Source organism: Diabrotica undecimpunctata, chromosome 6 (genome assembly GCF_040954645.1).
Source record: "Diabrotica undecimpunctata isolate CICGRU chromosome 6, icDiaUnde3, whole genome shotgun sequence".
Taxonomy (NCBI): Eukaryota; Metazoa; Arthropoda; class Insecta; order Coleoptera; family Chrysomelidae; genus Diabrotica; species Diabrotica undecimpunctata.
In genome coordinates this window covers 145,108,550-145,665,179 of record NC_092808.1, presented here as the reverse complement: position 1 = coordinate 145,665,179, position 556,630 = coordinate 145,108,550, and the positions used below count along the sequence as shown (strand labels likewise).

Below are 556,630 nucleotides of genomic sequence, written 5' to 3'. Positions count from 1 at the left end.
ATATGCAATGGTATACAGTTATATATATATATATATATATATATATATATATATATATATATATATATATATATATATATATATATATATATATATATAACATTAATATATATAAAGCCTTACACCTAACGGTAGAAAGGCTTAGGACTAAGTAAGTAAGTAATATATATAAATGCATTTTAAAAGTACATTTTTAATTATTCAAAGTTAAGAAATTTCAAATGAGTCCAATTTTATTACTGGGAGGTTTTTGAGCTTGCTGAACACGAGTATGATACTGGCAACAGCCTCCTAAGAATAGTCTTATGGTGCCATGAAGTGAATTCTGTTTAAAACTTTAACATTCTATAATATTACTAGAAACAACAAAATTTAAAACTAATTTAACAACATTTTGAGGGTTTTTACCCACATATTTAGTGGGTTCACACATGTTTACCTTGTAAAAGCACAGATAATGAAATAGTCATTCTAAAATCGTTCAATTATGCAGCCCAAAAGGGTTCTTTTAGATAAATATACCTTTTTATAAAGGATTTTTTAAATAAAAATTTTTTAATAGTGGTTTGACAGCGTTATTATGCTCTTATGAAAACCAAACTATTCCAAACCAAAATACACTTCCCCTTCCTAAAAATTAATTAGCTTAGGTCTAATTTATAAAAAGCCAAAATTCGATTTTAGTTCTGTTGCCAGTTATTATTTGAATACCAATATTCATTCAGACGTGCATATTTGTAGTTAAGTTGCGATCGAGAAACACAATTTTGTGGTAAGTCGTTCACTATTTGTTTTTAATTCATTGCGATAAGAGATCCTTTTTTCGTATATTTATAGAGTCCTACTGGCAATTAATTTTTTTTTTGCCTCTAAATTTAGTATTCACAGACTTATTTTATCTGATTTCCACTACATGGCCCTCTGGAATTCCCCTTGGGTAATTTTTCGTGCCTTTTGAATTTACCGCCGTGTATATATGTATAGTTACGCACCCTGGCACTAGACGATGCGCCAATCTTCATTTTACTTGTTAACACGGGACTGGCACTGCTAGGTAGGAGTGTGCTGTGAATTATTTTTGACAGTTCATTCTAAAATTTTTGAGGTTACCCACATCAAAACAAAGAAGGGGTATTTGGAAATGGAAACAAACGACCCCAATCAAAACTGTAAACGAATACGCAGAAATGCATTTTTATATACTCGAGAACAAAAACTTGTGATGACTGTTTGGTTCCACGAAAGACTATTCACTGGATTAACTTTTGATCAATTGAGTCAAAATTTTTTAGTTAGATTTAAAACAGCTTCTCCTTGTTATAGATCCGTTGCTGGCTGGGAAAAACAATTATTTAAACACGGAAGTCTTCCTGTTACGAATAGTTTAAAATTTAAAAATAAGGCTACTCTAGCTAGATTGGTACATGTTCCATATGTTAAAGAATCTTTAACTCGCTTTCCAGATCTTACACTAAAGGGACGGGCAAATTTACTCGGATTGTGCGTGGGCACGCTATCAACTATATTAAAAGAAGATTTAAAATATGATTTAGATAATCACAAAAAGGCAGAAACAGAAAAGAGTTAATGAAATTAATTTAATTAGAAGAGTTTCTAATTCTAAACAATTCTCAAACAAAAAATTTATGTTTTATTACCATTATGTTTCATTTATGGATCAATTATAAATTAACTTGAAACATATTTCATTTAAATAAAGGTGACTGAACTGTTTGTACTATACTACTATTATAATGATTAATAGATTTTATCAAATTGTTTGTAGTACCTAACCAGCTACCCATTGTTTCCCAAACTGTTTCTTCTAGTGTCGTGAATTTTAATAATGCTTTATTATGGTTAATATATTATTTTTAATAATAATTGTATAATATATAGACATTCTAAGACAAGTTTTAGCCGACTCAACAACATGCCTCCACTGTTTTCTGTCTTGAGCAACCTCCATCCAATTCTCCACGTCCATAGTGCTTAGGTCTCCTGCTATATTATTTCGCCACTGGAACAAGGGCGTCCGTGTGGTCTCCTTCCAGTTGGGACTTCATCCCACACCAGTCTTACTGTTCGTTTGTCAGATTGTCTTCTGAGGTGTCCTGCCGATTGGAGTCTTCTGGACTTTATTTCTTTTATGATGTTGGCGTCTGGGTAAAGTTTTTCGAGCTCTTTGTTAGTTCTTATCCTATATTGTCCTGATGCTTCATCCAGCACAGGGCCAAAGATCTTCCTTGGAATTTTTCTTTCCCAAACACATAGTCTCTCTTCGTTTGCCTTTGTTATCCTCCACGTTTCTCTTCCATACATCACAACGGGTCATATAATTGTTTTATAGACCTGTATCTTCATACATCTTGTTAGTTGTTTCGATTTTATAAGGCAAAAAGACATCTGTTGCCTTGATTGATCCTGTTGTTTATTTCTTGTGATCCGGTATTGTTGTTCCAAGATACTTGAATTCTCTAACGCGCTCAAAGTTAAAGTCATCAATGGTGATGTTCTGATCGATTCTGTCTCTGCTTTGGTTATTGCGGTTCATATACATATATTTCGTCTTGTTTTCGTTAATTTGGAGCCCCATCTTCTCTGCTTCCTTCTCGAACCTCACGAAAGTCTCCTTCATCCTTAATCGTGTGTTTCCTATTAGATCGATATCGTCTGCAAATGCCAGTAGTAAGTTGCCAGTACTGTATTCAGTTTTTTGATTCTTGCACTTCTGATTATGTGTTCCAGAGCAAAGGGTTAAATGGTCTGTAAGAAGGATGTTGGTTGAAAGTAACTTAAATAATAAATACACAGAGCTGAAAACCAATAAACTCAAGAGAGATTTAAAATTGTAAATCAAACTTAAGTACTACTGGTGATACTTAATTATAAATATTGTTTGGTGCCTTACCCAGTTGAAATAGTGATTTCACATATATTGAAACATATTTCATTCCATTTATATCAAAATTAAAACCAAATGATTGTTATTGAGGGTTTAAGAGTATTTTCCTCAATGTTATTGATCTACTCACTGAACCACAGCATCATTGACCCCCTAAGATTGTTATTCGAAGTTCTACTGTATCAGTAATTCAATGTCATTTTAAAGGGTAAGGTTTAAATAAAGAAAATCAAGTGTATTTTATAGTTTATTAATAATATAAAATATTAAATACAATTGCAATTTGCACATGTTTAGAATCATCAGTTTCTGCAGAGCTGTACAAGAATCATCAGCAAAATATAAGTAATGTGGACCTTACCCAACAAGGAATGGCCTATTATGAAGGAAATTTTAGTGAGTGACCACATATTGAACTTATCTAACTTAAAATCCTGACTACCTAGAAAATTAGTACACAACTATGTGATTCAGGTTTTACTATATTAACTTTCAACAATTGTTTTTATATAGTTACAAGCCAATGTTAATATCCTCTTTAACAATTGTAGGTATTATTGTAAATTACCTTAGAACTGAATCTTATCTATTAGTTTTCTAATAAACAGATAATTTTTCATTGATTTTATCAATTGACATTTTATTTAAAAAACAATACAATAGGTATTATAAATGTAAACTTATCCAATGAAAAATAAAGAGTAAATAATGATCAAGAAGCCTGTAAAATAATATATAATAATTTTTTTGGTTATTTATGTATGTTTTACATTTTTATCAATATAATTCTGCTCCTTTACTCCTACTTAAGGCAGTCTTACATCTAGAATTGCCTGTTCAAACCTGGCATGTTTTATTGTTTACAACAAATTTACATATTTAAGGTGTTTCTATTTCAAATAAACATAGCATAGATAAGTGAAACATAGTGACCTTCAATTACACACCATTAGTTGTTAACAGGCTTCTAAATTATTTACAAAGTTGTACCTTGCAAGTATAAGTATTGTTTTTAATTTTGATCACACTTCATTTACTTTTTACTAAAGAATTTCCTTCATCTTTACTTTCAATATCCTTAATATATGATGTTTCATGATTGTTCTCTGTATCATTAGTGGTTGTAGTAACATTTTCTTTTTTAATTTTCGTTAAAATGGCTGAATGAAATTCTTTCAAATCTTTTTTCAAAATACGTCGAAGTGTACTTGTTGACATACCAAGGAATTGGGATCTTGCTATCGCAGTCATATCAGGATTACGAATTAAAGACTCTTTTATATATGGGATATAAACCCATCTATTAAAGTTAATTGCCTTTATTTTTTTCGTTTCAATTTCACCCCCTTCTTCAAACAGTCTTTTGTCCCATCGATGTAAAGTCCTAATAGATGGATATTGCACATTGAATCGAGTAAGAAAATTTTGGCATAGTTGGTCAAAAGTCATTCCTGTGTAAGTCCTTTCATGATACCATACTGTTGAAACTAATTTTTGCTCTCGAGTAAAAGTGTTTCCATGGTACTTCACGTTTGATTTATTCCGATTCTTTTTCTTTTGTTTTTCCATTTTTTGGATATTTTGTTCTTAAACATGTATTTTTATATAGTTACCATTGTACCATTATGATTATTCTTTATTTTTCATAATTATTATTATTCTTTATTTTTCATAAAATGTCCAAGATTAGAATTATATAAATGTAACAAATTACCACTTTCAAAGATAAACAAACAAAAATAAATTTAATTATAAATAATGTATTTGGTACATGTCTTCTACACAATTCTTCAGTCAGTTTTTACTTTTGTACAATCCTGTCCTGTAACATTATTGTACCATGTCCTGTAACTAACTCAGCCAGGTGCTTTCTTCTTTTTTTGCATCAAACTATTTTAAACACCCACCTGTACAGTGAAAAAGTGCTTAAAGGCGGAAAGCTTCTAAATATCATTAAAACGAGAATAAATACACTTGACCACAAACACGGCACCGAATAAGAAAAAGAATTATTAATTTCCTGTACTAAGCATTCATTCTTGAATTTACTTTTGAAGGAGTTCTTTTATGTTATCCACGCACTTTTGTCCATGGTAGTATATAGGTAAATCAATGTTTTTTAATGCACTTGGATTCTTTGAGATACCAATGACTATCATATTTAGCAAATATGTACTACTGAAGCTGAAACCTGCTGAAACATTTGTTCCAGGAGTTAATTAATAATAAGATTTCGATTTGACATGTTTTACGTTTGACAGTTTGACACTACTATGACATGACTATGACTTAGTTTAGACTTTAGACACAGATGTCAGATTTTATTTATACAGGCAAGAGTAATCACAAAATCAGATTGAAATTTTGAAATACATAATTATTATTATAATAATAATAATGGAACAATATTTCAAGTTACCCATATGAACACAAAATATGCAAGAAATGGAAAAACAAGAGAAATGGAAAGGGAATCATACAAATGTAAGAAAGTACAATGGACTCACCTTTACTCGTGAACAAAAATTGGTTTCGACAGTATGGTATCATGAAAGACTTTATACAGGAATATCTTATGACCAACTCTGCCAAAATTTTCTTACTCGATTCAACATGCAGTATCCATCTGCTAGTACCCTAAAGAAATGGGAAAAGAGTCTGTTTAAATATGGATGTATAAGTGACAACAAAAAAGAAAAACCATTTCATGCAAGTGTTACTAGGTGGGTTTATATTCCATATATAAAAGATTCTTTAATTCGTAATCCTGATATGAGTTTAAGAGCACGATCTCAATTCCTTGGTATTTCACCAGCTACACTTCACAGAATTTTGAAAACGGACCTAAAGGAATTCCATTTAGCTATTTTAAAAAAATTTAAAACAGTGGATGTTGCTGAAACGACTGATGTTGGTGTTAAGGATAATGAAGTTAAAGATGAAATTACTCGAGTAAAGAGTTAATATGTGCATAATACTTAATAAAATAAATTGTACAGCAATAACTACATTGAAGGATTTATCAAAAGTATTCTTTTTTATACTATAGGTATACTTAATATGTAATTTAACGCCATTGTAATATAATATTGTTTTTTAACTAGCAACAAATGATATTAAAGACACTGAAAAGAAATAACACATTATTCAGTAAATAAGAAATGGTAAATTAATTTAATTTTTTGCCAATAATATAAGTTTCAAATTAAAGTTACCTTTTAATTGATAAAGTTTATGTTACTTCACAAAATAGTGAGCTAATTTTTCTAGAATGCTTATGTGCTGTACTGAATTTATAAGTTTTGAAGTGATAAACTATTGTGGAACAGTTTTTTTCTATATTACCTAATTAAATTCATATTAGACTCAAAGAACCAAATTTTTCACTTGATACAGAGGAAGACTTGTGCTTAACATAATGAGGAAGTTTAAATAAAAAAAAAGAAGACAACTTAAACAAGTGACAATTAATGAATTTGTGTAAAAGTAATAGAGAAGATTAGGTATTAAAAATTAATTCTAACTACCAAAAGACATCTTTCTTCTTCTTTTCTACACTGGTGATACTGCAACCAATTAGCTGCAGTATCACCAGTACATCTTCTGTTAACCATTAACAACAACTCGGGGTGAGTCTTTGCCGCATCTATTAGCGCCCTCTATCCTCTACGATCTAGCACTTCTATTTCCCATTGTTGTACTCCAATTTTAGATAAATCAGCTTCAACATCATCCTTCCATCTTTTCTCGGTCGGCCTACTGATCTTCTACCATCTGGTCTTTCAAAAAACACTGTCTTTAACACTCTGTCATCCTCTGATCATACCACATGAGCTGTCCATCTTATTCGGTTTGCCTTGATATATCTAACAATGTTTTCAGTTCCATACAGAGTCACCAATTAAGCAATGCGGTGTCTTCTCCAATCCCCTGTGAATTCATCTCTTTGAGAGCCAAATATTATTCTGAGAACCTTTCTTTTGGTACGGTGGCAAGTTATAAGCAAGTTAAGGGCAAGTTATTTCAAATCCATTAGTGTTATCCATTAGCAAATTAGTGTTATTATTACAATAACTTTAATTGTTGTAGTATGATACTGTATTTTAAACGACCGCGCGAAGCCGCTCGGTAAGCGCTCGAATCCGTATATAGGAGCCGACTTGCCGAATGACGGTCCGGCACGAAGGGGTTAATAATGTTGAAAGGGAGTATAATGCTCTATTTCCCGCAGCTATCCTTGTTGATACCTCTTTTTCTATGTGGTTGTCCGCTGTGATTATCGCCCCCAGGTATTTAAACTCCTTTACTACTTCGAAGTTGTGATCATTAATACTGATGTTCTACCTAACTCTTGGTCTTGGATTTTTGGTTACTGCCATGTATTTCGTCTTTTCTTCATTTATTCGGAGACCCAGACTACCTGTTTCCTCCTCGAGCTGTGAAAACACCTCTCTCGCGTCTCTTGTAGAATGCGTGACTGCATCTATATCATCAGCAAAGGCCAGCAACAGTTTTGATCTTTGATCAGCAAATCCTCCTGGCAGCTCAGATGATATTTTACTTATTACATATTCTAAAGCAAAATTGAACAGCGACAGTGACAAGGGGTCCCCCTGCCTAAGTTCTGAATTTATACCAAATGGTATCGATGTTCTGCTTCCTATCTTTACTTGCGCATATGAGTCTGTCACGCACATTTGGGTTAATTCAACTAATTTTCTTGGTATTCCCATTTCTAACATTGCTATCCACAATTTGCTTCTTTTTATGGAATCATATGCTTGCTGGAAATCTATGAAAATTTGGGGCACATCGCGGTTGAATTCCCAGTTTTTCTCTAATATTTGTCGGATGGTAAATATATGGTCTATAGTTGACCTTCCAGCACGAAAGCCGCATTGGTAGTCGCCTAGAATATCTTCCGAATATGGTGTGAGTCTCTTTAGCAAGATAATTGATAGCACTTTATATGATGTGCTAATAAGCAATATGCCTCTATAGTTTCGGAATTGTTCTTTGTTTCCTTTCTTATATATGGGAATTATAACGCTTCCATTCCATTCTTTAAGCATTTTCTGTTGTTGCCATACTCTCAGAATGATCTCATACAATTTTTGGTGTAAAAGTTTTTTTTAACAACTCCATTTATACCATCATTTCCTGGTGCTTTATGATCTTTTAGAGACGCGATCGCATTCTTTACTTCCTCGAGTGTTGGTGCTGGTATTTCGATATCTGTAGAATGAAACATAATATCTGCTTCCTCCGTCTCACTTTCAATATTTAGTAAATTCCGAAAATCATGAATGTGTTGCTTGTGTGAGTCCATTTCAAAAGGTAAAAGAAATAATAAATTAGACTTACTCACAATCAATTTAATTTAACTATCAGACGACCGGTTTCGCTTTCTACAATATGCAAAGCATCTTCAGGTCACGATACAAAGTTAATTAAATGCTGAAAATAATAAACCCATATTAGGGTGTTGTCTAATAAAGGTAAAACAAAGATAGATGATATAAATTACAGTAATTATGCCAATATTACATGTCTGTGGTTTTTAAAATGAATAAAATGTTTAAGCAGACAAGGTAAGACCCACAAATTGGTGAAATAGTCTATTAAACTGTAATGAATTAATAAATAAACAAATAACTAAAACATTACTTACATGCCGGTACTCTATTAATTGATGGTTGAAAGAACATGGTTCAAACTATCTTGTATTGTTGATTGGAGAACTCGAGTCAACTATTGTAATTGTTTAAAATTACTTCTCTTAAATAATCTTCCGTACCTAGTTTAGCGTTGCAATCTCCCATGACTATTTTGAGGTCGTGTTTTGGAGCAGCTTTATACTGTTGGTCTAATTAATAATTCATAAAATTCATTCTTCCTATCTTCTTCGGCATATATTGAGAATATTGTGAGATTGAACCACTTACCCTTGAGTCTAATATAGCAGATTCGTTCGTTTATTGGCTTGAAATCTATCACTGCTGATTTTAGTCTTTTTGCAATGACAAAGCCACATCCGTATTCATGTCTATAGTCACTACCCGACCAAAAGACTATAGTATCTTCCATTTCCAGAATTCCTGTTGCTGTCTATCTTATTTCCTGTATTGCTGCTAAATTTTATATCCATGTTATATTTGCAGGCAGATTGGCTCTCACCAACACCTGATAGACATTTTATTTGGCCCTTGTATAAAGGAGGCATTGAGAGTTCTAATAACAACAATAAGATCTGTCGAAGCTGTCTTATTGTGTCAGAGTTCCCTCTCTACTTGTTGCCTATATAAAAGATAGATAAAAGGATGCGGATAAAACTGCAACCCTTATCATATAAAGCAAACACTGCAAATGTATACAAACGACCAACAGTTTCTCCTGTTAGTCATGGAATCGTGAAAGATATTCCATAAGGACTTAAAAACGCATTTTCTATTTTTTGTTAGCTAAGAACTTGATAACTGGCACTGACAACAAAATTTTTGGAAGCATCATAGCTTTCTTATCGCGGGTTGTGGACGCAACGGTGGATCGCGCTGAGGCGTGAAAAAATTATTGTAACGACAGTATCGACACACCGCGTGACCACAGGTTTACTTGGAATAGTAAACGCAGTGCCGAACGTGTTTATTAATAAAATAGAATAAAATTTACTATTCTTGATGGTAATAAGCCGTAATTTAAGTTTAAAATAAGTTTATTGAAGTAAATACTTCTTATCGCTCGGTTCTGCTTTATCCTATATAGCGTGACTCGAAAAATCGAGAGGGGTGTAGTTACCTTGCATTATACTGATTTGGCTAAATTTTTTATTTTAAAATATTTGTATGAAATAAAATAAAATTCAACAAAACTATATAAAATTAAAAATAATTTTAAAAAATTATTAAAAAAGTGGCTACAAGCCGCCCAATGTCGAGAGCATTTGAAAATACGGAGAGAGGCCTATATCCAGCAGTGGACGAGATTGGCTGAAGGCTTAACTTTTAATATTACAAGTGGGGCTTTCATAAAAGGGTCATTTCAAACATTTATATCATTTCCAGCTTTCCTAAATTTTTTTGAGTTAATTAACCTATTTCATCAGGGTTCAAATTAATACAAATATGAGTAATGAAGAAAAAAAACTCAAAATTAGTGAGTGAAAAAAATGCATTTAATTATGTCCAAGAATTATTATAAACAAAAAGCACTAGATAAACAGAAAAAAAAAAGAATAAGGATCAAATTGTTCTATTAGATTTTATATGATTAACGCAATTTTGTCAATAACACTTTCTATAGCCAATTTTCAATATTTCACTACTCTTTATAGGTGTCACTATAGTATGTGGTCTTCCGTCACTTTTCTGCTATAGCTTGCGCTCTACCTGTTCAGCTACATGACACAATAACCTTTTTGCAGAAGGGTTTGCATATATAATAATGAAAGGCAACAAACTGTTAGTACTCAAAATGTTTATTGCTAAGTTGTAATAAACATTTTCAGGAATATAAAATAAACTTGTTTCTTTACTATTATATAAATAACATAATAATCATTTCCCAGAAGGATCTGCTCAAATAACAAATCTTAAATTAAGATGCATGAAGTTTTCGTTTAATAATAATTAGGTTACATATAATTTTTTTTGTAAATTATTAGAGTCTTCTTTCATTTTATATTTATTTTCCTTCAAATGTTTATTACTTGTGAAAAGACTTTTCATTTCATTATTTTGCTCAAATCCTTCAGGAATTTTCAGATTGTGATTGGTAGACAGCACGCCATAATAGAACTATATGCACAGCTAGACCACATACTACAGTGGCACCTTTTTATATATTTTTTCAAATGTTGTGAAGAGTTTTATGCTCAACTGATTTTCACACAAGCATAAAAAAAATTGTAAATTTTCAGTGACTTCTACTAATAGAAAGATTTACCTAGGTAATTTTTTTATAAATTTTATTTAATGAAGACATGACATCTTTATTCAGGTTGTTGTCTTAAAAAAAGGATAATAATGTTAAGGGAGCATGGGAAAACAAATACAATAAATTCTGGATATTGTTTTATTTTTCATTTCTAGCTTCTTCATTCTGTTAATTCTTGTATATTTCCAATTAGTCTTTACTTTTAGAATCTATTTGTGGTGTGGAATTGGCATTAGTATTTTTTAAAGCAACTACTTCTGCTTCAGTCAGATCAGTTTTTAAAATATTGTTAAGAGTTCCAACTGCCATACCAAGCATATCAGCTCTTCCTCTTAACGTTAGGTCTGGAAATCGAATTAATGATTCTTTTACATAAGGAACATATATGAGCCTGTCTAAAGATGTTGTTATTTTTTTCTTCTTTTTGGGGGGAGCACCTTCCGTAAATAATTCTTGGTCCCACCTTTTAAGTGTGCTGCGAGTCGGGTATTTAAGTTTAAAACGAATCATAAAATTATGTTTTAACTGTTCATATGACATTCCAGTAAAGTCTCTTTCGTGAAACCACACAGTTGCTACAATTTTTTGTTCTCGGGTGAACGTAAATTTCGGTAAATTCACCGTTATCGATTTACTACTTTTAACGGATTTTTCCGTCCCCATTTTAAACTTATTTATTTATCTATCTTTATTAGTTCTTTTGTGAAAACTATTATTGAGTATATTACTCATTTTAAGACATCTAATCTATCTAAATAAAAACAAACCATAATATAACCAAATAAAGTAAACATATCATACCTTCTTCGTTTTATAACCGATCATGGCCTTTTACGTAACATCATACAGCTTCCAAAATAATATAATGTGTTTATCCTTTATACACTAGAGACAACAAAACTTCAATAAATATATATAAATACAAAAAAAATTATAAATGGATTGCTACATTGAACAGATCATTCTATACAAATTGTTTTTTAAAATCCAGAATGACAGCAGAATCAAATCTGATTTAATGTTCTGTGATTTACACCATAGAGAATAGAATATTTAATTTTATCATGTGATAATTTGCAATGTCACAATCACTTGACATTCCGGGCGAGGTTATATTTGTATTTGTAATAACATTTTTTTATTAAGTTAGAACGTAGGAACATGGAAAGTAAAACTATGGACTCAACTGCAACTCCTTATAGTGTCTTTAAGACTATTTTATTATACAGCGTATTTATATTAGCTTCACCTATAACAACATTTTTTGTTTCAAAGATAATATTGTTTGAAGGTACTGTAGATTTAATTGTATACTTGTTTTTCATCGATACCAATGAATTTAACTTAAAAATGATGTACTAAAAATAAAAGAGAATTCATAAAGTATATAACGAAATTAAACAAAAAAAGAAAGTCATTTAGAAGACTAGGTTTATTGATATTTCACAAGGATATGTTGTATGAATGTGCTAATTCTGTTGATTCTATATTGTCACTGTGTCATCTGTTTAAAATGCAAAACCAAATTCTAAGCATAGGCAGCTTTGCATAGTATCCTTAAGTGTAGTTACTACCTAATGACTAAATATAGAGATGGTTTGTCAGGATCTTTGAAGCAGATCTAAGCAATAATTTTTAACAAAATCATCCAATACAGTTGAGAATAAATATTTTTATACACTATAAAATTTTGTGTAAATAAATGTAATTCTGTTTTAGGTATTTTAAGAGTTACATCTATGACAGCTAATATTTGGTCTGCAGTATTTGCGGTAGTAGTGCTACATATAGCTGTAGGATTATACATTTTGCGAGCTTATAAAGAAGCAGATAAAGTTAAGGAACAATAGTGTACTATACTTTTTATATTTAGGTGTGTTGTTAAGTTTAACTATAAGATATTTTTTTGTGGTGTATTAAGTACACAATGTATTAAATTTGATTTTATATTAAATCTTCTTTTTTAAAAAGTTGCTGTACTTCTAAAATGAAATAACCACATTATTTGAATAAAGCATTTACCTTCTGTCTGACTGAAAAAATTGTTTTCGAGTTTAAGTCCATTATTTTCAACCAGAAGAATTTAATAATATAAAGGTTTTTCTAGAAAAATAGGTTTTCTTTAACAATCAAATCTTTATTAACTTATACATTCAAATATAGTCCCCACTGAAAATCCATTTTTAAAGCATCATTAGCTTTCAACTTTTGATAATAAAGAGTTATGTCATTTCTAGAATTTAAGTAACTTCTTTTTATTTGTTTTGATGTTTCTGATCATTGTGGTATGTGTACTACTTGACAAATTTCACTTTGTGTCTAAGATGTGGAAACAAAAGAACAGCAATCAATCATAAGAATTTAGGTACAGATATTGTTTAAAGAATTCTGCCATTATCAGCAGTACAACCACCCGTTCTGGTCTAGGATTTTTATAAGATCTCCCACTGTTCCGATCTATTATGGGCTTTACACTCCCAGTTGGTGATTTTAGATCTTGTTCTGCTCCATATAACTAAGCCTGGGTCTTGATTTTAGTCTTCTTCTCATTGGTACCTGCCTTATAATTTTCTAGATATTCCTACATCAATTCTATGTGACCCACCCAGTACAGTCTTTCCATTTTTATAAATGTAGTGATGTCTGATTGTTAATATGTATTGTACAATTCAAAGTTGTACTATCTTTGCCATACACACACTCATCTCACACTCCTTTGTATGTCTTAAAATTTTTTGTTCAAACATTGCTAGTAGCTTCTCATTGCTGTTTGTTTCTGATCCATATCTTAGGACTGGTCTGATCACTGTCTTGTAAATTTTATATTTCGTTCTTGTGTTATCAGATCTTAGTGTTCATCAAGTCTGTTATGTCTCATTTGTGATTTATATTAGCCTTTTAATCTCTTTACTAATATTATTCTCTGAAGTTACTAACGGATAGGTATTATGTAAAAATTTGTATTTGTATTCATCCATACATGTGTTTTTTTTGTGGATTTTTTACACATTAACATTTTTTATCATACCATTCTGGTGTTGCTCTTTGTCTTAATGCCCAGTATTTACCAATATCTTCATGCTTTTGTTGATTTTCTAATTTTCTGTTTATTGTTCTTCTATATTTTGTATTTCTGCTCTTATTTTTTGATTCCTCTATTATATATCTTTCATATTTGCATCCTTTTTACTTTTTGGCATTAGAAACTCTAACCTATCAGCAGAGCATCAGCTACAACAAATCAAACACTTTTTGGAGACTACTAAGTGACTTGAAAAACTTATGTTAGCTGTCCACTAAAACTGTACAATCTGGTACAGGGTTCCATGATCTTGGAATGGGTATCATGAATAAATGGAGGATGCACAATAAGTCTATTGGCTGCATTACAACAGAGAACTTCCAAAACAATGCATTTATTTTTCAGACAATCTTGTCAAGCATTTCTCTTATCAATTGACACTACTCGATATAATTTTGCTAATAACCGTTGATTGAATAATCCAAATAGATCGGCAGCCGTACACAAATTAAACGTAGCAACTTTTCTGTTCTCAAAAACACTTTCGCCATCTATTTTCGGGAGAGAAAATTACACTACGGTTAAACATAAAAGATTTCTTCTCTTCATAATATTTCCCCTTAATGCTCAACGTAAATATTGGTCTCCCACTTTAATTCCTTAACATAATCATACTTGCAAACTGTGCATTTTGAATTTGTTTCGTAATTTGTTTGTGTTCTAGTCGATTTATTTGTTTGGTGAAAAATGAATTCCTCTAAAATTACGACACGTTGTGTGTATAAAAATTGTAATCTATCGAGAAAAGACGGTGTAGTGTTATTTAAATTTCCCGTTAAAAATCAAGATTTATTATGTATGGTTAATATTTTTGTATTAATTTTCTTCTTCATCGTCTTCTTCTTCTTCTTCTTCCTTTGACTGCTCAATATCGGATTCATCATCATCATCATCAAGTGCAGAATTCAACAATAATCATTTTTATATTTAATTAAATACTGAAAAAATCATATTTATTATTTTTTTAAATTATATATTTATTTATTAATCCAATAATCGATTTATTAAAGTTACAAATATAATATATATTCTTTTATTATCTATGGTTAATATTTTTGTATTAATTTTCTTCTTCATAGTCTTCTTCTTCTTCCTCTGACTGCTCAATATCGGATTCATCATCATCATTCTCGTTTATTAAAGTATCAGAATAAAAATATTCAAGAATATCAGGTGCATATTCACTTTCTTCATTGAAATCATCTGAAGTTGATGAAGCGTTTAGACATGATTGTCCATTACACTGCCCACAAATTAAAGTACATTGCAATCCTGATTTCCTGCATCCGCAATTAGAACTTTTCTTGCAATTGCAAAATATTGTATTCAGCAGTTCTTCTGGTGCTGGCGGTAATAATGTTGTTATTGGTTCCAGAAATTCATTTTGCATTACCCAGCCGAATTCTTGGGGTTCTAAATCATTTCCCAACCAAATTTGGGTCTGATAATAGACACGAATGATATGCTGACCAGCTGCTGCACTTGAAGGTGGAAGACTTGATAACTGCACTGGTTTGTTGAGTCTTGTTGATTTGATGAACTGGGTGTATCGAAAAGAGTCTATATCGTCTTCTGATGTTGGAGCCTTATACGCTGCTAAGAAAATACGTACTCCATTTTAAAATAATTCTTGTACAGAGCAGTTTTTTTGTTGAAATAGTTGAGGTGACTGATGTAAATGGTGATTTTTTTCGAACATTTTTTATCGATATTTTACCTTTCCTATAAATCTCAGAAGTCGTATCACATCCACTAAACGCGTGTAAAAATAAGATGTGTTTCTTAGAATGAGGGTATTTATCAAAACTTTTCGATGAATATAATTTTGTCTCCGCATTACCCTTACCAATTTTTTTAAAAAAAATTTCTTGTTGATGTGATTGAGCTCGTCCTATCAAGATAACTAGCAAATCAATATCTTCTCCTACAATGACGGAAGTTTTCCCTACATGTTCAGACTCTGCAACAGCTGTTTCTACAATGAGAATATCAGCATCATCTCTGGCTTGTTTTGTAGTGATATTAACAGCTTTTAATTTGTCGATAAGCATGTCTATACCGTTACCGTATAAACAGGTAAGCGGTCCCCCACTCTTTTCGCTCTATCTTAAGAAGGGTTGAAGGTACATAAAAGTATTTGAGATAAAAATTGAAGAGAATTTTCCATTCTACAATTTTTCTTACTACCTTAAATGTCATAAAGTGTAAGGGAAACGAGATATTTGCAGAAAACTCATTTTCGTGACCTTTGACCTTTAATATCTTAAGTCGCGGACACGTGATTATATGAGACTTTTGAGGTAAGTTTTATACCATCAAAATAAAGACGTATGCAAATTTTCAGCTTATTATCTTTCATTCCGAGGTTTGCCCCCTTTTATGCCTTATTTTACTGGATTAGTATAGGATCCGATATAATATAGAACTGCACCGTTATTTTTAATGACTAAAAATTATTTGATATGTAATTCAGTATGTTAACAAAATTATGAGAAACGAGCTGTGCCTGAGATAATTTTGTTTTGAATATAATTAATTAAAAATTATTAAAAATAACTTTTTTTTATAAGTATAATAAAAATCAGGCTTGGGCAGGTATTATGTTAGGTTTTTTATCATTCGAAACAAAAAAGGTCTTTTGTAATTGTTCTCTGAAGTTGATTGTTTTCGAGTTTTAAATAATTTAAAACTAAAAAGAAAAAAACGAAAGATTTCGATTTTCAAGGCTCAAAAACACAAGCAAAAATATTAATTTTGTAATCATCAAACTTTCGAAATTTTTTCTATTAAGTCAAGATAAGAATGTTTGCCATGTTTTGCATTTTTGCAAATATTTTTTAATTGGTAATGAGGAAGGTTCCTTCTGGAAAGACAGGCGATCGGGCTGGGCTACATTAACAAGTAAAAAACAATGATTTCAAATGAAAGTCCAAAATACTTATCAAGACCTGATAAAATAATGTTGAGCTTGAATTTAGGTACTTTAAAATTTCAAAAATGAAGTGAAACTTATGATTCTAAGCCTTGAAGATCATCATCCCTCATTATTTTTTCAGTTTTAAATTGTTTATAACTTAAAAACGATCAGCTTAAGAGAAAAATTAAAAAAGCCTTTTTTTGTTTTGAATGAATCTAAAATATTATGTGTCTGCAAAATTTTCTTTATAAAAAAAGTTATTATTTAATTATTAATTAATTATAGTCACAACAAAATTAGATCGGGCACCCCTTGTTTTTATAATTGTTAACATTCTAAATTACATATCAAATAATTTTCATTGCAGTTCGATCTTTATCGTATCTGTATACAAAATATAATATTGACAAAATAAATTCAAACTGTTCGCGAATTGCTAAATGCTTCACAGACATATTTCTTAGAAATCATAATTCAGATAACGCTGGTATGGTGTTTAGTTCTCTGACTCATTACACTTCGTAAGTACTGCCGTAAATTGGTTGTGGTAGGGAACGATAGGGGAGGTAACGTCACCTCTTTCTACGATCATTCTCGTATGAGCGCAAATTCGTAACTAGTTGTTTCCCGAAATATCCACTAGAGTCGCTGATTCTTGATGAAATTTTAATTTTTTGGGTTGCACGTTTCTCTCCATATGCGTTGCTGATCTATTTGGGTTATTCAATCAACGTAATAACACTTTCTTGAACTCTCAACATTATATCTACTAATAATGTTCTTTTAATTAACACTATTAATTAGTAAAGTGAGAGTGTGTTTACAGAATACATGCTCCAAATAGTTAGGCTTTAAAAATTTCATTATTTAGAAGCTTTATCATAGAAGTCATCACCAACCCCCATTAGAGTCGACACCTAAAGAAGAAGATAAGAATCTCATATTTGGCATTTAATGTGTTAATATCCTATGATGTTTATTAGGAATTTGATGACAGTTCAAATCTTCAACAAGATTTTGAAACCTTTATTCTAAAAAATAAAATAAACAAAATTATAATAGATCATCGAAATTAACTAATTAATTATTATTGTATTAAATTAAATGAGATAGTAAAGCACAAGAAGTAAGTACTGTTTTTATAAATGATACAGTGTCCTTATAGATTAAAAATCTAATACAATTGAAGTTTCTTAAAAAAAGTACTGCATAACATCGATTTTTTACTTAGTACTTTGATCTTTGCTTTCATTATTCTTCATAACAACATCAATCTTTTTCAACAACATCTTGTGTTTTATAATTTTTTAAAATAGCTAAATGAAATTCTTTCAGGTCTGATTTTAAAATGGTTTCAAGTGTAGCTTTTGTAATACCAAGATATTTAGCTCTTGCAAAGACTCTTTTACATATGGAATATAAACCCATCTATCAAGGCTTCCATGATTTCTTTTTTTCGTGTTCCTTATAACCTTACATCCATCCTGGAACAGGTACTTTTCCCATTTTTTAAGAGTAGTATAAGATGGATATTCCAAATTGAATCGGGTACGAAAGTTCTGACATAATTGATCATAACATATTCCTGTAAAAAGCCTTTCATGATACCATACTGTTGCAACTATTTTTTGTTCCATAGTATAAGTAAGGCCATGGTACTTTCTATGCATAATATTTAGAGCTCTATTATGACTATTTAGATATGAATATTAGTAAAAGGGGTAATGATTAGTTTAGAGCACCCAATATAACCAAATATATTTACCTCAAGGCTCGCACCGCGTGACCCGTGACCCGTCACAATGTTGCCACATTTGTTTTTGTAAAATATGTATATGGATGAATGTTTAAAAAATAAAGTTACTTTTACCATAATTTGTGTTATGAGAAGCTACAATATAATAAAATATAATTTCAATGCATTTCTATAATATTATGTGAGAGTATCAAAAAACTGAAGATATGGCAACTCTGACACCATTTAAGCTTACATTAAATGTCAGAAATAAGTTTGTATATATAAAATTTTTGTAATTCCACAGCATTTTTCAGAGTACATTGCCCTTCTAGTCTTTCTCTTCCATAATTTAAAATAAAACTTAAAATTATCTTCTTTTTTTTTGGGCTATGTCGGATTTGAATCTTAAATTGAATTGTCAAATTACCTCTTCTCAAATATTTTATTTTACACAATAAAAAAACATACAGTTATTTACCAGGGTATATCAACGTAAAAATAGAAGATGAGCGAATTTGACATTTAATCCAAATCATTTTGTTTGGTTCTGCATCACAGCACACTCCCACCTAGCAGTGTCAGTCCCGTGTTAACAAGTAAAACGACGATTGGCGCATCACATAGTGCCAGGGTGCGTAACTATAAATATCATGCTCTACATTTTTTTTTTAGATATTTTATATTTTGTGTTAATTTTTTAAGCAATAATCTCATTGAAGTATTTATCAAAACAAATTTTTCTTGTGCTAAATTATCATATGTAATTTAGTACAGTAATAATTTATTAGTTAATTTTGATTGTCTTTTGGAACATTCTTAATTTTATTTTCTAATTATAACTAGATCCAATGGAATAAAATACAAACTTTTTATATTCTGGTGATTCGTAACACTTTGCTATGCATTGTTTTTGAATGTAGTTTTTTGTTTCTTTTGCTAACCCTGTACAGTTTTATTGGTTATTGGTTGGTCATAGAGTGTTTTTTTAAGATGTTTTTATACTTCCTTTTTATTTATATTGTATATAAATAAAAACATTAAAAATCCCTTTACTCCATCTTGATTGATACCATGAAACTACTTGAAAAAAGAAATGTCATATATGAATACAAGGAGAGGAAATAATACATACTATCTTTTGATGTGATGCACACTATTTTCTGATATGTAGCGGAGTAAATTTAACAGTAAGAGTTAACTGTGGAATAGCAATGTTATAGATAATGCAGAAACAAAATTCATGTTACACTTATATCAACAAAAGAATAGTAACTACAAAATTCAATGTAGGAAAAGAATACCTAACTATAATAGGGGTAGGTATATGCATCCCAAGACGGAACACAACAATAAACTAAAAAATTCTGCAGAACAGTCAATCATATCTTGCATGACTGCGAGGTATTAGATCACAGGTGTCTAAAACTTTTTGGAGACTGCCACAGACCATCCACTAAACCTTTACATCTGGTACAGAATTCCATAATCTTTGAATGGGTATCATGAACAAATAGAGAATGTACAATAAACCTACTGGCTGCATTACAACCAGTCTACAACGAAAAATGCATTTATTTTACAGACAATCTTGTCAAGCATTTATCTTATCAATTGACACTAATTTTCTACATAATTTTGTTAACACTTTCTGAAACTCTCAAAATTACACTAATAATGTTCTTTTGCTTTCCTTAATACTATCAATTATTAAAGTGAGATATGCTTACAGAATATATATCCCAAAAAGTTATTACTTTAAACATTTCATTATTTAGAATTTCTACCTTCTACTGAGAGGCAGAAATGGCCAACTAAACCATACAGAGTTAGCACAAGAAACAAAAAATTAAGCACTGCAGAAAATCTTGAGGATTACATAAAAAAAATTGTGAATTTGTAATTTACTTTCATTTCAAATTTTAACATTTATAAATAAATGATTCATTAATGTATTCTTTTCTCATAAGCCAGACAGTACATTAAGGCTATGCATAAACTTATAATATAATTAGATTTTATGGACAACATGAGCAATACAAATTATCTCATAGCTGGTACCTACATATATATTGTTCTCCTCTAAGGATCTCACTGACAATTAACTAGCTACAAACCCTGGAAAACTTTGTGGATACTCCTTCACATTCCAAAAATTCCATGGACTGACCATGTTAGAAATGAAGTTTTAAGACATATGAACAGAGATCGTGAACTTTTAGACCTCTTTAAAAAACGGAAAACATCTTATCTTGAACATGTATTTAGACACAAGAGATATAACTTCATTCTACTAATAATGGAAGGAAAGCTTGGTCCTGGCATGCAACAAAGGACCTGGCTGCATAACATCAACAACTAGACAGAACTCCAAACCCCAATAAGAAAGGCACAGGATAGAGACAAATTTGCAGAATTCATCGCCAACCTCCATTAGAGACAGCACCCAAAGAAGAAGATGAGGATCTTAAATTTGGCATTTAATGTGTTAATAATCCTATGGTTTAGTAAGAAATTGGATAACACTTTAATTCTTCAACAAGATTTTGAAGTCTTTATTGTTCTAAAAGATAAAATAAAGAAAAATATAATAGTTAATTGAAATTAATTAATCAATTATTATTGTATTAAATTACATAGGACAGCATAGCACAAGAAAGTTCTGTTTTGATAAATGTTGTAGTGTGCTTATAGCTTAAAAATCTAACACATTTGAAGTTTCTTTAAAAAGTACTGAATGACATCAATTTTTGTTACTTAGTATTTTCATCTTTGCTTTCATTATTCTTCATAACAACTTCAACATTGTCAGCAACATTTTCTGCTTTAAACTTTGTTAAAATAGCTAAATGAAATTCCTTCAGGTCTGATTTTAAAATTCTGTGAAGTGTAGCTTGTGTTATACCAAGATATTTAGATCTTGCCATTAAAGACATATCAGGATTACGAATCAAAGACTCTTTTACATATGGAATATATACCCATCTAAAGCTCCCACGAGTTGCTTTTTTCTTTTTGCTTACAACCTCATATCCATCCTTAAACAGGTTTTTTTCCCATCTTCTAAGAGTATTATAAGAGGGATATTCTAAATTAAATCGGGTCCGAAAGTTTTGACATAACTGTTCATAACATATTCCTGTAAAAAGCCTTTCATGATACCATACTGTTGCAACTATTTTTTGTTCCCGAGTATAGGTAAGTCCATGGTACTTTCTTACATTTGTGTGATTCCTTCTACTTTTCTTTTTCGTACCTTGCATTATTACCATTTATATGTACATATTAATATACATATTATTTAGTGCTCTTTGTATGTTCTTCACATTTGGTCCCAGTGAATGTAAATTTCAACACTACCAAACACCAAAATTTCATTTTGTCAAACCCATTTGACGCTATCTTCACTGGGCTGGGCCCATTTGTGAAAAATGTTCGTGCTCTTTTATGCCTATTGTAGGTATGAATGGATTTATATAAAATTTTTGTAATTCCAAACGATTTTTACCAAATAAAAACAATAGAATATAGAAAGAATATTCAATTGAAATGTCAAATTACCTCTTCTTCTAAAATGCTTTATTTTATACAAAACAACAAGCTAAGAATAGAAGATGAACGATTTTGACATGTAATTAAAATTAAATTGACATTTTGTTTCACAGTACACTCCTACTTAGCATTATCAATCCCCTATTAACAACTAAACTACGATTGGCGCATCGCCTAGAGGCAGGGTGCGTAACTATATATATATACATGGCGGTAAATTCAAAAGGTACTTAAAATTACCTATTGTACTCATTTTAAAGTAAAAGAAAATCAATATAATTCTAAAACCACAAAAAAACCTTATTCTATATGATATCCATATATTTTTTTCATAAACTATTTGTGTTTTCTTGTTATATTGAGGTTATATTTATTTTTCATTACATTAAAATGACAGTGGTTAAAAAATTAAACAATAAAATCTTTATTTATAAAAATGTTACAAGAAATATACGTTAATGTCCATGACATTAATACAAGTGTAATATAATTTAGTGTTAATGTTGTGACACTTGTGACCGGAACTTGTCAGTATTTAATAATTGTTTTGTTATTCTAGACTAGAGCACAGACCACTATAAGAATATCCCTCTTATAATACTCTTAGAAGATGGGAAAAAAACCTGTTTAAGGATGGATATGAGGTTGTAAGCAAAAAGAAAAAAGCAACTCGTGGAAGCTTTAGATGGGTATATATTTCATATGTAAAAGAGTCTTTGATTCGTAATCCTGATATGTCTTTAATGGCAAGAGCTAAATATCTTGGTATAACACAAGCTACACTTCACACCATTTTAAAATCAGACCTGAAGGAATTTCATTTAGATATTTTAACAAATTTTAAAGCAGAAAATGTTGCTGACAATGTTAGTTGTCAGCAACATTTTCTGCTTGTGATCTGTGGACTAGAGTATCCATGAAATGTGTAAAGGTCGTATGACACTATGCATTTTCTTGTATCATTTCTTATATCTTTTCTGATATAGAAATTTATTTATGTTTTCTTGTATCGTTTCTTGCACGTACATTTGTGCTCTGTATGACACTATGCAAGTTCTTTTACCGAAAATTGTATGTGATTCGGCAGATGATTGGTCGAAATTTTGACATATATAAAAATAGAACTGTAGTAACTGAGGACCCCAAGTCAGATGCTACTAATAATTTTTTAAAATACTGTGGTTCAAAAATGAAATAAATAAAATGCCCCAATTTTAAAACTAAATTGGAAACCACAATTTTTGAATATATTCAACAGGCTATAATGGAAGACAGTAATAAATAATTTGGTTGTAATAATTTTTTTTTTACAAATTATGTGTTTGAATGGCATGCTCTTGAAATTCTACTCTCTTATTTGGAGATATAAAATAATCTTTAAACTCATCACGAATTTTTAAAGCCGTTATGTATTCTTTTTAGTAATAGGTCTCCTCCTACTTTCAGTATTTCCGATGCTATTTGATCCAATCCCTGTGATTTATTGTTTTTCATTTTGGCTACTCCTGTTTAATCTTGGTTATTGTTGGTGGGCACTTTTCTCTGATGTCTGCTTGGTCTAATTGTATATCAAAGTTCTCCTGCAGCCGCCATTATGACAGAGGTTTTACCAAAGAATATAGACGCTTCTATATTCTTTGGTTTTACGTTTACGTTTTTGCGCACAAATTGGCGCATTTCTTGTACAAGAAACTGCAGGGGACACAAATTCTTGTATCGTTTTTGATATAAGAAGCTTGTATGACACTATCCATTTTTTTGTTATATAAGAAATGATACAAGAAAATGCATAGTGTCATACGGCCTTAACATAATATACATTTTGCTCAGTTCTTATGTTTCCTTTTAATGTGTTCGATTCCAAAATTAAAAATCGTGTAAAATTGTACATTTTTGCACTATTTATGAAAATAAAACAAATAAAATATGGTACCAATTTCTGATATGTAGAGGAGTAAATTTAACAGAAAGAGTTAACTGTGGAATAGCAATGTTATAGATAATGCAGAAACAAAATTCATGTTACACTTATATCAACAAAAGAATAGTAACTACAAAATTCAATGTAGGAAAAGGATACCTAACTATAATAGGGGTAGGTATATGCATCCCAAGACGGAACACAACAATAAACTAAAAAATTCTGCACAACAGTCAACCATATCTTGCATGACTGTGAGGTATTAGATCACAGGTGTCTAAAACTTTTTGGAGACTGCCAAGAGATTAAATCTACCCATCCACTAAACCTTTACATCTGGTACAGAATTCCATAATCTTTGAATGGGTATCATGAATAAATGGAGGATGTACAATAATTCTACTGGCTGCATTACAACCAGTCTACAACAAATAACAAAAAATGCATTTATTTTACAATCTTGTCAAGCATTTATCTTATTAATTGATACTAATTTTCTACATAATTTTGTTAACACTTTCTGAAACTCTAAAAATTACACTAATAATGTTCTTTTGCTTTCCTTAATACTATCAATTATTAAAGTGAGATATGCTTACAGAATATATATCCCAAAAAGTTATGACTTTAAACATTTAATTATTTAGAAGGTCTACCTTCTACTGAGAGGCAGAAATGGCCAACTAAACTGTACATAGTTAACACAAGAAACAAAAAATTAAGCATTGCAGAAAATCTTGGGGATTATATAAAAAAAATTGTGAATTTGTAATTTACTTTCATTTCAAATTTTAACATTTATAAATAAATGATCCATTAATGTATTCTTTTCCCATAAGCCACACAGTACATTAAGGCTATGCATAAACTTTTAATATAATTAGATTTTATGGACAACATGAGCAATACAAATTATCTCATAGCTGGTACCTACATATATATTGTTCTCCTATAAGGATCTCACTGACAATTAACTAGCTACAAAGCCTGGAAAACTTTGTAGATACTCCTTCACATTCCAAAAATTCCATGGACTGACCATGTTAGAAATAAGTTTTAAGACATATGAACAGAGATCATGAACTTGTAGACCTCATTAAAAAACAGAAAACATTGTATCTTGAACATGTATTTAGACACGAGAGATATAACTTCATTCTACTAATAATGGAAGGAAAGCTTGGTCCTGGCAGGCAACAAAGGACCTGGCTGCATAACATCAACAATTGGACAGAACTCCAAACCCCAATAAGAAAGGCACAGGATAGAGACAAATTTGCAGAATTCATCGCCAACCTCCATTAGAGACAGCACCTAAAGAAGAAGATGAGGATCTCATATTTGGCATTTAATGTGTTAATAATCCTATGGTTTAGTAAGAAATTGGATAACACTTCAATTCTTCAACAAGATTTTGAAGTCTTTATTGTTCTAAAAGATAAAATAAAGAAAAATATAATAGTTAATTGAAATTAATTAATCAATTATTATTGTATTAAATTACATAAGACAGCACAGCACAAGAAAGTTCTGTTTTGATAAATGTTATAGTGTGCTTATAGCTTAAAAATCTAACACAATTGAAGTTTCTTAAAAAAAAGTACTGAATGACATCAATTTTTTACTTAGTATTTTCATCTTTGCTTTCATTATTCTTCATAACAACTTCAACATTGTCAGCAACATTTTCTGCTTTAAACTTTGTTAAAATAGCTAAATGAAATTCCTTCAGGTCTGATTTTAAAATTCTGTGAAGTGTAGCTTGTGTTATACCAAGATATTTAGCTCTTGCCATTAAAGACATATCAGGATTAAGAATCAAAGACTCTTTTACATATGGAATATATACCCATCTACTAAGGCTTCCACGAGTTGCTTTTTTCCTTTTGCTTACAACCTCATATCCATCCTGAAACAGGTACTTTTCCCATTTTTTAAGAGTAGTATAAGATGGATATTCCAAATTGAATCGGGTACGAAAGTTCTGACATAATTGATCATAACATATTCCTGTAAAAAGCCTTTCATGATACCATACTGTTGCAACTATTTTTTGTTCCTGAGTATAGGTAAGTCCATGGTACTTTCTTACATTTGTGTGATTCCTTCTACTTTTCTTTTTCGTACCTTGCATTATTACCATTTATATGTACATATTAATATACATATTATTTAGTGCTCTTTATATGTTCTTCACATTTGGTCCCAGTGAATGTAAATTTCAACTCTTTGTTTCAACACTACCAAACAGTAACACTAACACCAAAATTTCATTTTGTCAAACCCATTTGACGCTATCTTCACTGGGCCCATTTGTGAAAAATGTTCGTACTCTTTTATGCCTATTGTAGGTATGAATATTAGTAAAAGAATGGATTTATATAAAATTTTTGTAATTCCACACGATTTTTACCAAATAAAAACAATAGAATATAGAAACTTAGAATATTCAATTGAAATGTCAAATTACCTCTTCTTCTCAAATGCTTTATTTTATACAACAACAACCTAAGAATAGAAGATGAACGAATTTGACATGTAATTAAAATCAAATTGACATTTTGTTTGGTAGATTTGTTTCACAGTATACTCCCACTTAGCATTGTTAATATCGTATTAACAACTAAATTACGATTGGCGCATCGCCTAGTGCCAGGGTGCGTAACTATATATATATACAAGGCGGTAAATTCAAAAGGTACTTAAAATTACCTATTGTACTCATTTTAAAGTAAAAGAAAATCAATATAATTCTAAAATAACAAAAAAACCTTATTCTATACGATATGCATATATTTTTTTCATAAACTATTTGTGTTTTCTTGTTATGTTGAGGTTATATTTATTTTTCATTACATTAAAATGCCAGTGGTTAAAAAATTAAACAATAAAATCTTTATTTATAAAAATGTTACAAGAAATATACATTAATGTCCATGACATTAATACAAGACAAGTGTAATATAATTTAGTGTCCTTAATGTTGTGACAGGAACTTGTCAGTATTTAATAATTGTTTTGTTATTATAGACTAGAGTATCCATGAAATGTGTAAAGGTCGTATGACACTATGCATTTTCTTGTATCATTTCTGATATAGAAATTTATTTATGTTTTCTTGTATCGTTTCTTGCACGTACATTAATTTGTGCTCTGTATGACACTATGCAAGCTCTTTTACCGGAAATTGTATGTGATTCGGCACATGATTGGTCGAAATTTTGACATATAAAATAGAACTGTAGTAACTGTGGACCCCAAGCCAGATGCTACTGATAATTTTTTTAAAATACTGTGGTTCAAAAATGAAAGAAATAAAATGTCCCAATTTTAAAACTAAATTGGAAACCACAATTTTTGAAGATATTCAACAGGCTATAATGGAAGACAGAAATAATAAATAATTTGGTTGTAATAATTTTTTTTTACAAATTATGTGTTTGAATGGCATGCTCTTGAAATTCTACTCTCTTATTTGGAGATATAAAATAATCTTTAAACTCATCACGAATTTTTAAAGCCATTAAGTATTCTTTTTAGTAATACGTCTCCTCCTACTTTCAGTATTTCCGATGCTATTTGATCCAATCCCTGTGATTTATTGTTTTTCAATTTGGCTACTCCTGTTTAATCTTGGTTATTGTTGGTGGGCACTTTTCTCTGATGTCTGCTTGGTCTAATTGTATATCAAAGTTCTCCTGCAGCCGCCATTATGACAGAGGTTTTACCAAAGAATATAGACGCTTCTATATTCTTTGGTTTTACGTTTACGTTTTTGCGCACAAATTGGCGCATTTCTTGTACAAGAAACTGCAGGGGACACAAATTCTTGTATCGTTTTTGATATAAGAAGCTTGTATGACACTATCCATTTTTTTGTTATATAAGAAATGATACAAGAAAATGCATAGTGTCATACGGCCTTAACATAATATACATTTTGCTCAGTTCTTATGTTTCCTTTTAATGTGTTCGATTCCAAAATTAAAAATCGTGTAAAATTGTACATTTTTGCACTATTTATGAAAATAAAACAAATAAAATATGGTACCAATTTCTGATATGTAGAGGAGTAAATTTAACAGAAAGAGTTAACTGTGGAATAGCAATGTTATAGATAATGCAGAAACAAAATTCATGTTACACTTATATCAACAAAAGAATAGTAACTACAAAATTCAATGTAGGAAAAGGATACCTAACTATAATAGGGGTAGGTATATGCATCCCAAGACGGAACACAATAAACTAAAAAATTCTGCACAACAGTCAACCATATCTTGCATGACTGTGAGGTATTAGATCACAGGTGTCTAAAACTTTTTGGAGACTGCCAAGAGATTAAATCTACCCATCCACTAATCCTTTACATCTGGTACAGAATTCCATAATCTTTGAATGGGTATCTTGAACAAATAGAGAATGTACAATAACCCTACTGGCTGCATTACAACCAGTCTACAACAAAAAATGCATTTATTTTACAGACAATCTTGTCAAGCATTTATCTTATTAATTGACACTAATTTTCTACATAATTTTGTTAACACTTTCTGAAACTCTAAAAATTACACTAATAATGTTCTTTTGCTTTCCTTAATACTATCAATTATTAAAGTGAGATATGCTTACAGAATATATATCCCAAAAAGTTATTACTTTAAACATTTCATTATTTAGAATTTCTACCTTCTACTGAGAGGCAGAAATGGCCAACTAAACCATACAGAGTTAGCACAAGACACAAAAAATTAAGCACTGCAGAAAATCTTGAGGATTACATACAAAAAATTGTGAATTTGTAATTTACTTTCATTTCAAATTTTAACATTTATAAATAAATGATCCATTAATGTATTCTTTTCCCATAAGCCACACAGTACATTAAGGCTATGCATAAACTTTTAATATAATTAGATTTTATGGACAACATGAGCAATACAAATTATCTCATAGCTGGTACCTACATATATATTGTTCTCCTATAAGGATCTCACTGACAATTAACTAGCTACAAAGCCTGTAAAACTTTGTAGATACTCCTTCACATTCCAAAAATTCCATGGACTGACCATGTTAGAAATAAGTTTTAAGACATATGAACAGAGATCGTGAACTTGTAGACCTCATTAAAAAACAGAAAACATTGTATCTTGAACATGTATTTAGACACGAGAGATATAACTTCATTCTACTAATAATGGAAGGAAAGCTTGGTCCTTGCAGGCAACAAAGGACCTGGCTGCATAACATCAACAATTGGACAGAACTCCAAACCCCAATAAGAAAGGCACAGGATAGAGACAAATTTGCAGAATTCATCGCCAACCTCCATTAGAGACAGCACCTAAAGAAGAAGATGAGGATCTCATAGTTGGCATTTAATGTGTTAATAATCCTATGGTTTAGTAAGAAATTGGATAACACTTTAATTCTTCAACAAGATTTTGAAGTCTTTATTGTTCTAAAAGATAAAATAAAGAAAAATATAATAGTTAATTGAAATTGACTAATCAATTATTATTGTATTAAATTACATAAGATAGCATAGCACAAGAAAGTTCTATTTTGATAAACGTTATAGTGTGCTTATAGCTTAAAAATCTAACACAATTGAAGTTTCTTAAAAAAAAGTACTGAATGACATCAATTTTTTACTTAGTATTTTCATCTTTGCTTTCATTATTCTTCATAACAACTTCAACCTTGTCAGCAACATTTTCTGCTTTAAAATTTGTTAAAATATCTAAATGAAATTCCTTCAGGTCTGATTTTAAAATGGTGTGAAGTGTAGCTTGTGTTATACCAAGATATTTAGCTCTTGCCATTAAAGACATATCAGGATTACGAATCAAAGACTCTTTTACATATGGAATATATACCCATCTACTAAGGCTTCCACGAGTTGCTTTTTTCTTTTTGCTTACAACCTCATATCCATCCTTAAACAGGTTTTTTTCCCATCTTCTAAGAGTATTATAAGAGGGATATTCTAAATTAAATCGGGTCCGAAAGTTTTGACATAACTGTTCATAACATATTCCCGTAAAAAGCCTTTCATGATACCATACTGTTGCAACTATTTTTTGTTCCCGAGTATAGGTAAGACCATGGTACTTTCTTACATTTGTGTGATTCCTTCTACTTTTCTTTGTCGTACCTTGCATTATTACCATTTATATGTACATAGTAATATACATATTATTTAGTGCTCTTTGTACGTTTTTCACATTTGGTCCCAGTGAAGGTAACTCAAGTTAAGTTAGCAGTCAATTTAATTTCACAGAACAAAATTTCGCAGTGTTGGCATTCCATTGAAATGTCAAATTAGCTCTTCTTCCAAAATGCTGTATTTTTTACAAAACAACAACCTAAGAATAGAAGATGAACGAATTTGACATGTAATTAAAATCAAATTGACATTTTGTTTGGTAGATTTGTTTCACAGTACACTCCCACTTAGCATTGTCAATCCCGTATTAACAACTAAACTACGATTGGCGCATCGCTTAGTGCCAGGGTGCGTAACTATATATATACATGGCGGTAAACTCAAAAGGTACGTAAAATTACCTATTTTACTCATTTTAAAGTAAAAGAAAATCAATATAATTCTAAAATAACAAAAAAACCTTATTCTATACGATATGCATATATTTTTTTCATACACTATTTGTGTTTTCTTGATATGTTGAAGGTTATGTTTATTTTTCATTACATTAAAATGCCAGTGGTTAAAAAATTAAATATACGTTAATACGAGACAAGTTCTTAATGTTGTGACAGGAACTTGTCAGTATTAATAATTGTTTTGTTATTCTAGACTAGAGTTTCCATGAAATGTGTAACACAACATATGTTTTGCTCAGTTTTTCATGTTTCCTTTTAATGTGTTCGATTCCAAAATTAAAAATCGTGTAAAATTGTACCTACAACGAACAATGTACAGTAACAAGACTAGCAGTGCCACCAACCCCAACACCACCCACGGAAGGGTGCCAAATTAAAACGTGCGTTATCCTTGTTACCAATCTCTAGGCTAGGTTTAATTTATCTGTTTTTGTTTATTTATGTCTAAATAATATGGAATTACGATAATTTTATAAAAAATTATATGAATAAATTAGTATAGTATTATTATAATCTATATTAACATGTTTGTATAAAAGCTAAATATGCAAGATATGGAAAAACGAACCAGAAAGAAAAAGAATGGCACAAATGTAAGAAAGTACCATGGACTGACCTATACACTGGAACAAAAAATAGTTGCAAGGGTATGGTATCATAAAAGGCTTTTTACAGGAATATCTTATGATCAGTTATGTCAAAACTTTCGTACCAGATTCAATTTGGAATATCCATCCTATCATACTCTTAGGAAGTGGGAAAAAAACCTGTTTAAAGAAGGTTGTGATATTATAAGCAACAAGAGAAAACCATTTCATGCAAGCATTCGTGTTAATTTTTTAAACAACAATCTCATTGAAGCATTTATCAAAAAAAATTTGTGTTAATCTGTCATATCTAATTAAATGCAGTAATAATTTATTATTTAAGCTTTATTAGTTAATTCTGGTTGTCTATTGGAACTTTATTTTATTTTCAAGTTGTACATAAAATCTAAATATGAGTCTATGCATAGTTTGTACATGCTGTCTGCTGATAAGAAGGGAATGAAAAATACATACGAACATTTGATCCAATGGTCTAATAAAACCATTGTCTTATAAGAGCTACAAATTTGAAATGAAAATAAAATACAAACTTTTTTATTGTGGTAATTCTTAATACTTTATATGCAATACATAGTTTTTTTGTTTCTTTTGCCTGTATGGATGGAGGTTTTTTAAGACATTTTTATACTTTCTTTTTATTTGTATTGTATATAAATAAAAACATCCAAAATTCCTTCAACTGCATCCTGATACCATGGAATTACTTGAAGAAAGATATGTCATTTATGACTTGCAGTGAACTTAAAAAGAAGAAAATAATTTATATTGTTTTCTGATGCATATTATGTTCTGATTTGTAGTGGACTAAATTTAACAAGGGTTAAATGTGGAATAGGAATGTTAATAGATAATGGAAAAACAAAATTCAATATTACACTTACATCGACGAAAGATGGAACAAAAGAAGAAACTAAAAAATTCTACAAGATATTACAAAAACAAGTAAATAAAATAATGTGTGAAACTCTCGTATGTCATTATCAAATTTGGCAAAATGAAATTTGGTCACTCCCAATGGTCACTTAAGATATGACAACAAAAGGGCCAAATTGAACATTTCCTTAATGAATGACACAATAAACAAAAATTCTTTAAAATGGAAAGAACATATTGAAAGAATAAAGAGCCAAACAAGTAGTTAACTACAGATCACAAGGAGGAAGAGACATGGGTAGGTCCAGAATTGGACAAGCTGCAAGCCTAATCCCTGAAGTGTAGAAGATCTGATAGTGGTCCATATATTTTTCTGAAAATTTGGAATTCAAGCAAAATAAAATACAACCAAATAACATGTAAATTATATTACAATAAAAATACAATTTTCTTTATGAATTGTTAATTCTAATCAAATATTATTATATAAATATTAATAGCTTTTTTAAATACATACTAAAAATTTAAATACATAAATTTTGATTTTCGAATATAAATAATGATAATTACTAGAAAACAGATCTTACTTTTTGCAATGTACTTATTTTAGGTTATAATAGTTTGACTTTTATTGGATAGCTGTACCTTAGACATTATATATTAGCATAGACTGAGTGACAATAACATTTTTTGTGGTTGTTCGATCTGTTTCTCTCTAGTGCATTGAAACTTCCCACTCACTCTCCCCCAAACAAAAAGAGACTCTGCTATACTTACTTGATGTAAGATAGAGACTTTGCTCTACAGACTGCTCTGTTTATGTTAATATATAAGTATGAGATGTACAGGAACTTCAGTCTAGTAATAACTCACAAATACACTTCCATGCATAGAAATTTACCCATTTTACAATTTTTTATTCTGTAATTTTTAGAAATTATATATCATATCAAAATAAATGTGTAGTAAATGAAAACACAAGACACAGTTATTAATTGAGAGCTGGTGTAAACAAAGGTTTGATATATTTAAAATATTCCTTGTTTCACATTAGGGGTATAATTTAAGTTTATAACCAATGTATAGTTTAATCACTTTAAAAGTATTAGTACTGTACACACTACATCAGAAAAGCCAGTCAAATTATCGTTTGAATTGAAAATTAATGATGTGCAGAAACTCAATCATAGACTAGGATCAGGCAGAAACCTTGTACAGCAAACATAATGATTGGTTCTTTATAGTAATGTCATTGAAGAACATTCACCTAAGGCAGTTAAGTTCAATACAGTTTCGTGAGGTCCGAGCGTTAAATATATAAGTTTTTCTAAAACAAACTATCGATCATGTCCTGAATATCATTGTCATTTAAACAGTCAATTGTTATTTCTGGTATCTCAGGTCAGTTGGCTGGAAATTGCAGACCAATACTAATATTTCAAGTAGGGACAGATTGTCCCATGATAGTTCCATCTCGATATTATGTTAATTTTAATACTTTTAACTATGTACTTTTCAATTTAAACTCACACACTGCTTGGTGTTGCGGTTATTAGCGCAAGTACTTCAAACTAAGTAACTGTAACCAGAACACAAGATCCCACTGCAGGATCACTACGTTCAGAACATAGTTAATCAAACTCACATTTTTACATACATTTAAAATCAGAAAACACTGATAAAAGTGGCCGCAAATATTTTTAATTCAATTGATAGTAATTAATTTTTGAATAAAAGTTTTATTTCGTTCATGATGATATAAGGTTGCCTGAGAAAAATGATCGCAAATTAGGGTTGCCAGCTGTTGAAAACGCGAGGTATCAAAGACAAAGTAAAATAGAGTTAGCGCTTAACGACACTGGTTGCATGTTGCAAAACATGCATATACGTCATTAGCGGCGTATTTTATTTAAAAAATAAATAAAGGAAATCAAATTTTTGCTAAACAATTAATTACTATTAATTGAATTAAAAATTTTTGCAGAAACTTTTTGATTGGTAACCCATTATCAATGTATTTTCCTAATTTTAAATGTATGTAAAAATGTGATAACTACCTTATGAACGTAGTGATCCTGCAGTGGACAAATCGTGAAATTGTTATTATAACCAGGAAAAAAATCAATGTCTCACAATTTAATATTTCTTTTGACTGAAATGTTGTGCACCATGAATTGCTTCAAGAAGTCAAACAATAAACAATGAATCTTACGATCAAGTTCTAACTAGTTCGCATGACAGGTTCAGTTCCATTTTGAAATGTGCGGGGATTGGTTTTCCATTACGTTAACCCGCCAGCGATTCATCGAACCTTGTTTCCACAGTTTTTGACAAAAACTCCATGTGACTTTTTTGTTTCAAAAATTGAAAACGGTTCTCAAAAGGTAAGGGTTTTGGCAACATACAGACCATTCAAATGAATACGACGAAAGAAATTAAGATCCTTTTCAGAACCGATTCTATCATCAACGCACTGATGGGAGCGTGTTGATAAGTCGAATTGCAATAGAAGATAAAACAAAGTTATGGATGAAGGTCTGATACTTTTGCGAATAATTTCGTTTACCGACATTTTTTGTGATGATTACTGTTCCAATAAAAATTAAACATTTCTTAATACATATTATATTTACTGATATATAGTGAACAAGTATATTATTGCTTAGGTATAATAGGTGTTTTAATTCCTAATACAGATATATTGTTTAAGTTAGAACATCAACTACACAAAGGAATCGCACTTTTCTTATGTAAAAGTGATTTTAGTTAAATTGGGTAAAACTTTGCAAAGAGGTAGGTTTGGTCATGCCGATCAAAAGTTCTGATTGCTCCAAGACTCAAACATCAAATCCTTCTGAGTTATAGAGTTTCAAAGTAAAACTACAGAATACACCACCCAACAAGAAACGAGACGAAGGGCTTTTTCGCATTCCAAATTTCTGTGAGAATCCGCCATGTTCTAAATAGTTATCTGTCAACCCATAAAAACTGAAGTTTGTTTACATATTGAGAAGTGTTGTTTCGTGTGTGCTGTTTAATAGTAGAAAAAGAATAATTCTCTTATATACTTCATCTAATTTACTTACCGTTGCACGTCATAGCTCGTGAGGTCACATGATACCAACACGAAATATTTAGGCAGTAGGTGTGTTCTTTTTTAGAATCACTTTGCCGAGTACACTGGCATTACAGCCACTAGACATATTTTATTATATACGCGTAGAAATAATATTTAAAGATTTATATTAATGTTAACTTAAAGAAATACACAATTATATGTTTCATTTAATTTGTATAAATGCATTATAAAGCGTTTTTATGAAGAACATTTGTTCGGAACACACTATAACTAATCGAACGAAGGTGATATTTTGACATAAATTGGTAACACTTGACAGTTCCAGTGTTGACACGGTGTTGAAAAAAGTGTTGTTTTTATTTAAGTATTCCATTTTACATCTTTATACGACGCATACAAGCGGCTCAAATTGTTTTTAACAAGATTATTTTTTAACTCTTCTTTTGTTTCTATTTATTTACATTAAATATTAATTTGTTTTGTTGTATAATCCACTTTTGCAATAATTATGTGACCTATTTGATTTAAAATGGATTCGGGAATTTTTTATACTTTGGCAACTATGTCAACTTCGATCTCTGACGTAGATAATGACGTGCAACGGTTTGTAAATTAGATGGACTGTACATATTTTGCATATACATATTTTATTACTTTAAAAAATCGATAAAAATAATAGGAAATCGACCGATTTTCATCTCTATTTTGAAATTAATTCTCAAATTCAATCGCTTTCTATCGGTTTTTTAACGTACTAAAATAGTTTTAGTGCGTTAGTTTGTTAAAAAAAAAACAATCGATATTTTTGACTTAAACCTTTTTACTTATCAGTACAGCATTGATATATGGGTTACATTAAATTTTACAGAAAAAAATACTATCATACAAAACAGATCTACTAAAAAACCATTAGTTTTAATAATTACTTTGTTTCTCAGTGTAACTATAAATTTACTACTTCCCCATTTCTTTTCTTAGTGTACTAAGTAGTTTAATTGTCATTCTCCCTCCGAAATTTTTGTCCTACGAACATCAAAGGTACCGACAAAGCTTTCGCTTCTTGTTGGCTGGTGTATTCTGTGGTAAAACTGAAATCACTTCTCCATAAGAAGTGTGTTGGGATCCTTTGACAGATAACACTGATTCAAATTTATCGATGTATCATAAAAATAGAGATAGGATTAACTAGTCTGGTATATAGACTGTTCAAATATTATCCGGTTTGCATGGGCTTGGGGCAACCTCAATTGATCTGCCTAAGCCCTAAAGAACTAGCAATCGTCTTTTGGAAATTTCAACTACAGCAAGCTTCTTAGAGAAGTAAAAATTTATTCCATCTCTAATAATCTATAGTGTGATTTAACTGAAACAGAGTTACCTTCGTGTGAGTTTTTTTTCAGAAGTCGTTTGTTATAGTAATCAGTCAGACTGCAGCCAATAGGCTTACTGTACATACGTGCCATTCTAAGCACGGTGACTGCTCAGTTAAATTAAAAATTGAAAAATTTCTGATGTCTATCGGAATCGAACCGGGGCCATCCGACTTTTTAGCCTAAATCATAAATCAAGTTGGCAAACCTAGTATTACTAATGTTTAATTTGGTATATTGATACCTTCTCACTGTCAATGATGATTTGAACAAGTCAGAAAATATGGAATCATAATGTTTTTAATTTTATTTTAAAAAAAACTTATTATACTTATAAACCACTGTTTTTTTCAATTATTTAGCCAGTATCTAACCACTGAGCTATGACCGCCACTTCGTGTGAGTTCTACACCAATATAACACTGAAATAAACGGACCAATAGGCATTAGGTATTCCAAATGGTTAAGGATGCTTGTATAGGGTAGTCTTTCAAACAAAAAATCTGAACTGTCAGATGTTCTCTACACTGGGCCGGTTGTAGCCAGTTTTCCGCTACACGTTTTATATCATCGGTCCATCTAGTCGGTGGTCGTCCTAGGCTTCTTTTATAGTTTCTGGGCCTCCATTCCATAATACGTCTTGTCCACCGTCCATCTTGTGTTCTGGCTAAGTGCCCTGCACAGTTCCACTTAAGCGTCGTGATTCTTTCGATGACATCTTGAACTCCTGATCTTTGACTGATTTGTTGGTTTGTTATGTGGTCTTGAAGGCTCACGTTCATGTCATGAGTATTTTCACGCGTTAACCATCAAAAGATGATCGAAATTCTGAGAACAACTGGAGTTGACTAACAAGACTTGCGAATTATCTCAGAACTATACTGGCACCAAACGACAACAATTGAAATAGAGCACACAACATCCGAAGATATGCAAATCCGACAGAGAAGCATTATACGAGGTCCAAGGAGGAATTAAGATTAACGGAATCAGCATAGACAACATCAGATATGATGTTATTAGATCAGACAACAGCATAGACAACATCAGATACCGTCTTAATAGCAAGCAATGCACAAGAACTACAAAATATAATAAATGCGGTAGTTCACCACAGTGAAATGTTCGGTTTACATTTAAACGTTTCCAAAACCAAAACTTTAGTATTTTCAAAGGCACCAATAAACGTACATGTGTATGCCAATAACAGAACAGGTAAATTCCATAAAATATTTGGGAGCAAATATCAATAGGCAGTGTAATCCAAAAAAATAAATTCTATCAAGAATCGAATAAGTAAGGAAAGCATTCATGAGCATGAAAACATTTTTTACAAGATCAGACCTTAGTTGCAGCTTAGAATCCGAATGATCAGATGTTACGTTTTTTCTGTCTTACTGTATGGCTGTGAAAGTAGGACAATGGACTCTGAAATAAAAAATAGAATAGATGCCTTTGAGATGTATATATACAAATGAATGCTGAGAATTCCATGGGTACAAAGAGTTACTAATGTTGAGATTCTTCGTCGCATGTGTAAACAAAAAGAATTACTAAGAACAATCAAAGAGAAGAAAATGCAATACTTGGGTCATGTGTTGAGAGGCGAAAGATACGAATTACTTCAAGTTATACTGGACCTGAGGAGATGGTTCGACCGCTCATCCGCAGAAATCTTTCAAAAACTACAATTGCCATTTGGATCGCCAAGCTTCGAAAAGAGGACGGCGCCATGAGAAGAAGAGTATTTTCAAGAGCATGTTCCTTGTCAAGATGTTGTCATACCCAGTAAAAACCTACGTCCGTTATACCCTAATAATCACCCAATATCGATGGCTGCCCATAGAAAATAGCCCAAAAAATTTACCTGTATGAAAAAAAATTGTAATACAAAATAAAAAAGATTTAAAACAAAGTAAATTCTGGTTAAAATTTCCAACATATTCTCTATTACAAAAAATTCCATATTCCAGGTATAATAATCATAGTTCAACGATCCATAATACTTAGATTGCAGTATCTACATAATGAAATGTCTCGGGTCTCCTTGAATTATTCTCACCGATTTCCTTTTCCACTAGATCCTCCTTTATTTGAATACTGCACTGTTACGTTTACTTAACTGATTCTTCTATATAATTGTTGATTTGTCAATTAAAGTAAAACTATAAATTTACGTCAGAAATCTCTTCTATAATCCGTGTAATACTTTCTGGACGTAATTTATTCATTAAGCACGATCGAATCCTTTAAGTTCATATCTACTTGCTTTAAATTAGGAACAATCTAAATCAGAGCTGCAGCAGTTGAGAATCTACACTTGATTGATCTAAAAAGTGAAATCAAATAAATAAATTAATAACATAGTATAGTCTGTCCGCTGGATCTTTGCACATATGTTACATTATTCACGAATTATTTAGAAAAATAAAGACAGCGATACCACGAAGGACTAATTATCGTATTATTTAAATTTATTTTGTTACCTTGAAGTTAGTTAGTATTTTCAAAAAAAGTTATTATAATTATAATTACTCAGTTAAGGTATGTCACAATGGTAAAATTTATATACTTTTTAGGTACAGTTATCGTCAGTATTTCAAACCAAATCTTCAACTTATGATTATGTACGTGAACTGTAAATTTTCTATTTTAATGATATCTACTTAAAATTTTCAACGAAAGCAGTAAATTTTTCATAACTGTATTTAAATGAATCCATGTCATAACTTACGTGGTAACGTGCCTAAAAATTGGTATTGTGTAATAATTTTTGAACTTGGGTACAAAATAACTACGTTAAATGATTAACTGTCCAAAAACCTCGATTTTAACCAAATGTTCATTATCCATACTGCCGTAATTTTTAAATTAACTGTACCTAAAGATGAAATTACAATTAAAAGCTGCAAACTAGGGATTTTGCTGATATTAACGTAATAAGTTAGTTAGTTAGTTATCACTTAATAGATGAGAAAAAAGGTTCACTTGTCATTTACTAGAAGGCAGCAGTGATGTATTAAATGGCGACAGATGCGCCTTTGCCGAATTTAAGAAAAATCTGCAAAACATGGAAAACTAGTTTGGTAGTCATGCTAATTGTCTATGAATTATGCAGTAACCATGGTAATACGAATCACGTGGTTTTGTTTAGCAAAGCGGCCCCTTCCAGTTAATATTTTGGCTTCGTTTGACTTTCAATGTTCAATCATGATTGTATAACGTCACAGTGCTTTAACAATACAAATATATAGTTCGTTCCAAACCCTTCTTTCAGTGCGTCATAGTTGATCGAATTCTCTGTAACGCATTAAGCTGGAAGTGAAAGAAAAAAACGTGAGTCTGTGATTATTATACATAGAACTTAGAAAATTAGGTATCGTTTACGGGTATTTGTATATTAAAGCGAATTCTACTTACGGATGTATAATTGGTTGGAGTTTATAATACGCTAAATGGATATCCAATCAATGATGCGCGTAAATATAATTTGACGCAGAAGGTCTCGATCTTGACAGTACTTTCACAATGTCAACTGATAAAATGATAATTGTCATTCCAGGATAGTATTTTCAGACATTTTACAGTGAAAATTTAATTTTGTATTTATTGTCATAAAAATATTTTAAATATATGCCGAGATATACCGAGAAGGAAAAACGACTAATATTAAAATTATTAAATTATTTTCAATTAGAAAAAGAGGCTGGGACAACTTTATTACCAGTTTCTGCCGTTCATTAACCAATAACTATGAACATGTTATTAGGACTATTGTATAGAGAATGTTTAGTGAAGATTTGTATCAAAATATAGTTAGTTAGACATAACTTACTGAAATATTACTAGCGTCTTTAAATTTTTTCTTGTTAATTTTAGGCCAACATGTTACCCTTCATACCAAAAAATACCAAATTCAAGTTGGACTAGACACTCTTTAGTAGAATGTTTAAAAGGGAGACATATACCTACGTGTTTCAACAACCATGATGAAACTTGAATTATTGGTAAATCTTAGCTAATTAAGCCCTTTCCTTGGAATGTATAGAACAGGAATGATGACAAACTGCCGTTCCAATATAATGCACAATAAAAATTTATATACAGGACGAAACCTTTAATTATGTAAATTAAAAATTTTACCTTTAATATTAAAAAACAATTTTGAATTGTTAAAGTTTTTATTTTATATTAAAAAAAAAAAAATAACTGTTTCACATTTAACCGATTACGATCCTGCAACTGTCAGATTTAACTAAAATGTCATGCAATAATTCTTGACATTCTTAAAATCCTATATGACTGAAAGAAGGGTTTGGGACAGACTGTACCATTTTTATCCTTGGCACGGTGGCACAAGAATTTGGCCTTACCCAAGATAGGCCATGCACTAGATAATCTGGATTGGAAGATTGTCAGAAGCATGCTTGAAGTAATCTTCCGAGACACCGGCGTACAAATTACTGTGTGTTGCATTAACCCGATGAGGTCGTATCCTTCAAAGTCAGTAGACTGTTATTTCTTTCTGCAGAGCTGGAGTGTCCTGTAGATTCCACCATCCTGGACCTACATATAGAGTTGCTGATCGGGACGCTCAGATCTAAGAGGGGAGCAGTGTTACGAACACGCATTCGGCGTGGCCCGTGTAACGGTTGCATCTCGAAAGCGACTAGAAGTTTCCGGCGATCTCTCGAGCTCGAGAGAGATCAACCCGTCAAATAGGCGAATTAGAGGTGGGCTACTCTAGAATGTTCTAGTACATAGTAACTTTTGTATATAAGCATACGATGTTATGAGTAGAGTGGAGTTGTTAAGATACAATCGAACTGTAAACTTATAAATAAATATATTTATATAAATTCGAACCGCTCGTTTTATTTAAAAACGTTACATTATTATAAAAAGGTATTTGTTATTGATTAGAGAGATTAGTAAAATTTTGTTTGTATTACATTAGCTTTTCCTATTCTCGTAATTCTCTACACAAAAAAGAATGCAAAAAAATATGATTATTTTTATTAAATTTTAATTTGAAAAATCAGTACACGTTTGAATTTAATTAAAAATGTGTATAGTAGGATAAACGTCAACTAACTACATAATATTTATTACTTAAAAAAATCCCTAATCAGCGCATCGTCTCTCTAGCTGAGTGCTGGTGTAAGGCAATTAAATTTTACGACTTTTTCGTCCGGGAATGTAGGGAGTATCATATTAATAATCTTAGAATTGCGTTGATAAGATATAGTTGGTCCAATTTGTACCACCAAAGCATACTGTATTAAAATAAAACTTTAAAGCCCCACTTGTGTAATTTAATGCAAAAGGAAGTTTTTTGTACTTGAAATTTAATTTAACCTCAGAGGTAAATAAACAACAATACTATACAAAAATTACATGGAATGATCCAATCCGATAATTAGAATTTGTGAAACACTATCCACTAGTATCCACTTACGTTGACAAATACTGCCAATTAAGAGCGAACTGTAAGGCTCGTAAGTTCCAGTAGTTGGCATCGGCAACTGGCAACAACGTCGCTGTTCAGCGAATTAAATTTCGGGAAAATTAAAATATTAGAATATGATGTACGTGCTGCCATCTACACAAAGAATTGTTAAAAGTTAGTTTATTTGAATGCCACTCATTTTAACTGCAGCGTGAACATACCCCCTTAATACTTCGAGTTCGATTTATCTAGTAAGTACTTGTTTACAAATAATAAGGAAAAATATACTGTATAACCTCTACATCGATATGTCTAAGTTGTAAAAGTATATTCTGAAATAAAATAGCTTATATCGTGTATAAATATTTTGACTTGAAAAGAAAAAATAGAGGACCTTTGCAACATCTTTTATAAGTTCAACAGGTATCATATTTAAATCTGTGTTTGCTTATCATTGTACTTATCATTCAGAAATTATTTATTTAAAATAGTAGCAGCTGGTGCTAAAGAATGATAAAGAAATTTCCGTCGATCGCAGTTTGGTTTTAAAGCACTAGGTACCTATTCGCTATTAAAGTACTGCTCCAACGCGGTAGGGATGTTAATAAAGACATATATGCATGTTTTATAGAATACAAATAGGCGTTTGAATGCAGCAGACATGAAAAATTAATAAACATTCTTAAAAGGGTAAGCGTGCCAGATCCCGAGCTTCCACTCATTATAAATCTTCATTGGAAATAAACGTAGATGATGCGGAATTGTTAGAAATTGTAGAGGTTAAAATTGACAACCTCGCACAGACGCTGTGGTATAAAATTATGAAATATTCCGCACTAATATGATATAAATAAAATGATAGTAGAAATATATAGTTTTGTTTTATAATTAAATGAAATGTTTACGAGTACATGTTGCGTAACGGACTAGCCTTGCCGGGTAAATTGACTCTTCCAACTATTTCGTGTCGTGAGGATCTGCTCTGAATTTTACTACAGAAAAAAATAATACAAAGCCAGTATAAAAGCTTCGCTTCAAAAAGATAAACATTCGTTGCAATATTAGCCAGTTTGTAATTCTTACATCCACGATGTCGACTAAGACGTTTTGATTTAATTCGTATACATTGAGTAATCCCGCATATGCAAAGAACCAACGAACAGAATTTTTATGAGAATACACTAAATTTACAAACACATAGTTACATGTCATATTTATGATTACTGCAAATATGTTTCGCAACTCGATAAACAGTAATAAAGTTCCTAATGTATATATAAAATAAAGAACTTAATCTACCACTTGTAACGAATTATTTATTAGTATTTTATACCTCTTGTTGGTGTAGTCGATCTGGATCTAGACTGGTTGGGAAGTGGCAGTAAATCTGATTCTAAATTCTAAAAAAAAATTAATTCATTTTGTAAAATGATTTTTTCACTAAAATCTTGAGAAACGATGAAACTATCTCGCAATATTAATAAGATGTACCTTGGATTTCTAAAAAAATTCCGCACGATGTTGCAAAATAAGATGAAAAAAAAAACAGAACTTTATTTTTACACCTCGTATATGCGTAAAACGTTGACATTTCTCAGAAAATATTCGTACAGTAATTTCTTAGAAATAGACCTGTAATATGAAAATAAATCTCCAAAATCTAATCAAGGGTTCAGAGGAAAAATAGCTATTATAGGTAAATTTAACGCATTATAGGTCCTCCCTAACTACTTTCTGAACTACATTTCTAAACAGAGCCTGTACCTCTTAGAGAGTATATCCTCAGATGATGATTAGGAAACATTCACAAAATATTTACTACTTCAGACAGTCAAGCTGCACTAAAGGTTTTGAACTCTTCAACTTAGGAGTCAATAACAGCTGTGACTACAAACAATACTGTAAACAACTGGCAGGGTGCAATAAAGTATCTTTGCTATGGGTGCCAGAGCATAAAGGAGTGGTTGCTAGAGATAGCCGATAGTATTACTAAAAAAGGAGCTAATATTACTCTTATCGGACCAGAGCCATTCTGTCAAGTACTAAAAACCACATAGTGGATGTTCTAAAATGGGAACAGGAACTTAGTATACTCTACAGAGAAAACATTCCCGGCCAAGAGCATGTAAAAAGGTTATTATAATCTCCTCGTAGGTACACGTGATTGCCTGTACCTATTTGGCCCACATTCATTTTTGATCGAAAGTTATTTTTCATAAAAATATAACCTACCTCCGCAGTATCCACAGGCTTTAATTGAGAAACCGCCTCTAATACTCCGCCTACAGCGCCTTCCTCCAGAATATCTTCGGTAATAATTCCACTCTGGTCAGCTTCTGCTAGATCACCGTCGGCCGTCTGTAAAAATAAACTAGTTTTTGTAATCCCTATATCATCTTTCAAATAGTACACTTAAAGAAAACCAACTTTAGAAAATCTTTTCCGCTAATGGTTATAAACGTATAATTGTTATTTTTCTCCTCTTGTACAAAAAACAGGAAAATAGAGAAAAAGAACAATTTTGTGCGTATATTTTTTATTGTGATATATTTTAGTATACGAGGGTTGTCTTTTTAGTTTTGTATATAGCCATAAGGACAAAAAATGTATAGACTTAAAGTACTTTATTGCTTTTCAAAATATGTAACACCAAGATCGATACACTTTTGCATACATTGGGATTGAGATTTGTATACTTCGGGAACGTGAAGAAGTCATTGGGACTTAGGTCGGCGCTATACGGTGGATGGTTTAACAATTCGATGTTTTGAAACTCCAAAAACTCTAATTGTCTTTTGGGCAGTCATGAGCAGTTTTGAGAAGTCAAAACTTCTCATTTGAATAAATCATAAAAGTTCCTCGGGTATTAAAAGCTGTGAAACATTTAGTTCCAGCAGTAAAGTTGAGGTAGTTAGTTGTGTTTGTTAAATATGTCAAAAGTGAAGTGTAACCCTAAATATTGTAGTGTATCACTGAATTGTTGTAAATTATAGGCATTTAGATAGGAAAAGTGAAAAGTTTTAACGAAAATGATAATGAAGGACGTGGGTACAACCCCTGATCTTTTCATTAGGTATTGTTTTTCTTGTAATTTTTCATTTTTCTCTATTATAAAAGAGACTGTTTCTCTTATTAGCCCTAATTAAATAAAATTGATTTAATTTCATTATTAAATAGTATATTTTTATAATATGGATGGTAAATATTAGAATTGACGACAGAGTATGCCACAGGCTGCCATTATCTCTTCGTAGACTTTCAGGCAGGGTATGATACTGTTGACCCAATTATATTCGGCTAAGATCGAATTTGCAGTACCAAAAAGATTGGTCGAGCGAAAAATACTTAGAAGAATATATGGAGAAATAAAAGAGCAAGGATTGTTCAACTTTGAGTTGTATAAGTTTTGGGGAACATGACGTAAAATTCATTAAGGTAGCACGCTTTAGATGGATAGAGTATGTAACCAAGCGAGAGGAAGGTGCATCAGTCAGAAAACTTGTTAATCGAAGAAGGCCGATGAAACAACGAGATAGATGAAGACCAAGACTTGGGTATCAAAACAACTTTGAGGACGATTTAAAATCTATTGGAGTTGAGCATGGAAAAAAGGTGCCAGAGAAAGGAGTGAATAGAGGATTGTTCTGAAGAACTTTTTGATGATGAAAAGGATTGATAGAATTAACTGAAATGACAATGAGGAAAGCCTTGAAGAGGATGTTTCAGAAACATTTAAAACTCACAGAGAGCTGCGTCAGGGAGATGCGCTATCACGCACGCCGTTCAGCAGAGCGTTAGAAAAAGTTATGAGAGACTCGGGAATGAATTTAAATGATACGATATGTACAACATCTGCTGATTGTGATAATTAGAACAACTCAAAATAAAGCAGTTAAAGTTTTCACACGTATCAAAAAAAACTTGAAACAAGTTGCGCAAGGTGCAACATCAAACTAAAGAAACGGTGGAAGAATTCTGCTACTTATAGTCACTGATGGTCTGCAAAATTAACACGCCCAAAGAAAAAAAAATGCTACCTGCTATTATTTTGACATAGGCTTTTAACTAAGATCGAGGAGTATGTCAAGAGAAACAAAGTGCAAATTTTATAAAACAGTAATACTACAGTGCTTACTTACGGATCGGAAATATGAGCAATGGCGAAGCAAGATGAAGATTTACTAAGAATTTTTGAAATAGAAGTATTAAGGACGTTACAAGAAACATGGGAAACGGCGAATCGAGATGAAGAGTTACTAAGAATTTTTTAAAGAAAAGTATTGGGGACCATATATGGAGGAGTTATAATTTCGAACTTTATAGACTTTTCGGTTATGAAAACCATCAAAATAAACCGTGCAAGAAGGATGGGCACCTTTATGCGGATGGCTGAAAGTGATACCGCTAAAATAACCGCTTAAAGAAGGGGCGATCTAAACTCAGATATCTGGACGATCGATGTATAGGACGATTTAAAGGAGATTAGAGTAAGAGGATTAAGAAGATAGAGACTCGACAGGGAAGGACGGAGAAATGTTTTGAGGCAGACCAAAGCTCACGAAGGTCTATAGAGCCAGATGATGATAATGATGACTAATAATTGAAGGGAAGATGGAAGGCCGAAGGGGAATAAGCAGAAGAACGATGCTATGGCTTCGCAATGTCAGAACTTGGACGGGCATGAACGTCCAACAGTTAATACGAGCGACTCAGAATAGAGAAGATTTTGAAAAAGTGATCGCAAACCTCTAACAATAGAATGTATAAGAAGAATAAGAAATAAAACTGATCTTTTGACTAAAAAAAAAACACTATTAACCATAAACAGTATTCTCGGTACTCCATATAATCAAGAAAGCCTACATATAAAACTGACAAATTTAATAAATTACATCGAGTTGACGAAAATATTATTCGGTGTACTAAAGGGCCAAACGAATTAATGGATTAAATGATTGAAATTTGTATTGCCATGTATATAGTTATAACAGTCTACTACGATAAAATATTGCTCAACTATATCGAGAAAAGTAAAAGAATTTAGGTCTTTCCAAATCATAACTATTTACTTACTTGTGCAGAAATCATGACGTTTTCTGGTTCTGGTTGATGGTTGTTAGCTGAAGTGCAAATTTCATCTGCTAAACGTGCCAATCCCAGCTGTTCAATCAAGAAACACTCAATGTTTCCGAGAAGTTGTAGTTTCACATCACCTAACCTAAAATAAACTTCGTTTAACAACGTTGTCTTATAGGTATTTTGCCAACTACCACAGTGCGCGTCCTAAGTCTCCTGCAGCCTCACGCATTTTTAGAACCATAAATTTTTTTAATAATTGAACTAAGGTTTCATAGTTTTTCAGTGACGTATTGATATTTCAGTGACGTAATCATTAATTTTAACTGTTTTCATATGACAAGTAATACTTTCAAAATGCCAGCCATTTTTAATGATTACGTTACTGAATTCCATTAAAAACTACGCACAAGTACCTTGGTTTGGTAACCTAAATTATTAACTAAGTTTTATTTTTCAGAAAATAAGATAGCAGCAATTTTTGGTACTTAAAATAAACATTTTCAAGTTTTTGTGCTGCAATTTTTGTATAGGTATCGTTAAAAAGAATATGAAACGGTTTTCAAATGAGATATTACTTGTGATATGATCTCATTTAAATCTATTCTACAAAATGGTATAATTCAGCTAAGTTTTATGGTTTAGAAAATAAGCAGGGGGTGGTGAAGGATATTTTAAACGGTCACTGTATTAGTTTTCATTCGCTTGTGTACATTTATGAATAAACAGATACATAACTATGTTGTATTACCTTTTACCGTAATGGCTCTCCAATTCCCTGTTTAAAAAGCTTTCTAGATGATGATGGAAAAGTGTTTCTTTTGATACCTCCTTTACACATTCTAGTCCAAGTAACAATTGTTTTAGGGTCCTGGCAAACTGATTCTGAATTATGGTTTCTTCGTGATGATCTAGCAAAACTTGCATTTTTTGCAAGATAGAAGTGTACACAGAGTATTCCTAAAAATACATTGACACACTTACAATATTTTAAAGACTTTGTTAAAATTCAACATTTATTGCTTTAAGCATAGACTCAACGAAACATCTATATTTAAAGGAGTTTGTGCAAAAATAAATGTTGTTTTTTTCGGTTGAGTTTACCGAAAATCCAAGCTGAATATAGCCGCAAATGTGAACTATGAAATAAAATATTTCGGTTTGGCAGTGTTGGGAATGGGATGTTTTTGTAATGTGTATGTTATATGCTTCAAATATAAAGAGTGAAAGCGAAAGTACATTTTGATTATACTATTTTATGGATTCTGCAATTTTTAATTTATATGAAACAATAACGAGTAAATATTTGTCTCTTTCGAGATTAATTGCAAACATCTGTTGCAATCTGGCAACTGCTGATTTGACGATTGCCAAATCTATCACTTAATCTATCAAAGGGCAATTACTAAAAAAAAATTTCTATTAATTAACTGCAATTAATCTAATAAATCTCCAGAGAAACAAATATTTACTCATTCTTGTTTTATATAAATCAAAAATTGCAGAATTCATAACATAATATAATCAAAATGTACTTTTTTAAATCTTTATCTCTTTATATTTGAAGCATACAGCATATACATTATAAAAACATGCTAAACCGAAATTTTTTGTTCCATGTTTGACATTTGTGGCTATAATCAGCTTGTACTTTCGGTAAACTCAACCTTTTTTTCTTTCATAACAATGCTGTTCATAAAATTTTGATCCATTATGTTTACAAAGAATGACATCTCATATACTGATGTTTACAACTTGGAAATGACAACCAATGTTTCTTAATTTAAAAGTAGATTCTACAACATGTTAGATTTTTATATTTGGTTGTTTTATACCTACCGTCACGTGTTGTTAAAGAGATGAAGTTAAAATGCGAAACAATTTGTGATAATTTACATAATAGTAGTTTTCAAGACTTTATTTTTAATCTAATAGTAAGACTACTTACGTTATTACTAGACGCATTGGAAGACGTATTTAAATCTAACGATGGTACAGACTGCACAGAATATTTTCGAGACTGATCCACCTAAAAGGTAATACAGTTTCAAAATTAAATATAACCCATTATAAATACAAGCTGTAACTGTGTTCGTAAAACTCTTAGGGATTCCGTTATTTTTTTATGTATTTCTTTCTTATATTCCACCTCTTTATCTTCATATCCATAATATATTCGGCTCCTCTTGACAATCAACCGGCAAGGAACGTAGAAAAATAGTTATTTCCGTTTAAAGTGGTAACCGGATTATATTTTCACGATCCTTCGAGTTTAAATGCAACTAGCAGCTACCAGCAAGGTTATCAAGGAGCTCCTTGCGACATAAAGTGAATTGTATAACAATAAGTGTTTTAAAATTAGTATGCTTACTCATTTAGACTACAAAAAGTGAAAAGTAACTTACTTGTTTATTTATATTTTGCGACGACGATACACTCGATTGTGTGACGTTTCGTTCAATAGACTGCAGTATATTAAATCTTCCGTTGTCAGACTTTATCATTTGCAGATCTCTAAATAGCTGAATCAGAAATTGCGGTCTATTTTCATTGGCAGATATTAAGGAGGCAACCTCTTTATATACGCTTTCTCTCATGACGTCAAATCTAAAAAAAAAACTTGTTTTATATCAACCATCTGCATTCTATGGTAAGATTGATAAAAGAAATCTAAAACTGTAGAAGATTCTCTATACTCTACAGCTGGATGGACACAGAAGGACCATTACCGTTTTAAATATATAATGGAATTTACTTCATATCAAATGTTATCATGAGAAAAGTGCTTATGATGTGAATTAAGTAGTTAATAGACCGAATCCTAGGAAGAAGATTAAGTTTGATTAAATTTGAGGAACGACGTAGTCAAAATAGACACAGTTAAACCAGGGAAATACATGAATTGGTTATTGCGAAATGGCCACAACTCCGAAAAAGAAAATTTTACAGGTGAGTAAAAAAACGTATTATTCTGGTATTAGTTGGAACATCAATTGATTATCGTTTGAACTATTTGTGATACGTCTGCAAATTTTGATAACCAGAAGAACCTAAAAATCTCTGTGCCGTGAGAGAGAAAAAAAAATGTGTTTGCAGTCGCTTTTTCCAAATACATTGATTGAATACATTGAATACTGATTAAGATGATTAATAAAACTCCAGCATTATTAATGGAATAATATATCACTAGAAAAAAGATAGTAGATTGAAGAAAAGTTAGTAGATTAGTAATCCTCTTCTGGTGGCTAAGAACCATTATCATTAGAGAAAAATAATATATTACGCATCACATCACGATGTCGACAAATCAAAATTTTAACTATAAACATAGTCACTCAATACAAGCAGAGGTTGGGGCACTTAGGCGTGGGAAAATTTTTCGGACCCTGGGAAAATGCGGCATCCTTTGATGCCAGGTGTGCAGTTGTGGCACGTGGTAGGTGTGACAGGTAAGCGTGGTAACTTTCTTATCGACGGCATCCTTTGATGTTTATCGCTGCCCTGCCCCTACAATGGGAACGAACCAATGACGTCACAAGATGGCGGCTTTTAACTGTCATGTAACTTTCATCTGTCAACTATCAATTCGTCTTCTCGTCGGGTAGCTATCACGTCTTCTTTTCGACTATACTTTCGACAAAAAGACACTATGACTTATCATCTTTCCGCCTATCACTTCTAGTAATATACAGGGTGTGGTCAAAAAGTCAAAACAATTCATGTTGTATAGATGATAGTTGCGAGGTGTCGCTAAAAAGGATTTTAATAAATATAATGAAACGATATAGAAAAATCAGCGGCCATTACATCATAAAGCAGCAATATTAGGGATGGGGTAAGCAACTTTATTAGAGATGGGGGATAAGCAATATTAGGGATGGGGATCATTAGGGATGGTGATAACCAACATTCTTAGGGATGGGTCACTGCACTTTAGCAAAAAAGGCAAGTATAGTTGAGTATGCCCTCTACACAATCGTGCTCGCGCTTACTTGCTCGTAGTCACTGACTATAAAGAGGGGCCATTACAAATATGTAAAAAAATAACTTGTTCGAAGTAGTAGTATATTCACTAAAAGAGTGAGAGTGAGACAGAACTTAGAGACGTGCGTGATCGCTCCGCGATGTGCTTCTTCATTTCATGCTTTGAAAGATTTTTATATGATCGACGAAGCTGAATTTGCTCTGTTCCTGCGGCATGTTAAGACGAGATGGTTATTACTTCTCCTTGCCGTGGAACGTGGTACCAAATCTTTCGATATACTGAAAGATTATTATCTATCATTGGGAGAAGACGAATGTCCCACTGCGCTGTGGCAATTCTTTAACTCTGACGAAACGGAACCTTGTCTGGCATTTTACCAAAATACACTGAAAGTCTTACAGGATTCAGTAATATGTCTTGAAAACGAAACTTTGCTGTGTTTTGAAGATCACAAAATAATGATTGATTTAAGTAAAAAATTGAGGCAGTGAATTGAACTTATTTAAAAAGTTGCCTGCCTATAAAATTACTCTAATACAAAAATATTGTTGTGCGTGGTACAAAAATGTTCTACATTACTTAGAAACTAAATACGATATCAAAGATAACAAATTGGACTTATATACGATATTTTCTCTCCAGGATGACTTATTCACTTACGCGTCAATGGTCAACATAATTGAAAATCTAAAAATTGATATGTTCTTCGACATGGACCAACTTTATGAAGAAGTGTGTAAAATTAAAAAAATAGTGAAGGCAGCAGTTCAAAACTGTTAATGCCGGTACAAAAATGGCACAACATTTTTAAAGACAACCGAGACTTTGTCAATCTTTAAAAGTTATTTTGTTTTGTGGCTTCAACACCAGTATCAAACACGGCAACGGAAATTCCCAGGCTAACTTATAACTATGTTATAAAAAACAAGGCACTAAAGGTGGCAAAATCAAATAAAACATTATTATATAGGATTAAATACATATTATAGAAACACCTTGTTTATTTGTCCCGATCTACAACCCAAAATGCCGATTTATTTTACCTTATGTACCGATTTAAAACAAATTGGACCTGGCAACACTAATCATGAGGCAGAGCTAATTGGAAATCGAGCAAGACGAATAAATTCAATATTTCTAGTGACAATTGCATAAGGCGTTGAAAAAAAAATTAAAGAAGAACTAATGCTACAAATATAAATCGACGCTCTTTAAGAAGTAAAATGGCAGTGAACACATTTCACGCGGACGCACATTACTAGAATAAATAGGGTACCTATTTAATACCTATTATATGTAAAATAATATCTTATATATAACACCTACTATAATTATAGTAATCTATGATATCTAAAAAATGTTACTAACTTGGAAATTTGTGGTACATCAGCCACGCTTTCGTCTCCTTCGTCATGTCCCTTCGCTTCTTCCGGAATACGACTTTCGGCGTTACTTGGATGGTCTAATAGTGGTTCACCGTTGGTATTTGGATGACTCGGGAGCCCGAAGTACATGTCGGTATTGTCTTTGTGATAAACGTCTTTCGCTGGCTGTTCCGTCGCATCACAATTCCTCATTGAATTGTTCAAGATGTCAGCGTGTGCTCCTCTAGATAGGGAGTCTAAAGTTTCTAGGCTATAAAGATTTCTTATTATAGTTAAATATATAAAAATAGTACAAAAAAATACAGTCAGTTGTTTCATGTAGAATGTAAAATATAAGATAATTAGTATAATCTATTCAGAACCAAGAAAAGGTGCGCCTAAACAATTATAAGTGAATTATCTTAATTTCGAACTTACTCACTAAACTGAATCGAACAAGCCTGAACAGCTATGACGATGATAGTAAACATGTATCATTCATATTATCTAATATCTAATGGAAACAACCACAATTTTAATTGAAAATACGTTTATTTTTAATAAAAACATCAAAATAAATGTATTTTCCAACTTCCGGACAGGCGGCTGGCTATACACATGGAGAGTGACAATGAGAAAAATATGGTGGGAATCCCAACTGACTGTCTGATAAACGATATAAGAATAGAATCAAATGAGAAAGAACATATCCTGATTCTTATGTCGGATCTGACCCCATAACTCGGTGGCTAGAAAACTTGACATGAGGTTCAAAAAATGCCAAAATAAGAGACAAAAAAATCCAGTTTTTGAGAAACTAAAATTAATTATATAGGAACCGGGGCATATAGGAACATCGACAGATATGAAATTATTAATTTAAATTTCGCGCTGAATTTTCTACCAGAGGTTGTTAACAGAACGCCGTGCTCAGTACAGAGTCAGTGGACGCAGGTAATGCAAACTGTCAATTTTATGAGATAATTTGGTAATTTAAGGTAAGTTTTCTAATTTTTACTACACTTTTATAATATTTTATTACAAAATACACGTGTAAACGTATACATCCCTTACCTGCATTTCACGTGTTAATCGTTAATTTAACTAAACTTTTTGTGAGGTTATGCTTGACAATGCATGGCATGACATGCATGGCATGAGTTTGAGAGCTGCAGCTGAAAAATTCAAGATTCTTGCATGATACAACGGTTAAAATTAATTCAGGCGCCCTCCCTGGGCAGTTTTAAACCTGTTTTTAGTGAAGAAGATGAGAAAACTTTAGTAAAACATCTTTTCTATATGCAAAACAGATTTTACGGACTTGCACCACTTGATGTCCGTAGAATTGCTTTTGACTTAGATGAAAAGCTTAAAATACCACATTCGTTCAATAAAGTGCTGAAGCGAGTAGAAGAAGATTGGCGGGCCGGACTGTTAAAACGTCATCCTCAACTTTCAGTATGAAAGCCTGAAGCTGCTAGTCTCAACAGAGCGGTTGATTTTAATAGAAATAAAGTTAATCATTTCTATGATCTTTGAAGTGAAGTGATGGACAAATTCAGATCTACAGCTGACAATTTATATAATTTTGAAGAATCGGGAAACAATAGAGTACAGAAAGCTAGTAGCATATTAGCTTAGAAAGGTCAGAAACAAGTCGGTCAAATTTAAAGTTCTGAAAGAGTTTTCAATATAACAGTGGGAAGCGCAGTATCTTCAGGAAATTATATTCCACCTTCCAGTCATCAAATGCAGCCGTTGGATCTTTCCTTTTTTGGGCCATTAAAAAAGCAGTATTCACTTGAATGTGAATATTACTTGACTTCCCATCCTGGAGAAAAAATATCAATATACGAAATGGTAGAATTATGCTGCGAAGCTTTACAAAAAGTAGCAAATATTGAAAAGGGCACTAAAAAACTTGGATCTCGAAAGATTTGCCCACGTTAGCATTGCACCAATCTGAAATAATTCACCCCCATAGACGTCCGACTCCAAATCAGCAATTGTATAAAACTTCAACCGGCAAATCTGATAATTATTCTAATCAACCTGGCACCAGTAAGCAAGCTGATGCAGATATCAATGCCAGTTCTTTCACAGACATACTTCAACTGCTGCCTCCAAAACCCAGCCAACATAAGAAAAAGCACAAAACCGATACTAAAAAGGAGATATCTAAAATTTTGACAAGCACTCCAAATATAGATGATCTTGAGAAACAAAATGAAATTAGGAAAATTAGAGGCAAAATAACAAAACCCGAAAAACGCAAAAGATTGCAGAAGCAGGTTCAAATTTTAAAGCTTGTGCTAAAGAAAAACAGCCAGTCAAGGATAGCAGTGACAGTGGTGAAGATTTAGATTGAGGGCTGAATAAAGTGTCAACAAATAAATGGGCACATGATGCATGTGCTGGTTTGGAAGAAGACGAAGATATGTTTCTATGCGAATTTTGCAAATACTAAGTGATGATCCCATTTTTTCCCGCATACTGGGGTATACAGGACCGAACACCATTTTCACTTCAAGTTGTAGTTTTTTTAAAACGTGTTACTTTATTTACATTTTTTGTTAAGAATTATAATAAAAAAAATGTTATTGAAAACTATGGGTAGGGTGGTGTTTTCATTACTTATTAAATTTGGTAGATGCAAGTGAAAAATTGTTAGATGGTCCTTTTTTGTCCCGGTCTCCCCTACTAAATTATATATTACTTACCCGGTATCTTTCGTAGTCGTTCTTTGAGGAGTATTTTCTTGTGAAGTACTAGAAGAATCTTGCTCAGAATTACTCTTCCGAGAGAATGACATAAACGCAAACGGATTAATAACCAAATTTGGTTGGTTACCGAAGTTAGGACGATCGATAACGGGTGGAAGATTTTGTAGAACTCCGGTGTTTTTAGTAGATAGAAGATTTTGGCGGGAATAACTATAAAACATAATACAGATAATCAATAATGCAAATTTATTTATTTAAAAAATTGTAATGTCTTTTTATATTAAGGGCCGGTTTCACCAACAACAAATAAATCACTGAATAGTTAATCGTCGAATAAAATTTATTAGTAGAATAAATTTTATTCCATTTCAATAACTATTTGTAATCCACAGTTAGTTATTCGTCGAATAAGTTCAAAGTGTAATGATTTTCCACAGACTGTACTCGTTGACACCTCTCTTGGCCTCCACCTCTTAGGTGCTTGGCCAAACGCATCGCACTATTTTTCACTGTAATCATATACATAACCTATAATATTTGATATTGGTTGATTAATTTGTCAAAATAATAATAATTGTCAATGTCAATACATAATTTATATAAAAAAAAATCTGTTTGTTGTGGTTGTAAATTATTGTGAACCTGAAAGTTGTGAAAATGGACAAAAAACGCGAGAGGAGCAAAAATTATTTAGAGAAAGAAATTGAGAACTTTGATAATCTAAACCTAGTTTTAAAGTCCACATCATCAAATTCAACAAAAGGGTTTATTCTTTGCAGCTGCAAGCGTGGTCTTCTCCTTCGCTACTCATTTCCGTCATCAGAGGATGATGATGATGAAGATAATAATCTAAAATAAATATATATGTATACAAAATTCAAATTGTGAGATATAATCACGTTTACCTGCAATACATTGTTGATAATTTCAAGTTAAACTAATGAATTTTCTTTATTATTGATATTTAAAGTGAGGATAGCTGTCAACTTATTCGAAGAATAAATATTTATTTGGCCGATATTGGAATAATAACTTATTTGGAGTTTATTCATAGAATAAGTCTTATTTGACGTTGGTGAAACGCAGATATGTCAGCTTTATTGGTCGAATAACTTTATTCATTGAATAGACTGACAACGACTATTTTGTCGTTGGTGAAACCGGCCCTAAGTGAAATTAAGTGAAGTTCATAATGACATAATTGTCAGTGCATGATATTTATGTCATTATGACTGTCAATATGAACGTTTTATTATTATTTACTATTTTAATTTTTTTTGAGAACGATTTGCAAATCTAAACGTCAGAATATTAACGTTGTCAAATTTTTATTAAAAAATGGTAAACAATACGTTAGGTTATGTATATGTCACATGTCAGTCTGTTAAGTGGCTAAAATCCCAACCCGCGTTATTTTCTATATATTACTTACCTTCTAAAATTGTCCCAATAGTTGTTAGCTCTATTCCCAGGCACAACTTGGTTATTCAAAGCTTGACCAGACCACATATGATTCGGCACAGAATGCGCAGGAATACTGCTTTCGGAAGTATTATGATGGATATTCAATCTATTAACATTTATATTATTCAAGCAAGATTCTAGTAGCTGGCTATTATTGTTGAGGCAATTGAGAGGCATATTTGGTAAGGAACAATCGAACTGGTCTGGCATAGGCATGGCAAATCCGGCATCTTGATTGATTTTTCGATCAACCTCTGACTGGTGGATCCGTCGGTTTGGCGAAACTTGGGAGTTAGTTTGGACAGGGACCGGCGAATAGTTATTGGCTGGTCCTATATTGCAATGCTTCAGTCGTTCTTGAAGCTAAAAACAGTAGTTTATAAAAAACTGTTATAAATACACGCACTATTTTGAAAACTTGCGGCTATTACAATTAGGTTTGTCCATAAAAAATAATACTCGTAAATACACATCTTACATTTATAATAAAGAACATAAGAACCTAAAACAATGGTCTACAATACACAGAACATACTCTCTAGAACATTGATGAAAGATTTTACTGTCATATAGATACGGATTTTATTACTACATGTATACTATAAAGTTATACTGAGAGTAGTTTCCACAGGTTTATGTATAAGTTGTTTACGCAAATAATAGTTAAAAGAATGGATAGCAAATTAGAGACTTATCAACCAAGAGAACAGGCAGGATTACGAAAAAAATTACGGAACTAATGACCATCCACAAAGCATAAAAACCCTAATAGAGAAAGTAGTGGAATACAATAAACCTCTAGTGGTAATATTTGTCGATTTTCACCAAGCCTTTCATACCCTTGAGTTAAGCAAAATACTTCTTCTTCTTCTTCAGCCTTAAGTAATCCAACTTTGGACATAGGCCTCCCCCAAATCAATCCAGTGTCTTCTATTTTTCGAAACTTGTAGCGAATCTTACAATGTCATCAGTGTATCTCACATAACTCAGTTTTCTTCCATTAACATTTATTCCTTTATCTGCCAGTTAATGTTTGCAACTCCTCTGTTGATTGGTATAGCTTTGGTTTTCGCATCTATTTGTATTGTCATTGTAGCTTTCTTGTAAATATTATGTATGACCATTCTATATCGGGAGTCTCTCCTGCAGTTGTTCATAGCTCTCTATATTGTCCAAAGTTCTATGGAGTCGAATGTCTTTTCATAATCAACTAAGCCAACGTATAAGTTCAAGTGATATTCATTGGCTCTCTCTATTCGCGTTCTGAATATAAAGAAGATGATCCGCTGTTCTGTAACGTTTTCGGAATCCCGCCTGCTCTACCACAGAGCAGAGCAAGCAAAATACTACAGGAGCTTAAAGAATAGCAAGAGAAATTATTATAGTGTAGTAAATTCTTGTTCTCATATACGCATACGGCCCCGGCCACGACCAAATTGGCTACCTCACCCCCCTACCCCCCACCGTGTGATTTCACTTGAAAAAGTCACTCACCAAGCAGACATTTGTGTTGAATGAGAAGGTTATCGCTGTCACGGAGGCCGTTATCGAGGAAATGTATTTTTTACGAGGGTTAAAGAACTTGGAGCATCGCCGGGTCAAGTATTTGGCGCTTAAAGGAGACTATGTTGAGAAATAAAACGCCACTTTTCCTAAATTTTCGTTTTTCTTTTGTACTCTAAAAGTATTTATCGGATCAACCTCGTATTTGTATACATAAGTGTTGTATTATAAATGATGTCCAAAGAAAACGAAATATTGAGTCGTCACGATCTGACCAATAACAACGGAGATACGATATAGTGCCATTTTGGCACAGTCTTTGTGCTTAATTTTTGTCTTAACATATTCGTTACGATCTCCCCTTTCCATTGATCCTTGGATGTTGTTGTACGTTGTGCCGTTTAGACGTTACAAGCTTAGTGTGTTTTTGGCGATACACAGCCATCTTTGTTTTTTGTGTTAACGTATTCGTTACCCTCTCCCCTTTCCGACGATACCTCACACGTCAGTGGGCGTGACGTCACTCGAACACCTGAGCAGGTGCAAACATCAAATGATGCCGCTTTTTTCCCACGGTCGGTAAAATTTTCCCATGCCCAAGTGCCGCATACTCTGCTGCCTTTTATAGATCTCAAGCAAAAATGACGGAATCTAAACCTAAATCATTTGCAGATAATTAAGTAATTAAATTGAAAACTTACCATTGTTACATTATTTTTCAAAAGTCCCATTTCCCTCTGCTGCATCCAAAGCATCTGATAACACTGATTCAAAGTATTTAACATGAACGATTGAGTCTGCATTGTGTTATTAGACAACCAATTGTAATATCCAGTGATATCATTGGGTACATTATTACACATATTTGATGGAAACCACTGGGGTGGTACTTCCGGGTTAGGATTTGCTATATTACCGGTGTTAGAACGTTGTGGCTGTGGCGCTGGAGGAAACGGTTGTGGAGAAGAAATGAGATTATTACGTAATTGCTGCATGTTTGATGGATTCTCTTGATTGACTTGCTGTTCCAGTAACGTGTCGCACATGCTTCTAATCATTTGGAGTTGTTTCTGCATCTGAAATATTGTAAAATAGCAAAATAATTTTTTGATCGTATGAGGTGTGTGACTCCTCAGTATCGGACATTCGTCCATAACGTGAGCGTAAACAGTAACTCGTTAACGAATTTGCCATATACATGTCGTGTAAACAACTGAAAATGCGTCTTAACGGGATTTACTAAAAGTGCATTCTGAATGACGGATACTAAGTGAGCTTTGTATTTTTGAAGTGAATACTTCCTAGCGCACGGTATGATGTTTTGACGGGCCCCGAAATCCTATTAAGCGTGACTCAAAAAATCCAGACGGGTGTAGTAACCTTGCGGTATACCGTAATATACATAATTATACGTACTATACACTTATTACAGTTTTATATAATATATTTTTTATAATAACTCGAGAACGACGAGATCAAGTTGGCTAATTTTTATTTTAAAATATTTGTATGAAATAAAATTCAATAAAATTATAAAAAATTATAAAAAATTGTAAAAACTAATAAAATTAACTGAAATTAAATAAAATTACATACAATTACATAAAATTAAATAAAATTACTATAAAAAATAATAAATAATTTAATTAATTAATTAAAGTATAAATAATTATAAATTAATTATAAAAAATTATTAAAAAGTTATTAAAAACTATAGAAAATTCTAAAAAATTATATAAAACTAAATAAAATTATAAAAAATTATAAATAATTATAAAAAATTATAAAAACTAATAAAATTTACTGAAATTAAATAAAATTAAATAAGATTATTATAAAAAATTAAAAGAACAACAATAAAAACTATAAATAACTATAAAAACTAATAAAATTACCTGAAATTAAATAAAATTACACAAAATTATATTGTAAAATAATTAATTAAATAATTAATAATATTATGTTGTAGGGACCTCAGTCTAAATCTTAGAAAACGAGTACTAAAGTGTTATGTATTTTATGTTCTTTTGTATGGTGTGGAGACATGGACTTTAAAAAAACAATGTCTCAATAAATTGGAAGCATTTGAAATGTGGACATATCGAAGAATGCTGAGAATCTCCTGGACAGACAGAATAACCAATGAAGAAGTACTAAGAAGAATAGAGAACAGCAGGGAGATACTGGATTCCATCATAATAAGAAAAACTACAATATCTGGGTCATATAACTAGTGGTGACAGATATGAATTCCTAAAACTAATAATGTAGGGAAAGATTCAAGGAAAACGCAGCATAGATAAAAGAAGAATGTCCTGGCTGAGAAACCTCAGAGAATGGTTTGGATGCAGCTCCACTGAACTCTTTCGGTTGCTCGGATGCTTGTTTACAATAAACAGCATTTTAAACAGTTATTTTTATGAAAATTGTTCAATATATTTGCAATTTTAGATATATCCCGGTCACAGAATAAATAACAATCAGAATGCCCACTCTCAGATGCCGCCTTTGTAGTTTGTCAGCACGCGATCGCCATATTTTAAACGGAAACAGACTCGGAATGAGAAATTTGTGACAAGCTACGACAGAACTGTAATTTAAATTTTTAGAGACTAATAATTTAGTACATTTAAAATAATTTAATCTATTCTTCAACTAAAAGTACGAATAAAATAGTGCATATTATGTCTATGGTTGCCGTAAATAAATTAAACCGGGTTAATTTTTCTATGCACATCAGATAAAATGTCACTGAACAGCCCAGCTCCGATTAAAACATGGCTGATTTCGTCTGCGCGAACGAGATGCGCGTATTTATTTTTTCAAGCAGAGTGGGCATTCTGATTGTTTATTATTGTGTGTCCCGGTGTAGATACTTACTTGATTTGAATTAAGTTCTTCTGAGTTTGATCTGCGCGTTTTTTTAAAACGACTAGTCGCACCAACTGAGTTACTTCTGAAGTGCGCGTCAGACACGTACGGAAGTCCGTTGGGAGGTTGATACTCACTCTGCTGAACATAGTTGCCACGCTGGGAGTTTTCCGGCTGGGAGTTAGCTAAGCCAGAAGGTGAATAATTCAAGGATGGAAGTGATAGAAAGTTGTGTTTCAGTTCTGAATAGTTATTTGCAGCGTCCGGGGAGTCGTCACTGGAAAGAGAAAAACGAAATAACGACCTAACTTTTCGTTAATGAGTATCTTACCTTGAAAATCTCTCAGAGTCACTCTCTTGTGATATTATAGAAGTCCATGGGTCATTTAAACCGTTAGTGATTGAGCTGATTTCAGATTTCGTGTCAATGCCAATGTCTTGATTTAAATTTGAAGCATTACCTATAAAATTTAAATGTAACAAACTCATACAAGGGAGTGGCAAAGGACACTACATGATTCTTGAGTGTAACAACAACCTTTGCCTATCTAACATCTAAAAGAAGTTTTTATCCTCTTTATTAAGCTTTATCTTCAATGTTGATAACCACAAATAGGTCCTTCCTAAGACCAAGAGGAAACTATGTGCCAAGTTTCAAAACTCTAGGACGTTCAAAACAACATAATCAAGACTATTACTTATACTTATACTGACCTTTATGCTTTCCCATAATCTCCTCCAGCTCTCTCTTTTTACATTCCAATTCCGTCTGCAGAGCGATCTTCTGAGCAATACTAGACATATTTGCCTTATTCACTTGATTACCTCTTTCTCTGGAATTGGTGTTAATTTGTTTAGGTCTGCTATCACGACTAGTAACGTTCGCATTTCTGAACATATTGCTGTCGTTGTGGATGCGAGATTTCAATTTTGGTTTCTTGACATCTTTCTCCCGGAATTGCTCTCCTGATGAACACAAGTAACAACTGGTTTTTCTGTCATCGAAGGGGTTGTTTGTGTTCTGGAGGATATTATCCGGCATTTTGACGACTTCGAGCATATCCTTTAACTTGTTTAGTTGTTCTTTCATAGCACATATTTTCTTGAATTGATTATCTAAAAAATAATAAGTGATTTGAAATTTTTAATTTTTCGACTTTTTCAGACTTTCAGGAAAATGAAAATTATCCGGGATTGACTTGATATGCACTTCGCGTATGTCGCTGGTAAATGATCAAACTCCGTGTGACAAACTGACTTTATTTGAATTAACAATACATGAATATAAACGCTAATAAGTATTGTTCTGCTGACTGTGGTCCGCCGGCCTCAAATCTCGTACTTGAGTGCTGTCATTTTTGGGGTGTCTTTAGGGGCTCGCCATATCTTCACATATGGCATAATATATCTTCCTACGCTACTATGTTGCCGGATTGTAAAAATGCATAAAATAAACTTGAATTAGATAGAGGCGTGAACATATCCAGTTGGTAATATTTTGTTGAGTTATGCAGGTTTAAGAAAGAATGACGGTTCTATCTTTTCTAGAACCGGAGATATTGCAACTTTTTCCAATTTGAAGTTCAATACCAAAATCTGACGAGCTCCATACTTATTTCAAAATACATAAATAGCATACTTATCAATTATATCATTAAACAGTCATTGACAATCTACGAAAAATTTAACTCTTAATATTTATAAATAATAAAAGAAATATAATTTAAAAAAATACTACCTTGGCTTCTAATGGATGTAGGAGATTCTTTTTTTTGTTAAATGTTTGATTGTCAAACTAGAAGTTATTCTATTTTTTTCATCTATTTTTTAAGACTTATTCAAAGGCATTTTTGCAAAAATAATTTGTTTTTCATATATTTACAATGTAATGATTTTTCTTGGCTGCACATGATTGTCACAAAATAATAAAGAAAAATTCAAGAAATGTCACAACCAAATGTCATAGAGCACTGAAAATATAGACAGTAGTTTTAGAATCTTACCTGTATCTTCATAGGTATCACCAAAGCTTTGTAACTGAGCAACCAATCTATCTATTTGGAATTTTCTATTCTGCAATTCTATCATTTTTTTATGGAGCTCCGCATGTTCTGAAGCGAGTTCTGAGTCTGTACCATCCAAAGTTTCAAGCAAGCGTTCGTTTTCATCATGACTGTTATGCATGCTAATAATGTGATTATGCAGGCTATCCACGTTCGGCAATCCTTTGTCCTGGTTGGACATTATGTGAGGATGTGGATGAATTGGCTTTTTCATTTCGCTTCTATCCTTTGATGATGTGTCGAATTCAATATAGTTTCTAATGTCTTTGTTGGATGGAGTATGAACATCATTACAAACTAGAAATTAAAAAAAAACATATCAAAAACGTAATAAACCATATTAAAAGTATAGTATAGGACTAGACATAGAACAAATTTTAGAATAAGATAGATTTAGAATGAATAAAACATTAATCCCAGAAAAGAAGTTATTGCAGTAACTTGCACATAATATTTTCACAAGTTTTGTGTATTGTTTCTGCATGTACTTATTAGTTCTTCTTTAATAAACAACATAAAATGATCCAGTAATACCTTCTAGTAATAAATTGCTTTGATTGTGTCCTGGGGAACATCGTTTGTTTTCAGATTTTCTTCTTAGTGGATACCCCATTTGCTGACAATCTTTCAAAAACCCTAAATTGTAGCCTACATTCTCTAAGTTCACATTCTCTTCATTTTTCCTACTGGTGAATGCATTTTCTGCAGGAAAATCATCTATCCTACCTGCAATCTAAAAAAAAATAATTTGGAGTGAATCCTTTCATTTCACCATGAAAATTATTACTATTATTATTATAAAATAAATAAAGACAGAGGAGCAAGCTATTATGCCCAAAAAGAATGAAAAATAAGACTGTAAAACTAATGGCAATTATAGAAAATGAAAAATAGTAGTCTTAAGTCTGTTTTAAAAGTGTCTTTGTAGACATGGTGTTTTGTTCCAAATTATTCCAGATATTGAAGATCCTGTTAGGCAAGAAGCTTACTCTGGACCTTGCTGTCGCCTGTTCCATTTTAACTTGCACAGTGAATTTTAAAGCTTTCGTTTTGGTTTAAGATACATATGATGTTCAATTTTCCAAAATTGTATTTTAGAATATGGACATACATTCTTATCACCTCTCTATTCAGCATCCATGATTTAATTTCACAAGAGATGAATGAACATCATTACTCAACAATGGCATTATGTCACAACATTCTTATGAAGGATAAATTACAGGTGAGTATAATGTTTTTATTTTTTTTACAAAGTGGATTTAACTGAATTGCTTTCATTCACAGAAAAATTAATAATAATTCTAGAAACTTCTAGCATAAATGATTGGATCTTTATAAATTAAATTACACAATATAGTAATTTCTTACCTGATCATCTGTTTTTTTCATACTAGCCATTAACGAATTTGTTACTTTCAAATATTCATGAATTTGATTCAACTTATCCTCTATTTGTTTCTTGTTTGGACATTTTGTTATGTTGTCACATTTCAAAGTGGAGCTGGAAGCATTTCTTTGAGACGTTGGAGAACTGGGATTGGATGAACCTAAAAAAACAAAACTACATCTCAAGTACCAGCTGAATAATTGAAGTTTAAAAATGGCAATGGTGATTAGTTAATGATAATCAGTTTATGAAGCATTTGCTTCTAATGCATTTTAAAACCCTATGTTACTTTTATATTACAGTTTACAGTATACCCCTAGATGTACTGCAGATGGTGGTTTTGCTCTGAATCTGCCCAAACCTACATAGGTAGGTTTATTAAAATGAAATACAACTTACCAATAGAATTTAGAGCTGAATAACCAATTTGAGTGGCAAAATTGTGATTTTCCAGTGTAGATTCCACAATTAAATCTTTAATTTTATTACTTCTTCTAGGATTTTTAACTTCATTGGAAGAATCGCGAGATGGATAGCAATCACTGGACTACAAATAAAACAAAGGATATACTTGCAAAAGTACTTAAACACAATTAAATAAATCAGAAAAGACTAACAAAAGTTCTAACAAGAATATATACATTTCTTGATTTCTGTCCATTAGAATGTGAAATGTTTCAGCCATAAAGACCTATCAATTTTATCTTAGTTCTTGACAATTTACACCAAAAAACAGATAATTAAATAAATAAATACAAAGGTCCTTACACTGTTAGAAAAGCTTCTTAACCGCTCCACTTCATTAAAAGGGCGATTATAATTATTACGTTGTTTCGGAACTGTACCAGTACTTCTTTTATTAGGGTGTCGTTCCTCTTCGGCCATTTTCAACTCTTTTTTTAAAGGGTATTATTAATTTCTATTTATTTGTAGGGTTTCTCCCATTTATATTTATTTACTTGACACTTACGGGATTGTGTCTTTACGGTTATCTTCTTCTTTTCAATGTCAAATGCATACAAAACTACCAACAAAGAACATTTACTTAGACCCAGCGATTAGTAGGTAGTCGAATAAAAGTTTATTGCTAATTATTTTTTAAGCCTATTAAATTCTAAAAAAAATCTAATTTTATTCTATAATAAAATATATATCCATATTTATTAAATCTATCTCACTTTATGCAAAACCTTATATACATAATTGTATAATTGGTTGCATATACTATGGTGTTTGATAAAAACATTTTTCATTTACAAATTTAATTATGTCTTTTAGTTTCAGAATGTAGTTTTATTTAAAAATTCTATGAATGGTAGAGTTATTTACTCCAGTTACTGCAGATATTTTACGAGTACGGACAGTGATGGATAGTGGTTTGGATTAAAATTTGATCATTCACATCTTTAAATTAATTTAAATATCAAGTTTAAAAATTCACTGTGGCGTAAATTTTTGTCTTTTAAAATTTCATCATTTTAACATACTCTTAACAAGTTTCGATTTTTACTGGAAGAACTGGTCATGCTGATATATTGTTAAAGAAAATTCCGAAATTAACCTAAGAAGATTGGCCGTAATCGTAATATATTCCAATATTTCTAAATCAACGTACGTATAAAACATTTAACAAGGAAAACTTGTATCCTTTTAATTTCAGAAAAATCTAGGTCAAGAATGTTAGTGATTATCATCGCCGTGCTGATTTTCTAGTTGGTTACAAAATAAAGAAAACCAAAATCTAGACTTTTTTTGGTATATTTATTTTTTGTGATGGAGCCAAATTTGTTTCCCGATTTAAATTCTTGCGATTTTTGTGTGTGGGAATACCTATAATCTATAGTTTATTCACAAACAGTAGACTCGCGTGATTAGCTTTGGAGCCGAATTCAGGACACCTGCGACGAATTTAGAAAAAATACGGTCATTTTGTAAGAATTTTGCTATCTTTACGTAAGCGAATAAATTTGTGCATATGCACGGTTCAGCTCCCTTCCTCCGTATTTTATTAGTTCCATATTAATTCCATCTTTACCAGGGGCTTTTCCAATTTTGCTTCTCTGTATTTCGATGTCTACTTCATCTGCTTCTTCTTCGTGCACCGTTTCCTCCTCGTTATTCATTTCTTCTCCTGTGGTTTTCTCCGTCAAGAGCTCTTTGTAGTAATCTCTCTATATTTGCTTGTATCCTTGATCCTCTATTATCACTGTTCCCTCTTTATTTTTTATTAAGTTTGTTTTGGCTTTGTATTTTTGTTTTGTTCTTTAATATTTTTTTAAAAATTTTTCGTATTTCTTTTCTATTTCGTATTCGTATTTTTGTTTGTTCCTTATTGCTGTATTTCCTGTATTTTTCGTCTATCCATCTTCTTTTATTTTGTCTTATCACTTTCTTAGCCAATTTCTTAATTTTTCGTATTCTTCTCTGTCTTCCTCTTTATCTGTTCTTAGCCATTTAATGCTGGCTTGCATTTTTTTTTGTTATATCCCTGCATTCTTGGTTATACCAACCATTTTTTGTTTTATCCTGTCTTTTACCTACCTGCATATTTGCACCTTCTTCTATTGATTTTTTGATCGTCTCCCATTCTGCGTTTATATCTTCTGCTTTATATTTATCTTTTATTTGAACTGTTACTGCCTCTTCATATTTTTTTTCCTACTTCTTCAATACTCATTTTATTGTCATTACACTTTTTATGTTGGTTTTTCTGTTTTGTTTCAATTTCAACTTTTTGTCTTATAGTGGCTGTGACCATGAAGTGGTCTGAATCTGCACACGCATCTCTAAATGTTCTTACATCTTTTATTGACGATTATTTTCGTTTATTAATTATTATGTGATCAATTTGACTGTATGTTTTCTGATCTGGTGACCTTCATGTTACCTTATGTATTTTAGGCTGTTCAAATTTTGTTGAGCTTATTAACAAATTTGTTATTGTTGCTAGGTTACATAGTCTTTGAGAAACCATTTTTGAATAAAGTAATTTACGTCAAATCGACCTAAAAATAAAGCCTAGAGTTTGTAGTTTTCTTTTTTGAAGAGCGTTTGTGAACACTCTGTATATAGGAAACAAAACCAAATTAAAATTAGAGACAGAATGAACAGAACCCATTGAAATAACAACTTCTATATTAGATAGTAAAACAAGAAAAACAATTATCACATAAGAAACATTCTACGTTGGAGAATAATAAAAGAAGAAAAAAAAATGAGAAGATTATGGAATGACATGTTTGTTGTTTCGTTTTGTCTCACTGACTTTATAATTTTTGATGCGTTCTTTTATTGTATATTGATGTTGTTTTCCTTCTCCGTTAAATATATTTTTTAGAATAGTTCCCAATAATAGTTTTTGCACGTTTTAATTAATTCTCTGTGTTTTTTTTATAATGTATAGGATCGTTAGAATGCACTAAATATGTTGTATGCTTGTTTATATGCATCACACAAACTGTAAAATACTTTCCTCAGACTTAAATTTACGCTTAATGCAGATGTATCGAAATTCAACGAACTCCCTTCTAAAGTTATGCTGTGCGAGAATTTCATCAACTTCGTCAAACAAATTTTTGGCATCTTGTACATTCTCAAGCAATTCTAACTAGAAACTAGTGTTCAAGATAGTAAATACCTGGTACATGAGTATGCTTTGAAGTCAAAAGTTATTAAACACACTTGTTCCAACAAATACTTCGGTGTCTACCAACTAATTGTAAACTAACTACCTAAGTACCTACCTTTAAATTATTGGGATTTTAAAGTATTCAGAGGCAAAAGCAGTGGCGTATTCGCCAATATAAGTAAGAGTAACTGGACATTTAGGCATAAGCTTTAATTGGGTTTGCATTATATTAATTCTAGAACTATTTACCATTTTTTAACACTATGAAAATGTTTCGAGGTCATTGCAAAAGATTTTAGCAACGATTTTTGGACTTTTCCGCCTAATCTAAGCGAGATCCGTTTTGAATTGGAAATTTTCCATAATAGTCTATTTTTTTGCTGGAATCCCTTCAGGATGTACCTTGTATCAATAATCACAATATCTGCCAGTAGCAAACCTTGTGCTTAATATTTTATTTACCAAAACATGAAAAAATTAAAATTTTTTGCTTTTTGCGCCCATATTTTCGTCTTTAACTCGAGAGATTGCTCTTACAAAAAAAATTATACAAGGTAAAAGTATCGTTTTTCAATTTTTTTTTTTTTTTTTATTTCGAATTAACGTGTCTCGACATCTTTGGTCATTGACACGGGAGCAAAGGTTTACAATTACACCTACAAAGTTATGATACAGAGTTTACAATAGTGAAGAATAACAATATTATGTAAATTATATTTTGTTAAATAACTGTGTAGTCTTTAAGAAGTCTATTAGGCTCTTGAGTCGGCTTGAACAGTTCAGAAATTCTTTTAAACTGTGGGTTATATTGTTGGCAATGCGAGTGGCCTGGTAGTGTTGACATTCTGTGAGGATGTGCTTGACGGTAATACGAATATCGTTGAATATCGTTGTTTCCTGTTCAGGGATGCTAAGCATAAATATTAAGTCGTACTTCTCTGAGTTTTGTGTCTTTGGTGACCCAAAGTTCCTGCCACTTGACTTAAGTATTCCTTTTGAATTTTGATTTTATATCTTCTTGGAGCTGTATGTTGTACATGGATAAGTTGGATGTAGATGCTTCTTTTGCAGCGTTGTCAGCCTTCTCATTTCCTTGGATGCCGATATGAGAAGGCACCCATATTATTGTTATTGAAGTCCCCCGGGAAGTGTGGAGATGGGTCGATTCTAGTATTTTTTGCACTAGGTGATGTTGGTTGTAAATATTTTATAACGAATGAATTGCGGATAAAGAATCGATGTACAGAGCTACACTTCGATGATTGTCAAAAGGAAACTTGAGAGCTATTGAAATATTGAAGAGTTCTTCGAAAAATACACTACATGCGTTGGATATTCGGTATTGTCCTAATACTGTATCAACTGTAGTGACAGAACAGCTAACTCCATCTGCGTTTCGGGATGCACCGGTATAAAGCACCTTATTATAGTGAAATGTATTCACAATATTCTTGAAAACTTGTCGAAAAATGATATTATTTGTTTGTTGCTTCGAAGGTAAATGGGGAGTTCATGAGATTCACAATAGAGACTTTCAGAGGGGCTGGATCGAAATTCTCCTTAGCATATGCGGAACATAATATCTAATTAGCTAGAAATTAAAAATTTAATGTGTATTGTTTAAAAAATAGCCATAATTGGGAAAAAAGTGCAGTGAATAGTTTTTCCTTTAATTTTTTTCGACCCCTTAAACATAACGTTCAGCTCTTATATTCGGCCTAGAAAAACTTTATAATACGTCTAAAATGTGTGCTAAATTTCGTTAGGATCGGTTTAGCAGTTTTTGCATAATAATAGGTCAATTTTGGGTCTGCAAAAATTGCAAAATTATGCTGGGCTCCAAATACGCACTATAAATAAAAGAAAATGTATAAACATTACTTTTTTCGTATAATCAAAGACTCAAGCTTTTAAACGCACCTTGAAAAATAGAAATCGGTCAACTAGGGGACCCTAAGGAATTTTTTAAAGTTATAAACAATTTTTTAGGTTATATATAAATAATAAATGTAACTTGGCGGGTTTTAGACATATCAATTTTAAAATTTGTATACTTGTAGAACTTTGAAATACGCTTCTTAAAAAAACCAATGCATAACCATAATGTCCGGATTCCACGAGGCTAGTTTTTCAAGCTAGGATAGCCGGTATCCTAGCTTGAGGTACTGTCCTGGCTTGGCGCATACTAGAACGGTTTACATGTGGCTAGTAAATTTTCAGCCAGTAGCTAGAACTATTGCAAGATCAATAGAGCAACAAATCCTCTGAAAACGGTAAATATTTCTAAAAAAGAAAACAATGTTCGTCTGAAACAGTTACTTCGAAAAATGTGTAAAATTACATTTAATGAAGTAACAGAAACGTTATTCGAAATGCGCGTTTCGAGAAGACCATGGATTTTAAAAAGGAATGAACGTGGTTCATCCGCTTTGGTTTTAGAAGAACTTCGCAATGAAGACTTAAAAGAGTATATTCGTATTTTACGAATAATACCAGATGTGTTTGATATTCTGTTGAGTCTTGTAATGTCAAAAATTCAACGTCAGCATACTATTATGACAGAGGCTATACCAGCAAGAGTAAAGTTGGAGATGACTTTGGATTTTATTCCATCCGGCATTAGTTATAGAAGACTGAGTCACTTTTATCGGGTTTCAAGGTGTTCCATATTTAAGTTCATACCGAGGTATGTGAAGAAATCTTCAAGGCATTGAAAGAAAACATAAAGGTTAGTACTAATAATAACTTTATATTTGTATTTATCACAAAATTATAAATAAGATAATAAAAAAAGTATGCATTGTGGAATGCTGAAGCAATCGGTTTCCCATTGTCCTGGCGTAAAAAATCTATATTAATCTCGTCGATTGTGTTTTGTCATTGATAATTATTAGCTTCATTTTCTGCAATTATTGACAAATCCGACTCTCCTGATGTAAGTGGCACTGGTACAGTATTAATTGTTGTATGTAAATCTAAAGAGCAATGACTACTAGGCGTCTGGTATGTAAATGTGATGTTTACGTAGCTCAGATCTTCCATGCGAGACTGAGATAATGTGGCATTGATTTTGTCCCGAGCTATAATAGCTCGTGCAGTAGATAACATTTTGAGTTGGATACTCACAAAAGTTCCAAAAATATCATGCTTATTTTCTTGTGGTATAGAATGCTTACCCGTAGATGTACTATTTAAATCATTCTTTATCGACTTTATTTCCCTAACCAAAGATGCCACGTCTGAAACTGTTCTCTTTTTCGGAGTTGGAACGGACATTTTATTTTTGGATCTACTAATAGTATTCGCAGTTGACGTCGCAGACTTGTTGCGATGTGGTTTATTACCTGTCGCAGGTGTAGATGGTCGTAATAAATAATTTTCAGAATTTGAAACGTCTTCACTATTATCACTATTGTCATTGCAACTGTTATTTTCATGTCAATATTATTTTCTTTGTAACAATAAAACACTGAAAACTTTGTTTTCAAAACTTCCACAACATTTATTATAAAATCTTAACGCTACATCTGTTTCGGCTGATTGCCTTTCTCAAATGATCTATTTTGGCATGCGTTTACACTTTATAGTCTTTAATGAAGTAGGTTGAGGAGTGCAGAACTGTCTGTCTCAAGTTGGTCATTCATAATCATATCTGTGTTTTTTAAATTGTTAATTTTCATAGGCTGCCAGTTTATGTTGTGTGGGATGGGATGATGAATTGTGTATAGTCGTGTCAATATGGGCAGGTTTATGAAATATGGAGAAGTCATGTTTGTTTTTAAGTCCGATAATTTAAAAAAGGGGCCTTAAGCTATCCTTGTTAGAATCTATGGAAATTAACAAATTAAAAAACACAGATACAAGTCTGAATGACCAACTTGAGACAAACAGTTCTCCCCTCCTCAACCTATTTCATTAAAGACTATAAAGTGTAAACGTATGCCAAAAATAGATCACTTGAGAAAGGCAATCAGCCGAAACAGCTGTAGTGTTAAGATTTTATAATAAATGATGTGGAAGTTTTGAAAACAATGTTTTCAGTGTTTTATTGTTACATAAAATGAATTTCCATCAAGCAACGGTCGAATCCATCAATTATTTTCTTTGCTATTTTCAATATTGGCTTGGCTCACTGGACTATTATCTTGTTCTTCATCTATTAACCTATCAATTAACTGCAAGGAATCTCCAAAGAAACAAATATTTACTCATTCTTGCCATGCCAACTGTCGAGTAAATACTTAACGTTTATTTTAAAAATCCCATAATCAGCGTATCGTCTCTCGGGCTAAGGGCTGGTGAAGGCAATTAAAATTTAATGACTTTTTCATCTGAAAATGTAGGAGTATCGAATATCATATTATAAGAATATATACAATTGCGTAGATAGTTAGAGTCAGTTGAGTCGAATTTGTACCACCGAAAGAAACTGAATTAAATAAAACTTTAAGTCACATTTGTGTATTTTAATACAAAAGTAACTTTTTGTAATAGAAATTTAATTTTGTATTTTTCCGAACCAGGAGTCTCTTGCGAAAATTAATCGTAGGACATTCCTAACGTAATACCAACACTGCTAAACCGAAATTTTTTGTTCCATGTTTGACATTTGCGGCTATGATCAGCTTGTACTTTTAGTAAACTCAACCAATGGACGAATAAAACGAAGTATTATACCTACCCAATCTCTAAAAATACAAAGTTTGGCTAAAATAGATATTTATATACAACGTATTCTATAAGACACAAAACCTAATCAGGATTAAAATTACTAACTTCTAGAAACTGTCGTTTATTTATGTATTGGATGATTGATGGTTCCACCAACTTTTGAGGGTATTTTGTATTTATATTTGAATCTGTTTAAGTTACCCTATACTGGGCCATAATATGACAGAATAATATAATAATATATATATGACAGATGACAGAACACAAAAACCACCACAACTGGGAGACCATTTGTATGGCCCAAGTATTTTGAAAGCTGAAATTGTACACGCTATCAAACTATTAAAAAGTAACAAAACCCCAGGACCAGATGATATGTACGCAGAAACAATCAAGTTACTTAATGAAGAAAACCTAGACATTATTGTCAAGCTCTTTAACGACATCTACGATACGGGCCAGATTCCAAAAGATTGGCTTCGATCTACATTTATCGCCCTACCAAAAACACCACGTGCGAACTTCTGCAAGGACCACCGACTAATAAGCCTAATGAGTCACTTTTTGAAACTTTTCCTGAGAATACTTCACACTAGATTGTTTAAGAAATGTGAAGAGGTCAGTGGATGGAGTCAGTTTGGTTTCAAAAATGGACTTGGCACGAGAGAAGCGATCTTTAGTATGCAAACATTGATACAGAATTGTTTAGATCAAAGAAAGGATGTTTTTATCTGTTTCATCGATTACGAGAAAGCATTCGATAATGTAAAACATGAATTGATGATAAAATACCTACAAGAGTTGGGATTGGACGCAAAGGATATAAGAATCATTGCCAATCTGTATTGGAATCAGACAGCAACAGTACGTCTTCAAAATTCCAACGAAACAGAAGATTTCTCCATTAAAAAAGGAGTAAGGCAAGGTTGTATACTGTCTCCAATGCTGTTCAATTTATACGTAGAAAAAGCCTTCGCAGAAGCAGTGGAAGACTCTAATAAGGGTATTAAAGTTAACGGCATATTTATTAATAACATCAGGTATGCCGATGATACAGCCATAGTGGCAGATAACATCGAAGATCTTCAGTGCCTTTTGAATGATCTAACTCTTGCAAGTGAAGCTCGGGGTTTGAAAATAAATATCAAGAAGACAAAATCAATGATTATAAGTAGAAATGATTACCCCAACGCAAAGATATATGTCTCTGGAGAAGAAATCGAACAAGTCAGGCAATTCAAATACTTGGGATGTTTGCTGAATGAGGGTTGGGACCCCGAGAATGAAATAAAGAGCAGAGTTGAACAAGCCAGAAATGCTTTTTTGAGGCTTCGTAAGTTTCTGACTGATCGCAAATTGGACTTCAACCTCCGATACAAGATGCTTAAGTGTTACGTGTGGCCTGTTCTCCTGTACGGAATGGAAGCATGGACGTTAAAGGCCAGTTCCATTAACAAACTTGAAGTGTTCGAAATGTGGTGCCTGCGTCGAATGCTCAGAATATCATGGACGGACAGGGTCAGAAATGAGGAAGTACTCAGAAGAGCGGGCTTACAGGATAGGGAACTTTTTAATTATGTAAAAAGTAAGAAGACTGCATACTTGGGGCACATTATACGAGGAGAACGATACACTTTTCAGCAACTGATACTCGAAGGGAAAATAGAGGGTAGGAGAGGTCTCGGACGTAAAAAAATGTCATGGCTGCGCAATATTCGACAATGGACAGGAATCCACAGCTATGAAATGCTTCGCAATGCTGCTAAAAACAGAATTATTTAATCCTGACTATTTAACATCTCACCTGACAAGACGATGTACGGTGGACGCCTACGCAGAAATGCATGGCACCTTAAGAAGAAGAAGAAGGGCCATAATATACTATTTTTACGATTGATTTTCTTTAGTTTTATCAATATTTTCTTAATATAAATTAGACCAGACGCTAAAAAATGTATATGAATAGAGGTAGGAAGAACCTATTGAGAAAATGACAAGGTTAACTCCCTTTGTCTGGCCAATGATTGTTTACAAATAATTTTTTCGAGTGTACCGCAACACATCGGCGGTAATAAATTCCGCTGCCTTCTGGAATTCGTAAGACATAAAACTTATATTTAACAAGTGCCATTCGGGACGTATATCCTCTGCTTTACTTGTTACCAAACTGGGAATACCTATTTGCAAATCAGGGATTACGGAAACTTACGCTTCTGAAGTTCGATTCCCGAAGGTGTAATCTATCGGAGCGTCCCTTCTTGCGGCAGTCGCAACGCCCATTAGGCGCTCCTGGGATTGACCTTTTCGGATATCAAAGTCCTTGCCTCGACATTCATCATCAAATTATGTCTCCCGCTGGTTATGATTTTCAAATTGGCTGAATTATAATTTAGTTAGATTCCTCCAGATATGGATACCTGCTGGAGTTTGGAATTTCCGATAATAAATTAATTACATAACACCCTTCGCTTCACGGTATGATGATGAGAGTGGGCCATTTTTAGAATAATTTAAATAATAGGGTGCAGGGGTGATTGGAGTAACTCTAAAATACATTTTGACCTTTTGTTTGTATTATAGATATATATCAACTTTTACTTAGCGATAAATGATAGGTATTTACGCGAAAAATACTGTAACGTCATAACTGAAAAATAGACGGATGCCGCATGCTTTAGTATGAAAAAGGAATAGTATTGTAGCTATTATAAACTGTTTGTTTATCCCCAGAATATAATTATTTTATCTCGGTGTTGTTGCTTATTTAAATAAACAAATTTGTTGAAATAAAGGATTACCCCAATCGTGACTACCTAATATATAGTTAACTAGTTATCTGTTTTTACAGGTTTTATCTTTGTTCAGGTTGATGAATCTTTTCTGTTAATAGCAAATCGCAAGTGGCATACTCAATTTACGATTACTGGATTTTCTGGAATCAATTTGATTATTTGTGTTATATGCTCCTCCTGTGTACCATCTATATTGAGGTTTACGACAAGTATGGCAAAGTCTTGTCTATTGTGAGCTTGGTGTTGTAGCATTTCATATCACCATGTATGTATCAAAACACCGAAAAATATTTTCAATCCTTTTGCATAGTTGGGATTGATAATATAAACATTTCTGGTTTGTATATAATAATTTTAATTGCCTTAAATCCGGATTTTCTTCAAATTCGTTATTGTTTATTTGTTGTTCGTGTATGTAATGGAAATACAGTGTAGCAGTCATAGTAGCAGTTAAATGGGTAGTTACAGTTTAAGTTTGGATTGAAATTCGGAAGAAATATATTGTGGGCATGTGTAGTCTTCAAAAGCCGGCAAATTTTTTTATGTAGAGAGGTGAATTTTATACTCAAATGCAAAGTGGCAGTTTTTTTGTGAGTTAATCACCGATTTGTTGGCTGTGTCCTAAATGGGAGTAGCTGCTTTACAAATAATGCAAACTAAATTGTAACCTATAACTTTTAACGGATTTTTACCCAGATATTTAGTGGCTCAAAACATATACACCTAGACACTGATGATGGAATATGGATTCCGAAAACGTTTTGTCTTCATGACATAGCCCGATTGGGTTTTTAATTATATACCTACCTTTTATAAAGGATTTAAACAAATTTTTTGAAATCCATTTTAGTTATGATGCGGACCCCCACTACGTGAATGATGAGGATATATCGTCTACATTTACAGAGGTCTCTGATAAAAATGTGGGAACTAAAGTACCAGAAGACGTGACGATTAATAAACCTAAAAGTAGAAAAAGGAAGGCTTGTCCGCACCAATGGAAAATAAATGTCAGAAAGTTTCTTAGAAATTCAGGCGAAAAATACACCAATGTTAACGGTAATCTTGTATAAGCTCGCAGTTTAGGCCCATCTTGCAATCCATGTAGATTGAAATGTGATGAAAAATTTACGTTACAAGAAAGAACACAGATCTTTGAAAAATATTGGTCAATGGGAAATATAAATTAACAACGAAGTTGTATTCTGAGATCCATGCCTATAATTAAACCAACATATCGATATGCAGATAAAGGTAACACATCAAGCCGTGGTTATAATCATGCATTTTGTTTGGAAAACCGTGATCAGAAAAACAAGAGTGTACAAAAGATTTATATCCACCATTAGAGTCACTAGTAGATGTATTCGAACTTTTATTGGGAAGACGGAAAGTGGCTTTATAAGGAACGATCAAAGAGGTAAACATAGCATGCATAAAACATTTTGTAACGAAACTATGAACAGGGTTCGTAAACACCTTTCATCAATTCCGACAATAGAGAGCCACTATTATTGTCGAAGTAGTACCTCAAAAAAATATATAGAAGGAGGTAAAACATTGACAGATTTGTACAATGATTATAAAGCTACTTACCAAAGAGACAACGATGAATTTGTAAAAATTGGTTTATATCGTAAACTTTTAATTATATATTTAACTATGCATACTTTTCTCCCAAAAAAGATCAATGTAAGTATAGTGAAAAATACAAAACTTGGAGCAGCGAAGAAAAAATAGCCCTAGAAGATGCTTATAATAACCATCATAAGGAGAAAAACTTAAGCTGAGAGCTAAAAACACTTGACAAAGAGAATGGAACTAACCTACAAAAAGTTTTTGTTTTGACCTACAAACTGCTCTACCGTCACCAAAAGGAGACGTTTCCGCTTTCTATTATAAATATAAGCTATCAACCTATCAGTTCCCTATATTTGAACTTTAGAAAAAGGGACTGAGAAATATGCATAGGTATGTTTGGCATGAAGGAGAAGGCAGTAAAGTTGCCATAGAAATGGTTTGTGCCTGCTGACGTATTTGGAACAAACATCTATAAAAACCGATTCTTACGATTTGAAATTCATATTTTACTCAGACAATTGTGGTGGCCAAAGAAAGAACAAGTACCTAATTTCAATGTATCAGTACGCTGTAAACCATTTCAAAATTTCTTCTATAACTCATCGCTATTTAGTTGTCGGCCATACTCAAAATGAAGGTGATAGCACTCTTTAATAGAAAGAAATATCATTGAAGCTTTTTAAAGGAGGGCCTATTTATCTACCGACTCATTGCGCTATGCTAATCCGAACTGCTCGTTGCAAACATCCATTCGAAGTACACGAATTATGTCATAATGATTTTTTTGACCTGAAAAAGTTAAATACTAAAACAGCGACAATTTTCAATGAATATGTCCAAGGAAATACTTTTCATTTCAACGATATTTGTGAAATTCATGTAAAAAAAGCTCTGGTACTCACTACTATTTTAAAACTTCATTTGCACAAGAGGAGTACAGATCAGTTGATATCACCAAGAAAAGGTTTAGAAAGCATGAATATTATAGAACTAGAAAAGGCTTATACTGACAGCCTGCCAATAACTGAAAAGAAAAAAAAGACCTTACTAGCCTTTGTGAAGGCAAGAGTGTTCCACCAATTCAGCTGATTTCTACTAACATTTAAAGCATTGCTAATCATAATTTTTCCTATTATTATTAATATATACACATTTTTTCATTTAAGTAACTTGTACTTTTCTTTATTAAACCTTTATTTCAGTTGATAGGAATAACAAAAAATGCCAGTCTTGTCTTTGCCTTAATTAGTCTTGAAACACAAAATGTTGATGTGCAATAGTGGCACGACTCAAAATAAGGGTTGAATTTAAAAGTCTGTGTTACAATTCATTAAAGACTACCTAACGCTCTCCCAAATAAACCAAAATTAATTTTTTTCCAAAAATCCCAATCCACGTAGTAATACAAATAAGACAAAATATTGGCACACAAACTTTAAACCCCCGTTTTGAAAAATTACCAGTTTTTATGTTGTGCCACTATTGCATACAGCCAACGATATAGGTTACTGTATTTGTAAGGTAAGATCAATGACGTATAATATATTACATTTATTATATGTCACTGGGTAAGATAAACATACAGTTACTATAAAAATAAAATGACATTTAACAAATGTCAACGTTTTACCAAAATAAAATAAACTTAAATAAAGGTAAATAAAATTAAATAAAATTAAATCAAGTCAACACCTTTACGTACAATTACATAACAATTAAGTAAAACTAAGTAAAATCAAATGGAAGCTATACCTGTAAATTACATAATATGTTTTTGTTTCTTTTCTTTTCTTAATTGATATATTATGTGCTTGCTCTTGACCGATTTTGAATTTTAAATATGAGAGTATGAATTAATTGACGATATGGCAACACTGACGTATGTTAAGCTTACATCGAATGTCAAATATATCTATAGGTTATGTTCTTTGCTCTAAACTCCATATTTTAACCATCAGTGGCATTTTCGTCTCTGACGACTGGACTATATGTTTCACAAATAATATATACCAAATTGTCCAACAAAACAATTGGTAAATATTATTGGTAATAGTGCACTTTTCTTCATTTTGCTTTTCGTCCAAATTTCCTTATCTTATATTTGCAAAAAGTTAAAAATAATTTTAATCCACACTATACATTCGGAGTAGTTTGTGTGTTCATAACTATCACATGATATGGTCACTTAAAAATGCTTTGTAATAATTCTTGCGAGCAGCTGCAAGACTGAAACTCAGGTAATTAAATAACACTTTATCATGGGAGCATTTGCTCCTTTTGCATCATTTACCTGACAGCAGACGAACGAACACTCTAAAAGGTCAGAGTTGTGTACGTGTAAATTAATTACGTTAATTCTAGACCTAAACAGACAGACTGTTGGATCAAGTTGGCACAATGTTTTGGAAATATGAAACTGAAAGGGAAGTGGCTGCTCTGGCTGTTGATATGGAATTAGCAAACTTACTAGAGCACTTGTCATAGATAGAATGAGAGACGATATATAACTTAATTAAGGGCGTTTGTGGATCTAATGTCAAAAAGAGCAATACGGAGATAGATTTCCGTGTAATGAAAATCTTACAATGCATCATAGATTTATATACAAGGTGAACTGTACTCACTGACACATAAAGAGCTATTTTTATTAGGAATTTACTATTAAGGAATTATTAAACTAGCATATGCAGATTATTAGAGACTAAGAACACTGGTCTGCAAAAAAATGTTTCTTTCTTTTTGTTTTCATGCATAATGCTCTTATTTTTGGGGCTCTTAACGCGAAATTTAGTACGGAAATAAATAAAGTACATTATACTTTTCATATAAGTAATCTTCATTCAATTATAAAACGATATTAGACTAAAAACAATAAAAAACGTTATATAGAGCTATGTTTAAGTTTTACAATAAAAAATACTATTTTTTTAGGTACAGGTCATAAAAGTTTCACTAAATCCATCTCATCTATCTATATACAAGGCTAGGATGAGAAGTCACACTGTTTGTCCGGTAGAGTAACTACTCAATCTAGGAAAGAAATCTGAAATATCAACATTTGACATTTCAATCATATTTTGTTCTTGAAACAATACGGTTGATTTATTGCTAATTCACTCTACAAATTGATGATTCAAATATTCTTAATCGGAAATTTTACTACTTCACAGTAATTTATTTTTACGCAAAATTGCTAAAAATATAGGTTACTGGAATTGTAAGGTAAGATCAATGACGTATACAAAAATAAAATAATGTTAAAACAAACGTCAATGTTTTACCAAAATAAACTAAAATTAAAACTAAATAAAATTAAATAAAGGTAAATAGAATTAAATAAAATTAAATCAAGTTAAACAAAATTACGTAAAATTAAATAAAACTAAGTAAAATCACATGAAATAAAACCAGTAAAAATACTGCTATAACGTTTCTGCTTTATTTCCCATGTAAAATCCCGCAAGAAAATGCAAAGGTTCATTCTGCCCATTTTTCGAGCGTTTTGTGGAGGAGGTAGAATAGTTCGTCGTATCGTGTAATAAAAGGTCACTGCACAATGTCTTTAATATTAACGAACGTACATTTACATACGAGATGTCATGGGGTACTAAGGATAAAAATAGTTTAACTATAAGACAAATTTTGATTTATTGACTTAAAGAAGATCTCTGGCTGAGTACAAAATAATCAACTGAACAAATCCTAAGATACGACATAGCAAATGAAAGAGGAGTATATAACGAATCCATTAAGTAAGAAAAAACAAACAAGGCGACTACCAAAAGCGCACTACACAGTGTCTTCATTATTAATAAACGTACAGTGACATACGAGATGTCATAGGGCACTAAGGATAAAAATAGTTTAACTAAAAGGCAAATTTTGATTTATTAACTTAAAGAAGGCCTCTGGCTGAGTACAAAATAATCAACTGAACGAATTCTAATATGCGATATAGCAAATGAAAGTGGATGAAATAACGAATATATTAAGTAAGGAGTCCCTATCCGCTACCCCGCGGGTAGCGGGTAGGAACTCCTCTGGATAGTCCTATCAGGGAAAATGAATCAATCCCTGCCCTTCGCAGATTTCAGGTGTTTTCTAACCCGGGAAACTAGTACCTGCTTAGGGTCCCTTATCCAGGCTCACGGATGAAGTCCACAACGGCAGCCACGGAAGGGAAGAATTCCTTAGGTACGGTGTGGATGGCGGAAGTGGCAATTCCTTGATTTTAGGGATTACATAGAATCACTATATGTGATACTGCGATGGGGAAGGCAACAGGAAACTTCCCCATTATTATTCCCTAGTTCAATCATCATGATTAGAAAAGGCAGTATCATGTGATAAGAAAAGATATACTCATCATGGTCCTCAGACACCAAGATCCGGCAGGAGAAGACAAGCAGACAGGGCTTCTCAGGCCGTTATCCAGCGAAATCCCTGTGATAATGGAAAAGAAATAAGAATAAAATCAGGTAAAACAATATTCACATGGAATGTGAGAAGTCTCTACGAGCCCGGTAAGATACAAAATACCATACGTGAGATGATAAGGCTCAATATAGCAGTTCTTGGGATAACCGAAATGCGGTGGCCGGGGACTGGGAAATGTAACATAGACGACCAAGAATGTATTCTATTCAAGAGAATAAGGCACTAACCTCCGGAATGGCGTCGCATACATTGTACATAAAAAAGTCTCTTGCTGTATTAAATCTGTAAGTTGATGCAAATAAATTCAAAACCAGTAGATATAAATCTGGTTTAAGTTTATGCGCCCAGAGCCAGCAGTAGTGAAGATGACCTAGAGAATTTTTATGATGATATAAAGAAGGTAATGAGTCAGCTGAAAAACAAAGACATTACAATAATGAGAGACTTCAACGTCAAAGTATAAAAAGGTAGACAAGAAAACATTAGCAGTATTTACAACAAAATAGAAGTAAAACTAAGTAAAACACAATTTGGTTTCAGAAACAACCTTGGAACCAGAGAAGCACTCTTCAGTTTGCAGGTCATGGTTCAAAAATGTAGGGATATCGAACAATCGGTATATATGTGTTTTATCGACTTCGAAAAGCCCTTTGACCGAGTAAACCATGACAAACTTATAGGTGTCTTGCAACAGGTGGGAATTGATGACCGAGACCTCCGTATTATCAAAAATTTCTATTGGCATCAATGTGCAAACACACGAATTGGACACAACACGAAGGAAGCAGTGGAAATACGACGTGGACTGAGGCAAAGATGTATTCTATCGCCTCTACTTTTTAATATCTATTCCGAATTTATTTTCAAAGAAGAATTAGTTGAAGATACAGGCATTAAAATCAAGGGAATTAATGTCAACAATCTCAGATATGCAGACGACATGGTACTTATTGTCTCCAATGAAGAAGACCTGCAACCACTTACAAACTGACTATAATTTTATTTCTCACCAAATCTTAAGCCCCAAAAATTATAAATTTTTTTTTTAAAGTGCATATATAAATGCATATTGCATATAATAAAGGCCTATTTGGTTACTTTTTAAGTGCATGTTGCATGCATATTTTAACCATTTTTTAGAGCATATAATCCAGTCTCTACTCATAATACAGGGTAAAATAGGAGAGGCCCAGGCCGAATAAGAACATCCTGGCTCCGAAATCTCCGAGAATAGTATCAAGAGACCACCGCTAATTTATTTAGAGCCGCCTTAAACAAAGTTAATATTGCCAATATGATCGCCAACGTTCGATAATCGGACAGGGTATTGAAAGAAGAAGAAGATTAAGTAAGAAAAAACATACAAGGCGACTACCAAAATGGCACTACACAGTATCATACATAGCAAATGAAAGAAGAGTATATAACGAATATATTAAGATAGAAAAAACAAACAAGTCGATTTCCAAATGGGCACTATACAGTATCTTTATTATTAATGAATGAACATACGAGATATCATAGATAAAAATAGATTTACCATAAGATAAACTTTCATGTTTGTTGCATGCGTGAGAAGCCCTGAATTATATTATTACCATAGTGAAGTAACGGGCGTAGGAAATTTCGACACTAAGCAGGTAGCGACTAAAATTTAATGGCAATTTTCGACACCAGCCCCAATTCCCGTTTTTATCTTACAGGTATATTCGACACCAAATAAATATAGCTGCGACATAAATAAAATACCATAATTAATTAATTTATTTATTTTAATAAAAGTAATGTGCATTTTATTTCTTTATAACTGTAATAATATCTAAATATAATACAACTAGTACCTAATTTTTGTACATTTTACCGTTAATATACTTGTATACAATGATTTATTTGCTATTATAGGAATGATAAGATACAGCTTTTATAAAATCTAACCTACGTATTTGTTGGGATCGTAGTTTATCCATCATTTTCTCCAAAAATGCCAATTTAGCCTTAACAGTAGTATCTTTGATTTTTGCTGGTATATGTAAACTATTTATTTTGACATAAGTGTCTACTTGAAATTCTTTTAACTTTTCAATAAAAATAAAAATAGAAGGATGTGTTGAATAAAAAGAAGAATTAAATCTCGAATGAAAGGATTCACAGGCATTTGTGGTCCTCGCAATAGACGGATTCTGATTAGACCATATGTGTGGTGGAAATAGAGCGCTATCGAAAATGTAATTTTCCAGTAAATAATCTGCATATATATATATCAAGTGTTGCGTTTATAGGTTTATATGACATTAAATCATAAAGAAAGCATTCTTCAACTTCTGCTGGATTTAAATAAGTTAAACCAAACGTATGCCTTAACCATTTTCCAATTTCTGAATTTGTATCCTTATATTCTTGTACCAAACCCAAAGATTGAATTTTTTTAAACCAGTTTTGGTGTAAGTGAAAACGGCATCCACTAATTTTTGCATTGGGCCACATATACAATAAAGCACTTGCAGTGAATTGCTTTTTCAAAGTCCACAAATATTTCAGTTGGCTCTAATGATAATTGAAATGTTTCAAAAATCTTAGACCTTAATAAAGAAAATAAATTTTTGTATGTCATTGACAATGTGTCCTTTAACAAACAGTATGCTAAAGGAACATAATGTCCATTTTCCAAGCCATGTATAGTAAATAATTGTAGAAAATATTTGGTACTGTATGAAAATGTACCATCCATATACAAAAGTTTTTAATTTACACAACAAACGAATATTTGTCTCGCATGAAAATACAATTACATTTAATTAAGGATGATTTAAAAACAAAAAACTTTCATTGCGACAGGTTTTAGGAGAATAATTACTAACCGCGTTATGGACTTCTGATATGCTTCTTGGTAACGGACCTGGTAACAGTTTACGACGACAGTTGTAAATGTTCTTTCTTATGCTAGCTATGTCAGGAACCGTCAGCAAATTGGCATCACACTCAGCAACAGCAGTTCTTGTAATCTTGGCAGGCTTTTCCGATATGTCCTCTTGGGCTATTCTTTTACATGCATTGGTTACCATCTTTACTTCAAGCTTTTTTGGATCGGCTACATGATTATGTACCAAATCACTTCTTGTGATGGTGAGGTCCTCACAGCTTATTGTAAACACTTTTGCGGAACACTTAGTGTTTTTTTGGTTGCAGCGCCAAAATATCTCGCCGCTTTTTAACACTTTCTGTTTCGAGAACGAATGATGCTCCACCACTAATAAATCTCGACCACGGGAACTTTTTATCAAACTCATTTTTTAAATATCCGTATACGTGCACAAGTCAACGTCAAACAAGAAATAAATTACAACTGAAATAATTTAGTCACAAGTACACAAGTGCCACGCCCCCCGCCGTGACAATAAATATTGGGAAAACCCGCTTGTCCTGCTTGGGTGCAAATGTCCATCGCCGCTAATTACCTACCTACCTGCTTTACGCCGCGGTGTCGAAATTTCCTATAATAAAATTTGACCCTTCGATTACCCCAGGTACAAAGACAATTTGGTGTCGAAAGTTCGCCCGCCGGAAGTAACATGGCTTTCAAATATCTTAAAAGCATCAATAAAAAGTCTTCATTCTCCATATTGTCCTGTAAAATTCAGTTCTTGAACAAGCCTTACAGCATCATTAGAATACACCAAATCATCCTCTTTGGAAACGTAACTCATAAAATTTTCTTGCCTTGTGCGAAACTATCAGATTCTCATATTTTTGTCTAATAAATTCCACTGTTTTAATCCTAATTCAAGTAATTAAGCCTTATATTTTGATGGCCTTAAATCTCCAACGCGGTCATTTAAATCGGATTGCTTTAGAAAGTAAGGTTTTTTTGATTTTGAAAATCCAGATATTTCATAAAGTTGTAACATTTCTTTGAGTTCTTGAATATTATTTGCTATTAAAACTATGTCTTTATGAAATATGTAACACCGTACAAAAATCTTTTGTACGGTGCACCCACAAAACTACTTGCAGGTTGTTAGAAAATGGCTTCGACAGTCATCCAACCCCCCGGAAATTTCAATGTGTGTGGATGTATCGCTTTTTAACCTCCATTTTGGATTAACTTCTTCCATACAAGTCACCCAAGAAAATATGATTATGAGAATGGGTGCTCTATAATTGAAAACAATACAGTCGAAAATCCACGGACACGTGACTCGCCGGTATCAGTAGCCACAGACGCCACGTGCCATCTATCTCCTGCAGATCTGCCTTTAATATTTCACGCACGCTTCGGTTTCCAAATACTTATTTTGGCTTTATAACGCTACGCAATTATCATAAACTGATATTAAACGTGTAAATTTCCATTTCATTTAAATGTTTCCAAGCGAAGCATTCACATTTTTTCATAATCCTTGGTTTATAGAAGATAATTATCGTTTTCAGTAGGGGGTAACAATACAAGAGAGCTTGTTACAGTTTTATAAATGGGCGCGATACGATTAATAACATTAGTAATGTTTATTGCAATAATAATTAAGATTATAAAAATTATTTGATTCAATATTTTTCTTAAATATTTTTACCCTTTGTGCTTTGTCCAATATAAAATACATACAAATTCATTAACCAGGGAAAAAAGTAAAAAAAATTGTTTTAAGAACTTTTGAATTATCCGGATACAATAATACCTGACAGATTTTATTTTAATATGTATATACCTACCTATCGTATGAAAACTTATGGCTTCTGCAAAAATTTCGGCGTTGATTTTTAATTATTAACAATTAAGTGCGAAAAGTGTACTTTTTGCGATTTTTTTTCTTACAATTACATTTTTTTTACCTTTTTGAAATAAAATCTTAAAATTTTACCTCTAACACCTTAAGCGCCATTTGTATCCTATTAGATACAAATGACTATGATCATTTTTGACCACCTGTATCCATACGGATACAAAGGAATACGTTCACTTTAGGCTAGCTGAATTCAAAAGAATGCAGGGTTTGTATTTAATTGAATGGGGGACTTATAAAGCATAGCCGGTTGGTTCAAAATTTGTTTTTGGCCAACGTTTTTTTTTACAAGGTGATAATTAAACACATTTTGTTAAAAATAAAATATATTTAATTTAAATAAAAAAATAACATATTTATTTTTAGTAGCTATAAATAAAAACTCTTTTTATGAATGTTATTAAATTAATAGTTCTTCGGATTTATAACAAATAAAAAACATTTGGGACAATAAATTTTTTTACAAGCACTATATTTGTGGCGAGTTTGTGAATATTTGGCTTGGGCATATTTTCAATCGTGGAGGTATGTTAGCCTTTCGTAGCAAGCCATACATCTTTTTTTTTTTATTATCATCTACTAAAATATGATTTTCGTTGATGTTATTAGGCGGAGAAGGTCTTCTAAAATTTTCGTCCAAAAGCTGAGTGACAACTTGTTCTTTGAATTTGGTGATGGACATTTTGTTCTTCGTTACCGCCTGATGTACACAATATGCATTTATTAGCGTAGTTCCTGTTAATAATTCTACTGATAATTTTTGATACCATTTGATCCCTTTTCGTGAACTATTAAAATATGCCTTCAGAAAGATCGATAAATGCTTTACATTTATTGTACTCTAAAATTATTTTCGGTTTTTCTATTTCCTCGCCAGGTCTTCCTACAGGAGCCATTGCATTACTGTGTTTTGTTGAAATCACCAAGACATCTTTTTTGTTCTTTCTTTTTAAAACAGTACAACCTGTGTTGCTTTGTAGACTGATACGTAAGGTCTCCTTTTTATAGTTTATAATGCTGAATCCAAATTGATAAAAGTGGCCAACAGCGTCAATTTATGAAAATGGGCCACTTGCATCCATTTCGATACAACAATGTTTTTATGAAGAAAATAACATTATAACATATAAATTATAAAAGACACAGTAAAGTGGGGTATTTTTAATACATATTTATGGTATAGATGTTATAAAATTAATTCGTTTGCTATTAAAATTGTTTCGTATTTTATAATGAGAAGCTCATTTGGATACGAATTTAAAAAAACAGGTGCTCTACTAAAGTTCGGTAAAATGTTAGTTTTTTTGAGAAACGTAATTAGCGCATATCCTTTATTAAGTATGTATCTAGTGACGGGATACGAGCAATACTTTGGCTAATGAGGCATTCCTTACAGTAGGGATAATCGCCTGCACAAAAAAATGTGAACAAATGTGGCTAATATAAGCAAATGTGGTATGTGTTAGCCAAATCGTGCATTACGAGTGTGAGTAAGAATTTTTAGTATTTCAAATGGCAAAATATGTTGCAGTATATACTTTCAATCTTGTGCAAAATGGATAAGTGATATATTGTATTTTAAGATAAAAAGAGTACCAGTTCGAGATGAATTAAACTAATGAAAGTGCTAAAGGAGCTTCAAGCCGTATGGAAATCCCGCTTATCCATTTTGCAAAAGATTAAAAGAATATACTGCCACAGCTTTGGCCATTTGAAATACTAAAAATGTCACACTCTCAATGTTCTTATCAGTAATCCTTTCTTCCATCCATGTTTTCATCGGTGATACTTTCCTTCCCCCATGTTTTGACCGAAAATTCGGATCTTTTCTTTTCCCTTTTACTAACTACCTTTACTGAAATGATGGCATCTCCTGAGGTATAATCTCCCTATTTTAGGGCAACTCCCCTAGAGGTTAAATAAATCAACGATCGAGTTTAGGAACCTTGAAAGTAAGAGTATGGAGTTGGTAGATTCATCTAAAAGGAGGGTAGTACAAATTGCTTGCATTCAAGAGACGAGGAGAAAAAGACAAAGGGAGAGAGATATAAGTGAAGGTTACAAATTGTGGTATGTAGGGAAGAGTACTACTCATCCATGCATACCACAATTGGAGTCCCTAACACAATCCCTAAGTACTAGAATAGAGTTGGTATAATTACTGACAGAAAAATAAAAGATAACGTAGTAGAAGTTGTAAGAATGAGTGATACAGTAACGTTAGTCAAATTTTTATTTGATAAGAAAGTGTTAAATATTGTGTGTGTATGCTCCTAATTTACTATGATCGTTTAGGGAACATACTTAAAGATGTTTCATCAGAGGAGACAGTGCAAGGGAAGGTAGCTTGCTGTATTGCTCATCCATAGGTGGTCCCCATACACTAACGTATTCTCCTTTAACTCACAGATCCGGTTTTGAACTACAACGTTAGAGTGTCCTCAGTGTAGAGAGATTGAGACCCCAGTGCCGTTTGACGGTTCTTGTTTTTATACCGAACAAGATACTGGTACGTCACGAGTGAGGGGAGTAGGCAGATTGAGACCCCGAAACTCGAACGGAACCGTATTACTCTTGATAATGGCTCCAAAATGGGTGCCGAAACGTCGAGTTCTCAATTCTCAACGCGGTTCTTCCCGAGAACTTAGTAAATTTCATATATATATATATATATATATATATATATATATATATATATATATATATATATTGTTTGTCTTTTATTTCTCCACTTTGACCGAAAAAACCCACCACTCTTCGAGTGCACCTTAGTTTATATATATATATATATATATATATATATATATATATATATATATATATATATATATATATATATATATATATATATATTATTTTGTTTTTGATCGTGTTCGTAGACATTTCCATCGTTTCATTCTTAATTTCAAAATACAACCGACAACTTCCCAACTAAAACTGATACATATCTAAAGCCCCATTTTCTCTTTAAGAAAAGTTTTTACAAATTGCATTTCCGTAACTTTTACATACATGTAGAAGATCAATAGCCAGAGTCAGGACCGGATTAGATATTATTAACGCGGTTTTCCAATTATTGCTTCGTTAAATTTGCTTAATTCTTCTAACTTTATTATTGTATTTTATTTATGTATAAGATTTTTTTTCTAAATTATATCTATATATTATATATGCTTATAATTATTCATTTTCGATATATTTTTATCATCTATATGTTTTCTCACTAAATATTTTTTTTGTGATATATAAAGCCAATTTTTAGCAACCTAACCTCACCTAAATCTAAGATTATCTCGGTATAACCTAATAAATCTGCCTGTCACATAGCATAGATTTGAAGAGGCTTTCCAAAATTCTCCAACTTTTTTTTTGCACACATTACTTAGCAAAAATTGTGTTTTATCTGGTCTCTCACGTGTGGTTTTTTGTTCTCACATCATACCAGAAGAAGTGCCCAATCAAAACCAAGATAAATAACAGACAAACGCCTTGGTGGAGCAAAAACTGAAAAAAAAACTAAGAAAATAGGTAAGGAATCTGTCGAATAAAGTCAAAGAATTGGGTAACCCAGAAGTATACAGGAAAACTCTTATTGAATACAATAAAGAGATCGGAAGAGCGAAAAGGAAATCTTAAAAGAGATTCTTCCAGAGTATTTCAGATATATCTGTCAGCACTAGAATCCATAAGATTAACTTGATAAACGACCTGATGACACCTTTGCTGAATCTAAAAAGGAAACGCTAGAGCCCTTAGTATAGAACCACCTCCCCGATACAATAATTATTGATGAACAGACTCAGGATAAAAGCCTAAACGTCCTAGGAAAGAAGACTGGGAATTCTCTGCAATAAACATCCAACCGGAGTACGTAAAGGGGGCCATAAGCCAATTTGCCCCAGTTAAATCTCCAGGGGAGGATGGAATATATACAAAAAGGACATTTTACTGCACTACCTAACAAAATTCTTTAGGGCTAGCATAGCACTAGGTTATGTTCTAGGTATAGCTCTTCTGTTAATCTATTTTTTATAAACCCTAATTGATTATAGTATCTTTATGTTTGTACAGGAAAAGAATAGAGTATAGTATCTTGTACAGGAAAAGAATATCAGAGAAGATCGCTGGAAATGAGATATTAGAAAACGATAACATCGATGAAAGCTGGAAAAAACTTAAAAATAACATAATTAATGCAGCAACGGAATCACTTGGAGAGAGGAAAGTAACGAACAGTAACATATCAAAAAAGAAAACATCAGGTTTAGAGAGGAAGTGAAGACAAAATGTGAAGAAAAGAAGAAAGTCTTTTTACAATACATAACACAACAAACACAACAGGCATACAATCACTATAAATGAATAAGAAATGAAACGAATACTCTAGTTAGACAAATAAAAAAGGAACACTGGCAGAGTTTCTCAAAACAGATGAAACACGACAACAAACCGGCATATCTATGTTTCGTGGACCTAAAGGCATTTGATCGGGTCAAATTAACAGACGTTATCCACGTAATGTACGCAAGAGATACCTCTAGGAATAATCAAAACGATCGAAAATATCTACCAAAACAACACAGTAAAAGTAAAAGTAGAAGAAGATCTAACCGAGCCTATTGAAGCTGGAAATGGGATAAGACATGGAGATTCCCTGAGTCGTCTTTTGTTCAACCTGATTATGGACGAAATAATAAAAAAGTAAGAACTAAAAAAGGATACCAAATGGGAGCACACAACTTAAAATAATCTGCTATGTAGACGACGCAATACTACTCTCTCAAAGTGGAGATGATTTACAACGTATGCTGCACCAATTTAGTATAACCTCCAAAAAATTTAATATGTTAATTTCCCCAAAAAAAGACAAAATGCATAGTTACAACAGCAAATTTACTAAGATGTAAACTGGAGCTAGATGGTCAGATAATACAACAAGTGATGGAGTTTAAATATCTAGGTTTCTCTACGGAAAGCTAGCCAAGCGAATAGAGCAAACAGAGCCGCAGGCGCTGCCTAAATGAAACAATATAGAGAAATAAAAATATCAGGAAAGAAACGAAAGGCAGAATTTACAAAACAGTCATCAGACCAATAATGACATACGCGGCAGAAACAAGACCTGACACAGAGAGGACAAGGATGTTAGAAACAGCAGAGATAAAAACACTTAGAAAAATTGATGGTAAGACACTATGGGACAGAGCTAGAAGTACAGATATACGACGTAGATGCAAGGTGGAGAACATCAAGAACTGGGTAAGAAATAGAAGAGTAGAAGGAAACAATCATATAAGCCGAATGACAAAAAATAGAGTAGTAAAGACAGCAAGAGACGGTTCCCCAATAGGAAGACGATCATTAGGAAGACCACGAAAACAGACGGTTCCCCAATAGGAAGATGATCAGTAAGAAGACCACGCAAACGATGGAACGACAACTTACTGGAAGCACATTAAAAAACAGACAGAGTCATATCTATATAAAAAGAAGAAGAAGAAGAAGATCTCTATGTTTCTTCACTCCGCCTATGGCGCCTATCGATTACTCTTTTCCAAAATTGCAAAATTTATTAAATCTAAAATTTATATAATGTTGATAATCTACTTTATTTTGTACATAAGTTCTACCACAAACTTCTGAGCAGGTGTACCAGTAAAACTTAGGAAACTTTATGATGTTACGAAAGTCGGGTTTGACATTTTTACGCAGGTGTCCCCATATTTCACCATTTAAATACCAGTCAGTCCTTGTATACATTAAATAATATACAATTTGATTTTATATCCGTTTTCTAGTTGTTATTCTCTAAGCGATTCCCTATTTATATTTAAACTTATATTTTCACCCCCACATGAATAGCTTAAACGGATCTGTGCAAGGAAAGTTGGGGCTGGCTATGAGCGGCTATGAAATATATGTGATATGTGACAGAAATGAATTACGAATAGCAAATTGGTGGTTGCTTTTGGATTTAATCAATACGTGCAATTTTGAGAGTCAACATCTAATATAAAATTTACTGGTCAAGGCACGCTTGACAAGTGAATATATAGTGTCTTATTATGATCGGGAGTAAGATAATTTTTTTTATACACTCGCGATCATAAAATCCGGGTCACCTTGAAAATCACCGATATTTCACTTTTAACGAGCTTTATTGTAAATAATAATAACACAAATACAAACTAATGCATGTTTCTGGGAATTGTTGTCGGCTTAGCGGTTTCTTTGCAACAAAGAATTTCAATAGTGCCGATTTCGCGGCAAAGCGCACACTTCCCAAAATGAACGGTACCTGTAACTGCCGCTTGTTTTAAATGTCTCATTTGTGCTTCGACTTTCTGTTCAAACGCAACGAACAAACGTTTATTATTGCCACCATTAGTGTTTATTTGTGCCATTATTAGTGTTTATTATTGTTTATTTTTTTGCCAAAAATACCCTTGACTGTTGATGAAACATCACAAATTGTTGCACTTGTGAAAGACGGTCACACTCAACGGCAAGTCGCAAGAACTGTTGGCGTAAGCCTTTCTACGGTTCAACGAGCGTTTCAACGCTTTCAGGAGAAGGATTTTCTGTCCAGACGACCTGGCTCTGGACGAAGAAGAATGACCACGGTACGAGATGACCGTTTTCTTGTGTTGCAGGCTTTACGAAACCGGACCTCAACTGCGATTATGCATCGAAATCGTCTACAGGAAGTACGAAATCGCAATGTTAGCGTTGCAACAGTCAGGAAAAGATTTCGTTCTTTTAGACTATCTTCTCGGGTAATAGCTACAGGACCGCCACTTTGCCTGGCGCATCGAGTTGCACGACTAGCTTTTGCTCGACAATACGCGCATTGGGAATTAACGATTGGAGCAAAGAGTTATTCTCAGATGAATCCCATTTCTGCCTAACTGGATCCGATGGACGTGTAAGAGTTTGGAGGAGAACCGGTGAATGATTTTCACAAGCTTGCATTGCTCCAAGAATGCCATTTGGTGGAGGCTCGGTCATGGCTTGGGGAGGTGTATCTTCCGACTTCGGCACAGAATTACCCTTCATCGAAAATAGGTCCTTAACTGCACGAAGGGACATTACGGAGATTCTGGAAGAACATGTTATGCATACCATGGCAAGGCTTGGAGAAAACGTAGTTTTTATGCAGAACAACGCGCGAACGCACTTTGCCACGATCAGTATGCAATACTTGGAAGACGTTGGAATTACGAGGTTACCCTGGCCAGCTAGGTATCCGGACCTGAATCCCATCGAACATATCTGGGACGATTTGAAAAAACGTATTCAACCCCTAACATCTCCTCCTAACAACGGACAGCAGCTTAAGGATCTGTTAGTGAGAGAGTGGAATAACATACCACAACATGTAATCCGGAGGCAATACACGATATTAGTCATTGAAATTTCACTGACATTTTACCACATTCTATATTTTCCATTTTTTTCGTATGCTTGTTTTATCAACAATTTGGTTTGTTTTCTGCTTTTTCAATAAAATCAATAAAAAACCGTTCTTTTTTTCTTTCAAAACAAACATTAATGACAAAAAAAAAATATGTTAGCCTAAAAAAAAGGTTATTACTCCACCAGAGGCAAAAATATTCCAGAAACTTGAAATTTTCAAGGTGACCCGGATTTTATGATCGCGAGTGTATAATATAAGATTATAATCTAGACATTACTAAATACTCTTTTTATATAATACGTTTATAGACAAGGCCAAAAGCTCGGGTTCGTTGAAAGCTTGATCATTTTCGAGTTTAAATAATTTAAAACAGAAAAACGCAAAATTCAGATTTTCATGACACAAAAACACAAGTAAAAGTAATATTTTTGAATTAGTCAGGGACCTAAATCCAAGTTAAAACCTTGTTCAATCATTTCCCGATAAGCGAAAACAACTTTTTGCCTGGGCAACCTCTTGAACCTTATTTTGGGGAATCTCATAAAAGTGATTACGCAAAAAAATCTCATGGGAATATTTTTCCGAAGGAACGTGAGCTTTTCACCTTGTCTAGTAGAAGAGTTTGGCTTCGGATCTAAATCATTCACCTCACATCGTAATAATAATGGTAGACTACATAATATAACTTAATTTCTGTAAAAGTAATTGCAAATTTTTAAATACATATGTCTATTTTGGACTATGTCTATATGTCTAATTTAAAGGAGATATACAGGGCTGGTAACTCAAAAGAGTCCACTCTGTTATTTGGGAAAATTCATTGGATTTTGTGAAAATGTTGACATCTTTTAACAATTTATTGAAAGTGTTTCGCTAGTCACAATTTCAAATTTTTCTCGCAGCAAAAAAAACTATTTAAGTATTTAAGCCAGTTCCACAGTGTACTCCAAAAATTCAAGAAACTCGTATCTGGTTACGATAAAAAATATATAGATATTTTTACTACATTGGACATATTTTCACGTATATGGCAACTTCTTGACATGAATGAAAAATGTTGTAGGTTCAATATATTATAATCCACAAGGAAACTAAGTCCCTGTAGCTGGCTGTATACCATGTATCACAAAAAATTTAAGTAAAAATCCTTTATAAAAGGTATATAAGTTAAAAACCCAAACGGGCTATGTCATGAAGACAAAACGTTTTCGGAAACCATGTTCCATCATCAGTGTCCTAAAAAGTATATAACCACTTTAATTAAAAAGAATATAAAGTTAAAATTTTGACCAAGGTTGAATTTGGAACTTGAATTTGAAAGCAATTTTGAACCTTGGTCAAAATTTTAACTTCATGTTCTTTTTAGTTAAAGTGGTTATATACTTTTTAGGACACTGATGATGGAACATGGTTTCCGAAAACGTTTTGTCTTCATGACATAGCCCGTTTGGATTTTTAATTTATATACCTTTTATAAAGGATTTTTACAAATTTTTTTTTTTCAATATATTATATTAAAATTGGAACTATATTTTATTCTCCATAGAAAGGAACGTTTCGGAAATTTCAATCTTGACCAAGGCAAGGGTTTCCTGTCGAAACGTTGATTTCTATGGAGAATAAAATATAGTTCCAATTTTAATATAATTTATTGAACCTAAACCCAAGAAATACTAATTTTATATTAAATATAGTATGGTTCAAGAAACTATATATATATATATATATATATATATATATATATATATATATATATATATATATATATATATATATATATATAGTGTGTTCCAACGAAAATTTTTTGACTCCCCCCCGAAACTCAGAAACCAAGAGTTTCTCTAAAATTTAAGAAAACACGACAATTTGTATTGGGAGGGGCACTAATTTTCATGCAAAATTTATGCCCTCAAATGTAACCTTGTCCTGTCCTGCATCAACCCCAGTTTTTTTTTAAATAGCAAGTGTGGTCATCATCATTTGAACGTAATTTTTTTCTGTACACGACACTCTATTTTTTTTAATTTACGGAATAATTTTTTTGTATAGAAAAAAAAACACTTTTCAAATGATGTGCCACTCGACCACACTTGCTATTTAAAAAAACTAGGGGTTGATGCAGGTGATGCAGGTTATTTGTGACCATTTAGTAAAGTAAAACTTTCAAAGTTTCGCGAGGTTGCGGTCAAAAAGGCTTAGTGATTAAAACACTAACATATATGTACTCTTTTATTGAAAATCGAGCTTTTGAAAATGTTAGTTTCTTTACCAAGACAAGAAATTTTAAGAATAAAAAGTCCGCAAGCCATGTTAAAATGAAGAACAACATAACACAATTGTAAAAGACAAACATTCAAGCACATAATATAACATAATTTGAAATTTTTAAAAATATACTTTAAAAGTTATTTTCTAATTTTTATATTATTATGATTTATATTTTATTATTTTCTAATTATTTTATAATATATGGATATAAAGGATCTAATATTGACTCCGTATATGCAAAATTAATGATTGATTTTAGCAAAATTTTAATTTGAACATTCTATTCTTTAAAACAAAAATATTTAATATTGCATGCACTAAATACATGTTATAAAATAAATTTAATATGAATATTTTCTATTTAATATAAAAAAATATATCATACTATATAAAATAAAGATAATTAAGAGAAATTTAAAAAGAAATATTAATAGTCGCTAAAGTGTAAACCGCAGCCAAAAAAATATTGCCAATGTTCACAAAATTTTTCCCTGTCCAGATAAAAAAAGAGCGAAATTGGTTCTTATTTACCGAATATGTGATAAGCTGTTGTAGTAGTAAGCGTTGTAGTAAAAGGCACGGTAAACTGCACTGGTGTTCTCCATAATGTTTGACACTTTGCTAAATTTTAGGTATAAAATAAATATATGTGTCATTAACCCGTTGTTCATAGTTTTGCATATTTTGTTACATTTTTTTTTTAATAAATAGTATTCTTGCAGAGAATAGAGCTGGATACGGAACAAATGATCATTTGCAAACCATTAAGTCGTTGATTGAAAAAAGCATTGAATATAATAGACCCCTGATACTTGCCTTTGTCTTGCCTTGCCAATCAAAGTTAAATGCTCCAAGCTCTAACACAATGTAGAATAGATCACCGATACATATCCCTCATCAGATACATCTATCAGCATGCTACAGCCTGTGTAAGACTTAATGAAGATACTGTGACCTTTCGTATTGAAAGAGGCGTTCGGCAATGAGACAACATGTCTCCTAAATTATTTACAACTTTGCTAGAATACGCTTGTAAAACAATAGATTGGAACGAAAAGGGCATCAGTGTAGATGGAAAATTTTGAAATAACTTTAAATTTGCAGATGATATCGTTCTTATTGCAGACAGCTTTGATCAGGCACAAATAATGCTCTAAGAACTCCATACTGCCACAAAAAGAGTTGGTCTTAAAATAAATTTTTCAAAAACACAATTTATGACAAATTTAGTCCACAACAAAAACATCTCAGTAGAAGACAAAGATATTGAGCCAGTTGACTCCTATAAATACTTGGGCCATGAGATCAGAATCAGAAGTCGAGACAATCAAACAATCGAGCTGAAAAGAAGAATAAACCTTGCTTGGGCTGCATTTGGAAGGATGAAGGATATTTTTAGGTTTAAGATTCCAATGTGTCTAAAAAGAAAAGTATTTAATCGGTGTATTTTGCCAGTGATGACCTACGACGCAGAAACCCTAACACTCCCAAGAACAACAGTGAGTAAACTACAACTTGTGGAAAGGGCAATGGAGAGAATAATTTTAGGGATTTCTCTACGTGATAGAATACCCAATGCTACTATATGCAAAAGATCAGGAGTAGCAGACGTTATTGAAAGGATAACAACACTAAAGTGGAACTGGGCAGGTCATGTAGCAAGATTAGTTGATGACCGGTGGACAAAAAGAATTTTGGAATGGAAACCCCGAATACAAGCTAACAGAAATAGAGGTCGATCCCCAACGAGGTGGACAGATGACATAATAAGAGTGACTACAAATTTTATTCAGATGGCGCAAAATCGGAATAAGTGGAAAAGCATGCGAGAGGCCTATGTTCAGCAGTGGACGTTAGAGGCTAGTTGATGATAATGATGATTCTTGCATAATGTTATTTAACGTAAATTTCTTTCACCTACTTGCTTAATAATTTTTTTCTGAAACAAATACTACCGTACTAAGGATAATTTATATTCAAAGTAGATGTATAAGGTACTAAAATATCACATTTAATTTTTGTTAAAAAATACTTCGGAGTAAACTAAAACATTTTGTAAATTTAAATAGTGGTGGTTAGATTGACCATATGCCTGTTAATGGATTAAAGTAAGGGTTTTGCTAAATATATTTAACTTTTTATCTTCAAATGAAAATACTTTTTATTTTCTCAATTTTATTTTTATCTCTCAAGCACAACATTTAGAAAGTTTCAGTCAAATTGATCTCAACTCAGTATATTGTAATTCAAACTTGTAGTTTCAAGTGATCATCATGCCCAGACGTAAGTTGAATGTTGATGAATTAATTGCAAATGTGCATAATTACTTTGAAGTGAAAAGAGACAATGTTGGACCTTTAAAGTCATAATTATGTATAAATCAACGAGTTTGTGACGCACTTGAGAGATCTTATTGTGACTGAGTATCATGAAGACAACAAAACAACTCGTAAACATTCTAGGAGCATTGATTTTCTAGCATTCTAGGAGTTTAGATACTTTACTGGCCAAAATAAGAGAAAGTCAAGTGTCTGAAATTAAAAGGACTAGCCTTTGGAAAGTGTTTTCCAAAGGCTATTTAGGATATTAATTTAGAGATTTAGGATTTAAATTCAAAAAAGAAAATAATAGGTTACTTTTATGCGAAAGGAGAAGCGTGGTTCACAAAAGAATTAAATTTTTGAGAGAATATACTGGACTTAAATCTGAAAATGCAACATTCGTATACTTAGATTAGACATGGATATTTGCAAAGGGTGAAATCAAAAGAATGTGGCAAGACGACAGCATAATATCAATAAAACACATAGATAGCGAAGGCAAAACAAACATCATTCTTCATGCAGGAGGGAAAGAAAACTTTATAGAAAATGCAGATTTGATTTTTTCTTCAAAATCAAAATCTGCTGATTACCATGAAAACATGAATGAAGATATGTTTGTTAAATGGCTTGAGGAGAAACTGTTACCTAATCTGAGTGAACCATCAGTTATAGTTTTAGATAATGCACCTTAGCATTCGAGATTGTGGAGAAACAACCAAAACAGTCGTGGAACGTACCGAGCATAAAAAATTGGTTAGTTAAAAATAATATCAATTTTTCGGAATAAACCTTCAAATCAGAGTTACTGGAAATTTCGAAACGTAATGAAAAACCAACACTTTATATAGTTGATCAAATTGTATCAAGTTATGGACATCAAGTACTACGGTTATCATTGCCAGTTTAATCCCATCGAACACATCTGGGGTATATGTAAAACGTATTATGATAATCACGTTGGATGCAGTAACTACGGTGACGAAGCATTTAGGGAAATGTGGCAAGAAGCTCTTAAAACTACAACTCCAGAACAATCAACCAAAACTGTAAATAAATAAGAAAAATGAATAGAAGAGTGGTGTTTCCGGGAAAATAAAATTAGTGAAATTAATTCAGTGATTATAGATTTACATAATGATAGATGTAGTGAATTTAGTGACGATGATGATGATTTATAAATTTAAATAATCAGTAATAATGTTAGTAATAATGTTATTTACAAAATAATTGTACAACAGGTTAACCATTGTAATTATACATTTATTATTAGCCAAATAAACAATAATATTTAAAATTCCATTTGAATTTTTGCTTCTCATTTTATACAAATGAACTCTAACTGATAATATAGACAAAAATATTCTAAACAAAGTAAGTAATTAAAAAGATTATGGAGAACTCCAGTGCAGTTTACCGTGCCTGTTACTACAACGAAAGGTTTTCTGCGAATTCGATTAATCGTTTAGAGGTGTAAATGGGTTGAATATACTGTAGGTATGAAAGTTGGACTTGGGAATGCGAACTTAGGCTACAACTTTAAAAAATCAAGAAACTGTCTTAAAATACGAAAAAGAAGAAGAAAAAGTATAATATAACAATATAATAGAATAAGTAACAATAAATTAAGAATAATTTATAAAAGCAAATTTAGTAGTTCTTTATTCGATACTTGTCATGTGCATATCAAAAGTAATATGTCAATTACTATGCAGTTTTGTTAACCTCGCTAATCTTTCTGGTATTTCTAGTTGACCTAACAAAAAATCGGATTTTTCACACTCGCCTAGCTTTGAAAGTCAACCCAAATCTAATTAAATTATAAAATCATTCAATGATTGTCTTCCCACCAGCCATACGCAAAAGCCGGACTGACTATACAAAAATAAATATAATGTGTATCGAGCCGGGACAGTTACACACAATAAATGGGTAATAGGGTGGCGAAGATCCATCCCTTTTCCCACGGCTTCGCCCTTGATGCGAATTAGACCTTACATAAGCCGGATTTATTCGGTCTTTTGGTCTTTTTAAAATGCGTGTGCCGCTTTGATTGATTTCTGGTTGGATGTAGCGAGAACGTGTTTGCTTCTGACTATTTTTTTGTCGTCTGCGTCTATTCACCAAGAAATTGCGGCGACCACACTTAAAATGGTTATTTTCTCTTATGATTTATGACTTATGCTCTATATGGATTTATATATTTTTAAAGTGACATTATATAGGTGTTTAACTATGTTAAACTATATTTTGGGTTGGAACTTTAGTCACGTCTATTAAATGATATTGAATTTGCTCCACGAGCATTAGTGAATGTTTCGAATGTGAGAAATTCCTCTTCTTAACACATTGGCTGCCACCATAAGAGTGTTACGTAAGTTCCTTAGATGCCAAAGTGAAAAATGCTTACAAAACAATATTTATTCATACAATAGTTAATAATACAAAGTAAGTTTACATTCTTATAATTTTTTTTTGAAAAAAATAGCAAGATCACGGGTGATCCTAATGGCACTGTAGTAACATATTACACACGTATGTGCCACTAGTATCACCGGTGATCGTCTTCTTCTTCTTCTTCCTATTTTTATGTAGGCTTTAAAGTCTGTTTCTTCTTCAATATTAGCCTAATAAATTGTTTAAATTATCTCACCATCTTTTTCTTGGTCTGCCAATAATTCTTCGTCTATTTGGTGACTTATCTTGTGCTATTCGTACTATCCTATCCTCTGCCATTCTACTAATGTGTTCGTTCCACTCCTGTTTCCGTTTTGTCACCCACCCATTTATGTCTTCTATATTGCATGCTCTTCTTATGTTTTCGCTTCTCTCCCTATCCAACAGACTTTCCCCTGATATTCGTCGGAGTATTTTCATCTCTGTTGTTTCTAGTTTTAATCTCGCGAAAACAGAGTACCTATCTACAAGTAAAGAAGACATAGAAGATCTACAGATTGATGACAACGTAACAATCAAAGGAAAGGATAAATTCAAATACCTGGGGTTTATTATCACGAAAAAGGCAACAACAGAGGAAGAAATTACACAAAGATTAGGACAAACAAGAACAGCAATCCGACAACTTAACTCAGTATGGTGGGATAGACACCTAAATATGAAGACAAAAACGCAGATTTATAAAACATTAGTGCGAAGTATTATGACATATGGGGCTGAAAATTGGATCATAAACAAGAAAAATAGCAGTAAGATAGTAGCAACAGAGATGGAATGCCTGCGAAGATGCTGCAGAGTAACAAAAATGGATAGGAGAAGTAATGACGAAATAAAGCAAAGAACATCAATAGAAACAGACATACTAACATACATAGAACAAAAAAGACTAAAGTGGTATGGACATGTAAGAAGAACTAGCGACAGCAGATGGATAAAGAGAATAACCGAATGGAGCCCCATAGGAAGGAGGAAAAGAGGACGACCCCGAAAATCCTGGAGGAACGAAGTAGACGACGCCATGAGTAAGAGAGGACTAAACGATAGAGAATGGAACAACAGAGAGAGATGGAAACGGTTGAGCGAGGGAAGGCAGTGAATACTGTAGAATTCCTAAATATATATATATATATATATATATATATATATATATATATATATATATATATATATATATATATATATATGTTTCTAGTAGTCGTCTCGTTTTAGATGTGTCAGGTCTTGTCTCCGCCGTGTATGGTCTAACATATAGGTCTAATTGCTGCTTTATAGATTCTTGTTTTTGTGTCTTGTCTTAGTTGTTTGTTCTTCCAGATTGTGTCATTAAGAGATCCCCAGATATTCTAAAAGATTCCCAGATATCTAAACCTAGCTTCCTGCTTTATTATTTTCCCATCAATTTCAATTTTACATCGTAGTGGGTATTTAGATGTTGTCAAATATTTGGTTTTTTCTGCTGATATTATCATATTGTATTTCTTGGCTGTTGTATTGAAGATATGTGTTAATCATTGGAGCTCGTCTTCTGTCTCGGCGATTAATGCGGCGTCATCTCCAAAACATAATATTTGGATTTTTTTGTTCCCCATTCTGTAACCATGACCTTTACGCACTTCTTGTATTATTTTGTCCATTATTATACTAAAGAGAAGTGGGCTTAACGAGTCACCTTATCTGACTCCGCTATGTACTGGTATACACTGTGTTAGTTTTCCATTTATCTTTGCCTGTTGCATTTATGTTTGCTGTTTTGGTGTGTTGAAGGAGTTATATATTATTAAACTATTGATGACAGCCGTATTTAATAAAACTTAAATTGCAGCTTTATGGTACCAGCGAACAGTTTTTCTCAGGGGTGAGAAATAGCTTGCGAGTTGATCTGGGACGTCAACACCATCTTTTCCATTGTTGTAGTTTATAATTGCTTCAGGTTTAATAATAGCTACACCATCTTTCTTATGTTTACCTGTCTCTTTCATGTCGATTCCATGTCTGGTCGTCAAGAGGAGGACATCACGTTTATCGTGTCATTTGCCTATTACAATGCCATCATGATGTTCCTTTCCAATTATCTCTCTTTTTTTTTAATTTTGCGGAAAGTATATCTTCTGGAATATATTTTTTGTTTTTACGTCGTGTCCCTAATAAGTGACTTTGCATCTAATAATTGTTTTGCTAAAAGCACAGACATGTAGTAATTATCAGTTATTACAACTCTTCCTTTTTGTAGATAGTCTTTTTCTAAATCTAGTACAATTTTTTCTGATAAATCTTTTTTAAAGTATAACCTGCAGGATTACATAATTGAAACATTTTCAAGACATAACGCTGACGCTTTGAAGGTATATATTGTTTGAAAAGTAGTCGTTCTCGAAAGGGAATCATACTTTCATCAACAACTGGAACTTAGCCAGGATTACATTATTGGGCAAAACGTATTTGTGCCATTTCAAATAATTTTCTAATTTTATGGCAACGATCGTTTGGTAAAGCAGCTGTGTGATCACCAAAATGTAAGAATCTCCAAAGAAGCTGTAATCTCTTTCTGGTCATTATAGAAGAAATAAAAGTAAAATTATACAATGGTGACTTATTGACAAAGCTTGACAATTCCCATATAGATAATACAACCCAAAAATTTTAAAATTTCTTCTTTATTGGTAGGTTTTCATGCATAAATTCTGGATGATCTGCTACAACGTTGTTTATTTTTTACTTGGGCAGCATTTATGTTAGTCTCTTCTACAGTAAGTTGTAAAATTTTATCATCGATCAGTTTACTATATACATGAAAATGAGTTAGTTCGGTTCTCTTTTGAGGATAACTATCATCATAGACATATGATTGATTACCAGCAAACTGTATATCGAGATATAAATGAGTACAGTCAACTTCGCACCATTCATCGTCATGATTTTGCTGGTCTTTAGATTCTACCGATTGTTGTACATTTTCATCCAATAAGCTTGAATCACTGTTACATTCATCTTCTTTATCAGATTCTTCTTTGTCACTCGTGTTGTATTCTGAACCGGATGACAAAAATTCATCAGAATCCTCCTCTTCTAACGATTAGAGCAACTCCGCCTCTGTCAACTTTTTATTTTTATTTGGCATACGCTGCGTTTTACTTGTACTTGGTAAATTATCCATGATCTGAAAGACAAATTCCAATTAAAAAAAGTAACTTTACTGGCACCATTTTTCATTAATTAAATGTAAGCACAAACATTTGAGGTTATGTAAAATAAATACTGTAATATTTTGTTTATTAACAAGATTTTAAAACGACTAAACTACATATACTTACGTCATATAATTTTAAATTGACAAAAAAACTGCTAATTCCGTAGAAAAACTTCCTAATTGCACAATTAATCTGTTAGTTAGGATCGCCGGTGATCCTTGTGGCAGCCAATGTGTTAAGAAAGAATCAGTATTCTACCTTTCATTTTGTCTCTTTATTTTCGATCTTTAACAAGCAACATAATAGCCGTTTTCAATAGGGCAATTTTTTGGTCAAAAATTAGTTATAGAAAGATAGCTCCCATAGGATTCTTAGAAAATGTAAAACATATAAACTTTTGTATAGAAAATATACATGAAAAGATGTGACATAATGAAATTATTTATTATTAATATCTAACTGAAATTCTAAAAAATAAAAACCTAGATGAAAGAGATTTAAGGCTAATAACAAACCTTTATTACAATCAGCGAGCAATAGTACGAATTGAAAAAGAGACATCTGAAGAAATGGAAATAAAGAGAGGAGTCAGGCAAGGCTGCATACTATCACCTCTATTATTTAATGCTTATTCTGAAGAGGTAATTCGAGAAACTCTGGAAGATGAAACAGTCGGCATAAGAGTAAATGGAGTCTTAGTTAACAACATCAGATATGCAGATGATACAGTAATAATAGCCGATAGTTTACAAGACCTGGAAAGACTCATAAGTAAAATAGTAATGTGTAGTAGGGAGTACGGACTCTCGCTCAATATCAAAAAGACGAAGTTTATGAAAATTTGTAAAAACAACCATAATACTAACGAAATCTTGACAGTAGAAGGCCAGCAGATCGAAAGAGTAAAAAAGTACACTTACCTAGGAACACTTATAACAGAAAATAATGACTACACTGCAGAAATCAAAGTCAGAATCGAAAAAGCACGTTCTAATTTTATGAAAATGAAAAAGGTCCTATGTGGCAAAGATTTAACATTAGCTCTGAAAGTACGCCTAACAAAATGTTACGTATACAGTGTACTATGGAGTGGAATCATGGACGTTAAATCTAGACACAATGAGACGACTTAACTGGTTTCCTGGGTAGATATAGTTACGAACAATGAAGTACTGAGAAGAATAGGTAAAGAGAAGGAAGTTGAACTAACTATTAAAGAAAGAAAGCTACAGTATCTCTGACATGTGATGCGGGGCGAGAAGTATGGCATCCTGCGACTCATAATGCAAGGAAAGATAGATGGCAGAAGAAGCATCGGAAGAAGACGAATTTCATGGCTCAAGAACCTGAGAGAATGGTTTGGATGCAGCTCAAAACAACTTTTTAGAGCTACTGCCTCAAAAATTAAAATAGCTATGATGATTGCCAACCTCCGTAGCGGAGATGGTACCTGAAGAAGAAGAAGAACTAAATGCAACTTCAACGATATTATTCATAAAAAATTCAAGTGTTCGAAACTTTTGTCCTGCTATATATTATTTACACGGCATTTCCTTTGTCTTAAAATGATAATATTTTTTTACAGCTTTACATTAATGAATTAATTGTATTAAAAATAAGAAATGTTTTTCTTAATAAACAAAAGGCTCTTTGAAATATTGCGCTTTAAATGGACTTTAATTCCTTTAATGGAAAAATATTTAGATACATTATATTAAATTAAAATGTTAATCATAATGAAAGTCTCTTAATAAAAGAAATGCTCTTCTCTATATTTTATCGCCAGAACAGAGGTGGCTCGTGAATGTACAAAGGGGAATTGATATGAAGAAATATTGTAGCAATTAATCAGGGGAATAATGAAGCCGATGAAGGTAATATAATAATTATGAATATTCAAAATACTTGAGGAATATTTTCAGAAAGTCTGAGTCAGTACAGTATACTAAATAATTATTATAGTTATCAGTTTAGAACAATAGGTTTTGACTAAGTACTTGGGTCATCACAAGTGATTGACTTTGAAGCTCAATGAGAAACGGAAATCAAAGAAACAGATACTTAAAATTTAGAAAAAAATAAGCTTTTATATAAAACAAACTATGTTCAAAACAAAAAGCTTATTATTTGCCAAAGAAAAGAATAAATAAGCTTAATATACCATTAAGGTTAATTTTATTCCTTCAGTTTTCTTACATAAAATATCTCACAAAAAAATTTTAATACAATTAACATAGATAGAGAACTAATTAGTGCTTAGCTTACAGTAAGTAGAAAAGGTATTGATTATTTATAGATTTTCATCTACCTATTTATCTATAAATTGAGTAAGAAATGCATAAACATTAGGAGGAGAAAGAGATAGAAAGAGGTAGAGAAAAAGGAGAAGATAGCGATGCAACTATAGCAGCTTGAGGGAAAATTAAAGTCTTCGGACTTCTTGTTACTTTATATAGATGCCGCTGTTAGCGTACCAGGCTGTTATTTTAATTCTTCTTCTTCTTCTTCTTCTTTTGGCATCATAGCCCTAGATGGGTCTTTGCCTGTCTGGCTATGTCTTTCCATTCAGATCTCTCTTGGGCCCTTCTCCTCCATTGTCTTATATTCATGGTTTTCAGGTCGTCTTCCACGTCATCCAACCATCTCATCATGGGCTTTCCTTTTTTCCGCCTTCCTACCAGCTTCCACTGTAACATCTTCTTTGTCGTTTTCATGTTTTCTTGTCGCTTAACATATCCCAGCCATGACAGTCTTTGACTTTTCACAAATCTTACAATGTCATAACCTTCATTCTGTTCATTAACCTCGTCGATTCTCTATGTGCCGTCTTCCTCTTGCACCGGGCCATATACTTTTCTCAGTGTTTCTCTCGAATGTTCTGAGTTGGGCTTCCTCTCTTTTCATCATTACCCAGGTTTCACAACCATAGGTTACTACGGGTCTAATCAAAGTTCTGTAGATAGTCATTTTGGTTTTTTTGTCTAATAATTTCGATGTCATCAATCTTTTATTAGCATAGCATTAGTTATTTTAATTATAATGGCCAGATACTAGACTGCATTTCACTTCAGTTTGAATTTCCACAAGTATTCCTGATTTGAGATTTTGGAGTTGAATAACTCGAAACACGTGTAGGACAATGGTGGAATTCGAATTTCATTTTAACATCTTTTTTCTACGTAAAGAGCGAAGAAGATAGTGTTTTTCAAGGGTGATATATATATGTATATATATATATATATATATATATATATATATATATATATATATATATATATATATATATATATATATATGATATGTCGTCCAATAGCTTCCAGTGAGCTTGCGGTTTACCTAAGTCGCTATCGAAGAGAAGTCTCCTGACTTCTTGTGGCTTTACGCCACAGAATCTAGCCCATAGAGGTTGCTGCTAGCTTTACTTTAATGATATGAAGTCTCAAGTATTAGTACATTAGTCTCAGTACTAAGGTCTCAATCTGCCTACTCCTCAGTGTCGAGTGAGTTGACACTGTTTTCATCATGATTTTAAGGCCTTTTTAGTCTTCCAGTCTTAGTCTTCTGATCCTTTAGATCACTTTACTAGTATATTGTTCACTGCACTACTCTATCTTACAGTTGGTGGCGATACACTTATGTTATCGAGTGTTAAATAGTTCACTGTAGTGGAGTTTCGGTGGGAATAGGTGCGAAGATTCTTGACGAGGATGCTTTATTACGAGTGAGAAGAAATATCCATGTTGAAGGCAACTTGGTACCACCATGTCTTTTTTCGAAGCAATTAAGTCGTTTTTTCATCTCAATCAATTCTCGGACAATTCCTTGTTTATATAAACCGATGGGGGTTACAGTTCTGGAATTTTAAAAACCAATTTGTTGAATTGTTTGAGATAATGTTGGCCTAGAGTTAAAACTAAAGTGGAATGTTCATAGATTCATTAATTGACTTGGTCACGCAATTTTTACGTCAACCTACAATAACACTGTCTATAATTTGCCCATATCGAACATTTACCCAAATCTGCTACTAAATCTTGTTACATCCATCTCTAGCAAGATATTTTGAAGAGGCCACAGGACTTTCCCGGACCTCAAAGGGCCCTGTAGGTCCTTTAGGTCCCCACCTTGCAAAATTCATCTATTCTTCACGCTACACACTGAAGAGTAAAAGCCTTCTGTGTTAAGGTGGCATATTATCATACACGTTGCGTTTAGTTTCCGAAAAATATAATTGAAATGGTTTTAAATATAAACAACTCACACTGTCCGGAACGTAACGTATCAGACACCCAACGTGTTGGTACGAATAATATGCATTAGGGGTCCGTATCGTTTTCTCCTCGTTGTTTATATAGGTATTTGTTTGATTTTGATACAGAATATTTAAAAAAATAATTTTCGAGGCTATTTTGTCATTTATGCATGTGTTTTTATTGCTTTGTGACAATTAATCACGAAAGTGATAAACAATTAGGACTTACGCACGGAATTGATACCTGTTCTTTTTTAAAAATACTCTTTGGTTTGATATGTATGGCTTCGATAAATGTAGGTAGTATTTTGCTTTTTAACTAAAGGTGTAATTAAATTTAAAATATATTCAAACTGAATCCTATTCATTCAAAATATCTATAATATTTTTCATCGTCATCAATTAATTCTTTGTATAAAGTCCAGTATTCACCTTCCTTTTTTCTTTCTCTTAGCATTGGATGTACTTCAAACCTTCTTTTTACTACAGTTTTTCTTTCTTCATCGTTAAGTAGAAGAGCAATTGCACATAATTTTTGTCGAGAAAAGCGAGATCATATCTTCACCGAACCAAACTGAAACGTTTTATGTATGAAAATGTGAACGTGCAGTCCGATTGCTGGACTGGAAACGCTACGTGCCGGAAACTATACGTGCATGATAATATGTCGCGACCTTTATCCTAATCTCATTTCACAACGATACTTTTTCCAGATGAGGGTTTAGCCGGAGCTACCCTCCTCGCGTTTTACTAATATGCATTTTTTTTAGAACTTACAGGTTTCAACAAGGTTTCTACGTTAGCTTTAACTATTACCACTTCATATCATAAAATAATATTCTAGAATGAGATTTTTGTGAGCGAGCCGCTACTGTACTCTATCGGAAACTAGCTACCGAGAAATTTTTATCAACTATTTACACCCAATTAATTATTTTTAGTGCGATGGACGAAAAGCCTATACTCGTACTTATTAAATTAATTTAATTTCATTACGTTGACAAAACAATGAAAATAAAAATGACTGGGCGGAAGAATGGCCGTTCTTTGATTGACGTTAAATTCAATGATAAGAAAAACAAAATTAATTTAGAATGTTGTCGTTTACGCTTGACTTTTTAATTATCTTGTTTGGGGATCGTGACAATTTGATGATCAATCAATTTCAGCGCTTCCAGAGATAAAAAAATAACTTATATTAACGGTTTTCAATAAACAGAAAAAAGATAACATTACCCATCCATTGTTATCGTTGTACCCGTTCTAACTCTTTTTGTTTCTCTCTTTAAATACGTAAAAAACCAAAAGGTTAGATTAAGATTACTGGAAATACATTTGATTTTAGTTGTTTCTTTTTCAGATATATCTATATTACAAATGAATGACTTCTTATCATTTTTTTCTGCAATTACATATACCTACATGATTTTGAAATTATAATACAAGTTTACCATACTTTTATTCTCTCTCTCTCTCTCCCTCTATATATATATATATATATATATATATATATATATATATATATATATATATATATATATATATATATATAGAGGGAGAGAGAGAGATAATAAAAGTTCGGAAAGATTTCCTCGGTTAGTACAATTAAACCTAGAGCTAAGATTAATACTATTATAAAAATTAATATTAAACTCACCAGTCTTCCGAATTGAACCGCGTCGATATCCATTGGGCCGAGCTTTCGATATCCTCTCTGATGTCTTCTTCAGGGCTTCCGAGATCTCAGTCTCCCGAGCTCCCAGGCATTACTACACTCACTAGTCACTTCTAGTTCACTACTTTCACTACTATATATATATATATATATATATATATATATATATATATATATATATATATCAATAAGTAAGTTCCAAAAAAAATAAATCTTTTGGTCACGAGGATATCGGTTAAGGAGAAATAATAAAAGGAAATCACAGTTCCATTCCTATATTTGAAGACGTTTCGCTTATTTAATTTACAAGCTTCATCAATCTAAAAGAATACAAAGGTGGTAGGTAACAATATAAAAAAACATGGAAAAATAACTTACGAATGGTGAGTGAAGAAAGTTAAGGTGTAAAACAAACATATATATATATATATATATATATATATATATATACGTATATATATACGTATAACGTATACCTATATATATATATATATATATATATATATATATATATATATATATATATATATATATATATATATATATATATATGAATTAAAAGGCCAAATATATGGCCTAGGAGGACAAATTCGATAAACTTCCCGTGCTCGAATCGGTATCAATAAAGTGTTATGATCATTTCGGCCTATCCCAGCCTCATCAGACACTTGGGCTGATACAAATTCAAACTCCGAAAGTCCAACGAATGTCTCCCAAAACTTCACTACAACAGTAGTTAGCTTACAAAGGCGCCACCTGCTTTGGTGAACGAAAACGATATGACAATATCGTTTTCTGTATCCTCTGCGCTATGTGAAATGTGTAAAAGATTAGCCGCCAAAGCAGGTGGCGCCTTTGTAAGCTAACTACTGTTGTAGTGAAGTTTTGGGAGACATTCGTTGGACTTTCCGAGTTTGAATTTGTATCAGCCCAAGTGTCTGATGAGGCTGGGATAGGCCGAAATGATCATAACACTTTATTGATACTGATTCGAGCATGGGAAGTTTATCGAATTTGTCCTCCTAGGCCATATATTTGGCCATTAAAATTCAATAAAGCGATAGCAGCTTTCGCTAAAAGATTTAATCTTTATATGTATATATATATATATATATATATATATATATATATATATATATATATATATATATTGTTATGATGTATTGTTTGTGAATGATGAGCAATGAGTATTTTTAATAATATAATATATAGGGTTTTTATCGCGGTTCTCAAAGAATTAGTTTGTAAGTACTTTTTTAAATTATCTTTATTATATCTATTATGAAACACACATATATATCTAACCTAGCCAATGTAAATTTAAAATAAACTATCTTTAAATTGAAATTCTTATGAAACTAATTAAATTCTATAGACAATGTAAAATTTAAACAAACTATCTTCAAAATTGAAATTGTTATGACACTAACTAAATTATATTAACAAAATTTTGTACCTTTCTGTCACTGAATGCCTAAATGAACTGTTTTCCACTGTATAGATTCTAATCACCACTCAATGTCTTCGTGCTTCGGTTATCCTTGTTTTTGTGAAATTACTTTTTCCAATTATCAGCTTCCACCAATTTAAAATATATTTCTTTTTAAGCATTTATAAACCACCAAGCAAACCAGCAAACAGCATTTATATTTATTCTTCTTTTCAATATACCAATATCCAATCACCAAATATATTTTAATATTCAATTAATACTTCTTCCATTATACAAACACCATTTATACATAACATAATTTTTAATCTTCAATAATATTTTCTTTATACTGTTTCTTAATCTTCATTTAACTCACTATATTGAACAATTGGACCTTCTGACTTACTGATTGACTGACTCTAACTAACTTTCATACTAAAACTGGCCTCATAGTAACTGTAACTCATAACTGATGCGTTGAATCCAAATCACCGAGTATTTATATCTTTTTCCATGTTCCAGAATCATCTAGCAAGAAATCATGTTCGATTTTGTTCCATCTCCTACATGTCTGAATTTTCTGGAACAGTCCATTTCACAAACAAAGCCATCTCCGGTGATCTAGAGAATTCCTTACTTTTCTATTGAGAATTTTGTTGACATTTAGGCTTTTCAGATCAGAATATACACTTAAATCAGTAACTATATATAAATTAAACATTTTAAACTAACATATTATTATAACCCCACTTTATATTCCTAATTATTATTTAAAATGTCACTTGGAGAGTATGTATATCTGGTTGCCTAATCACATGGCTCACTTAAATATATTTACAACATTATAATTATTAAAATACAACTTTTTACAATTATTATATGCTAATTTCTTAAAAATGCCCTCACATAAATATATTTTTATAAAATTTTCTAGTATATAACTTATTAAAATAACCAAATACTTTTTATATCTAATATTATCTAATGTGTAACTTATAAATTAATTTCTATAAACACCAATCATATCAATATATATATATATATATATATATATATATATATATATATATATATATATATATATATATATATATATATATATATATATATATATTCCTCTCATAATTCTTGTTCTTATAATGGGCTTTGCATGAGATTTTCTTACTGAATAAAAATAATTTTGTTATATTATCATTCAATATTCAATACTTATTTCTACTTACAAAAATTGAATGTACTTCCGAAATTTGAAGAAAACTAAAAATATCTCAGAAAACAATGAGTTTAGGTATAGAGAATGCTATATAAAAATGAGAGAGTATCATAAAATATACGGTAATCCATTTAAAAAAATTGAGAAAATCGTAATTTTGTTTTGTAGTTCACCCTGTATACAAATTTTTGTCAATGATTTCAATTAAATTTAATTTAAAAACTACAATAAATTGTTTACTTTATTATATAAAATAAATAATTGTTTATGCATTACTTCTTTATATACATGGTGATGATTTCATAGGGATTTCGAAATAAAAATGGTCATAACTTGTTAAATACTGTGTATAGTAATGCAAAACCTAATACTATAAGAACAAGAATTATGAGAAAAATATAAATTTGAAAAAATATATAGGGTGTCTCATTTAAAAAATTGTATGTTTGCTATACCAAGTAGTTATTAATCACTCTGTAGAATTCCACATATTTTCCAAGCATGGAGAATATTCTATACCATAATGGAATTGGATGTTGCAATTGGATCGACAATGTTTGTTAGATAACTCACGAAGAGAAGTTCATTCTCACGATTTTTTTACTTCTTTTATTGTTATTTACTGACTATTGCAGTTAAAAACATTGTCCCAAAATGCCTCAATTTCTTAACAATTCATTTACCTGTTAATCTAAACTTTAATCTTCCGCAAGTGCCTCCAAATTTGTCTTCTCCGCAAATACTCCGTTCGCAAGTGCCTCCTATTATTCCCATTTCCAATTGTGAAAATTACGACGAATTGTGGCTCCATATAAACATAATTTTGAAGAATATGTATACACATAGTTCTGTCAGTGATTATGAGCCATGTAGAATTAATCACAAAGGAGATTACATATTTATTTCATAATATACTTTTCACAAATAGATAAATATATTTATATCAAAATAAGGTGTAAGACCTAAGGTACAAGTAGTTGTGAAAAACAAAAACGATCTATAACACTTTATTCGTCTGGACCTTTTTCGACGAGAAAGTTAGTCGAATTCTGAAACGATACGGACCACACCGTCACTTATTACGTTCACTAATGCTACCTTTACTCCGCTATAGATTTCTCTCATAAAACCCCTGACCGGCCATTTTCTATTATTTTTCAGATTGACCATTCAATTCGGTTCCATATATTTCTCCGGACACAATGACTTTAATTTTCTTCCATTCTTTGAATTCATTGTTGTTGTTATCGGGGATTAAAAAGTCGCAATTTACTTTTCAAATACGTGATAGCACGTAAAATGTTTGCATCATTTAAGATATCCGCTGATAGGGTAAAAACAGTGGCGCGCTCTTTCGAATTTCGGCATTATAGATAAGGGTTTGTGCGTTTTTTAGTTATCTGTTTGTATTTCAACGATTTTGTACAGAAACTGCTCTAACGAAAATCGTTGTTTGGTAATTAAGTTTTAACACTTCTAAACAACATCTTAAATTACTGTTTAAAATTTATTTTATCGCCAAAATTCAACAACAGATTGACGGCTTCTGCCTCCTAAAACGTCTAAGTTTTTCCTGTTTGGCTTTCTTACTTGGAAGTTAACTTCCATTTTATTTTGTTTAGGTGGTCTTTTGAAAACAGTTGCATATGCAGGAATGCAGGGTTATTCTTGATACCTTTTTTTGACTCGTAATTTTATACGCTTGGTGAATATTTTACTGGATTGTTCCTTTTCTACACATTTCGTAACTGCACTCTCTTCGTCTTACTTTAGGTTCATCGATATCCATTTCTTTTTCTTACTTAATGAAGTTGTATTTTCTTTCCTCATTATAAACCCATACTATCTTATTCTTTGTAGTTTCATTGCTCTTAATTTGGCAATGGTAAAAAAAATCACTGCAACGCTTAGTAAATAGATTACATTAAGTCAGTATAAAATATGGACTACAAATGAACCTTAAGAAAACCAAGTGTATGATTATTTCTAAGCAATATACAATAGAAAGGCTAGATATCGAGAGAAAACAAGAAGAAAGAGTGAATAACTATAAATATCTGGGAACCTGGGTAAGGACACGCATTGAAATTGTAAGACAAGCATTTATAAAAATGAAAACAATGTTTGTTAATCGAGACCTTCCTCTGGAGCTGAGGATAAGAGTCTTAAGATGCTACGTGTTCTCGACTTTGTTGTATGGAATGGAAAGCTGGACACTAAAAGTGAATGATATAAAGAAGTTGGAATCATTTGAGATGTGGTGCTATAAAAGGATTTTGAAAATACCATGGACCAAACGAGTTACAAACAAAGAAGTGTTAAGACGACTACAAAAGAATTGCGAGGTCATAAAGCACATCAAAACAAGAAAGCTGGAATATTTAGGCCACATTACCAGAGGTGCAAAATATAAGATATTAAGGCTCATAATGCAAGGTAAAATCAAGGGTAAAAGATCCATAGGAAGGTGAAGAATTTCCTGCTAAGAAACCTAAGATAGTGGTTTAGTTGCAGCTCAGTAGATCTTTTCAGACCAGCCGCCAATAAGGTACGGATAGCTGTGATGACAGCAAACCCCCGATAGGAGAAGAAATTACAAGAAGAAGAAGAATCCACCTTATGTTTATGAACTTATAACTTACACACCTTATATTTCTCAGGTACCAAATGATGTTTTTAATATGTAGGGCCTTTTTCTACTTAAGTTATATGTTAAGTAATATCTTCTTCTTAACATGCCATACACCAAAGTGCGTAGGCGACTATCTCATTACTAGAATTCTGTTCTTGGCGGCGTGACACAGCTCGCCTGTATTGTGTATTCCTGTCCATTCTTTAATATTCCTTAACCAGGATAATTGTTTGCGGCCGGCTCCCCTCCTACCTTCGATCTTCCCTTGTAGGATTAACTGTGGTATTTCATATTTTGCTCCTCTCAATATGTGCCCAAGGTAACCCATCTTGCGTTTTTTAATTAATTCAAAGAGTTAAATATACTTTAAGTTAATTATTCTATTCTTTTATATCAATAACACACTCAAATACATCATTTAATATTTTACTCTGTAATAATAAAATTAAATAAAAAGACCCAACTTCCTACACATATCTGCTTTCCATATTCCAGGTACCAAATGTTGAAAAAACATATAGGGCCTTTTATAAAAATCTTTAGTTCTCCACCATTGAATTAAGATATCTGTATAGTTGGTTGCCTACCTACATCCATAACTTTTATCCATCTACAATAATACCCAATTTACAACTTTTCCAACAAACTTTCAGGATAAATCATACTCTAAATTCCAACATATTGATGGTTGCTACTGTTATAATCAATCAAATTTTAACATATTTAATTATACATATTGCTGGCTACTGTCACATTTAGACACATACCTCCGGTTACATTGACTGCTTTGTTCAGACTTCCGTCCTAATATGTCATTTTAATCAGTTGCTATCAACAAGTCCTCACAGACACTTCGTCTAAGAACTAGCAACCCCAGTGGAGTCTTATGTTGCCATGTGATCAATTTCTATTGTAATCAAACTACATCATCCTAGTTAATCAAACTACATTTAAAAGGTTTTTACCCGCTTCAAACATGTACATTCAGTAAGTATTAACCACACTTTTGTAATAATCTTGGTCAAAATTTTAACTTGCACGTTTGATTTAATTAAAGTGGTTATACTTATTTTAGGATAGCACTGATGATGAAATACTTATTATAAAAACGTTCTGTGATGTAACCCGATAGGGTTTTTATTGTTATACCTACCTTTTATAAAGGATATTTTTTTAATACAATTTTTTGTGATACACGGTATACAGCTAACTACAGGAATTTAGTCTTTGTGGATTTTGCTTAAATATTTTTTGGTATTTTTCTTGTCTCGATCTTTCCATCTTTTAGTTGAAAAAAATCTTTATTTCATATTTTTTTATTTCTCTCATATTTACATTTAGTTTTTGTATTTCATATCCATCGATTATGTCTTTCTCCGAAATACTCTCTTCGTCTTGATATCATTTCCTTATCCTGATATCCTTAAACGTTTAGACTTTCTAATCTGGGGTATATGTAATATTTTGACCTTTTTATCTTGCTGTCTTATAGAAAGAAGCTTTATATGCACGAAAACCAATACTGTTTTAAACCAAGTAAAAAAAATTGGGCACTTTAGTCATGCTTATTAAACTTTCAATTAAAACAGAATTTATATACATATGAATACATTTATGTAGAGGATAAGAGAGACATGTTTTAACTTTTATGTGGCTTGTACACATATGTATAAAAAAACAGGAATTAAAAGAATCTCGCGCAATTTGTCTCTAAGCAGATAGTCTCTGCATGATTTGTTTCTGGACAATTAAAGCTCGGAAAATTGGCTTTTGGCTAATTCCCCTCCCTAACGACTTTTCCAGGTTCCGTCGTATGTAATTATACGGTATTTGCATAAAACAAATTAAAATTACTGATACAACTGATTAAAAAATGGGGGTTTTGCCATACGTATTAGACTTTCCATTAGTGTCGTGAGTGCACTTGGATTTTTAAATTACACAGGTTTTTTTTTAATACTACATATATCTCGTTCTTATCTGCATCACTTCGGAATGATGAAGCATAAGAGAAAATATCGAATACTATTAGATTACTTCAATTTATGACACAATACCAGAACTAAAGGCCAATTACATCGCTAAATGTAGCATACAAAATTCTTTATGGTATTATTTACAATAGATTATTAGAATATATATTTGTTTAATATTATATGTCGTTTTTGACAATTTAAATTAGTTTTTATCGCAGAATTGAGAAAATGTACCGAGAAATTAATGTTAACCACAAACAAACCTTTCTTCAAAGGTACTTAGAAGGAACCATCCTTATATTCCATATTGATAGAATTGTATAATTGTATCATAGAGATAATACTTTTTTAACGAATAGAAGATCCTATTAAAATTTTGTAATAAATTTAATTTTCATAATTGATGTTGCGTTGTTACTAAAACAATATGGCATTGAAAAGTACCGCTGGGATAAATTCAGAGTGGAAAAAAATAATAAGGCATATTATAGTAACTATATATTTCAATTATTTATCTCATGACTTTCTATGAAATAGTTCTTATTTTGATATATACATAGAAAAAACTTAAAAACATAAAAAGCAAATTGACATCGGTTTAGATTGTATTTTGTTCATATTACAAACTTCACATCTTCCCTTTCGATCAACACATTTTGGCCAGTGATTTCCTCTATTGGACAATCTTATTTCCGAAGAAACGCTACAATTATGCCTTCGTTTTTTTTCCTCTTGGAGTCTTGTTTGTTCTGTTGGAGGAAGCAAAACAGAGGCTACTAGTAAAGTCTCTACGAAAATCGAACAAATTTTTTGGAGGTGGCTCTAATACTTTTTTGGCTAATAACGAAGCTATTTACAAAGTTGCCACCATTTATTAGATGTTCTGTCCAAATCGTAACATTGCCTTAGTTGGTCGTGATGCTCTACACCGCTCATAGATTCGTTATAATCATTTATTATTTGAGGTGCTGGGATGTTAATATTTTTGCCTTCACGTTGTTTTCGTTTCAATGTGGTTGATTCATTCCCGTGAAAGTTGGAAGCAGTGATGACTATGCGACTATCCTTCCACTTAAAAAGGAAATCTCTGTATTAGAAATACGGTAGTCAAACTCACCTCTAGCAAGTTTTTTATTTTCGAACAAGTTTTTATGAATATCCTTTTTATTAACTCGGATCATACCACAGGCTTAAGTAGTTTCAGCTTTCAGTTTCTCAGTAGTTTTATAGTGGTGTAAAAGTTATCAAAAAATATAATTTTATTTTTCCTCAGTCTGCTTCTGTCAAAGATAAAACAACTCGTTCAGCTAAATTATATTTGGAGTATTTCTCTTGAATTTTTTCGTTCTTGCCTTGATATACTTGAAATTTTTTTACAATGTCATTCGCGTCAGAGTAACACCAGAGCTTATACCTTCTTTTTCTGGGTTTCATCGTATATTATTTAATATATGATCGGCTTTTAGAAGTCAATTTTAGAATTGACTCGTCCACACACATTTTGTGTCCACCACAATAATTACCAAATTGAGAATTTAGACAATCCAGCAAAGATTTAATTTTATATAACCGATCGTTATTATTTTTGCTATTAGCGAGTTGTCGTTTACATGAAAAAATCTTAAAAATGGTCTGAAACCTATTCCTTTGCTTAGTTTCTGCAACAAATGAAACAGATAGATATTCTTGACTTGACCAATAATTTCGGACTCCAGGAACTATATGGTAGCCCATTAAAAAGTTTATCCCGATAAATGCTAAGAGTTCTTCCTTGGACATATTCAGTTGTTTTCCCTTTTGTGTGGCATAAAGGTTACTCTGATAAGTTATATCTTCTATGCTTTTATCTAAAAGCTTAACAAAAGTATCTAAAGCGCTCTCAGATTCTCTAAAATGAACTTCTTCCCATATACAGGCAGCTTCTGTATATCGGGGAATTTCTGTGGTTTTTTCCAATTTACTCCATTTTGTTTCTGGACATTCAGGTTCCATGTAGTTATCAGGCTCTTGATCTTGATGTTCATTAGGTTTCTGAATTTGTCGTTCGTTAGATTGGTCATCACGAACTAATTTAGGGTCTTCATTATTTGCCTCTTCTTCTTGATTTATTTGTAAATATATTCCAGCAGTAGAAATATCCAGCTCATCATCGATAACATCAGTATCTTCTGCATTATTTAATAGAGGGAAAACGTTACTCTCAAGTACCAATGAAACAAATGTCATTTTTAGTGACTAAACATTTAAAAACATTAACTAGTTAAACAAAAAACTTACTTACCCTGCTATTTTTATAAACAAAACACTGTGGACGTTATTTCAACAATAAAAAATACACTTTGAAGGAAGTACTTATAGACAGCCCTGACTATTATAACAATGATACAAACAAATGAAGAATTCGAACTGCACATCGCATGACAGTAACTACAACCAATGAAATCGCGTTGTTCAAGGCTAGACTTCTGGGATTGAAAGGGTTAAACGAAATTGCAATTTTATGTAAAGGGAAATACCCAGTCAGTGTTGATACTTTCTATAATCAATATGTAGATGATAATTATCTTAAACCATCATAGAATTCTTCTCCACAAATGGGTCTTAAACTCTTAAGATCTTTCATCAAAATATACAAACCACTCTCCGCTAAATTATGAACTTAATGTTAAAAATACAAGTAGCGAGAACTCGTGGTTGAAAGACCTAAGGAGATGGTTTGACTGCTCATCCCCAGAAATCTTTCGTGTAGCAGTTTCTAAAGCTACAATTGCCATTTGAATCGGTAACCTTCGAAAGGAGACGGCGCAATAGGAAGAAGAAGAAGAAGAAGAAGAAGAAGAAGAAGCGAGATACTAGGTCTCTCCTGACGGTCTTATGAAGACCACTTTATCATTTCTGTTCCATGTTCTCCAGAACACACATCTCTTCCTTTCTGAAATTTCTTTAATGAAATAATTTTCTTTATTTAATCTTAATTTTTACAATAAATCTGAAATCACATATTTCCGAAGTAATTAAAGGACATTATACATGAAATGTGTCTGGACTGTTCTGAATAATGCAAAAATTTGATAATATACAAGATGTTCTATTTAAAATAAGAATGTTAATATGTTACACTGTTTATGATAGACCTTGTAAAAAAGTTTTTGTTACAAACAATACGAATCGACGTGTAAATCCGTAATTTCACAAATACCTTTAGGCTCTTGTTAAAATTTACAAATTTATGTTCGTGAGTGCACGTGTTAATAAATACTTAACATTTACTCCTACTAATACATGACAGACGTAGCAGCACTTCCAGCGACTAGGGGGTGGCTGTACGGCCGTCGTGTGTCTGTAAAGGTGGGGTCAGTGAAATTACAAATTAGATCGAACTAGAAAATGTAATCAGGAAACTTAATAAAAGTAAAGCAGAAGGAGTGGTTGACATTTCGGGTGAAATGTTAAAGTATAGGGGAACTAAGGTAGTTGAACGGCTATAGATGCCACGCTAACATGTGCAATGCCTTTTTAAATCAGCTTCACGGGCCGATGCGTCGCTATCAAGCACTTATGATTGGTATTTCAGTTTGATATTTATTAATTTAGCATTGTAGATGTTTATTAAAAAGTTTCTGAGAAACAGTCAAATATCTAAAGGTCTTCATTATATGAAATTCTATTGCCAAACAAGTACACCGAAAATAAGATAGATATAGAAAGTATGAAGAGAATAATAAAATATTCTTAAATTATTAATTTTAGTAATTATAAAGGGTGATCAAATTTTGTGACAAAGATCTGTTATTATAGGATACGCCAAAAAAGTTATTTACAAAAATACGGTAGTTGTAAGCTTTACATTTTAAAATTAGTTACAAATATACAGGGTCTTCCATAACACTGTACCACATAAACGTTTTTTTGAGTAAAACAATCTGTATTTTATTATTAAATATATAATTATATATACAGGGTGGCCAGACAAAAACAAAACAGAGGTATTATCAGGAACTGTGACAACATTTTTGAAAAACCAGCGACACGTCTATTTTTGATTAAAAGATGACACATTTTTCCGGTATTTTCGATTATTTTACTTTGGGGCTTAAACCAGGGTACAAATCATTCCAACACTTTTTAATGGCAATGCAGGTCAAATAAGATATCGTTTTAAAGCCCTTGCTACAGGGGCTTAATAAATCAAATACTTTAATTGATTTATTAAAAAAATATTCCTTAACTATTAAATTTTTGACCTAGCACGCTTACAGTATCTTATATAATACCACTTATACCACTAAAGTGGGTAGTGGGGTTTTGGGGAGTAGTGATGCGTCTTAAACAGCCTCTCCTACTCAAATGTCAACCTCACCTTCACGTTGGTAAACCTTATTATCACAAACGAGGCTCTGACGACCGAGTATCAGCGGTATAACTGTAGCACCCGGAATTAAGGAAATGTAATTCCAATAAGAATGAGTGGTGCCGACCCATCTTTTCCGAAGGGTGTTGGCTGAACTGAGTAGGCCGCTAACCTCGGTTACAATAGTTGGTACGATACATTCTTATACCCCACCAACCCGTCTGGCCAGCGTGGTGGGTTATGGCAAAAACCTCCAAAACCAAACATGTCGATTGCAACAGAAACACGGACCGTAACAATGGTCTGCTCCGAGGATTCTGGGGGGGGGGGGGGTCAAGTCGACATTGAAAAAGTAGAAGAACAAACAACTCCCATATAGCAACATACAACATCCGCTCCATGGCAAAAGATGAAAAACTCTACGAACTAGAAGAGGAATTGGGGAACTTGAATTGGGACATAATGGGACTGTCAGAAGTTAAAAGAAGAGGCGAAGGATATGTGGACTTCCATTCAGGCAACAGACTCTATTATAAAGGCAGGGAAGACTACAAATACGGTGGAGTAGGTTTCTTAATCAACAAGAAGAGAAAATTTCAAATTCAAATAATTGACAGCATATTAGATAGGGTAACATACATGGTCTTAAAACTAAGTCCAAAAACTAAAATAAAAATCGTGCAAGTTTATGCTCCAACTGAAAAAGCAACCGATGAGGAAATAAATTCTTTTTACGAAGACGTTAGAAAAGCTATAGACAACAACAAAGAATCCAAAATAATAATAATGGGAGACTTTAACGCCAAAATTGGAAGTAAGATTCTGAAAGCAAGATTGGAAATTTTGGATTTGGCACAAGAAACACAAGAGAAGCAAAACTCATGGAATTGCTAGAACAAGAAAATATGTATGTTATGAATACCTTCTACAAAAAGAAACCTAACATAAAGTGGATATGGGTCGCACCTAACGGAACTACCAAAAATGAAATAGACTATTTTCTCTCAAACAACAAAGGAATATTTGAAGACGTCACAACAATAAACAACGTAACAACGGGTAGTGACCATCGTATAGTTAGAGCAAAAATAAATATTATTATGAAAGAAGAGAGAAAAAGAATTTAAAAAAAAACAACGAGGATAGATGTCTTTAAACTAAGAACAAATGAAGAGCAATTCCGTGAGGTTTTAGCGTATAAGTTCGAATCTGATCCTTCACATAATCAAAATCAAATTGACGAGATTAATAAAAACATAAATAAAAACCTTCTCGCAGCAGGACTACATAATGGAAGGAAAAATCCAAGGACACAGAAATCCAGGTCGTAGAAGAATGTCCTGGATGAGAAATTTAAGAGAGTGGTTTGACTGTACCACTAACGAACTATTCAAAACAGCAGTAAATAAAATTAGAATCGCCCTAATGATATCCAATCTCCGATAGGAGGGGCACTCAAAGAAGAAGAAGAAGTGACAAAATAGTTGATGTTATATTTTTACTCACATCAACGAAGTATTCATTTAGATTTTCAGGGTTTGGAAGAGAAAATGTTTGAGCTGTGTTAGTTTTATTTCGAAGATCGTTTATTATGGACCGAGTTTCTCTTGCAACATTTTTAGAGCTTCCCAGACGATTCTAATAGTACACTTTTTTTAGCTGTTTTGATAAGTTTTATATAGGTTCCTCTGTACTTGGAGATATATTCAGTGATAAAGACGTTGGTAGTCATTTTCTTGATGTATCGTAGTGAACGCATATTCCTGGGTGATATGCGGATACCTTTGGTAGTCCAGGGTTTGTAATTTTTTGACTGAATTGTAATTAAAGAAAATGCTTTATTGAAAATACAGACAAGCCTATTTAAAAAATCACTGAAATTATAGTCCACGTCCACAGAGAGAAAGTGCCACCCAGAAGTCAAGCATAAATTTTGGAATTTACGAAAGTTCTGAGCCGAAAAAATCCTACCTAAACGTTGGGTTTTAAAGATTGTTTGTTAAGGTATGTACCATGGAATCGTTGCTCTTTCTTTTCTTCTTTGTCTCTTATTGATCAAATTCAAAAGTTTTGTTGGTAATCTATTGTAGTAAAATGTATTAAGTATATATAGTATATTATAAACATATATTATAAATATATACAGATAAATATGTACAACTTTCTTATTTACGTTACTTTTTAGTACCTAATCCACAAAAAGATTCTCATCATATAAAAACGTTGTTTTGATCATCTTGTCATCTTCATTATTTTTTGTGATTCTTTTATCACCTGGACTCATATCAATGTTACCTTGCGTGCTGCCACTTTCTTAAAATATTGAAGATATACAGACATGATTTCTTAAGATATATTAACATGAATATGGAATAAGAAGAAATATTGTTTTATTTTTATTTAGTACTATGTATTATGCATATGACTCCTGACACACATTAATAAATAATAAAATAACTAATTCAGCAATTAATTCAGTCTAGCCTTGAATAAACTATAAGTCCAGGGAACTCATTTCTTCGCGTTAATGCATTTTTAATGCACACTTCCCCATTTAGTTGCCATTAGACAAGTTTAAGCAAACAAATCTGTGCGTTAGTGGAGCGATGTGACAATTTATCGGAAAATCTGTGAGGTTCTTAGTGAGCACCGATATGCTCAATAACGCTGAAATTTATTTGCCGATTAGGCAACCGTATACTCACGAATTTATCGACACTCGATAACTCCGATCAATTTTTCACTGTTAAAGTCTTTTGCGATTAAGGATATCTAACAAACCGTTAAAACATACGGTGAGAGTAGTAAAAATTTAAGGGGGTAGGAGGCACGGTTTTATTAAAATCCGAAATATGACGTAAGGGCACAAAAATATCTTAGCTATTTAGTGTTGAATAAACATTTTAATACATGCTTGTATAACTTCATATGTAAATTATACAAAGTGATGAACAAATATCTCGGATTAGTATCTATGTATTTGTAAAAAGTGACAGTAATATTGGTAGTTTAATTTTTCCATTTACTATGTTGAGTTTCAGGTAATTTTTTATGTTGCTTATAAATTTAAATAGCGGGTACTCATTTTAAAACTTTCCAAGTTATTCAAAATTTATTGATTGCAAGTTTGTACAAACTGTCGTCAAAGATTGGTAACGAGTATCAGAGTCAAATTCTCCACAGACTTCGTTGGCACCAAAGCTCAGATAAAGCTTACTAATTTCTTGCTACCACAAGACAAAGACAAAATTTTTTGTCGCGTGACCACTGACCAATGCGTAGCATGCAATGGATATATATATATATATATATATATATATATATATATATATATATATATATATATATATATATATATATATATATATGTTATATAGCAGAGGACAAAATACGAGTTTTTAAAGATTAAAACAGAAACAATTTAGCCAATGAAATAAACCCCAACAGGAAAACTCCATACCTTCTGATATGGGCTTGGACGTAAGGTTAGCTCTCATAAAAAAAACTATTGAGAAAAATCCTATACTTGATTTATAAGTATAAATGTATGTAATCCATTGTTAAATGACTAAAAGCACAGTTTTTATGAAAGAAGATTACTACGATCTTTATATAGAACTGTTCAAGTAATATATATATATATATATATATATATATATATTGTTATGATGTGTTTTTTGTTTGAATGATGAGCAATGAGTATTTTTAATAATATAATATATAGGGTTTTTATCGCGGTTCTCAAAGAATTAGCTTGTAAGTACTTTTTTAAATTATCTTTATTATAACTATTATGAAACACACATATATATCTAACCTAGTCAATGTAAATTTAAAATAAACTATCTTTAAACTGATATTCTTATAAAACTAATTAAATTCTATAGACAATCTAAAATTTAAACAAACTATCTTCAAAATTGAAATTGTTATGACACTAACTAAATTATATTAACAAAATTTTGTACCTTTCTTTCACTGAATGCCTAAATGAACTATTTTCCACTAAGTATATAGATTCTAATCACCACTGAATGTCTTCGTACTTCAGTTATCCTTGTTTTTTTTGTGAAATTACTTTTTTCAATTATCAGCTTCTACCAATTTAAGATATATTTTTCTTCACCAGCATCTATACACCACCAACCAAACCAGCAAACAGCATTTATATTTATTCTTCTTTTCAATATACCAATATCCAATTATTATAAGTTGATTTATACTAATCTCCAACCATAATATAATTTAATTTCTTCCAATATACCTTTTTTTATCTTCAATAATTATTTGTGTATAATTATAAATGTGCATTAAATTATATGCATAATTTTTAATCTTCATTCAACTCACTATATTAAACATTTTGACTATTTGTACTTGATTCACTGACTCCAACTAACTTTCATAATAAACTGCTTGACTTCTGACTAAAAACTTCCAAAACTGCCATCTTGAATCCAAATCACGGGTATTTATATCTTTTGGACATTCTAGAACCATCTCGTAAGAGATCATGTTCCAATTTGTTCTATTTCATACTTGTATGAATTTTCTGGAACAAACCATTTCGCAAACATGGCCATCTCCGGAGATCCAGAGAATTCCATTCTTTTTTATTAATAATTTTGTTTACATTTAGGCTTTTCAGATCAGAATATATAATTAAATTAGTAACTTAACATTCTAATTTAATAAAATACACATTTCAAACAATATATTATTATAACCCACTTTATATTCGTAGATATTCTTAAACGTCACTTCAGAGTATAAATATCTGTCAATCTCCGAGAGTATTTTTGGTTGCCTAAGCACATGGCTCACTTATATATATTTACAATATTAAAATTACTAAATACAACTTTTTTACAATTATTATATGCTAATTTATTAAAAATGCCCTCACATAAATATATTTTTATTAAATTCTCTAGTATATAACTTATTTAAAACAACCAAATATCTAATATTATGTAGTATATAACTTATAAATTATTTTCTATAAACCCTAATCGTCACAATATATATATATATATATATATATATATATATATATATACCAGTATCTTGTTGTTTCAGTTTTGTACAAGAATTTATTAATGAACGCCCCGAAAAACTTACAGAATACAATACAAAATAAAATGAAAATGCATAATAACTTTGTTTACGGCAGCTCGGAACTGATTAGCTGATATCTCTTGATACCATTCTCGGAGATTTCGGAGCCATGATCTTCTTCGGCCTGAGCCGCTTCTTTCCGCAATCTTGCCCCATATTATGAGTCGTAGAAGATCATACCTCTCTCGATGTCTCATTACATGGCCGAAATATTGCAACTTTCAAATATTTATTGTTTTTGTTTTGTTTTATTCTGTGCTCCTTCATTCGGTGTAAAACTATTTCATTTCTTATTTGATCAACCCAACTTATCCGTAATATTCGTCTGCAGATCCACATTTCACTGCATCCACTCCAATTTTTTATTAGTATCTCTGTAAAAATAGTATAGCTCTTCATGCCATACAGCCATGTGAACAATATATAGCAGCATATTAATCTCAGCAGCATAGTTTATAGAAGGCTGCTCTGACTTTTTCAATGAATATTTTTGTTTCTTTCCCTAAATCCCAGTTATCGTTAATATTGGCGATCAAATAGGTGATACTGTTAACTCTTTCTAATTTATTTTATATGCTCTAATGTTCATTGGTTGTAATTCCGTTTGACTGAAATTCATAAGTGTTGTCTAAAAAGTATTAAATTTTAGCCCATATTCATCTCACTGTTTTTTATTAGTCGTTGCAAATCTTTTTAATTGGAAGCAATCAGTGCCGTCTACGTATCTATTAGTGTTGACATTAATTCCGTTACTCAAAGAGTAACGATTCTAAAGCAGTCAGATTCTGACAAATTTCGATTTTCTTGCTGCTGGTGGTTAATTTTAAGGAAAAACCAATAAATAAACTTGAAAAATTTGTTTGATGATTTAGCAAAACGTATTCAATTGGAAGTAAAATGAAGAACTTTCAATTTACTTGCAAAAAACAACAAAATTAGCCTTTTTGTAGTTCCGCCGGTAAATCTTTACAATATACCAGTATATATTCATATATTGTAAATTCCAGTTAGAGAAAATCTTTAGTACAAAATTCCACTGCAGGATCCCTTCGCTCATAACGTAGTTCATCAAACTCACATTTTACATTAATTTAAAATTACATTGAGAATAAATTGATGAGAGGTTGCCAGTCAAAAAGTGACCGCAAATATTTTTAATTCAATTAATAGTAATTCTTCTTCTTCTTCTTGTGCCACTCCTATCGGAGATTGGAAATCATCAAGACTATCCTGACCTTATTTACAGCTGACCTAAAGAGTTCATTAGCAGTACAGCCAAACCACTCTCTCAAATTACGCAGCCATGACATTCTTTTACGCCCTGGATTCCGTTTTCCTTCTATTTTTCCTTGCATTATATTTTGAAGTAGTGCGTATTTATGTCCTCTCATCACGTGACCCAAATATTCGAGTTTTCTTCGTTTGATCGTTGACAAAATTTCTGGGTCTTTTCCTATCCTTCGCATTACTTCAAAATTTGTAACTCTATCAACCCAACTTATCTTCAGCATTCGACGGTAGCACCACATCTCGAAACTTTCAATATTTTTTGTTTTGTTCTGCGAGAGAGTTCAGGCCTCTACACCGTATAATAGCGTGTTAAATACATAGCCCCTTAGAATTCTTAATCGGAGAGGGATGCTTATATCTCTGTTGCAGAAGAATTTCCTCATCTTTATGAAAGTGGCCCTGGCAATTTCGATACGTCTTTTTATTTCATTGTTTTGGTCTCCAGCTTCGTTTATTTCGTTAATAGTAATTAGTTTTTGACAAATATTTTATTTCTTTTATTTATTTTTTACATAAAATACGCTGCTCATGACGTATATGCATGTTTTCTATATCAATTTAAAACTAATTTTTTTCTTAATATGATGATATAAGGTTGTTTAAGAAAAAATGGTCGAAAATTAGGGTTGCCATCTGTTAAAAACGCGAGGTACAAAGACAAAGTAAAATAGAGTTAAGGCGCAACGACATTGGTTTGACAAGTGATAATATGTATATTATTATATATCTATTGACACATGCTTTAAAAACTCACACAACTGACATTTCAAATCAGTAGCGTTGCGCACTAACTGTCTTTTATTTTATCTTTAATACCTCGCTTTTTCAACAGCTGGCAACCCTAATTTTCGATTATTTTTTCTCAGGCAAACTTATATTATCATATTAAGAAAAAAATTAGCTTTCATTTGATATGAAAAACATGCATATACCTCATAAGCAGCGTATTTTATTAAACCTATTATCAATATGATCCCTAATTTCAAATGTATGTAAAAATGTGAGTTTGATTAATTACATTATGAACGTAGTAATCCTGCAGTGGGATCTTAAGCTATTTCAAACTAATTAATTTTTATTTGTCGATTTTTGAATTATTCTCTAAACACAGTAGTAAACACGCCAACGCAATTAAAAATTTCGATATAATTTTCCTTGTATTTTACACAGACCTGCCTTTGTGGAGTTATATACGAATATTTTCGTCCTTTCGAGGACAAAAAATAATTGAAATATCTCATATGTGACTTCGCTTACTGTTTTGGTTTTAAAAAGCTTAATGACCTCCTGTGTTATATACAAATATTCCATTTATGTTAAACTGTACAGCACAGTGTTTTATTCAAGTTTACAAGATTTTTTTTTAAATGTTGAGGGATAGAAGATCAGTTAAATTAATAAAAAGGTTTTTATACTCGATTATTAAAAATATGTTAATTAGTAAGGACTGTTTATATGTTAAATAAATTTCCTTATGAAATAACTACTAGGGTAATTCTGGGAGAGTTGTCTCATTTAAGAAAAACTTTTAAATTTTCCAAAGTGATGACTTTTGTAGTGCGCAGAAGTCATTCCATTTCCAAATTTTATATAAAACTTTACAAAATTATTAGTGTAAAACAAACTGTTAAATAAAAGCACACGACGGTCGATTAGTAAACAGTTTATTAAACAATAAGCGTGGAAATATTAACAAAACATGCGCCTCTAAAACAGTTTGACGAGATGTAACATAATCTAAAAATAAACAATTTTTCTTCTCTTCTACGCTCCCGCGTAAATGTCAAATGTCCATACCACATTAGTTCAGAAGTACGTTCACACTTATTCAAGATTTGACAACAAATATAAAAACAAACCCTTGATACAAATTAACAAATACATATTTTTATAATGAGCAGTGTATTTCAGATATACTGCTCAACGTTCCAATGAGAATCTGCTTACCTGATTAACTGCAAATGTAATAATATCTGGGCAATTGGTGATTCCTAGATGATTACCGAACCAACAACCTCACTATACGAAAAAGATTTGTTACAATTTACATGGATTAGCATTAGTCATATTTTTACTAAGTAATTGTTCTATATAATTATGTTGATGAATAGCAGTTGTACCAGCACTAAGATCTTGTTCAATCCCAAGTGCAACAAAATGTAATTTATTATTTAAATTCACAGTTATTAAATGCTTTAAATTTGCAAAAGTTTATTAATAGCACTGTCTAATTTTGACCTGGCAAGTCCATCATCAAGATAAATTGCCAAATAACTTTCAGCATTTGCAGAATTATCAACAAAAACACATTGGTCACTTTTTATTAAGTCAAATTTATTAAGAACAGATACAAACTTAAGGTTCCAACATCTGAATGCTTAAGTCCATATAAGCTTTTATTCAACTCACACATTCTAAAGAAATCAGTTCTGTAACTTATTACTTTTAAAAGCTATTGGCTGCCTTATATACACACGCCACATAGAAATGCAGTCTGTACATCCATGTTAACAAGTCTAAGGTCCTTTTCCACTGCTAATATTAACAAAATTCGCACTGAGTCATACCGCATAACTGGCGCAAAAGTATCTTCATAGTCTATTCCACGTTCTTTCATAAAATCGCGTGAAATCAGACGTATTTTATAGCCAACAGGATTACCGCTTAAGTCAGTCTTAATACGACAAACCCATTTATTGTCTATCATCATTGTCCATCGGGCAATTTTACCAAGTCCAATGTTATTATACTTAAGGGCATCTATTTCTTCCTCCATTGCTTGTTGCGACTTGTTGGAGTCCTCACAATGTGTCCTTTCATAAGTTTTAGGCTCAAGTATTTTACAGTATTTTATTACACCATGATAATTAGGTTTATTTCTATTGCGTAGCTTTCTGTCATTAATGTTATTATCTGTGGCATCATAGAACAGATTGCAATTAAAATCCTCATCATCATGATCTGTTGCTTGAGAACTTCTACTCTGCAACATTTCTAAACTCTTTCATTATCTTAAATATAATACACATCATTATAGTCTCTTTCTTTATTATCATCTATTATTTTAAGAGGACAGGGATTGACGGAAAAGACCTAGAAATAATAGCTAACCTGTATTAGGATCAATCAGCGATACTCCGAATGGATGGAGAATATACAGATCAGGTCAAAATCTTAAGGGGAGTGAGACAGGGGTGCATAATTTTATCACTGATATTCAATCTGTACTCGGAGCACATTTTTGAAGAGGTGCTAAAAGATATTGATGAAGGCATCTCAATGAATGGAGTCAAGCTCAATAACCTGCAGTATGCAGACAATACAATAGTGTTTTCCAATACCATAGAAGGACTGCAAAACTTAATGAACAAAATAACGGAAACAAGGAGAATATATGGACTGGATATAAACACCAGCCAAATCAAGCTAATCATCATGAGCAAGGACAACTGAAGCAAATTTGTATGTGAACCAAATGAGAATTGAACATGTCTCACAGTACAACTACTTGGGAACTATAATCAATGATGCGTGGGAGAATACCCAAGAGATCAAATGTCGAATCGGAAAGGCAAAAAGTGCATTCTTTACTATGAGCTCTGTGTTAAAGAGCTATGACTTCACCCTAGAAACAAAAATAGGGCTCCTTAAATGTTACTTGTACTCAGTGCTTCTGTACGGAGTAAAAACGTGGACCTTGAACTCTATCAAGACTTCAGGCTTTTGAGCTATGGTTATAAAGAAGGATCCTGAAGATACCGTGGACAGACAAAGTCACCAATGAAGATGCGAATTTGATTAACATCGTGAAAGGCCGTAAGCTGCAGTACTTGGGACATATAATGAGAAATCAAGGCAGATATGAGCTACTCCATTGCAAGATCAAATTGAAGAAAAAAGACGAAGAAGAATATCCTGGATGCTAACCTAAGTGCATGGTATAGAAACACCTCAACACAGCTATTCTGTATAGCAAACAACATATTTATAATGATACGTAATTGGTAGCTTCTCAATTTTAACATTTTTGAATTCACGAGGTTTTTTGGACTTTTAGCACGAGAACACGATTAGCACTTAATTTGTTCTTTTCTATTCTAACAAACATTCAGGCGGTTCAGGTTCAGGCGTGGCATTATATTGTGAGGTCTACTTTCGTTAAATCATTTAACTGTGTAACTTAAAGGGGCTGCTTTCTTCATATTCGCTTTTTAAAGATAAATTTACCCGTTGATTCGTTTTTGTTCTTTGAGACTTTTCTAGATACACATTAAAACACGTATGTAATTCAAAACAAAATAGCATTTGTTTGAAATACCGGTGAAGGTCCAAATTCTTCTAAGGGGAAAGTACGTTCACTAAATGATTTAGCCGTTAGTTGTCTACATAATCTACCAGTAAATCTTAAGGTAACGAATGTTCAATTATTTAAAGCAAATTCAGTGCATCTCATTGTCATACCAAAGAAGTGAAAAACAATGTAGTTGGTGTGCAAAAATAACCGATTAGTAGTCGACATCGTGAAAGGTTAGATCTCTTAAAATTAATTGCATTGATTTGAAAATAGACTAAGTACCTCTTTAATGTTGCCAGTAAATAGCTTTGTAATAGATTTTTTCAAATGTTTTACTAATTAAGAGTCTCTAAATAGCGAAGAGCGAGAAGTTTTAAAAGCTATTTGTTAAGATTTGGCGCCGGTATTATTTGTTTTATACAAGAGAAGAAATATTAAAAATAAGATAATTAAAAAAACAATATTAATAAAAAGAAGAACTAATTATATGAATATAAAACAAATATTACTTTTAAGGTCCACTGAATTTAAGTCTTAACAATAAGACATTTGGGTTTTCAGAAAAAATGTTGAGTAAACCAATAATACAGTTGAACGCAGTAAAAAAGTTTATAGGTCTTGGCAGTAGAAAAATTCCAGAAAACATTACATTTTTTTTATATTTTGCATATGGAGAAAGTTTATCTTTTTTATCTTTTTCATTCACTGAAACTAATTTTAGGGATATTCAACTTATATTTTTAATATATAAAATTTTCGTTTTTGACGGTATAGAATTTTTCTGACAACTAAAACCTACGACTACGTAATCCGTCGCTGATTTTCGGAACAATAAAAATATCGTTGTGGGCCAGTTACAGTACATTCAACCAACTTACATCTCTAAACGATTAATGCAATTCTCAGAAAACCTTTCGTTGTAGTGAAACGCACGGTAAACTGCACTGGAGTTCTCCATAATCTTTTTAATTACTTACTTTGTTTAGAATATTTTTGCCTGTATTCTCTGTTAGAGTTAATTTGTATAAAATGAGAAACAAAAATTCTAATGGAATTTTAAATATTATTGTTTGTTTGGTTAATAATGAATGTATAAATACAATGGTTAACCTGCTGTACAATTATTTTGTAAATAAAATTATAATAGTGTACTTACTGATTATTTAAATTTATAAATCATCATCATCGTCACTAAATTCACTACATCTATCATTATGTAAATCTATAATCGCTGGATTAATTTCACTAATTTTATTTTCCCGGATCTACCATTCTTCTATTAATTTTTCACATTTATTTACATTTTTGGCCCATATTTCTGGAGTTTCAGTTTTAAGAGCTTCTTGCCACATTTTCCTAACTACATCATCACTCTATCCACTGCATCCAACGTGATTATCATAATACGTTTTACATATACCCCAGTTGTGTTCGAAGGGATTAAACTGGCAGTGATACGACGGTAACTGTAGTACTTGATGTTCATAACTTGATACAATTTGGTCAACTATATAAACTGTTGGTTTTTCATTACATTTCGAAATTTCTAGTAACTCTGATTTGAAGGCGTATTCCGGAAAATTGATATTATTTTTAACTAACCAATTTTATATACTCGGTACGTTCCACGATTGTTTTGGTTGTTTTTTCAAAATCTCGAAATGGCAAGATGCATTATCTAAAACTATAACTATATTAGTTCACTCAGACTAGGTAACAGTTTCTCCTCAAGCTATTTAACAAACATATCTGCATTCATGTTTTCATGGTAATCAGCAGATTTTGATTTTGAAGAAAAAAACAAATCTGCGTTTTCTGTAAAGCCTTCTTTCCCTCCTACATGAAGAAGGATGTATCTTTTGCCTTCGCTATCTGTGTGTTTTGTTGATTTTATGCTGTGGTTTTGCCAAATTCTTTTAATTCCACCCTTTGCAAGAATCCATTTCAGATTTAAGTCTAGTATATTCTCTCAAAAATTTAATTCTTTTGTGAACCACACTACTCCTTTCGCATAAAAGTAACCTATTATTTTCTTTTTTGAATCTAAATTCTAAATCTCTCAAAACTTTCCAAAGACAAGTCATCTTAATTTCAGAAACTTGTCTTACTCTTATTTTGGCCAGTAAAGTATCTAAACTGGCATGTTGATTGTTTTTACGCATTCGATACAAAATATTACAAATTTGAAATTTTTCTCCATTAGGTAAGTCAATCCTCCTAGAATGTTTACTAGTTGTTTTCTTGTCTTCGTGATACTCAGTCACAGTAAGATCTTCTTGAGAATCTCTGACAGTCTTCATTACAGTTTTAAGCTTACTTTCACTTATCCCGAGTGCGTCACAAGCGCGTAGATTTATACATATTAATAACTTTAAAGGTCCACTATTGTCTCTTTCCATGGTAAAGTATTTATGCACATTTGCAATTAATTCATCAATATCCAACTTACGTCTAGGCATGATGGTCACTTGAAACTACACGTTTGAATTACAATATACTGAGTTTAGATCAATATGACAGAAATTTTCTGAAACTGTTGTGTATGAGAGGTAAAATATAATATAACCGCTTACAAAGATCCTAAACACAATAAGCAAATTAGGCTAATGATCATTAGGAATGCCGATTGTAATTTAATTATGTTTGATAAAAAGTTTAGAAATGGTTGGAAACCGTACATAAACAAATTAAAATATTTCTCACAATAATTATTTTATTTTTAGTACTTTCATTTGAAAACAAAAAGTTAAACATATTTACCAAAACCCTAACTTTAAACAATAATCACAGACGTCTCAAAAATGGTACAGTCTATGGTCAATCTAACCACCAATATATAAATTGACAAAATGTTTTAGTTTACTGCGAAGTATTTTTTAACAAAAATTAAAAGTGATATTTTAGTACTTTGTATATCTACTTTGAAAATAAATTATCCTTAGCACGGTAGTATTTGTTTCACAAAAAAATTATTAAACAAGTAGGTGAAAGAAATTTACATTAAATAACATTATTATGCAAGAATACTATCTATTAAAAAAAATGTAACAATATATGCAAAACTATGAACAATGGGTTAATGACACATATTTATTTATACCTAAAATTTAGCAAAGTGTTAAACATTATGGAGAACACCGGTGCAGTTTACCGCGCCTTTTACTACAGCAAAAGGTTTTCTGAGAATTCCGTTAATCGTTTAGAGGTGTAAGTTTTTTGTATGTACTGTAGTAAATTAACGTGAAATACGGCGATATCCTGTAATTTTGCGTGTCACCACCGGATGAAAAATTTAATTTAGGTACTGCTTACCCTCCACTTCCCTTTTGGACTTGAGCCGTTGGTTGCTTTTTATTTTTTAGGGGTGAAAACTACTTTAAGGGTGAATGAATATCAATTAACATTAAACAACATAATTTAAGATTTTATCACAGTTTAACCCCTAAATCTGACCCCCTACATTAGTTATATTTAAAACAATGTCATTGAATCCCTTATCTCAAATGATCTGTATAGAAATTTGGATTTGGGTTATACTTACCCTCCACTTCAAAATTGGACTTGTGCCGTTGGTTGCTTTTTATTTTTTAGGGATGAATACGACTCCTATTAGAAAAAAATCATATAATTGCAAATTCAAGCAATTTGGAATTACTTAATTATACAGTGACAATAAATTTAGATTCCTTTACTGTTTTAGTTTTTCACCACATTATTTCTACAATTGAAGAGGTGGATTCCAAAAGGAGTTAAGTTATTTTTTTCACATTTTGAGGTTTTAGTTGGATATCTGATTCTAGAGCATCATTAGAAAAACAATTCATGCCATAACAGCTTAAGTCCAATATACTATACAGATTAAAAATTAGTAATGTTTTTCAAAAGGGCTTTAGCCATGCCTTGTTTTTTTCAGCATCTATTTGCTGTGAGTTTTTGGTTATGTTTTTTTATATTTTGTAACAAGTGATTTTTCGGTATCTGTAAACCACATTAATAGTACCAAGAAGAGGAAGCGGAAGAAAAATGAAGGCCTGTGGGACAAAAATCTCAAGAAATTCGCAAGAAATAGTAAAGAAGCTCATCCTTGTGCTCATGAAGGTCATGTTTGTAAGGCATATCTATTGACTCCTAATGACGTAAGTAGCTTTTACGATAAAATCTACTCACATAAGACTGCTGCTGATCAGAACAACTTCGTATTCAAATATCTTTTCAGTCAAGAGTAAGCAACATAGGCCTAGAAATAAAACAAATCCACGATATCGAACAGTTACAAAATTCTTCATACGACAGACAAATGGTGTTTTATTAAGTGTGTTTAATTCCACATTCCTGTCCATCACACAATGTTCATCAAAAATATTGAATCGATTAACTAAAGCTTTAAAAAAAGTCAGGAGTATGCCCTCGTGAAAAGCGAGGAGGAGCTAGGATAAAACCCAAAGATTCAAGTACAGCTCAATCAATGATTGATTTCATAAAATCAATCATTGATTTCAAAAGTGTTAAGGTAAGAGGGTCCGCGATTACCTTAGCCCTGAGTTATCTATTAAAAAATTGTGGCGTATTTGGAAACAAACTCAAAAAGAACAGAAAAGTTCTTCAAGATCTTCCAGACGAAATTCAATCTAAGTTTTGGCAGTCCAAAGACAGACGTTTGTTCATTTTGTGATCTAAGAAAAAGTGAAATAAATTTATGCAAAGATCTTCAAGAAAAAGCTTCCCTTATTATTAAGTACATATTGCACAAGTTACGAGCTAAGAAATTTTATGAACTGCTTAAAAGAACAGAAGCTAATGTATGCAGTTAAGGTATATTTTGACATGGGACAAAACCAGCCTCTTCCAAAACTAATAGTTGGTGAGGTATTTTATTCTAGTGTATACATGGACTAAAAACCAGAGTGGGCGAGGCTCCAATGGCGTAGTTTTAGCTCTATGTAACTTTTTGGAGATTTTGGAAGACAAATTTTAAAATGTTCCAGCGAAATCATTGACACTTCAACTGTTTGCTGACGCTTGCAGTGGACAAAATAAAAATCAAAATGTTTTGGGTTTCCTACTTCGTTATGTGCAGACTTCCAGAGCGTTTAGTGATATTCAGCATTGCTTTCCAATCAGGGGACACAGCTATATGCCTCCTGATAGAGTATTAGGACGTTTTGAAAAAATATTTAGAAGAAAAGAAACAATAGTTGAACCAGAGGAGTACTACAAAGTGTTTGCATCTTCAGCTACAGTTAAAGTTTTAGGAAATGACTGGGAACTTTTTGATTTCATGGATGCTGCAAACGAGTTTTATTGAAGAAGCCCCTTTTTGATGAATGAACAATGAGTTTTTACATTTTCAAATAATAGTAATAAAGACATTGAAGCTAAAAACACCTTCTGCGGTGATTCTAGTACTTTTAAAGTTATAAAAAAAGGATGCAATTTGCTAGGAGTGAACAGTACAGTGAAGTCTATACCATTAGTGAATCATGTAAGTGAAAAGAAGAAAAAAGATGTGGAATACCTTCTCAAATTTATTTCATTATCTGACAGTTTAAAAGACTTTTATAATACTGCACTTAATAATGTGCAAAATGGTTCCAACGATAATAATACTGTAGTGTATGAGGAACTAGAGCCTTTTATTTGAAAGATTTTTCAACTTTTAAAAACAGATACTTTTAAAATTTTGACAAATGTGTTAAAATGTGAATAATTGATTTTAATGAATAAAAATTATTTTTTAATTATGCAATTAGATAGTTATTAAACCTTTGCTGACATCTTAAAGACAAGCCCTGATTATTAATAAACTTACAAATGAATAATAATATGAAGTTGTCTCCCACATGAATTTTCCAAAATTGCTTAAGGTTGTTTTGAAAAAAAAAATCAAATGTTTAACTTCTTAAAAGCCATGATTTTGTGTTCAAATCTTACTTTCAATTGCCTTGAAACAAGAAATTGAACCAACAAATTATATGACTGATTCTATTCCAAAGTAACATTTAATTATATTCTTAAACATAGAAAAAATTCGTTCCTCAAAAATTTACTTTTTTGACTTAAGACCTTTTGGAATCCACCTCTTCAATTTTACAAACCACCCCTGCGAAGAAAATTCGAATAGTTGTGGTATTTTTTTTATTGAAACTATAAAATCAACCATTTTTTTGACTAACTGACTAACAACTAACTGGACTATAGATATCGAAATAATTATTGGAAACGATTTTTTATTAAAAGAATTATTCGGATTTGTGTAGTAGGTATGTTTATTTAAAACTTTTGAACTATTCACATAACACACAAAGTTCTTTTTAGCATATTATGCCTATTCCAATGCCTTTTTGGCTGTTTTAAAAAAGGAAAAACGTACATGTTTATATGCTACCTGGTAAATGTTTCCCTATTTCCCAAACTCCAAGATACCGAATATCATATCACATTAAAAAAACATCAGCATACACAGACAAAGCTGGAGGGCAAATCTTCAGATCTTTATGGGCTTTCAGGTGCAAATTGCGCTTACTAAGGTATTCAAACATGTTGGCTCCACGATGGAGGAGTAATATGTAGATATATGCGGGGAAGTATCAAAACTTATGTTCAATGCAACTGTACACTTGAAACGACATATCCGACAGTAACCACCTCTTCTATTTTCCAGAATTTTGCCACCTCCTCCTAGGCCGTCCCCTAATACTAGCTTGCGCGTGGTAGGATGTCCAAGCATGCGAAAGCTCTCTACACTTTACTCACAAGCTTTCGATGTCGTGTTTTGCGCCCGAATCGTTCGTTTCGCATATCGCTTCTCATTCCGAGTCGAAAGCTCATCGAGGAAGGTTCGACGCTAGTACGTTCAACCGTTCTGCTCTATAACACAGCGTAACATTTGGCGCTATGAGTTTACAAGTTATTGACACTCACTACACATTCGATAACGTACAATAATTTGCGTATCACTTACCGTGTGTACATTGAAACAGAATTTTATGCACTACTTTACTTTGTGAATTTTGATTTGTTTTTGTTTGCAAGTGATTTTGTTTATAGACTGTGTTTTCTGTGCCAGTGAAGCCCAAAAAGCTCCAAAATTAAGGGGGTAAGTACGATTTACGGTTAACTTAAATTCAATCATAAACTTATAATATGTCACGTGTCTTTGTTTACAAACAGAAGTCTGCTGGTCTGGCGACTGCTACAAATATAGATAATGAAAATCAAATTTAAAAATATTTTTTGCGAATTTATTTTTCGTATTTTTGTTGTTATAACAATGAAAAGCGATTTGACATATTTTTAGCTATGATAAAGACTCTAATAGAAATGAAATCGTCACGTGCGTCGATACTTTCCACTGTTTTTTAGTAAATATACAATTTTTTGGTGAAAGTCAAGATTTATATCAATCAAAATTGAGCACACCTACCTAAAATTTTATCTAAAAATATGGACAGCTAATAACAAGAAACAAGTTGATCTATATAATTCACTGATTAGAAGTAAATCAGGGTATTGTTGTATATATCATGATATAGCAATCGAATCTTTCTCAAAATAAGTTAACACAATATAAACAGACTTGAAATTAGTACTAAGTACATTTAGAGGTAGTTTCACTATTAGACTTTTAAAAAGACCTACCCAAAAACAGACATGTTATTAAAACTTTTCTCTTCAACTAGTTCAAATATTATTTTACGATGTTCCCAGATGTATTCAGTACTCAATAAAAAAGTAAAACGTCACAAGAAAATAACTACACGCCAATATCACAGTTCATTAACACTAGCGATTATAATTCCTACAATATTTACCCCTCAGGTAACTCAATATAGATTATGTTATTGAAACTGTCATCAGCTTATCAGTGTACAGTGTATTTACTGGTCTTAATTTTTGCTTGTAAAACGCGTATAGCTTGTTCTGAAATATAATATCTTAATGCTAGAATCTCCAAGAGAGAGCAGGGTATAGAGTTCCTCTAATTAGTTATAAATTTTCTCCACCCTTTCGTATTCCTTGTCATTAGTTTTGCTTCTTGCCATGTTTTGCCGGTTTTTCAAAATTTGTTCAGAATTCCATGTCTTCATCCAAGGTGTCCAATTTTTGAAAGTGTCTCACCATTTCATTTGTATTTTTTCTGTGAACGTTGGTCTTGTATATATTGATTTTAATACAATAATATTTGTTTGTTGTGAAATTTTTGTTTTTATCAAAAATAGTATTTTTTTGATTTTTCTACTCTTTCGTTAATTTCGTTTCAGATCTATTTCATCTTTACAGTTGTCTTGTAAATGGTATTCAACTTATGATTGCTATCCATTCTTCTCTCTCCTGCACGTGTTGTGCGGCCTTAGAGAGAGGGAGAGAGTAGCCGGTGGTTCTCTTTATTTATAATGACCTTTGAAGTGGCAAAGTTTCTCGACTTCTTTTACCATCTAATTTTACTTTAACCATCAATCTCTATATTCAAAAACTCAATTACTACTACCACTTGAACTGTCAATTTTGTGTCTTTATATACATTTTAACTCCAGTCTCTATATACATTTTAACAATACCCAGACTTAACGAAAAATTTCGGGATTTATCGATGACATTTCGAACTTTCTAGATTTTTATTTCTTCGTTTTCGTCCACAAATTTTTACTGTAATATACAGGGTATCCAGAAACTCTCCTGACAAACGAAAACCGCAGATTCCTCATAATTTTAAGACGATTTAACCCAATTCACCTAGTCCGAAAATGCTTCCTAAGGGAGCTAGAGCTCTTTGAAGATGGCACCTTGTAAGTAGTTTTTTTAATAACTCCAGAACGTTTCTATTTAGAAAAATAAAAACTAGTACGATTATTTATCCTTCAGAGTTTAATCAATTCCATTAATTGCGAATTTCTAGTACCGTTCATAGGCGTCCGTTTTAGATCCACGCGTATTTTATCAGATAACTTTTTTGTCTGTAACTTTTAAGCATTTGTGATACTAGATTATTAAATTTTCAGATATTCTAGTACTAAAATGTACTCTTACAAGTCTGTATGATACACTATTTTCTAGAAAAATCTATTTGAAAATTTTTGAAGGAGGAAAATCTCTTTGTAGCAGTGATTGTACTTTTGTAAAATGAAGGGATATACATTTTCATTAAGTAAGATATTTCTTGTGGAAGATTTTAAAATTGTGGGATACATGACAGATAGTCTACGAACGCTAATTTCTAAATTTTCCTAAACTTCCATTAAAGTGACATCTTGATGTGCTGTTACATTATTATGTCGCTCTTTTTCATTATTTTTCGGGAACACTGAACTTGTTTTTCTTAATCGGGAAATTTTTCAGCGTATCTACTTTACTGCTCGAGCATTACACCTCATTTCGCAATAAACTAAATGTATATCAGCGTATTCCTCATTAGTAACAACCATTTTTGTTTAATTGAAATTATTGTGTTTTAATGCCCGTTGACCTACCCAAAACAGACACCTATGAACGGTACTAGAAATTCGCAATTAATGGAATCGATTCAACTCTGAAGGATAAATAATCGTACCAGTTTTTATCTTTCTAAACAGAAACTTTCTGGAGTTAAGAGGAGTGAAGAGGTTAACCTGGTACGGACATGTCAGAAGAGCAGACCAAAATCGGTGGATAAATAGAATAACAGAGTGGAGCCCGATAGGAAGAAGAAAGAGAGGCAGACCCCGAAGATCTTTCAGAGATGAAGTGGACGAAGCAATGAGTAGAAGAAATCTACAGGAAGGGGACTGGCTAAACAGGAAAAATTGGAGAAAACGGTTGAGTGAAGGAATACAGTGAAAACTGTGGAAATCCTTGTATATATATACCTCAAATAACTGGTATATCAGGCACCGACTGTAGCCAACAGGGTAGATTAGTTGCATGGTATGGAGCGAATCTCTCAACATAAACTACCTTGGGTTTACTTCTAGCTAAAAATTAAATTCGATAGATTAGATCGTTTATTTTCTGCAGGGCGGTGTACGGGCCTTCCCAGTTTTCTTAAAGTTTCGGACAAAGTCCTTTCTTACGTTTGGGATTGTATAACCATACTGGGTCACCTCTTTCAAAAGTTCTCCCAGTAGCATGCATGTCGAACCTAGCCTTGGCTTTGTCATGTTGAAGCTTCAAACATTTTATCGAGAACTTCTATAGGCTAGCAGGAATAGTGGAATTAAAGTATACCAATCTTTTTGATTATCAATGACAAACATTAAAAAGTATCATCCCGTCTGATTGAGGATGGAAAGGCGTAGTGCGAGTTTTCTTAATACCTAAAATTTTCATAATTCTGATTCAAACTTTCATCCTTGATCAAAATGTAACTCTAAAGGCACTCCACGTCTTGATACGACGTGTGTTATGAATGCTTTTACTACTGTATAGGCTTCTTGATTAGGAAGTGGTGCAATTTCAAGCTATTTTGAAAAATAATTCATTGCGACCATTAAGTACTTGTTTCCTCTCTCTCTGTCATCGAAAGTGGACCGAGAATATTCCCTGCAAGTCTGCTTTTATAATAGCTAGGAGCTCTTTTCTGGCAATAATTTATTTCAGCTTTTCTGAAGGACATTTTCAAGTCAAAGAACACTTGACAGAATTCGAGACAGATTTTACTGGATCAATTGTAGCCGAGATGTAAAAGATTAGTGTAAGAAATACGATTGATGTAACGGTAGAAAAGGCCATATAACATTTTCATACTTTCCTTTATAACAGAAATTTTATAACTAGAACTGACCATATTGCTTTGCAGTAGCTAATGAATTTTAAAAAGCCAGAAGGAAAAGTTGTTCGGTAGATAGACTCCAACAGTATAACTGCGACTTAGTATATCGAAAAGGGCGTCTATATAACAACGTCGATGTTCTTTCTGGACAACCTTGTTTGGAACGACAATGCCAATACTGTAAAAGACTTGAAGAAATAGATAATATTACCGAAGAAGTAACTCTCCAGATGACCACAGGAAGACCAAAATTATTGTTTGGATGATTGTTTTAAAAATAAGAACATTTATTATTTAAAAGAAACGTAGATTAATGAAGGGCATTCTGTAGGAAGAGTTTGGAAAGATAAAAGCATTCGAGAAGCATTCTACATGAACCATACGGTAAGGGTTGATAACTCAGTGATATTGGCAGTAAAAATCGATTTTCCGTGGATGTTTAAATCCTGTGATTAACGAAGACATGAATGGAGATTCATTGAAGAATATTTCGAATAAATAATTGCAGTCATACCTAAACATTCAGTTATTATAATGGACAATGTAAGTTACCACTCCAGATTAGTAATGGACAAAATCAATAATAAAGGCGGTACTAATAGTATCATCCCACCAGGAGTACTGTACTGTTATTTTAATTCGTTAGTGTAAAGTGGGCGGAACTGGTTTGCTACTAATTGATTTTTAAGTACTTTCTTTTCACTTTTCGATTTGATCTAACATACTTTGTAAAAAAAGGTACAACCTTATGATTCATCAAGAATTTATTGGACATGAGTATTTTAAAGGTTTGGCCTGTACGTTATTTGTTTTTTGTAATAGTTGAATTTATAAAGTAATAAATCCTTAGATAATTTTTACTATTACTTGTCATTTTTAGTTTTAATTTGTGAAATATAGATGATCATAAGTGATAAGAGTATTGACCGATATATACAAATACATTAGGATATTAAAATACTCATCATCTCTCTATCACAAAAGACTTTTTAAGTCTGTTTGTGACAATTTTTAATTGCCATTGCGAAATATATTACACCTCTTCATAGAACAAGAAAAAACCACTCAACTATAGCAACATGTCTAAAATAATTTGGCGTGCTCCCAGAGCTTAAGACGTGTAAATCGCAATAGCGTGGTTTTATTCCTATTGGTAAAATTAACTTCCAATAATTGACAACTTGTGGGAACTTGATCGTATACTATTATTGATTAGATTATAGACTGAGACTATCCTGAGGAAGGATTGCATGGAATTAAGTCCTCTACTCACAATCCATAATCGGTTTTTATTGAAATCGAAAAATGATTGGGCTACCGGTTTTGCTGTTTGCATTTTACAGCATCTTCAGGCCCAAGAACAGAACTGATATCCTTAGTTTTTAATTTCTAATGAATACGAGTGCATTTATTGAAAAGTTCAAATTTACGAAAAATATAGATGTAGTGTTATAATAAAGATAATTTTTCGACTGTTCTAACAACCATTCAAATTTCGTCATTTTGTGTCATGTGGAACAATTTCACCCAATCATGTCAACATTAGACTGATAATTGCATTCAGTGCAATTTTCAATCCCTATGACAACACGATCGAGTTTGACAACTGCATCCAAATAAATTTCAAAATGTCACGTTTTTTGATAAAAAATAGAAAAAGATAATAAATCACTCGAATAGATCAACTGCTGTTAGCGAATTAGCAAAAAGTGGTGTAGAAGAACAACAATTGCTAAAAATTACTGGTCATGGCAATCAGAATTCTTTAAAACCATACTTGAATCTCGATCAAGAACACCACAACAAGATTATAAATATTATGCGTGGTAATAGATCTTCTATAGTAGAGAACAGCAACGAATCTAATGTTAACTTAAATTTTAATAATTGTACTTTCACTAACTGTACTTTTAATAAATAAATGTTTCGTTATGTTGAGTTATGATTTTTTTTTCTCGAAAAATTATCCGCCGAATATCCCTCGGACATTGATGAATGTCATAATTTCATGACAAATTTCTCAAGCTCGTTGCTTGGTAACAGCACTCAGCCTTCGGCTTCGTGCTGTTACCAAGGAACGAGCTTTTGATTGTCATGAAATTATCTCGTCTGTTATCAATGACCTAGGGATATTACTACTGATAATAAATTCATTTCTCATAGCTATGATCGAAGTCAAAAGTCGATGTATGAATGAGATCTCTATCAAACTTTTGAATGCCGTCTTTTATATAAAAAAGCTAAATTATTAAAAATATTAAATGTGATGTAAAATTGAACATTTTCCTCCAACTAATAACGATATTGAAAGCGAAGAAGCTAGAACTATGGTGTGTACACAGCCTTTAATGTTTACAGCTACAATGTGGTTCTTTCTTAAACATTACTAAATTTAATATTGTGCAAACAATACAGTGGCTGAATGAATCCACTTTATACTTTTATATAAATTGGACTACAAACGTACCTGGCTTGGATCAAGCAAAAGGCATTAAAAAAACGGATATGCTACAATAATTATTAGGCATACAATTATCTACTCTGTTATTCGATCTTTAGAAATTTCCTCAAAAAAAAACTTTTGCAACAGTTCCGATAATTTTCTATATAGTATATAACGATAAGACTGGATCTGGAATTCATATTATAAATGTTAAACAAAAACTTTTTATTTGTGACCTAACCTAACCTAACCTAATGTAGCCCTAGTTTGCGGGAAAGCGTATGTTTCATAACGGAAAGATGGACGTAGTGAGTCGTTGTGAATGTAGATTTTATATCGTTCGTATATAAAATGCAGATGTTCACCATCGACCAGTACTGCAGAATTTTACTTAAAAACAGCAAGTAATAAATGTGGTAATAATAATAAGCATAATACAAACAACTAAATGATCAGAAATGAATATTATGAATCAGATGCTTGTCAAGAATGATCGGATATTATTATACAAAAATCACAATAACTTTCTCCAAATCCGGCCCTGCAAAATACCTATACATTTACGAGATCGAATTCAGGGATACAATGTCCGACAGCAATCTACCTTACTGGAAACATTCCAGGCTTGGGTGATTCGAGCATTTTCCGATGTACGCTGGTTCATCACGAATTGAGACATTTGCCAGAATCTACAGATGAATTGCACTGTGAAGTACATTTAAATTCTTAAAGAATATCCTTAATTCGGTGACCACAAAACATAAGTTGTGAATATAGTGAAGATAATAATTACAAGCTATGGAAAAGAATATACCTACATGTGAACTTTTTCTAATAACAAATATCGATGTGAATATTTTTCCTGTTGCGTGTCAGTTTTTTAGATATTATAAATACAGGGTAAACCTTATCAACGGAACAAAGATTTTCAAATTAATAGTGCGTATAAAGGTTGCATTCTAAAATAAATTTGAGATATACTGGATGTCGCAATAATTTGTGGCGTATCAAAATTATATTTTTTCTTATAGCAGCATTTTCTAATTCCATTTTTCTAACGTCTTAATTGTTAGCATTAGTTGACTGTATTTCATGATTAGATATTGAAACATTAGAATATTCAATACCTATTCTTCTTCTTGTAGTTGCTTCTCCTAACGGAGGTTTGCTGTCATCACAGCTATCCGTACCTTATTGGCGGCTGCTCTAAAAAGATCTACTGAGCTGCAACTATACCACTCTCTTAGGTTTCTCAACCAGGAAATTCTTCGTCTTCCTATGGATCTTTTACCCTTGATTTTACCTTGCATTATGAGTCTTAATATCTCATATTTCGCACCTCTGGTAATGTGGCCTAAATATTCCAGCTTTCTTGTTTTGATTTGCTTTATGACCTCGCAATCCTTTTGTAGCCTTCTTAACACTTCTGTGTTTGTAACTCGTTGGGTCCATGGTATTTTCAAAATCCTTCTATAGCACCACATCTCAAATGATTCCAACTTCTTTATATTATCAACTTTTAGTGTCCAGCTTTCCATTCCATACAACAAAGTCGAGAACACGTAGCATCTTAAGGCTCTTATCCTCAGATCCAGAGGAAGGTCTCGATTGACAAACATTGTTTTCATTTTTATAAATGCTTGTCTTGCAATTTCAATGCGTGTCCTTATTTCTCTACCTTGGTCATTGTTTTCATTTATCCAGGTTCCCAGATATTTGTATTTATTCACTCTTTCTACTTGTTTTCACTCGATATCTAGCCTTCCTACTGCACGTTGCTTAGAAATAATCATGAACTTGGTTTTCTTAATGTTCCTTTGTAGTCCATACCTATATATGAATATATTATGCAATTTACGAATTTTTAACTTTAACGGTTAATCGATTTTAAAACAATCAATGCTTATTTGATCTTCTTTCAGTGCCTTCTCGTACTGGAGGTTGGTGATAACTCTGATGAATTCCTCTCTTTCCTGGAATCTTTTACATAATGATTAACAGTGTTATATAATATTTTTTTATTTCTCATAGTATGGTTTAGGTAACTAATTTTTATAATCGTAGTGGCCGCACATAATTGCAAAGTTGGAAAGCAGTCCAGGGTATTTTTAACGTTTTACACAGAAGCCATATTTCAAAGCATCTCATGCGATTAATTTTATTGATTTTGTCCCACTACGTTTGCACGCCATACAATAATATATACCAGATAGAGATTTTGATTTCAATTTCTTCAGATACACCGTCTTCTATTTTTGATATTCGATTTTTGTTGCCAATATATATTTTGGACTATTTTGACGTCTTTTTTGTCTATGCCATTTTTATTTAAAAGTTCTATTAAGATGTTATGACCAAAACGGTCAAGCACTTCTTTGAAGTCCAAAAATCAAATAAAATGTATTTTTACTGGTCTTGCTTTTAGAGCATATTGCACCAGTCTTGAATCTAGAGAGCCTCACACTAACACTATAAATCCAGCTTTCCATCATGCTGTAGCTAACAGGTTCCAGGAAATATGCCTAATAAGAAATAGGGGTTCTGTACCTTTTTTGATACTCCTCAGGTTATTCCTTCTCCGCATTGCAGCCTTAACTCTACAGCATATAATAAGAATAACGGCAACCACAAATTTTTAAACTCATTTTCTCCATATTCTTACACAATACAAAAGTTACCATCATATGTACAAGGACGCCTCTGAAACCATAAATGAAATAGGAGCAAGCTTTTTGATATCACATTGACATTCTATCTATAAACTGTCTCCTGAGACAATTATTTTTACAGCAGAACTATTTTCCGTACTTAAAGCCCTAAACTATATTCTAGAAAAAAACTTGCTTAATCTTTTATAATATCCGATTCCAGACTAAGCTAATTTTATACCATATATACCAAAAATTTGGCAGTAGAGTTCCTTTGGATACCGTCACACGTTGGATTAGATTGTAATAAAAATGCAGATAGTCTAGTTAGGTCCCCAAACACCTAATACAGCCGTATCAGTGGAATATCTGTCGGTGCATTTAGATTTAAAACCTTACTTGAAACAAAATTGCACGATGTTTGACAAAACCAATGAAATAGATGCAACATCAAACTAATAGAAATAAAATCTGCCGTCTTTCCTTGAAACAACATTAGCAAATAAGAGACAACATCTTATTTGCTAACCATTTTCCATCCACTCCTGAATGTAGGTCTCTCCAAATTGCTTCCATCTTTCTCTATCTTGCGCTAATCTAATCCACTGTTTGCCTGCCACTGCTCTTAGTCATCTACCCATCTTTTTTGAGGTCTTCCCATGCTTCTGGTTGTCGTCCTTGGTCTCCATTCTAGAACTCTCCGTGTCCACCTGTTGTCATTATGTGACCTACGTGACCTGCCCAGCTACCAAATCGACAACATCACGTTCTAAATTATGAGTCAGATTAGGATATACAGCTGCAACTCATTAATACCTGATAAACAGAGAAGGGGAATCAATGTGTTATGTTTGAGCAAGTAAAGTGAGAGTTAAGCGCATTTTGATTGACTGAATCTGTAGTCAAATCTATGAAGAACATATTACTAAGAGTGCCATGGTTTGCATTAAAGGATTTTATATAGATCCAATAGATTTAGAATTAGCACAGAGCAGAAAATAGGTTATAAGCATGTGTTCACTATTTTTATTAGTAAATGGGTACTTTTTTTAGATATGATTCATATTCCATTAGATAATATTTCATAAAAATTGACTGTTGACTGAACAATTAATATTTATGGAGTTCAAGAAAGTATTCCAATTTATTTCATTCCAAAAAAATTACATCTTGGCAAAAATCAGTTTTGAATAAAATATCTCAATATAGTGCTATATGATGAATTTTTAGGTAGCGAAAAGTCAACTGCAAGCTGGGCTGACAAAGTTTGATAAATTATTTCTAATTACAGATATTAAGTCACCCAATACTCCACGTTGGATTAGTATTATCTTAATTTGTACAAAATAAAGATATGAGAAAGATTCACATTCTACTTTAGCTAGAGTTTTCTGAGGACAAGTAAAGATCATTTTCAAGAGAGTAGTTCCATGTACTCAAGAGCAATGGGTGATATACCCTCAGGTGGAGATCCTGAAGGAATCTATAACGCAACGACAATAGCTGATATATCTCCAAAATCATTTTGAACACAGAAGTGTTCCATTGTAACAATATGGCTATCATTTATTAGCTTTAAGTTTATTATTATTGAGAATAACAATTCTACCACCTCGAGATTTGGTACTAGTATTACTATTAAGATCTAGTCTAAATCTGCTATATTCAATTGCACCTAACTCCACAGTACTACCACAGTATTTTTATTAAGTCAACTTTCAACACCACAGTCACATTGCAAAATTAAGCTTTTAACTGGCGCCTTTAGTCAGTTTTAGTTTTTTGGAGTTTGAAGATGACGTTTATATAATTTATAACGCTAATAACTTCATGCATTTTCTCCAAATTGTATATTCGTTAAATATGTTAAATGCCATTGAATTCACAATTATAAGGGGGCAGTCTTAGTACATTATGTATAATCTCGTCTAGTATAAATATTTTTGGTTTTTCATTCTTTTTGGCTAACTGTAGTAATTCCGACTTGAAAGAATCCTGAGGAAATAAAATATTTTCATTCGTTAACCATTTTTTTATGTTATGTATTGCCCTGGAATTTGTTGGTCGCTTATTTAAAATTTCCGAATGGTATGGGGCATTATCCAACACTATAACAGATGGTTCATGTAAACTTGGAAGCAGTTTTTCTTCCAACCATTTCACAAACATCTCCGTATTCATATTATCGTGATAATCAGCCGATTTGGATTTTGACGAAAACACATGTTTTCCAACCGCATGCAATATTTGTTTTTATTTATTTATTTATTGCTAATTTACAATCTACTTCAATACAGTAATAAGTAAATATGATGTATGTTCTTGGCTTGTGACAGGTGTCGTCCATTGACGACTCTTTGGAATTTACCTAGCAGCTAGATATTCTGGCCAAAGTCTTTTTAGACGTCTGTCAACCAGTGGGGGGTTGAATAGTAACATACGAATAGTTTTTGACTGGAATGTCTGTAGTATTTTGGTGTTGGATGGTTTGCTACAACCTCACAGCTCAATTCCGTATGTCCACACTGGTTTGAGTATTGTTTTATAGATGGTCAGTTTGTGGTGTGGTATGTGAGGTGTCGTCGTTTGGCTGCAATATGTGATTTGCAAGTAAGTTTTTCGTCTAGATGAAGGCCCAGGTACTTTACTTCTGTTTTTATTGATATAGGTGAATTATTTAGGTGTAGTTGTGGAGATCTAATTCTTCGATTTGTTAAATTTAATTGACAAGACTTGTTTGTGTTGGCGTCTATTTTCCAGCATTTAGAAGCCAGTCTTCTATTTCATTGAGATGATTTTGCAATTTGTTAAATGCTAATATTGCGTTGATGTCTGATGCTAGTATACCAGTGTCATCCCCAAATGTTGTCATTAGTGTATTTTCGCTAATAGGAATATCAGCAGTGAAGATTTGATAAAGGAATGGGCCAAGTACACTGCCTTGAGGTACTCTGGATTTTATTTGGTGGTAGTTGGATAGAGCACCTTCGTATTTAACTTGGAAGTATCTGTCGGACAAGTATGATTTAAGGAGGAGGTAGATTTGGTCAGTTAGCTGAGCTTTTATTTTAAAGAGAAGACCCTTGTGCCACACTCTATCAAATGCTACCGCATGCAATATGATATGGTTCTTTCCCTCAGTGCCGGTCTGTTTTATGGAATTTATACTTTTGTCCTGCCAAATCTCCTTTATTCATTACTAGAGCATATTTTCATTACTAGAGCAATTTACTTTCGTACTTTTTATGCTGCATAGTAAAGTGGACCGTTGGCTGTCGAGTGTCACCGAATAGTTATTAAATTATAGGAAAAAAGAGACAAAGCTATGGTTAAAACTAAATGAAAAAGCTTTACGTGAATTATGATTTATTAATGAGACTAACACTAGAAAATCTGGGCTTTAGCCCAGAGAAGAAAGGAGTAGAAAAAAGAAATTATTTGTTGGAGAAGGCAATATTTAAGGAAAATTCGAAAATTGAGGAGAGAAGGCAAAAATATTTTTTATTTAGATGAAGCATGGATAAATAAAGGGCATTTTAAAAAAAAAGTTTGGCAGGATAAACTGGTTACAAATGCTCGTCAGACCTTTATAGAAGATTTGTATACGGGCTTAAAATTTCCAAATGGTAAAGGTCGCCGTTTAATTATCACTCATATTGATGGAGATAAAGTATTTTTTGATGGAGGCTTGCTGGATTTTATTTCAAATTCTACTAACGACTACCATGAAGAAATGACTGCTGATGTTTTTGAGGAATATTTCAGTCCAATGATATATTTATTACCGACCAATTCTGTAATAGTTATGGACAATGCCAGTTACCATTCAAGATTAAAGAAACCGTTACCTACCTAACACTAAATGGAGAAAGCAAGAACTCTTGAATTGAATAATATCCTAAGAAATAGTAGTGCCATCAAAAAGTTTACGCAAAAAAGAGTTATTGCAGCTATGCAAACAATATTCACCCAAATTTAAGAAATATGTGTAGATGCAATAGCAAAAGAATATGGAGTTAAAGTGATGCGATTATCACCTTATCACTTGATCCCATAGAACTTAGCTGGGCTCAAATGAAGGGATATGTTGCGAAAATTCTGAGGAAGAAACATTCTGGAAACTTGATATGTTAATAGAGGAAATAATAAAATCAATTATTATTTCTGCGAGAAATGAAGAAACTGATGATGATGATGCCTCCTTATCGGAAGAAGACAACTTATGTATTTAGGTATGTAATTATGAATTTATATTACTAAGTTTCATTATAATTATATAATTACATAAACTGGGATCTAGTAGATAGAAACAAACTAGGTCAATATAAATAGATATACAAAGACCTATTAAAAGAACAATTCACCCAAAAATTAGACAGTGGTGATGAAGATATAGACGAAATAGACAACATACTTACAGCAACGATGATTACATCAGGAAAAGAAATAGCAAAAAAGGATCTAAAAAAGAACAACTATATATCAACAGAAACAAAGAAGTTTATGGGTAAAAGAAGGAAGCTGAACGAAGAAGACAAAAGGAAATCTATAAAATATGTAGAAATCAATAAAACAATAAGCAGAATGATAAAAGAAAATAAGAGAAAAGAATAAGAAATAAAAATAGAAGTAATACAGAACAACAAAAATATGAAATGCTTAAGACCGAAATTAGGTAAGTGTAAAATAAACAAAATAAAAGATGTAAACGGAGTAGAAACAAACATTAAATATGACATCATAATTATAATCCACCATTTCTACTCACAATTATATAAAACAAAAAAGGAATCACCAGAAAAAATTAAAAACCAACTTAAGGCTAAAATAAAAAATGTCAACTCAGAGCTACAGCCAGAAATAAGCAAATCAGAAATAAAGAAGGCATTAAAAGAAATGAAAAACAACAAATCACATGGAAAAGATGGAATAACTGCAGAGATGCTGAAATATGGTGGAAAAGTGGTAATTAATACTCTACATTCCTTTTTTTAACAAGATATTAATAGAAAAAAGAATCTCAAACAACTGGAAGGAATCCGTAACCATTATCCTACACAAGAAAGGGGATAAAGCAGATATGAAAAACTACCGTCCTATAACACTCCTAAATGTAATGTATAAACTCCTAACCAAAATTTTAACCAATAGATTGACGACAAAATTCGACGGATACCAATCGAAAGAACAAGCTGGTTTTAGAGGGATTCAGCACAAGTGACCATTAACCATTGAATTGACCACAGATATACGGAACTAATAACCAATACATATAAGAAGCCAAAACAACAATTAAAGTATATGAAGGAACAAAATCAATACAAATAAATAGAGGCGTGAGACAGGGTGGCACAATATCACCGAAACTTTTTAATCAGGCTCTGGAAGATATTTTTAAAAGATTAGAATGGGAAGAAAAAGGTATAAAAATAAGTGAACAACGCTTGAACCATCTAAGGTACGCTGATGACATCGCATTGATAACCGATAAAAAAGAATTATTTGAAATGATAAAAGAACTGGACGTGGAAGCTGGAAAGATAGGCCTTAATATGAATTACAGCAAGACCAAAATCATAACAAATGCAGATGAAAACATCACAATGAGGATCGGACAAGATGAAATAGAACAAGTTCAGGATTATATATATCTGGGTCAAAATCTAAAACTTAACAAAGAAAACCAAACAGCAGAGATAAAAAGACGAGTTAGACTCGCTAGGGCGGCATTTGGCAAACTAAGCTACATACTTAAAAACAAAAGATATCAACAGCATCTTAAGACCAAAGTATACAATCACTGCGTACTCCCTGTTCTCACTTATGGTTCCTAAACGTGGACATTTACAAAAGCAAACATGGACAAAATCATAAAGACCCAAAGAGCAATGGAAAGACAAATGTTGCACATAAGACTAATGGATAAAAAGTAATAAAAAAGTGAAAAACAAAACTGAGGGATGTTAGACAAGAAGTTGCAAAATTGAAATGGAGATTTGCCGGACACAATATAAGACAAGAAGAAAACCGATGGAACAAAATTCTTATAATTAAATATAAGGTTGAATGCTCGAATAAATGAACTTTGATCAGATAAAAGGCATATATCGAGCACAGTGTAATTTAATCTTGCCCAAGTACTTTCGATCCCTAGATCATCTTCAGGGGCATTTCGTCAATTGCGGCCTATCTGACAAGAATTGACATTGACATGACATTTTGTTCTTGCCGGATAGGGCAAGATATACTTGGGCAGGATTAAATTAAACTGTGCTCGATATATGCCTTTTATCTGATCAAAAATTCTTATAAGTTGGAGACCGTGGAAATATAAACGAAGCAGAGGAAGGCCCCAAATGAGATGGGCAGATGATATCAAGAAGCACGTGGGCTCTAGGTGGATGACTGTAGCGACAGACAGAGAAGGATGGAACAGGATTGGGGAGGCCTATGTCTAAAGATGGACCGAAGAAGGCTAATTAGATAGATATAATTATAAGTTTATATGACGATAGTACCCGCAATATATTTATTATTAAATTGTAATGAAATGTCCTAAACCAATATTTAGTATTTGTATAAAAATTAATGTGGGTTCGTAATATTGACATTTTAGTTTTTTTTCTATTAAAGTAATTTTATGTCCTACATCACTGAGGCGTTCAGTTATTGCTTAATCCCTTAGGGTTTGCGCATTTGCAGTTTATGATGTATTGTATTTGAGGTTTGTCGGGGTGATCATAAGGTTGAGTGAAAATTCAGATAAGAAGGTATCAATTATTACGTTTTTTCTGCATTGACCAACTCTCTATTTAGACGTTTGCTATAAAATTTGTACCGATCATTTTCAAATTTACTATACTTATAGCTTTTTTCATAATTTTCAGACCATGTATACATTTATACAACAAAGTTTCGAGTAGCTACTGGCCTAACTAATTCTACCAAAGAGATTTTTATCTTTATTTATAATACCCACTTATTTTCTTTAAAATCGTCTACGCTTTTTTGTGTTGTCGTATAGCTTTATTAAGAATAATAAGTACAGATAAAATGGATTAAAATTAGCGAAGAAAATTAAGACCACCGCGTCGGCATCCATTACAGCTTGACAAATTCAGCATCGCGACGCTCGAGTAAGCGGCGGTATGATGAAGATACAAGTTCTGGCTCTTCTTCCGTGCCTAGCGCCATCAATTTTGTTCTTAGCTACTCCCTAACTCCTTATTGACGTTAAATCTTTTTTAACCGCTTGTCTGCATTAGATTTGGTTTAAAGAAGGAGTGAGTTCTATAAAATAATTTTTGCTTCATATTTACGTTAACTAAATAGTTTTTTTTTTTAAATCAAATGGTGTTTGCATATACAAGGAGTAAAATAATATAAAGAAGAATTGTGCATTATTTAGCAGAAAAATATTGAACATTTTTTTATCTTTGTAAATATACGTCGTCTTCATGAATTTGACCGCTATTACCATGCCAAGTTAACTTCCGTTTCCCCACATGGTTTCTTGTTATTTTAAATCTAGCTTTATATAGTTATTGTATGTCAAGCTTCTTGTAATATCTTCTTCTAAAGTACCTATCGTATTATGATGTTAGTGACCACCTTGACCCATCATATTCTATTCAATGCAGCTCAAAATTGATCAGTTGATGTTAGACTAGATCATTTTCTAAGATTGACCAGCTACATAATATACACGTCTGCGTCCCCTGCCCTCAATCTTTCCTTGTAGAATAAACTGTAGAAGTCGGTATTTATTGTTATGCATATTGTGGGCGAAGTGAGCCAATTTTCTATTAATTACGGTGTTAATCTTTGCCTTTTCTTAGTCTCTCGAGAATGTCTCTAATCATTTTATCGCATCTTTTTTGAGATCCCAGATTTCTACTCCGTAGAGGAGGACATTAAGTATCATCATCAATGGCGCTACAACTCTTCGTGAGTCTTTGCCGCGTTTACTATTGCCTTCCATGTTTGTCGGTCCTGTGCCAGTAATTCCCATTGTCGCACTCCCATTTTCTCTAGATCTTCTTAGACTGCATCTTTCCACCTTTTTCTAGGCCGCCCTACAGACCTTCTTCCCTCTGCCTTTCCCAGAACACATTGCTAATAAGGCGATTGTCGTTACTGCGTATCACATGCCCTGTCCATCTGAGTCTATTGGCCTTTATATATTTGACTAGATTTTCTTTTCCAAATAGAGACTCTAGTTCGTTATTGTATCTGCCCCTCCATTCGTTTGTCACGCTGTCTCTGCAAGGGCCAAATATCATTCGAAGAATTTTACGTTCCCACACCAGCAATTTATTTATCTCTCTTTGTGTTAGCGTCCATGTTTCGCTTCGATACGCGACTGCTGGTCGTATTATGGTCTTATATATCCGGATTTTTGTGTCTCGTGAAAGAAGTTTTGACTTTATTAGATGTTGCATTGCAAAGAAAGATCTGTTTCCTGCCATTATTCTCGTTTCAACTTCTCGCTCTAATTTGTTGTCATTTGTGATTGTTGCTCCTAGATATTTAAATTCTTTAATCACTTCGAAGTTGTGATCATTTATAGTAATGTTTTGCCTTATTCGCCGTCGTTCTTGTTTTGAGACGACCATGTATTTTGTTTTGTCTTCATTTATTTTTTGACCGATGATGTTTAATGCAGCTTCTTCAAAGCTCGAGAAAATATCCTTAATTTCTAATGTTGATTGTGCTACTGCGTCTACGTCATCGGCAAAGGCGAGTATGATTTTTGCTCCCCGAGCAGTTATGTCTGGTTTGATTTTTGGATATTAAGTATGTAACATATAAAAATTCTTATGCGTATATTGGTACTCAAAGATAGGTTAGAGAGAATCATCTTATGACCGATAAAAGAGTTTCTGGCTTTTTAAATACGAGTTTTGTTTCGTAGCCTTGATCCCAGGTATCCTTAATATTGCAGCCCAGGTAGCATATTTTTTTTGACTCTTTCTAAGGATGTATTGAGTCTCTTTGGACTGTCTCGTTTGCATATTTAATATTGTTTATCATTGGTCATTTACTCTAATACCATCTTATGACTTGTCCCCCTTTTCTTAAGCTTTCTTTCAGAGTATTGTAACATGAATTTGTCCTTTAACTACCGAATATTTCAATATATAAAATTTATTTGATACGCCCCTGGCTTGTACGTAATAATCTGAAGTTTTGTTTACCCAGGTGTATATGCGAGACATCTAAAGAAAATATTAACTGCGTAGTGCCTATTTGCGTCTTAATTATATAAATTCCCACAAAAATTTGAAGGCCCAGCACTTTTAAGGTCCATTATCGAATTAAAAGCATGATTAAAAAGAGATCCGATTGGCTGGTAGTTAGAAACTAGGACGGAAAGAGACGAGTGGACGGGAAGTGGAAGTTGAAGGTCGAAACAGGCGAGGAGAACGAATTGGGGTCTGAACGAACAGATATCTTTTCGCCCATGGGTCGGATCAAGATTGTTTGAAGTTTGTGTGGGACAGTGCTTTTTGTATTAAACTGCAAGGAAAGAAAAACCTTTCTAAACGGCGTCTTTTTTTAAATAGTTTAGGAATCTTCTTGTGTAGTATTGCCCAGGACACCTCTGTAAGTATTTTTTTATTTATTTTTCGTAGTTAGTTCTCGGTCCCCCCAAATAAAGGAATTGTCATCCACAACTCAGCTCTCCAACCAAAACACGAGTAGCCGTTCGCAAACGTTTCAATTTATTTGCTTACTCTATCTCCAAGCCCAGTAATTGTTCAGGTCCCCCTTTCAACCCCCAATAAGCAAAATATCAATTGTTACAGTATATGTTAAATATTCTTACAGAGATAGGTATGTTAAAAATTCGAAAATTATGAGAAAAGAAAATAGAGAGAAATATAATTACAGAAATAATTGTAGGACTACAACCAATTCATCGTGTAAAGTTGTTCCTATAACAAGAAAATGATCCAGATATAAAACAAAATATAGACAGTCATCACATATTAATAGACTACAAAGCAGCCTATGACTCTGTGAATAGAAGAGAAATATTCAAAGCAATAAAAGAGCTAGGAATACCAAATCAGTTGGTAAATTTAACCAAACTAACTTGAAAAAGTTGAATGTAGAGTACGAATTCGGGAGGAACTGTCTGAACCATTTAACACAAATAATGGGCTGCGCCAGGGAGACCCTCTCTCCTGTATATTGTTAAAAAAAAGTAATACTTATGTCACAAATCACAACCATTGGTTCCGTATATAATAAATCAGTGCAAATCCTTGCCTATGCTGATGATATTAATGTTGTTGGGAGAACGGAAACGCTGTGAGAGAGGCGCATGTAGAATTAAAAGAATCAACCACAAAAATGGGTTTAATAATAAACACCAACAAAACAAAGTATATGAAAATAAGCACGCAACCACAAATCCTACGACACTTGTTATAGAAAACGAGGTCATCGAAACAGTGAACGAATTTGTATACCTGCGAGCGCTCTGTAACACTGAAAATAATATTCAGCAGAGATAAACCGCAGAATTTGCATGGCCAACATATGCAATTTTGGGCTCAATCTCCTCCTTAAATCCACAATTATATCGAGAAATACAAAAATAAAACTCTACAAAACAATAATACACCCAGTCCTAACATATGGTTCAGAGACCTGGACTAGAACAAAAAGTAATGAAAACAGGATGTTTCGAATGAAAAGTAATAAGGTAAATCTATGGAGCAGTGAATGACAATGGAGTGTGGAGAAGACGATACAACTTCGAACTTTATAGAATATACCAGGAACCAGATATCGTGAAACATAAGATAGGACGTCTGAGATGGATAGGGCATGTAATGCTGATGGAACAAAATGACCCAGCCAAGAAAACGCTCCTTGATAGACTCATTAGTCAGAGAAGAAGAGGAAGACAAGGAACAAGGTTCCTTGATCGATGAAGACATGAGAAATATGGGAATACGTGCTTGGCGGAGGAAGGCGATGGATAGGAACGACTGAACAGAAATTCTTGAGGAGGCTAGGACCTACGCAGGGTTGTAAAGCCAGAATGATGATGATGAAACAAAATAGACAATTTTCCTCGGTAATACTGGTATTATTTATCATTTCAGGTAAAACAATCCCATCTCCTATATGTGTATAGTGTAAATATAGGAGTCGACCATAGTGACCAAAATATTAGTCTCTACCGCATTTCTTTTCATGGAAAAAATGATATCTTTCATTGCTCAGTCAACACATTGACATGGCTGTTGATATTGTCTATCAGCTTTATCGTTCGCATGAAGGAAAATTAATTCAGCTATCATTTATAAGACGCTGTGCAATATATTTGTTACACTAAAATAATAAACCTGCTTCTTATCCTCGAGGTCGTTCATCGGCCAATGGAAACGTCGATATTCGTTATGACCGACTAGACCATTTGGTGATTTCACGGGACAAACCAACTCGATTTGGTTTGTGCCATGATAGAGCAAAAATGCGGTGTTCAGAATGCAACGCTGGCTTCCATATCAGATGTTTTGTTTCATACCATATCCAAACAAAATAACAGGTTACATGCCTGGTATACCATATTTTGTACAGTACTTTTTTACTTATTTTGCATAAATATTTTGTTTTAACGACTATTCCACTAGACTATTTTTAACTGATAAATCGTCATAGCAACGCCACGTTTCCTACTGACAAAACTCCTTCCTTCTCAGCGACAAAATTATGACAGATCCGTCACGAAGGTGTCTGGTAAATCTATTGTTGTCATTTTGACAAACGTCATTGAGTCGTAATCAATTTTGGACAGATATAATGAATCCAGACGAAAAATGAAGATTTGGATACCAGTCAGGTGAAAAAATAAAAAAAATTGGTTTCGGAAAATGTCCCATCGAACACGCAGAGATTCAGAAGCTCTATTTGGATCCAATTTTCGGAGTTCCTACTGGTGAGAAATTTTACGCTTGAAAGATGTACTACCATAACGCAACTAGCAAAAATTCTCGAGAAATATGCCTTTAACATGAATAAAGGTAATGGCGAACACTATAAAGAGCCGTCTGTAAAGTCAGTGTGGAATACTACAGCAAAAGTGGTACAAGAAAAATATTTTACGGAGTACGGCATAAAAATTGACCCTTTCAAAGATATATCTTTCAAATGTGCAAGATTGGCTAGAGATACCAAGCGGAGGCAACTTCAAAGTGTCCAAGAAAAAAGAAAACTCAGTTCAAAAGCATTATCCACTGAAGAACTATTAAAACTCATCCAAAGTTACGACGAGGAAACCCCCGATGGAGCACAAAAAAAGTTTTTTGACCTTTGCTCATTTGAACTTGCTTGAAGAGGCAATGAGGCCGTAAACTGAAAGATTCACTTTTTCCAGAAAGAATTTGATGTTATGGGAGAATTTACGGGTCGAATTAAATACAACAGCATTTTTTCCAAAACAAATCAAGGCCGTTCGAAAAGTCTGGCAAGCAGCAAATGATTGGTAAAAAAATCATCAAACGAAAATTTATGCCCAGTTAGATTATTTTTAAAATTAATGGAAAAAAGGGGACCAAAAATTTTATCAGACAGACTCTTTCTTACCGATCACCCCAACTGGAAGGAAGGATCTTGGTTCAAAAACTGTCCACTTGGAATCAACACCTTATCTAAGTGGACAAAAATGTCAGTTGAAAAAATTGGAATAGACACAAAAAACATAAAATAACAAACAATTCTCGTCGATCTTCAGCTGTGTCAGCCGTGTTCCAGCTAGGTGTTTCTGAACAGGAGTTCTCTAAAACCAAGTTCAAGTTCAAGCTCTCTAAAACCATATGACCAATGAACAAAACAAAAACCACAAATCAAGCTTGACCTTCGAATTCCCAAATGCTACAGGTCAATAATAGACAAAATCATGCTTTGGTAGAAAAGAATGGGCAAACTAATATAGCTTATAATAATTGTATATTTAATATTGTTAACAAATAAATAAAGATTTTGTTTAGTTGATATGGTGCATTAATTGTCTCGTGAAACAGTCTTGTCCAGGGCCGCCGCTAAGGTATTGGCCGCCCGTGTGCAACTTAATATTTGCCGCCCCCCTTCCAACACTTTATACATACATACTATGATTTAAAGAAATGTGCAGAAGATGCATAATATAACAATAATAATTTGTAAATAGATAAATAATTACTTGAACATTTAGACTAATCTCCATGATCCAACGTCCATATATTATCCTAATGTATATCCTTATATCCCATTCCAATATCCTAATTTAAACGTCTACTATCTTAATTTAATAACCATGATCCAACGTCCAGAATATGTATATCCTAATTTAAACGTCCATTTATTTAAAATAAACCGTGAATAGAAACATAAACACATAAAAAAACTAAAAACGCACTGTTCGGGCTTTCGTCTCGGAAAACTTTTTGACAATATCTTTAATGTTCAATGTCGCACACACTTCATGTTCTATAGATAACATTGCAGAAAGCAGAAACACATCTTGCTACAATTGTTATTTGTTTTACGTGCGCCCCAATGTTTTTTCTCCACTTCATATAATTTTTGATGACCAGAGTCAACTGTTAATCCTTTTTTTAATGTTGTAGATAGTTTAAACAGTTTTTGAGAATATTTTGTATGAGCTGCACCGGATTCATGTCTTTTTAAAATAATAGCTAAATGTTACCAGTCACTTACCCCATTAATTCCACTAAGTAATTGTCGGCTGCTTACATCACAACAAAACAGTTTACAAGGTGCACAAAAAACACTATTTAGTGATAATGAGTAAAGTAACCACGGGCGATGAATTTGGTATTGATTAGGTAATGTGCGATAATAATAAGTTTCTGAAACTTTCCTATTATTTGTATCTCTGGGGAAGTTAATTTTTGTAATTTGCTGAGGAAAATTTTCAACAACAAATTGAACTTCACTTGGATTCATATTTGCAGGCCATTTTCCGGGATCATCTGAAACCAAGTATATGCTGGAGCTTCCTACACTGCAATCCAGATTAACTGGAACATTAATTGTTCTGTCTTGGTTGGTGGTTTCAGGTTCAGGCGTTTCAGGCGAATCAGGAATATTCAATTGTTTGGTACTTTTTTCTAGGGTTTGGACTTCGCTTGAAGTTGAAGGTCCTAAATTTATATCCGAGTCTTCTATATTTTCATGTATGTTTTTCATCAAAAATGATTCCAGTGCACCGCTAAGTTTTTTTTCTCCCCAGTTTTTGCCTCTTTTATTTTTCTATATTAAAAACCTGAAAGTCGTTTTCTTTTTCATTCGGACATTTTGAAATTATCACTTAAGAACGAAGCCGGGCGAATTTAACAAAATAAATCCAAAAACACTGCAAATAAGTTGTCCAAATAATGTTTCTCCAAATAATATGTAGCCGTAACGCGTATGCGAATAAAATTGCTCTCTTCTCGACGTTACTTCGAAATACAGTACCTACTATGCAAAAGAAACGGGTACACTACTATATTTTACAAACAAAATCGTTTATCAAAAGCGTGTCTAAATTCATAGAATTCTCAACTAAGACTGAACATAAGACATAATAACCCATCTATAAACATAACCATATGAACAATATTATAACAGAAACTTTACAACCACTTGCCTAAATTCTTGTAAAGTATCTACGTGTGAAATCTCAAATAACTGAAGTCCGAAATTTTTTTTAGATTAGGATGAATAAAAGAAGTATACATGATAAATGAAACGCATTTAAGTATTACCACGTACTGAATAATTATTATTGTTTGGAATATTAGAGTTCACAGAATTATCTGAATTATTACTATTTAATTATTTGAATTTATTTTCGTTTTAAAAAAGTATTATCAAAAGTGGACTGCTTTTGGCCGCCCCTATTGTTGGCCGCCCGTGTGCGGTGCACACTTGGCACACATGGTAGCGGCGGCCCTGGTCTTGTCGAATATCATTCGAAAGAATTATTTACCGGCAAAATTGTCTTCTGGTTTTATTGAAGTTTGTTGCCTTTTGGCAATTTCGCTTATGACATTTTGACAAAATCACTCGATCGACGTCTTGTGATTTAAGTGTCAAAATTTAATTCGCGAAAATTGCCAGGCAACAAAACTTTCATACCAGTCGAAGATATTGCCGGCAAAATTTTTTCTCTTATGATATTATAAAAGATAAATATGTTTTTGTTACCTTATACAATGCATAAATTTGGAGAAAAATATAAAAAAATAGTTTTAGGTATATCTGAATTAAATACATATATTCCATTAACAACTCAAAACAAAATTAATAAATATAATTATAATGTTAAAATATCTTTTATTAAGTTGCGTCTCGCCATCAAATATTATTTGTCATTCTTCTGCTCACGAAAAATTCAGATTAAATATTACATCCGTTTTATCTTACGTGTTTTTCTAAAGTCAAGGGTCAAAATATTTGAAACGGTGAGTGTTATACGTATTTTGCCAGACATTTTTTTAAAATCAATAGAGGCAACGGGTCGACACATAAATATACAATCCTCAAACGAGGAGGTAGTACATTATTTATAAAAGACGGGACACTCTACGTGACTACATCACAATGTACTTTGCCGGCTTGAAAAGGGCACTGAAAGTTGTCGTCTTCGTCTAATTGCCGCAATAAAAAAGTTAGTCAACCAGACAAAATTTAAAAAATATTTATTTTTAATGTCACATACACATTAAGAGACTGTAGATTGAATTACGAATGTAGTGATAAATTGTTCTAAATAGTGGAATAGTAGTTCTAAATTATTCTCAATACAGAACACCATAGAATTGTTGCAGAAGATACTTAGACCTTATAAAATCCCAAATAATTGTAGACTAAGTGTAGCGTTTGTATAAACTGGTTGTACTTCAGCCAATTGGTTTATTGTACATCTTATATTTGTTCACGATAGCCATTACAGAATTCTGGAACCTTATACCAGCGTGTACAGGTCTAGTGGTTGGGTACCATCTGCTTGGATACACTTGTTGTTTTCCGCAGTGGATCAGCCTTATTAGGGCATGTCTGTCCAATACACCCGTTTTCATAAACTTGACTGGGTATATTTTACTACTGAGAACATTTCATTGTTCAAATCTTTTCTTCACCAGAAAGTCAACCGTCTTTCTTATTGTTTAAGTTGGCGTAGATAGTAGTTTCAATGATTTCAGTGATGATTGGCAGCATCAGTCCGATGGTATTTGTGAGGATGTTTGAAAATGTTTTGCTGGTTTGTACTGTTTTTGCTTTTGAATACTTTGTATTTTTTGTAAATTAGAGCCATTATATTTCCTGTAAGGTTGAAAATTGACGAACATAAAAGATGTGAATGTGATATGAGTTAAAGTGAAGTATCATCTAAAAAATATACACCAGTCATTTAATGTTTCATATTCTAGTCGACCATTCTAGTTTGATACCTTGATACCTTCAACTGATTTACCTAATTTAAACAACTATATAAATTACCAAAAGTATATGGTTAAAGCCAAAAATAATTAGGTTAGATGGTGCACTAATCAAAATGTGCATCAAAAAGATGCACAAACCACAGGATGTTCTTTCCAATGTTCTTCCCCCTCAACCTCAACATGTAAGCCAAATGATGATTGACCCGAACGAAAACTGCAAGATTTCTGGATCTGTTGGTAATTTGGATAATTTTTTTTATGTTCAAAGGCACGTAGATCAGAAGCAATAAATTACAGAATATATAGCCGCTGGATTGACAAGCAATATACAGGAGCAGTCTTTCTGGATGTAAGCACAGCCTTTGATAGAGTGTGACATGAAGGACTGACATACAAAATGAGAGATTATGGATACAGCAAGGCCATGATGAAACTCATCTTCCTGCATCTAAGCTGATTCACACAGGGATCAGTCTTATCACCCCCCCTGTATAGCATATACGCAACAGACGTTCCAAGAACACCCCGAACACTAATCAGCCTTTATGCAGACGACACTGCAATGAAGTTAAAGCATATTAAATTGGATACTGCTCTAAGAAATCTACAGATGGCACTGGATAAAATAGAAAAATAGAGTATCCAATAGAAAAATAGCAATAAATCGAGAAAAGACCCAACGGGTTTCTTTAAAAAGAGAAGAGATAACCCAGAAGGACAGCTGACAGTACAAGACAGACCATTGAGTGGCAAAACGAAGCACCTAGGAGTTACAATAGACCAAGGTCTAACATTTACACCATGTTCACGGTTCAGAAAACAGCAACGGCCAGAGCCGGCTCAGGCTGGGTTAAACTACTGCTCTCTTGGATCAGAAGCAAATGATACAGTTTTTTTCTTTCCCCTTTAAATTTCGTGTTTTACGATTTATCTTAGGGACTAGCTAAATAACTAAGTGTATAAGCCAAAAAACAACATACGTTTTTTACCGATAAAATCTACATGGTCAAATTTATGATAAAAATTCTGCTCCCCTAGTTAAGGCTTTCATCAACACCCAAGAATACAGACATTATATTTTTATTACCAACAGATTTCCTTCTTATCTGTTCGAGTGAAATATTCTTCTCTTCTTCAACCCATTTGCATTCACTCCTGGACAAAGGCCTCTCCATGAGTTCACTCTTCTCAAATCTCGAATAGCGAATTAATAAACAAGCATTCCTCATCTTTCATATCCAGTTAGCAAATTCTATAAGTCATTACACGATTAAAACTAGATTATGGACATTTTTCTGCCCATTTAATAAAAGGAAAATTATAGACTCGCCTAACAGTTCGTTTGATAATAAGACGTTGGACGATCGACAACCTTATATTTTTTGAACGTCCTAAATATGGTAAGAAAAGAACTTCTTGTATCTCCTAATTAATTTAGCCAACATTTACTCAATCCCAATATTTCAATTCTTGTCTTTTGGTAGAAAGATTTAAAATTTATTGGTTGACTTTGTAGTAAAAGCAAACTGAGCACCTGTACCATGTAGTGACAAATAAATTTCTTTCCTGTACCACCTGTACATCATGTAAGCGTCCAGTGTTGGACATAGGTCTCCCTTAACTCTTTCCATATGTCTTACATATCTCTAATAATGTATTAAATATTATCATGAAGTGTATATTAACCCATTAACTCCAAAACATCTGTGGGCTCAGTAAAAATTAGAAATGTGTCTCAGGTGAGGAAAGAGAAGAGACCGCCACACATTTTGTGGGCAACTTCATGTGCATGAAATTTATTCGGTTACTTTAAGTGGAGCTTCTATAAGCTCAGAATCAAATGAGTCGACAAATAACTTCAACTTGGCAAAAATTAAGGCTCGACTTGCAAAAACCTTTGGAAGTAATGGTGAAATTGACAATGTTCTATCACAAATAAAGCAGTCACTAAAAGGAAAGTCACCTGTTAAAGGTCAGCATATGTGACACATATGCTGCTGTTATAACAGGCACAATTTTACTATGACAATGAAATATTTAAAAAAATTATAGAATGTTTATTACTAACTAAGCATCATTCATTATCACAGAAGCAAATTTATTGGTGTGAAGATGATGAATTACAACCAATTATTTCACAACAATTGTTATAATGAAGAACATAACATTCTTTGAAGATTCTTCGAATTTTATATTTTATTTGGATCATTTTTTCACTAATTTTGATCTAATAAAAACTTAGCTGATATAGAAACAACTCGATCAAATCGTCTAAACAAATGTCTTTGTCTAATCATAATGATCTACAACCACAGATTTCTCGGAAACAATTGCATTTTCCTATTTTTACAAACATTATCGACACAGGTGCTATAAATGCTTATGGGTGCTGTATTGCCTTGCTATCAACATGCCATTATTAAGCCGAACTCAAACGACTCGTGTACTTCGCAAATAATCGTCACATTCGTATACTTGCCATGTCGTGTGAGTGGGTTACTCGAACAATTATTTGTTACTCGTTGCCACTCATTGGTTTTCCATCTGTTGTTAGTAAAAATGTCACGAGTCAAAGGGATCACGATTATTCGTACACTTGCGAAGTACATATGTAGTTGTTGTTGCCTATACTTGCAGAGGCGCTCAAACGAAATGTTTAAATAATTGGCAGTTACTGCTGCTATTCATTTAGTTTTCAGAGGCCTCAGGAGTGTACAGAAGTTTTATGTGTGCGTGTTTTTTTAATTGAAATGGAGTGGACAAATGAGTTGTGTTGCAGTTACTTGATTTTTATAAAAATGAGCCGGTCATTTGGATGACCAAACATAAAGAACATAATAATCGTAATGCAGTTAATGAATTGTTGGTTTGAATGCAGTAGTGCAGAACTTTTTAGAGCGGCAGTCAACAGAGCCTTCGATAGAATATGGAACTTAAAGAAGAAGAAGTTAATGATGCCTGGAAACAAAATATAAGATAACATATCTGTTCAGTACACTATAAATGAACTAAAGAAAAAAAAAAGATTCGCTTATGGTCACATGGTCTAAAGGTTTCCGTTTGAGACCCTACAATATACGGGTTGCGCTGTATCTACAAAAAAGATTTGTACATTTTTTTTCAGTTTCTTTATCTACGAGTACAATGCTGTTTTAGTTTCACCATCTTCTTCTCTTTTTTAAATTTAATTAAATAAGCAGAGCTCATCACAACAAAAGCTGCGGAAGCAAAAACGAGATTTTCCGGACGACCTCTATCCATATTGACTGTCATACCACTGATTCAGTTGTCAAGGTTTTTAAGAATATTTGCGTATACTTGCGATGTCTGTTCACGGTCATGTACTTGTCAATTGTACACGTTGTATGAGCGCCCTGCTTGCCATCGCAATCGTGTAACGAAATATTTTGACTACCACATAGGTATTGCTATAAGGGGTTGAAAATGGGGACAGAAGTTACTGGGGGTGGAGCTAGGGCAAGCAAAATAATCGATACTTATGCGAACGGCGCTCAGGGTTTATTTGGAGTAGCTGGGTCGTGGATAAATTGAATAGCAAAGGGATTAGATTGGGGCAACTACAAAAAAATGAAACAAAGAGGTACTTACATGAATCTCCTGGAACAAATGGACCAACAAAACAACAGGAAGGGCCTCTAGCTATTTAAAATGAGAACGCTGCTTCGAGGTGCCAAATTATGACGATTACAACAACTAGTTGTAACTATTCAAATAAATATTAGAAATGCAAAATATATCTTTTTAAATAAAACTCAAAAAAACTCAAAAAACTTTTTTTTTAAATAAATAAACAAATGGTTTAGAGAAATAAATCAAACATTTATTGTTGTCTCATCACAAACAGTTATAATAAACAAAAATAAATGGCACAAATTACTATATAGATAGTTACAGAGATAAATACCAAAATAACAAAGAAACACTTACTTTGTCCTTTCCGTTTACAAACTCTGTTTACAAGTGGGAGATGCTACAAAATTTACAAAAAATTATTACTGGGCTATAAATTGTGACAGAAATAAATTATTGCAAATAAAAATTTATCTTTACAAACTCCCATGAAAGCCATTAATTATAAAAATGTTTATTCTTACTTTTCCTTTAAAATTTAAACAAAAAAGTTACCTGGATTGCTTTAGATAGAAATGGGCTTAAACTCTTTGCCACACGAACAAAAACTGTATATCACACTGCGAATTATTGAGGTTGGAAGTTGGGGCACTGGAACACAAACCTTGGAAACTTTTCTCCTTAAAAAACTGGAACAGGTACAATTAGAGTGCAACTACACATTGAACTGCTACTGTTAACTGCCACAAAACTACTTATTTTCCATAACAAAGAAACAATTACGAATCTGAAGAAAATTCGGACTAACACGGACGACACCAACTGCCTTTGACAGTGGCTTCAGCGGGAGTGACGCAATTATCTTTTCGGCTAAACCTTCTCAGCGGCCTAAATGGATGTTTATTTCAAACGCAGAATATTAAACGGCTTAACGATCAAAGGAATGCCGAGAAAATATACATCTGTGAAATATAAACATACTCTAAAATGGTTTATTTTCAACCTGGCGACGCCAAAATTAAATAGAAATATACTGAAATTATTCTTCGGTGTTTTAATACATATACAAGGGGATTTCAATATATACCAAAGAATTTACAAATGCTACAATTGCAAAGCTTGTACACTTGCAAAGTAGGCAAATAAGTGTGTACTTGCCAAGTACACAAGTAGTTTGAGTCCGCCTTTAGACTTTAAACGCTATACCGCCCGAGTATATTTTGCAAAATAATTTATCGAAACCGTAAGAAAAGATCGTATTAGGACATTACTTAAAAAACACTTTGGAAGAAAAACAAAGGGAATACGCAGTTAGAAAAAATGTTGAAAATTGAATGTCGGATACCATGTGGAGTGTAAGGAGAAGTGGCATATCCAAATAAATTAGTTTTAATGTTATAAAATATTCCAGACTATAATAAAAACAATTATTATTAGTTTTTATTCATGCAACCTGCCACAATCTTCATTTGGGACTTTTTAGAAATATATATTTAAGCAACAAAATATAATGTAAATATAATTACGATTGTACACAACGTTTTATGCATATACACAACTCCTATTTGGTAGTTAATGTGTTAATAGAGATTATATTCCAAAAATTTTTAATGTTGCCACCCTGTAAACGGCAGACATATTCTGTACATAATATTTAATCAGACAAACATGCTTCTAAAGTACCTTAATTAGAGTATAGTTTAACAAGAAGCAATGATATTCTGTAGTGTATGGCAAGTATCTGCTTCCTTATTAAATTGCCCTAAGGTTATTTAGATCATTGTCTCGACAGGTAGACTTAACTTCGCCGCAGAGTTGGAAACCTCTCGCATCAACTCCTTATCATTGAACTCCATCGCTGTTAGTTCACTTGGCAAAAATTTCATAGTGAAATAACACTTGGTAAAGTTATAATTCAAGCTAACCCAGAGAAAATTCTCCGAGTCTTTTAATTAACATTTTTATGGATACCTTCAGTGGAGTAATTCGCATTTTATTTCGAAAAATTCCTTAATGACGTTTTTAATTAAAGTTAGATATTAGAAATAAGCGAAATAATAAGAAATTGATTACAAGTTTTATTATAGTTTAACGCTCAGCTCGCTTTATATAATTGCTGTTAAAACAAGAAAAATGGAAATTGAAGGTGACAGAAGTCATATACAAAAGAGTGTTTTTTTTAATATTTTATTTTTTGCGAACATTTATTTTACTACCATATAAAAACTTTTCAATACTGACATCAATGTATTTGAATACATGTTCTCCATTTATTACTATCAAAATATACAGGGCATTCCAACTAAAAAAAGATACCAGTAATGTTATTACTTAAAGTTGGTTAACTCTGTACATAGACTGTCAAAAAGAAGGTGATCTAGATCACATTTTCTTCGAATGTAAAAAATACACAAAACAAAATGAAATTCTAATAAAAAATTTAGTCAACATCAAAATTTGTCCTCCGTACAATATGTGCTATCTGCTATCTCTAAATATAGGAGAATATTTAACTGTAATTAGAATCCTGACCTCTGTTTTACCCCATTTGTTATTACCTTTTTTGCGTAGGCGCAAAATTTCGGGCCAATGCTTTTTAAATGCAATCATTTTTTTCGAATCCTGAGAAAACTAACAAATATTTTTGAAAAATTTAAACGCAGAATGAAAGATTACATTATTACCGAGGGCCGAAACTCCCTTAGAATAAACAAAAAGTTTTTTGAATGAGATATTTAAAATTAAAAATCACACTAAATTTTCTCTTTTTTTTTCACCCCTGTAACTTATTAAAATAAACATATAGAAGTTTTCAGGGACTCGGCCCTCAGTAATAATGTAGTCTTTCATTCTGCGTTTAAATTTTTCACAAATACTTATTAGTTTTTTCAGGATTCGAAAAAAAAATAAATGCATTTAAAAATCATTGGCCCGAATCAATGTCTTGATGGGTCCCTAGACCAGAAACGAGTGTCCATGTTTTATCTCTATCCTATCCTTAATAATAATTTTAATGCTTAAAATTTGTAATGCTACTTAAGTTTGAAATTTATATTATCTTTTTATATTGTACTACACAATCTTCTTTCTGGGTAGAATATTTTCATGTTGTGACTGGCTGTATGGCACTTGCCTATGGCATTAAAAAAAAAACTCTTTTTGAACTCTGTACATTTTCTTGCAACATAGGGAAAACTTATATCTATCGTTATAAAACGCTTGGATGACAAGTCACACTATTTGTCCGGTAGGGTCACTACGTACCCAGGAAAGAAATCTGAACTACCAACTGACATTTCAATCTACTAAGTGAATCATATTTTAATTATGTTTTTTGTTTAATTAATACTAAAAATATTAATTACATATTAATGTAATTATAATAATTCTAATAATAGGATTAATTTTTTAGCATTAACAATTACAGCAACCAAAAACATTGGTTGCTGTAATTTTAAGATAATAGTTAATAGGCAAAATTACTTAAAGCTTTATGTTAGTTTAGATTTAAACACTTAGCGCCACCTAGGAAAGAAATCTGAACTACCAACTGACATGAATAAACTTATCTGACATATGAAATGTAAAATATTTATTTGCCAAATAAAGTACCGAATAATAAGTTATCTGGAAGATAAATTGTGTTTATTGTAGTCTGCTTTTATGTTGTAGGTTATGGTATGTAGGTATGGCGAAATCAGAAATATAACCCAAATATTGTTGTTTATTGTAGGTGAGGTGAGAGACGAACTGGTATTAGAAGATTTAATGAAATTTAAGAGTATGATGTCCATGTATAATTAAAACGATGTCAACGCAAATGGCTAATCTCTGTGCTTTTAATGAACTGAGAATCAATAATACATTTTTCGACCATAAGCTCCAGTATAGATGTACATTTGAAAACTCCAGAGGACACAAACGTATGATTGATTTTATATTTACTAATAGAAAACTCCATCCAAAGAAGATTCTAGATATCCGAACTTTAAACTCAGCAGACGCAAGGAGTAAACACAAACTAGCACTATCAAAATTAAAAATGAAAATAACACCAAAACATTTTCTACAGGAAATCACCGAGGAAAAATTCAATGTAGAAGCACTGTGGAACGACTCTACAAGAGAAATGTATCAAAGGAGGCTAGCACAGAAGATACAGCTGAAAGAAATAGACGACATCGAAGATTTAAACGCGAGCTGGGAGAAAATTAAAAACAACATTAAAGAAGCACCAACAGAAGCTCTAGGAAAACGCTAAGTCATACTGAACAAAAGAAACAATAACAATACACCATGATTCAGAAAAGAAATAAAAGAGAAATGTTAAGAAAAACGAGAGGCCTACACGAAATACAAAATATCAACTACCCCAGAATCCCGAGACACCTATGGAAGAATACGAAATGAAACAAAGTAGTTGGTAAGAAGATTCATAGGAAACCAACGGAAAGAAATGGAAGAATTGAAGGAATACAATAATATACCAGCAAACGAATGGGAAAGATACCTGACGGAACTGTTTAAAGGAAAGGAAAATAATAATCAACACAATAACGTACGTGAATTAAGACAAGAAATAGAAATCAGTTTTCAGGAAGTAGAGATAGCCATAAATTCGCTCAAAAATAGAAAGTTACCAGGACTAGACGGAATAACCAACGAGCTTCTAAAACACGGAGGAGAAAGTATAACTCTAGACCCCAACAATTATAGAGGTATAAATCTACTGAACACCGTACTAGAGCTCAAATCTATGAAGATTATATAATTAGGGATCCCTATAGTTTTTTTGAGTTATTTGTTTGTGAAGAAGTGATTACTCTCATGGTTAACGAAACCAATCTCTATGGCGAGCAGTGTTTGACAAAAGAAGGACTGACACAAAAATCGCGCATCAAAAAAGTGAACTCCAACTGATCATCTGGAAATGGAAAGGTTTATTGGTATCCTATTATGGATGGGCTTGTGTAAGTTGCCCACTATACGATCGTATTCGAAAAAATCATTATTATATCAAAATGAAATCAGCCGTCTTATGCCGAGGAACTGTTTTGAGTTATTGCTAAGTAAGTGGCATTTTAACGATAATAATATTAATGCTTTTGCAGACGACAGACTTTGCAAAATTACTCCCCTCCTTACAGTTCTTTTTAAAAAAGTGTTAATGCCTGGTAAAAAAGTGTGCATTGACGAGACCATTTCGTGGTCGACACGATTTAGGCAATATATAAAAAATAAAAGACACAAGTTCGGTATAAAACTGTACAAGTTGTGTACGGAAGGAGGGTACACTTATAATCTTCGGGTTTATTGTGGAGCGGATACCGAAAATGGCGGTCAAGCATCTTCGAATGTAGTGTTTGCTCTAATGGACGATCTTCTGGATTCTGGTAGAGAACTGTATACGGATAATTATTATACAAGTGTCTCCTTGGCAACCAAATTATTAGAACGAAAGACGCATCTGGTGGGCACCTTCCGTAGCAACCGAAAATATAATTCTAAAGAGGTGGTCCAAAAAAAATTAAAACCAAAAGAAATATATTCCAGAGAAAGTGATTCCGGAATTATGGTCATGAAATGGCGTGACAAGAGGAATGTGTTTATGCTCAACACCCTTCATAGAGATAATACAAAAGAAGTATTGCAAAGAGGTCGTGCAGTAGAAAAACCCATAGCAATAATCATTTATAACGGAGTTAAATCTTACATTGACCTGTCTGACCAAATAAAAGCATATTCTCACTGTCTACGCAGAGGAACAAAATGGTACAGAAAGCATGCTTTGTAAAAAACATTATTGTGTTGAATGCGTCTTTACTACACCCCGAGCAAAAGCTGTATAAAACATGAAGTTCTATCTTTAAAATTTTTTTATTGTATTTGCGTGGGTATAATATAAATGTTAAGAGCGTAGGCGCAAAATTTCGGGCCAATGCTTTTTAAATGCATTCATTTTTTTCGAATCCTGAGAAAACTAATAAATATTTTTGAAAAATTTAAACGCAGAATGAAAGATTACATTATTTCCGAAGGCCGAAAGTCCCTGAAAACTTCTATAATGTTTATTTTAGTAAGTTACAGGGGTGAAAAAGAAGAGAAAATTTAGTGTGATTTTTAATTTATAATATCTCGTTCAAAAGAAACTTTTTGTTTATTCTAACGAACTTTCGGCCCTCGATAATAATGTAATCTTTCATTCTGCGTTTAAATTTTTCAAAAATATTTATTAGTATTCTCAGGATACGAAAAAAATGAATGCATTTAAAAAGCATTGGCCCGAAATTTTGCGCCTACGCTCTTAATGTATACATTACTACTTATGTTTAGAAGTATGTTTTCCGTTTGGTTTTGTTTTAGTCTTATATTATTCAAACATTTTTCAAGTAACCATATTTTATATTTTTGGAATAAATATTACAAAAGGGAATATATTATTAATTTGTATTTTTTCAAATGACAAACATATACTATATAGGTGTAATATTTTTTCGGACCAAAATCACTACTTGGCTTTCCGATCCACATATTTTCAACTTCCATATAAATACTACACAAGTGCGGCACACCGTGTAAGCTACGATCCCTAAAATACCAGACTGCATTAAGTACAACATATGTGCCACGCGGTCCGAACAACAAAATTGGGCGTGGCACGCGCATTATACCACGTGGCACTTAACGTGTTAAATTACATAATTAAAATAAACAATTTTATAATTATTATGACACTAGGTCGATCTTAAAGGATTGCATTTTTAAGGGAACATCGTTGAATATCATTTACCGCAGAATATAATATTTGTTAACATTATTATAAGTCCTATTTTCACCATTAAATGACTTTCACAAAATTTCACAAAAACGTGGTTATTTTTGTTAAATCATAAACATTCTGTACGTCTTTGTTGTGGAATTTGCTGTTCTCGCTGACAGTACTATGCATAAATTTAGTTCCAGCGAAATAACTCAATAAGCAGTTTTGATTAAAAACATTTCTGTAAACATAATTAAGCTCGCTATAGTTGCGTTACTTTAATAAAAATTTCATAAAGGCCATAGCACTAATTTAATTTTTCATATAAGTCAAAGTTAGAGAATGAAGCACATTGAAATGCAGATTCAGAAATAATATTTTTTAATAATGAAAGTTAAAAAGTCGGCACGTCATAACACTGTCATTTATATTACGATCTTTTTAATTTTAAAAATCTTTAAGACGAGAATTAAATTTCTCACCAGGATATTAAGGATATAAATCAAGACTCTGTCACTTGTTTATATATCAATAGAGAGCCGATGGTGGATGGTGGTTGTGGAATTTTAGGGTTCTATATTACATTTGTTTATGATAATTCTAAGCGTTTATTAACATTTTTTACTTATTATAGTATGAAATTTTGTATCTATATTTTTGAAAGTTATTGTTAAAAATGTCTGGCACGCCCAAGTGGTCTTTTTCGTGTGGCAACCTCATCCCAAACCGCTTTTACAACTTTCTTCTTATGCAGTCTATGTACGTGCCCTGTCTACATCTCCAGGACAATATTATTATCATTATAAACTCTTTTATTTCTGTAAACGTTCTTTTTCTATATAATTTTAGGTTATACTTTGGTGAAGACCGAAAAAAAGTATTTTACTTTCAAATTGTCCATGTTCATTTGTCCATGTTTTTCACCTATATATTAATAATCAGACAGCGGTTTGCAGCCTGAACATCATTATCGACCGAAATGATTACTCCAAGAGATTTGAACCGGTCATCATTATCATCATTCTGGCTTTACACCCCTGCGTAGGTCCTAGCCTCCTCAAGAATTTCTCTCCATTGCCTTTCTCCGCCAAGCACGTATTCCCATATTTCTCATGTCTTCATCGATGTTATCAAGGAACCTTGTTTTGGGTCTTCCTCTCCTTCTCTGACCAATGGGTCTATCAAGGAGCGTTTTTTTAGCTGAGTCATTTTGTTCCATTCGCATTACATGCCCTATCAACCTCAGACGTCCTATCTTAATATGTTTTACGATATCAGGTTCCTGGTATATTCTATAAAGTTCGAAGTTGTATCATCTCCACACTCCATTGTCATTCACTGCTCCATAGATTCTCCTTAGTACTTTTCTTTCGAAACGTCCAATAAACAAACAACTTCATGTTTTCATTATTTTTTGTTAGAGTCCAGGTTACTGAATCATGGTAGGCCTGGGCGTATTATTGTTTTGTAGAGTTTTATTTTTGGGCGTGAAAATTCTGCGATTTATCTCTGCGATAGTATTATTTTCAGTGTTAAGGAGCGCTCCCAGGTATATAAATTCGTTCACTGCTTCGATGATGTCGTCTTCTATAACAAGTGCTTGTAGGATTTGTGGTTGAGTGCTTATTTTCATATACTTCGTTTTGTTGGTGTTTATTATTAAACCCATTTTTGTAACTGATTTTTTTAATGCTACATACGCCTCTCGTACAGCGTTTTTTGTTTTCCCAACAATATTAATATCATCAGCATAGGCCAGGATTTGCACTGATTTATTATATATTGAACCAGTGGTTGTGATTTGTGAGATACGTATTACTTTTTCCAGAGCCAGATTGAACAGCATACAGCAGAGAGGGTCTCCCTCGCGCAGCCGGTTATTTGTTTTAAAAAGTTCAGACAGTTCACCCTGAATTCGTACTCTACATTTAACTTTTTCAAGAGTTAGTTTTGTTAAATTTACCAACTGATTTGGTATTTCTAGCTCTTCCATTGCTTTGAACATTTCTCTTCTATTCACAGAGTCGTAGGCTGCTTTGTAGTCTATAAACATGTGATGAGTATCAATGCCATATTCCATTATTTTTCCAAAATTTGTTTCAGGGTTGCAATCTGATGAATTGTCGATTTACCACCTCTGAACCAGCCTGGCATTTTCCTACTGTTGCCATACGGTGACATAGTACTGTGGAAAATATTTTATACGCTTCATTTAGAAGCGTAATTCCTCTGTGGTTAGAGCATTCAAAGATATCTCCTTTTTTGTGTATGGTGCAAAGTATTCCAATATTACAATAATTGGAGATGGATTTCTGTGTTCGTATTTCTTCTATAAGCTGCATAACAGCTCTTCTTCTCTTCCTCTTTCCTCTCGTCTGTTCCCCTTACCTCATCTCTTTTGTCTTCCAGGTTTTCTTCTTCTTCCTCTATATTAAGTGCCTGGTTAAAGTATTCCATCCATCTATTCAATACATCTTTCATTGTTGGTAATAGGTCGCCATTCTGACTTCTGCAGTGTCTTTGGTTGCCTTGAATTCTTTTCTGTTGATGTTAACGTTCTTATAGAATACTCTGAATTCTTTCTCCCTGTTGACGTTTTCCATATATTTTGAACCGGTCAACTCTTTCAAAATTGTAGGGTATTGACTGTGATGTTTTGTTCCATTCTATCTTTTCGGTTTGTTCTGTTTTTGCACATGTATTTGGTTTTCTCTTCATTGACTTTAAGTCCAAATTTTTCTGGTGCTCGCTACTAAAAGTGTCTTTTACGGATAATTTTGAGTTTTCTATCAGATCGATGTCAACTGGGTATGCAAACCTCAGTTTTTTAGACTATTCTTTATTTTAAAGCTACTGCATAATCTCTGTTTACACGCACTTTAGTAGATAAGAGCCACTCCATACACACTTTGATTATCTGGATAAGTTTTATTGGTATTTTAAGCTCTGTCATAATATTCCATTCTTGATTTCCCTATACGCTGAGATATATAGCAACCAATCGACTCTAGATATAGTTGAATATCAGCAGAGGAAGGTTCAAAATCAGGGTTCCGAAGATATCCCAGAAATCTCCTTGGACGAAATTTACAAGGCTCTAAAAAAGATGAAGAATAACAAAGCTCCGGGGGAGGACGGTGTCGTCACGGAAGCGATAAAGATAGGAGGCTCAGTACTGATAACCAAAATTCAAAAGCTCTTTAATCTATGTCTATGGAATCAAAATATCCCAACAAAGTGGAATAATTCAATAACTGTACTCTTACACAAGAAGGGAGATATAGCAGACCTGGAAAGATACAGACCAATCAGTCTCCTTAACCATCTTTATAAATTATACACCCGAATAATAACGAACAGATTAGAGACAAAGCTGGATTTTTACCAACCTCGGGAACAAGCCGGTTTCCGCCCTAATTACGGCACAAATGATCACCTGCAGTGCCTAAAAACCCTGATAGAAAAAACTAACGAATATAACCGTCCCTTGGCATTGATATTTGTAGACTTTAAAAAGGCGTTTGATACAGTGGAATTACCGTCCATCTTAAGAGCACTACAAGATTGCAGGGTCGACCATAGATATTGTAATATAGTTAAAAATATATATGAAAATGCCACAACAACCATAAGTCTACATTCAGCAACTAATAAGATAAAGATAAAAAGGGGAGTCAGGCAAGGTGATACCATGTCACCAAAGCTGTTCATTACCGTTCTTGAGTATGCATTTAAAAGACTAACATGGCAACAGAAAGGAATATCCATCGATGGAGAAAGATTAAACCATCTACGTTTTGCGGACGATATCGTGCTTCTGTCAGATAATCTGGGAGAGATCAAAGACATGCTCCAAGAACTGAATTACATACTACAAGAAACTGGGCTGGAGATAAATTTCGAGAAAACCAAAATGATGACCAATATGGTTCCCAGCGAAGAGATACAGATCAATAACAACAAGGTAGAATTAATCGATAAATACACATACTTGGGTCATGAAATCAGAATAACCAGAGACAACCAAACCTGCGAGCTAAATAGACGAATCACGTTGGGATGGGCGGCATATGGAAGGATGAGAGACATTTTTAAAACAAATATTCCAATTCACCTGAAAAGGAAGGCATTTAACCAATGCATCCTACCAGTCTTGACCTACGGAGCAGAGACCCTAACTTTAACGAAAGCTACTGCCGAAAAACTGAGGGTAACACAAAGGCGAATGGAGAGATCAATGCTGGGTCTGACCTTGAAAGATCGCGTGAGAAATGAGGAGATACGCCGACGAACTGGCGTTGACGATATTATACTGCGAATCAATAAACAAAAGTGGAGGTGGGCTGGACATGTTGCTAGAATGGAAGACGGAAGATGGACGAAGAGATTATTGGAGTGGAGACCAAGAGTCGACAAGCGAAGTCGAGGCAGACCACCCACCCGATGGACCGACGACCTAAGGAGAATAGAAACAAACTGGATTGCAGCAGCTAGAGATACAGAGAACTGGAGACGTTTGGAGGAGGCCTATATCCAACAATGGATGTGAAAACGGGGCTGGATGATGATGATGATGATGAGATATGCCTGACAAAAGTCTATAAAGAAATTATGTATGGATCTGCATTCTCTTCGTGTACCTGATTATCTCTGTTTTTGGACTCCTGGACATCTTTTTCTGTCGGTACTACATTCGGCACCGTACCTACTTCCCTGATTAGCTGTTTTCATCAACCACCTGGCTAGACCCTGATTAGTTGGGCAATCAGTCTATGTTTTTCTCTATACATCCTCTGGATTCGAGTTCTATTGAGGATGTCTCTGTCCTTTAGGAGTTACGAGCTAGGTTCTTGTAACTTGGTGGAAGAAGTATCTTGTCTTGTTCTCAGCCACCTCCCTCAGTGCTGTGTACTGGAGCGTTTGTCTGTCGTTCTGTCAATTAACTTTAACACGCTGTATCTGTTCTTTCCAAGTTCTTATATTGTCCTTTCAAATCTACCTATTTATAATTAATCGTTCATGGAATCACTTTTAATTATTAAAAACGCATTTTACTGGAGTACACTAATTTCTGATTTTTAGATTAACTTTGAACAGGTGCTTGCATATTTAATTTCTTAAATATTTTTCTGAAAGTTACAATTATATATATAACGTTATATATATATATATATATATATATATATATATATATATATATATATATATATATATATATAATATCGATGGTATATTTTATTGTAAATGCCATCTATTAAGTTCGTATTACAAAACTCATATTACCAGAATGATAAACACTTAATAACTATTTGTCTACTCTGCTAATTACTATTTCTCATTAAAAAACCTATCCAGTTGAAATAATCATCGTAATTTCACTCGGATACCATTTTTGTTGAGTTAAATTGTTAAACAAGCTAGCAAATTGCGATAAAGCAACGTGTAATCATTGTCCACTTCCTCCTATAATGACTAATAATATTAGATAGCTACTGGTACTGTTGCGTTCATTGATCTATAAATTATGAAAAACCGTTACTTTTAAATGGTTAAAGTCAATAAGAATATTAGGTATTTACTATTTAAATTTTGTTGAATAGATTTTCCTACAATTTGCTATACCTGTACTTGTATAAAACTCAAAGTTTATTCCTTGTTTTAAGATCGTTTAGAAATTTAAAAATAAGAATTGATGGATTTAAAAAGATTGCAATAATAATTGATATCTATATTATGGTGAAACATATAATACCGGCCAATCATAATTTTAGATATAAATATATAATAGTCTCCCTTTGTACCGCTAGTGCAGTTCAGGAGAGTATATAGTTAAATGTAGTACTATGTACTATGGTATACAAGGAAGGTATGCTACGCTTTAAATTCATTATTAAATCTTTTATTACTTAAGTACTTAGTTTTACCCAACTAAGTACCGAAACTGCTCATTTTATTCAGGCTAATTCGACCTGCTATTCGACCTAACAAAGGTATTAACAATCAGATAGATTATGTTTTAATAAGAAAAAGGTTTCGAAGCACCATCAAATCGACAGAGACATGCCCTGGGGCTGATGCAGCTACAGACCTCGATCTCCGATTCAAAAGTATAACTCCACGTTGTAATGACAATGAAATACAATTTTCATTCTTGAAATACTCAGTTGTGAGGGCTCAGCTGTCTACAAAAATTTAAGAGAAAATAAAGATATATCATCGATCCAAACGAATACTCGAACCGAAAACCGAAACTTTTAAAAAGATAATAAGAAGATCCTAAAGTGAAAGAAAAACACTAATAAAGATAAATCATGGACGACTGATGAGATACTGCAAATAATGGAAAGAGAAGATTATATAAGAATAAATACATCGAAAAGTACAAAGGTATACTCGTATATAATATAATTGGTAAGAAAATAAGAGACGCCAAGGAAAAATGGTACGAATAATAGAAGTACTAGGTACGAAATAGAAGTACTACTGGAAAAACAAGACGTCTTCAACTTAGATAGGAATGTGAAAGAACTGATCTGTATCAGAAAAATAAACCACGGTAGTATCCTATTAGATGAAAAAGGTAAAATTATCCTTGACAAAATAGAAAGATGGAAACAATATATACAGGAATTATTTTAAGAAGAAAGGCAAATAGGAGACATATATCTAAACATAGAAATCATTAAACTAATTACAGAACATCAAATATAGATTACAACACGACATATTATACAGAGATCATTCCAAAAGAATGACTTAATCGATGTTCGTAACTTTATCGAAGAAAGCTAACGCTAGACAATGCAGTGGCCATCATATCATAAGCTTAATGAGACACATTCTAAAGATATTCCTGAAATTCATACATCATAAAATTTTCAGAAAATTTGAGCAAACTATTGCTAACACTCAGTTTGGCTTCAGAAACTTCAGAAACTCAACCTGTGTACAAGGGACTTCTTGTTTGCCCTTTATATATTGTTACAACAATGTATTGATGTTAACCAAACTCTTTATGTCTGTTTCCTTGATTACAACAAGGCATTTGACAAAGTCCGACATAACCGTCTCCGACAACTACTACAAAAAACGAAATTCATGACCATTGCAAAGACATAACAACAACAGGTGGATAGATATACATACTTAGTGACATGCATATAAAAACAACGATTACACACAAGAAATCAAATTAAGAATAGAAAAAGCCCGATCAACATTTAATAATATAAAAAAAGTACTTTGTTGCAATTATTTGAGCGTACAACCTAAAGTAGGAATATTGAGATGTGCGTTTTTGGTTTTATTATATGGACTGGAAGCATGGACGTTAAAAAAGGACATTAGCAACAGAATAGAAGCGTTTGAGATGTGAACTTGCAGGAGATTTTTAAAAATAGGCTGGGTGGAGAAGGTTACGAACATGGACGTTTTGGAAAAAAGGAAAAAGGAGAAGGAGGATTTAAACACAATTAACATAAGGAAATTGAAGTATCTGATCGATCTCATGAGAGGAGAGAAATATGTTATGCTGTAGATCATTAAACAGGGAAAGGTACTTCGCAGAAAATGCATAGAAAGACTACGTATATTTTGGCTAAATAATTTGAGACAATAGTAAAACTGTAACTCTATTGAGCTGCTTAAAGGAGCAGTATCAGCACTTAAAGAAGAATGTTTTCGTAGGCTATATCTATGGAAACTGGATCTTCTGCGTGAAAGGAAATCTTAAAAGAAGCTGTAGAGAAGATGTAGATAGGGAAACTGAAGAAATACATTTACAAGAGTTTTGCGACGTAGTTATCGCCCTTTTTGTGACCTAAGAATTTACCAATAACTCTCTTGAGAGGTTCCAAAGGTTTTTTCCTTGCCTTTTAAAGATCTTTCAATTACTGGATTATTAATAAGTTGATAAATTTGTGTCCGTACAAAAATATCTTCACAAAGGAAATTCAGCTCTTCGTCGTCAATTGCTGGCAGTAGCTATCTACTACTATAACAGTAATAAAAGTTGTTTAGCTTTACTAGAACGGCGAGAAGAACTGGATTTAATTAACTTGTTCACTTTTTTTTATTTATTTTGCTTAAATTACTTGAGTTACTGAAATTCTTCTTTTACATTTTTTCCTTAACTGTACCTTAAACAAACAGTTACTCTAGTACTTTGTACAGGGTAATGTGACTTTAAATTTTTACGATGTTTACGCTGTTGCGTATGTAAGCCTTTTTCTCTACTGAGCGTGGACAGACATCTAACAGAATCCCTGACCGATCAGCAGAACATTGCAACGTTTTTAGGAGACTGAAATACACAGAGGAAGACCAGAACAAGGAGGACATAAAGCCTTCTCGAAGATATAATAGTTTTTTGGGCATCAGTGTAAATGATTTGATTGAGAAGTACTTTATGTCGATACTTCTAATCGTATAGTTAGAAGACATATCAACGAAGCATATTTGAGTCTTGTTAATAGACTAGACGAGAATTAAATTACGAGCAACAGATGGCAGTTCTAGAGTCTCTTCTGAAGAACAGCCGGTCAACGATTTACCCAAACATGTGTCTCTTCAAAAGAGTAATTTGCCGGAAAAAGTTTCATGTTATGAGAAGGTATAATCTTTGATGCCTGTGCGGAGTTAATGCCTGTACCTAAAGATATGTATTTGAGATCCTTGATAAATATCTGTTGAAGAGGAAATTAAAACTTTATACTGGCTGTATAACGTAGCAGAAGGTATAACAACAAGCAAAATATAATCGAAAAGAGGAATTAGACAGAGAGACACGATCTCTTCAAAATTGTTGAGTCCTGCTATAGAAGATGCGTTCAAGAAGATAAATTTGGGAACAACGCAGAATTAAAATTACTTGCAGATTTTTAAGTCATCTAAGATTTACTGATGATATAGTTCTCGCAAGCAACAATACAGAGGAACTACTCTGCATGATACAGGAACTTAAACGAAAATCTGAGAAAATCGGTTTAAAAACGAATTCAAATAAGACAAAAGTAAAAACAAATCAAAATATTACATTAGACTTAGATGGAAATAATATCGAAAGTGTTGAAGAGTATATAGCTAGATCACACGATCAAACTGGACAAGCAGAATCAAATGGCAGAGATCACTAGATGAATCAGAATAAATTGGGCAGCGGTAGTTGGATTGAAAACAAAACTATACCAATAAATTTAAAAAAAAAGGTATTCAACAGTTGGATCCTACCAGTTATGACCTATGTAATGGATGCCTTGACACTTACAGAGTTATAAAAAGGTTAAAAACAATATAGAGGGCCTTCGAACGAGCCATGTTAGGAGTTTCTCTGGGAGAATATATATGATACGAGGGCCTACAAAGCAGGACAAAGGTGGAAGATGTAATTAGAAAAATTGCGAAAATGAAATGGAGCACGTGGCACTACAGGACAACTAAAGATGGACGAGAACATTGTACCTTGGTTACCAGGAGACACAGTCTTGGTAGCAAATTGCTTGTAAGTAAGGCTTCAAGATGTTATTGTGGCTAGCGGTGACAGCACTCGATATTACAAATTTAGTTGGTACCTGGAGTTTTTGCATTTTTGCTTTATATCAAATAACAATAAATTTCGTCAAAAAATTAAAAATTCTTCCGTAACAAAAAACTTGTGACTTTAAACCTATTTTGACAGATACGATATAATTATTTTGATTTATAATATACAGTTAAAAGTATAGTTGAAAACATAATAAACTTTATTTATAACATTTTTTACATCTACAGGCTACAAAATTATGAATTAATGATGCCTTAATCTAACAAAGGCCTATCGCCTCCCACAACAACTTTTTATCTCAATCACCTTAAGGGAATTACCTGTATAATGTCCTGCGACAAATCATTGAAAATGTGTGACACGACTTTTGGTGTAACTTTGTTCTCGTTTTCGAAAATAAATGTCTTGGACTGTGAGCATTTATTGCCCGTTCGTAGCCATTAAAGTTAATGTTTCCTCAGAGAATTTACCTACCCACAAATAATCTGGTTTCAGTACACTGTGAATTCTTCCAATTGCAAAAACTTGATCCGATATCTCCGGCACGCAAGCTCTGGAGGCTGCGATAATTTCGGATATTAAATGGGTGTCGTTTAAAGTCAAAAGACCCCTTTAAAGGTTCCAAATTGGTCAATTAGATCTTTATTGGATAATATACGGAGTGAGTCATGTTTAAGCCACCGCTAGCGGAACGGTGGAAAACAAATGTGGTTTTGGTAACATTTAGTTATCATAATATAAGTATATTAATAAGATAATTCCTTTTAGTGTTATCAATGGAGTATAACTGCGATTAAAATATTTGATAACTATGATCGATATTCTTGACATAATAACCCTTTTAAAATTTTCTGGTTATTTGCCGATTGCACATGTTGTAGGTCTGATGTCTTCTTTTTCTTCTTCCTCTTTATAAGCAATTCTGCTTGTTCATTGGCCGATTAATACCTCTATGGCAGGTTGTCACTAAATCTTTTGCGCGGTCGTCCGATACTTCTGCCGATTGGTGACTTATCTCTTGCTATTTTGACGATACGGGGCTCCTCCATTCTGCTTATTTGTTTATTCCATTATTTTTTTATATTTAATGTCCATTCATTTATACACTGTACGTTAAATTTTCTTTTCATGTCTTCAACTTCTCTTTCGATCTCTCAGCGTATTTCCTGTAATTCTTCTCAGTACTTTCATCTCTGCCGTTTTCAGTAGCATTTGCGTTGTGGCTGTGTCGGGTCTTATTTCTGAGGCATATGCCATTATTGGTCTTACACTGACTTGATAAATTCTTGACTTCATCTCAGTGTTAATGTGTCTGTTTCGCCATATAGTGTTATTTAGGCATCCTTCCAGTCTATTTGCTTTTTGTACTTGATCTCTCACTTCTTTGTCCAGGTCTTCGTAGCTAGACAGTGTAATTCCCAGGTATTTTAATTCCATTACTTGTTCAATACTGATGCCATCAATTTCTATTTTATATCTGGTTGGTTCTTTGCTGACTACTATTGTTTTAGTTTTCTGAGATGAGATTGTCATATTAAATTCTTTTGCTCTTATGTTAAATCTGTGGAACAGTCTTTGCAAACTATCTTCATCTTGGGCTATCAATATTGCGTCATCTGCGTAACAGAGTATTTTTCTGTTTCCCATTCTGTATCCTCTTCCTTTGTTAACGCTTTTGATGATTTCATCCATGATTGAAATTGAAGTGCATGGGGCTCAATCAATTCCTTTGTCTTATTAGGCTGCCTATTTCTGTAGGTTCTGTAAGTTGTCTATCTATCTGATTTCCATTTTGTTGTTTTGGTAGATGTTTTCAATAGTTTTTATAACATTTAGGAGAACTTCTCTATTATACAGAAGATGAATTACATCTTTGAGTCTTACTCTGTCAAACGCTTTCTTTAGGTAAATCAGAGACAGAAATGCAGGTCTATTAAACTCTAGTGATTTCTCAGTAATTTGCTTTATAACAAATATTGCATCTGTACACGATCCCCCACTACGAAAACCCTGTTGTTCATCTGCTAAAGTTATCCTCTGATTTATTAGCACTTGTAAAATTTTAGTTGTAAGCTTTAGCGTAGTATTTAACAAGTTTATACCTTTGTAGTTTTCTGTAGTGTTCTGTAGTTAATTACTCACTGTATAAAGTATGACAGTATCGTCAGCAAAACAAATAATCTTTCCATGTATTTTCATTGCTGCTAGATCATTTATATATATTAAAAACAGTAAAGGACCTAAAACAGTACCTTGAGGCACCCCATAGGCCTTGAGGTCTCTTATTGCAAGATCATCCAAAGCACCTTACAACTGCTGATGACTAACAGTGTCAAATGCCTTAGCTAGATCCAAAAATATCCCTTTATTTAGCATCTTATATAAATAATCAGTAGCGGAGGTTATAGCATCTGAAGTGGAATTCTTCTTCTTCAGATGCAAATCCACTAATGGATGTTAGCGATTACATTTTCCATTAATTCTCTATTTCTTGCAATATGTATCAGAGATTGTATGTCGTTAATCCCTGTCCATTGCCTTATGTTTCGGAGCCAGGACGTTTTCTTGCGTCCCATTCCTCTCTTGCCTTCAATTTTACCCTCGATTATAAGTTGGAGGAACTGGTATTTTTCATTTCGCATGATGTGACCTAGATACGCCGTTTTCCTTTTCTTGATGGATTCGAAAAGTTGGCGTTCTTGGTTTATTCTTTTAAGGACATCTATATTTGTGATTTTCGCTGTCCATGGTATTTTTAGGATACGGCGATAGAGCCACATTTCGAAAGCTTCTAATCTGTTTATATCCCTCGTTTTGAGTGTCCAGCCCTCTACGCCATATAGCAGCACTGACCATACGTAGCACTTAGTAAACCTTAGTCTCAGTTGAAGATCGAACTCTGAACAATTCAGTACCTTCTTGAATTTTACGAAAGCTTGTCGAGCTTGCTCAATGCGACATTTTACTTCCCTGTCCGATGCCCAGTCTTCAAAAAGCCACGATCCCAGGTATTTAAATTTACTCACTCTTTCAATGGACTTAGTATTCAGTGTTATGGTGGAGTTATCAAGTGCATCCAAGTTTCTGGAGATGATCATAAATTTGGTTTTTTTGGTATTAATCTCTAATCCCATTCGCTTACCGTATTCTCCGATTATAGTCACAAGTTGTTGAAGATCGACTATGTTGTCACAAATTAAGACACCATCATCAGCATATCGTATGTTGTTGATCAATACTCCATTCACTTTGATTCCCATCTTTGCATCCTCCAAAGACTCTTGAAATATGGCTTCCGAATAAATGTTAAATAAAAGAGGGGAAAGCACACATCGCTGTAGAACGCCCCTTCTTATATGTATGGGTTTGGATATAGAATTGTCTATTTTTAACTGTGCCGTTTGATGCCAGTACAAGTTTTCAATGCATCTTATGTCTTTCTGGACTATATCAACTTTCTTGAGGATCTGCATTAACTTGTGGTGTTGGACACGATCAAACGCTTTTTGGTAATCTAAAAAGCATAGGAACACATCCTTCTTCTGATCGCAACAATTTTGGACCAGCACCTGTGTTGCTACTATTGCTTCTCGTGTTCCTAAACCTTGCCTAAACCCGAACTGGGAGTCACTGATGTCCCATTCACATTTTTTGTATAATCTTTGATGTAGTATTTTTAAGAATATCTTTAAAGTGTGACTCATCAGGCTAATGAGTCATCTTTTTGCATTGACTTTCTTGGGCAGGGGAATAAAGGTAGAGCGTAACCACTGTTGAGGATAGCAGCCAGTTTCATAAATTAAGTTAAATATTTTGTGTAGTGCTGAAATTCCCCTTTCATCCAGTAATTTGAGTATTTCTGACGGGATTTCATCTGGTCCAGGTGCCTTATTGTTTTTTGAATTTAATATTGCCTTTTCTAGCTCTTCTTTGGTGATTGAAGGGCCAGTCAGCTGGTCGTCTGTATAAACTTCACTCATGGGTCTTTCGTCATGGAAGAGCTCCTGGATATAATTTTCCCATATATCAATTTTCTCCTTTTCACCCAGCACTATCTGGTTATCCTGATTAACTATGATAGTTGGTCTTCGTTTTCTGTATATTCCAGCAGTCTCCTTAAGCTTTTTATGTAAATTACGGTCGTCGTGCTGTCGTTGTAAATGTTCTAGATCGATACATTGTTGCTTAAGGCATTCATTTTTTGCTATTCTTATTTTTGCTTTTATTTGCCTGTTAATGTTTTCATACATATTGCTGCCATCTTGGTTATTCTTGTGTATTCGTCGTTCTTCCATTAGTAATAGTATTTCTTCTGTCATCCATTTTTGCCTCTTGTTATTTCGTTTGTACCCTAAGTTGTTTTTCATGATGTCTGTTACAGCACTTGTAATCGTATTCCATGTTGGTGTTAGATCTTCGGCAATGTTTGTCGTCAATATTTGAATTTGTGCGTTTATTTCATTGCTTATTTCTGCTTGTATCATTGGGTCTTTCAGTTTGTCCAGTGCTATCTGTTGTTGAGTTTCAGGCTTGTTCTTGCATAAAAGAGCGATCTTTATGACGGCCACTAATAGTACGTGGTCAGAAGGGACATCTGCTCCAGGGTATGTGCAAGCTCTTTTGACAGTTGTGCTGAATCTACCGTTGATAAGAATGAAGTCTATTTGATTTCTTATTATGTTCTGAGCTCTATCGGCTGGATATTTCCAAGTATAAAGGCGACGGGGGTGGAGTTGGAACCATGTGTTGGTAACTCTCATGTTTTCTTCTTGACAAAATTGTATAAGTCGGTCGCCCCTTTCGTTCCTTGTTCCAAGACCATAGGGTCCAACTACGTCTTCAAAGCCCTTCCCTATTTTGGAATTAAAATCTCCCATAATTATGTTGACATCATGTTTCTTTGTCAATTTAAGTAGTTCTTTGATTTCACTATAAAAGTTTTCCACTACTTCATCTGATGCGTCTGTAGTTGGTGCATAAACCTGTATGATGTTGAGATTATTTGGCTTCGCTTCAAGTTTTACTAAGGCTGTGCGGTCGGAATATGGTACAAACTCTGTGATAGCTCTCACCAATCTTTTAGTTATCATAATCCCGGCGCCTTTTCTATGATCGCGGTCATCATTGCCTGAGTAAAAGAATGTTCCGCTTTCTGTAGTGCATTTACCGGATCCAGGCCACCAGGTTTCTGAGATCCCAAGGATATCTAGATCAAATCTGCTCATTTCTTGAGTTAGGTTAGCCAGCTTCCCGGCTTCAAATAAGCTGCGTGTATTCCAGGTGCCTATCTTTAATGTCTTTTTTAAGTTTGCTCGTACGTTTGAAACATTCAAGACCGCTCCCCCCGGAGATCCGATTGGGGAACTATTTATACCTGTCCAAACCATTGTCTTCTGGAATATCCCTTCTTAAAACCAAATCTTTTTGGAGACAGCAGCTTAAACTTTGTTTTAGCACAACTTAATGTTTTAAACATAGATTTTTGTTACTTAACGCCTAACGGACTCGAAAGTGGAGCTTATTGAACTTTGATACATCAATTAATTTTAAGGCGACACGAAGGTCGGGGGTTCAGCTAGTTTATAATAATAATTTCCATTAAAAACAATTAAAATCACAAATTTTATAAGAGAATAGTTTGAGAATCATATTTCAAACTTTATTTATATCGAAAATAATATAACTAAGGAATTCAATTAAATAAACAAACAACATATGTAAAATACGACGTTTTAAATGAATACTCATCCATAAAATTTGGTAATGGTCAGAGTGCTTTATTCAGCAGCATTAAGAAGATAAATAACCGTAGAACTGCTCGCATCCCATCGGAATAATAACCGGCCCTATAGTTTTTATTTTGAATTTCCTCGGAAATATACAGCAGTAAATAACGGTTGCGATATAAACGGATAACAGCATGCATGATTCCGTCCAGCTCAAATAAAAAAACAACAGAGGCTGAGAGGCTGAAGTGGACGGACCTGATCTTATTACACTTTCCTTTTCAATTTTGTTCCTCTATTTGAGCGGAAAAAACAAATATGTTTTTCTCGACTCCATTACAGTCAGACGCGGTCTGTAGAGCCACTTTCAGGTAAATCCCTTTGAGTATACGTTGATTTAAATTGATACTGGATGTTCGGAATTCTGTTTGGAGACTATTACTTTTGATTATTTCAATTCTAAGGGAGTATTTATTTGCGGTTTAAGGTTTTTCTATTACTGTATGTTTAGCCATACCTTTACGAGGGTAACAGCAAAAGTCAGGTAATACAAATAATTCTCCTATATTTTTATATATAAAAATCTCGTGTCACTATGTTTGTCCAAGCTAATATTCAAAAACTACTAAACCGATTGCAATAATATTTTGTGGAAGTGTTTTTGTTGGTCCAACTTAGGAGATAGGATATTTTTTATTTCGACGAATGACCCTTATTTTTTTTATTTGTAGCTAATAAATGTTTTATACGACTTTACCTCTACAGTTTTAGTTCATTTGATCCGTTGTTAAACTTCATTTTATGATACTTTATAACTACATATAAAATATAATAACAAACGCCATTTTATGTTTTTATAACTTTTTTTATAATAAATCGAGAACGACTGAATCGATTTGGCTTATTTTTGTTTTGAAATAATTATTTGAAGTCCTAGGAAGGTCTAATATGTACGAAAATGTGATGAAATTTGAAGCAGAATAGTAGAAACAAATATACGATAGTTTTCGAGCGGGAGATATATTAACCGAAGCGTAGAGTATAGAACTATAGAATATATATATATATATATATATATATATATATATATATATATATATATATATATATATATATATATATATATATATATATATATATAGTATATATGCGCGTGGCTTGCCGGCAGCTAGTCCGGCTAGCTCGTGCAGAGGATAAGATTCTGCGCAGAGCGTGGCTGGCGCACGAGAGTCGTTTTCTCTATCCAAAAAGTGCATAGCGTCGCTAAAGAAGTTTTCACTTCAAAAAACTCCTTCACTAAGAATAAAAAAAAATAAGAAACATATATTACTATAAAGGTATCAAGTAATATAATCGAAAAATCAAAGTATGAAGTTCTCTACAATAAGATCATTTCAATAAAACTGCCTATAGGTCATATAGTACATGTCACAAATTTGCGTCTATTTTCGATTAGGAAGAAAGCTTTGACTTAAACGGTCCGCTGTGCTAAGAACGTTAATAACAAATCTAACAATAAAACACTGAAAACTTTTGTTTTCAACACTTCTACAAAATTTATTTTAAATTATGATCACTACAGCTGTTTCGGTCAGGGTGCCTTTTTCAAGTGATCTATTTTGGTATGTGTTTACACTTTATAGTCTTTAAGTTGATTAGGGGAGAACTGTTTGTCATTCAGAATTATGTCTGTACTTTTTAAAAGTCATTTTAAATTTAAATTTGTCAATAAAAGTATGATTATGGTCTAGAAGGTAAAGTGCGTACGTAGAATCCGTTTTTCTATTATTGAAAACCCTTTTATGTTCTGCTATACGTTTCATGAAAGTTCTACCAGTTTGACCAATGTAAGTTTTGGGCAGTTGCTACATTTAAGTTTATATACACTACTGTGCAAGTGCTTTTTCTCTTGGCTTTTGTTGTTCTTAATATATTTACCTAGTTGTTGTTTGTTCCAAAAACTGGTTCACGTATTTAATAACAAATTCTCCCAATATGTTAAGCACTCTTATTCGAAGACAAGCAAAAATACGGTCTTAACTGATTATGTAAATTCCATTGTTTCTAAATTTTGCTTAATGGGAAAATGAAAACATATTACCTTACACTATAATCAAGAATTAGATCCATACCTACTCATAATCACTGACGTCGGTATCTTCCTTTAAATTGTAAATGATAGTTGGGTTAATTGCTTCGATGCGATTTTCGCGCATCCAACATGCTTCTATAAATTTTTTTCATTTCCTCACACTTTTTTTTCCCAAATTGTATGAGTAGCAGTATTCAATGCTTCCTGCCATGTTTCCAAAACTGTTCCGTCACATCGGATTGAATTTTCTGAACATTTTGTTTTTATTATTTTTTAAAACTATTATTAGACTCAGAATTGGAAGATATTGCCAAGTGTTTATAGGACGACACCGACGCGTTTATAGGATGGCGTCGACGATGAAAAATCTCCCCACAGTTGGTGGAACTGAAGTGTAGCTAATCCGGTTGATTCCTTTTACTGTTTTTGGACAAAAATAAAAACGATCTAGTGAATTATACAGATAAAGAAGCTGAAAAAGTCCTAGGATTAGACATTTAGAAACCCTGCGATTCGACTGACCTATATGGCTTTAGATTTGACACCAATATGCGACATATGAAATGAAGTCATCCAAACTTTAAAACCTATGATTTACTGTATTAAAATATAACTGTAGATAAGCCATGTGTTTTTATCGACGAAAATGTCCTTTCAAACAGAATTTTCCACAAAAGTTAGTCAAGTATGACATTTCTAAAGTTAGATAAGTATGACATGAAAATATAGTAGGTCTGTCAAATACTATAGCAAAAAACAATGCATCTAAAATTGTAAAGCAATTCGTTAAGCCTTAGCATAATTCAAGAAGAAATAATATAACTTGCGATGACTATAATTTCCTTGAGCTTGCTCTTGCACATTAGTTGCTGGAAAACTCACTTACCTTAGTAAATAGAGTGAAGAAAAATATGAGATTAATTATCAAGGCGTTTCTACCAAACATAAACCGTGAAGAACAAGCTTTAATTTTAGAATTATATGCAAAGTCATCTTCAGTTTCCTGCGTCCGGTTTTGCCTTGGATTATGAGATTATAGATGCCTTGTCTTTCTCCTCGCATAAAAGGTCCAGACATTGGATGTTCGTAGTGTGATCCAATCATAGAATCTTCATATTATCGTAACAGCATAATAAGATCTTCATACGACCATATCTGAAAGGGGTTAGCCTTCTCATTGTGATGAGTTTTCTCTGGCAAGAGATTAGTCTTCGTCCCACATTCCTTCTCTACTCTATTTTGCCTTATGTTATGAGATTAGAGAGGGCTTGTCTTTCTCCACGCATAAAGGTCCAGACATTGGATGTTCGTAGTGTGATCTAATCATGGAATCTTCATAATATACTATCACAATAGGATCTTCGATACTGACATTTTGGTCAAACGTGCTTTTAAGACTAATGTCAAATCCCTGCTACAAAGAACCGTTTTATATTTTTATAAAGTTGAGAACACATTTCAATTCTAACTTTTATTAGCAGCGATATTGATGCTAAACTACTAGATCCACTTTCACATATTTCTAGATTGTTTCAATAAAAGTAATAAAGATTTGGCAGTTTGAAAAGGGATTTTTTACTATATTTGACAAGAAAGTGAGACCAATGTCTAAATCCGTCAGAGTACTTGAAAGATAATACTTAATGGATCTTTCATTTTGATAAAAACATAAGATTTAGTATTTGTATTTAAAATTTCCTGGAGTGAAATTGATCGATAAGATTCCACAGAGACCACAGGTTTTTTAATAAATGAATCATAGGTTTTTCTGTTTTTCATTGGGTACATTAATAAAATTACATCTACATATAGAATTCCCCCCAGTTTTAGTAACGTTTAAATTACTTATTTTTATAAACCACTACATCTATTCCCTTTTATTATATTTCTATCCCGTAGAACAACACGACATTAGCATAATGAGATTGTGGTAACACCAATAACGAAATTATTTTTGTCACAGTGCCATTTGATGTTTTCAAGTTAAAATGAAATTAAACTGAATGTTGTAGTGGCATTTTCATGACAAAGAATGGCTACTCAACCACTCCCTATTAATATTCTAAAGAGGGTGGTTTCCCCTCGGTTGGCAGGGTAGGTGCTATTTTTATTTTTAACCTTAAAGATATTCCTCTTTAGATAAACATTGATTTGTTGCGGTTTTCTTGGTGTAATCGGTTCTGTCGAGATCGTTTTAATTTTTAAATTTATTAATCTGCATAAGATATTAATTTTAACTTAATTTTAAAATTAAATTAATGATACGATCAGATTATTCCTGAATTTATTATTCGGGATGTTCATGGACTTCACTGATTTTTCGGCTAAAGTATCAAATAATCTTAAGTCGTTTGTCATAAGTATGTATCTGTCATAGTGGTGAATTAAATTAATACCATCAGCTTGTTTTTTTCCCCTCTGAATCTTTCTTTAATTTTTTCTCGTTTTTCTATCTTCTTTTATTTCCCCTTAAGTCTTGATTAATTTTTTTACACATTTTTAGTTGAAAGTTCATGGAAACACCGTATACAGTTTTCGTAAATTCTGCTTACACACTCATTTTGTGTTAACTATACCAATCGTTAATTCAATCTATATTGTTTTGAACTTCTTGATTGTCGCAATTTTCTTTTTCCTTCTTTATTGTGGGAGTCCTCCATATCTCGAAATAAATGTAGTCTAAGTACAAAATTTTAACAAAGTCGCATATTTGGGAACTATGATATCGGACCAACTAGATCCTAACATATAAATAGGTTTAAATTATTAAAGACTGTTAAATGTAAGGAAATATCTTATTTTGTTCATTCGGTATTTGAGATAAATATGAAACGCTGCAGTTGATTCCCAAAAAAGAAATAGAAGATCCAAGAGGTGTAGTCAGATAAGTGACATCGAAAAATTTGCATTACTCTTTCGATCAAAGTCTACGCTCTCAGATGTCATTTCTCTCTTCAATCCTGACCCCCGGAGGGAGTTTAGTGGTCCACTCCATCGAAGCCTCTCAGCAGACCATTGCGTCTACTAGTTCAAAAAGTTTTTAGGCCGCTTCGTGACGTCAGAGCGCCGTTACTTGGTAATCTCGACCACCTGCTTTATCGAACAGTGTGGAATCCTCTCGACTAGACAGGTAGCTTCTTCGAACGTTCGATGACGTCAAAACATCTCCGTTAGGACGGGAATCAGTAGAGTAATGAGCCGGCTGATGTCACAATATGTTCAGTCGTCCATGAGTATTTGGTTTGTCTGAGTTAATTTGATATTCTATTCCCATCGTGAAAGGCTCATTCGCCATATTTGTTTTGAAGGCCACACCAGTTATTAGTAATTCTTTTTGAAGTTTTCCAATATTAATCCTTGACCTTTTTCACCAGTGTTAACAACTCTTTTTTTTATTTTCATTATCATTATACGATTCTCATCTTCTTCAACGATATGTAAAGTATGCTTTTTTTCTCCTTGTACTTTTCTTTCAATTTTAGGTAAAACAATGAGATTTTATATAAGTTTTTGTTGGTTTTAGTTACAGTTCTTCTGCCAAATGCTTTGCAAGAATTAATTTTTCTATTTTCATCAATGTTTCTCTTAAAAGATGTTTTTCTAACAGCTTACCATGATTGCTACCTACATCGGTAAAGTTTAGTGCTTTAATCTTAGGAGGATCTGTTAATCAGAATGTTTTCAATTTGTTATATTTGTGAGTATATCTTTGTATAGAGCTTAGTGTTATTCATACGTAGTTCACGGCACGGTAATAGCAAATTTAGATATGAAAACCGTAGAAATGATTATAAGTGAGATGAAACTTGGATAGCTTGGTCATATACATATAATGAACTATAAAATACTAGTAAAAAAGTATCCGAAGCCAGAGCACAGGAAGAAACACAAGGTTGGCCGACCGCGATTGAGATGGGATAAGCAATTTACAAAAGAGACAGAAAAACGAGAAATACAATGGAAGGAGAAAAGAAATTTGGCACCAGATACATTATAAGTATATTAATAATATTCTAAATATTGTAATGAATTGTAAAATGTAGTCTAATTAACCCTACACCTAGCGGTACATTGGGTTCAAAAAACAAATAAAAATAAAATTACTTTTATTACAATGCCAAAATCGATGAGATATTTATGTTCGAGTATTTTATCATCATGCATAGGCTCACACGTTTGCTGTCCAGACTCTCATTATTATCATTTATTGATAAGCTCACTTCTGCGTGTTGGTATTAATCTGAAACCCCATCACGTATGATTTGCATTCAAGTCTTCCTCTTCAAATAACAAGAGAGAAGTAAGAAAAATGTGTCAACTTACAGATCTCTCTTTAGAACTGCTGCAGAGTAAAATGGCGGTTTAAAAACAGTGGCGACCAGTTTTTGTGAACAATTTTTCTTTCTTGTTTTTTTGTTTGTATGTTTTCGCATCTTTCGCGTGTACCCTACTTTACTAAACGACTTCGTTCATCATATATGACGATTGACCAACGATGCCTTCGAGAAACAAAGGATATCAGTGTCTTGAGCCTACTTCCTAGTAGTTTGGTTTACTGTTATGTTACAACATAAATGTCAAACGACGGTCTTGATAGTCTCACTGCCACGGATGAAACAAATTACTCTATTTTTAAACTCTCTAAGCATATTAAACATGAATATAAATATAAATCTTAGCATCTCAACCAAGTTTTTATACCTTACCCCAAAAGTGTCCTAATTCACGAAAATTTAGTCTCACCTTACCAAATGTCACCTTGTATAGAAAAAATCAACAATAGATGAAATCAGATATTGAATTTAACATCTCAATAAAATCTACCTGATGAAGGACGTGCACTAAATATGTACATATTTAAAGTTAGGCTAAGCTATTTTTCGTTTCAATGAAAAATAAATCAAATAATTCTAATACCAAAAGCAAATAAAAATCTAAGATATTTGAACCTCTATTATAGTTTATTTTTATGAACGAGAGAGTAATTAGCATAATTTTAACTGGTAGCTCCGACCACTCCATGGGCGTGCTCAAGATTAATTGAAAAATTACTTTGAATAATTGTAAAAAATAAATGAATTATTTCAGTGTTATAAAGTGTTATGTGTATGTAAACAAAAGTTACCTCTTTTATCACACACTATATTAGAACTGACTGGCCTACATTAAAAAGGGTTTTAAAAAATTCACATTTTTTTTAATTTTTAAAAATTACAAAAGAGAAAAAGAGTTTTTAAAACCGTCTAAGGTATGTTAAATAGATGAATAAAAATATTAATATAAAACTTACAGCTACTTGTTACAAATCCAAATCAGATTCAGAAGATGAACTTTCAGAACCAAGATTTATAATAACTGGCTCGATCATTTTATCAGTAATATTGTCCAGCTTCCACATTTTTTCCTCTTCTTTAATAGTGTGATTTACTGCCTTTTCCCAGTTTTCAGGTTTTACATTATTTACGGCCTCCAAAAACAACTGTTTAACATCATGAATTTTAAAAGTGGTATTTTTTCTTGAAACTTCAGTCTTTATCTGTGCCCATACCAGTTCAATCGGGTTTAATTCACAATGATATGGTGGGGATCTAAGTACTGTCATTCCACGATTTTTGGCAATTTCATCAATTTCGTATTTTTTAAATTTTTCTTTATGAAGGGCACACAACGAATAAAGTTCCTTTCTTATAGATCCGGGATGGTACGTAATATTTTTTGAACTCAGCCAATTCTGCAAGTCTTTTTTTAACCACTTGGTTGTGGGCAGTCCTTCTATAAGTCTGGAGTGATAACTTGCATTATCCATTACTATTACACAGTTCTTAGGAAGAAGATCTATCATTTGTTCGAACCATTCTTGAAATACATCAGCGTTCATGTCTTCATTGTAGTCACCGGTACGAGTTGATTCAAAAGTTAATAAACCACCTTCAACAAAACCGCCTGAACTGCCAATGTGTACTATTATCAGCCTGCGTCCCTTTCCTGATGGTGGGTTTAAACCAGTAGATAAGTTATTTACAAAAGCATGCCTTTGACTTGTAACAGTTTCATCCTGCCAAAATTTATTTGGTGTATGACCCTCGTTGATCCATGTTTCATCAAGATAAAATATTTTTCTTTTTTGGTTTCTCATTTCCTTTATGGTTCTTAGAAAATGTCTTCTCCATATGACAATATCGCTTCTTTCTAATAAAATAGACTTTCTGGGATTCTTTTTCCAGCGGAAGCCTATTTCTTTTAAAAGTTTCCATAACGTACTTCGACTCATTTCTGGGTAATCCTTATCATCTCGAACTGAGACAAGAACTTTATCCAATGTTGGACATTCTTGTCTAAAGAAGAATTCATGCACTTTCCGTCGAAGTCCTTCTTTAAAATGATATTCTATTTGAAATTTTGGTTTCCCTGGAGCATTACGTGGCATTTGAAAACTACCACATTTCTCTTCTTTAATAACTCTGTAAATCGTAGATTTCCCAACACCAAGTGTACTGCTAACTAACTCAACAGTCTCATCAACACTTTCACATAAACGTTTGTCTGTAAATGATTTAAAACAATTAAATATTAATGTTTTTTCATTAACTGTTAGAGGACCAATTTTTCGGCGTTTACACGGCACTTCCAAATTTTCCATAACACTAGTATACACAATAAACTGCACCTTGCAACTGAAGTACCTACTTTTAGTGAACTGTTAAGAATTTTGAATACGCCACTTGGACCTTCCTACAAAATGGAAAAACCCACTATCACATTTTCTGTGGAATAAGTTTAGAAGGTAATTATCTAGTCAATTACTGTCGTAGATTCCTGGAATTAAAGAATTAAATGTTTGATTGTTGAAACCCTTACTTCGTGGAATGCACTCATTTCAGATAAAATAAAACGTTTTATTTTATCTAAAGAATTAAACTTTATTTTGCAAATAGGTAGGTACTTATTAAACTTTTATTGGTTATATATAACCAATAAAATAAACATCTTACATTTCTTGCAAATTCATTAGTACCTGTTAACCTCCATCACTCCGACACTGGCAACCTTATTTAGGGATTAGTAATCCTCACAACTATTGTATTCTATTCTGCTCCAACCTTTATACCTGGTGGTCATACTCAATTTAAAATTGTTTTCCTATATACTTCTGTAAACTTGTTGACAAATATCTGTTTTTCATTGAGTCACCCGTATCAACAGTTTAGGGATTTGCATACATAATTTATTGTTTTATTACTCTCTCATACATAAAAATACACTATAAAGAATTCATTTTATATTCGACATAAGATATTTGTCTAACTGGCAGCCAGGAAGCCTAGTTGGGGGTGCGCGGGGTCCTTTATAATAAAATCCGGGCTGTCAGCGCGCTTAGAGGAAATAGAATAGACCAGACAGGCTACAGTAGTGCTGTGTAAGATGTGAGATTGTCTTGCTTGAGGGCGAGTTGTGTACATTACAATGAACAACAATGTATTTAGCAGTGTTAGTAGCAGTGTTATTGTTAGAAATACAACAAAAGGGGAGAGAAGTGGAATTTCAAAAGAAGTTAGACGGTTAAAAGGCAAGGAATACCAAAAATCTAAAAGTTAAACCATTCCACCTAAATGAGGCTTATTCGATCTATTGGTCCATCTAGTCAAGCGCAGAATATTTTCATTTTCAATCTGGTCGTCCGCTTTCTCCTTTGTTTTACCTTAGACTACTTATTTGTGTTATTAATATATCTGCCCGAGGTAATGCGAGGTAGTTTTTTCGTACTGTAAGCTTGTTTTAATTTTTTAACTTAAGTAGAGAGCTAACTCAGCTCAAGAATTATCTTTATACGGCCTTATAACCGACAACATTACATTAAATCCACCCATCGATCATTTGAGCGGAGTTTTGATTTGAAAATTCTCATAAACTCTAAAGCTATGAAATGATTTTCCATTCTTTTTTAAAGTTAGTTGTCGTTTTCTAGTATTTTTTTCTTCACTGTCTCTCTAATGGGAATATTATTTTATACAATCTCATCGTCGTATAATTAAAGAAATATATTAATAAGAAATATTATAGGACGTAATGCGAGAACCAGAAATATATTTCACAATCATATCCAACATTCATATCCTCTTAATAACGAACATGCTACCTACCCCTTACAAGACTAGTCAAAAGAGGGATTGCCTGTCAGAATAAAATGATCTTTTAATTAGTTATATCTTTGTGCGTGAGTGTATGTTGGAGAGAAATATAATCTGAATCGATACTATCCCTTGCAGTCGAAAGGCCCCTATCTTAATTTACTTGAATTTCATTTAACGCCATGATTTCAATTATGATATACATAGAGAAAGCTTTCGTTTAATGTTTTGAATATTGCTTCACTTCTATTTGCTTTCATATAATTGAGGTAGGTATTTATGTTTCGACGAAAATATCTTTAAATGTTTCGTTTTTAAATGTTTTTAATGTAATGAAGATGATTGCATTAACACGTATTTGTCAAAAAATATTTGATATATTTTTTAATTCATTCTCAAATAAGTCAAAAACTTATTCTAATTCTTCTTTCCCTTTTCAACTTGGACATTAGGGATTTTTTTTTTAAAATATTATGTGTCTTTGGACAAATTCGAGTGTAAGTGTAAGTTAGAATTGTTTCTAAATTCCCTGTGTCCGATTCTTCTTGATCGACGATAATAAAATAAAATGTTAAAGTCGTGGAGTAAAATATAGTTTTATTGACAGCTACTGAATTATTAGACTATAGTTCTTCTTTTTCTTCTTCAGCCTTAAGTAATCCAACTTTGGACATAGGCCTCCCCCAAATCAATCCAGTGTTTTCTATTTTGCGCCACTTGCTTCCAGTTGTGTCCTCCGATCGTCTTAATGTCATATATATATATACAAGGATTTCCACAGTTTTCACTGTATTCCTTCACTCAACCGTTTTCTCCAATTTTTCCTGTTTAGCCAGTCCCCTTCCTGTAGGTTTCTTCTACTCATTGCTTCGTCCACCTCATCTCTGAAAGATCTTCGGGGTCTGCCTCTCTTTCTTCTTCCTATCGGGCTCCACTCTGTTATTCTATTTATCCACCGATTTTGGTCTGCTCTTCTGACATGTCCGTACCATGTTAATCTCTTCTGTTCGATGTAGTCTATTATGTCGGAGTTCATTCCCATTCTCCTCTTAATCTCCATGATATTTATTCTGTCTTTTCTTGTTACTCTGCAGCTTCTCCTTAGGAATTCCATCTCTGTTGCTCTTATTTTGTTTTTGGTTTTCTTATTTATTGTCCAATTTTCACACCCATAAGTGAGGATACTTCTTGCCATGGTATTATATATTTTTTTCTTTGTTTTCATGCTGATGTTCTTATCCCATAGTACCGGGTTCAATTTTCGTATGCAGTCTCTTGTTTGTCCTAGTCTATTTTTTATATCTTCCTCCGTTGTTCCTTTGTTTGATATTATGAAACCTAAATACTTATACTTGTCTGTTCCTTTGATTTGTTTACCTTCGTCTATTTCCAGCTGTTTTATTTCTGTATTCTCCGTTGTTTAGTATTCAGTTTTCTTTAGGTTTATTTCCATCCCATTCTTTGTATATTCCTGCTCCAGTTTTCTCATCATAAAACTGAGGTCATCCTCGTCTTGTGCGATCACTTAATGTCATACTATAGTTATTGTTAAGGTAAAAATTTATAAAAGACTGCGTCCCAAACTAGTCCCGAAGCTATATTTATAATCTTACTGAAATGCTACGATTCATCAAATAAGTGTATTGCTCTCTGCATAGAATAAAAACCTTTGACTTTTGAAAGCTGGCAAATATAATTTGAACCGAGGAAATGATTACAGGCATTTCCTCAATAAAATATAAGGCAATAATTTGCAGGAAGTTGAACAAACTGAAATTAAGCTACGAATCGATATGTTTCACAATTATACACGGGGAAACTATACAAATTCAGGAAATTAAGATTAATGTGAGATTACAAATTAATGGACTAATTTGTGATTGAACAGTCTCGATATTTTAATCATTATGTTTTTTTATACTAATCTGGCGACCTGTTCCTTCTTAGTCCCTTTTTTTATTAACGAACATTGTTTATTAACATAGCAATTATGATCTTGCTATTATATTTCGATCACTAAGGGCGTCTGCACTTAGAATGGGATTAAAAATAAACGCACAGAAAACCAAGTATATGTATTGTACTAGATCAGGCAACCAGATACGTAGACTATTAATTGATGATCTGGAACTGGAAGGTGTGGACACCTTCGTCTACCTGGACTCGCTGCTGACCAAAGACAACAATGTCAGCGAAGAAATTAAAAGAAGAATAGTGCTTGCCAATAAGTGCTATTATGGCTTAAGGAAACATATGGCCCTAAAACTATCCAGAAAAGTTAAAGTTACCATATATAAAACACTAATAAGGCCAGTGTTAACATACGGGTCTGAAACGTGGCCACTTACACAGAACGACCAAGAATTGCTTAAACGTTCCGAGAGAAAAATTCTAAGGAAAATGTATGGAGGAATCCAAGATCAGGGTTTGTGGCGTAGGCGCTACAACTTTGAGTTATATAGAAGTTTTGGGGAACCTGACGTTGTAAAATGTATTAAATTAGCACACCTTCAATGGATAGGACATGTAATTAGGCGAGATGAAGATGCAAAATCAAGAAATCAAGAAAAAGAGATCAGAAAAATTTTCGACCGAAGAGGACCAGTGGGAAGACGAGCCAGAGGAAGACCAAAACTTAGGTATCAAGATAACATAGAGGATGATCTAAAATCCATTGGACTTAAAGCATGGAGAAGAGTTGCCAGAGACAGGGGCGAATGGAAGATTGTTCTGAAGAAGGCTTTGGCTCATAACGAGCTGTAATGCCACTGATGATGATGATTATGATCTTGCTTACGGCACTTCTGAATAGTTAGGTCGATTTAAGCCAGAACCACTTCCACCGATTTTGGAGCCACGAGTGTTTCCTCCTGCCTGGCCCTCGCTTACTGTTTATTTAGACCATGGATAATTAATTAAGGATGGTCCTTATCGTGTCTCAATAAAAAAGAAATCGTGTTTCCCTTTTCCAATTTCTTGGATTAACACTATAATGGTGACATGTTCGGTCCAGGATATTCGAAGATTGTGTGTCGATTGTGTATTCGAAGATTGTGTCGGTACACCCACATTTCGAATATTTCTATTTTTTCAAGAGCCTCTCTGTCAGGTTAGGTTAGCTATTATTTTTAGGTCTCTTCCGTCAATCCCTGTCTTCTTCAGCACTTCCATCATTTGTTCATGCCTGACTCTATCGAAAGCCTTCTTATAGTCAATCAGGCATGCAAAATAATTACAGTTGACATCTCTACATTTCTGAAACAATACACGCTAAGTAAAGCTTCCTCGTACCAACGGCATTCACAATTTCAATCTGATTGGGCGCAATTTGTTCCTCGCATTTCCGGTAAATTCTTTTGTAGATGACTTTTAAAAACAGCTTCAGCAGATGACTCATTAGGCTTATGGTCCTATAGTCTTCACAAACTTTTGTTCCTGGTTTTTTGGACAACGGTACGAACTCCGATTTTATCCACTCTACTGGTATTTTTCCTGCCTTGTATATTTCATTAAATATTTCAGTTATTATTTTTATTTGTTCTGCATCTAATAGCTTCAGCAGTTCTGCAGGAATTTCATCAAGTCCCGGTGCCTTTCGATCCTTCCTTTGTTTGACGGCTGCCGTTATTTCTTCGGGTAGGATTTCGGGACCTGAATTTTCTTCAGTGGTGGGGGTTCTTGTATTGTTCTAAGGTCGTGGAAAAGTTTCTCCAAGCATTCTTTCCATACTTTCTTTTTATTTTCTTTGGTTATGGCAAGATTACCTTCATCATCTGTTATTTTTTTGCTGTTGCATTTTTGGAACTTTCCAGCTATTTCCTTCACCTTTCGATGGACATTGAAGTTATCATATCGACTCTGATACTCCTCTATTTATTGATATTGTTCTGTTTTTTGTCTCTCTTTGGCTTCTCTTATCTTTCTTCCGACGATGGTATGTATTCTCTTATATTCTTGGAGATTTTCTTTGTTTTTTTTTTCTCGGATCCATAAGTTCAAGAATTTCAACCACGATTTTCTTTTCTCTGTATCTTTCATCAGGTGTTGTTCTTTTATTTCTCCAACTGTTTCTTGTATGATGATCAAACTTTCCTCTATAGTTCCTACATTTCTGGATTTTAACACCTTTGTATTGAGGTTTTCACTCACCTTTAGTCGAACATTGGAATCTTTCACTTTCATTCTCTCGGAATTACCCTATAAATATTTTACTGATCTCATAGTAATTTTAAATTAACCATAATTTTTTTTATAATTTAAAATTCTGCTTGCCAAAATAAGTTAATTAATGAATAAATACCAACAGGTAAAATACTATTGGAGAATATTGTAACATTTGAACGTTACAAGTGAAAAACTATAGAGAGTTCATTTTTATTTTTTCAGTTTCCTTTAAAAAGAAGGAAAACACAGTGAAAGAAACATATGGATATTTAATGTCCACTTCAGAAATTAATGGAGTTCTCCATTTGGAAACCATGAGATGATTTCAGAGAAAGTGCTTATTTTTTCAAAACTACATCCTTGAGTATGCACCCCACGATAGCATTTTGGGGCGGATACAGATACCCTACTATCAGAAACATCCCGCACTTAAGTCCATCATTTGGAAATTATTTTCTGAATTATTGATGGTTGTTGTATGTGGCTTTGTGAAACATGTGAATGGAGTTTCTAGACTTTCCCCGGTAAAAGCTTTTCCAAATGTCCCGAGTTCGTATTTTAAATCTACTGAATTATTTTATTCTTGTGTACTTATAGAAGAATAGCAAATACAGATATTTTATATCATATTATTACTCTTAAGTGGAAAACCATTTCAATAAAATAGTGGAAAGCACTAGTTCAGTGGCGTTTCGCTTATTTGTTTTACAATTTCTTTTTATAAACTGATATAGACCAAATTAACTCTGGGCTAAGGTCTGCAGGATTAGAGTAACGGAATAAATAAAAGAAAATATATCCAATTAAAGGGTGTAAGGTTACTGGAAGAAGGTTTTTTCAATGTTAAGTACTTATGGGAGAATAACGACATATGTTTACTTTGCGGACTCTTAGTTTATTCTGATTTTTTAATATTAAATGTAATAAAAGTGTATTCTTGCAATAATACAAAAACTATAATAATATTCCTAGATAATAATATGTCCTATACAAGCACGAATAAATAGTTGCTGCTAGGTGGCTTCATCATCATCATCATCCAACCTCAAAAGTCCACTGCTGAACGTAGGCCTCTTTGTTTCCAATCCCGTCTATCTCGTGCCACTATCATCAAGTTTTTATTTTGTCTTTTTAAATGATTAGCCCATCGTGTAGGTAGTCTACCGACGCTACTCTTGTCTTCCCTTGATCTCCGTTCCAATAACCTCTTTGTCCACCCATCCGTCATTCTAGCTATGTGTCCTGCCCATCTCCATTTTAGTCTGGCTATCCTTTCGATGACGTCAGTCATCTTGGTTCTTCTCCTGAACTCTTCGTTTTTTATTTTGTCTCGCAGAGTTATTCTTAACATCGATTCATTCTTCGCTATGTGACTCTTAGTTTGGTAGCCAAAGTTTGTGTCAAAGTAAGTGTTTCTGCTCCATATGTCAACACTGGGAGGATACATTGACCAAATACTTTTCTCTTCAGGCATGTAACCAGCTCACTTTTAAAAGTTTCCCTCAGTTTTCCATATACTGCTCACCCATACGTCATGTCCTACGTATTTATATTTATCTACCAGTTCTACTTCTTGCCTTGCCCACCAATACTGATGTTCCAGTTGGGTACCAACTAGAGTACCACAACGAGTTCCTGTATCATCTCTCTTGCCATTCCTCAGCTATTTTGATTATATCATCGGCGAAATGCTGTTTAGATATTCTCCATCTATTTTTATTCCCTTTGTCAGCCAATCCAAATTTTTTAAGGCCTGTTTCAGCACAGTATTAAAAAGTTTAGGTGACATTCGGTCTCCTTGTCTAACCCCCGCTCCATTTTTATGCGATTACCATTAGTATGTGATTTGACAGTAGTTGTTGCCTGTAGGTATATATTTTGTAATAATTTTGTGTACCTATAGTCTAGTCTGTATTTTTTAAGCGCCTGTAGTATTTTACTTTGATTAACTGTGTCAAAATGTGAATTAACTAAACAGTAAATTTTTATTTTTCCTTTTGCACATTTGAAGCTTAATACCATATTTTTTGTATTTGGTATTTTTACAATAAGCCATTAAAGAAAGGACTTAGTAGGTAGTTAATTAACAAGATCAATAAGACAGCTCTCATGTGTTAGGATAATAACTAGACTTCGGCAAATATGCAAATAAAAATGTAGAAAATATGCGCATAAATATGCACGTGTTTACCCGAAAATATGCAAATATTTTACAAAATATGCATACAAATAAATAAAAAAATCGTAAAATAGTAACAATTTTATTTAAAAAAAAAGTGTACATAACTAAATATTTCCTACTATTCATTAATATTTACATTTATTTTAAGTAACTACATCATTTTTAAGTATGAATAAACTTATTTAGAATTATGGTAACAATAAATGACCAAGTGGTGTTCAAAATTTTCTAACAAAAACTTGTGGCTTCTGTCTGAGTACATATATTTATATATGGAAAAACTTCGTTCAACATCAACTGATGTAACGGGAGCATTTTTCAAACTAACCGAAACATTTGGTTCTAAATTAATTGTTTCCGAAATATTTCCAGCTAGAACACTGACTACTTCAGAAAGAATATGGTAACCTTTATTTTTTTCCATAGTAGCTTCAAATTTTTTTAAAATATCTTTTCCAATATTACCTCTAACGTTCCGACAACATGACGCAAATTCTTTTATTAATGCTGTACTTTCGAACAATGACAGTTTTGGTGATTCTAACTGAGTAATTGTTTTTTGAACAAAACTAAAATTTGATTTTATAAATGAAAGTTCTTGTTGAAGCAAGTTACTCTGAAAAGTTTGTTTAGAATCCAAAAGAGATTGGGAACTTTCATCTGTTAACGTATCAATTATGTTCTTTATTTTAACAAAATGATCTGCATAAAAATTAGCTGCTTCTAACCATGTTCCCCATCGCGTTAAAATAGGTTGTGGTGGAAGAGGAATGTTAGGTGGCATTTCTTTATAAAGTTGAATTCTTATAGGAGATTTAAGAAATACTTTTTTGACACTGGATATCATGGTATTTACAAGAGGAAACTTTTTTCGTATTTCCTCTGCAACTCTGTTTAATCCATGCGCTACACAAGTGACATGTATTAAATCTGGGAAAAATATTTTTAAATTTTGTCCTGCTTTCACCATATAAGGAGCAGCATCCGATAAAATACGCAGTAATTTATTAGAAGGAATAGTTGTCGGAAGAAAAAAAGTTGCTAATGTTTCTTGTATAAAACGCGAAATTGTTAAAGCATTTGTTTTCTCAAGTTGCTGGCATGAAATAAGATGAGATTTTGGTAAGGTATCTTCTTTAAGAACACCAATCAATAAATGAGCAATATACTTTCCTGAGGAATAAGTGGTTTCGTCTACAGATATGTAAAAATAATTATCTGCAATTTCTTCCTTAATATTAATTAACACCGACGAGTATAGCCCGTTCACATTATTTCTTCGTAGAGACCTATCACTTGGAACATTAAGTTTGCAATATTTTTTTAGAAACGAACTAAAATTTACATTTGCTAATTTTGAAAGCGGTATGTTTGCAGACACTAATGCGCGACACAAGTCTTCATTAAAAGTTTCTTGCTTATCTAATTTTTTTGAAGTAGATTGGAAACATTTAGCCATTGAAGTTTGATGTTTTCCTCCTATTTTTCATTTTTTTGCAATGTGTGAAGCAGTTCTCACATGTTGGTCTATCTGAAATTTCTTCTCACATTCTATCTATAAATAAAAATAAAAACCTTTATTTTAACCCAACCTTTAAAATATAAAAATATACAAGGTGTTTTTGGTTAATCAAATAACTGGTTTGAAAAAAAAAACACTCGCTAAGTGTTTTAAATGCAGTATTAATCCACAAATTAGTTTTTGTTACTAACCATTAGTACATCATATAACTTATTTTAAAATTCAACAAAAGTTTTTTTTTGTTAATTCAATTACAATAAAAATAATTGTGTTTTAGAATAGCTGACTTCATAAAAAAAAGTAAAGGTGAAAAATTTTTCTAAATACACACCATTGTATTGTACCATGGACAATTTTTTCTCACTAAAGGAAGCTATTTTTCATTTAAAAACAACCTACGAGTACTAAATTTCAAGTAAATACGTTTATTGGTTTTAAAGTTATTGTTGTTATTAACTAAAAGAATTTAATTTTTTTTAATTTTAACACCCTGTATCTCGAAAAGTAAATAAGTTTGACCCCTCATTAACTATATGGTTTTGTTCAATTTTTCGAGAAGTATCTACAGTCAAACGTTGTAAGTGTCATTTGGAAACACCCTGTATGTATGAAATATTAGATATTTAATAGAAAATATTAGATACTTACAATTTTGCCACAGACTGAACAGTAGATTTTTCCCATATCCATAGACAGTTCTTTATAAGGTTTAATCCAAGTTGAAGCACTGGTTGTTTTAGGCATTATAAAATCACAATCTTCCTTTTTGTTACGCACAACGAGTGTTTACGCTTTGAATATCAAAACAAAAATGATTTACAAATCTGAGCATCAAATTAGAAATGTTTAGGTACCTAATTCAATAAACTGGGAGATTTTGGAAAATCCCTAAATTAGGAACAAAACTATTAGCCGTTTACCTGCTGTTAAGATACAATAAATTGTAGATAGATTTGGGGATTAGATCATAAAATGCAAATGAGCGAACCCTTAGCGATTATCCAATAACTGAATGCCTCAGTGACCGAGACTTTCTAAGAATGTTGAGGGCTACTTAAATTGATCTTCGTTGAAATTGTAAATGTTTTGTACCTGTAGAGATTACGTACTTAGATCATTTCTTGATTAAAATGACTACAAAATTTTATACAAGAATTGAAATAAATTGGTATGTTTAAACATTTTCAAATACAGTATAAAAATCTGAACTTTTATGCACTTTATGCAAACTTTTATACAAATATGCCAAAATATGAAATATTTGCATAAAATATGCACAATATGCAAAATATGCAATATGCATATTTGCCGAAGTCTAATAATAACTTTATCTATATCTGATATTTATTTTTCTCTTTGATTTGTGTATATGCCATTTCTGTATTTTTGGGATTCAAACATTTAAAAACATTGGCGCTTTTTTTGAAGAGTTGTTCTCTTCCTTGATTTTCTTTCTTCGTTGTTTAGTATCTTTTCTTCCTTACGTTTCTCACCTCTAAGAAGGACCCCGCCCATAATCTACGCGGACTGAGCAACGGTGCCTTCAAGACTATTATGTACCGGTGTTCTAAGATTATATCATCACAATCTAGATCACTAGGGATGATACAATATAAGATTTAATAGTTGCTTGGGTTTTCTTTTGTTGCATAACGGTATATGCTAGATTTTAATTCAGTTCACTCACTGTTGAACATTTCCTTCTTGGATCTAATTTGTTGCACTTTTTATGATTTATTTACATAAATCTTATTCCTGGCTTATTGTCTAGGTTGTATATTTCAAAAGAGTAGATTGGCCTTGTAGACCTGGTCACACGTGCAAGATCTATTGTATATGCCCTGTACCCTTTTTAATCAGCCCAACAGATATTGGCTTTTAAGAAAGCAGATTATTCCTTTGGGAGAGATATGTCAAATCTCTTACAATGAATATCTATCTCTTATTTGCTTGTATTGCATTTTGTTTTTTAAATTTACAATATATATTATAATGTAGAAATATTAACAATACATAAAATAAATTTAATTACTGTCCCTTACACATTACTGTGAAGCTTTTGTCAATACATTATGTCTCATATTTTTAAAAGAACACTGACCATTCGTATTTTATTTAGTTTGCCCAGTATTTTTCATTGCCATAAAAGGTTTTCCCCAAATTAAAATTAGAAAAGCGGAAACTTTTTGCATTTCTGCGTTATCAGTGCGGCAACTAAAGACACACACGCAAAAAAAAGGACCAAACTTTTTTATCTGTCAGCCATTTTTACGTGCACGGACTTAAATTTCATGTATCATGAAGAGCTGGCGCCCTAATCTATGTATTCATCGTTAAAGGGTAACTGGTAGCTAGCTTTAGTTTCTCGTTTCAGCTGTGTACAGCGATCAGTTACCGCTAATCCAGACAAATGGGAAAAACGGAATGAATTAAGTGCACTAATTGCGTTGGAAAGAGTTTTTTATGTAAATGGAGAAATTATACTTGCAAAATATGGTAGAAACGTTGGATAAGGTACTCAGCAAAGATATGTCGTTTTAAAAAATTTACTCCATTAAATGAGTATTGTGTACAGAAAGAAAATATGTTCGAATAAAATTGCGTTTATCAAAACCATTGAAGATAGCATAACTGACTTCACTGTTTAATGTTTAGAATTATCTACGTTAATGTGGAAGTAAGCTATGGGGTTGAAATTACCCTTATAGCTTTCTGTAGTTCCATATTTTTCTAGAGCCATTTTCTGTTTTTCAAATATTTATTTTATAATATATTCACATTTCTCTTGGCCAGACTGGAATCTATTCTACGAGAATATTTTACCGTTTATTTAAAATGCACCGTTCGGTTTAATGGACATCATTTATTTGTAACTTTTATTTACTTATATGATTGCTTGTTAAGTTGTATTTACAAAATAATTCTAAAACAAAAACGGCAGTGATTGTATTAGTATAGAGAGATACTAGAAAATTTTAGTAAAATCTTCGGCAATTTATAACTGTTGTAAACTATAGGTCTTATAACTCTTGTAGCCAGACTGTTAAAGATCTAGCTTAGGTTACAATATAATAAGAGTAACCTTAACTATAGTACAACACAAAAGCGTTAGCAAAAACAGCAGTTTTCTTTTAGAAAACAAAACCCAAAATAGAACACAATAAGAAAGTTACAATATCATACAACTTAGATAGTAGAACAGTTAGAATAAGACAATTGGACCATGTAAAGAGCAAAAGTGACAGGTTTGAGTCATTTTAAGTACCTAGTGATGGAGAATGAAGAAATATTTATGCAGAAAAGATAGTTAAGATTTTGATTTCACATATAATAGTACTTCTACAATTCGCTTATATGTATTTCGTTCCTTTTAGGACTTATCAGAGAGCCTCAGTAGGAAGCCCTAAACGTGACATCTAAACATAATCAATAAAAGTGTTTAAATCAAATATACCAAACATTTAAAGATAAAACATTTGACCAGGACTACCCGTCCTTATGTGTGGGGCCGAAGCGTGGAGTGTAGACTTCCAGCAATAGCATAGTCCACAGACTCCAGGTGACTCACTGTACCATGAAACATTGAATGCTCAATATCAGACTTCTCCTTTGCATGCTTTATTACATCTCGTGATATTAGTGTTTAACATGGCAGAACCTTCTCTTTCTGGAGCTGTTCTAAACAGTATTTCTGCTCTTTTTATCCTGGTTCATTATCTGATATTTTTTAACTAAGAGGCTTACTTTCTAACCATTTTTATTTTTTCTTCGATTTTCTTTATCATAATTAGTTGGAGAATATTGTAGTAGGAGAGCAGTCTATAGACTACAAGGTAGATCAAACTACAAGATCACATGTACATGATGTAATTAAAGAAATTGCTGTGCTAAACTGGGCTGGACATATAGGAGGAATTGAAGACAACCGTTGGATAAAGCGAATTATTGATTGTCGTCTGAGAGCACACAAGAGAACTAAGTGAACCGATTACATTAAATGAATTGCTAGCCATTATTGGATGCAAACAACAACAAAAAGAAACGAATGAATACACCTAATGGAGTCTTTCATCCGTCGATGGATGGAATTAGCTGTTAATAATGATAATGAGGGCAGGGTTGGAACTTCATGAAAGGAACATAGTAAAGACACGTCTTGCAATAATGCAAATTTCAGCTAATTCATATTTATTGCTTCAGCAAGATCACTGCTTCCCTGTTGACAGTTTAGTCTAGCAACCATTACTAATAAGAGGAAGCTTGCTGGACTGGGTGGGCTGAAGTTATTTCTAGAGGAGCTCTGTTTGTTATACACATAAGTGATACGACCGATAATTACATATGGTTTAGTACTTTGGTGGGAAAAGATGGCTTTGTAATTTTGTGCAATCTTTTTCACCGCTCTACAAAGACAAGCGCTTCTCAATATGATAGGAACTTTGAAGTACAGCAACATTATTTATAGAAGCTACCACAGGTCTCCACATGCTGGAATTATATGTTTAGGTGATAGCCTTTATGACCATCCTGAGAATTAAAGCAAACAATATTTGAAGGCCTAATTATGTATTAAATAGTTACACAAATACTGCTGGGACTATAATTCAGGAATCCATTTGTCAGATAAACTCAGATATGATGACACCAGAACTAATCTTCACTGAAAAGATTAACACAATTATACTACTAGAGAACAAAACTTCCAAATATAAATGGGGACTTAATATGGTTCACTGATGAATCTAAAATTACCCATGGTACTGGATCAAGAGTCTGTGGGCAGCCAAGGCCAATATACTACAGTGTTCCAGGCTGAGGTTTTTGCTTTGGTTGCCTGCATTGATGAAAACATGGATGGAGACACCCAAGCAAAAATAATCAACATTTATTTTATATAGGTAGCCAAGTGCCTATTCTGGCTGTAAAGAACCCACTCACCAAATCAAACTGGTGAAGAACTTCAAAGATCTCCGTATGGCATACCAAAGATATTGCAAAAAAAGAAGTTTAGAAGTGTGATAAGGAATCATCAAAGAAAATGGAGAGCCACTCAAGAGCAAAGCCAGACTAAGAAACTAATCAAGAGTATTGAAAACACCTATAAAAAATAGGTATGGTGAGTGCCGAAAATGCGAAATGGAAGAAGAGACTGTCATACACATCCTATGCAATTTGAATGTGCTAAGTGATAAAAAGCAGGAATTCATTGGTCAACTAAGGAAGAAGAAGAGATCCTAAAACTACCAATGCGAAAACGGTTGGTCCTTGTTGTGGCTACAGGACGTTCGTGTGTGTTTAATAGAAAAGATAGGACATGATATAAATGTCTTGTGACCAAAAACCAGAGATTAAGGTGTCTTGCCTGAACTAACAAGAAGAAGACTCAGTTTGGTGTTCATAATGCTAGTACGTTATATGCAAAATAATTGTTTTCATACATATGTAAAATATGCTGTCAGCCTTTCTAATTTGAAAGCATGTTGTTCGTCCCATGTCAAATCGTAGGTGTACGCTTCTTCGAATTCCGTAATTTTATATTTCAGTAATATTATTATTTCGTCTTAATCAACAGCCTTCTTATTTTTCACGTTATTTTAAAGATTGTCTGAATTAATATATAAACTTAGAAAAAGGTCCAAATGTATATTACCCTTTTCTGGATGCGAGTTTGCAGTCCAGTAGGTAATAAGGGAAAACTTCTCTACGACAGCCATTCATCCGTTCCCAAAGGATAAGTGAAAGTCTTTTCTTCGACTTAAGTATTTTTGTTTAGATTAATGGTAATTAGAAATGACTCAACTTTATTCCTTGGTGAGAACTTAATAAAAATTTCATTCCTAACGACACCATGAAATTAAAAATGTAGATAAATGGTTATGATCTAGACGGGTTGTTAGCACTAACGGTACAATATTTAAAAATTGGATAGGGGTATGAAGTTTCGTTTCCAGCGTCGTAACGATACTGTACTACTACGTTTTTACCGTAAAATCATATTTGAGTTTAATTTTCAACTCTTTAAATCAGTGGAGGTTTGAGCACACCTAGTAAAAGGGTGTATATTTATATTCACATTTAAATCAGAGAAAAAGATGACGAATTGGTGCAAGAATATTTGTCTGTAAACAGACGCAGATATTTTTTCACATGGTATGAAGTAGTAATTTCAAAATTTCTTCTTTCTGTAATTTGTTTATTGTTATATATCAACTTTGTTTTTAGAGTTGAATGTTTTCATTCTCCTACAGTAGCATCTACTGTAAAAATAAATCTTTCGTCGCCTCATTAGGTATGATAAATAAACTGGGGGTATACCATAACAAAAACACGTTGAACAATTTTAACTGTCACTGAGAAAGTATTTATTGGTGTTTTCAGTAGCAATATGTGGGAAATATAGGGACTACTTATAAAGTAGTTTTTATACAAAGATTCCACTATATATATATAATATATACATATATATATATATATATATATATATATATATATATACACTTGAGTGCAAAATAATCGACTCAGAAGCGATATTTAAGATTACACCTTCTGTTTTAATGTAAGAAGTATGAAAATAAAAAAATGTAATGTGCAAACAATAACTTTATTATTGAACTTACAAAAACTTCGATTATTTGGAAGACGCATTATAAAAACAATATGCAATACAAACAGAGTTTCCTAAATATTTCCATCATTGGAACTAACCCAAGAAAGACGTTATTTATGAACAGAGAAATCATCAATTACAAAATGAATTTCTTAATCATTCAGTATTTGATATTACCACCCCTACTCCTAATTGTACTTTTCAATCGATTTCGCATGGATCGGATGACTTTTCTAATAAATTCTTGAGGCATTGCTTCCCATTCATCATTAAGCGCAGCTCTTAATTCTATTATGCTCGTTGGTGCATGATTTCTGTCCCGGACCCTTCGTTTCAGCTCATCCCAAACATGCTTTATTGGATTTATATCCGGGCTTAACCCAGGCCAATTTATTGTAGGTATAACGGTCTCAGATAATAGGCGGTGGTGACTCGTGCGATATGGCATCTTGCATTAAAAGAAAGGTATCACCAATAAATCCCACCTATAAAACCACATGTTCCTTCAAAATGTCTCTGATGTTACGATTCTTAAACCTCCTACACGTCCTCCTTCAGGGACGAAAATCAACTCGGTTTTTCCATCCATAGAACTGCCTGTCCAAAATATACAAGAACCGCCCTTATGACTCAATTTCTCGTATACAAAATTACGCAAATCGCTCTCCTGGCCTTCCATAGACTCGACGCCTCGTGTCGTTGCCATGTCGGCAGATCCTACTTTCACCTGAGAATAATACTTGACTTCATTGATAGTCGTCCCAATCCAGATGTTCGCGAGCAAATTATAATCGCCTTTGCTTCTGGGCTGCAGTTAGCTTGGAACCCGTAGCTGCCCTTTTTTGGTGTCAGGTTGGCTATCTTGAGTCTCCTTCTGATTTTTCAAACACTGGTAATCACACCAGCGTGTGATTACCAGCATGTGGCATAATTATTTTGCACTTAAGTGTATATATGTTCCGAAAGATTTCCGCGGTTAGTACAATTAAACCTAAAGCTAAGATTAATAGATACTATTACACGAATTAATATTAAACTCACCAGGCTGCGGGGTTGAACCGCTCCGATTATCACTGCGCCGAGCTTTCGATCTACTCTCTGATGTCTTCTTCAGTGCTTCCGAGACCTCAGTCTCCCGAGCCCCCAGACACTGATCACTAATCAATGCACTACTAACTATTGAGTACTGAGTATTAGTAGTAAACAATAATGTGGAATGACAGATCTTCTTTTTCCTGTTTCATCTATTCTGGTTGATTTTTAATATATTGTATCTCAAGTGTATTATCGTTCCAGCGCCGTTGTGGCCGTTTCACTAATCGCTTTCCCATTGATGAATGATCTCCCTGATGGGTTTTTACTAGTTTTTCCTCAGTCATTCTATCTATATGATAATTCCACATGACTATTTTTATATGCATTAATGTTTTACAACTTCGTCTTTCTTCGTTTCTACCTCTATACTTAAGTTGTTTCATCCATTTTTTTAGAACTTTCATTTTTTTCTGGTTTCCAGCATTCGCTGTGTTATTGTTGGCGGGTAGGTATCCCGCAGTATATTAATATTGTCCTAACAACTGTTTTACACGCTAAATCTTCAAATTACCATATTATTTTTTTGTTCACGAGGAAAAAGAAATTCCTGATTGGTTGTATACAACGAATCACAAAATTTTTATTAAAAAATCCTTTATTAGAAGGTATATAATTAAAAGACCCTTTCGGGTTACATCACAAAACGTTTTTGGACTAAAAAGCCGATCATTACCTGGAAATACATTGATAATATAGTTTTTAGTCCGAAAACGTTCTGTGATGTAGCCCGAAAGGGTCTTTTATTTATAAACCTTTTATAAAGGATTTTTAAATAAAAAATTGTTTGTTCCTACATATTGTCAGCCCACGGTTTTATGTTACTGTATGCACTTATTTTAATACATCTGTCTCAAGGTTTCTATGGCTTGATAGAGTAAATCCTACTTATTTGAACTTCTAACACCTATGATTTTTGCCTCCAATTTGCTGCTTAGAGAATCGTTTGACAGAGTCATGTACTTTGTCTGTTCTAGTGAAATTAATTTCTTTAATTTGAAATTTAACATTTCCCAGCAGTTATGTATTATTGAAGCATTTTTTTGTAATTCGTCGTCGATTTGGGTACTAATATCACATCATCTATTCAGCATATTATGTTCAGTTCTTTTCCTCCCATCTGGTATTCTTTCTTTGCTTTCAGTTTTTGATAATTTCATCCATAATCAAGTTAAATTATACCGAGCCCAAAGAATCTCCTTGTCTTATCTCAGTACCAACTTCGATATGGTTGGTCAGTTCTTGCGCTATTTTTGCTTTTATTGTATTGTTTTGATATATGTTTGCGATCATTTTGGTTATGTTTAATGGTATCTTTCCTGTGTAGGACATCGTTCAGTTCGACGTCTCGAACTGGTCCACAGGTCCTTTTTCAAGTCCATAAAACCTAACCATAGATCCAGGGTGGCTAATAATTTTTAAAAAACTAACTACTTTAAACAAATTATGTGAGTGCCATTACAAGTTTTTCCAAAATTACTTTTTATTGAAATTTTGCCAAAAAAGTACCTTTCGCAAAATTTAAAAAATACTAATAAAATAAGCAAAAAGAACATAATTCATATTGATAAATAACGTGTCTTTGGTTGGCAGTTTTCTTACCAAAATGGTAATATTGTGGTAAATTTTTAAAACACCTAAACTTTTTCGAACCTTTGATCTAAAAACAATTTCATCTAATATGTCAACTATATCTAAGGTCAAAATTATTTATGTTGTAAATTATATTCTTTTCAATATTTTTCATTTAGATTTTAAATATACCTCTGTTAACGTTCTTTTATTTTCAAATTCTTTAGGTTTGTACCACCGTTATTTTTGACGTATATTAACAGACTGCGTTGACAGATGACAGATGACAGACAATTTCAATTGTCTCTTGTGAGTATGTGGACTTTGATGCGCTTGATTTTAAAAATCTAGTTGGTTTATACAAAACATTCTGTGTTTATTCACAAACAGCGAATGTTTTCCCAGATTTCTTCTTATTATTACTACTGGCATAAATAAATTTGTAACCAGTACATTTATGTACATCTGCATTATTTTACCTACTTATATTATTATTTTTATAGTAAATTTGTTCAGTTCGTGTTTGTAAATACATACATACATTTTATAATGTTATTGGGTGTAAGATTCGATTAAAGCTGTATTAGAAGTAATTTAAATAAATTCATTCTCTGAGAGTGCTTTATCACGAAAAAAAAATGTTATCACTGGAATTCTTGATTCTAATGTAATAGTTTTGATTTTAGTCAGTTTGCATGGTTTCCATACGATTCAAAACTTTCCAAACGATTTCAAAAATAACACATACAATCATATGAAGTTCAACTTTAAATATGCTTTTTTGTGAATTTTGTTATATGAGTAACAAATAGCCTTTCCATATATTTTACAAAAGTAACTTAAAGGCTGTAAATATCATCAGACTATACTCCTTAGAAAGTCCCTTACTAAATCCAACTAATTTTAATTTCTTTTGTAATACTGTAACGGCAAGACTACCAAAGAGAATTGAAATACTATTATAAAATAATACCTCAATCAACCATGGGAGCTTTTCGTCTATGCTTCATCTAGCTCAGTCTCTCAAGTGTGAATCCGTCTTGTCTTAAACTATGAGTTAAACCATGAAAATTTAGCTGGTAATTAGATGTTGCCTCCAGATTATGTGGGTAGGTCTTGTTGCCGCCTTCAGAGCACGTAGGTAGGTCTTACTGACAGCTGCAGTTACTCCATAAAACATTCCATATAATTTTAATAAACCCAATAAACTCAAGAGATTTCTGCAGTCGATAAAATTAACATTATTCCATATTACCTTCTTTTATAAATTTCAATTACAGACAAAAAAGAATATTCCTTCTACGTTAGAAAAGGTGATTCACAGAAAGTAGGGAGAGAAAGTAGCACAGATGCCATAGGACGTATGCCTATGATGGAATTAGCTCTTCTGTCAAGATATAACAGAATATTTAGTCTACCGGACAGAAAGAGAGAGAGCGAATATTTATTCTACCGGACAGAAAGAGAGGGAGGAAATAAAGAGAGAGAGCGAAGGCAAATATTTATTCTACCCGAAAGAAAAGAAAGACAGAGGGCGCCAACTACTTTTTGAATAAAAAATAGTAAAAAAAAAATAAATGTAAAGGAATTAATAAATTAATAAAGAAATTAAAATAAAATAATTATTTACATATAAATTAATAAAGATGTGACGTTTATAACATTACAATACAATTTTTAAAATCGTCATAAAATAATTCATCATAATTGCTGTTTTGTGTTTTTATTACCCAAGGATTGTCAATGCGCGATTTCTTATTGGTTTTCCACTAAAAAACCGGCTTATTCGTTGGTTTATTATTTAACATACAAATATTACTGCTTTCAAACATTTTTCGCTGTAAAATACAGTTAAATCCATATTATTTGTAATAAAATATAAAGCAGTTCCCCTGTTGATACTCCGCCAATTCTGCCACTGTTTCCCCAGATCCGTACCCAACAGCCCGATGCACGAGCTACACAGTGGGCGATCATAACTTCAATTGAGAACAGTATGGGGAACGGCAGTGGTAATTAAGGTAATTAACTAAAACTGCAATTTGGGGTATGCGTCGACCATAAAATAACGATCGATATATTTTTAGAGGTTCATAAATACCCCTTTTCTCTGACAGTGCCACTGTAAAGAAGCGGGGAAATATTTAACGTAAGGCTGGTTCCAGGAATGCTCGAATGCTTTTTATGACTTTAAGTTGGAAATAAAAAGTGAGTATTCGCGAAGCATGATGTTCTCGCCATGTTAAATAATAAAACGATCTTAAGAACTTTATAAATATATTTTGTGCGTGTGTTAGTGATTAAAGCAAAATGTAAAAACAGTTCTTCTGGAAACTATAACTAGTATACCGTGCGTAGCAAGAACAACATAACAAAATTATGTTAAGTGCCAAGTAACAGCTCGTTCAGAAGGCAAACACAATACAATAATTTATTCGAAATCATATTTTAATCGGATCTGGACATTCATTCATACGAAACGAAATATTATCGAACCAAATATTTTTTACAATGTACACGCCCAATTAAACCCGCCACTGATCATTTATCTAGATTCGACCACATACCAAAAATTTGAATCCGTACCGTCTGAATAGTGTGTTTATTATCTGATCCTACATTAGGATCAGATCCTATATTGGAAGGTTTACATTAGAAAAGGAGAGAACCCAGTATAAAAATTAGAAAAATGTGTTAACTGCTTGCAAAAAGTTTCAAATTTCTCACGGATGATAAGTTAATAATTTACGATAAATAATGTAAACAATATTTATTAAACTTACCGCCCTATCTCGCTTACCTGTAGTATGTCTAAAATCTTGAAAAAAATTTTAAACCTTCGTCTAGCATGGCACTTGGAAAATAATAATCTCCTTTCCCCGTGTCAAAGTGACTTTCAAAGACGTAGATCGACGTCAGATAACCATGTTACTTTACAAACCTCAATTAATAAGGCTTTTGCAAACAACCAAAAACTGATTGCAATTTTTTTTTATATAAGCCAAGCTTTTAAGAGAACTTGGAGGCACTGCATTTTGAAAAATCTAAGCGATAACGGGATTCAAGGTAACATACTAGCAGTTGTAAACAATTTTTTAAATAATCGATCAATAGAAATTAGAATAAATGGCCTTAAAAGCTCAACAATAACATTAGATAATGGTTCCATAATAAGTCCAACATTATTCTTAATTGCTATCAATAGTGTTATGCATGAAATTAGAGTACCTATTAAATCCAGTATTTATGCAGACGACATCGTCGTTTATACTAAATCAAACAATATAGAATCGGCAACTAAAATTGTACAAAATTTTTTAACTCGGCTTGAAAATTGGACGTTAAAACTGGGTTTAACTTTTACAGAAAAAAACACAATACATAATTTTTAATAAAAACAGATCTCGGTATTCAACTGACCTGACTTAAATGATTTATCATTAAAACAATCAGAAGAAGTTAACTTGTTAAACTGTTTTTTCGGGCTGTTAGGCCGTTGTCTTCTGAGATTAGTTCTCGACGTTTTGCCAACACTAGGGGTTGGCATCTTCTGGAGATGTTACTGCTTCGCTTGTAAGCTGAAACTGACTGGTCACTGGTCAGTACAAGCGAAGCAGTAATGTATGTAGTTTATGAATGTACGCAAGCGTATTATACAGTTCCTCTTGAAACATACACAGTAAACTTAAATGCTAGGAAGTAGGCTCAGCACACTGATACATTTTAGCTCAGTCATTGTATATGATGGCGGGCCGTTTAGGGAAGTAGATAACACTCGAAAGAAAACAACAAAAAACAAAAACAAATGGAAAAAAACAATCGTTCACAAAAAAATGAGCTCCACCGTTTTTAAATATTTGAATAAAAAAAACAGAAATGGTATGCTCATAATACAAAAACAAAGATAAGATCAATAAAAATGTAAAAAAGCAACGAAAATATATTCAGTGTATATCTAAATATATAAAAAATTATATAATTCACTAAAGAAATTAAATTTCATATAGTTTTATATTTCATAAACATGGATAATAATTTATAACATCATTCTTTTTATTAATTTTATTTAAAATTATATGGTAGTTTCTCCTGAAGAAGCTAACAATTAGCGAAATATAGAGACTTAAAGAAAAAAAAAGTGATTTTATTTACAAATATACAACAAACCGCATACCTGTTAATTCACTACAAAATTATTTTTTTAATAAAATAAAAGGAAGCTATCGAGCACAGTTTTTTATTAAATCTTACCCAACTACTTTCGCTCTCAGAGCATCTTCATGGGCATTTCGTCAAAATTGTAGGTTATCCAGCACTTCTATGAATGTTATAAACGTTAAATAATACATTTACACAACACTGGACAAGGGACAAACAGTTTAAAATTTTTTTCACAATTAAAGAAGCTACATTGTGGGTGACAGCAAAAGTGAGAACGAGAAGAATGGAAAGATTTTTCTTAACTTTAACTTTATCATTTTCGTTACGACCAGGAGCCATTCCCTCTCCTGCTGTCACCCACAGTGTAGCTTCTTAAATTTTGAAAAAAATATATTTATTTAATTATTCTCGTAAAATTTGCGAAAACGTGATTTATAATGAATCGTAATTTAATTTCTGAGTTTCCGCCACATCGGTTGGTGGCGGAAAGAGTGGGTGTTTCTCAGAGTGATGTTTCACGGATATGGAGTAGGTTTCTGGAGACAAATTCCATACAGAATAGAGCTCGCTCTTGTTAGAATAGACTTCGAGTTACCAATGCGCAACAACATAGATAGGAAATACGGACTCTCGCTCAATATCAAAAAGACGAAGTAGTTTATGAAAATTTGTAAAAACAATCATAATACTAACGAAATCTTGATAGTAGAGGGCCAGCAGATCGAAAGAGTAAAAAAGTACACTTACCTAGGAACACTTATATACTCCATTCGCTTAGCTCGGGCATATTTTGACAGATTCATTGTCGGAAACCTACAACACAACAATTCCTACTTCTTAGTATTAATAGCTCAAGTATTCTACTATTGCAGACTTCTTTCTTTAAAAAAAGAAGAATTATTCTAAATAGTGGAAGTGTATACTAAACCCATAAAATTTTGGGTAGTATATATTTAAAAATATATTTTAGTTGTTATAATTTAACATAACTATTTATTATATGATGCAGATAAATAAATATTAATTATCGGTAATTCGCAAAGTTCTATTTTATTTACTATTTAGTTTGTTTATTATTAATATTGGCTATGAGTACGTGTGCTTGGTTGTATAGTAATTTCCAGCCACTTTTAGTCCGTCAAAGAGTAACTAACTTCGCAAAAAAATAATTACTAAATTCACTAGACAGTTCGGACTGGGAATAGCGAACCGAGTATAACAGAAAATAATGACTACACTGAAGAAATCAAAGTCAGAATCGAAAAAGCACGTTCTAATTTTATGAAAATGAAAAAGGTCCTATGTGGCAAAGACTTAACATTAGTTCTTAAAATACGCCTAACAAAATGTTACGTATACAGTGTACTATACTATGGAGTGGAATCATGCACGTTAAATCCAGACACAATGAGACGACTTAACGCCTTTGAAATATGGACCTATAGAAGAATAATGATTGTTTCCTGGGTAGATAGAGTTACGAACAATGAAGTACTGAAGTAAAGAGAAGGAAGTTGAATTTACAATTAAAGAAAGAAAGCTGCGACTCATAATGCAAGGAAAGATAGATGGCAGAAGAAGCATCGGAAGAAGACGAATTTCATGGCTTAAGATCCTGAGAGAATGGATAGGATGCAGCTCAAAACAACTTTTTAGAGCTACTGCCTCGAAAATTAAAATAGCTATGATGATTGCCAACCTCCATAGCGGAGATGGCATCTGAAGAAGAAGAAGAACAGAATAGATGTATCAGAATTTTTATTCGGAGAAATTCTTTATCTGTATCAGCCTTCCAAAGAGGGTTCATGTATCCTACAGGAGCCAGAATATTGTTGGCTACAATCAGAAGAAGAATTTTAGAGTCAGGTTTGAGAGTCGTCGACCAATAAGAGTTCCTCAGGTGCAATCTAGATATGTTTTGCACCGCCTCCAGTAGGCTCAAGAACACATACAGCTCCCTCAACAGTTTTGGAATTTTGTGCTTTTTTCAGACGAAACCAGAATCTGTTTAAATAGTGATATCCAAAAAGAACGGCACAACTAGCACAGACTTGTCCCATACTTATAATAATACTCACAACAGTGTTTTGGGCAGGTATTATGGAAGGTAGACGCACGGAGTTGGTGGTTATTGACGGGAATCTTAACAGAACAAAGGTTTTTTTTATTTACAAAATTGCTTCAACCCTAGGGGTTATTAGCATGGTACAATAAATTACATAAATTTTAATAATGTTACACTATATTTTGTGAACTAGTCTTGCATTTTGTAAAAAGTTTATAGTTTTGTCATTATTGAAGCCGTTTAAGCACTCTTTGGATGAAGTGGGTAATCCAGTTTGAAGTCGTTCTAGGGTGTATAAAGGGCATTCCACTAGCACATGATCCACTGTAGTTACACAATCACAACTGTAGCACATGGGAATTTGTTCTTTACTTAGAAGGTAATCGTGGGTTAACTTCGTATGGCCTATACGTAATCTAGAGATGCATACTTGGTCTCGTCGCTTGAATGGGAGTTTGTATACAGCTACCTCTTGCTTAATGTTTTTCATGGATGTCTCTGAATTGTTCCAGTGTAGTTGCCATTCCTCGCTTATTTTGTTTCTAAAATATTGCTTCAGGTCGCTATAAACGCATTTAGTGAATAATGTTGATTGTGGATTTTCTGCTGCTTCCCTGGCCAACTGATGCTTTTTCGTTTCCAGTTATACCACAGTGTGACGGAACCCAAAGGAATTTAACAAATCGGTCGTTTTCTTGACATCTCATTAGTTCTGACTTTATAAGCAATAGAATGGGATGGTTTGTGTATAACTGTTTCATAGAGCTGAGAGCACTTAAAGAGTCAGTTATTATCAAAGAGTTTTGTATGTTTTTATTATTTACAAATGTTATTGCTTGCAAAATAGCAAGAAGTTCTGCGGAAAATATGGTTGATCGTAGGGAAAGTGAGAAGGAGTAGTCTTGCTGTAAAGTTGTAAAAGAAGCCCCTACCCCATTGTCAGATTTAGACGCGTCTGTAAAAATGAGGGAGTTATGAGAGCAGTTTAATTTCTCTGCTACTTTCTTTTTAAATATACTACGTGGTGTGTCATATTTGTTATTGATAGTAAGACTTGTATCACAAATAGGCAGCTGTATTCTCCAAGGAGGTTGATGATTAAGGTTAGTTACATTGTATATCTCAGGAAAATGTATGTTTAAACTATGTTGTAATTTTTGGATCCGAATATAAAACGGGGGACTTAATCTTTGTGAGGTGTTAAATGTCGATGTGAGTCTGTCAGCAAACGTGTTTTTAAATGTCGGTATATGTGGATTGGCTGACAATTTAGCAGCATACACAAGGCTGAGGTAGTTTCTTCTTAGTTGAAGGGAAGGTTCACCTGATTCACAACATAAACTTTCAATTGAGCTAGTATGATGAGCTCCCAGTGCTATTCTTATTCCTGTATTGTGTATTGAGTCTAGTAATTTAAGTATTGATGCTTTGGCTGAATTATAAGCAACTGCGCCACAATCTAGTTTAGAACGAATTAGAGTTCTGTAGACAGTTATGAGTGTTTGGAAATCAGCTCCCCATTGCTTGTGAGATATGCTTTTCAATAAATTTAGACCATTTTGAGTTGTTTGTCGAAGATGAAAAATATGATCTTTCCAGAACAAAGGTTCATGACACGGATTTTAGAACCTTATGTGACATTATGGCTAGGAGCTGTGGTTAAAAATTTTGTATTTGTGAATGATAACGCAAGCCCACATAGGACTTAAGAGGTTAATGATTATCTTCAGACAGAAGTTATTCACCGTTTGGTGTTATGTGCTCTCCAGAACTGTTCATGCCCGAAGGAATCCTTCTAAAACCCATTATGCCACTTACAATTACCTGTAGATAAGAATGGGAGAATCTGCCATAGGAAATGATAGGTCCAGGCTTGCATCGATGACCATGGTGGAAATACATGATATTAATTTTTTTCTTACATTTTAATTAGAAATAATTTTTTTAAGTTTTTAATTTTTTATTTATTAAAAAATAATAGTATCTCTTTTGAAACAAAAATATCTGTAAACGTTATGATATTTTTCTATAAATTATCTGTAACAGTCTGTAACATTCTAAAGGTCGTGGCATATTATCGTGCACGTTGCGTTTCCAGCACAAAGCGTTTAGTTTCCGAAAAATATAATTTAAATGGTTTTAAATATGAACAACGCACATTATCCAGAACATAGCGTTTCACACACTTAACGTTTCCGTTCAGTATATTTAAAAACAATATTTTACCGATGCCGACGGCTACGTAACGAGTCGTAACCGGTTGGTAAGGATAATGTGAATTAGATGTCCGTCGTTTTCCCCCCGTTGTTTATTTAGGTATTTGTTTGATTTTGATACAGAGTATTTAAAAAAATAATTTTCGAGGCTATTTTGTCATTTATGCATGTGTTTTTATTGCTTTGTGACAATTAATCACGGAAGTGATAAACAATTAGGACTTTTGTACGGAAGTGATACCTCTTCTTTTTAAAAATACTGTTTGGTTTGATATGTATGGCTTTGTTAAATGTAGTATTTTGTTTTTTAACTAAAGGTGAAATTAAATTTAAAACATATTTAAACTGAATCCTATTTATTCTAAAATATCCATAATATTTTTCATCGTCATCAATTAATTCTCTGTATAAAGTCCAGTATTCACATTCCTTCTTCCTTTCTCTTAGCATTGGATGTACTTCAAACCTTCTTTTTAACACAGTTTTTCATTCTTCATCGTTAAGTAGAAGAGCAATTGCACATAATTTTTGTCGAGAAAAGCGAGATCATATCTTCACCGAACCAAACTGAAACGTTCTATGTATGAAAATGTGAACGCGCAACCCAATTGCTGGAGTGGAAACGTTACGTGCCGGAAACTATACGTGCACGATAATATGCCGCGACCTTTAGGCTACTGTTCCGTGCCAAGGCTTAAGTTGTCAAGGCATTAATTTTAAATAGAAAAAATGCAATGATCGTGAGAAATCATGTGATATATGTAATTTTAAAACTAAATTTCATTAAAATTTATAGAACAGTAACTGTCGGTGTTTTATTTATGTATTTTGCACATTTGACATACGTGTACATAATGTTTTTATTAATAGAATTAAGTAGACGTAATTTACGCCAAAAGTATATCCCCTTTATATCCCGTATAAACAAACTTTCCGTCTACGCTTAGTTTAATTACGTTCAGATTAAAAGCGACAACTGGAAAACCTCTCATTATACAAGTTAAACAACTAAATCACAAAACTAAGTGTAATCCAAATACCAAACTAGATTTATTAATTCCGCTTCTATTAATCCACGTAAAATAATTACCTCTTATTCAACTAAATAACACAATCAACACTGGGGTAATATTAATTAGGCTCCCAACAGAGCAAAATACATATTTTGAGAGAATGGCTTTGTTCAAAACATTTGCAAACTAAATAGAAGGCCAGCGTTTAGCACAAGTGTAAAGCTTTGAACGTTAATGCAGCCTAATGTAAGCGAGTAGTTGTGTTTACTAATAAAACATATCGGTAATTAAGCGTTGCTAATTTGGTAATAAGCATCCACAAACACAGAATTCAATTAACGTCAGCAGGAGGCCGCATACGGTTCTCGCACATACTGCTGCACCCTCTCGATATGCTTTAGTCAAATATCTGTACTATTGTACAGTCGTTACACCTGAAATTTGCCGTATCCAAACACAATTTGCTTTACTAAACATTTATATTAAAGCCCCAATGAATACCTTTATCCGTGTAATCTTTTTTAGATTTATGCATATATCAATTCAGCATATTGGAAATTCTACGTTCTTCGATATGATAAACCTATACCCTTTACTATAAAAAAACTGCATTACTTAAATTAAATGACCATTTCTTCTTTTTAAAATTCAAAACACAGATGTAGGAATTGTGTGTATTAGTATTATTCGTATAAATTTATTTTTATACTACTTGTATAATATTATTTATGTAGAATATTCACACGAAAACACAATATTATTTTTTATTTATAGTTCAAATAATCTTCTTCCTTTCACTTTATATATTTATATATAATACATTTAAAATTAGGAGAATACATTGATAATAGGTTGGCAGTTAAAAAGTGGCCGTAAATATTTTTAATTCAATTAGTAGTAATTGTAATTAACTTTTGAAAAAAAAAATTATTTTGTTAATTTATTTTTTAAATAAAATACGCTGCTCATGACGTACATGCATTTTTTTTATATCAAATTAAAGCTAATTTTGTTCTTAATATGATGATTTAAGTCTGTCTGAGAAAAAATTGTCGAAAATTAAGGTTGCCAGCTGCTAAAACCGCGAGGTATCAAAGATAAAATAAAAGACAGCTATTGCGCAACGTTACTGGCTTGAAGTGTCAGTTGTGTGAGTTTTTAAAGCATGCCTCGATAGATATATAATAATATACATATATTATCACTTTCCAAACCAGTGTCTTTGCGCCCTAACTCTATTTTTTTAGTTTATCTTTGATACCTCGTGTTTTTAACAGCTAGCAACCCTAATTTTCGACCATTTAAAATAATTTTTTTCTTAGCGGTACTTCGTTTTATACTTATAATTATAAGTTGTTTAAAATTTTGCTGATTGTAAGTTGCAGTGTAATAAGCAGTACGGTTTTCGGATTGAAACGTTTCGAGTGAGTGTTGTAAAGTTTTATTTTTCATTAGAAGAGGTTTTTGCTATCTCAATGTCGTAAGTCTAATTTTTTTTATTTCTTTTTTTAAGATTTTATTTGGCCCAATACATAAAAAAACATCAAAGACAATCAATTTCGTTAGAAACGACAATTGAAATTTTAGATCGCTTAGGAAAAGCAGAAGGATCTACGGCAATTGGAAAACATTTTAATTTAGGAGAATCAATGGTAAGAACAATTAAAAAGAATGAAGTTGCTATAAGAAAATCTATAATTTCTGGTACAAAATTAAGCGCCCAATTTTCATTTAACTCAAGGGATGTATTATTAGAAAGATCAGAAAGAGCCATCGGAATTTGGATTGAGGAACTAATTTAAAGAAAAATACCTGTAAGTGGTTATTTAATCCATGAAAAAGCTCTTCAGTTTTATGAGTTAATGAAACAGTCAGAGCCACCAACTTCCACTTTCCAAGCTGGTAAAGAATTTTCTGCTAGCAAAGGATGGCTAACCGGGAAGAAATGCACTTCATAATATCAAGATTACAGGAGAGAGTGCTACAGCAGATAAAGCATCAGCAACAATATTTCCACAGGAGCTAGCGAAATGGGGAAAAGATGGGTACTATTGTGCTGATCAAGTATTTAACGCTGATGAAACGGGACTGTATTGGAAAAAAATGTCTAACCGTACTTACATCGCAAATGATGAAAAAACTGCAAGTGGACATAAAACAAGTAAAGATCGAGTAACATTATTACTTTGTAGCAATGCATCAGAAGATCGGATGTTGAAACCGCTCTTAATAAATAAATCTCGTAGACCACGTGCTTTAAAAAGCAAATATTTAAAACAACTGCCAGTGTATTGGATGGCTAACAAAAAAGCCTGGGTGACTACACCTATTTCTACAGAATGGTTCATGCTTCATGCCAGAAGTAGAAGCCTATATAAAGGAAAAATCTCTCGATTTGAAAGTTTTATTAATTATTGACAATGCAGCAGGTCATCTGCACTTAGAACATCCAAACGTTCAAATAGTATTTCTTCCACCCAATACAACAAGTCTTATTCAGCCTTTAGATCAAGGCATAATTGCAACGTTTAAAAAATATTACATAAATGCAACTTACAAATCCATCGTGAGTAAACTAGAAAGTGAACCCTTAACATTAAAAGATGTGTGGAAGTAATTTTTTGTTTTTGATTGTTTGATTCATGTTACTTCCGCTCAAATAAGACCGAGAACTTTAAATGCCTGTTGGAAAAAGGTTTGACCAGCATGTGTAACAAGCAATGCAACCATTCAAACATCGACACCATCAGGTGAAATAATTAATTTGGCACATGAAATGGTTTTACTACCTTCAGCCACGATAATATAGATAAATTGCTTGTGGATGATGCATTAAGTGATCATGATATAATTGATCAAACTTTAGATCTAACTTTAGATGGCGTTGTGTTTCTAGAACATTATGATGATGAGGAAGAAAAACCAACCCTCTTCACTGCCAAATTAATTCGAGAAGGTCTTTAAGTTTGCAGTAAATTAGAAAATAATTTTCTTAATAATGGCCACAATTCTGAACGAGCCTTTAAGTTACAACGTGAGCTGCAGAACTGCATGTCAGGATATTGTGAGCTACATAAAAAATCACTAGCATCATCATCGCAAAGTTTAATTACTGATTACATTGTCAGAAAAGGAAGAGCTACACAGAACAAGAATAAAGTTTGTGAAAATCCATCGCTTTTACCGCAAATATCTATTAACGAGAGATCTACAAACGAGAGGTGATTATTTGAATTCGTATTAAAACCAAAATGAAAATATTTCAACTCATATACCTAGCAAAACTTAACAAATAGCTGGGAATAGCAATATATTTGAGCACACGTAATCACAAACCACAATAAAGAACACCACAAATTAGATGGTGAGACTACATAAAACAATATGTTGGATCGAGATAGATACAGATAACTTCGGATAGAAAAATGAGCGGATGGTCTATACGCAAAGATGGATAATTACTATTTAAATTTATATTTAATTACTTTAAAATGCCACAAGAAAATAGCTTCAGAACAATGCAAAGATGGATGTTCTTTGGGTTTTCAATAAATGATTTTCATTAGGATCGCATTTTCTATTAAATCGGCTTAATCAGGATTGTTAACATTGTCATCATCATCATTCTGCCTTTACAACCCTGCGTGGGTGCTAGCCTTCTCAAGAATTTCTCTCCAGTCGTCCCTATCCATCCTTTCTCCGCCAAGCACATATTTCTATGTCTATATTATTCTATGTCTATTGTATATTTCTCATGTCTTCATCGATGTTATCAAGGAACCTTGTTCTGGGTCTTCTTCTTCTTCTCTGACCAATGGGTGTATTAAAGAGCGTTTTTCTAGCTGGGTCATTTTGTTCCATCCGCATTACATGCCCTATCCACCTCAGACGTCCTATCTTAATATGTTTTACGATATCAGGTTCCTGATATATTCTATAAAGTTCTAAGTTGTATCGTCTTCTCCACACTCCATTGTCATTCACTGCTCCATAGATTCGCCTTAGTACTTTTCTTTCTAAACATCCTAACATGTTTTTATTATTTTTTGTTAGAGTTCAGGTCTCTGAACCATATGTTAGGACTGGGCGTATTATGGTTTTATAGAGTTTTATTATTGTATTTCTGGATATATGTGGATTTAAGGAGGAGATTAACCCCAAAATATTATAATTTGTAGCTGTTTCTTTTAATGCTACATACGCCTCTCGTACAGCGTTCTCCCAACAATATTGATATCATCAGCATAGACCAGGATTTGCAATGATTTATTATATATTGAACCAGAGGTTATGATTTGTGACATACGTATTACTTTTTTCAGAGCCATATGGAACAGTATACAGGAGAGAGGGTCTCCCTGGCGCAGCCCGTTATTTGTTTTAAAAGGTTCAGACGGTTCTCCCTGAATTCGTACTCTATATTCAACTTTTTCAGGAGTTAGTTTTGTTAAATTTACCAACTGATTTGATATTCTTAGTTCTTTCATTGCTTATTTCTCTTCTATTCACAGAGTCGTAGGCTGCTTTGTAGTCTATATATATGTGATGTTAACATTGTTGCTTGTGGAAAAACACTCATTTACATTTTCTTTAATTTTGTAAAACAATATCAGCTATGAATTTAGTCAAAAGGTACTTATTTAATTTTGTTTTTGAAAATTCTTCTTTTCCTTAACAACCAAAACGGAGAATTTAAGATTTTGTTTGTCTATGTTCTAGAGTCTTTCTTCACCAAAAGCCCATTTAAAAAGCATTTATCTCATTGTATTGACCCCATATTTAAAAAAAAAAAGAAACAAATTTGCTCAATCTAGTTATTGAATATGTTTGAAACCATTGATTAACAATTTTTTAGAGCCACCGTATACATTTTCCGTAACACAACAGCAACTCGAATTATAAAGTGTTAATTAACCATCATGATAAAATGATTCGGTAATTTCAAAACAACATGTGTTCACCAATTGCTTCCTATTTTTAGAGTGTAGACACTTATAAATTATTGATGGTTTACAATAAACAAGACATCAAGATGTTCTTAATAGTCGAGAAGTTTATTTCACACCTACTACCTTCTACAATCATTATTATGACTAAGTTGACAGGAAACGAGGGTTAGAACTAATTTGGGACAGGCAGTTCGAAAAAGGCAAGCATTTATATTATTTCTAAACATCCTAATCGTTTTATGATATGTATGACAGGTGTTCCGAAATGGAAATATAAATGCCCCTCAATATTTCATTTTAACCGAGGCGCTGCTCTACAATATTGAAACGGAGAAGAGACGACAAAAAAATATGAATTTAACCTCGGCAGTATAGTACACTTTTACAGTCTACACGAGTACGTTTTTTTATATTTGCTGTAATTCTATCGATACCAGAGTTGATTTTTTAAGAGAAACGTAAAAATACGGTGTTCTTAAATACCAGACTACTTGAGTAGCCTTGAAAAAAGTACATATATTAATTACCTAAAATAAATAAATTTGAACCAAATATGGGTACATATTTTGGATCTTCGTGTGGTTGGTAACGAGACATAGAAATAGAACATATCTAGAGTCATATTTACTACTAAAAATATTTTACCCTTTTTTAGATAGATCATTATATTACTCGTAAGAAGACGATTTGACCTTTGTCTCTGTTGTTTCAATTATTTTTTCTGCATTTGATTACAGTGACAGTACGGCTCCAAAAAAACTTTTAACTACAATCTTTTTACCTTGTTTTTCCCTTCTATGATATACTGGTCGAGTCTTTGCATGTGCGCCATTATTCAATTTACACAAATTAAATCAAAACGTTTAAAACAAAGGTATGTGATCGATGTGAGAATTGATGTTTGGATATCCACGTCGAAACCAACGAATTTTTTTTATTTAAAACAAAAAGCCGCATCATTCCGAAGGATATTAGCGACATAACGAATTTAGTATATTTAACCCTTTCATTACTGATTTCATTGTAGCTAACTAAAACTGTTGACTTTAATGATATCCGTTGATACCTAGAGATCTAACAAAGCGATTGATTTTTTTACATTGTTGCGTGTCCTTGTATCCTTAGAAAGAACATGGGACATATATGTCCCATTAGTGTTGAAGGGTGGGATAAATAAATTTCATCATTAAAGAAATAAACTTTTATTCAAAATAAAAAAGTACATTACACAAAAAAACAATACTTCTTATGAATGATGTGGTAAAAAACAATTTTTGCATTAAGGCACATTGCACGCTGTATAAATAGTTGTAGTTCGATTTTTTAATTTATTTTGTGAACATCTAAAGCACCTTCTAGTAGGTATTTGTTGTGGCAAATGGTCTCCAACGTTGATCATCTGTTTCTGTGGTTTAGATATTCTTCCAGAACGGCCACTTATTCGTCTTTTTACGTTTGATTTCGATCTTCCTAATTCAATTAGCTGTTCTGCTAGTGGCACCAGAAATTTAAAAGTGAAAATTTTGTATTATCTTGTTGTACACTTCTTTTATGTAAATCCTTGTAAATAATCCAAGAATTTACAATAGCGTACATAACTAATCTATAAAAAACTTTTCTCCGTCATTTCGCAGATTTTTGGTCCATATCATATGTGCTAACGTTTTGATCTCCATCTATCCAATTTGAATTTACGTTCCATCTATGCTTATATTTAAGCGTATGCGAATGATCAATGATTTAAGAGTTGGTGCTCCACCAGGGAGTATGGTTGAGATATCAGAATCAGGCTACGTGACTGGTGATCTCTTTGTCAAGAGATTTCCAGCATTTTATTGATTCTGTAAATCCAACAGTAGAGAAAAAGTTCTTTTGGTACTGGATGGGCAAACAACGCACTCCAAGAATCTTGGAGCAATTTTACGTGCTAAAGAGCACGGTGTAATAATGCTACAATTGCCTGGTTATACGATCCATCGCGTGCAAAATTTGGATAGATCATTATTTAAGTCTTTCAAAGGCTATTACATCAGTTAAAAACAGGCTTCGTTCTAACCCCAAATTATGTGTTACACAACTTAACGTAGCTGGCTTGATTTCTGAAGCTTATGGGAGAGCAGCAAGCATTAAAATTGCAGTCAATGGTTTCCGAACTAGTGGAGTGCTGCTTGTATTCCACTACTACCTGGATGGCCTGCTGATCGCATGGTCTTCAAAGATCATAACTTTTGTGCGGCTGAAAACTTAAATGACCATGAAGGCGGCAAAATTCGGGAAGATGGTGAAAATGAAGAGTCTAATGAGACAAACAAGGTACCACTTAGGACTACAATAGAAGCCAATGTAGAGTACGAAATAATCTGGCCTGAGCTACCTAGTCCTAAAGAGAGTTCAGCTAAGACTACTACACCTACTAGACTAGCGGTCGGGGAACCGGGGTAAATTACTCCAAATGGGGTAAAAATGAAACTTTTGTGAGTAAAAAGTATATATTTTTAATTTGCTATTTTATAAACCTGTTAGTATTTTTTTCCACTCAAACAATTTAGCTACATATGCAGGCCACGCCGTCTCATTCCCCATCACTAGAGTGTTCTCGAGTTATAAGTTTGCGCAGTAAAGCACAGCCCCGGCTAGTGATGTGGTTATAGGTTATTTTTAAATAGCCGTTATAACCGTGGAAGTTATTTTCGGATAACTGTTATTTTAAATAGTTATCAGTTATTTAAGGTATTCAAGTCAAAGTCTTTACTTACAAAAGTTTTATTTTTACTACCCAAAAATTTCATTTGTATCTCATTTGGGGTAATTTACCCCAGTTCCCCGACCGCTGGTCTAGTGGGTGTAGTAGTCATAGCTAACCTATCTTTAGGACTATACAATTCACGCCAGATTATTTCGTACTCTACATTGGCTCCCATTGTAGTCATAAGTGGTTTCTTGTTTGTCTCATTAGACTCTTCATTTTCACCATTTTCAAAATTGTATCTGTACAATATAAGCAACTCGGCGTGGTACAACATGGGAAACTTTCGCTTTATGTAAATAAACTACGATTCCTAACCTAAAAATGGCATGGCAAAGGGAAACAACTCACTTTTATACACCTAAATACATGATTTTCTTGTATTTATGAATCAAAATGGTTTTCACATACATTTACAGATGCTGTAACCTTACCTATGGAACTAGAAAACTATACTAAAACACCATGAAATACAAAAAAATCGATAAAACAAAATCGACAAATGTGAACGTTGTAAGAGCTTTGAAGATGGCTTTATAAGCCAAAAGTGCTCAGCTAGGAATTAAATGCTTTAAGTACATTCTTTTAAAGTACTTTTCTTTTTAATTCATTCATTTTTCATAAGAAATGTACAAAATATATCAGTCTTTTGCAATTATTATGAAAACAGGTTTAATTTGTAAAAAATGTAATAAATAATAAAAAACGATCTCTTAATTTTGTTAGCGACTTTATATCTACGATTTTTCCAGTCACATCGTTGATATGACTGATTAATTATTATTATTATACGAAATAATATGAAAAATTATATTAATATATTTACTTCTCTGTTATTAAGAGCAACATCACTTCGTATATAATACCGTATAAGTGGCCAATATAGGCACCTAGATCAGAACAACATGGAGGGTTTAATACCAATCCAGATAGACTCTCATCTGCCAATGAGACAATCTTGATAACGAGAATAGAGGACGCTATACAAAAGGGATTCCCTCTGAAATAATACAGGTTATGTAATATAATCCCGGGATAGACTAAAAAGACTAAGATTTCGCGGAGGAGACCTAATTAAAGTAAAGATATCTTTAATTAACAAACTCTTAGAACTGATAACAACATTTAATTATTATGAGTACAGACTCGACTGGAAAAGCTACGGAGTTTGCTGGGAATAAATTGCCACAGTTTTGACTTAACCGGTACACAATAAGTATTAGTATATAATGGATATTATAATAGAAAGCAGTGGTGTTGCCATGGATATTTTGGCACATTAATCAATATAATTACTTTTTTCTAAGACTGCTTTAAAAAGTGTCTTTTATGTACCAATTCGTGAGATTAGTAAATGTAAAAAAATGTAAATTTTTGTTGGGGAACCCAATACTATTTAAAGACAATTAATTAATATTTTTCTTTAAACTTATAAGTAGAGAACACGGACTTGATCTTAATACGAAGAAAACAAAGTACATGGTAGTCAGTAAGCGCGAAATATTAAATACACAGCTTTTGGTTAACCAACATCCAATTGACAGAGTGGACAGCTACATATACCTTGGTACCAACATTAACAGCCAATGGGATCACTCCAGTGAAATAAAACAACGCATAGGAAAAGCGAGATCTCGGCGTTCATAATGATAAAGTCTCTTTTCAGAAGTCACGATTTACCACTTGTTACCAAAATCTCTCTCATTAGATGCTATGTATTTTCTACGTTATTATACGGAGTAGAAGCCTGGACACTTTCCGAAGCTTCTTTAAGAAAACTCGAGGCATTCGAGATGTGGTGTTACAGACATATTTGAAGAATTTCATGGGTGGATCGTGTGGCTAATGTTGAGGTCCTACGTAGAATAGGCAAGGAATGCGAGATTATTAACACCATCAAAGAGCGCAAACTAGAATATCTTGGCCATGTTATGAGAAATGAACAGAGATACGGCTTGTTGCAACTCATTCTTCGGGGCAAGGTATTTAGAAAGAAAGAAAAGAATATCTTGGCTTCAAAACCTGAGAAAGTTCCTTAAAAAAACCTAAACTTTCAAAAAAACTGTTAGAGATTATTTTAGAACACACTAAATTTTCACCTAAATTTACCATAAAAAATACAATAGAACTAGTTAATAAAATACAACATTTTCAGTTACCTAACAACTCCAGATTAATTTCATTTGACGTAAAAAATCTTTTTCCTAGTATCCCTCCTACAGAAACTTTTATTCTAGTAAAAAACCTTTGAGACCAAAATAGTACAAATCCAATCATTACATCTGAAATTTTACATCTTCTTGAAGTGTGCATAAACCAGGACTACTTTGAATTTAATAATGAATTATATACAAATAACAGTACAGGACTTATAATGGGTAATCCTCTAAGCCCATTGCTATCAGATATTTTTATGGATCATCTAGAGACAAAGATTTCAAAACATCCCATATTCAAACAGTTTTTATATTGGTGGAGATACGTAGACGACGTACTGGTATGTTTCACAGGAACTAACAGGCAACTCGACCAATTTTTATCGTATATTAATTCTCTTCATAGTCATATTGAATTTACAATAGAAACAGAACAAAATCAATCCATAAATTTTTTAGATTTAAAAATTACCAAACTTAAAAACAAACATGACTTCTCCATATTTCATAAACCTACCCATACTGACACGACTATTCACAATTCATCATCTCATCCTACACAACATAAACTATCAAGCCTATCATAGTATGTTACATAGATTAACAGCAATTCCTATGTCAAAATACAATTTTGAGACAGAATTAAATATCATTAAGCAAATAGCAGTAAACAATGGATACAACGAACAAATAATTAATAAAATGTTAAATCAAAAACTACACAAGAAAGCCCTGAACTTAGTATTTCCACCACCAGAGAAAAACCCAGTACCTTCTGCTCGATTACATATACAGGCAAAATATCAACAAAAATAGCCAAACACATAAAAAAGAAAGGAATAACACCAGCTTTCAGAACAAATAACAACCTAGGCAAATATATTAAAAACAACAAGAGCCAACATAAAAAACACTTACACAGTGGTGTGTACAAACTTAAATGTGGCGACTGCCCAAAAACTTACATTGGTCAAACAGGTAGAAATTTTAATAAACGAATAGCAGAACATAAAAGGGCTTTCAATAATAGAAAAACAGATTCTACATACGCACTTCACCTTCTAGATCATAATCATTCTTTTAGTGACGAATTTAAAATTCTACACATTCAAAATAAAGGCCTTAAGCTATCTTTGTTAGAATCTATGGAAATCAACAAATTAAAAAACACAGATATAATTCTGAATGACCAGCTTGAGACAAACAGTTCTCCCCTCCTCAACCTATTTCATTAGAGACTATAAAGTGTAAACCCATGCCAAAAACAGATCACTTGAGAAAGGCAATTAGCCGAAACAGTTGTAGTGATAAGAATTTAAAATAAATTTTATGGAAGTTTTGAAAACAAAGTTTTCAGTGTTTTATTGTTACATATTTCATTTAAATTTATTGACTTACTGTGGTTAGAAGTTTAAAGAAATGGCGTATCATCTGTGAACACCCTGTATTTAGAAATTCGGTTTCAATATAAATTCTTGAAAGAGCGTTACCTACTCTTTGTGTACAAAGGTTTTCAAGATATTATGTTGGTAAATAGATGAAATATAAATTTTGAAATGATTGTCTCTATCTGTCAAAATTTAAAAAAACAAAGATGAATAACTCAAAAAATATGCAGTTTTGACTTATAATAAATACCTTATAAAAAATTTGTTTAGAATTTTACGCAACCTCTAAAAATGCAATAATATGCTGGGTGTTCCATTTAAAATACCAAAAGGGTAATGTCTGTCAAAATATTTTCTTTAACAGCGTTGGCGCAATATTTCAGGCCAATGCTTTTTAAATGCGTTCATTTTTTTCGAATCCTGAGAAAACTAATATTTTTGAAAAATTTAAAAGCAGAATGAAAGTTTACGTTATTAACGAGGGTCGAAAGTCCCTGAAAACTTGTATAATGTTTATTGTAGTACGTTCATCATCTTGGTCAAAAAATAACTTTCAGTATTAATGTAAACAAAAAAGAAAATATAAAAATTAGGAAAATAATTTTTGATTCCCACAGTAAAGACAATTTTAGGCAAATGCTGCAAGATGAAGACTGGGAGGAGCTGTTTTCAGTACCAAATTGGGATATAGAAAAGCAATGGGTTGTATTTATGAAAATCATTTCTTTGTTATTTGACCAATGCTTTTCAGAAAAAAATATAAATAAACATAGAAAATATATCAAATACTATAATACAAATGAAATAAATCAATATAAAAGATGAGTACAAACAAACAAAACGTCAGTATAATAAAATGCTTGTGGATTCACGAAAAATGCAGTATTGGCAAGAAATATATAATAGTCAAAATAAGTCAAAAAGTCTATGGAAAATCGTTAAAGAAATCACACAGGTAAATTGTATCGATAATAATGTAGCTATACTAGGAGATCCAGTCATGATAAGTAATAATTTTAATGAATATTTTTTAAATGCTGCTACACATCTTTTAGAAAATATACCAAAAATATAATTCAGCACCAAAATAGAGTTTAACAAAAACTCATTTTTTCTAACGCCAGTAACTATAAATGAAGTAATTGAATTAATTAGAAAATTAAAAAATAAATTCACTTCAGGATATGATGGAATACCTACAAATATAATAAAACTGTGTGCATATGAGCTAGCTATACCATTGTCATATAATAAACAATACCTTCATAAATGGGATATTTCCAGACAACTTAAAAATAGCTGTAGTAAAACCAGTGTATAAAAAAGGTGATGCCACTTTACTAGAAAATTATCGTCCGATAAGCCTCTTACCATCATTCTCTAAGGTTTTTGAAACAGTCATGTGTGTCAGGCTTCTCAGTTTTTTCTATAGCGAGGGACTGTTATGCCATGCACAACATGGGTACCTTAAGGGAAAATCTATAGAGACTGCCATTTATAATTTTATAACAAAGATAAATGAGGGTTATGAAAACAAAGATATATCCATGGGCATATTTTTAGATTTATCAAAGGCATTTGATACTTTAAATCACAAAATACTAATGGAAAAGCTTTACAGATATGGCATTAGAGGGCCAGGTTATAATTGGATAAAATCATACCTATCAAACAGAAAACAGAAAGTAAAATTTGAGTACGAGGGAAGAAATTGCTTTTCTGATGAAGGACTCATTTCGGTGTGAATTCCTCAGGGAAGTATTATGGGTCCTCTTCTCTTTGTTTTTTATGTAAATGATTTAGCTTTCGACATTACAGACAACAATCAGAATACTCTTATTGTGAAATTTGCAGATGACACTAACATTTTAACTATAGGGTCATCCTTGAATAATTTATTGAATATCGCTAATAATAGATTAGATAAAGCACAGAGATGGCTTAATATGAATAAACTCATACTGAACAGAGAAAAAACAAATTATATCTGTTTCGTCACTAAAACAAATAATAGTACCTTACCAGAAACTGTCTCAATTCAATCGCAAATGGTTACTCTAAACCAAAGCACAAAATTTCTGGGGGTACATATTGACCAAAATTTAGATTTTAGAGTGCATATAAATGAGATATGTAACAGGTTAGCATCTATCTGCTAATCTTTCAGAATAGCAGCAAATTATTTGGACGAAAAATGTAAACAAGTTGTATATTTTTCAAATTTTCATTCTGTACTGCGATTTGGAATAGTTTTCTGGGGGGGAAGTGGTAACGCTGAACAGGTTTTTATATTACAAAAAAGAGCAATCAGAACTCTACTTAACTTGAAATACAGGGATTCATGTAGAGGTAATTTCAAAAAACTAAACATACTAACAATGGCTGGAACATACATATATGAATGCTTACTTTTCATTTTTAAAAATAGACATAAATTCTTGAAACACATAACAAACCATAATACTAATACACGAAACAATCTCATAAACTATAATATACCAATACACAGACTAACAGCATCTGAGAAAACTACAGAATATGCCTGTATTAAATTCTTTAATAAACTGCCTTATAGCATCAAAATAGAAACTGACATAAATAAATATAGAAAGTCTGTTCAACAGTTGCTCATACACCTTGAACCGTACAAAGTGGAAGAATACCTTCAAGCTGACCTGCAGGGAGACTGAGGGCTCTTATCTGAATCTAAATGTCACTGTTATTATCCTTATATTTTAATATTACTTTTATGTTAAGTGTAGGTTGTTACAGCAACCATTACAAATTATAATTGACACCATTCTCTCTATTGACAATTTATATTTGTGTGTAACTTGTGAATCCTGAGAATAAAGCTTTTTTCTATTCTATTCTATTCTATACGGGCGAAAAAAAGGGAAAATTAAGTGTGATATTTAATTTCAAATATCTCATTTAAAAAACACTTTTTGTTTATTCTTAGGGACTTTCGGCCCTCGGTAATAATATAATCTTTCATTCTGCGTTTAAATTTTTCAAAAATATTTTTTAGTTCTCTCAGAATTCGAAAAAAATAAATGCATTTAAAAAGCATTGGTCCAAAATTTTGCGCCTACGCTCTCTAGTTCGTCTTGTTAACTTGTTATCTTCATAAACCGATTTTCATTAATATCGTTTTCGATATCTAGATAGTGAAAGCTCGTCGTGGAACACCTTCTATATTTATTTTCCGAGAGAGTGCAGAGTCCTCGTATAAATTTAGCAGAGGTAAAAATTCTTGAGTGTACTTCACAACTCACAAAATTAATTTTAATATAAGTAATGCAAGCCGTTTCCATTTCCACTCCAAACCACCGCATCCACTTAAATTTTGACTGTTTAGCGCATATAGTCGTCATATGGTCCATTAAGAAAATTAATTTTGCAATTAGGAATATTACGACTATCCTCCATAATTACTTTTTTAATAAATTATACACCTTCATAGTTAAATATAGTGGCGTTCACTTGTGTTATGTGCTTATAACGTTCTTCTGTTATAACAAGCCATTTTAATTAAATTTCCTCCATTCACTGTATGAATATTCCCCTCCTGGTAATTAAACAAGACACACGTCATCCGTTCTGAAGGGAAGAGAATTTCACAAATTTGATCATCCTGTTAGAATCTAACAACCTTGGTTTAACTATAGACTAATTACTCTAAAATTGAGAAATTTTAAAACATCAAGCCGTTTTTATTGCTAGGGAAATGCACTCGGGCGGCGGGTAAGTGCCAAAGTACAGCGAGAGGTTAATAGGCTTTTCATGCATTAAGGTAATTGAAATGTATGATAGTTTTGTGTTAGGAAGCCACAGAGTATTAGCCCTTAGTTAAATTAGATTTCCTTCGAAATGCGATACACTTTTTTCATTAAATTAAATTAAAACTCTATTTATATAAAAGAAAATTAAGTAAGTAAGGACAGTAACTTAAGAAGCTATAGATACAGAACTTTATGGCTTTTTTAGATTTTCTTCGTGGCATTCCTGGATGTAGCAGATAAAACATGGATCTGAAGGTGTTCTCCTGTGGCATTTTATCATCATCATTGGTGCTACAGCCCTATAAAAGAGCCTCGACCTTCCCAAGTCTATTACGCCAGTCAGTTCTATCCATTGCCAACTGTTGCCAGTTTGCTGCGCCTATTTGTCTACCATCCTCATCTACACCATCCCTCCATCTGAGTTTTGGTCTACCCCTTTTTCTACTTCCCACAGGTTGTGACATAAGGATTCTTCTAGGAGGGTTGTTCTGCTGTGATCTTGCCAGATGTCCTGCCCATCTTAGTCTTCCTATTTTTATAAAGGATACTACGTCTTTACCACCAAATATATGTTTATATCTGAGATATATCTCATAGTTGTACCTCCTTCTCCAAACACCATTTTCACAGATGCCACCAAATATTCTTCTCAGGATCCTTCGTTCAAATATAAGCAGGAGATTTTCATCTGCCTTGGAAATGGTCCATGCCTCCGACCCATATGTCAACACTGGTTGTATAAGGGTTTTGTATATGGTTATTTTTGTTTTTTGGCTTAAGTTTCTGCTTCTCATATGTCTACTCAGTCCAAAATAGCATTTGTTTGCTAGGATTATTCTTCGCTTGATTTCTTCCGTCATGACGTTCTCCTTGGTGATCAGGGAGCCTAAGTATGTGAATTTGTCCACCACTTTAAAGGTAGAATTATCAACCGTGAATTGGTGGCCGATGTTCTGGCTCTATTGTTGGGTGTTGATGCCATTATCTTAGTTTTATTTTCATTTACTTGCAGGCCCATATTTTTTGAGGCGTGTGACAAGGTGGTATACATTTCTTCTAGCTTGCGTGTTGTGCGGGCAACTAGATCAACATCATCTGCATATGCCAAAATTTGGGATGATTTATTAAAAATGTTTCCTCTGCTGTCTATTTGGGCATCCTGACCGCCTTTTCCAAAGCTATGTTGAAAAGGAGACACGCCAGCGCATCTCTCTGTCGCAGCCCAACATGCGTTTCAAATGCCTGTGATTGTTCGCCCTGTATTTCGACTTTGCAAACAACTTTACGCATTGTAGACTTAACCAATTTTATCAGTTTATCGGGGATGTGGAATTCATCCATGGCTTCATACAATTTATTTCTTAGGACACTATCATAGGCCGATTTAAAATCTACGAAAAGATGGTATGTGTCGATATTAAATTCATTGGTTTTTTCCAGTATTTGCCTTAGCACAAAGATCTGGTCTGTTGTTGATCGACCAGGCCTAAAACCACTTTGATATTCGCCAAGAAGCTCCTCTGAGTATTCACTCAGGCCATTCACTCACCATATAAAATATTCGAAAATATTTTGTATGCTGTATTAAGGAGGGTTATTCCCCTATAGTTTCTACATTCTAATTCATCGCCCTTTTTGTGTAGCGGGCAAACGATCCCAATACACCACTCTTCTGGGATTTGTTCCTCATTCCAGGCTCTCAGTATGATTTTATATATATATATATATATATATATATATATATATATATATATATATATATATATATATATATATATATATATATATATATATGATTAGTCAGAGTAGCACCTCCACATTTCATAAGTTCCGCGGGTATACCATCACTTCCTGGAGATTTATTATTTTTTAGGTGTTTTATTGCATCCCGTACTTCCTGAATTGATGGAGGCTCCAATGGTGTATTGTTGTTTGCTCCTGGGGGTGGTTGATTTGGATCTTCTACTTCGATAGTAAGCAGTTCTTTATAGTGTTCCACCCACCTTTTCAATACTTCTTCTTTTGTATTGAGTATATGCCCCTCCTTATCCTTACATAGTCCGATCCTTGGTTTAAATTCTTTTCTTGCTTTATTTAGATTTTTATAGAATTTTCTTGTTTGATTTTCCTTTTTGAATGCCTCAAATTCTTCCAATATTCTATTTTCATAAGTTCGCTTTTTTCTCCGGTGGATGTACTTCTCTTCTCTTCTGAGATCTTTATATTTTTGTTCTTTTTCTCGGGTTCTTCTTTGCTGAATCAGTTTATATGCATTGTTCTTTCTTCTTGTAATGTCCTCGCACTCAGCATCGAACCACTCATTGCGTGGTGGTGGTCTTTGCGGCCCTAGAATGTTATTTGCTGCGTCTTTAATGTAATTTTTACACATTTCCCATTGTTCACTAATTGTTAGATTCTCTTTAGTTATGTATTTAGTTTCGATATAGTTTTGAAACCTTTCTACCGTTTGCGGGTTTTTGAGGAGTTCAATATTAAGGCGCCTTGTTTTGGTACTTCTCTCCTTCTTCGCATTTGAGATTCTAGCCCGAATTCTTGTGCCAACTAGAAAATGATCTGAATCAATATTGGCGCCTCGATAGGTGCGGACATCCATAAGATTGGAGAAGTGTCTAGCATCTATGATCACATGATCAATTTGGTTGTTCGTTAATCCATCAGGCGAGGTCCAAATCCCCATATGTATTTTTTTGTGTAGAAAACATGTGCTTCCTACGATCATGTTCTTTGAGGCTGCGAAGGTGATTGCTCGGTGTCCATTCGAATTAGTATTATTATGGAGACTATATTTACCAATGTGCGGTAGATATATTTCTTCCCTTCCGATTTTTGCGTTTATATCACCGATTATTATTTTAATATCATTTCTGGGACAATTGTCATATGTTCTTTCTAATGGCATTCTGTGGCATTTTACATTTTAATTATTTTAATTTTTTTGGATTACCCACAAATAAATCAGAAATATTTTATTGGACGTTTAAAGCTCAAAAATCTTTTTCAAAATAAAAATTCTAGAAAATTACCTATATTATTTATTTTTTATTTCTTGGGCAAAAAATTTTTTTTTAGTTATATAAAATGTCTAGGGGTAAATTTCTGAAATGAATATAAAAACAAATAATAGAAGCAGTACGTAAAGGTCATGGTTACAGAATAGGGAACAAAGAAATCCAAATATTATGTTATGCAGACGACGCCGCATTAATCACCGAGACAGAAGACGAGCTCCAAAGATACAGACACAGCTTCAATACAACAGCCAAGAAATATAATATGATAATATCAGCAGAAAAAACCAAATGTATGACAACATCTAAATACCCACTACGATGTAAAATCGAAATTGATTGATTGAAGCAAGATTTAGATATATGGGAATAAATATAACTAGTTCCGGAGATATTGAAAAAGAAGTACGACAACAAAGCTTAAAAGCAAGTAAAGCGGCGGGATCTCTTAATGCCACAATCTGGAAGAACAAATACCTAAGACAAGAGACAAAAACAAGAATCTATAAAGCAGCAATTATACCTACACATAGACAATACACGGCGGAGACAAGATTTGGCACATCTAAAACGAGACGACTACTAGAAACAACAGAGATGAAAATACTCCGACGAATATCAGGGAAAAGTCTGTTAGATAGGGAGACAAGAGAAAACATAAGAAGAGCATGCAATATAGAAGACATAAATGGATGGGTGACAAAACGGAAACAGGAGAGGAACGAACATATTAGTAGAGTGGCAGAGGATAGGATAGTACGAATAGTATGAGATGTCATCACATGGTCGAAGAAGTCTTGGTAGACCAAGAAAAAGATGGTGCGATAATTTAAACAATTCAGGAGGCTAATATTGAAGAAGAAACAGGCTTTAAAGCCTACTTACAAGAAGGAAGAAGAAGAGGAATATAAAAACTTAAAATAAAAAAGTTCCAAGAATTGGCTTTTAACCACAGTAGTGAAGTAAAAATGCAATTTGTATATGTTAATAATAAAATATTAATTTTAAAATCATCAGTAAGTATAGTTGTCAACAAATTATTGCAGAAAACCTTATCTTAAGCTTATTACAGTAAAGTATTAATTTGTATTTAAGTGCTGTCGTTAAGTTTCGAGAGGTATATACCATAAACAAGTAGACCAAAACAATGGACTATTTGTTTATGGTTACATCTGCTACCTGCTTTTGTTAGTAATCCCATCAAATAGAAACGACGTCATAATGACATGCCGATAATAAATTCTACAATAATTTGGTGGCGACAGTACTTGCTAAATATCCCCATCAGGGTTTACTTTCAGGAGACATAATGATCCCTACTCGTAACTACAACCGCATGTTAGTTGGCTGGTGTCTTCTGAGCAACGCAGATGGGTTTGCAGTGTCGAGTAGGGGCCATTGTGTTTTCTGAAAGTAAATCTTTCAAAATTTTAATACAACCACACCTCTAACTCAAAAGAAGTATTATATTTAGCCTTACTAACAGAGCAACTAAGCTATCTAGCCCACACTACCATTCCTAAAATCTGAAAAAAGTTAAAGTTAGGCATTTCAGAAAAAAATAATTATTCAATAGGATTTTACAACCATATAGATAGTTTAAAAAAAGTTGCATTACCAAAATCAATCTAATTCCGATGCCAATCCAAATCAAATCCAATCCATACCTAACAATAATAATAGTAATGTTACTAAATAAAAACAGATATCATACATTCTTATCATAGATTAATGGATTCTCTGAAGAAATGTCAAAAATGTTGGCAAAATATGACATCGATGTTGGAAATAAATCGTTAAAAACAGAAGGTTTGTTGCACACAAAAAAAGTGTACAAATCAACAAATTGAAACACTTATCCAAGCATTCTCTAGAAAATAGCCATTCTTTTGATTTTGAAAATGTACTTTTTCTTCTTCATGTACCTTCATGTCTTTTCAGAACGTTGGGTACCATCATAGTTATCTTAATTTTATTTATTCTTATGAAAATGTACAGATTTTGGAAAAAGAACAAAATTACAATAAACCGTATTCATTTTACATATTCCCAATTGTCAATAGAAGCACGGGAAAACCAAACAGGGTCGTACTGATCTGTATCATATGATTTTTAAAAATATTTACTTTTGAAACTATTAGTGTAAGAATTTCTTGAAATTTAATCATTAAATCACAATTAAACTAAACTCTAAAAAATAACACGACCATTAAATAACTTAACAATAACTATAACATAAATATAACACAATATATTAACTTAAAAATCAACACGATACAATTTGAATTTAAACATGCTGGCAAGTTTGGATCTGTAACATGAAAATCTGTCTGGCTTAAGGCAATAAATTATATTTAATAACCTCTTGACGAATGAGACGGCGAATATCAACACGTGCTTATGTTGACAGATGGGAATTTGCTAAATAGATTCCTATTGGAGATGATTCACATAAAACAAGATCAAAATTCTATCAATAATAACACTTATATCAGTCTTTTTATAAAAATATGTCCAATATGTATCATAATTTAAGATATTGAGTTGTTTTTTAAATACACCATTGATAGATATTTAAAGTGCGACCCTGAGCCACTTGTATTTTCAAGTACCTGCCGTATGTAATGTTTATGTAATTAAAGAGCTTATTGGAAATGGTAAATAGTCGAAACTTTTAAGCAATAATTAAGTAATTCATTTATAACAGACCGACAAACCCAGGAATTAATATATATATATATATATATATATATATATATATATATATATATATATATATATATATATATATATATATATATATATATATTGGATAATTTTTTGATAGCTATAATAAAATTACATTTTAGAAGATTCTTATAATTTGTTATTTATAAATTGAAATGTTTTGAAACAGAAGTATTCATGAACGACGTGTTCATACAATTCCATCGGCAATATTATTCTTTCCCCTCGATCGGTTTTAAACTAATATCTCAGGAACACTCAAAACCAATATTCGCCCAAATTATATTAGATCTTCTAACCAATCTGTCTAGAAGTTCTTGGCTTGACGAGAGCGAGAGAGAGTCAGGAGTAAGGATCCCCAGCGCTAAACGAAACAAAGCAATCTCATCAGGCGATACCATCGAGCATTATGACGTATTATTAGCGCATTACGGCTATTGGAGAGCGATTCAATTATTGGAATTGCGCCGTTGCGGCTCGCCCGCAAACTACGATCAAATATCAGAGATTTTCAGGAGAGATTACCTTGTTTTCTTTCTCTCCCGAATTCACTTCACTCCACTTCTGCTTCCACTCGCCTTCTAACAGATTTCTTACTAAATTTAATCAAAGACTTGTTGTAACTGATGGGCTATGAATAACTGAATGTTGCCTTGAACTTCAGAAATCAGTTGTTCGAAAAAAATCCAATTTTCAGCCATTTCTAGATTGAAATACGGCTTGTCCCATTCACATTAACACTAATAAAAATATTTTACAGGATTGGACAAAAAATTCACGTTAAACCATATTGTAAGACGAAATTTCTTAAGAATAAAACGATAAATATATTTTAAATGAAATCTACACTATTGGTGGATACATTCATAAATGATTTAAAAAAATTAAATAACCTAAGAAAAGAAAATTTTTTTCAATAAGTGTATTAAAGATATTTTTACCGTCGTAAAATAAAACTAAAAAGAAATAAGATTAAACAAAAAGATTTGAAGAAACACTAAATTGTGCTGTCTCATTATTTCATAACTATTTCCAAATTGGTACCTGTTTCCGTATTTGTCTGCCCACTTTCATTAGCAGAAAACATGTTGCTAGATGTCCTGTTTTTCTATTTTTCAGTTTCTCTTTCTTTCTTTCATTATCAGATGAGTTTCAAGTAATAGTGTGGATGGGGCACGAGCTTTTAGACAGAAATGACAGCATATTAGTTATCCATGTAATAATGGTTTTTCCCAACAAATGGCAAAAATGTTATCTAGATATAATATGAATGTTGGACATAAATCACTAAAAGATTCAAGAAATATTTGTCAAAACAACTCGAACCTATCATCAATAAAGATAATCAATCAGATGTAGTTTCTAAAATTAATTGTAAAGACTAACTCATAATATATTGGACAGACACATCAATATTTACAAAGACGAATTATTGCGCATAAAAACAGTATAAGAAACAATAAACTAAACACTACAGCCTTAACTCAACTAATAAGCTCTGCCAGTGTTCCCTTTTTATTTGTCTAAAGTATTCGTTTCAATTCTGATTCGTTTATAGTGGTTATATGCCTGTTGTGTTGGTTGTGTTCTCTATTGTAAAAAAACTTTCTTCTTTTCTTCACATTTTGTCTTCAGTTCCTCTCTAAACCATGGTATTTTCTTTTTTGATATGTTAGTCTTTGTTACTTTCCTCTCTCCAAGTGATTCTGTTGCTGCGGTAATTATATTATTTTTGAGTTTTTCCCAGCTTTCTTCGATGTTATCGTTTTCCAATATTTCATTCCCAGCAATATTTTATTCAAGTTGAAATAATTCGATTATTTTATAGCTGATTTATTACTGTATTTGTTCTTAATTTTTAGCAAATATTGATCATTGCTAAATATATTTCTGAAAAAAAAAGAGAGTTAGCATATTATATAGGTGTCTTTTAGAGGTATCTAAATCGATGGATCTAACAAATTGCAATTTCAGTAAGAGTAGAACGGCCCTATTTCCTTATCTAAATAAAAGCTGGAAAATGTTGTTGACATAGGATGATTATCTTTATTTATGTAAGTTGTGAGAACCGAAAAAGTAGCTATTTCGTGAGTTTTCTCGGATATCGTCAATCATTGTTCGATCTGTTTACAAAGACTTGACCACATTTCTTATAAGTATTCTCCTCGAGTTTACTGGTGGTTCGATTGTTTTCAACTCAAATATTCCAAAACAAATTAAATTTTCACCATTTCCAGCTCACGATTCCATTTTTATGGTAATTTTGTTTTTATGTATAGATATCTACCGAGCTCAAGGGTATAAATTTCAAGTATTTACTGTGTTTTTAACAAAGAATGACTGTACAGCCAAAGAAAAGTTATTTGGTCGACACACAGCAAGAAAACAGGACTTTTAAAAGAAAAGAAATTCGATTATATCAAAAAATAGGTTTTCTCAAGCCACGAACGAATTGAAACCCCTAGACTTTGATACGGATGTTGTTATTTGTGTAAAAATAATGAGTTTTATTATTACCTTCAACCATACTGCATGCTAAAATGGACTGTATCCAATGAAATAGCAATAATGGATCCTGCAGATTTTGGAATGTATTGGAAAAGTATTATGAGAACAATTTAATCATAATCATATACGTTAATTAGTAACTTTAAACTTTGACTAACTGTTAAATTCGACTGTTACTTGATGGAAATTCATTTTATCTAACAATAAAACAAACTAATGAAAACTTTTTAATTTGTAAAAACTTGTAAAACTTCCACCAAATTGATTAAAATTTATTAACACCTCAGCTGTTTTACTAGAGTGTCTTTCCCAAGTGATATATTTTTGGATGTGATGAATTTAAAATTCGTCATTAAAAGAAATTTTATCGTCATTTTATTATTGAAAGTCCTTTTGTGTTCTGCTATACGTTTGAAAAAAGTTCTACCAGTTTGACCGATGTAAGTTTTTGGGCAGTCGCCACATTTAAGTTTGTATACACTGGCTGTGTAATTGCTTTTTCTTTTGGCTTTTGTTGTTCTTATATTTATAAATGCCATAATCGGGGAAGCACATATTCTAGGGCTAAAAATAAATATAAAATAAACAAAAATAATGGCTGTTCCACGTACACCAAATGCCGACATTAATCATATCTATAACAAATAGATAGAAACCGTACAATGATGCCAGTATCTTGATTGCTGGATAACAAACGATCTTGACCAGGTCTAAATAGGAGCTCTTATAGAGTATGTAAGGTCGACTTTTCAAAAAAATTCCTAAAAATTTCATTTTATCATTGGATATCCGACACCGATATGGTCTTTAGAAGGATGCTGAAGATCTCTTGGATAGAGCACGTGACCAATAATAGTGTGATATGAGTGTTTTATAAACAGGGAAACAAGTTATCTAGGATATATATCTCCAATGGCGCTACAGCCCAAATCGGGCCTTGGCCTCCTCCAAACTATGCTTCCAACCTTGTCGGTCCCTCGCCGATCTTCTCCAGGTTCTCACGTCTAGCCAATTTTGCGCGTCCGCTGCCACTTCATCCTCCCATCTTTTCCGTGGCCTTCCTTGGTCTTGTGCCTAGGGCTCTTTTCGGCAATCTTTCTGTCTCCATTCTTACTACATGACCAGCCCAGCGAAGTCTCTAGGACATATATACAAAGGAGAAAAATACAACTTCCTACGACTCATAAGGGAAGGGAAAGAGGAAGGAAAACGAAGAGGTCTAGGAACAAGAAAAAGCTCGTCGTTGAGGAGTGTAAGTGTCTGCACAATCATAGGCACTTATTCATTATTTAGAACAGTCGAAGAGATCAATTTGCTGTAGTTACCTTCAGTAATGGAAAAGGTACCTTAAGAAGAAGATTCAGGTATTGCCTTTGAAGATTGAATATTCTTTGCTTGTGTGTGTTTGTGTGTATATACACAATACACACACACAAACACACATGCACACCTTTGGCCGGGATCTCTACTAAACTGCTTTTCCCATAGTCTTTCTCTGTAATATCTGCGACTGCGTTTATTTAACATATTCCCATTAATGTTCTATTCTTTTGTTTGTTACAGTATTTTAATGAACTTATAAGTACTATTTACCACCAATTAAGGAAAAAACAAAAATAACAAGGAAAATAGTAATTTAAGCCACATTTTATTTAATAATAAGGTATGATATTTCTTAATTAAAAAGTTTTGCGTATGTTCCAAATTACTTTTGGAAAATAATATTCAAATCAATATAGTGGTAGTGGTAAATAGGTAAAAACTATACGAATACCTAAGTTAGCCTTGTAATCTACACAAAAGCCAATATTTTACAGCAGAGGCTATCAGATTTTACACTGTTCGCAATTACTAAAGAAACGAATTCTTACAAATAAATTTAAAAGGATACTATCATTATTTAAATTAGTATGTCTCGGTTGCAATGGCCATTGGCACACACAATATTGTATATATAATTATTATAAAGAGGACTTATGACTAATTATTACAGTTGTTAATCTTAAAATTATTCTAACAATTTATTTTATATACAAGCGGTATAAGAACCTAGAAAATCTAATTGAACTTAAAAGAAGTAGGGCTAGAGCCAAACTGGCTACCACAAGATTTAAAATAAAATCCTGGATAAGGTATATGTAGAAACGATCAATCATTACACACCTTGATCAAACACATGAAGAAAAATAAAGAATATAACAGGCTCTAGTTCATATCAAGGAATAGATTCATTAGAAATAGACAATAAATCGTCAATAACAAAACATGCAGAAATCGTAGAAAAAATTGCGGAAACATTCAAGTTAACATTCACCAATTCTAACTACTAACATAGTTAACAATAATGAACCTATAAATGCACGTATCACAATCAGATAACTAAGAGAAATGGTAGATTCTTTAAAGGACACATCCCTGGGTCTGACATCTTAGCTTCTTTTCTGAAACACTTACCTGAAAAAGCTGTAAAAATATTATTAAGAATAAATAATCGTACATGAACTAAACACGAATTTCCCAAATTATGGAAAACAGCTATAACTTTTTCCATCTTAAAATCGAATAAGTCGCCAAACAAAGCAGATACTTATCGTTTGTGGTGTCTGGAAGAAAATAACCTACTAATAAAAGAAGTATCTGGATTTTAGGTAGGAATCAACCTTAAAGGGAAACAAAGCATTGCCAAATTACTATGAGATCAACTCAATAAATTTATATCATGGTCTAAAAGGAGCGGTTGTTAATTTACTTTATCTAAAACTCGCTGCATCATATTCTCAAAGAGACCAAAAGAAAAAGGAAATACCGACTTAAAAACGAATAAATATCTAGGTGTAATATTTGATCAAGCTCTAACCTGGAAGGATCACATTAAATATATTTCAGCAATTAGTCAAAAAATATTAAACCTCTTAAAATGTGGTAGGTAAAAAGAAATAAGAATATGACTGACTCACAATCAATTTATTCTACCACCAAAGACCGGTTCCGCATACTATAATTTGCTATGCATCTTCAGGTCAACGGTACATGGTAAACTAAATCCTGAAAATATAATAACCCGTATTAGGGTACAGAATATACAGCAATTATGCCAATATTGTATGTGTGTGATTATCACATATGACTTTAAATTGATTAAATAAAACTTAAGTGAAAAACGATTAACCGAGGTAGTAATTGAAAAGAACAAATTACGCAATAAATTAGCTTGGAGAGCGAGATCAAGTGAAAGCGTGTGCAATGGCTTTTGGTACGCTGAAGAGGTGAGTCACTAGCGCGTTGAAAAACAGGCACATTCCATGACTACATAAAAAGAAGAAGAAGAGCGATATTTTCAAACTTGTTTATTAATTTCTTTCTCGTTCGTTATTCTGTTGTATTATATGAGCTAATTGTAGAATCTAGATGCTATAAAAACACATAAAAAAGTTACCTGTAGATATGTAATAAAAAAATCTACAAACTTTACCGTTTATTTTGTTTTAAAATGTTTCCTGTACCTTAAATGGTTAATCCGCCATCGCAAATGTTTTCTAAAATAAGATAAATCAGTGTTAACAACAAATCGTGACATATTTCTTTTATTGTAGACGGGGTAACAAATCTAGTTTGAAAATCGGGCAATGACATCTGGAGACCCAACTGTTCAGAATAGGCCATCTCTTCGGCGCTTCAGAGCTCCTTCGGTAGGTAAGCAATAAGAGCGATATTAGATAGTTTGTCCTCATTTCGTTTCCACTGCGTACTTACTTGCTTACATTAAAAAAAAATATTTACAAGTTCCCTTTACTGTGCTTGCTAAGTAGCTTCATAAAATAAGTAGCTTGAGTATTTTCATGAAACTCATTCTAAATCTGCAACGTTATTCTCCTTTCCTATCATCTTTTGTGTAATTCAAATAATGCCTATTTATTTTAATTTCCAAAACTACAAAATTAATATAGTATGGCCATATGCGAAGGATGGACGAGACAAGAGAACTTGGAAATGGAAACCAATTAGAGGAAGGAAAATGGGATGTTCTTGATTACAGTGAAACGGACAAATAAAAAAAGTAATGGAAGAAAGAGACCTCGCTGGAGAAGCTATATATGACAAGAAGAAATGGTGATAGAGATGTGGTAAACGGCAAACAGAATATGCTGTGTAAAGCCACGAATAATGGAGTAGACAAGACACACTTTAAACTGAGTTGCTTATTAGCTTTAAATCACTTGCTAGCCAAAGAAATATTTCAAACACAGTGGCATAAATTCCAAAGGGCCTAAGACTGCGAATTTAAAGGTTATGAGCAAAATTGAGTCAGCAGATGGATCGATAGTACAATGAAATACAGATTCTCACAGCTCTGTGAAAGCTTATTCATTGATTATCACTGAAAGGCTTTAAGCCGCTAGAAACCCGAAATATAGTAGTATTACAATTAATATAATAATCAAGATGTTCTTCTGAGTCTATTATATTTCTTTTATAAAAAGTATAATTTAAAAAAATGTGGATATCTGAAAACTTTACTAAATATAAATTTTAGCAGAAATTTGCCTTTTAAATTTCAACTTTTTATAACAAAGACAATAAATGGGCAATAACATTCTTTTTGCGTAGGGCTTTTAACCTCCTTTTTGTTTCATCGTTCTACTATAAAAGCATTGTAGCCTTTAAAATACTTCCTTGACTACTCTAAAAGCAACTTAATGCGAGCTTTTTTCCAATTTCAATAAATTATTCCGGGACACACTTAAACTCCATTTTCATCTTATGATTTTATTACTAATTGTGGCCGTTATATTACTATTGTGCTAATTTTTTTCGTTATTCCTGTTTTTTAATAAATGCGATTTATTTAGAGAGTTTAAGTAATCCTGGATTCATAAAAATAAAACGAAAAATATAAACAGTTTGGAATAAAATGGTATATTTAAGGGTTACAGTTAAGGGTTTTGAAATATGAAAAAAAAAATAGTGTAGAAGTGTCAAATTTATTACCAATGCATCTGTATGGGCAAACCTTTGTTTGGACATCATCCCAAGAAGTCAGCTAAGAATATCTACAATACAGCGTCGAGCTATTGGTTAAGAGAAGAACAGATAAAAAAAAATGATTTTTTAGTTGCTATTCAGGATCATGTTATTCCAAACAAAGATTATCTTAAATATATAGTCAACATCCTTAAGTGCAAAATAACAAATTCCAATATAAATGAAACCAACACCTTACCAGGCGCTGCCAGGCATTTGATGCAACTAAATATAAGGAATGACGTGACTCAGTAGAAAAAATATTCCATTAAATGGGAGCTTAAAAAGTACAACTTCTTAAAACCAACCATTTCCGTTATTACCAATATGTATCTGACAGTATTCTTGAGAATTACAACTACAATATATACGGACAGACCAACAAGCTTCAGATAATAGACCGGATCTTATACTAATTGTTAAACTAACTAGACAATTAACAGGTATTGATATGGTGATATCCAACGATAATAACATGTGTGTTAAGTACAACAAGAATTCGCCAACTACAGAGTTCTTGGATACAAATAAGAAGACAATGGAACATGCAAAGTACCTAAGAGATACCTATTATTCCCACTATTACTAATGCAATTCCTAAAAACCTACTAGAGAACATAAAACAGCTAGGTTTGAATGAGCGTCTATAAGACCATGCGCAAAGAAAAATTAATATCGATATCCAGATGCGTACGACAATTTTTGGAAGATATTCTGGCATAACATCGGGTCCGGTCATCTAAGGCTCTATAGCATTGGGCAATTCTTTTGATGCCGTACGTTTCTCAAATGAGCGATTTTTGAACAATGGTATTTTCTTATTAAGTTATATACTAGCGGACCAACTCGACATCGAGTTTTGATGTAAGTTTTGCTGATATTTAAGAGGGGCGGAGTCTAACGATCCATCGTTTCCGTCGCCTGGTGTAAATGTTCCAAAAATCCTAAAAATAAACTGTATCGACGCCAATTTTTTTTAATTGAAAATCGATACAGTAGTGGGGCCTGCGTAGCGCAAGCGGTAGGATGCTTGCCTCGCACGCCGGTGGTCCGGAGTTCGAATCCTACCGCCGACAAGAACAACTAGACATTTTTAAAAATGTCTATAGGCCCCAGGTCGACTCAGCCTGAATAAAATGAGTACCTTGGGTAAAACCAGGGGTAATAATAGGCGGTTGAAGCGTAGCACTGGCCATGTTACCTTCCTTGTATACCGTAGGTCCTAGATATAGCAGACTACCCTGCTATACTCCCAAAGCCGCGAAGCGGTATAAAACGGGAGACTATTATTATATCGATACAGTAGTTTTTTTAGGATTTTCAAGAAGATTTACATTAGGAAACGGAAACAATATGATTGTTAGACTCCGCCCCTCTTAAGTAAAACACGGAAGTAAAACCGGAAGTAACTTTTTTTGCATATTTTAGATTGTAAAATGCCACGTTTAAGAAAAAGAAGTCGGTTTGAGAACTCTAACTAACTAACTAACTAAATTTATATTTAAATATTATTTAAATTTAAGAAATACAGAAAACAGTATGATGCTCCGCGCTAGTCTACACTACCGCCTACTGTTCCACTTTTTTGAGAATACGCCACAATTTTACTTTATAATAAGTTTATTTTTTATTTATTTATTTAAAATAAACCTAATTTAAAGTAAAATTGTGTCTTATTCCCAACAAAATTAATAATATATTTCTAACTAATAAATTAAAAACAAAGTAATGCTTACCTCATTATTTAGTTCTTCAAGTATTAAACTCAAAACGTAGTCTAAATCTCTAAATATCAATCACAACACCTCACATACGCTGCACTTGTTGGAAACAGAATACTTTCTAACTAAACATAAAAATAAAAAAATATTAACTCATCAGATAGTGTAAAACAGACCCCATAAATTAAAATCGGAGACAGGAGGATCCCGAATTTTGAGTGGTCATTATCGTTATTCCTTAAGTGGAAACACTTGTTGGTGCATTCCAGCATTCGAGAATTGACGCGTTGTTGCATTGTGTATAATATTGAATTCCTATACTTTACTATAGGAAAAATTCATTTTATGGCCGCCATTTTTAAACCGCTTCGAATTTTTTAAATTTTAAACCTTAGGGGGAATCTACTCAACAATCTGTTTAATTATTGGAAAAAATTATTCTCCTATCTATTACCGTTTAGGAGGAGTATTGCGCACAAGAAAAGGGCTTAGCGTTTTAGTATATAAGATATCATATATGAGGCTATGAGTGTAATAACGGACTAACCCCAATATTAATAATGTTAGAAAATGGGTTTGAAAAAAATTGAAAATTAGGGGATCCACTATAACCTTGTTTAAGAATATTTTTTGGTTTTAATGAATGGAAGTATGTTAGATATTACTTATTTGATAAATTTGATCAATAATGATAAATTTAAAATATTTTTAGTTAGTTAATGGGTTATCCTACAAAATAATACACTCGATATTGTATCACCACAGAATGTGTATAAAAATATCAAAAGTTAGAATGTCTAATCCTCTTAGTCGTCAAATGTACCAATTACTTCACCTCCGGCTGCTTGAGCTGAAGATCTCAGGTTTTTATAAAATTTATGTTGTATAGGGTGTATCAATTCCATTAACTGAAGAAGATCTTTTTTTAGCTTCATTAATAGTATTACCATTTGAATACAGAAGTGGCAATTCCATTGTATTCTTGGAAACAGATTTCCTTTTATTAAGATCCACTTTTTCAAAATAAACACCTTTATTGTTCTAATACCTATATTGAAGAGTATTGGGAAAGTCTTTCCCAAACCTTAACCATTGAATTTTAAGCCACTCTACCTTGGCTTTTGATTCAGAAACTTTTCTGTTGGTTATATTACTTTCAAGCAATTTCGTAGAAAAAATATTGATTTGTCCATGCTTATTATTGTGAACGGATTTTCTTTCTAGCGTGCTTTATCACTGTATGCCAGTCTTGGGGTATAAATACATGTGGATGGAATATCTTTTCTTTTTCTATTATACCAAAATCTTGGTCAGATGGCAAGTAAGAATGATCACTTACCAGAAACTTGTGGTCTATTTCTTCCACGGTAAAATCTGGAGATGTAGTGATATAATTGCATAATAATGATATTTTATTATTACGATTCTGACTGCCACATTATTCAGAATACATAATTTCAAGTCATTTCAATTTTACGAGATTTTTTATATAAAAAGAAAATGGCTAGTAAAATAAAATAGAAGTCTCTATCTCTATTTATTTTATCTTATTCACTAAAAATTCTACAATGGGAATTCACTCTATAAAATATTGCGGTTACCATAACTCCTAAATAAAAATCAAACTAAAATGTCATGTATTTAGATATGTTAAAAAATTTTAAATTTTTACTCTTTTTCAATTTAAGTATTGAAATATTCACTTTGTTTATATATTATAATTAATTATTCTAATAAATGTACAGTTTTCTCCTGAAGAAGTCACAAAATCGTGACGAAATATTGAGATAGAACAAATAGAGTTTCATTTCCTACAAACCGATTGCTGATACTATAAATCAATATTCAAAATAGTACGGTCGAAAACAATTTGTTATATATATATATATATATATATATATATATATATATATATATATATATATATATAGAAAAGAAATTTAATCTTTGCAGATTAGTTAAATAGTAAACTCTTAAATATTGGGGAAATCTGCAAGAAAGACTCTAATGTGTATCAATTGTTTCGCCGAAATTTTTCGCCAAAGAGAATTAATTTGGCTTCTTCAGGGCTGAAAGAGAATAAATTATAATTAGCTACCATATATTATCTATTAAAACATTATTGATCTTACCGTAACTTAGAATTGTAGAGTTAGAATATTAAAAAACTTAGCTAGTAACATAGTGGTGTTTTTTGTTACTATGTGAAAAAAAAGTTTTTTTTTAAGGTTTGAAATGTATGGTAGCTTTGAACTTGACACGTAAAGGCTTACCCAAGGTTAATCGAAAAACCCAATGTAACTACATTTAAAAGGAGGTAATTCTTTGAATTGTCGGCAATAACTAAATTTTTGATTTTTAGATAGTTTAAAAGTGAGGTTCTGTTTTAGCCAGAACGCAAGCGCTGATAACTTCATTGTTTTTATGAATCTTTATGTCGTTAAGGTTCATTGGTAAAAAACGAATAAGTTTAAATCCCAGTATAGGGAAATATTATTTTGATTTACTTTATTTAATTATATTATATTGTTCATGTATAATTGCATCTTATTGAGATGTATCTAAGAAAAGCAAGGGAATGTTATATATTTTTTGTGTTAATGAAAATTAATTATAAAGGTATGTTAGTTGTTAATGGATATATCAGTCAAGTTAGTTATCTGTGATATAGTATTGTTCTTGGTATCTGATTTAAGTAACAAGTGGTATATATCGCTTAGATTCTTGATGTCACTCTTAACATTAATGGAGAAATCGTTAAGGAAAATATATGACATTTCAATGAACTCTCTTTTAGATTTATTGTTCTCACTTTTAAACTATCTAAAAATCAAAAATTTAGTTATTGCCGACAATTCAAAGAATTACCTTCTTTTAAATGTAGTTACATTGGGTTTTTCGATTAACCTTGGGTAAGCCTTTACGTGTCAAGTTCAAAGCTACCATACATTTCAAACCTTAAAAAAAAACTTTTTTTGCACATAGTAACAAAAAACACCACTATGTTACTAGCTAAGTTTTTTAATATTCTAACTCTACAATTCTAAGTTACGGTAAGATCAATAATGTTTTAATAGATAATATATGGTAGCTAATTATAATTTATTCTCTTTCAGCCCTGAAGAAGCCAAATTAATTATCGAAAACGTTCGGCGAAACAATTGATACACATTAGAGTCTTTCTTGCAGATTTCCCCAATATTTAAGAGTTTACTATATATATATATATATATATATATATATATATATATATATATATATATATATATATATATATATACATTATAATGCATTAAAGTGTACAGTAAAATAATTAGAAAACCCTTTAGCACTTATCACCCTCGGACCGCATGCAAGAAACCGAATAAGCAGCGAATAAAGATTTAGATATAGAACTATGGTATCGTTATAGCTCAAAAGGGCGTAACCTACGTCCGTTGTAAAATGACCTAAGTAGAATACTTCCTCATGTATAAAGATCATAAAGAGAATGGAGTCAGTTAACGCCCTTGTAAGTTATCGCGGTAACATGCGAAAAAGAAAAATTACTTTATTGACACGATATCTTACTTTATGTATATATTTAAATTTTCATGGATATTATTATTAAAAATAGACATGCTACAGTTAGTTTTTCTTTGCTTATGGTAATAATTACATGTAAGAGTTTAATTAAAATATTAATTAAGGTTTTCAACTGAAATGTAGTGTATTGAAGAGCAAATCATCAAACAGTTTAAATGTTATCTAAATTGTTGGATGAAGATAATGAATTTACTATCAGCCAGACAAGAAGTATCAAAATTATATTTTTTACATGAGATACAGTCATGGCGTCAGTGGTGGCGTCAAGTCTAATGAACCCAAATAGGCCATAACAATAAAGATAAAAATCTGACTAAAGTTCTCGGCTCGACGGTCAATGCAATATGCAATAATAAATATTAGTAAGGTACCAAGCTACCAAGAGCCAAGGCACGAAATTCATAGTTTAAACCTCACTCTTTTTATACCGTCTAGTACGACGCTTGGGTCTCAGAGACTTGGCGCCACCGCTGCAGGGTTAATATTTACTTTTAAGCGAACATATCAAAAGGACCAGAAATTTTTAATAATTGAAACCTGCATCTAATTCACTACAGGAATAAAAAATAAAAGTATATGCCTAAACTACATAAAAAACTTGTCAAATAACTGAATGTGTTAGAGTCTTTATCAAGATAACTATTTTGCTTATTTTCCTGATCTAGATAGATAGTATTAGAGCTACCAACCCAACATCCTGTCTATTTTTTATGGTAGACACAACATTTTTAAATAATTTGCCCCATACCCAAATTTTACGTTACTAGGAATATTAAATCTTTCATCGGATTAAGACTTGTCTAATATCTGAACTTTCCTAAAACAAATATTTGTCAGCATCGTCATTAGGATATTATACATCGCCCCTTTCTCAGCATGTCAAAGATGCAGCTTAGGCACAGGGGTGTAACCGTCAATAAAAACGTATGTTTTAAAAACATTTTCCACGCCGAAACCACAGGATGGCATTTATATTTCATCAAATGAAATGTGGAAGTTTGTTTAAAAGCAAATTCTGAAGATACAAGAAGCACAGCAGGTGGCCACACTTAGTGTTTGGGCAGTTTAAATAAATATACAATTTTGTTTAGAATAAAAGATAATATCACAATATTGAACAAATATAACTAGGTATATCCTTTAGACAGTTCTTTACAGGTCTTAGATGTTTTTGAACACTAATATTTTATTTTATTGGTTATTGAAGATCCTTTGATATGATTTAACATCAACTCATGCGTAGTGATTTTTGCGTCGTCAGAGACTCATGTAGATACAAATTCAGAGACATTCGCTGGCCGTTCTGTCTCTGTCTTTATGGCTTTCTCCTCCAGTTGCCGTATTTCACTTCCCTATGTAACAATGTTTTTGACCATGCTATTATAGATTGTGTGTTTATTTTCTCTCGAAATTGTTTTTTCCCACAGTATGCTGTTCAAATGCCGAATGACTTGTCTTCCCTGGTTTTTTTGTGTGCTTATCCTCTTTATCCAAATTGCCGTCATTGGTTATGTGTATGCCTAGATACTAGACCTAGATTCCCATACCAATACATTTCCTTTTCCACGTCTTCAGCGCTTGCTCCAAATAGATCTTAAACAAAGTCGGGGATAGACAGCATCCTTATTTGCGTCCTTTGTCTACCATAAACCCTTTGGATATCTCTTGGTCAATCTTTATTTTGCTCGTGTTGTTTTTATAGAGTTTTTGCATTGCCTTGATTAAAGTTACGTTGGTGTTTGTTTTTTCTAAAGCTTCCCATAGCATTTGCTGTGGTACACTGTCGTATGCTTTTCGAAGATCCACGTATAGAAGGTATATTGCTTGGTTTCGTGCTGTTTCTTTTTCTATAAGTTGGGTAATCGTAAAAAGATTGTCAATAGTAGATCTACCTGCTATAAAGTCAGCTTGTTCTTCGGCTTACATATCACTGTATTCTGCCTCTATTGCCTTTTTTATTAATTTTCTCTAAACGCTTAAGATTACACTGTTATTTATTTTTCGGTAGTTATCACATATGTCTTTTGAAGCTATTTTCTTGTGGCATTTTATTGCAATTACTATTTTTAATGGGAATAAACCACAATTTAAGCTTAAAATGTTTATTTTTGAGGTTTCAATTTCCACTTCGAAATTCGTTTACAAAATACAGAACATTGGCAAATTAAACAAATTTTGTCTTTTTGTTACTTGGTGAAAAATTCTTCTAAAAATTTAATTTTATTTGACACACTCAGGTTTTTCTTTTAATAAATCATAGTTTAGAGGAATATTTATTACATAATTGAAGGGGTGAGTGGATGAAGGGAGTAAGTGACATTTTTTAAGAAAATGAGTTATCCGCATGGATGAAGGTGGTAAGTGCTAAATTTAATTTTCCACTTATCCCCAGCCTTCTATGATTTAAAATAACTGAGATAGCCAGCGTATGAAGGAGGTAATTGATCATACTACTTTAAATATCTAGTGAATGAAGGAGGTAAGTAACAAGATAAAGTACTTACTTCCTTCATCCATACCACAAAGAATAAAAAGTTTTGAACTACAAGTAAATTCCATATGATGAGATCGTTGCTCTTCCTGAAAATGGAAATGAAGAGGCTCTTAATTTTTCCACTAAAACCAAGAAAAAAATATTTCCACTAAAAGTAAAAGTAACTAGAAAAAGACAGAAAAAGATTAAAGAATGGAAAGCACGAAAACGTGCCAAGTGCAGAGAAAGTGGTCTGGCTTACATTTCTAAAATAGGCCAAGTAAAACCCGCTAAAACCGTTAACTCTGGGATTTTGTGCAATGAAAATTGCCGTTACAAGTGTTCTTAGTCAATAACTGTAGAAGAAAGGGAATCAATATTTTCTTCCTACTACAAACTAGATGTAAATGCAAAAAACTGCCTTCTTTTTAAGAGCATTAAAAAAAGGGAACCAATGAGAAAGAAAACTGGAGCATTAAAGCATAAAACTGCCACCTACCAATACAATGTAACTTGTAGTGGCCGACAAACTACCGTATGCAAACGGTCTTTCATTTCCTTGTTTGCAATCAGCTTGAAAAAGGTTGACCTAATCCAAACTTCAATAAAATCAGGGAAAAATGATCCTGAACCGGACAGAAGGGGAAAACACGCAGTCAGACCTAACAAGACCCCTGCTGAAGTTGCTGCTTACGTCATTGAGCATATTTAAAGTTTCCCAGCAGAAGAGTCGCACTACTCCAGGCATTGTAATATTCACAAAAACTATCTTTCACCGCAACTTTCGATCCCTAGAATGCATAAACTTTACCTAGACAAATGCCGAACTGACGGAAGAAATGAAAATTTCAAATAAAAGAGGCTACATACCGATTCATTTTTAATAATGAATTTAATCTGTCTTTTGGTTTCTGGCAAAAGTAATGAAGAGCACGCTGAAAATTACAAATCAGCGTTTGAATCTCAAAAAGCAGATAGAGAATTTGCTAGCAAATCATAGAACACTGTGTATGTAACATTGGATCTAAAGCAAACTATGAACCTACCTAGGCTTAGTACCTCGAAAGCCTTTTATCTTAGACAAATGTGGTTTTACAACTTAGAAATCCACATAATAACCAAAAATGTGGAAAAAACCGTTTTCTGCACATGGACCGAAAATCAAGCTTCCAGAGGTAGCTCGGAAAATTTTAGTTGTTTTCTACGAACAATCGAAAATATCATCTAGTTTTGTGGACGGACTCGTGTGCCGGGCAAAATAAAAATTTTTTGATGGTATATTTGTTTCAGTATCTTGTGGACAAAGGCATCTTTAAAACGATTGAGCACAAGTTTCCAGAGGTAGGACACTCGTACTTAGACTCGGATAGAGCATTTGGACGTATTGAGAAACGACTAAAGAAACATCAAAACATTTACATCCCTGATGAATATCGTGATGTGATTGTTTCTTCAACCAAGAAAAATATGGTGATAGACATGCAACATCACTTTAGAGACACGGAAAATATTATGAAAACCATGAAACTAATGAATAAAAAAAAAGATCTTCTTAATAAAAAGGTTAATTTCAAAACTGGAATACAGTGGATTTGCGTAGATATCTTTAAATAATACCTTTTCAAGAAGTCTTACGATTACTACACACCTTTCAAAATGGTATATATCCTCAAGCAGAAAAATTTCCCATCCCTTCTACCTGAAGAATTCAACATTCCAAGTCATATCCAAAATACTGGATCCTTAAACAAAGAAAAGGTAGACAATCTAAAAGAACAGCTTTGCTTCATTCCAGAAAGGGATAAGTGGTATTATGAAGCCATCATAGGGCAACAAAAATTTTAAGAAGGTGGTACAATATCCGTAGACTGATTCAAAAGCTGCTTAGAAATTCAGTGTTTGTCAGTCTTTTGTAAAACCAAAAATATAAGTGTTTACTTGACATCCATGTTATTTTTTTCCTGGTTATAGCTCTTATTCAAAAGAAAATGCAAATATTTATCCTAGATAAAGGAGGTAAGTCCACATACCCCCTTCATTTTGGCATAGACATAATTTCTAACACAAAAAAGTTTTTGGATAAAAGAGGTAAGTACAAATATATATTTTTCAAATAAGTTTTTAAAAATCGGGGGGATTTTTGTTTTTACAATAAAATTTATACATATCCTACCTGTGAGAATAAAAAAAATCGGCTTAAAAAATCGATTAATAAAAAAGTTGCAGCAATAAAACTTTGGAGTTAAATTTCTCAAAAACTTACTTTTGTTACTTACTTCCTTCATCCACTCACCCCTTCAATTATAGTTTCAAAACAATTCTCTTTTTGTATTAAAAAATTTTGTCCAAAATATTTTTTAAATTTCAACCTAAAGCTAAAAGCTATTCTACTTCGTAAAATTATTCGTGGCCGAGCCGTCCCTGTCGGTACCGATATTTTTATTTAAACAGCTGTAAAAGTCATTTAGCAAATTAAGGCGATTATCTGAGGAACTTCAGATGACAAGTAGATACAAAAGTTGGGATGGTGGCAGATGTTGGCTCTGCTAGTATTAAAAACCACCCACTTTGTTGGATTAGTTTCTTGAAGAAATTTAAATATTTACCATAACGATTACGATTATCTTAATGCTTCCATGATTCCACAAAAAAGTACACAGACTTCGTTAAATCATAAACAAATTATAAGAGTTTGGGTAAATGTTATGCAGAAGGGGCATTAATGAGATTTTAAGTTTAAAAATATTTTTTAAATAATTATTTCGCCGTTTGGAACGCCGGTTTATTAAGAAATTGCTTTAAGTATCGTTAGAAAAGAATTAAATTGTTTCTATTTTAGGATCTAACAATATTTTGATGCTTATTTTTTTGTTTTAGGTAAGTGGTTCAACATCCCTATCACTTGACGTAAGTAAAACATTTATTGCTACATTCATAGTTTCAATTTTACTTTAGATATTATTTTTCTAAGAGTCCACCCTGTTCACATAGAAATAACAATACAAAACCATGGATTAGATACCTAAAATCATAGATCAGAGTTGTAGAATCAAAAAGGGACATATCTATATGTTAAATAACATTAATGTTAAAGCGGATACATCGTATTGATATCTAAGCGTAGGATCACGTAGAACGTGTGTTGCCAGCGCTGGCCAGCAAGCGCTGGCAACACACACAACCATGGACGTATATCACACAACACACACAATAAAAGATATTAAAAATCAAAGCAAATCTTGCCTTTAAGCTTTACAAATATAAAATATGATACTTATGGTATCACTGGATAACTTGTTGTTGGCTTCAAATAATTGCAGAATGTAGATCGAGATCGTTTTATTTCTGAGTGGCTATTAGATTCTGCATATCTGCTGCAGTTGTCATCCCATGTGTGTGGTGCACCACAAGGCTTTTATAAAGTTCCATCCAAAAAGGGGAACAGGAAAATTAATTAGGCCAAAAAACTAAAAAAATTAACTATGTGTTAGCCACTGCATGTGGTTTAAAATATTTTCTTGCCATATGAAAATTGAAAATAATTACAATATTAAATGGAAAATAGCAAATTGGCAAGGATAAAATGGTAATAAAAATTATTAAACAAATTAGTTACATTATAATAAATATATTAACTGCATATTGGAGGACGAATTTGACGAATTATGAAGTTTAAAAGAAACATGTGCCGAAGAGGTTATGTATGAGTGTATAAAAAATAGAATAAAATTTGAAATCATAAAAAGGCACTGGATATTGGTTAAATTTTAAATATAACTTGCCTAGAGAATTTAATAATATAAAATCAATTTTGAATCGAAGCACCTTAAATAAGCAAAAGACCATATAAAAACTAGTAATCCAACTCTACAGTTGAAATGACAATGACAGGTGACATGACAGAGCAGAGTTGCCAACTGACAAATAACATTTGTTGACTGAAGTGAGACATAGAAATTTATTTGTTTCATATCTGTGACATAGAACAGACTGGCGTCAAACACAGGAAATATAAATGAAGAACGAAAATGAAAAATAAAAACTAAATAGGATATTTAGTTAATTGAAGAGCTTAATAAAGAATTGGACGCCAATTTAGAATAAAAATAGTAATATAATAGATAAAGTTAATAAATGAATAAAAGCAAACATAAAAGAAATTGAAATAAAATAATTATTATATCATTATTAAATAAATGTTTCCATTGATAGTATGCATGTTTAAAAATATGCATATTTAATGCATATTTCCTAAAGGAAATGCATATTTAATGCATATTCTCTAAAAGAAATGCATATTTTATATAAATTAGTACATATTTTTAACTTTTTTTGCATATTTGCCTAAATCGTATAATAATTGTCTAATAGTAAGATAGGGTCGTTTCCATAGAACTTCAAAAAATTAAATTTTATATTGATTTTTTACCATAATTAAAAAAATAAATAGAATTTAAAGTTCTAAATGTCTGATGAAATGTATTTACTTACTGCTGTAAGAAAATAGCGTGAGAAAAAAATAGCAGATGAAAAGTTTTAATAATTTCTTTAAAAGTAGCTGCTCTGAAAAATAAAGTGCATGTACTAGACCCACGTAAATAATATTTATCAAATAATGGATTCTGCATTTTCTGCAAAAATTCTCGCCGAACAGCACTTCCCAAGATACTTCGGAAAAAGTGAATTTACTTCTTAATTTAAGTTATGGAGCTATAACTTAAAAGCAGTAATCTAATAAAGCAATATAATTCGGTCGTTATAAGTGTCGATTCTTATAAGGAATCGAAGTTAACAAAGTGGCCAGGCCTTTTAACGAAATTGAAAATATTCTTAGCGTCGATGAAGCACTCTCCTCAGACAACACAAAACAGGCTACAGGACCTTTCAAATAAATTACTTTTATCGAAATTTACCATTTTTGTAAGCTTGAAATATTGTTTTTGTTAATCTCTATATTATGTACACGCTCGCAGGTGTGAGTCGTTCATTTATCCGCTAGAAGAAGATACATAAATATACAAGCGTATCAAAAATATGTGTATAAATGTGATTTTTCTTTTTATATTGAATCACAAAGTAATTTTGTATTACACTTAATCCAAAACAAGAGTTATTAACAAAATCTAAGAACTACACATATTACTCCATATGTGACTCCAGAACATAGAACATTTAGTATGATTACAATGACGCAATTTCTCTAAAAATTTCTGTAAAACTGATATGAGTTGTTAAAATGACACTAAACAATACAGCTAGCAGAGCTACATGACAAACGGAAGCTTTTTTAATCTATTTTCAATGAAGCGAATTAAAACAGAGATATTTTCTAGCAAGCAAGCAATTGAATTGAGCCAAGCCTGCGAGACTTGTTTACCCCTTGGAATTACGTTCGGGTGTTTGTTAATACGAGAGTACGCGTTCGGGCGAGTCCTGGCGCACACCTGCCCACATAAGAGAGATGTATCTTGATGACTTGTCCACCTTCCTAGAAATGACAGGATCGACAATGAGCTAAGGGTGACAGCTTCCTGGGAAAATGCACAATGGGTAAATTGTGACCTAAGTTAACTCGCCCTCCCTACTCTACAGATACAGATACAGATACAGATACGTTCGGGTGTAACAATTCATTGGAGCGAGGTGTATTAATTCGTGTATAAAAAGGAATTAGTCCACAGCGCTCCAATGCTCCAGACTATCCCTTTCCCCCCTATAGCACTCTGATGAAGTGTCCGCGAAGTAGACTTAGGACCCTACTTGCCCGGGTTTTTTGGTTTTTTTAATTTTTTTTTGTTGGCTTGCGCCGGTTTTTGTTAGTATTTTTATATATTTTTGGTGGCCGAAGCCGTTTTTTTGTGTTTTTTTTGTAGGTGTCTGAAAATAATAATATTATTAGTTTAAACAACAAAACCAACGATCAAACGTAATAATAATCTATGAACGTTTGGCGTTTAGATGTGATACAACCAAAGACGTATAATACAAGATATACTGACTATTGTAATACAGTTCCTCAGTGCGGCAGGGAAAACTGGCGCACACCAGCTCCTGCATCTCTGTCTAACGGGCCACGTTTATCAACCATGTGACCTTCTCATTGGTCATTTAGGACACATGGTCGATAAACCTGGCAAATTAGAAAGGAATGCAGAGACTACTTTAGGTCAGTTTTCTCTGTCGCAAGATCAGTCTATCTTGTATTATATGCCTATGGGTACCAGTAAACTAATCTCACCACCTGAACCACCACTTTTCAGGGCAAGAACCTCTATCAAAGCATTTCTTGCAAAATATACAAACGTACAACAGTGCACATGGCATCATTTGGTGCAAATATAATTAAACAACGGGGTTTTAATAAAACTTTTAAGGTGTTTTATTCTTCTGCGAGATTCATCATACACATACATTGCAATATAAAGCTACTTCTATCAAAATTCTATTGAGGCTCACAAAGAAAGATTTCTTTTAAATATTTTCTTTTGTATATTATACATTCAAAGACAAATACAGGACCGTGCAGGAGCATTGTTGCCATCAGTCAATGGTGAATACAACTTTCTTCAGATTTATTTCTTGAGGAATTATTAGGCTAAAGTAAATCAAAGATGTGCTATTAATCATGCATGTAAGAGGAAGATCATTGTGCAATTTTTGCATGAACAGTTGATCCAATTGTTCAAAACAGCCTAAGAAATGATGCTGGAAAATAATAAGATAGCGATCAGAGCAAACAAAAGGCTTGCAGGAGAACATGAGAGACGCTTCAATGCACCAATGTTAAATGAACTTGCCATAGTAGTTTTTGGAGAGTATATGGATTTTTCTGCAAAGAGATGATGGCAACCTTCAGCGCTTTAGTAAAACACATCGTTCTTATGATGCTTCACGATGTCTTTTAATATTTTGCCGAGAAATGGACAGATACCTAATCATTAAGCAACTGGTATCAATGCAAAAATTTAAAAAATGGTTTAGATTGTGCCCACTCCTGTTTATAGAATTGCAGAGAGAGAGAGGGCCGACCGCCGGTAAGCTATGACGGTGCTATCGTTCCAATATCACCTCGTCTAGTACCTTTACCGCAGATTAACAGACCATCAGAGTGTTCTGTTAATCTGTGCCTTTACCAAGACGCATTTTTTAAGTTTTTGTATGTTCATTAATCTTTATGTGGAATGTGGCCTGTTTGTAAAAGTTTTTAATGAATGTAATATATCGTGAGTCTATTCAAGTATTCCTCAGGGCTGACAAAAAGGGCCAAGTTTCAATACTAGCGAAAGCCTTGTTGAGGTCAATAATGCTATATGTAAGAGTACATTTTATTCTGTGATTTTTTCAATTTGTGTTATGATGGTTTGCAGATAATCAGCGGTACTAAACACTTTTCAAAATCCCGCCTGAGCAACCATCATAATTATTCTAGCTTTAGAACCCTGCGTGGGTTCTATCTTCCTCAATAATTTTTTTTTAGTCATAGTAATCCCTATCATTACCGTTCTCTACCAAGCACGTAATGTTATATTTCGCAGGTCTATCAAGGAGCGTTTTGTAGCTGGGCTATTTGTTCCATCCTCATTACATGCCCTATCCACCTCAGACGTCATATCTTAATATATTTTACGATATCTGGTTCCTGGCATTTTCTATAAAGGTCAAAGTTGTATCGTCTTCTCCACACTCCATTGTCATTCACTGCTCCATAGATTCTCACCTTAGTAATTTTCGTTCGAAACATCCTAACATGTTTTCATTACTTTTTGTTAGAGTCCAGGTGTCTGAGCCAGATGTGTGCTATATTTGTTTGAAGCAGGGCTGTTTTTGTTTTGTAGAGATGCCCATCGCTTTTTGACATCATTTTCGTAAACTACTATTTTAATATTTAAAAAAAAAAAACAATTTTTTTTATTTTAATATGTGAAATAATATATTTTGCTGCTTTTTACATCATTGTATTTTTAAATTTTAATAGGAACAGGATTTAACATGTCATACATAAAATTAATAATAAAGTTTTCACTGAATGTGATAGATTGCGAAAATATTTAAACTAGAGTTTGAAAATAACATAATAATAACAACAAAATAACACTTCGTTATTCTGTGCTGTTCTTTTTGGCGAATACGAACTTTTTCTTGCCAATTCCGAAATGTATTTAACGGCTATTTATGGATTTAACGTCTCCAATTTAATTTTATAAATGAGACCGTGACGAGATTAAAAAGCTTTTTAATGGCTCATCAACATATTCGGTTGATTCATTGCACCAACGAGTCGTTTTATTATTGTAATTAAAGAGGCAACTGAAAAAGTAATCACCAACCACGCATTTTGCTCGATATCTTAATTTTATCTATTTGAATATTCATACAACTAAACGAAACATAAATCTGAGAAGGAATCCCCAGTGCGGCTAAACTTACTTAATAGCATATCGATCTTAGACGTTAAATAATCTATATTTGAAATCACGATGGCGTATATCCAATTAAGTATGTCATCAAGAGTACATAACTCCGTTGAATAATTCATGAAAGCAGCTTTCTTACCTTAAACCGTGGTGACACGCCACCAACAAGAAACTGTCAAGATGCAAATGCAATTAACAACTAAAGTGCTTCGGAAAATAATTACAAACAGCCAAACCTTCCAGAGTGTTTTGCACCTTCGCTAACTAAGAACCATAAATGAAATTGAAAGCAACAATTTAACGCCGTAGAAGAACTACGGTCAGATTTTTTGCAACGTTGTCACTTTAACTTTTAACGGACGATTTACGACGTCTGACCGATTTTCTAAGTTTAGAACTATTTCCATTTGATTTTAAATTTTAGTTAATACAATATAATTGGAAATATTGAAACATTTAGTAATTTTTCTAACCAATTTGAATTTAGATATAACCCTTATATTCTTCTTCTTTGTCTCCAGTCGTTCTTTATCTTTTAGATATAGGCTTCCCTTATTGCTTTTCAGTTTTCTCTCTACTTACATACGCTTTGCTTTGTAAATAACCCTAACAGCCAAAAGTCTAAAGGGATAAAATCCACAAAACCACGTGGCCTTTCTTCTTATTCTTCTTCCTTCTTGTATGTAGGCCTTACAGCCTGTTTCTTCTTAGATATTAGCCTCCAAAATTGTTTAAATTATCGCACCATCTTTTTCTTGATCTGCCAATACTTCTTCGTCCATTTGGTGACTTATCTCGTGCTATTCGTACTATCCTATCTTCTGCCATTCTACTAATGTGTTCGTTCCACTCCTGTTTCTGTTTTGTTACCCATCCATTTATGTCTTCTACATTGCATGCTCTTCTTATGTTTTCGCTTCTCTCCCTATCCAACAGACTTTTTCCTAATATTTGTCGGAGTATTTTCATCTGAGTTGTTTCTAGTAGTCGTCTAGTTTTAGATATGTCAGGCCTTGTCTCCGACGTGTATGTTATTCTAGCTCAAATTGCTGCTTTATAGATTCTTGTTTTTGTGTCTTGTCTTAGGTGTTTGTTCTTCCAGATTGTGTCTGTAAGAGATTCCGCCACTTTACTTGCTTTTAAGCTTTGTTGTCGTACTTCTTCTTCAACATCTCCGTAACTAGTTATATCTATTCCCAGATATCTAAACCTTGCATGCTGCTTTATTATTTTCCCATCAATTTCGATTTTACATCGTATCATATTGTATTTCTTGGCTGTTGTATTGAAGATGTGTGTTAATCTTTGGAGATCGTCTTCTGTCTCCGCGATTAATGCGGCGTCGTCTGCATATCATAATATTTGGATCTCTTTGTTGCCCATTCTGTAACCATGATCTTTACGTACTGCTTGTATTATTTCGTCCATTATTATATTAAAGAGAAGTGGCTTAACGAGTCACCCTGTTTAACTCCGCTTTGTACTGATATACACTGTGTTAGTTTTCCATTTATCTTTGCCTGTATTCGATTATGGAAGTAGATGTTTTCGATGGTTTGTATAATATTGATTGGTATGTTTCTTTTATACAGTAGGTGTAAGACGTCTTCGACTTGGATGCGATCGACAGCCTTTGTTAGGTCTATAAAACATAGATATGCTGGTTTATTGTACTCGATGGTACCTTTTCTGTGATTTATCTTAGTACAAATACGGCGGCTACGCAGGATCCTCCGGATCTGAGTCCTTGTTGTTCGTCTGATAAAGTTGTTAGTTTATTGATTTTGTTAGTTAGGACCTTTGTGGTAAGCTTAAGTGCGGTGTTCAGTAGATTTATACCTCTATAATTGTTGAGGTCTTCTTTATCTCCTTTCTTGAACATTGGTATCATTGGTATCAAAAGTCTAAGATGATAAAATACAGAAAACCACGTGGCATTTTAAATAAACCTTTTTCTACCGATCTATAGATTTGGAAATATTTCGTGAAGATAATTCCGCATATGATTCCTAAAATTAAGTTTGGTCACCATCTTGTAACAACCAGATGTTATTAGACGGTACATCCGGATCTTCTGTTATTTAGGGAAAGTGACTTTTAAGACTGGGGTAAGGTCAAAATGTAAAAAGTCATTCAAATTGCTCTCGAAAAAATATGGGTCCACTAACCAATTTCCAACAATTCCAGCCAAAATATACTTTTTGTGGTACTTTGTGGTAGATACTTTGTTTATTAACGGATCCGTTTAAACAAAATGTTGCTTCAGTCAAAAAATAGGATACAATTTTTACGTTAGGATTTTTTCGAGTAAACTTCTAGTCGTTTCACAACTCCAGTCTTCTGCTGGTGTCATCTTGCCACAGCTATTTCAGGTCTTGTTTTAACGGTTATACGTCATGACAGGGGGAAGTACAGACTTCTCTAATTTTATTTCTTCTATACTTAAGTCTTTATTTCCCAAAATTGTATTAATAAGGCGTACTGTCGCTCTGCTTGCTTTTATATCTTATTTACTCACCTATAGCTATTGTAAGAGTCACCAACAGATCAAAAAGTATTGTAAATTTTAAGTGATACTGTTTAGTTTCGTTATCTTCTGTAAATATACCGTATATCTAGTGGTATTTTCTTTTCAAATTTTTGTGTAGTTTTCTTTTAAATCAACTCTGCTCAATCCATCGACCAGATAGCTTCACTTATGATATATAATATTCGTGTCTACATCTTTAAATCATGCACTGCTTGATTAACTTGCTGGTTCAAACTAAATAGCAATACTGTGCGAAGGTCAAACTATCTTGGAAAGTTCTTACCCCTCATCTCTTGCTGTACTGCTCATCCATACCTTCAGTATGGATGAGTCTGGAAGCGAATGCAAGTCGGCCGCCTGCCCCGCATGGCTACCTGACCAACATTGCTCCATATCTGACAATATTTTGTCGTAATAACTCGTGAGAATAAGATGGCCACGAAGACAAAATTAAAAGATGCTCAGTGAGTCTGCTCTGAATCTATAAATAAAAATATGAGGAAAATTTGCATGAAGGCGATTCCAGCCGTGGACTTGGTCTATGCTTCAAATAATTTGTTAGGCAGCTTTGGATGAACTTAGTGTTGCTATAAAATGATACAAGTCAATTGGCTAAAGTATGACCTATGTAGAACAGATGGCTTCAATAGAAAAAAACGCTGAATAACGTAGACCTTTCATATAGTCCTTGGCACTTTCGTTGCTACCAGTCCTTTTCTCTTTGCTATTGGAGCTCTCATTTTTGACCGCATGGATTAGTAATCATTGAAAACATGCTTAATATATTCTGGTGTTTCACTCTACTATTTTATTTATTTTGTCGTCTAATTTTCGGCAGAGTGAGTATCACAGGAGAGTTTTTATTACAATAGAACTGCCGATTATTATTTTGTGTATATATTATGTTTCCGGTAGCGGGTAGGAACTCCTTTGGATCCTATCAGGGAAAATGAATCAATCTCTGCCTGAAACTAGTACCTGCTTAGGGTCCCTTGTCTAGGGTCACGGATGAAGTCCACAACGGCAGCCACGGCGGAGAAGAATACTTTCGGTACGGTGTGGATGGAGGGAGTGGCAATCCCTTGATTTTAGCGATTGTATAAAATTACTCACCAACCCGTCTAGCCAGCGTGGTAGTTTAAGGCTAAAAAACCTCCTAACATGAATATGGCGATCTCTAAAACAAAAGGAATGGGCCCAGGTGGGTAGACCATACAGTAATGGCAAATCCCACTCCTTTGGAAAAAAGGACAGCTTCATGGAATCTAATCTAAAAACCACACGATTAAACATAGCAACTCTAAATATAAGGCTCTTAAGCAAAGATGAAAAAGTCTGCGAACTCGAAGAAGACATCAAGGACTTAAAATGGGACCTAATTGGTCTAACAGAGGTAAAAAGAAAAGGGGAAGAGTGCATAACACTAGAGTCCGGTAACGTCCTATATTACAAAGGGCGAGAAGAACAAAGCCTAGATGGCGTAGGATTTATAATTACCAAGACATATGCACATAAAGTAGAGCAATTTGTAGGAATATCTGAAAGAATTGCAATGATTAGGCTAAATGTAAACGAGAACATCTCCCTGAAAATTATTCAAGTATAAACGTATAGTGCGTAGAGTGTAAAGCAGACGTGTAAAAGTGGGATGGGGAGCATTCGGAAGTCTCTCATACGTACTTAAAAATAAAAATATACCTCAAAGACTGCGAACCAAAGTGTTCAATTCCTCTATCTTACCTGTACTTATATATGGAGCTCAAACCTGGACATTCACTAAAATAAACATGGAAAAGATCAGAAAAACTCAGAGAGCTATGGAACGACAGATGCTGGGTATCTCACTTCAAAGACCATAAAACCGATAAAGACATTCGTAATAGAACAAAAGTAAAAGATGCTGTAGAAGAGGCAGCTAAACTGAAATGGAAATGGGCTGGATATAACGAACGTCTTAAGGATGGCCGATGGAATAAAGAAATCGGAAATTGGCGGCCATATGAAGCCAAAAGACCACGAGGAAGACTGCAAAAACGTCTTACAAACAACAGAGATGAATGGCGAGAATTAGGAGGGGCCTATATTCGGTATTCCGAATAGAGAGAAGGGCTTTAAAAAAATATTATGTTTCTGTTACGTTTATATTTCAATAGGCCGCATCTTATAGAACTTTAGGACACCCAATTTAATCCAATACTGCGTACGATACTGGGATATTTAAAAGGGCAGCAATTAAAATGTGGTAAATAAAAAAGTGTACTATTCTAATTCATCAATATTATATAAAGTATTTCCTATCAATCAGAAACTGACAACAGTGTACGGTTTTATGACTGTAGGTTTAGAGATGATAATGTTTAGTCTCTGCCACTAAAGAAATGACAGTATCTCAATATTCATGAGGGTAAACGGTATTGTTTTCGTAGCTATCAATCTTAGACCTTTAATTAACGTAAAAGCCTAAGAAATGACAAAAACTGCTTAAAGCAATATTGTACTTCGTATATAAAATATTATCAAGATTACTTGTCTATATTGTAGTATTTACTACAGATAATAGCCACATACAGGGTGTCGCAAAACATGCATATAATAAAGGGATAATTTATTGAAATATAAGTAGATCAAAGTTTTTCAAATATAATGTAATCCAAGATTGAATGAATAGAAAAATAGGTACAACTATACTACTCTCCAAAATTAATGCACCACCTCAACTATACCATAAGTTTAAAGCTATTTTTCTTCTGAAGCGTTGAATGGATTTTCATAATTTTTTTTTTGCATTATAGGATTATTTCTAAGAAATTACAATACCAATGTGTAAAAATAAAGTTGTTTTTTCATCATATTTTGCAACACCCTGTGGAATTTATTATAAAGAAATACCTTCATATTGACACATCTTCATGCAATTCTACATTAATAATGCAAGACACCTAATCTTTCCTCAACATTTTCGTAATAAAATTATCTCGATATCTCTATTACCAAAGATTATACAAAACTTTAAATATAATTTTAAATAATAAATAAAAGTTTTTATGGACATTTAAAGTAAATAAAAGCCTCTAAGGAATAATCAAAACGATCTAACATATCCACCAAAACAACACAATAAAAGTAAAAGTAGAAGAAGAACTAAACGATCCTATTGAGGCTGGCAATTTAATGTAACCGCCAGAAACTTTAACATGTTAATTTCCCCAAAAAAGACAAAATGCATGGTTACAATAGCAAATTTACTAAGATGTAAATTGGAGTTGGAAGGTCAGATAATAGAACAAGTGATGCAGTTTAAATATCTAGGCATCACATTATCTAGCTACGGAAAGCTCGAAACTGAAGTAGAAAATCATGTGAATAGAGCAATAAAAATATCAGGAAAGAAACAAAAGGCAGAAATTACAACAGTTATCAGACCAATAATGACATACGCGGCAGAAACAAGACCTGACACAGAGAGGACAAAAAGGATGTTAGAAACAGCAGAGATGAAAACATTTGAAAACACATGAAAAATTAATGGTAAGACACTATTGGACAGAGCTAGAAGTACAGATATACTAAGTAGATGCAAGGTGGAGAATATCAAGAACTGGGTAAGAAATAAAAAAATAGAATGGAACGATCATATAAGCCGAATGACAACAAATAAAGTAGTAAAGACGCCAAGAGACGGTTCCTTAATAGGAAGACAATGAGTAGAAAGACCACAAAAACGGTGGAACGACAACTTACTGAAGGCACATTGAAAAACAGACAGAGTCATGGATATAAAAAGAAGAAGAAGAAGACAAGAGATACAGGTGGTGCTTGTCGGCTCCTGAGTTCACGATCAATTTCCCACAAATTTTCTATGGGATCTAGATCAGGGCTACAGGGTTACCAGTTCATGGTTTGCATACAAACTTTATTCTAATAATCACGGACCACAAGTGTAACATGTGGTCTTGCATGAAACAGAAAATTATTTCCTGCGTAATGAACAGAGGGAACTGCATAATTAGATAAAATGTCTGTAATATACCTTTCGCTTATTTTTCGCTTTACAAAGAAATTTCTGTGTAAAGCAACAAGGTTCGTTCGCGCTGTACGAGATATTCTTTCAAAAACTATTACAGATCTTCGATTTAATTAAGTCATAGGTCCTATGTTGCATTGTGCATAGCGTTTTATTAGCTGTAGGAATTACTCTTATATGTCTATCTGAGCTATATAACTAATAATTCGATTCACCTGCGAACAATACGTGCTCCCAGTCATAAACATTCTGGTAAAGGTGCTCTCTGGTAAATTGCAGTATACTTCTACGATAATTTACGACAACTAGTGTGTTTCATTCTTGGTGCTATCTTCTAAACATTATTTTTCAATGCTTCTCGTATGTAGACGTAATAATTTTGACCAATTAAGTAACTTTCAAGGAGACGAATAATAGGGATCTGAAGGGATGGAATAGCTCTTCAGGAAATTGTTATGTAAGAATGCTTTTACTCTAATCGGGTGTTAGAATATTTGAACGAATAAACACAGATACCAACGTCGTCGTAGAGAGAACCGCAGCAATGTGAATTTACCCGAAAAAGAGATCTTTTGGTATTCAATCCTACTTTCAACCCCTCATAACAGGAAGACATAAGAAAGCAAGACTATAGTGGTGTTAAGAAAGAAATAACGAGATCAGGAATGGAACCGGGTCGTATTTAATGACGAATACTGATGCTATTTGTTGGTCAGCGATTGACGAAGATGGGTTCGCCGAAGACGTGAAGAAAGGGGGAATTTGACTTCTTCCGAAAAAATAGGTCTTAAGATGAACTTGGAAAAAACAAAAGTAATGACAAATACACCGAACATTAGAGAAATAACGTTGAAAGACATAAATTTAGAAACAGTACGTGAATACATCTACCTGGGACAGATAACAAAAGTTAACAAAGAAAATCAAACTGCCGAAATTACCAGAAAAATAAGGTTAGCGTGGGCAGGATTTGGAAAACTGAGTTGGACCTTGAAAAGCACTAAAATAGAACAATATTTGAAAACCAGAATTTAAGATCAGTGTATCCTCTCTATACTCACGTATGGTTCACAGACGTGGACACTCGCCAAGTCTAATATGACTAAAATAGTAAAGGCACAAAGAGCGATGGAAAGTTAATGCTCGGGGTGAGATTTAGAGACAAAAAAACAAACAAATGGAGGAAGACCACAAATGAGATGGGCAGATGACATTAAGAAGATAGGAGGACACAACTGGAAGCAAGTGGCGCAAAATACAAAACACTGAATTGATTTGGGGGAGGCCTAGGTCCAAATTTGGATTACTTAAGGCTGAAGAAGAGAAGAAGACCGTTGTTCCAAGACTAACAAGATCACCAGACTTTCTTCCCATCGATTACAATAATCTGTATTTTATTCGCTTTACTCATCTCCTACAACTTATTTTTCTTCTTATTTTTCTTTAGTCTGTGCATCCACTCCTGGACAAAGGCCTCCCCATTATTTTTGCTTTGATATCGTCTAGCCACCGTAGTCTTCCTTTACTACATACAACTAGAATTTAATTTAAAGGTATAGTTTTCTAAGGAAAAAATTTTGAATATGCTTTAAGTAGATATATGATGAGTAATTTGTAGTTTTATATATCTTAATATATAATTAATATTGTTGTGTACTTTATACTATAAACAAACTAACAGAAATCCGATTTTGAGAATATATTTGAGAATTACCTTTTGAGAATACGACTTTTTTTCCACTAAATTCTATGTGCAACTAACAATTTTTTATTTTCAATTAAATACATTTTTCATGAGTCTGAAAACAAGGATGATAACAGTGTCCAATAGCCGCCAGAAACTCTCCTCCTTATCGAAATCCATTTGTAAACTCAGATTATTAAATATTGCTTTATGTCAGAATTCCAACTTTTGGAGAGGAAAATAACAGATCTCTACTATCCATCACAAATGCTAAGCGGTAAAGATAACGGCCACGAATTCTGAACGGCAATTTAGTTACAAACGGTTGAGATTTATTTTTCCTGGAAAGTTTATTTCTGCCGTGATTAATGAATTTTTTGGGTGTTGGGCTTGAATAATTAATATGTTTTAATTACCAGAAAATTTTTTCGACCAGCGTTTTCTGGGTTCTTAGTTATAAGATGTGTTATCGGACGGACAACAAGCCATTTATTCTTTAAAAATTTAAAAGCTGATGTAAAATGATAAACGGTTGCTAGTAATAAATGGTCAAAAAGGTATTTTTGCTAATTACTTATTATTACTTATTTATTTTGACATAATAATAAGAACACGTACGTTAACGTCTTTAATTAAGCTCTTCAGACCCGTTTACATGGGTAGAGTAATGATGCAAGTACTTGGTAGAGTAGAGTAACTCTACCCGTAAAAACGCTCAGCGCAGTAGAGTAGCAAGTAGAGTGCATAGTACGTGGTAGAGTAGAGTGACTAGCAACATGTGGCAAAGTAACTCTACTCTACTACCACCACCACCGCCAAAATATCCACTCACCTGCGCACTCTACTCATGGAACGCGGTCAATTCTGGTAGAGTAGAGTAGGTAGGAGAGTGCATAGGGAAGCTGTCATTCCGTCTGGAGTTATGTTTTGTGTAAATAGTGAAAATGAAGTTCACCGAAGATGAACTTCATTTCACTTTCACTTTAAAACTTGTAGAGATGTATGGCGAATACCAGTGTTTATGGAACATAGGTAGTGTACACTACAGAAATAAAAGTATGAGGCAAGCTGCGGAGGATGAAATCGTCGAAAGAATGGCAAAAGGGGGCTTTGGAGTAAACGAGCTCAAGCAAAAAATTAAGAATATAAGGTGCACTTATAATCAAGAGTGTTGAAAAATACAAAAATCAAAAAAATGAGGTTCAGGTTCAGACGATGTATACGTTCCGAACGTGAAATGGTACACTCCTATGGAAGCAATCATGAAAGGTGCAAAAAGAAACAAGAAAACTGAAGGCTCACGGGCAAGTTACAGGTTTTTATTACTTGTTAATAAAAAATACAATAAGAAATAAAAAATGTATTCTTATCAAGATAAAAGAGCTGAGGCCCCGTGTGTATTCCTTCTTTTAAGCCACTCTCTCATCTACTCTTTTCTTTGTTACAAAGCGACCTCAGTTACAAATGCATTTGCAACAGTAGCTAAACGATTTTGAATCAATTTTTTTTTTCTTGAATTCATTTTGTACTAAACAAACACCTACTCCACAGTATACTAGCATAAGTACTATACTTGTAACTCTCCTCGTGTGAACGGTATCAAGCCATTTTTGGTAGAGTAGCGAGTAGAGTCGACTCTACTCACTACTCTACTCTCCTCACAACTCTACTCGTGTAAACAAGTCTTTCCTGTCTTTAATATTAAATTAAATAAAGTGTGTGTGAAATTTCATGGACATTTTTTATTCCTTTGCCATTATGTTGTGAAATATAACATCGTTCAAATATCTGGGATTCCCCAGTATACTCTAACAGACAGGGGCGATGTTTTCGATATATCTTACGTTTCGTCAACTTACGGGTGTTATTAGATTGTTTACTGAACCAGTGAACTCAAATTTATTCACCAAACTGTGAATAGGTACCGTGGAGGATTATACCGACCTTAAAATGGGAGAAGCACACGTAACGTTGCCCGAACGAAACACCCATTTTGGTAAAACAATTTTATTATTTGCACGTGTTGTTAACTTATGCATTTACCACCGAAACTTCTAGAAGTAGTTATATTCTAAATTTCTATAACAGTTTTCTATAACAGAAAGAGTCCACAATGTTACCTATTTGGGCGCAAACGTTAACGATAATTGGGATATAAATAAAGAAATCAGAATACGCATTGAAAAAGCCAGAGCCGCCTTCTATAAATTAAAGAAAATTCTAATTAATAGAGATATTACGTTAAACCTTAAAATCAGATTAATACGCTGCTACATATTCTCCACATTGCTGTATGGTATGGAGAGCTGGACCCTTACAGAGACATTAATGAAAAAATTAGAGGCCTTTGAGATGTGGATTTATCGACGAGTTTTGCGGATAAGTTGGGTTGATCGAATAAGAAATGAAATAGTTTTACATCGAATGAAAAAGAGCACAGAAATAACAAAAAACAATAAAAATTCTAAAGTTACAATATTTCGGTCATGTAATGAGACATCCAGAGAGGTATAACCTTCTACACCTCGTAATACAGGATAATATTGCCGGAAGGAGAGGTCCAGGCCGAAGAAGAACATTCTGGCTCCGAAATCTCCAAAAATATTAGAGTAGTGACATAAAGAGGTACCTGGTCAAAAAAAGCAATTCCAGTTTTTCCTTTATTACAGCCTCTGTGTTGCAACATACAATTTACTTATTGTAAATTCTCCTTCTTTTTTTTCTACTCTAGAAGATACATTACTTGGTGGTGGGGCCTTTGTACCAAAACCTGCATTTTTGTTAAATTTGGTCAAAAATTCCTGTGATAAGATAATCTCTAGCAAGTTTCTGTTGGGTCCTGACTATCTTCCTTCTAATCTGTTTATTTCAATAGAAGAAGAGTAAGAGTAACAGTAAGAAGAGGAGAATAACACACACAGCACACTGCATAGCGTACGGTACTAATAAAATATTGTTCAGTCCTGACTATATAGATCTACAGAAGATAATCGTTCTAGTTTTATTATCTAATATTCCCATAATTACTTTTCATTGCCTAAGATTTTTGGTGTTCGGCATATTGTCTCCGTAATGTTTCTTCCATCTGCATGGATTTTTCTTTGGTCTCATGCATAAAAGTGATTGTAGAAGGATTCGGATCATAAATGTATTGCGCAATACAGAACTGCGCAAGACTAGCACAATGGAGTTGATAATATGTTTCTTTCGGTTTCTATCGGCGATCGAATTGCAGTCCAGAGTTGTCTAGCAGCGAACCTTAAATTTTTAATGTTGTACCCAGACGGAATATTGTCATCTACAGATCCACACATGTAGTATCTGAAATGTATTTTAGCACACGTTTAGATAGGGTGTTCTTGTGCGTTAAAAACTTTTCACTCTATTTTTCCTTCCATATAGTCCTTTGTGATGTTAAAGGATTCTTCTTCAATACAATTTAATCTAAAATATCCTTTCATAAGTCGACATCCTTCATATTATATGAAGTACAATTAAAGTTTCATCAATGAGTTTAATTAGAGCATTATTCATTTACGAACACTATTTTTTTCTTTTTATATCTTTTGTTACTACATCTTCGATCTCCTTACCATCTTAATAATCATATGTATCATCTTTTCTGGATAAATCTTAAAGAACTTTTTCAGTTATTTTGTGTCGGTCTATATCTTCTTCGATAAATAATGTGTTTTGGGAAAAACCAGATGGGAAGAGATCTGTAGAAAAATGGGAGTGAGACAATGGGAAATAGTAGCACAGGACACAAACATAGAAGGCAACAGTAAACGCGGCAAAGATTTGTAACGGTATTGATGATGACCTCTTGTTACGATGAAGTACTCGTACTTGAGTTAGTCACGTTGTTTAGGGTAAAAGGGCGATACATCAGAGAATCATTGAAATCAAAATATTTGTCTCCTTATATTGAATATTAGACATGGTTTTGTCTGATCTTAGCTACAAGCTATGTTTGACTGTTGATATTGTGTCCTATATAAAACTGTTGCTTCAGTTCTTAAGAACTAGAAACGATCTTATTCTTGTAGTGCTTATCTGTTTCGGATGTTGGCGATCATCATGACAATCTGTATTTTTTACACTGCTGCTCCAAAAAGATTTGTGGTTTTTGTGTTTAACTACGTACGTAGATTTTTCAGCCAGGAAATCCTTGGCCTTCCTGGTCCTCGTTTTTCTTCTAATTATCCTTGTAGAATTAATTATAGCATCCCATATCTTTCGCTGCTCTTCATGATGTGACCGAGGTATTCGATTTTGGCTGTTTTTATTATGGTTAACAAATCTTTTCCTTTTTGCATTCTTAATAAAACGTCCTGGTTGGTAACGTGATCCGTATATGATATCTTCAGGATTCGACGATAGAGCCACATTTGGAAAGCCTCAATTTTCTTGCAGGTAGTATCTGTGAGAGTCTACGACTCAACTCCGTACAACAGTATAGGCAGGATATAACATCGTAGTAACCTGATTTTTATGGGTACTGATAAATCATGGCATTTGAATAGCTTAGCCAGTTTTTGAAATGTAGATCTTGGTTTCTCTATCCTACATTTTATTTCTAGAGAATGGTCCCAATTTTCATCGATGTTCGTACCAAGCTAGGTGTATGTTTTTATCTTTCTCTTGGTTGACCATTCACATTGATTCTTCCAATTTGCTGTTCCTTCTTAGACATTTTGTTTTTTTAATGTTCAGTAAAAGTCTATATCTCTGACTCACTTCTGTGATTCTCAGATTCATTAACTCCTGGAGGGCCCCATAACTGTCAGCGAATACCATTGAGTCATCCGGGTATTTAATGTTATTGATACATTCTCTGTTACTTCTAATTCCGACTTCAACATCTTATACTGCTTTTTGAAAAATTTCCTCAGACTATGTTGAAAAGCAAGGGTGATAGTATACATCCCTGTCGGATCCGACGTTTGATTTTGATATCATGAGTTCTCCTGATGCTGTACGGATAGACGATGTTTAAAAGTCACATCTCTACATCGCTGAAATAGCAGTTGTATGCTAAAGGGATATACGTCATTGAATATTTTTGTTAGTCGTTGAGTACCGTCGGTACTACATAGCTTTATGAGTTCAACATCTGCATTGTCAGGTCCAGGACCTTTGCACTAGACACGTTAATTAATATCATTTATCATCATACAGCCTCTGTTTGCGCCCACAATCGGACAAAGGCCTGCTCAAGGTTTTTCAATTTCTTTCTATCGTATGCTTTTGCAGTCCATTTCGTCGAGATTTTCTTAATATCATCTTCATTGCAGGTTGTAATAGGTTGGTCATCATTTTGATTTTGTTTTCATTAATTTTCAATACCACTTTTCCTGTTGCTGCAATAAGGGACATAGTTTCGTCTTGTCTTAACCTTCTTCTGATGTATATTTTGTTGGTGTTCTCATGAAGATTTATACATTTATAGTTTCTGTTGCATTTTCATATATATTTTTGATGTAGTTGGAATAGCGATAATCTATTGCACAAGCCTTGCGACAGTCTATGAAAATCAGCAGCAAGGGTCTGTTATATTAGATCGTTTTTTCAGTTAAAGTATTGAGACATTGCAGTCTCCAACGCAGTATACTCCAACGTTTTCAGCGTTGAAAGAAATCGAGTTTCCTTTGCATCTTGTTGATAAGTATGCCTGTATATCATTTATAAAGGTGATTTAACAAGCTAATGGATCGGTAGTTCTCAAGATCAGCTGGATGTCCCTTTTTGTGGAGGATGACCATCGTGGACTTACTCAATTTTTCAGAGATTTCTTGTTTATGTAGGTTATAGTTTGTAACGATATATTTTGCCTACCATAGGGTAAAATTATGAGGGTAGAAAATTGGGGACAGAAACTATGGGGGCGAAGATAGGGCAAGCAATAATCGAAACGTATGCGAACGGCACTCAGGGTTAACTGGAGAGCTGGGGTCGTGGGTAAGTAAATGACAAGGGGGTTGGATTGGGGCCGCTACAAAAAAAGAAACAAAGGGGTTACTTACGTAAATCTCCTGGACAACTGGGCAATTAAGACAACAAGAAAGGGCTTCTAGCTATTTTAAAGGAAAGGATGCCGCTTCGAAGAATCCTAAACTTGCTGGATTTAGGAAAAATATTCTAAAATAAAAAATACATAAAGGGTTAGGAGATTTTCTAAAATAAATTAAAAAATGGATCAGAGAAACAAATCAAACGTTTATTTTTGTCTTAAACAAATAGTTATCAAAAATACAGATTGCACAAGAAGCATACTAAATAACATAATAACAAAATTAACAAAAACTTACGTGCTTATCTGTTTACAAAGGGGATTGCTACAAAAATCTTCGAAATGGTTCCTAGGTTATTTATTAATATGGCCAAATTAGATTATTAAAAATTAAGGATATCCTTGTTTATAAAAATATCTTAAAATTTAACCTTATATATGAAATTTCTTTTCTATATAATAATCAAATTAAAATTGTTTTTCAATAACAGCAGATTTAAGCCAAAATGTCATATGTCAACATAACATTGTAAGATAGAATAAATTATGACATTTTGTTGGCCATGCCTCTAACACAATATAAATCTTCAAATATTACAAATTCTTTTAATGAAAGCAATTATCAATTATCAAAAATAATGTCTATTTAATTTGGAAAAATTAAAATGTTAATTGTTACCTTAATTCACAAACTTTGCCACTTAACTTAAAAAAAAACTTGCTACTATCTCTGGGATTGGAGCTGCAAGGACAAAACTCTCTACTGGAATAAAAAGGAAACCATTTCCATATGCAGGAACGAAGATCTGACGTAGATGGAGTTGGATCAAGCAGGCAAACGACAACAAAGCTGGTGGGACATCCTATATCATCATTTTCAAAATTTCATCAGTTCCGGTGTACTGCACAAATCTTACGATGATTACTCTGTTCTAAACTGCCATTATGCAAAGAGTATTATCATCTTAACCGGTCTTAAGACATAACACAAAAAAAAATAAATCGACTCCTGATTCAAAATCGCCCAAACATCCTTTTAGTCTCAAATCTCTTGCTTGACTCCTTCTTGGGTTAGATTTTACAACTTCAACCAAAATAAATTTCCCTTCACGTCTCCAACCAGTTTGTGGCCTATGAACCTAAACAAACAAAATACCCTTCTTGACCTCGTTCTTAGCAACGAACCGACAAAAAAAACATCTTGATTATCTACTTTTAAATTGGGTAACTGGAATTTTTTTTACCTCAATACATACAGAGAATAGGGGAATTTTAATGTAAATAAAGACAAAAAAATATTCTCAGCGTTAATACGTCTTTACTACGAGATAAACAATACGCATTTTATTGATTATTTTAAACGTCCTCGCTTCCTAGTTTTAACCGGAATAATTTTTTACCTGACAATGTAACAGAGACAAAAAACATCTATATTTTGAAACAACTGAATACAAAACTAAAAACAGAATTTATACTATTATATAGATATTAAATATAAAACGCTACAAGTTTCTGTATTTTATTTGTTAGTTCTTTGCCTCCATTATTTATTGCTTGTGTTGTCACTCTTTCATCTCTCTAAGAGCTTCATGTGTTTCGTCTATTGTTATGTTCGGAATTTCCTCTGAGCCTTGGTTTATTAGGTGTGTTTGAACATAGTTCTTAATTAATGTACCATTATTTATTACTAAAAAAACTTTATTTGTGGTGAATATTTGTAATCGTAGCTACAAATTTATTATTTCGTATATTAAAAAAACACAAGCGATCCGTTGTTATGTAATAATCAATACCGCTTAAAAATTCTGTCTTGAAATTTGTAAATTGAGAAGCAGTGAGTTCTTTCTTTGTTGAAACAATAAAAAAGAAAATAAAATTTTGCCGACATCAAACGAAATCGAGTAAATAATTAATTTAAACACAATTAAAGTTGTGTGCGAATCGAGTCTGAGTCTACTAATTTTTTGCTCGGAGCAGTGAAACGTTAAAAAGTTATCTCAATAAAAAGTCGAATAAATCTGTGTAAACTTAAATTCGGAGTGTTCTTGGGATGACCATCGGAACAGTTTAATTTCCTCCTAATTACGGGAACAAAACGTCTACCCCTAAACTTTATTTGCTTCTTTCTGCTACTAAAACAAAAGATACTTTTCTAACTTTTTAATTAAAATTACTACCTATTTCGTTTTAGTACCTTAAAAATTAAAAATTCTCTTACTGCTTTTCTTCGTTGCTCCCTCTCCTTTTTAATCCTGATTCGTTTATACTCCGTATCATAATAAACTTCATTATGTTGCGCTTAATAGTAAAAGGTTAATTTCTCTGTATATTTTACAGCTAATTAAATTGTTTTTCTAAACTTCGATTAATTTGAAAGCATTGTCTAATTAAAACTGTTTTCATTCTAAGAGAAAAGTTTCGTTATGCATCAGCCAACTTCCTACAATAAAACTTTTAATTTTATAAAGTTGCAAATGAACCCTTGCAGCACACTTTCTGTTCTTTTCAACTTAAACTAATTTTAAATAGGCGTGTCACCTACCAGGATATGCACATTAATCCATTTTTTGTTAAATATACGTATAAGTTTCCTGTTGGCCTCATTACACCTATTAACTGTTAATGCACATACCAAACGAGACACGTTATACCGGAAAATACAAAAATGTTATTAACAAAAAACTATGACAAATTAGTAGCAAATCAAATTTCTTATTAAAAACGTACGATTTAATCTAAAATTGTGCTAACAAAGTAGAAACAACGAAGAATTCAAAAAGAAACTTCTACGATTGTAGTAAATAATAATATTTATCAATAAAACACTGAAAACTTTTGTTTTTAAACACTTCCACAAATTTTATTATAATTTGTTATCACTACAGCTGTTTCAGCAGAATGCTTTTCTCAAGTGAGCCATTTTTGTTATACTTCTTAGTATAACAAAATTTTAACACTTTATAGTCTTTTAACTAAATAAGTTGAGGAGGGAAGAACTGTTTGTCTCAAGTTGGTCATTCAGAATTATATCTGTCATTTTTAATTTGTTAATTTCCAATTCTAATAATTCTAATAATGATTGTTGATTGAATGTGAAGAATTTGAAATTGGTTATTAAAAGAATGATTATGATCTAGAAGGTGAAGTGCGTAAGTAGAACCTGTTTTTCTATTATTAAAAGCCGTTTTGTGTTCTGCTATCTGTTTGTTAAAGTTTTTACCCGTTTGACCGATGTAAGTTTTTCGACAGTCGCCACATGGAAGTTTGAATACACCACTGTGTAAGTGCTTTTTTCTTTTGACTCTTGTTGTTCTTAATATATTTGCTTGAGTTGTTGCTTGTTCTGAAAGCAGAAAGTACTAGGAGTTCTTATGCAGCTTTTGGTTTAAAATTATGTTTATTTTCTGTTCATTGTAGCCATTATTTACTGCTATTTGGATAATTATATTTAATTCTATCTCGAAGTTGTATTTTGACATGGGAATTTGTATTAATCTATATAACATGCTATGATATGCTGCCAATTTATGTTGTATAGGAGGGGATGATGAATTGTGTATAGTTGTGTTAGTATGAGTAGGTTTATGGAATTCGGAAAGCTCATGTTTGTTTCCAAGTCTGACAATGTTTAAATTTAGAAAACTTATGGATTGATTCTGTTGTGTTTCTATTGTAAATTCAATATGACTATGAAGTGAATTAATATAAGATAAGAATTGGTCAAGTTGTCTGTTAGTTCCTGTAAACTATACCAGTATATCGTCCATGTATCTGCACCAATATAAAAACTGCTTAAATACGGGATGTATTGAAATCTTTGTTTCTAGATGATCCATAAAAATATCTGATAGTAATGGGCTTAGAGGATAACCCATTATAAGTCCTGCACTGTTATTTGCATATATTTAATTATTAAACTCAAAGTAGTCTTGATTCAGTTTAAGACAGTGTTATTTCTTTTTAATTCGAGTTTCACCATTCCCTGTACATATTTTGTGGTTTTCCACTCGTCAGGGAGAGAGTGAGTACTCGAACTGAAAAGAGACGGACCAGTCTATCTCTCAATTATTACGACATAATATACCAGTGTATACTAGTCATGTGTTGAGAGGCGAAATATATGAATTACTTCAAGTTATACTGGAAGAAAAAGTACAGGGCAAAAGATCAGTAGGAAGACGCCAGAACTCGTGGCTGAAAGACCTGAGGAGATGGTTCGACCGCTCATCCGCAGAGATCTTTCGCGCAGCAGTTTCTAAAACTACAATTGCCATTTGTATCGCCAACCTTCGAAAGGAGACGGCGCAATGAGAAGAAGAATACTAGTCTCCTCCTCTTACCTTTATCCTTCGTAAGGATGTAGTGACGTTATGGTACTTGACGAATGGTTGCTATCCATTTTTCTCTCTCCTGAGCGCGGTGTGCTGCCTCAGACAGAGAGTAACCGGTAGCGCACTTTATTTGGTCTGACCATCGGAGTGGCGATCTTCCTCGAGTTCTTTTGCCATCTACTTTGCCTTTAATCACCAAACTCTCCATGCCTTCCTTTTGTCTGGTAATGTGTCCAAAATACCTCAATATATTTAGGTTGATGATTGTATACTAGTAGCGACGTCTATATGAAGAAACTTACAGAAAGAGAAGAGACCTGAAGAAAAGCTACAGGACGATGGTGGAAATACCATTATTCCGACAATATCAGCAGTTTACCCATGTAAAGCACCATCAGTTGCATTCTTTAAGTCATCATCATCATCGCCCAGTCCTTTGCGTCCACTGCCTCCCTCATAGGGAGTTTCCTATGTACACTGGGACATAGGCCTTCCTCATTTTTGTCCATTATGCTCTATCTTGAACTCTTTTCATCAAATTTCTTGATATTTTCTTGAGATTGTCAGTCCAACGAGTAGGGGGTCTTCCTCTACTTCCTCTAGTTTTGTCTAACCTCGGCCTCCACTCAAGTAATGTCACGTATTGTACTTTTGAAGCACATTGAGGAAAGCTAATATTCTATTTTCTCCTAAATTTTTTAATTTCCTGCTTTAAAAACTTTCTATTTTCTTTTAACTAATATTATTAGAACATTATTATTCTAACAACATATTTCTATAATGCTCTGTAGTATCTCCTAAATATTTGTTTGCTCTTTCCAAGTTAATTTAATATATTCATCTAGATTATTTATATTTGGAACAAATTTCTAAAAATTGATCGTATATCTGTATATAGGTGCCTCTGAAGGTTTTCAAGGATACCTTGCCAAGTCTGTAATACGCGTTAAAATAAGCATTCCTTAATGCTTTGTAGGAGACTTCGTCAATCGTGTGGACTAAGATTGGCGCTCTTTCAATTTTTCGAGTTCTCAACAACCAGTCTTCCGTCTTAGAGTTTTGATTTTGTTTCTTTAAATGGATCTTGATAATTGCTTTATCAGCCTATTTTTTGAGGTCATGGGCGTTTGGACATTTAAGTCTATATTTAATTCTAGCTCCCCTCACAGGCCCTCCATCGTCCTCACCACCGCAGTAGTCCATTTTTTTTGTATACTCGTTAGCACAGTTTACCCGTGCTAAACGACGTTTTATGAAACTACAGAAGTAGATTCTGACTTCCGATAGGAGCCTCATCCAGTGCTTGTTCCAGTTTGTTGATCATCAGGTCTGGTTAAGCTTGATCTAGTTAAGTATCAGAATTGTGTCTGTATTCCATCGCCATTCTAAATACTTTTGTGGCATTGCTATATAATCTAGTCTGTTCATTAGAGTTCTAGTTTTTTGGTTATTTTAGCAACTATTTGTTGCGGGGGTAATGGGTATTTTTTCAAGGTCTTTTTTTAGTTTCAAGTTTTGATTACCGCGTTAGTATTAAGTGGTGTTGGTCCTTATGCCAGCAGTCATTTACGAGCTAGTTTATCATCATTATATATCTCTGAACAAGCCGACTCTGAATAACACGTATTAATCCATGGCTTTGCTTGAACAATTTTTTTTTGCCAACAAACAATGCTTTATCTATACCTTAATTCCAGATTTTTGCTTTTTCTGGAAAATTGCAAATGTAACCTCACTATCTTCTCAGGATCATGCCTTTATAATAATGACATATGCTTGACATATTCTCTTGACATTTTGAACTATGGAGGAAAATTGTGAATGTAAGTCGGTAGCTTTTTTTGTAATAATAGCACAGTTAAACGACACAAATAACTCTGAAAATATCTGAAAATGTGAAAAAATATTAATTTCCAATGTGTTTCCTTAGAAAGGAAGAAGAGATTCCTTCAAAGATTTTTGTTGCTTTACAAAAATACCTTTGTCTGTCATACGTTATAACCGTTTATTTGACACCTTTTGACTTTTGGCCTGATATCATTTAAAATAAAAATATAATACTTGTTGAAGATGCTTCTCTTTGGTTTTAATATTGTAATGAAATAACGTACCCCATATAACGGTTGCATCTCTGCAAATGATGATATATACACCACAATATTCGAGATGTAGCGTCCGTGGTAAAGAGCGGCACGTTCATACAAGCGGGAATAGAGGTGGACTACTCCAGATGATTCTGGAATAATACTTTTAGTATTTATAAGCCTACATTACGATAAGATATTATCGTAATGTAGCTTTAAAAATAAATAGATTTACATAAACTGGAACCGCTCGTTTTATTAAACACGTTACAATACTACAGTTTCTTTGTAGCAAACCTCTTGAGAGAAAAGTTAATAACATGGCTCCACAAATTCACAATTCTTTAAGTAAATACAGAAAAAATAATAAAGATAGAAATAATAGTAGTCTTAACTGAGAGCATATAAGGTTACCTTTTGGTGCATGCCCAAAAGTATACATAGATCCGATGAAAAAAAAAACAGAAGTGCACATCGAGCTAGTTTTGTCAACGGAAAAACCTGCATCACTTATACCAAACATATAATTACAAAAAATAATAAATTCAACAGTAACTATTAAACTGTTCCATAAATTTTCATAAATAACAAAGAAAGTGAAAATTAGATTTATTTGATTAGATTAATTAACGAATAAATATATCTGGGGACGTCACTGTCTCTAATGGGAATTTAGATAGATCAAAAAATAATATTAAAACATTCTTTTAGAAATAGTTATAATTTATTAGTACACAAAAATGTGTAGTTAAAAATTCTATTTTTTTGAAGTAGCTGATATTGTAACAAAAATGGCAAAAAGTTGGCTACTTTTTGAGAAAATTGAAAAGTGTTTTATTTAATGTTAAATTACTCTTGTAATAGTCCTAATAGTTCCTAAATTTTGGAAACTGCACTGATATTTCGACATACTTTCACAGATTCTTTGTATACCTTTATAACCACATAATCAGTCACATTTTTTCAATAATTAAACAATTAATCAAACAATTTAAAGTGTTTTCGTTACTTCTTGTATGTACTATGCAAACGAGACTTTTATCCAAGAAATATAAGATAAACCATTGTTTTAATAAAGTTTCTATTACTTTGTGTTCGTCCTTTTTTATATTTTGAATGAAAAACTATAAAACTTTCTATTTGAAATCGTTTTATTTTATTTTCCGATCCGGTAACATTATCTCGAAAACTCAGTTTACTAATTTTCTAGATCGGCTGCCATAAAACAGCAATTTCAATTCAAAAACTGAAAAGAAACAAAGAATTGATCGACATATACAATCGCTCGGATTTGCTTAACATCGTCGAGTCGAAATAGCGCGGTGGTCTCTTGAAGAAGGCGATCAATTTCACGCTTATGTAGCCGCGTCTACGGCCCGTCTCTGTCTTTGCACTTATCGAGGGATCTTCCCTCTCTATTCCACTCCCATCCGTCACTTACTTCGTTTAGTGCCACTTAGTTCATTCTGTTTTGCTTTCTCCTCCTTCCGCTTATTTATTTCAGATTAGACTCATTCAATTTATCATCTCATTACCTATTTACGCTTCGGGGAATACAGGGTGGGATCAAGACAACTACCAAAGGCTTCCATAATTGAAATACTTATTATGGGCCACTTTGGAACATTCTGTGTGTATAACATGCGAGAAACATTGCTGCAATTTTCATGATAGCAATGAGGGAGCTCTTGAATCTTAAATTTACGAAGAGAAAATTTATTGTAGTTTATTAACTTGCGCTTAATTTTATAGTCAGCAAGCTAGCTCTATACAGCATCTTTGGAACATTAAAATAATTAAATTGCACTTTTTACCCGTTCCTAAAGGCTGGTGTTCGGTAATAAACAAAAATGTTTTGTTTCAAAAAAGTAATGGACAGATGGAGAGTTTTTTCAACAAAATAGCATCTTATACTGTTGGACTTCTTAACAGCAATTCCCATAACAATGCAGATCACTTCTTATCAAATCCATTTAGAGGAATGAAACTTACAATAATTTTACTGAAATTACAATAAACTAGTGAATAACTAGTTTCCTTTTGAAGAGAAATCATGGAAAATACATTTATTGAAATATTTTAGAACGACACAGCAAGGAAAATATTGTTGTAGCTATTGTAAACCCAGATCAAGTTATTTAGCTTGCTTATTCATCTTGATCAACGTCTCTACTGTCCTCCAGTTTTAAACTCCTGCCCTAGAGCGAATCATCAAATTCAGACCAGAAGAAAAGGTTAATGCGTGTTAATAGCAAAGTAAAGTTATAATAATAGTAAGTATCGGCATAGCTCCCAACAAAGGAAAAAAAAAATATAATAAAATATGTGTATAAGATGAAAGACAACCGTATATATTTTAATTATTTTAATATACCAATTAAATAATTCCAGTTTGGCATTTAATTAATAAAAATTCTAACGTTCGCCTTTGGTTACTTGTCAAAAAAGTTAAAGTTTGTCAATTCTCTAGTTGTTTTTAGTTTGCAAATGCGTTTGTACCTGAATATTTAGTTTCTGTTTCTGCTTAGTTTAGTCAATTCAAGTTCAGTCAAGTTGTTTTTAGTTAGTTAATATTTCGTTTAATTATTGTTTAACGAGACGTTTAAATTTTTACAAAGGCAGAATGGTACGAACTGTAGCCGACAAAGTAGCAGCTGTGTTAATAATTTTGGTGAATGTGGAAATAATTTTCATGCAGCGAAACGTCTTTTTAATGAGAGGTACCCCAATCGCCTTACATCGAGAGCTTATTTTAGGAAGCTTCTTCGGAAGTTTTAACAAACAGGTAGTGTTCAAGATGTCAAACGATCTGGTCGACCAACAATTAGTGATGACAAAAAATTTATATAATTTCAGAAATGGTAGTTGAAGCCTGTCTTCTACAGCCCAAGTTGCATCTATCTATGGAATCAGTCAAAAGACAGTACACCGAGTATTGGCTGAAAACAAATTTCATCCATACAAATTGAAAATTGTGCACCAACTTTCAGATGATGACCCCGACCGAAGACTAGAATTCTCTGAAAATATGTCTAATAAAATTAACCAACAGTTCGATTACATAAAAACAATTTGTTTTATTGGCGAAAGTATTTTTTTTTCTCAATGTAAATGTTAAACACGCACAATGTGAGGTATTGGAGTGACACAAATCCTCCTTTTTTTCGTGAAACACACACACACACAATTTCCAAAAAAAAAAAATGTTTGGGCAGGTATTTTGGGAAACCACATAGTTGGGTCTGTTTTTCTTAATACTACCTTCCGGTGGAATGTATCTGGAGATGTTACAAAATGCAATTGAACCGTTAACGTTAATTGAAATTCTGGAATATAATCCAGATAAATTCGGCAACTTGGAAATAATGTTTTAACAAGATGGTGGTTCTGCACACCATTATGGTGCAGTTACACGTTATCTAGATGAGGAATATCGTGGTAGATGGATTGGACGACGAGGTACGATAAAATGGCCAGCTCGGTCACCGGACCTCACACCATTAGATTTTTTTCTGTGGGGATACTTGAAATCTAAAGTTTACGCTACATCACCCGACAATATTGACATTTTAAAACAACGAATTGTTGAAGAATGTAGGGCAACTCCCGACACATTTGAACGAGTATGATAAGAGTTTAGAAATATGATGCATTACTGTTAGGAAGTAGATGGAGCACATTTTGAACACTTACTCTAAGAACGGGTTGTTAAATATTTATTAATTAAATGAGAAGCTACAATGTTTAGTATTTATTTAATTTATTCATCAAAATGAGCTTAAACTCAAACAAAATTATTATGACTGAATAGGCATTTTTAATACCTTTCAAACGAGGTATCACTTACCATAAGGTCCCATTTAAAATGACCAGTTACAGTGACGCTGTAACGTCACTATTACGTCACTTGTTACGACTAGTTAAGAAGCCTACGTCTGTTTATTACCTCCCTCTCCAAATTTCACTATTATAAGTAGTATAACCGTTGAAAAGATACGAGGAGGAGAAACGGACTTTTGACTAGAACTGTATATATGTTACACTTGAAATTTCCGCGAAAGTTATATGTGCTTTCTGTGGTTTTCCGGGTTTGACTCAGCGTTGAATAATTTTGGTTTTGAGAAAAACCATTATTTTGTCGACGTTTCGGCAAGGTCGCACTTGCCTTTGTCAAGTGAGGTAGTAAAGCTTCTTGCTGATGCTTGAAGTAGATTTCAGACTTGGAGTCATCACAATTGATTATTGTAATGACAATTACATTTTACCTGAAAATTTGACGTTTCGATTTCTACTCCTAATATCGGTTTCGGTAGATTGGTTGTGTAAATAAACATTTTGAGTATGCTTTCTTTTTCTAAATTCTAAAATTCAAATCACTAAGTGCTTATAAAAATCATGATATTTTTATAGTATACAGAGTAAGAAAACATTGCTACAATATTAGTACTATAAGTAGGGTAGACTCTCTTCTTGCTGGCGTTACTACAGACTTTAATTTACATCATACTACATATTATTAACACAAAGCACAACAGAAAGGCCAATGGAAAGAGCAGTGTTAGGCAAATGACTGTCAAATAAAAAGAGGAACGACTGGGTAAGATCAAAAACAAAAGTTGAGGACATCACAACAAAAATTGCCAAACTCAAATGGAGCTTCGCAGGCTACACTGCTAGACAAAAAGACCAACGTTGGAACACCACAACGATGATTTCAACGATTTGTTCCTAAGTCTATAAGAGAAGAAAATCAATGGCAAAGATAATCAAGACGAATAACGTGATAAAAAAATGAAAACCCCACTAAGAGAAACGTATTAGATTATCTCCCTGTAGATTACAATATCATATAAAGTTAAATCTAAAACTAATAAGTTAACCTAAACTATCTCAAAACTACGTAAGAGGAATAATTTAATTTCTACAATAGCTATGAATAAACAAAAATAAAAACTAAAATATGATCATGTACTAACCTTTGGCGAGAAGGATTTAATGAGGACAGAGATATCAATATCTACTCTTCTACATTCCACGTATTTTTATCGCCAATGAATACTCGCTACCCCTATCGATTACGTGGTTTAAGGCCTAAAAAATTGCAATAAAAAAATAATTTTAATAATTCTCTCAGAGCCCACTATTACACAAAAATTTGCTCGGACATCAACAATACACTTATTGCAGTGCATAAGAAGATGCATTACATATACCTGAAGTTGTATTCCTTCTGGGTGGTTTTAGCAATCATTAAAGTCTACATATGGAATGGTATTGTAGAAATATTTCTCGTGAAACCCGGCACGAACTTGGCAACTACACAAGTTATGCCTACGGCAACACTTTAATATGCCCAAGTTATATAACATAAGTTCAGGCCGATATCCTCAATGAGGGTGTTCTAAATAAAACCAATTGCCTGATAACTTGTTCTACTTGATAAATGTTCTACTTCGCACCAAATACCAAAAACGACTGTCAAGATGACGTACCGAAAGAATCGTTGACAACCCTTGGCAGATTCAAAGGCTGCTGCTCAAAATACAGCTTGTATATTATTTCCTGTATTTCACCATTAGAAGATTCATAGTTTGTATGTGAAATATGGAAGTAAACCTATTGATTCTAATTATTAAATATATTTAATATGTATAATCGGATGTTGGTTGAGGAATTAGATAAAACATATTAGCGTAATCTCTGAGTATGTTCCTCCTGTATAATTTTAAGCAGCTCTTTTGAAGAAATAAATTTTGTCGAGTGTCTGTAAATAAAATAGAAGTAAAATGTTGAGTTTGCTGTGGTACTCTCATCCGTTTTTTAGCACGATCCTTAAAATATACATTTTATTACAGCTGCGATTAAAAAAATAAGTAGATTTACAAATTAAGTGAGGGCATAAAGAATGCTATTAAAAAATTAATCAGTTAACTTTCCGGGCACGTACGTCGATGCTGCCTTCAAGTGAACAGCTCTTTAAACGAAAAAACTTTATACTTGATTAGGAGCGTTAAATTAGGACCGACGCAAACTTAATTAAATTTTATATAATGAACTAACTGAGGAAATGCTCAACAAAAATAATTAAAAACCTAAATTCACCCGTCGCTATACGGTAAAGTGACAATCTTAATTAACGGGGTTGTTCCACTGCTACTTTCGACTACAACTCAACGCTTATCACAAGACTTATCAGTATTTCGTTTCAAAAAGAACGGGAATAAGTTAAGTTCAACGATCTTTACGTACATACCCTTTAGTCAAGTCAAACCCTTTCTTTGTATCACCGTTTAAACTGTGCAAATGTCAAACATGCAACAAACTTATTACATGCGTGTTTGGAAGTTTTTGTATCTGAGATATTTGTATAACTGTGTACCGTGCTGTGCAAAAGTGCTCAACTGTGTAAACATCTATCAGCCTTTTAAAAAGGCCCAAAAAAATGATCAAAATGTACTTACACTTTTAAATATTTTTGTATAAAACATAAATTTTTTTACTATACTCTGTTCACTAAACTCAGTCCTAACTGTTTAGTACATTGTACATATAGTAATTAATTTTTTGCTAAGTTGGATAAATTTTGACTTCGACTGAAAGTAGTTTGAAGTTACTATTCAATCAAGCACACGTGCTCAAGGCAAATATTAATTATTGTAATTTACAAGTCAAAAATTTTCACATGCAGTTTATTAACAAAATAAAATTAAAAACAAAGATTTAAGTTAATATTTGAAATTTTTTAGTCGTTTTAGTCCGTCTAGAAAGTATCCAGCAAAAAGAAAGCAGAATTATAATTTTACGGTATTTATTTCTATCACTTGAAATATAAAATTTCAACACATAATTCATCTCATTTAGTTATACAACCTCCATTTAAATCTAAACACTTAACTAAACGTCCAGGTACACCCCAAACTAGGTAAAGGCCATAATTTTCGGTAATGGTGTTCCAGGCCTGTAAAACTGACCGAATCAAACCTTCTTTATCTCGTGGCGCCGCTCGTTTCAATTCAATCTTCATCAGTTCCCATATGTTTTCAATGGGGCTAAGATCTGGAGATGTTGCTGGCCATGGAATTGTTGCTAATTCATGTTCTTGCATCCAAGCTTGAGTATAAACAGAAGTATGGCATCTTGCATTATTTTGCTGAAAACGCCACCCCTCTGGTTATAAAACATGAGCCGTTTCAAGAAGAAAACCATTTAGGGTGTCACAATATTTCGCACTATCAACAGTACCATTAACTATACAGAGAGGTGTAGCACCACGCTAAGATATTGCTTCCCAAACCATTATTTTAGTGGGAAATTTGATCGGTAACATTTTCTCTTGATAGGACTTTTAGATAATTTGCACCAAGCTGAAAACAACTTGCATCAGATATAAAGACATTATTAAAATTATCTTCTCGAAAACGTTGACAAAAATCTATACTTCGTTGCCTTTGCAGAGGTGTCATTGTAGGGATTTTTTTTTTGATTCCTTGATATGTAGCCTTGCTTTTTCAGTGACATGCGGACAGTTCTGGGCACACTTTTATTCTTCGTTAATTTCCAAATCTGTTCGCTAATTTTCGAAACCCCAGGCGCGGATTTTGTCGTCCTAAAGCCACTAAAGCAATTAAATTGTTTCCGCGAATCTTACGCGGTCTACCCGAAACTGGTCTATGTCTCATATCTATGCCATTTTTTATCCTCTTTATTGTTTCATACACTGCACTTTTTCGAGTTCAGTCAATTGCACTAATTTTTTAACGTTTCGGACACCCTATCTATACAAATATTCCACCACTTTTCTTTTTTCTACTTGCATTACATTACATTACATTATTTCACAAATCTTAAGTCTGTTTAGAAACAACAATATTTGACAGATGGTGTTGTCATGCGATTTTGTAAAATGTTACAAAAAGGAAATCTATTAAAATTAGGAAAAATATAAAATTCCGGATACTTTCTAGACGGACACTAATTAGTATTAACAAATAGAATATAAATTAATCAAAAATAAACAAGTTTATTTCAGCAATAAGGGTTAGGCACGTATGACATTGGATTGATTTCACGCCATGTGCTTTGGTCGCAAACAGGTAAAAGTAGTGGTTAGTGGTACAGGACCGTCCAAAGATCTTTACAGCGCGACTCTTACGAGTAAAACTACATTTTTTATTTTAATTTATAATGCAAATTAGAATAAAATGGAGACAGATTAGATATTTATTATAATATATATATATATATATATATATATATATATATATATATATATATATATATATATAAGAATAAGAAAAAAGACGTACTTGTGACTCGTTTGGAACAAATATATAACTGTTTTGGATGGTCACATAACATCCAAAACAGTTATATATATATATATATATATATATATATATATATATATATATATATATATATATATGTTAGTTTTGATATTTCCGCGTGAGCTGTATGTTATATCAATGGTATTCCGGGTTTGACTCCGCGTTAAATGTTGTTGTTGGTTTTGATAAAAGCCATGACGTTTCGGCAAGATCTCACTTGCCATTTTCAAGTCTCTCTGGATGGTCTGCTTCTTGTCGATGTTCGAGTGGAAGTGACCGTCGTCACTGTCGTCACTTCCACTCGAACATCGACAAGAAGCAGACCATCCAGAGAGACTTGAAAATGGCAAGTGAGATCTTGCCGAAACGTCATGGCTTTTATCAAAACCAACAACATTTAACGCGGAGTCAAACCCGGAATACCATTGATATAACATATATATATATATATATATATATATATATATATATATATATATATATATATAAAATACATATAAATATTTACAATCAATTGTTTTCAAATAGCCAAATAGGTGGCATGCATTTTAATAAAAAGACTTAAATTTTTAGCGAGAATTTTATTTTAAAATGTATACTTTATTAAACTAACAAATATATTTTATACATTTGCTTATAGATGTACACGGTGGGGCCTAAGGGAACTGCAACGATCGATTATGGAAAAACTATAGTTAGTAAAATTGCGATATACACACGTTGTGACTTAGAGCCAAACGGTTTGCACATTCCTATTATAACTTTTCATAACCTATTAAAAAGCTTTCGAACGGAAAAAACCCAAAAATACTCAATTTCTGTGCAGCCAGCTCAGTACCCAAAAGCTCGTACTGTGATTGTACTGATAAATGCATTTCATTGGTTATAGAATAATCAAAGTTACTCACAGATATTCAATTAGACTAATGTCGCTCGCTACATCCGAGATGTCGGATTTGCTTTTGCTACTCTCCCCTGTGTTTACCTGTATAATCAACTGGTCTACGTTATCTTGTACGTTTTCAGCGGTCCACATCTCAGTTTCAGTTGTTTCAACGACATAATTAACATACACATCTCTTCGTTCTTCAAAGTGGTATTAAGGGTAGCTACGTTTCCATACCTTTTCTATGGGATTGAATTCGCAATGATACGGAGGAAGACTTAAAATAGAAACATTATGTTATGTAGCATATTCATCATGTTTATACTTATCGTATTGATCTTTAAAATCACGTGATGCTTCTAATAGCTCAGATTTCAAATAGCACTCGAAGAAAAGGTCTCGTTCCAGTAGCCATTCCTTGATTGCAGCTTTATTCCAGGAATTATTAGGGAATCTTTCTTAGCGGAAGTGATACGATGCATTGTCCATTACAATGACATTTCTGCGACTATTATTTGGTAAATTTGGTATTAACGCCTCCTTGAAACACGTCTCAACATATATGGCATCCATTTCATCGTGATAGTCTTCATCATTTTTTTCCAAACCTCCTGAAAAAACTACATGCAATAAAACATATCGTGTACCTTATTTGGTAGGTGCTTTTAAACCAGTATGTAAACCTTTAAAAAGAAAATCGCGACTGTTTTGTATAGTGGTATTGCACTCAACAATTATCGCACCAATAAATAATTTCCTACCAGTCCATGATGCTTCCTCGTCCACTTTTCTTATAAACAATTCCGATTTCTTTCAGAAGCCTCTGTAAAGTAGAAAGAGACAACGGTGGTTTATTCTCATTACCTTGCATAAAGTTCCGTATACGCTTTAAGTATGGCGGCAAATGTTTCATAAAAAATGAACAATTTTCCGTACAGAACCTCTTAAAACCTCCTCATATGTGAATATTCTAGAATTGGTTTGACTCTCTCGTTTTTATGTTTTTTTCACCATTTCAACGTTCCACTTTGTTTTTTTTTTCTTCTGTGATACTGTAAATGATTCTTTGGCTAATACCAGTCCATAAACGAACATCAACAGATACAGCAACACTCACATAAAGTTGTTCCGCATTTTGTAAAAAACACATTACATTCAACACTATCAGTTTAGCGCAACCATTTATTTATTTACTGAGTTTAAATTTATAACAGCCCATACTCTCTGTTCAAAGTCGGACTAAATACTGAAGTGTCGTTTTGTTTTCCAAAGGAATTTTCACCCATGCTCATCCGTAATTAGAAATTATATGCTTGAAGGTTATTAAATTCGTTGTCAATAACTCATTCAAATGTTTACGTATATATTTCCAGGAATTATTCGAGTTCGTTGAATGACATCACTTATAAAGAATATATGATTAATTTTTTGACACCACTACATATTTGTACCGTAAATCTACTATGAGACTATTCGAGCGTTATATAAAAGATTGCTACTTCAAGTAAAAAACATTCGAGAAAAAATTAGTACTTTTTAAGCTATTTACACATTTCATGTAGTATTCAATTATTACAACTTTTACAATATTCTTTTATTCTACTGTATACATTATATAAAATATTATACGCGTACTGCCGGGAGATGCATTTTATCCAAGCCGGTTCTGTGCGACGTTCTTGAGTGAGAAATCAACAGCTCGGGAAGGCCCATAAGAGTAGCATTACCCTATCATAGCCGTATCGCACTCTAAGTGTGAATTTGACTATAGCGTTGAAGTGGATCAGGACATTTTAGGTAAAGTTTCTCTTAACCGTAGTGTTTGACAGGGATGTGATATGTCGCCAATCCTGTTTAGTGTCTACTCTTATTCAGTGTTCGAAGTAGCGTTGAATAATTGTAGCGAAATTTTTAAGATGAGTGGAGAATTCATTAATAACATCTGCGCTGATGTTGCCATCATAATGGCAGATCATTTAGATCTCCGAGCTCTGGTAAACATATTAAACAATAAATACAAGAAAAAAGGCTTAAATATAACGTTAAGAAAACAAGAAAACAAAGTGGATGGTTGTCAGAAAAATTAGTATTGAACACACAATACTCAAATTAGACGATAAAATACTGGAGAGAATGGAACACTTTAGATATCTGGGCAACTGGATTAAATGTTAAGTTGAGAGCGAGAAGAGGAGATCTAGACGCTTTCAACTTTATATTACCATTGGAATAGAACTGGCATCCAAATTTTGATTTATGGATGTGAAACCTGAACAAAAAAGTGAAGATTCTACATAGATTAGAAGCGTTCAAGCTGTGATGTTATCGTCGCATGCTGAAAATCTTATGTGTAAAAGCCATAAAATGTAAAAGGTCCAATATTTCGGCCATACAATGAGCTGGCCTTAATATCTCCTTATACACTGCGTTTAATAATTCAGGGCAAAAGTGAACGAAAACTAAATATTAAATGTCATAATAAGTAAATATGTATGAAATCAAGATTCTAGCATTAGCCTTATTATACTTGTAAATAGAATTATTTGACCAGATACAATTTTTAAAAAACTTGGGAGATACTGACTAAAGACCTATTTTTGAAACATATTTATCGTATTGCATACTGTACGGACTAGTAGTTCGTAATCTCTGTAACCGTTCAAGAAACAAGAAATATTATTACAATAATCCTAAAGCGAGAGATCTAATAATAAAAAGCAATTGAAACTTTTGTACTCTCGAAACGGTGTCAAAAAATAAGAACATTATTTTTCCTTCGGAAAGATATCCAATCCCGGCTCACATAAACAACGATAACTAGACAAAGAAAACTGATTTGAAAATTTATGACACTAAAGACAACACGAAGAATCAAAGATAACAACTTTTATTGCGGTTTCGGTCTTCCCTATCAGAATGGTGCTTATTATGGTATTTACATTACAACTTTGGGAAACTCAAGACGTTCGAAGCGAAAGGAGAGGTCCGGATTTTCATTATAACCGTGTAGAATGCTGCGGTGAGATTTTATCCGTTTAATATTTTTCTGAGACTATTTTGATTTTTCACATTACAGACTTAGTGATGGAGCGTGTAAATAAAGTATTGCATGTATAATGCGTTGTGAGATAACTGTGAGAAATTTACGGAGGCTTCATGCAATCGGGTCGTACAGGACCGGTTTGAGAAATCGCGAACCAAAATATGATTGTTAAAATCTAGAAAAAATATTGAATCCACAGTTTTAGTGATGATGGGTAGTTTTTATAATCGTGCATAAAAGAATTGTAAAAAAAATAATATTTTCGTTCGAAGAATCTGTGAAAAAAAATAAATATATTTATGTTTATTATCTTATCTGTCATTATGGAATGCATTACTGAAAGTACTACGTCGAGCTGAAAGTAAGCGAGAACTTCTCCATTCAATGAAACAACCCAAAACCTCATATTTTGGCAACATTTTGAGAGCTAAAAAATATTAGGACGAGTTAAGGGAAGAGAATGTTAAAAAACTTAAGACTAATATCAATGAGAAAAATAAATGAAATAGCTAACAAATATACAAACATATCAAAAAAAACGGAGAAGTACGCAATCAATTAAAAGAAGCAAAAAAAAATTCTGGGAACAAAAATGTGTCCAAATTGAAAATTTAATTGGTGGTTCTCAGACTACGGAAGCATAGAGAACTATCACTAATCTAAAGAAAAACACCCATAACTCCTTAAGCAACTTAATTCCTACAGAAAAGTGGGAAAATCTCTATAAAAATTTACTCCAAGAGTCCAGATTGGAATATATGATAGAGGAATACAGTATGGAGAGACAAACAAATAGTAACATTAATACTACTAACAACGAGGTCCGTACTGCGTTAATTGAACTGATAAACGGGCGATCTCCAGGACCTGGCAATATAGCTGCAAAGTTACTTAAAGCAGGAGGTCCACTCCTAATAGAACGAATAACTTTTCTAATGAATCAATGCTGCCAACAAATTAAGGTACCATCTGAATGGAAAACCGCTCATCAAGTGTCCATCTTGAAAAAGGGCAATCGAAAAGATCCTAGCTGTTACAGAGGATTAAGTGTCCTACCTACTTTCGGGAGATTGTTTGGAAAGATAATAAATGGAAAAATATAAGATGATGTAGGACATCTAATTAGCGAAGACCAAAGTGGATTTACTCTTGGTAGATCTTGCACTGATAACTTGTTTATACTCCAACAATTAATAGAAAAAAGAATAGTGGTTGGTACCGAAGTACATCTAGCCTTTATCGACCGTATGAAAGACCGACAAGGCGTATGATACAGTTCCAAGACTTAAATTGTGGCAAGCTTTACAACAACTCTGCATTAGTCAATATCTTTTAGGAATAGTCAATCACAGAAGCATACAGGGATAACACTACTTACTTAAAAATCGGAAATAGACTATCAGAGCCAATAAGTAATTAAAGGACTAAGACAAGTTACTGTTTAATTTATATATTGAGCAGCCCTCCAAAATTGGAAAAATCACTGCCACGGAATGGAAATCCCCATAGGAAATGACGTACTGTTCTTCCTGAACTTTGCGGATGACCAAGTCGTCCTAGCTCAAGATTCTTATGATCTAGAATTTGTGATAAAGCGTCTATACAGAGAATATGTAAAATGGGGGTTAAAAGTCAGCATGAAGAAAACAGAATATTTAGTTATCAATTTAGATGCAAGGTTTAAAGTGTTGATAGACGAGGACGTGGAAATCAAACAAGTGGAAAAATTTAAATATTTAGGTGCACTCATTGATAAGAACGGCCTGGGAGAAACCGAAATTAAACACCGAGTTAATAAGGGATGTAAAATTATAGGATGCCTGAACCCCTTATGGTGGGATCGCAACATTTCCAAAAGGAACAAAAAAGAATAGGGCAAACCATGGTTGAATCAGTTCTTTGTTATGGCTCTGAAGTATGGACATTTAATGCAGACCTGAAGAGAAGATTGTTGGCAGTTGAAATGGATTGATTGAGAAAAAGTGCTAGAACATCAGAAACGGTCATTGACAAAATAAAAAGAAGAGGTTTAAAATGCCTTACTACATTACTGGAATCATGAAGAAAAAGTCTCACGTTTTTCACAAAATAGCTTGAAGAGACTTTCACATTTGGCATTAGTTTTAATAGCATTATCAAACATTATTACTAAATGGTGTACTTCATTTAGAATAGGCGAGATGTTTTTAGCTACCAAGTTTTCCTTATGAATAACACAATGCACAAGAATCATATCTGGAACCGCATCTTTCATCAGTTTTAAGAAGCAATTTTTCTTGCCCATCATATTAGGAGGTTATTTTTCAATATCTTCGCTGATTTTGTCTTTTCTTCTGCTAACTGTATTGTTTCAGAATGGCATAGCTTTTTTTAACTTTGTCATCTTTTTCGAGAACCGTTTTAAGAAATGCTGATACTGACGATTTTATTTAATTTTCTCCTATATGATTTTTCCAGTTTTATATTGCGATTTGCTGACGCTCATTAGGAACTAAAGGATTAATTTGATTTGGATGAATTATGAGTCAGCCTGATGTCACCAGATGTACGTAAGGGAGTTTCGAGAAGACCATAAGAGAAATTTGTTGATTGCCATATCTCTCCAAGAGTTCCATAGAGACTTTAATAATTCATAAATATGAGTGCCAGGATATAAATGAGTCAACGGGAACAAACTATCAGATTTTATGACAAAGGCACTCTAAAGAAATCTTCGAAGTCATAATAAAAAATAAAGATCCTTACAGACACAAGGTGAAAAAAATATAAGCCACATTAACAGGTTGCCAGAAACCGAATAGAATAGCGACGAATCTTGGATCAGGCCACAGAGGATTGTCGAGTCAAAGATGATGATTATGAATTGACAGGAAGCTTTAGTTTAGTTTAATAGATATTAGCAGACGAGAGCAACTTTCAATTAAAGAAAGCCCTGCGGTATATATTATTTGGTAATGTTAAATTTAGCAAATAAGTACTGGAAAATACGTTTTGAATCATGAAATATCCCGAAACTCCTTGGCTTTAGAGAGAGTTGCTGGCTTTATTAACCTTTTCGGCGCGACAGTCTCTGCACGTTTGCCTCTGATCAGTAGAACTGCTTTTAAGAAAATCCTACCTGTGAAAACTTCACTAAATTACAGATTAATTGTGTCATGCAATACTAATGTGTTATTACTATTACATTGCGGTACTAATGTAGTTAAATTCTTCGCGAAACACACTATTTTAACGAATTAATACAATCACACCCAAACAAAAATCAAAGTCAAACTATGGACGAAAATTATATCTGAATGCTATGTCCTCACATAATTATAAAAAGTACTTCCATTTTCTGGTTAACCTACAAAATGCAAATAATGACATAGAACGCTGGTCGAAAAATATGGCGTAAAGTTTAATGAACAGAACTCAGTTCATATTAACTTTACTAACAAGTAATTTAATTATCTCCCAATTAATCTTATACAACAGCATTGTTCCTAATAAGAAAACAGCAAAATACCTAGGTTTAAATCTGGACGTCAAACTCAAATGGAAGGAGCATGTTAAAAAGAAAACTAAAGAGTTGACGATAAAGTACAAAAATATGTATTGGCTGATAGGTAGGCACTCTCAACTTTTCATCCAGAACAAAGTACCGATTTAAAAACAGATATTGAAACTTGTGTGGACCTATGGCCTACAAACTATGGGGCTGTAAAGTAGAAACGATATGAATTGGGAAAGAACAATTTTTGGGGTCCGGTCAGTAATTCTACGGCGAACATAGAAATAAAGATATTCCAAAAAATGCAATTATAGAAATTTAGAAACGCTCCAGAACCGAATACTAAGGAATATTGTAGGTGCTCCTTGGTATCTTCGGACTGACGATTTACGTAGAGACCTTAAACTCGAATCTATTAAAAATACAATTAAGAAAGTTGCCAGAAGACATGAAGAAAGGCTTCACAAGCATCCCAACCATGAAGTACTTCAGCTTCTTGTCAACCAACCCAGATGCGAATGCTTAAGAGGACTAAACCGTTCGAGCTTGTATAATGTGTCAAGTTGTGCATGGCTTAGTTAGTGTTGTGCATTGTAGCCACAACAAGGACATGAGCAGCTAGAGAAAAGCAGAGTCAGTGCTGTGCTGTGTAGCCACTACAAAGAAGTGGACATTTCATGTAAAAAAGCTAAGATGGACCAGGTGACATCTAGTTTACAAACAATCTTAGGAAAATTAAGTTAAAGAAAAAATGCTAAATAATTAGGTGTATTCTTATTGTTTAAAATAAAAAAAAACTTACATTTTTAAGTTTCATTGGCTCAAAATAAATTTTTTATAGGTACCACCTAAATTTTATACACCTACTTCATAGCACTAGAAAACAGGTAATTAGCCCTCACTAATTAATAATTTTTCACAAAAACTTGTATACAAGTGGCTTGTACTGACGGCGCAGCACGAGATTACTTGTTAACAAGAGCTTCGGATTGGGGCGTGGCACGTAAATATTTGGCCTATAACTGTCATACAGAGATAGCAGTTATGATGTCGGATTGTTGGACAGTTTAATAGAAGGAAGAACGAAAAGATATTGAAGAAAAGAGGATGCTTAGATTGCTAAGTGGGGAGAGAATTAATGTATTAGATGAAATGCATGTAAAGACGTCCGTCGGTCCGTACGTGGTCACGACAACTGTAAAATAAAAATCATTCCATAGGGACAGTGGTAGACAGCCAAGTACATATTTTTAAAAGGGTAATTAACACAGAGCAAAAAAAAAGAGCAAAAACCACTTTTAACACGGAAGTTGAAAGAACAAAAATGATCCTCAAAAAGAAAAGTGGAAGGTGGCTGTTCCCAGAAGATATAACACTTTACTAAGAAAATATTAAGACTAGTTTGGATACACACGACTTAGAGAATATCAGCATCAATGAAATGAACAATAATATTACGTAAATATTGAAAGAAGCTGAAAAGAAATACTGTCCTCGTCCTGAAAATAATAACAAAAAATTAAGCCACAACACAAAACATCTTCTAGAGGAAAGAAGAAAACTTAGGGAAAATCAGGATCATAACCAAAATGAACTAAGAATTTTGAATAAGAAAATTAAAAAGGAAGTTAGAAAAGATCTGAGACGATACAATACGATGGAAATAACTAGAGTCCACAAATTAAGAAATGAACAGGGGCAAATCATTGAGGATAGAATTCAAATTATGAATACGATAGAGAGTTTTTATAGACAACTATACAAAGAACAGCAATGTAACCGGAGTGGATCATTACCAAAGATAATCAATCAGGGATCTGAAATTTTACCGGACGTAACACCCAATGAAGTTCGAAGGTCAGTGCAAGAAATGAAAAACAATAAGTCCCCCGGAGGCGATGAAATAGTGGCATATGCCTTGAAGGTGGCTGGAAAAAGATTATGGCAGGTCCTTGCCAAACTATTCACTAGATGTTTGCAGGAAGCAATAACACCAACCCAGTGGTATAACGCAGAAATTATCATACTTCATAAAAAAGGGGATGCTACCGACCTCAGGAATTACAGGCCCATAAGTCTACTTTCACATATTTATAAACTATTTACAAAAATAATTACGAAACGACTAGAAAATAAATTGGAATTTTATCAGCCCATAGAACAGGCGGGTTTTAGAAAAGGCTATGGAACAAACGATCACCTACTGGTAATAAAAAATCTTATAGAAAAATGCACTGAATATAATAAACCACTAGCTTTAATATTTGTCGACTATGAAAAGGCATTCGACACCGTAAATCAACAAAAAATGTTGGAAGCCTTGACAGAATGCCGAATTGACTATCGGTATATAAATATAATTAAACATATATACCAAAACGCAACAGCCAGTGTTAGAGTGGGTGATCGTCAAACCCAGAAATTCCCGATACAACGTGGAGTACGCCAGGGGGACACCATATCGCCGAAACTGTTCACTACGCTTTTGGAATATATATGTAAAAGGGCAAAACTGACCGACAAGGGTATAAACATAAACGGAGAAAAGCTTAGCCATCTAAGGTTTGCAGATGATATTGTACTAATAGCTGATAGGATAGATGAGGCCAAAGAACTTTTAAATCAGCTCTACCTTTCCTCGCTAGAAGGGGGATTGAAAATAAATATATCTAAAACCCAGATGATGACAAATCTTGTAGTCAGCGAAGATATATGCGTAGGAACAAGATCCATAGACCAGGTAATGGCCTATAAATACTTAGGTCATGAGATTCGCATAGGAAAAGATAACCAAACCGTTGAGCTTCTCCGTCGTATAAGACTGACTTGGGCAGCCTTCGGCAAGCTGAACCATATTTTCAAATCGTCTGATATACCAATATGCCTTAAAAGAAAAACGTTTAATCAGTGTGTTTTGCCAGTGTTAACTTACGGTGCCGAAACGTTGACCATGACAAGGGGAACAGTTCAAAAGATCCGTGTGTGTCAAAGGGCGATGGAGCGTGCTATGTTGGGCGTTTCACTACGAGACAAGATCCCAAATCGCCAGCTATGACAAAGAACAGGAGTGGCTGATCCAGTAGAGAGAGTAGCAACACTAAAATGGAACTGGGCAGGTCACGTGGCTCGAATGACAGACAATAGATGGACAAAGCGGATACTAGAATGGAGACCAAGAGATGATGCCTACCGAAGTAGAGGTCGTCCACCAACACGTTGGACTGACGATCTAAAACGTTGTCATAGGAATTGGATGCAAGAGGCACAAGATCGAAATAGATGGAAAATTATGAGGGAGATCTATGTCCAGCAGTGGATAAGCGAAGATTGAATGATGAATTAACACAGGTGTAGTAATGTAACTTAATAAAGCCGACAGAAAAAGAAAAGAAATTTTGACTACCTAAGTATTGCAAAGTATTTGCTCTGAAACACCGACGCTCTGTATACTATTAAACCAACATAAATTCTAGGTAATTTGGGAAAAAACCTGTTAATATTTATTTAATAATATCTACATATACTGAAACAAACCAAATGCAGTAAAAATTTTTTTAGAAATTAGCTTAATATAAATGGTTCCGCTTTTTTAATTTACCCCTGAAAAAATACTTCTATCAGAAAGTCGTTATTTTAAGAGAGGGTAGGTTTATCTCCGACGAGGAAAAATTAATTTCAAAGGTTTTCAATTAGTTTTTTTTTATGAATTTTGTAACCACAGCTAGCACAAGTTAATTGGCAGCATTGATTGGAATATTAACCCTCTTTGATCTTTGCCAAAACATAATTGGAATGTTTAGATTGATTATGAATTAGGCTAATCGATTCTGCAACTGCAGATATTGAATTTATAATCTGGTACTTTAGTTAATTGAACCTGTTTTTAATCCACCGTCTTGAAAGTAAAATATAATTAACTAATTGGCGTAGTCGTCGACAGAAGTTAGGGCGATCTTTACTATACAGGCCCGAATGTTCACTTGGGAATACTTTAAAATTATTATTTTATAAAAACAAATTAAGGAATTATAACAAAAAAAAAATTAAGTTTCTGTTCAGATATATCACATTTTAGTAGAACAATAATCTTTAACTAAATCTTTTGTTTACAATAATAAATATAGGTAGGTTTTGTAAGATGTGTAAATAATATATTGATCAGTAACCATATTGTTCCTAAGCATTCTGATGAATTAGTTGTGGATTGACAAATAAAGAATAGTATATAATAAGTCATCTCTCATAGTCAGTTTGTCAAAACACATCCAGATAACTGAGATGATTGATAAAGCATAAGAATAGCTACACGGAACGCGAAGTAAATATATTTATATAAAATAACACTTTTTTGCAACCATCAAAACTCAATAAGGACAAAATGTCATCATCATCCAACCTTTTGCTTCCAAAGATGAACAAAGGCCTTCCTAATTTCTTTCAGTTGTGTCGGTCTCGAGCTTTCTACAGCCAGTCCCTAGCGATTCTTTTGACGTCGTCTCTCCATCGTGTAAGTGGTCTACCTCTGCTTCTTCTGTCAGCTAGTGGTCTCCACTCTGTAATTTTTTGGTTCTACCGCCCATCATTAATTCTGGCTACATGGACTACCCAGTTCCACTTTAGCCATGCTATAGGCTCTATGACATCTGTGACGCCTGTCCTTCTTCTTATTTCTTTGTTTCCAAATCTGTCTTTGGGCTACCCTGAGTTTGGTTGCTGTAGCCTGTGTTAAGGAAAGTGTTTCGGCGCCGTAAGTCATAACTGATTTGGCATGTTGCTCTTGAAGATATCTGATAGAGCTCCATATGCGGCCCATACTGAAGTGATTCTTCTTTGGATTTCAGCAGTTTTGTTGTCCCTATCAGTTTTAATTTCATAACTTAAGTATTTATATTTATAAACTAATTTTATTTTGTTGCAGTTAAACAAAAGATAAACTAGGTAAAAGAGGATGAATTTTAGTATTATAATTTTCTCTCAAGTGCAGATGACATGTCACTCAATGCAAGTTTGTCTTAAAATTCGTTAAAATATTATACTTAAATCTTTTCTGTCTAGTCATATGATCTCTAAACCTTTTAAAACCACTTTATTCGCAACAAATTATAAATTTAATGCTACCAAAAATACCTAAGTAACCCTTTGTCTAAATGAAAGTGAGTAGAGTATTTGTCCCAGCAATTTTAGTTTGGTTTTCCAATGTTTTATACAGAATAATATTTTTTTATAAATTATTGCTATGAGGTTTTTAAAAGCAGATAACCGACACTTTGAATTGGATATAATTATAACTGTATATCAGACTTTTTTAAATAACAGCCTATTTTAAAGCTTGATATATTGCAAATACTGCAATAGAAACCTAAGTCTGCTACCTACTGTCTATACTCTCGTACGGAGTTGAAGGATGGATGTTAAAGTCAAGAACCATGTCACGTCTGGATTCTTTTGAGATATAGTTGTACCGCCGTTGAACGTGTGCTGGAAATGGAAACGTACTATTGACTATGCAACGTACGCCAATGGTTCGACATTAGAAAGGTCAGCACAATTATACGATTAGCACAAGATCGAAAAGAATTCCAGTTAATAGTCGTCAACGTCCAATGAGGAGAGGGCAAATTAAGACAATACTGCAAATAATTCTGAGGAATAAATGAAACATACATGAAAATAGTGCCGGTATAACTTCAACATTTGAAATTCTTGATAGTCCATAATTTATACAGCACAATCATGTTCTAAATTGAATATTGTGCAACTACTAAGAGTATAGTCAGCGTTATCTGAAAGTAAATGAGAGAAGATTGATGTATATGTAAAGAAGGGGTGAATAAATAGCTTCAAATACATGTAAATAATATTACAACGAACAAAGATCACAGATCAAGAGATAGGATTTAAAGACCATTTTATTTAAAAACAAAAATAATAAAATAATAGTTAATCCTTAATATATATTACTAGGCATAAGAATATAAAGGCGACACGTAGACATTTTGAACATTTTACTATCTAGGTTCCTGGATTACACCGGGCCTAGACCCTAATTTAGATATTGAATCTCGAATAGAAAGAAATATGGAGAATGATTAGAGAACAAAGAAAAGAGACGAATATTCTAATAAAAACAAAACACAATTAGAAGGAAACATGGGCAGACTACTTTCGAACTACCAAGACTAGAGGTGATGACAAACAAAGAAAAAATAGAAAATCATCAGGAGAGGACAGAATACCAAATGAACTCCCAAAGTACTGAGGACCAGATCTGACCAAAAAACTATTAAAACTAATCCAAAAAATAAGAGAACAAAACAGAATTCCTCAAAAATGGAGAGCATCCTAAAACCTCTCTTCAAAAAGGTAAACAAATCAGACCCGGAAAATTACAAAGGAATTAATTTATTAAACACACCACTAAAATTAACAACAATAGTGATAACAAATAAACTAAATAAAATTATAACACTAGCAGAAGAATAACAAGGTTTTAGGTCGGAAAGATTCACTGGTAAACACACAGTTTGCTGCCGGAAATTTTTTTACTGTTTCTAGGTAATTTGGGCCTGCTGAATCCAAAAATGCCACCAGATTTGCTCCATCAGATCGTTTTCAGGAAATACAACAGATCACATGTCTAACATATAGGGTAATTAAACGCAGCACTAGCTACATATATGTAGTGCTGCTACCAATTAAATAAACAAAACACTAATAAAAAGTAAGATATTGATTGTACAATAATGTACTTACAAAAATCATCACACATATCTGCCAAAAAAACTTAACTTTTCATCTAACCTAACCAGCATCGCAGCACAAATCTGCTATTCAGCGTCACCTAAAAACTTCCTTTTATATGATTTTTTTGAAAAGGCTTTAAAAGGACGGCCCCTTTGAAGACTCCAGCAGTAATCCGCCATCATGTGAGTGTCCCATCTTCCTGATACCTCTCTTCCATCATTTTGATATCTTGGTGGAAGCGTTCCCCTTGTTCCTCACTAAGGTCACCAAGATTTTCTGGGAAACGGAAGTGGCTGTGGAGGTAATGAATTTTAATACTCATATGACAACCGTGTTTGTTAAAATTGTTGAGCATTTCTTCCACTATATCCCGGTAATTTTCCAATTTATTGTTTCCAAGAAAATTTTTCACAACTTTCACAAAAGAGCACCATGCATTACATTCAATTTCAGTCATCGATTCTGTAAAATGCGAATCTTTTATAAGTTGTCTCATAAGTTTATAAATGAGGCCCATCAAATATTCCGGCTAAGTGCTATATTTACAAAGTGCAGGGAATTTGCTGGACAAGTATTCAAAACAAGGACGATTCTGGTCTAGGGCCTTTACAAATTGTTTCATCAGCCTTAGTTTAATATGTAACGGAGGTAATATTATTTTCTCTCAGTTATCCAATGCTTCGTTAACTACATTAGCTTCTCCTTGAACTAATGCATCTCTGCGATGCCATTTTCTTCTACTCCAGTGTTGGTCCTTAGCCCTGCTATCCCAAAGACACAAAAAAATGATATTTTGTAAAATCAACACAGATCGCCCACTGATGTTGGTCATACTTGATGTTTTTTAGCACTAGCGAAATTGTTTTATATTCTTCTTCCCTTTTTGTAGAATGTCCAATTGGTATACTTCCATATTTGTTGCCATTATGTAAAAGGACACACTTTAAACTTCGTTTGTAACTGTCGATAAAAAGACGCCAGTGACCTGGTGTATATTCCGATACACCAGCTCACTTAGCTCTTCCTGAGTAAAGAGTTTAGGACGTGTTGACTACTCTTCAAAATCACTGTCGTCTTCCTCAAATCTATTAGTCTTTAGTTCATCAGATAACGTTTCGACATTATCCTCTGATAACGTAGCTATATCTAAATATTGGATTGGGTATGTGTTCAAGCTGATGTGGAATTGGTCTTACTGCTGAATCCAGGTTAGAATATGTCGATTGTCACGATTAATGCCCTTTATATTCACAAGACAGAAATAGCAATCGTCAAAATGATTTTTTTGTTCCCTCCATACCATTGGTACACCAAACTTTAAACAGTTTCGTTGTCCTTTCGTCCACTGTCGCATGTTTTCAATACAAATTTTGCACACTACATGTGGAGCCCAGGATTTATCTTGATCTCCTAAATGAACACCAAAATAGGCTTGATATGCCCTTTTTATAATATCACAAACTGGTTTTCTGCTTTCCTTTACAATGTACTCGCTACATATGTAGCAAAAAACGTCCGGGTTATTCACACAACAACGCCTGCTTGTAGAAGCCATGGTTTTCAGTTGTCAAAAACAAACTCTTGCATCGAAACTCAAGTTCAAACTAAATTTTACAATAGAATGCAGTTGACTTTATAGGAATTTATTAAGGCCGTTTCAGAGAAAATACTATGTACTTATCGGACAATAGTTAAAAAGCAATGAGCGCTAATTTCAAGTTATGGGCATTTCCGAAAAGTACACTTTAATTAGAAGTCATTAGTATGTATTTGTATCAGAATTTGTTAAGTTGGTTTATAAACATATTGCAGTTATAGTGGTGGAATATACAGAAATGTAAGAATATTTAAGTATTTGATGAGTATGTTATATCTCGAAAACTAGAGCTGATACAAAGAAAAGGTTTGTATTTTTGGAATCAGCATAGTTAAATTAACCAAAATCAGTTGATTTTTTTTCGGCAGCAAGACAAAAATTTTTTTTTGTTGGGCTGTGATGCACCGACGGTATAATTATAATGAGGCAAGTGCAAAAGGAATCATTAGAATACAACAAACGGCATATCTATATTTCGTGGACCTTAAGAAGGCATTTGTCCAGGTCAAATTAAACAACGTTATCTACTCATTGTACTCAAGAGGCATGCCTATAGGAATAATAAAAACGACTGAAAATATCTACCAAAACAACACAATAAAAGTAAAAGCAGAAGAAGAACTAACTAACCTAATTGAAACAATTGGATAAGATAGGAAGATTTCCTGAGTCCTCTATTGTTCAACCTGACCATAAATGAAATAATAAAAAAAGTAAGAACTAAAAAAGAATACCGAAGGGGACAAAAACAACTTAAAACAATCTGCTATGTAGACGATGAAATACTAAGTGAAGATCATTTACAACGTACGCTGCACCAATTTAATATAACAGCAAGTAAATTTAACATATTAATTTCTCCAAAAAAGACAAAATGCATGGTTTTAACAGTAAATTTTTTTTTGTTTAATAGAATGTAATATTACTTCTGAAACAATACTGTTATAAACAAGTTTTTAATACAATTGTGATAATTGTGATCGAGAATATAAACCCGGTTTCCATGGATGATAATAAACCGCTTTCGTGTTTCAGTTAAGAATTCCTCTAATAATAAATTTACAGAATTCATCCGAAAGATTACATTATTAAGTAAATCCGATTATAAAGCCCATCGCCAAGTCGCCTGTAATATTTTACTCAACCCGAACTTCCACCTTCAAAAATTATTCATGGATTAGCCTCTTTGTATGCTCCGGCAGTCCCACTAACTCATAAAAACTCTAAATAACCCCATTACGCCACACTATGGTACCATAAATAACATTGTCGTTTAAATCATCATTAAATTTGAACACATATCGAAACAGAGCAAAAACTTAACCATCTCTCCTTGCCATATTTTTATATTTTCGTGCAATCCTTGTTTAAGATATATATAATACAACGAGAAATAAATGAGAATAAAAAAATATTGCGGAATGGGTAGATAAATTTTTACAGTAATCCGAAGAGGATGTAGCCAAAGCCGTTAATGGTTATTTAGGACGGACACGGTGTCGCATCAAGTTAAAATAGCTTTTTGATCTTTAGCAAGGATCAGTTTTTAAGGTCGGAAAATACGATGACAGGCGCATGATATTTTTAACAGCAACAACTGAAATAAACCAATATACAGGGCAAGACATTACGCCAGATATGTTTATAAGAATGGCGTCGATATTTAAATTGAGTTTTAATACAAGGAAAGTATAGTAAAATTGTCTCCTTCTTTTCATTAAAAGCCCTTACGATAGGGTTTTCCTGAAAGATAACACTGGATTTTATCTGTTTCTTAAATTCTTTACAATATGTTGTTTTGTAATTTAGTCCAGTTTTTAATTGGCTTCCTTCTGGTTTTTATTTCATATTTATTATTTTTCTTCTACTTTAAGTCCTTATTAGTAGATTTTTTTCGTAAAACGAATCATTTAAAATTTGATTCTTTATATCACTAATAATATCTTCTACTTTTCTCTAAGTTCTAATCTAGTTATTGAATCATCGTCTAGAATTGCATTACTAGAAAAACAAAAATATATATTGTCCTACACTGCCGTCGTAAAATAAAACACGGTATGTACTGCCAACTTAAGACGGCTATCAACGTTTTTTCCCCAGGATTGTATATGTTTTTTATAACTTGTTAACGCAAAACATGTTATAATGATAGTTGAACTTTAACTTAAAATATATTCTTAGAAAAAATCATGTTTTTATCCTTCCGTAAATAAAAAGTCATTTCATCATCATTGGTGCTACAGCCCTATAAAAGAGCCTCGACCTTCCCAAGTCTATTACGCCAGTCAGTTCTATTCATTGCCAATTGTTGCCAGTTTGCTGCGCCTATTTGTCTACCATCCTCATCTACACCATCCCTCCATCTGAGTTTTGGCCTACCCCTACTTCTACTTCCCACAGGTTGTGACATAAGGATTCTTCTAGAAGGGTTGTTCTGCTGTAATCTTGCCCATCTTTGTCTTCCTAGTTTTTTAAAGGATACTACGTCTTTACCACCAAATATATGTTTATATCTGTGATATATCTCGTAGTTGTACCTCCTTCTCCAAACACCATTTTCACAGATGCCACCGAATATTCTTCTCAGGATCCTTCGTTCAAATATAAGCAGGAGATTTTCATCTGCCTTGGAAATGGTCCATGTCTCCGACCCATATGTCAACACTGGTTATATAAGGGTTTTGTATATGGTTATTTTTGTTTTTTGGCTTAAGTTTCTGCGTAAGTCATAAATAAAAAGTCATATACCGAGTTTTAATTGAGCAGCAGACATATTACTGGATCAGAAATAGTGGCGTATCTGCATTTTATTTACAAATAGGATTTTTTACAAGAAAGTACAGTTTCCAAAAAAAAATTATTAGCTAATAATTATTTATTATATACGCAAAATACCTACATGTCATAAATGTTCACAATACGAATAATAGGTACATTTAAAAAATGCAAAAGTATGTTTAGTTAATACCAACTATAAGCAAACAATTATGTATCTCTTTTCTCTTCACTACCGTTATCATATGTAAGGTCCGGCAAATTTTCCGAAGGCAGTTTTCGATTTTCTGGAAACAGAACACAGTACTTAATTGTTTAAGAATGTTATCTTATGTTTTTTCAAATAAAAAAGTCAATAAAATTAATTTCTTTAACCTACACATTTCCTTTGCATTGCTTCCAATTTTGTACCTTGTAAATACAGTTTGTTGTAATCCTCTCTATATCATTCATCCACCATTTTGCGGGTCTACCCTTACCTCTATAAGCATGTAGTTTATTACTTCATTATATTGTGAGTCCATTCCACCAAAATTATAGAGTTATTCGTTCACATCACGTATCCGATCCAGTTCTATTTCATTTGTTCTATCCTTTCCACAGCATGTCTAATCCCTGTTGAAATTCTTATAATGACATTTTTTCTCAGTTTGTTGTTATAACCGATCGTACTTTAGCCAATTCGCTTATTGTATGTCTTCCATTCATTTAATCTTCTGGCTCAGGTTTTTTTAGTATTAACTACTTATATAGCTGGGACCGACGACTTCATGTGCCGTCTTCAGTTAAATTAGGAATTGAAAATTTAAGTAAGGTGGATCGAATGCCGGGGTCGAACCAAAGCCTTCCCATTTTGTAAACCAGTGTTATTGACATTTGGAGCTGTATATATTGGCGTTAATTACAACAATGACTGCTCCATACCTCATTCTGTTATTCTGATTTTTCCACAGATTTTTAGTAATTGTTAAAGTTTCTGCACCCTAAATCGATACTGCTAGTTTCCCCTTTTCCAAACCTTTTCTTCGGACATATCGGTATTTTCTTTTAATGGTACTATCTTCAGTTACAATTTCAATAAAGTACTTTCTATATTATGCAGCTTAAAACAGTGCAGGAGAGTCCAAATCATTTAAATCTAATGTACTACAATCACGTATGTTTGCCTATTTTCAGTCCTCTCTCACCTTTTAGTTTTCTCCGATAATTAACTTCAAAAAGCTTTGCCACATTGCTTCCTATAACATAGCCAAGATGTGAAGTTTTTCTCTTTTTTATGTTATAAATCAACTCTGTTTCTATATTGGCTCTAACTTTCTAAGTGCTTACATGATATTTTTAGGATATTTTCAGATCCGTCCAGAACATTTTCTGGAGTTTTTTATAAATATACATTTCAAAGGCTATATAAATAATAAAATAGCAGTGAGAGAGCATGTGACTGATTACATAATAAATTTCCCGTTTTGTTAAATGCTCAACTTGCCTATGCCCTTATATTCTTATGTCTGGTAATAGATGCTTCGGTTTAATTACCTTATTTTTTTGTCAAATAAAATGATTTAAAAGTCTTTAAATGTTACTTCCAAGGTCTTTTTTCGTTGTAATATTATTTATATATATTTGAAGCTTTTTAACCACTCCATATTTACATATGCACCAATCTTTTCTTATTTACTTTTAGATAATTCTAACTATACTCTTAGTACTTGCACAATATTCAATTTAGGAATCTATTGTGTGACTACCAAGAATTAATAATATTTAAGTTAAACCTGTACTAGTTTCATGTATGTTGCATATATTCCGCAGAATTATTTGCAACACCTGCTTCTTTATTTACCCCCTCGTTATCGGGATTTAGCGACCATCATTTGGAATTCTTTTCTATCATATGCTAATTGTATAATTATGCTGGCCTCACTGATGTCTAGCCATTGGCGTGAGTTTCGCAGCCAAGAGAACTTCCTAAGTCCGATATATCGTTTTCAGTCAATCTTTCCTTTAACGATCATTATTTGTCAGTTGATACTCTCTCGATCCATGCTATTTTCAATAACCGCTGATACAACCAAATTTTAAAAGAATCCAGGCGTAACATGGTTCTTGCCTGATATTTTGATTTGAAATAGTTAAATCAAAATTTCGCAATCGGCCAACGGTTCAAATACTGGTGTTCATTTAAACAGCAACAAAGTTATTTATAAGTTCTTACTATTTCGATAATATTATTATTCACTGTGACTCTATTATGAATATGATTAGATTCATCGTCTTTTGTCTTTTAACATTTATTTATTAGGTTAAATTCGGCGTTTTTGATTGCCACTATATCTAAATAATATTATAGATCCTCCAAATTGGTAACCAAGCTAACAGTATATTTGATCTTCATTGAGAACCACTCTTCCATGACGCTAATAAAAATAAATTTGGAGTATTGATTAATTTTCATTGATTAGAGCTGTTTTATGGTTCATTCTTCCATTCTTCATTTAGAGTGTCTGCTAAATTTATGCGACTCCCCCAATTTTATGGTTAGATCCGTTATAATTAAGTGTAGCTTATTCATGTTAAAAAAGAATAAATATATTATGGAAATATTCACAGCCGACCTTCAAATTCATCAATCATCAATGTCAACAACCCGATTTTTACGTCTTCAGCTTTTTTATTATTTTTCACAACGCTATCAACAACATTCCGGCCTGGAGGTAAAGACTGGCAAAACAATTTAAAGCAAGAATTTAATCTCTTATTCAATGAATTAGTCATTCACAAGTAACATGAAAATTTCATTCTCGGCTATACTATAAAACTGTCTGAGAATAAATGACACAGTATCACTTAGTCGAACACACTTGTTTAATTAAAAGCAAAGATGATAGGTATGTCGTCAAGAGCAGTAAAGATAATAAAGAAATTACGCTCTTTTAAGATGAAAAAGAAGCGTCGCACCCTGATCGTTCCCTTATCCATTCCTCCTACTTGAGTTGATATGCTTTGTTAATGATTAATGTTGTTTTGATAAAATTCCAATAAGGATTCCAGATGGGCAATAAAATATACATTAATTCACAACTAATTATTGAGGTTGATCGAGAAATACAATTATTATTTGATGTATCCTATATTTAATTAGAGTTAATTAAATTTATCGACTTTATAGTTATTCTTTTTGATATCATACGATATCGGATAATTTTAATTAAAAATTTGCAGCATTATACTACCATACAAACATAAATGAACCGTCTAGAGAAAAATCAATTCACAATTAACAATAAATTTCTTCCATTTACCCCGTTGACCTAATTTTACGAATTTTTTAGTCTACCAAAGTTTTATTTTCATTTGTCGCTTTTCCCACTCCCATTAGTCTTACCACACTAAAATTCAAAATTGAATTTTGTTTGTTTTGGTTATTTTTACCGCTTTAAATTTCTCCCCTTTTCCCTAGTTTCAGTACGCCATTGTAACGGTTTGTCCAGTTTCATTGTGTTTTTATTATTGCTGAAATCTTTAATATAGTAATGGTCAATTCTTATTAGTTAAATTGTTTTGAGTTCTCTCTACGGTTCCCTTAAAATTAAATAATATTGGTTTCCAGAGTCGCTTTGTTCCCGGCGAAAGGATAATGCAGTCAATGACGTAGTATACAGGGTTATAATAAACACTCTAATGGCTTTTGTCTGAAATTAATTGGGATGAAGATAAAAATTTTCGATTCACGGTTTTAAAACACATTCACTATTTATTAGGATATATATATATATATATATATATATATATATATATATATATATATATATACATATAAACTAAGGAACACTCGAAGTGGTGGCTTTTCGGTCAAAGTGGAGAAATAAAAGACAAAGAAGGTGGCTACTTCATCTATTTATTGAAGACGTTTTGCTTTCTGCTTAGAAAGCATCATCAGTTCATCTAAAAAGAACAATATGAAAAAACCAAACATCCATAGAGAAGTTACAACATGTGTGTTACCTCAAAAAGACATGTAGCAGTCAATGATATTAAATTTGTAAAAAAGCTTACGACAATGGAACATTCAGAGATAAAGTTGTATAAACAATTAATTGAAACCAGGTACAGTTTACAAACTAACAAACATGTGATAATAATACATGTATATAAAAAATTGTTGTAAAAAACTTAAGTAAAAAACATTAACATTGATGTGTAAAGAACTAGAAAGATTATGAGATGCACTTCCAAAAATTCCGATTGAGAATTCCTATCCATCCTCCCTTATCAATAAATACCTTTTCTTACAAAGCTATGGTTCCTCTTCAAATGACATACCCAATGGTGACCAACTTAGAATAATATCAAATAATTCCATTAATAACACTGTTCTGCCTAATACTGTACTTGAGACTCCAACTACCCATTACTCATCTTTACCTTATTTTCCTCAAGTTACTGAGAAGCTCGTTAAACTGTACACACAGAATAACGTACCTGTTAAAATTGCAGTTAAGAATGCTAAGACTGTCAGGAATTTGTTTTATAAAACTAAAACACCCTCGTCCCTTCTGGAACAAGTTAATGTAATCTATCATATAACTTGTGCTGAGTGTGACTCATGTTACATCGGTCAGACAGGGAGATCACTGAGAGGGCGTCTTACGACACACCACAGTGATATAAACTTATCTAAGCATACTTTTACAAAGTAAATAATGAAGTTAAAATTCTTGGCACTGAACGCAATCTCGTCAAAAGACAGTTTTTGGAAATGTGTTCAATACTAAAACACCCAAATGCTCTTAATAAGAGAACCGACATTAGTAACTTGAGCCAAATTTATCATGCATTAATTTTACAGAATTAGGCTCAATATGTTATTTACTTTGAATTGTCCCATAAGGTGTTTTTGATCATATTTTCATATCTAATAATAAAAATAAAATAAAATAAAATAAAATTTTTTCTTTCTTTAATTAACTTAGATTTATTAACTTACATTTTGTTAAATATTTTGTCAATATCACATTTACATATATTAAGTAATTGTTTTCTGGCTGACTTGTTTAATAAAATCTTTTAATTGAAACTGATTCATAGAATATTTTTCATTTACAGTTCCAAATGATATGAACCTTGGACTGTGAAAGTTAAATCAGTCTTCACCTGTTGGCTGGCTAACCAGTCACAACGTAGATATTATAATATATGATATTTTGGATTGACCTCGCTTGCTTTGTTTTTGGGTTTTGAACCAATCACTGGGGGGAAAATGGTGATTTGAACCACCTTTTCCTTTCATTATTTGGCTTTTTAACTTTTAATGACAAGTTGTCACCCAAATTTATCATAATCTTTAAATGTAACGCTCTATTGTATTAGAGGTTGGTATTTCGCCTTTTTGTTCTGACAACCTTTTTGACCTCAAGACCACTGTCTCTTTACGTTGTTGGCGTGGGTGTTACACCTGTTAATTCATTTACCTGCGGCATTCAGTAAGCTAAAGACTGGTAACTTCATTTTACTTTTAAATATTATATTTTAATCTCAACTAATTAATAATGTTACCTAAAGTCAAAATTAAATTTAACTGATAATACATTGTTGGAAGTGCATCTCATGATCTTTCTAGTTCTTTACACATCAATTTTAATGTTTTTTACTTCAGTTTTTTACAACAATTTTTTATATACATTTATTATTATCACATGTTCTTTTGCTGTGCTAAGTTTGTTAATTTGTAAACTGTACCTAGTTTCAATTAATTGTTTATACAACTTTATCCCCCTGAATGTTCCATTATCGTAAGCTTTTTTACAAATTTAATATCATTGACTGCTACATGTCTTTTTGAGGTAACACACATGTTGTAACTTCTCTATGGATGTTTGGTTTTTTCATTTCTTCAAGATTTCCGCGATTAGTACAATTAAACCTAGAGCTAAGATTAATACTGTTATAAAAATTAATATTAAACTCACCAGTCTTCCGGGTTGAACCGCGTGGATATCCATTGGGCCGAGCTTCCGACATCCTCTCTGATGTCTTCTTCGGGGCTTCCGAGGTCTCAGTCTCCCGAGCCCCCAGACACTACTACACTCACTAGTCACTTCACAGTAGTGAAGTGACTAGTGAGTGTAGTAGTGTCCAAAATTATCTACGGCCATTTTATAAAAATTGATTTATTTCTCTAATGTACTTACTAAAACTAACACCTGATTAACGTTTGCCTAGTGTTCTTGGACAAGAGAATGCAATATAATTAGGGACTGAACGAATTTTCAAATAAGTTGATTGAGCATTTCTTTTCCTGCCTCAGAACTCTCAGTTCACAGAAAAACATTTAGAAAATATTTATGTTTTATATTTCTTTACTAATAAATATTTTACAATATGAATTTGTTCGTTTTGAAATTTTCAAAAAACATTTATAGATAATATGATAAAAATATGATTTAAAAAGAGAATCACACCCTTAACGTAATATCCCTATTATTAGATAAATCAAATCTAAAAATACATGTCTGTGATTAGAAATAGTATTATATTAACATTTTTAGATAACCAAATGCTTGAGCAAGCTTGGCAGCTGAATCACAATGTGTAAAAGTTCTTGCCTCCTTGAAGAAGGTTCATATACTTGTATCGAAACGATTAAGCATTTACAAGGCCCCAGACGACCTTTATTTAAATATGACTTTACCCCTTAATATTCTTATATTAAACTGATTTTACTTTTCTCAGTGTAAATCGTTTAGAAGATAACGTATACAAAGCCTTGACCTTAAATATATACAAACCCCTTATTGCTCCTTCAATTTATCATCCAATAAAACCTTTAAAGCTGTTAATAATCGGACGTAAAGGTCAAGTTTAAAATATTTAACAGTTACCTACATAAAATTCCAACGACATCAAGCAATTAAAATCGATAAGAAGGGACGTAAATGGAAGCGATCTTAACAAAGTTAAGTCGACGAGACGTGTTAAAATCGCTGGTAGATGGTGCTCTTTGTTTCGTTAATATTTATTTTTCGTACTAAGGGGGCGCTCGCATTGCGACTTTTTTGTCATAACATAAAGCAAACAATACACTGCTCGATAAATTAGGGGAATTCAGGATGAGTCGAGGTGAAAATCAAGAAAAAGTGGTGATGGTAAAGTTATTATCACTAGACAAAACCTTTAATACGACAATTAAATTCAACACATAAAAATACGCATTTTAATAGATTGGTAAGAAAAAGAAAAACAACATAATTAGTAAAAATAAATATTCGCTACATGTATGCACGAATTCACAGCGTATGAACACGAAAAACTGAATATAATAAGAAACTCGAACATAGAAGTAAAACACTTCTATTGTAATTGGCATATTTAATTAAAATTAAATTTAAAAATCTAATTGGATTAAACATAAAGAACGTTTTCGTACTAGTCAGTCCATCTTTAGTGAACCTATAAGCAAGTAATGCCACTAAATACTTGCCACTAGTACTTGCGTAAATAACCTTGCGTAAATACCCACTAGTACTTGAGTAAATAACCTCAAAAACAAACAGGGTTTGGATTTACATTGATGAAACCATACTTCAAAGTATTAAATTATACTTTGATATAAGGTTGAATGCTTAAATAAATGAACTTTGAAAATTAAAGGCAGATATCGAGCACAGGTTTATTAATTAAATCTTGCCCAAGTACTTTCGCTCCCTAGAGCCTCCTCAGGGGCATTTCATCAATTTTGGGCTATCCAACAATTATTGCAGAATGTCATACACATAAAATAAAACATAAAGTTCAACATAACACTACACTAAACAAGGACAAACAGTCCTTGTTTAGTGTAGTGTTATGTTCAACTTTATGTTTTATTGTATGTGTATGACATTCTGCAATTGTTGGATAGCCCAAAATTGACGAATGTATATTTGTTGAAGTGAATTTATCAATAACTCATAGAATTACTCTACCTCTTCTTCTGGTTTATCACTGGTTGGGGCATACACTTGTAAAACATTTAATTTGACCGGAGTAGTATTCAGTTGAATTATTATTAATCTTTCAGAAACAGGCTCTCATAACATTTGTAGCATATTGTCGTAATTGAGGAGATACGACGGTTAAAGTTATATTTTTTATATATTTGTTTTCATTTCAGTTTAATGTCAGTCCATTTTTTTGGATCATTTTTTATCTTTGATTTCTTTGGAAACATTGATTATCCTAAACAGTCATGATCGTCACTTAGACTGCTCTTCTTCTCACTTTAAAACTGTACAGGGAAAAGAGAAACTTCAAGCAAACATGCACTTGGAAAGACACTTAAAGGAGTGGATAATAATATTTTTGAACATTTGGAATGAGAGCGTGAAAATAGATAGATAATTAAATGGTATATGGATTGTGGAATTTTAATTATTACCTATTTAAGTTAAAATAGGAGATACTTCTTTGTTTTTGACCAATTCCTGGTTTAATCTTAGTAAAAACAGAATAGGTTAAAAATGTATTTATTAATTAATTTACTTATTTTAATTTTGCTATTGCTGACAACTTACCAAATAAAAATGCAAGATGGAATAACCTACTTTTACCTCTACGCCACTGCGAGCAGTGGTTCGTCGTCGTCATCAATACTACTATATCCTATCACTATCTGTAATACACTTAGGGGGGCCCTGCATATATCAGATATCTACCCATTATCCAAATTGACTGCTGTAATCAACTAAAAAGAATTCAATCTACTTTCACATATACTTTAATATTTTGTCAAGGAAGTTTATTTCGTTTCAAGCAGGCATTATTCATTTTCTTCATAGGTCTTTCTTTTTAACAAAATACTAAGTGCTATACTTTTAACAATTTTGTGAAATTTACAATGTTACACCAGGAAAATAGATTGCGTTTTATATTAGGGCAAAAAAATATTTAAGGTTTACGACAAACTTATTAATTTTTACTTGTAAAAATATATTTACGTGATCACAGAAATGTATTACAAGGTCAAGAATATTATATAACGGTCTTCCACAGGGCTCAGTTCTAAGCCCTTTATTATTTAATGTCTGCGTCGTTTTTAATTCAATATACGGACGATATATGTTTATATATATATATATATATATATATATATATTTAGGGATTCTACAGTATTCACTGCCTTCCCTCGCTCAACCGTTTCCATCTCTCTCTGTTGTGCCATTCTCCATCGTTTAGGCCTCTCTTACTCATGGCCTTACTCATGGCGTCGTCTACTTCGTTCCTCCAGGATTTTCGGGGTCGTCCTCTTTTCCTCCTTCCTAGGGGGCTCCATTCGGTTATTCTCTTTATCCATCTGCTGTCGCTAGTTCTTCTTACATGTCGATACCACTTTAGTCTTTTTTGTTCTATATATGTTAGTATGTCTGTTTCTATTGATGTTTTTTGCTTTATTTCGTCCCTATCCATTCTTGATACTCTGCAGCATCTTCGCAGGCATTCCATTTCTGTTGCTACTATCTTACTGCTGTTTTTCTTGTTTATGATCCAATTTTCAGCCCCATATGTCATAATACTTCGCACTAATGTTTTATAAGTCTGCGTTTTTGTCTTCATATTTAGGTGTCTATCCCACCATGCTGAGTTAAGTTGTCGGATTGCTGTTCTTGTTTGTCCTAATCTTTGTGTAATTTCTTCCTCTGTTGTTGCCTTTTTCGTGATTATAAACCCCAGGTATTTGAATTTATCCTTTCCTTTGATTGTTACGTTGTCATCAATCTGTAGATCTTCTATGTCTTCTTCACTTAAGTACTCTGTTTTCGCGAGGTTAATATCTAGGCCAGCCTTGGTATATTCTTCTTGTAGTTTCTTCATCATGTAGCTAAGGTCGTCTTGGTCTTGTGCAATCACTACTTGATCGTCTGCAAATATGTTTATATACCAGCCATAAACCCTACGACGATTGTATGTTTAATCTAATACTTTAGTTTTAGCTTTAGCAATATAGATAAGTTTGGCAAAAAAAAAAGAATTTTAGTATATCACAAGAAAAATCTTCAATTATATGTTTCACAAGAAGTAGACAAAAATCACAGGCAACTGCCAGATAGGTGATTATGCTTTTCCCTTAGCAGAAGAGTTTAAGTATCAGGGCATGATCATAGATAAAAAACTTGGTCCAGCCATATAAATTATGTAATCTTCTGCATTTCGTTTCCAAAAAAAGATGAGCGCAGATCAACATATTTCTTTAATATTTTATAGATCTTTCATACGATCCATTCTGGATTATGGTTTTGTTCTTTATGGTTCAACAAGCAAAACAAATCTTTTAACACTACCTAGACATAATACAATTTAAATCTACGTATAATACTAAGAAACGTTTCTCTAAGAGCTATGACCTCCTCACTAAACCAAGCAGTTTTAGCAGTAGTCCAAGATTCACCTTTACACATACGTAGGCAAATTTAGTCAACAAACGTCTAATAAAATATAGATTGTTTAATACATAAGTAGATACAAACATAAATAGATTTACTTTGATAGAAAATGTATTAACTTCTTACTGGAAGATAAAAAATTCTCCTCTTACAGAATTTTTTATTGAGACGAATTCATACCAATCTTTTCGCTTTCATCTACCAAAATTTCCTTTTTACGAACAAGACCTTGAAGTTTTTATAGACAAACTAAAGATTATATTGCCCTCTTATTCAGACTTAACTAATCTTTATTATATTATAGATCCTCTTATATTTAGATCCATGCTAAGCAAATTAGGGAAAGCTTTAACTTTAATTTATAGAGATGGATCAAAAACTGATGAACGTGCTGGTTTCGCATTTTTTGTTTCAAACAACATTCTGCTGAAAAATATCGAATTTTTGATTGTTGTTTTATTTTTACAGCCGAGACTGCTACCATACAGAAAGCACTAACTTATTGTTTGATCAATTATTGTAACTTAAGAACATTGTAATAGTATCAGACTCTCAGGCAGTATTACAAACTATTTGTAGCCATCCTTTAGATAATTTCCAAAACTCCATTATCCTTGATATCAAAAAATTATTACATCAACTAAGATTCGCAAAAAAGGACACAGTGAAGTAATTTGAAACAAAATAGTGGATAGTATGGCAAAAAATACAACAAATATATCAGAACTTACAAACTTTTTCAATTTTAAAGATATGTTTTCTATTATCAGGACTATTAGCAGGGAAAGATAAAAAATTTATTAGTTTTCTATTCATTAACGAAACATGAACATGATTTATCAACGAAACATGAACATGTTTCGTTGATAAAACTGCTAAAACTTAGCCATTGCCTCCTTCCAGATCATCTTCATATGGTTGAAATCTATGAATCTCCCTTCTGTCCGTGTAGTAATCTGATGTTTGAACCATGTTTTTTTTCGAATGCCGTAGGAATCAGATTCGGAACCCATATTTAAGTTTAGTAGATCTTAAAATTAGCCTACCAGTTCTGTTCATCAGCAATCTGTTATCTTATTCTAACAAATCTGTAAATAATTTAATTATTAAGTTTATAAACGATTCTGTGATAGATACATAGATTTAGAGAGGTGGTCTTTTGGCCTATTCTGCTACGACTTTTTTTAGATCTATTGTGGTTCTCTAGTCCTAGATAATATTCTCTAGCCTGACCATTTTAAAAACTCTTAAAAGCTTCGAGACTGTAGCTATTTGCCGGTGGATTTTCTTCTCATAATACAAAGAACCGCACATTTGCCAGACTGTCACACTGACATAGAACTTGCTATGCTGTTTCTTCTTCGAGGTGACAGAATCTGCACAGCACATCCTGTGATAATCAAATCGGCTTCAAGTACCTATTCAGCTTACAGTGCCCTGTTAGAAGACCCACTATAGTTTTGACTGTTTTCCTGTCTTAGCTTATTAGGTCTGCCGTAAATTTTGGCGAATGTTCTGTAATGAACTGTTTCGCCTGTCCTTGCAGATTTGATGAGCCTTGTTTGGCCATTTCATCTGCTTTTTTATTCTGCCCTTAGAACCCTCGTGCCTCGGTACTCAGGCTACCCTAACCTTGCTACGGTCTTCTAGTTTATTTGCTGGCACACACAATCCCATAATAGCTTAGAATTGACCTTTATATAATTGAATGCCTTAAGCGCTGCCTGACTATCTGTGAAGATGGCAACGGAATGGAACGTTCTCTCTTGTCTTTCTATTTCTTCCACGCAGTAATGGATTGCCGTTTCTTCCACCTGAAAAACTGTCACATTCTTAGATAGACTTAACGGAAAATGTATCCTTTGATTTGTCCCTACTATGCCGTCTCCCACACCCTCCGATGTTTTTTGAGACATTCATTTCAGTCTTCCCTGCCTGTTTTCTTATTTGTGAACTTATTGTTAAAGCTATATCTCGTGTAGCTGTTGCATCAATAGTCCCCATCACAATAGCGGCTTTTACTCCTTGATTCGCTTTCTGTTGTCAGCACCATACATCTGGTTTATATGTCGCTGACTATGAATTAATCTGTGCATCACTGATATGGCTTCGCCCTGTATAAACATATGAAGTGGTGGTAGATTCAGCAGGACTTCCAACACTGCTGTAGGAGTTGTTTTTATGGCCCCCGTAATACACAGACATGCTAGCCTTTGTGTATTACCTAGGAGCCTTATTACTTCCACTTGCTACGTCTTAGTCCACCACGCCACCAAGTCATAGGTTATCATTGGTCTAATAACCCTTGTGTATAGCCATAGAGTCATTTTGGCGTTAAGTCACCGATTCTTACCGCATATTCTTCTACATCTGCCCAGGGACATAGTAGCTTTCTGTGTGGTTTTCAGGATGTGAGTATTCCATGTAAGCCTATGATCAAAATACACCGTAAGGCATTTTGTTTCTTTGGCAAATGAAATCTTTGTTCTTTCCGGCACCGGTAGTTTTAGGCCTTGTAGTGCTGTTTTTTGCTAAAGTTGACGATTTGTGTTTTCTGAGTATTAAACAGTCGTCAACTATATTTAGGGCTGCTTGCATTCTCTGACACCACCTGGGCAGACCTGCCCCTGACAAGGATTGCTATATCGCCAGCATATCCTTAACAGTAAAAGCCTACTGTGGACAGGTTTCTGGAGGAGATCATCCACCAAGATTGCCCAAAATAGAAAGGACTGAACTCCTCCTTGTGAACAGCCTCCACCTACTGTTGCTTTGATGGTTGCTTTACTCAGAGTGGATATTACTGTCCTATTCTTCAGGGATGCCCTTATCCATCTGCATATTACCGCAGGTGCGCCTCGTCTACTCATAATCTCTATCAAATAGCTGGTAGTAACATTATTAAATGCCCCTTCTACGATTCTATGATAAAAATTTAAACATCTATAACAAAGTTCAGACTTAAAAAGATGGTGTTCTGTTATCTACCATCTTTTGTCCACCTTTACCATACAGACAGTCTATAATTGTAGTTAAAAATAGATACAATGCACATCTAAAGCATGATGCGCGTACAACGACGTCATATCTTGACAGGTTGACATAAAAGGTTAAGACTATCAAATTATTACGAGAAGTAAATATCTTTTAGAAGTAAGAATCACACAAAAATCTTGGAAAATACTGAGTAACACAAGAGCTTCCGATTGGTGTACCCCTATGATGCCAATAAATAAACAAATGAATTCTACTGCAATATGAAAACCTAAAAGAATAACTAGATTTGGCCATTTTTATCTTTGAGTATATATTTTATAAAATACTGTTACAAATTGGCGCCCGTCCGCCATTTTGAATGTTTATGTCGCTAATATATAAAAATTATGTACAGATACCTTGGTTCAGAAATCGAAAATTAAATAATTTAAGTTTTAAGGTTTTGAAAATAGTTGGGGCACTTTAGAAATTCACTGTATAAAGAACATATATTACAATTTTTTTTAGGATAAAAACCATGAATAACTTTGTACTTTTGTTTTAGGTAAAGTCTCGGCCTAACGGCCTGATGATGACGATGGACGTGTCGAAGACAGAAACTGCGAAGACAACTTCAGGGCAGGGTTCCCAAGAATGCGCCGGCTGCCTGAAACCAATCACCGAACGGTTCCTACTCAAAGCCCTTGACATGTTTTGGCATGAAGACTGTCTTAAATGTGGTTGTTGTGATTGTAGACTCGGCGAGGTCGGTTCAACCTTGTATACTAAGGCTAATTTAATTCTGTGTAAACGGGACTATTTAAGACTTTTTGGTAATACGGGATATTGTGCGGCTTGTTCGAAAGTTATACCTGCCTTCGAGATGGTTATGAGGGCTAGAAGTAACGTTTACCATTTAGAATGCTTTGCTTGTCAACAGTGTAATCATAGGTAAGTAGTTTTTATTAAGTGATGAAAACTTTGGTGTAATATTCACTAATTATTGAGAAAAGCTTATTGAAATTCTTTCCTCAGAGGGTACAGTACCAAATATGTTAGCATAATGGCACTGTTTAAAAAGGTAATTCTTTCGATATAATTTGAAAGCCTTAAAGCATTGATTCGGTATATGTTTGGTTTTATCAGGTTGTACTTCAGAGGAAAATAAAGAGTAATCGATCGATATAGCACATTTAACAACAAAAGAGTGTTTTACACAAAAATATTATGAAATAAAAGAGCTTGTTTTATAAAATTGTTCATTTATTCCGGCTTTTGAATATCACGCGAAATCTATCATCGTTCCCTGCATTTTCGAGAGCCTCAGACATACTTTTCTTAGCGACTTGAAACCAACTGCGATTAATTTTTTGGGCTAGATACAATTTACGCACGGTTTTACCTAACGTTCGTCAGTATTTATAAACCAACAAGCTTATATGGTATTTTAAGATGAATATTTTTGTAGACAAGAGGTATAGCCACGTCGTATTTCGGCGAGACTGTTTAAAAATATATGTATCTGTTATAAATCTTATCTGTTATAAATCTGTTATAAAACTTGCTTCCATCTTAAACGGTCGTCCATAATAGTTGGGTCAGTGGGCAGCCCCATTGTTCTTAGACCTGACCATATATTGTCTCTCTATCGCATTGGTGGACGTCCTAAAGGCCTTCTTCCTGTGGGGGCTCCCTCCCATATTAACTTGGCAAGGGGTTATTAGGCAGTCTATGGACATGTCCAGCCCATCTTAGACGTTGGGATTTGATCTTTTGGACTATATCGCTCGCTCTATACATCTGCTTGATCTCAGCATTTGTTCTCATTCGGTATTGGTTGCTATTATTGTCGTGATAAGGCCCAAAGATTCTTCTGAGGATTTTCCTCTCAAAACATCTAAGTTTTCTTTCAGTTTCTTTGGTCAGGGTCCAGTCTCACACCCATACATGAGCACCGGTCTGTTATAAATGCAGGCAATAAAAATTAAACTAAACATACTCTACAAGGAGTAGTTATTAACTGCAAAATTATCAATGGCTGTGAAGTATAATAACATAAATTTTTAATATTCTCATCGATATTTACATTCAGATGTGCCTGGTATTATGGTTGAAATTATGGACAGTCATCCAGTTGAAGTTTTCATCAAACTGTTGATTAGTCTGCGTGGACCAAGAGTCAATCAAAACATCGGATATCGCTATTATGACAAATCACAATGCGTTATCTTTTATCGCTAGACTTATGTATCCTTCGGGTAAGATATAACAATATTTGCCTGAGCGACCAAAACCATAAACTAGTTTATAAGGAAAAATTACGTTTTGCCTCGTCCAGTGTTTTGCACTTGGGTAGGTAAGTATAATATTTTGTTTTTAAACCAGCGAAAGGAGGTTTTGCGAAACAAGAATATTTTTAGTATAACCATAACTACTACAGTTTGACTGTGACTTCGTCAGTGTTCTTTCTAAACTTTTTTTACCATTTTACGAAGATACTTTTAAAGTGTGGCGTCCGTGGTGTGATAATAATTCTGCAGTTGAAGGGCCAGTGGGACCCTCTAATCAATTGGAAGATTTACAAAGTTGTGTAGTAAAATGTAAGCGACATTTTCAATACCTTTTTGATGATACCAAACGTGTGCTGAAACATGTTTATGAAGGTCTGTGTTCTGAATTGTCTAAATCAGAGGCAATTGCAAAAACATGTTTTTTAACCAGAGTGCCCAAAGCAACCTGCTACAGGATTATAGGAGAAACATCTTCTTCTAGACAGACACGAGAAAGGATTGTGGCAAATTTAGACATATATAATCGCCCTTAATTGAACCTATAACCAGAAAAATATACAAAATATATGCGGCTAATATTTTTCCAACTATTAAAAGCCTTCGAAGTAAATTAGTTCGAAAGGACATTTTTTCATGTTCAGGAACAACACTTCGATTATTTCTTAAAGCCAATAATGTTAAGTACAAAACTATAGACAAACGTCAGATACTAATGGAAAGTACTAGAATAATTTCTTTAAGAAACAGTTATATCAGACAGATAACTGAGTATCAAAAAATGAAACGAAATATTTAGATGAGACCTGGTATGACACTCATAACACCGTGAAAAAAGTTGGACGACTAATAACAAAAAGTGTTTTAATTCAGTACCTTCCAATAAAGGACAGAGAATTATAATTTTACACTGCAGAAAATGAAAGGATCGGCGATATATTATTAATATCTGCAAAGAAAATTAAAGACTCGTCTCTAGATTATCATGATATGGAAAGTTCAATTTTTGAATCATGGTTTGAAAAATTTCTTCTTCCGAAATTACCTAAATGTATTGTGATTGTCATGGACAATATTACTTGGAACAAATTACAAATTCAGGAAAATATTATTCGAGGAAGATTTGTATTTTGAGGCATCATATAGTAAAAAGCAATTGTTGGAGGTTGCTTATGGTAGACAGTACTAGAAGGAATATGTTGTTAATAACTGTGCTCGCAGTAATAGGCATAAATATTTGATCATAATGTTTAATTGTATGTGATAATTACTTTTATTAACAATTGTTTTTATATAGGTATTATTATTTTCCAATAAGTTCTGTTCAGAAGTTATCACAGAAGTTAAAACACCGATATTTTTTATTTCAATTTTATAGAAAATGAAAATGTTTAGTAAAGTAAAATATTTACTGATCATCATCAGTTGGCGCTACAGCCCTTCGTGAGCCTTGGCCTGCTTCAAAACATTCTTCCCTCCTTCCCTATCGAGTGTCTGTCTTCTCCAGCCCCTCACTCCAATCTCCCTCAGATCTTCCTGTACATGGTCCAGATATCTGAGTTTAGGTCGCCCCCTTCTTCTTCTTTCGACCGGCCTATTTAGCATAGTTATTTTAGTGGGATCACTCTCATCCATCCGCATAACGTGGCCCACCCACCCACCTTAGGCGGTTTATTTTGATGGTCTTCACAATATCTGCATCACCAAAAAGTCTATAGAGTTCAAAGTTATATCGCCTTCTCCACAGACCCTGTTCGTTTACTCCGCCATATATGGTCCTCAATACTTTTCTTTCAAAGACTCGCAGCAACTCTTCATCTCGGGTCGTCATTGCCCATGTTTCCGATCCATATGTAAGCACTGGGCGTATTATTGTTTTATAAAGTTTGCACTTTGTTGCTATTGACATACTTCTCGCTCTTAGTTGAGGGCCCAGGCCAAAATAACAGCGGTTAGCCACGCATATTCTTTTTTTATCTCGTTGGATGTGTTATTTTTGTAGTCTACCAGTGATCCTAAGTAGCAGAATTCTTCTACCATTTCTATCGTTTCGTGTTGCACCTCTAAGTTATTTTGTTGAATTCTTGATATGGCCGGCATATATTTAGTTTTCTGGATGTTAATCAGCAGTCCGATGTTTTCTGCGGCATTTTTGATACGTGTGAAAGCCTCCACTGCTTCATTTTGGGTTCTTCCAATTATGACGATATCATCAGCGTATGCCATTATTTGTATACTACGGGTATATATCGTACCTTTTAAGTTTATTTCCGAATCTCTTCTCGAATAATATTCTCGAATATAACGGTATAACTAGAATATATCGGTATAACTAGAAATGAGATGGTTGTTGCTAGAAGATTGCGTATTGGTCACACCAGATGTACACATGGTCACCTAATGAATTCTGCACCTAAGCCAATCTGTCACTATTGCCAATCTCCACTAAGCGTTCTACACATCCTTGTGGACTGCCCTCACTACAATAAACGACGCCAAGAACTGGGCATGGAAGGCGACATCAAAGATATATTATCGAACCAGAGCCAAGTCATCACAGCTATCCAGTTCCTGAAGCTAGAAAACTTATTAAATAGTATATAACTATAGTATATAATATGTAATTGTACCTTTATAATTGTATCCACGGTGCCTCGTGCTAATGGCCGAAGCTGTCACAAGCACGTTAAATTAAATAAAAAAAAAAAAAAAAAATATTCTCGAATAACTTTTTCTAACGCTAGGTTGAACAGCGTGCATGATAGCGCATCTTCCTGGCGCAGTCCTCTGTTGGTTTTAAATAATTTTGAAACATCCCCTTGTACGCGCAATTTACATTCGACTTTCATCATTGTCATTTTAATTAATTCTACCAATCCTTTTGGTATTCCTAATTCGATCATCGCCGAATATAATTGGGACCTGTCAATAGTATCGTACGCTGCCTTAAAGTCTACGAAGATGTAATGGCAGTCTATGTCGTACTCCGTCGTTTTTTCTAATATTTGTCTGATGGATGATATGTGATCAATGGTAGATTTATTTTTCAAGAAGCCTCTTTGGTAGGATCCTATTATATTATCAGTATACCATGCCAGTCGTTCGTTAAGTATCAGGGACACAATTTTGTACGCTGTATTAAGAAGGGATATTTACTGATACCCACATAAATTGAGGACATGCGAAGATCCCATTTACACTTAAAATCAAATGTTTTCAAAATAAAAACTTTTATTGTATTTAAAATTTAATATCTATGCTACATTTCAGTAGACTACTGGTCATTCTTATATTGTTGCCAATTTGCTAGTATCTTACTCGCTCTTGTTCCCGTAAATTTTCCAACGAAATTACGTGTTTACTATAAGATCAAACCAAAATTTATGAAAAATTAACTAAAATGAATTTAAATTGTTGTTTTTACAACAGTAATAATGTGAACTTTAGTATCATTCATTGATACTAAAGTACTGATACTGATTTATTATAGTATATTCAAAGTTTTTTCGATTTTTGCTGGATAAACAGTTTTCGTCCCAATATTCTACAACCACTTTTTTATTATACTACCACTTTTTTTTAAATATTTACTGAATTGCATAGAAAAAAATGTTAGAACAATCAAGAACCTAAACTATAGAATACGTAATTACGGTATTTCCATTGTCTACTAATCAATTCAATTAATCAAAAGTTTTTCTAAATCCCAATTCCAACTGACTGACCAAAATCCGCAGTCAGGGAACAAGTGTTTGCAATTAATCAGTCGAAGAAAAACTTAAATGACAAATTGCCACAAGTTAGTGTTAGTTCAGTAACAAGTATCTATAAAACATGTAACATCTGTGTTAGATTTATCCAAACACCCCCGTTGAGGTTTAGTTTCACTTCTGTCCATTTCTAATTACTCCTCTGTGGTGTATAAATACTGTTCGGCACAAATGGCGAGCACGAAGGGATGGCTACATTAGCATTCGCTAATATATGTTGTTTTAACTGTATATCTTGTACAATTTGCGTCTTGTGTTTTGTGTTGAGATTTCCTAAAACAAGATAACTATCCTTGCGAAGTATATATTTATACTTCGTATATATACTAAGTAAAATTTAAACAAGAACTAAAAAAAACTTATCGCGATGAAAAATATCGAACATTTTAGCTTTTTGCACCCATATTTTCGCCTATAACTCGAGAGATATTGCTGCTGTAAAAGAATTATTGCCGGCAAAAAAAGTCGGCAAAAAATTGCAAATTTTCAAAATTATGTTGGGCCCCAAATAAGCACTTTAAATAGTTGCACGTACGAAGTCGTACGTTCAATACCAATTTACTCGTTTTTATAACAGGGGTTTAATTTTTCCGTTACCTCTTCCTTCATCTTTGGGTCTCGTAAATTATATACGTCTGGTTTTGGTTTCCAAACGATAACGATATTTTTATTTCTAACAAATATAGCAGCCTTGCTTCAGAGGGCACGTAAAGCCATCGGTCCTGGCTACCTAAGTGGTCGGTATTCACGTTAGCGGAGCTTGCGCTACAAAAATCACATATACCTTAGTCAGAAGGTCACACGAACTTTACTTTAACGGGGATGAGTATACTTGTTTGACTATAATTACAAATTTTTATAAATTATTAATTTTATAAGCTCATAGAGAATTTTTTACTGTTTATTGTATGTTATTTTGCTCCTTAACGGCGATATTTGAAATTTTTAACGTTAAACCAATTTCTATTAATTTATCTTGGTCAAGTTGTTTCTGACATTTTATTATCCCCATTCTATCTGTTATAGTTCCTAAGATATATCTCATCGGTGGTTAACGTTGTTGTATATTAAAATTTGTACAAAATAAAAATGATTGTAAACAATGTATAAATCCTGTACGTCAGCGTTCACTGTTGTTCATTTGACGTTATAGTTCAGTTGTCATTGGCCGAAATGCTGAACCACAGATGTTCTGTACGTAACGCTCTCTATGCCTCTCTGCTGCAAACCCAAAATAAGTAATAAATGATAGGTCGATTGAATATAATGAGGGCACGCGTATATTATGGCGTTATAAGTAATGAGTAATTGCATATTGCCACCATTTATCACGACACGTGGATTAACTCTGTGAGTTTAATGTCGCCTGCCATATTGTAGCTGATTAGCTCCTATTTATTCTGACTGTCATGAAACATCTGAAACACACTCGATACATTCGAATGTTTAAATTATAGTTTTTATCGATATATTCAATATATCCAGCTGGTAATGCGCAACATGGACATTTATATGATTAATGCTTGCTTAAAACCGTTAAGGCAGCATTCCATCAACGTGTAACAGCACTAAACAAACATAATTTGCAATAAAATAATTGATACAAATAGATAAAATTCTTACCTAAATATAACGGGTCTTCCAATGGACTACCGGAGTGATGACGTAGATTTTATTGACATCTGTCAGTTTCAGTTTCCAAACAAACATTGTTTAGTGTGGAAAATTTGTATTTTTCGTTATTTTTTCATTTTTTTTTACAGAATCTTTCCGCTTTTTGCAATATCTAAGTATTTTAATAGTTACTACAACAATTTTACAAGGTTGTGTAAATAATAAAGCATGTTGTTTTAAAAAATTGCAATACAATTCATTTATCAATAAAGTAAGGTTAGAATTTCCATAATTTAAACTTTTAAACTCTATTTCATAGAAATAAAACACTGAATTATGATGGTATTATCTTAAAAAACACTATACTTAAAAGAAAAAGCAGCAGAGAAAGCAAAATGTTAACTTTATAAAAATAAAAAGTCTTGAGATTGGGCATTTCAACTTTTGTTTGGAAAGTAATAATAAGAATATGGCCGCCGTGACGTCACACTCCGGGTGTCCATAAGCAAGGTTAGTAGATGTTAAGTAGGTTGTCTCGTACCTATGTGGGCGAAGTGAGGGGAAGGCAGAATGCTTACGTCACTCATACGACAAAGTCAAATTTGACAGTTGATGGACAGTTGTCTGCACGTCTGAGTTTAAGTTCACGTTTGTTGTTGTCTCTATTCTATAGTATCATTAGTTCGTTTATTTGTTTAGTTATTGTTTAGTTTTTATTTTTAAGTATAGGTATAAGGACAATATTATTTATAGAGACTTATTATTTAGTTATTTGTGTACATAAACACTTGTGAAGTGTGTTTTCGTAGCCGTGATATCAAGGTTTGTCATAACAATTATATGTAGTTTTGTACGTTATAATAATGATATATTTTTTAGATGAGATAAGTATATATATCTTGAAGATTTGTGCTTGAAGGACTAATCATTTTTTGTATTTTAATCTAATAATAAATTATTTATATTACCTATTGTTTTTTTTTGCCTACCACTAGATATGATAAAAATGCTGCAAATTCCAGGAAAAACATAATAAGTAAGTTCCTACATATTTAGTATTTTTGCTTTTGAACTTTTTCTACTGTTTTTTTGGGTTTTTGTGCGAAATAAACTGTTATCTCCATTTAAAACACACAATATTATCACTATAATCAATTCTATTTTTTGTCATCAGACTATTGATTTTAGAAAAAAAAATTGATATAATTACTAATATAAGAACCACTTAACATCCCTATACCCAAGAAAATCCCAAAATATATTGCAAAACTTAAGTTTTTGAACCTTATATTAGCATTGAAGCTTATGGCAATTTTAAAAGTGTCGTATGGGTGACGTATTCCCGCCTTTAAAAAGCGAGCATTTGATTGGTCTATAGTTACGAGGCAACCTACTTAAATATCTACTAACCGTGGTCCATAAGGACTTCCAAAGTTTGACAGTTTTTAGCGGCCATATTGAAGCTACATCTGTCAAGTTGGCTGTCATTTATTCAGAACTAATAGAAGTCGTAGGATAGAGTGGAGCATAGTGGGTTATCTAAGGTACTATGCTCCACATGCTAAATACCTGGTATTTCAGGAAATCACGAAATTAGGGTTGCTAGAAGGGTTTTTTTCAATATACAACAGATCTATAATTGATTGACAAACTATTTAATACTTAATAGTAGTTGCAGTTGGACTACCAGAACAAAACTCATTCAGAATGAAGTTTACCCCACTTTGCGTTTTAAAGTGGTATACCAGTTAGGGAATATTTATAAAAATAATGTCAATACCTTTTTGTAATCAAAATACAAACTTTTAATTGTTATAATTGTCTTAAAACAAAATTAAACATTTAAACTCAGTAGTAAATGACATCAAAAGCCTTAAAATAATTAGTCAACGCGTATGCACATACAGGGGTGGTTTCATCATCCCCGTCATCTTCTCCAGCACAAAAGCAGTGTACCCAACGCTTGCACTTTATGCATCGTATCCAACCTTCCGTAGACTATGACCATAAGTAACCACAGTCAATGTATTCAGCGTATGTCCCATCGATTTTCTTTATTTTGTTTGATTTTCTGACTATTTTGTTCCTTTTTTTATTTGCTTTATCGTCGCTGAAGTTGATAGTTTTGGCGACTTATTTTCATTTTTTTGCTCTCTTTGGTAGCCTTCAGTGCAATCAAGTCATTTTCATAGGGTGATTCTGTAAGTATTACCATTTTCCCTCTTTTTCTTACAACCTTTTCTGTGGTACGATTTTCCTTCGAAAAAGGCATAATTTGCTCAGGAGACGTGATAAGAGAAGCTTTTGCTAGGTCATTCATCCAAGAATAGCCAGGTAATGAAGAGGTTTGCTTAAAATCTGGAGATCTTTGTTTTCAAGTTGACAGATTGGTAATTTTTTGGTCAGTGGCAGACGTGTCTCATCAACAGTAAATTAAATTAATTGAGAATCATTTTGCGAAGAACATCTAGGTTGTGCAGAGCCTTACTTAATTTTTGGAGATCTTTGTTCTGGAGTTGACAGATTGGTAATTGTTTCTTTCGGAGGCGGACGTGTCTCCTTAACAGTAAATTTAATTACTTAAGAATCGTTTTGAGAATTATTGAACGCTGGAAGATAATTTGTAGAGCATTCCGGAACTTCCGGATTTTCTGGATTATTTGTAGTTTCAGCTGGCGCAAAATCTGCATCGATAAAAACATTTCGACCCATAGGCCAGATTCCTGTTGATCTATATGCGTTTATTGCATTGGTCATTGTGGCTGCAGTTACAAATGCCAGTCTAAATAGCGTTGCCGTCTGGAATTGAGTCGCTACACGACCTAGATGACTTCTTAGCCATTTTTTCACTTCATTACTGTAGTAAGTGCTCAGTGGCTTGATAAAACCTACACCTAACGGCTGCAAACGATATGTGCAATGTGGAGAGAAGCACAACAAAATCACACCATTTTCGCGGGCCATATCGATCACCTCTACAGATTTCACATGTGTGGCATGTCCATCTAAGAGCAAAAGTACATGATCGTCTTTTGTAGCATATGACCATTCTATAAAACGCTTTAACCAGAGTATAAAAAGGCGGCTTTGTATCCATCCCGATTCATGACATTCCCACAGGATACAGCTGGGGCACCGTCCAGTAATTCTGGCTTCATATGCTTTCTTGGGAAAATAAACATGGGAGGCATGTAGTTGCCAACAGTACTAAAGTAAACAAATGTTGTCATTAATTTGCCTCGTTCTGTAGAAGTCATTACCTGTACTTGCCGTTTGCACACACGATGCTAGAATTTTGGAATGGCTCTTGAGCACGGTAGAAATACTTGAAATTCCGCTGTGCACTAAATTTGTATTTATCGTAAATCTTCTTCAGTAGATCAACAAAACGGCTTACAGCAAATCGGTTGAACCACATAGCTCTGGCTGCGGAGGTAGGTTCAGGTATTCGGTAACTAATATTCACGATGACGTTTTACAAAACCCTTAAGCAAGTCTACTCCTGCCACACCATTAGTTGTGGTAAACCTGTGTTCAATTTTGTTTTTCTCGGCTAACGAAAAGGCAAGTTCCTGTGACGTAAGACCGTAAAGTCGCTCTTCTATTATCTTAATATATCGAATCAATAAATTTTCTTGTTTAAATACAGTGTACGTAGCTTGTTTACAAACATAGTACCAGCCATTGGCTTGAAAGCCTTGGCTGCCATTTGCATTGAGTGTAGATGAAATGTTTAGATTACATCATGCTGTTTATTTATTATTAATATTGTTTTCGGGGTGTTGTTTTATTTATCATCATCATTGGCTCCACAACCCATGGTTGGTCTTGGCCTGCTCAAGGATAGGTCTCCATTCTCTCATATTCTTCCTTGGCTTTCCAGTTTCGTACTCCCAACATTCTCAAGTCTTCCTCCACCTGATCCTTAAATCGTGCTCTGGGTCTGCCTCAAGTACAATAATCCTAATGACCTGGCAACGCTAACTTCTTTCCTCGATGCAAATGGCGGACTCGGTTTCAATTAATCTGTTCCTCTTTTCGATAGTTTTTTGTCTATTGGTTTAATATCTCTGGTTCAATATGTCAAGGAACATAGGAAAGAACAATCAGAGTTTATTTTTGGTCGGAATTTAGATATTGGCGTCATATTTCGCTTTTTGCGGAACGAGTCCAGCATGGTTTGGTTTGCACAATAAAGATCACCATACAGAAGTTAGTAAAGGGAAAGGATATTAGATATCCGGGAATAACGATCAGATTACTCGAGCTAACGGCTAATAACGATCAGGTTTCGACCTCTTTCAAACTAGACGTAGATTATATACTATCAGGTATGTTATCGCTATGCGAATTACTGTTGTTTCGCGGTTTTAATTAATTTGTTTTAAATTAAATTAAATTAATAATGTCAACTTATTTTAGTTATAGTGGATACATCTAAGGAAAATAATGAGCTACGTGGAGTTAAAAAGCGGAAGAAAAACCGGCAAAATGTTGTTTATATATTTTTATTTAAACAAACACCCATAGTTTTATTTGAATTTCCGTATTTAATCAGAACTTAAATAATTTTAAATTTCCTGTCTTCGATTTTCCAAACCCAGTGATCCATTTTTGTGCCAAAAGAATCCCAATCCTGCTCGTGCCGGTTTTAACCGGAAAACGTGCAATCAACGAGATTTTCTTTTAGTAGTAAAAATTGATATGCTCATGAACACAAATGATTCTATCCTATCCGCAGTTGAACGCTTCCAGAGCATGGGTAGTGAAATATGTGTGAGAAAATGCACACTCGCGACTGGTCATTTTTGTTTCGTTTCATGCGGTGCCAGTTTCTATAGTTAATGTAGGTTCAAAGACTAATTTCAGTAGTTGCGGAAGTTATTATGTTGTCTTTTAGATTACTCTTATCTTATGAGTTTAACAGAGATGTTTGTTACAGTGGCGTACTTAAGGGTGTCGAATAATGAGTTACAATTAGTGACAGTTAAAAGAAGTATATCATGTAACAAGGCGATAATAATATTATCAACAAATAGAATATTATTTTATTGCTAAAATGAAGGTTTAAATAGATTGACTACTTAATCCATCGGTCCATTCAGATTTTTACTGTTTGAATCGATAATCGCGTACCCTATAAATATTTCAAAATAATTTTTAATGAAGTTATCATAAAACTCGTAGTTATTGAGAGGAAATAATAAATATTTCTATAAAAAACAACTAACAAATAGTGTGAGAAACTAAAGATAGAGTCTCTAGAGGATCAAACTACGAAAATTCTGTAAAAAAACGTTTTGAAGATAGGTTTAACAAAAAGGAAAGTACCATCATACAAGACAAAGAGAAAAGTAATATACAAGAACCAAAAAAAAAGTTTAGTAGTCAGAAAAAATTGCCTTGAAAGCAACAAAAATATCAAAGTCATGAATTAACATGGAAATAAGAGGTTTAGCAAATGGAAAGAGGAAAAAATACCCACCGTGACGGGTAGTTCTATTAGACACCAGACTCAGTAAAATGCAAGTTTAATTCAAATACCATATCTTCATTGAACTTAAGCTCAATGTCGACTTAAGAATTCGACTTCTGTTAATCTGGGCATCATTATGAACGTTTCTCTGGTCTGTAAATTATCGATTTCACAGTCGATAGTTAATTTCTGATTTAGTTCCATTGGTGTACTGTTTGCTAGTATGGTTCTTCCGCTATAGTTTTCCAAAGAGTGTTTGTATGCTTCTGCAATTCTGTCTCTGGAATAATTTTAAACAGTTTCTGTATCAATTAGCGCTTTGAAAATTTTGTGCCAGATTTTTAATGATGATTAAAGTCATTATTCGCTGGTTCTGTACTCTTTATTTCTCCAGTCTGGTATTCGTTTCCGTGACGGATTATACAGTAGTCTCTGCTCTAAACTCTATCTTTGCCGCAACGCAAATATAATGTTTTGTAAGGTGTCTTATAAAAAATTTTGATTTTCTTGGTTTTTTTCTTTTCGTCTTCTATGGCTTCGTAAATCTTTAAAGTCTCTGCAGTGAATATAAAGCTTATATCCCGGTAGCATATTCCTATATATTCCTTCCAGTTCTTGATTTCTGGTCAGTAATCCTTCTTGTCTAATTAATGTTTGAATATCCGTGATATATTTTTATTCGCTGACTTGTTATGCTGTTTCTTTTTGTTTCTGATTTGCTCCTTCAATTGCAGCAAATATCCTCTGGTATCGGAAGCATCCTTAAAATAAATCCTTAAACTAATTTTCGAAATCAAATTCAGATTTCTGCTTTAATTTGTGCCTTCTAAGAATTGCAAGGCAAAATAGACGTTGATAAAGATGTAATCTCCTTCTTTCAACTAAACAAAAATCCTTAGCGAATTGGTTTCTCGTACTCATTCTCGTTAATAAAGAGTATATCGAAATAAAAGGAAAGACAGTAGTTAAGATTTGATTTCACGTATAGTGCGTCTGTGTATCCGCTTATACATATTTCACCCTAAAAGGGATCTTCGAAAATACTCTTTATGAGTACGATAAATTATTAAAAATAATTTGGGCGATAAAAATCGCTAAAAAATTCAATTTTGTACAAAAAATCTTAAATAATAAAAAATGACTAGTTTTTGAGTTTTACCTAAAAAAAGCCTGATAAAAACGTTGCGCTATCTACTTACAGGAGAGAAGAAAACACTGTATGATATGTTTAAAAACATACGTCCTCTAAGTTGGAGCATTCTTGCTTATTTCCTTTCCTGTAAATGGAGTGTATAAGGCCCCATTTTCATTCTTGTGGGATTATTTCATCATCCCGTATTTGAATAAATAAACCTTGTATTTCTTTCTATAATGTTGGTCCTAATGAAATGCAGAATTACAAAACAGTCATCAGACCATCAATGACATACGCGGCAGAAACACGACCGGACAGAGAGCACAAAAAGGATGTTAGAAACAGCAGAGATGAAAACACACGACGTAGATGTACTGAACATCAAGAAATGAGTAAGAAATAGAAAAGTAGAATGGAATGATCATATAAGCCGAGTGACAACAAATAGAGTAGTAAAGATGGCTAAGACGATCAGTAGGAAAGACCACGAAAACGATGGAACGACAACTTACTGGAGGCACATTGAAATACAGACTACATAAAAAAAGAAGAATACTGGCCCCTTAATTTTTTTATTGCCTTATTATTTTTTTAAGAAATTATTACTTTTAATTTCATCTTCGGAAGGTCCATGAATTTCTCCCTCAGTTGACAGAACTATAGGTGAATTTTCCTCTTCTACGTTATGATTTAGTACCTAATGGAAATATTCTTTCCACCTGCTTACAATGCTTTCATCATCAGTCGGGGTATTTCTTTCTTTACGTTTACAAAAACTCTCGCTAGGTTTAAACTTTTTTTTTAGTTGTCTTATACCTCTAAAAAAAATTTCTATATTGCTTTGTTTTGATTTCTCGTCTTTATCTTGTTTATTTCTAAATTGTACTTCTTTCGTCTTTCACTTCCACGCACTTTTGTTGCATCGCTTACAATCAATTTACATTCAGCGCCAAACCACTCTGTGTCCCGATGCTCTTCCTGTTCTCCTGTTACCTGCTCTGTTACTTTTCGTGTACTGTTTTTGATATGCTGCCATTGCCCTTCCACATCTAGTAGATTTTATACTCTGTTAGAGTTGCTTCGTTGTTCAGTTTACTTATACTCCATTTTTTGCTTATATCCCACAGCCTTCTGAATGTTCCCAATTATTTGCTTCACAGTGGCAATGATTAAGAAGTGATGAGAGTCCCAATTTATTTTTTTGTAGAAACGTACGTCTTGGGTGTAGGAGGCTTATCTCTTTGATATTAGTTTATGATTTTACAGGGCACTGTAAGCTGAATAGGCACTTGAAGCTGATGGGATTATCAGATGATGACCTGTGCAGATTCTGTCACCTCGAAAAAGGAACAGCAGAGCACATTCTATATCAGTGTAACAGTCTGACAAATGTGAGGTTCTTTGCATCAGGAGAAGAAAATCCACCTGCAAATAGCTACATGGAAGGTACAGTCTCGAAGCTATTTAAAGCTTTTTAAAAAGGGTCAGGCTAAAGAATGTTATCTAGGACTAGAGGATCAGAAAAGATCTGACAAGATCTCAGTGAAATAGGCCAAAAGACCATGATCTCTAAATCCATGATTGATTTGATTGTAATCCGTCCAATCCGAATTTTCCAAGTTCCTTATGGGTCCGTTTATGAAGAAAATAAGTGCTCTTAATTACCATATTTTGACTTGATATAGTTTTTTATACACCGTATATTAAAAATTAAATTGTATTTAATATTAAAATAATTAATAACACCCCCTTAGCTGAGCAATTCTGTATAGGTACTTAGTTTGGCGCCGTGAAACTGTCAGAACAAAAAGAATTAGTAGCGGGGTATAAGGTGGGTTTTTAGCTAAATAAAAAATCTTTCTGTTTCCGAGATGATAAGGTCATAAATCACGAGAACAATAGCGATTTAACGTGGACTAAATAGCGATAATAGTACATAAATCAAAGAGTTCATCCGGACGAAAAACGGAATACATATCTCTATAATGAATATAGCTTAAAATGGGGGATTTGTTTAAAATTTCAGTCGCTATTGAAATTAAGAGAGGCGGAGGCGAATATTTTCATTCAATTAAATATTTTTATGAATATTTGAATATCACTTTTAATTCTGTTCTTTATTGCTTTTTTTTAACCATTACGAAATACTTGTTAAAGTTTATTTTGCTCTTCTTGTTGTGGAAGATATATCGATATCTTTAGGAGAAAGAAAGTACATAAGTGTAACAAGTCAGCAGTGACCGGTATGTCTCTTCTGCTTTTACTGCTTTAGTCTTTCATTTTTTACTCTCCCACTTTTTTTGCACATAGTCTCTTTTTTTCTAGTATGTTGAAATGTAGGGGCTGACTAGAAAATATTTTTAGTTTAATTTCTGTGAATAAGAGCTGTTTATTTCTAAATAATAAATTGGTTTCCCGTGCGAGTCCATTTCAAACTGTGTGGTAGAAATAAATTACAGACTTACTCACAATCTATTCATTTAGCTAGACGATCGGTTTCGAACAATACAGATTTCTGGTCATCATAGGTTACCGGTAAAGTACAATCTTTAAAATGCTGAAACAATTACATATTGTATTACAGACAAATCAAGCTAGATGAACAAGAAGAGCAAAGTAGGAATACCGAACCCTAAGAAGGGAAGAAAAAAGAGTACATAGAAGAAAAAAAAGGAATTTGAAGAAAAGCAGTTAGAAAACCTAGACTGGCTAAGAAATCAAAACGAAACTCTAAAGTTCTACAGAAATATAAACAAAATGAGTAAACATTTTAAGACCAGAATAGGGAGCTGTAAGGATCATCATCATCATCAGTGGTGCTACAGCTCTAGTTGAGCCTTGACCTTCCCCAGTCTATTTCGCCAGTCGTTTCTGTTCATCGCCAACCGTTGCCAATTTGCCGCGCCGATTTTCCTTGCGTCCTCGTCCACACCGTCCCTCCATCTCAGTCGTGGTCTGCCTCTACTCCTATTTCCCACTGGGACCGATAATAGAGTTCGTCTGGGTGGGTAATTTTCATTTGCTCTTGACACATGTCCAGCTCATCTAAGCCTACCTATTTTTATGAAGGATATTACATCTCTACCATTTACTATTTTTTTATACTTCTCGTACAATTCGAAATTATATCGCCTTCTCCAAATACCATTCTCACAGAATGCGCCCATTATTCTTCTTAGTATCTTTCTTTCGAAGACGAGCAGAGGATTTGCGTCTGTTTTGGAGATGGTCCATGTTTCTGACCCATATGTCAGCACTGGTAGGATGAGCTGTAATGATGGAGAAGGAAATATCTTAAGTGATACTGCCTCAATCTTGAACCGATGGGTTGAATTTTTCGACGCAAAATTCAACGGCCATTATATCGAAGAAGCAGAAACACCGTAGCAGATCGAAATGATTGGAATCTGTTAAACCCAAACGAAAGACCATCTACCACCGAAGTGGTTGCTTAAGCATTAAACAGTTTAAAAATAATAAAGCACCAGGAACTGATCAAAATTGTAGTGAGCTCTACAAGAATGGTGGCGACGATCTGCTACAAGCATTGCATAAACTTTTACTTCTTGTCTGGCAAAATGAGACCTTGCCCTTTGAATAGTCTTAAGGCATAATATGTCCGTTACTACTATAAAAACTAGCAAATATTCTCTACAAAAGGCTACATATAAGTCTACACAGTTATCATAGTTAGGAAAATACTGGGCCGTATTTACTCCAGAAAAATCAACAATTGACCAGATTCATTCAATAAGACGGATCCTCGAAAAAACATTGAAACCCATCACCTATTCGTTGACTTCAAGGCTGCATACAACCGCATACGAGTGTCAAGAGAACAGTACTATACCAATCAATGCGTGAGTTTAGTATACCAGAAAAACTTATCTGATTAACGAGAATGATAATGTTTAACTTATAAGCCAGCGGTAGGATACAGGGAGAAAATTCTCGATCCTTTGAGATAAAGGACAAACTCAGACGCCCCGACTTGCCTCCCATTTAAGGTTGCCTTGAAAAAGGCAGTCCGAGTGGTTAATTAATTAATCATCTGTACAAAGTACAAAGGAGAAGAGAAATCGACAGTCGGAGGCGTCGGCTTCTTTATTCACAAAAGAATTGCTAACAGAATTGTGTCAATAAACCAAATCTCAACAAGAGTGGTCTACTTAAACATCAAAATAAACGCCAGATATATCCTAAAGTTCATTCAAAAGTACGCCCCTACTACAGGACATCCAGACGAAGAAGTCCAAATATTCTACGACCAAATATCCTGTGCAATCAAGGAAAATCCTGGCCACTTCTTAATATTAGGTGGTGATTTTAACGCCAAAATAGGCACTAAGGAAGACCCCTCTGAAATAATATTAGGAAATTTTGGAAGCGTAGGCAGAAATGATAGAGGCAAACAACTACTGACTTTCCTTTTGGAAAACAATCTCTATCAAATGAACAGCTTCTTTAAAAAGAAAAAACACAGAAGATGGACATGGGAAAGTCCTGATGGAAGAACAAGGAACGAAATCGACTATTTCTTAACAAACAAAAAAGAATTATTTAAAGACGTAAATGTGCTAAACCAGTTCAGTACAATCAGTGATCATAGGTTAGTAAGAGCTAAAATAACGATATCAACCAAAAAAGGAAGACTCAAAATGATAAATAAGAAACAACCAAAGAAATGGACAAAACCAACTAACATTCAGGAGTTCAAAAAATATATTGGTAATTCATTGAAAGATACAACAACAGCAGACATCAATATATTGAACAAACAAATAATCAACACAATGCAACAGGCTCAAACTAAATATTGTCCGACAAGCAAAAAAGATGAAAAACTGAGCCAACCCACGAAAACCCTTATAGAACTAAGGCGACAAATGAAAGGAGATAATAGGGCAAAATAGAAATTAACAAACTGAGAAACAGAACTGGAGAAGAAACAACGGACAGAGATGAAATATTAAGAATAGTCGAAGAGTTCTACACAGAGTTATATAGATCAAGAAAAAAAGATAACAATACGGAACCTCCAATTACACTAAAAACTGGGGTATTAAACCAAGGATCAGATTTAATGCCCGATATAACAAAATCAGAAATGGAATAGTATCAGAAGCACTAAAAATTGGAGGGGATGTATTACTTGAAAAAATTAAACAACTTTTCAATATCTGCCTTCACAGCGCCAATATTCCAACAGACTGGAACAACGCTACTATGATTCTATTACACAAAGCAGGAGACAAAGCAAATTTAGAGAATTACAGACCGATTAGCCTCCTCAGCCATATATATAAGTTGTTTACGCGAATACTAGTTAAGAGAATGGAAAGAAAATTAGAGACTTATCAACCAAGGGAACAGGCAGGATTCCGAAAAAGTTTTACGGAACAAATGACCATCTACAAAGTATAAAAACCCTAATAGAGAAAGCAGTGGAATACAATAAACCTCTAGTTCTAATATTTATCGATTTTCACAAAGTCTTTGATACAGTTGAGCTAAACAAAATATTACAGGCGCTTAAAGAATGCAGGCTAGATTATAGATATACTAAATTATTATACAAAATATACCTGCAGGCAACAACCACTGTCAGATTACATACTAACAGTAATCGCATAAAAATAGAGAGATGGTACAGGAACTCGTTATGGCTACAGAAAATGTAGGTTTAAATATAAATATCTCGAAAACAAAAATCATGACCAATTTGGTACCCAACCCGAACATCAGTATTGGTGGGAAAGAAATAGAACTCGTAGATAGATATAAATACCTGGGACATGAAATTATGATTGGCAGGGATAACCAGACTCATGAACTGAAGAGAAGAATCGGCTTTGGGTGGGCAGCATTTGGAAAACTGAGAGAAACTTTTAAAAGTGAGCTGCCTACATGCCTAAAGAGAAAGGTATTTGACCAGTGCGTCCTCCCAGTCTTGACGTACGGAGCAGAAACACTTACCTTAACAAAAGCAGCAGCTACCAAACTGAGAATCACGCAGAGAAGAATGGAGCGGTCCATGTAAGGAATAACTCTGCGAGACAGCTGAACCGGAGTGACTGACATCATCGAGAAGATAGCCAGACTAAAATGGAGATGGGCAGGACACATAGCTAGAATGACAGATGGGCGATGGACAAAGAGGTTATTGGAATGGAGGCCAAGGGAAGACAAGAGAAGCGTCAGTCGACCACCTACAAGATGGACTGACGATTTAAGAAGACTCAATAAAAACTGGATAAGAGCGGCGCAAGATAGACGGGGTTGGAAACATGAAGAAGAGGCCTATGTTCCGCAGTGGACTCTTGAGGCTGGATAATGATGATGACAAAGCATATAGAGCCCGGTATATATTCCAATGCTTTTTTACTAATTTATCTGGCCATGAAAATAGGATTTACCGTTGATCTGTTTCGAAAAGGGCCTTGTTGCTCTTCACTGAATATTTATGTTCCAATAGTCAGATAAATAGTTGTGTTGAGCAAAGTAATAGTACGATAATTAGTAGGATGTTTAATATTTCCTTTTTATGTATTGATAACTCAAAAGTTTAGAGGTATAACTGACTATAAGTTTAAAAAATTTGGTGTGAAAAGTAGTGAAATATCAAATCACTGATAATTAATTTTAATAGTCTGTTTAATTTCAACTGAAGATACTTCTTTATTCTTCAATCTAAAAATGGTAAGAGTGCAGCTCCTTCACCTTATTTTAGAAAAATATTTCAATCTTATAAACTGAGATAAGTATTTATTTTCATGTTGGAAAATTGTTGAGCCTAGGCAGAATTTTACATGCATAAAATTAAATTTTTAAAAAAACATTATCTACCTTCTTTATCTAATCGACTGTTTAAGTGTTGTTAATACTAAAATATTTTAATATTTATATAAATATAAAGAATCTGATGCTTCGGAAAAAACGTTGACGATATTGTGTAGAATTTAAAAAACAGTGTCGTGTTTTTAGGTTTTGTTTGATTGTATAACACGAATTTATATGAAGCCTAAATAGTCCTAATAAAACTTGTATTATGTGATCTTATATATGACTAAAACAAAACGATCACTGTTCTCTCAAACAACTTCAACTTGACCAGTGAACTTTTAAGCAGGATTATTGATTCCCTCTACTTAGTCAAGTGTTTTCCAGCTTATTGATTAAATATAATTTGGGTCAAATGTTAGAAAATCCGCTCTAATTGGCATTATATAGCGTCCGTTAAGGGCAGCAACTCAGCATGTATCGCACTTCAACTGAAACAAGCTCTTCACAAAGGTGGAGAGCAAGGAGGTAATATAAAGCACATTCAACATTAACTCCTTTGAATATATCGCTAGGTTATTCGAAGGGGGAGTAATTTTGAGGGAACATGTTGCGTTGCGATCGATTTTGTGTTTAAACAAGCATCCGTTATGATCAACATGCCACCGGTGCTAAAGAGGTTGGACGGCATTTTAACCCTTGACGGATGACAGAATACGAAATACGAAGTCGAGCAATATATTTGCCAAATATTTTTGCACGTGAATGCCGATAAGTGTTGTATAAACACAAAAGAATAAGGGTGTCAGAGAGGCGGTATACCGCTATAAATTTAAAAAAAAACAAGGTATTGAGCGAAACTGATTGTTTGAGAAACGAAAATTGGGTACTGGATTTCCTGAGATTGTAACATTTTATCTTAAATATGATTTTTCATTTATTTATACAGGGTGAGTCATGAGGAACTTTACATACTTCTACCATATGTAGAGTCCCTCAGGGAGCATATCATGTGGCCACTAAAAATGTCAACTCCTCTTCTTTATTAATTAACAGGGTGATTTGTGTAATTGACCATTTATTTCATTTTACTGTAGTGTTTATACGGCTCATTTGATTTTTTTAATTTTTGCATGATACAGTACACTACTATCAAGCATTCGACTGGTATTAGCTAAACTAAAAAATTCCAGGACTGGCTTTGGAAAAATTAATTTAGGGATTTGTATTAAATATTACACCCTGTATATATTTTTTTTAAAATGCAATAAGTGATTTTCAAACTACATAAATAGACAATGAAAACGACATATGCGACAATGTTGTCGCACTTTTATTAAATTTTTAGTGAACGATCAAATCTTATCAAAAATAGAACAACCATAATGAAGTATCAAATTATAAGGTATTAATTTAAACAAATGTTATAAATTTCAAACATATTAATTAAAATGAGTTCCTACAACATAATCTAATACGTAGAAAATTAACATCTTTACTGTCACTTTGTATTATCTCTACGATAGAATCAATTGTTTTTCAATTTTAAATTTTTACTCATAGATCGTATTGGGGCATTATTTTCGATAAATAATAAATTAAATTGATTAAACAGTCAAACCTCTTGTATGTGTTAGTTTTTGTTGATTGTAAATGATTAAAATTTTATGTCAAATAATAATACATTGCATCAACTGTACTAAATAAAAATAAATCTAAAAAAGTTTAAAATGAAGGTTGGCGTTGACCGTTTGACGTTTCTTGATATTTTATACCCATTGTCATTATTGTCATTATCAATTGTTATTTATGTGTACAAGAATACATACTTCTTCTGTCATATCTATTTTAAGTACATTGTGTTAGTTTTGGTAGAGCTTTTGTTACTTTCGTTCAAAATGCCACATCAGCTTTCGACCACAGAATATGCAGACATAATATTTGTTTATGAATTCTGTAATGGAAATGGTAGGGCTGCTAGTAGAGAATATCGCAGGAGATTTCCTAATCGTCGAACTCCCAGTCATCCAACATTTGGGTCAGTTTTTAATTATTTGCGAGAAAATGGCACTTTTCCTAGTGGAACAACAGAGCGACATGTAGATGAAGCGCAGGAAGATGACATTACAGATGAAGCCCCATTTACCAGAGACGGGATAAATAATTCACGAAATTCACATGTGTGGGCAGAAGAAAATCCCCATGCTATTCGAGAACGTCGTTCTTAGTTAAGGTTTTCGGTTAACGTGTGGATTGGTGTCATAAATAACCAATTAGTAGGTCCTCACTTTTTTGATGGTCCTTTAACAGGGCAGGTCTATTTGAACTTTCTACAAAATATTTTGCCGAATTTGCTTGCCAACGCGAACGTTGCTATCCGAGGGATGTATTTTCAGCATGATGGGGCACCCCCACACTTTTTATTGGCAGTGAGACAACATCTCAATAATGTTTATGGCTACAGGTGGATAGGACGTGCAGGTCCTATTTCGTGGCCTTCAAGATCCCCTGATTTCAATCCCGTTGATTACCATATTTGGGGACAATTGAAGCAACTAGTTTACACAGTGAATATTAATAACCGACAACAATTAATTGATAGAATTATACCTTGTTGTAATACTATTAGAAACGATCCCCAGAGTATCCGTAATTCAACACGTTAATTAACAATTCGGCAACAAAAATATGTGCAGGGTTCCATTTCGACAATCTATTTTGAATTATTTTTATTTTGTTACCATTATTGTATCTTTTCCAGTTCTAATTTATGGGTTTATCATAACTATGTACATATTTTTAGTTTTTTTTTAAATTGTTCTTCGTTATTGTTAGTAGTTACTGTTTTTTGTTGTGCAGTGACTCAGTTTATCATTTCAATTAAAATGTTTGAAATTTATAACATTTGTTTAAATTAATTACCTTATAATTTGATACTTCATTATGGTTGTTCTATTTTTGGTAAGATTTGATCGTTCACTAAAAATTTAATAAAAGTGCGACAACATTGTCGCATATGTCGTTTTCATTGGCTATTTATGTAGTTTGAAAATCACTTATTGCATCTTAAAAAAAATATATACAGGGTGTAATATTTAATACGAATCCCTAAATTAATTTTTCCAAAGCCAGTCCTGGAATTTTTTAGTTTAGCTAATACCAGTCGAATGCTTGATAGTAGTGTACTGTATCATGCAAAAATTAAAAAAATCAAATGAGCCGTATAAACACTACAGTAAAATGAAATAAATGGTTAATTACACAAATCACCCTGTTAATTAATAAAGAAGAGGAGTTGACATTTTTTAGTGGCCACATGATATGCTCCCTGAGGAACTCTACATATGGTAGAAGTATGTAAAGTTCCTCATGACTCCCCCTGTATAACTTATACTGTTACGTATTTTCATACATTTATTTGCTTTTATTTTCTAACGAAGCAAACACGTTTTTACTTAAAATACCCTGATTTTATGTTCTGTTCTTCTTTAAATTTATTTAAACGATGTTTAGAACTGAAAGCTGTTATGTGTAATGGATGTAAGATCATATTGATTGTACTACTGAATCACATTTCTCTTAATAGCTGATGATTCTTTTCTGTCACCCTAACGTCACTTTTATTTTTCCAGTACAAGTGTTTAGTACAATGTCTAATGGCAGTAGTAAAAAATTTGTTGAATTTGTGATTAAAGAACATCAAAGAGAAACATTATTGACTTTGTCAAAAGGTTCATACTTTAGAACTCAACTTGGCGATTAGAACAAATCGTGAGCGCCACATAAGGCTTTAGAGCAGTAATAAACATAGTTTAAATACTCATCATGATCGCTAACCTTCGAAAGAAGACATCATCTTAAGAAAAAGATATATTTCGTATTTTAAAAAAAGGTAAAAAAGAAATAATTAGACTTACTCACAATCAGTTTAATTTTACTATGTGGGTGTGCAATTTCACAAAACAGTACAAGTACTTTCATTCATCGTCATATAACTGTCCTCTTTCTTTATAAAAAATTTTTCAATAATTTAACACACATTTCAAAATATATCTCTTCAATAAATATAAATAACTATAATAATTTAAATAATATAAAACATCACATTTTCTTTCAACAAACAATAAGATATACCTTACTTCTACATCATCTGGTAACACCCATCCCTTCAAGAAACTTCCTCCTAAGTTGTTAGACAGTTGACAGAATATTGACCGAAGATCACTCATTATCAGTAATAAGGAATAGGTTAAACTATGAATCACCAATCACTATATAGTAATTCTTGTGCCGGAATGTAAGTAGTATTTTGTTTATTTCTAATGTATCACAATTCAACAGACTTTTTCTCTTACCAATTTGTGGGTTGTTACTCTGTCTGCTAATGCAATTTATGCATATTAATTAACACAGACATGTAATATTGGCATAATTACTAAAACTTTTTTGATCTATAACTTTTTGATCTATATCCTTATAAGACAGCACCCTAATATGGGCTTTTTATAATTTCAGCATTTAATTTACTTTGTACCACCGACCTGATGATGCTTTGCAAATTTTAGAAAGCGAAACCGGTCATCTTAGGTAGTAAAATTAAACTGATTGTGAGTAAGTCTAATTATTTCTTTTTTACCTTTTTTTAAAATGGACTCACATAAGCAACACATTCATGATTATGTATTTTCTTAATTTATTCGGAGACCCAGATTACCTGCTTCCTCTCTGAGTTGTGAAAAAACCTCTCGTACGTCTGTTGTAGAATAAGCCATTATATCTATGATATCAGCAAATCCTAACACCACTTTTGAACCTTGATTGAAAAACTTTTTATCAGCTCCCATGATATTTTACTTAATGCATATTTCAAGGCAAAATTGAACAGCAATGGTGACAAGAAGTCTCATTATTTTGAGTCCTGATGTTATAATAAGTGGCGTTGATATTCCATTTTCTATATTTGCTTTTGCATAAAAGTTTTCACTACTTTAAGTATTAAGTGTCTAGGATCAATTAATTCATCGAGAGCTAGTAACTCTCTTAAGCCGCTCCTTTTAATTTTACATCCCGTTTCAATTTTGATATTAGTAATTTTTAGATAATGCCATAAACTCACAAAATTCGGCAGTATATCTTTTTCTAATGGAAGGTTTAGGTAGTGTAGGTATATCGACGAATAAAAAAATATATAATAAATAAATTTGGAAGTTTGGCGTTGAATGGACAGAGAACGTGAGTTAATATAAATCATTAAAAAGCGAAAAACTGCATATCTTGGGTATGCAAAGAGATCTAATAGATACCACTTCCTTCATCACAAATAATCGAGGATAAGATTAAAGATAGATGCAGATCAGGACGCAGATGGTGCTCCTGGTATAAGAACACACGAGAATGGACAGGCTTGAGCTGAAACAAATTGTTGAGAAAGACCAAAGACAGAGAAAATATTGCCAAAATTATTGCCGATTTTCGATAGTGGAAGGTCTTCGAAGAAAAAGAAGAACGTCAGGTTTCTCAAAATTTAACACCTGAATGTTCTATGTTTCACTGTTATTTGGTTTAAGTGTTAATTACTTTTAGTTTTTTTATTAGGTACTTTTTACATTACACTTTTCCGATTATATTTGACCGTAAAACTCACTTTTACCAGTTTTCTTAGAAACATTTCTTAACACACCGTTACCTTGTTCGTATATTAGTAATAAATCTTGTTTTATTCTGATTTTGTTCTGTTTGGGATGTAGACGTTCTTACTGATAGATAGCGGCTTACATCTGAAATGTATGACGAAGACATTTATTCCGTATTTTAATGTTTTTAAAGCAATAGCAACCTATTAACCAGTAGTAAAACTAGAAATGGAGGTGTTTTGATAGTTATGAAGTCCCACATTTAAGCTAGTATTGAGAAAACATCAACAAATCTCATAAAATAGCTATATCTTCTTTGCAGGTAAACTTCAGTACAAATTATGGTAATAGAAGTATGTATTGTACCTGGCTCTTCAGCGGTCTTACATGAAGATTTTTGAGCATCTTTTAAAGAGGTTTTTGGTGTCCATTCGAAGTGTATGGGAGATATAGTAGCTGATTTTAATTGACCAGATTCTATATGGTCTAACGAGGATCACACTAAATAGGTGTCCTGGTCAGTAAATAGTAGCACCTTGATTACCTTCCAATGTTTTGCCTATTTTATTATCATAATCGGTCTGGTTTACAACTCTGTGTGGGTCCTAGGCTGCACATGTGTTTAGTACAATATCTATCGCCTACTATCATCAATACAATTCTACAGTACGATTAGTACAATACCTTCAGTCCACTTCTATCGCTATATCTATTGTCTTCCTTCGCCAAACCCGTATTCCTATACTTAAGATATGTTTCATCGATGTTATCAAGGAGCCTTGTTTTGGATCTTTTTCCTCTTCTATGACCAAGAGGAGCGTTTTTCTAGCTGGGTCATTTTGTTCCACCCGCAGTACTTGACCTATCCCCTCTGACGTCATATCTTTTTTTTCTATAACGGTCGAAGTTATATTGACTTCTCCACATTCCATTGTCATTCACCGCTCCAGAGATTCATCTTAGTACTTTTCTTTTGAAAACATCTTAACATGTTTTCATTACTTTTTATTAGAGTCCAGGTCTCTAAATCATATATTATGTCACCTCCACAGACTATGGCATTCGATGACATCCCCCCTCCTCTGGAGACTCTGCGGCTGGGAAAAATATTTATTGAATAAAAATACGAAAATACATGTGAAAATACACAAGAAAATAAATGTATAAAAATACAAAGTAAAAGAATTGTCTATAAAACTCACACAACACTTATCTGGAACCTGGGGGCTGGATGTTACTGCATCTCCCTTTGTGGTAGGCTCCATCCACGGTCGGTGTACCATTTCTCTCAGCGGTTCGTCTTCTTCTCTGCAATCAGGTTCCCATCCACTTTATCCTGGGGTTTCGTAGGCGAGTTTGCCCGGGCCTCCGTGGTATCGCCACATTTCGGGGAGGACAGGCAGGGACTGTGGCTACTTCAGGATCTCCGTAGTTTCCGAGACTTCAAGCATCGAAGAAGGCTGACTCGTTGAGACATCTGGCACACGGAAGGCATCAGGACTGCTACAGAGCTCGATGGCGGAGTGTTTGAGTATAGACACTCCGTGGCTCTCCCCATTGTTTTCTTGACTTCAACCCATGTTGAAGTCAATGGTGTGTTGCGTTCTGTAAAGCGAGCTGGGTCGTAGGTTCGGAATAATCCACGTTGTCGGGCGCCATGTCACCTCGGGGGAACAAATACGGGTCTATACACCTTCTGTTATCTCCGGGTGCTCTGTAGAGGGCTTCGAATATCGCAGTCGAGAGCTCCTCTACCCAAGTCCATTTACTGGGTATGGACTTGTAAATATTTATCTTCTGATGAAAAAGACAAGATATTTCTTACATGACAAAGGTACACCAAGTCGAAATAAATCATCAGGTCGTGGTCTTCTGAAGGCTTGTCTTGAAAAAGACAAGATATTTCTTACATGACAAAAATATAGGTCGAAATAAAACATCAGATTGTAGTTGAATATTATCTCAGCCACAGAGTATAATTGGAACAGCAGGAAGCAGCGCCCCAAGAGCACTAAGTTCTCGGAGAGCCGTGAGGTGCTGACCTGGCTGACCTGAAAATCGCCAATATTTATATGTGCTGTTCGAGCGATAAATAGGGATTTACAGGTCAAGAGCCAATGGGAAAATTCGAGGCGGGGCGATGCGCATCGAAATGCGCACTAGTCCACAGACTATGGCATTCGATGACAGGACTGGGCGTATTATCGTTTTGTTTTAACTTAGAATTTCTCGATATAATTGAGAATTTTAGGAGATTGAGCCAAAATAGCATCTGTTGGTCGTGCAAATTCTGCAGTTTACCTCTGCGGTAGTACTATTTTCAGTGTTGATGAATGCTCGTAGGATTTGTGGTTGCGTGATTATTTTCACGTACTTTGTTTTTTTGATGTTTATTATTAAATTCATTTTTGTAGCTTATTTTAGGAACATTTATTTAGATATTTTATTTTCTACTGATAAAGACATTTTGTTCGTTAAATCCAACGATCCTCTTCTTAATAAAATTTCCATCATGTTGCTTATAGTTGTTGCTTAAATTTAAAAACAGTTGCGATTTTTGTAACTTGAATTATTATTTTTCTTCATTTAATTTGAATATCTTTATATATACTAATGAATTAAATGTATTTGTTTCCAAATTCTATGGGGTATTACATAAAGGAATAACTTTGTTAAATACAAGAAATATAAATCTTATATTTTCCCAATATTTTTTAGCTCCAAATTTTACTTTTTTCTTAGCTTAAATTTATTATTTATTATTATTATTATTATCTTTTATTTTGATATTTATTTTGGTTATTATTATATAATAATATAAAAAATATAAATAAGTATATTTATTAGTATATTATAAGTATTATTATATAAGTGAAATAAATTAAAAAATCGTCATTTTACTTTGAATTTTCTCTGTAAAGTACATCATCAAATTTCAGGTAAGCCCATAACCCTCTGTGTGTAAACCTAATCCTTGCCCTATGTAACTCGTTACTATCTCATTGTAACTAATATTCATGAAGGTTTCCTAGAATTCACTTGTATAAATAAATAAACGAGATACACCACAATTGAATGAAAACAAAAGCTCTCTTGTCTATAAATTCCAACGCTAACAACCCACGCCTACATATTAACTAATGATAAATAATGGCTGTTCTACATCTTTTATCATAATATTACGTTAGGAACGGGGTAATGGTAGCTGGCCAACAAATACATAATATATTTTTGTACATTTGATGCTATAAATCGAGAGTTTGTGACCCGTGAATGCAAGGATCCAGTAAGGTATAATAATAATTATTTTCTATTATAAATAATGTGTTTACTATAGACAGTGGACATAGTAATTATACACATTACAAGATAAACTATTTCAATAAAATAACATTAGATGGCCAATAAAATTACATTTCTGGAGGGTGCTTCTTCTAAATGACACGAATTGATTGTTTCATGTTTAACTTTTCATTTCATATCGATTTATTCAGATATTTTGCTGTCTTGTGAAAGCAGACTCAAAATAATATTTGCTAATATTTGATACACAACTAAGATTTATTATCTTTAATCATAATTAACCACAATATCAATTGACAATACGTTTACTTTTAATAAATATTTTATTTTCATTAAAGATAAAAAATAATATTAAAATTTTATAACAAGAAAATAGCTTCGGAACAACTAAATATGTCCAAGAATCATACCGGCCCATATCTCTGACATCGACAGCATGCAAATTACTAGAAATTATTGTTAACTCCAGTCTCTTATGGGTTTTGGAAAATTCCGATTTCTTAATCTCCGAGCAAAATGGCTTTAGAAAAGATCGCTCAACCACAGAAAATATTTTAGACTTAGAAAGACAGATACATAAAGCTCTTGCTACAAACCAAAAACGTGTTGCTTGAAAAAAACGTGAATTTAATAAAGTTTGGAAGTAAAACATCTTGAGACAACTTTATAAATGAAATATTCAAGATCACTGCCTTGTGTTCATCCAAAACTTTTTAAACAAAAGATCTTTTCAAGTGAAAATAATTAATATTTTTTCCAATATTTATAGTTTGAAAAATGGTACACTCCAAGGATCCATACTCAATCCAACATTATTTCCAGTAGCAATAAATAATATAATCAAAAACATTCAAGCACCCTTATAAGCCCCTTTATACGCTGACGACCTAGTGGTATTTATTAAAGGCAAAAATATTTCTTTAATATCCTCAATTCTTTAAATTTTTTTAGATACTTTTGAAAATTAATCCGGTCTTACAGGTTTTCAATTTTCAATAGAAAAATCAACGGGAGTTGATTCTCGTCAAGCCCCTTGCCACAACCCCTAACCCTGGGAATCTATTAGAAAAAGCTAGAGATTTACACTTTTACAAACAAATATGTATACGAATTCCAAGATATTCGCTACACTAAAGAACCATATTACGATTAATTAACTCCATACTTCAAAATCTAAGCACTAATTTTCCGGATGTTTTCTCCTCGGATATTAAATACCGGGAGCTTTGACTAATGGATTTACCAGTCTGGTAAATCTAATACATATGTGGCCTATTTCGATAAATCCAGTACAAACAAATCCCTGGACTTAAGTTCAAAGCCCTCTTAGAAAAGTACCCCGACCGCCATAAAATCTACCCAGATGCATATACGCCCGATAAGGAAGTGGGGCATCAATCGTTTCTTCAGAAAACAATCTTCTTTTCCGTCTACCCCCAGTATATAGCACATATTTAGCTAAGCTCTACGGTATATATCGTGCTGTGAAACTTTTTAACGAGCTTAACGGCTTCACAAAAACTCTGATAACAGATTCTCTTAGCTCCCTAAACTCATTAAACATATTTTTCCGAAACATCTTTTTAAAAAGGTACTAAACTACCAGCTGTCTCAAGCTTCTCAACGTGGAAGAAGAGTTTTATCAACATTGGAAGAGATAGGCAATTTTAAGTGGTTATTCGGAGCCTGTAGACAAGACACCAAAAAACCTATATATTACCAGTGACTTAAAAAGCTTATTTTAAAAATAAAGTGTACTTGTGGCGAAATGAGTGGTATCTGTTTCTAAAATTGGTTCACTTTCAACAGAAGATTAAAATTTCTTTTTTTTTCATTTATACAGGGTATTTCAAAAAGGATTATTATAAATTAAATCACGCATTCCGGGGACAAAAATAAATTGATTGAATCCAACTTACCTTCGTACAAAAGTGTACACAAAAAAGTTACAGCCCTTTGAAGTTACAAAATAAAAATTGTTTTTTTGCATTATCTCCTAAACTACTTGACATTTTGTAAGGGTGTGCAGCCCTAAATCCCCAAAAACTTTTGAGTACGTTCAAATCAAATGCATTTTGTTGCATCATTAGTTTAACACATAATTTTTAAAACTTTTTTGCCTTTTATCACTTTTTCGAAAAACTAGTTTTTTCCTAGTTGGCCATAAAATTACGATTAGTTTCTACGGATACAATAATTACAAATAGTTCCATCAATAATAGTCTATAATTTGAAGCTATCATTTATTGTGTGAATAAGATTAATATTAAAAATTTTGATATTATAATGGCCTACACATTTCAGGAAATGCCAGATATGCATTTAACTTTAAATTATGATATTTTGCCTTATGGCAATATTCACTTCTTCCAAATACTCTTGTAAATCGTTTGCTAAGAACTGCAAATAATTATCACCATTTAAATTGTTGGGAAGAAATACTGGGCCTATTAGATTGTTATCCACAATTCCTGCCCAAACGTTAACTTTGAGTCCTTTGGTGATGAGTCGTTTTTTTGGCGTGAGGATTTTCGTCGGCCCAAATGTGCTCGTTATGATGGTTTGTTATTCCATTTCTACTGAAGGTAGCCTCGTCAGTAAACAAAATATTTCTAATAAAATTAACATTTCGAGTGTTTTCCATTAACAACCAATCGCAAAATCCAATCCTTTTAGAATAATCTTCAACCAATAACTCTTGAACCATTTTTAAGTGATAGGGTTTAAGCAGCTGATCCTTCAAACGCCTCCAAACCCTTACGTGAGGAACATTTAGTTGAGCAGCTATTACCCTTGTACTTGTTCCAGGGACTTCTTCAATGATTTCTAAAATGTCTTCATCAGTTGCATCAATTATTGGACGGCCACTATTGCCAGCAACTTGCGGTTGGAATGTACCCGTTTCCCGTAAATGACGGTCAATGGTCAGAAATAATCGTCTATCGGGTGTATTTCGATTGGGGTATTTTACTGTATAACGCCTTGCGGCTGCTGCCCTATTTTTTTGACATTCACCTACGATATTCCCGATAGTTTATTGAAATCATAATTTTATTTGATCCAACTTACCCAAAGTTAAATGCATATCTGGCATTTCCTGAAATGTGTAGGCCATTGTTATATCAAAATTTTTAATATTAATCTTATTCACACAATAAATGAAAGCTTCAAATTATTGACTATTATTGATGGAACTATTTGTAATTATTGTATCCGTAGAAACTAATTGTAATTTTATGGCCAACTAGGAAAAAACTAGTTTTTCGAAAAAGTGATAAGAGGAAAAAAAGTTTTAAAAATAATGTGTTAAATTAATGATGCCACAAAATTCATTTGATTTGAACGTACTCAAAAGTTTGGGGGGATTTAGGGTGTCCCTTAAAATTTTTCTGTGCGCTTAGATTTTGTTGTTTCTTCTGTATGAAAAATGCTTTCAGAACAAGAAAGTAACGTGTCCATTTTTATTACAAAATGTTAAGTAGTTTAGGAGATAATACAAAAAAACAATTTTTATTTTGTAACTTCAAAGAGCTGTAACTTTTTGTGTGTACACTTTTGTACTAAGGTAAGTTAAATTCAATCAATTTATTTTTATCCCCGGGATGCGTGAGTTAATTTAAGACATACCTTTTTGAAACACCATCTATAAATAGAATCATTTTCATTGGAGATTGAGATGCTAGAAGTATACAAAAAATGCATTTATTATCTTTAAAATCATTTTTAATACATTCTTTACTTATCCTTACCTTAATTTAGAATTATTTTGGAATATTTTATTTCCATACAACTTGAAATGACCAAAAATTTGCATTAAAGTGACCAACAAACGTATATTTTATCATGTCCGCTGTTGAATAGAGCTTACAAAGTATTTTTCACAAAAAAACCGAACTTTTTCAGCAAGTGTTAAGTTCAACGCTTTAAAACGTGCCTAATGGAAAACAATAGTTTAGTAATATATAAATCTGCATCCGTTTGCAACATTGCTCAAACAAAACTGCTAAAGATATGAATTACCCCTCTCGCAAACGCGCCACCACTTTGTTTCCAGTGATATAATTTCAACTAGAATGGCTTTCACATTGTTTGAAACAATGATTTGCCGCTCACAGCGAACTACGCCTGGCACTTTACCTGATTGTCAACTTTTGTAACCGGCAGATAGCAGTACTGCACCAGATTTAATTTGTACAAACATAAATTTAACAATCAAGTAAACAATGGTCGGTTTATCGCGATGTTCAGATTTTGACTTTATGGGAAGCAGTTAGGTGGAAATCGAGGCTCATAAACGAAAATATATGGAAGAGCTTTGTTGGCCGAGGCATTATAGTTATATCTGTATTCCGCAGATTTAATGGGACCACAATGTTGGTCATTTTTGATGTAATTGAAAGAGACTCTCTGAAAATTGATACTGTTGAACTACCAGTGTCGGCTGCTCTGGCTTTTAGATCTAATTACACAAATACAAATACACCGACTGATTTGTCTTTGTAACTGACTAACAAAATGTTTTGTTCAGCATCATAGGTAGATACAATGTCTCACAAATGATCAAAACATTTCAATATCTCTGTATACAGTATGAACAAAAAGTAGATACAGTAGTTTTTATTAAAAGTTTCTTTTGCTAAATGATGTTATTTGTGCAACTAAGTAAATCAATATTATATCTGGTAATTTAGTTTTTTGCATCCATTATAAATATTTTTCGATAAATTTAGAATGGATGAAGTTGGGTCTAAAAGTGTATTTAATTTAATACTCCAGTCGTCAGAGACGAAAATGCCACTGAACCTCTAAAAATCATACGAAGAAGCTGAATTTTGCAGAGAATATTAATTTTGGGATTCCAAAAAAGATGCAAAAAACTTAACCACTTTTACCCCCGGTCTTCCCCCTAAAATCCCCCTCGCAGGGGGGTAAAAACGCAAGAAAATCGATTTACCAAGAATGTGTACACCGTAGAAAAAAATGTTTCAAATAAAAAATGTAGCTGAGATAATTTTAAACAAAAATCTTTATTAACATTTTTTGTGTAGAATGAACCGTTCTCTAAGAAACAAGGCTTGAAGCGACCGTCGATTTTGCATGTCAGTTACGCACGCGAAATCAATGTTCAAGACAGTAGACTGTCGGAGCTCTACCTCAACTACTAAGCGCAAACAACATCCCCAGTTAGGCAAAATTGAGATTATACCGAACAGTGATCCAATCTATGGTCCTGTACGGAAGCGAAACATGGGTATGAACAAAAATCAAGAAAATCTGATGAACATCTGAGAATGGAGTGTTTTTTTAAGAAAGATATTCGGGGGAGTAAAAGACTATGAAGACGTTTAGAGGAGACAAACAGATACAGAGATCAGAAAGCTGTATGGGTAACCAGAAACTAGCCAGATCATCAGGACAAAGAGAGTTAGATGGTTAAACTATATTGCGAGAATGGCAGATGGAAGATGGGCAAAGGACTCGCTGCTGAGAGGGAAAGAAAAGAAAAGAAGAGGACGACTAAATCTCTTTCTTAGCTTTCTAGACCGTAACCGAAGTTATGATAAAAAGTATGACTGTCGACTCGTTGATCATAGAGTAGAAGACCCACTCTGATTCAGGCAAAAAATTTTGAGTTTCATGTCTTCAAGAAAGTCTGCAACATACTGGGGATATGAAAAACGGGAACAACGCTCTTACAGTCTCAATCTGATGGCATATTAGAACGATTCAATAAAACGTCAGAAAGTCAGCTACGTATTTTTGTAATGAATACCAAGATGATTGGAGCCAACACATACCTTTGATCAACCTAGCTTATAGATCAGCTGTGCATAAGAAAACTAGACGAACACGTAGCAGCATCATACCAGGGAAAGAATTAAAGTTGCCCGGAGATATAATATTGGGTTGCCCTGGAACATGACGATCATGTCGTTTGCCTTCAGGCATGTAAATTGGTCTTCCGAATGAAGCGCGCCAACATTTACAAATTAAACCAGGTATTGTACTATTTTCATCAAAAGATTAGATAATTTAATAATTTTGCCAATTTGGTATTTCAAAACTATTTCGTATCAAAGAAGATCATCAAACAAAACGACATTTATTTTTAAAGTTAAACTAATCTATAAATTATTTTGCAATATTTTATTAGAAATAGAGAATAATAATAATTCAATATACATCAAAACTCGACTTTGTATAATATGTCTTTACATATTTAATAGTCTAGACTATATAAAAAAAAGACCATTTACGAAGTTCGTATTTAAGATTAATCATAATATAATAAAAATCTTACAATTAATTTAAATATATTTGGTTTATTTTGTTGAATGTGACATACTCTGTATATGATGAGGTTCTTTTTTTGCTTTCAAGATATAAAGGAAACGAAATTATACACCAACTTGATAGTCTTTTCGTTACAACCGGTTTTCCATTGACATTCAGAATAGAACCGAGAAAAGTACGAGCTTACGAATCGAAGTAACGACCTTAATGTTAAAATTAAGCCCCTCAATGTGAGGAGAATGTTGACGCTAAATCCGTTAAATTGCAGATTTGTCGGTGACTTGATCATGCAAAGATATGCATAACACTTCTTCTCGACAACGACTTGTGCAAATGACTGGATTGTAAAATGCAACAAGCGGGTTGTAAACGAATTTGCTTGGGGTAGAACAACTCTCAGAAGCACAATGTGATACGTCTCAGACTGAGACTTGATTATTAAAGTTTTAGTGAGTCGCAGAGAGGAAAAGGAAAAGTAATCTACTCAAATGTAGCAATTGTGGAAGTATGATGCTTACCATAAACGATGTGAGCAATTGTTACAATCCTTCTCTGAGAGAACTAACCTAATTAACAGTTTGTAGAAAACAACACTAAACACGGTCGCTATCAGTTTTAAATACATCTAGTTTCATTTTATTTAGGTCAAAATCTTATGTGTTTATATTATAATTATAACTAAGAAATTTTAAAATATACACCGTTTTGATAGAGATTAACTGGATTTAAAATGAAACAGTGACGATTTTAATGATTAATGGAATGTTGCTGATTTAATTTAAGAACAAAGGATAATTTCTCTTGAGTTGGTCGTTAAAAAATATGTGTTTATGTTAAAGTTATTCTGTATGTTTGACAATTCGTCATGATTTAGTTTTTCTTCAATGTCCTGTCCTTTGATGTACCATACCATTATAACAACTTTCAGCCATATATCCGTATATTGATATAATAATATAATAATAATAATGTTTATTTAGAGCAGCACCTTCAGCTAGTGGAGCTCTTGTTGTTGTTTGGCTCCCTTGTGGTTGTTGTTGTTGGGCTGTAGCTGATTGTACGACAGGGGCCCGCCTCGTTAACACCCTGCCACCGACGACCCGCATGCTGTCACGTCCAGCGCCGGCTCCAGACGTGCCCTGGCGATCCCCATGCAGCGACCCTAAACATAAATCATTAATCTTCATTTTCATGGGTGTGCATTTTATACTACTGCCACGTGTCAGTTTTTGTTCCACGGCAGGTAATCCTGCTACCCTCTGGGCATCAATGCTAAAAATACCCAGAAAGTATCCCCCATTCGCAGGGGGCCGCGCTTGGTAGAAGAACTGATAAAAACTCCCACAGGTCGGATGTTTATTTACTTCCCATTTGCCTTTCCCAACAGGGCAAAACTACAAAGAGATAAAGAAAGTACCCAAAAAGTTAAGAAATCCAGAGAAACTACAAAGAATAACTCACAGTATTGCAGAAACAAAGAAAGCTTACTTCTAGGTGAAACAACAAAAAAAATGAAAAAAAAACAGATGGGCGGAATATTTCGAAGATATATTAAATACAGACCAACAAGAGGATCTTGAGGGAAAAAAGAATTTTCAAGAAGATGAAGAAGAGACGTGCGAGGAACCAACTTTGAATGAAGTCAAAGAAATAATAAGAGACCTAGAAAATAACAAAGAGGTCGAAATACGTATAAGCGGCTTGCCGCTGCCCTGTATCGAAACAAAAATCTAATACCGCCATTATGTTTTATTACTTTACTCCGTTTGGAGTACCAGAAACTGAATTGACTACGAATTTTGACCATGATGAACGGCAGGTGGAATGCAATTTTTAGATTCCCTTGCCGAGTAATTTATCAAGCTGTTTGCTTTGCAAGTTTAGAAAGCACAGTGGTAACAATTTGAATTCGGTTTCGCCAGGTAGAAATCGTTTGATTTCTCTTTTTGTTTCCATTTTAGAACCTTTATAGTTTCTGCTAAAGTTTAAAGCTTATTCCAAGAATCACTGTGTAAAGTATGATAGTATCGTCAGCAAAACAAATATTATTTCCATGTATTTTCATTGCTGCTAGATCATTTATATATATATATATATATATATATATATATATATATATATATTGAAAACAGTAAAGAACCTAGAACAGTACCTTAAGGCACACCATACACCTTGAGAACTCTTATTCCAAGATCATTCAAAGCACCTAACAACTGCTGATTCAACACATCAAAGAGTAAAATCATGGTAATTAGTAGATTACCAAAAGTAGATTACAAAAGAAAGATATCCTGCTCTGGCAAGTATTGGTGAAATTGAGATTGCAAAGGATTTTGTATTACTAGTTGTAAAAATCATCAACAATGGTAATTGTGAATAAGAAATACTAAAAAAATAGCTGTGGTCAAAACTTTCGTTGGCAAAAACCACAGAGTATGAAAATGTCATGGAGTCTTCAAAAACATAAAAATGATGTTTTTCAGAATACTCATATTTGCATTTTCACGTACGCTGCAGGATCATGGTTGACGAAATCGGCAAATAGGAAACGAATTGATGCTACCATAATATTTACTCTAAACATCACTGAATGACTAAGCAAAACTATTCAGAAAAACATTCTGAAATATTTTGGACTTATTATGAGAAAAAAATTATTTGCTCAAATAGCTGGTACTATAGTAAAAAGATCAAATATCACAAGTGTCAGGCACATCGATGTATGATTGCATCTAAACGGCTGAAAATAGAGATAAACGGCATTGTATAAATATGCCATAATGCTCATACGCGAGAGAATGCTCGTCCGAGAGTAAACCACTACGAAGAAGTCAGTAATACTTCACATGTTCTATAGTCACTCTTTCTTCGATAGAGGAACAAAATTAGACTTTAAGCAACTCTTGTAGTATTTCATCCTCATTACAATATCTTATCGAACATTGATGTAATCCATACAATTCGAGATCCCACTGCAAGATCATTACGTTCATAACGTAGTTAATCAAATACATTTTTACATACATTTAAGAATAGGAGAATACATTGATGACAGGTTGCCAGTCAAAAAGTGGCCACAAATAGTTTTAATTCAATTAATAGTTATTAGTTTTTGACAAACATTTTATTTCGTTAATTTATTTTTTAAATAAAATACGCCTCTCATGAAGTATATGCATGTTTTTTACATTAAATTATAAGGCTATTTTTTTATAAAAGATAATATAAGATTGCCTGAAAAAACTGGTTAAAAATTAGGGTTGCCAGCTATTAAAAATGCGAGGTATTAAAGATAAAGTAAAAGAGAGCCAAGGCGCAACACCACTGCTTTGATAACCCGCTCAAGGCTAGTGTCAGTTATGTGAGATTTTAAAGCATGCGTCAATGGATAGTGTTAATAATATACATTGTCAAATACGATACCTCTCGTTTTTAACAGTTGCAATAACCTTAATTTGCAATCATTTTTTCTCAGGTAACCTTATATCATCATTTAAAAAAAAATTATTTTGATATAAAAATATGCATATACGTCATGCGTATTTTATTTAAAAAATACCCGAATGGAATAATATTTTTGTTCAAAAATAATTAGCATTATTTGAATTATAACTATTTGCGACCGCTTTTTGACTGTCAACCTGTGAACTACATTATAAATGTAGTGATCTTGCAGTGGGATCTTAGACTAATAGTTTTCCCTTGTTGTCCATAATTTTTAGAGTTGAATTTATCTGGCTCTACCACTTTCTCGTTTTTAGCGATTTTTGTTTTTATTTCAACTATACCAATTCCAATTGGAGGTCCAGTATTACATGTTGCATTAGATAATAATACGTTTCTTTCATCTTCAAATGTTTCCTCTACATAATTCTTCCAGGTTTATTTTTTTTTATTCCATATCTATTTTGGATCTGCCGTCCCTATCCACTATACATATTTTTCACTTGACCAATTTTTCTGCTTGCCTTTTTGTCCATTTTTTTATAAACAAACTTACTTTATAATTTTCTTATATACCAAAATATATCAAACTTATCCAATGAAAACTTAACTCCTTTTTTAAAAAAAGATTGTAAATTGAATATTCCAAGTGAGAGGACTCTAAAGAGAAACCATGTCAACTCGTTGTACTCGTCAGTAATAGATAATATAGAAATTCATATTGTTTTGACGAAACCACTGATTCGTCAGGAAGATATACAGCTTATTTATTGATTGGTGGTCTAAGCGATCAGATCTTACCAAATTTCATGCAAGGAATTAGAACAAACCAACTCCGCAACAATATCACATTTTGCACAAGAAATATCAATTCTTATCAATATTTTTTCTTCCTGTAACTGTTCCTAGCCCTAGATTATTGCTTGTTTTATCCGATGCTGCACCGTATAATGGTCAAGGCATGACAAAATTTAAAAATATTTTACACCTATTTAATACACATTACTTGTTTAGCACATGGAATGAACAGAGTTGCGGAAAAATTTAGAAAAATATTTCCTTTGTAAACTCCCTGATATTCAGCATAAAAAGTATTTCTAAAATCTCCTATAAGAACAGTGCCACCGCTAAGGTATTGGCCGCCCGTGTGCAACTTAATATTTGCCGCCCCTCTTCCAACACTTTAGACATACATACTATTATTTAAAGAAATGTGCAGAAGATGCATAATATAACATAATGATTTGTAAATAGATAAATACTTACTTGAACATTTAGACTAATCTCCATGATCCAACCTCCAGAATATGTATATCCTAATATCCTAATTTAAACGTCCATTTAATTAAAATAAACCGTGAATAGAAACATAAACACATAAAAAACTAAAAACGCACTTTTCGGGCTTTCGTCTCGGAAAACTTTTTGACAATATCTGTAATGTCCAATGTCGCACACACTTCACGTTCTATAGATAACATTGCTAAAGCAGGAAGTAATTCAAAGCACTACACATTTTTCCGCGTTTAAGGGTAGTAACCACTGGGAACACCAAGTTAAAATTGAATTGGTTGAATAACTTTAATTTCTTCATCTAAATCGGTTGCACTAATGTCAGTCTCTGAGCTGTTTATGTCTGTAAGGGTTTGATTCACTTTCTCACAATTGGTTTTAAGTTCATCATATAACTTTGGTTATGCCATATATTACACTAAAAATGTCTGTGTGCTGTTGAAGTAATTGGAACCGTTCTTCAATTGCTGTTATGGCATCATCCAAAATCTTAAAATAAAAATAAAAATAATAGCTAAATGTTGCCAGTCTCTTACCCCATTAATTCCACTAAGTAATTGCCGGCTGCTTTCATCACAACAAAACAGTTTATAAGGTGCACAAAAAACACTATTTAGTGATAACGAGTAAAGTAACCAGGGCGATGAATTTGATCTTGATTAGGTAATGTGCGATATTAATAAGTTTCTGAAAATTTCCTATTATTTGTATCTCTGGGAAAGTTAATTTTTGTAATTTGCTGAGGAAAATTTTTAACAACAAATTGAACTTCACTTGGATTCATATGTTCAGGCCATTTTCCGGGGTCATCTGAAACCAAGTATATGCTGGAGACTGCAATCCAGATTAACTGAAACATTAATTGTTCTCTCTTGGTTGGTGGTTTCAGGTTCAGGCGTTTCAGCATCAGCACTCGCACTATCGCTATTATTGTCATCAAATCCTCCGTCTCTATCCGCAGGAATATTCAATTGTTTGGTACTTTTTTCTATGGTTTGGACTTCGCTTAAAGTTGAAGGTCCTAAATTTATATCCGAGTCTTCTATATTTTCATGTATGTTTTTCATCAAAATAATTCCAGTGCACCGCTAAGTTTTTTTTCCTCAGTTTTATTTTTCTATATTAAAAGCCTGAAAGCCTGAAACAAGTTGTCCAAATAATGTTTCTCCAAATAATATGTAGCCGTAACGCGTATGCGAATAAAATTGCTCTGATCTCGACGTTACTTCGAAATACAGTACCTACCGTGCAAAAGAAACGGGTACACTACTAGATTTTACAAACAAAATCGTTTATCAAACGTGTGTCTAAATTCATCGAATTCTCAACTAAGACTGAACATAAGACATAATAACCCATCTATAAACATAACCATAGGAACAATATTATAACAGAAACTTTACAACCACTTGCCTAAATTCTTGTAAAGTATCTACGTGTGAGATCCCAAATAACTGAAGTCCGAAAGCCGCCAGCTGCTTTGAATTTAAAAGTATTTCCGAAACTGCTTTATGACTGCAAAAGGGCGGCAGTTCATACAATAAATAATATTTTTTTAGATTAGGATGAAAAAAAGAATTATACATGATAAATGAAACGCATTTGAGTATTACATATTAGAGTTCACAGAATTATCTGAATCATTACTATTTAATTATTTGAATATATTTTCGTTTTAAAAAAGTATTATCATCAGTGGACTGCTTCTGGCCGCCCCTATCGTTGGCCGCCCGTGTGCGATGCACACTTGGCACACATGGTAGCGGCGGCCCTGTATAAGAATTCAGTTTTTTAAATAAATGCTTCCAAATATTCCACTTTTACCAGAACCCGTTCTAACACGATGGGGAACATGGTTGGAAGCCGCTTTTTTTACTCAGACTATTTCGTAGATTTAAAAAATATAATTAAACTTTCATTCATTAAATCAGATTTTAGTTTGCTTAAAAAAACTATTACTCAATTAGTATCATCAGAGTTGTCCTTGGTAGAAAACATAGCCTTAATAAAAGAAATTAGGTCAGCTTACCAAAATGTTAAAGGTGCCACTGGAAAAGATATTTTTAAAAAATTTTTGCTGGTAATTTTTGTTGGTAATTTTTGCGAAGAAATAGATTGAAAACCGTTGATGTGGAAAGAAATTTCTTTAATTTACATATATATGTAAACAGATAGAGCCCATAAGTTTTTTTTACTTTCATTAGAATTAATTAGTTCATTACCTTCTTAGTTTTTAAATTTATTTATATTGTTTTCTAATTACTAAAATAAACATTAAAAAGTATATTGTTAAATATATGTTTTTATTCACAGTATGCATATTTTCTAAAATAATTGCATATTTAATGCATATTTTTGGGCAAATTAGTGCATATTTACCAATTCTTTAGAGATTGTTACCAATCTTCATTGAAGATTGCACCATAAGATGAATAAGGGTGTTGAACCTTGAGAGCCAAAAATATTCACTGAAAGTCTCTAAAAAATAAAATTGACCTGCCCATCCAATTTCTCATATTATTTACGGAAATGAAGATATTCATGATGTGAAGTTTTCAAATTATCAGACTGTGTTTTATTAGCTTGAATACATTTTTTTAAAAAGTTTCCTTTTACCAAAAATGGATTTCCTCGAACGACACGCCTTTCCCGATGTTCTAAATGTAAGGGACTTTCTTTCGTATATAAAACACTGAATAATAAAAATAGTATAAAATAAAACAGCGGCTCATGTACGCCTAATGTAAACATCCACATTCCGCATTAAATTTTTAAAATTTCCATCAGTCCTTTGAGCCCACTTTGAGCGCCGTTCTCGACCATCTAAATAAAACATTCCGCAAAAATCTATCGGTCCAGAAACTGCATTTAATATGTGCTATCTCCCATTTTACTATATCCCTTTCTACTTGAGTGAATCCTTTTGCTTACCTCTCGGACTTCGTGGAATTGGTCCACGCTTTGTCTTTTAAGAACACTTTATAAGCCATCAGGGAAATCATTCTTGCATCCCAGCGCCACGTCTATTTGAATTGTGATAGATATGTGGCCTATTCTCTAACGGTAGGACCGTCTTCTGATTGTTCTACGGGAAATGCTCGTACAATTTTCTTATTTTCACTACACAATCTGACTTTATTTCGCACAAAACTGTATATTCTTTCGTTGATATTGTTTGTATAAATTTTTTAGTCCAACTGTGTCCTACAACAAGGGTGTCGGTTAATGTTTTTACTTGTTACTATCAATTAAAATGAAATTAAAATATTAAAATTGTTTTTTTAATTAAAGTAAATACATAAACTTATAATAATTACACAAACTGTTTCGTATATACTAAAATGTTTTTCTTCCTCTTCATACCAGCGTTTAGTAATTTATTGCCTGTTTCAGCATCAAACTTTCCTCCCATCTAAGGAGCGTCCTTAAGGGATACTTCTTTTTCTTTATTTTACACTATCGGTATTTAAAACTAAAATGACAAAAAAACTGGCTATTTCTTAAGATGTGATTTCAGTATGTACACTCTAGTATGTCACCAGTACCAGCACCAGTGAAACAACATGTCTCTTTAAATCATCTGCCCACTTCGTCTGTAGTCTTACTTTCGGTAGTTTGTTTATTTTAATTTAATTAGTGGACTGTCATCACCAGAACTCCTCTTAGAGGATAGGTTCATCTTCACTAGACATCGTCAAATGAATCATCATGAAGACTAAAATCCGATAATAAGTCGCTACTTGAGACAGTGAGACAGTAATTAAACGCTTCTTTTTTTGTTACTAGTTTTCTCTGGCACTTGATATCCGCTTGTACTCGTCTCGTTTTTATCTGCAGGTTCAATCGACTTGCCAGAACTGCTGGTTAATGACATCTGATAAATCTTAGGAGCTACTGTAGTTTACTTCGTCTTCTTCTCTATGGATGATCAAACTTGGTGCAAAGGTAGCTTCAGTATAGCGTCTGGTCTAAACAGATAAATGCCGGTGGCTACAAAACCGGAGATAATGTTTGTTGGTGTAATTGCTTTTAGCCAAACTGAAGTAAAAATTTCTCCAAACCTCACTTTGGTAATCGCCTTGCCAGGGTTTTTGGTAGAATATGTAGGACTTCTTGGTCCCTACTTCTTCTTCGAATGTTGGTTACCACATTCGCTATGGCAACTTTATTCATAGCAGCTCTAAATAGTGATGTAGTCGAGATTCAGTACCATTGTCTTATATTTTTCTATTTTTCAGTCACGATGTTCTTCTTCTATTAGGACTACGTTTACCTTGGATATTTCACTGAATGATCAGATGAAAAAGTTCATATTTTCACGGTGTGTGTATATTGACCTGTTGTGTTATTTGGTTCAGGCCTCTAAGGACCTCTTCATGCCTAAATTTGTCGACCCAGCTTATTCGTAGTAATCATCTATATAACCACATCTCAAAGGCTTACAAGCGTTTAAGCATCGCCTCACTTAGGGTCCACGCTTTCACTTAATACAGTAACACTGGGAAAATGTAGCAATATGTCGTCCGAATGCGAAGGTCAATACTAAGATCGTGGTTTAGTTTTCTTAAACCTAAGTGTTTTAATTCGATTTTCTCTAAAAAATTTTAGTATTTCACTTTATCGGGGCCAAGTACTTTTCTATTTTTTGCCGTTTGTATTGCCCATATAACCTCACTTTCTGTTATAGATGGACCTGTTATAGCGATCGGTGTATAGTGTTCTACTCTTTTATCTTCAAATAATTCAGAAATGTTGTTTTTCTATTCTTTTAACTGTTCATTAATATCTAATATCCTGTGTCCTTTTTTTGTTCTCTAAACTTTGGGATAGCTGTTTCCGTTTGATTCTGGTGATCTCTTTTATTTTCTTGTGCAAATGAAGTGTATGATGTTTTCATTTTGTTCAATTTCATTAGATTCTTTGCTATAAAATTATGTTTTCGTATGTCTTCTGCCCAATTATTGCGTGGATCCTCTAACATATCTGTAATTCTCGTCCAGTTTTCCTCAGTACTTTGCTTGATATTTGATTAATGTCGACTTTATTTTTTGTTCTAATACACTGGTTATTTTTTGTTTTACGGTATCATTTGATATCTTTTCTTTATCAATAGCAACTGTTTGCTTATTAGTCCTTGTAACCCTTTTTACTCTGAGTCTTATTTTTCCCACCAGAATATTGTGATCTGTTGGTACATGTGCATTTGGGTATATTTTGACTGCCAATACTGAATTTCTGTATCTTTTATTTATACATATATGAAGTTTATTTATTTACGAACCATACGTTCAGGTGTATCTGCTGGGGATCTCCAGGCGTAAAGACGACGCTTTGGAAGTTTGAAAATTGTGTTTGTTATTACTAGTTGCTCTTCTACACAAAAAAATGCCAAGATATCTGCTCTTTCATTTCGTATTCTCAGACCATATGACCATATTTTTGTATATCTTCTTGGTCCCAAAATGTCTCAAAACTTTTAAACACCCATTTATCCATAAGTTGCAATTCGTGTGACATGTTGCTAGGAAGACAAAATAAAGTTATGTCCATGCTGTATGTTATTTTAGCTCCATCAAATATTAGTAGGTTAGGACCAAAGTTTCTGAAAAGAATAGGTCAAGCCACGAAACAAATGCTTCGCATATCATAATACCTTTATTAGTGACAATAGCTTTTGAGCGAGGAGAAAGGTGATCAGACCATTTCGCCTTTAAAAATCATAAAAGGGGGTACTCGTTTTGTTCCCCTCTTAGCGAAAACACTTTGTTGCTTATGGATGGTCAATTTGCATATTTTTTCGTCCATATTATAAATATATGCTACCAGGTTTGTCAAATAGGTTTAGCTTTTTTATGGTATCTCTCTATTTATGAAAGTAGTCATCGAAGATTGTTTTATTTATTTTTGAGCTCGAGCCATATTCATTTGATAGTTTTTCGCCTAGTTACGTCTGGATACCTGCACAAAAATAACTTAAGCCATATTCTACCAGCTTTTTTTGACTCTTTAGAAAACGGATTTGGTATGTGAATTGTTGTATAGTAGAAAAACACAATTTTCGTTAGAATCTTGCTTATAATAGGCATTCCTACATAAGCTAATCTGTGAATTCTTTTAACAAGATCATTTTCTTGTGCTACAGATAACACCGGTAATTTTCCAAGCTTTGTTACGGGATTTTGTATTCTGTGATGCAAAACCTGGCTTTGCTCGAGGAATATTCAACGTTTGGCAGCACCTTTGATAGACATTCCGTTCGCTATGGCTAGCAGCGCCGAGCGTAGATCTTCTTCTGATCGCTCAGCTCGTTTTCTCGGCATTCTCCGAAAAAGTTTAACATTTAGTCCCTAATATTGCAACTGGCAATATTAGGAATTATTAGAATAGTATTAAAATAACTCATTTAATTCATAAAACAAAAACTGGAGTATACTTACCTAAACTTAATTACTTAATTACAAACATCCTGAAAATTTTAATATATTTTGTGTAGTGTCAACGGGAAAAACAGGTTTATTTATAACGCTGACACGAAAAACAATTAAAAGTAAAATTATTGGCGTGACGATATTTTATTTAAATCCTAAAGATTTTTAGTTTTCGTTTTTCATGTGCGGTGAAAAATGTTGTGCTCTGTGTAAATACATTTTTTAAGCCCATTATATTATGCTGACATGAATTCCTCTTTCCATATTTATACTTGCCAGTAAGTTGGTTTATTATATCGCAGTTTTATTTCGCTTAAAGCGTTACTTCGCAGACAATGAATACCATTTCGAAATGTGTATATTGTGGTCTGTTAAAAATTAATTAAATTCTAAAAGTCGGATGTCCTCGTATAATGTTTTTAAATGAAATACATTGTCCAGACGAGCTTCGTTCGTTTCTGTATTTGTGCTCTTTCTCTCATTGTTTTGCATTTCGTTTTCCAGTTTGCTGAAATATTACAGTGGCCATCCATGCGGAATAATCCACTTTTATTGTTTGCAATTATTAATATATTTAACTGCATTACTGACTGACCTATGCGATATATTGTCATGTGTATAATTGCAGTTTTTGTTTCCGATTGTGCTTTATTAGTCTATTGTGCTTTTTATATTAGATTTTGTTTTGTTTTCGGTCAGACATTTGTTTTGTTTTTTGTATAATTTGACAATGAAATGATTACGTCCTATAAGTCAGAACGTATCGCGAAAAATTCGGTGTTCTGTTTGAATTTGTTTTATTTAAAACTGTGCCAACAATATATTGGAATATTTTTTTATTGATAATAAAACGGAACTTAATATATATGAAACGTTAATCTCACAAAAGATAAAAAACGTAATAACTTAAATAAGACAATTAGTTTACAGGCAGAATAAACAAAATTTATACATTTAATGAAATAAAAGGCAGATATCGATCACAGTTTTTATTAAATCTTGCCCAAGTACTTTTGCTCCTAGAGCATCTTCAGGGGCATCTGCAATAAGCCAAGAAACGTTTTTTCAACAAAAGAAAACTCGCAGTTGATGGTTGATTCGAAGAAACTACACATTGGGTGACATCAGGAGAGAGAATGGCTCCTGGTCTTAACGGAAATGTTAAAGTGACATCTGAAATATGACAACTTAGATCGACAGTCACAATCATGGTGATGTGATCTGCACATTTCAAAATTCTATGAAACTGAGCATTGATCAAAGGTCCAAACCCACAGTCAATGAGAGAACCATAAAATTAAAATGTCAAAGCATTACTCATGACCAACTGACCAACAGTGGGAGATGATGAAATATACAACTGTGGAGATGGTATATCTAAATGACGAAGAGATATGGTGAGTGTAATCAACGTCAACTATAAATCAATTGATCCTGAACAAGCTTGTTTTGTAAGTTATTGAAGAATGAAATAGTAATATTAATCAAAATATGAAATTAATATACTGTTGTGAATTTATTAATTGTTAAGTCTTTAATTTATAATGTCTTGTTCTTATCTTAATTCATTAAAAAGCACAATAGCTGATATTTATTTATTTATCACTACATATACAATAATTTATTAGTAGGCGAGCGTAACAACAATATCGCGAGCGCGAATCTTCTTTATTAACTGTCCCTCCATAACCAAAATTCCTCTATAAATATAAAGTCCTGTTATTCGAGAATGAAAACAGTTGTTTCTCGAAACACATCGAACATAGACCGCTGTTTTGCTGAAAGGCCTTCTAGACAGAGCGGCGAATTGTTCTCAGAACCGGTATGGTTAAATCGGCTTGTCTCCAGAAGGTTCGAATTGTTGATTTTATTACAAAGGGGGACCCATCGTGTGTCAGGTAGGCATTACCTAAAAAATACGTGAATGAATGAAAATATTAGTAATAAATATATTTACGGTTTTGGGTCAGAATTTATCGTAACAATACTCTTAATGGGTATACTTAGTGCAGGAAGTTTAAATATTCGAGCTGGGTCCTCTATGGGGTGAAGCTGTAATAACATTTTTAAAAATAGGTTTAAATTTAGTACAATTTAAATTAATTTAAGTATTAAGACAATGAGAGTTTTCATTTGTTTCCCTTGTAATTTCCAAAGCTTCCAATAAATCCAACTCCAAGTAGTTTTTCTTTCTACTAATGTCATGTAAAATAGATGAACTAATATTGATATTAAAATTATGTTTACTGGATAATCAATGGTGACCAAAACTTGAAGAGTTTGGTCTTTTCAAATGTTCTATGATTCTAGTAGATAACGTTCGAATGGTTCTACCATTCCGTGCTACCGTTCTACCAATACCGTATTGGTAGTGCGTGGTAGACCTTTTTATTGTAGTCAACCACCCACTATCTAATATATTGTTTAGTCTATTTCTTACATGCATACTCTATGTTCACTTCAGTTGCCCCCAAACTAATACCCAAATTATTACTGTCAGGTTTGAGTGTGAGATCTGGATTATGCAATCTACATAAAGTAATCTATATAATTTTATATTTCATCAGTTGACTTCCTATAGTAGTGTCAGTTGGACCTTTGCTCAATGCTCAGTTTCATAGAATTTTGAAATGTGCAGATCATATCACCATGATTGTGACTGCCCATCCAAGTTGTCATATGTCTGATGTCACTTTAACATTTTCGTTGAGACCAGGAACCATTCTCTCTCCTGCTGTCACCCAATTTGTAGCTTCTTTAAATTTATAATAATTTTAAACTGTTTCTCTTTTGTCTCGTGTTGTGTAAATATTTCAGTTAATGTTTATGATATTCGCCATACTGTTGGATAGCCTAATTAGTTAATTATTTTTTCTTTTGTTGGAAAAACGTTTCTGGGCTTATTTCAGATGCTTCTAAAGATGCTCAAGGAGCGAAAGTACTTGAGCAAGATTTAATGAAAACTGCTCGATATCTACCTTTAATTTTATTAAAGTTCATTTATTCCAGCATTCAACCTTATATCACTTTAAAATCTATACAATTTACGGCTTTGGGCCGGTGTTTTGTAATGTTACATCAGAATGGAAGTTTAGAGGTGTTAATATTGGTTTCAAAGAACAACATGTTGTATGTTGGCAGTATTTGTTAAATATTTTTTTACTTTTCATTCTTTTTAACAATAGGCCATGATTTAGAATTATTTCTCCACTTAGAGAGTATGAACGGGATGGAGTTTTCGAAATACATATATAAATAAAGATTGGATATAGTGAGGAGACGAGGCAGACCCAGAGCACGATTTAAGGACAAGTTGGAAAACGACTTGCGTGTGTTAAGAGTACGAAATTGGAAAACCAAGGCAAAGGATAGGAAGGAATGGAAGCTCATCTTACAGGCCAAGACACACTATGGGTTTTGGAGCTAATATATCATGATATTTAATCGCTAACTGTGAATGCTGGATATTTGGTTCTATTAAAGAAAACGGTGGATGGAGATCCAGCTACAACCATGAACTCTATCTGCCAACTGTTCAAGAGGCACCGATCTCAGAATTCGTTTAACTTCAGAGACTTTGATGGTCTGGTCATGTAGTTAAAATGGAGACCGAAAGATTACCAAAAAGAGCCACAGATAGTAAAATTCAGATCGCAAAACCAAAAGTAAGGTCACAGAAAAGGTGAGAGGATGAAGTGACAGCGATCGCGCGAAATTTGCTAGGTTTGTAAGAACCTGGAGGAGATCGGCGCGGAACTGGCAAGGTCGGAGGCACAGTTTGAAGGAGACCAAGGCACTATTTGGACTGTCGCGCCATTGGAGACAGAGAGAGAAAACTGTGAATGCTATAATTTAGCTGAATGTAAAGATCCATCTATATAATCTTACAGAGAATAAATATGGACTAAGCACAAATCCTTGATGTAATCCTACTTTTCATTATCATTATCATCATCAACCTACACTCGTTTAATGCTGGACATAGGTTTTCCTCAGCTCTTTCCTTCTGTCTCTGTCTTATGCGGCTTGCAACACGCTTTAGCTCGTCACTCTGCTTCGTAGTACTTCTTATCTTGGCCTCCACTCGACAATACGTTTTGTCCACCGGGTGTCTGATAATCTGGAGACGTGTCCAGCCCAATTCCAATTTAGCCCATTTTTTGCATTAAATTCGCCATAAATTGTTTATGTAACATATTGGTGTAGCATGTAATGCTGTTTGTAAGTACTTTGCTGAGTATTTAGTTTGAAGATGAGGTATACAATTCTCTGGCGTATGCTGTTAATTTTAAATTTATTTTGTATATATATTCTATTTCTACATGAACTTTATTCCCATCACACACGTTGTTATTTACTTATACTCGTACATATCTCTCCCAATCTTCACATACTAATAAAGGAAAGGACTCCTTTCTTATTGAGCCCTCACCACAGAACCTCTTGAAGAACCCTATCATATGGTTTCTCAGGATTAATGAATACCATACGAGCGTTTTTTCCAGTCGATTAATTCTGGCATACAATTTATAACGGAGTTATTCCAATTTGTAGTGATTTTTTGACTAGTAAGCAGTGATTAAACAGATAAGTAAATAGTTTGGTGTATTTGATGATGAAATTGGCTCATTAGTAGGCAGTACTAAAAATATATTAGTCACTAATAAAACAGTAAGTATTAGTGACCAATCAGAAGCTATAAATCATAGAAATTGATTGAACAGCAAGTGAACCACTGGCTTTACTTTGACTGCGTTTCTGATTTGTTTAGGTGCAATAGGCTGGTGTCAGTAGAGGAAAGGTGAATTGGCCAAAGAGGACGAGTTTGTATTGTAGATGTCTGGAAAATGAATATCAATTTCTAGCATGTAAGTCTGTAGGCGGTATTAGAAAGGGTGGTCAGTTCGATTTGAAGTTTGGAAACAACTTTTAAATCGGTCAGCAAATACATTGTATATAAGTTAATTATCTTGATAAGATGATACTGCAGCAGCTTAAAAAATACTTAGATATAGTCTTATTAACGTGTGCTCCTGAGGAAATTCGATCACTATATTTACTTTACAGTAATAATAACAAATATTGAATAACCTGTTTACATTTTGTTTGTACTCTAGACAATTATTATTATAATATACTTGTATACGGCAAGAGATGTAATCAATAAATTACTTATGTAAAAATAACTTGGTACATTTTATTTAACATCATAATAATTTTTAATGTAAACATTAACTGTTCAACCTCATAAAAGCATATGTATTTACAAAATCAGTTTTTGTGTTTAAATAATACATTTAATTAACCATTGTGTTATGAATAATGGGTATGGGTTTCCATAAAAAATTTAACCGCAGGTCATATGCCATTTTGTTTGTGAACAAAATGTATTTTCGGTAGAAAGTCAATTACGGATACTGACACAATATCAAAAATCCAAATAGGAAGCTGACGCTAAATTAACAGCTTTTTTAATAACAAACAAAATCGTACAGGCGGCCAAATTGGATAGGATATAAATTAAATGGGATAAACAACCAATGCCAAAAGATGTACTTTAGTACCATTAATAATTAATATGTAATATAAATATTTGTTTACTACTTACAATTTATGTTTCTAAGAAAGCTTTACGTATCTAAAAATTCAAAGATATCATATAAGGATTTAGTTAAACAAATTAAGCTTTTGAAGCTAAAGATAGGACTAACTGGAAGAGTCAATCACTACAACCAAGTATGTTTTTGATCCTATAACACGCTAAGAAGCAAAACTCGCAAATCAAAATAATCGTCGCCTCCAATCAAAGTTTATATGAATTGCTTCATTGATTTCTTCTACTTGTTCATGTACAAAAAAATTGTCAAGTGAATTGTACAAATAAAGAATCCTAACAGGTCCTTTTTATCCTTTAGGTGCAATCTTCGAACGAAGTTTGACGATGATTTACTGAAACTCTTGCCTGTCTTGTACCTTTCTTATTATTGACTCTTGATTTTCAGTAGTCCATAATTTAATGTTTTTTTAACCACGTCATCTGTCATTTACCAGCGATTCGTCTGTGTCTAAGATAAGCTGTTTTTCGTTTTTTACTGTTCTAGGGAAACGTCTATAGGTTATTGTCCTAGGTATAGAAAATTCGAAATCCTAAGATTCGATATAGGTATTCTCAATAGTGACTTACTCTTCGTATGTCAGTATTGAGAATATTAATCAGTTGATTAACCTCATTTTTAGAGTTCGTGAAATTTGAGAGTCCTTTCCTATTTGGGCACCCTTCAAAATTTCAAAAAACATTATGTACCAGGTCAAAATATAACTTTTTTCTTATCGAAGAATGTCTTCAAAACCAGAAAAATTTTACCTGCAAAGATAACTGGCCTGCAACATGGAAATATATTACCCGTTAGGTGAATTTTACCAAATACTGACAATCAAAGAAAGACCACTTGAATATCAAGTTGGAAAACAATTTGTAGAGCCTTAATATAATTAAAGACAAATTTACCTTGGTGGGTACAGTAGAGAAATATAAGAGATTTAATTAGCAGCTGATTTAGTGAGTATTTCCTTTCTTCTAGCTGTTATTCTAAACGTAAAATCTCATGACTAAATCTCCGTTAATGGTTTAAATGCAGTTCAGTTGAACTGTTCAGGCGCGTAACCAACAAAATTATAATTGCCAAAATGATTTACAATCTCTGATAGGAGCGAATTTAAAAAAGTTGCTGTAATTCTGCATATATGACCGTTCCAGTCTACTCTTCTATTTCTTACCCAGTCCTTGATGTTCTCCACCTTGCATCTTCGTCGTATATCTGTACTTCTAGCTCTATACTATAGTGTCTTACCATCGATTTTTAAGGGTTTTTATATCTGCTGCTTCTAGCATTCTTTTTCTTCTCTCTGTATTCGGTCGCGTTTCTGCAGCGTACGTCATTATTAGTCTGATGACTGTTTTGTAAATTCTAAAGAAAGTAGAGCCTTTCCTTTCTTTCCCGATATTTTTATTTCTCCATGTTGTTTTATCAGGCAACCTGTGGCTTTGTTTGCTCCATTCACTTGATCTTCTACTTCTGTTTTGAGATTTCCATGACTAGATAGTGTGATGTCTAAATATTTAATCTCCATCAGTTGTTCTATTATGACTAGGATAAAATACGGAGAAAAATGTTAAATACATTAGACGTTGCATGTTCGAAGGTGGGCCTCAGAATGAACTTGTCCAAAAATAAGTTTATGACAAATATGGTCCCCAATAACCATTTAACTATTCAAAACAAAGTGGTAGAACTGGTGGGAAAATATACGTATTTGGGTCACGAAATAAGAATCAGCAGGGATAACCAAACATTCGAAATCCAAAGATGAATTACTTTAGCGTGGGCATCCTTTGGAAAACTGCAAGACACACTTAGGGCCAACATACCAATTAGCCTTAAAAGAAAAGTATTTGACCAATGCGTATTACCGGTCATGACCTATGGGGCGGAAACTATGACTCTAACCAAGACTACGGCTTCGAAATTGAGAGTGGCACAGAGACGAATGGAACGATCTATGCTTTGAGTGACGTTGCGGGACCGAATAAGAAATGAAGATCTGCGAAGAAGTACGAGTATTGCTGATGTTGTGGAAGGCATAGCGGAAATTAAATGGAATTGGATAGGCCATGTAGCGAGAATGCATGACTCACGATGGACGAGTAAAATTACACATTGGAGGCCAAGAACAGACAAACGTAGTAGAGGAAGACCATTTACACGTTGAGCTGACGACATCAGGCGTAACACGAAAAATTGGCAACAAAGAGCACAAAATCGCAAAGAATTGAGGAGTTTAGGGGAGGCCAATATCCAGCAGTGGACGTGATAAATGAAGGCTGGATGATGATGATGATAAAAATGCGGAGAGTGAACAAGGTTAGCCACATATCAATCGTAAATACGAATACTGACCAAATAAACAATGTGAAGCCTGTTGGTTTTTCGCTTTGCAAATATAATTTCTGGAATGATAAATTGGTTGCACATGTGGCTTCATTTCAACAAGGTTAAAGAAATAAATATTAGACTTACTCAGTTTGGAACTATAAAATTTGCTATTCATCGTCAGGCAACCTACGGAAAGGTTGCTTAAATGCTAAACAACAGCTATAGTTGTTTTATCATCAAATCGAATATACAATGACAGTTCTTTAAATCTGTTTCTTGACAGAGCAGTAGTATAAAACGAACGTCGAATAGAAATATCAAAAAACCACATTTTCTTGGTGGACTCTTTTGTGCATCAAAGTGCTCCTGTTTTTTTGGTTGTCTGGATGTTCTTGGTTTCATTCTACATAATGTATAGAAGCTTCTTCATCAATAAAGAAAAATAATATTTTTCATATTCGTTGTAATCAAAACATTTTAAAAATCTATCAAAGAACTAACATTTTCGTTATACTTCGTTAATCCAGGACATGCATTTACAATATTTCTTTATCGTCGTTGACTGCTTGTTGCAATAGGTCATCTTTTTCAAAAAATACCCGATTTTGCGGTATATTTTAGAACTACTGAACAATCTTTCAATTTTATACTCACAGGTTCTGAATCAGATTCTTCTTCGCTGTTAATTTCTAAAATGTCCTTCGTTTCAGACGTAGTCTCCAAGATAATGTCTTGGAAGTCGCCATTCGAGTGTTAATCTCTCTCAAGTTTCAAATTATTTCATGTTCTTCTTGTGTTAAATTCCGTTTCTTTACCAAGAATTCATTTTACATGGAAACTAAAATAAAAATAATTTTTATTAACAAAAAATTTGTACAATATCCAATCTGAGTCCTTAACCAAAGTAATAAGTTCTTTGAACCAATCGCACCAAAATGTCTTGCCATACTGAAATAAAGATCCGTGACCTTTAAATCATAATTTAAAGCAATATTGCCAGCAGCTTCAAATAATCAAAGTGTCGTATGACTGGTCTGAGTCTATCGTATTAGGTCTCTGAGAGTCCTCACATATGAGGGTTTAAAGGCTACAAATTAAAGTACATAGATCATTATCTTGTTTTATTTAACACTAATTAAATTAAGTACATGTTAAAACCCTTCATATACTTTAACGTCTTTTTACTTGTTGCAGATTTTGTGTGGGAGATCGATTTTATTTATGTGAAAATAAAATCCTCTGTGAATACGACTACGAAGAACGTCTAGTTTTTGCAAATATGGCCTATAACCCACCGCCGCTTTCTCATCTGAAACGCCAGACGTCGATTCCACCTGTAAGTAAATCTTTTATGTATTTATCAGATAACCGTATGATAAAATGAATTTTTTATGAGCAAAAACAATTTTCTCAGTTTTTCCTCATGTTTATTTTATAAATAACTAGATAATTCTATTCTTTCAATTTATTTGTAGTAGGTTTAATATTGAGTCAATTATTATTTTATTTCTTCTATTTACATTTATCAGTTGCATATCACATACCTTTTCATTACCAAAATTTCCTTTGTCAACAAATAATGTCTGCTACTTTCATTTTTAATATAAATGGTAGATGTATTGTGGTTTGAAACACAGCCAGTCTAAAATAAGCCCGTCGCTATCGTTGTTCCTCTATTTTCAATCCGCAAAGTGTCTTGAAAAGGCCAGCGGCATTATGTTAGAAAACGCCAGGTGAAACCACTCATTTCCGTACATCAGTATGGACCATGTGAAGCATTTCTACTACTACTAAGGATTTCCACAGTTTTCACTGTCTTCCTTCACTCAACCGTTTTCTCCAATTTTCCCTGTCATTCCAGTCTCCATCTCGCAGGGTTCTTTTCTCCATAGCCTCGTCGATTTCATCTCTGAATGACCTTCGGGGTCTTCCTCTCTTTCTTCTTCCAATCGGGCTCCATTCTGTGATTTTGTTTATCCAGCGTCCTCTGTCCGCTCTTCTGACGTGGCCGTACCAGGATAGTCTCTTCTCCTCTATATAGTCGATTATGTCTGATTGCACTCCCATTCTCCGCTTAATCTCTGCGTTTTCAATTCTGTCTCTTTTTGTAAGTCTACAGCTTCTCCTCAGGAACTCCATTTCTACTGCTCTTATTCTACCTCTATTTCTCTTGTTTATTGTCCAGTTTTCGGACCCATATGTCAGGATACTTCTTGTCAGGGTGTTATATATTCTCTTTTTTGTCTTTATCGTAATGTTCTTATCCCACAACACTGAGTTTAGTTGTCTTATACAGTTTCTTGTTTGTCTCAGTCTGTTGTTTATATCTTCTTCTGTTGTTCCCTGGTTCGATATTATGGTTCCTAAATACTTGAATTTATCTGTTCCATTTATTTGTCTTCCCTCGTCTATCTCTAGGTTTCTCATATCCTTGTTTTCTGTTGTTAGGTGAAGCATTTCAAGACGTAAATTCTAAAGGTTAAAAGAACTTATGGCGTAGTAGGTATTTATCAAATTTATCGAAGCCATTGCTACTCTTATCTTCATTTTTTCCAGGTTACAGTCCCACTTGCTGTTTAATGTAGCTTCAAGGTATTTAAATGTTTCAACCCGTGCAACAGCTCTATTATTTATGTTCAACTGAGCTTCCATATGGGGTTGTCTGCTGCTACATAATGGAGGAGATCTAGGATCTAGGATCTCCTCCATATTGTAGGAAGACCATTAATTTTGATGCCTTCTACGTTTTGTTGTTGAAATATCTTTACTACATAAATATTGAACAGTAGTGGGGAGAGGATACAGCCCTGTCTAACGCCTTTCCTTATCTCTACTTCTGCTGGATATAAACCGTTGGTGATCCATAGTTCCACTTTTTGATTCCAATATAGTTATTGAATCATTCTCATATCTATTTCATCGAACCCAATTTTATTTAATGTCTTTTGGTAATCAATGAAGTAAATGATAACACATTTTTTTGGTTGGAGCATTTCTACAGTAGCAACTTCATGCAAAAACGTGTCTCTCTTCTTTTCGAGCCATTTTTGAAAACAAATTGAGTGTCTCTGGTTCTCCTCATATTTGTTATAAATTCTTCTTTCTCTGGAACGTCTTTAATGCATGGCTCATTAAGCTAATTAAACGGCGTTCTTCGCAGCGACTGGCATTGTATTGTAGTTTTTTTTTGTATTGCCACGAATGTTGATTTTAGTTAACCTGTTGGTATTTGCCCCGTGCTGTATATGTTTTGTTTAACAGTTTTCATGAGCGTTTATTGCCAAATAGCTTAAGGATTTTTGCATTTATACTATTTAGTCTAATTGCATTATGTTTTTTTAAACTAAAGATTGTATTTGACTCTTAATATTGGTATTCCAGTTAGTTCTATATTTCTATCATAAGCACTTACGTTACAATTGTCAAAGAAATATCTAGTATGTACGTTTGCCAGATTTCACATATTTCATTTTTGACATACAATGCTATTTTTATTTTTGAAAAGTTTTCCTGAAAGAGTTTGTTTGTTTTTTCTCTCCTGAAAGCTTTTTATAGAAGCTGAAGGATGTGGTAGAATAGTGGGTCGACTAGATAAGATAGGTATTCTGTCCCATTAGTCATTCTCTTGCTAGCTCAGGATCTCATCTTTGGGGTGCGGAGAGTCAGAATATACATATTACTCGTTTCTTCAATATTTATTAATGACACGTTATTTACAGCTTATAGTAAATGATTTATATAGTACTTCCGCATTTATATAGGATCTATTTTGTATAGGATTTATATAGGAAGATTACATCTGTTTAGACCAAACTGCATTACGATTCTTAAGTGCCACTATTTCTTTCTGTTTACTTTTTTATAACATTAAGAATCTATTATACATCAATTCGTTACTAGGCCAAGTATGTTGATAAAATTTAAATTGAATCTGAAGCTGAATCTACAAGGTTAACTTAAATTGCAGCGAAAGTGTTTTGAGTTTTCTATTAAAAAACAAGTATTTATTGCATTAGAGTATTTATAATAGTTCTAATATTTTTGGATTTCTATATTTATCTGAGTATTTTTAACTCTTTATATAAAATCAACTCCTTTACATAAAATACAAATTAACCGTATAGTAAAAGAGACAATCTGTATAAGATCTTTTAAAATTTTAACTGAATGGTCGTAGAAAATAATTTTGTGCTTGGTTTTCTCATTACTCTGTGAATTTATAAATTTCCGGTATTGTAGAAACTGTCTCGTTTTCTTCTTAAACGTTTTCGGAGATTTATTTTAAAAATAATGAGGTGTCTGTATCTATGTACAAAAAGAAATTTGGTTTACTTTAAAGAAAAGCTCTTGTTATATTTTACTGGTAGAATAAGAAATAAGCGATATCAGATTTCACCAGTTTTATAACTGAACAATCGGAAACAGTTAATACTTTTACGAGCATTTGCGAAAGCATATCAAATATGGTTAATGGATAATGCTGATTTATTTTGAACTGCAAAATTAGTATCATTAACATTAATATAGTATGTAATAATTATTAAATCGGTATTGTGCTGTTTTTTGTTTGTTTGAGAATGCAGTGAACACGTGGGATATTACATTGTACTATTAAGAAGGGGTGTTAAAATAAATAGTTGTATATTCGTTAAACAATTATTAGGATTTTCATTACAAAAGATATTAAAATTGTGTTTATATTATTTAATCGAAGAAGAAAATGAAATTAAAATATTAGTGCAAAAGGAAGAAAACAACTGCTAATAATATTCTTACTTATACTTTCGCAAATCCAATAAAGAAATAAGAAGACGATCAAAAGTAGTAGATGTAATTCAAAGGATTGTCATGTTAAAATGGGACTGAGCAGGACACGTAGGATGAATGGAATATAACCGTTGGACCAAGCGAATTGTTGAGTACCGTTCTAGAGCAAATAAGAGAAGTAGAGGCAGACCTTGAACGTTAAGCAAATGGCTCGCTACGAATGAATGGAAAAAAACAACGAACAGAAATGAATGGCCATACCTTTAGGGAGGCTTAGATCTGATGGGGATGGATAGAATAGCTGTTGATAATAATATTTTTGTTAAGCTGCTGTATAGGACAGAACTATAGATTTGTGTTAGTAAAAGAAAAATTTCTTATACTATGAAATAATGCGCGTCGCGAACTTATCAAAATATCATATCTTTACCATATATTCAAACATTCCTTTATATATGAGGATATATTGATATTGAAGACATTAGGATAAATACCGTCCATCGAAGATATATTCTCGTTATAATTCTTTCGTTCTTACTCCAAAGAAAATAATCTTTTTATATCGAGTTTAGAGTGCTATACGTTGGTAGTTCTAGTACATAACTTTAATATATTGTATTTTTTAAAAAGCATTAAAATCAAAATAATATGAATATTGTTGTTTCAGGTATCTCTTCCAAATCATCTTATAAACGGACATCGTCCACAGGTACCGTCGTCAAATGGCGACCTCAACAACAACATGTCTGGTTCCGGTCAGCCCCCACCTAGTTCGATAGCGAATCAAAGTTTTCAAACCGTTGGCCATTTAAAGAACGGTTCTCTTTCGTTGGGAGCCGCCAGCTGAAAGTATTAATACTGTGATTAAATGTTTTTATTTTGTTATAGTTCAGTAAAAATCGAATAGACCAATGATAAACGAATCAAAAACCGCAAAATTTAAACTTGTTGCTCTGCATATTTATTGTAAACGATAACATTCAGTGCTAATATTTTTTAGTGACTCTAAAGCGAACCAATAGTTTTAGCAATATTTTGTGGTGACTTTCATGTAGAATATTTGAATGATTTCAGACAGTGAGACTCTTCTCTGGTATTCTAGATAAATGTTATTAATGATAAAAAATCAACACAATTTTTGACAAAACTGGATAGTCTCTAATAGAAGCTGCTTGTCATACATCTATAAGTCTCGTAGGAGAATAAAACAATTTATTTCTTCTGGTAATCTAATACCAAATTATAGTTGGGCTTATAAGAAAAAAACATTCTACAATTTAACAATACGGTCTTGTTCTTCTTACGATGCCTATTTGCTCCGGATATTGGCGATCAGCATGGCTATCCTAACTTTGCTTGCAGTTATTTTAAATAATTCGGTTCTAGACGTATTAAACCACTTTTTCAGGTTGTTAGGCCAAGATATTCTTCTTCCTCCTAATCCCTCTTTCCTAATACCTATGAGTTGCAACAGGTCGTATATCTGTTCATTTCTCATAACATGGCCAAGATATTCTAATTTGCGCTCCTTGATTGTGTTAATTTTACGAAAGATCTCAACATTAGTCCCATAATCCACCCATGAAATTCTTAAAATGCGTCTCGAAGGCCTCAAGTACCATCTTAATATGGAAAATGGAGAACCTAATGCAATATTTTTGAACAAACTGCGACCGAAACCACTATTGGTATGTTTGCAATTGATATATAATTAACATTAATCGATCAAAATCCAATAGTGGCTTCAGAAAAAGTTCGTATGTCCTCTGATATTTAAGGCGAAACTTAAATACTTATTAAATACTACTAGGTATCTATATATATTCAGGGATTCTACAGTATTCACTGCCTTCCCTCGCTCAACCGTTTCCATCTCCCACTGTTGTCCCATTACTTCCTTACTCATGGCGTCGTCTAATTCGTTCCTCCAGGATCTTCGGGGTCGTCCTCTTTTTCTCCTTCCTATGGGGTTATTCTCTTTATCCATCTGCTGTCGCTAGTTCTTCTTACAACAGTTGTTCCAGTGTGTCTGTATGGTCTATGCATTATCTTCCTGCCGTAAAGCCTGCCTGATCCTCCCCGATTTAGCCTTTTATCGCTTGCTCTATCTTTTCTCTCAGTATCTTCCCATACAATCTTCCTATTGATAATATTACGCCTCCTCTGTAGTTTTCGCATCGTTTTCTATCTCCTTTCTTAAATATAGATCTTATATATACCTCTGCCTATTCCTTTGGGAGCTGTTCTCCATTTATGGGTTTCTGAAATATCCATTTTATCATCCGGTGTAATTTTTTTGAGCCGTACTTTATAAGCTCAGGTGAGATGCCTCCAGGTCCCGGTGCTTTCTTATTTTTGATTGCTTTTATGTCCGTTCCCATTTCCCTATCTATTATTTCTATTTCTTGTTGTGGGGGTCTACTTCGTCTTTGCCTGTTTTCTTTTCCAATAAATTGTGTCGTAAAATTTGTCCTGTATATTTCCCAATTTAATTTTTTCTTTTGACTTTTGTTTCAATCCTCTCAGTACTTTCCATGACTCCGAAGTTCTTGTTCCTCCTATGTATGTTTCAATATTTAAGCAGGTTCTTTCCCATTCTTCATTCTTTTGTTGTGTTAAATAAACTTCATCGTTGTTTGTAGTCTGCCATTTTATGTATAGTTGTTTTTTTTCTTCAATTATTCTGTTTGTTGATTCATTTATTTCATAATAGTGCTGTTTATTTGTTATATGTTCTTTTCTCCAAGGACTTCGAATGCTGCTTGTTTTATACTCGCCTTTATATGCTCGTATATTTCTTCGATGTATATTTAGGTATCTAAAACGTAATAAATAATAAAAAATGAACACTTTTTCGATGGCTAACTAAAAAGCTTCTGACATTCTATGACATGTCAATTTTCCTGCGAGTAACTTGTACTACCAGACTCGAAATATGGTGAAATAAAGTAAAGTATGACGTGTAGTGAAATTTGTTTTGTGTATAATATACACCGTAAATATCTTATATGTAGATGTAAGCCCAGAAACACCCAGTAAGCAAACTTTACCTTTCTTAAACGTTAATAAATGAGACCCCCTTTAATAAGATATCAAAATATTTATTTGGACTGTCTCAAAATAATCCCATTATATTTTATAAGAGAGTTGTGGGCAGTTAAGTGGACTCTTTATCTTATTTCTGAGCAGATTTATTTAGGGACGATCTTGAAAATAAATTCATACGACTCGGGGTCAATTGGTTGAAAGTAAATCGGTCAAATTTATTGTTGGAATTTTTGGAGGTGAATCGGAATCAAAAGGACATCTAAAAATAGTAATGGCAAAATATATTGTCGTCCCAAACATCCATAAAAGTAATATTTTATGGAGTTTTCTATGATAACGGTTAATTTTATAGAATTGTTCACTGGATCGAGATTTCACTACAATAGAAAAGTTAACAGAGTGTTAGTAAATAAATCTACGTTATTAGTTTAAGGTTCATTGTTTTGGGATTTATGAGATATAAAGTTATATAGATAAAATGGTGCAAACTTACTCAAATTCAAGATCAAAGTAAACGATAGCTCTTCTGTAGGATGTCTTTCTAAACAAGCAGTTTTACCAGATGGCAATTACTTATACTTACTTATCCGTGGCTTTACACAGCATATTATGCTTACCTTTGATCACATTCCAATCGGTATCTTCTTGTTGTATATATCTTCTTCAGTGAGGTCTCTGTTATCCATTGCTGTTATTATTTAACTGTTTCGCTGTAATCTAGGACGTCCTTTTTTCCTACTATTTGATTTTCTTGTCTCGTTCATCCTTCGTATATGTCCATACCAGACAGCGTCTTTTCCATATTTAGTGTCTCTTACACATTCATTAGTTTTGGTAACTGGTTATAGTCCATTATGGTAACAACTTAGACTGTGGGCTTGTTACAATTCGTTCATTTCTCACTTTGTCCATTAGTAAAAATCTGCAGTTTTTTTTCCAAAACAGTATTTCAAAAAGATCACAATTAAGACTATATATTCTGAGAATTTTGAGGTCTTTCATCATAACAAATCGGCGCAAACACTAATGCATTCGTCTTGAAACAGCACACGCATTGCTGTGAAAGTTGGGTCTGCCTTGTTTGCTTGTAATAAGTCGTTAATAGTAGATTGTTCAATAGGCCTTCCACTATTCTTCTAATTTATGGATTCATTATATTCCTCTCTCTCTCCCACTCCATCTTTCTCTCTTCCGGAGTCTTCGCTGACTTATTAATCAATGTTCGATATTTAGACTATGCAAGTGCCTATCATATTTGCTTTAAGCTCTGAAACCTCACCAGTATATAATAAATAGAGTAGCGGTTTTAGTACACTACCTTGCGGTACTCCAGCTTTGATTTCTCTCATCCCAGTAAATGCCTCTTCCTGCTTAATTCTGAAGAATCTGTTTAAGATGTAAGATTCCAATAATTAAGAGTATTGCTTTGGTAGTAGTCTGTTTGCTTGTGAATGAGGCCCTATTCTATAGAAAATTTGAGCAGCATCCAGAAAAACGGCTGAACATTTGTTCTAATATTGGTTTTAATCTTTCTTGCAATAGTTTTTCAAATAGTTTCGATAGTACATACGGGAAACGTAGATATAGGTCTATACGATGAAACTTCATCTTCCAGTTTACATGGCTTTCCTAAGTCTAAATGATGCATTTATTAAGTGAATAATTTTCACTATTACTTTTCTTGGAAGCTGTTTAAATATTTCTCCTGTTACCAGATCAATTCCAGGCGCTTTTCTAGGATAAATATTCTCATTTATTTCCTTTTGGACAACAAATTTTCCAAAAAAATTAATTTCCATTTCGTCTTGGTAAATATTAGTCAGTTCCTCAAGGTCATCTCCCTCATTTGATTGGAATTTACTTTTCAAAAAATGTTCTGTAAACGCTTAGCTTTCTGTTCATTGTTATTTTCATAAAGCAGGCTACGTTTTTAAATATCATTTTTTTTTGTAGCGCAAATGAGCAGCGATTGCCTTCTTGCATTATGTTGTTAATCTCTTGTGTGATGTTATTGTTAGAACTTATCGTAGTTCATAAATATTTAAACTGATAATATTGCTTTCAAAGTTATGGTTACATTCTGCTCTTATTGTAGCCTTATGTTGTGTTTTATTATCGTTACTTTTTACTGTACTTGTAGATCCTTCAACACAAGCTGCTGTGAGATTATTTAACTTTTTTGGTATATGATGAGCAGAAAAATATTTTATATTATCCACAAAGAAAATAAAATTCATGTAGTTGGCCTAAATCCTTTACAAAAGGTATATAATTAAAATACCCTTTTGGGCTAAACCACAGAACGTTTTCGAAGTAACAAGTTCATCATCATTGTATTTAACAGGTATACATGAGTCAAGCTGCTAAATATTTGGATAAAAACCCTTAAAAAGTTAGTGTGATGTTAAAGTTTTTAACAGATGCCCTGCAGGGCAACTTAACACTACAAAGTATGAGGTTGCTGACCTGAGAAAAACGTCTATGTATGTAATCAGTACATTTTATCTCTACTTTTATGTATGAGTGGGTATAATATCTTTCTTTGCAGGGCATGATACTTACTCTTCTTTCCAAATTTAAAAAATGAGCTCATTAAAAGTAGGTACCAAATTTTTGTTTCATTATTAAAATTTCTACAGATACAGTGTCGTTTCCTGAGGCGTTTTTTCACTGTATTCGTTATACTTAGAGTTCGGCTGTAAGATACACATATTCCCGCTGGCTTCACTTGCTTGCAGGTTTAGCAGTTGGTCAAAGTAGCTTCTCTAGGTTTCTATCACTTCCATGTTACCTTCGTCATTTCTTATGACAGTTTCAACACTTGGTTTATAGCCGTTTTTTATATTGTTTATTTCCAAAACGCAATGTATTACTTCTGTTGTTCATTTTCTTAGATTCTAATTCTTTAATAATATTTTAAGTGTCTCTTTTGACGATTATCATTATGTTTACTTTACTCTGTACCCTCTGTATTGCTGTACATTTTGCTCCATCGTTATCGAGTTTGGTTCCTTAACTTCTAACTAAGACTCTTTTGTATTCGCTATCAAACTAGTTCTTCTTAATCTTTAGCTGTCTTTATTTTTCTTACATTGGTTTGAATGGTGAGTATTTAAAATTTTAATTATTTCCTACTTTGCGTCAGTATTTGAAAGACTCAGTTCTGTCCAACTGTTCTCTTGTTTAGAAATTCTTTGCCTGAATTTTGCTCTAATCAGGAAATTTTCCCTATCTCTGTCCATATCCTGGAAACTTTCAACGTCCATAATGGTACTCTCATGTCTTAAATGTCTTAAAATAATCAGAAAATGAATAATCTGATTTTTTGTTATTCCGTCATTAGAAATCCAGGTCTACTTATGGATAATTTTCTGATTTAATGTCGTTAATTTTAACATCGTTGGGTCTATTATGTCTATTCATGTAGGCTGTCTTTACCGATTTTGGGTCTAAATTCTTTTTCTCTTCCTATCTTAGCAATAAAATCTCCAATAACAAGTGTCACGTCCTGTCTAGACAAAGCTACAAGAAACTTTTATAACTGATAAAAAACATCTTAGTTGAACCGTTCTTTTCTTTGGTTGGTGCCTAGTCGATAGTATCGAGATATTACATAATTTTTTTTTACATCTCATTCATGTAACAAATAAATGTATAGATTACCTAGAGAAAAAAAAATATGATACAAGTCGGAGTTTATTGTTTCACCAGTTATGAGGAATTTGGATCATGTTAATCGTGGGGAAAGTCTGATCAATAGTGTCATGAAAAGATGTATATTATATTTCTCTCTTCAGTAGCGTTAGAGTCCAAGTCAAGCATAATATTTGGCTCCAAGCATCCCATTTTTTAACGATCTATATAATTATTTTTATCCTCCTTAAAACGCTAAAAATCTTGCTGAAAAATAAAAAAAAATGTGTTTTTGTTCCAGTCTCAGTGAATGCATTACCAAGTAATAGCTTCAACTATGAGAAATCATACATTTTCGATCATGTAGAGGGGTAAACGCAGAAATCGCCTTCTATTGTGAAATTTTGTTCGTCTTCTTGAAGTTTCTGGCTAGTAGTTCAAAGCTAATAAATACATAGATAATTATATAGCAAGAGGGGTGATTGGTATAATGATTTAAAGAGTTGATGACAAGTAATATTGCTATAATTAAAACAACATATAAAAATATGTACATATTTTTTAAAAAGGCAAAATTTAATTTTGTATTGCCATTGTCGTACTATAATCCATTAAGAAAATATTATTGTAAATAATAACATTGGTTTATTCGTTTATTACGCGTTACTAGTAAGTTGTATATATTAAAACAGGTTGTAAATTAATGCTCAAAATGTATACCACTATCAAAAAATTGTGCAATATCATGTGTTAGGATTTTCAGACATTCCACTACTGATACATAGAGAGTTTTTGACTACATTTGGATAAATTGGTTAATCAGCGTTACTGTAATGAATATATATTTACTTTGTTATATACAGCTTCCACTATCTACAAATTTTCCGCGCAGTACTAGGCTACGTCTAGTGTCGTTTGTATTTTGAAGCTATCGAGGTTTACCAGGTATTTTAAACCAGATGAAGTTGTATTCTGTGCTGATCCTCTTCTAGCAAATCATCAGTGATTTCATTGTCGGGTATTTCCTGATGACCTAGCGCCAATACAATATGACACTGTTTTTTATGTTCCGTCAGTCTATCGAGTACTTCTTGTCATTCCCACACTAGCGTAAAAAATATTTCGGGCTCTTAAGAGCTCCCAAAACGTGACTATCTCTGTCGATTAATTCGATGAAGTTCAAAAGTTCTCGCATTAAGTTCTCATGTCGGTTTTATAATCGCTGTTGTTCTTCTACATGTTCCGTTTAATGCTATTGTATCTTATTGGATGGGCTTAGACATGCTCCACACAGAACAGGCGTGGTAATCTACTAAATAACACAAGGTCTCGGATGCTAACTTTAGTTGTATTCGTGTTTACTTTTTAAATCTTCGTCGGAACCATTTTATAGCTGCATAGGATGGGTTGTGCAAGCGAGTACATGTCAATAATATTCTAGCTAGAACCATAATAAATTTGGTAATAAACACCAACACTTACAGACTAAATAAAATGGGAATTTTGAAATTATTCTAACTTCAATATTCATGTTTTTAATAAAGAGGTTAGGAAAGACATATAATATCTAGACAGCACGCTGCAATCTAAACCCGTTTCTCCAGTACGATAGAGAAAAAGTCCTTGCATACGTGCAGGCATTGCATCTCATTTTAATGACCGGGGTTTATTGGCCACGTGACCTTCCCGTTACCACACAATCTCCAGTGGAAAGGTCACGTAGTCGATAAACCCCGTCCATTAGAAAGAGTTACAAGGACTGCTTGAATACAAGGACTTTTTTTCTGTCGCATTGGGGGAACCGGTTTGGATTGCTTTCTAGGTTTTGTATGTATTTTTAGAAAACAAATTTTTTAACCCAGTTGTATCAAAATCAGATTAGGTTTGTTACCGAGGTTAGCTTCAAGATGATTTTAGCCCTTGAAATACCTTGAACAAAACCAAAGGTTTTAATTCAAATTGAGAACTTCTCTGAACAAATTCCAAAATGTTTTTCCTGCGTATGAAAAGGATGGTCCTACAACACTTGTGGGTAAAACGCAAATAAAGCTGACAGGTCTTCTGAGTTTGCACTCCATTTTTTTTTCCTCTTTTGTGCACTGCAGTCAGATATATTGTAGCCAAATGGTTTGTTACATATCTTCCAGTAACTATTGAAAATATCCGTATTTTCGCTATTCTGCTATACGTAACAATTTGGTTAGCTAATAGAATCATGATTGGGCTTTTTTATTATTATTATTTTTTATTATATTTCATCCAGCTTTAATTGGGTTAGTTAGTTCTTCTTCTACTTTTACTTTTATTGTGTTGTTTTGGTAGATATTTTCGATCGTTTTGATTGTTCCTAAACGAATCTCTCTTGCTTTCAATAAGTGGATATCGTCCTTTAATTTGACCCTATCAAATGCCTTCTTGGGGTCAATAGAATAGCTAATAGAATCATGATTGGGCTTTTTATTATTATTATTTTTTATTATATTTCATCCAGCTTTAATTGGGTTAGTTAGTTCTTCTTCTACTTTTACTTTTATTGTGTTGTTTTGGTAGATATTTTCGATCGTTTTGATTGTTCCTAAACGAATCTCTCTTGCTTTCAATAAGTGGATAACGTCCTTTAATTTGACCCTATCAAATGCCTTCTTGGGGTCCACGAAACATAGATATGCCGATTTGCTGTACTCTAATGATTTCTCTTGCACCTGCCTCATTATAAATATAGCGTCGGTGTATGACATTCCCGACCTAAAACCTTGTTGTTCTTTTGCTAGCGTTATAATTTCATTCAGTTTATTTGTTATCAATTTGGTGTATTTACTCGTGTTGGGACGAAATGCTGTCTGGAATATTTAATGCAGATTGTAAGTTTTTACGAAGGTCCTAGATATATACATGGTTTATTGGTAAGAAATTAATATAAAAGTAAACATAAAACATAGATACATAGTTAACTTATACTGTTGACAATTACAACAAATTAAAAATTGGAAGTAAAATACTCCTCATATGTAAAAAAGGCATTCACTATAAGGTAATTCTTAATTTTTGCTTTAAACTGATGAAAATTAAGGCCTTTTATTCTAGCTGGAACTAAGTTGTAGAATTTTATGGCTAAATACCTTGAACCATTTCTGGATCTCTCAAGTCGGCCAAATTCTGGTATAAGATTATTGTTAAATCTGGTGGGATAATTGTGAAAATCTACATGCGCATTGTATTGGCTAAGATTCTATTTAATGTGCAACATTTAAAAGCTCTAAAGGAGTTTCTACAGTCTGCTCTATAACAGAGCCCAGAGATAATACGAACACACTTTCTTTGTCGTGCAAACACTGTATCAATCCTAACCTTTATCCTAACTATGATTTAATTTGTATAAATGTTTTTTTAGTCAATTGTGTTTGATTAACTAATTTATCCAAATCTTATGATAAACTTCAAATTACGAAATGTTGGTGTACCAGTGTGAAGTTTAAACCAAAGATGACAAACTTAGTTGTTTACAATAAACATATCGGTCTTGATTTTCTAAATAATTTTGCTTAAAAGATAATTTCACAGATTTTTTTTGGACGCTGTTAGCTTCATCTACTGTATCCAATAGCCATTTTAATATTTACTTTCATGACATAATTTCGCGGTGGAACTCGTACCTGTTATATTTTTAGACTTCAGCATAATCTTCACAAACAAAAGCCGAACAGATCAACTCAAACTTAAACTCAAACAATAATTTATACAACATTCCATTAGAACTTATCACCTATTAGGATCCTACTGAATAATGACAATACTGAACATAACATAACATAACAATAGTGGAAGAAAATCATCAAATACGAAGGGGATGGGAAGCTGCAGAATGAACACAAGGGTCAGCCATACTCACTAGGCGGCCCGCGGGCCGCATGCGGCCCTCGGAGCGATTTTTCGCGGCCCTCAGACTGCTAGGCAGTAAAACAAAATTTGCGAGTTATAATGTAATTATGTTTCTATTTATGTATTTAATGAGATTACAGTATTGTACCGCATTTCGCATTAGTCATCTTTACCTCCACCACAGTGGCACTGGCCGGCCAGTAAAGATGTTTTAAAACCTTGTGGACCTCGTAAATATGCATGTCCGAAAAAATAAATGGACCCTAAAAACATTTACCATTTACTGTAAATTTTTTAACGAATTGATTTGAAAAACGTTTTTTCTGTGTGTACTGATAGTTACCCATCAATGTTGTTCAGCTGTTGAAAAAACACTTGGGAAATGATAATTTATTGATAATTTTTGAAAGAACTTATGTCGCAATATGGGGACATTCTTTACCACACAGAAGTGAGATGGCTGAGTAAGGGTAAAGTTTTGGAACGTTTCTTCAGCATTCGACATGAGATTAATCTGTTTTTGGCTACCAAGAATAAAGAGTTTCCTGATATTCATAATTTTGGTTGGTGGCTTAAAGTAGCGTTTCTCACTGATACAATGAGCATTATCAATGAAACATTGACCAAATTGCAAGGAGACTACAATAACATTGTAACGAAAATGATAAATATTGTGTTTTCACTTGAGCAGAAGCTGAATATGTATATTGAAGAATTGTCAAATGAAGATTATTCCAGCTTTCCTTCCGTTAAAGCACTGTTTGACGAAAATTCAGATGAATGTCACGAAGTTTCTGACCTACTGAAGCTGTTAGCAGACCTAAAGGATGAAATGTCTGTGAGGTTTAGTGACTTCAGGAAGTTCCAAGAACCATTTCGCTTGGTGAAAATCCATGGGCAATAACAACAGCAAATGTAGCTCATCTTTCTATTTTTGGATTCGAAGCTGGGGATTTGAAACATGAGTTAATTGATCTTCAGAATGATACAGAGCTCAAAAGTATTTTTGAAGAAAAAAAGAACGAAAAAAATTGACTGTGCTCAGAAAATTGTGTGTATTTTTGCATCTATATATGTCTGTGAATATACATTTAATAAGCTGAAGTTCATAAAAACAAGTACAGATCTAGGCTAACTAGTGAGAACGTTGAAAACATTTTAAGAATTTCAGTTTCTTTCCAACCTGGTAACATAGATGCCATTCTCGAGAGCTCTTGAAGATTTCGCCCGTCGACTTCAAAGAATAAACAAATTCAGGACTTGACATTCCTGGAGTCAAGTAAAAGACATTTTCCTACTTTTTACATGCAAAACAGTCTATATAATTTATAATTATTTTGTTTTTACGTAACTTGTAATTAACTTATGTTATCGTCATATAGTTTTAAAGTTATTTCATACCACCACTTGTATTTGCGGCCCTGAGGAAAATTTCATTCAAACTATTGGCTCTCAAAGAAATCCTAGTGAGTATCACTGTGCTAGATGAACAGAGAATAAGTATATCGTACCAAATCGAATAGTCACCAACGCAACAATAAAAGCATTTAGGATCAGTGGATACATGATGGATATCGTATACAAAGCATAATATATACTTATGTATGTCACCAAATTCTGTGCCGAAATATTCCAAAAAAAGAAATATAAACGAAAAAATTAATAACAAATATTTGGCTGTTAGTAAAGACAAATAATATAGTAGAAAACGTGTTTAAACAACTGACACTGCAATATTGAAAAAATACGAATACTCAAAACCTGAATAACTTTCCTATTGTAATGTTTTTATTATTCTAATTTATTGTTTTTATTTTTTATTAAAGGTTCTACACTTATAATACTTATACGTTTATTTACAGTTTTTATTTGTACAACATAACTAATTTATTTACACGAAGAATTATATAATTTATCTACGTTCGTTACATTTTTAAAAATTCGACGCGATGTTCAAAAACTAACTCTTCTCTTTACAACAAAATTCCTCTTTAAATATAAAATGCCGCTAGTTCCGAAATCGCCGCGATTTCCCATCGAAGAGTCCAGAAGGTCTCTCAGACTGATTTTATTCGGCCTGCTTCTGGAAATTTTAAGTCGTGGGTGACTCATCATAATATAGGTAAACAGGTCTTTCAACTGAGCGCCAAAATAACTAGAATAGAAAAGATATTAGTAATAAATATGTTTACAGTTTTGAGTCATATGACACGTCATTATTTATCGTAACACTATTAACAACGAAAAATCAAAAAGTATTTGACTGAAAATAAAAAAAAAACATCAAAAATCGTAAAAGTATCGTAGAATAATAATCGTAAAATACGCAGTAATTTTATTTAGAAACTCCAGACTGATAAAAATCTCAATAGCACAGCAATGTATAGAAAATCTTAGTAGATGGGTAAAACAAGAAATTAACTTGTTCTACTCAAGCCAGTTAAGCATACCTATGTACGATCTTGTATAATAAAAAATATACTAGTAAAGTTGTCATAATTATAATAGGTATAGACTAAGAGCCAACAACCACCAGATATACATTATAGTTTTAAGTTTTAAGTACGTCTTATTAAATACACGAGCGAGTTTTTCCAAAAACAATTTATTTTATGAAATATAACAACATTGTTATAATATAACATGCACATAGATTAAAATAATATTTAACTAACGAATTCAAAATTTCAACTGTCTTTTTTTTACCGTCTTATCAAAGTACTAAGGAAACGTCTAATCAAAAGGAATATCAATTGCCTGAATGAGTTCTTTGAGTCGCTAACTTAATATCTAACGTATCTAATACATAAATATTTTATTCAAAGTCAGAAAAAGAGATTTCTCAAAAATTTCAAGATTTTTATATCCTTCAGGCACGTTTACACGTATACAGTAGCTGGCGCCAGTCTCACTGGCATGCCAATGCTTGATTAGGACAGCGTTGGACAGGCGCGTCTACACGTATCCAGTAGCTGGTGTCAGTTTCACTGGCACGCCAGTTTCTACTTGGCGAAGTCAGTCGTTTGTTGTACTCATGAAAAATAGACCCGCTCTCTATACGAGATAGCACTGTCAGACAGCGCTGGACTGGCGAAAAAAGTGTTTACATGATGCCACTACTATGCCAGTGCTGTCGTGCCTGTGCGACTGGTGCCAATTACTGGATACGTGTAAACTTGCCTTTATAGACGACAGTAAACTGTAATTTAATACCTACGATGCAGGTTAAGTCAGAACTTTGCCAGTCATTAGAAAAATCATTAATTAATTAAGGTAATCATTTAAGTAATTTATCTTGAATAATTCTCATCTCAAATAATTGTAACAATAATTGTTCCTATCACAATTATTTTGAAATTGTAATGGGAATTTTACATCACAGTTAACACTAATATTGTCATCATTGATTCATATTCATTTGTCATTCGGTCCTATTCTGTACAGTTTGATGACAGTTGACAACTCCAATCTTCCTGGTATCCTGATTAAGGGATAACATTATCGCTTAATCTCAATATTGACATCTTCGTCTAGTTTCCTCAAGATTTCGCCAATAGAATACGTTGTTCAAAGTAGCTTTCTTTTGCTCTGGCTAGATGTTCTGCTTACCGGAGACGTTTAATTTTTATCCAAGTTACTATATCTCTAGCTTTGACTAATTCTTTATACTTACTGTATACTTTCTCTTAATAACATCGTTCCTCTCGAATATTAAAAGCTTATTTGCATATCTGTTAGAAAGCACCCATATCTCACAACCGTACATTAGAACTGAAAGCATTAAGGTTTTATATATAATGATCTTTGTCTTCAAAGGACTTGTGCAGATTAAGAGTACATATGGAAGAGTGTTAAGAACCGATGTTGAAATAAAGCAAAGATCGTATAATTACTTTAGAAAGTTGCTAAATGAAGAACACCAGAGGAGAGACAGAGGATGTGGGATCCCAAATGAGAATATAAAACCGGGGATAGCGAGAGATGAAGTTGTCGAGGTTTAAATAGGAAGACAGTAGGATCTGATGGAGTACCTGTGGAAGTTTGAAAGACCCTAGGAGAGGAAGGGGTTGATATTTTGTGGCAAATGATGAGTAGGATATATGAGGAAGAAAGGATGTCCATTGCATGGAGAGAGAGAGTGTGATGGTATCATTGTATAAAGATAAAGGGAACATTCAGGACTGGAAGAACTGTAGATAAAGTTAATGTCGTACGCAATAAAAATTAGGGAGAGATCTGTAGAGCAAAGGTTAAGGAGACCGACATCAATAGGAGAAGAACAGTTTAGAAAAGAGGACAACGGATGCCTTGTTTTGAGACAGTTTATAGAGAAATACAGCCAGAAGAAGCTACATTTAATATTTATAGATCGTGATAAGGCCTACGACACAGTTCGTAGACAAGAGCTACGGAAATATATGAGAGGAAAATGAGTTCCTGACATAACGTAAAGCTCGTGAAGGATATGTATAAGGGAGCGTACTCAAAAGTAACTATTGACTGAAAGTTTTCCAGTGACGATGACGTTTGGTTTGCATCAGGGCTCTTCACTGAGTCCTTACCTGTTTAATCTTGTTATAGATATACTGATAGAGAAAGTAAGGGAAGGTAGTTAGTAGAGGAGAGCAAAGAAATGTTGAAAGAGAAGTTGAATGCTCGAATAAATATGCATAATAAAACTGTGCTCGATATCTGCCTTTATTTTTCAAAGAAGTTGAAGTATTGTAGAACGGTTATTGAAGTGGGAGGACTTAAGGTTATTGGGTGAAAAACGGAGTTATGTGTTTGGAAGAAAGGGGAATGGTTCAGGCGACGAAGAGTAAGGAACAGCGACCCCTGAAGAGTTAAAAGCTGGGGACGAAGAAAAAGATATTATGATATTTGTCTTCCTTGTTAGGCAGCGGCTTTTAAAGTATTTGATTAGTAGATCATAGCTTCTATTTACGAGCGTTTACTTCTTCCCATATTATGTTGTTATTCTATGGTTTACCTCTTCCCATATTATGTTCTGTGACCAAAGTTACGTTCCATATTTCTACCTGTGATATGTCCCTGATGCCATTAGCTTAGTTGGATTACATTATTTTTTTACTTGAGCTTTAGCCATTCAGCCAGTCATAACATGTTAATAAAAAGTAAAAAAAATATATCCAATAAATTTATGTTTACAGCGTAAAAGCAATTACAACATAATGTTTTATATTTTCTTCTATAACGTATATCAAGGAATTGTTGGATCTTAATCTAGTAGGTTATTTACCTATTTAGTTTAATATAAATTATTGGTCTATCCTTATAAATAAAAAGGCAGTTTACTGTATTTCAATTAAGTGCCAATTTACTTTTTTGCAGTACAAAGGTAAAAACTGTACACGATTATGTTACCAAATGATTTTACCAAAGGTAATTATAATAAAATATGTAAAAATTATTGGAGTTTTTTTTTTAAATCCTATGAAACTAACACCTAAAATCAATTTTCTAATGTCCAAATTCCAGACAGAGGGGAATATATACAGGATTGTCACATACAGATTGGTCATAAATAAATTATACCACGACATTTACAAATTTAATTATATACCTTTTATAAAGGATTTTAATAATTTTTTTGTGATACATGATATATGGTATAGAGCCCCAGCTACAGGAACTTAGTTTCCTTGTGGATTTAGAAATCAATCATACATACAATTCAAAAAATATAAAATGTATCACACAATACACCGTGATAATGCAGCCAAAGGAGGTAGTTCATTCGTGATTAAAAATAATATACTTCATCAAGAAGAGTTAGAGTATAAAACAGTACATCCACAAGCGACTACGGTATGTGTAAGAACTAAAAACTGTGATATCAATAAAAGTGCAATATATTGTCGGCCTAGGTATTTCATTAAAAAAGAACAATATAATGAGTTCTTGAATACCTTAGGTGAGAGATATATAGTAGGAGGAGACTTTAATGCAAAGAATACTCATTGGGGCTCTATACTAACTACCACTAAACGAAAGGAACTTCTATTTATCAACGGTTATCAACGAACATAGGTGCGAATCAATATCTACTTGCCGACCAACCTATTGGCCTACAGATAGAAATAAAATTTCTGACCTAACAGATTTCTTCGTAATTAAAAATATTTCAGTCAATTACCTAGACATTGTCCGTTTTCTTAGCTTAAGTCGTCTTCATTAGTTCAATCATTTCCGATGCCTGTTACTGGAAGTTTTAACCTTTAAAGTTTTTAACAAGTATCGAGGTGTTAACTTGATGTCTTCCCCATCCTGGAGGACCAGAGCTTTAATTTCGGAGTGCCGCTTCTAGACCGGTTGCCTTCTCTACGAGACCTTCCTTTGGGCCTTCCCCTAAGGGACCCTTAGTGGGTACTAGTTTCCCGGGTCAGGAAACACCTGGAATCTGCGGAAGGCAGGGATCGATTCACTTTCCCTGATAGGACTATTCGAAAACGAGTTCCTACCCGCTACTTAATTTTAAGCCATTAGGCAATTAAACAGTGTACTGTCGGAAAAAACAATCTCAAAAAAAAACAAACACAGTCTATAACAGTATTATAAAAAACATTGTTATAGTAATTACTATTTAAATGGGAATAAGCCACAATTAAAGGTTAAAGTACGTTTATTGACGTTTCAATTTCCACTTCGAAAATCGTTCTCAATATACAAACAGTAGTAAATTAAACAAACTTTGTTTTTTAAACAAAAAGTCTAAAAATTTATTCTAGGTGAAACGCCATCTCCATCTACCTCCATCAACGTTCAGATTGTCCTTCCACCTTTTTCGGGGTCGGCCTATACTTCTCCGTCCCGTTAACGATTTTCTCCAGTCGTTATCACCATTCTTCCTTCTTCCATTCCGTCAATTCCATTTTTTCCTGATAAGCATGCAAACATTAATATTGTGTACCCAACATGTATTTCTTAAGTTTTTACTTGTTTTCCTATCTACAAGAGTTTTTTCAACTATGTCATGAAGTACCTTCATTTCTGTTGTTGCAAGCAATCTTTTGGTTTTTGTTGTTACTGGTTTAGTTTTTGTGGTGCTTGTTATTATAGGTCTTATAGTGGCTTTGTATATTCTTGATTTGTTTGTAGCATAATATTGGATTAAAAACGGGACGTCACATTTTCTTCTTAAAAAATAAGAAAAGTCGTCGTCTTCTTTATAAAAATATTAATAGCGGAGAAAAAGTTAATAGAGACTGGTTGGCTTATGCTAGAATTTTTCCAAATTTTTACCAGTTTCATAATAGCTGTTCTAGCAATAGTCAACCTTTTACGTATCTCTCTGTCACACCTCCGTCATTTGTTATTAGGGACCCCAGGTATATGAAACTCTTTACTACTTCAAAGCCCCCAATTTCTTTATTGTGTTGAAGATTATTCAGAGCTCTGTCTACTATCATGATCTTTGTCTTACTCCTATTTAGCTTTAGTTCATATGTTTTACTTTTCTCCTCCAGACATCTCATTATGTCTTCCATTTCTTCTTGATTTGCCGCGATTATTAAAGTGTCATCAGCATATCTCAAGTTACTGATTTTTTGACCTCCTACTGATATTCTGGACAAACATGACTGTGGACGAATTATTCCACGTTGCAAAAGACAGAGAAGCTTTTAAAAATATGGTCGCCAACCTCCGTTAATGGGGACGGCATAGGAAGAAGAAGACTGATATTCCACCCTTCCATCCGTCTAGTACCTTTCGCATAATGTGTTCGCTGTAGATATTAAACATAGTTGGCCAGATTATGCATCCCTGCCTGACACCTACCTCTGTTCTGAAATGATCGGAATGGGTATTGTTTATTTTTACATAGACTTCCAATTAGTTGAATTAAGTGGTGGGGTGTTCCCATTTCCGCTAGTATGGACCATAGCTGCTGCTATTTGACTTTATCGAAGGCCTTTGTGTACTCCACAAAGCACATAAGCATAGGAGTATTGAATTTACGAGTTTTTTCGATTACCTGTCTGACATTAAGGATGTGTTCTCTTGTGCCTTTTCCTGGGACAAATCCCGCTTGTTCTTCTGATATCTGAGGGAATAGAAAAGCTTTTAGTCTTTCATGTATTACATGAAGTATAACCTTGCTTGCATGGGATATTAGGGTTACCGTTCTGTAGTCGCTACAGTCTAGCGGAGTTCCTTTTTTTGAATATAGGGATGGAAGTGGATGTTGTCCAGTTGTTGGGCCACTCTCCGGTTTCCCAAATCTTCATGCAAATCATATGCATAATATTTACTTTAACATCTCCAGTCTCTTTTAAAACTTCTGCGGTGATCTGGTCTGCGCCAGGAGATTTTCTATTTGTTAACTTTTTGATTGCTTTTTCTACCTCTGACTTTAGAATGTTTGGTTCTCTCTCTGCAGTGAACTCGTCGTGATTTGCATTCTGGGGATCATCTGCATATAGACTTCGACAATATTTTCTTCATACCTCCGCAATTCCTTTCTCGTCATTTATAATATGTTGGTTTTGATCCATTATTGTTTGTGTGATTGGTTTAAATTGCCTGGATAGATATCGGACTTTGTTATATAGCTCATGGGATTCATATCGGTTTGCATGTCCCTCTAGTTCTTCGCAATCTTCATTTATATGTTTATTTTTATCATCCCTACATGTTTTTTTAATTTCTCTATTTAACCTTGCTATTTCGTTTTTGTTGCTGTCGTTTTGATATATGAGAGATTTAATTCTCCTTCGCTCTTCGAGAAGTTGCAGCGTTCTGTCTGTCTTCCAGTGTTTTCTCTTGGTGATCTTTTTTTAGGTTCTGGTTCTTTCTGCAGAGTAGTAGTTTAGTATTACATTTTGACAAACAAGTTTATTAGTAAGCTTCAATTAGAAACACAAAAGATAGATATTAATTTAATTTAAAAAGTGTTCAAAATGCCTCGCCGCCCTTCCTATATACAGGCTCTACATCGTTTCAAAAATAACACGGAATAAACATAATCTTCCATAAATCCCCCAAAACAAAAATCGATTGGATTAATATTTGGATCGCGAGGTGCAGATTCAGTTGGTGCATCGAACCCCCTCCTATCCAATGTGCTGGATATGTTGAAATTATAGTGCTCTAACCTGGTTGCTATAAGGAGGTAGAGCACCTTTGTGATTTACCTGATCACACGCTTTATCTGATCGCTAAAAGTACACCATCTAAGAAGGGGGAAACACCGTTTTTTTTTTTAATGATAAATAATTTTATCTATTCTATAAATTATTGGGCAGAAATACTGGTCTTACTATTACTGACAATTCCAGCGCAACCGTTTACTATAAAATAACTCTGATTTTTGATACCCAAAAATGAGTATTGTGATAATTAGTTACTCCACTGCTACTTTTATCTCAATAATAAAATGGCAGACAAAAGAATAACCATCACGTTTCAAAACTCAGTGCTCTCCCAAATAATCAGTATCTTAAATATCTAGAAATTACACTACAGCGTATCCTCTCATTTAAGAAACATCTATAAAAAATCTCTACGAAATTTAAAAACATGAAATATTATTAATCAAATGTTTTGTGGGACAACTTGGGGATCTCCATCTGCTATTTTAATGTTAGTTGTAATAGTTTCATTTTTATGTTTATTTAGGTTATAATTTTTCCTTAATTTGTGTTCTACACTAAATCATAAATTTCACAATAAATATATAATAATGAAATAAAATAAAATAATGAAATAATTTCCAAGAAATAATTCTTGACTCCTAGGAATACTCTAATATTATAATATATTATATAATATCGTAAATATAAAAATGTAATACTATACAAATCCTAGGCATATAAATATGGCGTACAGAGTTGAATAATAAATATTTTCCTCTTCCTTAAATATTTCTGTATAAAATAAGCTATCTTATCTTCTGTGGAAAATAAGCTAACAATAAAAACATCTATTCTGTGTATCAATATATCGGAAAAATCCGATTAAACCTAGAAATGGTAAACATTAAGGTGAATTGAAAGCTTTCAACAAGCCAGTAAATGGAAAAACGATGTTCGAAAGTATCTTCCTGAAAACTGTTGGTCAGTTTTATTATGTATTCAATTCTTCATGTTTCTCCTAAGTGTAGTTTCAAATAAGTTTGACAAGCTTTAAATTGATCGGTTTTATTGCCGTTAACTTTTAATCAAATTCCGAAAGTGTTACTAAACTTTTCCAAGAAAAGTTTATTTTTCTCTTATCGTGGTCCTGTTTGAAACGGACTGCATCATAAATATGCTATTGTAATTTAGAAATTTATCATTTATCAGTCATATTATATGGAATTGTAAATCCTTTGTCTTAGTGTTAGAATTATTTTATTTTGTGCGAGCAATTAAACAAAATGACAGATTGAAAAATATTAGAAAACTAATATATATATATATATATATATATATATATATATATATATATATATATATATATATATATATATATATATATATTATATATATATATATATATATATATATATATATATATAATATATATATATATATATATATATATATATATATATATATATATATATATATATATATATATATATACCGCACCCATGAAAACGGTTATCGCAATACCCAGTCACATCATCACCCCGCCAAACTCAATTCAGTTGTCAAATATCTAGTTTCCCGTTCAATAAGACGTAGCGACGACAATCACAAATCATTCTAAATCAATTCAATAAGTCAACCACAAACTCCAAATCAATAGGAGCATTCAAAACCATCTAAACCCCATTTCATCCAAAAAAGAAACCTTGCCGCCTTATCAACCCAAAATCTTTCTCTCTTTCATCAAAGGTGTTACTGACAAGATCAGTGGAACTTTTAACCCTCTAAACATCAAAACCATCTTCACTATTCACAAATTATCCAATTTCGTCAGATGCGTAAAAGACCAAATCACCTATGAAGACCATAGTGTCTACAAGATACCTTGATTCTGTTGTCCACGTACATACATAGGACAGACAAACCAACGAATCCACAACCGTATTTACGAACATTCTATATCTGTAGAACATTACGATACTACTTCAGCCCTAGGCCAATATCATATTTAGACAGGTCACAAAATATATTTCGAAGATGCAAAAATTTACCGCTCCTATCCGCTCCTTAAAATCGAGAATTATTGGTGAATCCACCAAAATTGAAAAACGCCCTGACAACTTAAACACGCGCGATGACGCTAAAAGACTGCCGGCAACATGGCGACTGCTGCTTAAGCGATCTCAGACCCAACCGATCCCGCTCAAACCGTTTCCGCGCATACTGAGAGTATAGAAGCAGCTACACAGGGTAAGACCAGTTGTAACTCGAAACTGAGGAGTAGGTAAATCGAGACAGTGCCGTTTGACGGTTCTTGTATTTATACAGAACAAGGTACTATCATGTCACGAGTGAGGGGAGTAAGAAGTCGAAAGACCTTTCTTCGATAGCGAATGAGGTGAACCGCAAATTCAAAGCCTCTTACTGGAGGCTGTTAAACGACGCTAGGAATAACCTTTTACTTCGACATGCACCTATATGTAGTTCATCCTTGAAAAACACTATATTTGCACCCTTTGCGCAGAGAAAAGAGTTAAAATGGCAGTAAAAGATTGCATTTCATTTCAATTCGAATTCCACCATTGGTCTACACGTGTCTAGGGTTATTCAACTTCCCATCAGGAACACTTGTGGAAGTTCACAAGTATACTTGTCACTTGGATGTGGACCTACATAAACGTGGACAATATGAAGAAGATAGTATTAAGAAGAATAAGAAAACAAAATAATAAGTATAGCAAAGACAAGGAAGTTACAATATCTGGATCATGTTGTGAAAGGAAAGTATTTCTTATTGCAGATGATAATCCAAGGAAATTTTCATAATGAAAAAATCCATTTCTATAATGATTACCAACCTGCTTAAAGAAAAAGCTCCTTAGTTGGGACGTGTGTGTTAATAAGACTTATTCTTCTTAAGTGCCTTGTCCTTCGAGAACATTGACGATCAGTTGTATGATTTTTACTTTGTCCAAAAATGATCCTGAAATGTTAAATCTCAAATCTTAAGTAGCGTCCCTCGTACATTTATTTTGCACCATAAAATTGGACATTTATTATTTTCAGCACATAAAAAAGCGCGTAAAGCAGTCCCTGAAGAGAATCAACAAAATATGTTTATACAAAATTGTGAAACTTAGTTCATATATGGACTTAATAAAAAGAATTTTAGTCATTGTGGAAATTCAGGGGATTTAAACTTTGTTTCGGTTCCTTTTGATGTTTTGAAATAAGCCTCGGATCTCCAAAACAAACCGATTCTTGAAACTTTCTATGAATATGAGGATATAACTGTAAATAAGTTCGAAAGCCACAAAAATAGCCATAAAGACATCAAGTTAGCGCTAGTCCCTGTTTGGAAACTTTGATGGCGCTGTAATCGGAGATAATTGTGAAAGACTGAAGGGGAATTAACTCGACAACAATGTTGGCTTTTTATGTAGACAACGCAGCTTGTAAAAACATCACATCGTAGTCTGACCGGAAACAAACTTTGTTTCGACCGAAGAAGGATTTCTTATTATATTCTCTTAGGAATAGGGATTTGTCGATCGTGAAGTCCTGAAACTAATGTTTTTGTAGTTCTAAGACGATTAAAAAGTTCATCAAAATACGATGCATTTGGACGTTATTGCTCTTAGCAATTTAATAGTTCCTTTTAATTCGTAGCGGAAATCCGAAGGGCAGATTTAAGACACAACTTTTATTTTTGCATAAAAGTATTATTGTTATGTAGTGCAATTTACAATCTACTCAATAAATACATAGAATAATTAGTAAATATTATGTTAGAAGAAGTGCTTAACTCAGATACCATTCATCCATTCCTAAAAATTAAGAAAATCTTCTGATCATACTCTTCTTTTTACTGGTTGGTGTTAATATTCTTCTTACTAGACGATTTTTGGTATATTCTTTAATTTGGTGTGGATATTTACACTAAGACAAGTCAGTTACATATTTATGATATACACTGAGTAGCAACTTTAACGCACCACCTTAAAAATGGGACCAATTTAAGTGATTTCTTTAATATATTATAGCCTTATTCTTTAACAATATCACTGTAATAATATTGTTGCTAACAGGTAAATGTTATCGTATACCATGTGTAACAATCGTACTGTGTTTTTTTCTTACAGTTCGAAATACCCTGTGGACTATTCTAGCAATTATAAAATATTGAAATTAAAACTCAATTGTAGTCTTAGGTTTTCTTAACATTTTGTTTTTTATTAGATTCGCTTATGTTCGATAATACAAGAGATATGTACTTTTATAATACAAAACGTTTTTATTAGCATAACGTAAGAGGTACAGGTTATAATATTATTAAAGTTCCACAAATAAATCAATACAATACGCGTCAGTAGTACGTGTTTCCGCCTCTACTTCTAATGAGATCGACGAGACATACTCGAAATGAGGTTTACTATTTTGTCTTTATTAATATCATTCCAAATCTCGAGTGTTACTATTTCTACATCTTAAGTAAGTAAGGTTCTAGGAGCTGGCAAACGCTGTCGTAGTCTTCTGCCAATTATGTTCCACAAATATTGGATCAAGTTAAGATCTGGACTATGTGGTGGCCAATTCTAAATCCGAAGATTTACCTGTTGTAAATATTCGGTTGCAGTTTTTTCGCAGAGGTTTTCCGTTATCGTGCATTAGCAAAAAATTATTATCAATATAAACAGCGAAAGGTAATTAAACCCTCCATGAAATTAAGTAAGGGCCTGCGTAGCGCAAGCGGTAGGATTCTTGCCTCGCACGCCGGTGGTTCGGAGTTCGAATCCTACCGCCGGCAAGAACAACTAGACATTTTTAAAAATGTCTATAGGCCCCAGGTCGACTCAGCCTGAATAAAATGAGTACCTTGGGTAAAACCAGGGGTAATAATAGGCGGTTGAAGCGTAGCACTGCCATGTTACCTTCCTTGTATACCGTAGGCCCTAGATATAGCAGACTACCCTGCTATACTCCCAAAGCCGCGAAGCGGTATAAAACGGGAGACTATTATTATGAAATTAAGTCATTGTACATATATTGCACTGGGCATAACGGTCATTTGGTCGACGGATTACTCTTAATCATCGATCGAAACTATAGGCAAAATCTGGGTTCATCTGTAAATAGACGTCTCCTTGGATATTATAAACCGCACTAAGTGGAAAATACAGACAGGAACACAAACGTCACGGTCGGACTGACGCGGATCGCAGCCAAGAAAGCACTGGAAAAAGAAATACCCATCGGCTAGAACTTATGCAAGATACGAGAGAGACTGCATATCTAGCGGCGCTTTAGATGCCTGCAGTTCGGACATGGTAAAATCGACTGCAAGGGAGAAAAAAGGGAAAACTCCTGCTACAGATGTGGCAAAGGGGGTCACCAGACACGGGAAAACGGAACATCCTTCAAAAACGGAAGTTTAAAGGGACCCTATCAGAAGGGAGGAGGAAAGAGTGGGTGAAAGCACTTAATACCAGGAATCATGACAGCGTACGGGTAAGTAAGTTAAAGAGATACGAACCATTTATTATGAAGTTTCTACAAATAAATATGGGAAGAACGAGGGCTGCTCACGACATTGCAGAGGCAGTCGATTAAGGGGAAGGTTATGGCATGATCATATTTCAGGAATCCAATGTTAAGTTGGTCTCTCGATAGTGGATCATTAAAGATAGACAATCTGACGTTTCCGTATATGTGGTGAATCGAGGAGCTGGCATTACCAGACACTCCGTTAAGAATGGTTTTGTTAAGGTACATGTCGGAAACCTGGTGGTGTACAATTGGTATGTTTCACCAAACATGCCACTTCGAGTATATGAAGAGTACATTGACTCGATTATGCAAGAGGCTTTACCAATCCTCATAGCTGGTGACCTGAATGCAAAGGATCGTCCATGGAACCCGCGAGTGCAAAATGCTAGAATATTCCACAGGGTGTTGCGATTTTTGAGAAAAAAATACAGTCTGATTTGTACACACTGTGCCGGTATACAATAATAATCTACCTGTCTAACAACAATATTGCTATCGCGATATTGTTAAAGAATAAAGCTATACCAGTTTAAATATCCCTTAAATCGGACAAGAGGTTTAGGAAATTCGAGACATCAAAAATGTCCCATTTTTTAGGTAGTACGTTAATTTTACTGCTTAATGTATTTGGATCATTATTTATAATATTTTTACATGGTTTGGGTCATAACAAAGGGCATCAGTTTTCAATCTGAGCATTGTTGGTGCGAAAGTTTGAAGCAACTTTATCTTGACCGCTTAATGCATTCTTTGCCATATTACAGATTGGTTTTACTATGAATATGTATGATATATGGTTCTTTTATTTTTCTCGGACAGCTGCGATTTTGCATTTATTAGCAAGCTGATGCTTTTAATGTTAGGCTCAAGTTGAAGTCTCTCAGTTTTAGACATGATTTCAAGGTTACTTTTTATTCAAGGTCAACTATGTCAACTTAGTTTTGTTTTTATGGTAATGTGAGTACTATCTAAGCCGGCGGTTCTCCGCTAGAATACTTCCTTTCATAAACACATTCAGTTATTTCATTGGTTAAAAGGGTTTCTGATATAAAAAAATAACAAATATAACCTTCCATAGACTAACCTACTTATCAAAATCAAATGTAAAACACCTAAAGAATTTATTTTTAACGTTGTTTACAGAATATAATGCAGTGATTGTGGGGGATGTTATGTTGGCCAAACTGGTCAGTGGCTACAATAACGCGTAACGCAACACAAAAGTGACTCCAATACAAAGAAAAATCGATATACCGTAGTACATACACACTCTATTTAAACCAGATACCTGTTGAATACGAGACTTTGAATTCGACAAAATCAAAATTTTGGCGAACGAACATAATTATAAAAGCAAGCTTTCCTAGAAATTTATAACATCCATAGAAGTACAAGTACTGTGTACTTGATGTATACAACTGTATTCATACAACTTGTGTACAACTATAAAACAGACAGTAACCAGTTGATCAATATATATCTCGAAATAAAAAAAAAACCTAACCATTTTCAATAGGTATTTAAGGTAATTTCAATACCGTATTTTTACTAAAACTGTTTTTTCATTTAAGAAAATGCAAGAGCAATTTGTAACAGATATCATTGCCATTGCCTTATTTCTTCTATGTTTATAAAGGTGTTAAGACAATATTGAACAATATCTCATTTAAATTACTATAACGTACTAAATCATAGAGTCCCTTGATTAAGTTCCCCGGGGCCACGTTAAAAAGGAAAACAGCCCAGAACATCTTGTCTCCGTCTTTGTTTAATCTCAAATTGCGTTGACTTTACAAACAACACTAGCCATTGTCATTCTTATCTGATTTATAATTTTATGGGGTAGTCCTAACTCGTCTCTATACAAATGGTAATTAGGTTTACACTACAAGCGGGATCGTAATAGGAAAACATAAAAATAATACCTATAGAAACTGGAAGACAGCAATGAGTAAAAGACATTTACGCTATTATTTGTTGTCATTGCCGTTATTAAATATAAGCCATAATTTTTTAGCAGAAATATAACAGGAATATAAAGGAAGGGGATAAAAGGAAAATAAAAACAAAATTATCTTTTTACAACAGTATACAAAATACAACAAAATTAACTTTTTGTTGTATTTTATTATAAATTAATGTAGAACTCCTCGGGTTTATTTATATTGAGACAAATTGATTAAAGAAATTAAATTAGCCCCTCGTATAGATTTAACTTGGCACGAAATAGAGGCGATCTCCTAAACCGAAATTAAAATAACAACATTATTATAGGTCGTCTGCGGAGTTAACGCCAGACAGGAAAGGCTCCGGAGGTAACTAGATAATGTGTGGGCTACAGCAGCTCCAGCTAATGACCAGAGTGTCCGGTGATTTATTCTGGGCTCAGATTCCGACGGTATCTCCGTTTGACTGTGTTTATACCAGCACGACACAGCACACTTTGATATATTCGAGGGCCTTATTAGGTCTAATTCTGCGTTAACTCAATTACAAGTGTTGGCCAAGGCGTAATTTATGTTTTGAATATACGGTTGGAGCGCATTCGATCGAAACGTCTCTAATTCTTCTCCACTGGTGTTACACGTTCAGTTAATTATACAGGAATTATCGAAGGGAAATTAATACGTGTAAAATCGCTATTTGCGGTAATCTATTAATGAGTTTAACATTTATCCGATGAAAATGCAGAGTTAATTTTCCTTGCTATTAGCATCATAATTATAGATAAAATTTCATTATAAATTACATCGGTTTTTAGCAATCATTTAAATATAGAACAGTTAAAGTAATATACGATAATAAAATAATCTATATGTTAAAATAAAAAAGTACAAAACTAGACTTTAAATAGTAAAAAGATATAAATAGTTTAATATAAAGCAAAGAAAATAAAAGATTTTAATCAGACTATGTGTATCTAAATAATCTAATTAATAAAAGATTCCATTACTGCATAATATTATTCAAGATGTACCCAGGAGCCGACATCATGTTTATTTTAATAAACTGATATCAAGTTGTGTCTTTTAACACGAGAAGTGAGGCTCTCTCAGATAAAGGTGTGAAATTTTTTGCATATTTTTCTTATTGGCAAAATATGAATAAGAATTTAAACGTCGGAAAATAGCATTGACATCATAGTTATTCAAGAAACTCAGGCACCATCAGAAACCGAGCTTTCTAAGAGGGGTATGATTCCGGGATACAGCATAGCTGGAGCTACTTACAGAAATGTTTAGGGCACTCCAACTTATGTGCATAACAGTATACAAAGTGCCAATATGACGGACTGGAGCTGTGAAAATAATGTGTCCATAATCTCTACAGAAGGTATAACTTTCAAGAAATGTAAATCATCAGTAACTAAATGGCCAATAAATACAATCAAAGTTCTGGACAATCAACCTATAGTTTACATTGGAGAGCTTAGCAGTCACCATAACAAATAGGGGTATGAAACCAATAATGAAAATGGGGAAATACTCCTGGAGTAGGCTAAGGAGAACAATATCCACCATATTTAAATAACACCATATTCGTTTTCAAAAGATGGCGCAAAGGCTACAACGTAGATCTTTGCTGGTTTTCGAGTAATATACAGATGCAACCACTCCCAAGTCCCCGAACTGTACTCCTTAGTTTCCCTCATAGCCAACATCAACCTCTCATAATCGAAATAGGCATACAAATTCCTATCATTGAATCCACGCCAAGACCCGTTGGAATTTTAACAAAGCAAACTAGCCCGATTATACCAAAGAGCTGGACACCTGCATTCGCTTCATTGACCCAAAGGCCAACAATGATCACCGTTTTGTAGGAATGATTATCTCTGTTGCCAAAAAACATATCCCCGCGAAATGATTACATTCCAAACTGGACGGAGGAAAGTTAAAAACTAACTATAAGATGAATTTTTAAATCAAGGGATTCTTAAATCGGAGACAATCTACTGAAGTAAATTTTGCTGGACTTAACTAGAAGTCTACCGTACAACATATTAATTTCTCCCTGCTCCAGTCGGAAGGCATGGGGACATATTCACAAACTGAGAGAAGCAACTAGAGTACAACACTCAAAAAAATTGAGCCAAATAACATAGCCAACAGAATAATTAAGAACTCCCCAGCTCCATCTGAGAAAACTCATACATCGGACATTAGAAGGGCTCTTAAACAACTTAAAGCAAATACTTCAATAACATCAGAATACTCACGTGCCATTGGATGAAATAAAGTAAGCACTTAAGGCTGTTTTATCGATGCATCAAAACCTAGGGACAGTGTTTTCTCTGTTATTTACTGACAAAATGTCTCGAAATTTGGACACGTTATTCGAAATTATGTTGCCTTTAAACTGATGGTTTTACTTTTTTTATTTTTTTGAAACTTCTGTTGAAAAATTGGAATATACTGTTTAACGTTCTATTATAACCAAACTTTTTACGCCCATCACTCGAAAGAGTTTTTTTTCTGTAATCGTTAATTTTTGTTTCACCTTTCTGTGTCCAGTAATAATCGAGAAAAGCGTGTTCCAACTTTAAAGAAAATTGCTAAAAAATACTGAAATCTAATAGTGAAACGTGTTACTCATCATTGGGCTTAGTTTCATCGTTATCGCCTTCGTGACGTCAAATCTCATGAACGTACGGTCAGTTAGTTCGTGTTAAAACTAATTTGAATGGAGAATAATGTATTTGTTGTCATTAAACTACCCGTCGGCCGGCGGCACTGAGTAAAGATGGTCTCGCGTAAGCAGTGTAGAAAAGTAAGTGATACGCCCATTTCAAATCGCAGTTGGCTTGAACTGCTAAAACAGCCTTAACCAAACCAAAATAGAAAAAGCAGCTGGCTTCGATGAAATGTATCCTAAATTTATAGTCCACATTGATATAAAAGTACGGCAGTGGATTAAGAAATTCTTTAGCGACATTGTGACTACAGCTGTGTTACCTGCAGAATTCAAAAAATAAAAATTATCGCAATCCAGAAGCCTGGCAAAGACAACAAGCGGCCTGAAAATTATCCACCTATTGCCTTACACAATTGTTGTTATAAATTACTGGACTCTTATATACAGAATATGTAACACTATTAAAGCTGCTGTACTAAATGATCAGGCCGGTTTTAGAAGAGGATGAAGCTGCTGTGACCAAGTGCTGTCCCTAACTACATTTATCGAAGCTGACTTTAAAAGACCTGACAAATCTGCCCCAACATTCATAGACCTAACTGCTGCCTATGACACTGTGTGGAGAGAGAGCCTTATTTATAAGTTGATGAAAAGTATACCCTACCTCAAGGCTCAGTGCTAGCTCCATTATTATTTAACCTTTATAAGCAGATATACCTAGATTAAAATCAATAAAACTCGCTTATGCTGACGACCTGGTCATTGGCTTCCAAGATAAAAATAAAGAAGCAAGTGAACAAGCTCTAAACGAAGATCTAACTACACTAAGCACCTACTTTAGGAGCTGGTGCTTACGCGACTTACGGGAGATACTTTTGATGTAATTCTAAATGACACAGCTATCAAGCATAACAACAGTTACCAATTCATCAATATATACCACACATCACAAAAGAGTACCAGCAACTGAGATCTAGAAATCCTCGAATTAGAACTGCTTGAAAAATTGCTGATACTTATGATATACATTGGCAATAGTCAACAAGATGGATGCAACAATGGAATCAGACTATTAATCGCATACGTACGGACATGGTAAATGTGCTGACTCGCTGTTCAAATGGGGTCATGCTGAGGGTCCACAGTGCGATTGCGGATCACCTAGACAGACCATAAACCACTATGTTTCAGACTGCCCAAATCGTGCCTACTGTGGAAACCTCCAGGACTTTGTGGAATGTTCCCCAGACAATTGTTGGAACAATTCGAAAAAACAAAAGGGAGATTCCAAAGGAACTTTGGAATCTCCCTTTTATTTTTTCCAAATTCATTACTTTGGTGAACCAAAGTTGGTTGATCCCAAAGAAAAAAAAACGTGACGCTCTTATCATCTTTTCACTATGACGCCTCGATTGATGAAGATTCTGAAGATACCTGTAGGCCCAATATTATTACTTTTTGTAACATTACAAAATCGGGCGTTGACTTACTCGATCAGAAATGTGAGGCTTATAACGTAGGCAGAAACACCCGAAGATGACCAATGGTCATTTTTTATAATTTACTTAACATTGCAGGCATAAACTCCCACGTCATACATAAATGTAATGCAAATGAAAACGACCTAATTTCGAAACGAAGATTGTTTCTGAAGTCAATTGGCTTAGTCTTGACAAGAGAGAACATGCTAACCAGATCAAGAGACCCTCATTTACAAAAGGATATCAGAAATATCGCCCAAAAATTAAGCGGAGTACATGCAGATCCAGCGCCAAATACACGAGGTTGTTGCGCCTATTGTCCAAATCGTAAAACACGATATTTTTGTGTCAAGTGCCAAAAATGGCTATACCTAGAGCATGTTAAACCGATTTAAGAAGAATGCAATGAAAATTAAAATTAGGATTAGAATTTTGTTTATTAAATGTAAGGGAAGTACATTTTTGTTGATTTTTTTTGCATTTTCTTAAAGATGTTGTCTATTTTATCGCTGGGTTTAAAATGGTTAAAATGTATTACAAAAAAATTAAAAAAGATTGTACATATATCAAATAGTTTTATTTTATTCTTTTCTAATATATTGTGTAAAATAAAAAATGGGCCTCACAGACCCCACCCGACTGTTCATGTGATTTGCATGTACCCGATTACTCAATGGTTAAAAATATAAATTTTTTTAGCAGATTCTTGGGAACAGAACCGTAAAGAGTAGAACCATAATATTGGATGTATCGTTTAAGTACGATAAAACGATAGATGCTCTAACACGTCACTTCTAATCAATTAAATATAAGTAACATTGTTACTGCCGGCCCTGCACTATAAGACACCTCTAACTGTTAAACTATTCTCTTGTTTACCGGCTTCTAGGCTCTTACATCTCAATTCTGTATTCTGTGGAGCATAAAAGCCATTTTTAAATTCGCTAACAGGATTAGATGTTCTGTTAGTAGTTTATAATAGAAGCATTAAGAAGTTGGACGCCGTAATCTAGCTCTTTGAATGTAATGTATGCAGACACTTTACGCTGTTTCCTAGGAATTACATACTTTGCTATATAAATTGTGCGAGATATCCAATCAGTTTTAAGGGATCAAAACTTTAAAGTTTAATGCTCTTCATGGCCAACGACGGCAAAATTTATACAGGTATATTTCAATATAGTTAAAATATTGGAGATGAGCATACTTTCAAAATAAATGAGTAAGATCCAAAATGCGATTTTTTCTGTTTTAGATAATACAGATTGGCATGAATTTGTGAAATTGATGAGATTACTCTTTGTTTTTTTCTTCTATGTAGTTACTAAAATTAGTGAATAAGAAAATCCCCTTAAATCTGCCCAACTGGAGTTAGAAATCAAAAAATTTAATATACGTTACCCTAGTTTGGGTCTAATTTGATAACTTCATTTTTTATTTTGGGCGTTAAAAAATAATTACCTACAAATATTCATTGTATATCTCTCTTCTTCTTCTTATAGTGCGTTGGCGAATTATCTTAAGGTCAGACGTCTGTCTTTTGCGGCATGCAAAAGTTCGCCAGTGTTAGTTACGCCTGTCCAGTTCTTTATATTTCGCAGCCACGACATTTGTTTGCGACCTACTCCTCTCTTGCCCTCAATCTTTCCTTGGATAATTAGTTGAGGGATTGCGTATTTTTCCCCTCTCAGGATGTGGCCCAGATATCCAATCTTTCGTGCCTTGATCAAGCTGAGCAATTCTCTCTCAGTATTTGCTCTTCTTAGGACTTCCTCGTTTCTCACCCTATCTGTCCATGGTATGCGGAACATTCTTCGCAAGGTCCACATTTCGAAGGCTTCCAACTTGTTAATGGAAGATATTTTCAACGTCCATGTCTCCATGCCGTATAACAATATGGATCATACATAGCACTTAACCATTCTGTAACGGAGATTGAAGGAAAGATTGCGGTTACAAAGTAGCGGTTTAAATTTAAGAAAAGCTTGTCTTGCTTGTTCGGTACGGCATTTTATTTCTTGTTGAGGATCCCATTGGTCATTCACCATCATTCCCAAGTATTTGAATGTTTTCACTTGCTCGATTGGAGCATTATCTACGTGCAGTTGTACTCTGGAAAATGCGCCCTTTCTTATTGTCATGCATTTTGTTTTTCCAGCATTTATCTTCAGGCCATATGTTTTTCCTGTGGTGTTTATTTTATTTAGTATCAACTGCATATCATGTTCGTTATCTGTGATTATTGCGGTGTCGTCAGCGTAACGAATGTTATTTATCGGGTACCCGTTGACCTTTATACCACAATCAGTGCCTTCAAATGCCTCTGCAAAAACATTCTCCACATAGAGGTTGAACAGCATAGGAGACAAAATACACCCCTGTCGCACCCCTCGTAAAATTTCGAATTCCTCTGTGTTTGTTGATTTGTTCAGCCTCACACGTGCCTTTTGATTCCACATATTCTTATTAGCAAAATATTGAAGCAAATAAAAAATAGGACAGAAAACAAGAATATTTATTATTTAGATAAAATATAGATTATTAAAGGAATTCTGTAGGAAGAGTTTGGAAAGATAAAAACATAAAAACAGCTCAAGAAGCATTTCTACAAGAATTGGTCTAAAGGAACCAGCCGATAAGAGTCGAGGACTCATAGTTACTTATATTGGTAGTGTAAATATATTTTTCGTGAGGAGTTCACTTTTGTTTGAATCAAAGAAATCCTGTGGATATCACGAAGAGTATTCATACCTAAACATTTAGTTATTGTGATGGATAATGCAAGTTGCCACTACCACTGCTTACCGGTTTCCTACATTTTGAGACATTAGTTGATCCCAGAACAGGCTGTTTTTTTATGTGGATAGTTAATATAGATCGTCTTCACTTTTGGTTCCGTTATAGTCCTCGTCCGCTAACACAGTTCTGGATCATAAGTGTGATTATCAGTTGCAAAAAATCGTAAATTGATGTCAGTTTAAAGGCCGGTTTTCACGCTACGTCTTATTGTACGTTTTGTTGGATAGGACAAATCCTATACAATAAAACGTGGCATGTAAACAGCAAAACGTATGTCTTGTCGAATCGAAATGAAATCCAAGGTCAGATCGTAGAAATGATGGGAGAAGCATAGTTTTGCGAGAACTGATAGGATAAAACGTTACGTGAAAATACATGTTCAGACAAGTCGTCCGATCTTGACTTATTTGACGACTAGTTCCACTGCAGTTCATTTCATTTTTCCCAAAAAAGCCAAATAATGTCAGATTTGCGGCAATGCACCCACGATTTTCTCGGGGAATTTATTGAATTGTATAAAAGTTTTTAAGTAGTTATGTTTTAAAACCAAGTAGATTGCATTACAGGTTTCAGGAATTATTTGGCTTAACGCTGGTTTGGATATTATGATTGTGAACTCCAAGTCCTTGACGATGCGTCCTGTTGTAAGATATCTGAGAGTTGCTGTGAGTCTTTCATGGGGTGTAATGGCTTTTCTCATGAGGTGTCCTATTTCAATATGTATGGTGTTACCAACTCTAGCAATTGACAATAGGCTGAGGTGTCCATTCGCAAATAATTGCGCCAGTCATCTGGTTCGCCTCTTTTAGTAACGAGACGTGGGAATACTGGCTTCTTTTTAGAAGCCCACTCTCCTGACCATCTTGTCTTTTCCCTCCTCATCCCCTTTTTCCTCAGTCATAGTATCGTTATGGTTGAAAAAATAAAAGAAAGCAGCCGTGTTTCATCCATAATAAAAAAAAAATCACTAAACAAACTTCACACAACTCAAGACTCTGAATTAAAAATGAGGTAGAAAACGGAAGGAAAAACGTAGTGTGTATACACTGGACAAAACGTACATTTTGTCGTACGTTTTATATGACCCGCAAAACGTACAATAAGACATAGTGTGAAAACGGGCCTTTATTACATTGCTTACTTCGTAGACGAAATCAATAACGGCGGTACTAATAATATCATACCATCAATAGTACTGTACTAATATTTTAATTCGTTAAAGACGGCAGAACTAGTTTGCTACTAATTGATTTTTAAGCACTTCCTTTTTATTTTTAGATTTAATTTGACACACTTCGTAAAAAGATACAACCTTCTGATTCACCAAGAATTTATTGGACGTGAGCATTTTGAAGGTTTGGCCTTCACATTTTTTATTTTTTGTAGTAGCTGAATTTATAAAGTAATAAATTCTTAGACAGAAGTAACGCATTGTTTTTAATTGTTACTATTATTTGTAACATTTAGTTTTAATTTGTAAAGTATAGATAAGAATAAGTAATTGAGTACAGATATATTCAAATACATTATTATATTAAGACACTTGTTATTACTGTCTAAGAAAAGACACCTCTTCACAGAACAAGAAAGAAGTACTTAAGTATAGTAGCATTTATAATATAATTTGTTGTGCCCCCAGAGCTTAAGTCGTGTAAACTCACAGGCCAACGATGAAAAAACTTTTTTGATAAAATTACCTCTATCTTATGTATTTTACTGTGCTGAGTCCGAAAATTATCATTCACCAATCTTTTACAATTTAACGTTTAAAATTGCATAATTACGTTTTGTGTAACTCGCAGAGAAATCTAATGTTACTTGGGTGGTAGCACTGTTAATGAATTGTACAACACTCTTTGTTCTTCTTCCTCTTCATTAATAGCTGTATATTTCCTTTATTCTTATAAACATAACCTCACTTTTCAGTGTTTGACTCATAAGCTTTTAGGTATGGCTAGTAAAAACTGTCCAAATACATTTTGTTACATATGTCGTGATTTTGTTATTAAAAACATCAGAAAAACATTACTCACTTTGTAAAGAAGTGCATAGGTTTGCATATTTTTGTGTGAAAATTGGTGACCAAGACAAAGGTTGGGCTCCTCACAATGTATGTTATATTTATGTTTAGGATTTAAGAAGTAGCCGAAGAAAAAAACTTTTAGACTTGCAGTGGCTATGGTATGGAGAGAGCAAAAAACACCATTCAAATGATTGTTATTTTTGTACTGTCGATGTTTCTGAATATAACTCCAAAAATAAGAAAGTGATTGTTTATCCTAACCTTTCGTCTGCTATCAATACGGTAGACTGGTAGAGCATGGACCTGAACTGCTAGTCCCTGAGCCTCCTTTACGTATTGATGACATTTTAAATACTAGTAAATCATAATATGATGAAAGCGGTCCAGTAAGTGGTGGTGAATTTCAGTGTCCTTCAGAAAATGTACAACCACAGTTGTTTACAAAAGCTAAGTTAAATGACTTCGTACGAGATTTGGATTTAACAAAGGAAAAATCAGAATTGCTTGGCTTAATATTTAAAGAAACAAATTTGTTGTCGCCTGATACATCTATTTACAAGTACAGGTACAGAGATCAACAGTTTGCTTAGTCTTTTAGGCAGAAAGGGAATTTGGTCTACTGTCATGACATTGGTGGTCTAATGAATGAGTTTGTTATTGAGTATAATAAGGATGATTGGAGGCTTTTTATAGACTCTTTAAAAACAAATTTTACTCTTAAGAGCTTTACTCTTACACAATGGGAACACTTTCTATGCTCATTCAGTGCATATGTACATAATTATCAGAAAATCAGCTAATTAGATCACAATTAAATGATCTGTGGAGATTTTAAAGGTGTTTGCATGCTACTTGGTAAACAAAAGAGATTTACAAAGTTTCCATGCATTATTTGTGAATGTGACTTACTTGGAGAAACCACATCTTCAATAAACGAAAACAACTTGGATTAAAATTAGGACAACTTTACTGTCAACTTGGAAGAAGATCTGAACTATCACTAGAAAATAAATTAGTAGTGTATAAATTAATTATAAAACACATTTGAACCTATGGCATTCAACTGTGGGAGTGTGCCAGCGAATCCAATATTGAAATTCTGCAGAGGTTCCAATGAAAGGTCCCTAGGCAGATTGTTAATGCACCATACTACGTCCCTAATGAAGTCATACATCGTGATCTCTCAGTGAGTGTTGTGCGTGAAGAAATAAAAAAGTGTAGTGATAGGTATTTAAGGCGGTTAGAAATTCACCCAAATTCTAGTGCGGTAAACCTACTGGACAAACCTTTGGACTTACCAGATAGATTTTCTTAAGTAAATTGTTTAGAATATAAGAAATTTTTTTTAAAACATTACTTTTAGTTAAATATAATAAAGAAAGTACCAGCACTGGCAGGTATTCTTCGCTCATGTTAATTTCTCTGTTTGAATTATCAAATTTGATTATTATCCAAACAGGACAGATTGCAAATCTTTACTTGGAAAATAAAAAAAATATGAATGGGACATTAGAGCAAGAGATAAATAGTGGTCCATAAAACAATGGTCCGTAAGAAATGTTTTAACACCTGGCGAGAAGAAAATTTTGTACAAAACATTGGTAGATTGTAACGAAATATTTTGCCTAAAAAATAGGGTATTGCTAAAGGCGTTGAAAATTCGGACAAAAGTTACTGGGGGTAGAGATAGGGCAAGCAAAATAAACGATACCTATGCGAACGGCACTTAGGGTTTATTTGGAGAGCTGGGGTTGTGGATAAATTGAATGGCAATGGGTCGGATTGGGGCAACTACAAAAATGAAACACAAAAAGGGGTACTTACATGAATCTCCTAAATAAATGGGTAACAAAACAACAAGAAGGACCTCTAGCTATTTAAAATGGACGCCGCTTTGAGGACACCTCCTGCTGGATGAAAGAAAAGGGCTCTTCTTTCCTAAAAAACGCAAAATAAAGGTTAGGAGACTTTTTTAAAATAAATAGACAAAATGGTTCAGAGAAATATATTAAAAATTTATTATTGTCTCAACACAAACAGTTACAAATACAGATAATACAAAAATAATTACGATATAAATAGTTACAAAGATTTATACCAAAATAACGAAGAAAGCTTACATGTCTTATCCGTTTACAAGTTGGAATTGCTACAAAACTTACAAAATATTGTTACTGGTCTATAAACTGTAGCAAAAATAAATTATTGCAAATAAAAATTTATCTTTACAAACTCCAATGATGGCAATTATTTATAAAAATGTTTATTTTTACTTTTCCTTTAAAATTTAACACAAAAGTTACCTGGATTGCACTGGGGTGTTACACAAAAACTCTGGGGGTGGAAACTAGACTTCACTGAAATTTCTGGGGGTAGAACTGGGCTTAAACTCTCTGCCACCCAAACAAAAACTGCATATCACACTGCGAATTATTAAGGTTGGAAGTTGGGGCACTGTAACACAAACTTTGGAAACTTTTCTCCTTAAAAAACTGGAACAGGTAGAATTAAACACAATGGCAAAATGTCGTTATCTTTCAAAATCTTACTTAGACTGCAACTACACATTGAACTGCTACTATTAACTGCCACAAAACTACTTATTTTCCATAAAAAGAGACAAAAAACGAGAAAACATTTCAAATTTGACGTAAAATTTGGACAAACGCTGAAGCCTACTGCTCTTGACCACGCCTCAGCGAGAGTGCTCTAATTATCTTTTAAATTCATTCGCCTAACTTACCATAAACAAAACATATAAACTGGAATATTTCTGTCTATTTGCAACGCGCAAAATATTTTAAAGCGGCTTCGATTAAAGAATACCGAGGAAATACACATCTGTGAAATATATAAACAAACTCTAAAATGGTTTATTTTCGACCTCGGCGACGCAAAAAGGAAATAGAAATACACTGAAATTATTCTTTGGTGTTTTAATACATATGCGAGTGGATTTCAATATATACCAAAGAATTTTCAAAAATGCTACAAGATCCAAAAAAGATCCTCCTTTCACTGCTACACATACAGTTAAACTTTATGAAACAGTTTTTCAAGGCCCTGCCTAAAGATGGAGAATGTTTCAAGTACTTGAGTGGAAAGTTTCTCTAGCTATCAGAAGCCAAATTAAAAGAAGGTGTTTCTGTTGGACCAAATATTTGTAAAAATTTATTAGATAAGTTTAAACATTTGGGAGGTCTAATGAGCCTTAAAATCCATTTTTTGCATAACCATCTTGACTTTTTCCCTAAAAATCTGGGTGATGTTAGTGAATAACAAGGTGAACAATTTCACCACGATATCAAGGTGATAGAGAAACGACACCAGGGACGTTGGAACTTAAACATGATGGGGAAAACTATAAGTTACTTCATCAGGAACAACAGAGTGCCTCGCATAGGAGAAAAAATTACTTGAGAAGTTTTAGAGAAAAAAAAAATACAAAAGCATTGACTCCTGAAATGATTGTACACACCTGTACTATTACAAAATTAGAATTAGATTAAAGGTATTATTCTAATAATGTAACATTTTAATGTATTTCGGTATTTTGTCTATTTCAAATTATTATATTGTAGAATAAACCAGTCATATTGTGGGAAAACTGTGGATGATACGTAAAATCTAATTTCAGAATTTTTTTTAGCACCAAAAAATACGTAGGATTCACATAAGTTTGTAAGAAAAGTTTTAAAAATCTTTTTTTTTTAGCCTGTAATTATCACGTTGTTTTCTTCCTATTGGTCACTTATACAAAACTTTGAAAAATAAAGGCAGATATCGAGCACAGTTTTATTAATTAAATCTTGCCCTTTCGCTCACTAGAGCATCCTCAAGGGCATTTCGTCAGTTTCGGGCTATCCAATAATCCCAGAATGTCATAAACATAAAATTGACAATAGAGAATAATTTTAACCTGTTTGTGCTTGTTTAGTGTAGTGTTATGTTCAACTTAATGGCATCGAAAGGCCGGCTAGATCTCCCGATTTGAGTCCTCTCGATTACTTTTTATGGGGTTATTTAAAATCTAAAGTATATTTTAATAGACCAAACAGTATTGCTGATTTAAAAGTTACGATAACGGAAGCAATTAACAAAATAACCAGCTAGGTCGTACACAATGTTGTACGAGAATTCGAAAATCGCCTCGGTTATTGTCAAGAAGTAAATGGTGATCATTTTGAACACTTAATTTAATTGTTAAGTACATTAAAAAATAGATTCTAAATATTATGTGACATTATTATCTTCATTCAACCTTAAGTTTTGTGATATAGACATTATCAAAATTTTACATCTTAAAAATCAATTTTCTTAGTTATGATTGCATCAAACTCAAAAAACTTTATATTGCTGAACAGAGGACTAAAATCTCTTTCTATCAAAGTATCCACGACCCCCTTTGTTATTTAAAATTTTCGAGGGAGTGCTTATAATTCAAAAGGGGTGCTGGAGGGGGATAATATTTTCATACTGTAAATTGTCAATTTAAGAATAAAAGTCAACCTGTTTCAGGTTTTTTTCATATAGTACATAATAACGCTAAAAATGAATTTATTCCATATGGACCGCATGGTCTAAGTAAAAAATGTACTAAATAATGTTTTCGGCAAAATGTAACATTTAAACTGTAAATTGTACAATTCTTATCGAGGCTTATCAATTTCAAAAATAAGATTTTGAATTAAATGTACGGTAACAATAGTGAATAATTTCTATTCTATTCAGAAATTCAGAACGGTTTTTGTGAGAGTGGCTTTTTCAGCAGTTTGATACTGGCATTGTTAGGTCTGAGTGTGAAACGGAGCTGATTGACATGTTCGGTTCGCCACAATGCGTCCGACTCGCTCTAACACTTACTATGTTTAAATACTTAATCACTTACTTTATTATCCGCTGCCGCCATCTGCCATCCGAAGACCCAAAAGGATATAATGGACTCCAGTAATTGGTTATTACTCTTTAATTTGATGAAGAGTTGACAAAAACTTCGATTACGACGAATTCGAAGTGTCTGATTGATTGAACGAATCATCCTAATTACTTAGACCGAGGGATGATCATTGCGAGGTGTATCCAAATAATCACTTATTTATTGTGTACGTCCCTTTGACCTGCAGATGAATTAGCAGACATATATACAGAGTGTCTCTATACGAAGAAATTGCCATTTCTGAATTTAGATTTGTAATAAACTACACTAAAAAGATTAAGCTTTTTAAATTACTCATCTAACTTTGTTTCTAGTGTTGTCCTTTCAAGTCATGTTAACGGTTAATACCTATTTATTTAAATGATGAAAGGGTTGCTGGTGTGAGCACATATTTTAGAATGTTAGGGAAATAAGTCTTCTGCTCACAATCCGTAATAAGTTTTATTGAGTTGAAAAAAGAGAATGGGTTACCGGTTTCTCTGTTTACAAACTTTTACAGCATCTTCAGGTTCACAAGAAACTAAGGCTAAAATATATAGTGTATATAAACAAATGTGTACAAAACAAACAAACAATTATTATTTAAGTGGTACAGAGGTCTTAATCAATAGTCAACAAACAGATAAAATAAAATAGAAGTATGTACGTATGTCTTAAATTTAAATTATATATTAAGATATTATGAACTAGCTTCGCTCTGATGTTAAAATAGTATAAGATAAATAAATGAAAATACTTACAATGAAGTCAAGCCTTCTTAGGAACTCAGCTATACACTAGAAGGTATTCTCCCTGTCATTGCTGTCATTTTTCTTCTTTTTGTTTCTTGTATTTTGCATAGATCTATTTTGAAATGTTTTAATTCCGTTACTGCCGCTGGTATCTTTTTGTTAAATGCTTTTATATTCCAGATTGCTACTTTCAAATTATTCTTTTTTGTTCCTAATATTTTTTCTTATTCTCGCTTTTATAATCAAGTCAGTATCCATCCTAATGCCAGTCGATTTGTTGATTCTATAAGAAAATCTTCTTTTTTTGGCAGGTTGCTGGCCTTATCAAGAGTTCTTCCCCCTCTATCCTGATTTGGGATAGTCAACAGGCTACTCTATGTCTATTCACCCATTTGTCATCCCCTTTACTTATCACTCTATTTCCTTCTACTAAACATTTTATAAAAGCCATAGTAAAACGACCTAGAGCCTAACTGCCCCAAGAAACAATCATAGAAAGGGTTGATAAAAACAGCGGCCTCGAGTGCTGATGAGCAGGGGAGCTAAGAATCTCCCAATCAGCTAGAAGCATGAATATATTTTTTAAAGAAAGAAAAATAGGTACATGGAATGTAAGAAGAATGTACGAACCAGGAAAGGTTTACAAAACCATTAAAGAAATAAAGCGGCTGAATAAAAGTATCCTTGGAATAAGTAAAATGAGATGATCATTACCATTCCCAAAGTAACTAAAGATGCTCACATTGTATAATCATCTACATCTACGCATCTACAAAGAAACACGAGTTCAATATTGTCATGGGAGATTTTAGTGTGAAGCTTGGTGAATGAGAGCAAGAATATATCATTGGAAAATATGGTCTGGGAATACGAAATAAAACAGGAAATATGTTTGCATTTTCACTATATATAGACTTCATATGTATAAATAAAAGATACAAAACTCAGTACTAGCAGTCAAAACATATACAAGTGTAGATGTACCAACAGATCACAATATTTTGGTAGAAAAAATAAGACTAAAAGCGAAAAGGGAGATTGAAAAGAGAGAATCTAGCAAACAGTTACTATTGACAGAGCAAATATGTTAAATGATACAGTAAAACAAGAAATAACCAGTGTACTAGAACAAAAAATAAAGTTGACATCAAGCAAAGAGGAAAGTACTAAGGGAAAACTGGATGACAATGAAATATATATTAAAGGCCGTTCAAGAAACAAAATTGAGTGCAGTAAAAATAAAAAGAAAATAGGGGTGGATTACACAAGAAATACTAAGACTTATGAACCAAAGAAGAGAAGTCAAAAATAAAGTTAAAAACGCAATAACCAGTCAAAAGATAATAAAGCAAAAACACAATTTTATAGAAAAGAATGTAGTGAAACTAAGCACCATTAAAAGAAACATGATATATTTTAGCTGCACAACAAATTAAAAGAGATCTCCGGAAACAAACGGACACAACTATTCCAAAAGTTTAGAAGACAAAAACAAAAACTTTATGGTAGCCAAAATGACATCAAACAGTCATCAAACCAATAATGACATACGCGGCAGAAACACGACCTGACACAGAGAGGACAAAAAAGATGTTAGAAACAGCAGAGATGAAAACACTGAAAAATTGATGGCAAGACACTACGGGACAGAGCTAGAAGTACAGATATACGACGTAGATGCAAGGTGGAGACCATCAAGACTATCTGGGTAAGAAATAGAAAATTAGAATGGAAAGATCATATAAGCCGAATGACAACAAATAGAGTAGTAAAGACGGCAAGAGACGGTTCCCCAATAGGAAGACAATCAGAAGGAATACCAAGAAAACGATTGAAAAACAGACAGATTCATGTCTACATAAAAAGAAGAAGAACAAGAAGAAGAAGAAAAACATGATATCCAACGATCGATAACTGTCATAGAACTAGAAGAAGAAAAATTCCATTACAGTTAGGTATGTGAAATATTTCTATATACTGCCTGCATTCGCGTAAGAATTCGCGATGGTTGCAAACCCCCAGCACACAAAAATTAAATGACTACGTGCTGAATATATGGTAAAAAGGTAAAAAAATTTCTACCAAGAAGTTAAGAAATCAAGAGAAACTAAAAATAATAATATAAATTATTTCAGAAACAAAGAAGGCTTACTACTAGCAGAAACTATAGAAAAAATAAACAGATGAGATTAAACAATATTAAACAAATTAATTTTTTTGGCTAAGATAATTTCATACTCCAATTGTGTGCACAAGGTAAAAAATATGGTACAGAAATAAACATCAAATGTAAATATTAAACTGTATAGACTTGAAACCAACTGATCATAAGTGACGACAGCAGAAAGGGCTTCACTTCACCCCACTTTGACCTTTTATCCCATTTTTTGTTGGAGGCGTGTATTATGTCACGTTAGGTGTACGTCAGATTACGTTAGTTGTGCGTCAGATGACGTTAGGTTTAGGTGTACGTCAGGTCACATTTTATCTCGAATTACGTCACATTTAACATATTACGTGACCTTACTTACACCTAACGTCATCTGACGTACACCTAAGGTGATCTGACGTACACCTAACATGACATAATACACGCCTCCATCAAAAAAGGAGATTCAAGGTCAAAGTGGGGTGAAGTGAGGCCCTTTCTACTACTTTAAGTTACTACTGAAAGTTGAGTGATTACAATTTTTCCAAGGCTAACCTGACCAAAGATGTGTTTCCCTTGAAAAACAATATTAAAATACAAAAAAATTAAAGGTTCTATTATGCGATAAATAAAAAATAATTAGAGCAACCTTAAGAAACCGGTATGAGGTTACCATAATATGAAATTTAAAAAACTATATACTGTCAGGAATTCGCACATCATAGAAATTACATTTTCTTTCTAAGATGATTTGTAAAGCTTTTTATAGTCGATTGATTATGATTAAAACACACATTGTTAAGCGGAGATTAAATAACTTTAACTCAATTGTACAAGCACCTACTTTACAAAGAAATTTTTGGAGCTTTTCTTCGATTTCCGGGATCAAAGTCATCCATGTGTGATGCGATAGTTACATTTAAATACGACGTCGGTGTTCAATGGCGCAGACTGTCTATTCGTCGTGGCTGTTCCCGCTAAAATATGTATTTGTATTCGGTATCGGTCGCGTCTTAACATTCTTAACATCACATTTTCACATTGATACTACATTTTCAGATATCTACTTACTTTGAAACCGACTTTATGTTGCGAAAACTTGATAACTGCTGGATTTTCAGGGAGTTATAAATGTAAAATAATGCGGGTTTTGTGGGAAGAATATTTGATATTGTGCGATTTTCATGTTTTATACTTTGATTTAAAAGCGGTACATTTATAAAGGTCGTAAAGTTAGAGTTTGTTTGATTTATTTACAGAGATGGATCCACTTAAACGATCTGTATTATTTAAAGCCGTCGGAGGTGGATAAATATGAAACTTTTAATAGGCTCCGACAAAAATAGAAACAAATTAATTCCACTTTATTAAATTTCAGTTAAGTAGTTTTATTTATTATTCTTCTTTCTTTCTTATAATAGGATGTATTGTTCACTTTTCTTTATAGAATGGAATAGAAATACACTTTATTATCACAGAAAATTGTACAATTTTATGGACAAAGTTTACAAAAAGTTATAAAAATAACAATTTAAAATTAACTGAAATTAAATAAATCGTCAATATCACAAAATAAAAGATAATAGTTAGTTACTTGTACATAAAGGTACGGTAATTTCTTAGCTATTCGTTAAGAAAGTCTTCTACTGAAATATATCGCACTTTGAAAACCATATGGCATTATCTGCAATTTTTTCGTAAAATGACCTTTTAATGCAGTCTAATAGAAAAATACGTCCTAATGGCTTTTGTAAAAAATCTGCAGTTGTTGCTCTATGGTTCTAAAATAGGAACAAAAACTCAGATCTATCTGGCAATATCAGCAGTTAATGCCAAAATCAAGCCTGGCAAAACTGTAACATTGCCTGTAACTACTTTTATCTGTTGTGTTGTGAGTGTTGTGAGTAAACAATCGTTTTTAATTTAGTTAAACTTAACATCCCGTAGTAGCAGCTTGCCTAGTACTTCACGAGTACTTTCAGCACATGAATTCCACATCCTCTATGAGAATGTAACTACTTGTAACAATTTTTTTCCATTTATGCCACTGAGGAGCACGGGCGTCTCTTGCTCAATTACGTGAGGAGATGGAGTTTACACGCCTTCCTTTTGTATTGTATTGAGTCATTATTTGGAGAACTCAGTGACGACGATCGTACCTGGCACCCTCAAATCAAATCGAATTCACCTTCGGATGACAACACAGATGAGGAAATTTGTCCAAGGCTGAATAGTGTTACTGATTCTAATACTCTTAAAAATAAAGGTGTTGTGGAGATAAGATCTAAAAAGAAAAGTAGAAAGAGGAAATATCAACCGGAGGAATGGGGCAAAAATAAAAGAAAGAAATTACGCAATTCAGGAATGGATTATGTTAATGTAAAAAAAAATGTGACCCTTGCTCGTAAAATGAAAGCAAGATGTACTGAGGGAAAATGCAAATTTGAATGCAAAAATTATTTAAAAATTATTGGGCATTAGAAGACTTACATCTTTAGTGGAATTTTATAGGAAGATCAATGGAAAAACTAATATGAAATATAGAAGAGTAAATCCAGACAGTAATCGTAAAGCAAACTATGCTTATTTCTTCGAAGTGGAAGGCAAGAAACAGAGTGTGTAAGCACAATTTTATTGCAACACTGGGAATAAGCCACAAGACTATAACAAATATACAACGTCGTACTGTAGATGCGTTTATCCCAAAAAACAAGCGAACAAGACAAGAGGAACTCACAAGAATGGAAAAAGAATCGACGAAGTCGTGAAACAAAACATAATGAGTTACATCGAATCCATTCCTAGAGTGGAATCTCACTACTTAAGAAAACAAACTACCAGAGAATTCGTCAGTGGTGACAAAACTCTGGCTGATGTTCATCGCGATTATATAAAATTTTGCGAAGAAAAAGGTTCGGTGTCCGGAAATTACGCTACGTTTAGGACCATATTTAATACGGAATTTAATATAAGTTTCTTTAAGCCCAAAAAAGACCTCTGCTCGCTATGTGAAAGTTACAAAAATTCATTAGATAAAACTACATTAGAAGCAGCCTATAATACTCACCGTCAAGAAGTGGAACGTAGTAGAAAAGAAAAAGAAAATGACTCAAAATCTGAAAAATCCAATACTTGCATTACTGTTTGTTTTGACTTACAAGCCGTATTACCGACACCTTCAGGCGATGTCTCCTTATTTAATTGCAAAAGAGATTATCAACATTTAATTTCACAATTTTTGACCTGACCACAAATGCAGGACACTGCTACCTTTGGTTCGAGGGAATTGCTAATCGTAGTCCAAACGAAATAGCCTCATGCCTGTTACAATTTCTGAGCCAGAGAACAGGAAATAATATTACATTCAGATAACTGCAGTGGGCAAAATAAGAATAAGTATATTGTCTGTCTTTATCTCTATGCAGTACAGAAATTGAACATACCTAAAATTACCCACAAATTTTTGATAACAGCTCACTCCCAAAATGAGGGAGATAACATGCATTCTTTGATTGAGAAACAAAAAAAGGGCATTAAAAGAAGGACCAATTTATGTGCCTGCGCAATGGGTCACAGTAGTTCAAACAGCGAAAAAAACAGGTGAACCTTACAAAATTAATGAAATGTCTACATCGGATATATTGGACTTTAAAAAATTATGTAAGGAAATGGGGAACAATTATAATATTGACGAAGAAGGAAATCGGGTCGTCTGGAATGAGATTAAGATAATCAAGGTGGAGAAGACACTCGGTAAGTAGTCGTATCTTTGTATCGGAAGTTAAATAATCACGAAAACACTAATATTTTCTCAATCGTTGTTTAGAGTTAAACACATGTTGAAACTCTAATAGGTTTCGGGATGTAGTTCTAGTTGTTATTAACGGATAGCACCACTGGTTCTCGGTTCGCTCAAAGGTCCTCTGTAAAGGTCCAATTTAGAAGCCGGTCTAATATAGCCCACACCCGTCCAGCCCATCTAAGCCTATCTATTTTTTATATAAGATATTATATCTCTACCATTTACTATTTCCTTATACTTTTCATACATCTTGAAATTATCTCGGCTTCTCCAAATACCTGCTGCTGATAAGAAAAATTATCAGCACTGGTGGGATAAGCTTTTTATGTTTTGTTTAGTTTTATGGTTTAAATTTCTAATTCTTAGCTACTCTTTAACCCAAAATAAGAGTAGTTCGCTAGTACTTTCTGGCAGGTTCCGGCGCCAATTGCATATTTAACCCTATTTCAGATTAGTAGTAAACACGTTGACGATGAACTCAACACAATACTTTATTTATAACTGTTTGGCAAGTGTTTGGTCTTAAATTTGGTTTACTCTTAATATTAACATAAAACTTTAATTTTATATATACCTATGTGACTTTGTAACGATTTTGAATTGCCTCAATACCTTAAGCGCTTCGTTGTCACGCATCCCTACCAGAAGTTCCTCCTCCATAGATGTGCGCTAGAGGAGATGGAAGGCCTTCGATTGTATAAAAGAGCAGCCGCTGCAAGAGAAAGCAGAGTTCTGACGAAGTATTGATCTGACAAAAACTCCACTGGCCCTAGGGTATTGACTGAAGGCTAACCGCTTCTACTAGAGTATTCATCTAGTGGCAGTTCCGTACCTGGTCTTAGGGTATTGATCTGAGACACAGCCATTCTCTTCTGTGTACGAGTACTGATTGGACACCGTCCGTTCCTCATCGGGCCCGGTGTTGATTGGCTCGCTCCATCTCTACTCCTTCAATTCGTTCCCTACCATCTGTGAACTGTGTGTAGGTGTATTAACATAGCATAACTGCCGTTCAGATTTGATATCATTAATTGTATTTCATTTTTCGCAGATATTAAACAGTGGATCATACCGCCGTGGATGCCGTCGTCGCCGGGATTGAAGCTTTTATTGTTGTATATATTACCTGTGATATAATTTTATGTTGTTATTTATTTATTTCAAATATATTTATGTTTAATTTAAACCAGTGTTTTACTGAGTCCGTGAATTTTAAAAAATAAATGACGTATTCTCGATATATTGTACATACAAATTATTTTACTTCCCTTGTAGTTAAATTTATTGTCCCCTACCGTTTCTACAAGGTTATTTCAAAAAAGAGACACGTTAACGAATCGCTCCATCGTACTTCGATATTAATACTTCGAACTTTGGTGAACGTTCGCCCTGTATTGGTGCTTTTCAGATAACTTTATGCACTGTAGCACTTAACAATCTTCTTAGTTTGTCGGAGATGTTAATTTCGTAAATGGCTTTATATAATTTACTACTTAGTAAGTAAGCTATTGAAAGCTGATTTAAAATATTGAAAATATGGGAGGTGTCAAAAATTTTAATTGAAAAGTGATAACGGATAAAAAAGTGAAGATTTGCATAATACTGATTAAAAAATTATACGGAAATGTTCGTTTAAAAAAAAAAGATTCAAAATAAAAAATATTGTTTATGATTTCTAATTTAATCCCAAAAAACTACTAATTTGAACCACAATTGAGTTGACAACCCGTATACAGATATACAAACCTCCCTTGCATGGAACTATTTCAAATTCCTTAACTTCCCTGAATTAACTAGAACAATCCTTGGAAACAAAACGTAAAACGAATTTATTTTTGACTTTATATTGTTACTTAAAATTAAATTTTGAGCACAAAAGAAAAATCCCCTCAATAACTCGTTTATTGTTGTAAGTTTTGAGTTAACAAGGTCTGAAATTAAAGATGGTCCTGATAGCGATTTCATCATAGAAGACGGAGATGAAATATTTCTCGACTACGTTTCTGAGAGAGATAGTATGTGCACAAAGGGAGAGGTGTAATTTTTCTTTTGCCACAAATCTGAAATTGCTATGTATAATAATGTTCTTTATTTAAATCGACTAAGTTTGTAACAATTTGTCTTTTGGAAGTATTATGAAGCAAGTATTTAGGACAAAATATCGCAAAGGCCTTATTTACGATTAAAATAAATTAAATAAACAGATACGGTAGGAAAATATTAAATTACAGAAATCATAAATCACGTTTTCTACATAAAAAGCAATACAGGCAAGTAGAAAAAGATTGTAGTTTATTATTTATGTTTATTTTAATTTATTTAAATTGTTTTATCATTATCACTAAAACACGATGAATTTATAACTTTATTTATTGGTACAAATATATTTATACATAATTTTTTAGGTAAAAAACGCTTACCTGTAATAGATGTCAACCAAAACATAAAAGGCATACCATAATTACAAGACAATTATAAACTAAACACATGCACTTGTAAGAAAAATAAAAAATGATCACTGTGAACGTTTTTCGAAAGAAATGGAACATGATTTTACGGTTTGCAAAAGGAAATAAGGCGCTTCATAAGAGGTCAAAGAACGGAGGTAAAGGAACTAATAGAACCAAAACACATAGAAAAGGATACGTCGATTTAGGACTATCTAAAAGAGCTCTATGCAGATGAAGAACAAAAAACGCTAGAACCGGAAATACCAGAAATTACCACAAATGAAGAACTTAATATAAATGTACAGGAAGTTTGGAAAATACTTGAAAACTTAAATAATAGAAAAGCAGCAGGTAAAAGACGGGATACCAAACGAATTACTGAAATATTGTGGAGCAGCAATGACAGAACAATTAACAACATTAATTAATAAAATTATAAAACACAATCAAGTACCGGAAGAATGGAAAACGAGCGAACTAATTGTACTATTTAAAAAAGGAGATAAAAAACAGCCAGAAAACTGCAGAGGTATAAACTTGTTAAATACTACGCTAAAACTTACATCTACAATTTAACAAGTGCTAATAAATCAGAGGATAAGTTTAGCAGTTTACCAACAGAGTTTTCGTAGTGGAAAATCGTGTACAGATGCAATATTCGTTATAAAGCAAATTACTGAAAAATCACTAGAGTATAATAGACCAGCATTTCTGTGTCTGATTGACCTAAAGAAAGCATTTGACAGAGTAAGACTCAAAGATGTAATCCATCTTCTGTATAATAGAGCAGTTCCCTAAATATTATAAAAACTATCGAAAACATCTACCAAAACAACAAAATGGAAGTCAAGTGGAACAAAATAGATGGACAACTTACGGAACCTATAGAAAAGGGCAGCGGAATAAGATAAAGGGATTCATTGAGCCCCATGCTCTTCAATTTGATCATGGATGAAATCATCAAAAGCGTGAATAAAAGAAGAGGATACAGAATGGGAAACAAAGAAATAAAAATACTCTGTTACGCAGAAGACGCAATATTGATAGCCCAAGATGAAGATAGTCTGCAAAGACTGGTCCACAGTTTTAACATAAGAACAAAGGAATTTAATATGACCATCACATTTCAGAAAACTAAAACAATAGTAAACAGCAAAGAACCAACCTGATATAAAATAGAAATTGATGTAATCAGTATTAAACTAGTAATGGAAATAAAATACCTGGGAATTACACTGTCTAGCTATGGAAACCTGGACAGAGAAGTGAGAGATCAAGTACAAAAAGCAAATAGACTGGCAGGATGCCTTAATAACACTATATGGCGAAACATGCACATAAAGATGAAGTCAAGAATTTATAATGCCAGTGTAAGACCAATAATGACATATGCCTCAGAAACAAGACCCGGCACAGCCACAACGCAAAGGCTACTGGAAACTGCAGAGATTGTAGCGTTTTAAATTTGTTAATATTTAATATCTATATATATATATATATATATATATATATATATATATATATATTTAGGGATTCTACAGTATTCACTGCCTTCCCTCGCTCAACCGTTTCCATCTCTCTCTGTTGTTCCATTCTCCATCGTTTAGTCCTCTCTTACTCATGGCGTCGTCTACTTCGTTCCTCCAGGATTTTCGGGGTCGTCCTCTTTTCCTCCTTCCTATGGGGCTCCATTCGGTTATTCTCTTTATCCATCTGCTGTCGCTAGTTCTTCTTACATGTCCATACCACTTTAGTCTTTTTTGTTCTATATATGTTAGTATGTCTGTTTCTATTGATGTTCTTTGCTTTATTATGTCATTACTTCTCCTATCCATTCTTGTTACTCTGCAGCATCTTCGCAGGCATTCCATCTCTGTTGCTATTATCTTACTGCTGTTTTTCTTGTTTATGATCCAATTTTCGGCCCCATATGTCATAATACTTCGCACTAATGTTTTATAAATCTGCGTTTTTGTCTTCATATTTAGGTGTCTATCCCACCATACTGAGTTAAGTTGTCGGATTGCTGTTCTTGTTTGTCCTAATCTTTGTGTAATTTCTTCCTCTGTTGTTGCCTTTTTCGTGATTATAAACCCCAGGTATTTGAATTTATCCTTTCCTTTGATTGTTACGTTGTCATCAATCTGTAGATCTTCTATGTCTTCTTCACTTGTAGATAGGTACTCTGTTTTCGCGAGGTTAATATCTAGGCCAGCCTTGGTATATTCTATATAATAGTAATATCTATATAATAGTAAAAATTCTGTTTTAAGTTTTGTATTCAGTTGTTTCAAAATATAGATGTGTTTGTCTCTGTTACATTCTCAGGTAGAAGATTATTCCGGTTAAAACTAAAATCAATATAATACGTGTTATGTGTTATTTCGACGAATTTAAAAGAGTGGTTTTTTTCGTTGAAAACGATTTGTTTACATTCGAGTCCCCTAATATAATATTGCAAGTCAGGTATACGGTTTTTCTAAGACGTAGTAAAACTGGGAATATTTCAAGGTTGTTACAAACGATTGTCGAGGGTATTATGTTTGTTTTAAGTTTGTGGGCACAACTGGTTCCGGAGACGTGAAGGGAAATTATTTGGCGTTGAATTTTGTAAAAGTAAGGCATTGAGGAGTCAAGCAGGAGATCTCGGAGAGGATAGATGTTTGGGCAATTTTGAATCGGGAGTCGATTCATTTTTTTTGTGTAATGTTTTAAGACCCGTTAAGGTGATAATACTCTTTGCATAATGGCAGTTTAGAACAGAGTAATCACCATAAGATTTGTGCAGTACACCGGAACTGAAGAAATTTTGGAAAATGATTGTATAGGATGTCCCACCAGGTTTGTTGTCGTTTGCCTGCTTGATCCAGCACCATTTACGTCTTAGATTTTCGTTCCTGAAGTATAGAAATGGTTTCCTTGTTCCTATTGAGAGTTTTGTCCTTGCAGCTCCAATCCCAGAGATAGCAAGTTTTCCAAAGTTAAGTGTCAAAGTTACTGAATCAAGGTAACAATTGACATATTAATTTTTTCCAAATTAGACAGACATTTTTTTGCTAAAAGTAATAATTGCTTTCATTAAAATTTAAAAGGATTTGTAATAATTAATAAATTGTAAATTTTATGGTTTAACTTAGCTGTCATTTTAATTGTTTTTTTTTTAAATTTAATGTTAACATATGACAGCTAGCTTTATTTTTTTCGATATTTATTTGTTGTGTTTGTTTTAAAAAAAGGTTAATCTCTGTGCGGTAATATTTGTAAGTTTTTGTAGTATCTCCAACCACTGGAGTTTGTAAATGGACACATGTAAGTTTTTTTTATTCTGTATTTTGCAACTATTTATATAGTATATTTTTTGTGCCATTTATATGTTTGATAACTGTTTGTTTGAGACAAAAATAAACGTTTGATTTGTTTCTCTGATCCATTTTTTTTTTATTTATTTTAGAAAAATCACCTAACCCTTTTTGTGTGTTTACTTTTAGGAAAGAAGAGCCCTTTTCTTCTTTCCTCCAGCAAGTTTAGGATCCTTCAAAGCGGCGCCCTTATTCTAAATTGCTAGATGCATTTCCTTGTTGTTTTAGTTGCCCAGTTGCCCAGGAGATTTGATTAAGTACCCCTTTATTTCATTCATTGTGTAGATACCCCAATCCGACCCATTTATTTCAACTTATCTACGACCCCAGCTCTCCAACAACCCCCTGAGGGCCGTTCGCATATGTTTCGATTATTTTGCTTGCCTAATCTTCCCCCCATTTGTTTCTGACCCCATTTTTATACCCCATAATCTTACCCTGAGGTAGGCAAAATATATTTCGTTACAAGATGTGAGTACTGAGAAGAATTACAGAAAATACGCTGTTGATTGAAAGAGAAGTGAAGACATTAGAAGAAAATGTAACGTACAGTGTATAAATAAATAGACACAAAATTGAATGGAATAACCACATAAGCAGAATGGAGGAGACCCGTGTCGTCAAAATAGCTAGAAATAAGTCATCAATCGGCAGAAGAAGTATCGGACGACCGAGCAAAAGATGGAGTGACAACCTTCCATAGAGGTATTCATCTGCCAATGAACAAGCAGAACTGCTTATAAAGAGCAAGAAGAAGAAGAAAAAGAAATATATTTATCAGATTCCCTCCCAGAATCTAATTCCTCTTATATCTAGTTAACCTCAATCTTCGAAAGGTTTCCAGAACTCAGTGGTATTCTCGTCAAGTCAGAACAGCCGTAGACTTTATCCGAACGTTCTATCAGGGGTGTAATAAGAACTGGCTCCTTATTTAAGATATTGTACTTCCTGGAATTTAGTCTGGACTGGATCTGGATGCTGGTTTCGGCAACTGGACCCTCTTTTACAACTTCCAGTTATATGAAAATGAAAAGGGACGGTTTTCGCTTCGCAGTGGTATCCATGCGCTTTGCAAGAGACTAGTACCTACCTGGACTTCGGTGTCTTCAAAGATTTCCATTACCGTATTTCGGACAATGCAATCTAATCAAATTGGCAGCATTCTAGCTTTGGCATAGACAATTTTTACACACTGGACTCCAGCACGTGCATCTTGGTAGATGGGTTGGTCATGGGCAGTGTCTTTTGTTATTTTAAAGTTCTGCAACTGGACCAAACTTAAAAAAAAGGATGCCAATCCTTGTGCGTCTTTAGTACTGGTCGGAATGGTATGGATAAGTGAGTAGTAATCTGAAAGTGCAGGCAGACCTTGCTTGTCCTCGGTGGTACCACCATATCTTCTTTTACTAATACTTTCATATGCCCCATGAATTACTCAAACGTTAGGTTAGGTACTTCTTGGGTTTGGTTTACTCCTACTTCTTCGTCTACGTTGTGTTCTACTTGGATGGGCGCCAGACGGTTATGGTTACCTATGTATGTGTATGTCGTTTATTCTTCTTTATTTATTTATTTATTTATTCATTTATTTATTTATTTAATACACGGGATAACCCCATTAATACTTTAAATTACAATATACAATATCACAGTTAGGATTCAAAACTTGAAATTACTTATAATATAAAATCAATATCAAGAAGTTTAAAAAATGAGACCAAAAATCTTACATACTAAAAATATAACAATAACAAAATTTGACAATACCAATATACATATCACAAAGCAAGAGATATTTTTAACTGAGTTAAAGTTATATTGAAAATATCAAAATCGAGAACATTTAATAGCCCCATGTATCTATTCAATGGGTTGTGAATACCATAGGTTGTTCTGTAAAAAGGAATACTAAAAACATTGTGGTAACCTAAAGCTTGATGGGGAACATTAAAATTAATCTGGCTTAATAGGTTTGGACAATCAATAAATCCATGTATGATCTTACATATAAATTATAGCTGCTGACATATCGTGACTTTGTGAGGATAAAGATAATTGTTGTTCGATAGATGAATAATCATGATTTTCAATAGTAGTGTGAACATGGTAAGCACAATATCTCAAAAATTTATACTTGACTCTTTCTATGGTATCAATATTGTTCTGAAAATAGGGTGACCAAATAACTGAACAATATTCCAAAATAGTTCTAACTAAGCAACAATACACTAATCTTGTCGAATCAATAGAGAAATACGTACAATTCCTAGTAACGAAACCGAGAATTTTAGATGCTTTTATTGAAATAGTGTTTATGTGGTCACAGAAAGTAAGCTTCTCATAGAAAATAACACTCAAATCCCAAATAGAAGAAACCTAATTCAGTGGCTGATTATAGTATAGCTTGTGTTAATTCCATTAACTTTACAACAAAAACTTACAAAACAATATTTTTTTACATTTAAGTGGAGTTTGTTCTGATTGCATCAATGTTGTAGTCGGTCTAAGTCATCTTGAAAAAAGGCTTAATCTTTTGGCTATCTATAACTTTCCAAAATTTCAAGTCATCTGCCAACATTAGACAATTGCTATTTAGGAAACAGAAAGTGATGTTGTTAACAAAGGTTTTAAAAAGAAGTGGAGAAGTGTGGGCTTGAAGAACTCAAGATGTTACTGAGATACTGTCAGACGGATGACAACCTATCTTGACTCTGACTTCTACCAGATGTAGAGTTTTAAATCTATTCAACAAACCTGGCATGCAAGCCTAGATTAATTAATTTGCCCAAAAGTATTTGATGATCTACATCTACACGATCAAATGCTTTGGAAAAATCTGTATATATTATATCTACCTGTTAACGGTCTTCTATTTGAGATGATATATCCACGTTTGAGATAATATATCCAACAACCAAGTTTGTTGCAAGGACCTTTTGCTATGAAAACCATGTTGTGATTGAGATATTAAGCCTGTACAGAACCCAGAAAGCTGCTTTGCAAAATGCCTAAGCGTCTTGTTCTATCTTAGTTTGATCCTTAGAGATTCTATATACAGTATTTTGAAGTTTATTACTAGACTTAAAAGCCAATTTCGCCGTGTTAACATTACATATAACTTTTACTGGTTTAGCTTGATTGTAACTGGACACATTGCCAACTCGGATAACGTATGATATAGTCGATTCTTACTTCTGTAAGCCAAGTAAACGAAAGACTTCACACACCTGAGATTTGTCATAGCTAATGCGATCAGCTAATATATTAGAGTTATATTCAGGAATTTTATAAATCATGAGATTTTGAGCTCTATTTGTACGTTGTTGTACTTTATAAAAAACTGAATTGGTTGTGGTCTGTGAATTGCTATTTTTCATTAATGTAATCTTTTCTTTGAGATTCGTGATTTTTTCTTCCAGCTTGGCAAATCTTCGCACAAACATAAGAACACTCTTAAATTGCATAGGTAGCAACAGGTAGCGCAAAAGTACATAAGTAGACGTTTCTGCAAAATAATTTCCCGTATCTCGAATGTGGACAAGCCAGAGCATTTTTTTGCGATGTGTATCCTTGAACGGCAACTTTCGTATACTATTATTTGCTTTTCATCAGTACCGAGATCTTGAGAACAAGCGCTACAATTATTGGTCATTATACCTCAATTTTATCTTATAAAATTAAAATAAATTTCAGCAATCATAAACGAATTAACGAGTAGATACAATATTATTTTTAGTATGCTTTCAAAACTTGAAAAGTTTTTAGAAAAATAAAGCAGGAAAATTTTGTTTGTTTTAATAACTTAACCTTGGAATCACTCTTTATAATTCGTTACATATTTTTCACCAGCTACATCTTCTCCAGGTCAACATCTTCTTCAGTTGAATCTTGCGTCCAAATAGAACTTTTGCTGGTGTTTGGCACATGCATTCACTAACAGCGGATTTATAGGCCATTGCGAAGGATGGAAGGTATTGGTTTCAGTCTTACTGGTGATTGGACACCATTTTTGCAGGACTTGGCACTGATCTAATTCTGTTCTAAATCTTCTGTTCTAAAATTGTGTAGATCTCGGCTCATTTCGTAAAACAATACATGACGGCCAACATGCACTTCTTTCTGGAAATGGCCCTGTAATGCCCAACGCTGTTCTGTTAAATGGACTTCCAACATTATCTTAGGTTATAGAAGCCTTTTTTTATAAGGTCCGTTACTTATGGCACAGGTAGTACGTAGTAGTACACTGGTAGTAGTAGACGAAGTACTTCGGTTATTCTGCTTTTTGGAATCACCAACTGTGTTTTCTTCTCGGAACCATCATGATTTAAGCAAGACGTCTTTCATGATAAAGAGGTCCGACTGAGCCTAATACGTTTTGACTACTGAGCACTGCTGCTTCCTTGGATTGTGTTTTGTTGCAGTGGGAACTCAGTTGGGCACGCCCTTCTAAAGAGAGAATCAGCGTTTATGTGGCTAACTCCGGCCTGATGCTCAATCTTGGAATGGTATTGGCGTCTTTCAATTTATCTGACTACTGACCTTCGGGATTCTTAAACTGCATTAACAACTTAAGGGTGGCATGGTCGGTTCGGATTAAAAACTTCCTTCCATAAAGATATTGATAGAAATCTTCTACTGATATTATGATTGCGGTTTAAATATAATAAAATAAAATTGTTACATATTACAGAGATTTTTGTTATAGATTATTTCATATAAGTAAATAGAAGCCTAATTTTTTGAATTTTTTTTTGTCGAACGTTTTTTTCATCGACGACGAAACAACTACGTCCAAACTGGATAGTGCTTCACGTGCTTCAAATCCAAATTCCTTAATACAAAACAAATATACTTTTAAATATTCAAAAGCAATGTTTTACTTCCTTTATCATAAATAGGAAGAAAAATAAACGGTTCCGGAATTTATTACACACCTTTAAGTAAAAAGGTTTACTGCATGTTATCTGCATTTGATATATAAGAGTCACAAACGAGTTTTCATTCTATAAGGAAAAAGAAAATGAGAACTGGTGTTCTGTTGCGGTCCGCAAACGACGAATATAAACAGGCAATTGTCTGAAATGAAGCAATCAGTGGCCCAGGCAGCGATAAGAGCACCGCATAATGACACGCTAGGGAAACATTAACAGACTCCTCGTCAGATTACTTGCACATTTCGATAGCGAATGAGGGCCGAACGCACGCCGCCACTGATGAGGATAACTAGTTCACACACAAAAACGTTTTTCCTATTATCTATCTGTAATATATCACGACTCAAATTAGTAAAAGAAAGGATAGATACTGAACAAAAAGGAAAATTAAACATCGAACTTTTTTGGCTCCTATTGCTGTCTACAAATTTGGGATTTTTTCAGGAATATATTTTTAATTGTTGTTTTTTGATTATTAATATTATCATTTTACATTTTATATGATTTAATGAAAAAAAAAATAATAAAAAAATATATTTTTGAAAAAATGTCTCATATGTGTACTATGAAAGTTTTTAATGATTATTATGGGCTATTAAACAAAACACAATTAAGCTACGATATGCTGTATTTGAAGAATTAAATAATACAGCCTAAGAAAAAACAAATTGGTTTTTCCTTTAGTATTCCATCCAAGTATACATCCAAATTCCGTCATTTAGGAAGGTACTTATAAACTCATTAGTAGTATAAAATAGGTGGTATTATATTACTTAAATGCTATTCACTCCTACAATCCACTTGATTGGTCACAATTATTCACTTATCGTCTACCGTGTCATGAATCACCTCGATATCGAGCAATGAATGATAAGAAGGTTGGTCACCTTAATTGTTTCTACTTTTTATCTTAGTTTTGATATCTTGACTTGAATGTGGGCGGTACAGCTGGATAGCAAAATTTAGGGTCTAAAACTTTTCTTGGAAAAATGAGAGTATTTGTTACCATTATTTGTTTATTGCTATATATTTAAGAATAATAAGGTGTGTGTAATTTTATTCTCTCACCTAGTTTCTTTTTACTTTGGAGATTATAGCTATAAGATAGCTACATTATATTTTTTATATATACATATCTGTTCTTCTAGTCAGAATTAGCGAAAATATTTAGAACATTCATTTGGAATTTTTTTCCCTATGATAATAATTACGTATTTATAAAATCTAGATTTTAGTAGTTTATCATTTAGAGGAAAGGCATCTAATTTCGGACAGTTGCCTACTCTATCTGCCGTACCATCTATATAACGCAGTCACAATTAAACAAGCAATTTGATTAACCCAGTCTGAAAGACTTGCACACCCCTTAGAATGATATTCGGGTGTTATACCTAATTCATTGGAGCGAGGTGTATTGATTCGTGTTATAAGGAACCACTTCATCGCGCTCCAATGCTCCAGGCCATCCCTTTCCCACCTATAGCACTCTGATGTGCGATAGGGCCACACTATAAGCCAAATGCTTGTCGTGGGGAAGTCCTGGGTACAAGACCTCCAACAATATATCCTAACCCGATTAATGCAGGCTAGCGTGAGGCTCTCTTTTCCTGAAATTGCTTGCTCAGGCTGTCGCCTTTTTGTTACTATTTTTTGAATTTTTTGGTGGCCAAAGCCTTTATTTATATTTATTATTATTATTTTTGGAGGTCTGAAAATAAACATCAATTATTAAAATTTCCATTGCTGAGTGCTGGGACTTCTTCTGTTGGTAGAGCTACGAATTATCTAGACTTTATGTGTTTGCCAGGATTTGCTGTTTTGTTATTTTGTGCTTTTATCGATGGAACGCATCATATCTTATTATCTCTCTCAGGATCGGGCTTGGGTGATTCTCCAATTCTGCAAACCTAATTTTGACTTTTTCTGCCGTTTTATCTATCACTCTTACTTGTTGCAGTTCTCTAAACAGAAAGCGTTCAGCGTCGTATCTGGGTACGTTTGCCGCTTCTCTGAGGATGTTATTGTGAGCTGCTTGTATTTTCTTTTTATTTGAATTGCTTATGTGTCCCCATGAGAGAGATGCATATGTAATTATTGGAAGTATGATGCTGTTTATCAATCTCATTTTCGTCTTTACGCGCAGTTTGCTTTTCTACCTGTAAGTCCTCTTGAGAGGACTGTTTGAGGTTCACTAGTCATTGTGGTATTTTGTATGAGAACAATTGGTAGATTTGTCCCACCTTTGTTCGTGTTTCAAAAACATGGAAGCTGAGTTGTTAGATGGTGTTCTTCTCGGATCCATAGCAACATGTTATCCGTCAGGATGGATTCAACAACATATTACACATATTACACATAACACACAGTGGATTAAAAATTTTATTTCGCATGTAAAACCAAGCAAAGATGATTTTATAGTGCTTGTTTTGGATAGACACTACAGCCATACAAGAAATCTTAAACTGATTAAACAGCTGGCTCTACTCATTTGACGATTGTCTGCCTTCCTCCTCATAGTTCCCTTAGGTTGCAGCCTGTGGATTTAGCAAAAAAAAACCTTTTCAAACATATTAACCTCAGGAAATACAATCATGGCTTAGACGTAATCCAAATCGCACTATAATATCTTTCCAAATATGTCGACTAATGTGTGGTGGAGCGTATGTAAAATGCGCAATTGCTGAGATGGCGGTAAACGGGTTCCGGAAGTCGAACATTCCGATTTCATTATTGTTTCAGGCAAAGATGCCTTCGTTTTGTAAAAGGCAAAGAGGAACCATCCGTGCTGACAGGACAGACGAGCAACTTAAAGATGCCGTAAAAGCAGTAGAGCAGCTTTAGGTGGGCAGCCTGTCTTAACACAGAAATGTGAGAAGAAGATGGTAAAACATATCATAAGATTGCAAAAAATCTGATATGCAGCGACTAGAACAGAATGAAATGGCTACATTTATTCTTAAAACGAAATGGAGAACTCTCAATCCGCAAATCGGAAGGAGTTTTACAGGCACGATTAAGGGTTTTAAAGAAGACAAATGTTGCAAACTACTTTTCATTGCTACAGAACATCTTGATAGAGCACAACCTCCTTGATAAACCGAGAAATATATTTAACGTAGATGAATCCGGACTTCAACTAAATGATAGACCAGGTTATGTGTTGACAACAAAGGGATCTAAGAGCGTAGCTGCAATAACATCCGGTGAAAAAAGTGAAACCATATCTGTTATCGCTTGCTGCAATGGAGAGGGTATGTTTTTACCTCCAGCATGTGTTTTGAAGGGAAAAAATTAAATAGCCGAGTATGCCGCCTGGCTTATTAATTTTCATGTCACAAAAGTTGGCGTCCATAACAACTATTATTTTCTTTTTATGGCTTAGAAAGCATTTTATACCAAGGAAGCCTGAGGGAATAGTCGTGCTTATTTTGAATGGACATTGCTCCCATCCCGGCCACACGACCCATTATCTGCAGCCTGCACTAAAAAGAGCATTTTTTAAAGCTTAAAAATCTTATTATTACAATGCTTCTAATTCCTACATTAAAATGAATCCAAATAGAAAAATTTTGAGACTTGTGTTAGTGAAGGACTGCTTACAAAGGTATGAGTACAAGCAGCTACGACAGACAACGCAATATCGGGATTTAAAAGTTCAGGAATCATCCCGTTTATTCCTGATGCTATCCCCGAATATGATAGACCTACTTCACCTCAACCAGGTTGTTCGCACTGGCAGGAAACCACGAATTCCTCAGAAAAACCAACAACAGAAATAGATAAAGATCAGGAACATGAAAGCAGGCAAATTTCATTACAACTAAGCTGTGCAAAAATTAAAAGAAAATCATGTATTCTTCATCAAAAGCACCAGATTTGACTTTACCAGTGGCAACAGATAAATATCAAACAACAACTGGGAAACTTCTGGATCATATTTCGTCGATAACTCTCATAAATAAAGTTACATTTGCAAGAAAGAATTCTAGAGCTCTAGCTGAGGTTTTGAATTCTTGAGAAAACATCGTCAACCGACGAAACAGAAAACGACAAAACAAAACAATTAAGTCAGTAAAGAGTGTACGAAATGCTAAAAGGAAGGTCAAAGAAAAAACAGTAATCAAAGAGACTACCAAAGTAAATACCAAAACCAAGCAACCTAAGAAACTAAAAGCATGTGCCACTGACACCGAATCCGACACGTCGCTGGATATCCACTTGCAAAACGATGATGACGACGTGGACACTAAAGATTGTTGTTGTGTAGGGTGTGGTGAACTGTACAGTTATACTAAAAAGACGTGGATTGGATCAAATTGGACCAACTTTGGCTGCACGAAAACCCTTTAAATATGAATCTATGTGTAATATATGTGTTAAAATGCAAAAGTAAGATCACAATTTCACCCCAAGTGCCTTTGTCATTTCACCCTTATGCATGGATGAAATGTTGAATTTAATAAAATTAAATATTGTTTTTTTTTTAACATTTGTAGTGTCTTAAAGAAACTATGACACTGTTAAGTTGTTGTCAATATGTTTTGTGAAAGAAGTGTATTTTTATTTCGTTTAAATAAACAATTTCTTATCTTCTACGCGGCTTAATTTTTGGTTTACCAAATCCCCCTGATTTACCCTATTATGTGAGAGGTTAAAACATACTCAGATTTTATTTATACCTCATTGTAATATTTCGTAGCTAATTACGGCCGCACAAAGATCTAACATCCCGTACAAGAATAGTAAATTAAGTATGCATTTATAATTTGAACACAAAACAACATACAACAAAAGAGGTTCACTAAGATTATTTATATGAGCTGTATTGCCGGAAGCTATGCAGCTACCTAAAAACCAACAAACAATGACTGCCATGTATTTCTCAGCTCTAACCCTTTTACAAAAGAACACTTTGCTCTATATACTTTTTGCTCTAATGAATTATACATTACGCCATTTTATCTTTTTGTCTTCTAGAACAAGTACTTTGATAATAACAGTTGAAAAATCTTCTTTAACGACGTTAAATACTTTATACAGTGCGGAAAAATCGTTATGGAAGGTTGTATTCTTGCGTGGAAGTTTAAAAGGCAGTAATTTAAATAGTTAAAATTTTATCTCATACAAATGTATATATATATATATATATATATATATATATATATATATATATATATATATATATATATATATATATATATATATATATATATATATATATATATATTGTTATGATGTGTTTTTTGTTTGAATGATGAGCAATGAGTATTTTTAATAATATAATATATAGGGTTTTTATCGCGGTTCTCAAAGAATTAGCTTGTAAGTACTTTTTTAAATTATTTTTATTATAACTATTATGGAACACACATATATATCTAACCTAGCCAATGTAAATTTAAAATAAACTATCTTTAAATTGATATTCTTATAAAACTAATTAAATTCTATAGACAATCTAAAATTTAAACAAAACTATCTTCAAAATTGAAATTGTTATGACATTAACTAAATTATATTAACAAAATTTTTCACTGAATGCCTAAATGAACTGTTTTCCACTATATAGATTCTAATCACCACTGAATGTCTTCGTACTTCGGTTATCCTTGTTTTTGTGAAATTACTTTTTCCAATTATCAGCTTCTACCAATTTAAGATATAGTTTTCTTCACCAGCATTTATACACCACCAGCAAACACCATTTATATTTATTCTTCTTTTCAATATACCAATATCCAATTATTATAAGTTGATTTATACTAATCTCCAATCATAATATAATTTTAATTCCTTCCAATGTCCATCCAATATTCTTCTAATATACTTTTATAATCTTCAATAATTATTTGTGTATAATTATAAATGTGCATTAAATATATGCATAATTTTTAATCTTCATTTAACTCACTATATTAAACAATTGGACTATCTCCAAATAACTTTCATATTTCTTATTAAACTGCTTGACTGACTTACTAAAACTGTGAACAATTGACTTCACTAATTAATTGTGTCTATCTTCTACTAACTTTCATAATAAACTGGCCTGACTTCTGACTAAAAACTGCCTCTTGAATCCAAATCACGGGTATTTATATCTTTTTGGATATTCTAGAACCATCTGGTAAGAGATCATGTTCCAATTTCGTTCTATTTCCTCGATATGGATGTTCTCGAAAAAATATCTGTTCCATCCACCGACATAATCATTATTCCAGAATGTTCGACCGTAAACAATGGTCACACTCTGCACTCTGGAGAATTCGTTAATGTTCCATTGATAATTTTGTTGACATTTAGGCTTTTCAGATCAGAATAAACATTCAAATTAGTAACTAACACTCTAATTTAATAAAATACACATTTCAAACAATATATTATTATAACCCCACTTTATATTCCTTATAATTCTTAATTTCTATCTGTCACTTCGAGAGTATTTTTGGTTGCCTATGCACATGGCTCACTTAAAAATATTTACAACATTAAAATACAACTTTTTACACTTATTATATGCTAATTTATTAAAAATGCCCTCACATAAATATATTTTATTAAATTCTCTAGTATATAACTTCTTAAAATAATCAAATACTTTTTTATATCTAATATTATGTAGTATATAACTTATAAATTATTTTCTATAAACCCTAATCGTATCAATATATATATATATATATATATATATATATATATATATATATATATATATATATATATATATATATATATATATGAGTTGTTGTTTTGGGGATAACTTGTCAATTGAACCTACTTTGACCTTCAGCCAATTTTCAACATATTGTTCATTTTGATGCTACGCAAATCAAGATTTATAAAACTTAATTCTAGACAGTCGAAACGTTTTAGACCATAAATTTCTTAATTCAATATGAATTTCAATTTATCAATTTTTTGATAATTTCAATAATCTTGCCATAACCAATATACAGTCTTTTATCTGTTTTTTTTTTCAAAGAACTATCTTATCCTAAAGAAATAGCTTAAAGCAAAATTGTGGATTTTTTCACCAAAATGGATCTCGCTTATGTGGTGGTGCATTTTAAAACTTGACTACAGCTGTGAGGATGACTTTGTAAGCTGGAACCACTCAGTTAAAAAATAACTGTTAACAAATTTAAAAAATACTTTTCTTTTCCATTATTTGATTTGTCATATATAACTGTGAAAAGCATGTCAGTCTTTTTATTTGTCTATTTATTTCCAAGGAGTTTGATCATCTCAAGAATCACATAACTATGGTATCAAAATATGGAATATAGTGAGCCTATTTTCATGACTTTTTCTTCTTCCTCAAGGTCGTTAGATCCTTAGCATCTACAATTTTACTCAGTAGTTTGTACTAAGGGATTTATGGATTATTCTTAAATTAATTTTCTTGGCACATCCTCAGAGTTAGCTACCATAAGTTCATACAGTATTTGTTTATTAAGTACGAGTTTATTGTGTATACATATAAAGGAGTTTGTCCCAATCATTCAGTACTTTTTTTGTATTTACAGTGTAAGAATTTTCCAGCGCAGTTGAGCATCTTATGCTATATCTAGTCATTTTACCGTATTTGCATATGATACTTAGTTATTAACGATTCTAACTGGTATATTTTTTATTAGTAAAGTAATCGTGAACATACTTATTTTCATTTAACCCGATTGTCCATTTTTTAATCCAAGAATATATTTTGTTTTTTGATTCTTTGCTAGAATTCTTACTGCCAAAATAATATTAAATAAAGCATGGACTCTGACAGTTAATTAAGAAACTTTCGGCCTTTGAAATGTGGATATACAAAGGAATCTTCCGAATACCCTGGACAATAGTACACCAGAAGAAGGAGCTTCTTTATCTTTCGGTAATGGTTTTGAATTTAGTATGATTCTGTATATTATTTGCCTACATTTTATAGTTTATTTATATTCGTAATTTATTTGTACTAGATACTATAATATAGCATTTTTCATATAAAAATGCTTGCACGTCATTCAAGATTTACGACGTCAGAACCCTACAGCGTTGCCAAAACATCAGAATAGTTAGTAAGTGTGGAATTTTTAAAACGTCAACTATTTTTCAAACTATTATATTAAGACTACTGCAACACACTAAAATACATAAGAAAACATTTTAATACAAAATTTTGTATTCTAAATTTTAAACTTACCTCTTTTATTGCTTTAATAGTAAAAAAATCCCGGAATTATTTCTTGTTCAAAATAATCTCTTATATGAAAGCTTATTAGCTTTCTACATTTTAGACTATTTATTTGTTTGGGCATAGCACAATCACAATACACAACAATAATTAGTTTTAAAGCTATTAATCTAAAGTTAATATGTATTTATAAATACAATTTATTAATATATATATATTATATTATGATCAAATTGTGTAAGAAATCAAAACATAAACAAAATTCTTACTCTAAAAAAGCGGCAACACTTTAAACAAGTTTGCCACGCGCTGAACTGTCAATAAAATTTGAAGTATTCCCGTATCAGTTGCGTACAATTGTCTAATATATTTATTTAAAATTATTATTTTGTGGAATATTAGACTTAAAGAGTTATTTCATAAAATTTATATTATTAATAATAACAAATGTTTTGGTTATTTAATCAATATAATTCAAAAATTTCCAATACAATGATGATTACATTTTTCTGATTATTATACCATATGGACGCCTATGAAAGATCGAGCAGTTCCGTATGGGTTTCGTATTATTAGCTGTGTTAGGAAAATTTGAACTCTGAGGTTGACGTTCTGGAAATTTTAAATATAAGTGACGTCACTTTATATAAATTGTGACGTGTAAGCATTTTTATATGAAAAATGCTATATAAAGTTTTTAATAATACATATTAGTATGGAAATCCCTCGTTGATCAACTATTGTTTCCCAATTACGATAATATTTACCTAAAAGAATAATTATAAGCAGAAGTAGGTATAACGAGGCGTTATTATGCGAAATAAGTAAGAACACTAAGACCAGAAGGGCCGTATTGCATACGAATCGACTGTAATCCTTCCAATTAACAACTCTCAGCAAGATTGGCAATTTGCGCCCTCTCCGAAAGCCCGGATCAAATATAATCGCCGATTTTTCTCTCAGAGCTAATTATTTTTCGTCAAAGCTATTCGCCTTCACGCTATATACATATTAATCGACTGTTATAATGTTGCGGTTAATAGACCTAGGGATCATGCCGATGCGATGCGATGATACAACGAACAATGTTCTTGTTATGTTGTAACTTTTATTGCAGTTTGTATAAGATCTCGCTTTTATACGGTGGTGGTTGGCGAATAACGGTAAAGTTGGTATTTCTTTGATAATAGTATTAGTATTTTATATTTTATTGTATTATTCAATAAAATTTAATTAAATAATAAAACCGACCTTGAATTCCATACTAGTACGTCTTGGGATTAAACCAAAGTTGATTGTAATGAGAATTACATTTTACATTTGTTTTGACATTTCGATTTCCAATGCGGAAATTTAAGTTTTAAAGTTTTAAAAAATGTATGTAAATTAAGAAATAATTAGTTCTAAGCTGTAAAACCATTTGACAGTTTGTACTTACTTTGGCCTCGATCTTCTAGGCAAATAGCCATATTTTCAGTAAACTTTTGAGAGGTAATGTTGTACTCTCTGATTGATATCAAATTCTAATCCTTCTGCGCTTATAAGGTTGATTATAAATGATATATCTCTGATATATTAACTCAATAATTTTGTTATATTCTTATTGCTTACTTCTTCTTTAAGTATTGATAACCACAGCCTACTATATTGTATTGATGTGTCTGCTACACATTTTTCTTCATTTATACAGCGTTCCACGTTAAGAAAATAACATTAGGCTTATGGAGATCAGTGTTGCCAAAACTCTCAGGCATGCGGTTTACTAGATTGTCGATATATTTTTCGAATTTCCATTTTCAATTAACATTTAACTGTAAAGTCAGAATAACAACTGAAGAACCACAAAGCCTTATTATCATTATGTAGTCTCAGAGAACGACATAAAATCGCTGACATACGTACACCGTATTATTTTAAGTTGCAATTAGTAATTATATATATGCATTCCAAGCGGTCCGTTTATTTGCTTTTAAACCTTTAATAGCCGGCAAAGTGGATGATTTAACTAAACAATATTTTCTACTGATTTCTATGATTCATGGTATATGATATTCTTACCGAAAAACAAATAAACTGTCGTTACTATAATTAAAATAAGATAAAATAAAATTATCTTTTGTAAATACTATTTATTTAATTAAAATCATTTTCCCTACTTTTCATCTCTTGTTTCTAATGGGCACTTTTGGTCAATTACGTTAAAAAACATTAATTTAATAATTCATGTCTGTGAAAACGAAAATACAAATTATATACAACCTTGAATCGTGCTTGTGTTCGTTCATCGTGGCATCGCTGCGCTTCTATCGTCCATAAGAAATACATGGCCCTATCTCCGCAATGTTATTTTCTGATCCTGAATGATCCTTTTGTTACTTTCCTGTTTTTACTGTCTGTTCCTTTATAACTTTTGATGTATATTTCTAGTATATTTTACTTTAAAATTGTAACGCTCTGTACGAAGCGATTACAAAATGGAGCAGTTATTCGTTCAACGAAAGTGTCAGACTTTTAGACTTTTACAATCAATATCTTTTACTGATACAAAGTTTTCTTTTCTCCCTGAATAGAGTCAATATTATTTTTTATTAGTGTATGGTGTGGTATTGGATTCTCGCTACGCTAACCCAACAGATTCTCCATGTTGCACTTTCAAAAATATAGATGGTACTTTTTCATTCCTTATTTTTAATAACTTAACAAATACAATTTAACCCAGGTCAGGTTGAAACATACAACAAACGTAGAGTAGAGTTCTACACTCTACCTGTGTTAGCACATAACTAACAATCCTTTTTATTTATTTATAATAAGTCGCTTAAATACATAATTCAGGCTGAGCAAATAAGGTCACGTACATGCAGATATCCAGTGTTTTTCTATCACAAATCTACTTATCCATCGTAATGATCGAATACTTTCATCGTAATACTAGGTATGGGTATGTCATATTACACTTGAAATATTATATTGTGGGCTTACTGCCTTCATTTTTACTGTGAAGAAAATTACGCTAGAAAGAACGAAGAGAAATGATAGACAGTATAAAATAATTATTAATAAATTTACTAACGAAAATCTTTTTCTTTGGTCAGATATATATTTTGTTATATTTTGCTTTTGGTCTAGCATGTACCTAAACACTAAATGTAAAATATTATCTGTATTTGTATTTACTAAAACATTTTGTGTTTAAAAGAGAGATAACAAATAGTTTAGGGCACAATGAAATTTATTTTATCACAGAACTATGTGCCGATTTCATTAGGTCAGTCCATCAGGATATTTTGATTTTTAATATAAATAACAGTAATATTTATTATATGAAACTCATCTTAAAAAAGATATAACTTTGTAACGTGTTAAAAATCCGACACGTCACATTTTATCCAATTTAGTTTATTTTATTTTAATTTTATAAAAACACCCAGTATATGACTTCGGTCACTTAATAGGACGAGTTGCTATCAACAAGTCCTCGTAGACACTTCGTCTCAGGACTAGCAACCTCCAATGGAGTCTTACGTTGCCGTGTTATCTATTCCTGTTGTAACTGAAACATCATAGTTTATAAAGTTAAAAAATGTAACCCAAAGTTAATTTAACAACATTTAAAGGATTTTTACCCATGTATTTAGTGGCTTCAAACATGTACCGGGTGGTCCAATAAGCCGATCTCTCGGCTATATATCAGAAACTGTTCATGTTATAACTTTAAGAGAAAAAATTCCTTAGTAAAAGTGGCTAAGAGAAATCGCTGGAAATAACTTTCAAGTTTCTGGGTTAACCGCTAGAGGGCGTAACCTGTGAAGAAAAATTTGAAAACCAGTTTTTTGTGAAATATGCTCAATTATACCAAGTGTTAAATAAGTAAACTAGAAAGAGGCCTAAATTCCGCACAAAGTTGTTCAAGTACTTTTTTTTAATTTTTCCAAATAAAAGGTGGGAGAGAGTGGGAAAGTATTTGTGATTAAATGCCTATAACTTTGGTTTGGATCAAACCGATTTTAACGAAATTAGTGTCATTAGAAAGAGTGTGGATGATTTAATTTACATCTACTATAAAACAATTGCATTTAGTTTTAATTGTAATGGGTAGAGGGTACTTTCGAATATAAAAAATTAAAATTTATTTTTCTTCAAAATGTTAAGTGGAAACAACTATTTATTATAAATTATAATGGAACTGGATTAAATTCGTAACAAAATGGCACAAACCGCAAGTTGATAGCTTTTGTCGAACTCGAGATATGAATAAAAACGCATAAACATAAGTAAGTATAGTATTGACTCACCATTTATTATAACTTAAAATTAAATATGTGAAAGATCATACAAATATCTGGATTATTAAAACTTATTGTCCAATTAATTGTTTTCCATTGTTGTCCACACAAAGATGTAATCTTTCGCGCGTAGACATAACAGTTGCTTCAATCTCAGCTGTTGATAGACTATTTATTGCGTTTATAATGTGCTGCTTCATGTCGTCTCGCATGATTGGTCGAGTTTGGTACACTAAGTCCTTCAATCTTTCCCACAGATGAAAGTCCAGACATGTTAAGTCTAGAGATCTAGCTGGCCATGAAAATATACTTCCCCTTCCAATCCATTTATTTGGATAACTTGCATACAAATATAATCTCGAACTCGTCTGGAAAAGTGCGCAGGACACCCGTCATGTTGTAATATCATATCTCTTCTTGTTTGTAAGGAAATATCTTCCAAAAAAAACAGGCAACTGATTTTTTAGAGAATCCAAATATGTTTCGCCATTTAAAGTTCTATCAAAGAAATATGGACCTACGATCTTTCCATCAGCTATACCACACCAAACATTAAGACTCCATCTACCTTGAACCTGCACCTCATGTATCTAGTGTGGATTTTTTTCAGCCCGTTAATGCATATTATGCAGATTATCACCATCCGCACTATTAAACATAACCTCGGCTGTCCACAAAATCTTTGACATGATATGCGGTTGTTCTTCTAGCAGACCTAACATCAAATTGCAGTAATCCAGCCTTGCATCAAAATCTTTCTCATGTAAAGCTTGGTGGAGAACTACATGAAAAGAATGCAGTCTAAAAAACAGAACAACAAATATTGGTGAAAAAGAAACCGCTATATTTACTAAAACTCAAAAAATCTTGAAAAATTCACAATTGTTTCACAAGATAAATCATGCATAAGTAATGTGGATGTATCCTAGGACGGTTTACTCAAAAAATAAAGATAAGTAAAGTGCTTATCATTTTTAACTGATTTATCACAAAAGATTTACTTTTTATAACGATTTCAATTTTTGCGCCCCTCGAAGGTTAGTGTGGGTTCCACGGCATTCGGAACACCCGCTGTGGCTACGCCTATGTTCTACGGTGATACTGTCTAGGTTTAGGTATATTGTTTACTTTTATATTATTTATTCTAGCACCATTTTGGTAATTAATTGCTCTTTTGTAGTTTTCTTCACATCAGTCGTCTTATCGTCTTGGACTTTCCCTTTGTAGCACTAACTGCGTTTGTGCTGATTATTTTAATTGTTCTCACTTGTTTTTTATATCCTCTATTTAGGTACGTTATTTAAGTAGATTCTATATTTTTGTCATAATTAATGAAACCAGTGTAACAACGACCGGCCTAAGCGTATCTCTCCACCCAACAACGCAACACAGCAGTGAAAATTCATAGATATTTTACAGTTTTTTCGCAAAACTTAAACAAAGCGCAACAATATCATCATATATCAAAGGCCGTTAATTATTCTGACCGTTTTAAATACGCGTCACGCATACCTATGACAAATCAACACCAGGATTTCATTTAATAGAGCAAATTTCATGTATAGTCACGAATCAATTCGATGTGGGCAAATTCAATTTGTATATTGTGCCATTAATGCGTCTCCACTGAAATAAACTTAAATTACTAATAAACAGAAGCTTACAATAATTCCATGTATTCTAATAATAATTTAATAATATCAATAGACATAATTTGTGTACTAAAAAATAATAATTTATACGATCCAAGTTTTAAGAAAAAATTTAAACAATTTAATTTACAAAATTAGTAAATTTGTAGAGACCATTATCTAGAATTAGAATATGATATGATTAATATTTTCTCTCATTTTTCTATTGATTAAATAGTATCATGAGCTTTTTCTCTCATGATTTACTATGGGGTCACTAAGGAGAGATCTTTACTGTCATCATTGCATGTTGTTGTCTTTTTAAAGGCAAATCTCAAGTTATTATTTTTCTGAAGAGTCAAAGTCAAAGTTGATTTCGTCTTATCGAATATACAGTCTTCCAATAAAGTCGTCCCAGAAACTTATAATTCTCGGCAACATTTAATTTCAAAATGAAGAAAAATTAGTTGATGTTAGAAAATTTGTTAGAAAATAGTATGGTTTCAACTAGAAAAGTATTAAAGAATTAAGTAAACTATTTTAAACACGTTTTAGAACGAGACAACTTTGGAAAACATCCACCTGCAGACAAGTTCATAAATAATTAGTTTATTTTCATCAACAATACTAGTAAAATAAACAGGATCTCCTGTTTTCCTGTTTATCGATTTGATATGAATAAATATAAATAGTCACATAAAAGAATAGAAATATGGACCAGTTTTGTCCTGGTATAATACCAAATATATTTTACAAGTAAAACAAGAAAAATTAGTTGATGTAAGAAAAACAATATGACTTAAACATATAGTTTAAACATATAGTTTTTATAATTTTGCTCGGATTGGTGTAGGTGGTTTAGGTTAATTATTTATATTTATACAAATATAAATATTTATTGTCATTTAAATGTTTGGTCGCCAAACAAATCATATTCGTCAAAAATGCTGTCTCCCTTTGCAACTTAAATCTGCAACTTCTTTCCTTAAGTTCTTTACAATGACAAAAGCCTATCTATCTGACAGATCATATCGCACCTTGAAAACCATAGGGCACTAACTGCAAAAATCATAATGTTGAGTTATGAGCGTTTCAATTTTTTTTTTTTCAGTTAATATTATTTACTGTTATTCTAAAAATTATGCTACAAACCTGGTATTTAGCATATATGTCTTTAATTTTGCATATTTTTATATGCAGTAAGGAGTATGTGAAATTTATTTCAGGAAATAGGTATTTTAGCACATACGGCCATATGGTTTTAAAATATATATCAATTTTGGAAAATGATGCTGTAAAAATTCATATCAAATAAAATTTTTTTTATTTAAGATTGTACTTATTTATTACAATTTTTTGGTTGTAACACTTAATCAAAATCATGCATATTGTACTCTGTTTGTTCGGTTTATACTGTTCCATTGTTCACATGCAAATCTTCATAAAACCTATGGTAGTGCTCTTGAATAACATTAGCCTTACACAGTGAGAGCAGATCTTGTTTTTTAGATTTAGATTCCTGGTGGATGTGAATATGCTTTACTTAGTTCCATATTAGCCACCAATCCTCGTTGTCTTCGCCTTATATTAATGGTTCTGAACTCTGTATCATTGTACCTCACAACATTTATATCTTTATTTCTCAAGATTCTTTAAAGAGGCCATAGTTTAGGGATTATTTTAGTGACCTTACCTCCAAATTGGTAAAACTCGTTGTGAAGAATTGGTAAAACCACAGAAGACTTAAGCAGTGTTATTTCCGCTTTTCGTAATGATTCTTATGGGCTTCATGTATGTGCAAGGTTGTTTAAAGTACCTAAAGGTACACTAAAAAGATATCTTGAAGAGAAGAAAAACAAACGGGCAAATATTGCAATTAAACAAATAGGCAAGTTTACTGTATTTAATGAAGAAGTTAAAGCAGATGTGGCTAAGCATATTTTGATTTTCGAAGAGCAATTGTTCACGATGAGCATACGAGACGAATTTGTAAAAAGAAACAATTTGAAATACAATTTCAACACAGATAAACGTATGGCAGATAAGAAGTGGTAATATGGCTTCATGTCAATATATAAAGAAATATCGTTACAGCAGCCGGAGAAAACATTAATGGCAATGGCCGCAGAATTTAACAAAGCACGAGTTGGAAAATTCTATAAACTTTTACAAAAAATTTGTGAAGAGGAATAATTTACCGCCACACGCATATTCAATGTCGATGAGACAGGCTACTTAACCGTATAACGGAAATGTTAGAAAATATTAGTCAAGAAGTGAAAACGTCAAATTGGGAGCATTTCTATTGGAGAGAGGGGGTAAATACTAGTCTGGTTTGTTGTGCTAGTGCAGCAAGGCAGTTTGCACTACCCATGATAATTTTTAAGAGGAAACGTTTTCAACAGGAACTTTCATTAGGTGCTGCGCCTGGCAGCCATGTCACTATTAGCAATACTGGATATATCAGTAGCGATCTCTTTGTGATATGGCTTAAAAATTTCATTGAACTGTTGAGCCAAGCCCTGGGGTACCTATTTACAATTTAAAAGCTCTACAAGTTGCCAGAGATAATGGAATTATGTTATTGCAGTTACCAAGTCACACCACACACAGAATTCAACCGTTCGATCTTGAATTCTTTAGAGCCTTTCAAAATATTTATGGACAATGCATTCAAAAATGGTTGCGGAATAAAGTGAATCAAATTGTATCAATGTTTCAGATTTCCGGGATAATTGGAGAGGCTTATGAGCTTGCTGCAACAGTAAGGAATGCACAGAACGCTTTTCGTGCTAGTGGCATTTATCCTATAGATAAAAATATTTTTAAAGAAACTGATTTTGCAACTTTAATGATGTTTGACAGTGCATCAAATTCTAACTATGAATCCTAACAGGAAGCATCCTCTTATGAAGAAGGTAATATTCCATTGGTAGAACGAGCAAAGAGAGCAGCATCAACTTAACCCTAAATACTATTTCAGTTCAAGATATTTTGTCGTTGCCTATAAAGAAATCAAAATCATCAAAAGTTGGCCGCACCAAGGACTCAGTTGAATTGACTAGTTCCCCGTAAAAAAACGAACTTGAAGCACGAGCTGAGGCATCTAAAGTAAAATCGGTTAAAACTACTCAAAAATTGGTTGTTAAGCCCCCTTTCATACGAGGATACTTTATCCGAGATACACGTATCCGAGACGCAGATATTACATAGATTCAAATGGAGCTTTTCACACGAGACGCGCGAGGGATACAGTATGCGAGATACCGAATTCAGTATCTCGAACCTTCCTGTCGCCGACGACTAAATGCGTATGCCAGATACAGAAGAAACATTACGTTAAATGGACGCTTTCAGACACGAATACTTTTGCACCACATTCCATAGAGCGCGATTTTCTGTCGAATAATTGTGAATGAGCAACGAAAGAAAGAAGGTGTTTTCTGAATATAGTTAAATAATGGAGCGTGCTGTATTTGATAATGACAAATTTATTTGTTTGGTACAATCAAATCCCTATCTATGGGATACAGCATCGCCAGATTACTGCAATAGAAATAAAAAGCAGCAGTGCTGGGTCGAAAATTCTAAGCGAAAATTTTGGGGCCATGACTGCAGTACAGCAAAATGGATATGGTAAGAAATAAACATGTTTTTATTATAAATATATAGGTATTTTGTTTCATACGTATACAGTTTAGTTTTAAAAGTTTGCTAATTGGAATTTTGATTATTTAACGAATATCAAACTATATTATTGTGAAAGGAATACGGTCATTTTTTATTTAGGGCGAGGTAAACAATTTACAAATTGGAGATAAGTACACAGATTTATTTTAAATTTAAGTCATAGACTGTAACTTTAACTTAAAGTCATAGAAAGCCGTTCTTTTAATGAAATACTTCTACGCATAGTTGTGTCTTTTTTACTCAATTGAATTTCCAAAATTTTAAGAAGTTCTTTAAACGACTTCACAGACATTCGAAAATAGTTAAAAAACTTCGATGGATCTTGCAATAAATCTTGATACAGCAAACTATACGTTCCCTTGGTTTCTCTTAATTCTACAATAGGATGAACCCACAAATTACGTCGTCTTTTCAGTTTCTTTTTCTTTTTATTTAATATGTACCACAGCATAACACACTCTTCTACATCCATAATCCAAAAATATAACCGCACTGCACTGCTAATATTTTCATACTGACGAGCATGCCCGTGAATCCGATACAGCAGCTATCGAAAATTCTGTATCTCGCATACAGTATCTCGCATACAGTATCCTCGTCTGAAAACCCTCTAAAAAAGGTAGCAAAATTAGGTGTATGTAAATCTGACAGCTGGTGTTGTGAAATATGCGAGTCTGAATCAGTCGAAGAAATAATCCAATGTCTTAAATGTAAAATTTGGTTTCATCCAAAATGTGCCAATATATCGCTAAGAACTGAGGTATTTTATTGTTCAAATTGTAAAACTTAAGATTGAGATTCAAAATATTACATGCCAATACAGATTTTTTACATTTAGGTTCAGTTTATGAGTTAAAAAACGTTGAATATTAGTTTATGTTATGTTAATATATATTTTTTAACACGTTCCTCAATTTTAAATAAAGGTTTTAACGTCGGTTCAATTTAGGTCGCTAATGGTCCAATTAAAGATGCCGGTATCCCAAATTGGACTTTTGTTTATATTTTTTTTTATTTGAAAAATGTGTGTGTGTGTGTGTGTGTGTGTGTGTGTGTGTGTGTTTTATTGGCACTGGTTTTGATAACCGACTGGCCAGTCAATTTGTTTTGAGTTCTCTCTTTATACAAGATATTGTTAGTATTTAAATTTAAAACTATTGTATTGACAGTTAAGACATGGAATGTTAGAAACTTACTTACTAGTTTACTCTGTTTTTGCTGTTTTATTTTTTGTATCTTTTTTTTTATTTTTTTTATTTTTTTTTACTTTTTTTTGACTTTTTTTTATTTTGTTTTATTTATTTTTTTTATTACTACACTAAGACACAAACCCGATTTATTTGAAAAATAAAATATTATAAACTACAATGTATCTATTATTTGTGATTTTTTGGAATATAAACAGTACCTATTTAGTAAATGAATTTTATGATAAAATTTTGAAATATTTATTAACATATGTAATACAATAGATATTTAAAAAGTGGTCCAAATTAGGAAACCTTGCCCTATACCAATCTTTTTTGGAATTATCAATAGTAATACCACTAGTGATTCAATTTTCGCGATAAGTCTGTCGATTTACTTCTAAACGAAACTGAGTTGCTTGTTTCTTTAAGAAACTCAGTTGAGTTTAGAAATAAAAGACAGACTTATAAGCTAAATTAAATCACGAGTGGTATTTTATTAGACTATTTCATGAACAAAGTGATAGGTCAAAAATTCAGTAGAATGAGAGGAAGGAATTTAATAATAATACATTTGATCTAGGTAACCCAAATCTACCAATTTTTTGAATAATTCACAATTAGTCATAATCATGAAATATTTATTATAACTATAAATAATTTGTTATAATTATTTTTTACCTATAACAATAAATAATTTGTACACGAAAAAAATACATTATTCTCGACTATAATTATTATAAACGGTGCAATTGTAAAAATTTTGAATAGTATGACAGTTATTAGGTGGATACAATGTATTGTTGCTATTATTACTTGATGTACTTGGAGTATTCCTAAAAGTATTCACTATGTTCTGATGATGTTCGGCACTAAGATGTAAATACGGTTTCATCGAGTTCGAACTTCCAATAATATTTGTAGTTGCCATCCACACAGAACATCATAAATTGTCTCCATATATAAGATTTAGATTTTCTTGTGTTACTCGGTATATTTTTCTCAATGTTTTGGTTTATAACTTCGTTTGAAGTACCACCAAAACGACTCATTTTGACATATACAGCTACAATAATTTTTTTTGGCAAACGTCAAACTTTGCTTTGCGATCGGTATCCATGGTTACGTCGTTGAAAACACGAAGCTGATAGACCAATCAGAATTGAAAGACAGTTGGTGTTTTCGCGATAACACAAGCTGTCTTTGGTTTGAGATTGGTCAGATTATGTGAAAATTTTAAGATGAGTGAAATAGTCTATATAATTGGTAATAATTTGTATAAAGTTGTAGATGTAACGGCACTGTATATAAAGAAAAAAACTTTGAATATTAAGCCGTTTTCCTTACGAAGACCGAAGCTTATAGGATGGGCTACCCTGTATATATACATATCATATATAAGTATATACCAAACGATTTATTGAAATTGGACACATTGTAAAACTCGTTAATTTGTATATTTTTCAAAAGATTTTAGTATTAAACTAAAAAATCCCTCACAATCCATCGAAAATCATAACTTTGGATTTTCAGGGCACACATTTTAATTGCTTAGAACAGCAGAGCTTATAATTACGAATGGAAACGAAGTTAACAAAACAAAAAATTTTGTCCAATTCAATCATGAGATAGCCATAGAGGTGTTAAAAAGGCCATAAAAGACCGTAATGGCCAGATAAATAATAATGGCATCCAGTTTAATGAAGGGGTTGTATCGGAACGGCATGTGTGCCATCTACTGTTCAATAATTCACGGGCTAAATGCCGTTGTTATGAGATAATGGTTATTAAAGCTCAGCATACCCAGTGCATATTACATATTTGTTATTTTGTCATTTTACCTCCACGATTTCGACGTTCAACTAAATGCCAACATCTGATAAAACATTTCACTTTTAACAGTCTCTCAGCTACACTGTTCGTCGCATTTCCCCTATAAGGAGATTTAATATTTTTAAAGATTTTATAAGGTACCTATTGGTTGGATTTGTTGCCGATACTTGCCGGAAGATAAAATTTAACAATATGTTAATAATCAAAATAAATTAAATAAAAAAATATATTATTATACGTTTTACCAACTTATCAAACACGTATCCTAAAAATATTAAAATAAATACAGTTATCTAAAAATATTATATTATAATAAATAATTGTTTTTCAATCAGAAATCTAGGGCACACACATTGTTAATAAACGTGCCTAGTTTCAAAGTATTTTTGTTACACTGTAAGCTTAACCGTAAAGATTCAGCATTTTTATTAAACATTATTTGGCCTAATAAATGGGTCGATTTGTCATAGACCGATATGTTATAAAAATGGTAAACAAACGATGTATATATACAGACGAATGTTGAGGATTCCATGGGTACAAAGAGTTACTAATGTTGAGTTACTTCGTCGCATGTGTAAACAAAAAGAATTACTAAGAATAATCAAAGAGAAGAAAATGCAATACTTGGGTCATGTGCTGAGAGGCGAAAGATATGAATTACTTCAAGTTATACTGGAAGGAAAAGTACAGGGCAAAAGATCAGTAGGAAGACGCCAGAACTCGTGGCTGAAAGACCTGAGGAGATGGTTCGACCGCTCATCCGCAGAGATCTTTCGCGCAGCAGTTTCCAAAACTACAATTGCCATTTGGATCGCCAACCTTCGAAAGGAGACGGCGCAATGAGAAGAAGAAGAAACAGACGAGCAACCGGGGTCGATTGACAATCGTAATGTAGTTTAGTCGGTTGGTACTTTGTAACAGATGTAATCTTAGTTACGCGTAGTCAATGTTATCACCATGCGAATCCAAGTAAATCGCATTACATTGTCAACTAAGTACTACATAAATCGTTAACCGTAAATTGTAAATAATGTGTTATCAATAAAGATATAAGAAATGATTTATAGTTATATTATGACTCTCCATACCATAAAGATGAAACCCAGAGATGGCGAGACCTGTTGATGGGGTAGAATGCCTATCCTATCTTAAGACGACCCACCGATTTACCATAAACTTTTTAAAACTGCAGTGAGTAATAGTAACATAAATGCTTGAAATGAAAGCCATATATTATGGCATTGGAGCACAAATTAGTCAAAGCTTTCGCATTTGAATCAGTAATAATAGAGCGATATAACAGTTATTTCAGTGTAGTCCCAACCTCCTCAGTCGAATCCGGCTTGATACCAATTTAAACTAAGAAAGGTTCAACTAATGTCTTCAAAATACTTCCCACGTTTGTCTTTAGCACTGGAAGGAAATTAGTTTTATTGTTATTTTCAACAAATATGTCAATTTATGTTAAAATCACCTGCAAAAAAAACAAAACAATTTTCGTTAAAAATATATAAAAACAATTCTTCAAAAGCATCCATAAATTGGTGCATAGTAGAAGATCCTGAAGTATTCATTTTGTGTGATACACACACTAAATTAATACTTTCTTATTACCGAAAATAACTTCTGCAGAACACTCAAGACACTCACAATCGATATCATGTCTTGCCCCCAACACCATTCCATTTTGAAGATAAATAGCTACTTCCCCAACGTTTCCTTCACTCTTACAGAAAGCAGAGAAAAGTCCAAAGTTTGCAAAATTGTAGCGCCCAAGTTGCAATTTAGATTTCCAATGTAGTTATACATACCGGAATATATTCTTTGTGTCGTTGATTGAACATTTTGGTGAACTATACTAACCTTAACTATGTGTTCACACGAATTTTCTTAATTTCTCAATTTAAAGGATCCACTGTTGCATTCTTCGGTGGTAGCTCACAATCATAAACACATAAACACCAAAACAAACAAGCCAACAACACACAACCAATAACTACACAAACCCGTGCAACACAACACCAAACACCAAAGAGAGCACCTAATACACTCCTTAAGAGTCGAATTCAAATCACAAGGACATGAAGAGATTGGTTTTCTGTAGTTTCCCAATCTCATTGCACAGCGATACCTAATCCACACACAGGATCCTGATCCAGGATGCGTGGAGGATAGCTGTAGCTGTGTCCTGATCCAGGAGATAGCCACAGCTATCCTCCACGCGTTTAAAACCAAACAAAAGAAAAGGCCAACAATCTGAAAAGGACCGTTTTTCCCAATGAAACTTGTACTTAGTAGCGGGCTTGGTCCAACCGTGCTCAAAGGGTAGGAAATCCTTCTGTCACTTCTGCTTTACAGCCTCCACCTTGTCTCGGAGAGCGGCAACGTAAGACTCAGGTTTATCCAACAAAAATACCACCCTTGAAGAGGCGCAATAGCCTAAACAAGGTTAAAACATTTGGACGAGAGTGGTGACATCCTTCTGCTGACAAAATACTTTGAAATCAATGATTCACTGGGCCAAATGTCCCTTTGCTAAGCACTTCAGATATTTTACTGGTCAATAGTTACCTTAATAGAGGATGCATAAACCTGTGGATGTTTTGATTTATGGTTTTCACATTTTGCTTTTAGAAAATATGGTTTTATCATTGATTCCACATCTTCCAATTTGGTGTCTGGTGTTAATTTGGTTATATGTAAGGATACTGACTTAGGAACTGTTGTTAATTTGTCATTTCTGTTGCTTGTTTGAACAACAAATTGTTTGTTTCTGCTTCGGTTTTTCTTTTGCCATCCTGTTTCTTCATCTCCTGCCTTTAAGTTTTGTAATGCAGCCATTCTCTGACCAGTTTCTGCTTTATGAACTGCAGAAATAACTTGCTGTATTGGAATAATTTGTACTGTATAGTTTTAGTAAATAAAAAAATTAATTATTCTATGTCTATTACAAATATTTATTATTATATTCTATTGAAAAACCTCATTTTTAAGCCTAATCTAAATTTTTCAACTTAATACAAAAATAATAGATAGTTCTTCTTTCGATTTTGCTATTTTTGAAAATGATTTGAAATGATGATGACTTAAATGAAATATAAATACTATTCCTCGACTTTCCCATTATGAAACAACAACAACGTGAAAGGTGCCGTTCGTTTCCTGTCGAAAAATTCTACAAAGTACACACATAATATTCGTCAAACGAAAACTGGCTTTTTGCAAGTGTAGTAGTAATATAGCCACAAATTTCGCTTGGAGAGAAGTTTGGCGGGAAGTGGTGTCTGTGGGGGTGATTGCTATCTGATAACGATGTGAAATCAGCGCATAACAACGCGGTTTACCCCATTATAACAGAGATGGGGACCCTTCTTCACTGGTATAGACCCGTACTGACTTCCAACCGGCTCTCAATGCATTTTCATTCTAGATAAATCGAGATGATAAAATATGGACTTTAGTTTCGTATTAACGTTGGAAAGCGGTCTTGGACGCCAGGGTTGATATATGAGTTTATAACTAGTGGTTCATTTACACATTGTACCGATAGAGGTCCTAAACTACAGGGGGATAACTGTTATATGCGGAGATAAGTTTGTAGCTATTCTACTAAAATATTAAATAGCGAAATATGGTAAATTAAATATTCATCAAAATATAAAAGAAATCATTTTACGTAACATGGTTATCTTCTCGTGAATATCGCTATGTTCTTGTGGTATGTGAAGTACGGCAATTTTAAAATTACACTTTTTTGGCGTTTTGACTCTCAAAGACATAAATAATAAAATACTAGTTCACCAAGAGGATAGAAGATATCAAAAAGCGATGGGAAAAAATACTTTGACAGTTTATTAAATTAAGAATTTTACAAAAAAACCAGATGAGTTAACGAGGACAGTAACGGCAATAGTCACCCAAAGTAACTAACGTGGAATTTTCTCAAGCATTTCAAAAAATGAAGAAGGGAAAAGCAGGTTTGTTTAATAGAATTATGGAAGTACAACAAATGCCAGACGAATGCAGAAGCAATATAAATATTAGTAAGTATTTACAAAAACAAAGAAGATTTATAACAGTTCACAAACTACCAAACCATAAAAATATGTAATCACAACACGAAGATATGGGTCAGAGTAATTAATAGACAAATACGTGAAGAAACCGAAATATATGAAAATCAGTATGAATTTATCTATCTTGAATATACAAATCTGGGTCAAAATGTCAAGGTAAGCAAAGATAATTAGACTACAGAAATAAGCAGACGTGTAAAAATGGGATGGGCAGCATTCTGAAGACTCTCATACGTACTTAAAAATAAAAATATACCTCAAAGACTGCGAACCAAAGTATTTAATTCCTGTATCCTATCTGTACTTACATATGGAGCTCAAACCTGGACATTCACTAAAATAAACATGGAGAAGATCAGAAAAACTCAGAGAGCTATGGAACGACAGATGATGGGTATCTCAATCAATGACCATAAAACCAATGAAAACATTCGTAATAGAACAAAAGTAAATTACTTGTGTCATGCCTACAATAATGTGATCCATATACTGGAAATTTGTTAATAAACTCCATTAGGTACCCTGCATCATCTTTATTTCTCTTAATATGTGGTGCATGTTTACCACGTTTATCCCAAAATGGGAGTTCCCGTATAAGGTTTTCTGTTTAGAGCATTTGTTATTTTGCCATCGCTAACATCTAAGACGTTTTTAAAAAATTCTTTACATGCTTTGTGGTCATTTCCATTTTCATCTTGTAATCTGTAACTCCTCGTCTTCTGTTTTCTTGATGTTTCCTTCTTTGTATATTTTCTTTTTGAAGGTTCAACAGTAATTTGACCAGAAAGAAAAGCATCTTTGGATATCCAATCTAGTGAATAAAGATATTGAAATATTTACTGTTGACGATATTTACTTACTTTATCCAAGCAACTTTGATGGCAATATCTGCAGCAACTTCCTGGTTTGCATACTTTTGGACGAACAGTCTTACCTTTATCTAAAACATGTTGTTCCCCCTTCATAACTTTTTGCTTTCTTACGAACTTTTTAGACAACGTAGGATTTGACTTCCGTTTTCGAGTGTTGGACGGCATTTCAGATGTCACATGGTCGTTGTCATTATCTGAAATAAAATAAAATAAAAAAATGGTATAAAAAAATTAACTTTAATAATTAAATTAAAGCCTATCGTGAATCATCTAATTTCTTCAAAAAATTCATGATGACGTAAAGCCAGAATAGCCTATACAACAATATATTATAATACAGTTTTTAAAGAAATATTATTAAAAAATCATTTTGTCTAATTGCGAATAATACAAAATATGTACCTGTTGTCTCACTATCACTTTCACTAGGCTCAATCACATCACTCAACGGCTCGGCCATCTTGAATGCTGTATAGGCACGTCTGGCGGTTAACGAAAATGACATTCGTGTTTTGTAATATTTTTAATAGATAGCAACACGGGTTATAAAGTTATTTGAAGTATAGGCATGTCTGGCTTTTGTTTATTAAAAAAAAAATATAATTTGCAGAGGTGCACTTCTTCTTCTTCTTCATGTGCCTTGTCCGTTCCGAACGTTGGCAATCAACATGGCCACTCTGACTTTGTTTACGGCAGATCTGAATAGTTCAGCAGATGACAATCCGAACCATTGCCGCAAGTTTTGGAGCCACGAGTGTCTTCTCCTCCCTGGACCCCTTCTGCTGTCTATTTTCCCTTGAACGATCAGCTGTAATACTCTATATTTATTATGTCTCATAACGTGACCCAAGTATTCCAACTTTCTTTTCTTTATACTTATTCCTACCTCTCTCTCTTTACCTATCCGGCGTAGTACCTCTTCGTTGGTCACGTGCTCAGTCCACGATATACGTAATATACGTCGGTAAGCCCACATTTCGAAGGCCTCTACTTTTTTCATCAATGTTGTGGTTATTGTCCACGCCTCCATTCCATATAACAAAACCGGGAATACATAACATTTCAGAAGTCGAATTTTGAGAGGTAGGGTGAGGCTTTTAGAGGTGAAAATTTGCTTCATGCTAGTGAATGATGCTCTTGCCTTTTCTACTCTTATACGTATTTCCTTCGCTTGATCCCAATTTGAGTTAACTGTTGTTCCCAAGTAGATGTACGAATCCACGTGTTCAATTCTTTCATTGTCTAATATCAGTTGCTGTGGTGGTTGTTGGGTTTTGCTTACTAACATCCATTTGGTTTTTGTGATATTTATTCTGAGTCCGTATTGTGCACTTGTTTTTTGTATCTCACTCATTAGGCAACTCAGTTCCTCCATGCTACTTGCTAGAATCACAGTGTCATCAGCATACCTTATGTTATTAATTATTTCTCCATTTATCTTTATGCCTTCTGTGCTTTCCTCCAGCGCTGTCTTAAATACTTCTTCTGAGTATATATTAAAGAGAATAGGAGACAAGATACAGCCTTGTCGTACCCCTTTCTTGATCTCAATTTTATTGGTCAATGTAGATCCTACTTTCACTTTAGCTGTTTGACCCCAATAGAGACTCGCTATTGTTCGAATGTCTCTGTAGTCGACTCCGATCTTATGGAGAACTTCAATTATCTTTTCGTGCTTTACGTTATCGAATGCTTTTGCGTAGTCTATAAAGCATATGTACACGTCTTTGTTCATATCTCTGCAGCGCTGGATGAGTACCTGTAGACTAAAAAGTGCTTCTCTTGTCCCAAGAGAATTCCGAAACCCAAACTGCGAATCTCCAATGTTATCGTCGCATTTTTTGCTTATTCTGTTGTAAATAACCTTGGTGTATGCCTTCGAAATGTGGTTAATTAGACTTATCATCCGATGTTGATCACAAGACTTTGCTTTTGGTTTTTTCGGTATGGCAACAAAAGTTGACTCTAGCCAGTCTTCAGGAAACTCCCCGCTGTTATAAATATTGTTAGAGTCTGACGAGTGAGTCTAGAAATTGACTGTTTGTTTCGCATAGCATTTTCAATACTTCCCCGTATACGTTATCGTTGCCTGGTCTTTTGTTATTTTTAAGACCCTTTATAGCATTCTCCACTTCTGATTTTAGAGTAGAAGGGCCAGTATCATCATTGCTCAGTGTATACCCACTAGGACGTTCATCATTAAACAGTTGTTCCACATAAGTTTCCCAGATTCTAACTATTTTGTCGGGGTCTAGTTGTAGATTTCCATTATCATCGCACAGCCCTTTCGATAAAATATTGTTGCTTTTCTTTGTTGTGAGTTTCTTTATCTTCTTATGCATATTGTGATAGTCGTATACCTTTTCGCACTGTTCGATTTCTTCGCATCTCTCCGAGAACCATTACTCTTTAGTTTTTCTTATCTTAGCTCTTATTCGTCTATGGGTTTCACGGTATTTGGCAGTATCTTTAGTTTTATATATCCGTCTCTCTTCCATCATGTCAAGGATTTCTGCAGTCATCCAGTCTTTCTTTTTTCTCTTATCAGGTAGTAAAAACTTTGTGCTTGAAGTCCTAATCTCTTCTTTAATTTCACTCCACTTTTCCAGCGGTTCATTGTTATTTTTAAGGATTTTTGATATTTCGGTATTTAAATTCTCCTGCATCTGTTGTTTAATATTATTGTTGGAAAGCTTCCTAATATCTAGCGTTTCGGGCCTGTTCTTTACATTTGGCTTTTTTAACTTTACTTCAAACTTACATACCACCGGATTGTGGTCTGATGCTACTTCCGCACCCGGGTAAGTTTTTACGGCTTTGATGGAGTTTCTAAACCTGATTGGTGCAGCGATATAATCTATTTGATTTCTGATTATTTTACCAGGTGAGTCTGCCGGTGATTTCCAGGTATAGAGTCTACGGTGCGGGAGCTTAAAGAGAGTGTTAGTAAGTACTAGCACTCTCACTAACTTAGAGGTGCACTGAACATTTGTTTCTGGTGATTTCCGATTTTTTAATTTATCGATTTCTTGTTTTACGTCTTGTTGAGATATTTCGGTATTATCGTCAGTTATTATATTGGTCGTTTCTGGTAAGGATGCTTCATTCTCTTTTTTATCTCTGAAAGGAAGATAATCCCTGTTTATTTATAATACGATGTTTGATAACAACTGAAATGGCACAAGAAAACAAATTTGTTAAATCAACTGTTGTAGAAAGAAGAACTTTTGAGAAAATTAAATAAAAATATTAAATTTCCATGTCCCATATAATAAATAAATATAATATCTCAAGCATCAATAACTATCAAATGTTATATATCCTGCAAACGCAGTACTTTTAATAATTTTGTGAGTTAAACCATGTCATAGCCATCAATTATTATTTTGATCCAATTTACTAGTTCTGCCACTTTAGTTGTCTTCTAGACCAGAATTATTGAGAGCGACTTTTCGCCGAATTTTTCCGCATCACGTGCTTTGTCAGAGTAATAATATATATGTATGCAAACGGGGATTTAGTTAATTAAAGCGTTCCGATGAGTTTAGATCGTGTAAACTCCAATTAAATATCGTAAAACAAAGTAATAAGCACTTAAGAGAGGGTTGCGAGAAGAGAGAAAGAGGGTTGGGGACACAATCATAGCGTAACCCTTTATTAGATCGCTTAAATTAGAAAAGCCAATCTCGGCTCATTCCGCGAATGCCATCCCCCAATTGTAAAATACACAATCACAAATCTGCGTTTTATTTAATAGTCTGTGGACCAACTCCTTTATTTTTCATAGATGCAATTAATATTAATTATTCGTTATAATTTTGTTTCATATTCCGTCTGATATTATGGAATCATTATAGTTTATTGCTGGTTCCTAAAAAAACTAATACGACTCTTAAAGCGCATTTTGTAAAAAATGAGCAGTGTATTTTGAAGGATAAATAAGGCCCATTCGCTTAGCTCGGGCATATTTTGACAGATTCATAGTCGGAAACCTACAACACAACAATTCCTACTTCTCAGTATTAATAGCTCAAATATACTACTATTACAGACTTCTTCCTTTGAAAAAAGAAGAATTATTCTAAATAGTGGAAGTGTATACTAAACCCATAAAATTTTCCCTGTAAATTTAAAATATAATATTTAAGTTGTTACAATCTAACATAGGTATTATAGTAAATATTTGTATTATTGGCGTTGTTTACTTTATTTAATATAGTTTTATTGTTTTCTTATTTTTGTTTAATTCTTTTGTTAGTTCTATTTAGTTAATTCTACACACAACGCAAAAGTCTAAGGATATGTGAATAATTTGACTACCAATGACAGAAATTTCATGATCATATAAATTTGCTTGCACTATAATTGTCGATACTGACACTCACTTTTTAATAAAAAAAATTGTAAAACTGATAGCAATACGTGTTTTAGAATGTGTTTTATAAGGGACAAAAAAATCGACATTTTTATGTTTTGTTTATTTTTAATTTTAGTCACTTTATACCATTCTTGCTTAAAACGTGAGTTAAAGATATTGTCTTTTTACCACGCAACGACAACATTAAGTGTTGGACGAGATGAATAGAGCCGGGGGCCTCCTTTAAGCTGGTATGCGACAAATTCAAGTTGCTGACCAGCTGGGTGTCTCCCAAAGCGTTGTAAGTCGTTTGTGGCGTCGGTTTAGAGACACTGGAAGTCCAGCCGGGCAACATCCAGGACGTGGTCGCTCTACAACGGCGGCTCAAGACCGATATTTAATTTTAAATGCCAGAAGGCAGCCAACAATCACAGTACCCGAGCTGGTTAATAAATTACAGCTTGCACATAATGTAACAATTAGCAGCAGTACTGTGAGGAATCGTCTCCATGAAGCCAATTTTCGTAGTCGGCGACCACTGAGATATTCACCTCTATCTAGAGACAATCGCGCTGCAAGATTAACCTGGTGTCAAGAGTTTCAGAATTGGACTGACAATGATTGGGCCACAGTTTTGTTTAGTGACGAGTCTAGATATGGATTTCATCCAGATTCTCGTCGGGCAAGAGTTTGGATACGTCCCCGAAATGGAGAACGATTACGACATCTTCAAGAAGTGTATGCATACAGAAGTGGTACATTAATAGTATGGGGCAGAATCATGATTGACGAAAGAACTGATCTCATTTTTCCACGTGGCTTTCTCACAAGCCAGCAATATTTGGATACTACTCTTGAACATGTTGTGCGCCCGTTTGCTGCTGCTGTTGAAGAAAATTTTTACTTGATGCATGATAACTCTCGACCACATGTTGCGCATATTGTAACAAACCGCATATTATAACGAAGGTATTGATGTTTTGCCTTGGCCAGCACATTTACCGGACTTGAATCCCATTGAGCATGTATGAGACATGCTCAAACGAAGAATTACTCCACATATGGGCAATATCTACAATAAGTTTCAATTAAAAGAGCTTCTGGGAGAACAATGGACACAACTACCTCAAGCAGACATTAACAATGTGATTCGGAGCATCAGCAGTAGATGTAGAGCTGTGATAAACTAACGTAGTGGCCATACTTTATTCTAAGTTTATATTTCGTATTTTTGACATTTTATGGTAGTATGTGAAACATGGGTGATTTGCAATATTTATTTTTTGCTCCAATTTTCTGTTTTTTTTTTGCAATTTATGGTTTTTGACATATTAAACAACAATTTAAACGACAAATTGTGTATTACTTTTTTTAGGTTGATTACAGATAAACAAAATACGTCTATTTATAAAAATATCCCTAGACTTTTGCGTTGTGTGTATTTTGTATTTTATTATTATGGATATTCAAAGTTTACAATTTGTTCCATCAGCTAAAGCGTAAAGTTTTTCTTTAATAAATATGATAAAATATTCTTTAAAACCTAATATTTTTAGATGTGTAAGGATGCTGTTAAATTACAAGGTAATGAAACTGCACAAAGTTTTCCCTGTTGAGGTAAGATGATCATTAAAATGTATTTATCGAATTATGTAAATGTTACGAATGTTCTTAATAACAAAAACAAGTTGGGCCTAATACAACCCTTACTTTAAACAAGAAAAGTCGCAAAAGGAAATTAACGACTGACTTGATAGCGTCAAAAATCAAATTCGCTTACAAATTTATCGCATGTATGAAGAAAGTAAGTTTCTATTATATATATATATATATATATATATATATATATATATATATATATATATATATATATATATATATATAAATATATTTTATAAAGAAGTTAGGCTAATTTAGTTTATATCGATAGCTTGCGCCAAATGTATGCAACCAACTTAAAGTTTTTGATAGCATTTAGCTTGAGTTTCTTGAGAATTGTTTTAATAAAGTTTAATATTTTATATAATCGTTATTTTATCGTTATATTAAAGATTTATATTATTAAAAGTGATGATAGTAACACTGAATGAGCAGTATTTTAAATGATAAATAATCACAAAACGTACTTAATATTGTGTTATATAATCCACATAATAAAGTACGTTTGATAAAAAAAGTAAAATCCTTGGTCATCCAAAACTAGTTTCTGGTAGAAATAATAGAATATTAGTATAAGTTTGCAAAAAAGGTCGACGAAATACTCTAATGAAATACGCTATGAGCACGTGTGTTTGGTTATATAGTTATTTCCAGTCACTTCTTCTTCTTCTTCACGTGCCATCTCCGCGACGGAGGTTGGCAATCATCATGGCTATTCTGATCTTAGATGCTGCTGCTCTGAACACTTCTGCTAGTCACTTCTAGTCTGTCAAAAAGTAACTAACTTAGCAAAAAAATAATTACTAAATTCACTAGACAGACACGGACTGGGATTAGCGAACCGACTATACTTATTATTTACATACTGTCACTGTAACTGCCAAATCTTAAAATTTGTCGTACGTTTTTGGAGAGATTAGAAGAGAATTCTTTTGAAGATACGAAAACTAAAAAGCTAAAATGATGTCACAGTTTCCAGGAAGAAAGACAACAACTTGGCACAGAATTAAATCATGGCATCTTAGGTACCGAACTGCAGCAAAAAAAGCTCTTACACCACCACAAAAGCAATCAAGACTTATATTTGTTAGATACTTGTCAGATACTAGAACAAGATAATTGTCTTCTTCACACTGCCAATATAATAAACCAGTGGCTCCATAATAACAATATCGAAACCTTACCATGGCCCAGCTACACTCCTGATTTAAACTCAATCGAGAATGTGTAGGGGGTGATTATAAAACAGTTGTATCGGCGTAATTTTATACCTCAAAATGCTGAAGAGCCGTGGCACGGTATACAACAGGTTTGGGAAAAGCTTTCTGAAGAAGACAATTTCATAGTTCCTTTTACGCAGATGGACCGAAGACTACAAGCTGTTATCAATGCTGATAGAGATATTACAAAATATTAATTTTATTTCTACATACCTTAATTTAGTATAGTTTTGGTCTTCCAGACCATCGCTTTCTTTCGAAAGTTTCTTGTTCTTGTTCGATTTTTTATTAATAGAAAAACTGTTGTTCTGCTTATGTTAAAATGTTTTGCTGCCTCTGATAGTGTCCAGTTATCTTTTAATTTGGTTACAATTCTTGCTTGAACATATTGTTGAGTTCCGTCGTTCGTTTTATTCCTTAATAATAATAAAAATAATAACAACAACCCTATTTTATGTGAAAACTATCATTTATATACTCTATAAAATGCAGGAATTCAAAATAATATCAAAATTTAGACCTTAATAATTATTACAATTTATGAATTAACATATGTAATCAATTGTTTGTTGTTTGTTTGTTTGTTTATTTTATTATTTGTCTATCATAATAAATATAATATAATGTCAAAATGATCAAATCTTACTAAGAGTCGTATCAGTTTTTTTAGGAACCAGCTGTACATTATCTTAATTATTTTGACGTTTTATCCGACATCTAAATATGACATATTGACCAATTTCGAGATTTTAACTTCCAAATACGTAAAGTACAGTGACAAGAACAAACATCACATCACCACAAACAACAAAGTCATTCTAAATAATCCGGTAGACTCTTCGTAATGCCTTCTCGGGGATTCTCTTTTTTACCTTCTCAGTTGCTCATTATATTTAGTCAGAGATTTGCGAGAATCCGCCCACTCAACTGACGTTTTGGTAAAATTAAATTTTCGTCTGATTTCTGTTCTTTTACTTGCAGGTTTGTAATTTTACTAGAGGACTTTGCTGGAACTGGTACTTGGAATTCTTCACTGTTTCCGATCTTTGACAAATTGTTTTAAAATTTCTTGAAATTGTACAGCAGTCTGATATACCAAAACAGATATGTCGATGGTCTGAACAAGACACCTCATCTCACACGTGCCATTTTTTAAAAAGTTCTAGACACGTGAGTCTTGGCAAGTGTTCTATCAATTACATACGTTCGTTGTCAAGTTAAGAATGTTTTTTTTTAATTGAGTATATCTAAATTGTGTTCAATAAACGAACCTTAGTAATGACATCCTTTTATTAATTTTTGTACCGCCCCAGATTAGAATGTGCTTATATGCCTATTATTATATGCTTAATACTAAACTATTCCAGTTTATTAATAATCAGGTCTACTTGGGCGTCACCTAGATCAGTAGCACACTCTTTGTTGCGGAAGTGTTATGGTATTCTCTCGTGATCTCTTTTTACCCTCGGGTTTTTCGGGTACCCCGTTTAACTTTTGTATGGATTTGCTGTGGTCCATATTCTAGCATCCATTTATGTCTCTTTGTTGATCTTTTTTGATCGAGTTCTTTTTTCGAGAATCGTTTTTGGATAATTGTCTCAGAGTGTCTTCCTCCCGGAACATCTTATGGCTGTGGATTTGGTGCAAAGACAAAATCTGCCACCGGAGCAGCCTCTTTAACTGTTCCCATTGTATTTATATTTAAAAGCTCAGAAGAGCTACTCACTTCTAAGCCATGGATCTAAGCGACAGTGGACCCTTTGGCTTGCTAAGTCTGTAAGCCTCTAGAGTTCATCAGTTCTTTAAAACATCACAGGTAAAACTTTTTCCCTGTACCAAGCATATTCCATGAGCACGATGATGTTAAACCTCGGGATTGAGGGGCAGTAGTCGCAGAACCAATCTGATCGTATCATGAATCTTGGTGTGACTATAATTTTGTCCTTTTACATACGATAATTTAAATTTTTCTCTTTAGAAAAAATAACTTAGAAACCTAGTTGCAGCATCTAATCATCTCAAGCATGAAATTTAGTTCCAAATCTTAAGATTACATCGTTCCACACTGCATATCCTCTCTTGTATTGACTAATATGTGCATTAAAATTACCTTCTATTAAGACTCTCCTCTTGATGAAATATTTAAGTATGTCTTCTAATTGATCATAGAAATTGTTTCTTTTATTCTCACCCAGGCATACTTGCGAAGCATACACACAACATTTAACAGTACTTTATCAAGTACACATTTCACTGGCATTATTCTAGTACTCGTTTTTACCCTGAAATAGTCCTGACTCGCATATCCGAACAAAGGCTATGTTTGCTTTTGGTACATTTTATCTCAGGAATTGCAATAATTTCAGTACAATTTTTGTTATGTTGAAGACGGTCTCTTGAATATTATGGCCTGTAAAGATTTGAGGACATTTACTGTAAGGACTATGATGTCAGACAATGCAGTATTGCCCAGTTCCCGCCACTAACAGGTACGTATTTTATATGGAATGGTCACAATGAATGAAATGAATGAAAATAATGAAACTTAACCTTTGCTAATATTTAACTATCCAAACATATTTCGACAAGCTCGCTGACTATACAGCGACACAACAAACACTTCGGTTGTGCTTATTTACGAACGAAATATTATACAAGAATGTTGCTATCCTGAAGGTACTGTAAATTAAAAATGAATACAAACTTGAGGAATTTCATTAATTATTTAATTATTGTTGCTGCTGAGTGATGTCTTAGTTTCTTTCGTTTTCTTTTGTTTTTCATGTTGATATTGAAATGCTTTCCGCTGTACATTTATAATTGCTGTGTTTCTTTTTAAAGCTAATCTTGTGCTTTAATTAAAACCTTGTTTCATTACGAAATCGTAATTATTATTTCAGGAAAGTTTTCATAATTTATAAAATATTTCATTTGGAATTTCGACTTTTAAGAATTGTTTCGTATTTTTTTTTTTTCGGCCCTCTTTTTGGTTTCAGTCAGACTATTTACAAACTATTTTTGAAGCGAACTCTTCGTTGTATTGTTAAAATTATTGATAAAACATTTTTGACCGTACTTTATATTTGTTGAATATTCATACTCCAATATTTGGCCCCTTATTGATACAGTTTTGAGAACGCATATACATCTACATTTCAAAAAATCTGTAGAATCTGAAATAACTTAAAAAAGTCAATCTCTCTCCTGCTGTATTGTTCAATTAATTGTCAAGTTCACAAAATTCGTTTTTAATCTCTTTAGAAATTTTGTTGTCTTGGCAGTCTTCCTCTCTTTTTATAACTATATTTGTTACTCTTTAGCTTGCTGTTAGTTTTGTAAAGTAATAAAATATACACTCGCGATCATAAAATCCGGGTCATCTTGAAAATTTCAAGTTTCTTGAATATTTTTTCATCTGGTGCAGTAATAACCTCTTTTTTAGGCTAATGTATTTTTTATTTGTCATCAATGTTTGTCTGAAAGAAAGAAAACACGGGTTTTTTATTGTTTTTATTGAAAAAGCAGAAAACAAACCAAATTGATGAAACAGACATACGAAAGAAAAAATGAAAAATACAGAACGTGGTAAAATATCGGTGGAATTTCAATGACTAATATCGTGTATTGCCTCCCCTTGCTCTAATAACCTCTTGCAGACGACGGGCCATATTCTCAATTTTTCTCCGGATTACATGATGTGGTATGTTATTCCACTCTCTCACTAACAGATCCTTAAGCTCCTGTGCGTTGTTAGGAGGAGGTGTATGGATTTGAATACGTATTTTCAAATCGTCCCAGAGATGTTTGATGGGATTCAGATCTGGAGATCTAGCCAGGGTAACCTCGTAATTCCAACCTTGTCCAAGTATTGCATACTGATCCTGGCAACCTGCGGTCAAACGTTGTCCTGCATAAAAACTGCGTCTTCTCCAAGCCCTGTCATGGTGGGCATAACATGTTCTTCCGGAATCTCCGTAATGTACCTTCGTGCAGTTAGAGACCCATTTTCGATGAAGGGTAATTCCGTGTGGAAGTCGGAAGATATACCTCCCCAAGCCATGACCGAGCCTCCACCAAAAGGCATTCTTGGAGCAATGCAAGCTTGTGAAAATCGTTCACCGGTTCTCCTCCAAACTCTGACACGTCCATCGGATCCAGTTAGGCAGAAACGGGATTCATCTGAGAATAACACTTTGCTACAATCGTTAATTCCCCAATGCGCGTATTGTCGAGCAAAAGCTAGTCGTGCAACTCGAGGCACCCGGCGAAGTGGCGGTCCTCTAGTCATTACCTGAGAAGATAGTCAAGAAGAACGAAGTCTTGAAAGCGTTGAACCACTCGTTGAACCGTAGAAAGGCTTACGCCAACAGTTCTTGCGACTTGCCATTGAGTGTAACCGTCTTCCACAAGTGCAACAATTTGTGCCGTTTCAACAACAGTCAAAGGCATTTTTGTCAAAAAATAAACACGAATAATGGCACTAATAAACACTAATGGTGGCAATAATAAACTTTTGTCCGTTGCATTTGAACAGAAAGTAGAAGTACAAACGAGACATTTAAAACAAGCGGAGTTAAAGGTAGCGTTCATTTTGGGAAGTGTGCACTTTACTGCGAAATCGGCACTATTGGAATTCTTTGTTACAAAGGAAACCGCAACAATTCTCAGAAACATGCATTAGTTTGTATTTGTGTTATTATTATTTACGATAAAGCTCGTTAAAAATGCAATATCGGTGATTTTCAAGGTGACCCGGATTTTATGATCGCGAGTGTAGTAAGTTTTTAAGGTCCTTTATTTGTTTTTATTTTTTCGAAATCTGACAAAAATTTTATGAAAATTATACTTTACTTTTTCGTTTTTGAGCCGGATTTTTTTATTACTCTGAGCATCAGTGGAATCTCTTTGCTCTCAGTGGGGTCTGTAACCACTAGAGAGCGCGTTTCCAGGTGATGGATAGCGGAATGCCCTCACCAGCTTCAGCTGGCGGGTAGGTGGGAAATAAAATTCTTGAGCTGAAGTGGAAGCAAACTGTCTAGGAGACGGAATATTCTAAAATTAAACCGTGGTCCTCCAAGCCGGGGGTTGAGGTATCGGGCTAACTCCCTGTACTCGAAAAAAAAAACTACAATTTTAACGATTGATAAATAAATGGCGATGCACGCTGCGAAAAAGCATAATGAACGTTTCTTCCCATCGCTATTATGTAATTTGTATTCGGAATCTATACTCAAAGAAGCATAAGACAGGGTCCAAAGTGGAACCAAGATCAACGGAACGAGAATGAACAACATCACGTACGCTGATGGGAACAAGCGAGGAAAACACTCAAGAACTAAAAACTTTTTAAGAATATCAGACCTTAGTTTGGTCCTCAGAAGTCGTATAATCAGACGTTAGGATTTCTCTGTCTTGCCTTATGACTGTGAAAGTTCGACAAGGGACTCTGAAACAGAAAAAGAATAGATGCCTTTAATATGTATACATACAGACGGATGCTGAGAATTCTATGGATATAAAAAGTAAACAAAAAGAACTACTAAACACGAAAAAAGAGATAAAAAAGCATCTCTTGGGTCATGTGTTGAGATATGAAAGATATAAATTAGTCCGAATCATATCAAAGGTAAAGTATGGAGCAAAATATCAGTAATAAGATGCCAGAACTTATGGCTGGGCGACCTGAAGAGATGATTTGACCGCTTATCCACAGAAATCTTTCGTGCAGCAGTTTCCAAAGATACATTTGCCCTTTGTATCCCCAACTTTCGAAAGGAGACGGTAAAATAAGACAAAGATAATATTTTTCTGTCTATATTACGCTTGTCTTTTTGCAAATAATGTAAATATAGCAGCAAGCAGTGAATTTGGTTAGTGGAAGTGGATTTTATGAGGTGGTTTCCCTTTTTTGCTAATCATTACTCTTTCTGCAACTTTGTATAGTCTAGGCAACTAGTTTAACCGGGAAGCAGAATTAATATTAGCCAATTGGGTCTATAGCCTTCTTAGATGCTGCTTTAGAATTTCTCGTTATTAAATTAAACCCAGAGCTTTCCTGAGAATTTCTAGGGTTTATTATTCTCCAAGAGACTGTTACCTAATATAAACCGTCTACATTCGGTTGACATTAAAATTTCAAAACAAAAATAACAAATTAGTCTGGCATTAAACTTCTTGCATGTATAACCCACAAACTTTTGGATGGAAATTATTTGGAAATACTCATATTATTAATATAATACGCAAGGATGCACAAGATAATTAAAAGCCGCGGCCGACACTGTTGTGTAGCAGACAGATTGCTGTCATGTAAATATGCTCCTAAACCGATTTAATTAACAATCTGCATATCGAAAATAATGTGAGATAACTACGCTCAGTTAACATCTCCCCCAATTTTGTTAGTTAAAATTTGCCGCGCCATTACTATTCCCTCCACTCCACTCTCTTTTTCTGTTTATCTGTGTATTTGTTTTGCTGACTCATTTTCGGTTTATACAAAGCGTGTCCCATTAGCCGGAACACAGGTGTAAACGGACAGGATTATATGTACGGTAACGATTTGTTTTGTACAGATTTATTATTTCTAGTCACAATTGATTGAGTAATTTAAACTTTTCATCTAGAATCATTAACAGATATTCACCTAGTTTAAAAGTAAGAATTAATTTCGATTAGATCAGTTTGAATGAATATATTTTTTGACTATATTATGGTCGTCATCAGTACGGTGCAGCCAAGTTAGAATAGGAAAATGTTAACTTGGAAACGGATCACTACAGGAGTATGTGACCGTAGTTTAAATTAAAATTATACAAGATATCAACAAAAATAGACAAACACATAAAACAGAAAGGATTAATACTAGATTTCAGAATAGACAACAACTTACCCAAATATATAAAGAAGAGTCAAAATAAAAATCACTGAAATAGTGCCCAGACGTCCGGAGTAAACTACATAGAAAATTCGGATAATTTTTGAAAAACAATATAGCTGTCCATGCGGTTTATTGTAAAAGGATCACGTCCCATCTTAGTCAACAGTCATCGCTAAGCGAGAATGATCTTGTCTATAAATATGTCAGTTGTGTGTGTTTTTGTCAATATCAGGTGATGTTTTTTTTTGTACTAGAAAAATAGCTCAGCATAGCGGAAACTGTTTAACACAATACCTCTAATATTATAGATGATAGTATTTGTGAAATTCGAACTAGAAATCAACCACGAAAACGGTAAAGAAAAGTTTATCGAAGGGAAACCATAAAGCAAGCTAAAATACATGTATTGCTCACAAAACGCATAAAGGTGATGAGGATGTCTTAGCCCCAACAACAGGAAATGACTGTAGGTAAGTTTTTCGATAATAACAAGTTGTTTCCCAATGCTTATGACTTCAATCTTGATTGTAGCTGTAAACCTTACCGATGCTTCAATGTAATAACACAGGAACAACGTTCTGACCTACTGAATATGTTTAATCATATGAAGACCAAAGATGAGCAGGATTCATATTTATGAAGCCTCATTAGCGTTACTCCTATCCAGACACGACGCAATCGTATTCCACAAGCCAACCACAGTACTACTAGCGGCAGTGGAAATAAAGATACAAACAAAGCTCGAAATCAACAAGGTCTACCACATGTAGCTTCTTTTATGTATAAAATTCGACTACCGGGAAAAGACGTAAGTATTTGTGCGAAAGCTCTTCGTAGTATTTTTGGTGTTACTGTAATGCAGATCCGTCGAATTAGAAATAGCATAGCAGTGAGTAGATGTTCTCCAAAAGATGCTCGGGGAAAGCATACAAATAGGCCTAAGAAGTCACACCCTGCTGATATGGAAAAAAGTGTTGCACATCAGCTCGCAAATGTAAAAATATGTACAGAGCTTTTAAAGAACTTCACCTACAATCCAAGGTTTCTTACATTGTTTATTATAACATATTTCAGACTCGATTTAACATATCTTTATATTATCCGAGATGTGACACTTGTACACTGTCATTAAAATTAAACCCAACTTAAACTGCCGAATATTGATGAATCAACAAAAAAGGAGCTGCTTCAAGTGACAAACCTTCATCACGCTAAAGCAAAGGCATTTTATGATACAAAACGAAAAATTAAACATAAATGTCAGCATAGCAATAATGTATCTGCAATAGCCTTTGACTTTATGCAAAATCTTCCGCTACCCAATTTAACTACAAATATAGTTTTCTACAGCAGACAACTTTGGTACGATGTATTTAGTGTACAGGTCATCGAAGGCAATGATGTCCACATGTATACCTATCACGAAGGAATGGCTAAACGAGGTCAAAATGAAGTAACTTACATGATATTTCATTATCTAAAAGATCATATACTCGGTAAAATGGATGAAATATGGTTTGTCTTTGATGGTTGCCCGGGTCAGATCAAAACTACATCTTTATCTGCTTTTCATCTTGTGCATGTCCTGAAATTAGCATCAGAGATAACACACGTATACTCAATACGAGGACATTCATACCTACCTTGTAGTTGTTGATGTTCCAGATAAATGGGATGATCTTATTCGGCAGTCAAGGTCTAAACATTCTCTATTTAAAGTGGTTAATGCTGGGAAAGAAACTGACTGGTTTCTTATGGATGAAAGTTTTAAGGATTTATTTTTAAAGAATTCAAAACCAAAAATTTCTTTCAAACCAGCAATAATGTACCAAATATATGAGAAGTATCCTGGATTTTAATACGTATTAAAACTGGAATATCTGAGGCACTACGGGATATCAAAAAAGTTATTTATAAAAATAAGAGGGGAGGTATCTGTAAGATTTACGTTTTAAAATTATTTACAAATAGACAGGTTCTTTCAGTGTTCTTAAATTTAAAATCCGCTTCAGTTCCCCGTTACAAGAATAAAAATTGCACAGGTCCAAGATCGATTTGGCTGTAACTTGGTACTGGAGATGCTGCTTACTATTTTCAGGAATATTTATCGATCATCCGTGATCTAGAAGTACTGAATAATTAATGTTAATGTTTAGCATTAACAAGAGTAGCTCGTGCAGAATGTGGCTCATCACCATGCATTACGGTCTTGCCTAAAAAGAGGCAAAGACTCCACGCAAAAGAGTTATATTTACTTCAGCGCTCTAAACTTGTGAAGAGTGTTCAGTGAACCTATTCCAAGGGTGGTACCTGTTCAAACCCACAAATCCCCATGTTCCTCTGATCTGATCTGCTTTCATCTATGTTTCTTTGTCTATCCCTTTTTGTCTTCTGATAAATAAAATCATCGATGTCGGTCTACTAGCATTTTTATCTTCTTCTTTTGGTGCCTATCCTCTGTGGATGTTGGCAATCACGTTGGTCGATACAATTTTGTTGATAGCTGCTCTAAATAGATGTATGGTAGTCATTCCTGCCCACTCTCTGATGTTCTTCAACCACGATGCCCTTCTGCGCCCTTGGGATCTTTTGTCTTCTATTTTGCCTTGTAAAATTAGTTGAATTAGTTGATACTTCTCATTGCGCATGACATGCCCTAAGTATGTCATCTTTCTGAATTTCACGATACGCATAATTTCCAGATCTTTATTCATACGTTGGATCACGGTGTTGTTTGTAACATGATGGATATAGGAAATTCTAAGCATGCGGTGGTAGCACCACATTTCGAAGGCTTCTAATCGTTTGGATGTTGCCTCCGTCAAGGTCCAGACTTCGACTCTATATAAAATGGTAGAAAATACATAGCATCTCAAGACTCGTGTTCTTATATCAATGTTCAGGTGCATATTACATAAAATCTTCCTGATGCGATTGAAGACAGCTCTCGTCTTTTCTATACGACATCTTATTTCCTATGAGTGGTCCCATTCCTTATTTAGGCTGCCTCCAAGGTATGTAATTTTGTCGATTATTTTCAAGGGTTCATTATTAGCTGTGAATTGGTGCTGTACTACGTAGTTTTTACTTACTACAAGAATTTTGGTCTTCTTACAGTTTAATTTAATGCCGTATCTGTCACAGACTTCCACTACACAGTCTATTAATGTTTGAAGATCCTCCGCATTATTAGCAATCAAAACCGCATATCTTAAATTGTTTATGATTTCACCATTGATTTTTATACCTTTTTTTAAACCATCAATAGCTTTCCTGAACAACATTTCCGAGTAAGTATTGAATAACTTCGGTGATAAAATGCAGCCCTAACGTACTCCCCGTTTTATCGTGAATTCTTGTGAGGTTTCGTTGTCTACTCGTACAGTTATCCCTTGCTGTAAGTATAAATTTTTAATTAGGTGTAAATCTATCAATACTAGATTATTTCAGTATCTGAAATAATTTTTGATATTGCACCTTGTCAAATGCTTTTTCAAAGTCTATAAAGCATGCCTAGACTTCGCAATTTACGTCTCGAGTTCTTTGTATCAATACTTATACGGAAAATAGGGCCTCTCGCGTTCCCAGTTCGCTTCTAAACCCAAACTGAACACTGCTAATGTTTTCTTAAAGTGGTTTATATATGCGAGAGTGAATAACAGAAAGAATAATTTTGAGTGCATGGCTCATTAAGCTTATAATTCTGTAATCAGAGCATCTGGTGACATTTGCTTTTTTGGGGAGAGGGATGAAGGTGGAAGCTAGCCAATCTGTAGGAAATTCTGCAGTTTCATAGATTTTGTCCAGTAGACTCGTTAGGAGTTTGAGTTGGTTGTTTTCAAATAGTTTCAATATTTCAGCTTGTATGTTATCAGGTCCAGGTGCTTTGTTGGTTTTTAGTCTTTTTATTGCATATGTTACTTCACTGAGCGTTATTATCTACCACTGAATTACAGATATTTTTGATTTTATTCTACATATCATCCACACTTATGTTTTCTTGATTAACATCTGAGATTACCAAACTGTTTATTTTGTTGTTAATCTCCTCTTTGACTTCTTCTCTTGTGGTTTTATATTTCAACTTCTGGATGTCCGGACGTTTTTGTGCTTTTCTTTTATGGACTTTTTTCATGTGGAGTTTGAAGCGTCCTAGTAAAAGATTATGGTCTGATGGAACATCTGCTTCCGGATATGTTTTTACGGATTTTACGGAATTCTGAAATCATTTGTTGATGATGATGTAGTCAATCTGGTTTCTAATCATTTGTTTGTTTTTGACTTTGTCAGCGGGAGATTTCCATGTGTAGAGTATTCGAGGTGGTAATTGGAAAAATGTGTTCATTATTGCACCATCCGTTTCCTGGCAGAACTGAACAAGGCAGTCTCCTCTATCATTTCGCGTTCCTAGTCCAAAGTGTCCCACAGTATTGCCAACACCTCCTTTGCCTACTTTGGCGTTGAAATCTCCTAGCAGGATATTCATTTCTTGTTTTTTGGTGTGTTTTAGGGATTCTTTCAATTGTTCATATAATATTTCTATTTCCTGCTCTGAGCTTTCCGAAGTTGGAACATATTCTTGATTAATGTTCACGTTAACTGGTTTAACATTATTTTGAGTACTGCAACTTTATCTGATATTCCTATAAAACTAAGTACACATTTGTTAACCTCTTTATTTACTAGATATTATAACCACTAGTATTTGTATACTTTCTCCTTTTCTGTCCGGTTTTGTACAAAGAGTTAAATGGTTTAAAGGCTTTCGCCTTATTAATTCTTATTTTTCCCAAAACTACAATGCAATAAAATATGTTTTTCTCCACAGACGTCATAACTCTTACAATATATCACTTTTTGTAATATAATTATCACTATCAGTTTCTATTTTTGACACAAAATTAAGTGATAAACTTTATAATGCACTTCTCATTTGAATGCAGAAGCTTCCTGGAGAAAAAGCAAGCATTTTAAAACATCCTATCCAAAAATGCATTTAAAAAATTCAGAATATTTAGCAATTTTTTGAATATCAGTATTTTACAGAAAATACAGTAACTTTTTAATGTGATAAAAAATGTTTGTGTAAATACATTTACTACATTTCGTAGAGAAAGTTTATCACAAACTAAAATAAAAGTCAATAATATCTCCGAACATACTTCCCAAAAAAGCTTCCAACATCTAACAAAGCGTCTACAACGACCATTCAAACACACATCGTAGTTAACATTGACATTTAGACCACATGAAAAGCTTTATAAGCTCAAAGCTCCATAAACTAATTTAAGTGGTCCATTGTTTGTCATTTGTCATATAATTTCCCTCGGTCTGGCCAACTTTGCTCTGCTACTCGCAACGCATAATGTGTTCTCCCTGGAGAGAGAGCCTGAAATAAAGCTTTTTGCATCAATCATTCAATTAGTGGCTTAATTGTGCTATTCATTTTGTTTGTCAATTCAAATAATTCGTCTTCGCATTCATCAATTTGCAAATTACCCAAATTAACCTCGTTTACTCGTTTCCTTACGCCTCGTTTGTTCGCTTTTATTTACTAATTTGGTGTTTTTGTTCTTTCCAATTTACAACACTTTAGCTTTACAAAGTTTGTTGTTTAAAAAACTCCTTTTTAAACCATGGATACAATGAAACCTTTGTAATTCGTTTCATTCTATACGGGGAAGTTAATAAATTTACCGCACTGCTTAAATTTTTTAGGTTAAAAACTTAAATAGCATTTTTCCTAATAAAACATTAATGGATTACTATATTATTGATATTACATTATACTACAAGATGTTTTATTTTATCGGATAAACTTAAAGTTTTTTACGAAAGCAAGTGACTGACGACATAAAGAGGATTTGTACCAACTGGATTGCAGCAGCGCAAGATAGATCTGAATGGAGGTTTTTCGAGGAGGCCTATGTTCAGCAGTGGACGACTATGGGCTGATGATGATGATGAATTGCTTAAAAACTTGGCGAGATCATTGATTTATAAAAATTACAGAAAAGCTAGGGATTATTTTATCTTACTGCTGAGTTTAATAAGTTTGAATATACCAATAAGTTGATCCTTTTGGAAAATTCAATCTAAGTGACATTTAAGAAGATAACTTCACGCATGAGACTTACATTTGACAAATGAGACGTATACTTCACTACGTCAGTATGATGCAAATATATGGAATAAATTTACTATTTCAATAACAGACCACTTTTAAAAAAAGTCTTAGGGGAAAGGGGGGTAAGTTCGCGAACATAAGACTTGAAATTAAATTTTGACGTATGTATGTATGTATAGCGTTAACAGGCCTTTTAGACCCATTGCTGGATGGATAATTTTCATCGTTTTCTGTTCTTAGCTATCAGCTTCCAATCTCTGATTCTCATCTATCTGACATCTTCCATCACTACATCTCTCCATTTATTTCTTTGTCTTCTTCTCTATTTTTGCCCTCAGGTACTCTCCAAACAATATTTTTGACTTGTCTATTACCTTGCATTCTTTGTAGATATCCGAGCCATTCTAGTCTACGTTTTTTCACCACTTTTATTATTGTAGAGTTAGCATACAATTGGTAAACTTCTGCATTAGTTCGTCTTCTCCATTCTCCCTTTACTACTTTTCCACCATTCTGTGAAGTATCTTTCTTTCCTATGCTTCCAATCTCTTCTGTATGATTTTGATCATAGTCCATGTCTCGGCAGCGTATAACATTGTGGGTCTAATTATAGATTTGTAGACTCTTATTTTTATACTACGAGATATATCTTTGACCTTAATTATTTGGTCATGGCTTCAGCACACCTGTTGCTCTTGGTCAGTCTCAGGTTGATTTCAGTTTCTTCCTTACATGTCGGATCAATAAGAGTACGTAAGTACATATATCCACCTTCTCAAGTTCTACAACTGATTCATCCTCCACCTACAATTTAAAGCAGCACCTGGTGTTTATTCCTTTTTTGCTCGAGATTTCCATATACTTGGATTTATTAATATTAACTTTCAGTCCCATTTTAGAGCTTTCCCGAATCAGTCTTTTTGCTATGCTTGCCAGTTCTTTTCCATTTCTTGCAATGATAATCACATCATCAGCGTATACTAAGGATTGATGCTCTTTGTATAAAGTAATGCGGACCTATTTATCCCACCAATCCTTACAATTTTTTCTAGAACTGTAGTAAATAACAAGGTAGACAATGGGTCTCCTTGGCGAACACCTTTTTTCACTTCGAATTCTTCTGAGACAGTACCGTTGCATTTCACAGCGCAAATGGTTTATCTAATTGTCATTTTCACCCATCTTACTATTTTTTTTTGGCACTTGGAATTTATTCAACGTTTCTATTAATTTATTTCTGTCTATTGTATCGTAGACGGCTTTGTAATCAATGAAAAGTACTTGTATTGAAATGTGTATTCATAGCAATTGATCAGGATTTATTGTAGTATAAAAATTTGATCGGTTGTTGATCTTCCCTTGCAAAATCCTCCCTGGTATTCTCCTAGATTCTTCTCTACATATATTTCTAATCGTTTTTTAATTAGTATGGCGAGCACTTTATATATTACCTCTAACAAGAATATTCCTCTATAGTTTGCGCTCCAGTTCTAGAGCAAACAGAGCCGCAGGTTGCCTAAATGAAACAATATAGAGAAATAAAAATATCGGACCTAAAACTAGAACCAATAAACGAAAAAATAGTAGAGGGGCAACTAAGATGGTTCGGGCACGTGTGTAGAATGTCGAATGAAAGATTAACTAAACTAGTGTTTGAAACGAGAATGCAAGGGAAAAACAAACGAGGAAGACCAGGAAGAGTTAGGTGGGTAGACGAAATCAGAAAAGAAGTTGAGAAGAAAGGATTGACATGGGAAAGTGCACGAAATCTAACACAAGACCGGATAGCATGGAGACAACAGTGCAAATCTTAACCCCACCAGCCTTACACCTAACGGTAGAAAGGCTTAGGACTAAGTAAGTAAGTAATAAAAATATCGGAAAAGAAACGAAAGGCAGAATTTACAAAACAGTCATCAGGCTAATAATGACGTACGCGGCAGAAACAAGATCTGACACAGAGAGGACAAAAAGGATGTTAGAAACAGAAGAGATGAAAACTCTTAGAAACATTGATGGTAAGACACTATGGGACAGAGCTAGAAGTACAAATATACGACGTAGATGCAAGGTGGAGAACATCAAGAACTGGGTAAGAAATAGAAGAGTAGAATGGAACGATCATATAAGCCGAATGAGCCGAAACAAATAGAGTAGTAAAGACGGCAAGAGACGGTTCCCCAATAGGAAGACTATTAGTAGGAAGACCACGAAAACGATGAAACGACAACTTAGTGGAGGCACATTGAAAACAGACAGAGTCATGTCTATATAAAAAAAAGAAGAAGAAGAAGAAGTTCTATCTCCCTTTTTGTGTATAGAAATTATAATGGACCTGTTCCATTCTTGAGGCATTTCTTCGGCATTCCACACTTCTAGTATTAGCTCACTAAGTTAGTTTATTAAAGTCTTTCCTTTTTGGTCAAGTCATCGTTGATGAAGATCTTTTCTCCAGGAAGAAATCGGAGTTTGCTGTTTTCTTTTACTACCCTTTTTTTTGCGACATAATCCTTCATTTTCCAGACGTTTCTACTATTTCTACATCCTCTCTTAGGTGCTTTTGTATAAAATCTTACGTTATTTTTTAAGAGTGTTTCATCTGTTGCGACTATTGGTAGACCCGTAATTGCTATGTTATTTCTTTTCATCTGTTTTTCAGTTATTTCTATGTAGTTTGTTTTAAACCTGGGTTAATTTGTTTTTTGTTTTTTCAATTTTTGCTTTAGCTCTATATTTTCTTTTTTCAGCGCTATCATCTCTTCTCCATATTCCTTATTTTTATTCCTGATTTCTTTCAGTTCTCCCATAATCTTCTTAAACGTACTCATAACGTCGTCCTCGTCCTCTGAATCTTCTTCCCCTTATTTTCTTGTGCTTGGGGTTCTGACAGTTTTTTTGCTTTGCAGGCAGTTGACCCTCTATATTTGCTCTTCGTGCCATCTGACGCGTTTCTAAGAACTGCGAAACTATATCCGCTTTAACCCCTCAAAAATCCAGTTCCTATCAGACCTAAGTTATTTTTAAGCAGAATTATGTTTAACTTTGGCAACGTCCCAAAACTAACGGACAGAGTTCCACGAATATGACTGCTTCGAATTGTAAATAACCTTACTTACTCTTATCACTTCAAACACTAGTTTTTACTGAAAGCGAGTTTTTTTTTCAGAAATTTCTCACTGCGCTATTACGATTAAGCCTTTTTAAATTCACATAATGTGTAAACAAACCGTAAATTATTTTTCTCTACTAATCGCGATATTTGATATTTTATTAGGAGAAAAATAAATTTACTTTTATCTAGTTAGTACACCGTTGCCGATTTTGACGTATTTTGAACAAAATACAAATATTTTTTTGCAAACTTACAAGGTTGATACATTTTGTAACATACTTATATATTTTTTTTATTAAACATATAGTTTTTTTTTAACTTTCAGATTAATACAAAAAGTATTCAATTCGTTACTTCGTACCTTCAAAAAAAAAAACCAAAAACAATGTTACGAAAGAAACACAGTTTAATAATGAAATGAAACTAAAAGATACAATGACAACAAGATCACATCTTAAATTTAGGTTCTTTTAAACTTAATTCGGTACATTCAGCATGTTCCCAAAGCTTACAATTAAAACAATGAAACGAAAGTTCATTGTCTTTAACTAGATCCCCATTTATTAAGCAAGTTTTGTCATCTCTTTCTGAATCCATATCATTATCTGTATCAACGAAAGTTATTTCGGTTAAGCTCTCGAATTCCCATCTATGTTATTTGTTTTCTTTTCTTTTGTCTTTTGTAATCCATTATTACGCTATTCTGTTCTTTTAAGTTTTTTAACCTCTTATTCTTTGAGAGCTTCTTTAACCGGAGTACTATAAATAAGTGATGGAAGTTTTTTGTGGGACGTCAATCTTTTCGTTCTGCTCTAGATAATGAGGAAATAACAAACACTACAACTTTATTGCTCAAATGCTTTCGTTTTCTTTGTTGGGGGTTTTTGGTGGCTCTAAATATCTTGAGATAACTGTTGAGGTTGATGGTTGCACTATATTAAATCTCTTTAGGTATTATGTTCCTTGTTGTATGTTTATGTTTGCTGTATTGATTTTTAGTATTGGTATAGTAGTATCTCTATATGGTAGCAGCAGCTCAAAATCATCATCCAAAAATATCTGAGAATTAAATGGTTCTATTACTGTGGCTTTAAATCCACTAATAGTGTTTGGTACTGTGGCCACTGTTTAATAAACTTGACCAAATAGTGAAGCAATATTATATAAAGTAATAACTCATCCAGGATTGCTGTTTAAAAAGTCCTCGCATGCTCTGCTGTATGCGGTTTTTAAGGGACCATATATTGCTACATCAAGTGGTTTCATACGGTGACTTGTACGAGCAGGAAATGGAGTTTCTTATTTTCCTTTCCTTTAGGAGTTTATTATTTTTGGAGCTTTCGTGGCTACTGTCGAAACACCTGTCCCATCCAAATTATACATTTAATAGGGTTTGAAATAGTACTACTTATTTAATTCCCTTAGTGCTACCCCTAAATGTTTAAAATATTATGGGTTCAACGCGTCTCAAACACAGAAGTCTTAAACGGAATATGTCAAGGCGAAGGTGACTTGACGAAGATAATAAAAAATAGAAAACTTGAATATCTGGTTCATATAGTGAGAGGTCGAATCATTCAAGGAGCTTGAAGCAGCAACAAAAAGAATGGTACTAGAGGTTAACACTAGTAAGACGAAGCATATGAAAGTATCAAACTATATACAAGTAGCACAACCCGAAGATATAATGATCGGAACATATACTTTTGAATGAATAAGAGAGTTTATATTCCTAGGCTTACAAATTAATCAGAATAATGCAGTAAGTGCAGAAATTAACAGACGGATATATCTGGCAAATAGAGCCTATTATGGATTAAGAAAAATTTTAACAACAAGCCTAGTTACAAAAAGAACGAAACTAGTGATATACAGAACTCTTATCAACCCCATCCTCTCATTAAGCAAGGAATTGGTAGGAAGAAATATTCATGGCTGCAAAGCCCTCATCAATGGACTGGTTTATCAGCAGATGAATTGTTACATGTAACAATGAACAATATCGGCAAATAGTCATGGAAGCTACCCACGTATAATTTGGTCACAGTACTCAAAGAAGAAGAAGAGCTATATAGCTTATAGTGGAAGGCAAAAAGTAAGGTAGAAGAGGTATGGGCAAAAACAAAAAATCCTGGAGGAGAAACTTAAGGGATTGGCTGCAAATACCAGAAGCTGCAAACATAATACACAAAACAGAGAAACATATCATATGATGGTCACCAACCTTCGATAGAACCGGCCCATCAAGAAAAGGTTCACCTGTAATTATAGCACAAACGTTTGTTGCCTTTTTGTCAATTGGACAGAGTATGGAATATTTCTTTCAGAAACTTTTCCAAATGCCTAATTAGCACTGATCATCCATATTTGAACATTTTAGCAGATACTTCATATTTTCTGGGCTCCTATTTTTCTTTAGTTTTTCTATTATTTATTTTTTATTGTACAGTCTTTCCTCTGTTTATTCTTGATTGGTATTTTTCTTTAGTTTTATGTTATATTGTGGGTATTTAATTCTTTCCATCTGTTCAGTATTTGGGGTATAGGATTGTGTTATAGAGATAGTACCTTTATAAGGGAGATGGTTTTTGGTAACTGGGCCTCATAAGACATCCAACTGTCACTTATCGCTCCAGGTGCCACACCCCAGATAACGGCATTGGTCTGCAGGCTAAACTAAGTGAAAGTAGCCAGATATGGTGAAATCACCGAACGACCATCGGTATAAATGATCCCCTTTGAATCTATCAACAGCTTTCTTGAGAAGATGGAAGAGTAGTCTGAAGTAGGGGCACTCCATTGCCCTTGAGTGGAGAAATCAACTCTAAAGGTGGAAGAATCAATAAGGTCAATGGTATCAGGATACAGAAAGCAAGAAGAAACTACCTCATTAAAGATCCTTTTTGGTTATCTTTCATCATGGTAAGTAATATCAACAATGTTCCTGAGTACCGGCGCTCTTTAAATAAAGCAGGGGTGTGAAGAATTTCTGGACTTGCTATAATGAAAAAATCGATAAAAATTGGAACATTAAATATTCGAAGCGTCCTAAGAGCAGGAAAGGTCCATATTGCAATTCAAAAGATGAGCAGGAATACTATTGAAATAATAGGATTGAGCGAAGTAAGATGGCGCGGTACAGGAAAACTAGACATTGATGACTATGTTATCTATTTCTCTGGAGGAGAAAATAACTATCCTCAACAATATGGCGTCACATTTATCATACACGAAACCATTGATAAATCTCTAGAAAATTGTATCTCTTACTCTGACAAGATAGCGATACTACAACTTAAATGTAAAAACAATATACTCAATACAATACAAGTGCATATACTCGCAGTTAACACAGAAGAGAATGATGTATAAGACTTTTATGCAGGAATAACAAACATTACAAAAAGTTTAAAGAAATACCACATCAACATTATACTATTATATGCGACTTTAATGCAAAAATTGGCAAAGAAAAAGTAGCTGATATCACTGGAGGATACGGATTAGGCACACGCAATGACAGGGGTGATCGTCTGATACAATTTTGCCAAGAAGAAGAATATGTGGTATCAAACACCTCATTTAAACTACGTTCCAGGTGAATCTATACATGGAAATCATCTCAAGACAATAATGAAAAGATAAGGAATCAAATTGATTTTGCTTTGAATAATCATAGAAAAACTACCCAGGTATGGACGTAGGATGGGACCACAATCCAGTCGTTATCAATCTCAGACAAAAACTAAATACAACATGCTAAAATAATTAAAGAAGTGCAATATTGCAATACTTCGAAACAAAGCCAATAAAGAAAAATCAAAAGATGGAAAAGGGGAGTATTTTTGAAGTGTGTAAATAATTTTACACTTTCGGCTTGTAAAGCCATCTTCAGAGTTATGGTCAAATATTAAAGTATCCTACTAGGGGAGATCATATGGTAAGAAAATTACAGAAAAATGCTGGTTGGATTTTATTTTTTCAACTTTGTTAATGAAAAGCTGCTCTAATATGCAGCAGCTATTCATAAATAGCAGCAGATAGAAAAACTTCTATTTGCTGCTTTAACTACAATAAATGGTCGGGTTCTGACACCGGTACCATAATCAAATTGTTTAATGTATTTTTTGTGGAGTCTAGTGTACAATCCTTCTTATGTTTTAGTTTCAAGTATTTAATTTCTCTGTTTTTAAAGCTTTCTTCTATGCATTTCAATTTACCTTCATTGTATTCTCTTTTCTTTGATCTTATGGTTCTTTACTCTCGTTTCGTTTGTTTGTTGTATTTTATTTCTATCTGTGGTGTTTTTTTGCATCATTTTGAATCTTGTTGTGTCTCTATTTCTATTTTGTATTCTCATCAAACCATTTTTTGTATTTATATTTTATATTTCTATTACGCTGGCTTGCGTTATATCAATATTTGTAAAAAGCATATCATTCTTGATATTCTTAATATATTTTGTTCTGTTTTAAAAATAAAATAAATTCTAAAAATTATATTATTTTTTCTAATTTCCCTGGGCTATCACTAACAACCTATAATGAACGTTAAGGATAAATATCATATAATACAAGACGATATGATTATAATTATTGATGTCCTCCGTTCATGTACTCAAGTTAAAAGTAATGGCTACGTCCAGCCAAAATAAAAACAAATAGTTAAATGTCCTGTGCGAAATCCTCGAAAAGAATACCGCCTAACAAAAATCCCTCCAGAATAAATCACTATCTCCTGGCGTGTCAGCTCGCTAAACACAGGTAGCAGTTAGCTCTAGTTCGGGATCATAACGGGATTAACTTGGTCTGGAAATTTATGGGCCTGATCAGTCCGAATGTGAATATGGCGCAGGACCATTTCTCTTAATCCCTTCTGACTATCAATTGTGGGATTTTTGCCTGAATCATTTATTACTTTGAAATCTTTTTATTTACGCTAACACACAGGTGCTGGTCCAAATATAGGATTTAAAATAAGCTGATTTCGACGATGATTTATCCCCTTCATTACTGTTTCCACCCACATGTGTCCGTTAATTAGTTCAACAATGTTGAACATACAGTATTCAATTTAATGTTATTTGTTACTTCGAATAAAATCTCTGAAAGAATGTTTGTTAGGGTTTATAACTTTATGTTGTGATAAAATTTCGAACTAAATAATTAAAAACGATTGTAAATCCTCATTATTTTATTGTACCTAAATATGTATATGTCTCTATTCTTTCCATTACACGGAACAATTTTGTTCGCTTAAAAGTTTATAGTTTATCTGTTTTTGTATTGTATGACATAGTCCGTTTTTCTTACTAATTTCTCTTATCTAAGAATAATGACAACTTGTTTTCTGCACTTCCACAAAATTAATTACTAGTTATTTTCACTACTGCGGTTTCGAAAGATTTAAATAATAGGTACTAATAATTTTATTACGGCAAAAAGTATTTTTGCCGTATAAGAAGTTGTTCGACTTCTAGGCATTTTGTTGACATCCAGTTTTCTTTCGCCTTCCTGCACTTTTTTCTAATGATTTTGTTGATTCACTTGTATTCTATTGGGCTTGTTTTATGTTTTCGTCTTACGTCCATGAGATCAATGATCTCTTGCGTTATCCATTTTTGTTTTTTGTTGTGTTTTATGAACCCGATGTATTCTTCTTGTATCTTTGTTATTTTTTTTTAAGCAGTCTCTGTTACTTTAATGTCTGTCTGTACCAAGTGTTCGATCGTTTTTATTTCTTTCTCAAGCTAGATACTTATTTCTTTTTTCTGTTCAGGGTTCTTCGGTTGTGAGATGTCTATTGTTCTTGTCACTGTTCTCTTTTTGACTTTGAGAAATCTTTTTAATCTAAAATCCATTATAACTGGATTATGATCGCTATGTATGTCAGCTCCAGGGTATGTTTTCGTAGATTGTATGTACTTCTTAAAGGTGTTATTGAGCAAAATGAAGTCAATTTGATTTCTAACAATTTTGCCTTTTCTGTCTGCAGGTGATTTCCATGTATATAGCCTTCTAGGATGTTGTTTGAAGAAGGTATTGGCTTGAAGGTATTGGCTTGGGTATTAAAGTAGAATTGTACAAGTCTGTCTCGTCTATTATTCCTGGTACCTAGACCGTATGCTTCTATGTGGTCTCCTTCAGTACCACGACCAATTTTAACGTTAAAGTCACCCATGATCATCGTTATCTCACCTCTTTTAGTCAGTCGCATTATTTCATCTATGTTGTTATAAAATTTTCGAATTCTTCGTCTGACTTGTCACTTGTTGGAGCATAGACCTGAATAATATTTAGTTTTCTGTGAGTTGTTTGTAATTTCAACATTGCTACTCTATAACTTAGAGGGATGAAGTCTGTGACTAATTGAGTAATTTTGTTCGACACTAATATAGCAGTTCCATATTGATGTTCTGGGTCGGTTCCATCTGAATAGTATATGTATCCATGTTTTGATTTTTGTACTCCTGATCCAGGCCATCTTACTTCACTCATCCCCAAGATGTCTATTTTCAGTCTTACCATCTCGGCTTCAGTATTTGCCAGTTTCCCGGACATAAATAAGCTGCGTACGTTCCAGGTGGCGATGCGTACTATTCGGTCGTATATTTGTATTCTCTTTCCACTTTCTTGGGTAGTTGACGGGGAGATTCTTTGCACCCCCTCCCCATTTAAGGGGTGCCCCGGACTGAGGGTCACTTTCTTTTTCTCGTCTGCCATTTAGATTTGTGGAAAACATAATGGGGTGGTTTTCACGTTGCCTTCCCCATCGCAGTACCACAACCATTTAAACTGCTACAGTCATGCTTGTGGTAATCCAGTTTCAAGCCGGTCTAAGATCATTTCCTCTACGCCTTGAACTGGTACTGATGATCGCTGCTGCCCTTCACCAGGGAAGGATAGGAAGGAGATAACTAGATTTTGGGAGGATAAAGAAATGGGACATGATTTCTCTCAATAAGGAATTGAGAGAAAAGCATGGCTCGCGAGCTCAAGGACGCTTCCCTGAAGTAGACCTATTTTCCACCAGGATCGTAGAAAAGTGTCTACCCGCTACCCGTAAATATTTCGTTACAGGGTGGTTACTAATTTACGACCTTCTTAGATTTCTAGCTTTTAAGTAAAATGTCTGATCGCAAGTGCAACGTTACCTGCCAAAATATTTTAGATTGAACGCTTTTGCATCTGGACCTATTTCCGTCTACACTTTATAGCTTTTAAGTGAATAGGTTGGGGAGGGCTGAATTGTTTGTCTTTAATTGGGTAATTCAGAATTATATTTTTATTTTTTAATTTATTTATTTCCATAGATTCCAATACAACTATCTTAAGATATCTATTTAGAATATGGAGAGTTTGAAATTGGTCGTTAAAACAATGATTATGAGATAGAAGGTGAAGTACGTACGTAAAATTGATTATTTATATTATTAAAAACCCTTTTATGTTCTGCTATACGTTTGATGAAAGTTCTACCCGTTTGACCGATATAAGTTTTTATGCACCACGTGTAAGTTTGAATACACCACTATGTAAGAGCTATTTTAAAATATTATGCAATGATTCCCAACATTCATAAATCCTATATAAATTCGTCAAAATTAATGTCGCAAAATGAAAGAAGGGTTTGGCTTGAATATTCTGTAGTAATTTTTAAGCTTAATGTTAAAAAAAGCTCTTGGTAAAACGTAATATTTAATTTAGTATAATTAGAATAAGTTGTATTTTTTTGGTTAAATTGTAGTAAATACTACTTCTTACCTGAAGATATGCATACTCTATATACTAAAAAAAAAGAAATGTGTTTTAAAACAAATGTTAGGTGGTAATTTAAGTTAGTAAGTTAAGTTAGTAAGTAATCCAGTATTTAAGAGGATATACACTTTTTTAAATATTACATTTTAAACTTATTTAAAATTATTTTAAGCCAAACGAGCAACAAATTGAGATAGATAGTTATGAGGAGGTAATTAGTCGCATTTGGGACCAGTATGCTAAGCCCTGAACACATTAATGGTTGCCTAGAGCATCCCGAACCCCCACAATCAGTGACCACGATATATCCAGCTATCTGCATCACGCATTCCTCTAATGGAATAGCAATGAAATTAGGAAAATAATGTCTTTAGTTTAATTGGTAAGTTAACTGGTCATGTCTCAGTTGCACAGTTGCTCCCCTAAACGTGTCCTATCTCAGAAAATTTAGGTTCAACCTTCTCTATATACTATCATAGTTTAGGCAATTATAAATTAATATAGATGTAACGTACACGCTAGATAATTAAAAGGATAGAGAAATATTTAGAAGGTCAGATTTTTTAATATTACAATAGATATAAATGAAAAGGAAATTTAAGCCAGATTATTATACGGAATGTTACTTAATCTAAAAATTAGATATTTACCTTAAAAATTTTAAAACAATACTTAAAAATTAAAAATTAATTAAATCTAAATTTACTTTCTAAAATGGAAATACATAATTTACTTGTCCCTAATGATTTTCTACAATTTCAATTTGAATCGTCATCTTCATGCTCTTTACGTTTATGCCTATGCTAGCCTACAGGCCTTCTTCAGCCTTGACCTGATACAGGACGTCCTTACATGCGTCCCTATCATATGCCTTTTTTTTCCATCGTCTAATGCCAACTCTTTTGAGATCCTCTTCCATCGTCCAGATATCTTAGTCTAGGTCTTTCTCTAGTTTTACTGGGTTTTTGATCATAGATATTTTGGTGGGATTTCCAGGGTCCATTTTTAACACGTGGCCAACCCATCCTATGCAGTTTATCTTTACTATTTTTACTATATGAGGGTCCATATAGAGTCTACCGTATATTTTGAGCTATACTTTACCCTTGAAACATTCTAGGTATTCCCCAAATTACCTACTATACTTTGTCAGTACGTAGGTTTTAGAGAATAGACTATAATAGCATCTTTTTTCTAGGACTATACGGCGTTTTCTTTACATGGTGACATCGTTTTGGCTGTTAACGAGTAAGCCCAGATAAACGAACTCACTGACACACTCTATTTGTGCTTGTTCTATTTTCAGCACTCTATTCTGCATGTTACTGGGGTATATAAGTGTGTATTCCAGCTCTATATCCCATGCTGCCGCTTCTTGTGCTTTATATGCTTCCACAACAGCGATTTGTGTTCAGCTAATACTATCTACATTATTGGCGTACGCAAGGATCTAGGTGCTTTTGTAATAAATAGTGCCTGCAGTATTAATCTGGGAGGACATAATTACTTTTCCTACTGCGACGTTGAACAACATACATCCCCTTGTCTAAGTACACCATTAGCTTCAAAGATTGAGGACAGATTTTCCTGCACACATACCTGACACACCACCTTCTCCATTGTTAACTTCATGAGTTCCACTATCTGATTTGTTACTCCCAGTTTCTGTATTGATTCAACGAACTGTTTTGTATTTATTGTGTCATAAGTTTAGCTCACTAGTTTTCTCCAGTATTTGCCTTAGTGTGAAAATCTGCTCTTCTTCTTCTTCTTCTTCTTCTTCTTCAGCCTTCAGTAATCCAACTTTGAACATAGGCCTCCCCCAAATCAATCCAGTGCCTTCTATTTTGCGCCACTTGCTTCTAGTTGTGTCCTCCGATCTTCTTAATATCATCAGCCCATCTCATTTGTGGTCTTCCTTTGCTTCTCTTTCCTAACCATGGCCTCCACTGTTGTATTTCGTGGTTCTATCTCTTATCCTTCAGTCGGGCGTTGTGTCCTGCGAAGCTCCATTTTAATTTGGCAGCATGTTCTCCTGCGTCTTTTACTTTCGTTTTGTTTCTAATCCATTTGTTTGTTTTTTTGTCTATAAGTCTTACCCCGAGCATTGATCTTTCCATCGCTCTTTGTGCTTTTACTATTTTATTAATATTGGACTTGGTGAGTGTCCATGTCTGTGAACCATACGTGAGTATAAGGAGGATACATTGATCGTAAATTCTGGTTTTCAAATACTGTTCTATTTTAGTGCTTTTCAAGATTAAACTCAGTTTTCCAAATACTGCCCACGCTAACCTTATTCTTCTGGTAATTTCGGCAGTTTGATTTTCTTTGTTAATTTTCATTATCTGTCCCAGGTAGATGTATTCGCTTACTGTCTAAATTTATGTCGTTCAATGTTATTTCTGGAATGTTCGGTGTATTTGTCATTATTTTTGTTTTCTCCAAGTTCATCTTAAGACCTACTTTTTCCGAAGCTTGAAATAGTTGCGTCATCATGGTCTGTAGTTTTTCGAAACTTGTAGCGAATATTACAATGTCATCAGCGTATCTTAAATGACTCAGTTTTCTTCCATTAACATTTACTCCCTTATCTGCCCAGTTAATGTCTTTGAACACGTCTTCAAGTCCAAGTGTGAATAGCTTTGGTGAGATAACATCTCCCTGGCGAACTCCTCTGTTGATTGGTATAGCTTTGGTTTTCGAATCAATTTGTATTTTCATTGTAGCTTTCTTGTAAATATTGTGTATGAGTATTCTGTATCGGGAGTCTATCCTGCAGTTGTTCATAGCTCTCTCTCTATTGCCCAAAGTTCTATGGAGTCGAATGCCTTTTAATAATCAACGATCACGATCACAATCAAAATCTACTCAGTAAATACAAAATCCGTTTGGTATTTTGCAACTAATTTTCCTGCATACGGCTTTAGGACTCAAAATTAGTGTAGAAAATATTTTATAACTATTGTTTAATGAAGTGATCCCTCTATAGTTAAAGTAATCGAGGATGTCATCTTCCTTGTGCATGGTACGAATTATGCTGGTTTTCCAGTCGCTATGGAATTTTTTTTCTGTCGATACACACGTAATTACTATATGTAGACATCTACTGAGGTTTACTCCATCCTTCTTAAGCAGTTCTGCTGGCAGATTGTCAGTGCCAGGTGACTTTATTTACACCGGTTTTTCATAGTGGTACCCCTTTCTTGTTTTCCCTTTTTATTTTATTTTGGGGGTCTACATGTATGCGTTTAAACTATGGTATACCGTTAACCACTGGACTTTTTTCCTTTATAAGTTAATAAATTTATAAATGTGCCACATAAACTGAATAAAGGTATTCCACATATTTACTGAGTGTCAATCTAAGTAAAAACAATTCAAGATATTTGTTTTTTATTTTATATATTTACGAAATATTTCCCTTTTTAAAAATTTAATAAATATGCTAATTATAATAGACTAGATAGATAATACAAACACAAACAAAAAAGAGAAAAAGTACACTGGAATTACAGCCACTAGACATATTTTATTATAACATATAGTAGAAATAATATTTAAAGATTTCTATTAATGTAAACTTAACGAAATGCACCATAACTTGTTTTATCACGGATTATAAAAGGTTTTTATGAAGCACCCTTGTCCGGATGACACTTTAACTGCGATTGATCGAATATGACATTTTGGCATAATTTGGTAACACGTATTTGACAGTTACGGTGTTGACACCTTAGATTTGTTTTTATTATATACTATTAATTCAACTCTGTTCTGTTTAGAATAAAATTAGTGTGATTTGGTTCCGAAATCTCACATAAATAGTTAAATAGTCGTTGTAAAGAGATGGTATCTTCTTTGATTTATTATTTTGAACAGGAACGTGACAATAACGGCCACATTTTACAGTTGACTGCTGTTAGAGAAGTATGTAATGTATATATATATATATATATATATATATATATATATATATATATATATATATATATATATATATATATACATTCAGGGATTCTACAGTATCCACTGCCCTCCCTCGCTCAACCGCTTCCATCTCTCTCTCTGTTGTCCTATTCTCCATCGTTTAGGCCTCTCTTACTCATGGCGTCGTCTACTTCGTTCCTTCAAAATTTTTGGGATCTTTCTCTTTTCCTCCTTCCTATGGGGCTCCATTCAGTTATTCTCTTTATCCATCTGCTGTCACTAGTTCTTCTTACATGTCCATGCCACTTTAGTCTTTTTTGTTATATGTATGTTAGTATGTCTGTTTCTATTGACGTTCTTTGCTTTATTTCGTCATTACTTCTCCTATACATTCTTGTTACTCTGCAGCATCTTCGCAGACATTTCCATCCCTGTTGCTACTATCTTACTGCTGTTTTTCTTGTTTATGATCCAATTTTCAGCCCCATATGTCATAATACTTCGCACTAATGTTTTATAAATCTGTGTTTTTGTCTTCATATTTAGGTGTTTCTCCCACCATACTGAGTTAAGTTGTCGGATTGCTGTTCTTGTTTGTCCTAATCTTTGTGTAATTTCTTCCTCTATTGTTGCCTTTTTCGTGATTATAAACCTCAAGTATTTGAATTTATCCTTTCCTTTGATTGTTACGTTGTCATCAATCTGTAGATCTTCTATGTTTTCTTCACTTGTAGATAGGTACTCTGTTTTCGCGAGGTATATTCTTGGTATATTCTTCTTGTAGTTTCTTCATCTTGTAGCTGAGGTCGTCTTGGTCTTGTGTAATCACTACTTGATCGTCTGCAAAGCTTAACGTATATAGGTATTCGTTCCGTACCGGTACTCCCATGCCTTTTTCTTTTCCATGTGATCAAGGCTTTGTCCAAGTATATTTTAAATATGCTTGGAGATGTGAAACAACCCTGCCAGAGCCCTTTTGTTGTGGTGAAGTCTCCTATGATTCTTGTTCCTATTTTAATGGACACTTTATTTTCTTTATACAGAGCTTTTGTAGCTTCTATGAGTTCCGTCTGTATTTCATTAGTACATTGCCTCCCATAGTTCTAACCTTGGTACAGACTCATAAGCCTTTCTCAAGTCCACAAATGCCAAATGTATATCTCTATTTTTTGCTTTTTTTTCCAACAGTTGTTCCAGTGTGTATATGTGGTCTATGCATGATCTTCCTGCCGTGAAGCCTGCCTGATCCTCCCCGATTTGCCTTTTATTGCAATGTAATTTATTTATGTAATATATTTTTTATATGTTTATTTAGATATAAAAAAAAGTATATGAACGACTAAAATCTGGAAACAGCACAATTCTTTTTTACTAATGTATCGATCAAAAAATTGAAATAAAGCTGAAGAAAAAAGATTGATTAAAATTTGAAAATCTATTGGTAACAAAACATTTCAAAGTAAATAGGTAATGAAAAACGTGTTGTTTTTTTATTTTATTTTACATCTGTATACTACCCAAGAGGCTTAAATTGTTTGTAACGTAAAATTATTACTTAGGTCTTGTATTAATTTACAGTGAATATTAATTTGTTTCGTTGCATACTTCACTTCTGCAATAATTATGTAATATATAAGATATATTTGATTTAAAATGAATTTAGAAATTTTTTGTAATTTGGCAACAATGTCAACTTAAATCTCTGACGGAAATAATAACATGCATCGGGATTTATCATCGAGTTAGAATTTATGAAGAAGGCATCACGTGACTAAAAACGACCTCACTTCGGCCATATTGTTAAGATTGTTTTGACACTTTTAACAGATCGTATATGTTTGTTGTTTTTCGAATATTTTTAGTTTTATAATACTTTTATAGAAACTGTAATTATATATTGTGATAGTGCATAATAATGGTTTCTTGATCTCAACGTATCAGAAGCAATGTTAATATAAAATCTTCAGGAATAACGTTCTACAGGTTAGTATACAAATATGTAAACAAAGTAATGGCCCGTACTTCAGAGAATAAATTAATAGTATTTGACTGTATTAATTTATCTTTATGTATAATATATCGTGTTTTTAGTGTTTACCGCTAGATAAATAAATCATAGTTTATTAAAAATGTATTGCACTTTTTTAGATTATGATTAAATCTTCTGAATATTTTTATTAGTCATATTTTTATAGTAGTTTTAATACTATTGAGTCCGGCCATGATCCCACCGCCATATTGGTATCATCGTTAGCCACGCCTACCTACGCCGTTTTTAATACACACGTTAATATGCTCATAGCTTCTCCATAGATTCTAACTCGATGGGATTTATACTGTATCAACTATATATAGAATAGTCCATGATACTATGACTAACAAGATAGGATCTTCCCGTAGCACAAAATCGGTCGTGTTCGCGCATGCCGTCATTGGAGATCAGATTTGAATTCAGTTAAATGGGATTTTTATGCATTCTGTGATGAAATTATTTAATTAGCAAAATAATAATATTAAATAAAGGTTTAATAATTACAATAATCGTACACAAAAGGATATCTCCAAACTATTTAATAAAGATTATTTATTGACACATACAAAAAACTGACATTACGAACGTGCAAGTCTCCAATTACGTCACGACTTATGCGCAATATCTTATCTTCTTAATCATAGTATCATGGAATAGTCTAATATAACTTCTAACTTCATAGAACGTCTAATACGTAGGAAAAGTCAGAGCTTAAAGCAGATAAGAACAAACTCAAAGGGTAAGAAGACATATAAGAAAGAGAAAGAATTGACACAGACGAAAAGAATACGATTTGTCAGTAAATAAAATGAAGGACAAATAAAAAAGAAGAAAAGTTAACACAAACGTCATACAATAAAGAATAACTGACATGTGACAGACGGGAGACGCCCACCTATCACAGCAGTCACTCACTTGTCCCTCACCTGTCACACCTGTAACTGGTACCCCTGGCAGCAAACATCAAATGATTACGCTTTTTCCCGCACTTAACCGGTGCCTATTCTGCTCTACATTATCATTATACAAATAGCTTTCTGACAAATGTTTTGATGTTGGCGTGAAGAAATGATAATTGTCTCCTTGTCATTCTACATTACTTCCAGATTAAATTATTGTTATTGTTAAGTATTAAATAAATCAAATATGTAAACACATTACCTATTTAAGAGATATCTGACCTTGGGTATAAAAAGAGCTTTAGATAAATCGATAGATATAGGATATAAGGTAAAAGAACAATTTACCAATTAATATTTATAACTGAACTTATTATAATTTAGAAAGAATACAGCTTAATAAAAAAAAATTGAAAAAAAGTCGTTATTTAGTATAGTTTTAATATGTCACCCTCTAGATTTTAACCAGAATTTGCACTCGAGCTGCCTAACTCTTTAGTTTACTGGCGCTACAAATTCCTTTCGTCTTTCTTATAAGCTGTTACAGATTTGCATAGGATTATTTTAAGCTGGCACCCTTCCGAATGTAAATCTGTTTCAAAGTATGGAAAATCCCAAGTTTGAAACTTACCTTCTTTAGATACAATTTTTAATTGCGACAAGTTATGTACACCTTAGAGGGTTTGTCATCTTAACGATATTGTCATGATTTATGAGAAATGTGGAAATACATTTTATTGAGATATTGGTGGTTGCAGATAACCATCAAAAAATGTATTTTTAATAAAGTTTATTTTAAGTTTTATTTAATTATTATCTAACTAAGCGGTTGTCATCGCTCGTAGGAAATCAGTAGTGGTAATAAGTCTGTAAGAATCAACTACTAAAAATTGTTTGATGTTTATTATGGTATTTTTTGAAGGAAATTGCCTAAATCTTGCAGTAAAGAAGCCACTATTGCCCCATTCAAGCAAAATCTAAATATTGGCCAATAGCATTTTTTAGATCGAATTAGAATCCTATATAAACCTCTTAACTTATCGAATAAGTCTACACCACCCTTGTTATACATTTGCACAACGTTTTTTGAGGGACCGCTATAATTTTTTTGTCTTTTCTGGACCATATGTTACAGTTTGCTATAGTAAATATTTCTGGAGTTGAAATATTAGTTGCCATAGTAACTTCATGATTGTTATTCCAGCGTACAAGAATAAACTGATGTTCTTCGCTATGTAGAGCGTTGGAAGTTCCACGAATTTGTTTTTTATTTCTCACCAAAGAGTGAGACTTTTTCAATCCTGTCTTTTCTAACTGTTCCGATACAGTGTATCTTTTGATCTCTCAACCTTGTCAGTAAACATAAAGATGTAAAAAAATTATCAATATAGATAACAGATTCTTGTGGTAAAAAACCTGTACACAGCTTTTCGGTTACGGAACTTCCTAACGAGTTACCCTGTAATTTATCTTCATTTTCAGTATAGGGATGAAATTTTGCAAGGTAACCTTGTTAGTCACTTGAATGTCTTGTAGAAATCACACTTCCAATAAATGTTTTGCTTTTCTTTATCTTTCGGGTAAAGACAACCGCCGATCAATAATTTACTCTTACCCTTTTCACTAAATACACACTCCAAAGTCATTTTGCGTCGTGACCCTAGCTCGGAGTTTTGACAATAAGGCAATAGAAAACTTTCGTTCAAGAATTTATATGAAATTCAGTTGTTTTGGTTAGTATTGTAACGAAATATTTTGCCTACCACATGGGATATTATTATAAAAGGTAGAAAATTGGGGACAGAACTTATTGGGGAGCACATAGGGTAGCAAAATAAATCGAATCGTATGCGAACGGCAATCAGGGTTTGTTACGAGAGCTGGAGTCGTGGATAAGTAAATGGCAAGGGGTTTGGATTGGGGCAACTACAAAAATATGAAACAAAAGGTGATGAATCTCTTGGGACAAATAAAACAAAACACAGAAAAGAAACAGGAAACACCTCTAGTAATTTAAAAAGGACGCCACTTCGAGGTGCCTAATTATAATTATTCCAACAACTAGTTGTAACTAGGGAAATAATTATTAGAAATGCAGAACATATCTTTTTCAAATGAAACTCAAACAAGGGTTAGTTAAAAAAAATAAACAAAAATTAACATTTATTGTGTCTTACCACAAACAGTTATAAAAATAATGACACAAATTACTATATAGATTAATAGTTACAGAGTACAAAAATAACAAAAAAACTTACATGTGTCCTAGCCGTTTACAAATCCTGTTAATTTATATTTAAATGGGAATAAGCCACAATTAAAGGTTAAAATACGTTTATTGACGTTTCAATTTCCACTTCGGAAATCGTTCTCAAAATACAAACATTAGTAAATTAAACAAATTTTGTTTTTTGTTACTTAGTGAAAAAATTCTAATAATTTAATTTTATCTGACTCATCTATATTGACAATTCAGACATACCTTATACATTTTAAAGTAGAAGACTTTAAAATGATATTGCCAATATTGTTGAGTTGCGTTCCTGGGACGACTTTACTTATAAGATAGTTCATTCGATTACATGAAATCAACTTTAACTTGAGAATATCCGTCAGAAAAGATCATAACATGTAATTCGTCTTTAAAAAGACAAATACATGCCATGATGACAGTAAAATTCTCCTGTTAGTGATTCCATAGTAAATTATGAGGGAAAAACCAGGAAAAAAACCTCATAATACTATCCCGACATGGTAAGTATTTGATCGTGCATTTAGTTTACCTTCAATAAACACCAAATTCCGATTTTATATGTTTGTTATTTAAAAAAAAAAAAAACATAAATGATGTATTCTCTATATGTTACTGACTTACCAATACTGGTATTTTCCTTTTAATAACTTCCTCTTTCAATATGGGTAACCAGATCCTACTACATTCTGCCGAGGAATTCGATCTTTTCTGACGGATATTCTCAAGTTAAAGTTGATTTCATGTAATCGAATGAACTATCTTATAAGTAAAGTCGTCCCAGGAACGCAACTCAACAATATTGGCAATATCATTTTAAAGTCTTCTACTTTAAAATGTATAAGGTATGTCTGAATTGTCAATATAGATGAGTCAGATAAAATTAAATTATTAGAATTTTTTCACTAAGTAACAAAAAACAAAATTTGTTTAATTTACTAATGTTTGTATTTTGAGAACGATTTCCGAAGTGGAAATTGAAACGTCAATAAACGTATTTTAACCTTTAATTGTGGCTTATTCCCATTTAAATATAAATTAATTTAAAATGCCACAAGAAAATAGCTTCAGAACAATACAAATCCTGTTGCTACAAAACTTACAAAATTGATTGGAGGTTAACCTTCTTTAAAAATAAAACAAACTAAAGTCAAAAAAAAAATAATAAAGCGAGCTGTCTTATGTTAACATTAAATTTAAAACAGAAAAATTAAAATGACAGCTAGTTAAACCCAAAAATTTACAATTTTGAATATTACAATTTTTTTAAATTTTAATGAAAGCAATATATTTAAAAAAAATGTATGTCTTTACTTTAAATTTAAACACAAAAAAGTTACCTGGACTGCACTGGGATTTTACACTAAAATTCTGGAACTATAACTGGAGCTAAACAAACTGCTTCAGGAACAAAACAGGAACAGCGAGATTGAAGAAGCACTTATGCAACTTTAGACTGGACTTCTTAAAAAAAACAGGAAACTGGAACATCAGAATTGCTGCAGGCGACACAAATCTCTTAAATACTTTTTTAACCTCCTCTTTAACTACACATACTTCACACTTTACCTTACACCGCTACAATGTCCATAAAAAGGGGCAAAAACAGAAAACTTTACAAATTCGACGAATAAATTTGGATCCAGACCTTAGCCTACTGTCTTTTACAGCGACTAAAGTAAGAATGACGAAATTATCTTTAAAATTCATTCACTTAATTTGGAATAACAAAACACTTGACGGAAATATTTATTTAAAACGCAGAATATGAAACTAAAAAGAATGCCGAGGACGTGCACATCTGTAAAACATAAACAAACTCTAGAATTGTGTTTATATTACTTCGGCGACGTAAAAAGAACGAAATAACTATTTGGGTTTTAACTCGTACGAAAGGAAACAGAAATACACTAAGATTATTCTTTGATATTTAACAAATACGAGGGGATTTCAATACATATCCAAAGGATTTTCAAATGCTACAGTATTAAGACTAATGGTACATATTGTAATCTCGGTTAGTGGGGTGTACTTATAAAAAATTTAAGAGTGGGATTTCCCAACTTCAGATAATCAGGTAAAAAAAACAAATAATAGAATATTTAGAAAGCTCATTAGTAGTTTAATCACTTTGTTAAAGAAAACATTAAAATGCAATTAGCAAGGGATTATTGTCCTTAATTCTTGCGGGGAATAGCACATAATTTATCGTATTAGTATATAGGATATACATATAAAGATCAAATATATATTATAATATTAAATTAATTAACGAGATAGCTAGATCGAACACAATCGAAGAAGTAATAACTATTTAAATAGCACGTAAGTTACCTTATTAGTATATAGGAAATACATGTAAAGCAATAACTATTTAAATATATTTTTCGGTCAATTCTGTTTTCCGGCAATTGGTTTTCGGCCAATTGTCTATTCGGACAATTGTTTTTCGGTCAATTGTCTATTCGGCCAATTGTCTATTCGGGCAATTGTCCATTAGCTCCATTCGTGTTTCGGAGAATTGTACATTCGGGGAATTGTCCATTCGGGGAATTGCTTTCGGGGATTTGTCTTTCGGGAAACTGTTTTTGGACAATTGTTCTAGATCCCGAATAAACGGCATCATTTCCAATTATTTTTCGGCAATTCCCGTTTACTGGCAGGAGGTAATGATGAAAACGTTCATTTAGATTGTCAATTAGGGGTTGAACTTTGAACGCTTTATTGGTTTGTTGGTACAACGAAGTGGTTGAAGTGTAAAAATCTATAAATCTGTTTAAATTTGTTTCGACTCATAGTATTACAAACTAGATGTGAGTGAGAGCCACCTTCGACATTCCCAATACATTCTCCTAGAAGACAGTGGGTGGTATCCAGAGAGAATAAGGATGCCAAAGTATTTATATAAATCATCAACGGACAAAGAGAAAGAGCAGGATTTTTATGAAGCGTACTTTACCGTTTCTTTATGATGAATGTTCTTTTTTACCGATGAATTTTTCATCAAAAAATAATTTAAACACATCGATTGGCTTCAAATATTGTTTTTTCCATTCATTTAGTATATGGGGTTCCATATTGCTTTTGGAAATAGCATTTATGACTCCTTTTTCCCGTTTTTTTCTTCCCACTTACGATCGATTTTTTTTATAGATTTTTTTCTGTTTTCAGAATCTTATGAAATTTCTGCAACCTTTCTTTTTTTTTGTTACCTGATTCGTGAGTTTCAGCCACAGTTGTATTTGAGAGCATTTCAATTGTTGTATTTTTTCGAAAAATAGCTGTAATATCTATGCTTTGAGATATACTTTGAAAAGTTTAACTGAACTGGTCTTCCTCGTCACTTCCGGCATTATCTCTGTCAGAATCATTTCCGTCATTTAGATAATGCAACGTGAGTTGAACTTCGTTAGATACACTGGTCAATTTTTCAAGCCAAAGTATCGTCATCTTCTAAACTCTCATATATTTTTAACAATTTCTCTGCATTTTTTTAATTATTGTGATCATATTTTTTCGTCATTTTTTCTAAAACCAAAACAATATTGATTAGTTACCACGATTGCCCAGCGTATTATTTATCCTGCGCAAGAATCAAAGACCTTCAAAATACTCACCAATATAAATTTCAATACTATTTATATCACTATTTGATATTTAGAAGCCTTACTAGTTGAACACTACAAAATATTTTTCAAAATAAGTCGAAAAAGTTCTACAAACTCTCCTAAAATGCAACGGATGAACTACAGTGCTAGTCAAAAGTCCGTTCCCCCCCTCGTATCTTTTGAACGGTTATTGTTATAACAGTGAAATTTGGAGGGAGGTAATAAACAGACGTAGGCTTCTCAACTAGTCATAGCAGGTGACGTAATAGTGACAGATGACGTTACAGCGCCACTGTGACAGATAATTTTAAATGGGACCTTATGGCAAGTGATACCTCGTTTAAAAGGTTTTGAAAATACCTATTCAGTCATAATAATTTTGTTTGAGTTTAAGCTCATTTTGATGAATAAATTAAATAAATACTAAAATTGTAGTTTCTCATTTAATTGATAAATATTTAACAACCAGTTCTTATAGTAAGTGTTCAAAATGTGCTACATCTACTTCCTGGCAGTAATGCATCCTATTTCTAAACTCTTGCCGTACTCGTTCAAATGTGTCGGGGGAAATTGCCCTACATTCTTCAACAATTCGTTGTTTCAAAATGTCAATATTGTCATTGCTGTAGTGTAAACTTTAGATTTCAAGTATCCCCACAGAAAAAAATCTAATGGTGTGAGGTCCGGTGACTGAGCTGGCCATTCTATTGTACCTCGTCGTCCAATCCACCTACCACGATATTCCAAATCTAGGTAACGTCTTACTACACCATAATGGTGTGCAGGAGCACCATCTTTCATTTTTTTTGGAAATTAAGTATGTGTTTCACCAGAGACGTGAGGATTTGTGTCACTCCAATACCTCACATTGTATGTTAACATTTTCATTGAGAGAAAAAGTACTTTTGTTATTAAAACAAATTGTTTTTATGTAATTGGGCTGTTGGTTAATTTTATTGGACATATTTTCACAGAATTCTAGTCTTCGTCAGGACCATCATCTGAAAGTTGGTGCACAATTTTTAATTTGTATGGATGAAATTTGTTTTTAGCCAACACTCGGTTTACTGTCTTTTGACTGATTCCATAGATAGATGCAATTTGGGCTGTAGAAGAAGTAGGGTTTACTACCATTTCTGAAATGATGTTAATTTTTTTGTCGTCACTAATTGTTGGTCGACCAGATCGTTTGGCATTTTGAACACTACCTGTTTGTTTAAACTTCCAAAAAAGCTTCCTCAAATAAGCTCTCGATGTAGGGCGATCGGGGTACCTCTCATTAAAAAGACGTTCCGCTGCATGGAAATTATTTCCATATTCACCAATTATTTATATAGCTGCTACTTTGTCGGCTACAGTACGTACCATTCTGCCTTTGTAAAAATTTAAACGTCTCGTTAAACAATATTTAAACTAAATATTAACTAAAAACAACTAACTAAAAACAACTTGACTAAACTTGAATTGACTAAACTAGACAGAAACAGAAACTAAATATTCAGGTATTAACGCGTTTGCAAACTAAAAGTAACTAGAGTAGTAAAACAAACTAAAAGTAGAAACAGAAACTAAATATTGAGCTATAAACACTTTTGCAAGCTAAAAACAGCTAGAGAATTGACAAACGTCAAATTTTTTGACAAATAACTGAAGGCGGACGTTAGAATTTTTATTAATTAAATGTCAAACCAGAATTTTAATGTTTATTTTCTTTATTTATTCGTCAAAATCATCTTAAATCCAAACAAAATTAGAATGATTGAATAGGTATATTAAAATAATTGTAGTTTTGCATTTAACTAATAAATATTCTAACGTTCGCCTCTAGTAAATTGTCAAAAAAGTTGATGTTGACTTACAAACAATTAGAGAATTGAAAAATGTCAACTTTTTGACAAGTAACCAGTGGCGGAGGTTTTAATATTTATTAATTAAATGCTAAACTACAATTTTAGTATTTATTTAATTTATTCATCAAAATGAGCTTAAACTGAAATAAAATTATGGTTGAATAGGTATTTTCAATACCTTTCAAAAGATGTATCACTTGACATAAGGTGCTATTTAAAATTATCTGTCACAGTGGCGCTGTAACGTCATCTGTCACTATTACGTCACCTGCTATGACTAGTTGAGAAGCCTACGTCTGTTTATTACCTCCCTCCAAATTTCACTATTATAAGTAAAACCGTTCAAAAGATACGAGGGGGGGAACGGACTTTTGACTAGCACTGTATAATATAACCTAAGAAAACTTAGCACAAAACTAATCACCCTTTACCGCCAAGAGGTTATAAATTTCTAATGTTATGATAAACAGTTACCTTCTAATATCTACTCTCTATTTTGGGGAAACAACTAATGTTTACTTTTTTTTTCTGATTAGTAGATGGCGAAATATGTAGCAGTGTTCTAAATGCCTCTTAAATTTAAGTTGTCTTTCTCAAGATAAATAATTGAGTAAATGAGACTGTAGAAACGGTACTATAATAATAAATAAATAGTTTTAACTAGAGCCATCCCGTATTTAGAAAGAGTTAAATCCAAGAGAGAAACTTTTGAATGAAGAACAGAAGCATTTATCGAATAAACTTGGCATCCACCTGGCCGTTCTCAGATTATTTAAGCGTTTCTTAATACAGGCCATTATTTAAGATTGTAGTATGCTAATTAGGATCTTCCACTGCTTTCTTAATAACTTTAAGAAATTAGTGTGAGTAATCCCAGCGATGCAAATCCAACCGGCATCTCTACTACTCGTATTATAGCTATAAATAAGTTGTCTCAAAATCATTAGTTCATGAATGAAATTACAAAGTATGGAATTTTACAGTAATTACAAACAATAAATATTATTCTTTTTTTTATTTACAAATTCGCATCAACCCGAAGGTTATTAGCGAAAATCAGATTTACAATATTAAATATATTATATATTAACAAAATTAATAGCTTTTAAGTAGTTTAACATATTTGTGACTGAACAATTTGCACCAAGTACTTTCTCTAAGTTTATTGAGATACCATAATTGATTCTTGCTGTGGAGAAAACTGGACAGTCTACAACAACATGTTTCACCGAGAGTTTAACGTTACACTGCTCACATTTTGGTTCGGATTCTTTAGTAGGTAATTAAGAACTTGTGCGTGGCACTGGTATGACCTAATCTAAGACGAGTTATTGTCACTTGATCCCTTCTTTTAGTGGGGAAACATCTCCATGGTTTAATGTCCGGTTTAATACTCCGAAGATTGGACACTGAAAATTCCCACCGGTTTTGCCACTCACTTAGGATCCGCGATTTGTTAACACTTGAAACATCAGTAGCTATCACGTATTTCATAATAATAGAGTCAGCTGAATTGACGGCTTCACGCGCACACTTATCTGCTTCTTCATTACCTCTAATACCATTATGTGATGGGATCCAAATAAAGATTACCTCCTTATTACAATTTTCTATCTCTATCAGATTTTGTTTTATTTTTTCAAGAATATGATTCTCTGGGTATATTCTTCCTATAGATTGTAGTGAGTTTAGTGAATCAGTCAAAATTATATATTTCTGATTTGGTGAAGATATAATATATGTGAGTGCCTCGTATATGGCATATAATTCTGCATTAAGAGTACTATAGTGTATTGGCAACCTATATTTTTGACACATATTAGAGGATATAACTGCTGCTCCCACGCCATCTGTTGATTTTGAAGCATCTGTATAAATTTGAGAGAAATTTGTATACTTTGATAATAAGTTTTGCAGATTTTGATGTATTATACTATGGTTAGTAGTGTGTTTGTCCAATGATGTTAGGGTAGTTATTATTTTAGGTACTCCCAAAGTCCATGGTGCAGCAGGTTCAAAACTAACGGGAAAGCAAGGAGGTAAGGTGGTGTTCAGAGATGAGAGATCCATTTTGATTCGGTGGTAGAAAGGTTTATGTAGACGTGGTTTATTGGAGAAACATGTTGATAATCGGTTAAGGTGATCATATTTGAAGGTGTGGTTGTTAGGATTTGCATTTGATTTAATTGCATAGGTTAACTTTAAGTACATTCTTCTGTGATATAGTGATGGTTTAGCTGCTTCACAATACAGGCTTTCTATTGGTGTGGTTCTGTAAGCTCCCAAGACAATGCGGAGTGCAGTATTGTGTATTGAATTTAAAATTTTAAGGGAAGACTTAGTAGCCGATGAATATGCTATCGCGCCATAGTCTAATTTAGATCTGATTAGAGTTCTGTAGAGAGAGAGCATAGTTTGTCTATCTGTCCCCCAGTCTTTTTTAGATAGTGATTTAAGGATATTAAGTCTTGCTTGGCATTCGATTGCCAATTTTTTAATATGTTCTTTCCAATTTAGATGTTGGCCGAATGTCATTCCTAGAAATTTTACGTACTAATTATATATTTTCGGTGAAATTTACAGTAAAACTGTACTTACAGACTAGCAAAAGTGAGTTCAGTTGATCACTAATAACTTCACAAAGCGTAGTTAAATTTTGAAAACTTGTTCTTACTTAATTTAAACTATTTTGGAGAGCCAAAAATAAACACACCGTTCCGATATACTATCAGGATCGGGCCTCTATTATTCTTTAATATATCTATTTATCGTTTATTTAATTTATTTATTTGAAATGCTGTATAAAACATGCAAGCCATTCTAGTAGGACTAATAAAGTAAAACATGCTAGTAGGACTAATATTCTATATCAAAACCATAAAAAACGTAATTTGGGTATACTATGAAGTTTGAATTTAAAAAACGTGTGTCATGAGGCAATTTAGACACCATCAAATTTCAACTAATGACATGACAGATGGTTTGACATTGTTAAAATAAAGGTTGTTTGTGTACTTATATTTTGCAAACTTTTTTAAGAAAATTATATATAAAAATTTTATCCAATACAACGAAAAGAATAGAAGGGGTAGTCATCTGAAAAGAACAGAAAATTGACTCACTTCGGCCACATCATACGTAATAATAAATTTGTAGAAGTAGATGTAGTAGAATGTAGAAGTCGGTCTACAGTTGATTCTACAAGGAAAGATTGAGAGTAAGAGAGGCCCTGGACGTAGACGTATATCCTGGCTAGCCAATCTTAGGAAGTGGACTGATCTAACGTCAACTGATCTATTTCGAGCTGCTGTGAATAGAATAAGATGGGTCAATGTGGTCGCCAATATCTCTAGACGATAGGCACATTTAGAAGAAGAAGTCATCTGAAAGTTGTCGTTTGTAAGATTTTCAGAACATATCAAATATATAATCAGAGATTACATAATGGGTATTTCCAAAAGCATTTACAGTGTGTGTACAAACTCTCTTCAAAATGAAACTACACAATCTGAAACTCTTTTATGTCGATTGAACGCAAGTAACAGTATCGAAAAATGCTTCCTAAGGGAGTAAGGGTTCTTTAAAGATGGCGTCCCAATATCGGTTTAATTCAAATATCTTCAAAACGGTTGTCTTGTAAATAACGGCATTCTTCATATCTTTTTAGTAGAATGTACCGAATCCTTAGGCGTTAATACGTTTTTTTTTAGTTGCAGTCATAAGCGGCTGGACTAGGTGGGCTATATTTTTATCATTATATCTTTAACATGCAATGAGACCTAATAGATACCACTTCATTTAACTCATAATAGAGACCGGAGGTAGACGCCGGCCTGGACGTAGATGGTTCTCCTGGTTTAAGAAAATACCAGTTGGACGAATTGAGGTCGAAACACTTAAGATATAGAATTATTTCTTTGAAACTGTTGTTGATTTTCGAAGGAGAAGGCACTTGAAGAAGAAGATGAATACACAGATTATTTTGAAATTTTTGATATTTTCCCAAAAATATTTAATAATCTTGATATAATATGTATATGCGTTTCATCAAATGCATGATTTCCAGCGGCAATGGAAAAGAGTTATCCAATTATTTTTCCCAAATGACCCAAATGCTTTCACAAAAACAAAAAATAAATTATTAAAAGAGTTAATTCTGCGATAAATCTGCTCTATTTACTTTACATTTAATTCGCAGTTCAAAGCGACAGCTTTTACCAATACAGTTAATATTTTATAACGATTCTGGAAAAAGCTGACTATATTTTAAAAATGCTGATTTATTCAATATCATTACCGAATCAAAAATTTAATGGACACGTTGCAATTAAAAAATAAACATGGACGCTTGTGGAAATTTAGGCAATTAGGCGCTGGTAGTACAATCTGGCGCACTGATTGATTTCACAAAATTGAAATCGTTATACCAGACTGCTAATATGTCTACATTAGAATCCATTTACCATGTCAGTAGTAATTAATACACAGGGCGACTTTTAATATTTCTTAAATCGTTTTAACATGTATTAATTTTTAAGCAAAATATTCAAATTGATGATCAAAATAGTATTATCGTTTGAAAGTGATGTATCTGTGGCAATTACGGCTTCCAATGTATCTATTAAGAAAGTACTATAGCAATTATAAAATAAATTATCTTAATCTGAATTAAAATTTCGAGTTTCAAATCTCTTACCTTCAAATTAATTATTCTTGGATGTCCACTATATTAATTATATAATCTTCTTCTCGTGCTGTCTTCTAATAAAGGTTGGCGATCACTTCTTTAAACGCTTCTACTTCTCTGTTCTACTTCTTCTTCTTCTTCGCGTGCCATATCAGAATTATCCGACATTGGCGATCACCATTGCGAAGGCTTCTCGATCTTCTGCAATATGGAATAAATGTCCTGCATTTGATATCTGTGTCCAATCACGAATGTTTTTTAACCAAGAAGGATCAGTTGTAATATTTTATATCGACTTCCCCTTACTATATGTCTCAGATAAGTCCGTTCTACACTGAGGTTAATCTAATCTCTGATATTTCTCAGTCAAGATTTCCTTTTTCTTCCATCTTTTCATCTATCATTTCGAATCATGTATCATGTGCCCCGGTATGATGTTTTGAATATTTTAACTGTCTTCAGAAGTTTTCTATTATGTCCAATGAGTCTTAATACTTCTTTATTTTTGATTTTAGACTCACATTCCGAAATGCTCTAATTTTTTTATGGATTGGGATTTCAATGTCTACACCATAGCTGCTGCGACCAAACATAGCTTAGACTATTGCCAACCATTATTTCTTGAATTGTGTGCAAAAGATAGGCCAGATCGGTCGAATGGTGTTTGCGAAATTTAATTTAATGAGCTTAATGTTGAGTATTCTCCATTTCATATCTCTCTGAGTTACTTGGAGTTTGTGGACTATGTTGTTGTTAAAAGCCCATGTTTTAGTTCCATATGTCAGTTCCGGCAACATGTACTGATCAAAAGTTTTGCCTTTAAATTATTTGATAAGTTTGATTTAAACTTCTTCTAAATGTGCCTATCTTCTAGAGATGTTGGCGACCACATTAACCCATCTTATTCTATTCACTGCAGCTCGAAACAGATCAGTTGACAGTAGACCAGTCCACTTCCTAAGATTGGCCAGCCAGAATATACGTCTACGTCCAGGGCTTCTCTTACCCTCAATCTTGCCTTGTAGAATCAACTGTAAAAGTCGGTATTTGTTATTAGGCATGATGTGGCCGAAGTAATCCAATTTTCTTTTTTTATGGTGTTAATAATTTCTTTGTTTTTTCTTCTGGAGAACAGTTATGTTAGTTGTGTGGTGTATATATGAGACCCTCCAGATACGTCGGTAGCACCACATTTCAAACTGCCTCTAATCGTTTTATGGCATCTTCTGTAAGGCTTTCTACTCCATAGAGGAAGACACTAAAGACGTCTAAGAATTCTTATGCGTATATTGATACGCATTGAATCTTGAATCTTATTGAATCTTTCTAATGCTGTTGTAAGAGCTTTTGTATTTTTCAATACTATTTTTTATTTCATAGCTGTGATCCCAAATATCCTTAATATTGCAGCCCAAATAGTACATTCTTTCCACTCTTTCTAAAGGTGTATCGCCTATTGTAATTTGGGCGTTTATGTTGGTGTTCTTACTAATGATCATTATGTTTGTCCTTTTGCATTTTAGTTTTAGGTCGTGTTTGTTACATGTTTCTATAACGTTATCCATCATCTGCTCTTGCGCACTATCTGTCAGCAACACTGTATCGTCTGCATATCTAATATTGTTTATAAGTTAACCCCATCTTCTGATTCATCCAAGGCCTTCCTAAAGATGTTTTCAGAGTACATGTTAAATAATGCCGGTGACAATAGGCAACCCTGTCTAACTCCTTTTTCGACTGTGAAGATCTCGGACAGTTCATTTTCTAATCGCACTGTTGCTTTTTGTTGAAGATATAAGTTTGAGATCAGTCTTATATCCTTACCATCGAGTCCTGATGTTTTTAGGATATCGATTAGTTTCCCATGTGAGACTTTCTCAAATGCCTTCTCGAAATCAATGAAACACGCATACACATCGCAGTTGACATCCCTGGCTATCTTTAGAACTTGCAAACTAAAAAGTGCTTTCCTCGTTTCAAGTCCTGCTCTGAATCCAAATTGAACTTCACTCAGGTATTCTTCTAATTTGGTATATATGCGCGAGTGAATGATAGTAAGGAGTACTGTAAGTACATGGCTCATTAAACTAATTAATCTACGTTCTTCACATTTTCTAGCATTGGCTTTTGTAGAAAGTGGAATAAATATTGATAGTAGCCAGTCTTTTGGTAAGTAATCAGTCTCGTAGATGTTCTTGAATAGCTTCGTAAGAGCTGTGATTTGGTGTGCCTCTAATAGCTTTAAAATTTCCTCATGCACTTTATCAGCTTCTGGTGATTTCCCATCTTTAATCTACTTAATGTTCATAGTTACTTCTTTGTTTATTATTTCTGGGCCGTAGGGGATTGTCTATTTTAATCGGACTTCGTGTTGCATCTTTGAATAATTCTTACATATATTCTTTCCATCTTCGTAATTTATCTTTAATGGTAGTCAAAATCTGGCCTTTAATGTCTACAGCTATGCCTGTATTGCGTTGTTTTCTGGTGTTCTGTACCTCTTTAATTTTTTTGTGCAGATGGAAATCGTCATGTTTGCGTTGTAGTGTTTCAATTTCCGTACATTTCTCCGTCAGCCATGCTTCTTTTGCTCCTTTTATCTCCTTTAGTATAGTCTTATGCAACTTTTTGTATTTGTTGTCATTTTTACCTTTTAATTTTATTCGCGTGATTATTCAGTATCAGACCGGTAATGAGATTTTTCTCCACCGCTCCGATCCTGTAATGACATAGTTGCTGTCCTATGCCATGCTCTTAGTTGATCCGGGTTGAAGCGGGTGTTTATATGGCCTTATTCACACTTGTCCCATATATCTGTAGGACGTTCTCTATCAGCCATTGGGACGCGCCGTGTTAAGGTTGAGAAGTACCCCCTCCGAGTGTGTTTTCCAAGAAGTACTGAAGAGTCCCTACTCAATTCAGAACCCCTCCTTCTTGGAAACTACACCGGCACGGTGTAATTTAAGCACTGTTTGTAATCTTTCGAATGCTGCCGATGCTAAGTAACATCATCTGTTTAAGAGGCCCATCCTCAGCCCTTAAGTTGGGCTTTGTAAATTCAATTTTGTGTCCTAAGATTATATATATGACTCGACCTTTTCTATATTATTATTGTCCAGAGTTTTATTCTCAGTTATATCTAGATTCGTGTGTTAGATATTTAGTTTTTGCTAAATTTATTTTTAATCGTATTCCTTTTGATTTTGAATTTTGGCCAAACAGCATTTCCTGCAATTCTTCTCTGTCTTTTGCTATTAACGCAACATCATCGGCAAATCTCAGGTAATTTACGTTTTCGCCGTTTATCGTCACTCCTTTATTTCCCCATTCCAAAGTTCGGAACATATCTTACAGAGCTAAAGTAAATAGCTTGGGTGAGATATAATCTCTAACTCTTTTATAGTTCTATTTTTTCTTCTGTTTTTACTTGCGATCACACTTGCGATGTTAATTGTCATTACATACTTAATGATTTTTGTATATCGGTCATCAATTCTATTTTTGCTTAAGGCGTTAAGGATGACCCAAATTTCTACGGAGTTAAATGCCTTCTCGTAATCTACCATAGCTATCCAGGGTGTTATATTGTATTTGTTTGACTTTTCAATGAGTGTTCTTATTACTTGTATATGATCTCTGGTGCTATAACCTCTTCTAAATCATGTCTGCTCCCAAGGCTGATAACTATCCAGTTTGTTTGTTAGTCGCAATGTAATTATCTTCACAAACAGCTTATGCAAGACCGATAACAGGTTCATAGTTTTCTAATTTATATTTATTTCCCTTTTTAAATATCAAAATTATAAGAGCATTTAACCAAATTGTAGCAACAGCAAACAATAATTTTATGATGTGTTGTCCACCATACTTTATCATTTCTAATACTATTCCGTTTTCACCTGGAGCTTTTTTATTTTGCATAGTGCTTATTGCAGTTCTTATTTCGTCCTCTGTTATATCTGGTATATCTTCAGATCCAACATTTTTTACTAGATATTTTTCGTTGTTTTCGTCTTTGCTTGGTGGTGGTGTTCTCTTTCTTCATGATTGGTTAATTTTGTAATTAGATTTCTACCTGCGCTTGTTTTTTCTTCCAGTCTCTTATGCCTTTCTTTTTTTTTTGTAATATTTCATTTAACTGTGATATTTTGTACTTCATTATGTCTTCCCTAGACTTTTTCTTTTCTTATTTTTATTTTTTTTTTATTTTATTTTTATTATTTTGTTGATTTCTGTTATTTTTATTTTATTAAATGTTCGGTCTTACACAACTTGTTGTCTCTTTGTTATTAAATCTTGTATTTCCTTGCTGAGTAATTGAACTTTATTTGTTTTATTATGGATCGATTCTTTTGCTACTGATACTATAGTATTCGTCAAATTTTTATTTAGAATTTCAGGGTTTGAATCTTTGTTTTTTCTCTGTTTTAGTTCGTCTATATTTATTGTTTTATTAAATGTTCGGTCTTACACAACTTGTTGTCTCTTTGTTATTAAATCTTGTATTTCCTTGCTGAGCAATTGAACTTTATTTGTTTTATTATGGATCGATTCTTTTGCTACTGATACTATAGTATTCGTCAAATTTTTATTTAGAGTTTCAAGGTTTGAATATTTGTTTTTTCTCTGTTTTAGTTCATCTATATTTATTGTTTTATTATATATATTTATAGTAATATTACGTTTCTGTCTGTGTATATTATATAGTTTATTTCATTCGGGTTTTCTTCTTTCCTTATTTTTGCGCTGAAATCACCCATTAAGATTATTTGCTTTGCTTTGTTTGTCATTTCTGCTTCATTATTTTCTTCGTGGAATTGTTAAATTACTGTTAAATTATTAGTTTTGTGTTGGCACCATATTTTTATCGATTATCCTAAGTAGTTTAACACATGTCCTCATACGATATATGACATAGTAAAAAATTTGCAAAATACCAAACGTACATAACAAAACCAAAAACTGCAGAGACTTTTACTTGCTTATACAAAATTTCTCATTACTTTATTGGTAAATATATCTTAGAAATTACCCCCATCTGACATTTCGGTAAACCGCTATATAACTAAAGAGTATGTAGCGAAACTCTGTCACAGCATATATTTAATTTTATTAATTTATTTCTGTTAATACCAAAATTCGTCAATCTATGCACTTATGTTTATGACATTCATAACATATCATGTTCAGCTGCAGCCGAAATGGCGGATGTGCTTGTTATGGCATTGTGGTCGGTAGCACACATATCCACGCATTTCTGTGCTTTACGTGCACATTTTAGCTGTCACTCAAAATACCTTTCGTTAATTAACTAATTATTGAGATTATTGTTTCGCTAATTCAATATCAGCATCTCTAATAAATTCGAAATTTTAGTCAACAAATGCGATTGATAAAATTACAGCGCATTCTTTGTAATAAATATATTCGCTGAAAATTTCGATTAATTATTCGAAGAAATGTTGGTTCGACAATTGTAAAAAGTAGAATTTTATTGATATATGCGCACAAATAATTTATGCGGAAAATTAATGGTAAAGCGAACTTCAAGTATTTTATCAAGTTTTAATATTATAAGGTTAATTGTTTTTAAAATCATTATTTATTTATGGGTACCACCCAATTATACATAGGGCATTATACAGTGGTGTTAAAAAGTCCTGCATCACCTTACCAAATACATGAAAATAGAAGTTTAAGGCATTTACCTTAAATATTTTTTAACTATTTACTATCTACATCAAACAAGCACTTAAACACAATATTATAAAATAAAAACACGGCAAAAATTTTGATTAATAAAAAAAATGTAGTTCGGAAAATTTTTTATTCAATATTACAAAAATTAGGCTATTTACATCAAGACGATATTGTACATTACATTGAAGTAATTTAAACTAATTTTATTATTTAATTGACCATGGAATTTATTCATTTTTGCAGTTCCTGCATGGAAATACAGTGATACCAAGCGTGGATTGGAGATTCGATTAATTTCGTTTTATTTGTGGATCTGCTTTTGGAAATGATGTTTGATATCCTTTGCCACAAATTCTCGATAGGATTGAGGTCCGAGGATTGCGCTGGCCAGTCCATCCTATCAATTTCATTACTCTCCATCCAAGCTTTAACCAATTTTGCTCTATGGCAAGGAGCATTATCATCCTGAAAAATAAACTCTTCTTCGCCAAACAGGTCTTTTCCACTACGCAGCATCTTATTCTGTATTACTTTAATATATTTGGTAGCATTCATCATCCCAGAGACAACGTGTAGGCGACCAACTCCTCGAGCGGACATACAAGCCCACATCATAACGGAGGTTGGATGTTTAATTGTGGGAAGAACACATTTTGGAGAAAATTCTTCACCAGGAAATCTTCTGACGTAGATATTTCCAGCATAATTATTAATATTGAAAGTGTACTAAGAAAGATCACTAAACAGTATACTCTGCCACTGCTCTGCTGTCCAGATTCGATGTTCCTTGGCCCATTTCAAACGGTGTAATCTCAGCTTTTCTGAAAGCAGTGGTTTCTTCCAAGTCCAAAACTAAGCAGTCTTTTTCTCACAGTGAAAGTCCCCACACTTACACCTGTAGATTCAGACCACAGCTTCGTCAATTGGGTGGAATTAGGGCTTTTTTCTGCCAGACTTGTTCTTCTTAACGCAGCGTCATCCCGAACAGAAGTTTTCTTTTGGTCGGTCACTACGCGGTCTGTCGTCGATTTTTCCTTGTTCAGCATACTTTTTAATGACCCTAATTACTGTAGATTGATTACAGTTTACTGCGGATGCTATTTCGCGACTAGATTTGTCGTTTTTATGGTGAAAATTAATTTCAAAACGCTTTTTGTCCGATAATTTAGTTTGTTTGGTCTGGGATTACATTTTGACCTTTTTATCAAAAATCAAAGAGCTAATAAATGTGTTAGGGTAACTACAGTGTTTATATAGTCAAAATATGTGACAAATTTGCCATTAAGATTCAATTTAACAGTACTTTAACGACTTAATAATCAACTCAGAATTTTCTCGGATTATGGGAAATCCCTTCAATCAGATTATTTTAATCTTTTCCGTAGAATTTTAAGCTGGTAAATAAAAAATATTAGTAAATATACCGATAATGCTAATTACAAGCACAAACTTAAAATGAATTAGCGAGAATATACAAAAAATTTGTGTTAAACCTCAAAAACTATAAGGCGCTTAGGTGATGTAGGACTTTTTAACACCACTGTAAATCTAAAATTAAACATTAAACAAGAAAAAAAATGATTATAGGTACGCCAGACAATAATTTATGAGACCAAAAAAAGAATAACAGGATGGAACCTATTAAAAAAAAAATTAAAGGAAAAATAATTTACTGCTAACCTGAGTTTAGGAAGTGAAAAGTGGTGAGTTTATGAGGTTAAAAAACGATTTATTACGATTTCCGGCAAAGCTATAAGTCCTATGGAAAAAAGATAAATTTTCAATGACTTTTGTATTTACAGTTTTTTTGCCTAAACGCCATTTATCGCCGACATCGCCTTTTAGAAGTTAACTAAAGCCTGGAACAGAAAAAACTCACTTAAATCAGTAAAGGTAATAGATTGTATAAGAAAGCACATATTTATCTATATATTTCACTCCATCACCAGATCTTTTTCTTATTCCTTTATTTCTCTTATCCTGCCAAGACCTTCTAACCGATCCAAGAGAAAACTTAAGTTTAACTGCATCCTTGTTCATCTAAAAATATTAACTCTTAACGAACATTTATCATATTTATTAAAGAAAATCTTACCAACGTATTAGTTGATGGAACAAATTGATTATTCACTATAAACTAAATAGAACTAACAAATGAAACAACAAAATAACTATATTACATAATATAAATAGCGCGAATAATACAAATATTTATTACAATTTGTTAAATTATAACAACTGAAATACATGCTCCGAATTGTGTAGCATATGAACGAACAATAGTTTATGATCTCTATATTTATTTATTTTATTTATAAAAGATTCAAAAACTCAATAACATTAGTGAAAACCTACCCTGGTGCAGATATTAAGTCAGACCATAACCCACCTGTCGCTAAGTTTCGTCTGAAATTTAAAAAAAAAAATCCACAAACCTAATCCTATAAGATACAATCTCAAACAACTAAAAGAACAACATATCTAAGTCAGAAGTAGTTAATGATGTTCACAGAAATAAACCACTTAGAAAATATTGGGAAGGAAATATTAGACCAATACCTGCGACCGAAAAAGACAGAAAAGAAAAAACCATGGATCACCGACGGTATATTACAGATGATGGACATAAGAAGAGAATCCAAGCGGAAAGACTACGTTGCATATCAATTTCTAGACAAAGAGATAAAAAGCTGTCAGTGAAGCTAAAAATAGAAATCTGGAACAGTGTGAAGAAATCGAGATATTGGAACGTAAACACGATTCCTTCAACCTCCACAAAAAGATCAAAGAAGCAGCAGGCATCTATAAATCAAAAAGACACTTAACAGACGCTCAAGGAAATTCAATAGTTGATAATGAAGAAACAAAAACAACATGGATGAACTATGTGACAACAACATTTGAAGACGATAGGAATGTCACCATCACACAAAATAAAAATGACGATAGAGGATCACATATTCTCGAAGCGGAAGTAGAAGCTGCTATAAACAACATTAAGGAGGGAAAAGCCGCAGGACCAGATGAGTTCTACTCAGAATTTTTGAAAATTATGGATAAAGACGAAGTAAAAAGACTTACCTTGATCTTCAACAATATATACCAAAGTGAAAAAATATCCTAACAGTGGCAAGATCAAGTTTTATAACAATCCCTAAAAAACCCAAGTCCAAAAAATGGGAATATTATCGAATAATAAGCCTTATAAGCTATCTCCTAAAAACTTTTTTAAAAATTATACATAAAAGAATATATTATAAAAAGTGTGAAGAACACATGACACACACAGACAATTCGGCTTCAGGGATGCATTGGGTACTCGAGAGGCACTTTTTGCAATACAAGTTTTCTTTCAAAGATGTAGAGACGTGAATTGTGATATATGTGTGTGTTTTGTTGATTACCAGAAAGCGTTTGATAGAATAAAATATGACGAACTGATGAAAATATTAAATTCAATTGGTCTAGACAGCAGAAATCGCCGTATAATAAACAATATCTATTTCGAACAGACTGCAGCTGTTAGAGTTGGGGATCAGTTAACCGACGACATAAAGATAAAAAGAGGTGTGCGACAGGGATGTATATTGTCCCCATTATTGTTCAATACATATTCAGAGCACATTATGAACCTAGCGCTAACGGACATAGACGAGGGAATACTTATAAATGGAGAACGATTGAATAACATAAGATACACTGATGATACTGTCATTTTTGCAGACGGTCTTGAAGGTCTGCAGACATTTGTCTCTAGGGTGGCAGAAGTAAGTAGCAGGTTTGGGCTTGATTGTTACATCAAAAAAACCAAATACATGGTTATAAGCAAAAATAGGATACCACCTGGTCAATTACTAGTTAACCAACAACCTATAACACAAATCACCAACTTTTGTTATTTGGGTGCAAACTTAAATGAACAGTGATTGACATAATCGACGGAAATTAAGATAAGGATCGAGAAGGCAAGATCAGTTTTCATCAAAATGAAAAAAATCTTTAACAGCCACGATATAAAATTGGAAATAAAAGTTCGTTTACAAAAATGCTACGTATACTCCGTTCTTTTATATGGCGTGGAGTCATGGGCCTTAACTGAAGCATCACTGAAGAGACTCAAAGCATTTTAGATGTGGTGCTATAGACGCATGTTGAGGATTTCCTGGATAGGCAGAGTTACTAACGAAGAAGTACTACATAGAATAGGTAAAGAGCGCGAACTAGTCGTAACCATAAAACGTCGCAAACTAGAATACCTGGGCCATATAATGCGCAATAAACAACGATATGACCTACTCCGGACCATACTTTAAGGTAAAGTGCATGGGAAAAGGGGTACAGGACGAAGAAGAATATCCTGGCTGCGAAAATGGTCTAACTTAACCACTACCGGACTTTTCAGGGCAGCAGTCAACAAAGTCAGAATAGCCATGTTAGTGCCTAACATCCGTAACGGATAGGCACCATAAGAAGAAAATATTTATTTGCTGTTAAAAATCCTTCAATATAAACGATATTAGCTGGAAAACCTATTGAAACTCCAGCTCAAACCATCAAAGTTCCTCCTTTATGTCTGTGAAATTTTTGAATGGTTTGTAAGCGAAATGCATTACCAAGTATTTGACACAACCTAGATCTTCGTGAATCGGGCCGTAAACCAAACCTGGATTCATCGATGAAAAGAATGAAGGGGTTGGCCCCGGGTACGTAGGGCCAACCCCTTGAGCACCAAGCTTCTGAACTTAGCCTAGCTCAGAGCGGAGCCCTGAGTCCCAAGTAAGCAATTTTAGTTCACGGATAAGCCATAATAAGATAACAGGATTATAGCGACAATGCGCTGTCCTTAATTTGATTCGGTTAGGGAACCATGTTGAAGTTTTATTACCCAGGACTCCCACATGAAGAACATTTAGCTGATAGTTGTGCCCATATCGCGCATCAGAGTGCTATAGGGGGGAAAGAGATGGTATGGAGCCTTGGAGCGACTCCTGTTTTTACTCAAGTTAATACACCTCGCTCCAATGAATTGTTACACCCGAACGTAATTCTCAGTAGTAAACATGCCTCACAGGCTGGGTTTAATTAAATTGCTTAATTAAATTACTTGCTTGCTTGCTTCACATGTTCTTGAAGCAGTTATCTTACAGTTCAAACCAACTAGTGTTTTTGTATTGTTCTTTTTGTTCTGCTTCTACTTTTTTTATTATACATGCTGTTTGTATTTTCTTCAAAAATGCATCAACACATTTCTCTTTAAATTGAATTACAAATGAATACATACAGACACTTGAGCTTCACTCTGAATAAGTTTGCTTTACAATTTATTACTAATTTTTTTTTGTATTTAGTATTCATAAAGCAAATAATAACTTAAATAGAATTAACGCTAATTATTCTTATAAACAGAGATTGCACGAGAAAAAAAAGACGAAATAATAATACTGCTTCATACTTTTGTAAAAGAATGAATAATTGCACATTTATTAAAACATTATATAGTAAGACGCTGTCTAAAGTAGCTTCCAACTTCCCTAATAAATGCACTAAGGGAACAGTCGTATTAATTCTCGAATTTGGTTATTCAATTAAACATCCTCATAGTGTCTGTTTTTCTCCATTCTGCATCAATCAACGTATCCCTTAAACTATCTGGAATCCACGTCGTTAATATAAACAATCTCAGTCCAGGGATTAGGGTTAGATTTTCCTGCATTGACACCAACTGACACGAGCTAATTAAGTACATCATTAATAAAGATTAGATATGCTGCAGTTGCGTTTAGTTCAAATGTCACAACAGCCGACACAATTAGGATATACGCATTTCTGCTATGTAAACGTGGCTTATTTTCCTCTATAATGATATATACACCATTAATGCTACATAACTAATTACCTCTATGCTTTATTACTTCATGTCAAACAAGAATTTTGGGAGAAAATATTAGTTTGATTAGGAATATTTAAGACCAAATATTAGAAACGTCAAACATTTTTTTATCAAGAACTACTTAGCAATGTACGAATGTATACAGGGCTATAGAATATGGATTAGATTATTACTCATCGAAATCTGTAGCTCAAATTTCCTGTACACATAAAAATAATCAAATCTCAACCGAAAACTAAGAAACAACTGAGAGAGAAACGAAGTTTAACAACAACAGTCATTTAATAAATAGGTTCTGAAACTATTTTCTTGTGGCATATCTAAATTAATTATTATGTTTATATGGAACTAAGCAACAATTAATTGTAATGAAATAGTTATTTGTATAAGAAGGGAACAAAGTGCTACTTTTCCTCCCGAGAATGTAGTTCTAGGGATCTAAGAGAGGAAAAGCCACTTTACTCCCATATACATATGATTTTTCCACTCCTCAAATAGCAAGTAATTTTTTCATTATTAAATAATTTTATAAAACTAACAAAATTTATTAGACAACTAAAACTAACAAGTAGGTACCGTATAACTATATTTTTATAATTGCATCCTAAATATGTTTAATTTGTGGTTGAGCAATTATTTGTATTAATGTTAAAAGTGCAATTTTGAGCAGTGGTTATTTGAATAACACTAGAATTGAGAGCTGGAGCCAACGTAGTGTTCATGATATTTTCACTAACACTTTTATTATATACTGAGTATCCTCCGAAAGTACTCGAAAGTATACGAAAGTATTTGGCTGATTGCAATCTACTACTTTAACTTCCGTGACTCCCATAATTTGGTTCGAAGTTTTTCGTTCTTTGCAAGAGATTGCTCTATATACCCTTCAGCATAATCGTAGACTTCCAACCTTCGTGTTGCTTTAAAGCAAGAATATCTTCTCCAGAATTGGCAAGTAAACTTGCCGAGGTTCTTCTGAAACTATGCCCCGTATTATTTATGGCATTAGGCAATTTTAAAAATTCTGCAATTTGTGTAGGAATTTTAGCGATAGAATTGTTTCCAACCAGTTGTTTGATTTGTTTTGAATATAATTTATTAGAAAACCGACAACTGTTTTCTAAAGTAAAAGACAAAACACCAACTGTAAATAAAACTAATGTTATTTACAAACTGCCTTGTTTGGATTGCCAGAGCTGTTATGTTGGCCAAACTTCTCAATGGCTAAAACAAAGGGTCACATAGCACAAAAGTGTCTGCACAAAAAAGAAGAATACATGTGCGGCAGTTGACCATTACTTAAAAACTGGGCATCAATTTGACTACTCAAATGTCAGGGTTCTACAGCAAGAAAATAATTACAAAAAAAGATTGTTTTTAGAAACGTGTCATATTAATAGAGAAAAATATGTAGTAAATTACAAGGCAGACACGGGACAGTTGAGCAATATCTACTGTAATATTCTTAGTATGTTAAAATAATTTTTCTGTTTACAATTATATTTTAAATCACCCTGTATATTTTTAATGTGTAATTTTATTGTGTTTTAATTATTTCTTGGTTGTTTTTGTTTGCTTTTTATATTTAATTACTAGTGACCTAGGTGCTTTTAACCGATATTGTTAGTACTGTTTTGAACATATTATGTACAAGAACATTTTTAAATATTTTAAACTCTAAATATGTAAGTAATTCATTGTTTATTCTTACCTTTTATTTATACAAATTTTAACCATATTTTAGTTGTCTCCTGATGAAGCTGACAAAAATCAGCGAAATATAGAGAAATAAAAGAAAAAAGGGTTTTTTTTTTCAAATAACAGACCGCATACCCGATACACCACTACAATAAATTGTTATATATATATATATATATATATATATATATATATATATCTTTGACAAAAAAATAGAATAGACAAAAACAATCAAATAGGTGAGGTATCAAGAATAATAGCATAATAGTACATGGATGGGTAGCATATGGAGTATATTTAAAATCGGCAACATACCGATTAATCTAAAGCGAAAAGTCTTCGATCAGTGTGTTCTGCCAGTAATGACTTACGGTCCGGAAACACTGTCCCTAACAAAAAAAAAATGCTTCAAAACTAAGAACAACAAAAAAACGATAGAACGTTCAATGATAAGAGTAACAATAAAAGAAAAGATCACAAACGAAGGCCTACGAAATAGAACCTGAGTTACAGATGTTGTGGAGATAGCTTTCAAATTGAAACAAAGATGTACTGGCCACGTGCGAAGGATAAAGGATGGAAGGTACACACTCAAGTTAACCGAATGAAGACCAAGAACAGATGATTGAGAAGAGGTAGATATAAAAAACTGCAGCTGCACCTCAACGAAAAATAGAAGGACAACAAGCTGTTGGCAAAAAGCAAGTTTCTTAGATTAAATTCGGGATTGGACCGAAATACAAATGTTATACAGTTTTCAAAACATTTTAAAATATTAAATTAATGATTTAATGATTTATATTCTCATTTTTCGGTGTCTGTTACAAAACTGTTTTCAAATACCATTTTTGCCTTTCCCAACAGACTCACATTACTCTCCGAAGATTAGTCAACAATGTACGGTCCTAAAAATTTAAGTTGTAAAAACTGACTCTTGAAAAGAGTCTTTCTTTCTTTTTACATCTTTTCAAAACTGACTATTGAAAATTAAATAAAGTTTATTTGCGTTTGTAATAATTATTCACATCAAAAATAAGGAACATTATAGAAAGAGACCTTTAGATCTATTAGAATATTTAATTAACATATAATTATATTCTGATTTTTTGATTTAAACAATAAAATATTATAAAAAATATAATTTTAAAAGTAACATTTATTGTAAACCAAACGTAATTATAAAAGAACGTTTTGAGTAACTTTTAGAATCGTGAATAAAATTTAAAATCCATTGCTTCATTATTTTCACTATAAACAATAATTTAGAAAGTAGCCAGTCCAGCTAAAATAAATTTTGCTCTGTACGTTCGTTCCATTCCATGTAAAAGGATGATAATGTTCATTTGGAATAGATTTAATAGCGGGTGTCGAGAAGACGTTATCAGTTTCGTGCACACGAAGCGTCCTCTTGATGCATGTAATTGGACTAAACAAGTTCAGAGCTGCGTACTAATTCACGGCAATTGCTATATTGTCTCCAAACATCTCATATTTATTACTAACTTTTGTCAGACTGTCTGGGTTTGCTAATACAGGGTGAAAACCCCCGTCTGTTAGACTAACTTAAGCTGATAAGTTCCATTTTTTATTTAATGTCGAAAACTTAGTTAATATGATAAACAGCTTAAGAAAATAACGAATTTTTTATACTCTGATAACTATGTATGCAAGCTTTATACACCTATATTAGCAATGATATTATATTCGAGAAAAATCATGTAAAACAATATTTTGGAAATTATCATAAGCAAAAATATTGAAACTAATATTCGAATTTAAGGTAACGACATTGGAGAGTGATAACAAATTGAACAGTAGTGTCATAAATTTAGTTGAGACAAATTTAAACGGTATGAAAGACGAACAGCTAAGCTCATCTTTAGAAATTAGCTCTACGATAGGAAACTCAAATTTTGAGTTTTAACTTCAAAAGGAAAAGATCAAGACATACCTTTCTACCAGATAGAGTTTCTTATAGCTAGAATAACCTTAGTGATAACGATTAATAACATTTAAAGATGTGGAAATCCCTAACAACAATAATCTGCGTAGTAAATACAACAAAAAGATTGTCAAATACAAAGATCTGGAAACACAAATTAGGAGAGAATGGAGAATAAAAAAGTCTCAGACAGTACCTGTTGTTTTCTCGACTACTAGTTTTACCCGAAAAACCTCCTAGAAAATATAAAATAGCTGGGCCCCAGTGAAAATCTTAATAAGTTTATGCAGGAAGACGTACAAAAAATTTTTTTGGAAGGTACTTCAACATACTATGTCAACTAGGTCTTAAAAATAAAAAGAGAGTCCCACCAAGAGCACTTTTTAATACCGTAGGTGTCTGGGATAAGTAAATTTTCTTCTAAGAGGGAGTGCCAGCCAAATGAATTGTGGTAGTAAAGATATCTTCTAATTATTTTTATAATTATAATGATAAAATATTTAAAATCTATTTGGACAGATCCTTAGTGAAATGGGTAAAAAAATGTAGAAACATGGGAATAACGGTGGAAGAAAACAAGCTATATACACTTTTCTTTGCGGATGACCAGGTAGTAATTGCCGAAGACAGCTACGATCTTAGCTATATGGTAAGAAAACTGCAAGAAGAATATGAGGTGGCAGGTCTAAACATGAATATGACAAAATGTGAATATCTCTCAGTGGGAACAGATGAAATATGTGACCTAGTCTTGGAAGACGACAAAATCAAAGGCGTGCAATCCTGCAAATATTTGGGGGTCATTTTCAACAAGAAGGGAAATAGCGCAGATGAAATCAGGGAAAGAATAAACAAGGGCAGAGCAGCGACCCGTGCCTTAAACTCTCTTCTCTGGCAAAAAACAATTCGACGAGAAACCAAAAAACACATTTACGGTAGTATAGTCCAAAGTATTACACTTTACGGTTCGGAAGTATGGGACGTCACCAAAGCTAATAGAAACAAACTTTTGACGACAGAAATGGATTATCTGAGACGAAGCTGCGGTAGATCGAAACTGGAGAGAGTTAGAAACGAACAAATAAGAAACGAAATGAAAATGGAGCGAAATATCAATGATGACATAGAAAGAAAACAATTAATCTGGTTCGGACATGTTAAAAGAATGCCAGAGTACAGATGGCCTAGGAGAGTACTGGAATGGATCCCTCCTGAAAGAAGAAAGAGAGGACGACCACGGAGAAGTTGGCGCAACGATATTGATGAAGCAATGGCGGCAAGAGACTTAGAAGAGGCAACTGCATATGACAGAAAAAGATGGAAATTGGGGGCGGAGAAGCGGCGACAGCCGTAATAAATCCGTTATTATATATTATATATATATAATAAAATATCAGTGTGTCGTAGTTAAATGTTGAGCATTTTAAAATTAAGTTTAAAAAAATTATACTACAAAAGATGTATCTATATTAGAATAAGATTAGAAAAAGATACTAACAGTGCCTGGAATGAAATGAAGGTGCCAGTAGTTAAGGCTGGCGAAACGTTTGTTGATAGAATAGAAATATGCTTTATTGTCACTGAAAATTGTACAATTTTATGGACAAAGCTTACAAAAAATCGAAAAAAAATAACAGTAACAATTAAAATTTACTAAAATTACATAAATCGTCAATATCACAGAATCACAAAATAAAAGATAATAAAATATAGAAAAGAACCAAGTGCCAAAAAAGACTGGATGACACCAGATATTATAAAGCTCATAGAAGAAAAACGAAAATACAGAAATACAAATAAAGAAAAATATAAACAAATGAAGAAACTAGTAGAAACACAGATCAAGGAAGCTAAAGAACGCTGGATGGATGAAAATTGCAAAGAAATAGAAGAATTTAATATGAAAGAGGATATACATAACCTACATAAGAAACTAAAAAGATTATACAGTTAATACACGGAAGAGAATATCACAAGGCACAAGAAACTCCAAGGGAGATCCAATTATTAGAAGAAGAAGAAAAACAAACTTGGGAGGAATACATCAAGAATTTATTTACAGATAATAGGAAAGAAATAAATGAAACATTACCAACTAATGGAAATATACAAATTCTAATATTCATATGTTATATAGATCTTCAAAAAGCGTTTGACAGAGTTCAACATGGTAAACTCATACATGCATTGTGCATTGACACACATACACTTAGATCCCAAGGGTATTAATTTAATTAAAAATCTATACTACAATTAAACAGTGGTCATAAGAGTGGAAGATGGTGAGACAAACCAAGTAGAAATTCAAAGAGGGGTCAGACAGAGATGTGTGCTGTTACCACAATTATTAAATGTGTACTCCCAACTAATATTTCAGGAGGAACTATGGGAAAGAACTGAAGGTATAAGAATTGGAGGGAGCCTCATTAATAACAAAAGATTTGCAGACGATACTACAATCATGGCAGAAAATATAGAAGATTTACAAATTTTTATAGAAATCATTAATAGAGCAAGCAAAAAAATGGGACTAACAATGAATATAGATAAAATCAAATACATGGTGATCTCGAAAAGCCCTGTTGACAACATACATTTGACATTGAAGGGTAAACTGGTGAGAGGGTGGACAAATATAAATAACTCGGAGCAATTATACTAACAGTTAGATCAAGATGAGGAGATAAAGGTCAGAATTGAAATAGCTCTAAAAGTATTTGTAAAATACAAATCAATGTTTACAAATAAGAAATTGCATATGGTTATCAGATTGAGGTTTATCGAAAGTTATGTATGGTCGCAATTGCTATCTGGGGTAGAAGCTTGGACCCTCAAAGTCTAATCCGTAAAAAAATTAGAGGTATTTGAAATGTGGCTATATAGGCGTATTCTAAAAGTTCCTTGGACTGCAAAAGTCTCAAACGAAGAAGTGTTAAGACGAGTTGGACATTGCAGAAAGCTTATGAACACAATTAAAATAAGAAAAACATCGTATCTGGGCTACATATTTCGAAACTATAAATACTCTTTTCTGCACATCATCATGCAAGGAAGAGTGGGGAGAAGAAACGGCTTGGGAAGAAAGAAAAAATCTTGGCTGAGGAATATCAGAGATTCGTTTAAAGATGTGTTGATAATAAACAACAGAAACATCACACAAACATAGCTACATTCATCATACCCAAACTAAGTTCAGAAGAAAAACTGCTAGAACTAGAAGAAGAAATTAAGAAAATAAAGTAGACAGTGATATGACTGGCAGAAGTACAATGAAAAGAAGAGCAATGTATCAAACTAAAAAGCGGCCACCAACTTTACTACAAAGGAAATAAAAATCAAGCAGTGGGCTTACGTATTAATAAAAAAAAGTGACATCCAGGATCACACAGTATAAGGCTATATCAAGAATGATAATATCAGTAGACATTTAAATTAACCAACGTTATAGGTGTAAAATACGACTGCAAAAATTAAAACTGGATCAAGGATATCTGAGGGATTTAAGGTCACGAAAGGACTAAAGCAGAGTTGCTGTATTTTGCCTACCCTTTTCAAAATTTATCTGGAACAAGCACTCAAGCTGTGGAAAAGAAAATGTAATGTCATGGGAATCCCTCTCAACGACGAGACTACACTGTACACCTTATGTTTCGCTGATGACCAAATACTGATTGCTCAGGATCATGACGACTGAGTTACATGACTCGGAAGCTAATAGAAGAATATAACAAATGAAGTCTCGAAGTCAACATTAAGAAAACTGAAACCATGTGTATTGGAGGGACAAAGCAGTCCATTATATTAGACGATGGGGTAGAAATTAGACACTGTGATGAATACAAGTACCTGGGTATGAAGATAACTCAAGATGGAACACTCGATGCTGCTATAAAAGACAGAAACATACAGGGTAGAAAAGCCATATCCATGATGAACGGCATTCTGTGAGACCAAACAATATCTAAAGCGAACAAACAACTCATATACAACACCATACTAAAAAGTGGAATCATATATGGCAGTGAAGTTTGGCCAATGAAACAAAGAACAGAGAAACTGTTACTAGCAACAGAAATGGACTTCTGGAGAAGAGCAGCAGGCAAATCAAGAAGAGATCGTATACCAAATGAGAGAATACTAGAAATGATGGGAGTCAAGCATACAATAGTTGATGACATAAAAACAAAACAGTTAATATGGTACGGCCATGTACAGAGAATGCAAGATGACAGGATTCCGAAACAGATTTTGACGTGGACACCACAAGGAAGAAGAAAAAGGGGAAGGCCGAGAAGAAGCTGGAGAGAGGGAATTGAAAAAGAACTAGAGGAAAGAGAAATCCATCCAGGCTTATGGTTAAATAGAGAAGAATGGAGGTTAGAAGTCGGAAGGCGTCGGAGAACGCTGTGAACCGATAGTAGTAGTAGTAGTATAGGTGTAAAATTATTCAGGTCTATGCTCCGATATCAGATTGTACAATGCTAAGGTGATCTAGAATATGAAGAATTAATCTTAGGACACCGGTACATAATAGGCTCGAAGGTTCCGTTGCTCCGTACTGGTAGATTATGGGAGGGGTCGTTTTTAGAAGTGATTAACACAAGAAAGAATATAATAACAAAAAGAAAACAGGGAAAAAAACAGCTTTTCAAAAGAAAAAGGGCGCCACTGTTTTTAAATATTTGAATCCCACAAAAACTAAAATGGGATATTTACGAAAGAAAGAAAGAGAAAAGCAAGTATCAATATCACACATATCGCAGAATAAGCAAATAATATATATTAAATAAAGGAACCGAATACAAAAGTTAAATATATTAAATGCAAATTATAACACAAAATAATCAAATAAACATTTGACTCCATAGAACTTATTGCATTATAACCAAAAGACTTGGTTGAAAAATTCTGTCCTTCACCAGATTTCTTTATTTTCTATAGTTCCTTTTTTTATGTTGATATTGTGAAATTATGCTTTTAATTTTTCTCATTTTTCTTTTAAATTCTAGCCAGTTGGGGTCAAAAAATTTGGCAATTCCTTTGTAGGAATCCATTTTCTTAATTCTATTTTCACAATTGCTATCCTTTGGGTACCACAAATTTCTATACGTTCCCGAAAGGCATCTATTAAGGTACATATATCTTCAGTAGTCCACTGCACAATTTAGTACAAAATTCGTATCGTATTCAGAATAAAGTGAACAATAAGAACAAACTGACTGTTTCAAAACACGCCAAAACCCTTTGATGTTACCGCTTCGAAGCGGGACTCCAATAACAAAACTAGAACTGTTTCCAAATACACCAGTCTTCAAACAGTTTCCGAAAAATTGCTGTTTTGTTTTATTCGACACGAGTTTGTGTTTTGTTTTTGTTTTGTCCGTTTGGTGGAAAACCGCCATAAGAATGAATCATATTATTTTAATTTTTGGCGACTTGATCTGATAGATACTTCGCCAAAATTTGCACTTACAACAAATTTTAGTATTTTTTCAATGAAATTGCTAAACTTTGTTAAAGTATCTGTAAATACATAAAATTAAATAAAATATATACAATATATTTCCGGCCTGCTTAAAACCTCTTTGTTCTGTAATAAGTTTTTTGTCTTTTCTCAATAAAATTTTATATAATATATGTAGAATTATGTGTTAAAGCAGTTTGAAATTGCTATAGAGTAAAGATGCCGTCTATAGCTTTTAAGATCATCTAAATCCTTGCCAGATGAATAACTGTCCATCCTCTAACGGTTCAGTCTAAACTTCTTGATTTGCACTGTACGCAGGTCATTAATAACAGACACTTGGCAATATTAAAAGTTTTGCACAATTTTGTTGGATTTTCACTACTGCAAATCCAATAAAACGATAGCAGCTTAATTCAACAAAACTATAATAGCTTTTGCTAAAAGATTTAACTTTCAACTGACCTTTCCATATGAACTAGCTATAAGAAATTATTAACACAATAATTTTAATACTGAAAAAAAATGTCCAGCAAAACATGGCTCTACTCGTTTTTGGTTGGACACCTTAAACTTCGGTTGACAAAACCTAAAGCATCATCTGTTGGACATGCGATAGGTTTTAATCGAACTGCAGTAGAAAAATTTTTGCAAATGTTGGCGAAAAATACCGATTTAAAAGTCACCTTAATTGCTGCAGAGATTGGTTTGAGTGCAAGTGGTTCCTACATGCCAACGATATTAATATTTTCACAGAAGCGTGCAAATCCTCTATTATCGGATCATATTCTCTTTGGCAGTTTTGCGATATATTACCTTCTGCCTGGATTCAAAGAGATATTTTTATTAATTGATTTAAGAAATTTATATAATTTGCTCATCCCATAGGAGATAATTCTGTTCTCCTTTTTTCATGAGGCACATACTAAGAGCATAGAACTAATAAATATGTACTATACTCACAGACTGCAGCCACTTGATGTGTCGTTTATGGTGTCATTGAGCACTTGGTATAGTGAATATGTGAGAAAATGGATGCATCAAAATCCGGGATGGCAAGTCACAATTTATGAGGTGAAGAAGCTTTTTGGAGATGCTTTCATGAAAGCAGCAATCATGAAACTACGATTGTTGGATTAAAACAAATCGGAATATATCCATGTGATCCAGGAGTATTTTCAGATTGGATGTTCGCCCCATCTAAAATCACAGAGAGATAAATTAATCGTTAAGAAGATCCAGGATCTATATTAAATGAATCTAAAGATATATCCCAAGTAAAATATCAAAGTTGTCCTAACACTCCTACAGATTTAAAGTTAAATAAATCTTTCACTGAAAATATTACAAAAGAGTTGCGATCTTCAGAATCAGTGTTAACTCCTTCAACATCTCATGAGTTATCTAGAGTTGCAAGTTGTAGTTTTTCGGTCTTTCCCAAAGAAATATTTAATATTCCAAAAGCGACAGGAAACCCAACATTTAATAATAGAAAGAAAGGTAAAGCAGCAATATTGACTTCTTCAGCATATAAAACTGAACTGGAAGAGGATCTTAAGAACAAGAACAAATTTTAGGCTGTAAGGAAGTTAAATATAAAACATAATTAAAATTCCAAACAGTCTATTTTAAAAGAAAAAGTAGTTTCTAAAGGATTAAAGAATATTTAAATAGTTCAGAAGAGGATGATTTGGATGAGGCTTGCATCCATTGCAACGATTTATATTTAAACTCCAAATCGAAAGAAGTTTAGATAAAGTGTTAACATTGTAAAAAGTGGTCCTATGAGGCTTGCAGTGGCAGCGACGACCAATCATTTATTTGTGATATTTGTTCCTAAGAACATTATTAAAACGAATCTTAACCATTGCTTGTTTTTATTTTTCCCTTAATGACTTTCATACACCTATTAAAACCTAAATATAGTTGGAAACAATACAGCCCCACATTTTTTAGCTATGTACCCGGTTTAAGTCAGCGACGTAGTCAGAGGAGGTGTCCTGAGGGTCCTGACACCCACTAAAATATTATCAAATATTGAGGATTTTCAAATTCTTTTATAGGATAGTAATGTCTCTTAAACTATTTTAAATAGTGTCCAGATACTGGTTTTCGACAGTATTTGAACTTTTTAGATTGTGTTTTATATGGTCATTGAGCACATGGGCATAACTAACTCTATTTTTAAGACTTTTAAATATAGATAGTATAAATATAGTAACAATCAAATAATAATAATAACAATAAAGTAATAATAAAATATTACCAATCAAGTAATTAATTTTTTCTGAAAAAATGTTCATGCCAGCAAGACTCTGAAAGATGCAATTTAAGTTCACATTCGAGATTGTAAAAAGAAACGACTTTGTAGCTTGTGCGAAACTAGGTTTATTGAGCGTCACAGGGAACAGCTAGTACGTAATGTTTAGCGATAGAAAAAAACACTTTCTTAGTTTTCCTCTTGGTTTGGGAAAAGATCTGAAACATACTTCTTTCATTATTTATATCTCTACAAAGTGTTTCTTACCGTTAGTGCTATTGAATGTACCAAAGATATTATCTCTACTCTAGAAGATTTAAGAAAAAAATTCAAAATTGAATTTTAAAAAACTCCTGATTCTGCTTCTACATTATCTAAAGATATTATCAACAGACCATCTAATTTCTAGATTAAAAGAAAGATTTATCAACAATGAAGACATTTTGACTGTATTTCAAATACTCCATCCTGGTTTTGCATCTCCTTCATCTCTTCTTTTTTATCTAGACATGGCTCTGTCTATTTTTCAATCTGCCTCTAGTAAACTGTCGTACCATCGTTTTTGTGGTCTTTCTATTGATAGTCTTCCAATTAAGTGCAGTGCTTGATATTCTGCATCTTGTGTATCTATATCTGTACTTCTAGCTTTGTTCCATAGTGTTTTTCCATCAAGTGTTTTCATCTTTACCTAAGAGGTATTAGGATGCTTGATCTCCATTTTTGAAGAATTCTGTTTATTTCTATTATTTTTTCGATTGCTTTTAACAGTTGTTTAGACAGATCTGGTCCTCCGTACTTTAGAAGTTCGTTCGGTATTCTTTCCTCTCCAGATAAATTTCCATTTTCTAATTTCCTTAATGTTTCCTTTACCTCTTCCTCCTCAATATTTATTTCTTCGTTTGTCCTCACCTCTGGACTTGGTGGTTCATTATCGACACTGACTCTGACTCCTGCCCTTTCGAGGTCTTCTTCAATTTCTTGCTGCCACTTTGATCTTAATCTTCCCCTTCTCTTTTTTCCTCCTGGTTTCCATTCTATCATTAAGTATGTCACTGCTTCATCTCTTGCTTGCCAAATGTGACCTAGCAATCTAACTCTGCATTGTTTATTTTAGTCATGATGTCTTCCTTAAGTTCATCCTTAATCTCTGCATTTGTTCAGCTTCTATATTCATTTTGCTGTGTTCTGATTGGTCCCAGTATTGTTCTCATAATCTTTCTCTCCTATTCTTTATTATTATTCTATTTCTCTGCTATTCTTAAGTCTTCTACATCTTTTTTGACCATCGTCATTGTTTCTCCTGCATATAATAATATTGGCCTAATTATGGTGTTATAAATGTTTATCGTAGTTTTCTTGGTCAGTGTTTTGCTTTTAAGTAATCTTTTGTTTGCAAAATAAGCTTTATTCGTTGTTAATATTTTCTTTTTTATTTCGGATTTTCTTTCTTCGGTTTTGCTTACTGTAACTCCTAGGTATTTGAAGTATTCTACTTCTTCAAACTCAGAACTTTCCGTTTTGATTTTTTCTTTCATTGGCTTTTTCCCTAATCTTAATATTGTTGTCTTTTCTTGGTTTAATCTTAGTCCCATTACCTCCCCTTTCTCTTTTATTTCTTCTAGCATTTCTTTCATTATTTTCCTGTTCTTTGCAATAATAGCAATATCGTCTGCATATGCGAATATTTGACCACCTCTTGTTCTTAGATTTCCTCTATTTATATTTCGTAGTAATATGCTAAGGCTAGATTAAAAAGCGTTGTTGATAAGGCATCTCCTTGTTTCATCCCTTTATTTATACTGAATTCCTCTGTCTCTCTTCTTTATGTCTTTATGCTAATTTTTGTAGTTCTCATTGTCATTTCTATTAATTTTCTGAGTTTATGTGGAATTTTTAATTTTTTAAGTGCTATCATTAATCCTTTCCTTTGAATTCAATTAAATGCCTGTTTAAAGTATATGAATAACATTTCCAATTCTAACTTATATTCGTTTGCTTTTTCCATTATTTGTTTTATTGTGTGTATTGCATCTACTGTATATCTTTCTTCTGTAAATCTACATTGGTACTATTCCACTGTCTTCTTTGTGATCGTTGATAACCTCCTTTTTATTATTGATGTTATTATTTTATATGTTGTATTTAGTAACATTATTCCTCTATAATTTTTACAAATTTGTTGGTCTCCTGTTTTCTTACAATACTGTTTCTTATATACCTACATATTCATTAATAATAGGTACTTACGAAAATATCAGGACCACTGTCATCATTCTGTCCCAAGTTTTTTCGGTAATTAGAAATTACTCCTTACTCAAAAAGATATATTAAAAAAAGTATTCTTCTTATAAAAAAATTATAAAAATAAAAATAAAAAAAAATAAAATAATTCTTTGTAGAATGGGAAGAGGACGAAAAAACGAGTGAACACTGCCCGAAATAAAATCCTGGCTACGTCACTCACTCACTTTGAAACTTTTTTAAATATTTTATTCGTTAAGATAGTAAACAAATATTTTTTGAAAATATCAAAATGCCAAATAAAACTAAAGAAGTCTCGTAAGTTTCTATAAAATTACAAAATTATTCCCAAAATTATTTCAAATACGACGATTTTTTCAACTTATACCCGGTTTTGTGCAACTCTCCCCTACAATTATTGTTATCTTATGAATTAGATGATATAAAATGTGTATACAGAGTATTAGCAGAACCTGTAATCTTGTGTAGGTGTTAGAATAATCGGCCCACTTAATACATAACAAACAGCTCTTAAAAATAACTAAACTCCCTGTTTAAACATTTTTTAGAACCGCCTATGGCGACAAATACCTGCCCACCACATACTTTTATATCCTTATCATATCTCTACTTCCATTAAACTTCATCTTAAACTTCTAACTTCCACCTAACATTTAACTTTTCCTTCAGTAGTTACCCCTTCCATTCTGCAAAATTATCATCTCTTATCAAAAAATCCTCCTGATCGATTTCCCAGTACCCGCCCCCAACACCGCCTCGTGCCCGCCCTTCGGCCTCGCCGCCACTCTCCGACGAAGGCGTCCACGACACGTGACGGAGCACGTGGTGCTCGATCGTCGCCGCTGCCAAGACGCTTCCAGCGGTTGGGCTGGGCACCGGTACTTTTTCTTTTTTCGAGAACTTCAGCTAAGGATTTTAGAGGCTTTAAAACAATACAAATTAGGTGTAACTCTCGCTAAATACCATAACTTTATTCCCTTGGTAAATTTCGAAGTTTTCAAGTCGAGCTATATACATCTTGCATTGATTGTTGGACAACAAAGAAAGACCTAAGATGCGGATTATTTGGAATCTATAACTACTAACAAAAAAATGTTTATCTGTAATAATATATACAATCTTGAAACAATTACGCACTAATATACATTCCAAAAAATACATAATATGTATATGGTATTACAACAGAAGCATTTTATATCTACGAATCTAAAAATTCATTCCATCTTTGTATTACTCCTTCTACTAATGTAATTATATCCCATTGTTTATGTTTGATTTGTTTACTACTTTTTAGTGTTTCCTTAACAAGTTCCGAATGATATACTATTATCTTTTTATATTACTTTCATAAAGCATTTTCTGACATTTTTAGCATTTAGTTTATATACCGTTTATTTTTTCTGGCTTTTCTGGTATTTCTGTTCTATTACTTTTTTCTCTTCAAATTATTCCTTCTGTAATATTTTTTCTTTCATCTTCTTCCTTTGTTCTATAAGAAAATAAAAAATAACCAGAGCAATAAATTCGACAAACTACTATTTTCTTCTGTAAGTGACATCTCGGTTACCAAAGTCGGCAATTATCATTGTCACTCTGGTATTCGCAGTAGCTGTTCTAAAGAGTTACCTTGAGCTGTAACCATTTGTATCACTGTATAATAACAATCTACTGACTAACAGACTGTTTCAGGTATATATGAATGATGCACAGAGTAACGTTAGACAACTTAACAACGGCTTACCTCAAGGCTCAGTGCTAGCTCCTTTATTATTTAACCTTTATACAGCAGATATACCTGAAACAAAATCGAGAAAATTTGCTTATGCTGACGACCTGGCCATTGGCTTCCAAGATAATAGTAAAGAAGCAGGAGAACGAGCTCTAAACGAGGACTTAACTACACTAAGTAACTATTTTAAGAACTGGCGCTTACGTCCTAACACAAGCAAAACTGAAACCTGTTGCGGGCGATACTCTCAATGTAACTCTAAATGATACAGCTATCAAACATAACAACAACCCCAAATATCTAGGCGTCACACTTGATAGAACACTCAAATCACCTTCAAAAGTCATCTTACAAACGCAGCCGGTAAACTAAGAACAAGAAACAACTTAATACCAAAACTTGCTGGAACAACTTAGGGTGTTTCTGCAGATACTCTTCGGACCTCTGCTCTAGCTTTGGTTTTTTCAGTGGCAGAATATTGTGCACCAGTATGGCTAAATAGTGCACATACAAGCAAAATCGATGTCCAACTTAACCAAACCATGAGAATAACCACTGGAACAATAAAACCAACGCCAGTGAGATGGCTGCCTACTCTGAGCAATATTGCTCCACCAGATCTACGCCGTACAGCAGCATTAGTGAGAGAGTACCAGAAAATTGTAGCTAACGTACAATTACCAATACATCAAGATATCCTAGACATCTCAAAAGAGCACCAGCGACTGAGATCTAGAAATACTCCAATACGATCTGCCCGAAAAATTGGTAATTCCTATGATATACATAGGCAATGGACAAGATGAATGCCAACAGTAGAATCGGACTATATTAAGATATCCACCCCAACTCAGGGTTTCATCGGATCAAATCTGAACCGGTCCACTTGGGCAAGGCTTAATCGTATACGTACCGGATATGGTAAATGTGCTGATTCGCTGTTCAGGTGGGGTCGTGCAGAAAGTCCACAGTGCGATTGCGGACAATCTAGACAGACCATAAGCCATTGTGTTTCAGACTGCTTGAATCGTGCCTACCGTGGAAACCTCCAGGACTTTGCGGAATGTTCCTCAGAAGCAATTGAATGGCTATGTAAATTGGACATTAATATTTAGTGTCATTCATTATATCTTTAGTGGTTAAATAATATATTTAATATATATGTATATATTATTGTATTTGTATATTTATCGTACTGTGAAAGTCCATACGCTAAATAAATAAATAACTGTATAATTTCCTTACGTTCATTAACAGAGATATTTTTCATTTGATTATGAGTGGTAAGCTGCTCCACGTATTACATTTTCAAGATATTGCAGTATTTTTCCTTTTTTTGAGCTTTTAACCTTTTTTGTATTCTTTTTAACACTTCAATTTCTTCAGCGTAATACCAAATACCCCATGAGATCTTCAGAATCCTTACGTTAGAAATCTATACGTCTCCATCTCAAATGAGTTAACTCTCTTAATCACGTCTTGATTCAGTATCTACGATAAAACGGTATACTTCTTCACTCTATGAACACTATTAGGGTGTCCAAATCCTATCAGCTTTCAGATTTTTCTTTCTAAAAATCTATCAATTTATCATGTTTATCCTATTGAAGGATCCTGTCCAAGGAAGTTCTTGGTGAAAGAAATATAAATAAAAATAAATCGTTTCCAAGGCGAAGAACTCCATGGCTTTGTACAGTGGTAAAATAAAAATGTAAAGAGAAGAAAAAAGCTTACCTATACATGTCAACCAAAACACAAGAGACATATTATAATTACAAGACAATTAGAAACAAAACACATGCACTTATAAAAAAAATAAAAAATAATCACTGTGAACGCTTTTCGAAAAAAATGGAACATGATGCTTACGGTCTGCAAAAGGAAATATGGCGCTTCATAAGAGGTCAAAGAACGGAGGTAAAGGAACTAATAGAATCAAAGCCCATAGAAAAGGATACGTGGATTGAGTACTTTAAAAAACAAGCGAAAGAACAAACGACACTAGAAGCGGAAACACCAGAAATTACCGCAAATGAAGAACTTAATATAAATGTACAGGAAGTTCGGAAAATACTTGAAAACCTGAAGAACAGAAAAGTAGCAGGTAAAGACGGAATACCAAACTAATTACTGAAGTAATGACAGAACAATTAACAACATTAATTAATAAAATTATAAAACACAATAAAATACTGGAAGAATGGAGAACGAGCGAACTAATTCTACTATTCAAAGGAGATAAAAAACAGCCAGAAAACTATAGAGGTATAAACTTTTTAAATACTACTAAGTGCTAATAAACCAGAGGATAAGTTTAGCAGATGAACAACAGGGTTTTCGTAGTGGAAGATTGTGTACAGATACAATATTCGTTATAAAGCAAATTACTTAGAAATCAATAGAGTATAATAGATAAGCATTTCTGTGTCTGATTGACCTAAAGAAAGCGTAAGTCAGAGTAAGTCTCAAAGATGTAATCCATCTTCTGTATAATAGAG

The 556,630-nt window shown here is 33.1% G+C and overlaps 2 protein-coding genes across 5 annotated transcripts; one reads left to right on the top strand and one right to left on the bottom strand.

The window, feature by feature from the left end:
- Positions 1-38,530: 38,530 nt before the first annotated feature.
- Positions 38,531-65,511, bottom strand: LOC140444040 (uncharacterized). 2 transcript variants are annotated; one of them, XM_072535635.1, is made up of 19 exons: positions 65,261-65,510; positions 64,892-65,039; positions 64,474-64,652; positions 63,637-63,835; positions 63,043-63,399; positions 61,754-62,155; positions 61,371-61,500; positions 61,049-61,316; positions 58,870-59,244; positions 56,634-57,028; positions 55,199-55,411; positions 52,483-52,749; positions 49,535-49,736; positions 49,078-49,158; positions 47,881-48,089; positions 47,127-47,271; positions 44,286-44,411; positions 43,387-43,453; positions 38,531-38,933 (listed from the first exon to the last, which is right to left on the bottom strand). In XM_072535635.1, the coding sequence occupies exons 1-19, from the start codon at positions 65,375-65,377 to the stop codon at positions 38,896-38,898; spliced, it is 3,918 nt and encodes a 1,305-aa protein (XP_072391736.1). In that variant the 5' UTR covers positions 65,378-65,510; the 3' UTR covers positions 38,531-38,895. The 2 variants fall into 2 exon arrangements, with proteins under 2 accessions (XP_072391736.1, XP_072391737.1); XM_072535636.1 differs by lacking the exon at positions 43,387-43,453 and having other exon boundaries at positions 65,261-65,511.
- Positions 65,512-138,992: 73,481 nt separating this feature from the next.
- On the top strand, positions 138,993-405,416 carry LOC140444039 (LIM domain only protein 3-like). 3 transcript variants are annotated; one of them, XM_072535631.1, is made up of 5 exons: positions 138,993-139,359; positions 253,861-253,956; positions 332,973-333,358; positions 388,994-389,135; positions 393,234-405,416. In XM_072535631.1, exons 2-5 carry the CDS (start codon positions 253,894-253,896, stop codon positions 393,411-393,413), a joined length of 771 nt encoding a protein of 256 aa, XP_072391732.1. In that variant the 5' UTR covers positions 138,993-139,359; positions 253,861-253,893; the 3' UTR covers positions 393,414-405,416. The 3 variants fall into 3 exon arrangements, with proteins under 3 accessions (XP_072391732.1, XP_072391734.1, XP_072391733.1); XM_072535633.1 differs by having other exon boundaries at positions 253,861-253,960; XM_072535632.1 differs by lacking the exon at positions 253,861-253,956.
- Positions 405,417-556,630: the final 151,214 nt, after the last annotated feature.

Bases quoted from the DNA above. Each gene is read 5' to 3' on its own strand.
- LOC140444039 (XM_072535631.1), top strand. From the start codon at position 253,894: ATGACATCTGGAGACCCAACTGTTCAGAATAGGCCATCTCTTCGGCGC. The intron at 253,957-332,972 runs GTAGGTAAGCAA...CTTTTGTTTTAG, and splicing joins GGCGCTTCAGAGCTCCTTCG to GTAAAGTCTCGGCCTAACGG. The intron at 333,359-388,993 runs GTAAGTAGTTTT...TACTTGTTGCAG, and splicing joins TGTCAACAGTGTAATCATAG to ATTTTGTGTGGGAGATCGAT.
- LOC140444040 (XM_072535635.1), bottom strand. From the start codon at position 65,377: ATGGCCGAAGAGGAACGACACCCTAATAAAAGAAGTACTGGTACAGTT. The intron at 52,750-55,198 runs GTAAGTAATATA...AAATCTTTATAG, and splicing joins ACGACTACGAAAGATACCGG to CCTAGAAACTTTAGACTCCC. The intron at 43,454-44,285 runs GTAGGTTATATT...ATTTTTTTTTAG, and splicing joins AGCCTGTGGATACTGCGGAG to AATTTAGAATCAGATTTACT.